Source organism: Mustela putorius, unplaced genomic scaffold (assembly GCF_011764305.1).
Source record: "Mustela putorius furo isolate JIRA1106 unplaced genomic scaffold, ASM1176430v1.1 tig00000253_pilon_pilon_pilon, whole genome shotgun sequence".
Classification (NCBI taxonomy): Eukaryota; Metazoa; Chordata; class Mammalia; order Carnivora; family Mustelidae; genus Mustela; species Mustela putorius.
In genome coordinates this window covers 6,416,256-6,992,971 of record NW_025421329.1, presented here as the reverse complement: position 1 = coordinate 6,992,971, position 576,716 = coordinate 6,416,256, and the positions used below count along the sequence as shown (strand labels likewise).

The 576,716-nt window shown below is 41.6% G+C and overlaps 5 protein-coding genes and 1 pseudogene across 19 annotated transcripts in view; 2 read left to right on the top strand and 4 right to left on the bottom strand.

Annotated features, from left to right (window-relative positions):
* RALGAPA2 (Ral GTPase activating protein catalytic subunit alpha 2) overlaps positions 1–224,842 on the top strand; it is a 322,083-nt gene extending 97,241 nt beyond the window's left edge. For 2 of the 8 annotated variants that reach the window (XM_045078457.1, XM_045078462.1), the window contains exons 11-41: positions 3,309–3,476; positions 4,752–4,889; positions 8,194–8,342; positions 12,814–12,925; positions 18,535–18,772; positions 20,968–21,132; positions 24,654–24,794; positions 30,964–31,098; positions 32,551–32,609; positions 37,508–37,598; positions 38,978–39,193; positions 50,844–51,037; positions 51,870–51,968; positions 52,203–52,358; positions 76,734–76,862; positions 82,160–82,288; positions 83,147–83,205; positions 95,005–95,113; positions 101,283–101,393; positions 103,094–103,162; positions 103,514–103,651; positions 106,007–106,190; positions 110,166–110,937; positions 111,756–111,827; positions 116,227–116,350; positions 118,479–118,634; positions 124,400–124,558; positions 141,622–141,749; positions 201,595–201,716; positions 218,106–218,145; positions 221,483–224,842. In XM_045078457.1, the coding sequence (XP_044934392.1) occupies positions 3,309–3,476; positions 4,752–4,889; positions 8,194–8,342; positions 12,814–12,925; positions 18,535–18,772; positions 20,968–21,132; positions 24,654–24,794; positions 30,964–31,098; positions 32,551–32,609; positions 37,508–37,598; positions 38,978–39,193; positions 50,844–51,037; positions 51,870–51,968; positions 52,203–52,358; positions 76,734–76,862; positions 82,160–82,288; positions 83,147–83,205; positions 95,005–95,113; positions 101,283–101,393; positions 103,094–103,162; positions 103,514–103,651; positions 106,007–106,190; positions 110,166–110,937; positions 111,756–111,827; positions 116,227–116,350; positions 118,479–118,634; positions 124,400–124,558; positions 141,622–141,749; positions 201,595–201,716; positions 218,106–218,110 (4,527 nt within the window). In that variant the 3' untranslated portion in view covers positions 218,111–218,145; positions 221,483–224,842. Of the gene's footprint in view, positions 1–3,308; positions 3,477–4,751; positions 4,890–8,193; positions 8,343–12,813; positions 12,926–18,534; positions 18,773–20,967; positions 21,133–24,653; positions 24,795–30,963; positions 31,099–32,550; positions 32,610–37,507; positions 37,599–38,977; positions 39,194–50,843; positions 51,038–51,869; positions 51,969–52,202; positions 52,359–76,733; positions 76,863–82,159; positions 82,289–83,146; positions 83,206–95,004; positions 95,114–101,282; positions 101,394–103,093; positions 103,163–103,513; positions 103,652–106,006; positions 106,191–110,165; positions 110,938–111,755; positions 111,828–116,226; positions 116,351–118,478; positions 118,635–124,399; positions 124,559–141,621; positions 141,823–161,999; positions 162,600–201,594; positions 201,717–218,105; positions 218,146–221,482 lie in introns of those variants that run through there. The other 6 variants (XM_045078460.1, XM_045078458.1, XM_045078459.1 and 3 more) reach the window with 6 other exon arrangements.
* Positions 224,843–240,514: 15,672 nt separating this feature from the next.
* INSM1 (INSM transcriptional repressor 1) lies at positions 240,515–243,436 on the bottom strand. The gene has a single exon (XM_013057035.2). It carries the CDS (start codon positions 243,199–243,201, stop codon positions 241,675–241,677), a length of 1,527 nt encoding a protein of 508 aa, XP_012912489.2. The 5' UTR covers positions 243,202–243,436; the 3' UTR covers positions 240,515–241,674.
* Positions 243,437–250,347: 6,911 nt separating this feature from the next.
* Positions 250,348–536,032, bottom strand: CFAP61 (cilia and flagella associated protein 61). 6 transcript variants are annotated; one of them, XM_004754128.3, is made up of 28 exons: positions 535,830–536,012; positions 530,240–530,635; positions 528,330–528,481; positions 520,412–520,562; positions 517,237–517,313; positions 516,301–516,368; positions 515,938–516,064; positions 498,833–498,965; positions 482,838–482,997; positions 455,262–455,353; positions 448,671–448,745; positions 445,178–445,356; positions 443,303–443,342; positions 440,527–440,666; positions 414,265–414,391; positions 409,584–409,661; positions 404,231–404,437; positions 400,979–401,113; positions 371,633–371,760; positions 355,817–355,915; positions 350,111–350,279; positions 337,541–337,715; positions 325,727–326,019; positions 315,648–315,975; positions 314,198–314,289; positions 306,567–306,772; positions 258,999–259,089; positions 250,348–251,128 (listed from the first exon to the last, which is right to left on the bottom strand). In XM_004754128.3, the coding sequence occupies exons 3-28, from the start codon at positions 528,470–528,472 to the stop codon at positions 250,928–250,930; spliced, it is 3,714 nt and encodes a 1,237-aa protein (XP_004754185.1). In that variant the 5' UTR covers positions 528,473–528,481; positions 530,240–530,635; positions 535,830–536,012; the 3' UTR covers positions 250,348–250,927. The 6 variants fall into 6 exon arrangements, with proteins under 6 accessions (XP_004754185.1, XP_004754184.1, XP_012912509.1 ...); XM_004754127.3 differs by lacking the exon at positions 530,240–530,635; XM_013057055.2 differs by lacking the exons at positions 530,240–530,635; positions 535,830–536,012 and adding an exon at positions 520,938–521,013 and having other exon boundaries at positions 528,330–528,450.
* On the bottom strand, positions 340,317–343,166 carry LOC123391597 (annotated as a pseudogene).
* Positions 536,033–536,039: 7 nt separating the features above from the next.
* Positions 536,040–551,306, top strand: CRNKL1 (crooked neck pre-mRNA splicing factor 1). 2 transcript variants are annotated; one of them, XM_013057059.2, is made up of 14 exons: positions 536,040–536,209; positions 537,565–537,717; positions 538,783–538,874; positions 539,690–539,848; positions 540,303–540,469; positions 542,077–542,255; positions 543,413–543,583; positions 544,886–545,077; positions 545,784–545,843; positions 546,553–546,633; positions 547,658–547,897; positions 549,111–549,212; positions 549,683–549,931; positions 550,952–551,306. In XM_013057059.2, the coding sequence occupies exons 1-14, from the start codon at positions 536,159–536,161 to the stop codon at positions 551,117–551,119; spliced, it is 2,064 nt and encodes a 687-aa protein (XP_012912513.1). In that variant the 5' UTR covers positions 536,040–536,158; the 3' UTR covers positions 551,120–551,306. The 2 variants fall into 2 exon arrangements, with proteins under 2 accessions (XP_012912513.1, XP_044934390.1); XM_045078455.1 differs by lacking the exon at positions 536,040–536,209 and adding an exon at positions 538,595–538,630 and having other exon boundaries at positions 537,580–537,717.
* Positions 551,307–553,479: 2,173 nt separating this feature from the next.
* On the bottom strand, positions 553,480–567,695 carry NAA20 (N-alpha-acetyltransferase 20, NatB catalytic subunit). 2 transcript variants are annotated; one of them, XM_004754131.3, is made up of 6 exons: positions 567,545–567,695; positions 563,580–563,604; positions 560,792–560,882; positions 560,023–560,158; positions 554,432–554,577; positions 553,480–553,997 (listed from the first exon to the last, which is right to left on the bottom strand). In XM_004754131.3, the coding sequence occupies exons 1-6, from the start codon at positions 567,595–567,597 to the stop codon at positions 553,912–553,914; spliced, it is 537 nt and encodes a 178-aa protein (XP_004754188.1). In that variant the 5' UTR covers positions 567,598–567,695; the 3' UTR covers positions 553,480–553,911. The 2 variants fall into 2 exon arrangements, with proteins under 2 accessions (XP_004754188.1, XP_044934391.1); XM_045078456.1 differs by lacking the exons at positions 563,580–563,604; positions 567,545–567,695 and adding an exon at positions 563,130–563,318 and having other exon boundaries at positions 560,792–560,858.
* Positions 567,696–576,716: the final 9,021 nt, after the last annotated feature.

Below are 576,716 nucleotides of genomic sequence, written 5' to 3'. Positions count from 1 at the left end.
CCTTAAAATCCCAGGGCTGACTGGGAGCTGTAGCCACTGTCACCGCCTAGCACCACAAGAGAGCGTCATACTACATATCCCTAACCCAGGAAAAATCATAATTCAAAGTACAGTTTCTACTGAATGTACTTTACTCTCACACTGTCCTAAAGTTGAAAACTTCAAAGTTGGATTATCATAAGTTGAGGACCACCTGTATTTGAATTCCATTATGAATATGTATATATAAATATATATTTCTTTCATAACTGTGATTTTACACAGTTTTATTTTTATCCATATATATGCATTTTATTCATTTAGATTTATCCAAATAATTACAATAATGTACAATAATTTTATTGCATCTCTTCCTGATTCTCTGATCTAGGATTATTTTTCTTCTGCCCAAAGAATCACTTTTAGTATTTCCCTTAAGTCAGATCTCCTGGTAAAAGTTTTTCTCATTTCTGTGTCTGAAAATTTCTCTATTTTGCTTTTGTTTTTGAAGGGCAGTTTTTCTGGATACTGAATTCTACGTGGGCAGCTGTGTTCTCTTTGTACATTGAATATTTGTTCCATTGTTTCTTTGAGAAGTCATGTGAGGTCATGTGGTTGCCCTTTGGAGGAGATGTCTCTTTTTTCCTCTGGAGCTTATAAAATTTTCTGATTGTTCTTGGTTTTCACCTGTTTTACGGTAATGATTACTCTGTATTTACCCTGTTTGTGATTCTTGAATATATGGATTGACATCTTTACCAGTTTTGACCAAGTTCTCAGCCATTCTCTCCTCAAATATCATTTCTGTCCCCTTTTGCTAATCTTTCCTTGTGCATCTGCAGCCATGTATAGGATCAGCTTTTCATTGTCTTCTCTCTCACCTTCCCTTCTGAGTTAGCCATCCTTTCATCTCACCATGCTTCATTCCGGGTGTTTCCTTTGGATTTTTCATCCTGTCTTCAGTCATGTCCATTCTGTTGTCAACCCATACACACTGAGTGTTTAATTTTGGCTATTTTATTTTTCAATTCCATTTACATTTCTTTTTGAAACTTTATTTATCCTGATTTCCTATATGTTTAAAGTATTGTCTGGTTTTTATTGTGGTTTTGTTAGTGTTGACTTCTTTTCTCGTATTTCTGATTTTTAATTAATATAATACATTAACCAGACAGTTTGTACAAATAATTTGGGTTTTACTGTGATTTTGTTCACCTATAGAGGATATTTCTATTTGCTTCCTGGGAGGAGGATAACATTATATACCTTGATTTGGGATTTGGATTACCTCACTGTCTCTATATATTTTTCAAAACTCATCACATGGTCCACTTAGGATTTATGCATTTCATTATTTATAAATTTTATGTAAAGTACCATAAGAAATTTTGAACTCTAATCAGTGATATGCGTGTTGAAATATTTAGGGGTGAAATGTACTGATGTCTGCAGATTTCTTTGAAACACATCAAAACTAAAATGGATTGAAAGACGGATAAATAGGAGCAAATATAGCAAATGCTAATGGTAGAATCTAGGCAGCAGTATATGGGAACTCACTTTAAAATATTTCTACTTTTTTTTATGTGTAAAAATATTTGTAATAAAATTTGGAACAAAATTAGGGTAGGACATCATTGTACTTTGCCATACTCTTTGTTGATCTTTCTTGAGACGCAAGTCAGAATATTTGGGTTTTGTTTTTTAAAGATTTTATTTATTTATTTGACAGACAGATCACAAGTAGGCAGAGAGGCAGGCAGAGAGAGAGGAGGAAGCAGGCTTCCCACTAAGCAGAGAGCCCGATGCGGGGCTCGATCTCAGGACCCTGAGATCATGACCTGAGCCAAAGGCAGAGGCTTTAACCCACTGAGCCACCCAGGCGCCCCCAGAATATTTGTTATATTGATATGTTACAGTCTTGTTATAACACAGGCTCCTCTGTTCTGGAATTTGACGTGACATCGATGGAAATTTATATATTGCATGAACCCTTGTTACACTGAAATCTGCCTGTAATTGGATTCTGTGGCATGAACATTAAAGGCAGTATTAAATCCTGAATCTTGAGATCTCAAGACCTAGAATCATTGCTAACTTACTTTGTAATCTTGGGAAAGTATCTCAGGTGTTCTGAGCCTCAGCTTAATTCCTCATCTGTGGAATGAATGAAAGCATTTCCTATAATACTGAGTTCCTCTCTTTTGTGTTTACCCCTCAGACAGAAATATTCCTTAGAGCTGATACTGAAAAGGCAAATACATTTCTCTTTTACCTTTTGGTTTATATTTTTAGAATCTTACATTAGATTAGATTTCTTACATGCATATGTATAAAGAGACTGTTTAATGTTAAAAAGTTCATGGGGTGCCTGTGTGGCTTAATCAGCTAAAGTCTGACTCTTGGCTTTGGCTCAGGTAGTGATCTCAGCATCATGGGATTGAGTCCTGCATTGGGCTTTGCACTCCTGCCGGATGGAGTCTGCTTGCCCTTTCCCTCACCCTCTGCCCCCTCCCCTGCTGTGCACATAATCACACGCGCGTGCTCTCTCTCTCTCTCTCTCAAATACATCTGAAAACCCTTTTAAAAAAATTAAAAAGTCACCTAAATGTGTACAATGCTACAACTGGCCAGGAGCTCTCTTTAATATATTTTCTGAGAGCCAACATTCACTAGCATACCAATGAGTACAGAACACCTGAGTACAGTCTTTACTCACTGGGATGCTGGTGAAAGTCGGGTCTCCAAAAGGGAAGGGAAGGTGGAAGGGAGGGAGGAATAAAGAAGGAAGAAAGAGAAAGACAAAGAAAGGGGAAGAGAAAAAAAAAAAAAAAGAAAGAAAGGAAAAGCTCCAATTACTAGCATTTTCCATATTCTTTGGTATAAATATTCCCTCCATCACCATCACGACATCCATGAACATGGAGTTGGGCAGAGGTGTGACAGTTGACTGGAACTGGCTGCAGTAGCATGTCTCTTGTCTTATAATCAATTTCTAATTCATTGAGAAAGGTTCTAATATCTAATTCTAATTCTTGGGAAAGGTATAACTATTGTTTATATAACCAATGGAAGAATTTGTGTAGGTGTGCATGTTGGCTATTTTTGTGAAAAAAATTACTCAGAATACAGAAGTTATTTTTAAATTGCATGACATTTTCTGGCCTAATTGAAAATGCCTTTTTTCCTCAGCAAGTTTGGTGTGCCCTGTGTTTCAGAAGAAAGTCTGAAATCGGTGATGGGGATTGGAAACGTCTGTTATTTTTCTTGTCTGTTACAGTGATCTGAGCAGGTGTGGAGTTAAAGGGAGTCTTCTCTTTTTATTCTAGGCATTTTTATTGCCTTCGTGTGACATCGCTGTAACAAGGAAGGTAGTTCAAGTGTATAGGAAGTGGATCCTCCAGGACAAACCTGTGTTCATGGAAGAACCAGATAAAAAAGAAGCTGCCCAAGAAGATGCCGAAAAATTAGGATTCTCAGAGACTGACAGCAAAGAGGTAATATGTTATCACTTCTTGTTTCTGTTGGGAACTACACGTATTTTAGCAAAGTATTATACCTGGTCAGGAAGAGTGCCAATCAGTGGGGCATAGGCCAGTGGTGCTCTTTTATCATAGCAGATGCTCTCAAGTTGCTGACTTTGTTGAGGACCTGCTTTAGTGAGGCTTCTTCTAGCTCTATTTGGGATCACTGGTCACTTCCTCACCCTCAGGCTAGGTCCGAGTGTGTGTGGCAACTTCCTTATTCACTGTTGCACAAGAGTTGCTTTATAAACCATTGTGTTTTACATGTCTCTTTGTGAGATTAAAAATGTCACTGCTGGGGTGCCTGGGTGGCTTAGTCGATTAAGCATCTGCCTTTGGCTCAGGTCATGATCCCAGGGTCCTGGGATCGAGCCCCGCATCAGACTTCCTGCTCCGTGAGGAGCCCGCTTCTCCATCTTCCTCTGTCTGCTGCTCTGCCTACTTGTGCTCTCTATCTCTCTGTCAAATAAATAAAATAAAATCTTAAAAAAAAAAAAGTCACTGCTTTACTGGGATTGACGTGTTTAAATAAATAGCATCTGAGAAGCTAAATTTAGAGTGTTTTGGTAGTCTTGTCTTGTGCAGTGGCCTATTCCAGAGCACTTGAAAAGACTAACCCCAAAATGAGCACTGTCTCCTCCATTAAGAAGGCTCACTGCAGAGCTGGGCTCTGTCCTCAGAGTGGGTGCTGTTGGGATAGAATTTTTAGTCCTGGTTAGGAAAAGCTAGAGGCTGAATAAATCTAAAATTACACAGTGGGACCTCTTCCTGAAAGAAAAGATATCTGTCATATTTTTATTTCTGGCATGCTGTTTTGAAATCTAGTCTGATAAATTATTTCTAAAAGTTTGTTGCAGCAATTAACAATAAACATTTAAAACTACTAGTATTCAAGTCATATCATTTTTAAATATCTGTATTAATGCCATAATTTTGATTTTTAAATTTTGGTAAAATCATTTCAATAACTGGTCATGATGTCAAAATGAATAGATAAGCAAATGGAATTCATCACACATCTTAGAGTTCTGTGTTAGAGACTCATTCACTCATTGGACCTTTGTTCATTTCTTCAGCACATATTAAACACTAGACACTATTTTAGGTGCTGGAGGTGGTGAACAAAATGGAAAAAAGACTCAACCTCCTAAAACCTATATTCTCTTGAATTTTGGTGAGTGTAAGAAGTTAAGTATGTAAACATGGTACTTCTTCCCCCTCCATTAACTGGTTTTTAATCTTCTAAAGACCTCATCTGAAGGTTCTCGTCATAAGCGGTCTTCCAGTTGGGGACGAACATACTCCTTCACGAGTGCAGTGAGCAGAGGATGTGTGACAGAAGAAGAAAATAAGAACGTGAAAGCTGGGGCCCAAGCTATGCTGCAGGTACATGGCCGGACGGAGACATAAAGACCTCTAGCTGGAGTCAGTTTAAACATTTTGTTTATTGTGATAGCATCATTAAAGTATAATGATATTTATATCTCCCTGTCAGTAAACAGCTCTTAAGTTCTCATTCTGAGTCTTCTTCCTGACTGCTCACCTTCAATTTGTAGATTTTTTTTTCCTAATCAGAAGAGCTGGTTGCAGGTTTTTCCAGAGGGATTATTATGCAATGAATGTAAAATGACTGAGATCCAAATCTTAAAAAGTATTTTCTGAACACATATGGAGAGTTTGTCAGTCACCTGGACTCTAACATGCAAGACAGGCATGATGATTATATCCTCTTATAAGAGGTTTTATTCTTTTTTTTTTTTTTTTAAGATTTTATTTATTTGACAAACAGGGATCACAAGTAGGCAGAGAGGCAGGCTGAGCAGGGAGCCCGATGCGGGGCTCGATCTCAGGACCATGACATCATGACCTGGGGCAAAGGCAGAGATAACCCACTGAGCCACCCAGGTGCCCCAGGACTTTTATTCTTAAAAATTCCTTGTTTATGAAGAATTATGACAAATGCTCTAAATATTAAATATTTATTAGTATGAATATATAAAATAGAACTAATGCGATTTGGGAACATTGGAAAGAACAAATTGGCTGATCACTTACTCTTCCTGGACCTCAGGATTTTTATCTTAAAAATGGGGATTGGGGACACCGGGGTGGCTCAGTGGGTTAAGTAAGCCTCTGCCTTCAGCTCAGGTCATGATCTCAGGGTCCTGGGATCGAGCCCCATATCGGGCTTCTGCTCAGCGGAAGGCCTGTTCCCCCCCCACCCCGCCCCCACCTACTCATGATATTTCTCTCTCTGTCAAATAAATAAATAAAATTTTTTTTAAAAATGGGGATTGGGAGATTGATTACCTCTTGGTTCCCATTTAGGTAGAAGGTTGTTAGGACTATAAGGGGAAAACACAGAATACCTCTCTTTTCCCTGCTCCTTGGCACCCCATCCTCCACCCCATATCCCCCTTTCTAGCCATGGCCAGGTGTGCCTCCCACATGATATCTGAGGTGGCATGGACATAGCTTACCTGTTGCCCAGTTTTCAGTGACACTGCTTGTGTCATCCATCTCCTGATAGGATTCCTTGTCATGATATCCTTTTTGCTTTCAGATTCATTAGCAATTTAATAGTCTGTAATTATTGAATTTTCTCATTTTCAGTGAAAATCCTCAAATAATTTGAAATTGACTTTAAACAAAATCAAGATGATTTTACTTGAGTAGCTTCAAAGAACTTTGGTGCCAGTTGTTAGTAAAATCTGTGCCCTCACCAGAGAAGTGCATGCAGGAGCTCTTGCCCTGTGTCCCTTGGGAGTCCTGTTCTCCAAGTGGATTGCCGTATGCGGTCCTCAGCCATTCCACTGCCAGTATCTCCCTAAGTTCAGGAGATTGTTAATTTGTTTTTTGAAAGGATAAGTTACATCTACTTGGACAAACCAAGAAAAAAATTTTTCCACGTGATTATCGCACAACAGTGTTCAAAATGTTTAGTTTGGATTGTAGTAGCTGTTTTTGTTCTCTTTGGATCCAGTATCTTTGGTCCTTTCCTTAGTTCATTAGGAAAAAGTGGCCAAGTACAGGTTGAATAAGCTAATATTCTTTTCCAGTTGCTGTTGACAGGTATAATTTGGACATATAAATTTATTTTTATCTTAACCAATACTGACATGCTAGTAAGAAATATTCTTGGAGCTGGCACTTTGATCCTCTTAAGAGGATAAAATGAAAGAAGTATATAATATATGAAGACTCCTCACTTTCACTTGGGAATGTGCAAAGTTTCAAATTCAAATCAAGAACCCAAACACACTGAGTTAAAGATCTGTCTTGCAATGGATCATCTGTGCCATATGTCTTACACAAACTTGGCAAGTAGCAGCACATGGGTGGCTCAGTTGGTTAAGCCTCTTGACTCTTGATCTCTCAACTCAGGTCTCTATCTCAGTCAGGGTAGTGAAGGAAAAAAGGACACTAAAATTATATTAAAACTGCTATAGTTCGTTAGTCAAAAAGTTCTTTGTTTTCGTCTTTCCCACTTGAAGTAAATTCTACACAATCGCTGTTTTCATCTGTTAAAGTGTTTATTTAGTAATTCTTTCTAGAAAATTAAGCCATGACACCTTTTTAATCTTACACAAGATAACCTTAGACGCTTTCAATATTTTAGTTCATCCACTTGACTTTTGAGCTTGTTTATTCTAATTTCTTCAGTCAGTTTATATATCTATTTTAAGATATATATGTTGTGTTAATGGATTTCATTCACCGGTGAAGCAGAGAAGATCTGTTTGTTCCCAGATCCTTTGAATTTATACTATTGAACACAAGGGAGACTTAAGCATAGGATCCAGGTAGATGGTGCACATCCACCTTCATCACTAGACTGACAACTCAGTCTCCTCTGTTGAGGGGTCACTGGTGTTGTCAGTAGTAACTCAGTAGTAACTCAGTGTTACTCTACTGTAGTGCCCCTAAACAGTCACTTACTACATAACAGCCTACATCTGTGCTTCCCACAATTTTCTACTGAAAAACCCCAACAGTGAAGGACAGTGAACCTGGTATCCTAAAGGTCTGAGGTAGAATGTAGAGCGGTCAGCTGATTATCTAAGTTTTTTTAAATCAGTTTTTATCACAAAAAACTTCATAATATAGTTGTCATATTAAAAGTATATGCACCTGGAAGCTATGTGGCCTTGCCTATTTCCTGGCCCCCTATATCTCCTAGAGATCTTATAGAGATCTATACCCATGTTGGGTGGTGCTGGCCATGCTTTATGTCAGCAAAGTTCATATGCTGGGAGATTCAACAATTATCAGGTGGTTTTTTCCCCAGCCAGTGTCCAACCGCTGCTCCTCTTCCTCTCCCTCTTCCTGACCCTGAAATTTCTCACCCAGAAGCAGTGATCCTATCTTCTTCCATTTTCCCCTCTCCCTTTGAGGGGATGTCAAAAAGAAGTCTTCAAAAGCTTTTCTGATTTATAAATTTTCTAAAGTTGCATCCCTTAATATGTGTTAATAATTTTTTTCTAGGAAAGGTTTTTCAGGTGTCTCAGGTGATTCTAAGAGAAGCATTTTTTAAAAATCTTGACTGTTGGTACCTCTTGCTTTAGCTGAAATAATTCAAAGGTGATCTTTGGTAGAGGGAAATTAATATCATTGTCTTTAAGAAAAATTTGTTCAGATCTATATGTTCAATTACATTTATATGTTTAATGTAAAATTTGTTGATTTCAAGGTATTTTTGACAAATGCAGCAAATGTCTTTTTGCTGGAACCATGTCCTGAAGTTCCCATGCTCTTGAAAGAACAAGTTGATGCCTGTAAAGCTGTTTTGATTATTTTTAGGCGCATGATAATGGAGCTTACAATGAATAAAAAGACATGGTAAGTTTATTTCAAATTAATTAATACTGTAAAACAGATGTTTCTGTTTTTCAACATAATAATTAAAATGTTAAAGCCTCCACTTACTAATGGCTTTACAAAGTTAACAGTAAGGTGATAATCAATCTTTTGTAACAGTTTCTGTGAATTATGAAGAAGGTAAATATCCAGCACTTTGATAGTTTATTTTTATTTTTGGTTTTAAAAATGTTACTGAATTATAATTAGTCATATTACTTAATAGTAGATTTTTCCATTTTAAATTGTCATCAGACTGCTTTGTGGAAAAGCAATATAACTGGTGTTTTATATCATTCTTTGTAAGCCCAGGAGAGGTTGTTAATTGCTCTGAAATGCTGTTAACTAATTTTTATTGCTTCAAATTTGAAGCTTTAAATTCACTTTGGAAAAACAATTATATTAAATGACATATTGTCAGAATGACCAAATAAATAGTACTGTCATACATATTGTGGCGTCATGAAAATGTGCTTATGCAAAATATTTTTATTTTACCCTTTGATTTTGTTTAGTGTCTGTGTGTTTATAATATCCCTGAAAGGAAACAGTGCTGTAGCTTTTTTTTTCCCCTGCTCTTGTCCCATAATGAATGCATCACTCCAGCTTAGGAGATATTTTCAGATGTTCTCAGGAACAGAGACCTCAGAGCCACTTTGTAATCCTCCTTCCTCATGTCCCTCAGTTGTTGTAAAATACCTCTCCTGTCTGTCCTTTGCATGTTCGCCCCACCCAGTGCTGCCCCAGAGCAACGTCGCTGGATCAGCTGGTATCAGTGAGCTTTGGCCTCTGTGCTCAGAGTAAGGGGCCACTACAGACCAGCTCCGGTGGCCACTTCCCTCATGGAAATCCTCGGTGGGGTCCTGTTACCAAGCCTATGTTTTGGATGCTTTTTCCTGGGTGTCCTTGAATCAGCACTAAGGGGGCTTTGGGAAGCTCTGTGTAGACCTGGTAGAAAGCATAGAAATAAGGCAGGACTGAGCTGGCAGGGGTCCCTGCGGCTGTGGAGTCCGGTCTTTTTCTTTCTCCGGTGAAGGGAGGGTGGGCCTAAAGGAATCCTGTCAGGCAGCAAGTTCACTGGTTCAGAAACCACAGGAATCAAAGGGATTATTTTAAGGCAATTCCAGGGTCATCTTTCTCATACTGGAAATACTACTGGGATGAACAACATGATTTAAACAAAGTTAAATGCTAAGTCTGTAACATTGAAAGTAATGCAAAATGCTGGTATGCTCGCAACAGAATCATCTACTCCTCTGTAGTATAGCAATATTATTTTTTTAATTTAATTTTTTTTAAGATTTTATTTATTTATTTGACAGAGATCACAAGTAGGCAGAGAGGCAGGCAGAGAGAGAGAGGAAGGGAGGCAGGCTCCCTGCTGAGCAGAGAGCCCAATGCAGGGCTCAATCCCAGGACCCTGAGATCATGACCTGAGCTGAAGGCAGAGGCTTTAGCCCACTGAGCCACCAAGGCGCCCCAGCAATAGTATATTTGATGAGTTTTTTCTTTGAAGACTGTGAATTCAGTTTACCTTTATATCAGTAGTATTTTGATCATTTTGATAATCTTTTTTGGTGAGCATTCTAAAATAAAGTTAAGCAAATCTTCTCTGTTCTTTAATTCAGAAATTTCCAGGTAAAAGTATTTAAAAAAAAAACCTTATAGAAATAGATGAAAATACCAAAGAATAGTCAGTAGCACATCGGAAGGGATTTGGTTTGTTTCCCTAGCAGAATTTCCTATGCATCTTAGTGTAGGACAGTCCCTGGATTCCTTTCCTTCCTTCTTTTATTCAGTACATAACTACTAAGCTTCTGCTGTGAGGATATAAGGTGAACTGGACAGACAGAGTTCCTGCCCTTGTGAAGTTTCCATCCTCATAGACAGAGGCAGAATGAACACAGCAGTTTCAGTGGTAGAAGCACATTGAAGCTGGGTAAGAGGAAGAAGTGAAGGGTGAGGGAGTGTTTTTCTATGGGTGTCCAGGAAGACCTTTGTAAGCAACACCTGAGGACAGGGACGGGGAGGCCAGGGGGAGGTCTGGGCATAGAGCTTCCCACAGAAGGAACAGCAAGTACAAAGTGTGGTGTGTCTAGGCCACTGTAGTGGAGCAGACAGGAGAGGGAGGGTGGGAGGGGATATGACAGGGACCAACCAAAGGGGTCTTGCTGGCCACAGGAGGGATATTAGCTACTCCTCTATATGTATGCAAGAGTGTGACACAATCCAGTTTATGTTTCTGAAAGATTTCTCAGACTTCCTCTGGAGGAGAGACAGTGTGGGGTGGGGTTGGGGGGAGGGGCATACAATGTCTGGGGCCATAGCCAATGGCAGCTTAGACTAGGGCTGTAGCCAGGGAAGTGCTGAGAAGCAGTCCTGAAATGGTGAGCAGCAGCATTGTGTGAATGGTTAACCGCCTGTGTGAGAAGATGGGGACAGCGTCAGAAGTAAAGACTGCAGGAAACCCTGTTCTTCAAGGCAGGGACAGCATACATGCATAATTTTCCATGTTCCCATGGGAATTTTACACTCTTGGAGCATTTTTGAGGAGGAAGGACCAAAAGTCAGTGTTTCACAAAATACAAAGAAACAAGCTGGAGTCAACTGTTAGGAAGGACTTTTCTAAACTGGAGATGATTTTTTCACCCTCATTTTCTTCCAGAAAACTGTGTAGGAATATCATGGCTTGTCAGGCTTTCTCATAGGTTCAAAAATTAAACCTGTGTCTTTGTCAGTCATTACTTTGGTCAGGTTTGCTTTTTTTTTTTTGAGAGAGATTTATTTATTCACTTGAGAGAGAGAATGCATGAGTGGGGAGAGGGACAGAAGGGAGGAGAGAGAAAGAGAATCTCAAGCAGATACCCTGTTGAGTGTGGGACCTGATGCAGGGCTCAACCCCATGACGCTGACATCATGAGCTGACCCAAAACCAAGAGTAGGATGCTCAACTGTCTTAGTCACCCAGGCACCCTCAAGTTTGCATTTTTTTATAGCAGTTCCCATGACTGAGGTTTTATTTGAAAATTATTATATTTCTTGTTCTTGCCATGTTCATAAGATGAGTAAGTAACCTTTCATGTGGAAAGGATTGTTTTTTGTTGTCTTAAGCATCACATAAATGTGAGTAGGCAGTGGTGATGCTGAGGCCTGCAATGGGCCTGGGTACCCCACATATGGTGAGGGACATGCTCTCCCTAAGTCTGCACCATTTCTTTCCTCATTGTCCCTAAGCTGTCTGCTCCAAACGCATGCACCCACATCTCCCATGACTTGAGAGCTCTTGTTATTCCATGCTTCCAGAAACCATAGATGGTATACAGCACACGCAAACAACTAGAACAAAGTTCCAGATGTTGCCAACAGATAACCCAGGGATGAAAATCAAATGGGGTTAGCTACAAATAGGGTAAAAAACCCTATTTGTAGATGTCATTGTACCATGAGAGAAGCTTAACTAGATTCCGCATCATGTTAAATAGAAAATACTGTCTCAATATGTACAAGAAAAGTATAAAGGAACTGTGATTTGGAGATTTCATCATCTGACCTGGACTGAATGACTCTGTCCAGTTCCCTATCTTCTCATGAGCAAGCATGTAGGCCAATGAGAAAGCTCTAAAGATGAACGAACTGTTAGTGGATAAAGCCTTGAAGGAGAAGTTAAAAGGTATGATTCCCCTCAAAACAAACAGACCTCCCTTATATACAAAAGATATGTGTTCTTGGTTTGCATGGAATTCCAGAAAGGGAAAAGTAAGCAAACACTATGAAATGAAGAATGTAACTTAGTTGTGCCCTTTGGCTGTTCTGAAGAACTTACCACTATTAATATAATTAGCGGTGTTACTTTGTGTCTTCAGTGCCCTCTTGCAAACCCAGCACCTTCCAGGCACAAAACTCCATGCCTTAAAGTGACCAAAAGTGACCTTTGCAAACCACCCTATTTGTGAGTTCCTCTGAAGTTCAGTCATAGTATGATACCGACTGCATACCTCCCCAGAATGAGGACCAGAATGTCCGTTTTATTTCCTACCACAAAGATAAATGGGGAGACCTCACAGGTTAAGTAAAATAATGGATGGGAAAATTAAAGGTTGCTGCGTTCATTTAAATGGGCACAACTATTCACTGAGCAGTTTTAAGGACTGGTGTAGTTGGAGAAACAGTCTTGCCTCCCTGTTGGAATGGGATAAAATTAGGCTAGGTTGATACCTGTTTTATCCTGCCTATTGATGTGATTGTAGGTCACATATTTTTAGAACTTTTGTAACATAAGTGGTTTATTTTGATAAAATATGGTATTCTGTAATTAGCACTCAGATTATTAATGCTTTTGAGTAATACATGATTATCATTGTTGCTGAATTCTTAAAAGAGAATTTCTTGTACCTATAAGTTAAAGTGCTTTGAAAATGTGATTAATAACTTGAGCTTTTATTTTGGTGGCCAGGGAACAGATGTTGCAAATACTACTCAGGATAACAGAAGCTGTCATGCAGAAGCCAAAGGATAAACAAATAAAGGACTTGTTTGCCCAGAGCTTGGCAGGGTTGCTGTTTAGGGTAAGTCTTTTTTATTAAAACACTGCAAATGCAAGAAATGAATCAGATTTTATAGAAGAATAGTTTTAATCATTGAGAATTTTGAGAGTGAAATTAAACTCTAAATTTCAAGAAATTTCATTTTAAATTTTCATTTTTGGCTTTGTCTTAAAGGTTATAATCTATTCTTTACAATTAGTGCTTGACTTCTTCTAGGCCTTCCCACCTGTCTGCCATTTACTTCCTCTTTTGACTTGCTTGAGTTTGGTAGAAATTAGGAAGATAACAAGAGCTGATGTCCTTGGTGGAGGGCCAGGAAGATTTGAGGAAGTAAAAGGTAAATGGAAGCATGGGAATGCGGGGGATAAAGTCAGGGAGTGATCAGGCTAGAAATAAAAATGTAAAAGTAATTAGTCCAAGAGTCATTGGGCAATGTGTTTTAAGCCACAGATGGAGAGATTTTGTGTCCTAAAGAGGAGAGGTCCATCTCCATGATTGATAGAGGAGAGGAATCATCTGAAGATGGCAAGAAAAGGTGGCCAGGGAACTGGGAGGGAAACTAGAGAAGCATGTGTCTAGACACCTGGAGACAAGGACTGGGGAAGAGGAGAAGGGCCAGTTGACATTTGCTTTGACAAGATGTTGCTGATTGATAATATTCTAGGCCCACTTGGAAATGGTTGGAGGAGAAGACGAGAGCTAGGCAGTAGAGGTAGCAAGTGTAGTTAAGGCTTTGCAGAGGTGGAAGGGAGGAGGAAAAGATGAGCTAGCTGAGTGGACAACATGCATGGAAGCCACAGTTTAAGGTGGGTGGTTTTAAGGTCTTTGCTTGCAGTGAGAAGGGTCCAAGGAGGACAGCCTGGGGGAGAGAGAAGAGAAGTAAAGACATAAAGTCCTGGATAAGGTGAGCAGGACTGGGCTGGCCTTAACAGGGAGCAGAGAGCCAAAGAGATGGTTATGTTTCGTACATCTCACATAATGGGAAGGGTCAAGAACCTGAGTAGTCTGACATCAGACTGAGGGGAAAAGAAGAGGACTTAGATGTTGAACTAACTGCATAAGAAGTAGAAGTTTTAAAGGGTCCTGAGGGTGGTAGCCTATTGCAATGTTTCTCTAGAAAGCACTAGTATTTATGGGATACACAGAATTTATGGAGCATTTCTGAAGGAGAACAGTGTGAAAGGACTCTGGAAAAGTGTAACATTTTATACAGATAGAGACAGTGCAATAAATGGGCCTGCTTTAAGTAATCTGGTAGAAGATAGTATGGTGGATCATGAGCTAGAAGTGACAGTTGTAGGAAGGAGAAGTCAATTTCTCCCCTCAGTTGACTTGAAGTGATTTTGGAGGATATATACTGAGAGCATATGTAAAATACAGGTAGGAAATAGAGGATGACACAAAGAGAAACTAGTTCTTTAAATAATGGTTATATATTCCCATTGTAACGCAAGAGAACCCAACTCTTCATATTAATTTTTAATAATTTAATATGACTGAATGCTCTTGGCTCGATGAAAAATATATGAGAGGCTACAGAAATAATTGACATGTACTAACTTGCATCCTGAATAGTACAGTCACTCTTACTCTGATTATCTTGCCTAGTTATTAGATACATGAAGTGGTCTATACATCATTTTGTATGCGTCTAACCTTTTGCTAGGGTGGTACTGACCACTTGCTTTGCTTCCCACCTGGAGTACAGATACTCTGCTCACTTGGCTCTGACTGTCCTGGAGAGTTTCACCGTCAGCACCTTCTCAGTCTCCAGCCCTGAGGGGACTAGAGCGCCAAGTGAAGTGGACTGAAGCCAGGCTCAGGCTAGTGGGTGCTTGGCCCTCATTCTTCACCAGTTGTCTGGCCCTGCATGCATGGGATGTATTGGAATTGGAGCAAGAACTTGTCATTGAATTAAACAAGAATCTATTGTGAAGTTGTATTTGTTGGTTTGTTTGATTTAGTTTGGGTTTGGGAGAAAAAGTCCCCTTTATTAATGGAGAATCTTGTCAGATCTTGAAAATTAGTTTTAAGTTCATGATTATTAATGCTTTTGATGTCATCCTTATTATTTTAGCAGTGGTTAGATGGATCAAGAAGAATGCTTAAATTAAGAAGCAGCATAAAATAGTAGATAGAGAATGAGCTTTTTTGGAGGTAGACAGATTCTGGGTTCTGATCTCAGCTCTGGTACTTCCTGGCTCTGTGGCCTTGAGCAAATCACTTCACCTTCCTGAATCTCTTCCCTAATTTGTCACTAGAAGTGACAGACAGAAGGAAAGGATTCCTTCTGACTCTGCAGTATTGTCATAAGAATCAGAGTGGGTTCATCTGGGATTTATGATCATCTGTTGACCTCCCGAGCCCTTTCGTGGGATCCAAGGTGGGGAGAAAAATGTGAAAGGTCTGGACAGCTCAGCCAGGCAATCAAGTGGGCATCATCTTAATTCCGTACTAAAATTAAACTTGCCATCAAATTGTTTGTTCATGTAGACTGTCTATAATTGCCAGATGCTTGATTTTTTAAAAATTTAAATAAGGAAACTATTAAAGGGGACAGGAAATTTGGAGTTGCCATTGTCCATTTCTCTTTTTGAATTTTTCCTCTAGTGTTTATAGTTTCTTCTCTCAGTAGATAACTTGGGTTGGCAAATTTTCTTTAAATGATAGTTGGGTTTTATTTGGATATTTATCAAATAATGGTGTTTGCCATAAGTGATGTTTTAATCTGTTATCAATGCTAAATAAGACCTTATGCTTAAAGCTCTGGAACTATTATCAAGAAACCTGGACTATGGTCCTTCTAGTTACAGTACGGAATTATAGAGTTTCCTAAGTGAGGTGAGTAGAGGAGTGCAGCAAGTGGTTGGTTAGGGAACGTTTTATGAATGAATGTGCTTTTTAATACAGCTTATTTGCCAAGATATATTTGGTAAAACATGAATTTCAGTGCTGGAGGAACTTTGGAGATGTTCTTATTCAGCTTTTTGCTTTTGACCAGAAATGACTCCAAAATAGCTCACAAATCAGGTTAGTGACAGAACCCCGACTGTGGGGCTCCCTGTTTCCCTCCTCTTAGACAAGGGTAACTTGCCAAGAGAGCAGCCTGCATTCATGCGCAAATGTGTCACCCCTGCCACCCCTCCTCTGCACAGGAGGTGCCATGGTTTTGTTCTGGATGCAGGTGTGTATAGCTGTGATTTATGATAATGATAATGATTTGCCAGGTCTGTGCACATGTTTCTGAGATTTGCTAAGATAAATTTAATAAACTGCAAGAAGTCTGTGTTCTGTCCTTGTTCTATAATTAGTCAGGAAAGTGAAGCCAATGAAAGATTCCCAGTACAGGGCATCTTCTACCACACGAAAATTCTGCTTTTAACCTGACTGTAATGAGACGTGAGGCTGAGCGCTGGTAGCATTACCAGCCTCTCTTTTCTCCTCTTACTCCGTTGGGATTCTCTTTATTAATTTTATTGCATATGTGCATTTTATGGTAATGCCCTCAAACTCATTTTGAAAACAGGAGTGTAAAATGGAATAAACAGAAGATGGCATTTTAGTCATTAAAATATATGTGATAAGGTCTTAGTAAAAATGAATGATAAAATTATTTTAGCTTTTTCTTTTGCATTGTATTTTTGCATTCATCCATCTTAGAATTGGATTTTCAGTATGAATATTTAAAACCTTGTTTTCACTATATTTAATGACTTTAGCTCAACTTTCACATTTTTACCCTTTTAAAACATGTGGAAAATGTGAGTTGAAACGTAGAGAACAGGTACATTGCATAAGGGTCACTTTAAATATGATTTTTCAAGTGTTTGGAACAGATCTGCCTGATTACTGACTGTTTTCTATTTCTCAAAGTTTTCCTGTGTGTATGTTAAAGAAAAATTTCTCTTGTAATTAAAACACCAGTTTGCCCCTATCACATGCATAGGACAACTCCCATTGATTGTGGGAGTCTATTTGTATCTGGGATGGGCAGAAGTATTTGCAGGTTGGCACCTTAAGGAGCACATTTAGCTCTGATAACAGATCAGGGAAGTTAACACAGACTTTGAATATGACTATTCCCTCTAGTAAGATTAGGAAAGCCTTTGGGACTCACCTGTGAAGGACTTGGCACTTTTTTCAAGGCAGATATATTTTGATTTGGATTTTAAAGGATGTGGAACATTTTGGTGGAGGTAAGGAACTAAGCCATTTCAAGGTAAGGAAATATCCAGAATATATGCGTAGTTGTCTGGTAGGGTTGCCCATGTGACTATTTATACTGCCTTGAACCATAAGGCTAGAGGAGGGACAGAGAAGTAAATGGACTCTTAAGGAAAGAGCTCTGATAGGGAAATGCAGAAAGTGTGGGAATGGAGGCTACTTACTGGTGGCTGGGTTGGGTAGCAGTCAGGGACACCTTGGAGGAAGTAATATCCACACTGTGCCCTGAAGAATGAGAGTTAAAGAGTTAAAGTTAAAGCAAAAAAGAAGGGAAGAGAGGAAGGAAGACTACATGCAAATGCCAGGAGCAGGAGAGACCAGGTCAGGGAACTGGAAGAATCTCAGCAGAAGCATTGAATTCTTTTTACTCTTATGCTATATTAATAGGTACCTGAAGAACATGCAGCTGGAGTTCTCTAGTATGTATGTAGACAAGGTCAGGAAACCAGAGAGGTCTGGGCTTAACATGGAGATTCAGAAGTCACCAGTATATATATATAGTAATTGGAGCCATGAGAATGGAGATCAGAACCCCTCAGGCAGAGGTGGGGTATGCAGGAAGGAAGAAAGCCAGAGCAGTTGGTTGACTGGGGAATGAGGAGGTGCACATGCAGTGAGTGTGGAATATTCTTTCAAGAAATTTGGCTTAGAAAAAAAAATTTTTTTTGGCTTTAAAAGTTCTAGGTTGAGGGGAGAATCTGGCTGAAGGGAACTTTTTTGTTTGTTTTTTGTTTTTAAGATGAAGTAGACTTGGAGCATGTTTAAATACTGATGGGGAGTTGCTGGCAAAGTAGGATAGACTGAAAAAGGAAAGGCAAGGTTAATGGAAACAAAGACCCAGGAGGAGGTTCAGAGCAGAGATGGGAACAAGCATAGAAGAGTAGGAACTCCTCTTCACTTACAGCCTGCAAATAAGGAGAAGCTGGGCAAACACCTGTGCCTTGTGGGTAAAGGTTGAGGGCATTCTTGCTTAATGGATTCTGTTTTCTCTGAGGTCTGCAGTGAGCTCATCTGTTAAGAAGCAGGGAGGAGTTGGTGGGGCTGGAGGTTTACGTATTTAAGAGGAGGCTAGAAACAGCCACAGTAGTGCAAGAGAGAGAACTGTCTCAAGAAGTAGAATAGTTGTTCTGAGAGCTTTGTCTTCTTCCCAGTTACAGCAGAGGACTAGCCGCAGGCACTAGAGGGATTTTGAATCAGTAGCTTTGTTCATGATGAGAACTGATTTTTCTGTAGCTCAGATCCTGGTTACAGTTGATCAAATGAATTTTGAGAAACTAAAAGAAAAACAAAATGAAGTGCTTTTTTATTTTAAAGTTCATTTTATTCATAGTAACTTAAAATGTTTTGTTAAAAGTCATTCTTCTTCCAAGTGAGGGTGATTCAATTCTCCTGTTGCTTGGTTCTAGACGCTCATGGTGGCGTGGATCCGAGCAAACCTCTGTGTGTACATTTCTCGAGAGCTCTGGGATGACTTTCTTGGTGTGCTGTCCTCCCTCACGGAATGGGAAGAACTGATAAATGAGTGGGCCAACATCATGGATTCCTTGACAGCAGTGCTTGCAAGAACTGTTTACGGAGTTGAGATGACAAACCTACCTCTGGACAAACTAAGTGAACAAAAGGAAAAGAAGCAGCGAGGCAAAGGTACTTTCACTCTCACAGAGTACCACTGATGTCTGAGACCGAGGAGGAGTGTGTATCTATACATATAGGCATTTCATGAAATTTCATAAGAAACAGAACCAGCCATACAAGTGGTGTCTTTTTTTCTTTTTTTGGATTTTTATTTGTTTATTTGACAGAGACAGAGATCACAAGTAGGCAGAGAGGCAGACAGAGGCAGGCAGAGAGAGAGGGAAAGCAGGCTCCCCATGGAGCAGAGAGCGTGATGCAGGGCTCGATCCCAGGACCCCAAGATCATGACCTGAGCTGAAGGCAGAGGCCTAACCCACTGAGCCACCCAGGTGCCCCAAGTAGTGTCTTTTTAATGGTGGTATTGGATTGTGTTTTGTAGCACTCTGTCTTCTTAATGAGGATGATGAATTTATGAAGGAGCTTTGAATGAAGAAGAAAGATGAAGGAGAGTAGCAGTAGTAGCAACAATAATAATAATGGCTCGTGCTTGTATGTATTCTCTCTCTTCACCCTCATGGTAACTTCTGAATTACAATCCCAGTATCATAGATAGAAAAACTGGAGTACACAGAGTCCATGGTGATGGACTCATTCAAGTTACACAGCTCAGAAGTGGGAAAGCCATTAATCAAAACTAGGCAAGTCCAGTTCCAGGCACCACACTAGAAAGACGCATTCCATTGCCTGCTTAGGATAGTTAGAAAAATTCTGAATGTTTCAGATGGGTGTCATTTTGGCCTTTTTTGTGTTTCTGGCTTAAAATTGTTCTGACACCTAGAGTCTGATCAAGGTGGAAAACATCAGTGGTGGATTAATACAGTTTTACTCCAATTTATTATGTTAAGATTTTGAGGCATATCGTAGAAGTATCTATAATACAATAGATAAAATGCATAAGGACACTGGGGAAAAATTAAAGGTGGTAGAGTTGCAGGAGTGGTTAAAATGCCAGAATGCATGCCAGAAAACCTCCTATGCTTGCTGGGCAGGGGGACAAGCTTAGATTTTTATCTTCACAGGGTTACAGTAGAGGATCATAGATTACAAAAGGGAAATATCCATAGCTTTTCCTGGTCCTAAGACCTGGGAGGAGTTTCTCCTCCAAAGATTCATAAAGTGTGCAATGCTTGTTGTGGGTAGATTTCATCCTCAACAATACCCTTATTATAGACTGTATCAGCTTTTCCTGTGTGACAGATCACCCCAAAGCATAGTGGCTTAAAGGAACAGCCAATTGTTTAGATCATGATTTTATGAGTTGGCAATTTGGGCTGGACATAGTTGGGCAGTCCTGCTGGATTCATTCCTATGTTTGCAGTCAGCTAGGCTGTCAAATAATCAGCTAGGCAGCTCTAGGGTTGGCCAGCTGTCAGCTGGGGCAGTGGTGTGGGGACTTGGCCTTATACCTTTCACCACCCAGCAGGCCAGCTCAGGCTTTTTTTTTTTTTTTTTGGTGAGGACTTAGGGTTGTAGGAGCAGCAACAGGACAAGCCCAAATTTTCAAGTGTATTTCAAATCTCTGCTTGTTCAGTTTTGCAACCAAAGTAAGTCTGGTGATGAAGCCCAGGGTCCCTGTGGAAGAGGACCACAGAGGATGTGGATGTGGGCAGGTACAAACCAGTATGCTGATAATTTTGCAATACAGATATGTAATTAATTTGACTGATTCTTATAATATTTTTGCTGCAGTCTGTGAGTGGCTTTATTTATTTATAGGAAGATAAACAATCTGAAAAACATTATTTATGGAATGGTACAGAATGAATTTAATTATTTAATTAATGACCATGGCAAATATTTCTCATTTATCTATTATATTGCTTTATTATAAAAACCAATTTAAATATTCATTATGGAAATACTTGCCTTCTAAGCACAGGAATTGTGGAAACAAAATACACTCTCAGGAGCCTGGGTGTGAAAACAACCCACAGCGGGTAGCCACCAGCACATTACCTGTACAGAAATCTCTGTCTTATTCTCTTTTTCTCCTGTATTTCTTTTGGACCCTTGATCACTCGTTTGAAATATTTGACCAGAACTCTGTGAGAGGAAAGCAGAGAAGTAGTATCTAATTTTGCAACAAGAGAAGCTGCTCATTATATACAGTTGTATTTATGAAATTTGCTGAGCAACACAGGCTGTGGAATGAATGATAATGAATTCAGCCTTTAAATTATTTTTTTTGTCTTATACTTTATCAGGCTGTGTTCTAGATTCTCAGAAAGGAACTACTGTGGGGAGATCCTTTTCTCTCAGCTGGCGGAGCCACCCAGATGTGACCGAGCCAATGCGATCCAGGAGTGCCACCACATCTGGGGCACCAGGAGTTGAGAAAGCAAGAAATATCGTTCGTCAGAAAGCAACCGGTAAACATTTAACTATTTCTCTAAGGTCTAGTTGCTATCTGAAGTGGATCTATAGGAATAAAATGTTTTAAAAGTTTTAAAATTCCACTCAGAACTTAAATACATGGCCTTTTATTAAATGGGATATTTCCATATCTTTTAGTTGTCTGTTCCAGTTACTTCAGATCCATTTTTTGATACTTATTTCTGAATCTTTCATTGTGAAAAAGAAACTTGAGATGTTAGTATTGAGTGAGATATCTGTGCAAAAGAGAAAATAGATATTTTGTTTAAACCCTGAAGAAAATACATTCTCTGTCATCACACAGTTGCACCACTGTTGTTGTTGAGCACCATTAATCTTAGTGTGGCACTGTTCCAGCAAAGAAAAAGGGAATAATGTACTTCCGTTTGCAGGACTGGAGGGGGAGAGTTAAGTGTTTTGCTTCTTTGGGGAAATAGAGCTTTACATGCCTGGAGCTGTTGTCCTTCTAGCCTGTTAGAACTAACAAGAACTTGACCAAGAACCCACAGTCTTTTTGATTGGTTTGCTACACTTTTCTTTAAAGACCGAAAGAGAAATCTTTAAAAAGTAAGCTTATATCCCGTATTTGATAAGAACAAATAAAGGCCCTTCTCCCTTACCCCCAATAATTTTGAGGCTATAACTACATTTAAAACAAATTTATCTGAGTTTCCTGTGTTTTTTCATTTCAGTAATACCATGCTGCTATAATTGATATTTAGCATGTTGACTGAAGAAAGGCACGATATTCTCTGGTCATAAATCAGAATCATTTCTACTCAGTGATTTTACAGTGCTTAGTATAGTACAGATGGCTTGGAATCCTGTTGGAGTCTTTATGAAAATCTAGTATACCTAATATATTATAGCTTAACCCTAACTGTCTAATGCTCCTTGCCATAAAAAGTTTGTTGATAATTATCACTTTATCTACATTTGCCTCCTGTTCTACTTTTACTTTTCTTCATCTTCTCCCCTGAGGAGAGATTCATTTCCTAATAACAGGCAACTTTGAGGAAGGCTTACTCAGTGATTTCCATTCTTGTCCCAACTCCTAAAAACTCCTTTTTTCCATTTTAATCAGAGCAGAACTTTGTGACAAAGTGGCATCATGCCACAGCTGCCCAGACTCCCTGATACCCCTCAGGGCCCTAGAACTGTAATGATAATAAAAGTGGTCATTCAAAACACTGTGTAAACTCTACATTCACATTTTAATGAGCAACAAACTATTGTATATTGCATGCTCCTTATTCCCCTACTTGGCCAAAACACAGCTATAGATGAGATTGTATTTTAGTTTTTCAACAGGTTTCAGACCAACAATACAATAATGGCACTGGTAGCATTCTTAGTAATCTTTGGTGCATTTATGCCAGCAATCTTCTGTTCATCAGTGTTCTCAAAAAGCCATGGTATTGCAGCAATAAATACTTTTACAAAATCATGTTAAAGACATTTTAGACTATGTCACTTTAAAGTCATAAACCTGACCTTTTTAGGATTAATTAAATTAATTAAATTTAAATTAAATTGAATTTAAATTAAAAACATTTGGAACCATAATCCTTAAAAGATAATGAGATAAGAGCTATTGAGTTGGACGGGCCTATTACCTTTATGTATTTTGTACACACATATGTGTATCTTTTTTTTTTTTTAAAGATTTTATTTCTTAGTAATCTCCACACCCAAGTGGGGGCTTAAACTACAACCCTGAAATCAAGAGCTGCATGCTCCACCAGTGCCCCATGCATTTCCTATTCTGTTTTACACATTTATCTTTTTAGTTGCCTGTGAAAACAATAGTCTCTGAAGATTTTATTATATCATGCTGTTTTATAAAATTAATTTATATAGACTAATAGTTACTATATAAATAAACTGGTTTTACTCAGTTTTTTTATTTATATATTGTGTAATAATTCACCTTTCTTTCTTTTAAAAAAGGCCCAGAATACTTTCATGGTAGATTTTGACTTGTGTGGAGTCTCCTGTTAATGACCAAACAGCAGCTGAGGAAGTTAGTTTTCACATTTATTTAGCATTAAAGTGCTTATTATGAAAGACACGTTTGAAAGTGACTTTTTTTTCCTAATCCCAATACAAGAATAATTTAAGACCATTATAGTATAATCTGGCTCACAGACTACATGTAGATTGGGAAAATGTTAGTGATGGTGATAAGATGAAAATAATAAAATAATCAATTGCGGAGTAGGGAAATGGCAATTAATTTAACAGAGAATCAACTACTTTGCAACTTAAAGGAAACTGACAAGGAGAGTCTTAAAAAATTATAAAGGAAAACTTTGTTCCTGAGTGTGAATTATGCTAAAATTTTAGGTGTCTAAAATGAATGATTAAAGCAAGTCAGTTTCCACACAAAAAAGTTATCCTAAGTTTTATTATTTCTAAAATATCTAGTGACCAGTTTTGAGAAAATGTAGTCATTTCACTTATAAAAGGAAAGCTCTTCTAAACACCTCTGACATTGAGAGATGAATACATCTTTTAGGAAATTTGAAGTAAGTCAGTTTGACATTTGCATGGAAGTCATTGTCCCTTAAGTATTATCTTACCCATTCATGAAGTATACTATTAATCAATTTAGATGTGAGAGAAAGAACTGGGAATTTGCCAGAGAATGGGGCCCGTGAAGATGCAAGGAAGAAAAAAGTTTATTTCTCTCTTTACAAATGTATCATTCTTATTTGTATTTCTGCTTCATTAATGTGAAATAAAATCATGTAAAAATAATAAAACAGCAAGTAAACCTTTATATTTAGTTTTAAGAATAAAAGTGATCTTACTGATGGTAGTTTCATATATATGAGGTGTATTCTCTTCCTTTGTTTTCTTCCTCTGTTTTCTCAAATGGTCATTTCACTAGCAGTCTTTTGAAAACTTAAGAGCATTATAAAGTTCATACTAAGAAATTATGGATTTAATAAGCACTAAGTGTGTTATGAAAGGATGAGTTTCATGGAAATTCCAAATCTTTTGATGTTCAACTTGACTTTTATGTGTTTCTGAGGTTTTAGGACATTTAATTTTCTAAATGATTTGCTTTTGAATACAGTCAGCTCTCAGTAAACTAATTTTTGAATTACTTATATTTTAGAGCAATTTTAGTCTTAGGCTAGATTTTTCCCTCCCTCCCCATGGTCTTCTCATATGTGTGTCCTTTAGGAAGGGAAAACGGATTATAATGTCTTCCCAAATAAAAAACCCAAATGTGAGTCTGATACACAGGAGGAAAAAAGAAAAGCTAAACATGTAAAGCATTGTAAAATAAGATTATTTGTGAATTGCCCATTTTCCCACGTCATGAGAATGACTAAAAGTTGGCTGTATTTAGAGACTACGATTAAATACTCTGCTTTGTACTGCCTTCCTGTATGTATAAAATGACTTCCTTTAAATATTGAAAGAAAGACCAGAAAAATAGAAGTAAAAAAAAGTGAAAGATCCTGATGTGCTTTTGACATAATTGTTACTTTATCTCTCCTGGAAGCTAAGCGAAGCCAGTCTATCAGCAACTGTGTCCACCTTTCTGAGGCTTTGCCTGCCACTAAAAGCGTCCCGCTCCTCCTTCACACCGTGAGCGCTCTCTTACCTGGTCTCTCTTACTCCTCTTGCTCTCACAGGCTGTCAGGTACTGTAATGCTGTCTCTTGTGTCCGTCAGTGTCCCTGGGCTTCTCCTGCTTGCCACTGGGCCTTGCCTCCTTTGTTAAACCCCTCCAATCCCCCACCATGCATGCGTGCCTGGCCATTGCACTTTTAATGAATATTAATAATTGTTTTTATGTAGTTAGATGTTTAGTAGCAATTAAACAGTCAAGAAAATTTCTTTAACACCACTGTTCTTTGCTTTCCCAGTTAAGAAGGATACAGGATTTTGTGGCCCATAGTTTTTCACAGTGATGACTGCCTCAGTGTGCCTTCTGTACAATGCCTGCAGAACAAAAGTTTTGAGTGTGTTAGTGTCTGAATGCTTTCAGTGCCTCTCCGAAATGGATAAGTGGGAAAATTCATGTAGGCAAGAACTCCTTGGAATTAATAAACCATAAACATGTACAAAGTAATAATGTTTATGGAGATTCACACTGATTATTAAGATCTGAGTTTAAAAAAAGATGCTAAAAAAGTGCAATTTTCAAAACAAGGAGATGTTGTTCTTGGGCTCCAGCCGATTAAAATTGAGTTTAGCCACATGTAGTTTGCACACAGTGTTCTTCTGGATTATTAAGACATTATGGCACCAAAAGTGGTGATTTTTGGCACAGACCCCTCAACAATGGATCTTCTTTGCTCTACAATGAATAATTAAGCCCATGTCGAGTTACTTTGCAATGATTCTGTAATGAACTGAATCTTCATGTTAAAGAGGGACATGTTTTCGTGTTCATTTTTCAGAAAGATGGTATTATAGATAGTATTTATTTAGTATCAGAGATAGCCTGCTTGTGACTTTTTGTAGCACTTAATCATGCCATACGGAAGTGAAGCAAAGCAGAATCAAATCTTCATTTCCCTGATAAGTGTGTAAGATACCGTATTATTTAATTAGCAGAATATGAGGGAAGAAGTCCATTTTATTGAGACTGAAGAGTACATTTCTTAGAAAATACTTTTCTGTAGTAAGTACCAAAGGTGAAACACAGTAAGAATGGTAATATATATGGTCACAGGTCAGTTAAATTACTCATGAGCATTAACTAGTTGATAATTTGGTTTTCAAAAAAGTACTACTGCCTAGAAATGATTAATAAAGCATTTTAAGTAGTTTGCTTTCTATTTGTCTGATATTCAGCTGATACGTACCCAAAAGGAGTTCTTTTCATGGTGGAAAGTTTTTGTTTCACATTCCATATTTTCCCCCATATAGTTCCTTTCATAAAAGTTTCTACTAGTGTGTCCAGAATATTTTCTCACAAGAAACCTATTTCTGTTTGTAATAATTTTAGAAACTTTTTTCTCATTCACTGCTACATTTTAGTTTACTCAGATTCTTGATTCCCATATATAGGTACATAGTTCCAGCAGAAATTAAATGTAGGGGCGCCTGGGTGGCTCAGTAGGTTAAAGCTTCTGCCTTCGGCTCGGGTCACAATCTCAGGGTCCTGGGATCGAGTCCCACATCAGGCTCTCTGCTCAGCAGGGAGCCTGCTTCCCTTCCTCTCTCTCTGCCTGCCTCTCTGCCTACTGTGATCTCTGTCTGTCAAATAAATAATTTTTTTTTTTTAAGAAAAATTAAATGTGGTTTAAAACAGTGGTTCTCAACTGGGGATGACTTTGCCCCCCAGGGAACATTTGACAGTGTCTAGAGTCCTGTTGTCACCGCTGGGGCAGTGCCACTGACATCTAGCGGGATGCTGCTAACCAGCCACACTGGCTCCTCAGGATGGCCCCCTCATGAAGAATTATCTGACCCAAAGTATCAATAGTGCTGAGGTTGGGAGACCCTGATTTGGAGTGAAATGAAGCAGGACATGCTGAGTAGGTATTTTCCTGCCTTTGTCGTCCTTATTTCTGGTTTTATAGCACAAAGGATAAAGGGACTTAGCAACATAGTGACATTGAGAACAATCTACTTTTCCCTGTGTTTCATCTGACAACTATCGTAGCAAGCTTCTCCTTAGTCTGATGCCATTTGTTCTTTACTATTAAGGTGATGCGTTTTCTTTTGGAATTGTCCTATCAAGAGACTAGGCCAAGAACAGTGTGTATCAGTCCTGTCTTAGATTGTACATTCTCACTAGAGAATGTTGGCACTCTAGAGTATTAAATTTGTGTTCCAATTTAAATCCTAGTGTGTTGACATATCTTGATTACTGTTGCTAAGTATAGATGTGGGTAGATAGATGTATAGCCACCTATCCATAGTATGCAGATACTATGAATGTTGACTTTCTGGCCACAAGTTCTTTACTATAAAAATGATTACTAATTTTGTTTTCATTTGTTAACATTTCTTGTTTTGTTTCTAGTCTATAAGACTATACAACATGCCAGAGTTGCTTTAAATAATATAAATAGTAGAGAATTACTTACCTTCAGCCACTATTATATTTATTCTAGTCCCTATAGGGTTCTTTATTTGGTGGCATCAGACTTTTGGTTGGGAAAGTAATAACCACCTGTATGCCATTTATATGAATAGCTACATAAACATCTGGGAGGTAGAACTCACAGTTTCAGTGATTTTCCTCTTTCTCCTTTGTGGGAACAATTCTTTCCAGCAGTTTTACAATTTTAACTGGCTTTATGTTGGGACATTTATCAATCTGTAGTGCTCATAGGCCATGTAAATGATAGATTTTATTTTTGTTTTGGGGCCACTGTAATAGTAGTAATTAGAGGATCAATGATCTTACCTCATTCTAAAAGAGACTCAGTGGTACCTAAGTGAAAGCCTTGTTTAGCTGCTTCTGCTTCTGTTTCTCAGGCTTTCAGCTAGTACCTGTGTATGAACTGACTCATAGTTGGACCTCCTAAGAAACCCCAAGATGATGAGTTGATTTATATCTCTTGTGCTTTTTATAGGGCCAAGTCAGTATCATGTACCATACTTTAAAAGCAAATTACACTATTAATTTTGCCTTTGCAACTCTGTATGAGGGGTAAATGAAACCCAGAATTTTGGTAATTGAAGAATGACTCTCACACTTCATTTAATAAGATTGGTTAAGGAAGCCTTAGATTAAAGAGTGAGTGAAATTTCTTTGAAAAATAGTCAGACATCTGGAATAAATAGAAGTTTCTAAAGACTTTGCATAGTTAATTTAATCATGTGGATTTTTCTCTCAGTGGGAAAAAAATGAAGTAATTCTAATTTGGTCATTTTCCTGGTGTTTTGAATGGAGCTTTAGAAAGCAACAATTTAATACTAGTGTTGTGTAACTTACACTGTCAAGAAGCTAGAAGGTTAGTATTTTTAAAATTTGGGTTATTGGGTTAGCAGTGCTTGAGAGAAAGTGAATGATTTGGTGAGCCTGAGATAGAATTTAGCTCTTTGATATGATTCAAACAAATTGTGTGATACTCAAAAGAGAAAATTCATTAGACCTACCAGAATGTATACTGTAATTTTTATATAACTCAAATTGTTCATTTCTGTTTGATTATCAGATAATCCTATATCTTGATATTTGTATATTGGTGTTAAAATAGTCTTAATTTGTTATGAAAAAACGACTGCTCCCAGCTGGAATGGGAGCAGCTTTAACAAGCAGCTTTCTTAAATAAAACGCCAGCAGAGGGAGCTCAAGAACTGTTTAAAAAAAGAAAAAGTACTAACAAAATGTTTTTGGTATTCATTTGTTCATTATGCAAGACATATATTGAGTATATACTTAGCACAAATTGTGAGAAAAAGCCAAGAAATGTACATTTGCAAATCAGGAGATTGAGTTTTAATTGTGGGATGAGAATTTATTTTTCCACACTCTGTCACTTAACAGTCAACTCTAGGAGTAGCTCAGAGCACAAGTGGCACAGCAGCCCTAACAGCACATTTGACACTGTGATTCTTCTCTTCCTTTCCATTTTCATCATGGATGTTCCCATCCTTACCACTACTGGTGATTTCTGTTGTCTTGGACTTGTTCCATCTGAGAAGTCCCTACCAACAGTTTTACAAAAACAAAGCCTTAAAGCTGCATTAGGCCAGTCTGTTGGGAAGGCACACCAGCTGGTGATGGCAGGCTCTTGGCCCGTCTCTTGTGTTGAGAACCAGTGGGGACACTCGAATTTGGAAGCCATGGTGCTGTGGCTGTCCTGTATCCCACCAGATGGCGATGTTCTTTATCTTTGAAATGATGCTGCCAGTGTTGGCCTTGCTTTTATTTGTTTCTGCTTCTAGCCCAGAAGCCAACATCTACCAGCTTTTGGCACCAAGTTTAAGTGAATTAAACCAACTCTTCCCACTGTCCATAAAAGTTGACATTTGCCAATTATTTTTTAGAGAATTAGGAAGCTCTTGGGCTCCCTCTACTGATATTAGATTAACAAGTAGGTTCATTAACAAATATGAACACTACCCAGAAGGTTTCACTGTCTTGCATAATTAGAATAAACAATGAAGGAAGATAGCCGGAAGGGGCTGGTCCCATGGTATCTTCTGGCTTCTGTTGCCTAATGCCAAAGAACCTAGAAGCAGACCTGTGAAAAGGGCCTAGTCTGTGCTTGGGGCCATGTGGGGACATCACAGAAATGTACACATGTCTTGTGTCTCTCTGCGGGAAAATGAACAGTTGACTATTCAAGAGAAGAGAAGGGCAAAGACAACCTGGAAAAGCCGTGCTTTAATGGATCTGTGTGTTCTTGCTGCCTTGGCCTTTGTTTGCTCATGCCCTAAGTTCAGTTTCCCTTGGGTTTCTAAATTTAGACTGTGGCCTGGTACTCTGAATTATAAGTGAAGCATCACACAAATTTTATAGTTTTGAAGTCTCGTAACTTGTAAAAGTGTACTTTAAAATGGAATTTTTATTTGGATAGTAAAAACAGCAAGTCCTGTGTATTACAGTTAGAATCTTCTGACTTCCTGATTAGGGAGAACCAGCGCTTTGGCTTATCTTTGGAGTAAAGGGTTAAACTGAGGGTGGAATGTGGGCAACAAGCCTCATTTCAGGTGAGAAAGTGGGTAACACTGCCAGGTAGGATGATACGGGCTAAATTTGGGTCTGTCTCTTTTTAGAAGTAGTGAAACTTAAGTTAATTAAAATTTTTGGAAATATGTTCTAGCTATATAGACGTAAAGTTTCACAGTTCTCTGAGTGAGTGTGGAGTCTGCTGAGGGCTGCAGTGGTGGGGTTCATATACAGGACCACATGGCAAGTCCAATAGGAGGGGCGTCCCAGCAGCACAGGAGGCAGGGATGCAGGCAGTAACAGGTCAGAAGTTAGCATGGAGGAGTGAGCAGCCAAAGGGAGAGAGTAGCAGACACAGGTGAGCTAGCACTGCTTGAGACTAAAGTGAGTGAGGGGGGCCACCTGTGTGGTGTGTTACATGTGTAGGGGATCACATATGTAGGGTGAGGTCAGGGGAATCCCTCTATTCACTGTGTGCAACATAGGCTTGACTGTACAGTGATGGAGGACCACAGCAGGAGACAAGTGGTGCAGACAGATCTCAAGTTTAGAGGGACCTCCCTGGAGCCACATAGAGTATAGAGAACTCATTCTCTAGGAGCTTGTATTTCATAATAATGCTAGCTGACATTGTCCAGTGGTCGGTACTCATCTGTGGTTTTCTATTTTATGGCATTTATATATTGATTCTTTAAAAATACAAGTGGATCATTTTTGTACTTTAGTGATTAACTTAACTTTGCATTTGGTGGTATAAGCTATTGAAGAATTACCCAGTATTTTATTTTGGACACTTGTGCATTTATCTGTTAAAAGGAGTAATGAATTGAAATTCCCATTTCCTAGAGAGGGGTGTGTATGTGACTTTCTCCTCTCCTCAAGTGTAAATTACCTATTCCGTGTATCTCCTCATTCTCTCATTCCTTGGCATGCCTGTCCCTAAAATTCCAACTGACTTTTACAGTTCATAACCATTTCAGCAGATTTTTCTCTTTTTTTTTTCTCACTTTGAAAATCAAAATGTTTTGCAGAACTTAAAATGTATTCTGGGAGTGGAATATCACTGTTAACAAGTGTAGAAAACTTTACGATGCAAATGCAGATTGTCTTACTGTATAATTTTTGTTGGGGGGTATCTAAAACTACTTTTTTAGAATCAGTTGGTTCAGTGGTGAAATTATTTTGAAAAATCTTGAAATACATCTCTGCATGTTTTGTGTTCACGCCTACAGAGGTGGAAGAATGTCAGCAGTCAGAAAATGCACCTGCAGCTGAATCGGGCTGTCTGGCAGTGGAGCAGCAGCACCTCACGCGGAGTAGCAGCACACCTGACGTCACTGAGCCGCTGTGCTCAGATTCTCCTCAGGGTATGGAGTAGCAGCAATTCCTTACACAGGGCTGCAGGTCCTGGCTGGGAAGGAGCTGCAGGCCGGACTGCATTCTACATTTATTCTAACCTGACTTCATTTATTTTTAAGGGAACTTTCTTTTTAAGTTTGCAATGATGTGAGTTGTGGCAATGAAGCATTTTCAGTTTATTTTAATACATTTATCCAAATTATATATAGTTAGGTGCACCTCTTTTAAGAGTAGCCTGTTTGAGGACTGGAGAGAAGTCCAGAGGGACTGCAATAGGTGGGATGTGAGAATGCTACACCACGGGGTCAGCAAGAGCAGCAAAGTTGGGCAGGGGGCGGCGAGGGACGCATGGGAAAGGGCAGTGTGAGGAGAGCCATAAAAGGTGACCATGAGCATGGAGACCTGGCCAGACTTGTGAGAAAGTTTATTAGCAGCTAGTGGACTCTGCTGAAGTTGAAACAATAACTTGGGATAACACACAGTGTCTCCAACACCTTTCAGCAACAGCAGGGCATGGACGGCAAAGAGCCAGATGGCTAGACCTTTAAACAGCAAACAATGTATTTTTCAGTGATAGTGCGTGTTTTAGTTGTGTCAGTGAGTGTGCTTATTATCATTTAGTTCTAGTTTCATCAGTTAGTAAATAAACCAGCTTCTTTATCAGTAAGTTACCTCATAGCCTCATCAAAAGAGTAGGCAAGTGTTCCCTCTTAGAGATCTTGTTGAAATAAGAAAATACAATTAAGAAATAACTTGAGAGATGTATTATCTGAAAGATTTTCTCTTCTCCAAAAGGTTTTGTGTAAGACTGCTGTGATTTTTTTTTTCCCCCTGAAATATTTTGTAGATCCACCAGTTCCCTGGAGTTTTCTTCTAGGAAGATTTTTAAATACCATTCAAATTTATAAATCATTTTAAGACTATTGAGATACTTCCTTATTTTGATTCAGATTGAGATATGTTTTTCTGGGAGTTTTTTCCATTGATATATTTTTTTTTTTTCAAATTTATTGGCCTCTTATCATTTGAATGTTTATAGGCTGTGTGGCAATACTCCCTTTTTTATTACTGATACTGGTTATTTTTGCATTTTCTCCCCAGTCTTTATTCTTGAGTAATACTGAGCCACTGTACTGCTCTATTTTCCTGTCAGTTCACCTGGCCAACTCAGGTAGCTTTCCGCTGAGATCCCTCTCTGAAGGCCCCCAGGAGAGGTCTTGCTGCCCTCCCTTGCACTAACATAATGTGCTAAGTGGACCTTGTTGAATAGCATTCAGTCCACTCCCCGTGGGGTCAAAGATTCTGTAGAGTAGGTTTGACCCGTAGGCTACCAGTTTGCCAGATCCGTAATTTCTGTTTTTACGTATCTTAGGATATCTAAATTTGATTTATTACTCATACATAAAAATCTTTTTCTAATTTTATCATCTGAAATTTTATTTTATAAATTTTCCCCTCAGAGTCCAAGGCTATTCAAGAAAATAAAGGACATGTGAAGAAAGAACATGAAGGAATAACAGTAAGATATTTTCGAACTATAGTTTGTTGTTAAAAATAAACATAAATTGTTGGCAAAATAAATTTCTTAGTAGCAGTGATACTTTAATTAATTAATTTATTTTAAAGATTTAATTTATTTATTTGATAGATAGCGAGAGAGGGAACACAAGCAGGGAGAGTGGGAGAGGAAGAAGCAGGCTCCCACTGAGGAGAGAGCCCAAAGCAGGGCTTGGTCCCAGGGCCCTGAGATCATGACCTAAGCTGAAGGCAGATATTTAACCTACTGAGCCACCCAGGTGCCCCAGCAATACGTACTTTTAAAACATTTCTCCCTTTGGATGGGTTATTGGCTATTGGTTATTGTGATTGGTGATCAGTTACTGAGATCTCTTAAGACTTGCTTGCTTTCTGTGTAAAATTACAGTCACATTACAAAAATGGAAAAAAATAGTGGGAAAATGGAATTTACCTTCTGGTCTGTACATATAGCACTCTATATTAAGCAGGTATCCTTTCCTGTCAAACATTTTCGATTCCCTCTTCCTGATAACTGCTTTTAGTAGTATGTTCCACCTAACATGAGATGCTAGCTAAGTGAGTTTTTGCAAAGATCAGTTATGATTTCTTTTTTAGAAAAAGGTAAAATAGCATGTATTGGTTTGTTTTAGACTGAATATAAAGTATAAAGAAGAACATTGAAAAGTAGTCCATATCTCATGCACTCAGATAACTCCTGCTTAGTCATTTTTAAAAATATGTAGTATATATTAATGGAAAACTCAAACATTACAGAAAGGTGCAAAATAAACAGAGAAATCTGCTCCCTAGTCCTCCTGCATAGAAGATAACCAGTCTTTATTTCTGTCTTTATTTTTTAAAGGGGCATATACCAGTTTATGTATGTATATTCTGGATATATGTGTATGTATATTTCAACAATCAAACACCTACACATCCACCGCCCAGTTAGAGAACTAGAATTTTTCAGATGCTGTTGCTTTGGCCTATAGGTTCTTTCCTTGTCCCCTCAGAGAGCAGCATTATGTTGGCTTTGTGTTTATCATGTCTTTGCTTTGCTCTGTAGTTTTTCTCTATATGTATGTATTTCCAAATATTATATCCTTTAGTTTTCCTTATTTTTTTAATGGGAGAATGTGTATTTTCCGAAGTGATTACACCACTTATTTTTTTGTCAGCAATGTGTCAAGAGTTCCCTCCCATTCATACAAATCAACACTTGCAATTGTCAGATTTAAAAATTTTTATGAGTCAGATGGGTGAAAATGGGATCTCATTTTATTTTGTATTTCTCAGACTAATAAAGTTTAAAATCTTTCCACATGTTGATTGACCATTGTTTCATGTGGTATCTTTGCCATTTTCCTATTGATATTTTGTCTTTTTCTCTTTTATTTGTACTAATTCTTTATACAGTCTAAAAACTGATCCTATTTTGGTTATATTTCTCCAAATACCTTTTTTTCTAGCACATGGCTTACATTTTCAGTCTCTCAAGGGTGTCCTGTTGATGAACAGAAGTTCTTTTTTTTTTTTTTAAACTGGGTATTTTTAACCATTTTTGTGGTTAGGTTTTATGAAAATCTTAAAATGCCAACTCTACAAGCATAAGAATACTTACAAGTATTTCAGTTTTGGTGTACACGTTTAGGTCTTTCATCCATCTGGAGTTGATTCTTGTTTATGGAGTGAGATAGAATCTAATTTTATTTTATTTTTTTCCATATGGATAACCACTTGTCCTAGGTCTCATTTATAACTCATTTTTCCTTCATTGATCTGAAATGATACCTTTCTCTCATATATATTTATCTTGACTCATTGGTACTTTGTCTCTGTGGAGAGTAGTATAACATCTTAATTACTATAGTTCCCCTATTTCTTTCTCCCTTCCGCCCACCTTCTTTTGAAAACTATTTTTCTACTATCTTCTGTCTTTCATTGTTGCTATTGAGAATTCTTCTGTCCACTCTGTCTAGTTGTTGTTCTTTGCTGTTCTTTGTCCTTGCCCTTCAGTCTTCCTACATTATATTTAGGTGCATTTCCTTTTGGTTTATACATTTGTCATTTTTGTATATGCTATATGTCATGCATCTGTGAATGCTTGTTCTTCCATTGTTTTGGAGAATTCTTGATAATCGTTTCTTCAAATATTGCCTCTTTTTGTTCTTTCAGCTCTTTTTTTTTTTCCCCTGGAATTTTGAGTAGAAATACATTTGGACTTTCTCATTTTTATCTTCCATGTTCTGTCTCCTTTCATATTTTCCACTCTTCTTGGCCCTCTTCTACATTCTAGGTAATTCATCAGATCTGTCTTTCATTCAATTTGATAGTTCCTCTCTTTACTTATATGGAGTTGGCTATTTAATACTTCCCCTGAGTTTTTTAGTTCCAACATTATAACTTTTGCTTCTGAAAGTTTAGGTTAATTCTTTTTAAAGATTTCTTGCAATTTCTAATAAGTTCTTTTGCTTGCTCACTTTTGTGATTCCTATCTTTTATTCCTTTAAAACAGTTACAAATTACAATTCTAGATTCTTTTTCTGATTATCTGAAATCCTTAGGGGTGGGAATGGGGTATAAGCCTGATTGATATTTGTTGTTTCTGAAACTCTTGTACATGTGATTTATTTCCTTGGGTGCTTGGTGATCTTTTATTGGGAGTTCCTAGCTGATGGACCTTAATCCACAGAAAATCTGAATGTCTGAAGTGATGGAGTTTCACCAGGACAACAACGTGTATTTGTTTCTTCCAGGAACCAAGGAGTGCTACTTTAATCCTAGACTCTTGGTCCTTTTGCCACTGGCAGTGGTGATACTAGATTTACCCTTACAGCAGCCCCATTTCACTGCTCTGGTTTCTGCTCACTTTGTGGGAGGGGTTGGGGACAGAGTGTGGATCACTGGAAGGTTTATTCTACTCCTGTGAGCCTGAAATTTTGGTGTAAAATCTGTTTCTATAGCTGGAGGAAATGTAGTCAGAATCTGACGTGCCCGCATTCTGCTTTTTAGTTAAGGAAAGATCCTGGGTATATTTCTGTTATCACATTAGGCATATATTATCCTTCTTGTTTTTAAGATTATTAGAGAGAGAGAGAGAGATTGATTAAGAGAACTAGTGGGAGGAGGGGCAGAGGGAGAAGATGATTCCCTGCAGAACAGGAAACCTGTTGTGGGACTCGTTCCCGGGACCCTGGGATCATGACCTGAGCCGAAGGCAGACGCTTAACCGACTGAGCCATCCAGGTGCCCTGTATCATCCTTCTCTAAGGCTGGGTAATATTTTTTTCGTGTGGTGGTAGTCTTCTGAAAATTTAATCCATGACATACTTTTTTGTTTTAGCTTCATAATTATTCTGTTTTTTAATTATACATCTCTGCCCCTCTTTTTCATTTGTTTGCTTGTTTAGTGGTCTTCCCTTTAGTCAACTCATTGAACCCCAGGTTTTTTATGCACTTTGCCCTGGAGGACCTTAAATGTTACATCTTCATTCCTGAATTTCTCCTCTCTCTCACTAGTCCTAGAGTTTTGGTGCCCACTTACAATATATTTGCTTTGGACATTTAGTCCAAAATATCAAAATATCAGAAATCTTCTCAAGTTCCTTGGTTCTTACGCTTCCTTCTTTCCTTCTTTCCATCCTTCCTTCCTGCTGTTCTCCTTCCTTCTCTCCTTCCTTTGTCACCATCGTTCTCATGTCCCCCTAGATTCATACCCTTTTGTGATTTAATTTTCCTCCACTCCCATATACAGCTCTCATATAAGCTCTTGTCTGTCATTCTACAGCATTTTCTTATTTGTCTTTTCTCCTTTTCCACCATCAAAGCCTTATCCTCTCATTCCTTAGTCACTATAACAGTTCCATAGCAATTCTCTTCTGAATTTTAATCTATCCCACAGATAACTGTGGGATAGATTATCTTTCTAGTTATATTTTTAATCACAGTAAACTATTGTCTGGAACATACAGTTGTTCATTTTATCAATATTGGGTTGAAATTTGTAAGCCTGATGTTGAAGGCCAATTGGCAGCTACCTCTTTTAGAGGGTGGTCTGCATTTTCTTCTTAACATTTTCCTTCTTCACCTGACTGCCTTGCATGGCCTGCTATATAATCAGCTTCTTTTCCTGCACATAGAACTTGCTGATTACCACTCAGTGCTTCCTGCCTTGAATCCCCTCCTGCCTTCTCTCTACCACTTCATGTCTGTTGCCTTCTTGAACAGCTCTCCTGTAACTGTGAGCCAATTAAGGTAACACTTTATTCTGCATACCTTTTAGAGAGAGTTTACTTGCATATTTTGCTTGTGTACACTGTAATCATTTTGTGTAATGTGTATGTTTTGTCTCTCCAAGCAAGTTACAAATTGTGGAGCATAGACATTGCCTCCAAATGTTTTAGTCCTTTCTATTTAACACAGGGTTCAGTGTGGAGTGGTGCTCAGGAAAGTCTGTTACACATTTAACAAGGAGGCACTGAGTGACCTTTAGATGTCTGGGTGGAGTTTACACCTTTTCTGCCAGCACCCTCACCATTCCATGGTAACTTAGGCCTTCTTCAGAATTGGTTTCCTTATGTACATGTGCTCAAGCAGAGGTACAAATAAAACTTCAAAATAAATTACTTCCATAGAAACTGGCATCCCTTCTCAGTAGATCAATTTAATTGGATGTCACTTGACAAAGGAGAAGCCAAAAATTTCAGATCTTGAGTAATTTATAATTCAATTATAGTAACTTGTGAACACATATCCTTCAAATGGAAAACATCATTTAATTTTTTGTTGCTATTATTATTGTTTGTTTCTTTTTCTTTAGAAGTGTGGACTAGAAACTTAGCAGTCTTATAAAAATTAGAACTTTCCTATAACAAATGCATTATTTCTTTTTGTCTGAAGATCTTAGTTCGAAGAAGCAGCAGCCCTGCTGAATTGGATTTAAAAGATGATTTGCAGCAGACACAAGGAAAATGTAAGGAAAGACAGAAGAGTAAGTTCCAGGAATGGCAGTCTCTGTTCGTCCAACTTTAGAGTCAAATCTATTTTGTTTCCTTCTACTTTTTGACTTGTATGGTATCTTATCCTTTGAAGAGACATGGCTGTGGAGTGGGACATCTTTTTTCCTGGAATCCCAGGATTGGTGGATGGTTAGTCCACATATACAGTAAAACAGATCCAGTCCATTATATGTGCCATAGAAGCCTGTCCTTCCACCCTGGGCCTTCGTCCAAGTGAGAGGCACAAGCAAGACCAGTGGCTGGTTGAGCAAACAGACCCAGAAGGAAAAACGATCGTCCCCAGGAAGTTCCCACAGGCTAGGGGCAAAATGCTTCAAAAGTACACTGAAGTCAATGGTATAAGTATTTAAAAAAATGAAATTTGATTCAAATCCTTAGAGATGTTATATACTGTATGCAATCTGTGCCCCTAATAATCTGTTTCCCTGAAGTCAGCTTCCTGCCTGCCCCCTTCTTAGAAGCGTAGAAACAACTGCAGATCTAGGGTAGTTTGGTAGAGGTAGAGGAGTTCCTCTTAGGCTCTACCTTCAGACCCTGTTGGCTTAGAGTTCTATGGCAAATGAAGTAGGGACCTGACAGGTTGGTTACTGGGGCAGCTTTCAGTTTACCTGGTGGCTGGGACAACTTGCAGCTGTTGGGACGTGAAGAGAGGACAGCAGATTAGAAGCAGCAAGGCTGAGGGACTGTCAGCAGCGAGTGCAAAGAGCAGACAGAAGAGTGAGCCGACAGAAAGGGTAGACACATAAAACTGGTAAGAAGTAGACAGAAGACTTGGAAGAGCAGACTGTCTAGGTCTGTTTTGTGTCAGACTAAATAACTCTATTAGGCTTTAATAGCCTTTGAAAGCATCATTGTATTATGACAAATTAGAACTTTTTAGTGTCTAAGGGGAAGAATTTCTTTTAGAAAAAGTCTTTTGCAGTTGGACACCTCAACTCCTATGAGCCTGGGTGATTCACTCTGGGTTTAGGTCTAAACCTTAAGCTCAAGGTAAAAAACATCCTTAGGCTATTGCGGCTGGTAGAATAAACTTGAATTTGTGGTGAAAGGAATTTCCATCTTCTCCTTCCACCTGTGCACATATTGTAGTTGAGTCGGTTGCAGTAGAAAGCTGAAGGACTTGATGTAATCTTTTGGGGATCTGAGATAATGGAATTGAAGCCTCCCTTGAAAAGACTGTAACTTCGTGGTAGGTAGGGGAGCTCTTGATGACCATTAGTGCCCTGCATCTGGAGCTTTGTTTTGTTGACCAAGATCCCCACAATGTCAGCTTTTAAGCCCCTAGACTCTGAACAGTTCCTGCTTGTCAGCTTAGTTTCATGTTGGTAATTGGGAATATTCTGATTTCCAGCTATTTGTATCTCAGACTTCGGTTCTTCCATTGTGCCAGGTGAAAGTATCAGTAGTGACACAGCTCTGGGCTATAACAATGAGGCAGAGCTGTCTATGAGCCCATGGCCAACCTGTGAGGAAGACCCAGAACTGAATACTCCCACAGATGCTGTGACTGACTCCGATGCCCGCCATTGGTTACAGCTGAGTCCCACTGATGCTTCGAACTTAACAGGTAACTGCTCTTTGAAAAAGAGTCACCAGTGTTACCAGTTGGGAATCCGAGAGTTTCCCAGTTGCAAGAATTTTAGTAATCCTTTAGCACAATGATGGTGGGGTGCTACCTCTGGCCAAATTGCTGTGGCGGCCCCAACCACCTGTTCATAATCAGTCATGAATTCTCAGAGTCCTATGTGGAGAAGATCCTAAAACAGAGGTCAGACATGGGAGGAAGCAAGCCATGCTGATGCCAACTGACCACCATGGGAGGGAGTAGTGAGTGATATTCATGCCAAGCCTTTGCCTTCCATGACCAAATTTGCTTGACTTTGGAAACAGAGAAGAGTGATTTATCCAACTAACACATATCACAAATCCAGAATAAGTCAAAGAGTCTGAACAGCTTATAGATTAAAATTTTCTTTAATTTTTACAATAAAATGCTGTGACCGGTATGTAAGTAATAAATGGGCCATAGTAATAAAATGATCACCAATGAGCTTACTACCCAACTTAAGAAATAGAATGGCTCCCACACCAGTTCTCTCTAGGCCCTTCTCAGGTCTCTTCACTTCTTTTGTCATCTGGTCACCCTAATTTATTCAGTAATAATTCCCTTGATTTATTGTTTAACCACATATATCTGTATCCTTAAACCATATATCATGTAATTTAGATTTTAGACTTCTAAAAAATAATATATTCTGTGTTTTTTTTTTAATTCAAATGTACTTCAATTCCATTTGGCTTTATTATTATTCAATTTTTAGAACCCTAATGCACAACATCAAGATAATACTGTTTTTCAGTTCACAGCACATGTTCATTGGTCCACATAGCCCCTTTTATTTTACTTTGATCTTTCATCTTTTATCCTCAGTCCCTTTCCGCTTACATCACCCAAGCTAATGTGTTTACTATAGATTCATAGTGTGATTGTATTCTTTTTTTCCCCATTTTATTTTATTTCTTTTCAGTGTTCCAAAATTCATTGTTTATGCACCACACCCAGTGCTCCATGCAATATGTGCCCTTCATAATACCCCCCACAAGGCTCACCCAGCCTCTCACCCCCCTTCCCTCCAAAACCCTCAGTTTGTTTCTCAGAGTCCACAATCTCTCATGGTTTGTCTCCCCCTCCGATTTCCCCCAACTCACTTCTCTCCATCTCCCAATGTCCTCCATGTAATTCCTTATGCTCCACAAGTAGGTGAAACCATATGATAATTGACTCTCTCTGCTTGACTTCTTTCACTCAGCATAATCTCCTCCAGTCCCGCCCATATTGATACAAAAGTTTAGTATTCATCCTTTCTGTTGGAGGCCTCATACTCCATTGTGTATATGGATCGTATTTGCTACTTTTCTCCTGAGTATTATATTTTTAAGATTCAGAGGCATACTTTCTGGATCTGCATCCAGGCTTTGCCAGTGAATTGTTGGGTGGCCTTGAGCAAGTTACTCTCTCTCTGTCAGTTTCTTTTTTGTAAAATGTGGATAGTGATAGTCCCTATTATAGGGTTGTTGGAGGAATAAATATGAAAACACATAAGCCAGGTGCACAGAACAGTGCACGTGGAAGTGCTCTGCAGTTTTAGCTACACACATGTGCATGCATGCACATACACACACACGTGTGCTCACACCCACATGCACACACACACACACATAATCATGCTTATGTGCAGTTATCTTTTAGGAAGACAAAAACAAACTAGAAAGCACAAGTTGAGTACAAAGTGTTATTAAAATGTTAAAAATCATTTTAAAATTATAAATGAAGGCTAAAATTTTGCCTCAGTTTTTTTTTAACCAACCAAACTTCAGTTTTCATTAATTATTTTGTAACATTTAACCAATTTCTAATGTTCTTGGAAATTGTTGATGGAGTAACATCAAAACCTTATAAAATTTACCTAGATTGTTGAATAAAATAATTTATCTATGAAATAGGTAAGACCAAGAAATATGATCTTAATGTGTATTTACTGTGTGCATTTTAATTTAGAATAGATCATGAACAAAGAAGAACAAACCACTTAGCCATAAGTGAATAATGCATTCATTGCCTTAAAATATTGCAGTGTTGTCCTTAAGAGACAGTGGACATCTTTGATTTATATATTCAAACTGCCAATGGTAGAAGCTTTGCAGAGTCAGTGAAAAAATGAGCGACAAAATTTTGTGCTTAATTTTATAAATTATTGAGTAGCAATTTGTGCTTCTCAAATTTTTGATTCTTTTAAAAATGATTTAAAATTCTATATGTATATAATGATATATAGATATATGTAATAATTTTAAATAATAATACTGTAAATTTATAAGTGATTTGACAGTTCACAAAGAATTTTGAGGCATCCTTCCTGATTCTGGGTGGTAAGCAAGCCAAGTCTTACAAATGCTGTTTGAGGAATGGAGAAACCGAGATACAGAGAAATCATATTGTCTGGCTAGAAAGTAATTACCAAAGTTGGAACTAGCTTCCAAAGTGTTTTGACTCCAGTGGTAGCGCTATGTCTACTCCTTTCTACTACACTACTGTTCAAATTACAACTGCAGACTCTTTTAACTATTTGAGAATTATTTATACATTATGGAATAAATGGCTTCTTTGGGTCCAATATACAGATTATCCAAGGGAAATCATCATTGTAATACTGTCAAAGGCAATAGTGAATTTTCAGTAAGTTGAATTTACTTAAACAAGAACAAGTTTTAATTATTTTTACTGAAAAGAAAGAAAATTGGGTGCCTACTTCTTTTGTCTGTCCTTTGGAAAGATTAGTTTTGATCCCATTTCAGAGTATGCATGGGATAGGTCAATTTAATAAACCTGTGTAAGGTAATTTTATATGATGCACTCTGTGCTGTGATTAACTTCTCCAAATACTTTGTTCTTCTTTGAAATACTAATATAGAGAATCAGTACGCTCAGTTCAATAGTTCATCTTGTCATCTGTGAAAAGGACAAACTGTAATATGATAAGGTTTAAGGATTATCACAGTTCTGAATTTAACTTTATGTTCTTCAGAGAACAATTTCTTCATAAATGTGCAAAATAAAACTCACGTTAGCCTGATCTTTAGGACATGCAAAGAGAATGATCAAACAATTTCAGTGTATTCTTCTTTCTCGTTGAATAATCGTACAATCCTATCAATGTTTAAGATAATAAACTGCTTCTAAAATCTTGAATTCCTTCATCCCTGGCAAGCTAACAGTATTTGTTTTCTCATTTACATTATTACATGTTTGCTGAAAATAACAGCTAAATTTATTTTTCTTCATTTTAAAATGGGAATTTGTTTTAATCAAGTATGGCGAGACATGAAGACATGGAAATGATTGTTGTGAAAAAAAGTTTATACTCATAGGTCCATAGAAAGAGGGCCATGGTATGTCTTGCTGGTAGAGGGGGATACATGGGGAAGCATCAGGGTTGGTCAGGAGAGGGAAGAGAGAAAGAAAGAAGGAGACAGAGGCAACAGCCTTTATTGTTGTTTCAAGGCAAGGCTGGTGAAGCACATTTAGGATTGGCTAGTTTGAATAAATTCAGCTGCTTTTGGAGCATTGACTGGTTGCCTGGTTCTTGATCCTGGGGTGCTTGGGCTTTGATGTGCAGCAACTAGATAAAGGAGGTAATTGGGAAGTATGAGTGTTATTTTGGTGGGTTTACATATGAAAGACACAGGAACTATTTGCTATCCCTAGAAGTTAGCTAACCCCGGGAGGGGCAGTCTCTTCCTAGTCAGGAAAACCCTAGGTGGCAGAGCATCAAGAATACAGAAAATAATAAAATACAACTAATACATACATGAATTTTGTTATGTCCAGGTAATGATTGTAGGGGGGAATGTTTATGACTTTATAGCTAGGAAGCAGTATTGCTATTGACTTCATCAATAATTTGCAATCTAGAAATACTGATATTTATGCTATTAGAAGTAAAAAGATGAATAAGTCATTTAAGAGCTTACCAAAAAGACAGAAGACATTTATTCTGATGGCCACAAGCTGTGTGATTAAGTGTTAAAGAGTTTTTTAAAGAAAGTTTTAGTCACAAGGATAGATAACTAAAACTAATGGAATGGAATATAAAATACATATTGAATCCACACAGGCATGGAATTGTGAAATATGAAAGACTTGGCATTTCAGCTCTGACAAGGAAAGAAAATATTGTTGAACAAATGCCTGTGGACAAGGATTCAGCCATACGGAGAAAAATTAAATAGAATTCCTACCTCACACCATGCTCACAGATGGATACAATACTGAAATGTGAAAAGGTTTTAAAATTGTTAGAAGAAAACATTTTTCTAAAAACACGTCTAAGACCTTGAGTTAGGGAAGATTTTCTTAAACAAGATGGAAAAAGAAAAGCTATCAATCATTATCAATCGATATCAGTAAGATAAATATCAATCATTAAATTTAACTTTAGCATACTTAAAATTTTTTCATTATCAGAAAAACTTTAAGAATCCCAAGGGTTTGATGAACTCCAAAGGTACAAGCCATCTTTGATGCTCTTTCCAATTTCCAGGTTCCTGTCAGGTCAGCAATACATTTTAAGATAAGGTTTGTTCAGTAAGATATTGTATCAAACAGTTTAGTTTATTTGGAGGAGGCTCCTTGGTATCCCCCACTGGAATATAAGCTTTAGGAGTGGGACATTGTTGGTTGTGGTCACAGCAGATTTTTGGCTCCTAGAATGGTGTACTGCAGGAGAAAACATTCAGTAAATACTTGAATCAATAACTGAGTAAACTTTAAGTTGCAAGCTACTGGTTTATTTGTTTTGTTTTGTTTTGTTTTGTCTTGTTTTCAGTTAAAAAGAGCAATTAAATTTTAACCTTTTTTAAGAATAAAAAGTATGTAAGATTCAGTTTCTAAATCTTTTCCATTTTGTGTATTTATCAAGTCCTGCCTCCAAGTGTTATGGAAATCTTTTCACCACTTGTACTTTTATTAATAGTTGTGCATGTGAATTACATTCCCTGTTACCTGCCACCAAAACTCTTCTCGCAGGAACAAGGTTTGTGAGCATTCTCTGCCGTTGTGCATACTTTCAGCATTTTCACTAGGCTTTGATCTACTTTGAAGACATGAAATAGTATAAAGAAAAATAACAGTGATAGACTATGATGGGGTTGGTTACTCACCTTCTAAAATCTTTAAAATGAACAATATATTCTGGAAAGCAGATGAGGAAGAAGAGGAGAGCCAGGCTATAATGGTGGTCAACAGAACGCCAACTTGCTACTTCTCCACTTTTGATCAAAATAGAGGCCTGATTTTTCTGGTCCCAGAATGAAGGTGTTTTATTCAAACCTTTGGATTTGTGCCTTTTGTTTAGTTTTCAGATTGAAAGAGAAATTCATCTGTAAATTTCTGCTATGCATCTGCAAGTGTCCGCTATGTTTCTTCAAAATTTTACCAAGTCTGTATAAAATTGCAACCATGTGAAATCTCCAAGGGCCCGCTTTACCAATTACCAGAACATTTCATGGCTAAAATCCTTTGCATATTTGCAAAGTTCTATATGAAGTATAGAACTCTGCTAAAATCATGTGTGTTTGGAGAAAGATGATATGATTTTGTTTGAGAGACTTTCCACTTTAATAAAAATTTTTAAATGGCTCTATACCATTTAGTAATAATGAAACAGAACAATACTAGACTAGCATGCTAGCTTACTCATAAAAAAGAAAATAAACTAAATGGTTGGTATTTTTAGGGTGAACATGAAATTTTCTGAAATCTCTCAAATCCCCATTTTTAATTAAATGCTGCTTCATTGAGGAACCATCTACATGTAAAATGTCAGCATCTGTTCTGTTACTTATGCCATGAGTGGAATAATTTGGGGCAAAAACATTTCAATTCTTTTTTCAAATTTCACAGTAATTTTGAGTGTGCAGTCACTCCAGATACTTCTAAGGGTCTCAACATACTTTAGTAATGTGGTAAAGGATGTTTCCTAGGATTTTATCACTGAGGTATAAATTTTTCTGAGAGCAGAGCAGTATTAGAAACTTTCTACATGGGGTTCTTTCATAACTGAAACTGTATTAGTTGGCAGGTAGCAGAGACATACAGGTATTGAGGTACCTGGTCTACATTTACTTGGAGTTGTTACTCAGTTGGAGTTCCAGTGTGACTGGAATGCTGGGAGCTGATCTCTCTTTGGATGGCTGCATTTTGGTTGGTAGTAGAGGATGAAACAAAACTATAAATCATCTAATCCCCTTTCTTTTTTCTTTTTTTTCTTCTTATCCCACAAGAGATTAAAGACATAATGACATTCTTTATGAGAAAAATAAATGCCATATTATGCCATTTGTTCACTTGGGGGTTTATATTGATTTACAAGCATTCATTAAGGCTTCAGCATAAGTTCTCAGACTGACAGATGCACTTATTTTACTGATTAAACATTAGGAATGGGTCTTTCTTCTGAGGCTTTCTAGAAGTCAGGAACCTAGAAGGCCCATAATTAGGATTTTGGTGTCTCTAACTTCTGTCTTTCAGGCACAGTATGTAGGAATTCCAGCCTGGATTATATCTGCACATTGTAATGTGTCTCCTCAACTGATTATATATGATATCACTGTGGGGAAGTACAGATGTGTTTTCCTCTAAGAAGGAACAGTGCTTCTGTGTTCTGGAAGGCCTTTCCATGACACTGTGTGCCATCCTTATTAAATCCTTTGTTCAGTGTCTTGGGATCTTTCCATAACTAATATAATAAGCTATCAACAGCTGTTGTGGGTGCAGTGTTGGAAGGATACAGAACTGGTTTTGGATCTGCAGTGGCTCCTTGTCAGCTTCACTCCTTGCTCCTTGTTGGCTACTTGATTTCCTCATATCCATAGATTGTGTTTCAGTTTCTTTGATTAGGCCCTAAAAACACCAACAACTTATATACTGAAAATGACACTCAGTGGGTGTTGATAATTGCCCGGAAATCAGTCTGTCTCCACTTGGGTAAGGAACAGAACTTTGGGAATGATTACGTTAACGTATGTTGTAAGACAATAGATGAAGGGGATTAGTGGTGGAGGTGAGACACAACTCTTTTTAAACTCCCTCCAAAGGTTCAGAAGACAAGAAAATCGCGGAACTGTCTAGCTGGCTCAGTTGGAAGAGTGTGCTGACTCTTGATGTTGAGGTTGTGATTTCAAGCCCTATATTGAGTGTAGAGATGGCTTAAATAAATAAATAAATAAATAAATAAACTTAAAAAGAGAGAAAGTAAAGGTGACTTAAGCAGGAAGCTGAAAGTAAGCTGTTAGAAATGAAATCAAGTAAGTCGGCAACTACAATAAAAACCATGGAAACTTGCAGTTAAAATAGATTGAAGAAATAAAGTCCTGCCATATGATGTTTATGAGAGGTAACCCTAATACATGACGTACAGGAAGATCCTAAGTAAGTAAACAAATACATGGGTAACAAGGAAGAAAGACAGACTGGTGAGCTAACTGTATGTATGTCAGTCACATAAACTTTAAGGCAGAAATAACTTATTAGAGCAGTAATTCTGAACTTATATGAACTTCATAGCCTCCAGATGCATGAAGCAAAATTTGAGAGAATTATAAGGAACTACTGATAAAACCATAATCATAGTAGGAAATTTTAATGAGTTCTTACTAATTGACGAGTTAAGCAGAAAAGAAACATTGGAGGAGAAAAGTACAAGATACAATTAATCCTGATTGAATGGATATATAAAAAACATTGAAATTAAATAAAAAATGTGTAATTTTTAAAAGCACATGGAACATTTACAGAAAGTGACCAATTAGATGATTAAGTCTCAACATATGTCCATGCTTTGAAACTATACCACATCCTGTGAATATGATGAAATAAATCAAGAACAAAAAGATAAAAGAAAATACATTAAGAAATTAAAAACTGCACTTAAAATAAATCCAAAAAGAAATTAAGTTGTGAATTAGAAAATATTTCAAACTGAACTACAGTGGAAGCTGCATACCAGTATCTCTAGATTGTAGCTGAAGACTGATATGGAGGAATATTGATGGCCTTAGGTGTGTAAATGAGAGGAGAAAATTATTGATCTGTGTGTCCTATTCAAAAAATTAGGAAAAGAATGGCAGAGTAATAATATATAGAAGTTAATAAAAAAAGGAACTAATAAAGCTAAGAGCATGCCCATATACACTAGAAAGCAAAAACAATCAAAAGCATTAATAAAATACACAAGTAGGCAAGATTAATCAAGGAAAAGATAATGAGGGTGAAAAGGAAACAGATCTATAAACTATAACTTTTTAAAAATAATACAGTAGGTTAATTTGAAAAGATTTATAAAAATAAGGGACAATTCTGTGTTTACTGAAGCTTCACATAAAAGAGAAACTATCGTTTCCTGTTCTAGATATTAGAAAGAAAGCTCCCTAAATTCTGTTACTTACCTTGACAATAAAACCAGACAAGGTCAGTATTGAAAAAGAAAAACTAATCCATCTCACCTTTTAAAAAAAAAAAAAAAAAAAAAGATTTTACTTATTTATTTGAGAGAGAGACAGTGAGAGAGGTCATGAGAGGGGAGAAGGTCGGAGGAAGAAACAGACTCCCCGTGGAGCTGTGTGCCTGATGTAGGACTTGATCCCAGGACTCCAGGATCATGACCTGAGCTGAAGGCAGTTGCTTAACTAACTGAGCCACCCAGGCGCCTGAATCCATCTCACTTAAAAGAGTATCAACAAAAGTCCTAAATAAAGTTTTAGCAAATGAAGCCCAAGAATATTGGGAAAACATCATACATACATCAGAACTAAGAGAAGTTCACTTCAGAAATGCAAAAGCAAATAATAATAATGATGATGTGTGTGTGGGGGAAGCCTATCATTGAGAAAGACAGCTGACAAATTCCAGTTGAAGAACATTCTACGAAATACCTGATCAGTTGTCCTCAAAACAATGAAGGTCATCAAAAATGAGGACTCAGCCCAGAGGACATGAAGAAAACATGACAACTAAATGTAGTGTGGTATCCTGGATGGAATCTTGGAACGGGGGTGGAAAAAGACATTAGGTTAAAAACTAAAGAGATATAAAGTATGGACTTTACATAAATGTTTCAACATTGAAACATTCAACATTTACACAATGTTTCAACATTGGTTCATTAATTATAGCAGATGTATTATAAGGGTGTCAGCAGCAGGGGATGTTAAATTAGACATTGGTGTAATGTTAAGTTAGACATAAATCCACAAGGACAAGGATGGCAAGAAAAAATACATAGTGACTAAGGCATCAGCAGACCTGAGAATACCGAATCCTGTGTCAGTACTAGGGAAAGCCTGACTACAGCTATTGCCCGTTCCCTAAAAGGGTTAGAAAATTGCCTGTAAGAGGTCGCTATAGAAGTAGGAGGAATTGGTGGGGTTAAAACCAGGAAGACTAAGTCTGTTTAAGAAATAGTTAGAATTTAATCCTAGAAGGAAAGCAAATAAATTGGGAGGTTTCTCTCCTAGAGTCACCAATACTGAGCTGGGTGTAGTGGTGCTATCTTGAAAACCAAGGAACTAAATAAGAGTTTGCATACTCTGAGCAGTAGAGTCTTTTTCGTAAAATTTGAGTTCGGGGGAAAAAAAACCCCTAAAGATACATATGTCTGAGGTTCTCTGAGAACATGGTAAAACTCAGCAAATATCATACTTGTGCGCTATACTTCCAGTCAACTCTTTGTGGACCATTCTTAAATATGAACAGATAGCCAAGGATCCCCAGCCATTTGAAGAGGATGTTTAATATGAAAACTATGAGACAAATATAAGAATATGGGATGAAGTAGGGTGGAGCAGATCTTAAAAGGAGTCTGGAAAAAAAGGGGAGGAGAGTCTGTTCCATACATTCCTCAGGCAAAGGAATTCAGAGTGCACTTAAGCTTGATGAGCACTGAGTCATGTATAGAATTACTGAATTGTTATAATGTACCCCTGAAATTAATATAACACTAAAAATTTTTAAGATTTAGAATAAAACAAAAAAGGGAATATGGGAAGAAATAAAATTTTAAAAAGCTATTAATATCTTTAGAGAAGTAAGAATATATTGCATCCATGAAACAAGGATAAAGAGTATAAAAATGAAAAGAAAACAAAGAGCTTTTGGATATTAAAAATACGGCTGCAGAAATAAAATCAAGTCAATGGAAGTCAGTACAACACATGAGTATTATAGTTGAAAGCACCGATGAACTGGCAAATACAGTGGCTGGAAATAGATACCAGGGCACTTCTCAAGGCTTCTGAACACTAGGTACAAAAAAGAGGATACTAAAATTTTGCAGAGTTAATAATTCTTCATGAAATAATTTCAAGCATCAGAATGCTGCTGACTTTAAAATCACAAAGGAGACTATAAAAAATTGGAGCAAAGAACTTACGTCACAGAATTCTATACCCAATCAAACTGTGGACTGTAAGGGAACAAACACTTCGAGATATGTAGGGGCACGCCCTTTCTCAGGCACCCCTAAGACATAGTCCGCTTAAAGGAAGAAATATCAAAGAAATTCTGTCTGCCATTTTGTGATTCTGGTCTTTAAAAAGAGAATTATAAACATGCGTTCACATAAAATTCTGTAAACAAATGTTTATGGTAACCTTATTTATAATCATTAAAAAGAGGAAACTAGGGGCGCCTGGGTGGCTCAGTAGGTTAAAGCCTCTGCCTTCGGCTCAGGTCAGGATCCCAGGGTCCTGGGATCAAGCCCCACATCGGGCTCTCTGCTCAGCAGGGAGCCTGCTTCCTCCTCTCTCTCTGCCTACTTGTGATCTCTGTCTGTCAAATAAATAAATAAAATCTTAAAAAAAAAAGGAAACTACCCAAACATTCTTCAGCAGGTGAATGGATAATCAAAGTAGGATACATCCATAAAATGGAATATTCATCTGTAATAAGAAGAAACCACCGCATGGATGGATCTCAAGTGCATTAAGCTATGTGACAGCACCCAGAGTAAAAGGATATATATTGTAGGATTCCATTTATATGACATTCTGGAAAAGGCAAAACTGTAGGGACAGGAAACAGCAGTGGTTGCAAGGGGTGAAGAACGTGGGGGAGGGGACTCACTCTAAAGGGGGCACTTCTGGGGTGATGAAGTTATTCCTTGTATCGATTTTCATGGCAGTTTGTGGTAACAGTTACCTGATTGTATACACTTCTGAAAACTTGAATGTGAAAAGGATAAAATTTGTTGCAAGCAAATATACCCCAGTAAACCTGAGTTAATAACAGCCACCACAGATGTCACCCCAGCAATAAGGCCTTTCCTGGTCACCTATTTTTAATGGCCTTTTTCCCTATCCATCCTCCTGAAGGTTCTCCTTCCACTCCCTCCCCTGCTTTATGAAACCTGTCCCAGGATCTCCAGAAACTGTTTTATCATATCTAGGCTATTGCCCTTTTAGTTTGAAGAATCAAACTCATTTGACCTTTCTTCATTGATTAAGCTTTTCTATCCTTTCAAATCATCAGCGATCTGACACTTTTCATCTGCATTATTTTACTCTGAATACATAAATTGTCAAGCATGACTAATTTGCATTAAAGAGAAAAAGCTGTAGTGATGAAATCAAGATTGTGTTTGCAGATGTGTTTTTCTCCGTAGATAGCAGTGAGTGCCTTGCCGATGACTGTAGTATAATTGCTGGAGGGAACCTCACTGGTTGGCACCCAGACTCTGCTGCTGTATTATGGCGAAGAATCTTGGGAATCCTCGGGGACGTGAACAATATCCAGTCACCCAAGATTCATGCCAAAGTGTTTGGGTATCTCTATGAGCTCTGGTACAAACTAGCAAAGGTATGTCCTGCTCCATTAACTTTTATTCTAATGGGGGAAACTGATTTATCATGTAACATAAAAACTGTGTTGCAGTTGATGTATTCTGGAACACAGATTAGGTGTGTAGACAAAGTATGTTTGATTGGCAAAGGATAAATAATAAAGAACTTACAGTTTGGGCATTTTATAAATGCAGAAGAGTTATTTAATGCATATAGAGAATATTACTATAGGACATTAAAAGGTAGGGTGTTGAGTGGTTTTTTTTTTATAAAAGTGATACTTTTTATTTTTATTGTACAAAATTTGAAAAATATAGAAAAATATAAGAATAAAATTAACATCATCATCCCACAGAGATAACCAGTATAAATATATTGTTTTATTTTGTGGGTAAATACATTTACAAAGGTAGAATTTTAGAATACATACAGTTTTCATTCTGGTTTTTGTTTATAAGGTATGATTTTTCTAGGTTATTAAGTTTTTTGTTTTTTACTTTTGTTTTTAAAAAATGATTTATATTTATACAGTATAACTTGTTAAGCCATTCCTTACCATGTAGAGTTCAGGACCTCCCCCAGCATTCACACTCAAGGGAAAACAAAGCCCTAATTTTGTATTAAATCTAAAACCATGTCCAATAAGTGGAACACAATTGAAAATGTCAGTAGATCTCAGTAAAAGAAAAAATTGTTAATGTTGTAGGTTTTTACTCAGTGTACAAAAATTTAGTGAGAAGCAGCTCTTTGGCTGTGGAACATTGGCTACATTTGGCTACACAACATTGAAATATTTTTGGGATAAGCTAAGCATGGCCTTTACTAAAATTCTTCTCTCTGTGACTTAGATACGGGATAATCTGGCAATAAGCCTAGATAACCAGTCTTCTCCTTCTCCACCGGTCCTGATCCCACCACTCAGAATGTTTGCATCATGGCTATTTAAGGCAAGTGGATATGTGTTTATTCCTTTATTGCAATTTCCTCTTCCTTTCTGAAATTGAGTTTAAAAAATGTAATTGCCCAAGACTGCACGTTTTGAAGACAAACTGAATCTTACTAAAGCCCCTGCATCCCTCATCTCCATAAAAAACTCTTATGGAATACTAAGAAGTAAATGAAATGTTGAAATGCTCTGCATCTGGAGTTAATTAAATATTTAAGCCTCATCTCCTTGGCAGGCGACGATGTTGCCAAATGAATACAAGGAAGGGAAACTGCAAGCCTACAGACTGATGTGTGCCATGATGACCAGACGCCAGGATGTTCTGCCAAACTCGGACTTCCTGGTGCATTTTTACCTTGTGATGCACCTGGGATTAACCAGCGAGGATCAGGTATTCTGTGACTCTCCTATCACGGTAGCCCACAAGGTGGAAAGTGCATATGACTTTTTGCAGGTTAAATTAGGGTTCATGAAAATACATCAAACACAGAAATTCTCAGTAGTTTCAGCTTATCTATACACAGCAACCACATTGATTTTTCAAAATTGTAAATCAGCTTTCATCACATCCCTGCTGCTTTTCTCCATTGACCTTGCATTGTGCTAACCGAATTTGAACTTTATTCTGTGCCTTATATAGTGCTAGATGAGCTAGCCTCAGCCTACGTTGTCATATCCAAAAAAATGGTGTTGGGATTCTGCAATAGATATTGTTCCAAGAAAATTATTCTGGTCACTTAAAACTGTAAAGTATTGTTTTAGTAGTCAGGGTGTTTTTTTACAAGACCACAGTCATACATTAGGGGTCCTGACATTTCTAGATGAGGAGTTATCTTAATTTCTTCCAAAGAGGGGTTAAAAAGGAAACAGAAAGGTCAATGGAGCTACTAGTGACAGCCCATCCTTGGAGATCGTGGGTGTGCAGGGTAGGATGTGGCCAGTCCCTGGCCTGTCTCCGTTGGGAAGAGCCCTGCCTCTGGGCAGAGGGCAGGGAGGGGAACAGGAACTCAGTCGTGATTTGCTGTATGAATATCAAGCCAGGAAGTAATAAGATTGGTTTGTATTTCACAGAGATTATTCTGAACTCAATTTGAAAGATGAATTTGAAAATGTGACAGTGATAGGATAGAGTGGACGGTTGGGCCTGGAGACAGATTAATTAGGACGTGGTTAAACTTTAAAATGATGCGAATTAAGATGTTAGCACAGGGAATGGAAAGGAATAGGAAAGATTCAAGAAATTTCAAAGCATTTCATGTTGTTACTAGGTCTTTTTGACCAATTAGAGGTATGGAGAATGTTTCAGGATTTACCCTTGAAATTATACCTACTTACCAGTGACCCTGAATCATTCATGAACTACCAAGATGTCATCCTTTCTGTATTTGTTTCATTCTCTGAATGTATAATACAGACACATCTTTTTGATACCCTTGAGATACACGTAAGAGGTCATTCTCCAGAATACCTAGTTTTTCTCTATTGCTTCACAATATGCTTCCTGAAGCTTCTAGACCCTTCAGCCCTATTTCAAACTCTTGGATACATCCCCTGATATACGATGATGAGCTTTCATCATGGAGCTTTTATCTAAATTATTAACCATACTGTCCTACTGAGTTGTCTTTGTCATATTTGCTCTGATTCCAGCAGTGCATAGAGGACATTCTGTATAATAGACTGGACTTGGACCCACAGTCTCATTTATTTCCTAAAAAATGCAGAAATAGAGATGTGAAAGCAGAAATGTTTGTACTCTGCTCAGATATTTGTAGCCATCATTGCAGGTGAAATCGTCTTTCACAGAATGATGTAACAGGGTGTGTGGAAGATTGAGGGATATAAATAGGGAAGAGAATGAACTCTCACAGATCATAATGAAATCCCTCAGTGACAGAAGGTTTAGTTAACACAGTACTTTAAAGAAGTATTTTGCTAAGATTTTATAGGGAAAAAAATTTAGTTGGAAACTATCAACTGTAGTTTTCTCATTCAATGAAAACAAGTTAGAAGTCAGCAGCAAACACTTAGTATTCCTGGAATGAGTTCTCTAGAAAGTGACATAAATAGATATGAATTTAAAACCCTCTTTCAAAAAATAAAAATAAAAATAAAATCATCTTTATTTTAAAGGCTGTTGGAGTGGAAATGAAACAATAACATGAGGTGAAATAGAGTTTGAGAACCCAAAACATAATTTCAAAAAATACAATTTTATAGTGTAGAAAAATGAAGTTTTCAGATTTTTATACTTAAAATTATTTTCATTTTAAAATTATTTTAATATATGCCATGTTTTGGTTAAGTTTGAGCTTTTATAGTTCATTGCAGAGTACATAAATCTTAAGTGTTGGTCCATTGCTAGCAGTGATCCCAATATCCAGACTCCTAAGACAAAACTGGGATGTAAATCTCTGTTTTATAATCAGCCTATTGTCTAGCCATTAGACACTTGAATTTTTATGTGTGTTAAATAGAACTGGCTGTTCTGATATAAACTTAACAATTATTGGTATATGTTTTAGAATCCCTGACTGTCTGCCAAACAGAATTACTTTAAATAAGCCTTATTTCTTTTCCACAAGAAAATTATACAGAATACCTTCTAATGAAAGAAACTTTCTCATTTGAGTAAGAAATGTCTCTGATAATTAGTTTAACTTTTGGTCCACATGCCTAAATGGATCATGGTGGTTTTTCCAGAACTTATATGTTCTTCTGGAAGCAGATATTATATTAATTATAAAAATACAAAAAAACACTTACAGTAGAGAATACAGTTAAATCAGTTAAATTCAATTTTTTATTGACCAACTGTGCACCTGTGACTAGTACCATCTCAGGGCTTGTTTCCTAATTGTGAAAGCTCTCAAAGTGTCACTAGCCTGCCCCTAAAAGACTTTTTTCCTGCATGGAGAACCTTTTAAAAATTTTCCTTATTTCTTAGTAAAATAAGTAATAGCAAATAATTTTAAATGGTCTAACATTTATTAGTTTTGTCTTACAAATAAAATTCAAGGTGAATATCCTCCTTTCACCGTTAGGTGGAACACTTGTCTACACAACTCTCACCGTGTGGCTCCCTCCCTTCTGTTGGCCTTTAAAAGGGAGGCAAGGCCCAGAGCCCTGTGAGCCTGATGGTGTGGCTTAGTCATTTTACAAATGCTTTCCTAAATATGAGAGTATCGAAATTATGTCAGTAGTGGCTAATAAAGTGTTGAATTGGAAATAAGCTTTAAGATGTTAAAAATCTTTTTCTCATATGTAAGGCCGCTTCTAGTAATTGAAGACATTAAAAAAAAAAACTATTTGTAAAATAGATGTCTCACAGACTGTTCTGTGATACAATCAGATAAATCCATGGTTTCATTTAATATGGTAGCCAATTCATTATGGAAACAAATGTAGACCTTTCTGTATTTAAAAATATAATAATGATATATAGACTGAACAGCCAAAATGTAGCACATTCCAAGCCAGCTGTTTTTATTTGGGCCAGGTTTATCTATTCTAATAACTGAATAATTTACTATCTAAAATAATGACTTTACCAACTAGTATTTTCCCAACTACCTGTGCGGTTTGAGTTTATGGTTTATTAGCATGATTGAGAAAATGCTTTGAAATAACTAAACTTCTCCTACATTCTGAATTATTTAAAAAAATATTGCTCCTGTTACTTGTTTAGAAAATATGTAGGATCATAAGGACTTTCAAAATAACTCTACATTATGAATAAAATTTGGGGTGACATGAGGAACTGATTGCTCAGCCTGCCTATGATGGGTCTTCCAGTTAGCTTCATCTCTGCCCAGCTGCTTCATGTCTGGTTGGCTGGTGAGGGTGGAACAGAGGGTCTTCAGTTCCCTAGCACCCACACACACACAGCGCCAGATTCTGTACTGGCACCTGCATGACGTTGTCCTACTGATTTTTCTCTGCAATTCATTTAGATTAATATCATGACCTATTGTTTAAATAGCAAAAGTTCAAAAAATATTGAGAACTTTTGCCCAATGCCACATATTCAAAAGGCTGATAGAATTTACAGGCAAGGCTTGGCTTATTCCAACAGGGTATGTCTTTCCCCTTGATCCATAGCCAACAGGCTGGTCAAGCAGTCCAGTCCTTGATTCTGTTTCTCTTTCCATCTTGTTTGACCTAGGCTCAAGCCTTGGCCCCCTCTCCTCAAACCCTTCCGGACTGGAGTGCCTTCCCATCTCCAGCCCCAGATAGCTTTCCATAGCTGCCTTCCCAGCTTCTCACCATCTTCCAGCTGCCCTTCTAAAGCTGTTCCTGGTTGTTCTTAGTTTTTCCTAATGCTTAGGCAGCTTTTTCACCTCAGTCTTCCCCAAAATATTTGGACTTGAAAAGCACCGTGATTTGGGTTTATTGAAAGCAGTTCCTATTAATTTCATCATTATTTAAAACATATGGAAAGATCAATATGTGTGAAATGGAAAAGGACAGTTGAGGAAAGGAATTTTATTTTCATGTTTTTAAGAGCATATATCAAAGACTGGAACGTTTTCTTTGCTTAAAGTAAGTGAACTGTTTTTTTAACAATGACTTACAGATTTAATGTCTTAATGCAGTTTGTTACACATCAAAGTTAAAATTAAAGTCTCTTTTAAAGGCAAAGCTTACATTAATGTAAAATTATTGTTGCAAATTTGCATCTAGAAACTTTGGGATATATAAGTCTTTGTCATTTTCATCTGTAATTTTGTAACACAAGCAAAAAAGCATGAGGCCTCTCTCAGGTGGAGAAATATATGTTGTTTAGCCTGGAGGTAACTGTCAAGTGACAAATTAGAATCATCACAGTATAAAGTCATGGACTAAGTGTAATGCAGTATGATTAAAAAGTGTAATAGTTAAGTGCATGGGCTTTAAGACAGCCTGTCTGCGTTCTAGTCTTGGCTGTTCCTCTTATTAGCCAAGTCATTTGACCTCACTATGATTTCCTCCCCCTATATGTAAAATGCAGGAAATTAGGGTTCTTACCTCCAATAGTTGTTTGAAGACTTTGAGAAGGTAAAATATGTAATGCAGTCACCTCAGAGCCTGGACACACCAACCCTCAGTAAAGTGAGCCCTTGTAATGATACTAAAGAGTATGAGGAAAAGAACAGCAGCTTTAGTAACTGGGTGTATTTTATTTTCTGATATGTTAAGATGTTAATGTTTTTCTTTCCCCATATATTTTCTTACTTTTGAACGTAATGGTTTTACTGAAAGATAGAATTAGGCATTGTGAAATTTCAGAACATGTGGAGAAATACCCACTCCCCATGCTGTAGGTAAAACTTCACTAAAATGTTTATTTAATCCACTTGTGATTCATAAACATTTTTTGTGTGTCTCCTGCCACTGACTCACTTTCTAGCCATTCTTCACCCGGCTCGCCGTGCCTTTTCTATGATGGAAGCTAAAAAGCTGAACTGTATGTGTCCCAGCTCCTTGCAGCTGGGTTGACATCCACCCAGGTCCCATCCAGCAGAGGCACGGAGGTGGCAGAGCTGGAAAAGTATGCATAGGGAGTGGTGGGCGGCAGCTGTCATGAGGAGGTTCTACTCTGGAACCTGCATTACTGTGACCAGAGCAGGCGGCAGCATCTCTGCTGGAATCACTCTGGAAGATGGCTGGACGAGTATGCTTGCCACCTTGTTCCTGGCTGTGGAGGGTTCATGCTTGGTTCGCTGACACTTCTAGAAACTCTATAAGCCATCTCATGCCCCAATATAAATCCCTTTCGTCTTCATCCCCACAGGGTGGATTCTATTGCCTGCAAGTAAAAACCTGGCTCAGACAGTGGCTACTCTACAATGTACCACGCTGGGTGCTGGTGATACATGATCAATGTGGTTCATATTTCAGTCACTAAATGCACTTGTAGCATTTCTTTTTTTCCCCCTTTAATTTTAGCCACTTGTTTTGTAGCCAAGAATATTTAACTTGTTTTAGGAAACTTTTGCTTTCATTTGACTTCATATTTTAGTGAACTTTTTGCTACACCAATGTTAATACATAATTTTAAACAACATATATAGAGTAATGTTCTTAGAAGTCAAAATAGCTCATGATTTTCTTAACGGATGTTACAACCTCCTCTCATGAGGTATATGATGGAATAATATAATAATAAACAGTCGTTTGTAAAAAGATCCCAAGAGACCCCTCAGCGAGCATAAGACTCAGCAGTGAGCTATGAAAGCAAGGTGCAGGGGTGATACTTGTAAATTGGTCATACCTGACTCTTTTAATAACCCCAGACAGCCTGTATCATGCAGTGATATGTAATAATTGCATCACCTTTTTCTCAGACAAAGAATTGTTCTTTGTTGAAAATTCAGACTTATAACTAAAACTATGGGTTCAGTACACATAAGTTTATAAATATATTTAAGGCTAAACATAAACGAGTATTCATTTTCAGGAAAAGTGCAGAATTAAGATGGCAAATTAGGGACCTTGTTTTATCTCATGTCCAAGGAAGTAATTCTAATGTATCTCTAAAGTGCTTGTTCTGTACAGCAAGTGATTTTTTTTTTTTTAAGATTTTATTTATTTACTTGACAGAGAGAAATCACAAGTAGACGGAGAGGCAGGCAGAGAGAATGAGAGGGAAGTAGGCTCCCGGCTGAGCAGAGAGCCTGATACGGGACTCAATCCCAGGACCCTGAGATCATGACCTGAGCCGAAGGCAGTGGCTTAACCCACTGAGCCACCCAGGCGCCCACAGCAAGTGATTATTACCAAGGTTTAAATTCATGGGATTTTGATTCAGTGCTACCAGCAGGATAAAGTGCATATTTATAAATTTAATGGTCTAATTGATGTTTAGAGGATTAAATAATAGCCTTGATGTGTATCAGTAGAGGAACTCTAGAAGGCTAACTTAACAGCTTCATTTTCCTGAGCACAAGAGACCAATGAATGGGTTGGACCAGAGGACCTCTACGTCCTTTCCCATTGAGCCTTCTTGGATCATCTAATCTATTTTTAAGCACTTATTATTAGGGTCACATTGTTAATTCATAAATATAGAAAAAGGTTAAATAATCTTTTCATATTCAGTATTTTTCCTCACCATTGTAACAACCTGTCGGGTTCTGAAGGCATATGTAACATCATGATACGCATGAGTAGATACGGTATCTATCACCTTGTGCAAAGAGCCAAATAACTGGTACACACCTTAGAGGATTGCACTGGGTTGAATACCTTTTTAGTTGAGTTTGAAAACAGCTCACAGAGGAGTTGGAACTGATTTGAGCAGAACTTTCTAGGATGAATAGGATTTAAATAGTCGGACAAGAAGCAGGTTAGAATTTCACATGTCAGTGATATAGACCTTCTCAGGCCATCCATGTTCAAGGAACAGTAACTGAGTGGTATGTATTAGTTCTAAATATGTGCCTGAAAATAATGTGCAGACATGAATCTAGGCAGCACTGTAGGGAACCTGATTCAGCATTGTTTTTATCTCATGACTAATGGGGAGCCATTGAACGTCTTGGAACACAGCACTCAACATTGTCAAAAAGCATTTTTAAGAAGCTTAAACCAGCATACTTTTTGGGGCACCTGGGTGGCTGAGTGGGTTAAAGCCTCTGCCTTCGGCTCAGGTCATGATCTCAGGGTCCTGGGATCGAGCCCCACATTGGGCTCTCTGCTCAGCAGGGAGCCTGCTTCCTCCTCTCTCTCTTCCTGCCTCTCTGCCTACTTGTGATCTGTCTGTCAAATAAATAAATAAATAAAAGAAACTTAAACCAAGTTATATGGGGTAGGTTATAATCAGGAAGGAATGAGGGCAATAAGCACAGAGAGGGAATTGTTGAAACAATCCAGGGGCAAGGTAATGGGGGCCTAACAAGGACTGAAATGCGAGTGGAGTTTATATGCATAAATTCATTTATTTATATGTGCATATATGAATATTTCTGTGCATGTGTATATAGGTTTTGTGTACTTCGTGTGATTGTGTGTGTGTGTGAGGAGTATTTTGGACAGATTGGGTATAGTGCTATGTGTAAGTGCCCTGAGAAGATAGAGCCTACTGGCAGTATTCCCATTATCTCTCAAAGCAGAAGTCAATTCAGAGAGGCAAGATGGGGATTTGAGAAAAGGTGGGAGGCTAGATAGGCTGGAACCTCTCTCTTTATTGTGGGCATGGTAACACAGGGGCAGGCAAAGCAGGTGTATGGAGGATACACTGAGAGGTGTCCCTAAAGAATTCTTAACTGTTAGGAAGTTGAAATGTGTTGGAAAGGTTTCCAGGTACATTTCTTCTCCACTTAAGAGAACATTATGTCTAACCCTGTTGAATTTTGAACAGTTGACATCCGAACTGTGAATTTTTTACAGTTATTAAACTAGATTTCTAAAGGTCTCTGCTATCTTATTTTTTGTTAGCCAGTTTTGTTACTATTTTATTTTTTGAAGTACTTTGAAACTTTAAAAAATCTTTATTTTTCTAAAAATATTATTTGTGTGTGAATTTACTTTTTTTTTTAAATTAGTGGGATTTTGTTGAATGTAAAGTTCTCCTATAGCAATAAATAAAAAAACTTACAAGTTTGACTTAGGTTTGATGGAAGACTAATGCTTTCAAGGATGAGTGGTATATATGAACCCTGTCCTAATGTGTATTGATAAACTAATAATTCTCACTGTGTCCTTACTGTACAAATTCAGAGTGATGAAATGTAGAACTTATCACATGGTTCGTGTTCTACCACCAGGTAGTATCCGGTGGTTTCTGAGTGTTTCCCATAAGGTTTCATGAGAATGTACAAACCAAAGGTTAGTCAAGTTTTACCAAAGAAAATTTTATTATACCTTTGCTTAACTATTAATGACCATAGATAGAGACTTGAGACAGATGACCACACCAAAATCATACCTGGAGGGTTTTTTTTTTCTTATATGGCTGAGAAACCAATAATTATTTTCATTATGCTATAGACCAAGCTCACTTACCCCTCGAACACCTAAATAAGGAAAGTAGAAATATGTAGAAGGTAACAGATGGTAGAGATTTCAGTTAGGAGGTTTAACACATGTGCAGTGAACTTGTTTCACAGCTTTAGAAAGTGTAAGATAATAGCAGGGGAGGCTGACCTGGCGAGGGAGAGGTTTACCTGAGGCCAGAAACTTGAGTCTTGTTTGATTTTCCTTTTTGGAGTTAAAGCTATAAAGACTTTCTTTTAAATAAACACTGTCAGTGAAGAGTCTGAATTATGAATTTAATTACAAATTTAGCCATACATCTTTAATAAGCATATGCTACATGAAATAAAGCATAAAAATGAAATATAATAGCAACTCAGTGTATGTGAGTGTATGAAAGATTTTGTCCTTACTAAACTGTTACCATATGGTAAAGTGTATAAGCTGACCTACATCTTCCACTAGAAAAAAATGTTCTTTTGTGTCCCGAGGTCTCTCTTTGGAAGGAAATCCTACAGTGGCTTCTAAGAAGGCCCATGTCACCAGAATCTTCCTTAATAGACTCACTGGAGTCCATCATGTCTTTTCCCAGGCAGAGTAGGCACTCAATAAATATGTTGATTTATAGGAGTATAAATAGGAGAAAAAAAAGAGGAAGCCCTTCTCAAATCCATGTGGCATCATGGTGAAGAACAGATAAACAAAGTACCTGAGCCAAACCATTCTGGTTGAGACTGTGGCTCTAGTGATCAATTTCAGAGCTGACATGAACTTTCTGCTTTCTTTTTTCTTTTTTTTTTTTAAAGATTTTATTTATTTATTTGACAGAGAGAGATTACAAGTAGACGGAGAGAGAGGCGAGCAGAGAGAGAGAGGGAAGCAGGCTCCCTGCTGAGCAGAGAGCCCGATGCGGGACTCCATCCCAGGACTCTGAGATCATGACCCGAAAGCAGCGGCCCAACCCACTAAGCCCCCGAGGCGCCCGAACTTTCTGCTTTCTATAGTGGTGATCTAGCCATCATTCATTACCCTAGAATATTGATTCCTGGGATGGCAGGGGAGGTTGCCACACCCTCCCCTCTAGGGGCACTGGGCAATGTCCAAAGATACTTGGTTGTCACTGGAGAAAGGGCATATAGTGGGCAGAGCCCAGGGTTGTCGTTACACATCCTACAACATACCGGACCACAGCAAAGAATTTACAGTCCAGTGTCAGTAGTGCTGTGGTTGGGGGACCCTGCCCTTGAATAGTAGCACCTATGTAGATGACACCAAGACTAGGAGAAGATCCGGGCGATGTAAATTAAATGACTGAACCCAGCAATCAAAACAAGTATGAAAGACTAGCTTTCTCAACTTAACCAAGGAAATTAAACCCCACAAAAATTTAACCAGGGAGATTAAAGAGAGGCAAATGTTTGAGGCCAAACATTATGAAAATTGCTAGCAGGGAACTCTTCTTCAAAAAGGGGGGATTCAATTTCATATGGTCCAATTTATTTTTTAAAAAGAAAAACAATTTTAGAACTCCCAACATGGAGTGATTACATTAATTCAGAGTTAACATGACAAATACCTAAGGTGCATTTTGTACAGAAGCTGAATCTGAATGAGTGGTGTGGCCTGCAGCCCCAGAGCCTGAGGCACTGCAAGTGTGTGTGGCAGCGGGGAGGGTTTCTGGGGGACTGTTATCCCTGCTGCACGCTGTAGTGCACACTGCCAAGTGGCTGAGATGAGAAAGGATGGCGAGAGAACAGCTTGCATGGTGAGTAGTTGGCACATGGGCACAGATCATTGCTTCCTTCAAATATCTGGAGCCCTGTCTATGAGGAGAGAGAGATCAGGCTGTCTTACCTCCTGAGCAGGGACTGTTGGTAGACTCCAGCTCACCACCAGGAGCGCATTCTAGCCAGGTGTCCAGTTCAGGCATGGCTGGTGATTGATCAGGGGTTTGTAAGCCTCTCCTGCTCTGTCATGTCTGTCCACAACGGCCTGCTGGTCTGGCCACCTCCTGGTGGCCTGGGCAACAGGGCCATTCACTCGGGACCTTGAACCCTGATCTTCACTGGAGTTGCTGTGTGCATCTTGAGTCAGTGACCACATAGCTGCCTCTGGCCTGAACTGCTTGTTCTGTGAAATGGAGTTGTAATGGCTGTCTTTGGGGCCCTGGAAAAATGAGGGCAGTTAGGCTTTCAGTAAGTGCTACTTGGATTGCTGCAGAAGATATTCCCGTTGTTTGGAAAATGGCTTGTTGACCTACAAGAACTTCTCTAACCCTTTAGAATTCTATGAAGATTTTAAGAAAATTTATTTTTTTTCTTTAGGCAGAGAAGAACTGAGAGGCTGAGAGGTGGCATGTGGAAGCATTGCAAATACTGAATTGTACTTGGGGAAGGGGATACCTTAACTCCTATGTGGGAAGGATTGGTTTTTGAATATAAGAGATTTTAAATCATGACTGTGGTTTATAATCCATAAAGGATAGGTTTGGATACAAGGAAATAACATCAAGAAAAGCATTCTAAATTGCAAGTTTTGTTTCTGTGAGAAAGTGCTCTCCTTGTGGAGAATAATCTCTTTTTGTCTCTTGATTCCTTTTTAATACATAACAATAAGTGGGAGTGTGGTAATTGCAGACTGTTCAGCTATTAATGCTATTTACTGGAACACATTTTAGAGAGAACATTGTTTTCTGAAGAAACAATAAACAACAGTTTTTCTTTTGTTCTTCCATGGAAAAATATTCTTTAGTGGCTAGAGAAATTTTAGAAGAGGAGAACCTTTTAATAGTAAGACAAAATAAAATACCTACCTTCCCCCCGCCCCCAATACTGGAGTCTTGCATTGAATGTGTGCAGCATGGTTCTTTTGTTAAGACTCGGGGCCTTTGTGTCACCTATCTGCTTCTCTCCCTTGGGTCCTCATGGCTGTGCCCCTGGAGGAGCCCTGTGCTCTTGTCTTGCCCTCACTCTCAGCTATGTAGAAGTGTCCCCCACCCCTGAGGGGTCATTGCTGGAGGGCAAGGGCCATGCTTTATTCTGCCTCAGTCCCCTCACAGCAGCTGACATGGTACCTACAACCAAGTTAGCACTTAAGAACTTTGTCAATTTATTGTGAAATGTTTTTGTAGAAGACAAAATGTTTTTGTAGAAGACAAAATTTTGTAGAAGACAAAATGATGTGGCTCTCATTTTGGACTCCTTTTAAATGAGTGGATTATTTTTAAACAAAAGGACTTTATTTTATTACTGTTATTATATTTGTGTATATTTTTTAGAGAGTGAGAGCATGAGCAGGAGAGGGGCAGAGGGAGAAAGAGAATCTTAAACAGACTCCATGTCCAGCATGGAGCCTAACATGAAGCTCAGTCTCACAACCTTGAGATCATGAACTGAGCCAAAAAGAACGGGATGCTTAACTGACTGAGCCACCCTGGCGCCCCAGTGAGTGGATTTGAAATGAAATCTGTTTCAAGTCTTCTTTTTCAGTTAGCCCTAGAAAAATTAATATTTTAATAAGATCATAATTAAAAACGCTGCCATAATTTAATACAAACAATGATGTATGAGGCTTTAGAATTTACAAGATGCTTACCAATCAGTCTCTGTCACCCTTTGTAAGAGCACTGTGGGGTAGGTTGCATTTTTACAGATGAAATTGATGCTCAGGAGACAAAGTACTTGCCCAAGATCAGAGATCAAAGTAGTGGTATCTTTCAGGAGTCTTGTGTCCAAATCCATCCTCTTCCTTCTTCCTCCTTCGCTCCAACATCTGCCTGAAAGCAACTTTGTTTAAAGGAAGTACTTTTTAAGTCCCCCAAATAAATTTTATTATGTGTAAATCAGAAGCCAAAATGTTAAACACCTGTTCCTAGACTTGAAGCAGCAAGTCATTTGACCAGTTAAAGGTGGTTTAATTATTCTAGATGGTCTAATTCCTTGCCTTTACCTCTTTCCTTCCTCCTGTGGTGGGATTCACATCCACTGGGCTCTCCATCAGTGGAACAAGCAGGCTAGGGGATGTCTCAGTTTTGCCAAAACTGCTGCTTTCTTAGTGGTTCTAGCCTGAGCAGTGGGTTGAGATAGCTAGCTCCCTTTGGGAATTTTCCCTCAGACTTAAGCCGTTCTTGGGAGCTCATTGTCCAAACACATATTTCATTATAAAATATAAAGAAGACAATATAAGTCTTTTGCCCAAGATGAAACTAAAAATGTTCCCTGTTGGGATGCTCCACATATCGTGTCCAGACCTCCATGTTGGTAGGATGGGTTTGTAGAGTCCCAGAATTGGATGACCAGCACATTGCTCCTCTTTCTCTCCCCACCCTCCTTTTTTTTTTTTTTTTTGACAGAACACAAAATATGGGTAGCTTTGATTTTGCTCCCACACTCAGGTGGAGTTATTTTACGTACAAGGAAACAAACTAGAGAACATGTATCTTAGGTTATCCTAGAATAAAAAGAGTATATAATAATCATATTCCAAAGCCTATTTCTTCTCCTGTGTGAAAACACATGAGAGGACATGGGGGGCTCAAAAAGGAAGAGTGTTTCCTCTTTAACCTGTTCTTGGTCATGGGCTAGCAAAGAGCCCGGAGAACCCATTCCACCAAGAAGACTCACCTTCATCCACACCTGAGAACCAGGCTTCCCAATCTCAGTAAGGGAGAAGGAAACACTTTTAAATGCACCGGACACTGATCTTTAACAACATCAGAAGCTCTAAGTCTTTTAGCAATATTAAAACACAGAAGACACAAATGATGTGGGTTTTCTAGTATTCATTTGAGGGAAAAACAAGAATCCTCATTTCTTATTGGGTTCCTAGGAGATTTCTTGGTGTTTTTCCATAGAATCTTTCTAACTACCACCTCTACACACACAGTGCCTCTGCCTCAGGCATGTGCATGTGTGTATGTGTGTGCACCAGGACATACACACACACGTGTGCATGTGCAATTTTTGTCCCAGTTTCCTAAGAATATTTTGGTGGGAGGCTCATTTCTATTTTGAAGATAGCATTTTATGACCCAGTTTTTCATTTGATAGATAATATTTCTATGAGAGTGATATGTATATATTTTGGAAGCACATTTTTAAGCCAGAGCATTTATTGACTTTACTTGGAAGTATAGTTCTAAAAAAGTATTATTTGCATTTATAAATGATTATTAGGCAGAGTGAAGGGATGAAAGAGCTAAGTAATGTCCTTAGAATGATGCTCTGGCTTTACATGTGAGGCCCGCTATTCACCAAAGTCAAATGGTGCTTCACTGACCCTGCATTAACACTTTATCTTCCAAAGGAGGAGGAGCATGCTTTGGTTTGTGTGCAGACCTTGGGACAGTTTCTGGCCGTTGTCGATCTCCTATTCTATATGTGTAAATGAAAAAATTGAATGATGATCTCTTAGATCTTTCTTCTCTAGGTTTTCAAAGTTCCAAAGGAACACATTAAATATCCTTGTTACCCAAATTCAGTAGAAAGATGTTTCCCTTACTACATTTCTTTACTTCATTCTAAGGTAATACAAGTATGCAGTCAGATCCTAACCTGGATTCCAGCATGAGAGTGACTTGTGTATTCCACTTGGCATCGTAGGCAATGTTGACTGAACCTCACTGTACCTTGCAGCCTTGGCATTAGGCAGCATTTGAGTATATTAAGTCTATGGTTTCATCCAAGAATTTCTTTTTAGTATTCTAAGAAGAATATATATCCAGCTGACTTATTCCTGAAGCAGAATGAACACCATACCTGGGAGCAGAATGGCTGCCTGTTGCTGTAGTACCCATATTAATTATATGAGTGCATGTTTCTCTCATTGCAGTAATTCCTACCTTAATGATAATACTTGCATGATTATGCTCACTCCATAAGTACATTTCTAACAGTCCTGTAGTCTGTGATGCCAGTGACTCTTTGCCTTTGCTTCTGCTCCAGAATGTCATAAAGGCTGTGGAGGAGTTCGTGGAAGAGCCAGTGGAGAGGCTTGAGCTGGCTGCCTTAGAAAAAAACACATTTGAGTATCCTCCTGGCCCACCCCATCCACCCTGCTTCCTAGCCCTTATTACAAATGCCTTTCTGTGTCTACTGTCCCCGAACTTGGGCCGCCAGGTTTGGTCCCATTTTAGAATGCCGCATCCATGTCCTGCAATCTGAGTATACTCTGCACTCACAGAAGTCTGCACAGCCTCGACACTTTTGCTGTCATTACTTGCCAGCAGCAACTCACTAAAGCCCTCATTTGCTGAAGTCCAATTGTCAGGAGTTAATAACTGCTCTGAGCATCTGCATCAACCTCATTAAACTAGCCTGTTGTAGAAACTGTAATGTTTTAGATTTGAGGTTCATCAGGGTCATGACTAAGACAGTCATTACATAGTCAGGCCATGGTGTCTTCAAGGCATGATTGGTGCAGCTGGTAAGTCACATCTCTCCACAACCCTCCAACAGTTTTTTTCATCTTATGGAATCATAAATGTGCCAGAATTTCCTGACGGGTTTGCCATCTCTCTGTTAGTCTCCCCAGTGAGCTGTGAAACGCCCTGTATAGGAAGCCCATGTGAAAGTGGCTTCTCCTGATCTGTGGACTGCAAACAGGGTTTTGTTGGTCAAAGTAAAGGGGGTTGTATATTTCATTCATGTTGCTAAGGACTTAGGGCTGAGAGAATGACTTCATTCATATGATAGAGGGTAAGTTCTTTCTCAGTGCATCTGATCTCCAAGTACCCTGAGCATCCTTGCACTAATTTGCTAATCTCCAGAAATATTTAGAGAAAAGTTTGAATGCCACATCATAGGCTCTGGCTTTCTTCCCATCCCAGAAACAACATGCTTTTCCATTTTTTCCTTTTCCATAAAACTTCCACAGTCTCCTTAAGATGAGGAAGGATGTTCATTCTTATAGCTTTTATCCAGTGGTGTACTGGAAATTATAGCCAGGGCAGTTAGGTAAGAAAATGAGATAAAAGGCATGCAGACTGGAAAGCAAGAAGGAAAGCTGTCTATAATCACAGACAATGATCTTGTGTATAAAAACCCTAAGGGATTGCCACACTCACTAAAAACTTCTATTAGAATGAAAACATTAATTAAGCAAAGTTGCAGGATATAGGATCTATATACAAAATTACCTGTGTTTCTGTACACCACAATGGACAATATGAAAATGAAATTAAGAAGACAATTTCATTTATCAAAATGAGCAGAATATTTAGTCACAAATATAACCTAGGAAATGAAAGAGATACATTGAAAACTATAAAACATTCCTCTATGAAATTAAAGAAGGCACAAATAAGTGGGAAAATGTCCCATATTCCTGGACAATTAATTTTGTTAAGATAACAATATTCCCCAAGTTGATCTGAAGATTCAGTTGGATCCTTATCAAAATTCCAATGGCCTTTTTTACCAAAATGGAAAAGCTGATCCTAAAATTCTTAGGCAGTTGCAAGAAACCTCAAATAGCTAAGACAGTCTTGAAAAAGAGCAGAGCTAGAAAACTCACAATTCCCTATTCAAAACTTATTACAAAACTACAGCAATAGGAAGAGTATTGGTGCCGGTAAAAGATTAGATATATAGATCAATGGAATATAACTGAGTGTCCAGAAATAAAGCCATTTATCTCTGGTCAACTGATTTCCAACAAGGGGGTCAAGACAGCGAAGTGGGAGAATAGTCACTTCAACAAGTGGTACTGGGACAACTGAATATCCACGTGTAAAAGGATCCAATTAGATTCCTACCTCACACCATATACTGACTTTAATTCAAAATGGATCAAAGACCTAAATATAAGAGCTTAAACTATGAAACTGTTAGAAGAAATGACTAGATATGCCATCAAAAGCATAAGCAACAAAAGAAAAAAGTTCAAAAAATTATACTTCATCAAAATTAAAAATTTTGTACACCAGAAGACACTATCAAACAAGTGAAAGACAGCCCACAAAATGGTAGAATATATTTGCAAATCATGTATCTGATAAGGGTCTAGTGCCTAGAATACATTAAAGAAGTTTTATAACTCAGTAGCCAAAAGACAAACAGCTCAGTTTGAAAATGGTTGAAAGATTTAGACACTTCTCCAAAGAAGATATCATAATGGCCAACAACTATGTGGAAAGGTTTTAAACACCATTAATCACCAGGGAAGTAAAAATCGAAGTCACATGAGGTGTCACTTCATACTCACTAGAATGGGTATAATTTTTAAAAAACATGAAAAATAAAAAAATGTTGATGAAAAGTGGAGAAATTGGAACACTCGTATGTTACTGGTAATAATGTGAACTAGTAGTGCTGCTATAGAGAACAGTTTGTCACTTCCTCGAAAGTTCAAGCATAGAATTACCATATAAACCAGCAATTTCATTGCTAGGTATATACCCAAAAGTATTGAAAATAGGTATTCAAACAAAAACTGGTACACATATTTGCATAGTAGCACTGTTCGCAATCACCAAAAGGTAGAAACAACCCAAATGTTCATCAACTGATGAAAGGATAAACAAAATTTGATGTATCAACACAGTGGAATATTATTGGGCCATGAAAAGGAATAAAGTATTGCTACATGCAAGGATAAACATTGAAAATCTATCAAGTAAGAGAAGCCAGGTTAAAAAAAAAACTGCCACGTATTCCATATTCTCAAATACTCAAAGCAGGTATATCCATAGAGAAAGAAAAGTAGATGAGTGGTTGCCTGGTGGGCAGGAATAGAGGATGACTGTTTGTGGGTAGAGTGAAGATGTTCTCAAATTAAATAGTGGTGATAGTGCACAATTTTATGAATATACCAAAAATGACTGAGTTGTATACTCAGGGGGCACGAGCAGGGGGAGAAGCAGACTCCCTGCTGAGCAGGAAGTCTGATGTGGGGCTCCATCCAGGACCCCAGGATCTTGACCTGAGCTGAAGGCAGTTACTTAACCAAATGAACCACCCAGGTGTCCCTGAGTTGTGTACACTTTAAAGGGTATGTGTGTGTGTGTGTGTGTATTTATTTATTTATTTGACAGAGAGATCACAAGTAGGCAGAGCAGCAGGTAGAGCATGGGGGGAGAGAAGCAGGCTCCCGCTGAGCAGAGAGCCCAATGTGGGGCTCGATCCCAGGACCCTGAGATCATGACTTAAGCTGAAGGCAGAGGCTTAACCCACTGAGCCACCCAGGCGCCCCTAAAGGGTATATTTTATTACAAGTAAATTATATCTCAGTAAAGCTCTCCCAGGTGGTCTGGTGGTTAGTATTCAGCACTTTCAATATTGCTCTTACAGATAACAGAAAGAAAAAGAAGCAATTAGGATAATCTAGTGACAGGGCACCTGGGTGGCTCAGTGGGTTAAGCCTCTGCATTCAGCTCAGGTCATGATCTCAGGGTACTGGGATCGAGCACCGCATCGGGCTCTTTGCTCGGCGAGGAGCCTGCTTCCCCCTCTCTCTCTGCCTGCCTCTGCCTACTTGTGGTGTCTCTCTCTCTCTCTCTTTCTCTCTCTCTCTGTAAAATAAATAAATAAAACCTTTGAAAAAAAAAAAAGATAATCTAGTGACATATCAATTTCAGTATAAACTAAAATTCATACAGTGTTTCTTAAAACCAGTCAGTCAACCAGTCAGTCCCCCATTTTTCCTGAGGCAGTTAGATAGTCTTCATCAGTTTGAAGGCTAGTAGAGTTCTTCCTCACAGATATAGGATTAATTTCAAGCAATCATAAAAAAAAAATTCAAGGCTCTCCTTAGAGCTGATGGTTGCAGTGACTTTCTCTGCCATCTGCCTGATGTTCTGTCACTTCTGAAATCGTGATTTCATGCAAATGGTGAGAGCAGCTCCTGTGGCCATCAGAAGTTCATTTCAGGTTTTTCACTCCCTTTATTCTTTGCACGCTGCTGTCAGGGAAACTCCGTGTCTTCTCCATAGCATATTGCATGGTGAGAAGTACTAGATGACTTTGCTTCTCCAACTACAGAGCCCAATTACTCTGTCCTGACATATTTCTTCTGGCCTTGGTAACAGTTACACCCAGAGAGGTCACATTTGTCAGCATTCACAGAAGTCTCTGCTTTTTCTCCAGAAAGTTCATACCATACTTGGCCCTTTTAACATACAATGCATAGCACATACCACATACTCTTTGACTCAGATCTTGAAAGGAATTTTTAGCTTTCTTCTGCTGTGTTGTCTTTTCAGCAACTCTTGCAGAAGCACAGTGCTCGTGACATGGTCTGCTATGCTTTTTTTAAAGGCTATAATCAAAAAGATTTTATTTTTATCAGCAAAAAGTCCTGTCTGAACCAATGTAGAGTATGAAGAGGCCAAGTAGCAGGTTGTGGTGTGTAAAGCATGTCTTTTACACAGAACTGGAGAAGCAAAGGCCTACTAGCAGAAGCAAGAGGCCAAGGTTTCGGGACCTGGAGAGAGCTGCTCTTCTGAAAACTAAATTTTTAAAAATGTTTTTAATTTAATTTATTTATTTATTTTTGGTCATTCGGCATTTCTGAGCTTCGCTAAGGAGGAGATAATTGATACTTACAAATATGTCCTCAAAGTACTGCAAGATTATAGCTGCCTTTTTAATTGTTAAAGTTTTGGTCATATCCAGAGTTACTGTTAAAAGTATCCTTTTGCATTCAAATATTTTGGTAATTAGTAATTCTGCGTGGGCGTGGAATGAGTTGAACCTTTTCATTAACTGGATTAATGAGATAACCAGATCTGTACATTCTCCCTTTTACCAAACAAAAGAGCTCCCTTTAGAATTTTCTGCATAAAAGGCAGGTATCTTCTCTGAAAAACAGTGAAGTGATTAATTTAGCATTTTATTTTTCTTAAAGTAAAAAATTAAAGAAGGATTTTGTATACATAAATTGTATTTCTTAACAATTCTGTTTGGCCTCCTGGAAGGTCTGAGTGACTTTAGGTGGAATAACCGGATCTGTTTGCTACTGAGGAGCAGGCACGAGTCCGCTAAGGAAAGGCGGGGAGACAGATGGTCGGCTATTGTGTTACAACCATCATCTGCTGGGCCCTGAGCAAATATTAAGTGAATAATATATATGTAATTGGTGTGAAAGTACAGTTGCAACATTTCTAATTCCGTTTGAACGATGGCTACTTCTTGAACATTTGTGTTTCATAGAATACTATATTGAAATGCTTTTGTTTACAGGGTTAATCCATTTTAAACTGCTTTAAAGTGAATATTTTCCCCCATTTTTGACACCACTGTGCAATATTTTGAATTGAAATGGCCTGTAATGGCCCTTTTTTTATTTTCCATAACAACACGAGCACTAAATTATAGCTGTGCAATTATGTAAACAATGGAAATGCTTCCAGAATGAATCCTTCCTTTTAAATTTTCATTTTGTGTAATTGTTGGAAGGTTTGGAGCCATAATAAACAAAATTATTTTACACATTTATCGTTCTAAAGGTCAATTATAAGAGAACTAAAGAAACAACACTATGCAAAATGAATAAACCAATTTCTGTTGCCATCACCATATGTTTTTCTTATCACTTATGGTTTTTCCAGTTACTGTGTACATAGCATTCAATTAAAGCGATTCATTTACCAGGCTGAATGCAGTTCGTGTTTATAGAACGGTGCTTTGGAGGAGAGGAAACAACACGCCTCTATTTGAATTACCTGATTTTTTGTAAGATCAGTGATAAGAGACAGATGTTCTCACCAGTTACTTTCTCATAAGCCGGAATCTTTTGATAAGCTGCAAATTCACAATTATCATCACACAATCCACTTTCACACTCAGTGTGTAGCATGCATGTGGACTTTTAATCAAAAACAGAACAAAAATACTACTTTGGTGGTCTCTTTGCTATATGTCAGCATTTTGCTGAATGAATTTTATTTCCTTTGAACAAAAACGTGTGGAAGAGTTTTGTCTGTGCCTTATACTGGTCAATTTTCAAGAATAAACTTGATTCCTGTTTTAGAGTCCATTTTTCATTGGACTTCTTGTTTAGCTTAATGTTTTTAGTCTGTCAAGAGTATGGAAAAAGAAGGTAATTTTTGCTCTCAGACTCACTTGTTTCTGGTAAATTCTAGAACTCCTTAGAAGAATGAAAGCTAGAAAATCTAAACATATCATTTTCCTGGTTTTATTTTATTATTTGCCTTAGAAATGATATACATTATAGCTAATGGCTAGAATGCTTTGGTAAGAATGTTACTTGAGAGCATTAATTTCAAGAGTTTTTTGATATCTGGGACAATGTAATCTGAGAGGTTTATTTTTGCCACCTTTGAAATCTTTTGCTCTTTTGAATATCAGCAAAATAATAGTCCACCGAATTCTACAAAGTAAACCTATAAAGTAAATTCTAGAAAGTAAAATCCTTCAGAGTCTTTCCCTTTTTGAAGGAAGTTTTTTATTTGTTACTCTGTTGATTTTTGTATGGCCCTTTCCAGTTTAGAAAGACATGTGTTCACATCTATACCATTAGGTGTGACTCGTATCCATCTTTAATGGAAGAGAAACATGAAGTCCTAGGCATGACAAGATCTGCCTGCAGTCACATACAGAACTCTTTTCATCACGCCAGAGTTTAAGTACAGGGGCATTTCCAAACCGTGATCACAATGGAGGTTGCACTAAACAGCATCTAGTCACCCAGTAAGAACGATGGCCCCTTTCCTCACCTCCAGCAGTCCCTGCAACTCTCTCAGGTAGGCCCACTGGAGTAGGTAAAGAACTCTCACACAACCCTGAGGATAAAGCCACCCTTCATAACAAGGGGAGCCTCGGGATGCCTGGGTGGCTCCGTTAGTCCCGCATCTGTCTTAGGCTCAGGTCATGATCCCAGGGTGCTGGGATCAAGCCCCATATCCAGCTCCTTGCTCAGCAGGGAGCCTGCTTCTCCCTCTCCCTGTGCTGTTTCCCCTGCTTGTGTTCTATCTCAAATAAATAAGTAAATAAAGGGGAGCCTCTTTCAGGCTGTACTATTTAACAAAAATGCAGTAGCCTTGGCTTACTCTTATTGTATTCTATTTGTGACACAGAATACTAGTTTTCCAGAATAATCTTACTTAAGTTAAAAAAAAAAAAGTGACTTGCTTTCAAAAACAGGCAGATAATGCTTGCTTTGGAAATGGATATGGCAAAAGGCATGAGGTCATACATGAATAATTAACATTTGGGAAGCACTGTCCTATTCTATCTATACGTGAAGCCCTAGAGACAATGTAGGAAGTTTCAGAGTCTCCAGATTTTTATTTTCCAGTGATTTTACCATTTGGAGAGGAGGGTGAAAGAAAGATTCTCCTAGAAATGAGTGGAACCCTTATATCCTTAGTGGATATCCCTCTGTTGGGAATATGCATGGCTCTCTTTTGAGTACCACACAATTATTCCTAATTTTAACATGTTATCACAAAGATAGAATCTTTGGGTTTTCCCTTTTTCAGTGTGGATAAGCAAAATGAGTAGGCATATGGCCATAATTTGGCTGACTGGCCTTATAGTTCCCTCTTTGACTCCAACATAACCCCTATCCCAGTGCCGCCTTTAACTGGCGACAGCAACCCAGGCCCCGCTTCTCCTCAGGGCTCTGTTTTACGTGGGTGGCAGGGTAGGGTAGGCTAGCCATCTGTTATTTTGCCCTCTCTTTCCAATCTTCTTGCCCATAGAAACAGGTTCCGTTGAAGTGACTGGCCCGGATCCAGGGGTTGGGGAGCCGTGTGACTTTATCTCGGCTCCATGCATTTCTGCTGTCTTTAGCATCAGTGGTAACTTAGTAATTTTTTGTGAATGCCCCCTTTACAGGGCATTACCTTTATACATATAAATGAAGCAAAATGGATTTCATGTACAGATCTAGCCTTAGCTTGTTAAAGGATTCAGTTCTTAATTCCCACAAACTTGCCCCAGAAAAGCATTTTTTAAAGGTTAAAACTCTAAATTCCAGTGATGAAAATGGCTTATTTAAGTAGTATGCCCAAGATTTTTAAAAATTGACAGAGTTCAAAGCTTAGTTCCTCATCTCAACAGATGGAATTAGCACACACATAACAAAGTTAACATCATGGTTGTTTGCATTATTAATCTTCAGATGCATGGCATTCTGCTACCTTGCTGGCCAGGTTTGCACGAATCCTTTCACTGCAGCATATGTCAACAGAAATGTGCTCCCATCTGCTGCTGGGTAGCTTGATGCCTGATATTCCGAGACAAGGCCCAGCACAATGCGTACCTCTGTGAGTAATTACAGGTGTGTGGTGAGGAGCCCAGGGCATTAATCAGAGGCTTAATTATGAAAAAGGTGGATCTTTTGTTCCACTCTTGGAGCATGAGTTTACTACACACTTTCTAAACTGCAGCATCCATCTGCTGAGCCCCTTAGAATGTTTACTTTGGCTGATATGGACCCTAAAGTGTATCAAAGGACGTGATTAAAGCAGGGTTAAATATTAACTTAGGAGAAGTGTGGTTCAGGTTTTTCTTTCCTTCCTACCTTCCTTCCTCTATCTGCCTGTTTATTGTTGGTATAGGGCAAATTCTGCTGAAATGCTAAAACTTTAAATTAGTACTTGCTAAACTACTGACCATATTCGAGCTCTAAAAGAGTAAGCACTGTACAGTCATTTTAAGGATATAAACAGACAATTTGTAGAAACTGAATGAATCCACTGTGTAAAGGAAAAAATAAGTCTTGGAAAAATAATGTATTGTGAACACATAAAAATTCTCTTTCAAGACTACAGGTTGCAAAATGAGGTTATTTTTGTCCAAAGTCCTTTGTTAAAAGGTCTTAACATGTTATCATTTAGCATGTTGCTACTGCTTTGCTCTAAATTAATCAAATTAAACCAGGATTATTTTAAAGGGTTTCTTAAATAGCCGCACTGAAATCTGAGAAAAGAAACCAGATTTTTTTTTTTTTAATTTTGCAACTAACTATAGGATGAATAACTACAAAACACATAAAGTCTAGTACTTCAGTATGTTTGATTAACGTGCATGGCCTAGAACTGCATAAAAGAAGTTTGTGGTATTCTGACTAATCCCCCATGCACACACACACTTGCACAGATGGCTGTGGAGATGTGTCCTGGCTGTGGGTGGCAGAACGCTGTCCAGTAGAGGAGCCCTGCTTTGCCACAGGCTGGAACATGGTGACTGCCTCACAGCAGAGTTGGCGGCCAGGCGCCTGCCTGCCACCCACCAAGGATGGGCCATTCCAGACACAGCAACACCAGGTGTCTAGGCAGTCAGTGGTCTTTGTGCTGCACCCATGTAAAAGGCAACTGCTGTATTTGCACTTTGACCTCACAGTCACACTTGTACCCAGAGCCACACCAGCTCCCTGAGCTTAGACTCCAATCGTACTCCAGTCCCATTGTTTTAACACAGAGTTATCTAAAGAGTGAAAATTTCCAGCTCTTTGCCTACTTGAAGACTTTTTAATGTATTAGTGTGCTTTAACTTTTGAAAATTGAAAAATACTGAAGTGATAGATGTTTGTAGACTTTATTTGTGTATCCACCTCAACACTCCAGTAACTTGTCTGAAGAGCTCAGACAAGGTGGAAAACAGAAGGAGTGTGTAGTCCCAATGCCATGTCTTAGATTTTGGGCATGTAATCTTACAACTTAGTGTCTGTTCTCTTACCTGTAAAGTGGGTACAATAGGCCTTGGACCAACTCATCTCTCAGTACCCCTTTTACTGAAAAATTTCTGTGACCTTTGTTCTCTCAGATTACCATACAGTGGCTATATGTACAAATGAGCTGACTACATTGTTGAAAATTACACTTGTGTTTTCTCATCTTCCCTTTTAGGATATCTTAAACACCATTATAAGGCACTGTCCACCCCGCTTCTTCTCCCTGGGTTTGCCTGGCTTCTCAATGTTGGTGGGGGACTTCATCACAGCCGCTGCCAGGGTCCTTAGTACAGACACGCCGGCGGTGAGTATGACAATGCTCAGCATCCAAACTCCCAGGAGGCTTCACAATCGCTAACAAGGTTCAGATTTCTCCACTCTTAACAGGTGTTGACTCATTAGTGCAATGTGAAACCGGGCTCTCGGGTAGATGCCCTGGCAGCTGATGTGTGAAATTGTAGGATAAGATGACACACTGGTATTGGGAAGGCGTTTCATCAAAAGGCCAGAGTGTGAAAAATCATATCCTCACTAATATTTCAGCACATTTACACAGTCAGAAGCAGGACTTGTCTCTTAAAGTCTATTAGCATTTTCCAGTAAATGGTGGCACAGAGGAGCCGTCTGTAGTAAAGAGAGCATTTTAAGTGTACATTATCAATAATTTTTCAAATAATTATCTTGCTTATTATGAGTTTAATAGAAAATATTTTTGGAAATATTGGAAATGTTAGAACACTTAAATTTTAAGCAGAGAGTGAGTATATATTATTAATGTGCAGTAAAACTCTGACAAAATTCTAGTATTAAAAAATTATAATCAAGTAGACTAAGTGAACATTTAGGGCTGCAAAAAGAAATTATTTGCAGTCTCCACATTTACCTCCACTATTAGGGCAATGTGTTAATGCCTTTTGAAAGAACACTCTCTTCTACGTTTCAATTTAAAGGGCCTCTCACTTTTGTGCTCTATACAGCTGTTACCTGTTCAGACTCTTTGTTTTCCTCTGCAAATGGTGTGAATGAAATTAGCTTTATTGTTTACCAGGGACTTGTACTGAAATCAATATGAGTAGCTAGCTATGTAAATTTTGGGGGGCATATTGTTACTTTTTCACTCCACTTATTTCTCTGGTACACAGTAAATTCAAACTACAACCCAGATTTTAAATTAAGTTGTTTTTTATTACTTTGTATAGTTGATATTTCACACTGGTATTTTCATGTGCTAACTTCTTGTGAGGATAAAGTAAAAAGCAAAGGGAAGGGAAAGAAAAAGCAAAGACAGGAGCAAAAGGGAGGAATGAAAGAAGAAAAGAAAGGTAGAAAAAAAGGAAGAAGAAAAATGTTGAGTTTGTTCAACTTTTTTTTGTAAGGAATGTGACAAATTTTTATGCTTCTTTATTTCCAAAAATGATTTTAGGATAATCATTCTCAAAGAGCCTTCAAATTTATTTTTAAGTATTTAGATTAGCATTGAAGAAACTCACAGGATACAGGAAGGAAAATCATACTTCTTTATTGATGATTTCCTTACTTGCTATTTGAGTCTCCTGTAAAAATGCCAGCACCATTTCTAGAGATAATATCATGCATGCCAGTCATTCTCTGAAAATTTATCTCTTGACTAGATAAGCTATTAAAGTAGCTTCCCAAAATTTTTCTTTTCAAAGAAAGAGAAAGAAAATAAGATCATGTGGAAGTGAGAGTTATATGAAGAAGCTGTAACTCTGAATTACTTTGAGTTTCTCTCTTAGTTTCAACTTGAGATTTAAACTTGTAAGGGAACAGATGAGAAGTGTGTGAATGCGGCACACATACTCAGTCATAATTTTTGATTAACACAAGTCAATTACAAGTTTGAGTTACCCCCACTGTGCAGATCTGCCCCATTGAGGTAATGGGGAAAAGATATATACATACACAAGTCTCCAAGAGATGGGCAGGAACTTGTGCTCAGTAAACTTCCTTTGTCGTAGCCAAAAACTAGAGTTAATCCAAATGTCCATCAACACTGGAACAGATAAAGTGTAATGTGCCCATAAGATAATGTATTACATATAATTCCCTTCTCATGCTAGACCCTGGAACTCTGTAGGGTCAGACCTGGGTTCCATCCCAGTGTTGCCGTGTACTGTACTGGTTCTCTACCCTAGGCAATATGCTTAGGCATCCAGGCCTCATTCTCCTGTGTGGAAATTGGGGCTCACCTTAGGCTCGGTGCTTAGACCAAAAAATTATTTAGATTTACCACATTCATTGAAAAAAGCTGTGTAATCCTTATTTTGTTTAAGATCTAATGTTTTATATCTGATTGTGACATAGTCTAGCATGCAATCTAAAAGTCCGCAGTTCAGGGGCACCTGGGTAACTCAGTTGGTTAAGTGTCTGACTCTTGGTTTTGGTTCAGGTCATGATCTCAGGATTATGGAATCAAGCCCCAAATCGGGCTCTGCACTCATCCTGGAGTACTCTTGGCCCTCTCCCTTCTCCTCTGCCCCTCCCCACCCTCATAAATTAATGTCTTAAAATAAATTTCAAAAATTAAAGTCCACAGTTCAGGCCAGTCTTGCACATGTCACAATTGTTAAGGCCACTCAGAGAAAGGAATCAATGTCAGTGAAGTCTAAACCAAGATTGTCTGGGAATAAAGGGCAGCATTTAGAGAGGACTGACAAAGCAAGGCTGTTTGAGAAACAGTTTCTGTGGATCCACTAAATGCTGGGACTTGGCCTGGATGAGTATGACAGGGGCCCTACCCTCAACAAATCAGCGGGGTAAACTAAATGTTAATATCTGTGCCTAAGTTTCTAACAGCCACAGTAGAATCACATCCAGACCCCAGAAGGACAGCAACAGAGGAATGGTTCATTCTGCTTGTGAGAAGTGAAGGGAAAGACATGCATTAGAAAGGTCTTCATCAGAGAAGTGATGCTGAAGCAGAGACCTGAAAGGCCCTCAATGTTCGTCAGATAAATGGGGACAGCAGCAGCCACCCCTTATCTTGAGATACTTATTGAGCACCCACTGGGATAGAAAAGTGCTGAAAACAATCTAACCCCCATCTTTTTGGTGTTGCAAACACAAAATAACTATGTAACATGTCAGAAAGTAATGTATGCAAAGAAAAAACCCGAAGCGGGGATGCTGGGTTCCATAGAGGTGGGATGACATAATGTCTTGAATTCACTTTAAAATATTGAAAGTGGAAACTTCTTAGTGATTTTTAAATACTGAAATGAAAAAAGTGAAACATACAGATAAAGCAAGAGTAGTAAAATCTTGAATCCAGGTGTTTGGTATTTAGTGTAATACTCTCTTTCCCTTTTCATTCCTCTTAACATAAAACTTGAGGAAAAGGAAAGCAGCAGATGAGGGGACAGAATGATGGAGGTGGGGTAGTGTTGCACAGAAAGGGCGGGACTCTGGTCAGGTGGAGCTCATGTGAGATGCCTCTGGACCCCTGAGGGGGCACGCATACAAACCCGGACTTCGGGGGTAAGGTGGGGGAGCGTCTAGTCTACAGAGAAATGATGGCGAGTCCAAAGTCCAACATGTAGGAGGCGTTGAGATCATGTGTCTGGATATCCTTTGGGAGTGAGTATAGATCTGGGAGAGAAGAGGGCACAGGACCACACTCAGCATCACAGTTTGGATCCTGAGGAAATGAGGCATCCCAGCATGGAGACTGTTAGATCGCCTCAGGTAGGAGCCACGAAAGGTGTCCCAGGGCCAAATGGTGAAAGTGTTCCCAGGCCCAAGAGAGCTAGCACCTGCGTCTGACACTGGCCAGAGGTCAGATAAGGAAAGGCCTGGGCAGTGACCACAAGGCTTTATGTGGTAAAAGTCACATAACAAGATACTGTACTCACTGACCAACTTTGGCAAGTCTTAACATTTTCATTTTGCCTTAGTGGTTTCAAATCTTTGTATTTTAAAAAATGAAAGAAACCATTAGGAATATAGTGACTTTATGCCTGATGCCATGGCTATGGCTACAGTCAGAGCTGCTGTCACTCTTGCCTGCACTGGGCTTCAGTGAGCACCTGACACTCTGCTCTTCCTGAGAGCATCCATCACCCCACACTACTGCTCCATTCTGATGGCACTACTGGTCGCCTGGAGGAAAAAATGAGATGGGCACTGTGCCACGTGTGGCGTGGGGGTTGCTACCTGGGAGTCCCAGTGCTTTTCTCCTGGAGCTCCCCTAGTCCCTGCAGCACACCTGCATGGCCTCTGGGCCCTGTGCACCTGCATTCTTTACAGGTCCATGGGTGCCCCTGGGTCTTCTGCCTTTTCCATCCGCACTGCCTGCACTGGCCTCTCGCCTCTTACCTCGCTCCCTCACTCTGCCAGCCTGGCTGGCTCCCCTGGCACTATGGGACTTCAAGCAGCAGTTTGTCTTAGTGTCCCTAACCATCCTGAGCAGAACAAATTATTGCCACATTTTGGGTTCCAGAGAATATCTCTGTGTTTTATTTATATTGTCTTTTGGACCTGTGTGCTGATGAAAATGAAGTGAGATTAAACATGAATGTTCTGGGCTCCCATAACATTCCCACTCTCTGGTTCTCACAGCCATATCACCGAATGGTGTATCACCGCTATTTGCCTCTTCTCCCATACCCCACACACCACACCGCCATATCCTGGGGGAGGGAGACTCCCTTTCATTTCAAACCCAGAAGTGCTTAACAAAACAGGCCCAGTGCAAATCAGGGTCTGTCACTTGACAAGCCATTTAATTTCCCTGAGCCTCAGTTTTCTCACTTGTAATGTAGAAATGATAATAGTATCTACTTCATTGGATTGTTGAGGGTATTTTATGAGGCAGTGCTTGTATAGCATTTAGAACAGTGCCTAGCACTGTAAGTGTTAGCTGCCATTGTTATAATTATTAGATAATAGTAGACAGAAAGGTAGATGGCAGGTGGGTAGGTGGGCGAGTGGCAATACCTTTGTAATCCTAGTGCCCATTCTTGGCTAATCATAGCTGCTAATTGTTGGCTTGATTGAAATCTAGTGAAGTTGGCTAGATTGAAGTCTAGTAACGTGTAGTAAGAATTATACCTAATTCCAATAATAGACAAATAAGTGATTTTGTGTCTCCCTATATATCAAACATTATATGTTACTTTGCAAAATATTCATGATGAGATGGGAAATTTGGTGGATAGTGTCTGCTCTCTTTCTCTGCCTTTTGAAATTCAACCCAAACCCCTCTTCTTTATGAATTTTTGTTAACTGTCTTCACAGCAAAAATAATATTAAGTTGGTATCACTTACCCTGCTTTGTCAAGAACATGAAGACTAAAAAGATAAAAACAAAAAGTGAAAGTCATGATTGAGTCATTTGCTCTTCTGACCCTGAATGCATCTGCAGACCACTTTTCACAATGCTTTTTATACAAGTATAGTGATAATTTCCATTTCTTGGAAATTTGCTTTTTCATCTAGACAAACCTCTCTTGCTTAAATGGTTGCCTGGAGGAAAATAACCTGGCATAGTTTGATTACATCTTATCTAGGATATAGTAAGTGTAAAGATTCCCTCTCAAAATCATGAAAAAGTAAAGCATGTTTTCACTTCTTTGTGTGCAGACACCTCATTCAGAAGCTCTCACCATTCTTGGTTCTCTAGTCTGCTTTCCAAATACCTACCGGGAGATCCCTTTACTGCAGTCTGTGCCGGAAGTCAGGGAAGTCATCACAGGAACTGAAGATGTCAAGGTACCTCATGCATTTGATTGAATCTCAAGTTTAGCATTTTATAATTCTAGCTATATGGTCCTCTCTTCCATTATCATACAGTGATCTACTTATCCCTGAAAGTTCTGCTTTATTGTTTAAATCTTTCAATAGTAGTTGTTGTTGTTTCCAGAAGGCTCTTTTAGAGGGATTAAATGTATTAGATTCAGAGCATATGACAGTTATAACTGATAGGTTCCTCTGGTGTTTTTTATTAGATCTGTTTATCATGCCTATGGATTGTAATTATATAATAATTCATCCTTTGTAATAATTTTAGGTTTAATTGTGCCACATTAGTGTATCAAATGAGTTTATAAGAAATAATTAAAGTTAGCCAAATATTCAGTCCCATTGTTAGTCTGATTAAACACTACTAATAATTTGAGATGTCAAGTTATTAATTCTTTAGAGAATAAAAGTAAGCATTTGTTCCCCCCCTTAACTGACTTTGGGGCAAACAAAAATTCTATTCAAATCTCAAAATCAATCTATCTAATTATGGTACATAATTATAATATATAATTTAGCATACAATATATAATTGAAGTAAAAGAAAACTGAGCTTTTACTATCTGAAGTCTCAATGGCTTTGCAAGGTTTTTATTGCATGCCCAGAAACCCTCTTCTCTAGGCTGCCTTACTTGCCCAGGGAGGTCCTGGCTGAGACCACTACAGGCTGCTCCCTCAAGCCCTGTTTCCTTCCCCGCCTCCCAGATTCTCTCTGTTGGGACCAGAGTTCCCTGGTCCTTCAGTAGCTCCTGACTTCCTGGAACACAGAACATGTGGGAAACCAACTACTAAACAAAGTTTTTATTTTACTTAATTTTGTGTTTTTAGCATTACCTCATAAATATTTTACTGAAGAATGCCACAGAGGAACCAAATGAATGTGCAAGGTAAATGTTGACTAAAGGTAAACTATTTTAGGATTTTAAGATACAAATTTATATGTAAAAAGTTAATGTTAAAAAAAAGCACTCTTCCGCATTACTTGTACACATACTAAAAAATGTAGTAAGAATTATGTCAAGAAAATGCTTTACTTAATTTTTTTAGAGTGTGCCACTATTCAGTGAAAACAGTAAGATGCAGATTATAGCATGCTACATTTTGTAGAAGAGAAAAGATTTTGAATATATACAGGTATTCCCTGTTATTTTTTTAATGAAGAAGAAAATGGAAGGATAAACCAAAAACTTACAAAAATTGGTATATGTATAAGGTTAGTAATTATCAACCAGAGGTGATTTTGTACCCCAGGAGACATTTAGCAATGTCTGAAAATATTTCGGTTGCTTCTGCCGGGCATCTGAGTTTGCTAGCAGTCTGCTAACAATATAGAGGTTTTCTGGACCACCTGCATAATGAGAAATTGCATACCTGGCCTTCCAAAGTAAAGCCCAAAGCTGGGAGCAGTGGTAGAGGGCAACACCACTTTCTCATCATCCTCCTCCAACCTCATAAAGTCACCAGAAGCCTAGCTCAGTCGCTTGCTGCCTCCAAGGAATCAGCTCCTGCCCTGCTCTCTCTCTAGCAGCCTACCAACCATCACTGCCTTTCCAGCTCTTTTGATATTTTTAAGGGTTTCTGACTTGTGGGGTTTTGTTTTGTTTTGTTTTGTTTGGGGGGAGTTTGTATTTTGACTAACTTTTTCAGTGGTCTTCTGTGGGTGGCTTAGTCCACCTTTCTGGTTTCCCATTACCAGAAGCTATATATTGACTATCAATTTGTTCATATTAGAGTAACCTTAAATTTTGGGATAAACTCAACTTGGTTTATACAGGACCAGATCTTATTTGGCTAATATTTTGTTCAGGAAAGTTGCATTTATATTTATGGCCTATAATTTTCTTTCCCAATCCAGTTCTTATCAGGCTTAATTCAGGGTTAGATACTCTTACAGAATGATTAAAGTATTGTTTCATTCTCTGTAGTCAGCAAGAATTTTTGTAAAATTAAGAGTTCATGCTCCTGTGTATTTAGACCTCGATGGTAAAACTATCTAGGTCTGGTCATTTATTTATGAGAGGTTAACCATTGACTTATTTTCTTCCAAGATTTTAGGAATATTAAGGCTTTCTTTCTTTTCTTTTCCTTTCTTTTACACCTTGGATAAACTAAACTTGTACACAAATTTGTCCATTTCATCTAAGTTCTGAAATAATATTGGCTATCTTATGTTTCTTTCACTCCAAGAGCTATATACACTTCTTAATCCCAGACGCTATTATGTATTCTCTGATTTTTGCCACTAGTCTTGCCAAAGATTATCAACTTTTCAAAGAACTTGTCTTTGTTCAGCCTCTTTATTGTAATTTGTTTTTTTCCTCCCATTCTTTTGTCTGCCTTTTAATTTTTTTATTTTTTATAAACATATAATATACTTTTATCCCCAGGGGTACAGGTCTGTGAATCGCCAGGTTTACACACTTCACAGCACTCACTATAGCACATACCCTCCCCAAAGTCCATAACCCCACCCCCCTCACCCAACCTTCCTCCCCCCAGCAACTCTCAGTTTGTTTTGTGAGATTAAAAGTCACTTATGGTTTGTCTCCCTCCCAATCCCATCTTATTTCATTTATTCTTCTCCTACCCCCTTATCCCCCCATGTTGCATCTCCACTTCCTCATATCAGGGAGATATGATAGTTGTCTTTCTCCGATTGACTTATTTCACTAAGCATGATACGCTCTAGTTCCATCCACATTGTCGCAAATGGCAAGATTTCATTTCTTTTGATGCCTGCATAGTATTCCATTGTGTATCTGTACCACATCTTCTTTATCCATTCATCTGTTGATGGACATCTAGGTTCCTTCCATAGTTTGGCTATTGTAGACATTGCTGCTATATATTCAGGTGCATGTGCCCCTTCGGATCACTACGTTTGTATCTTTAGGGTAAATACCCAGTAGTGCAATTGCTGGGTCATAGGGTAGTTCTATTTTCAACATTTTGAGGAACCTCCATGTTGTTTTCCAGAGTGGTTGCACCAGCTTGCATTCCCACCAACAGTGTAGGAGGGTTCCCCTTTCTCCCTATCCTCGCCAGCATCTATCATTTCCTGACTTGTTAATTTTAGCCATTCTGACTGGTGTGAGGTGGTATCTTACTGTGGTTTTGATTTGTATTTCCCTGACGCCGAGTGATGTAGAGTACTTTTTCATGTGTCTGTTGGCCATCTGGATGTCTTCTTTGCAGAAATGTCAGTTCATGTCCTCTGCCCATTTCTTGATTGGATTATTTGTTCTTTGGGTGTTGAGTTTGCTAAGTTCTTTATAGATTTTGGACACTAGCCCTTTATCTGATATGTCGTTGGCACATATCTTCTCCCATTCTGTCAGTTGTCTTTTGGTTTTGTTAACTGTTTCCTTTGCTGTGCAAAAGCTTTTGATCTTGATCAAATCCCAATAGTTCATTTTTGCCCTTGCTTCCCTTGCCTTTGGTGATGTTCCTAGGAAGATGTTGCCGCGGTTGAGGTCGAAGAGGTTACTGCCTGTGTTCTCCTCAAGGATTTTGGTGGATTCCTTTCTCACATTGAGGTCCTTCATCCATTTTGAGTCTATTTTCGTGTGTGGTGTAAGGAAATGTTCCAATTTGCTTTTTCTGCATGTGGCTGTCCAATTTTCCCAACACCATTTATTGAAGAGGCTGTCTTTTTTCCATTGAGCATTCTTTCCTGCTTTGCTGCAGATTAGTTGACCATAGAGTTGAGGGTCTATTTCTGGGCTCTCTATTCTGTTCCATTGATCTATGTGTCTGTTTTTGTGCCAGTACCATGCTGTCTTGATGATGACAGCTTTGTAATAGAGCTTGAAGTCCGGAATTGTGATGCCTGCAACTTTAGCTTCCTTTTTCAATATTCCTTTGGCTATTCGGGGTCTTTTCTGGTTCCATATAAATTTTAGGATTATTTGTTCCATTTCTTTGAAAAAAATGGATGGTATTTTGACAGAGATTGCATTAAATGTGTAGATTGCTTTAGGTAGCATAGACATTTTCACAATATTTGTTCTTCCAAACCAGGAGCCTGGAACATTTTTCCATTTCTTTGTGTCTTTCTCAATTTCTTTCATGAGTACTTTATAGTTTTCTGAGTATAGATTCTTAGCCTTGTTGGTTAGGTTTATTCCTAGGTATCTTATAGTTTTGGGTGCAATTGTAAATGGGATTGACTCCTTAATTTCTCTTTTTTCTGTCTTGTTGGTGTAGAGAAATGCAACTGATTTCTGTGCATTGATTTCATATCCTGACACTTTACTGAATTCCTGTACAGGTTCTAGCAGTTTTGGAGTGGAGTCTTTTGGGTTTTCCACATATAGTATCGTATCATCTGTGAAGAGTAATAGTTTGACTTCTTCTTCGCCGATTTGGATGCCTTTAATTTCCTTTTGTTGTCTGATAGCTAAGGATAGGACCTCTAGTACTATGTTGAATAGTAGTGGTGATAATGGATATCCTTGCCGTGTTGCTGACCTTAGCAGAAAAGCTTTTAGTTTTTCTCCATTGAGAATGACATTTGCAGTGGGTTTTTCATAGATGGCTTTGATGATATTGAGGTATGTGCCCTCTATCCCTACACTTTGAAGAGTTTTGATCAAGAAGGGATGCTGTACTTTGTCAAATGCTTTTTCAGCATCTATTGAGAGTATCATATGGTTCTTGTTCTTTATTTTATTGATGTGTTGTATCACATTGATTTGCAGATGTTGAACCAACCTTGCAGCCCTGGAATAAATCCCACTTGGTCGTGGTGAATAATCCTTTTAATGTACTGTTAAATCCTATTGGCTAGTATTTTGGTGAGAATTTTCGCATCTGTATTCATCAAGGATATTGGTCTGTAGTTCTCTTTTTTAATGGGATCCTTGTCTGGTTTTGGGATCAAGGTGATGCTGGCCTTATAAAATGAGTTTGGAAGTTTTCCTTCCGTTTCTATTTTTTGGAACAGTTTCAGGAGAACAGGAATTAGTTCTTCTTGAAATGTTTGGTAGAGGGGCGCCTGGATGGCTCAGTGGGTTAAAGCCTCTGCCTTCGGCTCAGGTCATGATCTCAGGGTCCTGGGATCGAGCCCCGCATTGGGCTATCTGCTCAGCGGGGAGCCTGCTTCCTCCTCTCTCTCTGCCTGCCTCTCTGCCTACTTGTGATCTCTGTCTGTCAAATAAATAAATAAAATCTTTTAAAAAAAAATTTTTTTTTAATGTTTGGTAGAATTCCCCTGGGAAGCCTTCTGGCCCATGGCTTTTGTTTGTTTGGAGATTTTTGATGACTGTTTCAATCTCCTTACTGGTTGTGGGTCTGTTCAGGTTTTCTATTTCTTCCTGGTTCAGTTTTGGTAGTCTGTATGTCTCTAGGAATGCATCCATTTCTTCCAGATTGTCAAATTTGTTTGCATAGAGTTGCTCATAGTATGTTCTTATAATTGTTTGTATTTCTTTGGTGTTAGTTGTGATCTCTCCTCTTTCATTCATGATTTTATTTATTTGGGTCCTTGCTCTTTTCCTTTTGATAAGTCAGGCCAGGGGTTTATCAATCTTATTAATTCTTTCAAAGAACCAGCTCCTAGTTTCATTGATTTGCTTTATTGTTTTTTTGGTTTCTATTTCATTGATTTCTGCTCTGATCTTTATGATTTCTCTTCTCCTGCTGGGTTTAGGCTTTCTTTCTTGTTCTTTCTCCAGCTCCTTTAGGTGTAGGGTTATGTTGTGTACTTGAGACCTTTCTTGTTTCTTGAGAAAGGCTTGTACCACTATATATTTTCCTCTCAGGACTGCCTTTGCTGTGTCCCGCAGATTTTCAACCATTGTGTTTTCATTATCATTTGTTTCCATGAATTTTTTCAGTTCTTCTTTAATTTCCTGGTTGATCCATTCATTCTTGAAAAGGATGCTGTTTAGTCTCCATGTATTTGGGTTCTTTCCAAAATTTCCTCTTGTGATTGAGTTCTAGCTTCAGAACATTGTGGTCTGAAAATATGCAGGAAATGATCCCAATCTTTTGATACCGGTTAAGACCTGTTTTAGGACCCAGGATGTGATCTATTTTGGAGAATGTTCCATGTGCACTAGAGAAGAATGTGTATTCTTTTGCTTTGGGATGAAATGTTCTGAATATATCTGTGATTTCCATCTGGTCTAGTGTGTCATTTAAGGCCTGTATTTCCTTGTTGATCTTTTGCTTGGATGATCTGTCCATTTCAGTGAGGGGAGTGTTAAAGTCCCCTACTATTATTATTGTTGATGTTTTTCTTTGATTTTGTTATTAATTGGTTTATATAGTTGGCTGCTCCTACGTTAGGGGCATAGATATTTAAAATTGTTAGATTTTCTTGTTGGACAGATTCTTTGAGTATGATAAAGTGTCCTTCCTCATCTCTTATTATAGTCTTTGGCTTAAAATCTAATTGATCTGATATAAGGATTGCCACCCCTGCTTTCTTCTGATGTCCATTAGCATGGCAAATTGTTTTCCACCCCCTCACTTTAAATCTGGAGGTGTCTTTGGGTCTAAAATGAGCTTCTTGTAGGCAACATATAGATGGGTTTTTTTTTTTTAATCCACTCTGATACCCTGTGTCTTTTGATTGGGGCATTTAGCCCATTAAAATTTAGGGTAACTATTGAGAGATAAGAATTTAGTACCATTGTATTGCCTGTAAGGTGACTGTTCCTGTATATTTTCTCTGTTCCCTTCTGATCTACTACTTTTAGGCTCTCTCTTTGCTTAGAGGACCCCTTTCAATATTTCCTGTAGCGCTGGTTTGGTGTTTACAAATTCTTTCAGCTTGTGTTTGTCCTGGAAGCTTTTTATCTCTCCTTCTATTTTCAATGATAGCCTAGCTAGATATAGTATTCTTGACTGCATGTTTTTCTCGTTTAGTGCTCTGAATATATTATGCCAGCTCTTTCTGGCCTGCCAGGTCTCTGTGAGTAAGTCTGCTGCCAGTCTAATATTTTTAGCAGTGTATGTTACAGACTTCTTTTCCCAGGCTGCTTTCAGGATTTTCTCTTTGTCTCTAAGACTTGTAAATTTTATTATTAGGTGATGGAGTGTGGACCTATTCTTGTTGATTTTGAGGGGGGTTCTCTGCACCTCCTGGATTTTGATGCTTGTTCCCTTTGCCATATTAGGGAAATTCTCTCTATTAATTCTCTCCAATATACCTTCTGCTCCCCTCTCTCTTTTTTCTTCTTCTGGAATCCCAATTATTATAATGTTGTTTCATCTTATGGTGTCACTTATCTCTCAAATTCTCCCCTCGTGGTCCAGTAGCTGTTTGTCCCTCTTTTGCTCAGCTTCTTTATTCTCTGTCATTTGGTCTTCTATAGCGCTAATTCTTTCTTCTGCCTCATTTATCCTAGCAGTGAGAGCCTCCATTTTTTATTGGACCTCATTAATAGCTTTTTTATTTCAACTTGGTTAGATTTTAGTTCTTTTATTTCTCCAGAAAGGGCTTTTATATCTCCCGAGAGGGTTTCTCTAATATCTTCCATGCTTTTTTGAGCCCAGCTAGAACCTTGAGAATTGTCTGACATATTACCAATGTCTCTATTGATTAGGTCCCTAGCCTTCAGTACTGCCTCTTGTTCTTTTTTTTTGTGGTGAATTTTTCCGCCTTGTCATTTTGTCCAGTTTAGAGTATATGAAGGAGCAAGTAAAATACTAAAAGGGTGGCAAAGACCCCAGGAAAATATGCTTTAACCAAATCAGAAGAGATCCCAAATCATGGCGGGGAGAAAAGGGATAAAAAGAGGTTCAGGAAAAAAAAAAAGAAAGAAACAATTAAAAAAGAAAATGAATAAAGAAAAAATATATATATTAGATAAATTAGTTAAAAATGTTAAAAAAGAAAAGGGTAAAAGCTAAAAATAATTTAGCAGAAGAAGAAAAAAAAATTAAATTAACTGCAAGACTAAAGAACCATGGGGAGAAAGCCATGAGTTCTGTGCTTTGCTTTCTCCTCCTTTGGAATTCCGCTGCTCTCCTTGGTATTGAACCTGCACTCCTTGGTAGGTGAACTTGGTCCTGGCAGATTTCTTGTTCATCTTCTGGGGGAGGGGCCTGTTGTTCTTTGCCCCAGGCGGAATTTCACTGCCCTTACCAGGAGCTGGGCTAAGTAATCAGCTCCCATTTGCTTTCAGGAGCTTTTCTTCCCTGAATGCTTTCCGTAGAGTTCCAGAGGACAGGAATGAATATGGCGGCCTGGAGGAGCCGAGAGCTTGGGGCCCCCCTCCTCAGTGTGCCCTCAGAGAATAGTACCCAATTACTCCCGTCCCCGTGGCCTCCGGCTGCACTCCGAGCTCACCCAGCCTGTGACTGGTTCAAGGTAACCCCGAGCTGAGAGCTCACTCCTCTGCTCTGTCTCTGTAGCCGGCTTCTCCGTTTTAATACCTGCAAGCTCTGTGGCACTCAGACACCCGTGATCCTTCTGTGACCCTGCGGGACCTGAGGCCATGCTGACCCCACGTGGGCTTCACCCCGGTTTAGCCTCTGGAGCGATGTCCCTCAGCGGAACAGACTTTTTAAAGTCCTGATTTTGTGCTCCATTGCTCCATTGCTTGCTGGGAGCCGGCCCCTCCCCCCGCAGTCTATCTTCCCGTCGCTTTAGATTCACTTCTCCGCCAGTCCTACCTTTCAGAAAGTGGTTGTTTTTCTGTTTCTAGAATTGCTGTTCTTCTTTCTCTTCGATCTCCCGTTGGATTTGTAGGTGTTTGCAATCTTTAGATACGCTATCTAGCTGATCTGCTACCTGATGTAGTCTCAGCCTGCTACTTCTCTGCTACCTTGACTCCTCTTCCTCTAATTTGTTTTTATTTTCTACTTTCTGCTCTTTTCCCTTTCTTTCTTCATATTCTTCATTCTTTTCCTTTTTATCAGCATGTTAATTCTGATATATTAACATAACAGTATACTAACTCCACATACTAATTCAGCCTTTCTCTTTTACAAATGTCAACATTTAAGTTCATATGTTTATTTCTAGGTCCTACGTCATCTGAGTTTGGTACGTTTTGATATGTAGTATTTTCTCACTACAGATTTTTTTCCCCATTTCCATTATGATTCCATCATTGATTCCTTCATATATTTCTTTATGTAGAAATATATTTAATTTATAAACACATAGTTATTTTTATTTAACTTTTTGCTATTGACGACTTAAATCCAATACGTTGTCTGTCAAGTGACAGTCTTTGAAATTGTTGAGATTTGCTTTATAGCCCAGCAGATAGTCAGTTTCTGCAAATGCTCTGGGTGGGCTTGAAGAGCATGCATATTACCCTTTCTTCGGTAGTTGGGTGTACTGCTCTGGATATGTCCATTTGATTAATTTTTTTAATAGTGTGTTTCAAATATTTTACATCGTTTCTAATATTTTTACCATGTTAGTCCATTTACTGAGAAAAATAGGTTAAAATCTCCCATTATTGTGGTGCATTGATTTATTTTTCCTTGTGTATCTGTCAATCTTTGTTTATATACTTTGAAGCTATATTATTAGCAGTATAGAACTATAGAATTATCAAATCTCTATAGAGAATCATATCTGTTAATTTACATAGCGATCCTATTTACTTCTAAGCATGATTTTTTTTTCTCTTAAGAACCACTTGTCTCATATTGATTAATATATTTGTAAATAATACTTTCCATCCTTTTATTTTTTTATTTTAAATTAAATTTTATTTTATTTTTTCAGTGTTCCAAACCTTTCTATATTCTTCTCTTTAGATGTCTTTGAAAAAATTGTACATTCTTTATTTTATAACATTTATCTTGTCTGATCTTGATCTTATAACTGAATCTTTAGTTCATTTCCCATTTACTGCAGTAACTGACATACTTGGATGTATTTCTTCCATCTACCTTTATGTTTTGTTATTGCTCCTTATCAGCATTCTCTTGTTTTGTCCCCATTCTTGCCTTTATTTTTCCCCTTTCCTTTTCTTCCTTCCTTCCTTTCTTTCTTTCAGATGATTTTTTTCACATTCCATTTAATATCTCTATTTTTGCAGAAGTCATAGATTCTCAGTTTTTTAAGAAGTTGCCTTAGAAATTTTAATGTTGCATACTTGTCTTACTAACTCTGAAATTAGTCTGCCTTTACCCTTTTCCTGAACAATGCCATTTCCTTAGAATATAATCTTCTGATTTTATTCCTATGTCACCATAGCTGCTCCTGTTCTGTCTCCCTCCTCCACCTAACCTCTGAGTGTTAGAGTGACTTGAGGTTTAGGGCTGGTCCTCTTCTCTCTCTGACTCTCCTTGGTGCTCTTATTCATTCTAACCAGACCTTAAATACTGCTGAATTTATGATACTGATGCTGCTGAATTTATTTGCCTAGCCTCTTCTGTGAATCCCGTATATATTCAGGCTTATGTATTAAGCTGCCTACTTGGTATCTCAGCTTGGATGTCTTAACACATGCAAAGCTAACACGACCACAGCTGAACCCTTGAGTCCCCTGACCGTCCCTCAGACTCCATCTCCATAAAGGTCACCATCATCTACCCAGATTTTCAGTCGAGAAACTTGGAAAAAATCCTTGATTTCTCCTTTTCACTTACCTGTCACATCCAAACCTTTAACATGTCTTGGGAATACCTCCCCCACCACCACCTTTTTCTTTACTGTAGAAAGCCAAACTTCTGTGGAGTGAAAAATGGAATAGAAATGTGTGTGATATGCTCAGTCTTTATCAGCCATATATAAAACATGAAATTGAGGTCACACAAGGGCAGATAAGCAGAAATATGACCAAGATTTCAAATAAATGGAAGATAATTAAGAGGGAAGTTAGTTATAATTACAAGTGATAATAATGTAGAAAACATAAGAAAAAATATTAAGTTTCTGTTACATAAACTGGAGAGGTGTGAGATGGCAGAGTAGCAAACAGTCTCCAGAGGGTGTGTTGGTATAAAAAGGAGAGTGAAGGTGGTGCTGCCATTAGCTAAAAAAAAATCTTGAGAGATAGAACTCATTTGGGATCACAAAGGACACATTTGGGACAGAGAATTTAACTGACAGAAACTCAAAGCCAAAAGGAATACCTGAGAATGCCAGAATAGGCAGATGCTAAATGATAAATTTCAAAGGCATAAAATAGCATTGAAGACCTGCTATAAGCTAGTGCAGCTTTAAAACTCAAGGCAGGTGAGAGTAGTTCACATTATGAAACCATTTTATGGGTCACAAATGTTTTCTGTTGTGCAAAGCTAATAGTTACAGAGTAATGCAGGTGTTCCTAAGAAATGAGAGATCTTTGCCCTTAATAAATTACATTTAACAGATAGGTTAATGGGTTGTTTAAAAAAGAAAATATGTATTAATATACACAGAAAGAGACACACACACACATGCAAGTCTGTAAGGGAAGAGAGTCTCTTAAAGTGGTATAATTGGGTATAATTCCAAGTTAGATTTTAGTGGGTTGAACAATCAGAGTCTGAGTTAAGCTGGGGAAGATAATGAGGCAATTGGAAAGCATACAAAATACATGACATTGAATGCAAGCTGAGAATATGAAGTACAGTTTCTGGACTGAGACTCAGTATAGGAATCAGGCAAGAGGAGATAGTTCTGTACAGTAAGGAAAGCTGAGGGTTTGAATTGTGTGTAACTCCTGTATAATGTTGCTGTTGGAGAATCCAAGAAGCCCAGGCATGCCTTGTAAAGGGGGCTGCACGCTGATCCTGAGTGCATTTTCGTAGAAGGTGACATAGTCTCCAAAGAGCTTTTAATAAACGTGTTCTGAAGCACTTCATCTATCCTAACTTAAAGAGGTGAGAATCCAGTGAAACATGGTGGTTTTAAAACCTCAAAATATATTTATTTTAATAGCTGAATTATACTGAATACAAAGAACTTTCACTGTGGAGAGCTGAACAGTACATTCAGTTTAATTGGCACTGGCGATGTGACCTCTTCTTACAAAGAACAACATATATATACCACAACTAATGTCTGGTTCAGAGTAGTGGCTTGAATCCCCTTTTGTTTGGGAAAGTGACCAGGTTTGGAAGTATTTTAATTTTATATATGGGCATTCAGAAAAAATTAACAGGAATATGACTTTTTGATCATTGTGAAAGATAGTAGGATATATCAGTTTCAAAGATAACTACCACTTAAAATTGATTTATAATTGAAGAAGGTAATTTTTAAAGTAATGTGCAACTTGAAGAAGGCTTTGTCCTAAAACATTGTTTAAAAGCAGTAACAGTGCAGTTGATTCTAAAAGTTGTATTCCGATATTCTTTACAATGGAATGTGGGGTTTGTCTTCTGTTTTAGTAAGTGTTGTATATTTTATTGTAAGAAAAACAATTACAAGCTTGATTTCCAACCATTTTCTAAGATTCATGGTTTTGAATCTTCTTCAAAACTGCCTTGAAGCAGTACAACATAATTTAAACTATCAGCAAAAATAACTGATATGTGCTTTGTGACTACTAACAGGAAATAGATCATTTATTTCATTAAATATGTAATTACTAACCAATATCAGTATTTCTGTTTGTCCTGAAAACTGAACTATTGAGGAAACCTTATCTTTTTCCTCAGGAAGACACTCTGTTAACATATCTATAATTTTGGCCACTTTGTAAAAGAAGATTTAAAATACTTTGTCACTTGAAAATATATTAAATTTTTTGAGAGTTTCCCTCCTTTTTCTTCTTTTTCAAAAGGTGCATTGCCATTTGCTCCCTCGGAGTCTGGATATGCGAAGAACTGGCACAGTGTACAAACCATCCGCAGCTGAAAGAGGCCGTCAATGTGATAGGTGTCACTTTGAAGGTATTACCAATTCGTGATGTGTATTCAACAGTAAACTGTATCCCAGATAGTCATCCAGTTCTAGTTTGAATTAGCCCCATTGTTATTTGTCTGTACATGAGAGATTTTGAATCAAAAATTATTTTTCTGAGAGCCATGTTGAATGTCCTGTGAGGCTCCCAAGAGAGACCACCAACAGCTGCTTCCCCACTGGTGGCTGCAACCTGCCATCCATCCCTGAGTGTTCCTCGACCAAGCCCTGCAGCTGAACAGGCTGTCTCTGGTAGCTGGCCGCTTCCTGTAGCAAGCAAAACAACTGTCCTTTGTGGGTAATAGTGACAGGAAGGTGGGATCTCATGCCCTGTCCTACAGTAGGACTGGGAGAGACCTGACAGCTCCTGGTTTTCAGTCCTGAGTGCTCACTGTCTGACTGGGTCTTGGCACTTTAAGGATGGCTTTCTTCCTTTGCTTTGTTAATGAAAGGAAGAGTTGCCATTCACTAAGTGGTTACGTGGAGCTGGATTCATGGTAGATTCTCCAAAACCTTCACAATGGCTGCTTTGCAAGGTGGATAGTATAATCCTGATGTCACACCAGAGGAAAGCAAGGCCCAGAGGAATCAGGTCATGAGCTCACAGCCATGCAGGTATAAGTGATGGCACCAAGAGCAGATCTGCTTACCGTGAAAAACAAAACCTTTATACATACTGTTAGGCCACTTTTCTAAACCAGAGCTCAAATCCTTCAAGGTTCTTTTCAGGCTCCTACTTAAAAAGGATGGTAATAATTAGCATTGTTATCATTATAACCCCCCCCCCCCCGAATCAGTGAGTGCCCAGTTCCTACCAGGCACTGTGCTAGGATTTTATGGAAGTTCTCAGCTGTGAGACAGTTGTCCCATTTTACAGTGGAGGAACTGAGGTGCAGAAGAGCTAAGGAGCTCATTCCAGGCTCTAAAGCCTTGCCAAGCCAAAGTTCAAACCATGAACTGTTTGTCTGACACCAGAGTCCAGGCTCAGGCCTGGCCTTCTTTACTGCCTGATGTGTGCTGCTGCTATAGTCATCCCCATTGTAGCTGACAACTGGGACAGTCATCACCAGGCCATTGACAGCCCCTGTGTCACCTTTTGTGCTTCAGCCCACAGGATAACCAGCCGGGGCATCCCCTGCCCATGGCTTGGCATCCAGTTCTCTGGTCTAGCCCCTGCCTGCTTGTGCAGTCTGATTTTGTGTCAGCCCTCCTCACCTTCTTTCTGGCCAAAAGAAAGCTCTGCTGTTCTCTCTGCCTCCATACCTGGGTGTACCGGTTCTGTCATGAGAGCTGGACAAACACTTGCTGCTGATCCCTGTGGTGAGGAATGGAAAATTGATTGAACCAGGATCAATTAGGAGTGCTCCCTCTGTTCTGAGCGCGGCGATGACCTTTGATACTACTTTTAATCCTTAGAACCACCCCATGAGGTAAAGGGTTATGGCCACCTCTGCTTCATAGATGTGGGAAATGAGCTGATTTAGGGAGTAAAGAGTTGGCCAGGGTCAAACCCAGGACACCCTGGCCCCTTATCTGGACTTTGGCACAGTTGCAGAAGCTGCGGTGAAATATTCATATGTAACTATTAAAGTGAAAAAAGTTGGCAATTGTATATCTATGCAGAGTCTAATTTTTTAAATATCCTCTTTCCTCAATTCTAAGATCTGTTTTTTGAATGTTGAATGTAGTGTGGCCTCCCCACCTCTCCCCCTTTCCTGGAGAAGCTGTCAGTAGCTCAGTGGTATCCGAGAATGATTGAGATATGTAGATACAGTGATATAGCTATCCTTCTACCCTATATGGTTCTATATAGTACAGCAGGGAGATGGAAATTGATAACAAAAGTAGAAGGATATGAGGGCTTACATTTTGTCGTTGTAGGTCTCCACATTTTCAAAAATGTCTTTACTTTTGTGTAAAGATGAGGACGAACATAAGGCACCATAGAAAGAATACATGGAGCCCAGACTCTGCCGGAGGCATCCCAGCACAGTGCAGGGACTGTCTGGTGGAAGCCCCGCCCCTGTAGGTGCTCTGGCTCTCCCCATTTTAGAAATAAGAGAGAAGGCAACTAAAGAATGCCAAGAAACTCACTCCAGTTTGAATTGTGAAGAGATCAGAGGGCCAAGATCGGCCAAATCAGCCTCCCTTTAACTGTTAGGAATAGCAGAGGGAAACTCACAGATGTAATTCCAGGACCCTGGGATGAGCTGTCTGCTCGTCCCTCTGACATCTGTGTTCCTGCCTGCCTCTCTCTGACGTCTATGTTCCTGTGCCAGTTGGCACTTTTACTGAAGGAGGTGGCACATAAATCTCAGAGAACTGAGGGCCTAGCAGGGAGAGCATGGCCACAAGGAACAGCTCTAGAAGAGGGGCCTCAGGGAGCCTCAGGGCCTGCTAGGAGGAGGCCCAGCCCCAGCAGCACGGGGAGCATGAGCCCTGCAAGGGCTTCCTGCCGTATGGTTTCCACACTGCTCTGGACACCACTCTGCTCTGACCCTGCCCTTCAGGAACACTTGACAAGATTGACCTGGATGTTCCATCTGATGTGGGAAGGCATGGTCAGAGAAGGCTGGGAAATGCTCCCCAGGGGGTATCAATGAAAACCAGCCTGTAGCTCAGCAGTAAATGAGAGCAGTGCACCACATAGGCACCTGCAGATTTCCACCCAGCTAATTATGTCTGGTGGGATATTGTTGTGGGCAGCACAGGTGGCAGGTGAGTATTCTAAGCCTGAGCTGTAGTTACTTAGGTATCCCATCCTGGATGTTGGCCAAGGAGGATGTCACCTTTGGCTCTGGCTCAGGTGAGCTACCAACCTTGCCTCCCCAGCCCAGCCTGAGCCCCTACCCTCAGCCTCACCTGTTGTTCCTTCTTTTACCCCATCTTAGGAGACATCATTAACTGGCTCCTCCTCCTTACCCTAGCACCGTCTTGGGTCATAGAGTCCTGCTGCCCTAGGGCCATCCCTCACTCAGGCTGGCTACCTATGCTAAAAACTGAGCCTCTGGGTGTTCTCCAACCCCATAGCCCTAGTCTGGCCCCCACAGATCTGTCCTCCATACTGCCACCAGAGGAATCTGTCAGCACAAGCCCTCACCAGGTCACCCACAAACTAGAGTACTAAGCATGGCATTCAGGAATATACACAAATAGGTCCCTGCCTATTCCCAAGATTGTCAGTCTTTCGGAGTAGGGACGATATCTGCCCTGTTCATCTTGTGCCCTGTGCTTTGCTCTTCTTTTTTGGCTCAAACAACATGGGAATGTATTAGTTCTTATAGCTGGAAAATACATGGGTATGGAAGAGTTTGAGTCTGGTTGATCCAGGAGGTGAACAGCATCAACACTGACCTAATTGTTTGAGTCCTCTGCTCTGTAGTCCACAGAGATGGCTTCCTTTTAGGGTGGGATGCCCGCACAGTTGGAGGATGTCTGCCAGTAGAAGTCAGGATCCTGCGTGTCCTTGTTCATGTTCAGCAGGACTTCCCTCACAGCATTCTAGTAAGTGGTACTGAGATGCATTAGCCAAGGTTTCTCACTCATCCTTTTGCCAGTGACTGAGGCTGGGAATAAAATCTTTTGATTAATTTCAGTCAGTTAGGGCATATTCCTGGAACTGGGAGAGAGGACTTGCACCTGGAAAAAGATCTACTGTTAGTTAAGGAGAGAGGGGGAAATTGACACTGGCCAAGCAACTACACATGTTCACTTTAGAGAGCATCCAGAAGCAAAAGATCCTCTGTAGTGGGAGGAGGTAGCCTGTGAGTGCAGAAATGAATAGTGAGAAGGAGGTAGGCAGTGTCTGGGGAAAGGGCACTCCAGGCAGAAGGAGCATCAAGTACCAGGGCCCTGAGGTGCACATGAACTGGTATACATTCAAAGAGCAAGATGTTGGTACATGGAGCAGAGTGCGCTGTTGGGGCAGCAAGGGAGCTATGGCCTTAGTACTTGTCAGTTTAGCTGAGCCTGGACAGCATTTCCCAGAATTCTTTTCCCCTTATGGTTTTTGGAGGGAGTGGGTCTATTGCTCTTTTTCTTTTTTTTTTTTTTTTTTTGAGTATAGCTGACACATAATGTCATGTTAGTTTCAGGTATAGAACATAAAGTGATTCAACAACCTGTGAGTTCTGCCGTGCGTACCACAAGTTTAGCTACCGTGTGTCACCATCAGTGCTGGCACATTGTCCTTGTTCCATGAGTATGTGCGGACTGAGTGATTAATTCCCTGCCCCAGCCCACAGCATTCGCATGGGACTAATACCACTCCACTTGCAGCCCTCCAGCCTAGCCTTGCTTGTCGCAGGGCCCTGCTGCCTGCTGCCTACACAGAGACACTCTTTCTCTACCTCCTTCCGAGTTAGGCTCAGCTCTCCTGATCCCCTCTCCCCCCACAGCCTGTCCTCTTTGCGGTCTGCCCCCTCTCTCACACCTTACCCCTCTCTGCTCAGAGGCTTATTGTCTGGTCTACCATAGCTCTCATTTCCTCATCATCCTCTTGTGTGCTTCCATCTTCTAGATGTAAGAGCCATGCCAACCTTCTGCTTCCACCCCATGACTTGACCACTGTGATGCAACAGAAACACACCCATTGCCTACTCATGTTCTTCGCTCCCTCGGTTCCATCTTCACCTCAGACTCCCCTTGTGCTACTCCTCAGGGGGCTGTGCGAGACATTAGGAATGATGAATGAGTGATATGAGATGATGAATGGTGAATGAGATGTGGAAAAATTAAACACATGAAAGAATAGGCATAGAAATACCAAAGATCAGCTTGATAGCCCTTAATGCCATAAGGGAACTATAAGTGGGAAACAGGATGAAGCTGAAGAGCTGGAGCAGGTGGGCTGCCACTCCTTTGGATGGACATGGTGGTCTCATAGAGGAGACATTTAGGGCCATGATCTGAAAGATGTGGCAGTGCCAGCAACATGCAGACCTGGGGAATGAGTGTCCCAGGCAAAGCAGGGAGCAAGTACAAAGGCCCTGGGGCAGAAGCAAGCCAGAGTATTTGAAGGATTGAAAGAAGCCTATGAGCATCAAGTCCCCTGAGGCCTAGAGGCCAGGCTCTGAAGAGCCCCTTGAGCACAGATGCTCTTGCCCTGGTGCCTACCAGAAAAGGGCAATCAAGAAGTGTTTATCCTATTGAATTCAAATGAATCCCCTTTGCCCTAACTTCTTCCTTGTCCTATGTACTTACACTGAGATACTAAATGTTGACTTTTCTGTATCTGTGTGGTGCTGAGGTCAATTAGGATGTGCTTCTTGGGACTTGGAACTCCTGGCAAGGAAACAACTAAGCTACGTATCCAGAGGTTTCCCAAAGCCACATATCCAGAGGTTCCCCAAAATCAGTGACAAATCTTTTCTTTTGTAGATAATGAGGTATGGCTAGCAGAGTAGTCCCAGGTTCTGGCCAGGGAGAGAAGCACAGGATGCCTTCATCTGTTTCATCCACCCCAGCCAGCAGCCCTTGTAAGCACCATCCCTCCCCTATTGACATGCCATCTCACAAGAAATGGGAGCATCCAGAGGACCTTGGACACACTCCAGACTCCGAAAACATACTCAAAGTAATTGAATACACCAGAGCTTATGAATCATGTTCTTGGAGTCATCAAAGTTTCACATTTCTTAGTACATTACATGTGGGCGTTCAGTTTAATTTTAGAAGACAGAAAGTCACTTGCTCAGTCCGTTTCTCCAGGTGCAAAATGAAGATCACGTCTACCTTGCAGAGCTGCTAGTGAGCATTTATCAATGCAGAAATGAGGAAAATTCTTGTAAAAGGTCCAGCACATAGGGAATGCTCAGTAGTCGACTGCATTTTAATTTCCTCTAGTTGTCAAAACTATAATTTATGCGATCTGCATGAGGCATCTGAAATTACAGTTTTAATTTTCCTATGACTGAACAACAGCTACTTGTTTCTGCAGAACATTAAGTTAATACAGCTAGTCTGGACGAGACGGAGTTACAGGATGATGATCATACACAAGCTATCTGGTACCAGGACACATTTTTCAAAAATTGAATGCCAGACAAGGAAACATATCCCTAAACATCACTAGAAAGAAATGCCTCTTCTTTTCTTCCTTGGAACAAATGTACGTGTTAAGTTCAATCCTTTCGTTTGGGGTTTTGTTTCCTTTTATAGTTTTCTAACAAAATCGTGGCTCAGGTGGCCTGTGATGTTCTTCAGTTGCTGGTTTCCTACTGGGAAAAGCTTCAGATGTTTGAAACCTCTCTGCCTCGGAAAATTGCAGAAGTAAGTCTTTTCCTGTAATGCTAAAACATAAGCATTTCCCTCTCACTCTATTCGGTATTTAATGAATTACAGATACTCAGATAATTGTTAGAGAACTGTCTATTACATTGCCATACAAGTCATTCGTTTTAAGATTAAATCGCACTGGCTCTTCTCAGCTGTGATTTCAGGCACTACGTAAAGAAGCCACCAGTGTTCATGGCAGAGTCTCACACTTGGGGAGTTTGAAAAGCAGACACGACCACAACAAAGAGACCTTTTGTAGATTGGGCTTCATTCATCGAGAGTAATTTGGATGGTGCCAACAAGGAGTAGGCAGCTGGTTATGATGCCCTCCATGCAGGGGCGGGGGGCAGGGGGACTGTTGTGTGAAACAGGAGTCTCTTCCAGACTGAGGCCCCGGACCACGCTTTCTGCCATAGCATGATTACCCAGCTGTAATGAGATTACTACTCTAATACCCGCGGGCGGGGGTAGGAGGGTAGTTGCTGGGAGAAAAGGACAGAAGGAGCAGAAAGAATCGTCCCAGTGATGATATCCTGGAGGCCGGTTATATCTGAGGGTGCTTGCCTGTAAAGAAGAGGTACCCTCACCTCTGTAAGTGCCTGCATATGAGGCACATCCATTCCTGCCAGTTTTGAAAGCTGCCCTTTCTGAAACATGCCCTGTTCTTTACACATGCAGTGGTAACTTCTCAAGGAAATTTGACTTATCTCTGTGTGGTATTACAGGGAGAGAAGAAGTGATATTGACTTATTTTCTCTCCGCCCTAGGTAGATTTCACCAGTGAGATCACTTTGTTCTCTCAGGGAGACGTTAGGTGACCTAGAGTGGAACGGAGCTCTGGACATAGGAATATCAGATGCTGCAAGCTGTAAAGTTGTGTTCTAGGGCAACTATGTACAGTTGACCCTTGAACAACATGGGTTTGAGCTACATAAGTCAATTCGTATGTGGATTTTTTTTTATATAAATACAATAGAGGACTGTAAATACATTTTCTCTTCCTTATGATTTTATTTTCTTTTCACTAGCTTACTTTATTTTAAGTCTACAGCGTAGAATATATATAACAAAATATGTGTTGATCATCCATCAACACATGGATGATCCATTAACACATTGATGACACTTCTGGCCTGTAGTCAGCTAATAGTAGTTAAATTGGGGGGAAGTCAAAATTTATACATGGATTTTTACTGTGTGCAGTGGGGAGGGGGTACAATACCTGGGTTGTTCAAAGATCACTTACAGTTTATCATCAAAAGATAAATACCTTTGAGTATTTATACCTTTGGGTACTTTTACACCAGGACAAGAGATAGAGACATGAATGGTTTATAAGAAAATCAAATGGTAGTATTTTCATAGTTATTTTTGAAAATGATTTTTACTTTCATTGTGTAAAGTGTGGAGACTGATGAAAGGACTTGTGTGACCACAGAGAGAAATGTCCCTTCCTCTGGGGCCCCCAATTTCAGCACCAGTAGGGTGGAATGGAGACTAGGTGTGGGTTTGTCACTTTCTCTTGATTTTCAGGACCATAGGGAGCTCTAAACTGTTCTCTGCTTTTTAATCACCTTCCTCTAGCAAGGTGGCACCAAGCTGGGTTTAGTGCAAGGCCATTTTGGGAATCTTATCATATAGTTTCCCAGACTATTGCTATGGTCTCTTTCATTGGGGATTTGTCTTTTATGCAGATCCTTGTGGCCACAATTGCTTTTCTTTTACCAAGTGCAGAGTACTCCTCAGTGGAAACAGATAAAAAGGTAGGTGGCACATCATCTAAGTTTTTTCCAGAGGTTGGATTTTTTTTTTTAACGTAAAACAAAATTATAAATAATGTTCTATGTAGGGATATCCTTTGTAGTTTTCTTCTCTATTGGTCCTAATGGTCTCCCCTGTGAAAACTTTATTTATTCATTAATTGTGCATTTGTGTGCCCACTGAATAATTATTATTGTGTAGGGACTGTTCTGTTGTTTGCTATTACATGTAGCAAAGTTTGAAGGATTGCTGAATAATTATTATTGTGTAGGGACTGTTCTGTTGTTTGCTATTACATGTAGCAAAGTTTGAAGGATTGCAGTATATGTTACTGGGCCTGTTTCCTCTTCCAGTTTATTGTGTCCTTGCTACTCTGCCTCTTGGACTGGTGCATGGCATTGCCAGTGAGCACCCTCCTCCACCCAGTGTCCACAGCGGCCCTGGAAGAGCAGCACTCGTCGAGAGCCCCTTTGCTGGATTATATCTATAGGGTGAGTCTCTATTTGGGCCTCAGGGACATAGAGTATAGACTTAAGCATCAGAGAATTACCAAAATATGTTCTATACATTTACTTATTTGTACCCTTTTGAAAAGCATATTTGGGGGCTGAAACATGTTAAAAGAAAAGAATAATTTAAGTAGTGAAAACAGAGCAGATATTCTTGTAGAGAAGCAATGGTTACTCAGTGAAAGAAGCTTGCATTTTCACATGACTTCCATCTTTAAACAACTGAGGTTTGACCAGAAACCACCGCTCCCCACCCCCTGTCAATTTTCATATAACATGGTCTATCTGTACTTATTTTTAAAAAGAACTGTTAATGCTGTAGGAATATTTACAGCTGTAGTTTGACAAAATCTGCTTATCAAAGGAAGAAGAAGTATAAAGGACTCAGTACTCTCTTTGCTTTAAAAGATCTTAAGAAATAAATTTTTTTAAGGTTTTTTATTTATTTGAGAAAAAGACAGAGATAGTGAGAGAGGGCACAAGCAGGAAGGAGAGGAAGAAGCAGGCTCCCCCACTGAGCAGGTAACTCCACTCAGGGCTCCATCCCAGGACCCTGAGATCATGACCTGAGCTGACACTTAACCAACTAAGCCACCAAGACACCCCGAGTCTTAAGAAATAAATTAAGGAAATATATCACTTCAAAGTATTTAGCCTCGTCATTTTTATAGTACTTAAAATATTTGAATTTCACCCCCTACTGATGCCTAGGTTTGGTGTTTGCTCTGGACCCTTTATATTATCCTTCTGTATTGGCTTTACATTCCCTCCTGTGAAAGCCTTATTTATGAGTTTAGCGTTTGTGTATCATCGAATAATTACTACTAGGTAGAGACAACTCTGTGTATTGTTTTAGTAACAAAACTTTACTAATTTATAATCTTTACTTTTATAAAGGTTATAAATAATTTATACTTATAATTTATATTTACATATGTCTATATATATGCCAAATATAATTTATATTTATAACTTAAAACCTTTACTTTTTTTAAAGATTTTATTTATTTGTGAGAAAGTGAGCGAGAGAGCACAAGCAGGGGGAACAGCAGAGGCAGAGAGAGAAGCAGGCTCCCCTGAGTAGAAACCCTGACGTGGGGCTTGATCCCAGGACCCTGAGATCATGACTTGAGCTGAAAGCAGATGCTTAACTGACTGAGCCACCCAGGCACCCCTACTTACTAATAACCTTAAAAAATATATATTCCAAGTCATTAACTTATTACTCTGTTGCCTTTTTAAAAAATGTATTAAACACAAGGGAAGAAGACACTTAACATGGTTGAAATTCTACTAAAAAGTATTGTGTATTTTTAAGTTGTTTCTTAAAAACAACTTAAAAGTTGGTCAAAACTTTTAATAACTCTGTTAGGATTCATTAGATACTTCTGTCATCTCTGTGGCTTATAAACGAGGCCTGGCTCAACCAAATAAAGTAGCCACAGTCATTTAAATTTATCTCTTTTCTAGTATTTTTTTTTGTTGTTAAAGATTTCTCTTAAAATTGTTTTACCAATGAATAAGTCACCTCCTCATTAACACAATTCACAAATTTACTGAGTAATGTTATTTTATTTTTAAAGGACTCTTTTAATGAAGTATGATATGCATCCAGAAAACTGTATTAGTCATAAGCTCTGCTTGATGGATTTTCACAAAGTGGTTACACCTGTGAAACCAGATCCCAACTGCAGAAACTAAATAGTTTTGGTATCCCAGAAGTCCCCATCATGCCTCCCTACTAGTCACTATCTCCATACACACACCTGGGGTAACTGCTAGCCTGTCTAACAGTGTAGATTTTTTTGTACTTTGTATGGCTGGAATTATGCAGTATGTTCTTCTGTGTCTGATGTCCTTCACTCAGCGTTATTTCTGAGTGATTCATTTATACTGTTGTGAATAGTTGTAGATTTTTCGCTCACTGCTGTTTGGTAATACACAATGAGAGTATGCCATGATTTATGTATCTGTCCTACTGATGATGTATATTTAGGTAGTAGAGCTTTGGACCCTAAAAAGAAGTTCTATGAACATTCTGGTAGGCCACAGCAGGACTTAGCTGTGTGCTCCCACCTAGAATGGCAAAATAAGCACTTTTTAACTTTCACTTTCCTTTTGTCTTGAGAATATATTTATTGGCATTGTTGTAAAAGGAGCAGAATAAACTTGCAAATACCAAGAAGATGTTTTAGAATGGAAGGGATTCTATGTCTTCAAGTATTACCAACCCTATCAAGTATTACCTGCCTCCTAAGTGCTATTGTGGTTTGGCAGGTTGTCAGGGACAGGGGGTTAGTCACATCCATGACACACATTCCCTTCTGTTTCTCACAGGTTCTGCACTGCTGTGTTTGTGGCTCAAGCACATACACCCAGCAGAGTCACTACACACTGACCCTGGCTGACCTGTCCTCCCCGGATTACGACCCTTTCCTGCCACTGGCAAATGTGAAGAATTCGGAGCCAGTCCAGTATCATTCTTCAGCAGATTTGGGAAACCTGCTCACAGTTGAAGAGGGTGAGATTCTTCAGAATAATAATTCTCATGGGTGGGAAAAGGAAAGATTGTAGCCTTTGCCCAAGCTTGCTACGTTATTTTCAAAAATTAACTTGTTTCTGCTTTCTAGACTCCTCTGTGATAGTAAGTTCTGCCTGCCTTGCTTCTTTTTTTCTGTTTCTTCGCTCCCTCTCCCTTTTCCTCTCTTAGTTGAATTTTGTGTTGAGGACCTATGAGACCCATAGAAAAAGTCTCATTTTCTACCCCAGAGGAACTTTACATGTATAGAGAGACAGGATTAATGCAGGACCCATTCATGAACCAGTAGCACTGTGGCGGGTTGCTGTGAGGAAGGACCTAAGCCAGACTTAGAAGGATGGGCAGACTTCGAAAGGATATCATGGAGGGTTGCAGACTAGGAGAGCATTGTAGAGAGGTGGGGATTTGCATGCCACAGTATGAGGATCACTCTGCTGATGGCAGGGGGACTATTTTAGAATATGTGGGTATTGTCAGGATTAGGAACTGCTGTATGATCTCCTCAACCATCTTCTTCCTGAAAGGACAAAAGCCTATCTCTGGGCTTTGAGATGTGAGTCCAAAGGTAGGTATATCACCTGTACATGTGAAATACTCACGAAATGCGTAAACTATGAATATTGATGAATCATATCAAATATGGCATATCATATCAAAATACCAATCAAAATTTCCTGATTGTGATACTGTACTATAGTTATGCTGTGTAAGATATTACCAGGGGAATGAAGGCTATTTGGGATCTCTCTGTATTTTTCTTACGAGTGCATGTGAATCTTCAATTGTCTAAAAGTTAAAAAAAAATAAAATGTGGGTGTGGAGTTTTAGATCATCCATGAAAATGTTACGGACTTTGCAAGTTAAAACCTAGGTCCAAGGATGGAACTGTAAGGGGGGAAAAACACTGTAAAGAAAAGGAATGAGATAATTTCACCAGGTTAGTGGAAAATGCACATTTAAATTTTGGGACCACCTTGCTTTCAATGTACAACACTCTTGGACTTTATTTCCCAGAAAACCTCAGACCTTGTGCAAGCTGCTTGTCCTAACATAGTTCTGTGGTACTAAAAGTAACTGTTTGAACTTCAGTGGCAAAGGAGTTTTAAAATTCACTAACACTCTAACTAGATAAAAAAGCAAAGCAGCTTTAAAACATATTGGCATGCACAGACACTCTTGTTGTGGGTATACAATCTTAAGAATGAGAGGAAAATTAAAGATGATAGCTGAAGTGTTTTAGGTTAAACACAAATGTGCTTGTATTTGAGAGTTTTTTGTTTTCATTCAGTGTCATAATTTATCATTCATAACCAAACTGTTTTTTCTCTCATGTTTCTGGGAAGTAATACTGTATTTTTATCTATTATATTCAAGTGACTCTTTCATTCCCTATTATGTACTATTTGATATAAATACTACTTTCAAATAGTTGTAAGCAAGAGACACATTCAGTTGCCTCCAGCTGAGGTGCCTGCTGGCCTAGCTCAAGGAAAAGCCACTGATGGTAAACACAGGTGCTCAAATTTCTCATCATTAATACCTAATTGCTTTAAAAAGAAGGAAAGAGGGGAGCTTTAAAAACTGAAATTTAAAAGGCAAAACTAAAATTACTGCCTTTCTGTTTCATCTCTAAATTTAGCGAAGTAAGATAAATATTTAGATTATATTTTTCATAGTTTGTGGAAGCTATGAGATTTTCTCATGAATGGAGTCTAGTTTTCTCTTTATTTTTCAGGGAACCACAGGCAATAGATGCAGCTGAAGTTTTTCTGTCAGGAAAAACAATTTTTACTTCACAAATATTCCTTTCCTTACTTTTCAATACCAAAAATATTTGGAGTTTTTATTGGGTGTGTCATGGTTTATGGCTTGATTAGTGTGACTCCACTTGATTTCCCACTGTAGAATTCAAACACATTCCTTAAAATATAAATTTGTATGTATCTCAGATTGAAAGCACAACCTATGTAAGTAAAAGCAGAGGAAAGTTGCTTTTCCAGTTATAATTGTCTGCATTGGGCTTTACCAAATTGGACCTTTGTCCTCAGTTCTGTAGCCTGCTCTGTCGAGTTATCACCATGCGCTGTCACCATAGCCTCCTGAACCCCCAGCTGGCCATGTCTTTGTTGTTTGGGGCATTAACATTTCTGACAGAGCACATATTCATATGGAATGATAAGCATGAATAAAAAGCATCTGTAACTTTTGAAAAAGTTAATATGGACACAAAAGCAAAGGCATTCATAACTGTGATTTCAGGGGAATTAGTTGAGGTGCTTAAATTTCTCAGCTGTATGGAAATCATACACTTTTCTACAAGGGTCAGGAAGGACAGTTGAATTTGTCAGAGATGGATGTAAATGACCTTTGGTTATGAAAACTCACGTTTTCATGTAAGATTTTATTTTGCATTCTTGCATACAGTGATTTCTTATTCACTGAATAACAAAAATTAAGAAGAAATTCAAGAAAAAGGACGATCTTGTTCATCAGTCATCACACTGAGGTTCCTACACTCTAGGATTTGATTGTTTCTTGGTAGGATTTATACATCATACAATTAATGTTTCATAGATAAGTTCATTGAATTTTTAATATCTGAGAAGGAAGTTGTTTAGCATCAGAAAGCATAATTTAGAGTTATTTGTGTTTAATTAATATTTGAGTTTTCTATTATGATTTTAGAAACCAAGTATTTCTTAAACCTTTAAGCCCAAAGTACAAGTCTTACTTAAATATCTAGTGATATTTTTTATTGAAATTAAAAGAGTTCATTTTCAGTTGTTCTTCGATTAATACACAGTTCTTTTCTAACCTTGGCAAATTACAATTTCTCTGACTACTCTGAAGCTTAAGTGGTTGTTTCCCTCCGTGCTTACCAATTGTTTCTCTGCTTCTTCCTTTACTCCTGCATTTCACAGAGCCCACCTTCACATGCTAATGTCAGTCTTCCTATACTTTTGAAGCCTTAAACATTTTGTAAGTCACTTGCTCTTAGTTAATCATCAACTGCAAATTCAGTTAAAGCCTTCTATTTCTGTGAGTTAATTAATGAATCAGATTCCATTAAATATTTAAAATGCCCAAGCAACAAAACATAAATTGTCACAAAGATCTTAAAGCAGATTTCGTCAATCCATCCGCAACATCACAAGCTTGATTCATTTCCTCATCAGCATCTGCCTTTACCCTGGTGAAGGGAGTGGAGTAACCTCTGTGACCTGGACCTCCAACCCACCACCTTTCCCACCGGATCCTCTCCAGCTGCAGGTTCCACCTCCCAGAACTTCCTGAACCATCAGCTCTTTCAGGACAGGGAAATTCTCTGGTTTACTGCTGTATCTACAGATTTTTAAGTGTCCCTAGAATGAGATCTTCATGGAAGTTGGTTCTTTTATCAATCTATTTATTTGCTTTCTTGTTTGTTTATTTTTTTAAATTAACATATAGTGTATTATTTATTTCAGGGATACAGGTCTGTGATTCATTAGTCTTACACCCATCACTCTGCCATAGCACACACCCTCCCCAATGTCCATCACCCAGGTACCCCATCCCCCCACTCCCCTCCCCACCAGCAACCTGTGGTTTGTTTCCTGAGATTAAGAGTCTCTTATAGTTTGTCTCCCTGGACCTTTGTCCTCAGTTCAGTAGCCTGCTCTGTCGAGTTATCACCAGATAACTGCATTTTTGTCTTGTTTCATTTTTTCCTCTCTTCCCCTATGATCTTCTGCCTTGTTTCTTATTCCACATGTCAGTTCATATGATAATTGTCTTTCTCTGATTGACTTATTTCTAGCAATCTATATAAATTGTACTTATAATTCACATAGAATTAGTGTCAAAAAAGAAAATAGATGAAAAAAATGCCCAGACTAACACAAATTCAACATTCTGAGTACAGATTTTGACCTTCCTTCCCCATTGTCTGCTATGTTCCCTTATCCTGGCTCACAGAGCGGAAAAGGAGGAGTTTGGAGCTGATCCCCCTGACTGCCCGCATGGTGATGGCCCACCTGGTGAACCACCTGGGACACTTCCCGCTGTGTGGGGGCCCCGCCGTGCTGCACAGCCTGGTCAGTGAGAACCATGACAACGCACACGCCGAGGCCCCCGAGCTGTCTTCCGAGGTGTTCCGGAGCCCAAACCTTCAGCTCTTTGTGCTGAATGACAGCACCCTCATCTCCTACCTTCAGACACCCTCAGAAGGGCCAGCAGGTGGCTCACGGGGGGGGGCTTTGTCAGACGTCAGAGTAATCGTGCGGGATATCTCAGGGAAGTACTCTTGGGATGGGAAGGTTTTGTATGGACCATTGGAAGGCTGCTTAGCACCCAGCAGCAGAAATCCTGCATTTCTGATTTCGGGCTGGCAACCTCAAGCTTTGGGAGCTCAGAAGGATTTTTCTCAAATTGAGGAGGGAGATGATGTCCTCGACAAATTACTTGAAAACATTGGCCACACAAGTCCCGAATGCCTTTTACCATCACAGCTAAATCTAAATGAGCCCTCCCCACCCCCACGGGGAATGAACCGTGACCAGGAGAAGGAAATCATTGAGGTCATTTTGCGCCAGAATGCCCAAGAAGACAACTACATCCAGAGGTGTAACTCTGACTCAGCCATGAAGATCACCAGCCAGGAGCAGCCCTCACCAGTAGAGCCACGAGGACCCTTTTATTTCTGCAGGTTGTTGCTTGATGACTTGGGGATGAATTCTTGGGACAGAAGGTAACAATCCTCTCTAGACCTTCACCTATTTTATCATTATTTTTGTGTGTTTGTTCTTGTTCTCAGTTTGGGAAGCAGAGAATAGAAATGGAGGTTTTTCTTTCTACTTTTACCGTTTATTCTCTGCTGCTAAGTTAAAGCTACAAGTGGAACTAATTCTGCTCTACTGATGCACATACTGAATTTCAAACATCTCTTACATTTTAAAGAGTATCAGATGTTTTCTGTGTGCATGTGTGTGTGTTTTAATTACTGCTCTGTCCATTATTGCTTCTGTTGTCACAAAAGATGCAAATGGACTCCGAAGATGAATAAGCCACCATCTCACCTGAGGTCTGGTGAAGGAGGTAGACTTGGCACAACTCTGATGAAAGATAGCACGACATGGGGGTCCAAGAGGAACAGTTAACCCAGTGCAAAGTGTGGGATAGTAAGGGAAGACTTTGTGAAAGGGCTGGGCTTGAACTGGATCCTGACTGTGGAGTGGGGTTTCTAAGGACAGATATAGGGAAAAGGGATTCACAGCAGAGCTGATAGTGAAAAAAGGCACAGACAGGCACACACACATCAGTGACACACTTATTCACCTCCGAGCCATCCAGTGGATAGTGATGGAGTGTCATGGAATTTTGATGCCTTCAAATGTCTTAAGGAGAATGGAGCTCATTCTGTGGGTTCAGATCATAAATCTTTCATGAATGAAGAGGGTTATGGATAGGTATGTGGATAGATGAGTAGGTAGGTTTGTTGATTGATTAGAAAGGGAAAATTGGTCTGTAATGATTATATATCTTTTCTTCCATCTCTTTTTTTAATAGAAAAAATTTCCATCTGTTGAAGAAAAATTCCAAACTATTGAGAGAGCTAAAAAATCTGGACTCCCGTCAGTGGTATGTTGAAGTATATCATTCTACTTCCTTCCTGCCTATGAGAATGTGTGCTTGGATGACAGAGCTGCAGGAATGAATACACCTGCAGAGACACCCAAAGGTCATTCTGTAATCAGAATCTGGTAACATCTGCACATGCCATACCTTTGGTGTTTTCCCCCTTGAGGAGTAAGCTTACATGCTTACTATGCTGAGAAGAAGTCATTGCTCCTATCCAATCTGTCTTTGGTTGAGGACCTTTTCATGGGGCAGCCAGTGGACATTCATTCTCGTTTAATCTCTGTAGAGATTAAATTCCTCTTTCTCCAGTGAGGAACAGAGGCTTACCAGGCTCAGACACCTACCTGTGCTCACATGTAACCATGTTGTTTAAACCAAGCAAGTCTGACTGTATAACCTGTGTTGTGTCCCAATGCACTGGCTGCAGTCTCTGCTGTATAACGGGGGCAAGCTTAAAACCAGTGTGTTTCAGTTAGTAATTTCCTAGTAGTGAGGCTTCTTCTCAAAGCTGGTCAAATCTCAGGTGTGCCCTTTATCTGTACAATCTTGGAAGTAATTGTACAGATGAACTCAGGACCAGTTTTTGATTTGGGGGAAATGTGTGCTTCCAAAAACATCTTAGGCAATAGTAAGTGTAGTGCTTTGTACATAACAGGTGCTTCAAAGTCTTGAATAAACTGCTTGTTTAGTATTAGTTTTTAAAAAACTCATTTTCTAAAAAATAGCTTTTTGTTCCTCTCTTATTCCCCATAGAATATCATTAGGTATCTCATTACAGATGAAAAACCTGAAGCCATTATTCCTCACATTACCCTTCATCATATTCAGTTTCCCAATTGTTGTTATGCTTCTTTTTCTCTAGAAGCATAGAGACCAAATTCTCTGTGGAAACTCTGTGAGGGGTTTCTTGTGAAGGACTCAGGGGTTCACTTCTCTCTCCCTCTTGTCCTTCAGTATTAAACAAGCAGTCACTTGGGCTCCAAACTCAGCTTTTCAAGCATATGTTGAATTATTCCATGCTTCCTAGTATTAAGTGAATACATCGGTATCTTGTAATTGTGGCCAATTTGAGTGTTAATGCACTTTAGTTGCATGCGGTACCATTGGATGAGCTCCCTGGGGTGCTGTTGCAGTAAAATATGGCTTTGGAGAGCTGATAAGCAAATCTTATGTCCCTTGATTAACCTTTGCTTCTTAATATCTAAAAAAGGTATCAATTTACTTTGTTAATAGTACAGGGTGTGTTTGAGGTTCTTTTTGGAAAAAAAGAAAAGTGGAAATAAGTTGGGGACTCTAGGTATGAGAAATCTATCTAGACAGTCCATGTATTGGTTAGTTAACAGGTAAGAATATACCTGTCCTTCAACTTTTAGTTAGGGTGGCTGTGTTTATTTCTTTTTTTTTTTTTTTTTTTTTTTTTTTAAAGATTTTATTTATTTATTTGACAGAGAGAAATCACAAGTAGATGGAGAGGCAGGCAGAGAGAGAGAGAGGGAAGCAGGCTCCCCGCTGAGCAGAGAGCCCGATGCGGGACCCGATCCCAGGACTCTGAGATCATGACCTGAGCCGAAGGCAGCGGCTTACCCCACTGAGCCACCCAGGCGCCCGGCTGTGTTTATTTCTGATACCAGTTTATCTCCCTGCTGTCAAGGCATAGTTCCTGCTTAGCATGTTCTTAGGAAAAGTAGAGACTGCGTGGGAACTATCATCTATATATCGTGAAGATAATGAAGATGTAAAAGGTGTCATGAATGCACATGCAAATTACAGTGGGTTTCTCTTTTAAATATTAATACCTCTTGTCACCACATGGTAAAGTGAAAGTTAAACTCATGGTTTTTTTTCTTTGTTTGGCTTTGTAATGTGACAGCACAAGGAAACTGAGCTATTTTGGTCTATTCCTAATAAGAAAGAAAAATGCATTCTAATGAAGAAGAGAAAATGTTGATTTTATGTGCCTGCGTTCCTGAATTACCTGCTCCTTCATGCATTGGTGGTGCAGCTTATGGATATGAAGTGCTGTTGCTAATTATCATTTCAAAAGCCTGGCTCTAATAAGACCAGACACGGCGTCTGATCCTGGCAGGCTCTCTGTGGTGCTAACATTTTGGAGGATGTGAAATTTGATGAATGTTTACAGCTAAAGGTCACCTTTCCTTACACCTACATCAGTCAGGCAGTCACTGGGGCTTAGCTCTTGTGCTCCCATGTTGTGTTAATGAGGACTCGAGGACCTGCGAGCAACTACAAGATCAAAAGCTTGGACTTTGAGGAGAGTCAACAAAAATGTTTCAGATAAACCTGAGATGGTCTTGTTATATGTATAGAACAGAGAACAATCACATGCTGAGGACTTTTGAATATACAGAGAGAGCTACAGAAAGGAATTGAGTGACTATACTTTTTCTCCTTTTGTTGAAAAAGACAGTCTTTCAGGTCATAAGTCATGATCTCTGTCATCATCTGAGCCCCCAAATTATTATAGCTCTGAGAATAAGCTAGTCAAATTCTAGTGGGTGTGTCCTGCCTGTCACTCAAGGAATAAATGGTGTGGTAGTTTTAGGGCTCTGTACTACCTGAGAACAAGCTTTCTGACAGTCTGAGAGCACATGGTCTCTACTCTAGAGCATCAGTCCCCTAGATCAGTCACCATAAAACTTCCCTCTTCTCACAGCAATGGTTGGTTCCCATTAAGAGAGGTGCCGCCAACTGTGTGCTTGTGCCATGCCAGTCAGAGCATTCAGGATGTCCACTTTCTCCAGAGGTAGCAGCATAGCGCTCATCAAAAGCCTTAAAAGTAGGCAATGACCAAGATTCTTTTTCTATGAATGTATTCAAAGGACATATCAAAGATAATATTATAGTGTCTTTAAAATTGGAAGCAACTTAAAGGTCCAATGATAAGGATTTGGGATAACGTATATTCATATACTGGAACGTTACACAACCATTAATAACTTTGTCATACAAACACATGATATAAAAGTGTTCCCGCTCAAAAATGGTTTACATGGTGACTTTTATGTTATGCATATTTTATACAGTAAAAGTGTTCACAAATATTTTGAGTTAAAATTATCAGTTGCAAAACAGGGTGTAGTAACTCACTTTTGTATGTGAAAATGCATCTTAAAATCCCAACAGTTGCAATTTCAACATAGAAGCAGAGAACATAAGTGAATTTTTATTCTTCTCTTTCCTTTCTGTATTTTCTAATTTTACTCATGAACTGTGGGAGAAATGAATCCTTGATTTATTTTTATGACATTTTAGTTCAGTTTCATTTCATTCTACTTATTAAGTAAAAACATAAGTCCTACAGAAGGAAATATTTGTAAATATGTTAAAATATAGAGCCTAAATTCCACTAGTATAGGTGTCTAATCAGATTATGGTGTTAAGATGTTGAACAATTAAGACTGTAGAAACATTTCTTTATGTTTGACACTTGGTAGTTTTTCCTATGAGGTTTTTCAGAATGCAATGCAAAAATAATAAGGAAGGTAGAACTGCTCTGCTGGTGATAATCCAAAATTTTAAAAAATAGAGACTTGAATAAAACTTGGATGATGGGGCCACAGAATGAGTGGTTCTTGATGAAAGCTCTGAATTAGCACAGTGCCTTCATCTCTAAACCATCACCAAATTGCCAGGTAAAAAAGTCTAGTTATTTTAACACTTTAGGGTATAATTTGTAGAAATTGGTTATTAATATATTTATATATAGCATTGGGTCTCTTGTCAACAGAGATTTAACTGAGCAACTACTATATGCCAAGGACCAGGGTACATATACAAAAGGCAAAAAGGCAGGACTCCTGTCCTCAGAGTACAGATCATGCTAACTTGATTTAACAGTAAAGCACCCAAAATCCATCATGGAGGAAGTGGATGAATGATACAGTTCCAGTCAGGGAGCTATCTAGTATCCTTCTTTCAAAGTGTGTTAAGTAAAATATAGGCAGTCACATAGACCTAGTCTCAACTGGTATCTATGTGAAATGCTTTCACATATATTTTTTTTTTACACCGAAAATGTAGAGAGTTTGTCCAATAATGTGTTCTAACATGCTGTTAAATATGTCACATGTTCTGAGAGTGATCTCAAGAACCAGACTGCCCTGCTTCAATTCCTGGCCTCCCACTTGCTGTGTGCTTTTTGTTTAATTTTCTGTGCCTCCTTTCAACCACCTCTACAAGGGAAGTGATGATAATTGTCTCTTTAGAGTGTTTGCAAGAGTGAATGAGACCATGTGTTGAACCTTGTCAGAACAGTGACTGACCCCTAGTAAATTCTCCGTAAATGTAAAGCTCTGTATTAGGAATCATGCTGGTAGCTGTAGTGAAATAAAATTTTAAATATGAGAATTCTAACTCCTTTAAATTGAAAAATTTATAGCCGTGAAACGCACAAAATTGCAGTGTTTTACATTGCTGAAGGTCAAGAAGACAAGTGTTCAATCCTCTCTAATGAAAGAGGAAGCCAAGCATATGAAGACTTTGTTGCCGGACTTGGATGGGAGGTAATTCATTTCATTTGGGAGCTGTTTATTGACCAGCACTATTTAAGGATATATATAAACTGAACATCAATCATACAAGATTTTACGTTCAAATCCAGTACAGATAGTGTTACAGAGTTGATGCATGTATTGAATTTGGCATCTTCTGTTAGTTGCTTTTCAGTACTTCCATACATGAACTTTTGTTTCCCTTAACTTTTCCTTTAATGTTAAATTTCATCTTCTTTTTATCCAAAGCGAGTAGTCAAATTGACTCACCCAGCCATAGACAGTATATGGAAAGAGAAGATAAATATGGGCAGAGAAGCATTGGTTTTAGCTGCAGTATGAAGATTGGAGAAGAAATAAATGACTTGGTGGGTGAAAAATACGAAGAAAGAGCTGGATGAAGTCAAAAATTGTCATGAAAATAGAATAGAGTAGCCATTATGGTTTATCAGCCAACCTCTTTCCCTAAGGAAGATCCCAAGATGACTGATACTGAAAGAATTTGCTTTTTCTCTGCTGAATAATAGTCTGACAGACAGACATATACATTTATACACAAGTGTGCCTGCACACACACCTATCTGTCTCTTGGAACATAAATCTAAAGGAAATTATATCTCCAGAATCCAAAAGAACTCAGAATAGTTATAATGGAAATCAGCATATCTGAAATAGTTCCCTTACTTTTCCTTACTTTTGTTTTGGTTTCTTGGTTATCTGTGCTGTGGGAAACTTTCTAGGTACATAAATAAGACTTGTCTCTGAGAGTTAAATGTTAACAAGGAAGCTAATATGAAGATGGGAACAGGAGAACCCTACATCAAGGTCAAGACCATGTACTTTATAAAATGTCAAGTAGATTTTAGTCTGAAAGTGTTAACTGTACTCCAATAAGTTGTCCTTCTTACTAAGGAAGTGACTTTTTACTTATTGTAGAATATACTTAATCATTTTAACCAATATACTTTTTAAACCAACACATTCTTAACTGGAGTTTTAAGAAAAGACTAGAACATTAATTTAGTGTATATATTGATTGTATTTGGCACAGAAGAGATTCTTCTATTGCTTTTTTTCAGTTGTGTTACAATAAATGCTTTACTGAAAGAATACTAGTTCATGAAAAGTTAAATTTTAAAAAGGGGGTATGGGTCCTAGGCAATGACTAAGAAGTGATTATTCACACCATAACGTGAAAAAGAAAAATAATAATAAAAGAATGATAACTTCCAGACTTGTAGTAGTGGTGTAAATCAAAACAACCCCTTTGAAGCATAGTTTAGCAATGGCTGTTAAATTTTTTTTTTTAAGATTTTATTTATTTATTTAGGCAGAGAGGCAGGCAGAGAGAGAGGAGGAAGCAGGCTCCCCACTGAGCAGAGAGCCTGATATGAGCCTCGATCCCAGGACCCTGGGATCATGACCTGAGCCACCCAGGTGCCCCATGGCTATTAAATTTTAAAACATCTGGAATCTTTGATATAACATCCTACCAAAACATTCCTTTGAATGCTCCTTGTGATTTGATGATACCAGCACTGTTTGAGAAAGCAGAAAATCCCATAAATCCATCAATAGGGAAGCTCTGTGTGTGTGTGTGTGTGTTTGTACATAAACACATATAAATACACATACATACACACGTATTCATATGTCTGTATGTATAAGATGGAAAAAAGCTAGAGAAATGTGCATCAAATTTGTGATGGTGCTTTTCTTAGGTTAATAGGATTTTGGAGCACTTTCATTGTAATGGTTTCTTTCTTTTTTTTTTTTTAAGGTATTATTTATTTATTTGACATAGAGAGAGAAAGAGAGAACACAAGCAGGGGGAGAGGCAGAGGTAGAGGGAGAAGCAGGCTCCCTGCAAAGCAGGGGAAGCCCGATACAGGACTCTATCCCAGGACTCCAGGATCATGACCTGAGCTGAAGGCAGTGGCTTAAACAGCCGAGCTACCTAGGCATCCACATTGTGAAGGTTTCTTTAATGTTTTGATTTTGTCTAATTTAGTATTATATTTGTTTGTTATCAGAAATCAAAATGAAAATAATTATATTTCTTTAAAAGAAAGGACATTTTTGCTTGGTAAAAACAATTTAGGGTTGACCCTCACTCTTCCCTCTTTGTTACCTGCGTCAGGTGGATCTCTCAACCCACTGTGGGTTCATGGGCGGACTTCAACGCAATGGCAGCACAGGGCAGACTGCCCCTTACTATGCTACCTCGACTGTGGAAGTGATTTTCCACGTTTCAACTCGGATGCCATCAGACTCAGATGATTCACTCACCAAAAAGGTAAGAAGTCTCTTTGAGGATTGAGGACCATTCTTAGCCACCATGGTTTATAGGTGAGACTCTTATAGTCCAGTCAAAGCCCTTGGCATGACATGCACCGAGACTGATTTCCTCTGGGTGCAATTTCAGTGTATTTCTTCTCAAGCTACAGTTGTAATTAATCTGAAATATCTAACTTGGCAAAATTAGACAAAGAAATAAATGAAAAGTTTGAGTCTTAAATCCTAAGATTAATAGGAAAAGGAAGGGTCTTAAATGTTGTTAATTTGGGATCTTCCTTCATCTGACTATTAACTGACAGAAAATAGCATTCTTGACCTCTCAGGTTGGCAAAGGTCTTAAGATGCAAGGACTCTGTCCTGACAAATTGCTGAGAAAGCAGGCACCTCCCAGGCTTGCTGGGGGCAATTGGGCAGTATCTGTGAAAATCACAAGTACAGGTGTGCTCCTGCCTAGGGGTCCCACCTTTGGCACTGACCTTGTTTCTCTTCCAACTTGGGCCCAGGAGGCAATTTTCTCTAGAATTGAGAGGAAACCTCCTCCACCTTTGAGGAACTCCCCAGGGGTACATGGCCCTAAACTTTCAAACCTGCAAGATGGTTACTTCAGGTAACCCTCTATTAGAGGTGAGGAGCACCTTAAAAGAAGAGGAATTTTAGTCTGGGAAGGAAGCCTAGAAGTCTGACCCACTTCTCTGAGTTTCCAGATGAAAGGAACAACTGCAGCTAGCCTGCTCTAGTGGGTGGCAGAGTGAGCCTGGAATCCCTACCTCACACCCACTCACTTCCTACAAGGATGCAATAAAACTACAGCAGCACCTCAGTGGATGGGAAAATAGCTCATTGAGGAACTAAAAAATCCATTAAAGGATTGAAAATAGCTCATTGAGGAACTAAAAAATCCATTAAAGGATTAAGTGTGGTGGTTATAGCCAGGGTCTAGAGACAGGCAGACGTGAGCTCAACTGTTAGTAGTCTGTGCCTCAGTTTCCCCATCTACTAAACGAGATTAAAAACAGTCACAGGGTTGTTGCGAAGTAAATGGATAATGCTCATACAACTGCTTAGCATGGTGCCTGGTGTAGGATTTCTAACATCAGCCCTCATCATTGCCCACTGGTCTAATCGAATCCTTTTTCTCCTGCCGCATTAGGAGTGACTAATATTGGCCAGTGGGCCCCACTGTTACCACCTCATCTCTTCTCTCTGCAGTTTTGCTTTTTCATCACTACAGCTCCAGATGTCTAGACCACCTATATCGTGGGCGGTGGTATTCATAAAACCTCAGAACTTGGGTCGCAGCACAATCACAGACAACATATTCACAGTGACTAAGTGTCTGGGACATGCAGAGCATGACGGCCATGTGCTGCCTCCTTCAGGCATGGAGGAACTGCCTCCATGGCTTAGGTTTTAATGGCCACCCTGGTGGCGATATTCTTATTAAAGGGGGACCCTGCTCTGTTTCAGATTATCAGGACCTTGGGCAGGGCTTCTATATCCTTTATACTTGCAGTGCCTTGTAAATTACTGCTAATCTGCAAATGTGTTGCCATATTCTATGACTTTTTTATGACTGAGAACTATTTTGTTAATAGGTTTATTTAAAATATTTTTAAAAATTATTTCCTAGATAGGATTCTTTTGGTTTTTTACCTCTCTTCCTTTTTCTTTTCTTTTTTTTTTTTCTTTCACGAAAAGGCATCATGTTTTCTTGATAAAACGCCTTGCCATAAATAATGTTGCAAGGCTTGGCCTGGTTGAAAGATTCCCTACTGTAATAATCAAAATTCAGCTGATACCTTTTGCAGCTCTGAGATTTAGCATCATTAGTGACAAACTCTCTTTATCAGGATGTCTCACAGCCAGACTAAAAATCAGTCACAGTAACAGCAGCCCACAGTTCCTTGTCTTATTCTAACTAAATTGTCCCTAACAGCTTAAAAATGAGCTGCAAAATTCTAAAGTGATTCATGCTCTCTTCTGCCCCTGTCATGGGGGCACTTTTTCAATTCCACAATCCGGTTGCAACCCCATACTGAACTCTTGATCCTTCACTGCAGAAATTTGTTAGCTCTAGCTAGATTAGATTTTTCACAGCTAATCTAACTGCTGTAGGGGTTTGCAGAGTGGGGACAGAGCTGTGCTATTGGATTTGTCCAATTCATTTGACTCCAGGACTATAATTGCACTTATGTCTTACAAGGCTTTTATAGCCTCAGGCTGGCCAGCCGCATAAAAAACAAATTGGCAGTGATACAGTACGAGTGAAAAGGGATGAAAGGCCCACATTATCAGTCTCCAGGCAGCACTGTTCTGGCAGGAAGTTTCTTGGTTAATTTACAAATAAAACTTAGATTTTAGGATGGGCACACTGTCAGCTGAACAATGGGGATGTCAGGCCTGACTGTTACTTAGTAAAAGTAGCAGCCGGGCCTACTGAGGAGCAGGAATTCTTCAATCAAACAGACGACTCCTTCTGGAGCCAGCTGGCGATGTAATGCAATTAGTCGGGAAAGGAGGTCAGCCTATTAGGTGTGTACCATGACCAGTGTCACCAGTGCGTGCCGCCTGGCAGCAGCAGGCAGAAGGGCCCAGGCGGAGGGACTTTGAAACTCTGTCAGGACAAGAAGTGGCAGGACATGGGGTTGATTTCTTAAGACTGAAGAAGCGAGCATTTGTTCTGAGCCTGTTAAGCATCCGTGCATTCTGGAGCCTGTTGTGCAACTGAAGCAGTAGCGAGCATGAGTGACAGCTCCGTCCCAGGACGAGACTCATCAGTCTCTCCCAGACTATACATGAGTCATACCAGCTTCACTTGTGTGCACGCAACAAACTCACTGGTGGATTTTAGATAGGGGGCCCTCTGTTCAGAATTCTCCAGAACTCACAAAATGACATCTCTGTCATGAAATCCCCTTTACACTGAGCAACACATTGAAGCTTCCAGAGTATTCCTTCCTATTTTGACATGGCCGGGTTACCTTACTTATTTCACCTGCTTGTGTTCTTGTCTGAGGCAGAAGAGGGCATATTTTTGCTCTTTGCTCAGATCTACTAGTCAGTGGGTCCTGTGGCCTTAGCTCTTAGTTTTGTGAGTTAGCCAATTAAACTGTGACTTGTCCAGAGATCTGGAGCACATGATATTGAAAGCAGCTTTGAGATGATGAAAATTGTATCATTACCACACAGAAATAGCTTTTCCTTAATTACAGAAATGCCACACTGGGAGGACAGGTCTGTCAGTGTGATACTATTCTCCCTTGCTATGGTTCTGAGAACACAATCCAAACAGAATTAGGAGAGACTTATGTGAATTATATAATTGAGGAACCTAATTGAGGAAAGGGAAAGTAACTGGAAATTTCAGTAATCACTGTATTACCTCAGAGCAAATGCCTTGAGCAACTTATGCTTCTGGATTGAAAGGAGCCATCACAGGTTTTAGGGTGCTAGCATTAGGTGGTAGCCCCACATTTGAAGGGTGTTTAGTAGGTGTGTTGTTCCCATTGTGACTCTTGTGCCGGCATTATGTCAAGGGGCACAACAAAACCACCTGGCAGTTTGCCTCTCTTGACAGGGTGATGGCAGCCGTACTGTCACAATTTTCTTCTGCTAGGCTAAATTTCCCCCAACCTGCCTCCCACCCCAGCAATGTTTCAATTTGATACAATTCCTATTTCCCTTGAAAACCTGCCTTTATTGTGTTGCTGGTAATGCTGACTATGTTTTCACTCCAAAACGATTGAATTTCAGGAGTGTGTTGTGAGATCCTGGCATGTTTTATTAAAAAAGAAAGAGAAAAGAAAGAGAGGTGGAAATAGATGAATATAGAGAGACATTCAGTTTTGCTATGAGAATTTGGTGTCTTTCTTTTTCTTTTAACTATTTATGAGTGGCGATGGCTGCACCTTTTGCCTACTACCCTTTTCACCTTTATATGTGATGGGGAAAGAGGAAGAAAGATATACTGGGTAACTTCACATTTAGAAAGTTATAGATGCTGTTAAATTGTTCTAGATCATCATGACTTGTGCTCAACACCCACAGTTGTGTTTATCCCAGTGCCCAAGCTCAGACACAGCTGAATCATGTGCCCCTCTCATAGGGGTTACCTGTAATCGCACCTGTACCTCACTGTAGTACAAAGGTCAATTTTTAAAAATTGACTCAAACAGTCATTCCCAGAAGCACAGAAGAGTGAAGAACAGGAAAGCATTGCAGCAAACCAACTTCCTTTATAACCTTGTAAATGGAAAAGAGGCCATGTTGGGGGTCACCTCACAGTTTTCTTTTGTGGTCAAATAGTGTGTAAGGAAAATTTGCTTTATACTAACGTGTTTTAAATACATGGTACTCCAGAGCATCTTTTTTTTTTTTTTTTAAATACAAAATTACATTACCTTTGGTGCAGCATCACTATTTTATTAATAGTGCCTCTGAATTTAGTCATTATTGGGGTTCGTCTATTAAATAAGCTAGGAAGCAAGAAATGCTTCCCCAAGTGATGGTAGATCACATTCTTCTGCAGCATGTGAGAGAACCAAACCTCAGACTTTCAACAGGTGTCAGAGGGCCTTCACCAGTCAGCCTTTCTGGTTGTAGAACTTTAATTTTGGCCAACATTTTAATCTTTATAATCTAGTCTGTTTAGTCACAGTCTCCGGCTTATCAGACAATTTCATGCAGGGCCTTCTCCAGCCCAGGATTCACAGTCAGTACACAGGACCTTCATCAAGGGTGCTCTTGCGGCCAAAGAGCTCAGCCCAGGAAGAAGTCTCAAAGAGTCTCTTCCTTGGAGGCATGCTAAGCCTTTCTTAGAGATCCTGGGGGTAGCTGACTTGTTTTTGGATTTTATGGCCTCTTTGTCTATAAAATGACCCAAAAAAGTGGGTTACGCTATTTGAGCAGTGACAGTACAACTGGCTTTTGTTGTCAACTTTGATGGCTGTGAACAGTAGAAATGACACTAAGTTAGAGGCCCCAGCCCAGATTTCCAGGCCTGCTCTGTTCCTTGCTATTTGCACACCTTGTCAGGTGGTGCCTTTCTCTTTCTGAGCCCCATCCCTTCCCTGTCAGATAGCACAAAGATGATGTCATCTGCCTCAGAGAGTAGGAAGATTTAACAAAACAATACATGTGAACATACTTTCTGGATAGTAAGACAAACTCTCTGAAAGCTAGTTACTATTGTTGTTATTAAATTTAAGTAATACTTATTAGTTTCTTAAACAAAGGTAATTTTATATGTACTTTTTCTTAAAGCTTTGTCACAAATCTAGTTTTTATACATTTGGTAACAATTGTGTTATAGTAGCTTTTGGTCTCATATTCATATTTTTTCTTAATAACCATTGAATTTAGAGTTTTATGAAGCTCTATTGTAATATGAAATAAAAGGCTCATGTTGTTAATTGTTTGGAGACATGCTCAGCAGTATAAAGCATAAGGCTTTATTTAATACAGGAGTAAAATTCAATTTAAAAAAATCCTTGAAAAGGTCTCATCCCCTTCTAGCAGTAATGTACCTGCCATGCTTAGATGCATCATCTCAGTGCCAGTGTATTTCCATAGTAAGTAAGTGGTAATGAAAATTTTCATGTGTTTATCTTTTTTTCAAATCGTCATAGAAGACAGTGGCATTGTACCTTTTTTTAGTAGTGAAATATTCTTGCCTCTGAGTATTATAATTCAATTTGTTAGCCACGACCCCTCATAAATTGCTGTTATCACTCTGATTAATAAAGAGCCAATTGGCCATTGCAGCTCCGTCACTTGGGGAATGACGAGGTCCACATTGTCTGGTCTGAACACTCCAGGGACTACCGCAGGGGAATTATCCCGACTGCCTTCGGAGACGTTTCAATCATTATTTACCCAGTGAAGAATCACATGTTCTTTATCGCGATCACGAAGAAACCCGAGGTACGTTTTCACCACATTATCACTCTGACTCATATAGCATTTACCATATGATTCACTGTTTTTGAAAAATAATGATATAAATATGTTAAAGGGGACTTTTTTCCAACTGGTGAATGTCTCACATATATCTGAATTACACATGCCATATGGAAATTCAGTATGAATTGGGATTTTCACAGTGTCTTTCCTCAGGAGCACAGAATTCTGTATTTTTATGTCTAGACTCTTTGGGAATTACAGTTTGAAGATATTCATGGTATTTGAAATGTTTTGAATTTAAATTTTTTTTTTAATTTTAAAAAATGGTAATTTTAAATTTGGGACATATTGATTAATAATTATAAGAGTTGAATGAGCCCTATGTCACATCTAGCGTTTTGTGGATGGCTGTGGGTATAAAATTCGACCTTGCATGACAAACAGGCACTGCTCACCAAGCCTCTGACTGCTGCTAATGGGGGTCAATCCTGAAGGATTGTGAGCATGGCTGTGAAGAAAGCTAGGCCTCTGCAGCACAGCCCGCCCATGTGATGATTTTTAACAATTGAAGCACCTTGCCACAGAATCAATGTAGCCACATCAATTGGTATTGATCATGAGAATGGCTGGAACAATCCAATGGTTATGTGCTGTGTACTAAATTGGCTGCACTTTCGATCCTTGCCATGCCTTTAGTGGTATTTTAGTGGTGCTTTATATAGGGACTTGTTTTTGTGTTGGAATTATTAGTAGAAGGGTTTGCTTTTACATTTTTTTTAAAGATTTTATTTATTTATTTGACAGACCGGGATTACAAGTAGGCAGAGAGGCAGGCAGAGAGAGCGGAAGGGAAGCAGGTTCCCTGCTGAGCAGAGAGCTGGATGTGGGGCTGGATCCCAGGACCCTGGAATCAAGACTTGAGCCGAAAGCAGAGGCTTTAACCCACTGAGCCACCCAGGCACCCCTGCTTTTACATTTTTAATTAAACATTTAGCATAGTTAAGTCACTTCTCGAGAAAATGACTTGGTGCTCCAGGTTGGTATTAAGTGTAATCTTCATTTTCATTCCAAATTGTTCTCTTGAAGGAACTAAAAGTTATCATTCTACATACTCTGTATTTTGAGCTTTAAAATAATAGGTAACTGAGATTTTCTGGGATTTATAGCATAATCAAAAGTGTTAAAGTCATGCAGATTAAATGAGCTAAGAAGTGAAAGGTAGTTGGTATTTTGGAGGTATTATGCATGTATTGCATGGAGCACTGGGTGTGGTCCATAAACAATGAATTTTGGAACACTGTAAAAAATAAAAGTAAATTTAAAAAAAAAAAAGTGAAAGGTGCTTCAAACAGTGGCTGACTCAAGAATAAAAGCTGTAAGTGTTAATTGCTGCTGTTGTTATTACCATTGCTGGTAATTTTTTAGTTATAGTCACTACTATGAAAATAGAATAAATAATAAATCATTTCTCAGACTAGACACAGTGTGGGTCACCTCCTGAATTCAGAAAAGCCCCACTCTGGCTGGTGAGAAGCCTGACATAAAGGGAACCCTCTTTTCTATTCAGGGAGTGAAGATGCCACAAGTTCTTCACACTAAATATTTGTGTTATCTTTGATTCGTGTCTTTTTGTATAAAGTTTTCATTCTTGTATAAGAAAATGGCTCTGAGTACTAATAATGTTTGTGTTTGTCCGGGAAGAACACTGACTTTAAGAATTAAACTGAAAATATTGATATTAGACAACCAACAGATTTAGTGTCCTATAGCTTCCAAATCTGCAAAACATGATTCTTTATTATTTAGTATGGATTAACTGGCTTTATTAGTTCATTTTCAGTGTGGTCCTCTAAAATGTCCTAAAAATGTCACCATTATTTTTTGTGGCAAAAAAAGAACATAAAAGGTATTTCAATTCACTTCACAGTGTCAAAAGGGTCACACTTTTAACTTTCTTAAAAGTGGTTTTTTTAAAAAGGTATTACACTTCCAACACATGAAAACAAGTATTAACATACCTTTTCAAAATTTCTTTAGAAAATGTACGTTTTACAAATTTGGTCATAAATTTTGACAAGGTGAATTGAGCAAATCACTGTCTGAATATTTCAATCCAAAAGCCTTCCCTTTAGGGAAGAAGAGAATAATAGCCAACTGGAAATTTAGTGTTATCCCCACATTTAAAGTACAAACCATTACAATGTAATAAAATTAATCCAGACATTTCCAGGGCAAGTGTGGCTGACCTTTTGTTCACCAACCACTGACCCCAGGGTGAATGCAAGAGGCTTGTGGAGGGAAAGTCTGTTTGTTTGGCTTCAGTCCCTGGTATTTAAATTGCATTCCCTAATCAAATGAAAAGGCTGTCCTCTCTATCAGGTTACAGAATCCATGGCAACATTTGGCCTTTTATATCCATAATGTTAGCCTTTTTGTTTGCATCTAAGTAGAGACACCTGGAGCAATGTTAACATTAACCGATTTAGCATTAATAGCTTCATTATATAAGAATTTCTGATCAGATAGCTGTTACTTTTGTTATATTGCTTCAGCTTGTATTGTTGTCATTTTTTATCTCCCTGCTTGGCAACCAGGCAATGATTTGCAAATTTTTTTTGTCTTGATTAATTAAGCAATATAATTATCAGTAACCGTGATGCAGTCTTTGCTCAACAAAGCTTCTGAGAGAAAACAATGGTAAGTCTGTTAGTATGAATGCATTCCACGCGTCCCAGATGCATGAGGATATTATGGACAATGAGGGGAAAGGCCGCCTGTGAGCGAGGACAAAGGGTGCCACGCAGACTCGACACACTGCACATACCGCCAGGGACATGCTGCGGGCTCCCTGGGACACAGACGCCTCGTTAGATTACAGCTAGTCAGCAGAGATTAATTCTCAGCCATTTGGTGCAATAATTTACCCATTCCCCCGTCTTTTAACTAGTGCTCCTCACTTGGAAGTAAAGGCTTTGTACTCAAAAGGTTTATTTAACCTTGTCTACTTTTAGGGATCTCCACCAAAATCATTATTTTTGCTTAGAAATTGTATTGACGCAGCTGCTTGAAGTTGAGGAATATTCCTTTGGAGGAAGACAGAATTATGCACAAGTTCCATGAATTATAGGTAGATTAAAGGCATTCTTTTAGCACCTGTATATTTCATCTGAATATAGTATGACTCTGGTCTAAGTAAATTTATTTTACTGGTCTCTGGGCAGCCATACTTCTTTAAGAATAATTTTAATCCTTTTTTAGGAGGGGGGAAAAAAAACCTCATCAGTACACAAAAGTCCTGCTCATTGGGTAGAGTCATGCATATTCAAATTGTACTTTCATTCACTCAGCCTCATTAATAGCGTATGTAATAATGTAGGGCTATTTGTAATACAAGCTCACAGGCAGCATTGCTTCCAAGTCCTTTGAAATTTAACATATTTCGCTTTTTCATTCCATACACCTCCCTTAAATATACAAATTATGTGCCTGGCAGAATCCGCCTCCTCTTAATAATACACAGCATTTGTGAAATGGTATGTTCAAGAAGTGTGGGCGTGCTGTATGAGCACAGAAAACCCTCGCGTCTGAGAGGGCCTGTTCACTTCTTGAGCTTTTTATTGAACTTTAAAAATAAATAAATAAGTAGATAGATAAATAAATAAATACCTGTGTATTCGGTAACGTGGTTTCATTGTGAAATTATTTTCAAAGTAAGTTCATCTCTGTAAATATCGACACAGTAGTCTTTGATCATGAAAAAGAGATGTACTGTTGTCAGATTGCTAGGGGCTTTTTATTTCTTTTTTTTATTACTAAATCACTAGTCAGGGAAGACTTGCATATAGAGCAGAGCATGAAGCTTGAAAGAGTTTGTTTAAATGCCCAACTTATTCTGCAGAAAAGGGGTTCCTAGAGCTTCCAAATCACAGTGAGAACCCATGTTGCTTTTCTTTTTTCAGCAACTAAATATAATTTGGTATTCAAAACATTTGCTTTTATGAATTTGTGAAGGTAGGTTTTAGTGTTTCTGTCATGTTTATCTCCAGGTACATTAGCACGTGGCTAGTGACTGTCCAACCAGAGGGCAGACATGCCAAAGCAGCCTTGACCGGGTGCAGTTAAGACAAGAGAAGGCTGAGTTCTCCTTATCACCTCAACCAGAATGTCAGTTTTATAAGTGAAAGACCTGTTAATGTCCTCCAGACTCTCCTTACTTGGCCCTGGTAGATATGGGTAGGGGAGGAAAATAGATGATTCAGCCATTTCTGAGAATTACAGGCAGGAAAGAATACCAGGATAGAGTTCCAGTTCTAGTTCTAGTTCTAGTTCAGGACCCCAGAGTTCTAGTTACAGTGCTGCCACGAGTGGATACAGGTCTTAGGCAGGTCTCTTAATTTCTTCGGACTTTTTTTTTCCTCAGCTATGGCATTCAGGTTGGGGACCAAGTACTCTCTGCAGTCCTTTTCAAGGATTCTAGGTACCCCTCTTAGATGATGGGCCCTGTTTGAGCCTCCTGTTCTAGATGCTTGTCCTTTCCCTAAGTTGCTCCAACCCACCAGGTTGCTGTCAAGGTGGTATTTATCTTCCTTGCAGATTCACAACTACTGTGAGTGTGTGAGCGTGTGTGAGCGTGTGTGTGCGTGTGTGTGCGTGTGCGTGTGTGTGTGTGTGTGTGTGTATTCTCATCCCTCTTCAGGAAGACAGCTAGTCCAGGACCTTCACCTGGAGCCAGTACCCAGAAATGCTGGTTAAGGCTGATGCAGCAAAAATCACAAAAACATTTTTGCATGTGTAAGATGAAGAGTAGCCAGTATTGGCATCTCTGTTTGAAAGGAAATCTTTTACTAATGTGGCTTCATTATATATGGGATGTGTTTGACTGCAGCATGGTTATGGAAATTTCTTTTTTATTTCCTCTATTCAATTTTCTTAAATATTTATCTTAACCCCAACCAAATAACCTTCTTGAGATAAAGCATATCCTTTAAAATATTCTGGGAAATTCTCAGGGAAAGTAAATTGTTAACTTTTGAATATGTGAAGAATCATTTATTCTAAAAGATAATTGAAAATGCTAAATAGCCAGAATTTACTAAAAGACATTATTTTTTTAAGTAATCTCCACATTCTACATGGGGCTTGGGCTTACAACTCTGAGATCTAAGCATCACATACTCTACTAACTGAGCTAGCCAGGCACCCCAAAAATATGTTATTAAACCTATTATCACAATATGTTGTTTGGGGAATTTATTATTGTTGTTATTGGAGTTCTTTTAGTAAAGGAATGACGTTGAGAACTCTGTGAAAGGCATTTGTCATTTGCAGATGTTATATCAAAAACAAATTTCTTCTCTAATTTATTGCCACTCCTAATTAGAGGAATTCCCTGAATACAAGGGATTTATATTATTTCTTTTGCCCAGTTTTTGAAAGACTATCTGAGTCACCCACAAGCAGTTGCCAAAGAATAATAAAGCACATTTATTTATAAGATAAGCCCCAATACAGACGGAAAAAATCTATAGCCTATTATTAACTCCTAGCTCCTATTTTATCCTTTACAATAATTTGGCTATTGAGAATTCTCTCTCCATTGATTCACCTCAAAAGTTGATATTGTTTTACTTTTTTTTCAGTTGGCCTTTGATATATACATCTTTCTCTCCTTTGCCTTAACGTCCCTCCCTCGGCAGCCAGAGCCAGCCTGTATAAATGCATGCTGAGTGGCAAAAAGTAGAGCCTACTTTGTGTCAGAAATCAAGAGCATTCTCATCCTCCATCTCTGAGCTACCTCAGTAGGAGGGGCCTCTGGGCCAAGAAATGGGGTGGGTTCTCCTGATTGTTCCATCAGGGTGTCAGAAGTACACAGAACTCCTCTGCGACAAAGAAAACAAGGCCCAGTGCCCCCCAGAATTCGAGAATTTCTCCTGAAGCGTGTATTTTCTGTACTATCCTTGATACCCATTAGTTTGTTGTTTGTTGTTGTGGGGTTTTGTTGTGTTGTGTGGTTTTCTTCATATGTACTTCCATCACAGCTGCATCTCACTGATTATGAACTGCTTCTAGTGTAAGTCATAGGAAGAAGTGTACTTATTGTTTTAAGGAATGTATTTTAAATTGTCCTAAGTGTGGTGTTGCCAAAAATAGGAAGAAAGAGCTATTCTTTCTTATTTTCCTTATTTGTTGGTTGTCATTTTTGCCTGGACTAGACAACTCTGAATAATTTTAGACTGAATAGCTCCTTGATTTTCCTCTTTGGAATTAAGGTGCCCACTCCTCCCACTTCCAACCCCAAGAATACTGTCATAAGAGGGAGACACTCATTATTTTTCATAATTAGTGAAACTAACAGTTTCATCTTTCTTTGCTCTTTCCTGAGTCTCCTCAAGTGTGACTGTTAATCTGTGCTCTAGGTGCTGATCTCAAAATAGATTTAGTCAATCTTTGCAGTTTTTACATGTCTGTGTTTTGCCTGTGGAGCCTTTTCTCAATCCCACCAAACAGAAGAAGAAGAAGAAGACATATAACATCAGAAGTCTGTTCAGGACCCTAGGACCATATTGTCACCCTTTCATCCTGGCCTATCGAGCATCTCCATGAAGCAAAAAGATAGTCACAGCAGATCTCATTCTAGAAATGTTCAGGGGCTCAACAGATTTGGTTAATGTCCAGTGGTCAGAGCCTCAGAAGCTGGAGGTCTTTTCTCACTCATTCAGGCAATGTATCTATTGAGGCCCTTTCGTGCCAGATACTATGTCAAGGGCTGGTGGTCTCATGATCCTGGAATCTCAGTTTTAGTAAGGGAGACAGCCAGTAAATAAGTAGGTAAATGGTTGACTAGTTAGGAGCTTTGGTATTATAAAGAAGATAAAACAAATGGGCACCTGGGTGGCTCTGCCTTCAGCTCAGGTCATGATCTCAGGGTCCTGGGATCGGAGGCCCACATCGGGCTCTCTGTGCTCAGCAGGGAGCCGGCTTCCCCCTCTCTCTGCCTGCCTCTCTGCCTACTTGTGATCTCTCTCTGTCAAATAAATAAAATCTTAAAAAAAAAAAAAAAAAGATAAAACACAGCGATAGGATGGGCAAGAAGGAAACTTCTTTAATTCAGGTAGGGGAGATTCTAGTTTCCAGTCCAGCATGTAGGGAGCGTGGAAGTCATCACCCTCATCCTAACAACATGAAAAAAGCTAAACAAACTGAAAATCAACAGCTTTTCTTTGAGCCATCAAAGAATTAAAGTCACAAGGAAAACACTGTCCCCCAAATTGGAGAGACAGGCAGACACAGAGAATCATAACTTGCCATAGCAGAAACCCAGGAACAGAAACCCCTGGGGAATCAATAACAGAGTAGGAAAATGTCAACTGTAGTTGACCAATTGCTGGAGGCTCCATGTACACAAATTTGTGAATTAGAGTCAAGATGGGCCTGGTCTTTGGGAGACCCCCCCACCCTTCTGTGTTTTCCCTCTGGTTGCCCTACCACTTTCTCACAGTGAGGATTGGAGGGGGGGTGGGACCCTCATGCTTCAGCAGAGGGAGAGAAAAGAAGTCATTTTGAAATACACCTGGAGTGTTCTGTTCTTCTTAACCAGGCCTATCCTCAAGAGGAAGTGGTTAACCAGAGCTTTTACCTGCTGGAGTTTTACCAGAACCAAGCCAAGCTGGGGGGAAAGGAAGCACCCAACTCGAGTTCCCTCTCACTTTGCTGTCTCACCTAAGGGGAAAGTGGGGAGGACACAAAAAAACAAAACTGAGAAGCACTTGTGGAGGTCATAGCCCAGAGATCCAGGCTCACTAAAAGACTGAGATCTGATCATAGGTCTGTGGAACACTTCTCCCCCATGCCTTATCACAACATCAAAGGACTTTTATATAGTAACAACTGAAAGAACTGCACATCTAAGGCCTTATTTAGGAGCGACAACAGGGAGACAAAGGAACATCCACATGCAGAAAAATGAAATTGGGCCATTTCCTTACACCACACACAAAAATAGACTCAAAATGGATGAAGGATTTCATCTCTATTATTAAGAATTATAGACTCCAAAGCCATCAAAGAAGAATCCCTGATAGGCCCAGTTAATCCATCAGCCTACTTTAAAAGACATTCATGGAGATGCCATGATTGTTCCCTAAGGGGACTTTCTCCCTATTTGGAAATTCTTTTCCTGTGTCTACCCCAAGTTCTGCAAAATAGAGTTTAAGTGTGTTTTCACTTATTTTTCGAGGAACTAGCCCAAGTCCAGTGAGTCATTTTTCCAGCTGGTCCCTCCTCAAAGAACATTGCCCCGTTGGTGATCTTGTGGAGCTGTGTATTCTCAGAGGACACTGCCATGCCTTCCCCTTTCCATATCTGTGCATAAGGAAGGTCAAAACAGATTATCTTTTTTTTTTAAATTTTATTTATTCCTTTGACAGAGACAGATCAGAAGTAGGCAGAGAGGAAGGCAGAGAGAGGAGGAAGCAGGCTCCCTGCCGAGCAGAGAGCCCAATGCGGGACTCGATCCCAGGACCCTGAGATCATGACCTGAGCTGAAGGCAGAGGCTTTAACCCACTGAGCCACCCAGGCGCCCCCAAAACAGATTATCTTTAAGGGCTTTTCTATCTCTGCCATCTACAATTCCAGGACCAGCTACCGTTTCTCTCTCTGGGAAGTTCACAATCCTGTAGTGTGAACTTATGAACTGAAGGAGTATATCTGGACCCATAAATTTAATCTTGAGATGTCAAAATTAGTGACAATAAATCAATTAAAAAATTGCATTGAAGTACAATAAATTTCCCACTGGAAAAAAAATAGCAGTTATATTTGCTGGAAAGACTGAGGAGTCCATAGACTGAAAATTTTGTTAAAATTTTATAAAAATAAAATGTGTTAAATTCTTGGACGCCTGGGTGGCTCAGTTGGTTGAGCAGCTGCTTTCAGCTCAGGTCATGATCCCAGCGTCCTGGGATTGAGTCCCACATCGGGCTCCTTACTCCACAGGGAGCCTGCTTCTCCCTCTGACTCTGCCTTCCACTCTGTCTGCCTGTGCTCGCTCTCACTCTCTCTTACAAATAAATAAATAAAATCTTTAAAAAAAATAAAAATAAAAAATAAATTTAAAAAAATGTGTTAAATTCTAAGCACTCTCATGGGCTTTGTGGTTGCATAGGTCTTGTACAGATCAATTCTTCATGGAGAACCCCTTATGAAGGGAAGTCTGGCTTTGAAAGAACGAGTCAAGCCTCTCCAGAGGAATGGTCAGGACAGGCTATTACATGGAAAGCCAGCTTTGGCCAGCTCAGTCCCCATGGCTGTTCTTTAGTCTTTTCATTTGCCTCTGAATGGTAATGATGCTGCATGCATTTCCCTAGATAGCTGTGGCAGAGCTTTCCAGTCCTCCCAAGTATGTAGTCCAGCCTCCTCTCCTGCTTTACTCCCTTTAGTGGCCCTGTCTCTGACTTCCCACCGTGATAAAAAGTAAATCCCTCAGCATCTGCATGCAGCCCTTTGCCTTATTCCAGCCACAGTCTTTCTCTTTATTTACCTGTAATGCGTATAACACCAACTAATGCTTGCTAGATTGGCACTTCAAGGAATACATTGTGAGAACACTGCTTTAGCAAAGAGAGCCAGTGCCACCTCTGTTTCTTTCTTATTTTATACCATCTGCTTGGAGTGCCCCTTTCTTCCCACAGGTCTCTGCTAATATCCACAGTCATGCCCACCTCCAATACAAAGACATCTGTGGCTTCTCTCCACTAGCAGAGGACTCTCTGCAGCTCCAGAACATTATATCTGTACCTGAACCAAAGCTTTTTTTGGTTGTCTTTTTTTTTTTTTGTCTTCTTGAATACATATTTTATCTCCCCTACAAACTGCATACATATAAGGGTTCTGACATATTTACCTCTGAATTTCTTTACAGCCCTTATTGGAGCTTTGATGAAAGCAGGCAAATATGTAACTATTAGACTGATAAAATCATGGAGTGCCTGGGTGGCTCAGTGGTTTAAGCGTCTGCCTTCAGCTCACGTCATGATCTCAGGGTCCTGGGATCAAGCACCACATCGAGCTCTCTGCTCAGCAGGGAGCCTGCTTCTCCCTCTCTCTCTGCCTGCCACTCTGCCTACTTGTGATATTCCTCTCTGTCAAATAAATAAGTAAAATCTTAAAAAAAAAAAAAAAAAAAAAAAAACCTGAGAAAATCTGAAATCTCTTCCATTTTTACCTAGAAAGATTTTACGTAGACTTCAAAATTTTCAGGAAAAATTTTAGAGTCCTTTATCTATTTTTCCCCCAAATGATCCTCTGTTATTTAGAGAATGAATGTGTACAATATGAAGATTAAAATATACGGAAATAAATATTCTCTTTCTCAGAAGCATATCTTACATTTCTCTTAAAGTTTTTACCCTTGTCTCAATATTGTATGGTTTTTCTACCTTGTCTTGCATTAGGACAATAGTATTTGCAACCCACTTTAGGGATTAACATAGCATTTGAATGTTTCAGCCACTCTGTAAGGAGAGTAGGGCATACCTCATCTTTCCTGGGCTCCAGATACATCCATGTATATAACTGTAGTAAGTTACCAAGGGGACTTGGTTTCTCGGCAGCCAAACCAAGTCCCAAATTTGAATCTCAGCAGTCTCAACCTGTTTTAAGAGTAGAAAGGTGTTCGTTTTCACTTTCACCTCAGTATGTGGATTCTTATTCATGAAAGCCTGTTTACATGTGAGTGCTTCTCTGTACACATCCTGTGTACACTTTGTGGCCATACATATGGAGTCCAGCAGAAACTTGAATGCTGGATCTCTGTGCTGTCACCCACCCCTTGCTTGATAAAGGTAATGCCAAAAAGCTGAGTGCAGAAATCCTAGTCATATCTTTGCTATGATCACACGCCCCCCAGTTTTTAAAAGGGAATGCATAACTGGCCAAACTGGGTAAGTCAAGCCACCTGTTCTCTGCATTTATTGCTTTCAGTGTGGCTTGGATCTCAGGAGACCTGTATGTGGCAGTGTTCCGTTTTCTGGAAGCTGGAGGTTATCCGTGAGGAACTTAAATGGAGCTCAGCTGTTCATTACCTTGCTTTGGAGCATCCAGATGTCTTGACTGAGTCCATGAAAGATTAATTCCCACAGATCAAGTGGAGATTTCAGCTAGCTTTCTGTGTCCCAAGGATTCTCCTCTGTGCTGGCTTCCACAGCTGGACGCCTCCTTGTGTTGGCACACTAAGCAGTGTTGCAGCATGAACTTCAGTGCAATTCCCCGTTTTCAAAGAACTTTCTCTGCTTTCAAGCTGTCTGGGCAAGAGAACTTTGATGTGACAGTGTCCTGGTCTACACCCAGGCCTGATAAGGAAAAAACCATTTGGGCTGCACTTTCTAGGTTTGTGCTTCCTTCTCAGATGTGCTTCCTTTAGTGATGGGAGCTCCACGTGTGCCTCTTAACTTGCAGCTAGTGAGGAAATCTTACTAATCTCAGGCTCTGGTCATCATGCTAGGGGAGGCCAGTTGTGAGTCATCCAGGAACTTTAGTTTGTTGTGAACACACATGCTCAACAGGGATGAAATGCTGAGTTATTGTATTAGCCTTTCTCCTAAGAACCAACTTTTGGTCTTGGTTGTCTGTATGCTGTATTTGTTTCTATTTTATTAAAGCCTACTTTTGTCCTTACTATTTCTTCCCTTCTTGTCTCTTTGAGTTTATTTTTCTTTTGGATTTTAAGTATTTCTTGAGACAGAGGTGTGTCTCATGAAGTTGAGGCTTTTATTCCTTGCTAAAAAGAGCATTTAATCCCACATATTCCCTCTCAGTCTGCTTCAACATCTAATATCCACTCTTCTCATGACTATTTAGCCTAACATATTTTTAAATAAGTTTTTTTTTTTTGACTGCTGAGTTATTTAGAAGTATCTTTCTTGATTTCTAATCTTAGAAATTTGTCCTAGTTATCCTTTGGTTGCAAATTTTAACTTATTAGTTCTTTGGGCACAGAATTAAGATTGTATGATTTTAGCCCCTTGAAATTTTCAAAGGCTTGCCTTATGACCTAGAATAGGGCTTAGCAAACTTTTTCTGTGAAGAACCAGGTAGTAAACCTTTTAGGCTTTGTGGCCCACACAGTGTCTGTCACAGCTACTCAGTACTTTTCTGTGTGAAAACAGGTATAAACAGTATGTAAGTGAAGGTTTATGGCTCTGTTCCAGCAATACTTTAGTTTTTGACTGATTTTGAATTTCATGTAATTATTATATGTCACAAAATATTTTTATCAACCATTTAAAAAAGTAAAAACCATTCTCAGCTTATAAGCTATACAGAAAAGTCACCAGGCTTGAAATCAGGCCTCATAAGGCTCTACTTGTAGATCCTTGGCCTACAATATGGTCATTATTTTTTTAAGATTATATTTGATTATTTATTTATTTATTTATGAGAGAGAGAGAGAGCATGAGAGGGAGCATGAGAGGGGAGGTCAGAGGGAGAAGCAGACTGCCCATGGAGCTGGAAGCCTGATGCGGGACTCAATCCTGGGACTCCAGGATCATGACCTGAGCCAAAGGCAGTTGCTTAACCAACTGAACTACCCAGATACCCCAAATATGGTCAATTTTTTAAAAATATTCTAGGCATGCTTGAAAAGAATGGGTCTTCTATAATTGTTGGGTGAAATATTTTGTATGTATCCATTAGGATGAGTTTTTTTGTGCTTTTCAAATCTTTTATATTCTTTTTTTTTAATATTTTTAATATAACGTTAATCAAGAAAAGGGCACAAATTTAAGTGTACAGCTTGATGATGTTTTCAAAGCAAATGATTTAATGCTTCCCAGATGTAAACATAGGATATTGCCAGCTGCCAGAAATCTCTTTACACTCCCTCCCAATCACTAACCCCCCAAAAAGGTGGTCACTGTTCTGATGTCTGTCACTGTTGATTAGTTTTACGTGCTTTTGAACTTTCTGTGACTGGAACTTCTGTGACTGGTGTGAACTTCTTTGTGTTTGTTTCCTTCACTCAGCATAACATTTGGGTCATTCCCATGATGTTACATGTAGTTATGGTTTGTTCATTTCATTACTGTGGAATTTTCTGTTGGTTAAATGTACCACAAATTGTTTCATTCATTCTCCTATTGATGGACATTGAGGATATGTCCAGTTTGGTGAATATGTGTGCCTTGCCTTTTCACTTTCATTATGAGCAGAACGTTTTACATTTTTATTAAGACCAATTAATTTTGTTTCTTTTATGACTGTTGCCTTTTACACCCTAAGAAACCCTTTCCTGACCCCAAATTGTGAAGATATTCTCATGTGTTTTCTTCTGGAAATCTTGTGGTTTTCGGTTTACTATTTTTTTAAGGTTTTTTAGGTTTAAGATTTTATTTATTTATTTGACACAGGGAGAGAAAGAGAGAGGGCACAAGAAGGGGGAGTGGCAGGCAGGAGAGGGAAAAGTAGACTCCTCATGGAGCAGGGAGTCTGATGTGGGGCTCTATCTCAGAAACTTGGGATCATGACCTGAGCCGAAGGCATGTGCTCAACCAAATGAGCCACCCAGCACCCCTTAGCTTCACTATTTTGATCTATAATCCACCTAAATTTTTTGTGTGTGAAATGAGTTAGAGGCCAAGATTCACTTTTTAAAAATAGCTATCTGTTTGTTTCAGAGCCTTTTTTGAAACAGACTTTCCTTTCCCTATCAAATTGATACGCTGCTTTATTGCCAATCACCTGGATCTATTCTTGGACTCTATGCTCTGTTCTGTTGATATATTTGTCTGCCCTGGTACCAACATTATGATATATTAATTACTGTAGTTTTATAGTATCCCTTGAAATTAAGTAATATAAATCTTATTGCCTTGGCTAACTTAAGTTTTTTCATTTTAATATAAATTTAGAATGAGCTTATCTATATCTATAAAAACAGCTTGGTAGAATTTTTATTTGGTTTGTGCTGAATCTCTTGTTCCATTTCAGCAGACTTGATATCTTAATAGTATGGAAACTTCCTATCCATGAACATTGTACATCTTTCCATTTCTTAGGTTGTCTCTAATTTACCTCGGTCATGTTTGGTTGTGTGTGTGTGTGTCCTTTGTCAAATTTATTTCTAGGCACTTGATGTTTTTGATGCTATTATGAACAGTATTTGTAAATGTCATTTTCCAGTTGGTGGTGGCTAACATTCAGAAGTGTAATTGATTTGGAGTGTATATTGTATCCTGTAGACCTTTCAAAATCCAGTTCTAGTTAAATTCCTTTGTGTTCTAAATCCAGTTCTAGTTAAAGTCCTTTCTCATGTACATAATAATGTTATCTGTAAATAAAAATAACTTGATTCTAATCTTTATATTCCTCTCTTTTTACTTCCTTTCTTTTATTTTCTTTATTGTAATGATTAGGATATGTTGAATAGAAAAGGTGACATAGACATCCTTGCCTTTTCATATCTTAAGTGGAAAACATTTATTATTTCACCATTAATTATGTTACAATTTTTTTTTCCTTAAAGAGTTCATCAAATTGAGGAAGTTCTCTTCTATTCCCAGTTTGCTGGGAATTTTTTTTTAATCACAAATGAGAGAGGAATTTTATGTGTGCTTTTTCTGTATCTATCAAGAAGGCCATACGGTTTTTCTTCTTTATTTTATTAATGTAATAAATTGCACTAGTGGATTTATGATTGTTAGACCAACCTTGGTTTTTTATGCAAAATATGATTTGATCAAGATACAGTGTCTTTTAAATATATTTCTGGATTTAATTTGCCAAAAATTTGTAAGAGATTTTTATGTCTTTGTTTAGTATATGTGCTGCCGAAGCGAGCACTTTTACGTCTTTGTTGAAGGATGTTAGTTCATAGATCCGTTATCCCAGTTCCTCACATCCACTCCTTTGAGCAGAGACAGTCTTCTGTTTACCATTGTATCTCCAGCCCCTCTCCCAGTGCTAACCACAGAAGAGATATTCCACAAATAAATAGCCTTTGACACAAATTAAAAGACCTTGCTGGAGACCTGCATTTATTAAATAATTTAAATTATTTAAAATAATAATAATTTCACCCATTAAACCAGTATTTGCTTTCCAGCTGTGTGCCAGGTACAGTGGAGGTTTCTCTCTACCATCTCCAACAACTCCTCCCTAGTCTTCTTTGCTAATTCTTCCTCATGTCTCCAACCTCTATAAACATTGAAGGGGCATGAGATTAATCCTTGAACCTCTTTTCTTGCTCATCTGATCATCCAGTCTCATGGCTGTAAACACCATCTGTAACTCTTATGAATCTCCAACAGGAGCATCTCCCTTGACTTCCAGCCTGACCTGTCACCTGATTTGCCACCCCCATACATCAACACCGATATCTAATAGGCATCTCACACTTAGCATATTTAAAATTGAACTGGTGACCCTCCCTTTTAGTCTTCACTTCAGGAAAAGGTGGCTCCAAACTTCGAGTTGCTGGGCGTAAACCGTGGCATCAACCTTAATGCCTCTTTTTCTCAGTCACTTCATTAGTAATCCTCAGCAAATCCTGTCTGCCTTCAGACTATATCCAGACACCTACCACTTCTGCCTCCATTCTGATCCAAGCCATCGCCCTCTCTTGCCTGGATCATTCACCAACTCCCTAACTGGTTTCCATAATGCTTGCTTTTTGCAATTTTCCCAACACAACAGCCAGAACATACTTTTGAAATGTAGGTGAGATCAGATCTCCCACTTTCCTAAACCCTCAGAAGGCTTTTATCTTGCTCAGAGCAGAAATCCAGAATCCTTTAAGGCCCTTCTTATTAGCTTTCCCAACTTTATTGCCTTTTGTTCTTTTTCTTGCTCACTCAGCTCCAGCCTCTCTGGCTTGCTTGCTATTTCCTAACCATAGCAGTTACACTCCCACCATAGGGCTAGGTATTTGCTGTTCCTTGGCCTGGAATTCTCTTCCATCAGATGTCCTCATAATATGAGGTTCATTCCCTCATTCCTGTCAAGCTTTTACTGAAATGTGATCTTATCTTTGAAGCCCTCTCTGGCCATATGTTCTAAAATTGGAGGACTTATCCCCTCAGAAAGAGTCCTATTGCTCTTCCTTGCTTTTATTTTTCACCTTAGTGCTTTTCTACCTAATACATATTTTATGTATTTATACTGTTTATTCTCTCACACCTCCAATAAATTGTAAGGTCAATGAAATAAAGAATTTCATTATTCACTTTTGTGTGAATAGAACACAACAGAAATAGAAATGGTGACTAGAACAATGTCTTTCACATAATAAATATTTTTGAATAAATGAATAAACAAGTGAGAGAGTGAATAAATACAAGGGTTACAAGGCAGACCTAGTCCTTGACCTCATGGAACTGACATTCTCCATATTAATAAATGGAGTCGATGAATTTCTAATGGAGGAAAAAAAAGAGTGAGAGTGAGAAAGGACAGGCACCAGAACTTTGTGGCTTGCCCCAGTAGTAAAAGTGGGTCCAGTGAAGGAAAGTCAAGCCTCTAAAAAGGAAGCAGAAAAGAAATGAAGATAACACAGTTATCGTAGAAGCAGAGGAAGGAAGATTCAAGAATGAGGACTATAAGTAGGATCTTATAGTTGTTAACATGATAGTCATCATCTCCTTTAAGAGGCCTGATGTACACACCAGGATCCATGCAGAAATATTGCCAATTCCAAACTGGTTTTAGAAGGATGCAAGGCTAGGAGGATGCAAGACTAGGAGGTGCACAGTGAGACACGGCTGTATAGTGTGCATAATCCACACAATGTAGGCACCTAGAAAGAATAATGCTATTTCTGTAAGTGGCAACATAAGGGAAATAAAGAATAACCTAGTGATAATTGTCATGAGAAGTTTTGCTGAAGAGTTCAAGGTAGAGGAGTATTGTGGAGCAGACCTGTGTTGCTTGATTTGAAAGCCCTGTACCCTGCTAAGGTTAGCATCACTTCCGTGGGTGATAGTCTAGGTGGTCATGACAGGTCTGACACATCAACCAGTTGTTCTCGTGTCTTTGGTTTGACTTTTACTGGTATTGAAAAAGTAAGTGTTTTTCTGTTTTGAATCAACAGGTTCCGTTTTTTGGGCCTCTGTTTGATGGAGCCATAGTGAGTGGAAAGCTGCTGCCAAGCCTTATATGTGCCACATGCATCAATGCCAGCAGGGCCGTGAAGTGCCTCATCCCACTCTACCAGAGCTTGTATCTTTTTGCTTTGAGCATGTAAGCTATTAACCATGCCAGAATCCTGATTTCCAGCAGTTTGTCATGAGAGGTGAGTATTCACTGGGTTGAAGAGGGAAGAGAGAATGTTTTTTCAGTGCGTGTTGAAAATAACATCGTGTGATCTTTATACCATCTGTTAATTTATATTAAATATAATAATATTGTGCTTCACCAAACTCCAAAAGACTTTATTTTCATACTGTAGACAAATAAGTCTGTGCTAAGACGGTCTGTGACCGTCAAGAGAGGCTCATCCCTTCTCAGTGTTTTGCCTGAGGTCAGGTTCCCTGCTACCTATCCCTTTGGGTTGCAGTCTGAAGTGTAGAAGGTGGGATGCTGAGGAAACTGTAGTGGGGTCACCCAGAATGCCTACCCAAAACCAACAGCAAATGAAATGATTCTAATCTGTCAAAGAGTGGGACAAGTGCCACCTGAAGTTGAAATGGACTCCTAGGAGGTCAGAGGAGGGGTCAATTGCACCTGGCTGCGGGGACAGGGAAAGGCATCCTCAGTGAAGTTGCACTGGAACTTGTCAGTGAGAATGGCTAAAAGTCTTTTTGTAATTTTTCCCATATCTTCACCAACTCTTGATCCTCTCTCTAAAACCAGAAGAAATTTCACTTTTGCAATTTTTTTCTCAGACGTCAGTTGGCACACTTTAATCTTTAAGTCCAGGCACAATGTCTGACTATAAGAAAAAGAAATTAAGGTGACTTCATAGAATTACTACAAAAGGCATCTGACCTCCTAGTAAAACTTGGAATCTCTTTTGTTTCTAATTATTATTGACAATGAGTATAAACAAGTGTTCGACTTCTCTCTATACTTTTTCCACTCCAACCGTAGGGGATGTTGCTAAAGGGTGGGGGTGAGGGTAGGTGAGAAATCTCATGTGTGAATAGATACAGTTCATGAAAAATACCTTTCATTAAAATCCTGGTCACTGCATTGACTGATATTCTGTCTTTAGATTAAAAAAAATACATATGCCATGTGGCAACTTGGAATTATCATAGAAATTAGTAGTAGAAAAGAGCTATTAGGTCCCATCTGGTCCCTCCCTGGGGGCCAGGGCAGCATTATTCCCTTCTGCATGCTCCCTCGCGCTTTGTCCAGGCCGGTGGTACATGTTTGGGAGATGGCATTCTTCGAAGTGATATCCGCAGCACTCTAGTTTTACTCTTAGAGCGGATGTCAATTCAGCCTTCAGCATGGGGGTTTTATTTCACAAATGCTTGAAAGAGGTTCTTGGCAGAAATGAGAAAGACCTATTCAGCAGTTGGCTTGTCAGTTTGCATGTCAACGAGGATGAGCTGGACACTCATCAGTCAAGTATGTTGGACCAAGGCAAGGAAAAATCATCTGCAAATGAGAGAATTCTGCTTTCTAGAAGTCCATTGTGATTTCTGTCACGTCACCTTCCCCACTTATCAAGCTTCTCATTACAAAGGACATGCTTTGTTATTTTGTTCGACACTGCTTTCTCAAATAAGAATGAATATAGCACCAGAATAATCAGGTTCAGGGAAAACAATATTGTTACAAGTTCAAAGGATAAGATTCAGCATCACTTGAAAACTTTTTGACAAACCACATTGGACTGATGTGGATGCCAGCCAGGGCTACTTATACTAATGTGGGTGAGTAAATACTGTATTCTCCGGGACTCGTGAAGTAACCAGGTTGACATCTCAGAGTTCAACTTGGTATAGAAATTAAGAAAGGGAAAGTAACAAAACCTATCATGTCGATATTATAAAAATTTAAGTATTTTTCTTTTATCTTATACCTTGAGAAGATTCAATGCATGCTGTTCAAATAAATTACTTAAAACAATTTTTATAAAGATGTTATCAGTAGGGAAAACTTTGCAATCACTGAACTACTCTATTATTTAATTTCTACCTGCAAAAGTGCTCATGTAGGCCAGAAACCAGAGTATAATAAGAAGAAAAGTTGAGAAAAGTAGGGCAAAAAAAGAAAAAGGAAGAGTGGGGTTTGGGGATTTTTTTGTTGTTGTTGTTCTTTAGAACATTAATAATGAATAATTTTTACACTTTTTAAATAATTGTGTAGCAGCTGATGTCTGGAATTTGCTGCTTCATTGAGATAAGCCTTAGATCTGAATTTTGAAAAACACTGAATAACCTAACACATCCTAATCACAGGTGTCTTCTTGCATTCTCATTTAGCAAACAAACAGTGTGGACTGAGCACCAGGAGCTTGGGATACACAAGGGAGCAAGGCAAACAGGGTTTTTGCCCTATACTTCAGAGAAGATACACAAACGAATAACGTTGTATAAAGCAACTAAATAGAAGGTGTGGGTAAAACAGGGCCAGGGAAGAGGCTCTCTGCAGAGAAAGCAGCTAGGCTGAGTTGGAGGGATGACAGGGAAGCTGTCCCCAGGGAGTTGGGATGGCGTTCCAGGCCGCCTGCACCATAGCAAGAACAGGAGTCTGAGTGTCCTCAAGTGGGAAAGTTGGGCTTTTTAGCATTTAATGCGTGGTCAGGCCCATCAGGGTACAGACAGACATAAAACCAAGCTTCCAGCAGAGGTGGTTTTCTGGGTGATTCCTGAGGAAGCCAAGCTTCCCCAACCCTGTCACCTCATGGCCCACCTTGAAAGTTCTAAAATTAGCCCAGCATCAAGGCTGCTTGATGCCAGGGGCAACTATCTCAAGCCTCTGTAGGTCCCCCCAAGGGCTAAGAAGACACATCTAAAACCAGGACTAGGACCTAGGGGTCCCAGAAGAGAATGAAAATATGGGGCCCCTTGTTCAAAAAGTAAGGAAAGTGCCTTTAAACATGCTACAGTGTGAAGCTTTTTCCATTCTTTTGTGCTTTTTCTCTCAGCTTGTCATGGTGTTTTTTATTTGCTTATTACTGTTACTTTAAGTCAAGAAATACTAAAAATTTAGGTTATTAGCATTAGTTTTATCAGTCCTTATGTTGTTTAATAGACAAATAAAAAGCATTTAACTCATATATGGAATCACCACAATGACACAGCTCATATTTTGTAACTCATACATGGATATTTCTGTTCTTAACAATGAAAACACCACACAAACTAACTTACCTGTTTTTATCTTATTCTTCGTACGTACATATTGTACCAGGACTCTTACTTCAGTTTACTGATGAGTAAGAAAGGACTGACAGGAAACGGAACTGTGAGTCCCCTGTTTTTCCCTCTCCTTCTCTGTCATCATTTTCAGAGTGAGTTGTTGGCTAACACAGGGAAGTAACACAAGTAAGGATATATAGGATTTCTTGGTTATTCTTCTTTCTTAGGACAACGCTGCTTTCTTTCTGTGCTCATAGCAAGTTCTGGTTCAGGTAGAGTATGGCCTCTCAGGATAGTCTCTTTCCCCACCTACTCAGTCTTCCCCGTGTGCTCTCTCTGAGTCTCTCTGACCTTCCAGGCATTGTGGCTCTACCATAGCCCTGTCCTTGGGCCTCTGCTTAAGACTTATATACAAGGAATCAGCAGAGCACATGTTCTGTACATTTCCTCTATGCATGCTCCATTGCCTCATCAGACTTCAATTGCAAGACACAAGATCAAAGATAAAATTATTAAGAACTTCAAGAGAGCAACAGCAGAGTATTAAACCAAGCAGGGCCCATTGCGAGCACTGTGCAGCTGCTCAGGTCACATGCCCATGAAGGCCTCCCTGGAACCCATTCCAAACCCTCCCTCTACCCCCAGTATGAGCTTTTCCCCCCATGAAATATATTAGATTTTTTTTCCTTTCCTAAAGCCTGACAGTATACCCGGGCAACATTTTATTGGCATATGAACCAAGACCTAGTAAGGAATGAAGCATCTTGCATGCGTGGCCCTAGAAGACACAATTCATATATGAGACCACATTTCTGAGAAAGCATTGCTCTTACCTGTTACCCTGAGATATTAGGTATAGTAATGAATGCTGACAAAGAATGGGAAATTTATTTGTCAACACCAGTCATTATATGGGCAACCTTGTATCCCCATTTTCTTTCTAATATTGAGGTCACGTTGTTAAATAGAACATTGCCAAACTGTTCACGGCATCCAAATGTCACTCAGGTATCAGAATTACTATTGTATGAACAAAGGACACATTGTTTAGTTCAAACCTTCTTTCAGTCCTTTAGAGAGGAGTGCTTGTTTTTTCTGTATTGACCATAGATAGCCAACCATTGAGCCTGATGACAAATAAAGAAAAGAGCCAAAGGAGGTAGTTTGCATCTCTTGTGCCCTCCCCACCTAATGACCAACACTTCAGTGCCCTAAAATAGTGTCAGTTGCAATTCAATATTTAACTCGGAGTAAAAATGTGAGCAGTAAACATATCAAGTTTGTTCAGTAATGTTCAAGAAAATAAAACATTTATGAAACAGAGGAGTGGGCACATTGTTAGAACAGATTTGCTTCTCTGCAATCTTTTTGAGCAGTAAATCAATATCAATGGAGAATCAATATCAATGGAGTTCTTGTTTGGGGTACCCTTGGCTAAATGATCAAACAGTTGGAACTGTGTAGTGACGGCTCACAGAAGACTGAAGAATATACTATTGTCATACATGATCAAAAAAAAAAAAAAGTGAATACAGTAGGGATGTGTTTGGAAAGCACCCTCGGTAACAGTTCAGTCCAGCCCCTTTGTCCTTCCTGGGTTTTCTGGTAACTTCCTCAGCAGGCTAAATCAAATCTGTCAAGTGGAGCCCTTGTCCCGTGGCCACTGCTCTTCTGAGTGACAAGGGACAACTCACCTGCCATCTGCTTTTTCTATCCCTCGTGGGCAATCAGGGGGCCAGTCCCATGCCTAGAGTGTTGTAAATGGGAAGCTTGCCACATGTTATGTTTACAGTTCCCAAGCCAACTAAAGATTCCAAAATCAAATCATGCTCGGCTGGTAGAAATTCCCCAGATCGTCAGAACCAAGGCTCTCTCATTCTCCTCCTCAGCTAACTTGTTTCAGGGACAAGATTGCCACATGATGTGCAGCGTGCTTGTTAGGAGGAGCTCACCCTGAATCAAACAGATGGTGGCTTTTTAAAATCAACGTCCACTTCAATAGAACAATAGCCACAGTGGCATTTGCCATCTCTCCTCTCTGGAACTATCAGCATTTGATGGAGAGAACTGAGCTGCCTAAGGAAAACTAATTTTGTACCTCTTCCTTAAGTGAAATTTAGTTTCATTTTCAATTAATGGATATAGTTGATAATACTCTAGCTTCTCCCTTAGACTCTTGACTTCCTAATACCATTGCTAAGTTCTGGTCTCAATTTATACACCTTCAGAAGTGGCCTCTCTCCCTAAAGCTGTAACAATTCTGTTTCTTACTTTTCTGGTAGGATCTTTGGTTCATTTTCCTGGGAAGATCTTTAATTTCCTCTATTTGGTTCTATCTCCTCAAGAAAAGTTTATGAAAAGGAGTCAGACAGTGCCATCTAGTTTATTTTGCCATGCAGAACGAGTGGAAATATGAATAAGATATTCCAAGTGATGGGTCAGTATTTGCTGTTTTGCTCTAAAAATGCACATCACATCTGAGAACCACAGAAGCTTCCACATGGCAGAGAGGACACACACACACACACACACACACACACACACACGGTGGGGGTGGGGGTAGAGGTGATGGAGGCATTAAAGGGGCAGTGGGAGGAGTTCTGAGAGAAGGGGAGGGCCTGATCTAAGGCAATGAATGGGAATGGCAGGGGGATGGATGGGATTCCTGTGTAAAACTGCTAGACTAAGAATGGGGCCTGCTAGATTTGCTGGGGAATGGAGGGTCGTGAGAAGACAGTCAGGGACAGACCTTGCCGGAGCATCATGTTTGAGGAGTAGGCTTAGGAGGAGGAGGTAGAGGTAGAGAGGGAGGCAGAGGAAAAGGAGAGAACAGTGTCATAGAAAAGCGAGGAGCAGAGAAATGAAGGGTTACCTTCAGCAGAGTGGTCAAGCAGGACACACCTTCCTGAAGGGTCTTCTCCATAGCTGATTCTAGCAGTCCCATGTCTTCATCCAAAGCATTGAGTATGATAGGAGCTAGAACTGAATTACCTCAAGAAAATAAGCAAACATATCATATGATAACAGCTCCGAGAAAAAGATGACACTCCTGGGTGCGATGGAAGTGCTTGAGAATGGGAAAAGCATGGGAGGGGGCCAGAATTAAGAGCCGCCATCAGAATGGAATCATGCCCCAGATGGGAGGGCATAGACGTGCTTTCCCAAGCCACACTTCTAAAGAGGCCCAAAGGCAAAATGTCATTGTGAAGGGATTTGCACCACCCGGTATCAGCTCCCCCATACATTCTACTAAAGGCAACAAGTGTACGAGAAATTTGGGGTAGGTAACAATATCCTCTTCTCAGAAGACAGAGGAAGCAAAGGAGGGAAACTCTTGCTTTAGATCTGTTCCTTAGCAGTTTGAAAGATGAGATTTGTGACTTTGAATATTGCAGAAGGTAATGACTTTTTACTAGATTTCATGTAAGAGCAGGAGAAAAGCAAGTAGACCTGTACCTTGACGCTTGGGAAGCACGTTTCAGAAAGTAGGGTTCAGGTCAAGGAATGGCACATTCCGATGGGTGGGTTGAGACTATAAAAGGGAGTAAGAAATGAGAGATTTTTTTTTATTGTGAGGCTTAAACTGTCTCTGAGAGAGAAGGGGAAGCACAGAAGAGCAGCCTGTGTAAGTGCCAGCGTGGGTTCCGATGAGTGCATATTTAACACCGGTGCATCAGTACTGAAACAGGAGTGCCACGCTGCCCTGACAGAAGCGTGCCCTGTTAACCTTTACCCCACTTGTCCTCCCATCATCTTCATATGGCAAGAGACAGAAAAGAGTCTGAAAAGTGTCTGATGAAAACTCAAATCACTGAGAACACAGTAAGAAGGGAAAAAAAGGAAAAAATAACTGGGCCCTGAAAGTAAGGTCCAGCCTTTAAGGCCAGTATATGTCTAGTTGTAGAACAAATTTCCAACAATGGTCTCATATCCATGAGAACTATTTTTTTTCTTTTGAGAAATCAAGTAAAGTAAAGGATGCACCCGAACTGAAAACAGGAAAATGTTTTCCTTATTTTCAAATAGGACTATATGGATGAATTTTGAAATGTTGCATGGACCCCTTGTAAAATGTTAGACTAGATTATTAAATAGCTTCTGAGCCTTCAGAAAAGAATGAGTATACAAAGAACAAAATATCCCCAAATATACTCATGGTGTTTGATAAAATTACTATTTTTAGAGAGTAGAGAAAACTATTTATTTATTTATTTTAAGATTTTATTTATTTGAGAGAGACAGACAGAGATAGAGCATAAGCAGGGAGGAGAAGGAGAAGCAGACTCCCCACTGAGCAGGGAGCTTGACCCCACCTGCCAAAGTCAGACACTTAACAGACTGAGCCACCCAGCAGCCCCTAGAGAAAGCTTTTAAATATAAAATATTAATTTCAGTAAAACACAAGATAAAGTATTACAGTCATCTGGCAAATGGGAGAGAGAAATCTGGGCCCTGGGAGTTGGGTGACTTCACTCTGGCCAAACATGCAGTGCATTAATTCATGGACCACTAGTCGACTGGGCCTTTGTGTCTCTGGTACTGTGTGGGCACCACAACTTTGTCCTACCCTTCTGCCATGCAACAACTTTTTTATCAGTAACTCTCACAGAAGTCTAGACACATGTTTATCAAAATACCATTTGTCAGAAAGCTAAGAGGGTTAACTCAGTTGATACAAGGCAAAATAAGAAACTGGGATTATATCAAAAGATGAGACTTGGAGACCTAAACCAACAAGGTGAGATTTAGCAGGGTAGACTAATGCCATGCGCCTGTTAGATGATCAGCTGTGTGTGTACAGGATGGGGATGATGGGGCATGACAGCAGTCCCCGGGAAATATCTGAGGATTTTGCTTAAGCACAGACTTGACCTCAGAGGTGATGCAGTGGCCTACCAGTGTTCTCTCGGACCACAGCCTGAGACACCTGAGGTGCGGGTCACAGAAACAAAGGCATGGTCCCTCTGCTCCTGCTGCCTCAGACTGCACTGTGAACATGGCGCTGCTCCGGGGCCCACACTATCAGGAGAGACCTTGACCAACCTGGACCATGTCCACATAGATCGTAACCACTGCATCTAGAGGTCTCAGGGAGCCACTAAAACAAGAAGTTGTTTCAGGAGCATGTGGGTTTTTTAAAAAGGAGACAATGCTACAGAACTGGGACCAATAAACAGAGGCAACCAGAAAGCAGCTTTTAGTTGAAAGCCAGTGTTCAAAAACCAGAGCCGACAAACCAGCTGCCTGCAGGCTGAATCCAGCCCCCAGATGGGTTTTGTTTGAACTGCACTTGGCCTCCAAGATTGAGTTTGTCAGCCTCATTGAAAAATCAGGAGATTTTACATTTTCAGAAATTTAGGATTCTGACTTCTCTTCAAGAAATAGAGCTTCTGACCCCACCGGGCCGCCTTTCTTGCTGGCAGCAGTCAGTCTCCTTATAGGCTGTGTGCTCCCCCCGTCACCATAGCTCGCCCGGTCCACATGTGGCCCAGTGCTGAGGCCTGGTGGCAGGCAGCACCCCCCAAGCCCAGCTGGCTTCTGTCTTCAGGATGGGCCAAGCAGGTAGCACGGTGCCTCATCTTTGGTGAGGAATCCGTAAGTGTCACCCTGATGTTTATTACATCACTAGGCTGGAGTTTTAAACCTCTGTTGTCAGAACTGGAACCACACAGCTGTGGACTTAGGTCTCTGGAAGTACTTCTTTTTTCCCATCACAGGTGTTAAAGGTTGGAGACTGTCTTCCCTCCGTGACATGTGGCATGCACTCCTCCTTGTTAAGGCATGGCTCCCTGTAGTTGGGGCTGACCCCCACCTTCGTGCCTGATGGGGCCTGCAAGAAGCACATGGTGTGGGGAAAGTCTTCAAGAAGGGGGACCAAGAAGCCATTTTGCACTTCTTTGCTATAAAGTGACTTATCACTATGAGACAAAAGACCATCCCTTGCAGAAAAGTTAGTGTAAATCTCACAATCTGTGCAGAAACCAGGCTGGTGGCAGCGTGATTAGGGAAATAACTTTCTGTTCTGCCCCTCTCAGTTCCGTGGCTGTGGGGTCACAGTGTCTCAGAGCCAGTTCTTCACAGGCCTGTGCTCCTTCCTACAGCAGGACCTAGGGTGAGCTCCGCTGACCCCAAACACTCCCTTTGTGTCTCTCCTATGGCACAGATCATTAATCCCCCCACCCTGCCCCCCAACAGCCATCTAGGCTTCTGACACTCTCTCTGCCAGACAGGGCCTCCCTCTATCCTCTTCTGTCTTTTGATTATACTACGAGCTGCCAATAGGGACCTTGTCTCCATTTGGTTGATATCTCTGTCTCATATACCTCCTGGTACATTATGACTCTGACTGTGAAGAAAGAGAGGGAGGGAGAGAGATTGATTTGATAAAAGAAAAAAAAATTGGTACACAGAAACAAAAACAAATCATTATTTTACAAAACTGAATTTTTTCAAAATTGAAAACCTCATTTATCCAAGAAATATGGCTCTACAAAGAGAATACCTGTGTAGGTTTATATAGATATATCCTCAAAAATCCCTTTTATTCCACTTCTGCGTGCTTAAGTTTACACCCATATCCCCAACACTCAGAAGAACACATGGCTCATAGCGGGTACTCAGTAACTAGTTTTTGAGCAAACCATATTGGCAAAAATACATACATGATAGTATTCAAGAGAAAAGTGTTAGAATTTTTACTGAAAAACTGGATTCCATGTGTATTTTTCTTTTTAGTGAATGATAGTGTTTTGTGCATATTTTGAATTCCTTTGCATTCAAAGTAATAATCCATTCATCACCACCCTAAAAAGGTATTGAAGAACATCATGTGAAAATCCTGACAATTAGAATGGTGACTTTATAGTTGGTCTCAAAATTAATGGAATCTTCCGGAGAACCATGAAAAGTAGATTTCCAAATCCTAGGGATGTAGTTGTGGGTTTTTTTTTTTTCTTTTTTTTTAACATTCTTAATTGTATGTAAATTTTATACACGTAAATAAAACGCCTGCAATGCCTAAGGGAAGCTTTCCGCATGTCTGAGACCTGGAGCAGGCTGGGCCCTGGCTGCACATGCAAATACTGACAGCTGAAGTCACTTGTTGGAAAGTCCGCAAACTCTGGTTACAGCTGCATTTGTCAGTAGCTTTAAGGGAAGTGTAATCAGCCAGAGAGATTAATTTGCATCTCAATTAGAAAAGAGTAGAGAGGAAGCACTAGGGTCTGGTGCTGGAAGGTTGTGGAAGAAATCTCACCAAGCACAAAAGCCTCCCTCGCTCCGTCCTCCAGCTGAGTGGAGGACAATATCTGAGGTTTCGTTTCCATAGGGACCAGAAGCCTGCTGGGCCCCAGAAGAATCTCCAGTTTGCACCGTAATCATTTGGTCATGATGACACAAATTCCACTGTTGTTCCCAAATACATTTTGCTATTAGAAAGCTGTTAGAAAAGTGGAAATGGTCATCATGTCAAAAGCATGCAAGAGGGTATTTGCTGACCCTACGTACCTTTTTCCATAGTGCTGCTACAATTTCTAGGCATTTAACATTTGTTCATGTCTGAATATTCAAAGAGCAAAAGGTCATTCCATAAATGGCAATATTTCTTTAGCATTCAGATGGTTACTTTGGGAATGACACAGCTTCAAAGGGAACTCATTATTCCTGATTCTCCCACACTCTTCAGTAATAGGCAAACAAGATTATGAATTTAAAAACAAGGCGAGGAAGAAACATAGAGTCTTTTGGCCATGGAGCACAGAAAACTTCTGAAAATTAATAGTCCTTTTTATAATCCTGGCGAAACAGAAAGAGGTAGCCCTAACCTGAACTTTAAAGAGCATACTGCAGTATTAATTTAAAATTTTTCCTTCAGATATTATCTTGTCATTTTCACAAGCTTCTACGTTTATAGCCAACAGGTCCTTTGTTTTCAGATAGGTTCATCATAATTTTCAAAATTCTGTACTTGAATCTAGTAAGAGCTGAGACTGTCTGAATGATTTATCTATGCCAGGTTACTCTGCCATAACCAGGAAGGGCTCACCCTTGGCATTTTTGGAGGAAGACTTTTATTTCTAGTTTATTTTGTTCTGTCTCAAATAGTTAATTCATTGGCTCCAGCTTCAAAGTGAGAAAACAAAAAAGTGAGGAAAAAACTGAATCCTACATTTCAAACTGTTGAATGAAACTGAATTCTTAAAAAAAAAAAAAAATCAGGGTTTTAAATTAATCTTCCCATTTTGGAAAGGGGAAAGAAGCAAGTTTTCTAAGGACAGTCTCTTCCAGTGCCCACAGACTGAAATAACACATTGCAGCGAGACATCAGAACCTCTTAATCCAACATTAATCAAATTTCAGTTTACTAATTATCAGTCCCATTTTGAAAGGAGCATAATGCCATAAACAGCATCCGCAGAACATTTAGTAGACTCTGGGATTATAAGCAATATATTTGAAAGTGAGACTTTCTGTTATTCAAATCTCCAAAAAGGATAATACATGCCTTATTATAATAAGAGATTGTGCAAAGCCAAAGAAGGACAAAGCAGGCAAGTCCAAATGGTGATCCCTTCTGTGCCCGTCTGCCTTAGTGTATACAGCGAGCTCCCTGCAGGTTTCTGAGCTAGTAATTTGCAACACACTCAAGTAAATTTTTTAATCAAAGCAGAATACTTTTTTTGGTAACCTGTGGGTGAGTGCAAGCCAAATGCCATCATTGTTAGCTTCCAAAGGGTGTTTTTTCTAGTTTACTAATGTCGAGTTTTACCAAACTCTAAAATTTGTACTTTGAATGTCATGCTTTAAATATGTTCCTGGGGTCCTGTGCTTTGAAAGTATTTGACTTTATTCTCTGAGACTCAATATATTGAAACCAGTGGGGCCGGGGGCCAGGAAGGATGGGAGCTCTGAGGATCAGTGCTAATGCCCGCCCCTCTTCTCTTCCGCTTCCCCTCCCACCCCTGTGATCAGGTGTCCAGTGAGCAAGCCACTAGGGAGTGAAGATTCATTTTAATGTTTACGTTGTATTTTGCACATGCCTTTAACCTAGCCAACTTGAGAAGTACACAACTGCTTTAGTTTCCAACTGAGTGGCATGTTTCCAAAATGCCACGGTATTTTAAATAGACACCACCTTGGACGCTGCTCCTCATTACTTACAAACCCACATCGGATATTATGTATGTCCAGATGATCTTGTCACTTTTTTCAGAGTCACAAAAATGAAGTAAATACAATACTTAGAGGCTTATGATGCTTATCTCCAGCTGATTTCTTCTAACACTTAAGTTCAGTTTTCAGTCTTGCTAATTTGGTCCTAGGACATACAAGAGTACAGAATTTGTGTCCCTCTGCCGTGCCCTCATTTAAACTCTCCAATACAAAGCTTTGGTGTTAATCCATGAGTGATCAGTGAAGGGGCTGCCTTCTAAAAACTGAGGGTCTGCTTGTCATGGGACAAGCCAGCCCTTAAGATGCCAAACCCCTTTGGTTTTCCCTTCATTTGCCTATGAAGTGGGATATAAGTATATCAGTGCATCCTGGCTTTGAGGCAGATGTGTGCCTGGAAGTGCAAGTCTCATACCTCCACAAAGGGTAGGCAGGCTCACTAGCTGATGGGATTCTGAATTTATAAGCAGAGTTCCAGAATTCCCCCAGGGCCTACTTTTCAAAGGCAAATTAGTGTGTTTGCAACTTGATCCCTGGGCAACTTTTGACAGTTGTTCTAAGAATAATAAAACAGATGGACAGAATAGATTTTGGGGTCTCCATCCAAACTGCCATCCTCAGTGGAATTTAAAGAAGGCGTGGAATTGATGGGGGGAGCTGCTGCTACTTATCATTATGTTCTGCCTTTAACATCCCAGAACCATAATGTTCTCCCAGAAGAAGATGAAAATTGTCCTCACATTATATTTTCCTGGTGAGAGTTCAGTTTCACTGTGATAAAAAAAAAAAAAAAAAATATATATATATATATATATATATATATATATATATATAGGATGTGTGTTTCCTTCATATATTCAGAATTAAAGGATTAAAATTAAATGAATTGAAATTACATTTATACTACCAAGAAACCAATCTTAATATGAATATGAGAAGAAATGTAAATGAGCTTTAACTTTACCGGGTATTTTCACAGGATTTTTGACTCCTTTAAATAAAGAAGAGCCTCTTTAGAATGTCTTAGAAATACTGTCTTCTCATTAATTTGGGAAAATAGAATTTAGGCCTAACAGGATAAACATTCTATGCATATAACAACATAGATGCACACCAGAGGTCTGTATCAGAAACCAGCATTTAACTTATCTGCATGAAGATTATTTCTGTATTTATACAGTCTAATTTTGTCAAGCAAATGTCTCTCTCTATAGTTGTGCAGAAACACTTCACATAAAGTCCACTTTCTGTAGAATTTCAGGCTTCTCTTAGTGTTGGTTTTAACTCACATCAGGTCAGAATGGACATTCTTACCTTCTAATATATTGGCATCCTCTGAGATAAATTTACTTAATCTTTTCATTGCTCCTTTTCTCCTTTCTCTGGATTCATTAGCCCCAGGTATCACATGTTAGGCGGTAAAGATTAGATAAGGGAGCAGATCAGCTGTGTTTTTGGGGTCCCAGAGCTGCTCCAGCGACATGAACTAGGGGCCCCCCAATTTACTCAGTGGGTTGTCATATTGACCACTGTTTTTGTTTTTGTTTTTTTGTTTTTTTTTTGTTTTTTTTTTTTTGCCATCTTTTTTTTTTTTTTTAATTTTTTATTTTTTATAAACATATATTTTTATCCCCAGGGGTACAGGTCTGTGAATCACCAGGTTTACACACTTCACAGCACTCACCAAAGCACATACCCTCCCCAATGTCCATAATCCCACCCCCTTCTCCCAAACCCCCTCCCCCCGGCAACCCTCAGTTTGTTTTGTGAGATTAAGAGTCACTTATGGTTTGTCTCCCTCCCAATCCCATCTTGTTTCATTTATTGACCACTGTTTTAACTACTACGGATCATAAAGGAGAGCAAACTTCCTTGCCCCCCCCGCCCCCCCCCAAAGCCACTTGAAAGCACCTTAAACCCTTTGTCTAGATCTCCTGTGAGGCAGTTACCAGTGACACAGTGGCAGGGGACCCTCCAAGCTTCTGTTTTCACTGAGAAGCCTCTGAGGACATTCTCTCTCATCTGTCCTCAGCAGCAATTTTCCGACAAGCACCCAATAAAGTGTAAGGTGTGTCTTGCAGTCATAGTGCTCAGATTAGCAGGTGATGTATGGTAGCCAGCCTCAGACAGACGTCTGTTGGGTAGTTTCAATTTTATTTTAAATAATAACTGGTTCTTTGGCTTTGAACAAGTATCTTTACCTCTGGCAGTTTCCTTAACTCTAAAATGAGGACCATAATCCCTCACAGACAGATTATTATTAGGATTTATGGAATGAATATATATATTCATTCCATTCATACACACACACACATACACACACACACACACATAAAATTAATCCACACAACATAATGGAAATGTTGCTGTTTCTTACCTCCCCATCACCCCGCCCTGGTCCAGGCACCCCCTTCGTGGGCCAGTGTGGCAGCCTTCTAGCAGTCTCCCTGCTTCTCTGCTCTCCGTGGAATACTCTCCAGTAGCCAGAGCTCTCCTCCTGAAATAGAAATCAGAGCATGCCAGAACTCAGAACTCTCCAGTTACTTCACCCACAGAAAAATCCGGAATCCTTACAAGGATCCACAAACATATTCCAGCCTCAGGAACTGCACACTGTGCAAGGAATTATCCCTGCTCCCCACAACATCTGCACAGTTCACCCTTTCCCTTCCCTTAGGTCTCTGCTCAGCAGTCACTCATCAGAAAGTTTTCTGTCAGCATGCCCTCGGGCAGTCTCACCAGTGTCCTCCTCAGCATTTATCGCTTACTTAATGCCTCTTTCTCTTACTAGTATATAAAGGGCATGAGAGCTATCTCCCCCACCCCTAAAGGCCAGGATGAGACCTGGCAGGAGAAATGCATGCATGTTGCATGGGCAAACTGCTAGGAGAGGAGGGCCCGCACCTGCATATTCTTTATATCCAAGAGCAGCCACCCCATGCTCCCAGCAGAGGAGAGCAAGTCAGGTCCAGACTGCCGCTCGCACCTGGTTACTCCATGTTCCTCCCTCCACCCACGCTGGTGGTGTGGCTGTGGCAAGCGCTGTAGGACGCAGAGATGAGTGGCCTTGCCCTTAAGAGGCTTCCCAGCCAATACGGCAGTTGTGACTGTGACAGAGGCTGGAATGTGACCCTTGCTCTAGGAGAGACCTGCAGTTAGTGCCCAGTGTGTATTTGTGGAGTCACTGAACACAGAAAATCAGAAGGTCATGGGAGCTCTGAGGGGAAAGCTTATTTCTGGTAGCATCTTCAAACTGTTCACATAGTTTTGCGTATCTCTTCATATGGATGCCATCTACAACTCGGGGCCAGAAATTGCAGGTGTTTTTTTTTTTTTGCCTCTTTTACAGAAAGATGGCCATAAGCTGATTAGAATTGATTACATAAATGCCCATAGCCTTATTCCAGGGTGCGGAGGCAGTTTTCAGTATTTGAGGTTCTTGGTGAGCAACCTTTCATTGTCAACCTAGACAGCCACTACTCAGTCCATCGCAGAGCAAAGGGTGGTGGTCAGCCTGAACGGTCCTCCCTTCAGTGGCTGAGGATACCCACCTTGAACCTACTTCTAACTCTGTCATCTCTCATCTTTTTCTTACTACATATCCCATCAAAAGACAGGAAGGAAGGAAGGAAAGGAGAGAGAAAGAAAGGAAGGGAGGGGAGGGAGGGAGAAATGAAGGAAGGAAACTTGTAATCATGCCATTGAACCATATGCATATTGATTTATTTTAAAGTATGCACAGGTTCTACTATAATATTTTATGACATTATACTCAAATGAGAATTTGAAAGGATGTGCTGAAGATGAAATGAATAATAATTTGAATTATCTTTATATTTAATAGTATAAAATTATTTTACTTTTATTAAGATATAAATAGTATTTTAGTAAGAGCAATGGGATTAAATGTTATTTTTATAACTTTGATTTTATAATAGTTCTGTGATTCAGGGATTCTGAGGAGTCCCTCTAAACTCAGTTTGTTTTAATACTTGGTTTTATAGCTGTAAACAAAACTTGCAAAGATACATAGGCCTTGGGGAGCAAAAGATCATTGTCTTGGCCTACTGACGCTCAGTCTTAGCCACTCATTCTGTGAAGATATGTATTGGCATTTGACAGGAGATTTCCACCTTCCATGAGGTCAAATTAGTTGTTGATTATATTTTTCAACAAAGAGATTGAAAATGCAGTCAGGTCTTCCTTGGGAAAGTTAGACACAGCTCATGAAATTGTGAGGTTTTTGGTAGTACAGAACAGAGGGCTTTCTGGAAACAAACCATCTTCAACAGTAAACTCCCAGGCTGAAGGCATCATTTTCCAGCATTTCTTGTCAAGATCTTCTCTCTATGACATATTTCCTTTATAAGCAGTGACTCTCTCAATGTCAGAATGTTACTTTGAGGGAAAGGTAGGGTCATTTTTCCTAGAATAATGGCTAAGGATGTACTGTTGACCAACCATAGCCTCCTGGCTTTGTTTCCTGCTTCCCGTCCTGCCTCTGCCCAGGAGGACAGTCAGCCCAGCAGCCAGAGCCAGCCTACTAAAATGTGGGTCAGGTCATGTCACTGTCCTATCCACAGCCTCCAGTGGCCCCCCACCTCACTCAGAGTCAAGGCCTGAGTCCTGCCAGCAAGGCCCGAATGCTCTGTGCCCTCTGCCTAAACCACTCTTCCCCAGATGTCTACTGGGCTTCTTCCCTCATTCCCTCTCTTGTGCCTCTAGCCTCTGGGGGGCATAGTGGCCCCACACCTGCACATACCTGCCCACCTTCTCCCGCAGCACACCTGCACCCTTTATTTTCTCCACAGACTTCATCATCCACTAAGCTACTGTATAAGTCACTTACTCATTGTACTCATTTTGTACCCCCTGCATAATGGCAGGGATTTTTTGTCTGTTTTGTTCCTTGATGGCTCTAAAGGTGATAGTTGAAATATTTAACTGTGGGCATCACAAGGGCAGCAGCAGACACTGGCCAGGATGCTGCCCAGGCTGGTGCTTTCCAGTGGCGCTTTCCATCCAACCCTGGATGCAGCCTCAGCACCTGCCACAGAATAAACATTTGTTCAATAAATACTTGTTAAATGAATGAATAAATTCAGCCCCTTGTCATTACAGAAGCAGTCACCAAATTTAGAACATTTGTCCTTCTATGAAAAAGATGAGTAATTCATCTTTATGTTGAAGAGCTTTAATAAGAACTTTCCTGTGAGATCAAGAACAAATGTTTGTATGGTACGAAAGATTTTCATGGTCATGACCTGCTTCAGTACAATGTATTTGAAAGGTGGTCCCATTTATAAGATAATAAAATTCAGAACTTCAGTATAAAGGGTCACGTAAACAGCGATACATCACAAGGTGTTAAGAGTGAATGAGGGAGTCCCCTCCCCCACCCCTTGTCTCACCCTTGGGACTGGTCCTGACCCTGGACCGTCTAATAGATGATGGAGCTAGAACAAGAAGGGAGCCAGGTGTTAAGTCTCGGTAAACATGAATATTCTTCATAATTTTAGATACAAAAAATACATATAAATAGATATCTGAGCATTGTCTTGTCACCTCCCACTTTGGAAACCTGCAAGATAAAGTCTGAAGACTTGTGCAGAGTTTTTAAAATTTATTTATTTATTTAAGAGTGAGTGCTGCAGCACAAGTTAGGGGAGGGGCAGAAGCCGAGAACCCCAAGCAGACTCCCTGCTGAGTGCAGAGCCCACTCAGGTCTCCATCCCATGACTGAGGAGATTGTGACCCGAGCTGAAACCAAGAGTCAGACACTCTAACCGGCTGAGCCACCCAGTTGCCCCAAGTGCAGAGGTTTTTTAACGGAGAGATGGTAGAGAGAGGACCTCCCATGGGGCTGTGGGTTGACTGGGCTTAGCTGGGTGATTCAGCAGCCTCCCCATCTAGCTAGCTTGGGTCTTTTCACAGCAAAGTAACCGAGAGTGGCTACTCTGGGCTCCTAGACACCCAGGTAGAAGGCATCAGGTTTCACAGTTCAACCTTGGAAGTCCCAGAACTATTGGCCAAGGCAGGTCCCAAGATTCAAGGGAAGAGCATCCACCTGCAGAGGGGAGCAGCTACCTATCTATGCAGGGAGGGCAGGAGGCCAATGGACCTCTCTGCTGTCTTCCACAGTGGCTGTGTTGCTGACCACACAGGGCAAGGTCCATTCTGATGCACCTGCTCTCTCAGCTGGAGAGCACGCTTCTTGAAGGCAAAGATTGGTCTCACTTGCCTTTCAGTCTTCCTGCATCCAACATAATAAGAACTCAGTAGGGGTTATTTAAATTAAAATCTGAAATGCAAACATTTTAAGGAATTTCTAATTAAGGGAAAATAGACTCTAGCACCATTTATTTAATTACACCATAAGATGTCTTTATGCCTGCATAAGCGGAAATGACTTATAATGGATACCAAAAAGAGAGAAGTGATTTAAATAATGACTGCTTAGGCCAAAGAATTTAATCACAAAAGCAGTAAAGTTGAGTTCACTGTGCCTCCATGTCCACAGAAACATACATTTAAAGGTTACATTTTGTTCTTAGCTTGACTTCTTTGGGTACCTTATTTTCATTTTAATCTGTCCTTATTAATCTTTTATTTAATATTACATTACTTTTGAGAATCATGAACTATGATGGATCTCATAATTTTACTTGACTTTTGAGATGAGATTATGTTTTTGTGCCTATAGAAGTTTGTCTCCATGAAAATCTTTTGAGAATCATTTATATTATTGAAATTTCTTTACGTGGAATGTCTGCTTGGGCACCCCCCTCCCCTTTTTTTTTTAAATGATCAACCATAAGTGGGGGAGTGGTCAACTCTTAGTGGGGAAAAGGTTTTTATCTTTTGTAGCAAGAGCTGTCCTTCTGGCTTTGGTGAACCTCTCAGATATTAGAGGGACATTTTTGAAGCTGCGTACACATTGCTTTGACAGTTTTTTGATGTGGCCTCTGGCAGCTCTCTGCAACAGTGGTGCATCATGCCCATCCTAGGCTTCAGTTGCCATGATTTTTTTTTTTTTTAACCTGAGATTTCACGTGGCCTCTTTGGCTTCTCTGAGAGGTATTGTGACCGGCTAACAGGAGAGAAGGTGGCCTTGAGACTGGCATTTGGCCCGGTTCCCCTATCTCTCTGTGCCCTGATGCAAAGCAGAGTAACTCTCCTAGGTGGTGTGAAGGAGTGCTGACCCTCATTTGGAAGCGCAGCCCCCCCGCTAGAACTAATCAATACTGAAGCTGTCTGTCTCTGCCATTTACCTTCCTTTCGCACAGCACAGCGAGACCCTTCTGCAGGGAGCGATCGATAGCTCTAATCTGCGGCAGCCTGCAGCAAGTCATGCAAGGCAGAGTGCTTAGGTGACATTACACGGGACTGTGGAGGCGGCAGCTTTATGGCTCAGATTCATAGCACCCTTGCTAGGGGCACATTCCATTTGTAATCTGTGCATCTTACTATCTCTTACATGGATCATCATTCCTCTGAAACTTGATTCAGGAAGATGGACTACTTGGTACAGTGTGTGTGTGTGTGTGTAAATTTCAGGCACATATTTTGCTCCCTTCCAACGTCTACCAATTTTGTCCTGTGCTGATCCTGATAGTTTCATCTACTCTTGAGACTTGGGCTGCAAGTATTTCTTTTCTAGGAATTTTTTAAATATCCATTTTTTTTTTTAATCTTTGAAATCCCAGTGACTAAAGAGCATTCTTATTCTAGCAACTGCCTCCCCACAAAAGATCAGTAGAAGATACTAAACATTGTGTGTCACTCTAGTCTTTGGATGGCTCTGAACTGTGAGGGGCGTAGGCCTGAATACCTGGCTCTTCCAGGTCCACTGAGGCCAGGGACGGGGGAGGGAGTGCCTCTGCCTGAGGGTCTGCTCTCAAACTGCTCATGGGCATCATCTGTAAGCAGGGTGGGAGTCAGGAAAAGCCCTTCCATTTCTCCACCTCGATTTCTGATTTTCATTTAGCATGTCAAGTAATCCTGATTTTGTCTGTGGAACTCTGGATGCAACAGAAAATCGAGAGCTGATGATAAAGAAAGCAAATATATGGGAAACAACAAATTCAAATCAGGGTCAAGACTGATCACTGTGCAAGGCCACCCTGCCAGGAGCAGACAGCCAGTGGCAACAGAGCCGAGGGTCTAATGCCTGCTGCATGTGAGAGCCTCAGCAGCTGCCGGCCAGAGAACTACAATTTCCTCCATGAATGCACATTTCCAGATTAAAACGTTCTTGAAATCCTCATGAGTTCCATGCTGTATTTTGCACAAAGTTCCTTAGGATGTTTGTCATTGTCCTTCTTTAAATTCAAGTTTATCTCTCCTGGTCTGTAGTCTTTTTGTCAGTCTTTATAGCCCTTTAGACTCTGAGGCGGAGATCACTCTGCACTCGGCAGGCAACTGCATGTTTTGTATTTTTCAGAAAGTACTGATGTCACCTTCAGGTTGACACCCCCGGAGCTGAACTGAGCTTGTAGGAAGACTTCAGGGAGACAATTCTCCCGCTGTATATACACACACCCAACCTCAGGAAGAGAGATGGAAAGTACATTCACTGCTGGAGATGATCTTGGAGCTTTTAAGAAAATCTTGGCAAAAAAAAAAAAAAAAAGTGATCAACAGATTCTGATCATCTCATTCACACTCCCAAACACCATTTCTGAAAAGGACACATCTAAAAGCCATTTTTTCCATTAGTTTATTCATTCAACCAAATATCTATTGGCCATTTCCTGTACACCAGGAACCATGCTGTTGCTGAGGGCACACAAATGGAGGGAAGGCACAGTCCCCATCCTCAAAGGGCCCTTTATTGAGAATGGAAAACATAAGGAAAAGAGAAGTCCATGCAGTTTCATAATGGACATGATGGAGAGTTCAGCCCAGAGCCCGAAAAAAGGCATCCTCAGCAGGGGCCTTCTACCTGGCATTTGGAGAGTCAGTGGGAGTCACAGGGACTTGATCAAAGCAAGGAGCATTCAGAGAAGTGAGCTCCTTTCAGCAGAACAGACCCTCAATAAGGATCTGGGGAGCGCAGATGTCAGGGCAGGCACCACACCCCGCTTTCAAAGGCCTCCCTACCCCCACTTCCTTCTCGCCACTGGTCCTACTGTAACTGCCTGTCCTCTGCTCCACCCCCACGTAGCAGGCCCTTCACTCCTAAGGAAATGTGCTGCATCTTACGCAGTGAGAGGAACAAGGCTAGGAGGTTAAGGAACTCGCCCACTACCATAGTTCTAGGAGGAGTAACGGAGCTCAACTTTCAGATCACCTGGAGAGTCGGTGGTTTGCTTAGCTTCACCCACACTTGCTCCGTCCCGGGCACTTTGAACCTCCCACATAGAGTCACTCATCTGATCCTTGCCGCAATCCTCTGAGGAAGATATAGTGATTGTCCTATATCAGGTTGTTAAGCAAACACACTGTCTTGAATAAGATAACCTATTAAATGTGTTTTATTATATCTGAAAAATACAGTTGAGGGCACAGAGCCCCAGGAAGGTTAAATAAGCCACCTGAGGCCACACAAGTCATGTTAGGGGTGAGCTGGGACCACGACCCCATCGCAGCTGCTGCAGCTGCACTGTTACCCCGCAGCCCCCAACTCCCCACAGTCGGTACAGATGCCCATGGAAATTGTAAGTGCACTTCGGCCCAACTTTTTCAAGCATGTTAGATCTGTAAGTTGTGACTTACAACTGGTTTTGCTAAACCACAAATACCAGTATTGTGTTTTAATGAGACTGAAGGCACGAACGAGCAGATTCTACTCTTCAGGCTGTTGTGGGGACATGCGGACGTTGCCATCCTCCCTCTGAAGGCCGGCATTGTCGCCAGGCTCATTAGCATCCGCGCTCCGCTCGGCCGTTGCTGCTTGCTAGCTTACCAGCTGTTCCTGCTGCTCCGTACAATGTCGGATGTGTTCAGCTCACTGGGTTCCTGTCCTCGCCGCCGGGAGGAGACAGCCCTTCCACTGGGGATACCCACGTGGCTGCCTGTCAGCGGTGGCACCGAATAAAGTAATAGGCCTTCGCATGGCATATGGTGTCTGGATTCGTACAAGATGCAAAACTCTTCTGCTGCTAATGCATGATGACTCATAGCATTGCTAATTTTTCAAACAAAAGCTGACTTCCACACCCACACTTTTAACCCCTCCAGCTAAAAAGTCTTTAGTTGCAAGGCTCTAGAAAGGTGGCTTCTGGATCCTTATATAAAAATGTGGTACACTTATTGAAAGCATATGAACTGTCTTGCTTTGCTTTGGGTTGAAGTTATTTTAAATGTCTGGACTGGGTTTTCCCCCGAACTTCAGAGAAGGGAAATTTTTAAGCTTACACTTTGTCCCTTTCTCACAATGGGAGGGTTTAATGCTAGCTTTCTCTTAAAACTTCCATAGAAACTATTGCCTGATAGTAGTACATCAACTCGATTGCAGACCATTTCAAAGCTCTTCACATTAGAATATTAGCTATAAAAGAATGTTGATTCTTTTGTGGAATATGATATTTCATAGTGTCTCCTAGTATACTAAATGCATGGCTCATTTAAATAATCTTATAAATTTACATTAGAATAACATTTTTTCAAACTGCAAAAATAAATACGGGGGGGTCCTCTAAAAAAATGTTCCTACTAAATTATTTAGAATCAGTTGGGCTAATAGATGTCTAAATTCAATCTGAGATTTTATGTACTAAAATAAGGCAGTTATCTGCATTTGTACAATCAGGCCTCCCTTTGAATTCTTGATCAAAATATTGGTTCTTTTCATAAATAATCCTTTATTGAACATTTTATTTAAGCATTTCAGAGTCAAGATTGCCAACAGAAAATGATTAGACAGTTTCTAATTATGGACCTAATCACTAAGTGTTTTGTAGTCAGTCTGGCACATGAGAGCTCTTGCAATCAGATTTTGGCGAATACATAAATTTTTAAAGGAACTTCAACCTAGGAGGATAATACAGATTTTTTTTTTTTTTAACAGATTACTTTGTATGCCCCCAGAAGATTTCTTTGGGGGAAGGGACTGGAGACTCATATTCTCAATATTGATATTTCATTTTGGTTACATTTTCGAATCCAGAATTTTTGTTTTCTTACCAACAGATATGAATTCAAATGTACATCTAATCTCTTATAAAGGGTGTTCTTTTTCCAGATAATGAAACAAAATATATAAAATTCCTAAATGTGCCTCACTTCCCAGATCTTCATGTTTGATGCTGTTTACCCAGCATGTTCTCAAATGTTCTTGCCATTTGCCACTGGAAGTCAGCTTGTGTATATTCAGTGAGCCTAAAAATCCATTAGACACTTTTAACGTTCACCATGACAGTTCAATTAAAATTAAATTAAACAGATACCGAAGTTTTAAAAATGTTTTACTTGAGTTTACCAGGTACAGGATTTTCAATTTCCAGTGCAGGGAAATATCCAAATACAGAAGTAGACACACCACTGAGACTGAACTCTCATCAGTAGTTAGTGTCCACATGTTAGCCATAAAACGCTCTCTCATGAGCTGACAGACCAGAGGCTGCCTCGTCATCCAAAGGGCAGTTTGGGACAGCGGTGGATAACGTGCCAAGAAGCACAGGCTAGTCAAAGGCACACAGAAGAGGAGGGCCATTGGTCCATTATTCCGGCTCTTGGTGACAGCACTGCAGAATATCACAGATGGAGAGAATGAAGCTTCAGGGCTTAGCTACGTCCCCACAGCCAGGGTAGGGCCAGGATGGAGGCCCCCTCCAACCCTGGTTCTGAGGCTCCCATCCGCCCCCCCACTGTTTCTCAAAGGTCCGCATTTCTGACCTGAGAACAGGAAGCCATCGAAATTACACAACTTCGAGAAAGTGAAACGATTCGATTACATTTTAGCCTATCCTGTCATTGTTCTTACCAAGAGGATATTAGCCATTTAAACCTTGATTTTATGAAATAAAGATGAAAGCAAAACTCTTGAAAATTGCAGTGGAAAGGACTCCATTTTGATAACACATATCCATCACTTGTACCTAATTACATGTGGCTTCCAAATTAAACACCAGTGAAAACATTCAGTATAAATATTCTCAATATCATTTCTCACAACAGAGTCTAACTCAAAACAAGGACCTAAGGGGTATAACTCCTTGTGCTTTTGCCTTGGTGAATATTTGAGAGCACAGTTCCATCGTGATGGTGTTTCTGATCTTTGCAAACAAGACACTGATTTGTATATGTTGAACCTATTTATATTCTACCTCTTTCAGAAATGGATTTAAAGAAACTTATGGTAAAGGACATGTGTACAGAGAAAATCAAAGCCAAGGAAATCAGGCATAACGACATGGGGCATCCCAATGGGGGCCACAGGACAGAAGCAGGGGGTCTCTATTAACTACTGCCAACCTCTGAGCTACACTATAATACATGGCTATCCTGTGTTCTCTGGGTACCCTTGTTCCAAAGTTCTCAATTACTGTTAATGAGCTTATATTATGCCTAAACTGGAAACCATAACAGATCGTTCTAAAGAGGTATAGTCTTCATTTCAAAATTTTAAGTTCCAGAGAACAACAAATATTCATAGCAAATTTTTAATATCAAAATAAGCTTCTATTTTACCTATGAGTCTAAAAAATTTCTTTTGAGTGTGTATACAAGTCCATGTGCACAAAGGCTAATTAGGAGCTCCCCCGAAAGTTAAGGGTTTGAGATAGCTGAAAAAGTAAAAAATTTAATTAGTGATAAGAGAAAAAAAATCATTAAAAAATCATTAATGCCCACGTTTTCTGGATAGCTGCTTCTGCTAAGCCTTTTAGTTTAAAAATCCCAAGTACCTGACATTTTGCATCTCTGTTTTTCTGTGAAGATAAAAGGAATCTTGAGAGTCTCATTCTCAATAATGCACTTAATATGTGACAAAAAGGTTTGTCTCCCATTCATTTTCATGGCCGGGCATTTTCATATTCTTGCCCCACTGTCATTTCATGCTTAACCCTTTGTAGCCTCATACGGCTTTCCTCAGCCCCTGGAAGCGTCCTGTGAGTGAATGACCTCCGAGGTGTTTTTGTGTATTGGATACTTCCACTCACGTTGGTCTTCTTGTTACCATGTTGCAGGACTTGTTGCCCTGATAATCCCGCTCTCCTCGCAGGCTTGTTTACTTGTGATCACTATGTAATCATTCATTTTATGGAGCCTCATTAAGGACTGCAAACCTCTGTCCCAATTTAGCGTCATTCGACCGTAGGTAGCATCCATCTGCTCCACCCGCACTGTTTAATTAATGAACTTCGTAATGTGTTCTTTGCCTGTGAAAAGCGCTCCGTCTTCTCAGGTTGTTGAATGGGACTTGCATTCCAGGTTTTCCTTGTTGAGATTCTAGAAAGCCCGCCCGGGTAGGTGCTAATTATGGACTCAACAAACTTCTGTTAAGTCTTAACTTGAAAGCAGATTTACTTTTTCCTTCATTATATATTCATAAACTCAGAGTCAGATCACTTCTTAAGTAAGTGAATTATTAATCAGTTTTTATCATTTCTTTCTCTTAAGTGGGAGTAAAGATTCAAATTTTTAAAAAGCTACATTTCCTTTCAATGCAGTGAAAATATACCTGTTAGTTTGAGCTTCTTCTGAAATTAAAATTCTAGAAATGCTGGAACGTCAAAAATAAAATGTCATTACCATTTTCCAGTATCTCCTTTGTGGACTTGCCCAAGAAACTTTACAGCATAGATTTTATTAAAAGTAATGGAATAACAATTGAGTTTGTTTCTTCTGGGAAAATGGTAACACTCAAGACAAATACTTTTTAAACTTCCATTATCTCTTTAATTTTTAGTGTGTTGTAAAATTCTGTCCAGACATAGAGGTGATTTGTTATTATCTATTCAAGACCTGACAAATTTGATATTTTATGACACATGGTATAAAACTAGCCGTGTTCATTCAAAAAATCTATTACAGACTAAGATCGGCTGTTTAACTCTGATCTTAAAAAACAATGCCTATGGTTCATGCCTTTTCTTAAAGACTATTTAATATTGGAGGTTAAATTCCACTCTACCCTGTTGGATGCTCCCAAGTCGTAGAATTTCTTTCTATCCTAACACAGGATAGAGTCCCACATTCAGCTTGTATTTCTTCATCACAATATTAACTCTTGTTCCTATAATGGTAAAATATGTATATATATATATATATATATATATATATATATATGTATATATATATATTTACCTATAATATAGGTATTTTAATATATTTACCTATAATGCACGTATATGTATGTTTGAATATTCATTTCCTCAAAATATTTTTACCCCATGAGAACTAGAAATTGTATTTGTGTTCCCATTTAACAATTATAAAGTTAATAAATTGAAAATCAATATTATAGTTGTTCCAAACTATGTTCCCCCTGCACAGTAAAGCATAAAAACAAAAAGGATTAAGAGAAGAATAAATGTGTAAAGGGCAGCTAGAATGCTGTTTAGATGCATGGGATTGCGACATTTAGAAGAGCACCACATGTTACCCTCCCGCCATGAACCTTTGTTGAGCAGAATGTTGTCTATAGTCGGGGCATCCTCCCTAGAGATACCATTGATAAGGGGCAGGCATCCTCTGATTCTGTTGATGTGGCCTGATCAGGAACTGTCCCACCCTGCCCCCTCTAGAGGTACTCTGAAAACAACTTTTTTTTTTTTTTAAGATTTTATTTATCTGTTTGAAAGAGAGAGAGAGAGAGTGAGCAGTGGGAGCAGCAGGCTCCCTACTGAGCAGGAGCCCGATGTAGGGCTCCATCCCAGAACCCTGGATCATGACCTGAACCAGAGGCAAATGCTTAAGCAACTGAGCCACCCAAGTGCCCCTGAAAACAGCTTTATGTTGGTGAAAAATGAGAGGTAATTGTGGGATGAACTTCCCACTCCTTGCTTTAAACTGGCTTGAAGTAAATGAAATTGTTGATATTTGACTATTTGGGGCCTAGTCAAAAATGCATTTTCATGTAGTTCAACCTAAGTTTTTGGATTCTCAAAATGTGTATTATATACTAACTCCATTAACTGTGCAAAAAAACCTGCGTGCACGGTGGTTTGGGGGGAAATGGGTGGGAGTGGGCTGTGAGGAGGGTTTAACTGCCAAACAGGACCTCTGTCAGAGCTCAGGGCTGCGTCTGGGAGGCCACTTATTCCGTGGAAGTCCTAAGTGTCGACGTTGCCACGTCTTGAACCATTTTTGTCTCTCTCTGAGATCATCCTTTTCCTTTTGCCTTGTATTTGTATAGCTGGTTTCTCTGGGCATTGTGCCCAAAGAGTTATTTTATTATTGTTATTATATGCAGTGTTTCCAACCCTGTTTTGTGATAAGGGCTTTAAAAATTAATTCCAGAAAAAGGTTTATAACCTGCCACCATATGTTTTGAATATAAAATTAGTTTAGAGTTGCTTTTATTTCTCTAAATGGTTCTCACTTGTTTTTTTAAGTGAAACCCTCAAAATGTGGACATTGTGAGGGAACGAAAATCTCAGATTTTGTTGTTTTGTCCTCTCCACTTTTACCTTCGTTTTCCTGCTAACTAGAGACCTGCACGTCCATGCAACAGTCAGAGGAGCTCACAGGTTCGATTTCTATTATAAACATGTAGTTAAATAAAAATGTCAAATTTTACTGACCACAGCTCTTGTCGAAGGGAGGGAAAGGTCCTTCAGCAGGAGAAATACTTTTGGCGCTAAGAAGAAAATAGACTTCGCTTATAAATCCTCTCATTAAAAATCTTTTTTTTTCTACATCCAAAACAGAAGTTCATTGTTCAGGGCTAGTAGGCTGCATTAGTTTTAGCTGTGTCATGATTTCAGCTTTTCAGAAAATAACCTACAAATTCAGACCTCTGTATAGTGTCTTTCAAAGCCATTGCTGGATTTGGCCAGTTTTTCTTTTCTAGAATATAGTTCTTACAGACTGATTCTAAGAATGGTAAAGGCATCGGGCAAACTGATAAAAATCTGTTTATAATTAAAATCCCACTGAAATGTGAGTCTTAAACACCTGTTTGGTAGTTCAGGGTAGTAAGTGTTTCGGTGCTGTTTGTGGGGAGGCTCCATGGAGAGGTTCTTCGACATACCCCCACCACGTAGCCACGGGTAAGATAGCCCTGCCGGGGAAGAGGGGTTGGAGGTTGGTCTTTTTTGCTTTTGGTTTTTAAAACAAGCTTTTTTCAGGAGGAGCCCTTTCTGGGAGATGTAGAATAGTCAAGGCCACGAGCTGAGCCAAAGCTAGGATTAGGTTAAAGGCTCCCCTCAGCTTCCTACTCTAGAGCAGAGAGAATGTCACCCAGGGCCCTGCACCCAGAGCCAACCTCTGACCAGTGTGTGTGTATTTGTCCTGTCATCTACCCTTCCATCACCCTCACTTCAGTCCTTTGGATAAAACAGGCTTCTCTCTCTTCATGAACCTCCTCTCGAAACTCAAACACTCCTAGGATGGCCAGACATTACATTAGAGCTTCTCACATTGGGAAACCGGGCGATGAGCCAGTTGGGTCCCATGAGAAGCCAAATGTATCTTTGCAGATTAGCAGCAGTACTGGGTGTTTAGTCATTTACAATATTTTTATTAACGTAAACACACACCAGGAATTTGCATTGTTTTTAAGATAAGAAATCAAACACATCTTACTCGCAGGTCCCTCCGGCCTGGCTTCTGGTCTCCTGAAGGTCCTCCCCTCCCATTCTGTGCCCCTCTGCAGAAGGGGAGGACTCCAGGGGAAATGTTTGTGTCGCACTGCCCTCGGCCCTGGTTCTCAACCCTAGCATCCCGTGGGGAAGGGCAGTGTAGACTGATGCCCGGGACCTGCTCCAGAGATTCTAGTGACTTGGTTTGGAGTGGGGCTTCATCAATGCAGATTAATCCCTAGATTATTCTCACATGTGGCTTGGAATGAGTGCTGCTGCCATGCGACATTAGCAGCTCCCATAATGGGGATTCATGGATGCCCAAGACATAGGAAGAAAGGCTTGTTGCTGCTTAGTGGGAAATGGGATCAGGAACTTTCATGGTTTCTTCCCAAGTCAGGAGTGGCAGGTAGTGGCAAACATCTGTCTAGGGCTTACGTTGTGCTGGCCACCGTACTAAGCAATTTGTATAGGATCACCGTTTTCACCCTTAGCCCACAAGGAGACTGAGGCTCAAAGAGGGGGATTGATTTCCTCATGAGCACACAGCTGGACGAGTGGTGATGCAAGATTAGAGCACCAACAGTCCGACCACAATGCCTGGACTCCACTGGCAAGACTGTCGCATGAGACGAGGAGCTGCCTGGCAGGCGGGAGCAAGTGGGGGACTCCAGGATGCTGGCTGGAAACTGAAAAACAAGCAGCACCAACTTCACAACTAGGGCACTTGTTATGGGATACCCAAGACTCAAGAGGGACCCAGAGGTCCAAGGAAAGGAGAATGGAGATCTGAAGACACTATTTCATAGCCCCCACAACCCTCCCAAACAGCTCCGTGTGAGAAGAGTCACTGCTTGGATTATCTCCATTCCAAGGCATCTGTTCATCAGAGGACATTTCCCCCATTTCTACCCCAAAACGTGCTGCTTCTGCATCCTTCTTCATCCAGGAATTAATGTGACCCCCTTTGAATTACATCCCTATACCACTGTATTTTTATAAATCCTTGTGATAGTACCATCTTACCTTCTTAGACCTTTGTGAAATTGATCAAAGGGTTAAAAGTATAAAAACTATGCAGCTTTAAAGAAAGTGTGGATATTAATGCTATTCTTTAATCTATAATAATGAATGGTTTTAGTCAGAATGCTTTAAATGCAGCTATTGTAAAATCTCTGCCCTTGTATCAGTGGTTAAGTATCATGGCCCATTGATACAGCTTTAAAAAGTTCAAAGGCTATGCTAGCATATCTTTGTCTCCCTGTCTTTTAACTGTAAAGAAAAAGATGTCCTTGTTATCAAGCCTTAGCATTTATGTGAAAAATGAAATTGAGTTCAGTTTGTGCATAGATTTTGAGAGAGATTAAAGTGGACATCACACAATTTTTCTCCATAAAAGGCTGCCTTTGATGTGCTTTCTGTCTATTCATACAGAAGCATCAGCCATTGTTTTTGAGCTGCAAAAGAGCGTCTGCTTGTCACCAGCACATTCTAATACCTTTGTGCTGGAGCCTTGTTCAAGGTGGATCTTATAATTCAGAGATAATGTTACTAGAACCGTACATTGTGACCAGACACCAGCCTGCCTCAGGAAGATAAATGCCAAGGCAAAGCCAAAGCGTTTATCGAAAATGATCAGGAAGCAAAACTAAAACATTTATTTCTGAGTGTCCGATTGTAATCTGTGCTCTTGATATTCCATCAGCAGTATTACAGAAGGTTATTCTTTGGTGCTTTGGTTCTGGCACTGGGTTCTAATTTGCTTTTGCTTCAGGCATTTGACTACAAAAGAAATCCATGCAGTGGTTACATGACAGGGCCGAGAGTGCCTGAGTGTGTGCTCCCAGCTTGAATAGGGCTAGGATGACAGAGAGCAGAGTGGAGGCACCTCAGCAAACTGGAAACTGATGACATCTACTAGCCAGTCATCCTTACGTGAGTTCCAGGGTTGTGTGTAATGGCCGCACTGCTTTATGTGCATTTCATTGTAACTAGGGTGTGGGGTTGTTGCCCATTCTACATGAGAGAAAACTGAGGCTCAGAAAGACTTGCTTGTGGGGTGCCTGGATGGCTCAGTCAGTTAAGCGTCTGCCTTAGGCGAAGCTCAGGTCGTGATCCCGGAGTCCTGGGATTGAGCACAGCAGGGAGTCTGCTTCTCCCTCTCCCTCTGCCCCTCCCCCACTTATTCTCTCTCTCTGTCTCAAATAAATAAATAAAATCTTTAAAAAAAAAAAAAGAAGAAGAAGAAGAAGAAGTGCAGAGACTTGCCCAAGCATCTCAGCCAGTAAGTGGAGAGGCATTCACACCAGTGCTCTCCCCCTAAGCACTGTGTTGTCTCGTGCCTTCCTCCTCTGACTGTGCCTTGACTAATTGCTACAAATATTCTCACACAGTACTTGTAATTGCATATCAACTAAAATTTAACACCTTTCTCCCTAAATTTATTCAGACGTTCTTTTCATCTCTGAAAAAAGGTAGGGTTCCCCCCTTAAATGAAAATGAAATTCAATAGAATTTTTTTCTTTGCTTGGCTTATGTTCTTTTGGTACCTAATATGTACCTAATATCTAAGGCTTTTTGTTGATTTTTTAAAAAAATATTTTGTTTATCTGACAGATCACAAGTAGGCAGAGAGAGACAGCGGGAAGCAGGCTCCCTGCTGAGCATAGAGCCTGATGCGGGGCTTGATCCCAGGACCCTGGAATCATGACTTGAGCCGAAGGCAGAGGCTTTAACCCACTAAGCCACCCAGGAGCCCCTTTTGTTGATTTATTTTTTTTAAATGCTTCCTCTGAGTATAAATAAATAAATAAATAAATGATCTCCCAAACAGCTAAGGCTAAATTCCTGGGAAAATATTATCTAAACAACTGTTAGAGCTCTCTGTACGTCTGTTTTCCTTATATGTCTTCCACTTCACCCTCTTCCAACACGCTCAGACTGTTGAGCTGTGTGTCCGAGGCTGTTGGCCCAGGTATCTAACCATCGGCAACCTAAAGCACCTGCCGCAGCAAGAAAGGAGGGCTCCTCCAGGGACCCTCTGTCGATAGGGGCGGTGGGGAGAAAAGCAAAAGAAGACAGGGCAGGGGTGCTCCCGTCGACTGCTATCCTGCCCGTCTGTCATGTGAGGCCTGCAGGGAGCAGCTCTGGTGGGTGGGAGGGCGCCCAGACCACACATCTAACTCAGTCACTGTGTGCTGTTCCATCTAGGCTCACCTCCTCCTGAGCCTCGGCCACAGTTCCCTGACTGACAGTTCAGCGGCCATTCGAGGCCCCCCCCACCTCCTGTTTCCATCTATCTCGTTTTCTGTTATAAAAATGGTGATCATACAAAAAAGGAAAAGCATATTACGTAAATTCATGCCAATATATTTGACAGTCCTCCTGCAAAAGAAAATTGGAATATGAATTCTGAGTTAAAATGACACTGACTCTTCTGGCCAGTTTTCAATTCAGTTCTGCTTTTGTTTGGTTTTTTTTTTATTTGCAAGCGAGCATTAACCCAAATTAAAATGAAGGCAAAGGCACACTGTTCCATTCCGAAGAAACATTTGGCCACTAAATGAAAGAAGAGCCAGGATTCATGTATAAATTATTCAGAAATTTGGTAAATAAACGTGCAAACTTCTCGCTGGGGCTATCGCGACTGCATTATGCAGTCCAATAAAGAGAATTTAATTTAATGGATTTTCAGCAACATTGTTCAGTGATCAACAAAAGGCATACTGTCCTTTATGAAGAACTGATTTTCCCGGGGCATTCTGAAGAAAGTGGGTCCTCGTTAACCCTAGAATGGCTAGCTAATGTAATTGAAGCGTGACCACCTGGCAGCGAGGTTGCCCGTCAGCTGCCAAGGAAGGCCCGGCCGGGAGGACCAGGTGCTCCGCTCGCGCCGTCTGATTGTTACAGTGGAATAAACAGCGTGATTGCACAGTATGGCCGGGGGCGAGAATCCAAGACCGCTGCCAGCCAGAGAGCCTGCTTTCTTCCCTGGTTTTTGACGAAGCGGCCCAAGAGTGCTTCTATTCAGAGCAGGTAATGCTGACAAAGCTCCGATGCTGTCTGCTGCAATTAGGAGGGGGGGGGAATCAGACCGGCCTGAGAACGAAACAGCAGTGAGCCTCAAGTACCTGTTCCTGCATCCCACAAAGCCTCCGCGTTTTTAATACGGGCTCAGTGTAAAGGAAATCCGAGCAAAGGCACCCAAGTGCGGAGTGGCCACTGTTGCTTAAAGCATGTTGGCTTTATGGCTGCTCGTTTTGAAGCATCACACCGACTTCACACCAAACGATAAACTTTACTGAAGCCCGAATTCCATGGCAACCCAAATTCTGTGGTTCTTTGGTTATATTTAGTAAAATGCTAGGCCAGGTCTTTGCTCTCTCTGTCTTCTTTTATAAAGCCCTACAAGCATCGATCTTAACTCACTGAAATAGTCCTTCGCTCAGTGCTGTTGTTTGTTCCGGTAATTTTTTTTTTTTTTTTATAAACCACTGCTCCCCATGTGGAGATATAAAAGAAAATTAGCATTATTTGACTTTAAAAAAATTTAATTAGGAAATAGGCATTATGACCTTTCTAAGGGGTTCTGAATGTGAAATGGTTCATTAAGTTCATGTTAATAGAAAAGTAAAGAGCTCTTCCCCCCGAAACAGCAAGGAAGAAAAAAAAATCGCTCTCTCTTAAACACATTGATTTATTTCATTTACTGAGCACAGGAACCATGAAATGTTTCATCCCCAGCAGCACATTAAATATGTGCAGAAGTAAAATTACAGTCGAACAGTACCTTGTACTTTGTCCTCGTGGTGTGTACATTTCAATAGGCTGGGAGGAAAAAAACAAACTGTAGAAAGATCCTTTTATGAAATTAAATTACCTGTTTTGTATTGCTCTGAAGCTGAGCATGTGGCTGTTGACTCAGAGGGGCTGTAACTGTTGCCTGGAGCTTTTCCACTGGTGAATCTCACCCCTGCCCCCAGGGCAGTAGCTACCATTAGAAAACCGAAATGAGAAAAATGTTTCCAGCCCAGCACAGGGTCTGAGGGGTGGTAACTAGTTTTGAAGCACTACTAGGTTTGCTTAGAAGGACAAGTGTTATGGGAACCTGGGGCGGGATAGGTGCTGTCGGTTAAGCATCTGCCTTTGGCTCAGGTCATGATCCCAGGGTTCTGGGATGGAGCCCTGAGTTAGTCCGACTCCGTGCTCAGTGGGGTACCTGCTTCTCCCTCTCCCTCTGCTGCTCCTTCTGCGTGTGCTTACTCTCTTTCTCTCTCTGTGTCAAATAAAGGAAAAAATAAAATTAAAAAAGAAAGAAAAGGACATGTTAGGTCTCAGGTGTTTCTCAGTATATTTATTATCAAATGGCAGTCAAGCTACTTAGATGTAAAATGGGAGAGCGACCTGAGCTGAGTTAGGTCATTACTCCTAGGCTCAGTTTTCTCATCTGTGAAAAGGGATGGCAAGTACAATGGTATGTAAAAAGCTATGAGTGCAGCAGGATCTGTTTCATAAGTGTTCCCCTTCCTCCTCCCTACACATCGGATCTTTCCCAATGGAAAAAGACCCAGGTCATGCCCTTTTTTCCTGAATAATTTATTTTTCAGGCTCCATTCTACATAAGTATTATGCAAGGACAAAATAAATACATTGAATTTAGTTGTTAGACAAAAAGAACGTGTGTGTGTGTGTGTGTGTGTGTGTGTGTGTGTGTGTGTTCCACTCAAGTTTAGAAGTCCATTTTGTTTTGCTCAAACTGCAGAGTCTTATGGGCAGCCCTTCTTGACACTGGCTGGATTCTAGAGCTGGAAACCTAGATCTGAATCCTGCTTCCCCTTGGACCTCAGCATCCCCCCCTTTCCATGGCTGTTTCCACATCTGTACAATGAGCGGATGTCGGTCATAGATAGGGACGTTGGATAGATGTGACAGCACTGACCCATACTGTTAGTGGTAGGGGCTGTCACTCTTGTCACTCACTCCCTCTGAGGACTCAACCTTGCCCGTATACCCTAGAACTTAACTAAAGGCTGTCCCACCAGCCGGGTCCCTCAAACTTCTTGGTGCCATGGACCTCCTGCCCTTCTCAGAATGTTTATAAATGCAGAAAACAAAAGACATAGGATTACAAAGTAAGTCAGGTATAGGGAAATACTTTCTAAATCAAGCACATGTGTAGTCATATATTGCCGTTGTTATGCATGCATTAAATACTAAGCTCTAGCAGTGCACATCGTAACTACTGTAATTTTGAAGCAGTGATGAGCAAAGCCAATATTTTGAGACATTGGCAGCACCATGATGTGATAGGAAAATATCTGTAATTTCTGCTGGTGACAAAGTCACAGATAGTACCCCTGTGGTTCATTGTCCATATTCATAATGGAAAGAATTGCTTAATTTCAGTCAGAGGAAAGTGAAAATAAGGATGCAGTTTGTACCCTAAAAATCCAAGGGTCAATTCTGATCATCACCTGAAAGAGACCCCTGGAGTGTGTCCATAGACCTAGATTAAGACCCTCCCCCAACCTTTGAGGATTCACATGAATCGTGGAAGCAGACTCCTCCTCGCCCCAGCCTTATCTAGATGCTCTGAACAGGGGCAAAAAGCCAGAGTCAGTCACTGCCATGTTCCTACAACCAGCCAGCCACACGTAAGGTGCTGTGGCTGCAGGTTGCAGGCCTGGGATAGAATGATGACCAAGACAGCCCACGGTGCCTGCCCTTCTGCAGGTTCTATCTAGTGCAGAGAGGCACATAGCCAGCAGGATGAATCATGAAGATGCAGAGCACAGTAGAGTGTGAGGAGTGTGGAGGAGAGAGAAGGGACTAAATCAGGGTGCCTCCCAAGAAAGTGAGGGGGATCTGGGAAAAACATTCCAGGCAGAAGACACAGAATGGTCCAAGGTGATTGATGGCAAGGGCCTAATAGGGCAGGGCCTCACCAACTGCCATAAAGACGTCACTTTTTCTGTGAGATGGTGTCATTGGAGGGAACGCCATCCCATCATGACCCCCACTGCCAGGTGCAGAGAGGCTAGCAGAGCAGAGAGAGGGTCGCAGACATAATCCAGGGACAAAGAGACAATGGCTTGGCTCAGGGGTTGCATGCAGTGGTGACAAGTGGCCAGGTTCTAGATTTGGATTTGTTACCTGATGGGATGTGGCATGTAAGAGGGATTAAGTAGAGTCATGGGTGTCCTAAGTCACCAGGTCTTTGGGACATTCAGGGCTGTTGGTGCTCACTAGTCTGACTTAATTTCCCCATTTGCAGAGGATAAGCATCTGTTTAATAACAATAACCAGAATTTAGCTAATGTTACATCGTACAAATTATGTATTACACATATATTAACAATCAAGTTCTATAATATGCCCACCTTACAGAGGCAACAGGGGTTTCAGGGAAGGTGGAGACCTTGCCAAGATCCTGCATGCAGCATTCAGAACCCTGAGCTTCCCATGAGCTATCCAGGACCTCTCCGGCGATCTCGCTCATGCACAGACTCACGGCTGTCAAGATATGGGTGGATAACTGCTCCCAGCCTTCCAGGGGTCTGGGACATAGACTCCCCGCCTTTCCTAGACCCGACAACCCTACCAAGGCCAGGGCTTTATTCCTTTTACTTGGATGACTCTCCCACCTCCAGTGTTATGGCGGCAGAGTCAATAGGGTCAATGGCTTATAGTCTTTGCAAGCAATGGGTGTTTGTCTTCTTGGGGGAGATTGGCCATGCCCTCAGCTACCATGGTGCTGTGTCTGTACCTCTGTGCCCTGGGCAGGGATGCTTTGCCCTATTACTCTTTCATCGTCGCAACACTTGAGTATACCTCCATCGGCCACCAGTTCGTTCTGCCTTTGTGTTAGGAACAGCATCAGAAGAGGGAATAAGTAAATATTATCTTGGAGCTAGGAAAGCTCTATCTTATTAAGTCGTTTGGCATTGTGGGGCCAGTATTTACAAACAGCCTGAGATCTCTTCAGAAAACTCATGCAAACCCCTGAAGGTCTGGAATTGATTCAGTAGGACATGGAAGCATTGGGGATTTTAGCAGTGCTGAGGTGACTTTGTGGGGTGGTTCAAGGTTTCGGAGAGCAATGCATGCTGGGGACCATCCAGCTCCCTGGTGAGCTCATGGCCTGTGGCCTGAGAGGGAAGAAGACATACCCATGTGCAGGTCTGTGGCCCAGGCCGACGGGGAACTCACACAGCCTGTGGGCCTTCCAGAGTCATCAGTGAACACGTGAAATTTCATTTTTGTAGGTCAAGAACCAGCCATTTTGTATGATTCAGCCTAATACATAAATCACCCCATTTTCAGACTTCAGTGGCTACAATACAGTATTTCTGGGGCTATTTACTTCCACAGAATTCAGAGCAAGACATCTCCAGAAATTTTACTAATCCTGCCCACAGACTTCATCTTGATTCTTGTCCATGTAAGTTCCCTTCCGAGCGGTCCCTGAAAGGAGAGTGCTGTACAGCCCTGCCCACAGAGAGGACTGCAGACCTATCCTAGTATCGGGGTCCCTTGTTCCCCTGAGCAAGAGAACAGAGCCCCCAGATTGACTGTACCAGGACTCTGGCTGCCCTCAACAGCTCCACCATGAGCCCCTGGTTTCCTTCTGTGCTAAGCACAGTGCTCTGACCTGTCTTTTCTCCCGTGGAGTCCTTCCCTTCTCTCTACCTTGGCAAAGGAGAGGGTGCTCAGCCCTCTGCTTCAACAGCCTCTAGAGCAGGTGACCCTGATCCCCTACTCTTCTCCCTCAGGTAGCATTTTGATTAAAAAGTTTATTCTTGGGGTGCCTGGGTGACTCAGTGGGTTAAAGCCTCTGCCTTCAGCTCAGGTCATAATCCCAGGGTCCTGGGATGGAGTCCCGCATCAGACACTCTGCTCAGCGCGGAGCCTGCTTCCTCCTCTCTCTGCCTGCCTCTCTGCCTACTTGTGATCTCTGTCTGTAAAATAAATAAATAAAATCTTTTTAAAAAAGTTTATTCTTCACCATCCCTTCCTTTTTGCTCTGCATTAGCTGCACGGGTGTGTATTGTCCTCCCTAAAAGATGGAGCCACTGAAAGCAGGGACTGTTGTTCACCCCCTTTGTCACCCCTCCCAGCAATGTCTGCTCAGGCATGGCTGCACAGGTGACACTTGAAGGCTTACTTCTGCCTCTCTGTCACGGCACTCAGTTTAACATTTTTGTACATTTCGTCTCTCCCTCCACTGCCTCCCAAGGCTATCTCTTCATCCTGGGCTGAGCTCAGTGCCCCAGATGCAGCCACCAACAGCAGTAAGCAGATTTGTCATTGGTACACAGCACCCTGGCATCAGCACTCAGGCTGCTTTGCAGGGGCCTCTTGCAAAGAAATGGAGCCACAGCATCCCCTGATCCCGGGTATCGGGTGGGTCCCTTTGCACCTCAAGTGTTGGGACAGATGGAATTCTGGAAGTGTAGATGAAGAACAGATGCACCTCCAGAGCCATCTCTCTGTGCTGTTTTATCTAATTTCTGAGCACAGGGTGAGAATAGCAGAAGAATAACTTGTGGAATTACTTCTTGTGTGTTCCCTTGGAATGGCTTTCCGTAGGAGGAATGTAAATATAGGACTCTTGCCTCATAAGATGGTATGAGATAAAAGACGACACGCTGCTTTGAAACAAGTGCACCCCATCAAGGAGATGGCCTTCCCCTGCCTCATCTTCACTTCAGAGCGTTTAGTCTAAAACATCTGTGTGCCTTGTGTGGGGATGTCTGTGACTTGCTCTTCAGGACTTTGGTCGGGTTCAGCTGAAACACCCCCAAGGAGCTCGGAGTGGACATGCTTTTATTTTTGCCTGTCTACTCTGGCTTTGAACTTCTTCCTTTAAAATCCAGGCCCTGTTGCTGATGGTGCAAACCCTCAGTGCAAGTTGCTGCTGGCCCTTCTAGTAAATCCTCATGAGAGGCCTGTGTGCGGGATAGGAGTGACTTGTGTCACTGTTTTTGCACTTACCTATGACTTTGACACAGAGGTGCCTCTCCTCATTCTTTAAGAACACTGTCTTGGTTCTCAAGCAAACATCCAGACCTTGTAACTTCTCAGGTGACCTCGTCTCTGTAATCCTTTGCATGCGTGATGCCAACTAGATTTACAGTGAGAACACGTTAATTATGAAATTAATTAGTAAGAGCTTGCTTTCAGTGGGCTGAGGGGGTTTGTTCATGAATATTTGCAGTTGCCAGACCTCATGTAAAAAGTAGCTCAGCTCGATAAGATAGGTCAAACTGCGGATGGTGCAGCTTGTACAGAAATGTACAATGTGTTAAAATTGAATTTGTATATATTGCTTACATCAAAGAGCTTATTCCTGATTTCACAGACTAACAACCTCTGGAGATGGTCTCCTGTGCCTGGCCCCAGTTTCTCTCAGCTTCCCAACTGTCCACCCTCCAGCTGTGTTGAGGTGTATCTGCTCATAACTTCCACCTCTTTCAAATTATTCTATAGGAAGAGTGCAGGCTTGTTCTCTCTCACTTGTGCGCGTGCTCTCTCGCGCGCTCTCTCTCTCTCTCTCTCTCTCTTTCTCTCTCTCCTCCCTCTGGCTCAGGACACATTATTAGGTTGAACCTGAAGTTGCCAATGTTGGCCTAATCTTTAACTTCTCAGAGCCTTGCTTTCTTCAGCTTTAAAGTGAAAATAGCCAATACCTTCTTCATAGAATTTCCTGAGAATTTTTCCAAATAATCTTGGCAATGATTGGCACAGAATAGGAGTAATAATTATGTTTGTGAATGGACAGGTGGATGAATGGGTGGATGTGGAGGGATGAATGGGTGAATGGATGGATGGATGGATGCATGCATGCATGTATGGGAATGTCTGCTTCTTGGCATGAAGTGAAAATGGCCAAATGGATAGTCACTAAATGTGCATGGTGTTTTCTTAAAATACCGGCTCCTTAGCACTAGCGGAATTCACTTAGCAGATGCTGGGGGCATAGCAACAAACCAGATGTGGGTCACCAGCTGGAGCGGAGGTCCTGGCCATGCCCTGCCAGAGGGACCCTGACAGAGAGAAGCTGCTTTGCATGCTGCAGCTCCAGAATGGGCAGTTTGAGGAATTCATGCTTTTAACAATGATTATGATTCTCCCTGGCAGAAGCAGGAGGCCAGCTAACAACCACAAAAACAAAACACAAAACAAAACACCCAGGGACAAGGCTATTTGGAGAGAGATCAGAGTTTGTTCTTTCATTGGTTTCCCAAGTACATGTACGTTGCGGGGTCGATTTTCATCATGGTGAATTAATCTGCTCTTTCGTCTCCTTTAAATCAATAACTCTACATACCTGTTTTCTAAGGAAATGCAGTGGACTTTTTTTTTTTTAATTCTCTTCTAACCAAGGGAATTTTATAGCATTACTAAGTGATTAAAAAAAAGTTCAAGTACTGCCTTTAATTTGTCCTTCAGAAAGTTCAAAGGTAAAAGCCCATTAGGTGGCTGATGGCTCACCTTTAATAATATTAGCATTGTCACAAAACTTGTGGGGAACCACTGCTCAGTAATTTTGACCTCCCCCCGTTTTTGTCCCATGGTATCTCTTGGCTCATGACACCAGGCAGCTAATGATTGTCACCCACAGAGGGCCCTGGCAATCACTCACGGATAGATTCAATGAGACAGTCAATTCTTGGACCATCCCTATAGAAAATGACACAGGCCTCTTACTCTGTAGTGGTCAGATCATCAAGGTGGGGGGGGGGGGCTAATGGCTTCCTCTCATGGCGACTTCTGACAGTGACCAGTGATCCTGGCCCTTGTGCCACAATGGCTCCTTTCTTCCAGCCCTCAGAATGCCTCTCAGCAAGTGCTTTTTCCGAAAGATAAATGATTTCAGTGACCTACATATCATTTGTTATTAGTCACAAGTTAACCCATTTACTCTCTCACGAAATCTGTACAAGCAATATTAGTAGATTCTCTCCAATAAAGATGGCCTCCTCGGGAGCTGCACATGGAGGGAAGACCAGGACACAGTTGCATTCCAGGAACTTCGGCCACACCCAAAGGGGCACTGTAAGTGGCATTATGACCTGGCGACATACTGCCTTTGAGAATCGCAGAAACAAAGATGCTTAAAATCATTTTCCATGGTTCCGTCCCTCATCTCAAGAATATTTTTGGAGTAATCTATTGCCAGTTTGCAAAAATTCTTGCAAATTCAGTAAAACCCTTAAAAATTATAAAATGTGGTGCATGATTCAGTTTTCTCTGCACCATCCATTAGACCTGTCTGCTCTTTGTTTTTGCTTTTTTTTTTTTTTAAAGACTTATTTATTTTAGAAAGAGAAAGAGGGCTCAAGCAGAGGGAGGGGCAGAAGGAGAGAGAGAGAGAAGTAGACCCCCCCAACTGAGATCTGAGCCTCTCACAACCTTGAGATCATGACCTGAGCCAAAATCAAGAATTAGACACTTAACCGACTGAGCCACCCACGTGTACCAAACATCTTATTTTTTTTTTTAAGATTCTATTTATTTATTTGACAGAGCGAGATCACAAGTAGGCAGAGAGACAGGCAGAGGGAGAGAGGAGGAAGCACGCTCCCTTCCAAGCAGAGAGCCCGATGCGGGACTCGATCCCAGGACCCTGAGATCATGACCTGAGCCAAAGGCAGAGGCTTAACCCACTGAGACACCCAGATGCCCCCAAACATCTTATTTTATTTAAGTAGGCTCCATGCCCAATGTGGAGCTTGAACTCATGACCCTGATATTAAGAGTCAGATGGTCTACCAACTGAGCCAGACAGGTACCTCTCAAGACCTTTCTGCTCTTTGAATATCCTCTACCTCTGTGGTTTCCTCTCTCTGTGCCCCGCTATTTTTCTCACCCAGAGGCATCCCCAGGACTGTTTCAGGGGCTTTCTGTGCCAGATGCCTGTGCTGTGTCATCTCTCCTTCCCCTCAGCCTGTCTGCCTGACTGCCAGACCGACCTCCCCGCATCATCAGTCAAGCTTCCTTCTTTGGGGGCCACTATCTCTTCCTGCCAGTCACATCTAGACTTCTCAATCCTATTCCTAAGAAGTCCTGTTTTCTTGTAAACTTCTTGTAGACTGCTCATACTGCCCCCACCTCCTCTTACTCCTCCTCCATCATTCTTACCCTGCCTATTACGCAGGCCATCCAAGTCTCAGAGCCATGCTGTGGAGAGGACCCTCCTCACAAAGCAACCCAGCTACCCCAAAGGGCCCAGCGGGTCCCTGCTCTCAATACCTGGAGCATTTATGGGCACTACCTGAGAAACGTATCCTGCAGGTCAGTCCTGCTGCACCATGTAAGCTGGAGAGAAAACAGGAACCATGAAGTAGATGTCTTTTATAGTCTCCATGAACTCAAAAAATAATTACTCCTGATTGAGGAAGTGTAGACTTTTTTTTCCTTTTAACATTCTCTCATTCATGTACTCTCCTTGACCCGTCAGGGGCCAAGTCAAATACATACCAACACAGGGGAGTCCAAGGGCCTGCTTACGTGATGTCTCATGAAAGCAGTGGGACCCCATCTCTATGATCAGCATGTGGCTGTGAGGAAACCTGGAAGGCAAGAGTGGTAGCCAAGTACCAAGGGAATTTCTAAAGTGATATTTCTAAGGAGTCATGGGGCAAGAAGAGTCAGAAACATCAGTTCACAAGTGAATCACCCATATATTTGATGAGATTCAGAATCCACAGTAGGCAGCACTCAAGTTTCCATAATTTAAAACAATGACTGTCCTTGTCCCTGGTCCTCCTGTTTCAGTTTTTAGTTGAGAATAACATTTCCCTTGAAATGTTCTTCCATCATTGGAAGAAGCAGTGGGACAAGGCAATGCCTTAGCCCTCATCAAGGCCCATGACTCTGGGCCAGATATTTGGCCGCCATACAGGCTACTGACCAGTCCTCAGCCCCAGTGCCATCCTGCCTTCCGTCCTCTGCTCTGTGATGCCAGGGCTCCCCACCCCACAGTTATCCCTTGCCAACTGCTCTTCAGTTCCACTAACAGGTGCTGCTGTGGTCATGAACAGCATTCCACCTGGACCCTGGACTCCACACCCATATGACATCATTCCCCCTCACTGCAACATGGCCCTATGGGTAAGCCCTGAACCCTCTTTCCCAGTGAGGAACTGAGGGTCTCTGAGTCAAGCTACTTGCCTACGGCGACGTGGCCCTGAACACAGAGTTGGCTTAGACCATGCTATTTGGCACACACACGTGTCTCTAATCTGTCTTTTACTCAGAGTCCTTGCAAAGACAAGTGTACCCTCTTCCATGGTTTTTAATGACACTGAGTCATTCCAAAGTAAGAATTTGCCAGAAGTTTTATTACCTTTGAAAGATAACAGTTGAGGCTTAACAGTCCCTTCTTACTGCCTCTCAGTGTTTTGATTATGGAGCAGAAGCCAAATGGATGTTGCAATGAGAAACTGCATTGTTCTCCGGTGTTGAAGCATGTTTCAACTTCAAACGTATCTAAGTTATTTTCTCATTGAAAATATCCATTTGAAATAATTAATAAAACTTTAGAATTATATACTGATTGTCTTAAAGATGTGACCAGAAATAAGCAGAGTAAGATCATTTTTGTTTAAATGGACTCATTTAAATCCCTCCCTGATCCATAAATGAAAGAATTGAATTAATACAATTTATTACTTGAAATTCTGGTCTCTTACATCAATAATACAGATAATAACTCAGCTTGGTATTTCAGTTTAGCTATAAAAATTGCCAATTTATTGTGTACTAGTCTTGGTTCTAGAGGGAGAGGAAAGAATTTAGTTTCCTTATTTTCACCTTCCCTGTCAGCAAATAAGAGTATCTGTGAATTAACTTAGCATGACAATTGCAAATTCTTAACTAAAGTAATATTCACATTAAACTGAGACTGCAAAAGAGAGTAGAAGGGGCCAACATTTGAAACAAATCAGCCTGGGCTTGAGTTCAAGCCCTGCTCAGTACTAACTGGGTAGTCTCAGAAGGATTATTTCTGCTCCCTGTCCCTGCTTCAGCTTTTATGGTTTGAGATTTCCAAGAGGACCCATGGGTTCATGGCTACAAAAGGGCAGAACAGTATGCCAACACCGGGCGGGTCATTCTTGTTTATTTCATAAGGATTGTCTTTTATTCTAAGTGAGGTTTACCCCACTAGAACTCAGGCTAATTATAATGTAAACTCAGAGCCATAATGTATTTTAGAATCCCCCACAAAATACTATAACACTTACCGTGATATTTAGTGTTATATATTATAGAAGCCAAGACTTAGAAGAGAATTGAAGAGCAAGGAAGTTTTGTTTGTTTGTTTGTTTACATCTGAAGGGAGAATAATAGATTTACTCTAGAAAGCATTAAGTAAGTATTGGCTGGGGCACCTGGGTGGCTCCGTTGTTAAGCGTCTGCCTTCAGCTCAGGTTATGATCCCAGGGTCCTGGGATTAAGTCCCACATCAGGCTCCCTGCTCAGCAGGGAGCCAGCTTCTCCCACTCCTACTCCCCCTGCCTCTTTTGTCTCTCTCTCTGTCTCTCTGTCAAATAATAAATAAATAAAATCTTTAAATAAAAAAGTAAGTATCAGCTGGATGGTTTGGATGGATAGATGGTTAGAAGATTGGGTAGATGGAAGAAAGGAATGTTAGAAGGTGGATAAATGGATGGATGGATGGATGGATGGATGGGTGGATGGATGGATTGGGGAGTGGCAGGCATAGTGATTGGAAATAATAAGGAATTGTGGGAAGAGGAACCTGGGCTTTCTGTTATGGGGTCTATTTCACAGGGATCATATCTGCCTTCCTGGTCTGGGGACATGCCGTACAATTCTACTTCGTATTTGAATTGTGAAGAACATCTCCAGCTCTCTTTAAATAAAATACAAAGTGGCTCCAAAGGACATTTTCCTCATCTGGGCCATGTTTCATGCCATTAATAATATAAAGCTGGTGATTTAATGGAGCTGCTTTTGATCTATCGAGAAAAGACACACCTAATTCAATTTAGGTTTTTTTCAAGAGTAAGTATCTTAATTTGAAGGAGAATGATTTGATTATAATTTTAAGTAATACTGCAGTTTTATTTTTAGTCATGACAATGATATTGGGTGACTTTATGAGACGCAAATGTGGAAAGTCCCAGAGAATTGTGTGAGTTGGGAATTTGATCTTTACCAGCATTCAGGGCTGTTTCTGTTTGTAATGTGACAAATATATTTTAGTCAGAATGAACAGGATTTCTGATAGGGAATTTTGCATATAAAATATAAAAGCAGGCAGTTTTCATTTCAAGTGTGAAGTAGAATAATTTCAGACTACAGACAGATGTCATTTTTTATCTGTATGTTTTCTTTTTTAAAGCATCTGTTATATTATGAGAGAATTTCTAATTCTGATCTTTGCTCCCACTGGGTTAGCCTTGTTTCTTTATTTCCTTCTGCATTTTTCTGAAGAATAGAAAATTTCTAGACACTCAAAAGTACCTACTGAAATGTAGTATAGATGTTGAATCTGTTAGCCAAATGTCCCACTCAAATGGGATCGAATATTCACTACACCTGATAACATATATTCTCCAAGGACAGAAGAAAACACATAAAAAAAAAAAATCTTCCCTCCCACAGTTTACCCTGAGCCAGATTTAGCCACAGCTCACATAGAAAATTGCTTTCCTATAACTGACAACTGGGGGTCGTTGACATGACACTATCCAGTGTCAGGTGAAAGCCATGGAAAATATCACAGCCCGTGAATGGGAATATGACCAGAAGCACAAAGAATGCAGTGGTCTCCCCACACTGTCCACCATCAGATACAAGGTGCCAGGCCCTGGGGGGATGAGGACGCCAGCATATAGGGAGGCTGCCAGGGGTGGGAAGTAGTTTTAATCAAGAAATGAGCGACAGACCGAAGGAGGCATCTGCATTGCCAAGTGCTGCAGAAGTCCCACCCTGCAAGACAGAGGATTTGTACACCAGCGGTGTTTAGTGAAAAAGTCCCCATGTCCCTGTCCTAACCCACAGGAATTTCTCTCACTGACATGTTATAGCTGGAAATACTTACTTGAGAGCTAAGCACTGAGATTTATTTAATTGGCAGGAGGAAAAATCTTCCAAGATTTCTTTCCCCTTAAGTTGTTGGACAATAATGTTTGAATTGGAGGGGATAGGAAAAATCTCCCATCTCTTCCTTCAGGCTTCCATAAAAACACCAGGAAAGGGACAGAGCTGGGCCTTCTGTTCATTGTGGCTACACAGGGCTTTTCTCTTTGAGGGAGAATTCTGACCAAGAGGCAGGGCCATGGCTGAGAGTGGGGGCTCCAAAGTCAGGCTGCTGGGGTTGAGTCCAGGACCTGGCATTTACCATCTGAGGGTCCTGGAGCATGTTTTGCTCTCTGTGCTTTGGTTTCCTTCCCTAATCAAAAGAGTAATAGAAAAACCATACAGGATGGGATGCGATTCAGCCTATAAAATGTGCGTGGCCTGTGGAAATCATGCGATCATTGTAGTTGGCATAACTCTCTCAATATCATCCTGTGGCCGGTACCACATCAGCAGAGGTGTCTTGGGCCTAGGGCTGGCTTACACTCGGGATGCAGTCTGATTCATGTGTCACAAACAGACATCCCCCCGGAGGGCTGTCAGGACCAAGAATGCTTTTTGTAAAAGGGCATCCTGTATACGGTGTGTTTCTGATCATCTCTGAGACCATGCAGCCACTGTGCTCAACCCTCACGTCAGACTTTTCCCTGACACCTCTGCCAGTTTCCTTGTGGGCAGTTTCCCTTTCTCCCCAAGGAAGAGGAGTGGCACAGGAATGCACAACTGCCTTGCAGGCTCCAGGGCCCAGTGGAAATGGGTTGTTTCTCTACACTACTTTCATCTACACCCATGCAAGGGCATCTCCTGGTCCATGCAAAGCAGCTAGACCTTCATCCAGACAAACAGTTAACAGAAATGAAATCAGAGTCATTCCATCAGCCCCTGGGAATTCTTGTGACCAACCTCAAAAGCATAAAAGTTTTCCACTATGTTATTTAACTTTTATATATATCTATGGCCTTTTAAACCTAACACTGACCCAGTTGCTAGAACCGATGTTAAGAGGAGTAAAAGGTGCTTTTGGCCTTCCAGCTACTGAATACCCTTTCCCCTTTCATGAAACCAGCATTCTCTGTGCTTATCTGACCATTTGGGGGTTTACTGTCAACAGCCGTGGCCATGCCTAGGGTTGAAGCAGTTCTACAGTTCGCTGCATCCATGCATGTCCCCTCCCCCTACCCTCCATTGCCTCTCAGTGTGACAGCTTGACAGCCCAACTCTTGTGTCCCCTTGGTGTAGCTTCTGCTGAAGTGAACCATTTGTATCACTTGCTGTCTTCAATTGCCAGAAAGCAGTTGCTTTAATATTAAGTGGCAAACGTAGTTTTGCTCCTTCTGATTATGGAAGAACTTTGTATTTGTAGAATTTCCCCAAATTTCCAGTTAGGTTTCGGTAATTTTTTGGCTCTAACTGCTAAAAGTCGGTGGGTGTATTGAGTTTCAATATACCCTCCTGGGTTGGCAGTCATAGTTATCACTCAGGTGTGCTGAGGTGATGCCCTTTTTCAACCAGAGTCTGCATAGGCCAAAGGAGGCCACTTGGCACCCTTCATATGAGCTGATTTTCAGTTTCTGGGTTGCTTGCATTTGGTAACCCCCTAGCTTTTCTTGGAGTTTCTCTTTGTCATCTGATAACTGGTGTTAAGATAAGTATCTTCCTGGAAAACTCAGAAGCCATTAATCCATTGTAATTATGTTTATAGAGCTATAGAAATATTCTTTTGTTTTCAGATGTATTTGTTTGTTTTTAAATGTTCAAAAAAAAAATACAGCTCAAACTTATAAACATAATAAAAAGGAGTATTTCACCCAAAGTATTTGCAGAAATGAAAAATTTAGAAAGCCCGTATAGAGCTTGGTGCAAATACTTTGGGCCAGGAAATTTAATTCTGCCATGCCTGAGCCCTGTCCTACTTCATCGTGCCCAGTGGGTTGTTGATGGGCAACTGGAGAGGATATTTCAAGAGAAGGAGAACCAGAATATCTGCCACAGATGATTTTTTTCTTATCCTTGTTGACTTTATTCTCTTATTATCTATCATATATCATCATGAATCTGTTTTATTTTTAGAGTCAACCTAGATATAAACTAATCTGTTAGGTCACATGGAATGCACTTTCACCTCCAAAGCGAGCGGGCTTGAAGCATAAATACTGGATGATTCAGTTCAAATTACATTGCACTAAATAATACCTGTAATGTATTCATAATAACTGTCCTCTTAAAATCAGTGACAATAAAGTAAGAGTTGAAAAAATCCATGTTTATTGCCATTTCAATTGTCTGCCCTTTCTCTACCTCACAACAAAGTACATTCCAGACTTCGAGTCCATTCTTCACTTCTCACTGTTTTACACTTAGTTGTGACTTCTACATGGATGTGGAATGCCAACAGTGTGAGAGGTAGCCATTTCTCCAGCTAAGGCTCAGAGTACGTTTTTTTAGCCCTTCGCATGCCATATCTTTAGGGTGAATGAAAATCTGTGAAAGAGAAATAGTTCAAGTGACATGGACTCCCTTCCTCCCAGAAACCACACTATTGGCATCAGCATGGCAGAGCGCTTGGGCTTCTCGCTGTTCATATTGATTCGTCACTTCTTGGGTGGTTTCCATCATCACTCATATTTTTACTGCCAGACACTTGGAGAGGCAGTGTCATGGGGTCCTTTCTCTCTTGGTGATTTGCCAAAGGTGTGGTGTACTCACAGCACCGGAGGAGACGGAAACGGCAGTGCTCCTTTCACAAATCAGTCCCCTGAACAGAGCTGACATGAGTAGAGATCCGGTCCATGGACCCCTTGGAGCATTGGAAATCCTGAGAGGGAGACCTTCCATTCCCTGTGCCAAAAGGATGCAGAACTATGGGAGCAGACCTCCAAAAGTCTGTAATCTAATTGCCTGAAGCAAACCTCTTTCTGTCCCATTTCCACTTACTCTTGTCATTTCCTCAGAATTATTCTTAAACCTGGTTATATGGATATTTTCTTCTTTCTTAGCAGAAGTAGACTGCTTTCCTCTCAAAGAGTGTATCATTAGAGTTTGAAACCTAATCGAATATCTTATACCTCCGTGTGTTTAATTTCCTTTTCCCGAACATCCATTTTATTTGGTTACATTGTTCAGTAAAGTCATCCTCTTCATCCGTTACCAGGCTGTGACATTTACTTTGAATGATTCATTTATTTGGGGTCTTAAACAGTCCTAGAATTTAAATTTGCATTATATTGAAAGACAAACAGAATCTCTGTAAAAAATGATGTATGCCTTTAGGCTGTAGCTGGCATCTGTTCCTGTCTTGATGATTATGGAATTTCATCCATTTATTTAGGATTATTGAATGCCAACCAGCCCACCTACGGAGTATTCCCCAGGGTGGCAGATACCGGGGAAGATGTTAAGGATAGAGAAGTGCATTGAAGCAGAGTCTCCTCCTTCCAAAAGCGCCCTTCCCAGGGCTCTGTGACATGGTTCCCTTCCCACTCCCTCCTCCATTTTCCTTTCCTGCAAATGTACTCCTGTCCCCCACCATGGAAGTGGGCAGGAAGGAGTTCCTAGCATTGCATACTCCGCTTTTCTCCTTCAAGAATGTCTCCAAACCCATGACTCATCACTCCTTACCTTCAGCCCAGGAGTCTCTGCCGGGACACAGTTGTCATCTGCCCAGTATTTCTCCCGTGACATCCCGTCTGGCCCCTCAGACTCCACTGTTCCCCTCATTGGTCACCTGAGCCCTGATCCCTGGAGTTCTGTCCTGCCTTCTCCCTCTGTCACCAAGCGTGACAGCCCTACAGTCTGACACCCCCTCTCCCTTCCCTCTACCCCTGCTTTCTTGAGGCCCATGTCACATCTCTCTCCATTGACTAGTTTCTCTTCCTCTAATCTCTCTCCCTTCTAGGCCCTTCCACACACCATAATGCTCTCCTCCGCCATTATCTCTCAAGTATCGGTCATATCTTGCTGTTCATCTGTTTAAAAGCTCCAGTGATTCTAAATGCTAGAGACTGTCCTTCCTCCTGCTGTGACGGGCTCTTTGCCGTCTGACCTAGCCCACTGTCCACCCACAAGCACTCACACATCCTCTGGGTCCATTTGACCCATGGGGTGCTTACCACCTCACAGGTGATGGGTGTTTGTCTTCCCAGATAGGTCACAAATGCTGTAATCTTTCATCTTGCCCCTTCCAGGTCTTAGAACATTCCCCGGCACCTGGTCTGCTCCTCTTCGGGAGTCTTCCATGAATAAATGACCCAGCAACAGTGCCTGGAGGGCTTAGTTCTCTGCCCCAGGTTACTGTCCATCTGTTCCAGAGTGTGGTCAGTGAGGACCCTTTTATTCAGAGACCCTGCCCACAACACCTAGTGTATACCGCATACCATAGACAGCTGGAGGGACAGTTTTTCATTGAGGTATAATTCACATACCGCAGAACTCACTCTCTTAAATTCCGTACTATGGTGATTTTTAATATATTCACCAGACAGTGCAACCATTAGCCTTGTCCAATTCCAGAATGTTTTCATCACCCCCAAAAGAAACCCTTTATCCACTGGTACTCACTCCTCATTCCTCTTCTCGTCGCAGCCTCTGGCAATTACTAATTTCTTTTCTGACTCTGGGGATTTTCTTATTCTGGACATTTATATAAATGGAGTTACACAATATGTGGCCTTTCGTATCTGTCACCTCCCACTCAGCACTGTTTTCAAGGGTCATCGTTGTTGTAGCACATTCGGTATTTCTTTTCTTTTTATGGCTCTCCATTGTGTGGATAGACCACATCTGTTTATCCATCAGATTATGGACATTTGGGGTTGTTTTCACCCTTGCCTGTTGTTAATATGAATAATGCTGCTGTGAACATTTGTGGACAGGTTTCTGTGTGAATGTACATTTTCAGTTCTCTTAAGGAACTGCCGAGCTCTTTCCCTCAGCAACTGTACCATTTTACGTTCCCATCAGCAAGGGATGAGAATTCCAGTTTCTTCACATCCTCACCAACACTTTCCACTTTCTCTTGTTCATTGTTCATTCTTGTCCTTTGGATTATAACCATCTTAGTGGTTTTAAAGTAGTATCTCAATGTGGTTTTAATTTCCATTTCCCTAATGGCTAATGATGTTGAACATCTTTTTATATGTTTGTTGGTCATCTGTCTATCTTCTGAATTGAAGAAATGTCTACTCAAATCATTTGCCAATTTTTTACTTGAGTTGTCATTTTATTATTGCATTATAAGAGTTCTTTATATAATCTAGAGATGAGGCCTTTATCAGATAAATGATTTGCAAATATTGCCCATGGAATGACTGGTGGGTTGTCCCTTCACTTTTTTTTTTTTTTCCAGTCCCTTCACTTTCTTGATAAATTTTCCTATGTTTTTATTTGGTTGCTTGTGCTTTTGGTGTCATATCTGAGACCAGTGAACATTTTGAAGCTTTATCCTTTGATCACTGTTCAGAACACTGCCCAAGAAACAAAAATGGATTATCACCATCCTCCACATCCTTTCTTCCAAAAACTATTGGTGGTGGGACCAGCAGAGGAAATCGGATCATTAATTTCCTCACTTTGTAAGTTATTCAGTTGTCCCTTCTCTGAGCTCAGACACTCCGCAACTGCTAAAGCATCTTTTCGCTAGGTTTAAAGTATATCTATAGATGTCTTTTAAGCATTTGATTCAGGGTAGCATTCTTCAATCCACCGCTGTCTTAAATGATCTTTTTTCTACCAGACTTCTGTGAACATAGCATTTGTCCTTGTGGAATGTGCCCACCATCTAGTTTATAACACTTTGTTCTCTGCTTCACCTGGGAGGGCTGCTTCCAACCCGACCTGTGCTCCATCTCCTCTTCCCTCCAAGTCAGGCACATCCCCCATCTAGACCCCTTGTCAGTCAAGACCATTCTCAGAGGTTATGGTCATTTCAGATCTGCAAGTAACCTTCTTACCATTTCCACGTGCTCAAAATGTACATGTCCTGGAAATAGGCAAAGAACAAGTACAGAGTACTGAGACATTTCTACAAGCCTATGGATTGATCATATAGACCAAGTCAGCATTGACCTCTTGAAACTCGAGGGCACTCTAGATTCTCCTTAGTGGTGGCAGATCTTCTCAGAGTGATCTGGAAACCTAAGTGAGGCCATATTGCTCCCTTGCCTCAGACCATTCAGGCCTCCTGTGACCCAGCCACAGCCAGTCTTTCAGCTGAGCCTCCTGCCCCCTCTTACTACACTGGGGTTCCCGTCTCCTTTCACTTCCTGAACCTCCCCAGGGTTCCCTCCAGCTCATGCCTCTCTGCACCTGAGTGCTCTTACAGAGAGGCCTGCCCCCACCCTCTCTTGGCTAACCCTTTTTTGGCCACCCCTTCTGAGGCTGCCGTGCCCTTTTGGTCCCTGCTCTCCTACCTGGCACTAATGGACGAACAGTTTCCCTTATTCGACATTTGTCCATGCTAGAATGGGGGTCTGACTAGGGTAGGGGTAGACTGGTACATCTGAGCATATTCAGCTGTCCCATTCCCCAGTTTTGTGCCCATTGCCAAGCACTGATGGGCACTCAGCATGTATTTCTTGAATGGGTGAATGCTTGAGTGAAAGTGGACTTGCTTTCTGAAAAGGGCAGATTCACTTGAGATCAAGTGTACTAAGCAGAGCAGGATGATCTATAGAAATTGTGCACACAGAATATGTGTATGTATGTGTGTGTGTGCACACACACACACATATATATACACACACATATACACAGAGTATGTTGACTTTTCTCTAGTTCAGCCCGTTTCGTCATTCTTAGTGGGCGGTCATTCTAGCACAAGTATCTTTATAGGAAAACATTTTCTCTGAAGCAATATCCTCCTCCCCATGAATGGCATTTGTATCCAACGTTTTCCACAACTTTCTGAAAATGTTGAGCACTCATGTTTTAGTCTGTTTCTGGAACTAAGGCCTTAGAAATGGCACTGCCTCTTTTCTGCTTTTTCTGTTTCTGAGTCAGACGGACCTGCCTACCATTGTTATCTCTAACAACTAAACTTAAACCTTTCCTATCTGCCTTTGGCTTAGAGAAGTTCATTCTGTCCTTTGAATAGGTGAGAATAGATCTCTTTGATTAGCAGTATATTCCATTCTTATCAGAAGGTTTATTTTCATTATGAAATATTTTCTACAGACCAGAAAACCTTGGACATTTACAGAAGTCCTAAAGAACAATGAACTATGCCCCATCCTAACCCCCCATGTGTACCGACCAATGTATTTGTGACCCTTCCATGCACTATCTACCTCTCCTCTACCCCAGAGATAGTGTAGGTTAAGTTTCACTGCATGTATCTGTATTCCTAAAGCAGTACGTTTCACTTTGCCTCTTTTTAAAAAATGTTTGTAGTTAGAATGATCTTCAGTGAGTTACTTTTTTCATTAGCATTGTTTTAAGTCTCATTCATTCTAATAGACATACATAGCTATAGTTTATTTTCACTGCTGTATAGTATTCTACTGTGTGACTACACCTATCATTAGAAGTTAAAAATGGTTTGTCTCTCTTTTTTGACTTTGCTCTTGTCTGTAGAATATGATAAACATTCTTACCTGTGGAATTGCTGCCCTTTCCTTAATAATGTCAAATTGCCTTCCTGAGAAGTTAGGCCAATTATTTCCTACCAGTAGGCTGTGAGAGTTCCTCTGCCCCACATCCTCTCTGACACTTGGATTATTAGATTTTTGTTTTGTTTTGTTTTGCCAATCAGGTATATATAAAGTGATATCTCATTGTGGCTCTAATAATCCCTGATTTTTAGTGATGTTAAGCACTTTAACATCCATTCATAGTTTATGTTCTAGAAATGTTTATGTCTTTTGCCCATTTTTCTAATAGATTATTTGGTTCTTTTATTGATTTACAGGAGTTCATTATCTATTCTAGACATTTAGCCTCGGTCAGCTAGGTGATAAGACGACTTCTCCCACTTTGTGCCTTGTAGCTTTACCTTCTTTATGGTGTCCTGGCAAACAGTAGTTCTTACGTTGAATATGCTCAGATGTACCAGTCTTTCCCCTCATGGTTCATGTTTTTTTGTTTCTTGTTTAATAAATTATTCCATATCCCAAGGTCACAAAGCGTTTGGCCCATACCTTTTTCTAGAAGCTCTGTATCATTGGTTTTTTTAATCTATGCAGAATTTTACTTCAAATGGAAAACTCTAATTTCTCCTTCTACACTGCCTTTGCTTGGAATATATCTAGCAGTATCACAGCCCAGAACAGTGGGCACAAATCCCAGGCAATATATTTAAGCTAGGTAGCAAGTAATGTAAGGATGAACCTGACTTACACTCAAGAAACATAGTGGGCTATGTGGTGGCCCCAGAAAGGTATGTCTAATCCCAGAGCCTGTGAATGTTAACTTATTTCAATAAGGGTCTTTGCAGTTATAAGTAAGTTAAGGATCTTGGGAATATCATTCTGGATTATACAGGTGGGCCCTAAATCCAATGACAAGTCTCCTGGTAAGAGACACACAGAGAAGAGGGGGGCAATATGGCCAGAAAGCAGGGATAGGAGTGATGCAGTCATCTGGAGTCTCTGCAGGGAAGAAGGCCCTGCTGACACCTTGATTTTGAACTTCTGTCCTCCCAGAACTGTGAGGAAATAAACTTTTGTTGTTTTAAGGCCCCCAGCTTGTGGTCACTTTTGGCAGCCACAGGAAGTTCATATAAGGATGTTGAGGAAGAGATGGTCCTCTACGGTAACTATAGCAGGTGGTTCTTTTCTCCCCCATCATATTCTCAAGGGAAAGAACAAGCAGCAGTGGCAAAATCTGCAAGTGCCACAACTTATCCAAGGGGCTGGAGGTTGACCAAAGCCTCCCAGATGGTGCCGAACGTGGCTTCCCTCCTTTTGTGGACCACTGCCATGGGAAGGGGAGTCCGCAGAGTCCCAAGAGGGCCCAGCTCTGGGCAGTCTTGTGTCAGCAATAAGGGACTGCAAGGATTTAACAAAGAAAACCAGGGACAGGTATGGGAACCACTGCAGAAGACACACATCCTGACCTCAGGAGGTGGCCTCTTCCAAGGCTGCTTTACTAGGCTGGGTCTGGTGTCCAGTCCCTGGAAATGTAGAGAAGGTCCTGGCAAGAAGAGTGTCAAGGGTTGAAAAAACATACAACCTGCAGTAGTGTCTTGCCAACAGTTCTCCCTTTTTCTTAAAAACAAGCAAACAAAAGATAAGGAGTTATTACAAAGAAGTTGAGCATCTTAAATAGCAGTCAACAAACACATAGCCTGAATAAGTTAAAAAAAAAAAACAATTAAAATGAAGTAATTGTTATTTTTTCTGAATTTATAAAGTCAGCATAGTCTATGGGTATCAGTGCAGCTTAAACCTATGGACTCAGGTGGATTTTCAGACCTCTGTATAGTTCAGTTGCTTGATTTATTATCCTCACTGCTGGTTTAGTTCCCAACCTTGCATGGGATCCTGAACTTAATCCCATGGACCATAGAAATCAAGATACAATAGCCAAAAGCAGTAAAGGTTGGAAGACCTGGGTTCTGGTCCCAATTGTACCACCAAGTAACTGTGACTCTGGAAAATCACTGGACTCTTCTGTGCTTCCACTTGCTGACCAGTACTGTGGGGCCCATGGCACTCCCCTGGCTCACAGAGACCTAACATGAAGGAGGCATACTCGTCCTAAAGCCTGACACAGAGGCTCCTCCTACTTTATCCACTATGCTCTTTCCGGGAGAGGAACCTAGAAGCCCACATTAAGGGAGGAAGGAGAGCAGGCAGTCCACATCTATGGTGCTTCTCCTGTGTGCTAGAACCAGGGTTAAGGCTTCATTACACAATTGCATCTGATCCTCAGGGCAGCCCCAAGGGCAGGTGTCAGCATCACTGCTTTACATACAAGGCAGCTGGTGCTGGGGCATTGGAGCAAGTTGTCCTGGGTCCCCCAGTGGGTGGAAAAGAGGACTGGAATTCCAACCTAGACCCGTCTTCCTCCAAAAGGCAAGTTTCTTCCTCACATGCTCCTGCTGCTGTTTTGGAAAATAGAAGCAAATAATCATCAAAATAAAATTTGGGGAAGTTGGGTTTGGATTCTTGAGCTTTTGCAACCCAGCTTGAGTGTGTCTTGAGGGTCTCAGAAAGTTCTCTTGGATGTTTTGGTTAAAGTGTAAGCAGCAAAGATATATAGCTTCTTCATTCAAGTAGAGAAGCATTGGTAAATGATAAAATTCTTAGATGACAACATAGCCACAGTGGGTCACTGAAGAAGCTTAAAATACTTAGAAACCAAGAGGGGTTTCTAGATAGTAATTTGAATGCTCTCTGAATTGAGTAATCAAAGGGAAAATTTTCTCTTTAACAGTGTACTTTACTATGTGTGGTTTTGAATGAGATAGTAATTCAGGACAGCATTTAAGTTTTACATCTGTTAGTGGCCTTTTTAAGATAACAGCAGGGCAAAAGCCAGTATGAAAACAGGTATTGAATGTGTGACCAGGTGCCTGTTTAGCCACCTGCCTTCAGCCAGAGGCACTGACCATCCACTCCTGGCATTATTACAGCGTTTGGTTCACATCTTAACATGTCTTATGCCTGAGAAGAACCTTAGAAGCATTTTGATGTCTAAGTTATAAATGCCCCCCTTTTTTTTTTCCCATAATATATATACAAAGCAACCAGCCCTGAAGCCCTAAAGATGTTAGGGAAGAAAATGTCAGGTAATACTGCTCCTAACTGCCCTTGCTAGTAGTTCTAATACGTTCCGTTAAATCCCAGAGCTACGATTTTTAAAAGCTACTAAAAGAAATGATTTTTTGGCACCCTGAGCTCCTTCTCTGTTTCTAAACACTGCCAGGATTGGGGTGGTGTTTGTTTTCTTTTTGTCATGGTGTTTACATGCCCTGGCGTGGGCCACGAGTGAAAATGCATTTGGTGATCTCCTGGTCTCCCTGCAGTCCCTAATGGATGTTTGTCTAAATGACAACACCCAGTTTAGCGCTGTTAACGCCCCCGTGACAGCATAGGACCAGCCTGGGGGTGGGGAAGTGTGTGCTACATGTCACAGTTGGGGGCATGAATGTGAGATCGGGAATCTTCTATGAGGTAAACACTTCCTCCTCTAGTATCTGGTTCTGGAAGCATCTTTTTGTGCTGTCTTCCATAGTGCCCTGTTTTAGGAGTCAGACCATAAATATTCATTGAGCCAGAGAATCTCAAAACTTGATTATCACCCCACTAACTCTAGCGCAGGACTTGCACTTAGGCACCTGGATTTCTCCAGCCTGACAAGGACAAGCTTCCAAATTGGCTAGTGTCATCCTGGATGAGGATGACGGGCTGCTGTCTGAGGTCAGTCTACAGGGTATTATACATGGCATCTCTTTGTAGGATTGCCTGTGAGCTCGATTAACATAGCAGCCACTCTTCCAGATACACGGCTTCCAAAGCATATTTAGCAAAATGCATCCGCACTTCTATTTTGTTTGCCATTGTCCCGAGCACTGTATGTGGACGTGTTGGACGCAGTGGGGCCTTTCAGGAAACAGCAGGACCATTCTAGGCAGAGCATGACAGGTCTTTAGAGGGCTGCGCCGGCTCTAACCCGGGCCCTCAAGCAGACTGCGGCCTGAAAGGGGGAGCCATGAATTGCGCGTTGACAGCGGGCCACGGCTGTCCTAAGGCTCAGGTGGTTGTCAGCCATAAGTTTAGCTCAGCTCTTTGAGTAATTTGTCACGCCTCGCTCGGCCCCTGCTGGGCCAGCACGTGCCAGCTTAGTGTCAGAGAGCCTGTTCGCCAGACGGCCACTCAGGCCTAACGTCCTGCTGTTCCCTGGACCCGCGGCTCGCTGGGGCCGTGCTCAGAGGGTCGAGCCGCGCGACAGCCAAGTGCTGTGCAGAATAAGCGTGTTCATAATGAGACGTGAATGGCATTAGTGGGTCCCTCTAGAATTGGGCCTGAGAGGACGCCTCTCACTGTGAAAGTGCGGCAGCCTGTTCGTTCGTCAGGGTGTCACCCGGAGTTCAGCGTGCATTTAAGAAGCCACTTCAGGCTCCCACCACCCAGGCCTTCAGCTGTGGTGACCTTCTATATAACACACTGGGAAGCCGTCAGAGGGGTCGCTTTTGATATCCTCAAATGCATTTTGCTTTTCTCAAGTTGCGTAGAGTGACCCTAAAGAGAAATTCTGGAAGCGAGCTGCCTAGTAGCTCTTTCCACGACGAAAGGCACGTCCTCTGTCCGTGCCATCCAACCCAGTAACCCCAACTCATGTGTGTGTGTGGCTGCTGAGTGCTTGAAGTACAGCTAGTGGGACCCTGGAAGGGAATTGCTGGTTTTTGTTTTTGTTTTTGTTTTTGTTTTTCATTTTAATTAATTTAAATTTAAATTTAGATAGCCACATGCGGCTCCCCGGCTACCACTTTGGCGGGCAAGGCCCCAGGATGCCTCTGGTCTCACCCTGTAAAAACTCTTTCTCTGACTATAATTAAAGGAGGAGGAAAAGGAAGGGCCTGCATTGGGAAATCTGTGTGCATCCTTGGACAAAAAGAAAATAGAAAAATATTTTCCTATCTTAAATCACATACTTCCTACTGAAAGCTGATTAGAAAAGCATCATTTTCACCAACTTTTATTTGTGAAGAGGCCATTTTGGAAAGATAGTTTTAAAATCCAGCAAGAAATGCTAGAAATTACTTTGGCTCTTCCCAAGCAGCAAATAATGAACTGATTGATGGTGATCCATGTTCCCTGTGTTCCTGGAGAATTAGCATGATTTTCAAAATGACTCAAACACATCTTTTAACTTTTGCATTGATAACTGGGAAGGGGAAAATGAGACGTCATGCCGACTTCCCCAAGTGTTAATTCATAAAGTCATACGTGTGGGGCCTCCATCCGCTGTCGAATTGTTCTGACGTTATCCTGTTATTGGAAGTGCGTGATTCACCTTCTGAGGAAACAGAAGCCATACACAAAAGGGGAAGATTTGCTTTCTGCCCTGTGAAAGGCTGCCACACGCAGGGGTCCTATTAAGACAGCTGGAAAGTTGCTTCAGCGTGTTACGCTTGTAAGTTTTATTGGTGACTGGTTTTTGATTACACATTTGAATGTGTGTGTTCCAGACTGCAGTTTTAATTAAAAGGCAATAGTCTTTTCTTTTTTAAATTGCATTGTGCCTTCTCTGCTAGAATCTCTCACTTATTAGCTCCTATTTTCTCATGCTCTAGCCCATCCTGGCTGGAGGCACTGGTACCCTTTCTGAGCATACCTTCCCCGCCTCCTGCCTCCCTCTTCCCCAGGGAAGCACATCCTCTCACCTTTTTTTTTTTTTTTTCCAAGTGTGTCACCAATTCCTGCTTTAAGCGTTAACTCATTCTCTAGGAGACTGAGAAGAACGTTGTATATCCACTGACCCGGAAAGGGATGGTCCGACACTGTCCCACAAACGGGTGTCTCCGTTTTTGTTTGTTTGACTCAAGCTTAACGACATTTTGCTGTGTTTCTATAACCATTGATGTACATATTTTTCAGGAATGTTGCTGTTGGGTGTAACCATAGTCTAAGAGGGAGTTAGATCTCAATATCAGAATCTTACTGTTAATTCTGAGTCATATTTAATTCCCTGGCAGGATGGTAATGGACTTGCAAGGTACTTTTCTCCCTCTCCCCACTCACCCACGTCAAAGTTGCGTAACTGTATTCCAACCAAAGTGAGCTGTCATTGTTATGCATGTCATTCCACATGTGCACTTGCTTCCTTGACCGGTGACTGCAGCTACGAAGAACGAGCTCTGTACCTCGAAGCAATAATTCAGAACCACCGAGAAGTCATGACGTTTGAGGATTTTGCCGCCCAAGTCTTTTCTCCCTCACCCAACCCCTCCCTCGGCGGAACGGGTGAGTGTCTGCATTATTCTGCCCTCCCGTGCTTAGGACGCACTCGAGCAGCAGATGTACACCTGTTTTTCACAGATAAATGCTTGCAAATTTAAGAAGAGCATTCTCCCTCTGAATCAACTAATGAATATCAAAAGGAATGATGACATTCATTTTAATTTGTTTTGTATCCGAGCTGTTCACTCAGTGCTTTTCTTCAGCTATCCTGTTAACCCCCGAATCTAGCAAGGTTAATGAACTTTTTCTCAGTAATGTGCTCCAGTTCATTCAGGAGTGTGGGTTTCTTGCTGAGCTGGGAATATGTTGTTTAAAAGCGATGCCCAAATCAGTGCTTACTTATCAAAAAAGTGTTCCTCACAGTCGAAGCCGTTGCTACTAATGCTAAATGGGGATTATGCTGCCGAGATACTCGGGTCAGGGATTAATGCAAGAGAAATGGAAGGACAGTGTCCCCTGGTCCATCATTACAGCAGAGCGGCGTGCACGCTTTTCTCTCTGGAGTGGTCTGTGTCACATGGACAAGCTGCCGACCAGAGCAGCACCTGGCGTGGAACCTGTTTAGCAACTGGCTTTCAATCATTTTCATTTATTACGCCAATGGAAAATTTCAGAAATTTCCATACATGTCTTTGTTTTTAGGTTTTACTCTTCTTATATTTCTAGTTTGAAAAAAAGAATGGATACTACCACTTAAACTGATTATATGATTACTGTGGGTTTTTTTTTTTCCCAAAGAATAGAATTACTTGTGAATTTCTGCATGTAATTACAGATTAATTGCCTTTCAGAGAGTAAATGGGATATTTAGTCAATGCATGTTGAAATTCTCAATGAGGGGCTTCCCTCTTCTTCCATCGGTGTAGACACAACTGTTAGCATGCTTAATAGATTTCTAACCTGTGTCAGTTGTCTCTGAACACCGCCTTACTTCTCCGATTCTGACTTGTTAACAAATATCTTACACACAAAGTGAAAAAAATTAACTTCAGTGAAATAAATCACTTACAAATAAAATCAGCCATGCATCATTGTTTAACATCGCTGGCTTCAATCCTTGCTGTTCCCGAGCTTTGTTGGGAGATAAGAGGGAGAGGCTTGCTCTTGCACAGGGAGCCAGGAGCAGCAGGCAGAAGGCCTGAGAGATAAGCAAGCTGGCCGAGGTGCGGGAGCCCTGCGATTTACATAATCACGCCTCTGCTTCCTGGTGAGGCGTCAAGAAACACAGGGATGGCCTCTATTGATCTTTGTTGAACTGGAATACTAAACAACATGAGAAAGCTTATAACTTAAAGCTTTGATTAATGTTTCTTACATTAAAAAAAAAAAAGTAGAACAGCTGTGAATTGGATTCTTTTATACACTCTGCCAACATTCTATCTAAACCAAAAAAAAAAAAAAAAAAAAATCGGTTTCAAGGGAAATGAAGATTTCACACCACTCTGGCTGGAGGTTTAAAATCATTTCTAGTGTGTAGGTGAAAGAACATGAAGGATCCATGGCAAAGCTAATTTTTTTTAAAGATCTTAGTCAGCTCTTTCTCCTCCTCATGAGGTACTAGGGCTTAATTTTTCTGTGTTGTTGCTGTTGGGTTTTTTGGTTTTGTTTTGTTTTGTTTTAACTCTTGAGAAAGCTTTGTTTCTTAAAATTAGAAGAAATTAAATAATAACTAGATATTGGCATTCCTTAGCTGCTACATTCTTAAGGCTCCAGGTTAAGATGTTCCTGAAACAAATATTGATGAACTTTGTTTCCTATGCATACTTTAGCATCTATATAAATTAATTTGATCTTTTCTTAAAAGTCACAATGACTTAAATCAATTCAAATGAGCCAGTGTGTAGGTAACACGTTAAGTGAGTCTCAAGAAGTGATTTGGGTTTTCTAAGACCTGCTATTTGGAGGCAATGGCTGACAGACTTCTTTAAGAGCATCACATTTGCCAAAGTCACTTAGCAGATAAGGGTCTGACAGCTCATGAGTGGGCCCTGGAAGCGGTACAAAGGGAAGGTGAAACCAAAGATGAGATATCAAGACAAATGCTGGGCTTCCTCTTTCCAAATTATTAGCATCCGGGTGGCATTTCACAATGTTCAGGGTTTAGGGCATTCAGTGTTGAGTGATAAAATTTTGGGTACACATATCATGCCAATCCATGAACGTGATTTTAAGTCTGAACATAACGTTCTCTGTCATCACTTTGCATATATATGCCTACAACAAAGATTAGGAAGGAACTTGGAAAGAACTTGATGTGCACTGAAATTTGGGGGCCATGCAGTGAGGGTGGAGCATTTCCAGACCATAAATAGGCATGTTTTCAGAAGCACATCCTCTCCTCCTTTCCCTGCCAGTTTTGCTTTTGAGGAATCCCTATCCGGGCCTGGTACCACTTTTACAGATGAAAATATTTTTCATTTATTCAGTGTTAGCCCTATTTTCTTGGGACAAGTACAGTCAAACCCAGATGAGCCAGCTAGCTGAAACGAAGAAACAGAGGTAGACTCTGCTCTTCCAAGCAGCAAGCCAACTGGAAAAATTGACCCTGAGCGGCTTAAGCCCCCACAGTGCACTTAGGACCCAATCAGACCATCTCGGCCAGCAGTGCCATCAAAGCGGGGCCTTGGGCTCCTGCTCACATGCATATGCACAATCTGAGGAATTAGGGACTCCCAGGTTTCCTTTGTATCCTCCCTGCAAGGGGCTTTGTCGTTAATGCAGAGGGAGAATAACCTGAACCCTGTATTCTTTCCATACTATATTTGTAGCAGCAAGCAGCCCCCTTTCCTAGAGGGAAGGCTTATAATATCAGCCATGGAGTCCTACGCATAAGTAAGAAGTATGCTCAGTGGGAAGGGCTCATGCCCAAAGATGCTGCTGTGGGAAAATGCCTTCTCCTCAGACTCCCCCTGCCCCAGTGCTGTTACTTGTCACCCAAGGAAGCTATAGAGGGCCACACTGGCCAAGTATACATGCTTCTCTTCATGATTCACTGTCAGCCACCCATGAATATGTCAGATCTTCAATAATTAGGCTCATGGGTGGGTACTGAGCTTTTTAAAAGGAGATTTTAAAATATATATATTTTCCCAGTCAGAAAATGTTATTTTAAAACACCACCTACCTCATACCTCTTCTGTCCACTATCTGTACTGGTAATAATACTCAGTGTATGATAGGCATTTGAGCTGCTTTCTCTTAGCCCTGTAATTTGTGTTCCTTGTGATTCCTTCCCTTTAGGCCAACAATTTCTATAAGGTAGCCAGTGTGAAAATATTGGCCACAATTAACACATACGTGTGTATGTGTGTCTGTGTGTTTGCATACATGTATATGTTTATGCATGTATATGCATGTGTTTAACACACACACGCACACACTTTGGGGTGAGAGTCTCAGCTTGTGTTTTCATGCACGTTTCCAAGGAAGGGGGGCCGGCAGAGAGGCCTTCAAAGGGTTAACTGGAATGGGCGCCCTTGACTGCTGGGCGGGACTGATGTAATCACTGCAGCTCACAGCCAAGTGCATCTGTTCACCATGAGGTCATTCTTCTGCATGCTAATGATTTGGAAAATCAAGTCTAATGTTTGACATTATCAGAAAGGATATAAATAGTATAAATCTTTACTTTGTGGAAGCTGGTCTTATAAACAAGAGGAAAAACAAAAAAAACTTGAGCTAGAACCTGAGATTGCCTCCCCCCCTCCCCAGAACTGCTTTAAAGGTTGTGTCTAGACCTTAAAACCTTGGAGGAATCCACTTGTGTCTGTTGATAAATGAATCCTCAAATCACGATTACAGTCACAGCTAGCAATTTGGTAGTGGAGGACTACAGGTATGTCGAATTTAATAACTAATTTTAATAATTTCCAAGTGCCTTGTTCAGACTCTCATAAAGATTGATTTTTTCCAAAGATTGTCCCAAACCAAATTAAACAAGTTGTTCCCAGTATACGCAAATCAACTGTTTGCCGAACATGCCAACACTGGTTTGGGTTCCTTTCTACTTTAATATTGCTATGGGGAGCCAGCAGAGGGAGCACAAATCTTTGTTTATTTGTGAGCCCTACATAAACATGTTTGATTTCTCCATGATATGGTCAGAAATACTTCCTCCTTCATGATAGGCCATATTGTAAAGGTTCCAGGATTTAGAACAAGTGGGAGGAAATTCCTCACTAGGGCTCCACTAGATTCTGCCACTTTTAATGTAGGTCATATTTGGAGCTTAACCCAGATTAGTCTGAGTCGGTCTTAGGATGCTGCTGCCAGCGCGACTCTTGTACTGTAAGCTTTCATCAGTCACACTCACGACATGCATGGTACCCTCTTGGAAAGGATTATTATGCTCACCTGCCTGATAAACAAGACTCCTGTAATTTTCTCCTACAGCAAAATCAAATTAAGTTCATAGAGACTATCAGAAGACTGGTGTCACTGGATCATTCTGGTGACCCTTCTAAGACTGCAGGTGTACTGGTCCCAAAGTGAATCGGGCAAGTTGATGCTACACAAGCTCCTTTTATAACCCACCAGCCTCTGGCAAGAGGAATAAAGCTTCTACTTGCCGGAGCCCTGAACCATGTGCAGTGCTCACCTGTGCCAGCACATTGTAGGCTTGCCCTTCTGCCCACAGATCCCACTGTGGCCAGTTTGCTGGCAGTTAGCCATCAGGTTGATTCCCCAGACACTGTACAAGGTAGCCTCTAACTATAACCCCCCGAAAGATGACAGATTTCCCCCATTCATTGAGGGTGGTCATGTTACAGATTCATTCCATCTCTCTGTCTCTCCTACTCCCCTCTCTGCCCTCCTTTCTCTGTTCTTCCCTCCATGGTAAAGTGTTCTTCATAAGGTTTTGATTGATAGCATTTCTTACGTGTTCATCCTCCTCATAAATTTGCTGAAACCAGCAAAGGATCATAGAATGTTCGAGGAAGCTTCAGGAGATATCAAGCCTAACCTCTTCACATTGATTTTGAGTAGGCTGAAGACCAGGCCATGAATGGACAACTGAAGGCCATGTGCAAGCCCTCACCCCTTGTTCCATACTCTCTTTTCTTCCCAAAGTGGAGTCAGGTGTCAGTGACGTCATCCAAGACTCAGATGGTTACCACCATCCCCTACTTCATAAGCTCTCGCCAAACATTGGCTGTCAGGCACATTGGTTGCAGAGTCCCTAATCAGCCACTTTCAAGAGTTTTTCAATGTCCAAAACCCATGTCGCCTCTGAGAGGAGAGAAGCGATACTAATTCAGTTTTTTTCCAACAGAGCTTGTTCAGGAAAGCTGTACCTTCCTCTTGTTGTTTTTCAAAAAGTCCTCATAGGATGAGAATGAAGTTTGGGAAATGATAGTGCTAAGAACGTAAACAGCAGAAGCTCAGATTACCAGAGCTGTTAGTATACACTGCTGTGGTTATTGGTCACTTGGGTGACCAGTGATAACTTCACTGGCCAGCACACCCATGTCATTGTGCCAGTCTGTGGGGTGGCCTCATAGCTGTGGCTGCAAAAGCCTCCCAGGGTCCTCTCATTCCTGCTTCTAACCAACCACAGGGAATGGATGAGGGAACCGAAGCCCAGGATATATTCTGACTTCATGTAATGAACAAATGTGCATCAGAGGCTTCCACATGTCCTGGCTATATCAGTCCCAAAGGTTTCCTAGACCTAGAGAGGCTTCTGATATTTTGGGGGTGCTAGAAACACAGCTGCAACCTGGGCCCAGAGCCCATGCACCCCACACTGCTACCAAACCATAGAATAGCAGCAGAAGGCAATAGCCATCAGCAAAGCTTTAATCCTTCATACTCCATGGCCAGCGTTTGTAGTTTCCTCCCTTGGTATTTAATACAGCCCAGGTTTTCCTTCTTTTGCTTGTCTTCCTCACATACAGCCACCTCAGTCTCTCAGATTCCACTGTCTTTCTGTCCTCCTTGCTCAACGTTAAGCAGAACCTTCTACCTGGCACCAGCCTTCCCAGCTGCCTTGGAGGCTCCTTGCAGGGAGGAGGGATTCCCCGAGAAGGCCGGTTTCCACAGCCGGATAGCTGGAGTCATCTGTGTTCCAGCATGTGGCCTCAGCCCAGTTAGCTGTCATTCTGTGGCTCAGCACGATTCTGCAAGATGGGTTTAATAAAAACCTTCCTTTAGGGTATTCATAAGGATTCAGCAAATTAGTATGTGTAAAAACAGATGAGCACGGTGCCCGGCCCACAGGACCCCTCAGCCAGTGTTTGCTGGGCTGCCGTGCCCACGTTTTCCCTCACTCCATACTATGCAACCCTCTACCTCTTCCAGCCAGTCTTGCTTCTGCCTTCCTCCTAGAACATGTGCCTCCTGAGTCTTCCTTTCTCATCCTGGAGTACACTGCTGCCTGTCCATTGGCCTGTCTCCTAGAAGGGGAGCACAGGCCAGGGACCATGACTGTGGAAATGCCATTGCAGCACCCACCCTGTGAGGACAGTCCCATTCATCAGAGCCATGGCTGCTGACTTGCTATTCATGTTAGCTAAAGACCCAGATGAAAGCTCAGAATTCCATTTAGATCATCCAGAAGTTTCCCTAAATATAAGTGCTCTTTTATCACTGTCTATTTAAGAACTCAGGGCCACCTCCACTCAGCACCCTCAAAACACTTGATTGTAGCCAAGTGAGTGTTGCCACGTGGCCTCCAAATAGCTAACGACCCCACTCAATCGTTCCATCCCAGTAGTTCCTCACAGAGCCAGCCCACATCTTCTGTCCACATCACCAGCTCAACTCTGACCCCCTTTCCATATGACATATATATATATTTTTTAAGATAGAACTATTTATTTGAGAGAGAGAGCAGGGCTGAGGGACAGGAGAAGGAAAGAGAGAATCTCAAGCAGACTTCCTGCTGAGCGTGGGACCCGATCTCACAGACCTGAGCCAAAATCAAGAGTCAGATCAACTGACTGAACCACCCAGGCACCCCTATGATGTATTTTTTTTTTAAACTAAAAATGTATTCTTCTTGAAAATGTGATAAAGCATTCATAGGATTTCTTTAAAACACCCATAATCCCATTACCCAAGCCCATCTGCAAATCTCCGCTTGACCCTCCGCCAGAGAGGTGTGTATCTCGGTCTGGGGTGTGGCCTGGGCATGAGGACTTCCTTTTAAAGACTCCTGAGGGCATTTTACTATGCAATCAGGGCTGAGAAGCACTGTCAAGCCACCTCTGTAATGCTTGGTTCCTCATTTTAGTGCCATTGAACTTATCACTCCTATCTTTGTTTTCCTTAGCCTGTGTAAATTTGTGTGCTAGCTATAATGCGGTAAATTCTTTAGAGAATGACACATGTATGGCTTCTTTCTTAAAATATATGCAAGAGGTGAGAATGGGGTGGGATTATGGACATTGGGGAGGGTATGTGCTTTGGTGAGTGCTGTGAAGTGTGTATAAACCTGGTGATTCACAGACCTGTACCCCTGGGGATAAAAATATATGTTTATAAAAAATTAAAAAAAAAATACACACACTGGAGTTGTTATGTTATCCAGGAAACCGCATTTAATAAAGTCAAGGTGATTTTATGACCATGCTCAAAAAAAAAAAAAAATATATGCAAGAGGAATACAATAGAAATGTGGATAGAAAGATTCAGACTGTTGTTTGTCTCCAGGTCACAGATGTGTGTGGGGCCTGAGGCAGAGGCAGCACGAACTCCTATGATTGTGTTTGGAGGCTCCCTCCCTTCCTAGTCTCCTAGTGACGGTGGACTGGTGATGAGCAAGCAATATGGCCAAAGCCTGGTGTGAGAAGGGGCGGGGGGAAGGGCCTGAGTACTCCTCAGACCACATGATGCAGTTTGAATAACTGAAATGTGTTGCAGGATACTTTCATAAGCAGTATTGTGGGTTTTAAAGAGAATTCTTCATTGTCCTGTTTAGCACCAGATTTTGCTTCATGCTTTTCATCCCTTTTTCCCTCTTAAAATGCTTTTATTCTCCTCAGTGTCTACTCAGGGAGGGGGAAGAAAGAAAGGAGACAGACATTTGTTCCAATAGGAAACGATGGCACTCCCTGGACCATGGGGCCATCTCTGAATTGGCCCTGCCCTCCCCCACCCTTGGGACTGTGCTGGGCACCTTAAGGCAACATGAAGGCTCTGGAAGCTTCATTTTCGATGTGTCCCCTATCCTTCTGGAGCTTGCAGTCTTGTTAGGGGAAAAGCAGGTATTTGAACTACTAAAACATGGCTACTCATGAATATGTCCAGATGAGTTACCTCTAAACTGTCACCACATATTAAAAAGATACAGTTTAAAGAAAGAAAGATACAGTGAGCCAATGATTTGGGTCATTTGGGTTGAGATTTCCCTGAGATGAGCTGTACCATCTATCTCCTAAGGCTGGAAGAGACGGGAAACTTATGAAATGTGTTAGATACACTACTAAGTCTTCCTGCCAGTCAATTTTCAACTTTCCCACATTGGCTAAGACTTGAGATGTCCGAGAACTGGAAGGCCATGGACAAGAAGAATAATATGAGGGACAGTCAACGTGGAAAGAGCACAGAGGAAGAAATGACTCCTTTCAGAGCCTGTGTAGGGACCCTCCTGCCCCTGGGGCTGGTACAGAGGTTAGGGTTGTTCACAGATTCCCAGAAAAAGAAGGGACCCAAGATGATTCATTCTTAAGTATTGACATCACATTTAAATTGTTCTTTGGAAGAACTTGAAGATGCTTCTTTTTCTGTGAAATGCCATCTTCAGTTTAGTTCTGATTTCTCAGTCCTTACAGGGTTTTAAATGCAAGTGGCATCTTCCTCCCTCCCTAACTGCTAATTACGGTTCCCGTGACACTTTCGCAGTTGCCAAGAGATGGCCAGCAGATACCAAGAATTTTTCTCAGAGACAATTTTTGGAAATTACTCTTATTTAAATCTTATTTCAAATAATCTTCAAGATTTGTTTTAGAAGAACCTGGAGTTTTCCAACACCCCATGTTCATGTTCCTTGTGAACCACAGCTGTGATGGTCATGTTCTCCCAGTTCTAACAGGTGGAATAGGTGCAAACCTCAGCCCATAGGGTGGGTGCGAGGAAAACTCCATGGTTTTGCTTGAGCAACAACTAAACCAAAGCAGAGGCCAAATGGAATCTCTCTTACCAGCATTTAAGTCTGCTGATGGAAAAAAGAAAGAATATTTTATACTGTCCTTTTCCAGAGGCTATACAATGATGACTAGGAAGTAAACCTCTGCATAGCATAATAGACAGAAAAGCTGGTTACTTTTCTCCAGTTAACCTTCAAAGACCCTCAAAAGGCCAGGGAGGAAAAAAATAATCCCTAAAAAATGGGAAACATGCCAGTCAACTTTGTTTAAAAATAAATAATATAAAAAACAGATTTACAGGGGTGCCTGCGTGGCTCAGTTGGTTAAGCAGCTGCCTTCGGCTCGGGCCATGGTTCCGGGGTCCTGGGATCGAGCCCCGCATCAGGCTTCCTGTTCACCAGAGAGCCTGCTTTTCTCTCTCCCTCTGCCTGCTGCTCTGCTTACTTGTGCTCTCTCTCTGTCAAATAAATAAATAAAATCTTAAAAAAAAAAATACAGATTTACAGCATTGACATGGCCAAAATTCTCAGCACAGAAGAAACCTTACGACATCTCTGTAAAGAGTGCAAAGAGAGAAAGAAAAGGCAAAACCCTATTTTTCAGGCACTTCAGGAAAATGAGACAATAAAATCCCAGATGCATAGAGGACACATCCCATTGCCTATGTCCCCACACCAGGACCCTTCGGCGTCCCCCTCCACCATACCCCCCAGTGCTCAGCCATTACCTGTGGCAGCGTCCTCATCCTACATAGTCACCCAGCCTCTCTTCTCTCCAGCAAGGTCGTCTGACCTTGGCATTGCCCGAGGTGAGGAAAGCTGCTGCAGGTCTTCCAGGACTCAGATGGCAGGGTCCTGTTCCCCCCGCCCTGATCTCAGGCAAAACCACAGAGTGCAGGTTCTCCTGCCATGGCTGCTGAGATACGTCCAGGCAGACCCTGAAGCTGATTTGCATCCCAGAGCCCATGCGTGGTAGTTAGGGAAACCCTGCTCCCTAGCTCTGTCCCCAGGGCTTGGAGAAGCAGCTAGAGAAACAGCCCGACTCCGGTTAACGGCAGAGCCCTGTGTAACATCTGGGCATGCAGCATTCTGAGCCCAGGCTCTCCTGACCTGGGGATGTTGGCCCACTCAACATCAGGGCAAGAGTCCCAGAGAAGAGGTGACCACAGAGAAGAAAGGAAGAAGCCAGAAATTGGGCTTTTCTGGTCACTGGGCTGACTCTGCTCTTTATTCCAGTTACCCAAAGCTGGTGACACCATATTTAGATATTAAAACTCAGACCACCTCAAGTCCTGGGGACATACATGTACCTTTGGTACAGCCTAGGTAGATGGGAACTGTAGCTTCATTCCTCAGAGCATCGCCACATAAGTCAGGGACTTCAGACATTCGTTCCATAAATATTTACTGTGCACTAATGGAGAAGGTATAGAAATGGGCAAAACAGCAGTCCACCCTTCGTGAGACTTATCTTTTAGATGAGTGAAGATGCTGGTCTACTGTCAGGAGCTATGGGGTGCCATTTAAAATGGGGGATGAGAGAGTGCCTGGCTGGCTCCGTGAGTTAAGTGTCTGCCTTCGGCTCAGGTCATGATCTCAGGGTCCTGGGATGGAGCCCCACATCAGGCTCCCTGCTCAGCAGGTAGTCTGCTTCTCCCTCTCCCTCTCCCTCTGCACCCCGCCCCACCCATGCACTCTCTCGCTCTCTCTCAAATAAAATCATTGAAAAAAATAAAATAAAATGGGCCTCACTGAGAAGGTGACATTTGAGGAGAGGCTTGAAGGAAGTGAGGGAGCAAGCCATTTAAATCTTGGGGGAAAGCACTCCAGGCAGACAGAATAGCAAATGCAAAGACCCCAAGGCTGATGCTTTTCTGGCACAACTGAGGACAGTGAGGGGCCCAGTGTGATTAGGGTAGAGCCAGCAAGGGGGTGAGGAGGAGGAGGAAGGTCAGAACAGCCTCACAAGCCTAGAGAAAGACCTTGGCTGTTACTCTAGTGAGCTGGGCATCTCCTGGAGGGTGTTAAGCAGTGGGGTCACATGGTATGGTTCTTGATTAAAAAGATCACTGTGACTCCTGTGGGGAGGATATTCCAGGGGAGGGGCGGGAGCGAAGCTAGTCAGATAATATTTTGTTCCCCATGTATTCCCATCCCCTGCTACACAGCAGGCACAGAATATATGTTGAGTAATGAACGAATGTTGTGATCCAAGAGATGTTACCCCGAACATTCTCCATGGGGCCACTAGAGGGGCCCCTGATGACAATCCCTCCCCCTGGTGCCACAGAATGCAGCCCCTAACTGGAATGGAACAGGTGAGGGGAGCACGTGACACCCACCTCTTGTAGGGGAAGATTTGCGTGGTGGGAAGAAGAAAATGAAAAGGGGATGGGGCAGCACTTTGACCTGTGATCATTTGTCCCCCACCTGCTTAAGACTCGCCTCCGCCAAACTCACACCAGAATCCAGTAGTCAGGAACCCGTGGGCTAGCATGGAGAATCATGGTAGATAACCATCCCCGGTGCACAGAAGACACATAAAAGGACTTGCGTTGAGCCATAAGATCTAGGATACAAGAGAGAAGATTCCTTGGCATTGTTTTGCTCTGAGAAAAACAGTCTCTAGAACAATCGATGAGTAGTAAAGGCTCTTTACCTATATGTAGAAATCACATGACTGCACACTTTCCCCCACAGTCTGCCCTCCACAGAGCAAGATTCATCTCTTTGGCAGTTTGGGAACTGAGGAGTGTTGGTTTTTTTCATTATCAAGCGGCTGGTCGTGTCAAGACCAGGGCTCAGGGGCTTGGCCAAATGAGATTCTTTGCCCTCCTGGAGAGGCCCCCTGCTTTTTGGGGCCTGCTTGTGGCGGGGGGAGCCCTTCTTTTGTGGTAAAGGCAAAATGCTCCTCCCAAAAGGCCAAAAGGACTATTTTATAGGACTTCTGACCTCTACAGTGTGTCGAGTGGCAAATACACAGCCACTTCGACACAAATAACTGAGAAATGTAATTGAAAGTTACCAAAGTGTTGCCTACCTTAGGAGGCAAATGAAACACCACAGAAAGAATTCACATATAGAAAACATCTTAATTATGGAATAAAACTGCTTCCTTCCTGTCTGAAGACAACAGGGTGGCTTTCGTCAGTTTAACAACCAGACAGTTTGTTTCTTTGATGTTTCCTCAGACACCTCAGACAGATACCTGGAACTCCCTGTCTTCCCTCAAGTGTCCACAGACAACACTGCTAAGTTTTCCTGAGCAGCTGATTATTAGAGAATGTAAAAAGTTGTCCCAAGCTGCACACAGAATCCTAACGTGTCCTGAGGAGAATTACACTGTTGTCCTACCTCACCACCCGAGGCCACTCCTGGGTGTTTAGGGGATGGATAAACTCAAGTTAGGATAAACGCAAGAGAACCTCGAAGGAAAGATTAGTGTGTGGTCTGAGAGACAGCCCCATTTTCTTTGCTCTCAGGATGGTGGGTTGAGAGTTTGTGGTGTGACACAGGAGGAGAGTTGCTGCTGGCATCCGCTAGGTGACCCTGTCCCCCTGCCTAGCTGGGCATCCACAGGGTGGTGGGGAGAACCTGATTCTTCCAAAACTTGTAGCCACTTCTGCTGTATCACTTTGGGAAAGGAAGTGACAGGGCTGTTGCCCAGATCACCTTCTGTTCCTTTTTGCCATTTTTTCCAAACTGCATTATTGAGATATAATTCACCTACCATATAATTCATCCATGTAAATCCTTTCATCGGTTGATGGACATTTGACTATTCCTTCTTTTTGGCTGTTAGGAATATTGCTGCTATAAACTGTCTATACTGTTTTGCCACTTTCTGAGATGTGAATTCAGTCTGGTACAATGAACAGTCCTATCATGGCTAAGATGTAACCAAGATCTTTGTATTCATGTTCTGTGAGATAGCAAGATGGTCTAGAAACCTCTGTCTCTGCAAGGGCCTGACAAGAAAAGCTGAAACCAAGATATTAATCTTAAATGTGTAATTTAGTTCAGTTTAACCATGGAGCCATATAAGTACATTATAGCTGTGGAAGAAAAGAGAAGAGTGTTAGAGAACTCCATGGGCATCCCACTTGCTTGCTAAGTCCCTGCACAGGTGCTTATGCACGTGCAGACACACAAGACCTGCGCTCTCTGCCTGCCTGCCTTTTGGTCCAGCTGTCCCAGCTTTCTGACTCAGAACCAAAGTTGATGGGCAAGACCAACGACCAAAAAGAAGAAGCCAGAGCCAGGGCCAGGGCCAGGACACAGCCAATGCTGCTGGGTTGGAAATACTGGAAGCCATCCTTGGGCCATTTGGAAATGTTAATTAAGCTGGCTAATTCCCACTGGTCTTGAGTTGCCAGTGTTGAGTTGAGCATGTAGGCAGGCTTACCCCATCCATGGCTGCACCTGTTCCCTTCCTCAGAGCCATTCCAAGGGGTCTGAATAGCCCAGACAGCTCTCTGATCTCCCACTCTGTCCACCTTCCTGCTGGGAGGATACTTAGCGTGCGCCTGAAGCTGGAACCGCGGTCCACTGTCTCTCTCCCTCAGCCATGCCAGCTCGCAAAACCAGTCCCTTCCTCAATTATCTTGAACCAGTTCATCATTTTCCACACTGACTGTTCAATAATAAGGACCCAAGGAGAAGCTTTTCCTGTCCGATTCTGCCCACTGTCCTCCCAGGTGGCGGTCCCGGATGGCAGCCTTTCCTCGGAGATGAGAGGTTCCATTCAAATCCTTGCTCTTCCGCTCTCCCGGTGAGGCCTGCCCGAGTACACAAGCCTCAAAAAGACCACAAGGCAGAGCTGTGTGGAACACAGCTCTCCTCCAATCAAGACTATTGTTTCCTGTGTTGTAGCAAATCCTCGTTGATATCCGGAGTAGCCAAGAAGCTGCAAGAGGCCCACGAAGCAGGACATCTTTCTCTACGAGTGGCTTCTGGATTCTCCACTCAGAGCCACCAAATGCCTGCATTTTAGCCCCTTGGTGTGTCGTGACACGCAGAGGCTTCTCCCCAGAGGGGCCTCACTCCCCTGCTCTTAGACGCGAACAGAGTCTCTCCCACCTGGTGTGGCTCCAGTCCCCACCGCAGAGGTCCCCAAGACATTTGGATTTCCTCCTTTGTCTCCTCTTCCCAAAACACCAGAAATCCCAAGTGTTTGTTTAATTGCCATACCTATATCTGGGCTTTCAGCATATAAAAAATAAGATCTTGCCGCCCACCCAAGGGGTGGTACCACTCTGCTAGAATGCAGGCCACAGCTCAGCCACCAAAGCCCCCCACAGGCAGGAGCTTCATCTGCTTTGTTCACAGCTGTAACCAAGAGCCTGGAACAGAACCTGGCACATCTCACGTGCCCAGTTGATGAAAAGATGAAGTAATTACGCTCTGTATCTCTCCCACATCCCCCTAAGCATCACAGGCCTACTGTTTCCTTCCCGTCCCTCCTCTCCACACCCCATGTACTCTCGACTGGTGCCTTCCAATGCTGCCCGGGCTAGCAGGTACCTCACGCTCACCCCCAGGGACGTATCAGGAAGCTGACAGCCCTACTCCTCTGTTCCAAGTGCAGGCCCCCACCCTTCAGTAGCACTGCCTGTGTGTCAAGGGCAAGTGACATTTGAGCCCCACGGAATAATTAAGGCAGCCTCCAACTGTCTCTGTCTTTGCATCTCCTTAACTCACCCATGGACTGGCAGTTGCTGAGACATTCTGTTTGGTCCAGCACACCACACCAGGCTGCATCTGGGGACGCACTGGGGAGAGGAGCAAACCAGTCCTCATCAGCAATTACAAACAAGTCATCCATTGTTAGCTGCGCCATCTGCTTTCTTGGTACGCCCAGCATAACCAGCGCTGAAGAGGTTGCAGCGGAGGGAGGCCAAGGAGTCCCTTCATGAAGAGACCCTTTGCTCACACTGGAGAGGGTAGGTAGCGGGGGGCTACCCTGAAAAGCTGGGCCTCCCCAACTGAAAGAAGAGAGACCTTCGGAGAGATGTTGTACGCCTGCCATTTTCCGTGCACAGAAATGGGTGCCACACTGTGCACAGCACAGTGCATTGGGAGAAAGCAGGAAATCGAGATCATTGTGTTATCCAGGATCCATGGAAAACATTCTAGTCTGTTACCAGCAAGCAGCCAGTCGCAAGCACTTCCTCTGGGCTAGAGCACTATCAACGTATAGAGAAGGAGCAGGCCATTTATCCTGAAATTCCTAACCCCAAATAATTCTGCAGAGGGGATGAATTTTCAACAGATTGTAGAGGTGCACATTTCTTCTGGAGAACGCCACTTAACAGTATGTCAGTGGTCCTTCTGACAGCCTTCTGAACCATCGTCTTAGAAACTGGCCCTGCTCCCCGTGCCAACCTTGGCAGGCAGGATCAATAGACAATCCAAGTTTACAACTGCGGCTGAGCAGACAGCAGTCCGTGTCACTGATGAATATCCTTTGTCCAGATTTGATGGTGGTCTAGTGACACTGAATTCAGGAGTGGCATGGGGGTTGGGGTGAGGAGCTATGCCTGGTAGAGAATGAGGCTGAGGACTTGCTAAGGGAAACCCACTAGGAAATATACTGTCTGTGGGAGGGGTGGGGGAAATTAAGAAAACCTGTCACCAAGTCCATAAAACTCGGATCCTGTGTCGGGGTCAGCTTGACTACTGAGATCCTCCTGCTCTGGGCGGGAGGGTGAGCTTGCAGTCCGATCTCACCACAGCAGGGCCCCCTTCCCAGCTGCCTACTATGGAGCAGGCTGCCTGCCTCCTCCCTGGGGATTGTCACATCACCGTTGACACTAGTACTGAATTAACACACTGTGTACACCTCAGAAACCTGTGAAATGAAATGAAGAGGCACACAAACTTGCACACTTAGAGCCTGGCAAGTATTTTTTTCAGGTCATCTACTGAATTCCAAATGCTCCTCTTGAACATTCTTATTTTTGATGTATTTTCGACCAAATCAGTCTGCAGATAAGGGGTGACAGGAAAAGGGACCTGTGGTCAGTGCTGCCTGGTGCCCATGGAGCTCCCAGCAGCATCTACACAACACATCCTAGAAACGCTATTGTCTTTCTCATTTCACATCTATAAATGTGATGGCAGCTAGAATTCTGTCCTGCCAAGGAGAATTTTAAGTGACTTTTCAGTTCGTAATGATCTCCAAAGCTGTGACAACACCCAAGCAGCACAGGAATAAATGTATTATTAGCACTGTGTTCATTATCAGGTTGGGCTGTGGGTTTACTGGGCTTGTATTCATTTGATTTCATGTTCTCTCCTTTCAGATTAAAATATGTCAAGATCTCATTGCCATGTTTGAGCAAGGTAAGACTGAGGCTTGGGATTTGCCCAGTCACTGTGCTGTCGGGTAGGGGTGCATGAATTCACTAACCCGCCTCCATCCAGGGCTAACCCCGTGCTGAAATGTCCCCTCGAGTGCCTGCTGCCTCCCACCTTCCCTCCCGAGGGGCCCTGCCCACACTCCTGCCCCTGCATGTCTGTGCTGCCCGGGGAAACCCAGCCTCGCCTTTCTTCTGCCCGTGCGCTCTGCGGGGAATCCGACACCAACACCTGCCATCCCAGAAAATGTCTTTGTCACCCGCCCTTTTGTGTGCGGGGCCACAGGGAGCCCGTGGACCAAGGGGCCGCCCTCTTTTTTGTTGCCCAAGCCAGGAGGAGCAGGATGTTGAGATGGGCTGATAAGATGTGGCACGTGCTGGGCCGGCCTTTGACCGCTTGCCTTAATGGGCGCCTCCGAGGCCTCCGTGCAGGGAGGGCAGGTTGTCTGGGGGGCTGTTGAATGGAACAGCTGGGGGAGGAAGAAGACAAAAGCTGGGGGAACACAGAGGGTGGAGAACCGGGGATGGGCTGCAGTTGAGGACCCAGAGGGCAGGCTGGCGGCAGCAGGTGTGACCTCCGTGGGCTTCTCCTTTCTGCCCTGGCTTTGAGGTCCAGGCCCGTCCCGGTGCCACCTTGTAGCAGTGCTGGCCGGAGGCAGCCGGGGCTGCACCAACTCGTGGGCTCACAGGTGGAAGAGAGACCAGATGGTGATGATGTTCACAATAATACGGGAGGACACCAGTGAGCTGTCATTTATTAACCGTGTCATCACAGAGGAACGCATGGCACAGATGCCCATCACCATCTCAGGAGCTACGCAGATGGAATGTTAGCATCTAGACTTGTGGGTTCATCCACAGCATCACCCTCCTCCACCTGCAGAGCAGACGAGCAGTCCCTGCCACAGCGAGCCGACCCTACCGCCCAGCAGCCCTTTCTTGTGCCCTCAGCTGCAGCTTTGGCTCAGTCCCAGAACTGTTCCAAACCAGGCCCACTGGCTTGAGCTCCCAGAGGCAATGTGCCCCCACCAACCCCAGTGCTCGTGGTGGGTGGAGGAGAGTGGGGCTATCCAGTGCTCTCCAGAGTGGGGGCCTCCTGCAGAAGTCTTTATGGGCTGGGACCCCATATGCATGCGTCCTCTCCCGCTCCTACTACAGAGCAGCCAAGTGGGGCTTGAGTGCCCTTGGAACAGACCCCCGGCTTCCAGCAGGAGGAAAGGGCCGAACAGAGTGGAGCGGCTGCCGGCAGCTTGCGAGTGGAATTACCTCCTTTGTGGCCCACCAACCCATTCCCCAGCTGCCGCCTCCCCATCAATCACGGGGTGCAGTGGGCACAGCAGGAGCCATCACAGGCTGGGGATGTGCTAGAGTGGGGAAGAAGGGGACTGGAGGAATGCAAGGGCACTGCCACGCAGTCTCTGGCTGTGGGGGGGGCTCGGCTTTCGTTGCGGGGAGGGGGGGTGGTGGTGGTGTTCGTTTTGCAGAACTTCATGCATTCCTCAAAGTCCGCTGCCTGCCTGCCGTCCCTCTGTCTACCTGCTGTCCGTCTGTCTGCCTGCCATCCTGCCCCACTGCTGGAAAGCAGCATGCAACACCCCCCCTTTGCCCTCCCCAACTGGGGGTGTTCGATATTTCCTTCCCATCTACAATTACTCTTTCATTTAATATCATAGCTTTGAACATCATTTCATCTTTTTCATTTGCTAGCTTTTTATTTTCTTTTTCCTTCCCTCTCTCCCAATCGATCTGATTACAATACTGGGTAGAGTGGCTCCTAGTGAGAAATGCAAAATCTTGGACAATTCAAAGTGAAAGTGTTTCAAAATGGAACATCATCTAGGATTGAATCAGGTTTGTTCACCCCTGTGTCCAGAGGGGACAGAGAGAGAGAGACCTTTTACCAATGCCATCTCTATCATGGAGGTCAGTATAGCTGTACTGCCTTTGTCAAAAGCAGCCTGTTTTTTAAAAGATGAGAACCCCAGACATTTCCTCTCTCTGCCCGGCCTTACAGGGACCAGACTGGCAGTCAAGAGATGGTAGAGCTGGGGCGCCTGGGTGGCTCAGTGGGTTAAGCCGCTGCCTTCGGCTCAGGTCATGATCTCAGGGTCCTGGGACCGAGTCCCGCATCGGGCTTTCTGCTCAGCAGGGAGCCTGCTTCCTCCTCTCTCTCTCTCTGCCTGCCTCTCTGCCTACTTGTGATCTCTCTCTGTCAAATAAATAAATAAAATCTTAAAAAAAAAAAAAAAGAGATGGTAGAGCCACCCCCCTCCACGGTGGGCATCTTAAGGCGCTGGAATTGGGAACCCACTAGGGAAGGCCATCTTCTCAGGCCCAAGCATGTTTGTGGGTATTGATTTCAGAGGCTCTTCCTAGAAACAATAAGGTAAGGTCAGAAAATGAGAAAAGATGTTGTCTGTGAATAAGACAACTTACATCAATTAATCGCAAATGCCAATAATAATAAAAATTTCAAAGGCCAAACCCCTGGAAGTGAAGCATGCTGGGAGGAGGACAGAAAGCCTGCTTCTGGGGTTTGTTTGGAGCCCGGAAGCTTGGGGTATAACACAGCCAGCTTAAAAATAGCTTGCGGGGGAAGAGGGGTGATGAAACAGAGCCTCTCCCTCACAGCCTGGCCCCGGGGGAGACCAGACTCTAGCAGCAACTGGGGCTGGGTGTTGCAGCAGGCTTTCCTGGATTCCTCTGAGCACCCTCGCAGCTGCCCTGGGGAGGGGGAAAGGTGCAGACACGCTCGCTTGGATTCTACTCCTCTTCCCTCTAGTGTTAAATAGCGCTATGCTCATCTGGACCCATTCTGGCAAGCAATTTGGTCCTGAGCCCTCTCTCAGACCCTTTGGGGAATAATCCAGTTATAACTCATCAGGTGAATATCAATATGTAAATGCACGTAAATAATAACACAGGCAGGGGTCCCTGAAGCTGTCCATCAAGTTGTCCTGGCTTCTTCATGGACTCTGTCTGGGCCATGCTGCTGCCTCCCTGGCTCCTCTTCCCCTTACTGCAATGAGGGGCTTTTTCTCTTCATTCTTCGCTTGTGGATGGGATGGTGAGGCCAGGTGAATTTCAGGAAGACTCATAGCTTGGTTCTGCTGCCCGAGAGTCTAGAGTAAAGATCCGGAGGACAGACATTCACGTATTGATTCACTCAGCAAACATCTCTGCCCCAGTGACAAAGGGAGATCATCAAAGCCTTTCTGAGGAAGTGGTGCCATGTGTCCTGAGGACCACAGGTTCTTCTTGGATCTGTGCCCTCAGGGCCTCTCCTGGTGCCGTGACTTGGCTTTTCTCTGCTTCCCTTGCAGGACCCTGGCCACCAGCCTGAGTGCCTACTCATGGCACCTCTTGGCAAGGAGGAGATCAATGAGACGCCCCCTTCCCCCACCCCGAACCCCCAAACACAGAGACTCCGGGAAACATGACTGCTCTGCCCGTGTCCTCGACACATCTTCCCATTAACAAGCATCCGAAATTAAAGGGGAACCCCACCAGAATGCCGCAGGCTGGATTTTCTCACCGGGCCGTGTCGTCTTGCCCTAGAACCTCACGAAACTTGAGCTTCCAAAGAAGAAGAGGGGAAGGTCGCCAACAACCAGAGACAGACCCACTCTCGTGGGCATTGATGCCATTGCTCCCGGCTGGGATGACAGGAGAAGATTCTGGGCTTTAGGGAAGGGGTGGAGAGCAACTGGTTTCTATACCCCGAGTTGTTTATAAACCCAAGCAAGATTCACAGAAGGGCTGGCAAAACAGCTGTTAAACTGAGGAATTTTCTCTGCATTGATTTCACTAGGTCTTAATGTTAGGATTTATGGTTTACTCAAAAATTTCATCATCATGGAAATTGGCTTTCCCTAGGGTCTTTGGCCCAGGAGAAGTTTTATCTGAGTTGCTGAGTGTTTTCCACCTGGTGCCTGATGCCCACTAACTGGGAAGAGGTTTTTCCAGCCATCCTGGAGGAAACAGGGTCCTATCCCTATGAAAGCACCTGTAGGTCAGGAAGCTTCCAGGGCCCAGCTCAGCACAGCCCCCACATCAACACACAGGAGCACACCAACACAGAAGCTAGTTTGAGACAGTCCCCCCCCACCCTTGTGATGTCCCTCTGCCTCCAGAAGCTTTGCCCTGCAGTTGTGCTCTCCTGTCCACTGCTGGGGGAGGGCCATGGCACAAATGGGGGCTTTCTACCCCTTTGATTCCAAGAAAGGCATGTTGAATCTGTTTAAAAAGAAGAAAAAGAAATGAAAAGCTCGAACTTCCAGCTGTGCTTGGCCAGCATCCTTGCTGGGTGTCTGAGGGTGTCAGTGACAGGAACTTCAGTTAGGAAGAGCTCTCTGGCCCTCTGCCTCTCACCTAGGCCTGCAGCCCATCTCCAGAAGGGATGGGTGGGCAGCACATAGAACACAGGCACTAGGAACCCAAGAAAGATCGGTCCCTGAAAGGGTGCTTCCCTGCCTCCCTTAACCCTCTGCCTCTCTGCTCTGTGCCCACTTATGTGTCCCCCCTGGCAGCTTTGGTCCCCTTCCTGGTGAGTCCGCTGAGCCCTCTCAGTCCATCAGAGTGGCCGTTTTCACTGACCAGTCACTTCTTTCCATCCGCCGTTGCGTTGTTTTGGCTGGTACCTGACCCTTGCTGGAGAGAAACAAGCAGACCCAGGAGCCAGGCTTGCTTACGGGACAATTGAGGAAGGATCGAGAAATTCCTAGGGAAGGATAGACCTTCTAAGTCTAGAGAGAACTTGTTTTTCAGCTTTAGAGAGGACTGCAGGTAGGGCATGAGGCCCAGGCTCACAGACAGTGTCTTGGAGGTTACCCGAACCTGAAAGAAAGAGAAGTAAGCCTTAGTCACTTTGGGCTGTTCGGTAAATGGGCCCAGTTGGTTGGCTCACTGGGGGCTTCGTGGCATGAAGCCACGAATGTCACAGCATTTTCTGTTGTGTCAGCAAATGCCACGATTCTTATCTTCTCCAACCCTGCCCCAGCTGCCCACCGCTATCTTTTTAATAATTTGGACTTTCGGGTCTGCACAGTTTGTCCGCTGTCGCTCAGACTCCAGACTCGTGTTGAGTTGCTCCACTGGATATTTACAAAGTGCCCAGACCTCATTCCTGTAGGGGAGCACATCACCCGTACCTGGGCTCCAGAATCCCAGGCAGGCTCTGACAGCCAGTAGCTTCTGGGAGGACATTTCATTTCCAGGCTCTAGAAATCCCCTGTGGCAGAAGTCGCACTGAACTTCCCTATTTCATGATTCCATTTTATCTCTCAGAACCAGTCCTCCTATCCTGCAAATGGGAAATTAAGTTGTAGGCAGCAAATACCTAGACCTTTCCTGTCATTCCTACTGATTTTAACATCCCTAAGACCCACGGTTTGGGGACTGGAGCTGCTTCTGAGCCTACTGCTGTCAGCAGCAGCATTGGTGTGGAATAGGGAAACAGGAAACCTAGCAGCCAGGTTTGCTTACAATCACGTGGACCTGAATCATTTTTGTTATTTGGGGTGGAAAATTGAGATGATCAAGTTCTTTTTTTTTTTTTCTTCACTTAGAAAAGCAAATATTGTGCTTTTTGCAATAAATGCCTTTCCAGCAAAATAATGGAGGGTCACTCATCCAGCGGGGACCCACCTGAGTCCCAGTGCTGACTCGTCACATTAGTAGGTCAGCCATCTGTGAGCAAAAGTGGCCCTAATCAGCCCCAAATGGGTAAGATTTGCTGGATCTTGGGCAGGGCCAAGCCTGTCCCCCCACTTCTCTTCACACTGATCTCTGCACACACTGATTTCCGTCCAAAGCAAAGCTGATGTCCCATAGCCTTACTAAGAAGGTTTTTGTACTTTAAAAAAACAAAACGATGACTTCTTAAAAATAGTAAAATCTGAAGTAGTAGACAGTAGTAAGGAAATTTCGCTTGGGTAAGTGACTGTCATGGTGTCTTCATGCAGTGACGGCTGCAGTTTGCTAAAAGCCAAGGGAGGAAGGGGAGGCAAGTCTTGTCTTCACAAGAGGGGCTGACGGACGGGACCCCCAGCCTTCTGAACAAGAGATCACTCAGATCCACAGACCATGCAAATCACGTCTTCCTGACCTTCCTCCCAGTGTGGCAGCCTGCGCTTCCCTTCCAGGTCCGTCTGTATCGTCTGGAAGCTGGAGCTCAACTTACTGTGACGTCTCACATGGGACTGCGTCGTGTCTGTATCTACTGGAGGGAAATTCGACATGAAACAACCACTGTTCTAGCTGCACTCAGTACCTGTGTATGATATACACATTAAGTGAATGTTTTCTTAGGAGTTCAGGTCGACAACATTTAGTTTATGTAAATAAGAAAGAGAAACCGATAAATATGGGGAATTAAGTTATAGGATGTCATTTGCTCTTTATTTTGCTCTCTCTTATTTAATTGCCTCATGCCCCACATCTGGGTTTAGGCCTCGGTGGGCTGGACCCCTTCATACAGTCCGCCCTTGCAGGCGTGTGCCTACCCGGAAAAGCACACAGCTCCGCTGATGACTGCCGCTCGACTCTCCAGTCTACCCACCTCTCTTTCATTCTGATTTACTGTGATGATTTAATAAAGTAGAAACACAGCACTTAGGTGCATGTTTCTTTCGTTTTCATTATAGTTTCTAGGAAAATAAAGTTTATCCTGGCATCTCACAAAAGATGGCTTGTGTTCTGTTTTATCAGAGTTGCTCAAAAGCCTTTTTTTTTTTTCCAAACCAAAACTTAATTATGTATCCAAAATGGTAGCCAGTACCACTCCGGGGAAATTTACAAATATGTTTACGTAAAGTCAGTAGGGAATCCCCAGCCCTGATGAGCAAGAGGCTGACTTTGAGTGTTTGTCTTTGTGAGTAAGTGGTGATAAATGGTAATACCAATCCCTGTTGGTGTGGTTGAGGCCCCATTGATGGCCCTGTCTCACCTCTCCAACCGTCACGTTTCAACGGCCTGGCCAGATGGTCTCCACCAGCGTCTTAGGCTAGTCCATGCTCTGGGCACTGGGGTACTTCCAACATATTGGACAGTCGAGCTACCTAAAAATCAACCATTGGTCCATTTCACAAATAGTTATTGAGTCCGTAACACAAGACATTTCAGGGACCTCAAAAAGGGTCCAGGTTCCTTCCCAGGAGCGAGGAAGAGCCTGAACTGATGTGGCCTTTTAAAGCCTTGGACTGGTAGGAAGTGCTTGTACCACTTGCTTCCTCATAGAACACAACTTGATGCAATCTGAGAGCTCTGTTTTCTAGAAGCCATGGTTACCAGCCTTGTTGTGCACAAGAATCATTCAGGAAGCTTCATAGGTATTTCCGTCTGGTCTACCATGTCTGGATAGAACCTCAGTATCTAATTTTTAAAGTCTCCCTTGCCTTCTCAAGGACCTTGACCTACATATAGATGTGGATTGAGACACTGAACCAACACCATTGTGATGCTTTGGGCAGCCCGTACTCCCCATCCCGCACAGGTACCCTGGAGTGAAGGGAACAAGAGCAAAGAGCCCCTGAGGAACTAACTGCTCAGTGTAGTGTCCCGCCCTTCCTAATGATCCCACTTCGTAGATGGCCCCATCCCTCCAGGATAATTTATGGATTCTTTTCAGATCTAGAAATAGTCATTTGAATTTCACAGGATAGTGTTATGGAAGTCTCACAAAGCAGTTTATTGTCCTATTTATAACAAAAAGACGGGGGAGGCGTTGGGGAGGGTATCCTAGTCATCATACTTCCAGTCATTCTCAAAAATTGCTCATCAAATCTTGGACCAAATTATGCAAGACCTTCAGCAGAATTTCAAAAAGAATCCAAATTCCAATTGTTCCAAAAGGACCATTGCTACAAGTAATGTTTTCCTCGACCTTTCTTGGCTTTTGCCAGATGCCTAAAGAAAGAGTAACTTAAAGGTACACCCTGGCCAATAAAATACTCCATTACTGGAAAAATGCCTTGTTTTTTACTTTTGCTGCAGAGTATCCCTCAGCAATAAGACTCGGACATTTATTTGTTCACATGTGTACACATTTGAGCTAGTGTTATAGTCTTGTGTCTGTGTATAATCTAAATTGAGTCCCCTTTGATTTATTAAACAGTTTATGTCAAGGGGAACTATTATCATTTACCTTCTGTAAATGGAAATGGTTTTAACTGCATTTCATTTTTCAAATCAAAAAGCTAAGGTCAGGGAGATGGAACACACTGTAAACGTCATCCCTGTGTATCTGGTCTACCAGGATTATCGGCTAGACTGTCAAGCGTGGGCTCCAACCACCTCCTTCTGTGGCTACTGAAACTGAGGACCAAAGATGGCTCCCTGGGGCTCACACAGCTGGAAAGTGGAGCTCCAAGAAGGAGCTAGGTTTCCTAGGCCATTTTTTTTTTTACCACACCTCTGATCAGCAGCAATCACAGATCTTCATTGGTGCACAGACTATTAGTAGTTTCCATGTTCCTTCTGGTCCCTGTGAAAGTTTTCCTGGGGCCAACTCAGGAGCCACCCTGACCTTTCTCTCACTTGGATCAGGCACAACAGTGACCAGCATTTTCCAGCATCGGAGAGCTTGTTTTACTGGGATACTCCCAAAGGGCAAAAAAAGATGATGCTATGACTGGCCTTTCTCTATTACTCTGAAAACCTTTGGGGTTTTGCTCATATCTTCAGATCTGAAACACAGATGATGGCAAAGAACCAGAAACAAGAACAGATAGGTCATTACACGGTGATTTGTGCCACACTCTAGAAGGTCCCACTGCATTCTATACACAGAGATCCGCAGCATGATTGAGCTCTTGCCACAGTATGGTCACAATATTCTGTTTGTTGTTTCCGAGAAAAGGTTTATGTTTGAGGAGTTAAGAAGGTAAAGACATCAATGTCATTACATGCCCCAAAAGATGGCCCTTGAGCAAAGCAAAAAGAAACTGGCTCCTAAAACTGAGGTCAGAGTCTCCCTGCCCACTGCCTACTGCAGCTTAAACCACATCCTCACCCCAGACAACAAGCCCTGCTGACGGCCCCAGAAATCAGGGGCATTTTAAACAAGAGCACCACCCTCTCGGTCCCAAATAGGCTCTCAGATGTGCCCTCCAAAAACAGCCGATGACAACCACCAAAACAGCAGGAACTCTGAAATGATGCTCTTTCTGGGTGATATAAAAGAATTTTCTGGAACTGGAGATTGCTTCTTTTTTAATTGTTATCATTTTAAATTAAAAGTACTTGGAATACCCAAGTCTCTACCATCCTAAATGAAATTAGATAAGCTGAAGGGGGTGAGAATATGTAACAGGCTGCCACATTTAGAAATACTTGTCTGGAAGATTTTGCCTCTTAAAGCACAAATGAGAAATCAGGGGTCCCAGTTAGCATCCTCCCTTTTGTACCATGTCTGACAAGAAAAACACCGACTAGATGTTCGGTTTTGGTTTGGGGTTTTTTTGTTTTTGTTTTTCGTACATTCATACCAAGATATTCCTGCCTTATATATCAGAGGACATTGTGTCTGTAATCAAAAATTCTATTCAAAACATTATTTGGGGGAAATAAAGAATAAATGAATAAATTCTCTCAGGATAAGAGTTCTCTTCCAGTTCCCTGTGTCCAGGTGTGATTTTTAATCTCCCACTTCTATTTACCACCTATCCCTCCAGCAAAATGCTTGTTGAGTTTGACGGAGAATATTCTACATAAAGAGGTCACACTTGTCAGCTTCCACCTTGACGTGGGGTCCTGGGGGTCTGAAAATTGGAGTGTGCCTCTCACTGAGGGTGTGAAGTGGGAAGGGGCTTGCTATTATAGCTCCTGAAAAGGATCTTTTTGACTTCAGAAAATAGCCTGGCGAAGAAAAGCTTTTTTTTTTTTTTTTTTTTTTTTTTTTTTTTCACATGAATACGCAGGGACTGCATTAGGCTCCTGAGATGGTGGAGGTGAGTACTTTTGATCAATATTCCCTGAGAAATGGCCGCTGGGCTAAGTGCAGGCAGAAGGCCTCAATAACAGATCTCCCCCCTGCCAAGCCTACAGAGCACTGGCCGCAAATCGGCCGTGAACAGTTCGAACCAGCCAGGGCTGCACATTAATGGTCTCATCTTCTCCTCCTTTTACAAAATGTCACCCCATTTCTTCTTCCATGTTGATGGCCGATTATGGGTGCGCTAGAAACAGTTATTTCTACAGCCTGCCTTCAGAGAAATCTGGGCATCTTCACTTTAAGGAACCAGGAAAAGGCCACCTTGGAGCTGTTTCTACTTGATGAGGAGGGCAGGATGCCGGTAAGAAACCTCAGATCAGGGAAGATGTATGCACTAACCACCTATGAGAGTTTAACAAAATGGCAAAAGTACAGATTTGTATTTTACACCGCGTATTTCTATATATGTTTTCCTTCAAAAACTAATGATCTGTCTTCTTTCTAACCCCCCACCCCATCTAGTCGACAAGCAGATACTCTCCAGAATAATGCAAACACACATGAAGATAACAGGGCTTTCTTATGTACAGAAGAAGCACCATACAATACATGCCATTCTAACTTCTTTAAACTTTGCAATATGTCATGGGCACCTGTCCTCCTAATTTATCCTTTTTAAGTGGTGCGTATTATTCCTCCAAACAGAAGTACCTTTCTTAACCCATCTGTAGGCATTCAGGTGGTTTCCAATGTCTGTTATAACAGATGTGCCTGCAGCAAACACTATCCCACGTAAAGCCTGGCATACCATTGCTTTTCATTCTAGAACACAAATTCCCAACAGTGAAATTACTGACTCAGAGAGTTTATGTCATTTTAGCCCTCACAGATTATTTGATTGTTCTAGAATTCTATAAAGTCAGTTTTGGAGTTGTATATTTAAAGGGGGGGCAGGGAAGGGGGGCGGCACCTGGTGGCTCAGTTGGTTGAGTGTCTGCCTTCAGCTCAGGTCATAATTTCAGGGTCCTGGGATCGAGCCTTGCTTTGAGCTCCCTGCTCAGAGGGGAGTCTGCTTCTCCCTCTCCATCTGCCCTTCTGCCCTGCTCATGCTCTCTGTCTCTGTCTCTTTCTCTCTCAAATAAATAAATAAAATCTTAAAACAAAACAAAACATGAAGTTAGAATCTATGTCTTCCCATGTTTGGGGACTCATTAAATTACCTATCAGCTTCAGAAAAGGAAAAATATTTTAAAGAGGGGCATCCACGCAAAAGGTAGAATTTCAGCCACACTAAAATGAGATATTTGTTGGGGGGGAGACTGAGGCCTCCGGCTGTGCACTCTCAAGGTGGCCTGGAGTCCCTGAGCGCCAACCATTCTGACTCTTGCTTCCCCACCTGTGTATTAGGATAATAATATTGATCGTGGTGACCAGCATCAAAGATGGCCCCAGTGATCATAGCCTCCAGGCCTCCATACCGCTGTGTAGTCCCTGCCACACCGATTCAGAGATGACTGATGTGGCCCCTTAGAGGATACAGCAGAAGTGATGGGGTGGCTTCTGATATTAGGTTGTAAAGGTAATGCAGCTCCCACCGTGGCCCCTTGGATGGCTTGCTCTGGGGACAGTCAGGCACCAGGCAGTGAGGACACCCAAGCGGTGCTATGGACATGGACAGCCGTGGGAGGGAGTCATTCCAGAAGAGGGTCCTCGGGCCCCAGTCAATCCTGCATGGGACCGCAGCTCCAGCTGACATGGAACCATCCTTCCATGAGGGAGCCCAAGCCAGAGTCCTCCGCCAGGTTGCTTCGGAATTCCTGATGCACGGAAACAACCTAATGTAGCAAATGACTACTGTCCTTCTGAGCTACCAAGTTTGGGGATGATTTGTCACTACATGGTCATGATAATTGACCTAATGGTTGTCTGAAGATGAGGGGAAGACAACACGCAGAAGACACATGCAGACAATGGCGCATTCTAATGGAGCTTTCAGCAGCACAATGGCGAAGAAGATGGGTGAAGACCCTTTTCCTCCAGACCCTGACCACATCAATTTACATCACTATATTGTACACCTGAAACGACTGTAACACCTCTGTTAACTACAGAGTCTCCTCTGTTCTCCCCAGGGCTTGCACACAGATGTTCTGAGGCTGGAGGGAGCAGGCATCAGCTCCGGGTCCATAGTCAGTGCTGACTGTCAGCAGGACCCCTACAGCGTGGCCTCTGTGTGCAGCTTTGGCTTCCCCACAGCACGGAGATGAGCTCCCCAAGAAAGAACCAGGTGGAAGCCACATGGCCTTTGCTAACCTGGTCTCAGAAGTCACACAGTGTCCCTTCCACTGCATTCTATTTGAAGAGCAGTCACAAAGGGCATTCAGTTTCAAGGGAGGGTCACAGACGCCACCGCTCAACACAAGGCACGTCAGAGAGTTTGCAGAAATGTTCTAAAACTTGCACCACATGGCATTAACATTATAGGAAATTTAGAATCAGTATTCTCTCACATCCTGTGGGGGGATCTAATAGACATCAAAGAACTCAAAATAACAAGAATGAGTTCTTATAAGCACTTGACCTAAATAACTCGGTCGCCACAACAGCCTTGGGTGGCACCTCGTGGCAGACAGCTAAATGCATTTTGGTGAGCTGAAGTAGATAAAGAGCTTACTAAATGCTCTTGGCTACCTTAAAGGGTCCAAGAGGGCCACATAAAAGGCTTTGGGGCAAAAAGAGCCAGGAGCAACACACCAGTCACCGTGCCAGACAAGTCCAGCTGCAGCTGGCACTCACCACCTCTGAGAGACAGATGTTCTCCACCTCTCTCACCTGTGCCAACTGCACCTGGTGCACCTCCTTCCTGTCTCTTGTCTGCATCCATATCTCACGGGAACTGGTTAGCGGTTGAACCCCTCTACCCCACGCTGTGAGGGGGACCTTATTGGAAGATGATGATCAGTTCCATTTTCTTCCAGCAGAGTCTAGCTGCAAGGGAGTCTGGAGAAAATGATTTCTGGGTCCTGCTTTGGGGAAGCAGGACTCATGGAATGGGAAATTATCCAAACAGAGGAAGAGTGTTCAAAAGGTACAGGGTTTGCAGAAAGAGTGATCAATGTCCAGTATGAGTGGGTCCTACTCTTTCTTCCTTGCATCAGTGAGAAAATGGGTAGAGAGATTAACTCGCCCAAGGCCACATGGTTCTTAAATAGTGGAGACAAGATGATGACAGCAGGCATTGGTGCTCTGAGCCCTGGCACCTGACTGCCACGGCATGCTGGAGAACAAACAAGGTCCCGTTGCTCGTGAATTTGTGAAATCCCATCCTAGGGGGAGGATAAAAGGAGACCACTGGTCTCAACAGAATCCATTACTTGGAAATTACTTTATTTTAGAGGCACAACATTAAATTTTTTATTGACAACTTTTCTTCAAAGTGACTCGGCTGTGAGCCTCAGACTGGGAGTTTGGGACTGGCCCCTTTTCTTCTCAGCATTGGCTGCCCTTGGTTGAGGCTGAGCAGGAAGTGCTTAACAACGCGTGCTCAGGGATTTTTCCTTCTCTCACTCTTGCCGGTTGCCATGGTTCTGGGAAGGTCTGTTAACTTGCTGGCAGGTGTGGAGCTGTGTTTTCCACAACCAAGTGCTTTTAGAACCAAAGTAAAAGGTAGAGAATGGACAGAAGGCACGTGGGCGTGCTAGCCCCAACTGATGTCTTCACTGTGGTGCTGCCTAAAACTCCATTCATTGTTCGCCATGAATTTATTTATTTTTTTTTTTAAAGATTTTATTTATTTATTTGACAGACAGAGATCACAAGTAGGCAGAGAGGCAGGCAGAGAGAGAGGGGGAAGCAGGCTCCCTGCTGAGCAGAGGGCCCGATGCGGGGCTCGATCCCAGGACCCTGAGATCATGACCTGAGCTGAAGGCAGCGGCTTAACCCACTGAGCCACCCAGGCGCCCAGTTCGCCATGAATTTAAACATGTCTCCCTCTTGAGGTTCGCTTCTTCAGCCCGTGAAAGCAAAGCCAGAGTGATTCCAATCTACGAATTTGGTACTGCAGATGTGCCAGTGTGAGGGCCTTAGTTACAATGCCCAGGTGCTGAATTACCCGATTTCCCATGAGTGCTGCTTAGTTGTATTTGCAGGGTGGGTCACACAGAAGGAAGAAGTTTCTCCAACGTACAAGAAAAAGCTAGCTTGAAATGGTGACCTACGTGCCTCCTCTCCCTGAGGTGGAAATTCCAGGCTATTCCTTTAGAGTCAGATTGTCAAAACACAAATCAGGTGTTTCCGTGCTTTAGGGATTAGAACCCTATATGTTCTTATGCCACCAGATCATGCTCCATGTTTTGGTAGCCCCTTGACAAGAAGATGGAGTCAAGACTCTTGTATTTCACTATCACTGAATTCTCCCACACTGACACACTCATCCTCTTCAAGGTTTATCTCTGTGAGCCAGTTTCCCTCTTGCTCTCAACTAAGTGTCCCCACTTACTGGTCATGTTGTCTTCTGGGGCCTTCCATTTCCCCATCTATTGCATGGGGGTAATCTGCACAACCTCATAGAGTAATTGTGAGAAGTCAATGAGTAATTCATATTAAGGCCTTAGAGAAGGGAGGGAGAAAGTTTCAAAGAATTTTAGCTATTCTTGCTGTTACAAATCCACCAGTAGTTGGGGTTCATGGTTTCTGGTTAAGACTTCATGCCATCCACCCTTCCCAGGCCAAACTTACTGCCAGTGGCAACAACTGAGAAGATTCCACATACATCAAAGACCTCACACTCTCAGCCGCACACATTAAACACCAACGTGTACAGGGACCCACTGGGACTCTTATGGAAATACAGATTCTGATTTGGTAGATCTGGGGTGGGGACTGCAAATCTGTACTTCTAACCAGCTCTCAGGTGGCACCAATGCCATGGGCTCACAGTCTATACTCTTGAGTCGCCAGGCTTTGAAAGGTACAAAGAATGTTCTCCACTGTTGCTGCCATAGTTGATACACTGGTGAGGCTGGGTCAGAAAAGTACTTCAGGAAACGTTTCAAGTAGAAGTTGGGAACCGCTCATCAGAGCTGACTTCCCACTGTTGGACATCGGATCTAAATGTCCCAAATGCCCAAATATTTGCAAAATTAAGCAAGGTCAGCCATTGTCATGGAAGTGTTTGCTGCTTTTCAGTTAGTATTACCTTAAAACTGATCAATCTAGAATTAAGGTTATCTTCTGGCTTTAAATCAAATTGTCAAGCTGATGACTACCCAAACCCTTGAAATGTTAGATTGAACCATATGAAATGGTTGCTATTAAATTTTTGATTTTTACCAATCAAAACTAATTCACTGTGACTCAGCCTAACAGTTGTCATTTCACTCAACAAATTCAGCCATGTTTGTCCTGAGGAAAAGACCTTTAAACCAGGAGACATTTGTTTGGGTTTTTGTGGATGACATGACAGAGGAGAAGTTGTATGTATTGCCCAAGATCCACTCCAGCTGACATGACAAACAGGAAAAGTATTAAGAAAACTAACTCGGAGGCAGCTACCCACTTAGTTAAATTCCTCATTTAAGCATTTGGGGTTTTAAAGGTGGGGCCTAGGGGTGTGTGGTTGGCTCAGTCAGTAGAGCGTGGGACTCTTGATCTCAGGGTTGTGAGTTTGTCGAGCTCCACAGTGGATATAGAGATGACTTAAAAATAAATTAAAAAAAAAAAAGTGGTGCCTGAGGCAGTGGCACTTATAAAAACAGGCAGTGACACCTCAATTTTGCATCTGTGGCAGTCAAGGCACAGCTGAGCCAAGCCTACTTCTCATTAGGACCATGTTTCCATCTAATCAAGGGCAGGCATGTCAGAGTTCTATAAACCATTACTGCACAATTCTTTTGTCTGGTACAGGAGAGGGCAAACCTTTTCCATCAATGGCCAAATAGTAAGTATTTTAAGTTTTATGTACACCCATAGAGTCTCTATCAAGATGACGAATCTCTGCCATTGAGGTCTGAACACAGACATAGACAATAGTAAGCAAACGAGGGTGGTTATGTTCCAATAAAACTTTATTGAGAAAAACAGGCTCATGACCAGATTTGGTCAGCTGACTCCTGGGTCAGCTGACTCCTGGGTTAACTTCCACTGTTATAATGGTAGAAATAGTGAAGTGCCACAATAGTGGCAATAATTCTGGAATCTCAGTACAACCTTTGAAGGTTGAAGATCACAGTTGCTGCAACAAACAAGTCTAGATACTATATAATATGTGTTTAAATTTTTTTGAGTTCTCTTTAAGCCAAATCCCCAAATTTGAAAGTAAAATGGGGGAAATCACGATTTTCTCTATGATTAATAAAGCAAAACATTTTCTGATACAAATCTGAACTCTTCAGTAGGTAAATGTTTCCCTAAAAATAATTTAAAACTATAATTGGTGTTTGGTGAATTATCAAGATATTCATGGGAAAACTCTCAAGAAGATATCAAGGATAAGAACACTGCTCAAAAGAAGCAATAAAGGTCTTTTATTGAAGAGATGAGTGAAAGGAAGGAAGGAAGGAAGGAAGAGAAAGAAAGAAAGAAGGAAGTGTAATATATTTTATGAGATCTAATATGATTCTGTTTGGATCTGGACAAAGACTGCAATCTGGTTTGTCACCTTGTGTCCCTGACAGTTCATTTTTATGGATATTATTCCTGTGAGTTTCTGCCCATCTTCTGCCCTCTTAGTAGCTGTATCCTGGAATGATTGAGGTTTGTTTTATGTTAAGACGGTAGAACCCAGAGCAGGAGGAAAGAACTGTAATCCAATGGTGCGACAAGCTTTAAATTGGCAATATTGGACACATGGTTTTCAGCCCAAGTTCCCCATCCTTTTCTGTTCTTTGTGCTCACAGGAAACTGTAGCCTATATTTTTTTCCTCCTGTAAAAAGAACCTCCTCTGAAAGCCTTCCGTGCACTGACACGTCCCTTGCTTCCTATCAGATTCAGCAGACAATAGCCTCTTGGCTCAGTCTGTTCCTCCTGTCACCGTCAGGTGTGACACCTGGCTGTGGTGTTTGAGAAGGAGCATTGCGTCGGGGCCCTGGTCCTGAACAACAGAGATGAAGCAGATGTTGCATTAGAATAAAAGGGCCTTTTTTGATGAGTGGAAAAGGAGAATAATGGATTCAGGTTGAAGTTTCTGCCATTATTGTTTCCTGCTCTGTGATGCTCAGTGTCCCGGCTCAAACCAAGTGGAAGGAAAGGCAAACACGTGGGTTGTGGTGGGAAGCAACACGGTAAACTAGGAATGCAAAGTGTGTGGATGAGCTTCCCATAAACACTGGGTATACTGCACAGTGTGAATCTGACCTGCTCCAAACACGAGCTCCCGGCACTCACGCCTCTGAATGTGCTCTGCCCCGTGGTAAACATTCTATAGGTTTCATTTCCATATAGCAAGCATCCTACTAATGGTTCATCCCCATAGTGCAGCTCATGCCACGAGCTAAGGCAAACACATCAGTAGGGACGCTTTGTGTGGGAATGCCACCAAGAGATCGGCACAGTATAGAAATCTTCAAATAAGACGAACATGCTTATCCCGCACCCCATCTGGTCTCCATATATCCTGCCAGAGGGATCATCGCGTCTGGAATGTTTCACTTTCCAGATGCAACCACCCAAGCCCACAATGAAAGTATGTGGGGACACAGACGATGACAGTTTGGGCTTAAGAGATGAAGGGGTGTGTGTTTGGGTCAGTGAAAATATGTTAACTGGCTTCAAATCAGACGCTCAAATATGTTCTGTGATTCTGAGAAGCATATCAGGCCTTAAGGATGACCAAAAAAAAAAAAAAAAAAAAAAAAGAAGGTTGTGGATGTTAAATTCGTGAGCCAAGTTGTTTCTCTCACCAGCTGTAAGAAATCAATTCTCTTCACCACAAAGGCCCATCAGAGGTGCCTTGCTGGCGACACCTCTCATTGGTCTCTGTTGCTTTCCAGATCCAACCTGGCATGTAGTACTCCCTGCCCCGCCCCCACCCACAGTTCCTCATAAGGAATGTCCAAAGACACAGGATTCATTTGTCTGCAGAAAATCCTCTTGCTGGGAAATTGCCTTGGTGATACCCAAACCTATAGCTGGTTGCTTGCACAAGACAAGATGTTGATGAATCCTTGAAAATTATTTAAGTTTCCTTAGCAACCTCAGAAGGAAGCAGGAGTTCCCTAGTTCTGGTGAAAAAAAAAAAAAAACATTCCCTATTCATGGAAATCCCTGGGAAGTTAGGTGCTGTCTTCTCTCATACCTTCTTACTGTGGTCTCGACACACCTGGCCTCACTTGACTGACCAACGTGCCAGGGGGGCACGAGGGTGCCCAGGACCTTGAGCAATCCCTCAAGACACCCGGGGTGTCTCCACCCTGGGTATTTGGGAATCGTTCTTTCCCTAGGGCCACTGGGTGCAGACATTGTGGGCAGAGGGACCAGATCTCACTTCTGAACTTCTCTTGTGATGCTGATGTAAGTCCCTGTTAGAGAAAGAGCCTAGGAGTCGTGAGTATACCACACATTCCCTCTTTTGGCCACTTAATGCTGCAGATTGGTAATATAAAACAACAGGGTTCTTTCAATATATTAGATATATTTAACTTGAAGATGCATTTGAAGTTTTTCTCAGCTGAATGGGACTTTCAGGCGATTGCCTTCCAGTTAGAGTACCAAAACATTAACCAAATTATTCCATAATTTAGGGTTAGAATCCCAGGGGTCTTTAGACTGCTGTACTGTACCGAGCTTTGGTACCACTTTGGCGATCAGAGGGGGGTGGAGGTGCTCGCCTGCTGTTCATTTCACTCTCCCATGCTGGGGTGCTTTGTCACTGTATGGGGGCTCTCTCTACCACTCAGTTTTCCCTGTGGCCTTCTCCAAACCTCACAGCTTGTACCTTCAACCACCAAGCTGTACAGGTCTCTCTGGCCGAACCTGGTGCTGTGAGATGCTGTGTGATGCATCGCTGTGTGTGTATGTCATTCTAAGTGACCCCACACACTAAGGGTCAGTTAGAAACTTCCTCCAGGAGACCCAAATGTCCCTTCCTCAAGAGGATAGCAAGTCTTGCTCAAAGCCTGCCTGCTACAGACCAGCGGATTCATAATTAATCCTAAACCTGGAGAACACGCTCAGGAGAAAGGTTTGCTCCTGCCTGTACCGAGGACCCTTGCTCCCTTTCCAGTCTTTGCTGCCTTATCTCTCCCGGCTTCAGAAACCCTCCTCAAATGGCTCATGGACCTTGCAGAGCCCCACTGTCTCTGGCTTACAGATGAAGAGCCAGAGGCCGGCAGATAACAGAGGGACCTGCAGAGCCAGGGAGATTGCCAGAGCCACATCCTAGACCCTTTCTCTTTTCGCAAGAGATTCAATGGTTGAAGAACGCTATGGTGTTATCTATTCACTAGGACTGTGGAGAGATGCTCCTGCCTTGCTTTGTTCAAAGACTTTGTGGAGGGATGTAGAACGAAGTTCAGGGAATGGAGACAGGGGTGTAGCTGCTGGGAGGAGGTGGCTGGTCCACTCGGGAGCCCAGCCCCGGAGGCCAAGGGGAGATGCTGGGCCCTCATGGTCAGCAGCCTCCAGCACAGATGCGCTGGGCAACATCTGCCTGCAGACTGGCATTGCCCCACACAAACTTATGCACCCTGGTCCCTGTAGGAACCCTGCCAGCACACAGCTGCAGTCCTGCCAGGCTCCAGGCTTCCACTCTGCTCCCTGATGGGTCATCATGGGCTGCTGGGGAGCCTCTGGCCTGGCTTCTCCCCCCCCCCAGTTACCCTGGAGCCCCTGTGTACCCTGGGGACTCCCTGACTGAGCCCAGCAGTGGGCCCTTGGATCCTCTGAAGGCAGGGGCAGCGCCTAATGGAAGGTGGAACACAGAAGGAATCCCGGGTCTCCAAGCAGAGGCCTTTGAGTAGGTGGGCCCCCGGTCAGGCCACTGCAGCCAGGCATTGCTCCAGTCCACTGTTTCTGCTCTGAGGCCTGGAGTGGCCCTGACTTCTCCAGGCCTCCAGGGAAACATGAATCCGGAGGACATTATCAACTCTGGAGAAAGGGGCAAAGCTGCAGGCTCACTTCAGAACCAGGGAGCCCGGAGCAGCTTTTTGCTTTTATGACACCACCTCTGTGTAGGAATAGAACCAGCAAAAATAAAATCCTTTCCTGTATTTGGCCCCCTCTTTGAGCTCCTCCCTCTTTGGTCTTGCCCCTTTTGCTTACCCCCATTCCCTCTTCCCAATCCCTTGCTGCAGTGGGCATGGCTGTCTCCGTGGGTTCCAGGGAAGCAAGTTGTCCAAGCTTGGAGCAGGATGTTCTCAGACACACGGGGTGTTCTCGGCATCCTTTGCATATTTATAAAGAAGGTGAGGCCATTTCCACTTGGTATTGTATAACAAGGACCCTTGTGAACATATTATCCAGGGAGGGATGAAAAAGAGAGAGAGAGAGATGGAGAGAGAATCTGATCTCCTTTCTGTGGAACATCCTAATGACCCCAAGGACATAACTTTGAAATAGACAAACCTTGTCTACTTCTTGGACACCATTTAGTCAGCTTTAATGGGTTCAATTTTCTTTTTTTTTTTTTTTAAATTTTTATTTATTTATTTGACAGACAGCGATCATAAGTAGGCAGAGAGGCAGGCAGAGAGAGAGGAGGAAGCAAGCTCCCTGCTGAGCAGAGAGCCGGATGTGGGGCTTGATCCCAGGACCCTGAGCCACCCAGGTGCCCCTGGGTTCAATTTTCTATATAATTTCCCCAAAAGTATCACACCAATGAAATTCTAGTTTCTATTTTAGAAAAGGTATATTTGGTCCACAGAAATACATTCCCGCCGGAGATGAAAGACCACATTTGCCAACAACCAAATTTTGTTCACCCTCATGAATGTGGATCTTAGAATTTATGCTTTATGATTATGGACAAGAAAACCAGTGAGCCAAACACAGATGACAAGCTACCATTCCTGCAGTCAGGCCTCACTTGCCGTGTGTGGCCAACCGTTGGGCCTTCCAGGAAACTTTCTGTTGGCATCGAACGCGCACTGAGCCTCAGTAGGAGGAATCTTTGAGCGTACGGTGTGATGTAGAGAGGACATTGAAAAACTCTCAGGTGAGTGTCCCTCAGGCAGGACAGCCAACAGCCTGCAAATTTGAGTTTTATTTTGTTTCATTCAAACTTCCCAGGATGTTATAATGTTTTTTTCCCTCGTGCTTTCATTTTGTGCAAGCACGGAGATTTTTGTCCTCCAGTATTTTCCCCAACTGCTAATAAATATACATAGTCATCTGCAATAAAGGGCAATGTGTAATCTGTCCCTGAACCAACTCACCTGTAGTGGCTTCTCCATTGTCATTCTGAGCCTGTTGCCAGGCGCTCACAGGGAGGAATATTCAGTGTTCCTGACAGCTGGGTCTTTTACTAATCCTCTCCTGCACCACACTTGAGGCTCAGAATCTGAGAAATGATCTTTCCCAATTCTTCCAAGTTTTCTCAGGGACTGTCCTTCCCACCGTCAGCCTGTCTACGCCCTTCAGACAGGCTGCCTTTTCCGGGCAGATTTCTGAAATCCCTTTGATGGACAAACGTTCAATTTCAGGTGGGGCCTCAGGGAAAAAAGTAGCAAAACACACCACAAAAGGAATGTACACTTGTGATGTTGAGCACAGCACCAAAAAGGAGAATTTCAAAGAGAGGAAAACAACTTGAAATATTAACTGGTGAGCATCGTAATTGTTCTTCAAAGAGCTGAGTGACACATTGTAATGACCTGTTATTAAATCTAATACCTCAAATAGATGGTGTTCCATTTTTCCCCCCAAAAGCAGATTGCTCACCTGATTGAAAAATCACTTTTTGAGCCTTTACCCCAAACCCAGTTGTTTAACTTCTGTTGTGATCTGGTTTGTTTCCCTTACTTTGCCAATCTATTTGTTTCTACCTTTTTCTAGTTGATACTCAAGGACCCACCCACTACCCACCTTATTTATGTGAGGAGTTACTGTTACCCCAGGCCCCAAATTGTCAGGACTTCTGAAGGATCTTCTAAGTTCAAGCAGTGTCTCTACATCTCCTGGTCAAAAGGGTAGATTCTTGTGGACACTTAAGTAGATTTCCCTGAAAGTCTCCACAACTTTCATCCTAACCCCACCTTCCAGTGCATTTCCAAGGGTTCCTGACAAGCCTTCTGCTCCAGTCAGCTGTTTCAGAGGGACACCCTTGAAGGGGCAGAGGGTAGAGCCTAGAGGTTCAGGCTCTAACGCCCATGATCCTAGTGAGGGTGGCGGGACTTTTTTTTCTTAAATAAAAAAACACGCATTTTAAGAAATAATTTCAGATCTTTATGGAAGCCGCATGGTGGAGAAATAAATCCATCTTATTTTGACTTTGAAAATATTTTTATTTGAATAGTAAATAGTTATACAGTTGAAACAGTTCTATTGAAGCTTTCTATAAATAGCTAACAATTAAGAAAATAATGTATGTAGAAAAGAGATTGCATTTAAAAGTAAGAGCTGTCGGTTGTATGAGGGCTCCAGGGTCCCTCCAAGCAGAATAAAATGGTAGGTTGTCTGTAATTCGCTCAGATAGGTATAAAAGTTAAAACTTTAACAGATCCCTTTAGAAAAAGGCTCTCTTCTAAAATGCACAGTGAAATGTCAAGAGTGGCAAGGGGGGGAAGCGTACCAAAAGAAAAAAAAAAAGACCTGCAATCAAATAATATCATAATCTTCATAATTAATATAAATAAATAAAGAATAAATAACAATTACTCATAAATCAACATATACATTTAGAGAGAACTCATATAGTCCTACCTCAAAAAAGATGATCAAACCAAAGAGTCTTATGTGAAGTATTGAGGCAGTTTCTACAGCATTTTCTGAATATTCCCTTCCCTCCCCCCCCAAAACAATCCCAAACAGACAACAGTTCAAGGCATTTGTGGCTATACTAAAGAAAACTCTTTTTTAAGCAATTTGATTTGTTCACATACAAAAAGGTAAAGCCAGACTCCAGCAGTTCACAAGCCATAATAAAGCTAATCGTGTGGGAAGTTCAATTTACAGCCTGTGAAATATAAAGGCATTTATTCCTCAAGATTCACCCAAAACAACCCGTACGCTACATACATAGAGAGCGGAGATTGGTAGGCGAGAGCAAACCGCATTTCTATACCATGAACACAGCGAATACTAGCAAGAAAAACAGCTCTCCGCTCCAAGGGGGAAGCTTTCAACCACGAGACAAACGCGTACAGCTTTTCCCTCTTGTACAGAAAAGAGATGGGCTCCTGTTGCGCCAAGTGGGGAAAGGGGACACAACGCAAACGGGGTGGGGGTGGGGGTCCAAAAGGAGTCACAACCAGAGGACCGGGGTTACCGTCACGCCACACCGAGAGAAGCGGAGACAACACTTTCACCGGGGGTGGGCGCCCCCGGCGCGGACGCGGGTTCAGGGCGCGCAGAGCGCGCTCTCCTCGTGGGTCTCCAAGAGAAGGCACAGTTCCGGGGCGGGGAGTGGGGGCCGGGGTGGAGGGCGCGCTCTAGCAGGCCGGACGCACGGGGACCTGCAGGAGGATCACCTGTCTGTTCTCGGACGGATGGCACTTGTTGATGTGCCGCGTGAGACCGGGCGAGCTGTAGAAGGTGGCCGGGCAGTACTTGCAAGGAAACACCTGGGCGGCGTGCAGCAGGCGCAGGTGGCGCTCCTGGGCTCCCTTGCTGGGGAACGTCTCCCCGCACACCGGGCACAGGTGGCACTCGGCCGACGCGCTCAAGCCCAGCACTCCGGCTGCCTCGCCGTCGCCGGCCGCCTCCTGGGGAGCCTTTTCGTCAGGCCCAGGGTACAAGGCCAGTAGGTCCTCAGCCGGAGGCGCAGGCGGCGCGCTCTTGGCCTGCAGCGCCTGGTGGTGTGCCAGCAGGTGCTTGCGCAGATAGGCCTGGCGGCGGAACTTCTTGGCGCAGTGGTGGCACTCGTAGAGCCCGTCCTCGGAGCCCGACTCGGACACGCCGCCGGGGCTCGGCGTGTCGCGGTCGCTGCCGCCGCCTGTCGCCTCCCGAGCCTCAGCCCTGGCAGCGGCTTCAGGCTCGGACGCGCGGGCGGCAGCGGGCGCAGGCCGCGGTTTGTGCCAACGGCGGTGTGAGGCCAGGTTGGCGGGGCAGCTGAAGACCTTGGCGCACTCGGGGCAGCGGTACTCCACGCGCACAATGCGCGAGCACTTGTGCTGCGCCAGCGCGAACGGGTCGGCGTACTCCTCCTTGCAGAGCTGACAGATGAACTCGCCCAGCGGCCGCGCCGCGCCCCCCGCCCGGCCCCGCGGCGCCTCCACTGGGCCCTCCTTGATCTTGAGCCCCAGCACAGGCGACGTGGTCACCTCGTCCTCGAAGTGCAGCTTGCGGATGGCTTTGGGCTTCTTGGCGCCCGGGGCCTTGGCTACCTTGGCGGGCGGCTCGGCGGCGGTGGCGGTGGGGGGCGCGGGCCGCTTCCCCGGGGGCCGCAGGGAGGCTGCGGGGGGCAGCGGGGGACCAGGACCTGGGCCGCGGGCCGCCTCGGCGCCCGCGGAGAACGCCGTGCCCATCTTGAGCTCGGCGGGCGCAAAGAGCAGCGGGTCGCCGCCGCAGGTGCCTCCGCCGCCCGTGCTGTTCGCGCCGGCGCCGCCTCCAAGCAGAGCGGCGGGCGTGGGGAAGGACTCTGCGGAGACCGGTGACCCGAGGTTGAAGCTGCGCTCGAAGTACTTGTGCTTCTCATGCTCGCGGCTCACCGGCCGCGTGGGGCTGTAGAGCGGCGCTGGGTGCGCGGCCTCGGGGTTGCCGAAGTGCGCGGCCCGCGGGCCCGGCGGGGGCGGCGGCGGGCCCGGCGCGCAGGCGAGCGCGGCAGCGAGCGCCGCATGGGCGCGCTCGGCGGGCGGCAGCAGCGGTCCCGGCCCGGCGTTCGGCGCTGGGGGCGAGGCGCGGGCGCCCCCGCAGCCAGGCGAGAGCAGCAGCGCGCGGTCGCCGTCCTCGCCGCCGCGGACCCGGTAGGACACGGGCGTGGACTTCTTGCTGCGCTTCACCAGGAAGCCGCGGGGCATGTTGGCGCGGCGCGAGGGCAAGGCACTGGCTCGGTCCCACCTCCGCGCTCGGCCCTGGCGGCCCTCAGTGCCCCCGGCCCATGGCCCGGACGCGGCGGCTGCGGGACTCGCGTGGCACTGGCGGCGGCTCGGCTCAGCTCTGCGCCCTGCACGCGCGTCCCTGTCCCCGGGCCCGGGAGCCGCTCCCTTTTAACTGGGGGAGGGGGCCATTGTTCTCGCCTCCCGCTTCCCCCGGAGCCAATCAGCGCGCCCGCAGCTCCTCCGCCTGGTCGGGTGGGAGGGCGGCAAAAAGGAGGCCGGGACTCGGGGGTCGCCCGGTAGGTGCGGCAGATGTACCTGAGGGCGCGGGGCCCCCGCGCGCGCCCCGCTGCCGCCCCGCCCGACGCCGCCGCCCCGCCCCGCCCGGCCCAGGCACACGCCCGGCCCCGCCTCCCTTCACGGTCTGCTGCTCCTCTATGGGGAGGCGCACGTGCCTGGGCTTTGTGTCTCTCCTCCGGGGGGCGCGGAGCCGCCAAATGGGCCCGTCCATCAGCACGACAATGCACGCCCCCCTCCCGCGCGGGGATTACCCGCGGGTCGCGAGCAAAATAGCAACAAAGGAGAAGAATGGCCCCAAATATGTCAGGAGGGTTCAATCCGCGAGCCGGAGCGGAGGGGGAAGTTGTGCGCGCTGATTGGGTAGGGGCGGCGGTGGGCAGCAGCAGGCGCCAGGGAGATCTGAGTGCGGCTGCTGGGGCGGGAGAGGGGTCGGGGGAGGCGCAGGGACTCCGCCCGGTGCTTGGGAAATAATCAAAACTCGAAAATAGCGGCAAAGCCGGGACGGCCGAGAGCCTCGGCCGGGTGGGCCACGGGACTGAGGACTTAAGCGAAAATGGGACCCTGGGCTTCCAAACTTGGGTAGAGGATTTGGCCTTCAGGCTGCAGCCAGGGACGATGTTTGCGTCCACGGCCTTCGTGCGCCCGTGTGCGTCTGGAAGGTTTCATCTGTAGTTTTAGGAACAGTTGGCACCGCACTTTAATCGCCAGCAGACGCAGCCCTGGGGCGGGGCGCGGTGACGGTGGTGGTGGTGGTGGTGGTAAGTTAGGCTGGGTTCCAAAAGGAACTTGAATTTATGAACTTTTTTTTTTCTTTCTTTCTTTTTTTTTTTTTTAAGTTCTCAGAGGCTCAAGGATTGGCACCTAGGCCACTCCGAGCCTCCGTGAGGCGCGGGGCTGGGTTGATTCGGGAGGAATTGGCCAAAGGCCGAAACGCGCCGTCGGCCGCGTGCGCCCCACTGAAGTTGGTTTCCGCTCTCCTTGCGCCGCCTCATGCATTTTCATTCGGAGCGGGCATTTTGTCTGCCGGCTGACATCAGATGCTAAATCAAGGGCTCCAATCAAGGCGCAGCGGAATAAAGGGGCCGCCTGTCTGGGCGCGGGGCCCCCCCGGAGCCGTGCCCCCTTCACCTTTGTGAAGGAAATTAACCTCCCGCTATTGAGCGCTGGTCGCGGCCAATCTGGACGCAAAAGAGACGCGTGCTGCCGGCCGGGGGGAGGTGGGGGCAATCTGTCCTTAGAGGCAGGCTTCGGCCTCGGAGAGGACAAGCTGCCTCCCACCCTTGCCACCAGGAAAAGACAACAACGAAGATCCACACACTCACAATCCCCTACCCACCACCTCGGCAGCCCCGTTTGGACCCAGATCGGGCACTTTGCCTTCGTCCTCTTTCCAGCCCAGCCCCATGGAACACAAAAGGCAGAATCTCCGGGGTACCTGGGCAGAACCCCGAGTGCAGAGTGGGCCCGATCACCCGTCACTAGAGAACAAATAGCAAAGCCGCAGAAAATGTTATTATGTTGTGTCACTCACTTTATTGAGAAAGAAGGAAACGGACAATTTTTTTTTCTGGAAAACTCTGTGCACCTATATAGATTATGCTGAGTTTTGTTATGTTTAATGCCACTGAAAGTATTTAATTGTTTTTGGATTTTCCCTCTAAAAATACCCTGGTGGGGAAATTAAGCAGATTTTTTCCCCCCAGAATCCATGGGTAATAAGTTGTAATGGGGAAATTTGTTAGGCTTATTTAATCAAAGGGTTAATCAAGTTGGTTAATCAAAAGGAAAGATGTTTGATTTTATGTTTGTGATCTTTTTTTTAAAACTCAGACTAAAAAGAGTAGAATACATATAATGGAATATATTTTGAAAGCTCACACCCTCGTTTTAAAAATGCTAACTGCGGCGAATGCTAGTCCTCAAGAAAAGTTAGAATCTAAAATGAGTTTATATGAAAGTTATAAATATGTTTTCATCTAAAAGAAACTGATGTTATTTCCTTGCTCTTTTGGGCGCTGATTAATACTACTGATGTAATTAGAAGTAGGAGAGGGATTCCGGGACAGCTTTGGCCAATTTTATTTTCTAATCACGAATCCCATCTGGATTGTGGAATAATAGGGCGGGGGCTCTGCCCGCTGTCCCCAACTGACTGCGGGGTATTTGGTTTTGCATGTGTAACACTGCTTTCATTCAACAGATAACAGTGAGTTAGTCACCTTGTGAATCCTTTAAAAATAACAACACCCATAATTGTAAAGAGGGCTGGGGTGGGGGGGGGCGCAAAAGAACCAAACCAAAGCAAAATCCTTCCTGAATGCAGCGAATTCAAACGGGTTCTGAATTAAGCCTAGAGGATCTATTGAACACTATTGAGATACTGAGATTCAATGGATCTTTTGCTTAGTTTGTGGTTTTTAGTCTTGCCAGGGAGAGTGAAATCTGCTTTCAGACGAGAATGGCCAAAATAAATGGAAACTTGAAAGGTGCTAGTATTAGAAACTAATTTCAAGTCTCAGGACTGGGGAAGAATTAGGCTGAGAGCGAACGCACACACCAGCAACCTCCAAGTAGGTACAGCCTTGCACCTGGTCGTTAAGTTTCGGTTGTCTTCTGAGTGATCTCATTTCTCAAAATCTGCGCGCCTGCCATCCCCCCCCCCCCTACGGGGCCATCGGGTTGAAACATTTGTCTTCTGGGAAGAGCAAAGCACCACCACGCTGCGCCCCAGCGGCCGGCCTTTAACGCACTGCGATTCCGAGTGGGCGCCGCGTGGAGTTGGATCGGGGAAACACTGAGCCGTGCTTTGCCTCGCTCCAGAGGATCTACACCAGAGTCGGCGAGCAAAGGGATCCAAGGCAGGTCCCCAAGTGTCCTTCCCAGGCCTCAGGCGACTCCTCCCCTTCCTGTGGGGTCGGTCCTGAGCTGCGCTTTGGAAACACTCGGCAGCCTCAGTGCTTCACATCCTGGCAGACCCCGCTGCGGCTTCTTCCTTTGACAGCCGAAGGGCTGGAGGCCGCGGGAGCTCTATTTTTTTTTTTTCCGGTACTGGTGTCCCAGACAGCCGTCGGGGAGAGCGCCGGGGTTCACTGTGAACCCCAGCTCAAGAGTCTAGCTCCGGGGAGTTTCCCGAAAGCGCGAAGCTTGGAAATAGGCCCCCAAAGCCGGGGATTTCGGCCTAGGAATTGCCCGGTGGGGTGTCGCGCTGTCCAGGCGGTCACTGAGCTCCTGAGAGGCGGAAACGGGAGGGTCCGCAATCCTACCGCGCTGCGCGTTTAGCGACATGCCCAGGGGCGACGGGGTTGACAGCGCTTCCCCGCCAACACCCCTACTTCCATTCTGCCGTGGACCCCTCTCCGGGACTCACAGAAACCGCACCCCAGGCCCTCCCTGCCCACCTGCCGCAACCCGGCCTGAACGGCGCGTTACAGCCGCCGAACCCGAAGTCAGGTCCCGGAGGGACCCGCTCCCTAGTGCGCGGGGCGAGCGCGGGGCCCGAGCCCGGGAGAGGCTTTGTGTTTGCAGGAATGAGGGGTTGTTGTGTCAGTCCCAGGGGCACGCGAGAGACACGCGCAGCCCGCCAGCCGCCCCACCCGGCCCGGTCCGGCCTCCAGGCACCTTCCGGGCACCCGCCCGCGGGCCGCTGTCTTTGTTCGGCACATTAGCATAAAGCTGCAATGGATCTCTCGTTTAAATAATTCCACACAAAAGGAGAGTGCATGAAAGAGAGCGAACAAGGGAGAATCCGCGAGGCTGCGCCTTCCGCGGGGCGCGGGGAGAAACCGCGCTCAAGTATTTCCCTCCCCTCGAGTTTCGAGTGCCCCCGGCAATCTGCTGCGCACCCATTATTCGGCCTGGGGCCGACGGGGTGGCTGGCTGCCCCTTTTATCCTCCCGAGTGTGCCGTCGGGGCCACTGCACGCTCTGTGAAGTGCCCTCGGGGCTGTTTTGTTTTTGCCTTGGGTGGGACCCTGGGAGCGGGGCCAGAGGCTCCCAGACCCCGCAATGGAAAGGGTGGTGCTGGCGAAGCCAGAAAATGTGGAAAAGCCATAAGCAGAGAATTATGCCAATTAGAGCTGGAATGTCACAGAACGGACCGGGATGACACAACGTGGGGCGCACGAGGGAACTGCTTACACCTGTGAAGCGGCGGCCGCACTGCACGCGCGCCGCCGTCTCAGAAAACGCAGCACCACCCGCAACAGAAACTGACCGGAAAGGGCACGCGACTCCGATCCTCCTCGTCGCCCGCCCCAGGCGGGACCAAAAGGTGCCCAGGCCCCCGCGGGCCAGAAGGGGCGCAAACTTCGCCTTGGCCTCAGTATCCCTTTTCTTGTGGCTGCTTTGGGGTTTGAGTGTAAGTGTTCATTCCCTGCACCCACTATCCCTCTCCTATCCCCCCCTCCCCCGCGACTCCTATCTCTGGCCTCCCTGCTCCTCTGCCCCACTCCCTTCCCTCTTACTCCCCCCTGCCCTTCTTCCCCTACTCCCCTTGCCTCTTTCTCCACCCTCCCTCCCCTCATATCCTGAGCCCCCCCCCCCGCCCCCCGCCGGTCTCCAGCTTTCCACTTCCAGTCTAGCCACCCTCAACTTTCTCTTCCCTAGACTTTCCCCTTTTTTCTCTCCGGTTCTACCCTTGAGGCTCCCTCTCCCCACCCCCACCACCCATCCTTCCCCCTAGCGCTCTCTCCTCTCCCCTCCCGTCGGCCCGACCGTCCCTTTCCTCCCCGACTCTTCTCTCCCCTGCTCTTTTCCCTTCCCCCCTCCCTCTTCCCCCACCCTTCTCCCCCTCTGGCTCTCCCCCTCCCCGTAGGCCAACGTGTGTTATTTTATTTGTCTAGAGAGAGCCTATTTGTTCAGTGATGTGTGGCCTCCTGGCCGCCGGCTTTAATGGGGAATGCGGAGGCTTGGTTTCTGTGAGCATTAGCATACAGCTGCCGGCTCGCGGCCCCGGCCCCGGCGCTCGCCGCATCCCAGCCTTATCATCACCTCTTCTCTCAACCAGAAAACAATCAACAGCTCCTCACAAGCGGCACTTTCGAGCCCTTCTCCCTGCTTCTTAGCTAGCGCTCTCTCACCCAGAGCTGGGTTCTCTCTCACTCTAACACACACACACACACACACACACACACACACACACACACACTCTTCTTCTAAGAGTAAATATTGACTGGCTGGCTTTACGTTTTTTCCTCCATGCAGTGCTCCCTTTCCCCTACCAGCTTCCTTTTGGCCTTCCTGTGATATTTGGGTGTAATACAAGGAGCCATTTTTGGAAACGGGGTGGGTATCCTCTATCACACACCCACATACCAGCGTCAGAGGCCTCAGGAAACATGGTCAGGTGCATGTGATTGCAGGCCTAAGACTTGGGGAAATTGACTTTGGTGTTTTCTTGTCACTGTGCTTTGTTCAAAATGATCGAATTCCAAGATCTGCCTTCATTTGAGCCCAAAATGTCCCCAGCTCAACAGCAAATGCTGAAATACTCAGGGAGTTCAGGCATGCATCTGTCTCGGCAGAATCTTTGCTCGCACACTGAAGTCCAAATATTGTTCTCTCGGAAGCGCTTTCTTTGGCAAGGCTTTATCATCAGTGAGGAGTAAATACCTTTATTCTCTTGAAGTCCTAAACATAGCTAGTGTCAGGCCCCAAATCAATGACCCCTGGGTTCTTCTCTATTCTTCTTACCGAAGTTGTCCCTGGGTTTGGTAAAATGCTGAAGTCCACCCAGAGATGCCAAAGTTCCTGCTCAGACTTGGGAAATTACTCACTTTGTGAATGTGGGACAGTTGTGAGAATGACCTCCTCAGACATTTTGTAGACTAAAGCCCATTCTGCACATTTTTCAAATCCCAGCCTACTTTTTCAAAAGCAGCAAAGAAAAACTTACTGTCACATGAATGTGTGATTCAATGTTAAGGTCGGCATTGTAATGTGGGATCGCATTTGTGTGACTAAAAGGTTTTCAAGGGTAATACTTGGTTGCAGAAATCCTAACCCTTGATCCTTTTTGAGGTGGTTGTTAATCTCCACCCACGGGTCCCAGGGCCTGTCTCGGAAACTTACTCTTTTTTCTGATGAGTTTCACCCACGACCTCTCGGGGAAGGGAGTTTGGGGGGGTGAATAGATCCTCAAGCTGACTTATGTGGTGGCCCCTGAAATGTGGTTTCAGGTGTGTTGGTTTGCAGTTTGAAGAACCAAAGGGTAGGTATTGTTCTCTCAGTTACAGAGTTTGTAGTATGTGGCTGAAGCTGGGCCTCCCTCTAAGTGACCCACACATTTGTGTAAAACATACGGGTGTGAACGATTAGCGGACTTTATTGCTTGCTTTTGCCTGCTTCAGAAAACTCAAACCTAGTGTTCTGGAACAATTGTCTTTTTGAGACGTATCAGTTTGATAAGGGGTGTATAATTCTGTAACACCAACTATGATTTTCCCTCCTAATAGCTGAGTGACAAGTGTAATTGTGCCAACTTTGGCTGAATGTTGACATAAATACAAAAAAAATATTTGAAAAACCAGAATTGCACCCATGAAAACGATTTTAAACCCTGTTGATCAAAAAATTCGGTTGTGAATTGTGTCACACTATTAAAAGAGGTCCAAATAAATGAAAACTATTGTTGTTCCTGCATCCATATGTTTTCTAGTGGGCACTAAATTTGCTTTATTTATAAGAAAGAGGGTTTTGGAGCCATGTTACAGGTGACATGTACCAGAGGTCCCAGTGCAAAGCATGTGCTAAGGGTTAAAGGAAATGAACTGCATTGATTGGCCACTAATATTTTTCTCATCTAAAACCTGTTAAAACATGTTAGCCAGTGTGACCTTAAGAGTTTTTATTCTCATAACCTATAACGTCAAAATACAGAAATTGTGATACCACCTGCCTAATTTTCAAAGTTCACATAGACAGTTCTTATGACGTTGGATTACAGGGCTAATTCCTCATCGTCTCTTTCACCGATTTTCCATACTGGGCTCATGGTTTTCTTTTCTTTCTTTCTTTTTTTTTTTTTAATCACCAAGGAGTAGTACTGGATAAACAGGTGAAGAAATGAGAAAACTGGCGGCAGGGCATTTAGGGAAATCTATCAGAATCACACCCAACGTAAAAACAAGTCTTGCACAGTGTATCCCATTTTATTGCTGAAATGGATTATTCTGCACCGGAACTAGCCTGGTGTTCAAAAGCATCTCCCTGCCCCAGAATAGAGACCCACGGCTGTGCGCCACCTACTGGAACGATAGAAAACTACAGCCGTTTGTGGAGGTGGAAAAAGAAGTCCCAAAACCACGGTGGTGCTTGGTTGTCAAGCCAGGCTTCAGAGAGGTTTCCTTTTTACACCGAGCACGTCGCCGAACTCCACGTGGGAACACAACAAAGTGGAGACGTGGCCACCCCTAAATGATGCCTGGCCACGCGTACATGGGCAGATGGTAGTGGTTATAGTGCAGGTAGTCAAGAATGCTCTTCTCCACCAATGACTTGTAGATGGTTTCCTGGTAGACTCTTTTGAGATAATTCCGGGGCTTCTCCTTCAGGTTAATTTCCTCATCTTCTATTTGCCGGGCTAACTGTTCTATGGAGGGAAGGTCTTCCTCCTGGAAAACACAGGAAGAGACCAGATAACAGAAATTACTTGGACAATAATAGGGCAGTTTCAGTAAAATGAAAAAAAGCACTCATCTTCCCAAGGACGGTCTTCGCCACCCCACCCCCAGGTTTCTAAATTTTTATTTTTACTTGTGGGAAAATACACATAAGATTTACCGCTTTAACCCTTTTTTAAAAAAATAATATAAAGGTTAATTTATTTAAATAGTAACCCAGGACACACATATAAGAAAGCAGAATTGTGCCATGTAATCCTGCTTTCTGTCTGTGAATCTACTACTCTGGATACTTCATGTCAGTGGGATCAAACAGCATTTGTCTTCTTCTGACTGGCCTATTTCACTTGACGTAATGTTCTCAAGGTTTAGCAAGAATAGTAATGTCAAGTTCTTAATACTCAGATAAAAATTATAGATCACCCTTGTTTTAAAAATAAGAAAGGAAGTGATTAAACATTTTTACATGAAAACTTCTAGAAGTTTCATGTGGCTATAGTTCTCTCAAGAAATAGGATTTAAAAGCCCTAAAATTCAGGGCTTCTGGGTGGCTCAGAGGGTTAAGCCTCTGCCTTTGGCTCAGATCATGATCTCAGGATCCTGGGATGGGGCTCTCTGCTCAGTGGGGCGCCTGCTTCCCCCTCTCTCTCTGCCTGCCTCCGTGCCTACTTGTGATCTCTTTCTCTGTGTGTCCAATAAATAAAGAGAATCTTAAAAAAAAACCCTTAAATTCTTAGTCAAGTCAAATTTCATTGACATCTTTAAAGATAAGGCTCAGCAAGAATAGTTATTTAAAGTTGAGATATGCTGTGCATATCTGTAATATAGTACGTGTTATCCTGACATTTTATTATAAAAATATTCAAACAGAGGCATGTTGACTGAATTGTACACTTAGCACCACTGCACAGACACCATTGGATTCCACGGCTCACATTGTACCCTATTTGCTTCATCGTACACCTGCCCATTGATAAGAGGTTATGTACGTCACCAAGCTTTGAGCTGAACGTGTTTTGAACACCACAGGAATTCCAAATTACCCCAACAGAAGAGTCGCGGGGACTTTCATGGTATATTTGCTTGAACTTCCAATAATTTTTCTTTTGAACAAGAAAAAAGTACATGACTTGCAAAGTTCTAATGGATACTAATTTAGTAATAGTAAGAATTTTATAGATAGGAAAATAGGTTCAAAAGATATGGAAGCAAAACAGTTAACACTGGATTATTTAAGTGAGACCCTACAAGGTGTTGGAGATTACACATACTTCACCTGGAAGAACAGTCAGTGGGGCTCAGAGGACTTCAAATTTGTATCAGCTCAGCAAAACAGTGACAGAGAAAACGGCACCCGATGCCCAGGACTTAATATTAGGGGGGCTGAAACATTTGAGGGCTGCCAGAATGATCCCAAGCATGATTTATGATCCACATGATTCCTTAGTTTTTCAGAGAATTGTATCAAGCAAATATGACTTTACAAAAATTAGAGAAGATTTGGGTCTCATGGTATATGGTGCTTTTCTGACCATGGGGTAAATACTATAAAATCACAAACTGGAACTTTTATCTAAGGCAAATATTGCTCTAAACCATAAACAGATTTTCTGTGCATTTGTCTTTCACAGTGTGTCCTCTCTGTGTGACCGTCTCCCCTTCATGTGACCATCTCTCCCCTCAGTGTGACCATCTTCCCTCTTCAGTATCATTATTTCTTGTCAACACTTATTTCCTTTTTTTTTTAAACAATAACCATCCTAGTTGGTGTGAAGTGGTAACTCACTGTAGTTCTGATTTGCATTTCCCTAATGATTAATGATATAAATCTTTCCATGTAAATGGTTTTACTTCTGGATTATCCATTATTTTATTCCATTGCCTATATATCTGTCCTTATGTAAGTACCACGCTGTCCTGGTTACTACTGAATTATAGTAAGTTTTCAAATTGCAAAGTGTAAGTCCTTCAGCTTTTTTTTATTCCCAAGGTTGTTTTGGTTATTTGGAGTCTGTTGTATTTCCTCTGAATTTTTCCATTTATGCAAAAGATGTCATTGGGACATTGATAGGATTGCATTAAACGTGTACATTGCTTTGGGGAGTGTGGCCATTATAACTATATTGAGTCTCCAATTCATGAACACAAATGTCTTTCCATTTATTTAGTTCTGCTTTAATTTCTTTCAGAAATGTTTTTGAGGGGTGCCTGGGTGGCTCAGTGGGTTAAAGCTTCTGCCTTCAGCTCAGGTCAAGATACCAGGGTCGTGGGATCGAGCCCGCATCAGGCTCTCTGCTCAGCGGGGAGCCTTCTTCCTCCTCTCTCTCTGCCTGCCTCTCTGCCTACTTGTGATCTTTGTCTGTCAAATAAAACAAAAAAAAACAAACAACACTTAAAAAAAAGAAAAAGAAAAAGAAATGTTTTTGAGGTTTTCAGTGTACAAATCTTACACCTCCTGTTTAAATTTGTCCCCAAGTATTTTATTCTTTTCGATGCTATTGTACATAGAATTGTCTTTTTAATTCCACTCTTGGATTATTCATTGCTAATGTAGACAACTGATGATTGTGGGTTGGTGTTGTATCCTGTAGCTTTGCTGAATTCATTTATTAGCTCTAGTATTTTGTGGATTCTTTCAGATTTTCTACATATGAGATCATGGCATCTCAGAATATGGTTTTACTTCTTCCTTTCCAATGTGGATGTCTTTTGATTCTTTTTCCTGCCTAATTGCTCTGGCTAGAATTTCCAATACAAAGTTAAATGTAAATGGTCAAAGAAGGCCTTCTTGTTTTGTCCCAGACCCCAGAGCTAAAACTTTCAGTCTTTCACTGAGTGTGGTTTTAGCTGTAGGTTTTTCATAAATACCTTTTTATCAGGTTGAAGCAGTCCTCTTTTATTCCTAGGGGTGTGTTTGTGTGTGTGTGTATGTGTATGTGTGTTTTACCATGAAAGAATGTTTGATTTAGTCAAATGTTTTTTTCTGTATCAATGGAGATAACAGCATTTTTTTTTCCTCTCCTCATTCTATTACTGTGGTGTATTACATTGGTTGATATTTATATAGTGAGCCACTCTTACATTCTTGGGGTAAATCTCATTTGCCCATGGTGTATAATCCTTTTGATATACTGCTGGATTTAGTTGGCTAGTATTCTGTTGAAGATTTTTGGGTCTAAATTCATAAGGGATATTGGTCTGTAGTTCTCTTCCCCTTTGATGTCTTGGCTTTGGTATCAGGATAATGCTGGCCTCAAAGAATGGGCTGGAAAGTATTCCTTTCCATTTTTTTTTTTTTGAGATGTTAGACAAGGATTACTGTTAATTCTCTTTTTTAAAAAAAGATTTTATTTATTTATTTGACAGACAGAGAGGCAGGCAGAGAGAGAGGAGGGGAAGCAGGCTCCCTGCTGAGCAGAGAGCCTGATGTGGGGTTTGGTCACAGGACCCTGGGATCATGACCTGAGCCGAAGGCAGAGGCTTTAACCCACTGAGCCACCCAGGAGCCCCTGTTAATTCTTTAAATGTTTGGTAGAATTTGCCAGCAAAGCACTTGATCTTGAACTTCTTTTTTTTCTTTTTTTGTCATGAGGTTTTTGATTGAGTCAATACCTTAACTTACTATAGGTCTGTTGAGATTTTTAAAATTTCTTTTGCATCAGTTTTGTGGTTTGTATGTTCCTATAAATTTGTCCATTTCCTCCAGGTTATTTAGTTGCTTGGCATACAATTGTTCATAGCATTCTCTTATAATCGTTTGTTATTTCTGTAAGATCAGCGGGAATGTTCCCACTTTCCTTTCTTCTTCTTTCTCTTTAAGAGATGGAGAGGGAGAATCTTAAGCAGGCTCCATGCCCAGTGTGGAGCACAACTTGGGACTTGCTCTCACAACCCTGAGATCATGACCTGAGCTGAAATCAAGAATGAGACACTTAACTGACTGAGCCACCCAGGCATCCCTTCCACTTTGATTTCTGATTTTAATAATTGGAGTCTTTATCCTTAGTCTAGCTAAAGGTTTGTTAATTTTGTTGATCTTTTCAAAGAACTATCTTTTGATTTCACCGATTTTCTCTGTTGGTTTTCTACTCCCTATTTTACTTCTCTACTCTAATTTTTATAATTCTCTTCTTTCTGCTAGTAGGGGTTTAGTTTGGTCCCTTAAGGTATAAAATTCAGTTAGTGATTTGAGATACTTCCTTTATATAACTCCAGGTATTTGTAACTACAGTTTTCCCTCTGAAAATGGCTTTAGCTGTATCTCATTAGTTTTGGTACGTTGTGATTTTTTCATTTGTTTCTAAGTATTTCTTTAAAAAAAAAAAGGATTTATTTATTTATTTGACACAGAGAGAGAGAGAGAGAGAGAGAGATCACAACTAGACAGAGAGGCAGGCAGAGGGGAGGGGGAAGCAGGCTCCCTGCTGAGCAGAGAGCCCAATGCAGGACTTGATCCCAGGACCCTGAGATCATGACCTGAGCCAAAGGTAAAGGCTTAACCCACTGAGCTACCCAGGCACCCTGTTTCTAAGTATTTCTAATATCTCATTGATTTCTTCTTTAAAATCAAAGAAGTTGCTTAAGAGTCTGTGTTTAATTTCCACAATTTTGTGGAATTATTTCCTTCTGTTTTTGATTTCCAGTTTTATTCCATTGAAGTTGGAGAATATACTTTGTATGATTTAAGTCTTTGAAAATTTATTGACACTTGTTTTGTGGCCCAACATATGGCCTGTCTTGGGCAACGCTCCATGTATGCTTAAGAACAATGTGCATTCTGCTGCTGTTGAGTAAAGTGTTTTGTGTGTGTCTATTAGGTCTATTTGTTTTATAGTGTTGTCTAAGTGCCCTATTTTCTTATTGATCTTCTATCAATAAGAATATCAATATCAATATCAATATCAATAAGAAAAATGGTTGTTCTATCCATTATTGAAAGTGAGATATGGAATTCCCTAGCCCTTAATTTAGAACTACTTCTTCCTTGATTCCTATCAACAGTTCTCTCTCTCTCTCTCTCTCTATATATATATATATATATGGATTTTGTTGTTAGGTGCATATATTTTTATAATATTTTTCTATAATTGTTATCTTTTTGAGAAATGATCTTGACTATACAAAATTTCACATTGGTCAGTGATTCTTTGGCTTAAGCTACTGCTAAAAGCAGTCCCAGTGGGTTTATAATATGTTCCTCTTTACTTCCATGAAAGGACTTGTGAAGTCTTACAATGAGCTTGTTCTTAAAATAAAACAGTCAAAGATAATAGTCTTTTACTCCCTTTTCTTCATGTAGAGGGAGAGCTATAGGATATCATAGTTGATGGGACTGGACTCCTGTAATTTCCTAAAGCCAAGCTAGAAGTGAAATGAAGTGGGTCACGTTCATCTCAATATTTGAGGATAAGAATTACCATCATTCTTTAGTGAAGGCTAGCTCTTTCTTTTCCTATTGCCAGATTCCTTTTTTTTTTTTTTTAAGATTTATTTATTTATTTGACAGACAGAGATCACAAGTAGGCAGAGAGGCAGACAGTGAGAGAGGAAGGGAGGCAGGCTCCCAGCAGAGCAGAGAGCCTGATGCGGGGCTTGGTACCAGGACCCTGGGACCATGACCGGAGCCAAAGGCAGAAGCCCAACCCACTGAGGCACCCAGGTGCCCCCTATCGCAAGATTCTTAAATGAACTCCTGCATGTCTGCTTATCTGCTTATCTGAGCCCTCTTTCCACTGCCAGCCGGTCTCCACTGCCATTATTTGTGGGGGCCAGCAATTCCTGGGAGCTGTTCTTCTGTGACATTTACTTGCATGTGATCCCTCCTTCACTCCTCCCACAGCTCTCTGAGGTGGGAACAGGTCATCTCTGCTCCGCAGAGACGGGTCTGAGCTAGAGGCAGACACCATTGTGGGCACCACCTTTCCCTGTAGCTTTGCCTACTTGACAAATGGAAATGCAGAAAGCAGTGCAAGGTATCGGTGGAAGCTCTTCTTCCAGAAGTTTCATTTCCCAGAAATCTAGAAAAGCCACAAGAATGGTGGGGGAGCCCTCAGTGTGTCTTCCACAAATGTTCATGGTCCCTTCTGGTCTACTGAAAGGGCCTGTTGTCCGTGCTGACTTCACACATAACAAACTGACCCAGAGCAGATGTCTGTCTCTGGATAAAAGGTTAAGGGGTCTCAGTCAGGACCGTGAAAAGCGACTATTGTTGGGTTTTGTGGTTTACTTGAAAAAATGAGAGGACAGCTTCCCTTTTAAGCTTGACTTCTAAAACTCCTTGGCTCTGTGCGAAATATTAACAGAGGAGCTCGATTCTGGGGGTGTAGAAGGACTTAGGCACAGAGTTTTGATGGAATAACTAGAAAACTAATGAGTCTTTGCTGTGGTGCAGTAATGAACCACAGAATGCATTTTGAGAGCAAGAGAGGGGCCTAGGATTTGAATGAAATTCAGTAAACACCAGGCTCACAACTCGAGCTCATGTTTCAACCTCAGCTGACTCCCTCAGTTTTAGCATGAAGTGGGGGACCTGTTAAACCTGTAGCATTTATTCAGATTTGAGTGACTTCAGCAGGGGATGACCTTTGCATGGTCACAGTCCCCTCGGCCTCCCTCATGTACCTTTACCTGCCTGGTTCCTATCTGTGTGGGTCCTAAAGACAACTGAGTTTGATTTATACTTTAAACCTATTTCCCCCAATTTGAATCTGCTTTGGATTAGTACAGTTATTTCAATTTCCCATCTTGGACCCCCGGCATAAAACTGAAAAGGGGGCAGGCGATGAAGAGGAGATACCAAGCCCAGCAGTTTAGTCCATATGGCTCACTGCCTGTATACCTGGCTTCAGGCCAAGGGATCCTTGAGTCTGAAACTTGCTGGCCACAGCCTAGCTGTGTAACCCATAGCAGGTCATTTAAAATCTTTCAGCTTTAGCCCCCTCATTGATAAAGTCAAAACTGTAATAGTAGAGTGTCCTGAATGGCTCTCATTATGGTTAAGGGAGGTGGTTCATACCGCTGGGGCTCGGCACATGATCTGTGCTGCCCAAGATGGTGGCCTTCACCATGGGAACCTTCGAGGGGCACAGGTGCTCTCAAGTGGAATTGATAACAGAGTCGCAGGACTTGACCATGAAGACAATAAAACACAGTGAGGTTAAGCTGTGCCCCCGCCCTTGTCCAAGTGGAGCAAGGGAGAATCTAGGATGGATATCTGACCACTTTTTGAGCATAGATGCTAACATTCCACAGCTCCCGTAAGGACTCTCGTGTTGAATGAAAGAACTGAATTTGAAGTTTCCCAAGTATTTCATGATTGACATTGCAGAGTCAAATTTCTTGCTGAGCATGGAGACTTTGGGAAATGTAGCCTAACTTCCAGTCAATTATCACTTTGAGAAAGAGGTTTTGGATATTAAAGGGGTGTGTTTGGACATCTTATGTCTTCCCTTTACATTTGTATAACAACACACGCACACGTGCGCACACACGTGCACACATGTTTAGTGAATGGCTAGCAAGTGTGGGCAGAAACTAAAGGAATTCAATGTTCGTTCTTGAGAACAAGTAGATAAAACTCAGACCCAGTTTCCAGCGGACACTGTTAGCTGATAATGGAAATACAGTTATGTGTAAAAAGGAGAAAGAAATCTGCCTCTCCCAAAAAGATTTAAATAACACACTTTTCCAGAAGTACCACGATGTTCGTGCTCGCATGCTCCCTAGCTTGTTTATAGGAAGTATTGTTGGCCTTAAAAGTAAAACCGAAAAGGAGACTGTAGACAAAAGTCTAAATGATCAACGACTATAAACTGCTTGTAATTTTCAAGGAATAACTCACATATCTATTAATCACTCTTACCTCCTTGGAGGTCAAGATCTGGCGTAACTCTTTCCTTAGATCAATAAAACGATCGTGAAAGAGGGCCATGCACCATGGCTCCATGAAGTAGCTAGGGAGGAAAGAAAAGATTCAGTTAGCTGGAAACCCTCTCATTACCACTAATAAAGTATTTACCTGCTTTTTTGCCTTTATAAATTACAGTTCTGGCCCCTTTGCAATCGTTTGCTCATAAAATGCCTCGTGGAACAGCCTAGCCAATCAATTTTTTAAATGGATGTTCCTGATGTAAGGCCAGGTTCCATAATTACATTTAAAGTGGTTTAATTCAGAGCTGGGGCAAGACCCAGCGAAGAATCCTGATTTTATCAGAATTTAAAAGCCTGAAGACTTGTAAAGAACGGTGTCTCCATTATCTGCCCTCATTTGAGAAAAACAGATTGCAGGATTAGCTGAACTGCTGCATAAACAAATTACATTTGGGTAGACAATGACACAAACGTTGTGCATCATTAAGATCTCAGGATTAATAATGACCAGAAAAACAGGCCACCTCGGTGTTCAACATGGTCTCCGTACAATTGCACTGATGCTTAATTGAATCTCTTTTTAGGAGAGCAGCTCTTTTGGTGTTTATATTGGCTAACTCTTCACTGAAAACTGTTTGAATAAATGCTTTCTTACCCGGAGAACAATAAGGTCCTCCTCTATTTCCAGGCGATCGCTGAAAATCTGATGCATTCTTGGAGGACCAAGCACATTTATTGGTATTTTAACTCTTACTTTATCTTAACGCCAGGTGTCTGGGAACCAGAAACCTCACTTCTTCAGTGCTGGGGACACACCGGTCATGTGGGTTTCCCTCTTTTCTGGATGTGTTTGTCATGCCCATTACGGCTAATGGATGTCATGTGTGCATACAGGGGAAGAAAAAACGGGCCCACGTGCAAACGAGCACCTTCTGTTTCCCCAGACTTAAAGTTAATTCTTAGAGAAGAGGTGATGAGTCCCAGGGACCGCTGAGGCCACAAAGGACAAGCATCATGACAAGTCTGTGCTACGCTAAGCATGGCACTAAGCTAGATCAGTTATTACCTATCACCTATTTCCTTGGCCAGAATGTGACCAAATTTCATGCTTAATTACCTCCTTTGTTGTTATTCGTTCAACTATTAATTCCACTAATATTTATTGAACATTCACCAGTGCCCAGCACTGTTCTGGGTGCAGAGGAAACAGTAGGAACCAAAAGAGACATGCATCCTGCCACTGGGAAGCTTCCATTCAAGTGATGAATAGTGAGTGAATATATAGCGTGTTAGATAATGAGAACTGCTTAGGAAAAAAACACAAGTCAGACAAAGATGTTGGGGGGGGGGGACAAAGGAAGGCTCAGGGAGTAAAGACCCGAGGGGAGGGAGAGAGGGAGTCACGCAGAGATCTGGGGAAAGAGCTTTCCAGAGAGAGGGAACAGCAGGTGCAAAGTTCTGGAGGCAGGAGTGCATGTGCAGAGCACTCAGGAAGGCAGAGTGGAGAGAAGAGGGGGAGTGGTAAGGGGTGAGCTCAGGACGGGATGGGCGGGAAGGATGCTCCCAGGGGAAGGAGTCCAGTCCGGACTATGCTGTGTAGTAGTCTCCCCATATCTGTGATTTCACTTTCCGTGGTTTCAGTCACCACGAGATGAGCTGTGGTCTGGAAGCAGGGGATCCCGTCCTGACGTGTCGTCAGAAGGCCAGCAGTAGCCTCACACTATGTCTTAACGCCCGCTCCCTTCACTCCCTTCACCTGGTCATGCGGGCATCTCCCGTCATCACAAGGAGGACGATTACAGCATGATAACATTTCGATAGAGACCACATGCACATACCTTTTATTAAGTAGATGGCTGTAAGTGTTCTGTTATTATTTGTCATTGCTGTTAATCTCTTACTATGCCTAGTTTATAAATTAAACTCTATCGTAGTTATGTGTGTGTAGAAAAAGCCAGTGTATGCAGGGCTCAGTACCACCCCTGGCTTTAGGCATCCACTGGGGGTCTTGGAAGATATTCCCTCCGGTAAGCGGGGACCACTGTCATCACTCTGTGGCCATCTAGCTCAGCACTTGCAAGCGACAGGTATCTCCCAGAGCTCCACGAATGAATGAATGCACGTCACCCGAGTACATTATATACTGCCAGGCCCTGATCGGTCTTCTGTTAGGACAGAGGCAAGTTCTGCCAAATTAAGAGGTGACAACTCGGTAAAGTGCCCCAAGACGGGCAATATTATGAAAAAGAGAGCCTTGCTGGGAAGAGAGGGAAAGACATAGGTGAAACCAGGATTTCGGGATGGTCTTGCTAAGCCCCACAGCAAACAAGGCTGAGGGTGTCGGAAGGGCACTTTGTGGAAATTTGCTGGAGGAAATCTGCTTGCCTCTGGAATTGCTCGAGGCCACCTAATTTGTAGTGAGTGGAGCTGAATTGATGGGAGTTCTGGCCGGGGTTCTGGGCCCCTACAAACCCTAGCCAACGTCCAACCTCCATCTAATTCCTGGAGCAATGGCATTGGTGCCCAGCTAGCCACCTCAGAGAGGATGAGCCCAGAGGGGTGATGTTTTGACACGTCTTGGAAGAGTAGCTTTCTGGATCAAAATATCGATTGTAGCCTATGTCCAGACACTAATGCACAGCCTTGCCTGGATGGTCCCTACTTCAGGGAATTTTGGATGTTCCTAAGTGAGGAACCAACCTTTGTATATTTTTAAAATCTTTTATTTATTTATTTATTTATTCATCCATTGACCAGAGCGGGGGCGGAGGGCAGAGGGAGAGAGAGGCAGGAGAGAGAATCTCAAGCTGACTCCCCACTGAGCGTGAATCCTGACTTCAGACTCGATCCCAGAGCCCTGAGATCATGACCTGAGCTGAAATCGAGAGTTGGAAGCTTAAGTGAGGGCCCCACCAATGAACCCTTTTAAATTTTTCCAGTGTGTTTCCACCCTTTTGATCTCAGGGTCTACAGCCACATCCTTCTAGGTGCCACATCCTTAGTCTCTCTGCCTTTCTCAGCCTGGCACGGCCCTGTGCCCATAACCCAGGTCCCACACAACATCTTTGCTCCATGCCCTCCCCGCCCCCCATCTGCTTTATAGAGAGAACTCTGAGGAAACTCCACTTCCAGAAGGTCCCAGCCCACCCACCGTCTAATGCCCACATTCCATTAGCCTCTGTCCACAGAGCCGAACACTACTGGCTGGAGAAACCCATGATCCTTCATCTTCCGAAAATGCAGTTGCTAAGCCGCTCTGTACAGTCCCTGACGCGAGGGAGGGTGGCGTAGGGGGAGGACGGAGGGGAGGCACGTAGAGGAAGTTGGGTATTTTTGCAAAGTTTTTCTTTGCTGCCTTTGAAACTCTCCATGACTCTCATACCAGTGTCCAGCAGAAAGGGCACCTGGGCATTTGATGACTTCTGGTCTTATCACAGTACCTCGAACAGCTGCAGACCAGTGGTCTGGGAGACCTGAAATCTTATTTCTCTCACACTTCCTACCATTGTCTCCCATCAGAAAACAATTTGGGATCCTGCTCCAGAAGGTGACAATCCCTGTAGCGAACTATTTGTTACCTATATTCCTGGAATTCATCTGTGACAGCCATTTTTACTTATAAAAGGGAAAGGTTTAAGAAGTCTCTATGGCTTTTCTTTCTCTCTCAAGAAAGAACTCCTGGGTTCCATTAACGCTAAGTGTAGTAATGAAAAGAGACACCCTAGAAGCCAAACCAGTCGGCTGACTTCCGAAGGCTCCTTCTCAGTTTGAGTGCAGCTTCATGCGATGGACATGGGGTCATGAAATGCTAAGGCTCCTGCCGCATGGGGGCAGGGGGAGAGAGCTGGTGCACCAGCAAGAGGAGGAGTGTGTGGGCCCCTACCCTGCGTGGAGACCAGCTTCTGCACACCTGTCTGTGCCATCAGATTCTCACAGCCTGCCACCCGGATCAAGCTAAAGATGCATGAAGTGACATCCTTAGCCTGGGGTTAAAACAACGATTTTAGACTCGGGTGGACCCCTGAACAGAAGTCCCACTGGAAGGTCATCCATTCCTTTTTTTTTTTTTTTTTAAGATTTTTATTTATTTATTTGAGAGAGAGAGAGCACAAGCGGGGGAGAAAGGGGCAGAGGGAGAAGCAGACTCTCCGCCGAGCAGGGTGCCAGATGTGGGACTCGATCACAGAACCCTGAGATCATGGAAGGTGATTTCAACTCTGATCAGATGGAATGCAGAAATGAATGGGATTTAAGAAGAAAATGACTAGCAGATAATCTGCAGTTTCCAATAGTCCCTTTGATTAAGAGAGGAAAAAGTGTACTCAAAAATCTACCCGGAGAAGAATCTCATTTGCAAGGTTCCTCCCCAGTGCTTACAGAAACTGCTTCTTCTGGTAGTGATTTTTAAGGGCTCACCAGATGACCTCAGAGCAGCCACTATGATGAAGACCCCTGTCCCTTTGTTCCCGTTATGGGCTGTGGTGCTTGGTCATTTTACATTCTTAGCCCCAAGTAGCTCTGTCTCTCTCTATAAGCCACTTCCATACTCCCCCAGACCTTGTTTGCTTCTGGCAAATTAACATGTTTTAATGAATACGTTTTATTTTTAGAGCAGATTTAGGTGTACAGAAAAAGTGAGAGCAGAAATGCAGAGTTCCCATACATTGGCCCCGCCCTCGGTTTCTCCTCTTAACCCCTTGCATGATGGGTAAGGCACATTTGTTCCAGTTCCTTCCAGTTGATGAACCAGTATTGATACATTGTTCTTTTTTTTTTTTTAAAAGATTTTATTTATGTGACAGTGACAGAGAGAGAGACAGCGAGAGAGGGGACATAAGCAGGGTGGGTGGGAAACGGAGAAGCAGGCTTCCCACCGAGCAGGGATCCTGATGCAGGGCTCAGTCCCAGGGCCCTGGGAGCATGACCTGAGCGGAAGGCAGAGGCTGAATGACTGAGCCACCCAGTCATTTCATTACTGATACATTATTCTTAACTAAAGTCTATAGTTTACACTGAGGTTCATTTGTCTGTCCCAGTGCACATTCTGTGGGTTTGACAAATGGGTCTGTCATATAGCCACCACGGCAGTGTCATACCGAAGAGATTCATGGCCCTAAAAGTTCCTATGTTCTGCCTATTCATCCCTCCCGCCCTCTGAACCATGGGCAAATTAACATTTTAGGAAATTGACTTGAAGAGAAAATGGGGCTGTGTAACAATTTTATAAAATTTTTTAAATAACCTTATATTCCAGCATTTCTCTCCAAACAGAGTAATATTCTCCCATCACAGAACACAATGCCTCTCCAACTCCCCAGCCACCCCTCAGAGGCAGGGCTGTGGGGCCTGAGTTTTCTAAAGTGCTGCATGTGGGCATCAGCTTAAGATGAAAGCAATTTGGATTTCTCTTTTCTATAATGCACAGGGGGCTCTACTTTTTAGGGGAGATTTTTAAAGGCAGGCATTATAATCTACTTGCTAAAAATCCACATGCCCTGTGACCAAACCAAACCAAACCAAACCAAACCAAACACACGTGTTAAGCTGGAGTGAGGTTTGTTCCCTAAGAATTTCCGAAGCTGATTTGTTGTGGTTGAAGGATGCTGAGAATGTTAATTTGCACACCCTACCCAGGCAAGAGCATCTCAGGTGGGTGAAAGCATCCCAACAGCAGGCTATCTGAGTCCTGATTCCCTCCAGCAGGGGCTAATATTTTTATTCAAAGAAGGCCAGTACAATCCCATTATGGGAAAGAATGAAACAGGTGTGCATTCCTTTTCCCTTTCCATTCTGCATAGGAAGGACAACGCCAGCCGCCAGCCGTAATGGCAGGGGCACCCAACTGAGCATCTCCTATGCTGACCCCTTCATCGGCATGGGGACTGGAAAGCCATGGTCAACTCCCTCTCCGCCCTGGCCTGTAGGTGACAGAGCTCCTGCGTGTCCCTCATCTGCAGGCTGGGGGTAGAGAGGGGAAGCTCAGGGCGAGTAGCGGTGGGGAGCTGACAGCTTGAGGGCGCACACTCAGAGTCTCCAGCTCAGGTTTCTCCCCAATCCAGACTGCGCCTCAGTTGCCCAGTGCTCCCTTTGCCGCCTCCTTTCTGTGGAGGGCCTGAGATTCTCACTTCCTCCGCCCCACTCCGGACACCTTCCACTCTGGTCTTCCTGCCTGGTGGGCTCTGTGCCATCTCTGCAGCCCAGAGCAGCCTTCTCCACATTTGCATCTTCCCTGGTACTGTCCAAAGCTTGAGGCCAACACAAACATCCTTTTTGAAGCTAATTCTTGCCCCAAGGGCTTCCACTCGCTTTCTCTGCACTGGTTTCACTGCCTGGGGTAGTTCTGACCTTGCAGGGAAGTTGGCACTTGTCCTTTTCTCTTACTCACTGTGGGGTCTGGGTTCCCACAGCATCCGGCTGGTCCCAAGGAGACGGAGGGAGCCGTGGGGCCCAAGTTTCCGAAGACACCTGTGGGTGAGGGCAGGGGTCCGCCTCAGGCTCCCTCCTCTCCATGGAGAGCCTCTGCACCACCTGCTAGGACCCTGTTTAGATAATAGAGGGTTTATGGGTGGCACAGACCCCTTTGGGCTTCCTTTAAGCCATCCTACACAAACAGCGGGCTTCCTTATTAAAATTAGAAAAGCTTGGAATTGAACTAAACTCCTTTTGCAATTGATAAGAACATTGAGTCAAACTGAGCTGATCTCCTTTTGATAGAAGGATGAAAAGATGTAGGTCTAGTTTTCTCCCCACAAACTGAAGGAATTCTGTACTTTGGTTTCCTGCCTTCTCCACAGGAAGGAGAGGAGCATCTGGAATCCTTGCCAAGGCTGTGGTCAGGTTGGCACCGACCGCCCCGAGGGCTATGGATACTCAGCATTAGTGATCAGCTTTCAGGAAACTTCTATTTCCATGAATACTGATTTATTTATTTATTTATTTATTTATTTGGAGAGTGAGAGAAAGCCAGAGTGAGTAGGGGGGAAGGGGAGGAGGGAGAGAGAGAGAATCTCAAGCAGGCTCCATGCCTCAGCACAGAGCCTGACATGGGGCTTGATTCCATGAGCCTGAGCTCATGACCTCAGCCAAAATCAAAAGTCAGCTTCCTAACCGACTGAGTCACTTAGGAGCTCCTGATAATAATTCTGAAATTATTCAAAATTATTGAACTTTTAAAAATAAGAAAATATTGGGGTCCCTGGGTGGCTCATTGGGTTAAAGCCTCTGCCCTCGGCTCAGGTCATGATCCTGGGATCTAGCCCTGCATCGGGCTCTCTGCTCCTCGGAGAGCCTGCTTCTTCCTCTCTCTCTGTCCGCTTGTGATCTCTGTCTGTCAAATTAAAAAAAGAAAAAAGAAAAAGAAAAAAGAGAGAAAATATTAACTGCTTTCCCAGTTTATGTTCAAAAAAGAAAGACTAACCAGAGCTACTAGGTAACCTTCCTAGCTGGCTGCCTAGAAATCTTGAGGAGGGAATGTTAGGTAGGAACACGGCAGCGACGTGATTTCTCAGTGGCTGTGTGGGTTTGGGTGTTAATATCACACAAATCATTTCTACGCACACATCTGGCCATGAGAAAAAGTTTACACAAATTATCCAGGACCCAAACAGAAGACACTACAGTCTCTAGTCAATTTGCCAATGACTGGCCTGGCTTCTTTGGGGGGACTTAAATTTTCCATCACTTTTGCAAATGATACACTTTTCTCAGAAGCCCCAGGAAATGTCAACTTGTGGAACTCTATTAACCATTCCTGATCGATATGGCCCAATCATTAAGCAGTTGATCAGACTTCCTCAGAGCTCATCCTCAACTGGTCAATCAGCCAATTTTATTGACAAAATCATATAAGCTGGGTGGGGAGCTGGTAACTAGCCGAGCCCGTGGCTACACTGAATGCTGAGAAAAGGAAGTCCAGAGGACAGGCTGGAGGAAGCTGCATTTGCTGACCTTAGGAAAAAGACTGACATGTATAAGGGAAAAGACTACAGTGGGTAAAGGATGGTGTTCTTTCAAGTCCTGGATCTTAACTGCAAGGCAAGGCCTCCCTGGAAGGCGGGGAGAAAAGGAGAAGAGGTAGGCTGCATTCCCTACCCGCAGAGGTTCAAATGGCTCAATCACGCAATAGTTAGGAAAAAGGAGGCAGGTGGACAGAGAAGAAATCCATTACCTTTCTCCAAGATCGATCAATCTTTTTCTTTCTCTCTTCTTCCTTCCTTCCTTCCTTCCTTCCTTCCTTTCTTTCTTTCTTTCTTTCTTTCTTTCTTTCTTTCTTTCTTTCTTTCTTCTTTTTTTTTAAAATGAAAATCTTTCTAATTTTATTCTGGAGAGATAATAGTTTTTGCTTTTAGACTCATTAAGTGAATCCCCAGCTGCTACTCACACCCGCACAGAAGTTTGCTCAAGCTGGAAATTCACCCAAGGGTTGCCTTTTCTCCCCGTGGGAAACTGCACAGGGGGTAGGGGTGGGGGGCTGCAGGCTTTCCTGAGAGAATGAAATTCTCACTGTCCAAGTCCTTTCTTGTACCAACAGCATCTTTGATTCAAGGAGGAGGATAGACGGACAGCTCCCACAATGCCTAGTTGTAGGTCACGCCCACAGCAAGTCTCAGCCTTGTGTAGCATGGACTGGAGCATTGGCTGCTAGAACTCGTCTCTCCCATTTATAGTCTAAGAATGCATGAAGTGACAGATGTCAGGGTATGTCATCGTGGTTGCACCCAGACACAGCTGTTGCCCCCTGTGACTCATCACTGTCATTGCCAGCCTGGCCGGTATCACTGCTCACCTGAGGGCCACAGAAGACATGTGGTGTGCAAAGCCTGGTGAAGGGGTCTGGGTGAGGTGAAGGCAGGTTTGTAGACATGTTTTCAGAAGCCATCTGCCCCATATCTCCTTCGCCATGCTGGTATAGGCGCTAAGAACACATTCTTTGTCCTAACTTCCTTTCTTCCATCCATCTGTCCATCTGATCATCCATCCTTCCATCCATCCCTCCACCCACCTCGCCACCCGTTCATGCATGCTTGCATCCATCCATCCTACAGGTCCAGTGAAGACTTTCAAAGTCCTGTTTCTTTATTTCCAGCACCTGTTTTCCTCTGGCTCTCTGTTCTCTGCTGGCTCAACTGAGTCCTCATTTCTTCCCCACTGTCCTCCCATGAGTACTTTTCTCTCCCCTCTTTTCTCTGTCCTCCAGGAACCAGTATCTTCCAGGGCTCCTGACTTCCACAGCTATAAAGTGGCAAGGTAGAGGTCATTCTTGGCCACTAATCAATCACAGACAGACACTTTTTGGGCACCGAGAGAACCACCATGCAAGTGTGATCCCTGCTCCAGAAGCACACCCCGCGGGGAGGGTGGCATCGTGTAAGGGAAACTGAGGCACATGCAGGCAGCAGAGGGGCATAGTGTGGGAAGGCAAGGCTGGAGAGAAGCTCAGCAGGATGAAGCTGCTGTCCATTTGCCATCAATTCTTTGTCACTGCATTTCTAAGTTCACTTCTCTTGGCTAGTGTTTGCCAACCTTTAGTCACTTGGGAACCGATCAGTTCTTCATGGACATTATGCATTACTTCAAAAATCTTCTTTAGATTGATTACCCTTAAAAAAAATAAGATATAACTACTTCTGCCTTGTCCTAAGCCATGATATCTGTGGAATCACAGATTTGATGTGTTAGTACTGTTTTTCTAATTCTTATTAAAATTATTCCATAATTAGTAAGTTGTGTCTACTGCCTAAGGTAGCTTACATACCACCTGGCAGGGACAAGTCACTCCAAGACAAGTCACTTTTTATGACAGCTTGATGGCAAGGTGCTGTTGTATTCTTCTGGGGATGCAAACCCACGGACACTGTGCTAAATAGTTTCTGTGTATTATCTCTCTTCAACTTAGTTCCAGACCTCTAAAGTGGGACTTGCCAGTCCACTTTACAGAAGAAGAAATAGATTCAGAAATGTTGTCCAAAGTCACACAATTAATGAGGATGAACCAGCTCTTAACCATTATTCTGCTCGACCTCAAAGTTCATGTTCTGAACAACACCACAACCAAATCTCATTTCTTTATGCTCATTTTGGAGCCTGTCTAGCAACTTTCTGAATCACCTCATTTCATTTGTATCCCCTGCATTAGCTAAGATTAAATTTGATTACAGTTGTAAAAGTTTTTTAAATAAGTACTTTTTTTTCACACAAAGAATGGTTAGGTGAAATGTCCAGGATGGACATGGTGGTTCCACTGACATCAGAGCACAGTACTATGCATAGGGCATTTGGCCTCATGGTGCAAAATGGCTGCCAAGCTCCAGTCATCACATATATGTTCTTAGATGGATAAAGAGAAAAAGAGGGCCCTTCCCCTCACTTTTAGGGACAATTCCAGAAATCTCACCTAGCACTTCTATTTTTGTCTTACTGGCCAAAGATTGGTCATATGGCTTCCTTGGTTGCAGAGGAGGCTGGGAATCATTGCCATTTATTTTAAGTACAATGTAACATCCTATAAATCAGGATTCTGTCTCTGAAGAGGAATGAGAGAAAGGATGTTGTGTCCTCTATGATAAGCCAAAGACTCCATAGCATCTGCATGGAACAAAAATCTTTTCTTACCATTAAGCTTATGAATATTGGGAGAATGTATTTATTTAATTGATGTTCCAGAACTAGAGCGTATCTATCAGTCTACATTCAAATTAAACAATCATAAAAACATCCCACACAAAGTGTTTTCCATATGTGACCCCCACCTCCAAGCCCCTGGGAGAGCCGCTATTTCTTGCACACCTGCATCTAACCCAAGTAAGCTTAAAGGCAGAGAACAGGGAACAATTTGTGTTTGAGTATAAGATTGTATTCTGGTAATTTTATTCTGCCCATGAAAGAAAGTGGATTTGTGCATTTCAACACAAAATTAAAAATAATCATAGCAAAAAGTATTTCCAGTTAACCCTAGCTTTGTTCAGAAGTTATATTACATATCTCTGGGGCAGTGGAGTTACACAGGAGCAGACAAAAACAAACAAGCCCCAAAGCCTGAAATGGAAGTCTGATTATAAATATTTCCTGTCCAACTTTACTTTGCCAGAATCTCTATTTGGTCAATTTCCTGCTTTGAGACATCTCTGGAAAGGTCAGATTAATGATTTTGAAGGCAAAAGCAACTAGTTATTTGATAACCAGTCGTAACTGTCACTTGCTAAAGATCGGCTATGTATTTGTTGTCACAATCTGGACCTGGCCTTAACCAATGTGGGTGTTTAAGGAAAAATGGTTTGCGACGCACGAGCACTTAAACCCAAATTCTAATGTTGGGCGGAAGTCAGCCATCTCCCGAAAGCTGGCAGAGAGAGAGAGGAAAACAGGCTCTCTGTTGAGCAGAGAGCCCGATGCAGGACTTGATCCCAGGACCCTGAGATCATGACCTGAGCCAAAGGCAGCAGCTTAACCCACTGAGCCACCCAGGCTTTATAGTGTTTCAAAGAACACAGATTCCCAGAGCATGTTTGTCTGACTATGTGTCAGCACCTGGTTGGTACTGAGGACAGCGCCCAGACTCCCTGCCTCCCTTGCCACTGGAGTCCTGCTGGTTTTCAGAAATACAATTCATAGAGGTTTATCTGGAAGATCTGTCTGCTGTCCATTTGTTTTTCTGAGTCCTGGATGCTTAGACCAGGAGAAACTGCTTCGCCTGAGAAAAAGCAATACATTTATCTTGTGGTCCTTAAAAATCCAACTACTGATGAGATTTCCGTCCTTATTTCGACCTTGATGGAACTCAAAGCCACGCGTGAGAGTTTTTACACAAAGACCTGTGTGCTTGAATACCCAGCCTTTGCGCTGCAGCTCAGCCTCATGCAGCTGTCCTGCCCCTAGTTCCCCATTTCCCGATGCCTTTTTCTTTTTATCCCAGTTGCGCCCCTTGTTGCTTATGTAATCTCAAGCTGGTTAGCTTTCACATCTCCCAGCCTCGGTCTTCATAGCTGTACAATGGGGGAAAAGGTGGTTCCTTACCTCAAAGACTTAGTGTCAGAATGGGAGCAGCCGATCCGTGAACATGGTTGGCTTTATGACCGGCACAGGGAGATAGCTCCATTTGTATCATGTGATGATGATTGTTCTTACTTATATCTTATTGTATATATTTGTGTAAGCTACCTCAGATTTTTCTGGGATGAATTTGAGACGAAATAATTGTTGTTTAACTGGAAGAGAGTCTTTTGCAAATTTCTCCTCGGGGACTGCTTTTCCTACCTTCAAGGGCATCTGCATTAACTATTTTAGCTGCTGTTTTACGGCAGCATGAATTTTAGCTGCACCAAAGGTAAGAGAGACTTCATAACAAGCCTTCATGATGTTTGTCACACACTAAGGAGCTCCGTGGGAATCAATAAAAATAACATAAAAACAGTTAAACCAAGGCCTCGATATATTTTTTTCTTGTCTGAACTGATGAAGCTTCAGTAAAAAGAGGAAAGATGGAATTTCTTGCTTTTGCTGGTTTATTTTGAAGAGGGAGGCAATTAAAACAAAAGGGGTGAACTCAGTGGCTCGTGGGATGTTACCAAGATGGCGGTCAGGAAAGCAGGCTGTGGCCAAGGTGCAGACATGTCAAGGCCCAGCTGGGCCAGATTGTCTTCTGACCTGTCTGCCTTTTTGCCTAACTTGCCAGAGCAAACCTGTCTTCTTATAGAAAGAGGGTAGATTTTGTATACTTCAGAGTTGTCCTTCTATTTAAGTTTACTGGTGAAAGCACAGGGGCCACGCCATCTGCCCGGACCCTTCTCCACAGCGAGCAAGTGGGTCTGGCAGTCTCTTATGGTGCCACCCGTGACCGCAGTCTGAGCATGGGGACGAGTCTACTCTATCCAGCGCTACACGTCTGGCCTTTTGTTCCATCTGTGGCATTTCCTTGCACATCGCTGGTTTATTAGGGGCTGCGTTAATTGAATTTGCACAGTAAGTCTAGTGCCCTGGAAGTTGTCTAGCTATTTACACTGATTTGTTATATAAATTCAGGCCGAAGAGTATGAGGCAAGGTTAGCATTTAATGCTGCAGCAAAGGGAAAGCTCTAAGTGCTCAGCTTCACTTCCTGTGTCCCTCTCTTGTTATTCTGTGTCTCTCTTCATAGAAAGCACAACCATTTTCCTTTAATTAGGCTGCAGAGAGCACGGGCTAGCATTAGGCCACTCAGCCACTCAGCCACGCTCACGGCCATGGCCATTTCCTATCTATTTTCTGTAGGAAAAGGGAAAAAAAAGTGTATATATGCACATATAAGCCCCTGCAAGTTCGAGGGTTGGGGGAACAAAGGAACCAGGTGGAATTACCTTTTGTGAGACTGAGGTCACAAGAACTAGCCAACACCAGAAAAACAAGGTATTGTGCTGCCTCGTTCTTCCTTTGGTTAAATGAATTGCCCTTTTGAATTTTAAAAGAGTGCTTAATAGAAATATCACTCACTGGTACAGAATATATAGCACGTTTAATACACATTTATAGTAATTCAGTAATTAACACATGTTTAAAATAATTCTTTTGTATGGGTGCCTGCGTGGCTTAATCAGTTAAGCATCTGCCTTCGGCTCAGGTCATGATCCCGGGATCCTGGGATCGAGCCTCACACAGGGCTCCTTGCTAAATTGGAGGCCTGCTTCTCCCTCTCCTCCCCCCTTGTGCTCTTTCTTTCATGCTCTCTCTCTCTCTCTCGTGTAAATAAAAAATCTTGGAAAAAACGAATAATTCCCTTTCATAACGGGCTTTTCTAAGTAACATGTTTATTTATTTATTTTTTTGACTGAGGCTTTTATCAGATATAAGGAGAAACTACAGACTGTTCCTTCACTTTGTCACTCTTACGTTTTCAGGTTTGCAGTTTCCAAAAATCAAGTATTAAAATTTGACAAACAGTGGGGTGCCTGGCTGGCTCAGTTGGTGGAACATGCGAACCTTGATCTCAGGTTTGTGAGTTCAAGACCCACACTGGGTGGCGAGCCTACTTAAAACAACAACAACAAAAACAAAACAACAACCAACATAGTCCCAGTTCTTACTTCTCACACACACAATAATGAGGGTGATGGATTATGACCCATGAGATAGTATGAGACTCTATTAAGTCCACACTGATATGGACAAATGAAAACACACATGAAGGAGAGGGATAGCTCTACCTTACAATCAAAAGCTAAGTGCTACGTGTAGAATGAATGAAGGAGTTGCAATCTCTCCCCATGACACCAACACAGTAACAGAAATTTCCAGCAAGAACTGTTTATGGGTGCAAAAACTAGTGGGGGAATAAAAGGATAAAAAAACAGAACATCACATGGTCTCAAAATGCCACTAATTGATTACGAAAGTAAAAATACTACAAAGGAACCTACAGCCTCCACCCCAACCACGGGGCCACGGTTAACAATACAGTGAGAGGGCAGATCCGTACCGTGTGCCTCCTGAGAGGCTGCCCTGAGAGGGACACAAAATGGCACCCGTGGTTCGCTGAGAAGGCATCACCTGACAGGAATAATGAGGGAATGTCAGACAGACCCAAAAGGGTAGACACTCTACAAAGAAACAGGCTGTGTTTTTCACAGGTGAAGGCTCATGAAGATAAAAGCCTCAGGAGCCATTCTAGACTGGAAACGAGTCTGCAGACAGAACTAATCTTAGATCAGTAGGGAGAGGTCAGTGGGACAATTGGCAAGACTAAGACTGAAAAGTCCATTTATACCATATTCGTGTGGTTTTTAAATGTTGACAATTGTCCTATGGTTATGGAAGGATGTCATAGTCTTAGAAGTGTATACTGAAGGATCTAGAGGGCAGCGTGTCTCTGCACTCTACTTACAAACATTAGGGAAACAATTATGCCTTCCCACCCATAAAGTGTGTGTGTTTGTGTGTGTGTGTGTGTGTGTGTGTGTGTGTGCGCACGAGTGTGCATGTGTGTGTGTGTGTGCATGAGTGTGCATGTGTGTGTGTGTATGTAAAGACAGAGAGGGAGAGAAAGAAAGAATGATACAGCAAGGACAGGAAATGTTGACATTTAGGGAAACTAGATGAAGAGTATGCAACTTTTTACTTTGTTCTAGTTGTGTAGACTTTTCAGAAATTTGACATTATTTTGAAATAAAAATTTAAAAGAAATCACTAATTGTTTAGCCTCTTGATTGTGTCACTGTGAGTAAAGAAATGGTCAAGGAGTTAAGTTTTCAGAGCTGAGCCCACAGAAGTTCCGTGGCCAGACCTTGCTTCTGAGGGCTTTATATACCACACACTGAGCACAAGGGACAGGGAAATATAAGGAAATGGCCGGGTCCATCTGGTCTCTGGTGGAAAGACACTCTTCACTCTCAGAGGGGGATATTGTCTTTCTTCATCAGGAAATCCTAGAAGCTCCCCCACTTTTTTTTTTTTTTAAAGGAACAGGAAGACATATGAGATGATAGTTCTTGGAGACCTTCCTGTTTTGTAGGTAAGAAAACCGAGGTCCAGAGCAGCCCCTCCCAATACACTAGTTGCCCAGTCCAGGAGCCACCAGCCACCAGCCACACGTGGCTATGAGCACTTGCAATGTGGCTGGTCCCAACTGAGTTGTGCTATAAGGGCTAAAGAGACACTGGGTTTTTAAGACTAGTACAGAAAAAGAGAGAACATAACACATCTCAACGTGTTTATATTGCTTGAATGCTGAAAAGAAAACAGTTTGGGTATAGTGAGTTGAGTAAAAATATATTATCCAATTAATTTCATCTCTTTCTCTTTATGATTTTCACGTGTCTACTAAAAAGTTTCAAATTACATACAGGGTCCATACTATATTTCCACTGGACAACACTGGTCTAGAGTTGAACAAAAAAATAAAAACCAGCGTTTGCTGAATGCCTACGGGGAGAAATATTCCAAATGCAAAGACAAAGATGCCGTGAGCCTTACTGTCAGAGGCTCCCTGACAAGAGGAGGCAACAGACATGCGAAAGCTAATGATAATAGTGGGCGACAAGTACCCTAAGAGCATGGACAAGCTCCGGTGATACCCCGCAGGGAGCTGATTACTGAAGCACAGAAAGGGACTGGTGTTTGCCGAGGGCGTGCCAGGCAGAAGGAAGAGCGCGGGGAGATGTGGAGGCAGGAAGCTGCCCAGGGGGTTCTGGGCAAGACGGTGCAATGCGGGTGATGATGGGGGAGGGAGGGCAGTGAGAGAACAGGGCTTGTCCAGGAGCCTTAGACTTTTGTTGCATAAATGATATAGAACCATGGAAAGGTTTTAGGCCAATGAGGGGTGTAGACATGCTATTTATGTTTTTGATCTGCTACACTGGACTAGGATACGGCCAGGTGCCAAGGGGCTTGCTAAACACTGCTGTGATGGCTAAAGGGAGTGGTTGAGGGAGATGGAGGAGAGGAGGCATGGGAGGGAAGGGGCATGTCTTTGCCCCCGGGTCCCACCTCGGGAGACGAGGTGGCCAGCGGACTCCGGGAATGGGAGGAGGATGGGTGGCGGCAGCGGTGGTGAGCTCACTCTACGTTTCACACGAGGTAGAGGCAGGCTACTGACGTGTTGATGTCCGGTTGGGCAGGATGAGCAGATGAGAGTCCCAGGAGAGAAGGGGTGGCCTGAGGAGATGACCAGACAAAGCCAGGGAGACACCAGAATATTCCAAGGTGGCTGGTGGGACAGCGGGAGCGGAAGGACAGACTGGAGCAGAGAGCCATCAGAAGGGACAAGGACTACAGGGAGGGAGAGGAGCTCCGAGCAGATGAGGCCCGCTGGGAACGCGCGGTGACCATGGGGCGAAGTTGGGTTTCTGTCTTGCTGTGGCAGGGAGCGAAGCGCCGAGGGGTGTCTGGGTCAAGGAGGAGCTGGGGTGGGCTTGCGATGGAATGTGGGCTTGAGTGGGGAGGTCCCTAAGAGGCTCAGGGTGAAGAGCAGCCATCGGTGATCGGCTCTCCTGCTAGTTTCCATGCAGGAGGCAGGAGGCTGAAAAACAGGGCTGGAGCTGTCGCCCGCAGCCGCTCATGTGTTTCGCAAGACAGGGAGGGTGGTGGTCCTGGCTGCAGCGTTCCGTTCTCTGTCTTGTCTCCTAAGGGGGACACACGGGCCTGGGCCAAGCACAGTGTGTCCCGGCTGAGCCTTGTTTATCACGGATGTGGGCTTCTGGAGTGACGATTCGCTTTCTCAGAGTGGAGCAGGAGACTGACGTGAGAAGGGAGGAGTCAGTGGCCAACAGCATCAGCCACTCCTTAGGCTGCATGGTCCCTCGCGGGCAACACCCTCCATCCCTCACTCCCTTTCCCTCCATGCCACCCGCCATCTGCCTACTTCTCTTCTGTGCCCGAGAAGCCAAAGAAGGATAGGAAGAAACTTCACACAAGCCCACTGCTGCCCCCCGCCCCGTCACATTTACCCTGAGATCTCTTCTGTGCTCTCAACACTGCCCAGTGATCCTAAACCCTGCAGAGGTCAATTCACTTTTTTGACCTCTGAGATGACTTTTTCTCTTTCCTCAGCCATCCAAGTCCCCTTTCTGCTTGACGGTTCTCAGCGGACTCATGCTTGATTGAGAAAACAAGCAGTCGGGCACTGCCCCATCTTCTTACCCGGAAATCCCCGCCCCCCCCATCCCCGCCAGCCTGTTCTCCCCAGTGCCTCTCCCTCTGTAGGTGTTAGGATGGGAATGTTGTCCCAGCTCTGCCACAGGCCTGCTCTCATCTGCATCTGTTCTTTGCTCATGAACACGTGTCATGTCTCCTCCCCCTGCCAAATATCCCCCCGTCCTCTATTCAAGCGGACCTCCTCACAATTTGGCTCTATTGACTGCACTTCTAGTTTCTCGGGTAACATCCTCTCTCTCGAGCTCTTTCCAAGCTCTACCACCTTAGAAGAAGCCCTTACAAAAGCCAAATCTGGTGACCAATTCTCTGTCCCCAACTTACTTAGTCCCGCAGTGGAATCCAACACAGCCGACCACTACTTTTCTCTGGAAGCTTCTGGGAAATCCCACATCGTGTTCTACTTTTTGAGCCACATTTCCCGCTGGACATTTAATGTTAGGATACTCGTCTCTTTACTCTGAAGTCTCTGTCCCCCGGGGTGCTCATGAGAGGGACAGGGAGGATAGAAGGTAGGCCAAGGGAGCAGGAGGGGCAGGGAAGGAGCTGAGCGAGAATGGGCCTGAACTGCACTGGGGCTTCAGCCTGGGTCCAGGGGGAGTTTTTGGAGTGTGAACTACATCACAGAGGTGGCTGGACCTTGAGGTAGGGGAGGCCTCTTAGAGCCCGTGCCTGTCATTGGCTGTGGTCTTCTCAGGAAAGAGCAAAGCGTCCCTTTCTGGGCAAGGTGGCTCCTTGTTCACTATACCGCGGGGGTAGCTGGAAGCGACAGGCCAACATTCACACGCCTGGGGGATGGGGACAATGGACCAGTGGAGGGAGGAAAGGGGACCCCACAATGCCCACTGCTGAGGTAGATCGTGAGTCCTGTTTGGCCATGTTAAGTTTGAAGTTCGAGTCAGCAGTTGAATACTTCGCTTGGAGCGAGTCTTGTACACTTTGATGCTAAAATGCATCCCAAATCTGACCACTTCACGCTGTATCTACTGGGTCCAAAGCACCATTTCTCACCTGGGACAACGGCGTGAGTCTCCTCATAACGACTACTGTCCACTTTCCGTGGCAGCCGCCGTAAACTTCTAAAACATGGGCTGGCAGGTCGCTATTCTTCATACATGGAAACAAATATCAAAAGCCCAAAGCTCCACCTACAAAGACTACATGATACAGCTCCGCTGCCTTCACTTACTCTGCTGCGGCCACACCGGCTCCTTTTTGTTCCTCAGATACACCAAGACTTCCCCTGCATCAGGGCCTTTGCACTGCTGGTCTCCTGGCTGGCCTCCTCTCTCTCCTGATCCTCTGTGTCTGCCTGCATCTCACTGAACCTTTGGCTCAGATATTCACTCCTCAGAGGGTCTGCCCTGCCCCCCTCAACTCCTGGCCACATTTTCTTCTTTGTTTTATAGCTCTTACTGCTCTTTGATATGATCTTGTTTTCACATTTATTTACTTGTATGTGGTCAGCTGTCCTCCTCTACAATCTAGAATCCAGAAGGCCCTCTTCACAACTCTACCTGCAGAATATAGTACACAGCAGGTGACTGACACATATTTACTAAATGAGTAGATGAATAAATAAAAATCATAAACCAAAAATTATACTGTACCTGGTCATCAGGAGACCATTAGAATCTTAACTAGGAGAAGCTTCAGTTGGAATGAGGGAAATGAGATGATTATTGTCTATTCACACAGCCAAAGACAGAGACAGACACGATAGGTCAGGGTCAGCCACACATTCACTGATGTCCAGCACTATGTGCCACACACCACACCATGTGCCAGAGATCCACAGTTGAAGGTGAGTTCTTGTCCTGGGGTGCTCTGAGACCAGGACAAGACAGTGACACATGTCCCAGTGCAAATGCCGTGAGCTCAGTGCATGCAAAATCATGGTCCCTTCACTGCTGTGGAGCACACAGTCAGTGATTTTGTTACATGGGGTCTACCCACATACACAAACTGGCTTTGGCTGGTTAGCAGATTTAACCCAGTGGAGTAATTTAAAATAATCAAGTGAATCTTTAAAGTTGAGGTTTTAAAACAGACTTGCTTATGTTACAGAGTGGAAAAGCCATGAAACCATCTCGTCTTCCTGTGTACACAGGACCAGAGACATGGCTTCTTTGGAGACAGACAATGTCTGAAGACAAGGTGGGATGACTGCCAAATACTGAGCAATCACCCAGGGCAGGTCAGACCTGATGTTGTCATGAGTGAGTGCCCAACACTTCCTATCGCACATAGATCTGGTCTACCAGGAAGAAAGATTTGTAAGAAATCCTGTGGATAGGTGCCACTACACATCAATTAAAATGGCTAAAATCTCAAACACTGCCAACACCCAATGCTGGCGAGGATGTGGAGCAACAGGAACTCTCTCTCACTGGTGGTGAGAGTGAAAAATGCTTACAGCCACTTTGGGAGACAGTTTGGCAGTTTCTAACAAAACTAAACACACTCTTATCATACAATCCCAAATCGAACCCCTGGGTTTATACCTAAATGAGTTGAAAACGTCATAGTCACACAAAAACCTGCATCTGAATGTCTATATAGCCTTATCTGTCATTGCCAAAACTTGGAAGCAACGAGGATGTTCTTTGACAGATGAATGGATAAACAAACTGTGGTGTATCCATACAGTGGAATGTTAGTTAGTCTATGATACAAAAGTGAGTTATTAAGCTACAAAAGCCATGGAGGATCCTTCAATGCACACATCTGAGTGAAAGAAGCCAATCTGAAAAGACTATATACTATGTGGATCCAAGTATATGACATCTGGAAAAGGCAACACTAGGGATGCTGTAAAAAGATCAGTGGTTGCCAGGGATTTGGGAGTATGGAGGAAGGGAGGGATAAATAGGCAGAGAAAACGAGACTATTAGGATAGTTATACAGCAATGATAGACACATATCACTACACATTAGTCAAGACCCATAGAATGTACCACACGAAGAATAAACTGTAATGTAAACGATGGGCTTTAGTTAATAATAATCTACCAATATTGGTTCATCCGCTGTAACAAATACACCACACTAATTTAAGATATAAACAGCAGAGAAAACTCTGCGTGTAGGGGCGAGGGTATATGGAAACTCTATACTTCATGATCAATTTTTCTGTGAACTTAGAACTTTTTAAAAAAGATTTTATTTATTTATTTGAGAGCGAGAGATAGAGAGAGCACAAGCAGGGGGAGGGGCAGAGGGAGAGGTAGAAGCCAACTCCCTGCTGAGGCTGACTCCGGGCTCGATCCCAGGACCCTGGGATCATGACCTGAACTGAAGGCAGACACTTAATCGACAGAGCCACCCACACACTCTGAACTTAGAACTTTTCAAAAAAAAAAAAAAAGCAGTCTGTTACCTTAAAAAAGTAATATACTGGAAAATATTTGCCATATATGTATGTAAATAGATTATTAGCCTATGTTATTATAAATACCCATAAGTTAAAAAAGAAGGCAACCAATAGAAAAATGGGTAAAGGATAGGAACAAGTAGTTTGACACTAAGGTAATGAAAGTTGTGTTTTTACCTTTTCTTCTTCCTACAGGTTGGGAAAATTTAAAACATGGACTATATCCAGTGTTGAGGAGGAAGGGGAGAAACAAGCCTGGTCATAACTGTTGATGGGAATACAAATTGAAGTAACCCTTTTTGAGGATAATTTAAGCTAATGTCTTAATCAAAATTTCTTTACGTATTTATTTTTCTTGATAAATGTAAATGCACACACCTGTTAGCGAAATTTCACCCATGGTGAAGACAAAGTAATGAACACGTACTTACAGTAACATGGAAGAAATGGAAAACAAACTGAATGTTCATTAATAGGAAAATAGTTACGTCAACTGGGATTTAGCCATTCCATGAAGTTAAGAATGTGATTAATGTGTAGGGCCGCAGAAAGATTGTCAATGTGTATCATCAAGTGAGAGAAGAAAACTACGTGCAGTCTATATGAGAAACACACACTCACGCATCTAGAATGTGGTCAGTGCCAGGGACTAGAGTAGGACTGGGAGAACAGGAACACTCCCTTGGGTGGTGGTAGAATTTTTTTAAACTACAGTTTAAGATTTTTTATTTCTGCTGCTTGATTTTAAGCTCTGTGAAGGATGGAAGCCTGGCTTTCTTGTTGGTAGCTATACCCAGACAGCACACTGGTGTTCAATACACACATGGTGAATGAAAAGAATGAATGACACTTAAAAACTATAATGGGAGCCATCAGGGATATGGAAAAGCTTTTCCACTAAGGATGTTTGCTGCAGTGTGAATTATCAAAACAAAAAGTCCAAAGCACAGAGGTATGGTATATCCTCTTTCGTCATATTAGACATAACACCATTAAAATAATATTTCAAGAAATGGAAAAGTGGGGGCGCCTGGGTGACTCAGTGGGTTAAGCCTCTGCCTTTGGCTCAGGTCATGGTCTCAGGGTCCTGGGATAGAACCCTACATTGGGCTCTCTGCTCAGCAGGGAGCCTTCTTCCCCCCTCCCCTGCCTGCCTCTCTGTCTACTTGTTATCTCTCTCTCTGTCAAATAAATAAAATCTTAAAAAAAGAAAGAAATAGAAAAGTGTTCAGAATATCCTAATAAGCCAAAGTAGAAAGCTGTAAGTCAGCATGTAAAATACTGTAAGCATATATAAATATTTATATATTCAGAGAAAAAATATTGGAAGGACATACACCAAAAAATTTATGATAGGTGTATTTGGGTGATTGTTTATGGATAACTTTTAGTTTCTTCTTATCCTCACCCTCTTTGAGTTATGGAATGATCACACATTACTTTTATAAATAGAAAAAAAGAGTTTTGTAAAAAAACAATCTCCTGAAATATAACTTTGCAGTTAAGATTTTTGAAAGGTTTCTTTCTGAATGCCTCTATAAGCAGCCCTTGACTTACAGATGTTGCTTCTGTGTATTTGACTATAATATCCAACTTGTCTGTCCATATCTTAGCCATTGATACCTCAAAACTCCTTTCTGTGTGCTAAATTGAGATCTTTAAATACTAAAGAACATTTTGAACAATTACAGTTTAACCCTCAGGGAAGGGAATTACCTTTGTAAGATATTAATCTGTTACCTGGCTTTTGTACATTTGAATTCCATACATGTTTTCAGGAAAAAATTGTATTTGAGAGTAGGGGACTGTCTATTTCTTATCCTCTTTTAGTGCCTGATATACTTTGCTACCCTTATTCGGAGAGAAGCAGATATCTGACGAACTTCTAGTAGTTCCTCTCATGCTTATGATGATATGAGGTCCATTTAATCACTGGGGCCTTCTTGAAGCTACAGATGTTCCTTTGGTCTTCTGTCTCTGAGTTCCAAAGAAAGACATGGATATTCTAGAAAATATACTAGCTCAAACCAGAGTCTTCTCCTAGCGGAGGTTTTGGAGATAAGAAGTTGGGTGGTAAATAGTTAGCTGGCACTGGGGGCTGGGCTTTCTAGGGAGGAGGCTTTGTCTACGATCGTGATCGCGGGGTTATAGCTGTGTGATCGCATCATTAACAGTCATCTGATGTTATTGAAAACAAAGTCATTATTATGATACTTTAACAGTCTCGAGCCTGAAAACCACTCATAGTCTAATTCAATAAATAAGCTGCTTAAGTATAGAAAGTCACAAGGAAGAACAGATTTTGTGTCGTATTAGCAAATTTGATTTTCATTAATGCGAGATGAATGTCTTCTATGAGACACTTTCATATCATATTAATGACATGATAGCAAACAGCATTCATGGGTTGCTAGGCAACACGAGGACCCTCTAATGATCTTCTCTGTACTCGAGAGGCCACAGAGGGAAGATGCCAGAGCTCTGAGGATATCTCCCATTTCTTGGCAACTGTTTCTGCTAGAAGACCATTGTGGGGCTGGAAGCGAAGGGAATTCAGGATGCCATTTACCATGGCAAATACACCTCTTCACTCTTCCCTCCCTTTCATTGGCTTACTGTGTGGGAGAGCATGAACTGAGGCCCGGGTTCAAATATAAGAGGTCAAGAGTTCTCAAACCATATGCCTTTCCTCTACTTAGGGATGCAACAGGCTGCTGTGACACCAGGACAAGAAACATAGTGAACAACTTGAGGGTTGTTTGTTAAGCCATAGTTTGTTGTGGTCGGCTCCACTCTTTGCTGGTCCTTCCCTCCCTGGGGGGATAGGTGCCAAGCCATCGTGCTGTGAGCTCATGATTCCATGTAGCGGGGACAGTCCTCTGATCCAAGCATTGAATACTGATGTGCAACAATCACCCCCAAGTTTAGTGGCATGGGGCAAGAGCAATTTTATGATGCTCATGGTAGCTTGGCTCTGCTCTGCGACTGTAGGGGCTTCAGATGGGAAGATACATGCCTAGGAGCCACTCAGATGAATGGGGCTGGAATCATCTGAAGGCTTCTTCACTCACATGTCTGGCACCTGGGCTGGGATGACTTGAAGTCTTGGCTCAGCTGGAATTTTTGCTAGAGTGGCTGCATGGTCTTTCCACATAGCTTGGGCTTCCTCGAAACATGGCAGCCCCACGATGGTTGGACTTCTTATAGGACAGGTCAGGATGTCCCAGCAAACAAAGCCAGAAACTGTGCAGCCTTCTATACCTCAGCCTCTGAAGTCACACAGCCTCACTCCTGCCATACTCCATTGATCAGAGCCATCACAAGCTTGCCCAGACTCAAGGGAAGGGGACATAGAGCCTACATTCTCCATGGTAGGCATGCCAAATAATCTTCATAGTGTGAAACTGGCTCACCAAGCCATGCCAGTCAGTCACTCTTCAGGAAATCTGGAGTTGGGATGGACACGCATCTGGTTAGTCTGCGGGTTTGATATTTGTAGCATGCAATATGGGAGGTGAGGGGCTAGCCAAGAAACCTCCACAGCTTGGTTACCAGCTGCCTTGCCCCTCCTGACTCTGGTTCCTTCTCAAGGCCCAGCCATATCTCTGCCTTTTGTTCCTGTGAGATATAACCATGAATCCTGAAAATGAATTCTTTTTAGCTTATATCTAGCTTTGCTTGCTTTCTGTTGCTTGCAACATAAGATCTTAAGTCACACAATCAGCTGATTTCCTCAAGTGATTACTGATATAAATGTGATTGCTGGTATATATGTGTTATAAATTCTCATTTATTAATTCCAGGCACACCTATTGACTTCTTGTTATGCAAATGAGGATTTATCTTTTTAAACACAGGCCCTTCCTCCTCTTTATCCTGAACTTCCCAAAGAGTTTGTATTGCAATTTTTGGTTAAACAGTATCTGTGACAATATTAACAATACACATATTGTTTGCAGATAGATAACTTTTTGCTTTTCTTGGAAATAAAGAACGTCCTGTTTTTTGGGTTTGTCTTTCTTAGCTTTCTATGAATCTAGCACATTTTCACAAGATGTTCTGGCAGTTCTCTAAAATGCCCCCTTAATGTTATCTTCCACATAAACATCAAATAATCAAAATAACTGATTTTTTCCTCCTAGGATCCTTCCTTCATTGCTCCTGCCTGCCTTAGCCTGGTTGTCTCCTGGATCCACCGAAATTGCCCTGCTCTTCTCCAGTGGTTAAGCACCTGCTTTACTCCTTTTTAGTTTACAACTTTGGTTGCTTTTTAAAAAATGACACTTCATTATGCAGAATTTTAAAATATGTTTTAAATAAAATTTTAAAGACTGTTCTAAAAGCAATTTTAAAATATGCTCAAGGGCATTATGTTAAGCAAAATAAGTCAGAGAAAGACAAATACCAACCATACAGTCTCTTTTTATCTGGGATCTCAAAACAAAACCAAACAAGACAAGACATTAAGCTCAATGATACAGAGAACATATTGATGGTGGCCAGAAGTGGGGGGCAAGAGGTAGGAGAAATGAGTGAACTGCTTTTGGGTTTGATTTAAATAATTGTTTTTAAAAATGAAAAATAGGGGCACCTGGGTGGCTCAGTGGTATAAAGCCTCTGCCTTCGGCTCAGGTCATGATCCCAGGGTCCTGGGATCTAGCCCCACATTGGGCTCTCTGCTCAGCAGGGAGCCTGCTTCCCTTCCTCTCTCTCTGTCTCCCTCTCTGCCTAGTTGTGATCTCTCTCTCTCTGTCAAATAAATAAATAAAATCTTAAAAAAATAAAAATAAAATATTTAAATTGGAAGGATAGTTTACTAAAAAATTTTAAAATTACAGAAAAAGAAGACGAGCATGCTGAACTCCCTCCCATTACCCATCAACCAGTCCCAATAGCTACCAACCCATGGCCAGTCTTGTGTCACCTCTAGCTCTACATATTCTTCTTCCTCCCGGTCTACTTTAAAGCATATCCCAGATATTTAAATATGTATCTCTCTAAAAGACAAGGTTTTTGTTTTTAAAATACATATATAACTGCAATATGGTCTTTAATGTAAGGAATTAATAATTCCTTAACATCATCAAATATCCAGTGTTCAGAGTTTAAGTCAAGTCAGAAATGGCATAATTTCTTTTTATAGCTTATTTGGCTCAGGGTAAAAATAAGTTGATATGTTTTTAAAATCTGTTTTAATTCATAAGCCCCACCCCTCCAACTTGGTTTCATTTTTCAAAATTTATTTGTCAAAGAGCTCAGGCTCTTTACCATACTCTGAATTTTGTGGACTGCAGCTCCATGGTATTATTTAAAATGTTCCTCTGTCTCCTCTATTTCCCACAACTTGGTGGTGGGTCTAAGGTCCTGAGCAGGTTCAGTTTCAATTTTTTTCAAGGTGGCACTTCCCCACATGAAGCACATAGTATCTGGTTGTCTCTTTCTCTGTGTCAACACTTCTGCCTTTAACCCGCTAGGAGTTGCAAAAACCATGATGCTCTAATTACCCCATTCCTTCTTCAGTTAAGAGCAGCAATAGTTCTATCCCTTTGGCACTTCCTTGATGGGTGGCCATAGAATTATTGTTTGAAATTATTTCCTTTCAGAATTTTGAAGACATTGCCCCGTTAGCTGTCAGGTTCTGAGGCTGCTATTGAAAATCCTGATGTCATTTTGATTTTAGTTCCTTTTTAATGTGTCTAGGGACATGATTTCTTTTCTTGATTTGGAGAGCTCCTCATTACCTTTGCTGTTCTTGAATTTCCTGCTAGAATCCCTTTGGGCTATTGGTCATTTATTGGGGATTTTTCGACCTGGAGATTGATATCTTTCAGTTCTGGGAATTCTTCCTTCTCTTATGCCTTTAAAAGACCTACAACACTGTTTTCTCTGCTCTCTTTTTGGAATTCTCACTAGTTAAATAGAGGGCCTTGTTTTCTTTTTCATGACATTTCCTTGACTATCTGTCAATACCTCTGTTCCTGGTGGCCACCATTCTGGAAACAGGGTAGGAGAAGCAGACTAGGGGCTTTGCCAGTAGTATTGTGCTCTTACTCAATTTCTTCTCCTTTTAGCCCCACACCTCATACTTTCCTTCGGTTGGATCTGGTGTCCCCACATCTGGAGTCTGTCCAGGTCACATGTTCCAGAGAAAAACCTCCTGTTCCCTACAGGGAGGAGCAGTTATTTGGCTCTTACAGGAAGGGGAGAAGACTGGCAGAGGGGTCACCTTATTTACTTTAAATCTGCCTTGTTCTCACCTCATACCTCATCCCAGCCTCTGTCATCATTCATATCTCCCAGGGCTCCCTCTATAGATGCTGCTACTGTAGCTTTCTCTGCTTTGCTCCAGCAAGCTTCACAAAATCTGTTGTCATCTCTCGTTCACCGGCAACTCCTTTCCAGTTTTATTTCTCCTTATGGGTAGATTTATACATTTCTTTTCTTGTTTCATTCTCATCTTATGGAGGTTTCAGGAGGGAGAGGAAGTAAATGTATATGTTCAGCCTGCCATACTTAACCAGAAGCCCCTAAATTATTTTTCAATACATTCCTAAATAGGGAGTCTTTCCCCCAACCTCTGATCTAAATTTAACCTAATGGAATCCCAATTCTGAGACAAGTTTATTGGAAACTCTCTCCAGATCAGGCTGAGTTCCTTCGTTCCCATGGATTTGGGGGCTTTAGGCATAATTAAAAAAGCTGTGTTCATGATTTTCATCATTTTTGTTATTCTAGTGTGTTCCCTGTCCTCCCAAGGAAGCAGAGCCTCAGGCAAGGATTAAGTGTTAATGTTTTATTGGGAAAGTACAATCCACAAACAGCCAGAGTAACAGGAAGAGCAATTGTAATAGTGAAAGATGGGGAACAACGCAGGATTATGGCTGCTGTTCCAAACTAGGGACACCTACTTAGCCCTGCAGGATGTCTCTGGACGGGCTATAGGGAGAAACTGGATCCTGAGATAGTCTATCGGGACCAAAGAAAGGGGGTTTATCTTCTCTGGCTCCTTCCTCTCCATGGAGAATTAGGCTCCTGCACTTTTTTTTTTTTTAATTAATTTATTTGACAGACAGAGATCACAAGTAGGCAGAGAAGCAGGCAGAAAGAGAGGAGGAAGCAGGCTCCCCGCCGAGCAGAGAGCCCCATGCAGGGCTCGATCCCAGGACCCCAGGACCACGACCCGAGCCAAAGGCAGAGGCCCCAACCCACTGAGCGCCCGGCTCCTGCACTTCTGTCTTGCATCACGCGACCTCTTTGACAGTTGCTTGGGAAACAGATCCTATGGCCTGTGGCACAGGTATTTATCCAAGTCCAGAAGTGGAAGGAGGAGCTGGAACTCTCAGGGGAACTAGTGAGGCTGGGAGAGTCTAAGGTTGTGGGCCTGAGGGCGGGGACATGGCCAGCCTGATGGTCTGAATGGATGGGCTCACTGTAGGAGCCAGACCGTTCTGAGTTCTTCTCCAGGAATGTTTCAAAGTGGCACCAGGAAAAGAGAGACCCCTACTCTCTAAATACCAAGTTATGAGGTGCACAAGCCTGGGGGTTCCCACCACTTTCACCTTAGGGGGATGATGGTCTGAGAGGGGAAAGGCAAAAAGTAGGGACAAGAAGTCGAATTTTGGTGGGGTTTCAAATCCTGGCTCTGGTCCTACCAGCCCCTCGCTTGGTGTAGTTCTACAGGACATTCTAGACTTTCCTGGGATTTCATTTAGTCTGACCTGGTCTCCCATCACTCGCAGACCGAAGTTCTCAAATGATGGTAGGACCAAGAAGAATGTGAACAAAACCTTTTTAAAAATCCCTTTATCCAATAGCAGTTTGAAATAGATTACATATTTTTTACCTCTGAAATTAAAACTGCTTTTCCACTTCAAATAGTTTCCTATCTAGAGTGCTATGGGGGTGGGGGGAGGGGACCTGTTGCCATTAAGGGCTGGGTTAGCACTTCGGCTGGGGCATAATTGGAGAAGTCAGGGTGGGTTCTATTAGTTTATCTAGTGAACCTTTGCCAGGACCCCAGCAGCCTTGGACCCTGCATCTGGAAAGGCCCACTGGCAGATCTGCCCAGAGGGCAATAATTGACCCAATGAACATCCTCCAAGGGTGCACTGTCGAGGGTTCAATTCGGGGGTCTGGCAAGCCCGGCAGATCGCTGGTAGAGAGTCTGTGTTAATATCTTGAATGAATCCTAGCTTTGTTCAATTATCACGTGCAGGAAGCCTACAGCTTGCAGGCGCCGCTTGTCAGGTGGGGCTGCTAGTGGCTGGGAACTAATCATTAAGACTGCCACAGAGCAGACAAGCCACCTCCCAGCAGCCTTGCGGCCTCCAGCATGGTGTATATTTTCCTATTTCACTTGGATTTGCTCCTAATGATTGAACTATAGATTATTAATGCTGCGAGCCTCCGGGAGCCCAGCGTGACTGTGCAGGGCTCTATTCTGCCCTTGGAGCCTGCAGCACGTAGCCTGGCCTGGCAGACAGCGCGCCCGCAGCTGTCCCAGCCGCTGGGGCCAAGCCTGTGCCGTGGGATCCGACCCGCACCTCCTATTAGCAGCGGCGGGGGCATCTTTGGTGGCACTTGGTGCTCTCTTCTTCCCAAATTACCAGAAAGAGGGAATAATAAGTCACAATACACAGCTCAGTTTGCTGGGTGGGTGACAGAGAGTGTCCGTGGAGGGAAGGAAAAGCGACTGGGGCCCTGCTGGGGCTCTACCATCTGTCACTCTGCAGAGTTTTCCCGAGCGGGTACCGGAAACCGCTGGGCAGCGCACGCAGAGCCAGGTTTAAGAGTGCACAGGGCGAGTGCACGGGGCCTGCAGCAGCATGAACCCCAGGGCTTTAGAAGCTCAGAGCAGCTCCTCTAGGACAGACTCTGAGCTGCATAGTTCCTGCTCCTCCCCAAGAAGCAGTTCTGAGCTCCCTTTCACAGGTAAGGGAAATGGAGCTTGGAGGAACGGAGTGACTTGGTGCATGGGGCAGCCCGGGTAGGCGAGGCCTCGCTGGATATTTCGGAGGAGGATACACTCTCCTTCCTCCTGTTAGCACCATCCAGTGAGAACCAGGAGAGTCCCCTTAGGTGGAAGCAAGGAACCTGAGGCTGGTATGAGGGCAGGAGCAGGGGCTGAACGAAGGACTAGCTGACACGGAGGTCATTCCCGAGGTCATTCCCTGTGTGGCTGACCTGGAGTGCCGGACGAACGTGGCCAGCCACTGTTGGAAGGAGCACAATCTTCTGCCTGAGTGGATGGCAGCCCAGTGAACTGTGAGGAGAGGAAGCCCACCAAACTTAGGGTGTAAGTCTGTTTTAGTTTGCTCAGGCCGTCACAACAAAATACCACAGACTAGTGTATTTCTCAAAGTTCTGGAGGCTGGAAGGTCAAGATCAGGGTGCCATGGTTTCCAGGTTCCAATGGTTATCAGTTTCTGGAAAGATTTCTCCTGGTTTGTAGATGGCTGTTTTCTCATTGTGTCCTCATGTGAAGGAGAGAGAGATCTCTCTTTCCCTTTTTGTAAGTCCACAGTCCTACCAAATAAGGGTCCCACCCTTGTGACCCTCACTTAACCTTAATTACCTCCTAAAGACCCTATTTCTAGATAGTCACATTGGGGATTAGGGCTTCAATATATTAGTGCTGGGGAACACAATTTGGTCCATAGCACTGAGGTTATCCACCGAGAGTGTAAACTAACAGAGAAGTTAAAGAGGGTAAGAATAGAAATGACTCAGAGATGGTGGCAGGGGGTGGATATGGTGGTCTATGTAATATGAGGGAGGTGTTATGCCATGTATTAGGTTGGAGATGTTATAAATAGGTAATAAATGTGTTCTTGGGGCACCTGGGTGGCTCAGTGGGTTAAGCCTCTGCCTTCAGCTTGGGTCATGATCCTGGGCTTCTGGGATCGAGCCCCGCATCGCGGCGCGCTCTCTGCTCCGCTTCCCCCTCTTTCTCTCTGCCTGCCTCTCTGCCTACTTGTGATCTCTGTCAAATAAATAAATAAAATCTTTTTAAAAAATTTTTTAAAAATGTGTTCTAAATTGTGAAAAATTTTTTCAGTACTTTGAAGGTGTTGCTCCACTGACTTCTCACTTGTATTGTTTCTGATGAAGAATCTGTTGTCATTCTTATTTTATTTTATTTTAATTTTTGTTACAATTTTATTTACTTATTTGACAGAGAGAGAGTGCGCGCGCACAAGAAGGCAGAGTGTCAAGCAGAGGGACAGGGAGAAGCAGACTCTCCACTGAGCAGGGAGCCCAATATGGGGCTCCATCCCAGGACCCTGGGATCATGGCCCAAGCCAAAAGCAGACACTTAACCACTGAGCCACCCAGGCTACCCTGTCATTCTTATTTTTATTCTTGTTTTCTCTTTTTGCTTAAGACTTTCTCTTCAACATTGGTTTTAAGAAAATTTGTGACATGCCTTCATGTAATGTTTTTCATGCTTGAGATTCATTGAGTTTCTTGGATTTGTGGTTTTATAGTTTATATCAAACTTGAAAAAAAATGGTCATTATGTCTTCAGGCCATATGAAGTTGTCCTATAGCTCACTGACATTCTACTCTTTGTTTTAAATTCTCATTTTCTCTTTGCATTATCATTTTGGGTAGTTTCAACTGTTATATATTCAAGTTCACTAATCTTTTCTTCAGCAAGATCTAATCTTCATTAATCCCATCCAAGATAGTTTTTCATCTCAGACATTATAGTTTTCGTGTCTAGAAGTTTGGTTTGGGTCTTATAGATACCTTCTACATCTCTAATTAACTTTTTGAATACGTGGAATACAACTACAGTGATTTTGAACATGCTTGTCTGCTAATTCTGACATTTGGGTCAGTTGTGGATTGGTTTTAATTGATTCATATTTCTCTTAATGATGGGCTGTATTTTCCTGCTTCTTTGGATGCCTATTGGTTATTCTCACTACTGAGGGGAGACCACAGTGTGTACTCCATCCACTGCCCCATAAATCTGGAACTTCTTCAAGCTGGCTGGTTGGAGTAGGTACTCTTCCCAGCCCTGTGTGAGCATCAGGCACCATGACCTTTAATCCCTTTGAGTGATACTTTCCTGACCTTGAGTAGTTTCCTCACCTGCAAACACTGAGTGCTCAACTGGATTCTCTAGCGAAGCCTTCTGCAGATCTCCGTGGTTGTCTGTCTGCAGCTTTCTCCTCCAGAGAACCCTGTGCTGAGAACTCTATTAGCGTTGGCCACCACCCACCACCCCCAGATTCACAGCTCCATTCCTCAATGCAGGGGGTCCGCTGGGTTCCACCCCTTGCCCTTGGCCTCAAAACTCTCTCAAGGCAGCAAGCTGGATCGAATGAGGGCGTACCTTATTTGTTTCCATTCTCTCAGGTTTCACTCTCTTTCACTGCCTTATATCTACTATGCTTTATTTAATCCTTTCTTTTAAAACATTTTGGGCAGTTTTTAGTTGTTTCAAGTGAGAGGGTAAATCTACTCCCCCCAATTTTTAAATTTTATTTTATCTTTTTACATTTCTTTATTTGAGTATAAAGATTTTTTTTTTTTTTAATGGAGTGCTACAGCATCTGCTCCCAGGATTTTGGATAAGGGTTTGTTGGCCTGTATATAATTAGGGCAAAGCTCATCCTTACTGATAACAGACGTAAACCCAAATTTTAAGTAGTCTTCTTGATGATAGTTTTGCATTTGGAGGACTGATTTCTGGTAATCTTGATTAGCCAGCTATTGGAGATAATGCCGACTAGCTCAGGCAGCTGCATCTCAGACCCTTTGTAGCATGAATTATCCGAAATATCACAGGCAGTAAAATGAAAGACTACCTTTCTCAGACATTGGAAATGTGGATTCTGCATGGAACTGAATCTGCAATCTGGGTTCTACATGGAACAAAGCTTCCTCCAAAGAGACACCTTCATGCAAGACTTGAAAGGTGGATGTGAATGCCTCCACTGAGATGGAGACCCTGCTTCCACTATTTTCCTTGCTTTTCTGGTAAGCCTGGTCATGGTATTGTCTAGCTCTGGCTGTAGCAGAATCTTATAGGCAGCAAGAGGCAGTACTTAGAGTACTCATTTTGCTGATGTGGACTGTGGCAGAGAGGTGTGGTCACAGAGTCGGTCCTCACTGTGGCAAAGGTCAGCCAGGTATGCAAAGCCATTTTCTAAAATTTTCCTGGGAGTCAGATTAGGCCTTCAGCTCATTCAAAGATTTTTATAAACTACTCATGACTAGTAGTACCTCATTTCCTGTTTGAACTAGTCTATTGTCTGCAACTGAATTCTGCTAGATTAATCATCATACATACTCCTAATGAGGCTGGTAAAGCTATCTGAGGAGTAGGAGACATTGGCTCTGCCACTTCCTGACTCACTCATGCATGCTTTGTGAGGATTTTCAACCTGTGGTTTCTTGGAGGAGTCCTTTAAATGATCGTGTCCATTTTGCAGAGGTTAGTTTAGTTAAAACCATCAAGTATCTATAAATCCACAGAATAGATACACAAAAGCTACAGTACAATCCAAAGTTCACTTATAAGGTTGATCCCTCTTTGCTGTGACATCCCCCTGCAACCCTGGATATCCCCCTGAGTCCCTGTAGGACCTACTCTGTCTTTCATCTGGCCCAAGAAGGTGCCATTATCTATGCTTCAAATACTAATAAAGTTTGATGCCTATTTTTTTAAAATAAAAATACAAATAGAGGTTCTAATATTTCTTTCCTGCACACATGAATTATCCTGGGCATCTCCTGCAGTATTTTGTAGAAGAGAAAAATTACTCTCATGTTCCAAGCAGGTGCTTTCTCTAAATGATGTCACAGAACAACAGAGAACACATTCCTTCTGTCCCTGTATAAAGGGTTTGCAACTGAGAGTCAAGGGCTATAGTTCCACTATTATTGATGCCAGTGTCTTGGTTGTGACTGATGGTGAGCCCTGCCACTTTGGGTTTTTCATTTATGAGATGAGTGTACTGGTCTGTGGTTAAGGTCCTTCCTAGCACCTACTTCCAAAAGAGGGCAGTCATACTGTTGATGAACTTGTTGCAGGTTTTCTTTCTAGGAGCAAACCGCAGTTATCATTCAAATCTTCTCATCGAAAATAGCTTAATATTCCATAATATGCTCTAAGTAGTGAGATTAGGATGGGTTTTGTATTCCTGTTAGCTTTTAAAATATTTTTCTAAATTTCCTGTAATAAGCATGTATTGTTTTTGTAATAGAAAATACTAAAAAATAAACAAATATGTACAAAATAATCCTCAAAAAGAAACATAAAAAGATCCAGGCTTAGGAAGAAAAGAATGAGAATGTTTCATGCATGATAACCCCATGCCGGCCAGTTGGCTTCAAAGCATCTTTTTGCAATTGTTAGTTTGCCATAAAAAATTCAAGCAGACAGGCCAGTTTCTTCTCATGGTTCAGTAGAGTGAAAACATGATTTCTGAAATGTATTTATTTTAACAATTCCAATAACAATAGAACAACTCAGTTGCTTCCTGGAGCTTGGTAAAGAGGTATTTATCCTAAAGCAATTTAGTAAACTTGTAGATAACCATTGGCTCATCAGCTATTAATTTAGACTCATAAATAATAACCTTCAACCCACATGCTGCCAGATGAGAAGGAGGAAGAAAATCTAGAAAGAACTTTAACTTCTGCAGCAAAATTTTGAAAAGTGATATTGCAGAGATGCTCAGAGGGACAAAAGTCAGTTCTGAACATACAAGTCACATCTCCTGAACCCCAAGCCAAGACCTGAATCTGATAACAGGATAGGATGTTAGTTATTGAGGCTGCCATGCATAACTGGTGAGGAAGTGGCAGGCTGGTTGGGGTTCAGCCAGTTGGGCTGTACACAAACATAAATGGGTAGGAAGGACGTATGTGGTGCCTCTTGCCTTGACTACACTGTGACCTAATATGCCGGAGAGCTTGCCTGCTCTGCCTGTTCTCCCACACTACGCTCTCCATCTGTTCACCTTTGGCATGTGATCTGGGGGTAATTTTCTTCCCAGGTGACCCCACATAGCAGGTATGGAGAGAAATTACTTTCTTTTTCTACCCACTGGGCCTTCACCTGAACACCCACCTGTTAGTACCATATCTGCACATCAGGGGCTCACAACCAAATGGGGCTGGTGATTAACATTTTAGGAAAGGGTTTCCATAGATAGGCCCAACACCGCCCATTACGAATTCCATGAATGTGACTGGTCTGTAATAGCACTGTTCAAGAGAACTTTTCACAATGATGTCAATCATCTGTGGTGGGTTGTGCAGTGCGGTAGCCATTAGCCATGTGCAGATGTTGAGCCCGTGAAACACGGCAAGTGTGACTGCAATACTGAATTTTTAATTTTATTTAATCTTTCTATTTCTAAAATCTAAACTGTCACATCTGACAATTGGCTATCATTTGGACAATGCACATCTAAGGTGTTCATAACTGTAGACAATGTGTGAATTTTCCAGAGCAATTTTTTTTAACTGTATGTTAGATTCTAGACCTCCTTTGTAACCCAGATGGTTCAGTTTCAACTTTAAATGATATTCTAAACCTACTTGGTTGCTTTTGGTGCCAGTGGTTTGAAATGAAATGTCTTCAAGTGTTGCTTATATAGAAACCTTTGATCCATTCCTCTGCAGTAAAGTACCCTGGGAGGTATGCTATTGAGTCTAGTCTTCATATATTACTGATTGAATTACTGATTGAAAGCACCTGATTTCACACTTATTTAATTCTTGATAATGACCTCTCCCTGAGTAGTTTTTTTCCCCAGAGTATGACTCTGAAAAAAAAAAAAAAAAAACAGAAGGATGTGAAATCTCATAGGTACCTCCAAATACATATTAAAAAAATAAAGTACAGTAAGTGCCTATATTAATGCAATCTGAAAACATTCATTAACTTGAATTTTTGAAAGAAGCACTAAATTTTCCTAAATTTATATTAATTTTGGATGGAGAAGAAATATTGCATAAAAGCCTGAAAAGGTCTTCCATTCCATAAAAGCTAATATGGACTTGTAGCAAACATGAACACTTGAGCTAAAGTAATTACAACAATTTAAATCTTTCAAATACTTTTACATCATCATCTACTTTTACTTTGTGATGTGGGAAAGTTTATCATAAATTATATCACCACTTCATAAATGAGGAAATTGATGCTCAGTGAGGTAAGACGGCTTGCCCCAAATTCACAAAGCTAATAAGCAACAGTGCAGGAATTGAACCCTCTGTTTTAGCCTAGTGTCCTCTGCATTTTAAGGAAAGAGAATAATTCACTTTTTAACACTTTTGAACTAAATTCTCTTAGAATATATACCAAGAGTATACAGGTACAGCATGACAAAGATGGCAGCCAGCCATCTGGCTGTATGGAGGTGGGGGCTACAGATAACCTGTTGGTGGCTGCAGTGGTCTTGCCACAAGATGTTTCCTTGTTTTCTTAAATCTTGGTGAAAAGTTTGAATTCTTAAATAACATTGTAGATCGGTCCAAGAGACATATATGTGAGTTATGTCTTACACTTTACATGATTCATTCATGTACAGTTCACATGCAGCACAGTCTTTTGGGATGCAGGGTCATCCCTGCACTGAAATTGTCTCCTCAGGTATTAATATGTAATTTAAACATACACATTTCCTTTCAGATAGTGAAAACACTGGTTTTCTTTTATAGTATGAAAACTATCAGATTACTCTCTTTTATGAGGTAATAATGCCCCACTTGGAAGGGGTGATACAAGGACTATGGGAGTTCACATTGGATAAAGTGGGTAGAGAGATCTGGTGAAGAGTGATCCATTAATCAAAGTGAGTTCCTTTCTCTTGGGTTGCTAACTAGGAGTGGACTTACTGAGTCCTATGGTAAGAAACTGGGTCATAATGTGAGATACTGGCAGTTCTCCAAAAAACAGATGTGCCACTTTACATCTCTGCTAGGAAGATGGGGGTTCCAGTTTCTTCACATCTTCACCATCACTTGGTTGTTGTCAGTTTTTTGTTTTCGTTTTTGTTTTTGTTAGCCATTCTTGTGGGTATACAATGATTCCCAGTTTTATTGTTATAGGATTCTCCAGGAGATGAGGAAGCAGAGGGAGGTGAGGGTAACAATGGAAGTAAAGGGATTATTAAAAATCTGTCCCTCAGTATCATCCTGCTTTCTCATCCTGAGCCTGTCCTCAGGACGCACAACAAGTTTCCCCTAGAAATACTTTTTTAAACCCCTAATATTCTTTTTTCCCCCACACATGGGCTGAAATATGATGAACACCTGATTCTAAAGTGCAATAGTAGCTAGCTAGGCTAAGTAAAATCCATGCATGCACTTTTTAAACCTTCATTTTAGCTTGTTTGAGGTAGCTTTTTACTTTCTCCCACACCAAATTCTTTTATTATTATTTTTATTAACATATAATGTATTATTTGCCCCAGGGGTACAGGTCTGTGAATCATCAGGCTTACACACTTCCCAGCACTTACCATACAAAGATTTGTAAATGAATTTTTAAACAGCATTATTCATCATAGTTAAAAACTGGAAACAATCCAAATGTCCCATCCACTGGCAAACGGTAAGTAAAATCTACATATTCATGCAATGGAATACTACTCAGTAATAAAAAGGAAAAGATGAAAGATAATGCCACAGCACGGGTGAACCTCAAAGACAGTATGCTGGGTGCAAGAGGCCATACATGAGGTATGACTCCATTTATATAATGTTTCTAGAGAAAGCGGATCAGCGGTTGCCTTGGATAGGAGCAGGAATGGGGATGATGGCAACAGCCATGAAGGAACCTTCTAGGGTGATGAAGATAAAAACTGGACTGTATTATTGATCGAACAATTGTACAAATTTACTAAAACTACTGAACTATATACTTAAAATGAGTGATTTTTATGATCTGTGATTGTATTGTAATAAAGCTGCTAAAAAATGAAAATAAATAAATAAATAAATGTGAGTTCCCACCCCTCATCTCCCATGTTAGATTTATGTTAATGGATACTGAGCCAGCTGGCTTTAAATTCTTATTAATAAAAGCCCTTCACATTAAAAAAAATACCTTGGCTGCGAGATGGGTACTCATTTCTCTTCCATTCATTCACAGGCACTATCTTCAAGGGAAAGATTCTGACCAACATCAATAAGACCAAGGCACATGAAATAAGAATTTATACCTTCCTGTAAAAAACTAAGAACTTTTCCCCTAACGTAACGAATAAGACAAGGCTGTCCACACCCATCACTTCTATTCAATATAGTACTGGAAGTCCTAGCCACAACAATCAGACAAGAAAAAGGAATAAAAGGCACCTAAATTGATAAGGAAGAAGTAAAACTTTCACTGTTTACAGATGACATGATACTATCTGGAGAAAATCTTAGACACCTCACCAAAAAAAAAAAAAAAAAAAAGCACTATTAGAACTGATAAATGAATTCAGTAAAGCCACAGGATACAAAATTAATACACATCTGTTGTATTATTATAATATACCATATATATTAAACTGTACCTGTTGTATTTCTATACACCAATAATGAAGTAGCAGAGAGAAATTAAGAAAACAATCTATTTACAATTGCACCCAAAATAATAAAATACCTAGGAATAAACTTAACCAAGGAGGCATAAGACTTCTGTTTTGAAAATTATAAAACACTGGTGAAAGAAATTGAAGATGACACAAACAAATGGAAAGATATTCTATGCTCGTGAATTGGGACAACCAATATTGTTAAGACGCCCATATCACCCAAAGCCATCTACAGATTCAGTGCAATCCTTATCAAAACACTAATATTTTTCACAGAACTAGAATTATCCTAAAATTTGTATGGCACCACAAAAGACCCCAAATAGTCAAAACAATCTTGAAAAAGAGGAACACAATGGAAGGTACCACAACCCCAGATTTCAAGATATAATACAAAGCAGTAGTAAACAAAACCAGCCTGGTACTGGCACAGAAATAGACACATAGACCAATAGAACAGAACAGACAGCCCAGAAATAAATCCACCCTTTTATGATCAGTTAATATACAACAAAGAAGGAAAGACCATCCAATGGGAAAAAGACAGTCTCTTCAACAAATTAGTGTTGGGAAAACTGAACAGCTACATGAAAAAGAATGAAACTGGACCACTGTCTTACACTGTACACACAAAAATAAACTCAGAATGGGTTAGAGACCTAAATGTGAGACCTGAAAACATAAACTTCCTAGAAGAAAGCATAAGCAATAACCTATTTGACATCAGCCATAGAAACATTTCTCTAGTTGTGCCTCTTTTTCCAAAGTAAACAAAAGCAAAATTAAACCACTGGGACTACAGCAAAATAAAAAGCTTTTGCACAGTGAACGAAACCATCAACAAGATAAGAAGGCAACCTACCGAATGGGGAGATATACGCACATGATCTATCTAATAAGGTATTTGTATGCAAAATATATTTAAAGAACATATATAACTCAACACCAAAAATAATCCAATTAAAAATGGACAGAGGACATGAACAGACATTTTTACAAATTCATCCAGATGGCCAATAGACACATGAAAAGATGCTTAACATCACCCATTTTCAGGGTAATCAGATCAAAACCACAATGAGACATCCCTTCACACCTGTCAAAGTGGCTACAATCAAAAAGTCAAGAAATAAGTGTTGGTAAAAATGTGGAAAAAAAGGAACTCTCGTGCACTGTTGGTGGGAATGCAAACCAGTACAGCCCTTGTGGAAAACAGTATGGAGTTCCTCAAGAAATTAAAAATAGAATTATCATGTGAGCCACCAATTACACTATTGGGCGTTTACCCAAAGGAAATGAAAACACTAATTTGAAAAGATATACACACCCCTATGTTTATTGAAGCATTATTTACGATAGCCAAGATACAGAAGCAATCCAAGTAACCATCTATAGATGAATGAATAAAGATGTATTGTACAGCAGAGAGAATATAGTTTCATAATATTATTAAAAACATCGTATGGTGACAGATGCTAACTAAACATATAGTGGGGATGATTTCATAATGCATAAAAATATTGAATCACTATGATATACACCTGAAACTAAGAGGATATTGTATGTCATTTATAATTTGATTAAAAAACTCCATACTTTATGCAAAGCTCTATGGTGTTCATTGCTGACTATGTGAATGGATATGTTTATTTTTCTTTCACATTATAATTATAATATCTGAAGGGACTTGTACTGGCTATAATTTTAGGATGGTTCAAACCAATCTTGCTTTTCATCCTAGGAAAGGCTAATTCTACACAAATGTCACAGTAGGAAGGAGGGAGGTGACATATACTAGGAAAAAAAAACCCAAATTCTTTTAATTAGAGAAATATTACAAATAAAAATGAACATACATTGTGTCACACAGAATTCGGTCCCCACACTGATCTATACTTCCAGATCTAAGATTCACCATCTTAGTACCAGGGGATGTTCAAGGATACGGGTTCAGCTTCAAGGCTATGTGATTGTATGAGAAACAGCATTGGGTAGGAAGCTGCCCGTTAAAGGAAGGGGGACTGGGAATGACCAGTGAGGAGCCCGGGATGCAGCATCTGAGCATGCCCATTCAAAATCACCTTTCACAGGGTGGAGAAAAAGATTGTAATTAAATGACCAGGAAGCAAATTGAAAAGAAGGGACTTTGATTTCAGCAAATCATCTGAAAAAGGATTCCTATTTATAAGGTTATCAAACGTAACTGGTGGCAGGTGAAATGAAACAGACAAGCAGGAAACAAGAAAGGCGAAAGAGTGATTCGGTAAGTGGCCAACAGAGAAGTCTGCATTCTGGGCGAATAATTACCCAGCAATTTTTAGGTACATAGGGAAAAAAATTGACAAGCTGGAGTGGGCAGTCATATTTCAAGAAATTTTGAGAATTCTGGAAAAATGGACACCTAGAATTTAGTGTGTGATTTTTCTACTGGACACAACACAAGGCCACTGACTACAGAGGAACAGAAAAGCGTTTAAGTCATGATTAAATGACTCCAATTGGAGTCTAATAAGTGAATTAGGAGACAATGTGTGTTGGCAGCGTCCCGCTTAACAGTTCCAAAGACAGCGGCTGCACAAGGCAGCTTTCCTAAGGGAGTAACTTCTGGAGCTTCAGAGTTCAAAAGGTAATGGCAGCCTTTTACAGGGCTTCCTCAAAGCCCATTTAGAATATTGTGCACAGCAGCACTTACCCACTAAAAATAGGCCATTCGAGTGTTTGGGGAAGTGTGGAGGGCGGCGGGGCTCGCAGGAGGAGAGGGCCGTGTGAGGGCAGTCTTTGAGAGCAGAGCATGTTAAGATGTGAAAAGAGGTGGTTTAATCAAGGTTTATGAGCATCTGATGGGCTCACACAAAGAAGCTAGGGCAAGACCTATTCACGCCGCCAGGAAAAAGGGTGCTCCAGACTGTTAATTAATATTAGTGGGGAGGGATTCAGTAGGCAAGACCTTGTTTTTGCAGAGCCATCCATACGTGGGGGAAAGGAAGGTGGAGTAGTGCGAAGCAAGGAGAGCGGGCACAGGACATGCCTTGTTAAAGGCTGCAACGGACTCTGGGGAAGCAGCCTCAGCCTCGCTACGCCTTGTCCCCTCCAGCCCAGGTTCCCATTTTGTGACTTCTCAGCAGCCTCAACAAAGCTCCTACTGCCCTGTTCCCTCCACCCCGTGTCCCAAAGGAGGAACAGTATCTGCAGGGTAGGAGGGGCTGCTCATTCTAAATGCCGTCATGGGACTCAGCACCAGGGGTTTGCAAGGTTTGCGGTAGGTGTGGTCTACTTGCCCGGGACACGCTGCGGGACACGCTGCGGGACACAAGCGCTCCTCGGGGGAAGAGTACATTCTAGTTACAGATTTGTTACGTGACTTTAAATGCAGACTGATTCATAAAGGAACAAACGATAAAAATGGCCTCCCTTCTTTCCCCAAAGTGGTAAGCCAATCAGTTGATGAATTTATTTCTTTGTCTCATACACACTCGCACACTCACGCACACACACAGGGATGGATCTGTGCTCTTCATTGTTAACGATCTGTCCTGGCACTGCAAGGTGAAAACAAAGAATAAGATCCAAGCCAGCCTGGGCCCCAGACCCTCAGCTGTGCTGCCGTCCTGTGGCAGCTGTCCAGCCGTGCATCATGGTGGCTGACTGCTCAGCCGCCACCAGCACCATGGGATTCCACATGGCTCCAAGCAAGCCCCTCCACAGGCAGCCAGAGCCAGCACTCATGAGGCCTCGACTGCTCGAGCATCTGCCCCCATGGCTGCCACTGTTCCCGCTGGCCCTGCCAGTGCCTGCTCTGTCCCGGCCCTTGATGGGGTGAGAATGGGTTGGGGGAAAATGAAGGGAAAGGCTCCAGAGAGGTTCTTTGAACCGGAGGAGGAGCCTCGTTTTGACATCTCATCCGTCTTGCAGAAGACAGAGTGGCTGGTTGACGGTCAGCCACCATCCCCCCTCCACACACACATACCCCTCACCCCCAGCATGGAGGATGGCGGCCCTAGGCATGGTGGACCGACATGGCCTGGATTCTAACAAGCATACTGCTGAAGCTGCCGAGGTCAGGGCAATCATTGGTAATCACACTGCAGCCAAAATAAGCGAAGCCATTTGCCCTTCCTGCTCGCAGAAAGCCTTGCCAGGCTGTCTGACAACAGACAGGGCAGGCGGTGATGGGCCAAGAATTAGCATTGGGGCCTGGCAGCATTTCATGGCACTTGAGAAGAATGTGGCTGCAGCTGCATGTACACGCTAATGCACGTGTGGGAGGGACTGACAAGGCCCATGGCCTCAGTCCGTCACTTGACCATGAGCAGTGACCTCTGCTGATCAGCCATTGTCTTGCCACCCTCCTTGCCTCTTTCTTACAGATGGCGGTTGGCATAACCGGATATGGCCTGTCCTAGTGTTGTCTCATTTTGCCATCCCAAATATTCACTCTTAGAAAATCAAATTAACTTTTAAAATTATTACTATCATCAGTCAACAGCTGCGCCCCAGCCAGTGGTCCCAAGCTTGCAGAGTCTGTCTGTGTCAGCACCACCTTCCTGTCCTTCCTCTCAGGGAAAAACAAACCAACAAGGGCTTTTGGATTTGGTCAAATGTGAAAACATTTTTTTTTTCAGAGAAGACTTTTGACATAGGCTCCCCTTCGAGTAAAAATTTTCTTGAACTACCGACTGATTCCCCTCTAATTCAAAATTTTGGGGGAGGTTAAAGCAACAATAAAATCTTATGTATAAGCTAAGGAACAAATGCATTAATTTTTACAAAGACTTGTATTTTTCCTTATTTAAAAAAAATATTGGAGTCAAGTCTATAAACTTTTGAGGAGGGAAATCCTTTGATTAAGAAATTTGGTAGTTCACCAAATTTGATATTATACCTAAATATAGTTTATGATTGGAGGCATATAGGAAAAGATCCTCATCTATGAAAGATTTCAAAAATTAAGTACTCTTTGTGGAAAACAATAAAAATCCATGTGTGATAAAAATGCTAATAAAAATAAAAATAATTTAATAATAAAAATATTTTATTTTTAAAATATAAAAATTAAGGGCCGGGACAGAGCAAGCACTGGCAGGGCCAGCGGAAATGGTGGCAGCCATGGGGGCAGATGCTTGAGCAGTCGAGGCCTCATGAGTGCTGGCTCTGGCTGCCCGTGGAGGGGTTTGCTTGGAAACTTTCTTATTTTGATAAAGGATATCCACAAAAATATACGGCAAATGTCGTACAGTTCATACTGAACACATATATTCCCTCTAAGATTGAGTGAGGCTAGGGGGGCTCCTGGGTGGCTCAGTGGGTTAAGCCTCTGCCTTCAGCTCAGGTGATGATCCCAGGGTCCCGGGATTAAGCCCTGCATGGGGCTCTCTGCTCAGCAGGGAGCCTGCTTCCTCCTCTCTCTCTGCCTGCCTCTCTGCCTACTTGTGATCTCTGTCTGACAAATAAATAAATAAAATCTTAAAAAAAAAAAAAAGAGTGAGGCAAGGATGCCGTCTCTCACTACTTCTATCCTACCTTTTAAGGCAAAGCTTAGCCACTGTAGCAAATAGGAAAAAGAAACAAAAGCTACAAAGATTGGAAAAGAGGAAACAAATTGTTATTATTTGCAGATGATACAATTTTTCTGTGTGGAAAATCTAAAACAATATAAAGGAAATGATATGAATAAATGAGAGAGTTTAGCAAATTTGTAGAATGTGAAAACATACAAAAAGTGCATTTCTATGTACTATATAGCAGCCATCAATAAGCAAATGTTTAGGGCGCCTGGGTGGCTCAGTGGGTTAAGCCGCTGCCTTCAGCTCAGGTCATGATCTCGGGGTCCCGGGATCGAGTCCCGCATTGGGCTCTCTGCTCGGCAGGGAGCCTGCTTCTTTCTCTCTCTCTCTCTGCCTGCCTCTCTGCCTACTTGTGATTTTTCTCTGTCAAATAAATAAATAAGATCTTTAAAAAAAAATAAGCAAATGCTTATTTACAACAGCAATAAAAATTTAAAACCACTTTGGATTATATCAAACAAAAATTTTGCAAGGCATCATGGAGAAATGGAAAACATTTTAAATCTTTATTGAAAGATACTAAAGACACCTAAATAAATCAAGACCCATACTATGTTATATCATAACATATGGGCTTAATATCAAAGATGTCAAATATCAAAAATGTCCATTCCTACTGATCTAAGGTTCAATGCATTTCTTATCAAACCCAATGGGGCTTTTCAAGGGGCTTCACAAGTGTACTATAAAAACTACTGTAAGAGGGAAGGGACAAGAATACCCAAAACACCCTGAAGAAGATGAACAGATTACATTAAAATTAAGAATTTCATTTTAATTCTGTTAACTGACACCGTAAAGTGAAAAGACAAGGCTCAAAATGTTAAAAATATACAACTAACATGTATATCCAGAGTGCATAAATGACTCCTGTGAATGAGTCATTCACTGGTGTTTCCCAGAAACTATTACAAATGGCCCGTGAGCAAATGAAAAGACACTGAGATGTGTTACTAGTCAGGGCAGGGAAATTAAAACCACAGGAAGATACTTTTTCACATAACCAGAATGACTATACTGCCCAGTCCCAATAGTGCCACAGGTTGACCAGGCTGTGGAGGCATTCTCTGGTACTGTGGGAGGAAGTTTACAGAGACACAACTAGTTGGGGAAAATTTCAGCACCACCTAATAAACCCAAGAGAAGTTCTCACATGTGAGGTGTGCCCCAAGTGTCCACAGCATTGTTTGTGATGGGAACAAGTTAAACATCAATCAAACAGACAGAGGAGTGGAGACAGTAGTATGAGGGAATATTTATAGCAGTCTAAACAAATGGTGTGAGGGGAAGTGTTGACTTTTTCTACTCTGCCATGGAATTGACTCAAAAACAAGCAAAACTAATTTACTATTTAGGAATTATGTGGTATACTTCTAGAACAAGGGTTGGCCTGGAGCTTTCTTTGGTATGAAGTTTTACTGGGACACAGACATGTCCATTTGCTTGTGACACAGACATGTCCATTTGCTTGTGTGTTATCTGGTCACGTTTACAGTACAACAGAAGAACTGAACACTTGTAATGAAGTTATACGGCCCTCAGAGCTTAAAATATTTACTATTTGGCCCTTTATAGAGAAAGTTTGCTGATCCCTGCCTTACCGGAAAGGCAGGGAGTGATTAACCAATCCTCGTGACCTCCACGGACACAGAGCAATGTGATGAGAGAAGACTTGTAACATTCTCAAGTAAGAAATCCTCTTTTTCTTTCTTTCTTTTTTTTTTTTTTAACTTTAGAGAGAAAGTGGGTGTGAGCACAGGTGGGAGGGGCAGAGGGAGAGAGAATCTCAAGCAGACTTCCTGCTGAGCATAGAGCCCAACATATGCTCAATCTCTCAACCCTGAGATCATGGCCTGAGCAGAAATTTGGAGTTGGGTGCTTAACCACCTGTGCTACCCAGGTGCTCCCAGAAATTATTATTATTATTATTATTTTAGATTTTATTTATTTATTTGTCAGAGACAGAGGGAGAGAGAGCGAGCGAGCACAGGCAGACAGAGAGGCAGGCAGAGGGAGAAGCAGGCTCCCCGCCGAGCAAGGAGCCCGATGTGGGACTCGATCCCAGGACCCTGGGATCACGACCTGAGCCGAAGGCAGCTGCTTAACCAACTGAGCCACTCAGGTGTCCCCAGAAATTATTTCTTAAGAAAGGTGGGCATGCCAGGGCACCTGGGTGGCTCAGCCAGTTAAAATTCTGTCTTTGGCTCAGGTCATGATCTCAGTCAGGGTCCTGGGATCAAGCACCAGTCAGGCACCCTGATCGGTGGGGAGCTTGCTTCTCTCTCTTTCTGCCTCTCCCCATGCTGTGCTCTCTCTCTCTAATACAAACAAATAAAATCTTAAAAAAAAAAAATGGGTGGGAGGGACACAGAATTCTAGTATTATTATCCCTTAAAGTGTACACACGTTTTATATGCTTTTTTGTTTGTATGATATAGTCTGCAGTTTAAACATATTTTTTAAATTATTTATTTATTTATTTGAGAGAGAGAGAGAGAGAGAGAGCATGAGCCCAGCGGGGGCGGGGGGTGGCGACAGGGTGGGGGAATAGACTCCCCACTGAACATGGAACCCAACTCAGGACTTGATCCCAGGACCCTGAGATCAAGACCTAAGCTGAAGGCAGAAGCATAACCGACTGAGCCACTCAGGTGTCCCAATTTAAACATATTTTTAAGAGGAAAGAGATTGCTCCTGATTCTAGCAGTCACTGCTTTGGGTATCAAGGACACTGGAATTCTACGATTTATGTCCTACATCTGTATCTGATACCGGCTCTGTCATTATCTTGCTTTGTGCAGAGAAGGAAGTTCTTCTAACCTTTTGAAGCAACATACTTTCCAAGAATAGCTTTCTACCTTAAGATTCTAGTCCTCCCAGGGACTAGAACATGTCTTAGCATTTGAAAAGACAGGCACAAATCACAGAGTCTAACCACCCTACTGTGCAGAATCCCCTTAACAATGTCTTATACAAGTGGCCTCCCCCTTTGCTTTAGCACATGCTGGGAGGAAGGCTGGGGCCACAAATAACTTACCTGTGGTTGTGGAATTCCCACCAGGACCACGTGCTCTCATATCCTGCTTCCAAATCTCCCTCTTCAATTTCTGACCACTCTCAGCAGCCCCATGTTGAAAGGGACTTGACTATCATTTCATCTGGACCTGGCTGTGGTGTGAAGGCTGTGCTTGGATGCATCTGGGATCCAGGCCTGTGTGTAGCCATGGGGACCACATATGGACACATCAAGAGTCCATGCACTTCTCCATGTGACCCTCACTCTCTTCAGTGCTAATGGTCAGATAATCTCTTTTATCTTAGAATAAAATTTCTGCCCTTCTAGCCTCTCCCATGGGTTCCCGTTTGGCTTTCTGGTGTATCACAAAACACGTCCCTCATTCACAAGACATTATAAATGTTTGCATCTCCTCTTAGTAAAGTGTAATGTTCAACTTACCTGTAGAGATCTGGGATCAGCTTGTCCTCGTACCGATTACACAGGTTGTTGAGAAGTTGCTCATGCTGGCCAAAGAGGCGGATGTAATTGGAGGCAGGGAAAGGCTCTTTCGAAAGGCACGTGATGGTTTCCACCATTTTATACTTGTTGATATGTATCCGGAAGTAAGTCCCATTTTTTGCATTACCAGTTACTATTTCTAAACCCTGGTGGCGGGGGGTATGTGTGTGAGGGAAATCAGAAAAAAAAAAATTAGAAACATTTCTGGACTTTGGGAACTTTATCATAGCAATTTATTTTTCATATATAACACACAGGTTGCATCTTATCACACATCGCAAATGACAGCAATAGATATTGACTAAACTCAACAGAAGCTAACCCTGTGTCTGTAACCACATACCGGACTTAATGACTAAATGTTCCTTGGGATATTTTAAACTGTGATTGCATTGTTCCACGTTTCTAAATCAGTTGCTAGGTTACAACCAGGTTCTCTGCTATTCAATACCTTGCACAGATAATACAAGGAACTGGGTTTATTCTCTTCTGTGAGGTGTGTTAAGACTGTTAATTTTAAAAATTTTTTTCACAGCCCCATTTTGAGAAAAACCTCCTAGTCTCTGGTGATCAGAAAAAATTTCAGGTTTTTTTTAAAAGAAGTTTCTGTAAGTAAAAGAAACAAGTGAAAGGCGATTCCCTGCCAGTTAGGTTTGAGGAGGGTCAGCTGTGTGGTCAGGTCCATTCCCAGGAAGAAGGTTCAAGTTCATGGGCAGGAAGTACACAGGTACATGCTGCGGGCTACTTTTTAGTTCATAAGTTGTCAAAGGTGAAGATGCATAGCTTTGTGTCTCCTAGAAGCTGGCTAAAACTGCTGCATGAACCCACATGAAAAGGGAATATGCTGCCTGATAAATCCCATGTCACGATCCCTTTTTCTATTTCAGCCCCTAATGGCTATGGACCTACCAACTGGAGACATGCTCCCCACCAGCTCAGGCAACCAAACTGAGAACCATCGGTGGAAAAACATGGGGTTCTGTTGGTGGCAGATGAACCTGCACTTTGCCCCTAGACTCTGAACTTAGTACAGTTACATTCAATAAAGCTTTCCTGAGAGCATATAGATTTAAGCTTTTGCTCTGCACTTAAATGTGGCATTTTAGAAATCCAAGGCGAGTTGGACTACACTGATCTCAAACATTTACTTAGTCCTGGACATCCCTGGGGATTTTGTCTAAACAAGGACACATGGTTTAACCAAATTTTTAAATAAATTGAAACAACTGGTGGGTATTTGGGCATCATGTGGCAAAGCCCTGGGGAGGAATCCGCCAATGGAAAGGGCATACAGTGACATATACCGGAGGGATGTCAGGTAAACCCTGGGCCAACCCCACATAGATGTGTGAAACTGTGTATCTAAGGGTCAGGGGGAGAGCAGATATATAGCTTAGGAAAGGGGTTGGGTGTGGCACCTCAAGGTAGGTGCCGGTCATCCATCACTCACAAGATGGTTGGATACAGACAGGAAATCTACCTCCATAGCAATGCAGAAGGCATCAGCTAACAGGACAATGGGACATCCACACAATGGGATGCAACAAGTCCAACAAAAATCATTGGTAAACTATATTCCACATCAGGAAAATACGTTTACAGTACATTTGATACTATATAAGTATAGTATCAAAATTTGTATAACTTATACAGTATCATTCTATTTTTATAAACATACATGGTATCATTCTATTGTTTTACTGTCAACACTTTAACACACTGTTCAAATGGTCAATCTGTGGTTGACAGACAGGGTCACTCACTCTTAGTGTTTCTCTTTCTGCTCATTTGACTATCTGTTGTTTCTATTTTTAAAAAATGACTATCATTTTTGGGGCGCCTGGGTGGCTCAGTGGGTTAAAGCCTCTGCCTTTGGCTCAGGTCATGATCCCAGGGTCCTGGGATTGAGCCCCGCATCGGGTTCTCTGCTCAGCAGGGAGCCTGCTTCCTCCTCTCTCTGCCTGCCTCTCTGCCTACTTGTCATCTCTGTCAAACAAATAAAATCTTTTTAAAAAATGACTACCATTTCTAACATGATAAAAAGTTATTTTTAAGTACAGTGGTTGTGCTGTGGCAGGGAATCAGACAGGGAGAGAGAGAAAGAAAAATGAAACAAAGTAGAAGGAGCAGGAGAGAATGAAGGAAAGAGGGAAAGAGGGACCCTGGGAAGGAAGGATTTGGGTGTGGAAGGGTGGGGCTCGTCTGGACTCCAGAAGAGTCTCAAAAAAGCCAGACCCCGAGCCACTGGCTGTGGACTGCCGGCTCTCCTTATCTGTATCTGATTATCCCCTCACGCTCTGCTCCTGATGCAAGTTACTTCCCTAGTTCTAGATGGTCCCACAGACTTTATTCCATCAGGTGTGTTTCCTCACGTCTTGACTTCTCAGACTAAATAGCAAACACCTCCCAAAGTAGAACGTGTGACATCACAGGGTCAGCTTTACCTGGCAGCCCACTGGAACAAAGGCTATTTCTGAATTAAATACACTTGGAGCTATGAGAGTGAAGAATGTGCCAGCCATGTGTGTTCCTAAGATTAAATACAAAACTAAAGACCCTCTGAGTTTGGCACTCACAGCTTTAGGCTTAGACTCCCTTCCACCCCAGGGGTGGAAGGCCACCTTTATTCTCAGGAGGGCTGCCTAGGTGGAAAGTCGAGTGAGTCTCTGAGGAGAGGCTTCTCCCTGGCTTCAGGGGTAGGGCAGCTGGGGGTTCCAGGAGAAAGGTCACTGACAACAACTCCATAGATTTAGTACCAGGTTTCCTCAGGGCTCACTGGAGGGCAGAGTCCACAATCCTACAAGGTCTTGTGGGATTTAAAATTTCTTTAAGCTGAAGGATTAAGGAAAGGAACCCAGGCATCAAAGGGGCATACTTTGTGATCCACCCATATGATGGACTTGGACTTTGCAAAGCATTTCACTTCTGCTCAGGAGGACTCTTTGTTTAGAGAGACTGATTTGGACAAGGCCAACCACCTCAACACAAGGGCCACAGTAACTTAGTTGGTGGCATCTTGACATGTGTTTGCAGAGCTGGGCCACGTTGTTCCACAGAAGGGGGATACGGTCAGCATCGCTTTCAATGATTTGTTGTCATGCTATCTGTTGGGAGTTGTTTGGTCTTACTTTTTGATTTAAAGATTGAATGACAATCTTTGGGTGGCCTCTGTGTTTTCACACATTAATCTATGAGGGCTTTAAGAAGGCAGAAAATGGCCATATTGTAGTGGGGAAAAAAAAATGACCATGCTGTGCTACGAGAGCCAATCTCAACTACAGAAATAATTTTGTCCATTTTAATGAGATCTGGCACTGTGTTAGCATAACCAGGGGGCTGTTCTGGGAATGGGGAACACATCGAAATATTTTGCATTGACATTAAAGACAAGTCACCTACAGATGGGTCTCTCAGACTACAAATTACTCTGAGAGGACCAGGCAGTCTTATCTGAATTTCCTAGGTCATTCCTAGGTGCAGTTACTGACAGGCTAGGAAAATACAGTGAAGTCCAGAATTCTTCCCGTCTATCATCACAGAAAATCGCTCCATAAAATGATGGCTTGGGGCAACTTCCAGCCCTGCCACTCCATAAGGGATTTTGAGGGAATGATGATGATTTCATACACTTTCCAATTCTGTGGGATGTGTCTAGTTGCTTGCTTTATTTTAAGTATATAAGTAAATCATTAGGAAATGTGGATTTTTTTTTTTAATGTGGATCTTGAATTTAAGATTTTGGCAGAGTCACTGGTTCTGGTGTAGTACTTTTCCCCCTTCCTTTTTTCCTGAATACAATTATCCTTTTGAGTTCCTTTATGATTTTGACAAAGGTTGGAAAATGGCTGTGGAATTCATGCCAAATGGAAGATACAGGAGTAGTCAGACTTGGTATGCAAGAAATCAAGTCCCCAGCTCTCATGATGAACACACAATTTTAAATTTGATGGTATCCAAGGCAGAATTTGTTGTGACAAATTTCTTTATTCCATGGTGTATAAGCCAACAAAGCATGTGGACTGGAATCTGTAAATTAGTTTATTATGTAGGGGTCCCCTTTCTTCTTTTTGTCAGGTTACCTCTCAGAGAGCTCATGAATTACTAAAGTGTCTTCTTACTTAAAGATTCCAATTAGTGAGTGCTATAAAAGTCTGATAAAATTCATCTGCTCTATATTTATTGGAAGAATAGCGATTCAGTTTCTCTTATGAAATATTGTTCAATGGGCTCCATTCTCAATCAATTGGTTTTATTTAGGTAACTGCCTGACCATTTTGGCAACAATTTTACTTAATCAAATTAATTCCAACCCTAAAAGATTGCCATGGAACCATCCTACATTTTTTTTTTTTTTCTTGGAGAATAAAATGGGAAAAAAAAATCTGTTTAGATCTTCTGTACTAATTAAAGAGGAGGCCCACCTGGCAAAATGGTTAATTAAAGTCAGGGGTCCTGTTCAAATACTGTCATAGCACCAGCCAAAGAATCTATTTAAGTTGCATTCTTATTAAAACTCATTATCTTAAAAAAAAAGGGCCCTTTTTAAGGGGTCCTTATTAAAAACCTTCTCTGACTTTATTCAGAGAGAGGGCCAGGAGTTCATAAATAAATGACACCACATGCAGGAAATCACACAGTGTCCTTGAAGAATCTGGCTCTGTCTGAAACCAAGTTCAATATTTTCTAGCTCTTGAACGTAATATTTGGGTCCAATTATTTATCTCTGATGACCAAAGTGCTCAGCCCCTGAACACAACATCTGGGCTTCATCCTATGTAACGCCTCATGTCATTGGCAGCAGACTGTATTTTTGAAAGATGACCACAATGACGTCCCCAATCCCACATACTCACCTGCAATATGACCTTGACATTGAGAGACCTCTGTGTACTCTCTTCATGGTGTTGGAGGCTGTGACTGCTCCAATAGATGGTTGGGAAAGGGACACTATGTGACTATGAAGGATGGGTCATAAGAGGCACTGCAGCTCCACTTGCACTCAGAGCCCTGAGCCATCACACAAGAAGACTGACCCCTCTGGGGCTGCCATGCCGTGAGGAAGCCCAGGTGACCAGGATAGCACAGGTGGCATGCTCTGGTTAGCACTCCCTGTGACTGAATAATTTCAGCCCAGGTGAGTACAAGCCTTCATAGGATCCACCCACTGAGTCACAATTAATCTTCCAGTCTTCCCAGATGAGGCTCCAGATATTGTGGGGCAGGGAGACAAGCCATTCCCACCGACTGTGCCCTGTCCTAATTCCTGACCCACAGAATCTGTGAGCAGAACCAAATGGCCGTTTCATGTTGCTAAGTTTTGTTACACAGCAATAGACACCAGAACACTATTCCTCTATGATCTTTCCTTTATTTGCAAGAAAATCTGTAATCAGACCATGTATACAGGATATACCTAGAACAATCTGAGAGAAGCATAAGAGAAATAAGTTTTAAATACATAGCTTCTATCCTTCCCCTACAAGAATCACGTTTCATTATTTATCTGGACCTATAATTGACAACAACATCCACCATGGACTAGTTACCTGTTTTGTTCCTTAAAGGCACTGTTACAATATATGTAATCCCTGATAGAACCAGAAATACAAAGAAGCTGGTAACTTGTTCTATGTCCAGAGGAAATACACAGAAGGGTGGGGATTCTTATTTCCTTTCTAGGTGAGAGGCGAATAGCCTGTGCCGTTTTGAGTCTGCCTCCCTAGAAGGATCTTTCCAACAGCTTCTACTTACATCTCATTGGCCAAAACCTACCACAGGGCTAACACTATTTCAAGGAAATCTGGGAAATGTGTTTCTTTTACATTGGTCAGCCTGTTAACTCTTAAAAATATTCAGGATAAAGAAAATAGGCAACTTACAGTGTCTGCCTCACTGACAAAAAAGCAAACATGACAAACACCCGTTCGGTACCATCTGCCAGAGGATCTAATCTGAGGAGGTTGCCTATTGACCAACCACACTGTGTCCTTTCTAGTTACCTTGAACCCAGGGGGGATCCTACCCCACAGCTTCTGCTTTTCCTGGATGGCCCTTCTGGGGTAATTCAGGCAGGGAGGGAGAACAATGGGTTCTGGATGACATCCCAGACCCTGAACAATGTATTTGTACAATGCTGCAAAGGGGGTTAGTTATCTATTGGTGCATCACAGATTACCTCAAAAGTTAGCGACTTACTGTCCTTCCGCAGGTGAATGGATAAATAATTTGTGTTCCAACCAGACAATGGAATATTATTCAACACTAAAAAGAAATTCCCTCTCAAGCCATAAAAAGACATGGAGGAAACCAAGGCACATTACTAAGTGAAAGCGGCAATCTGAAATCATACTGTATGATTCCAACTATATGACATTCTAGAAAATGCAAAACTATGGAGACTGTGAAAAGATCAGTGGTTGCAGGGGTTTGTGTGGAGAAGTAAATGAAACAGGCAGAGAACATGGGAATTTTAGAGCTACAAAACTCCCCTGTATGATGCTGTAATGGCAGACACATCATTATACATTTGCCCAAACCCATAGAATATTTAACACCAAGAGTGAACTCTGAAGTAAACTGTAGACCTTGGGTGACAGTGAGGTGTTGATTTAAGTTTTATCCATTGTGTAACCACATCCAGAGTGTAGCCACTCTGGTGGGGGTGCTAATCACCAAAGAGGTTCTGTGTAAATGGAGATGGGGGTACATGGGAAGTCTTGGTACTTTCCTCTCAATTTTGCTATGAACATAAAGCTGCTCTAAAAAATAGTGTTTTTAAAAAACACTATCTTAAAACAATGATAAACTATTACCTCAATGTTTGGAAGTCAGAAATTAGGAGCAGTTTAGCTGGGAAGACTCTGCCTCAAGTTCTCCTATAAGTTTATAGCAAGATGTCTGCTGGGGCCACATCATCTGAATCCTTGACTGGGGCTGGAGAATCCACATCCAAGGCAGCTCCCTCACATGACTGACAAGTTGCTAATGGCTGGTCAGGAATCCTCAATTCCTTGCAATACTGGCTTCTCCAATGGGTGGGCTGGGGTCCTTACAACATGGCAGTAAGTGATCCAGGAGGGTGCAAGTTAGAGCTGTAGTATCTCTCATGACTTAGCCTTGAAAGTCACACACTGGGCGCCTGGGTGGCTCAGTGGGTTAAGCCACTGCCTTTGGCTCAGATCATGATCTCAGGGTCCTGGGATTGAGTCCCGCATCGGGCTCTCTGCTCGGTAGGGAGCCTGCTTCCTCCTCTCTCTCTCTCTGCCTGCCTCTCTGTCTACTTGTGATTTCTCTCTGTCAAATAAATAAATAAAATCCTTAAAAAAAAAAGAAAGAAAGTTACACACTGTCATTTCTCCAATATCCTGTTGGCTACATAGGTCAGCCCTATTTCGTGTGTGAGGGGACCACACAAGGGCCAGAATCATGGGACCATCTTGAGAGCTGGCTACCACAGTGGTTTTTCTGATGGAACAGTACATTATACTAAAGACTCTGAATAGAGAATTTCATCACCGCATAAACAAAGTATTATATTTGAAAGTAAAATGAAATTCAGGGATAATACTTACAAAATTAGGCTGGGCCATTTGTACCTCTAAGGGAGTTGGAATGGCAGGTTTGGCAATATGCAGATAATGGTAAGACCCAGGAAGAATGCCTCCTACAGGAAATGGCAAATTTTCCAGATTTTAATTTAGTTGTTAATGAAGTGGTAACAGAGTTTATTTATCTGTATATAGCACATAGGACATAGGATAAACAGAGATGCCTACCATAGTGTATGTTACTCAATCTATCCCCCTAAAGTATAGTATTAGCAAGAAACTCCCTGAGATTGATGTTATTTAACAAAATCAATGTGAATGTGTCATCATACCCCAGCAATGTCCCAGGAAGATGTGCCAAACTAATCCTGTGTATCCTGTGATTTCCCATAACCCCTAGCACTCTAATCTATGCCTGTCCAAGACAGACTAAGACATACAGAGACCTTAAATGTTGCAGTGATATTCCCATACCCTGTCACTCTTTCATTATATAACCAAAATATTAAAGGGGATGTTATTAAAGAAAATCAACAAAGTTCTTATTCAATCCTTTAAGAAACTATCATTTTGAAATTCTTACTATTTCTAGCTTGTCCCATAGTATGAGCTTGATCTAACTCTGGTCTTTCACACCCATCCCTTTTTTTCCCCCATAGCTACCACCTTTCCTAAGTTCTCAATCCAAAGTGAGACACAGAGGAGGATCTGTCAGAATTCATTTAGTTAGGTAGAAAATGACAAGGACTGGTATGTACGGCTTGTGTCTCTTTATCTCATGTTCTGTTTACTGGATTAGGGTCAATGGATACACTAGGGGGTCCATGGATGGCTTCTGAGGTTGGTCTATCAACCTCCTGGAAATGAACTTACAGTTTCATAAATAGCATTTTGTGGTGGAAGGTCCACAATATTCAAAGACACTACTTTCAGTGATATTTCTCATCAGTCAAACACGAAAAAATCCTGTATTACTCATATGATGATCTCCTTAGGGGTCAATATGGCTTAGGGGATGGAAGTAGACTGTTTTTACAGTTGTGAATTGTTTGGTTTATTCATATAGATAAAAGGCCAAGGCCTGGGGTACTTGGAATGGTCTCCTTATCTCTGAGCTTATAGTGGGAACAAAAATTTGGCAAGATGTCAGGCATTGTCCCACTAACCAGCTGTGAATAACCTTTGGGCAAGTTACTGATTGTTCCCAGTCTCTCTTTATGTATCTGTAAAATGGGGACCACAGTTATGGTGTGATCCATACTACATGCTCAAAATACCAAGGACCACAATAAAATGCCAGGTCATTAATAAATGTTTAAAAATGAGACTGAGCCCTTCTCTGTCTCTGTGCAAACCCACTGAGACAGAGGAATCTCCTCACCAAGCCTAAGGGAAACATGGAGGGCGGCCCTAAGCACTGATCCAGATCCAATGGGTAGCTTCATCAGAGGGAAGAAGGTGGCCTACTACACACCTTGGATCTTGGCTCCCTTGTACATGGGGATGAGTCGGTCAAGATCAGCCGGTGGCTCAGTCACAGGTTCAAGGGTTGGGTCAAAGAGAGTGAGCATAGCTGCTGCCAGCTGGAAGCCAATTTCTTTGGAACTAAAGTTGCTATGAGTCCACTCATTTGAGTAATATTTATTGGAGAATTTGGTGAGGGAGCCAGCAGCTCTGATGGCTATGTCATTGGTGTGGAAGTTGGTATCAATCACAAGTCGGCCATCATAGACAAGACATGCATCATTCAGTGCTTTAAATGTTTCATAATCCACATTCTTCTCACAGAAGCTGAAGAACATCTACAAAGCAAAAACTTATGTTATTACTCAGTTATCACTCTTCATTCACTGTCAAGAGTGTGAATGGTCTGCAGAGCCCCTTATTATTAGGGGCATACAAAAAACCAAACCAAACCAGCAACAACATTTAATCTACTAAAATGTCATAATGGTATGGGGTGTGTGTGTGTGTGTGTGTGTGTATGGAGAGAGAGACAGAGAGAAAGACAGAGGGCAAGAGCCTGTCTTTGGTATGAAGAACAAATTAAGATACCTAATATCACTCTTTTTTGTAATCACTCAATTTAGACATCCATGAAGAGAAGAATGCCAGGTGATGGAGTATATCTCAGAAAAGTAATTTTTTCCCCCTATAAGGAAGTTGACATCCATAAAGACTACTTTCCCCTCATTTGCCTACATTTTTAATAGCTCTATCTCAGCCTTCCATTTTCCTTTTCCTGTGTCTGACACTTAAGTCTCTCTAGGTTCCCTCCTGGGGTCACCTCATTCTGTCTCAAGTCTTTAGAGTGCCTCATTCCTGCCTTTTTAAGCCCAGAAAGCCCACCCTTGAAGAATGGTCCTGAGAGAACGAGAGCCTCATCAGCTTCAGTTCTACCAGGTCTGGTCTCCTGCCTTGCCCTAGCATGGATGGTCAGGCAGTAAATATTTATAGTGTGCCTACCCTATGAAAGGCACTGTGCCATAGAAGGGCCCAAAACACACCTGCATACTCCTTAGAAGTGACCTGTATGCCCCCTCTATTTTCTGCCCAAATTTCAATGCTATCTTGTGCTTAGCTGGATATCTTCTTCCATAGTGATGCTGAAAGTCATTAAGGTAGTCCAAGTTAGATGTTCTTAAGTCTTCACTTGTCGTTGAAATAGTTTAGTCATTTTTATCTTTACCTAAATATAGTTTGCCACCTTATTAAAAGTCTGCTAAAAAATGAACTAATGACACGGTTCCTCATTCTTACTGACAGACATCATGCTCCCTGCTTCCTTCACATGCCTGTTTATGCACCTCACTCACCTATTACGTACAGACATTGGCTGTCTTGGGCCAGAGATACTTCTCTTCCATATCCTTTCTCTGTGCCCATGAATGGTGCATGAAAGATGAATGATCCTGCAGTAGCCACAGGTCATGGGTGACTATATACATTTAAATCCAAATTAATTAAAATTAAACAAAATTTAAAATCCCAACCCTCAATTGTAGTACCTCTTTCAAATGCCAAAAGCTATAGGTGGCTAGTGGCTGCCATACTGGACAGCACAGACATAGACCATTTCTATCGGTTCTATTGGACAATGTCAGACATGGATCTATCATCTCTGTGATGTCCTTTGTTCTCCCTCAGGAAGCTCCTAGGGCCATTGCCCTTTTCCCTGTTTCTATTCCTTCAGCTACCTAACCTTACCCCAGTTACATCCTAGGCAGCTTCCTCAAGTCTCTTTAGAACTTGTCCTGTTTTATAACACTTACTCAGTGACCACAGGAAAATACATCTTTCCAAGTTTTTCTCTGACTCTGGATCTATCTGTCTCTCTACTCCTCTTTTTTCTCTCTTCCACTCTGTTCCCATCATTATAAAAATAGTTCTCCTAGTCATATAATAATATGGAAAGCCATTTGATTTGAATTGAAATTATACATGAAAAAGAGTACCATCAACCTCTTGAGCCCCTGAAAATACTCAGGAGCCCCCTTCAGCATCCCCACAAACATTCTTCTACCTATCCAGTTTTTTCCCAATTAAACCCACTTTTAATTAAGTTGCATGTTAAATATATTATCTCTTATTTACCCAGATTTTAAAGATTATTGGTACTGCAATTGTATTATATTGTTTTGGTGTAAGCATTCACAAATTAGTCACACTGGGAATTACATAGGAGTTTGTGAACCAGACTAAAAACTGAATAAGCAAGTCTAACACAATTCGAGGGAACATATATTCTAAGTTACAAACCTCTCAATGCAACTCATGTACTCCTTTAATGTCAACTTAACATTACAATACTGGATAAAAATACGAAGTAGAAATATCTGGCCACACTGATGTTGTTCTGAATGAATATTTAAGGGTACTTGTGTTTATAATTCTGATTAGGGAGAACAAAACTCCCTAGTTAGCAGATCAGGAGTCAGTGATTTGATAAACCTCATACATTATGCATTTACACAAACTTCTCATGTTAGGCCCAAGAATATCTTGGTGAAAAGGATAAACATGGAGTTTATAATCTAATTGGAGAGATGGACACCAACAAAGTCACCCCCTTGACAAGGATTTCAGACTGTGATAAATGCTGTATAGAAAAAGGAGATAGCTGGTTGGAGGCTGGAGCATCTGGGGAGCACCCAGGAGGCACTACCACTGGGTAGAAGGAAGCAAGGTATTGACATGAGTTCAAAATACCAGCTCAAGAGTTCTGTTTCTGGTATAATGATATAATCCTCTCAGACTAATCCTCTAACTGATATAACTATAAATTCTGGTCAAAGTACAAAAACTACTACCCAAAGATTTCAATGAGCATTTAAAAGGATATAGATGGTGTAGGGCAGTAGACACTTGGAACAATGATCAGAAGGAGGATAATTTTCCTCATTTTGGTGGAAAGAGGATGGACTATAGTCACTTTTATGCTAGCAGAAGAATAAAGATAGTAGAGGAAAGAGTCAGTGAACTTGAAGTAACATCCATAGAAATCACTTAATGTGAAGAATAGAGAGAGAAGATACAAAGAGATTAAAACAAATGAATAGGGCCTTAAGGACTCATGCAACAAAAAGAAAAAGTCTAACAGATGTTATTAGAGTTCCAGAAGGGGACTCTCGAGGAGGAGAGGAAAGAAGAATGAAGCAAGAAATAATAACCAAGACCTTGCTGAAATTTAGCAGAAGTTATAAGTGCATGGATTCAAGAAGCTCAGTGAATGAACTCCAAACAAGAGAAATTCAAGAAAAACCATGCTTTGAGACAAAATAAACACAGAACCCCCATAGCATCAAGCTGCTGGAAACTGAAGATAACGAGAAAATTCTGAAAGCATCCAGGGGGAAATGATACATTAAATACAGGGAAACAATGGTTTGAATGATGACAGATTTCTTAAATCAAAATTTTCTATGTCAGAAGATGATGGAAATGCTGAAAGGAAGAAAAAAAAACCTCTCAGGCCATGATTCTATATGCATTGGAAATATCTTTCAAGGACAATGGCAAAATAAAGACATTTTCAGAAAGAGGAAAGCTAGAGAATCCATTGCCAGCTGACTTGCAATTGTATGTACTCTAGAAGGCATTCAGGGTAAAAGGAAATTATATTGGATGGAAATCTGGATCTTCAGAAATGAAGACAGAACAATAAAATTGGAAAATACCTGGGTAAGCATAAAAGTCTGCTTTTCTTCTTAAATTTTTAAAAATATGTATGAATGTTTATAACAAAATTTATACTTTTGTTGGTTTTTCAATGTGTGTAGATACATGTCAAATGTATCTACATGAAAAAGCTATCCAGAAAGTGGGGAGAAGGGACCTGTACGGTTGCAAGGTTTTTATATTTTATGTGAAATGGCACAATACTTTTATTTATTTATTTATTTTGACACAGAGAGAGAGAGAGAGAGAGAGAGAGCGCAAGAGAGGGAATACACACAGGGGGAGTAGGAGAGAGAGAGAAGCAGGCTTCCCATTGAACAGAGGGCCAGGGACAGAGCTCGATCCCAGGACCTCAGGATCATGACCTGAGCTTAAGACAGATGGTTAATGACTGAGCCACCCAGACACCCCTGAAATGGTACAATATTAACTTTAACTAGATGTAAAAGATTACTGATATATATTATAATCCATAGAGCAGCTGCTAAAAAATAAAATAAGATATACACCAGAGGCCAACTGAAATAGAGAACTAAAAAAATACTCTCATTTTTAGAAAGGAGGCAAAGGGGAATAGAATAACAAAAAACAAAGGAGACAAACAATAAACCAATACCAAAATGGCAGACCTAAATCTAACCACATAAATAATTACATTAACTATTTGTGGTGTAAACACTTTAATTAAAATGCAGAAGGACTAGAAAAGCATGGGGTAGGCAGATTTCTAAGCTGGTCCCCAAGATTCCCATCTCTCCCTTTGATTGTGAGCATGAACTGGGACTGTGATAAGATGATCACCCCCATGATTAGGGGGTGTTCTATGGCATAGCTGATTTTAAGATATGCTCTGTGGGTCTGACCTAATCAGGTGAACCCTTTAATAGACATATAGCTGACTTTAAGATATGCTCTGTGGGTCTGACCTAATCAGGTGAACCCTTTAATAGACACCAGGCTTTTCCTGAAGAAGATCTAAAGTGTGAGAGGGATGTGACAAGAGAGAGACTCTCCATTGCTGGTTTGAAGGTGGAAGAAGCCATGTGGCAAGGAATGCGGATGGCCTTTCAGAATGGAGAGTGGACCTTGCCTGAGCAGCAAGGAAACAGGGACCTCCCATCCTCAGCTGCAATAAACCAAATCCAAGCTCCAGATAGAGCGCAGCCTGGCGGACACCTTGATTTCAGCCTTGAGAATCCCTGAGCAGAGAAGCCAGTTACACTGTTGACTTCCAACCTGCAGAGCTATGAGCTAACAAATGGATGCTGCTTTGTCAAACTTGTTACGGCAGCAACAAAAATGTTAACAAAATCTACTTTATGATACCTTGAGAGGCACTTTAGATATAAGGACATGGTAAGTAAATAGATGGAAAAAAATAAACCATGCAAACAGTAAATATAAGAAATAGCAGATAAAGTGAACTTTAAAATAAGGGATATTTGGGGTGCCTCGGTGGCTCAGTTAAGCATCTGCCTTTAGCGCAGGTCATGATCCCAGGGTCCTGGGATTGCACCCTGCATTGGGCTTCCTGTTTGGCAGGAATCCTGTTTCTCCCTCTCCAGCTTCCCCTGCTTGTGTTCCCTCTCTTACTGTATCTCTCTCTCTGTCAAATAAAAAAATATATATTTTTTTTAAAATAAGGGATATTATCAGAGTTAAAGGAGCACATTTCATAATGATAAAAAGCACAGTTAATGAGGCAGATATGACAATTAGAAATGTTCATGTTCTTAATAACAGAGCCTCAAAAAGAGCAAAAATTAACAGAAGGGAGAAGCAGAAAAATCCCACAACAGTAGTAAGAGGTTTTAATATCTCTCTTGGCAATCGATAGAACTAGACCATAAATATCAGTAAAGACAAAGAAGATCCAAACATCACCGCCAACCACATGGAACTAATTGTTACTTTTACACGTGGAATCACTATGTTGTACACCTGAAACTAATGCAGCATCATTGTGTGTCAACCATATTTCAATTTAAAAAATTGTTATTCACACTATATCCAACAGTGGCAAACTATATATTCTTTATATGTTCACAAGGTTAGTCCATATGCTTGGACATAAAACAAGTCTAAATAAACCATAAAGGACTAAAATCATACAGAATATGTCTCTGACCACAATGATATTAAATTAAAAATCAACAAAAATATGACATCTAAGAATCACACACTTATGGATAATCCGAGGGTCACAGAAGAAATCATAGGGAGATTAGAAAATTTTTTTGAGCCAAATGATAATGAATACTCAACATATTAAAACTTGTGGGATACAGCTAACACAGAAGAAATTAGCTTTAAATGTGTATAGAAATAATGGCTTAAGGTTCTACCTTAAGGAACTAGGAAAAGGGCAAAGTAAATCCAAAGCAAACAGAAGGAAATAATTGTTAAAAGCAGAAATCAATGAAAAGAGAAAACTGACAGACAAGAGGAAATTAATAGACTTGAAAGCTGGTTCTTTAAAAAAGGTCAATAAAATCAGCAAACATCTAGCTAGACAGAAAACTTCAAGTTCTGTGTCTCTCTTCTCTCTCTCTCATCAGCTGGACAGGGAGAGATTGAACACAAATCTCTAATACCAGAAAGGAAACACAGGCTATGGTACAAATTTTAGACTTTAAATAGATAATATAAGAGTATATGAACAACTTAGTGCCAATACTTAACCAATTTAAGTGAAATGGACAAATTTCTTGAAAAATACAATATACCAAAATTGACATATGAAGAAGCAGAAAATCTGAGTAGCCTTAGAGCTATTGAAGAAATTGAATTCATCAAAAACCTTCCCACAATGTAAACTCCAGGCCCAGATGGTTTCACTGGTGAATTCTATCAAACACTTGAGGAAGAAATAATACCAGTCTTACACAAATTTTTTCAGAAAACAGAGGAGGAGGAAACATTGCCTAAATTATTTTATAAAGCCAGCATAGCCCAAATAATGAAAACTTATAAGGACATTACACAAAACCAGGAAATTAACCAAGGAAAATTACACAAAACTAGGGGAAAAAAAGATGAAGAACCCTCATGAATATAGTTGTAAAATAGTTTCAAAAGCTCTTTAAACATTAGCAAATCAAATTCAATATAAAGAAGGATAATATATCATGAATGACTAGGGTTTATTACAGAAATGTAAGGTTAGCTGAACATTCTGAAACTCAATCCATGTAATTCACCCTATCAACATCACTAAGGAGAAAAGAATATGATCTTTTTTAATAGACATGAAAATAATTTGACAGAATTCAATAACTATTCATGATAAATCTTCTGAGGCAAACTAAGAATGAAAGTTTACTTTCTTAGTCAGATAAAAGGGCACCAAAGAAAACCACACAGATAACCTCATATAAAGGGGTGAATGTCTAAAAGTTTTCTTTTGAGATATGGAAAAAGGCAGGAAGTTCCATTTCTTACTTGCAGATGGTATATTTATGTATCTAGAAAGCAATTACTAGAACTAATAAGTGAATTTAGCAAACGTCTCAGGATACAATGTTTATATACAAAATCTACTGTATTTCATATACTAGTAGCAACAGTTGGAAAACAAAATTTTACAAACCGACTTGCAAAAGCTCAGATACTGTGCAAAGGGAGATATATACCAATGCTCAATAAGCACGTGAGAAGATGCCCAAACTCAGTAATCATCAGGAACTCACAAATTAAAATCACAATGATTTTATATACAATGATTTTATATATATATATATATATACATACATCATATCATACCCACTAGAATGGCTAAAATTAGAAAGAAGGATAATAGCAAGTGCTAATAAGACTATAGAGCTACTGAAACTCTCATACATTGCTGGTAGAAATATGAAATGATACAGCTACTTTAGAAAACAGTATGGTGGCTTCTTTAAAAGGCAAACATTCACTGACCATATGACCTAGCCATTCTTTGGATGTATAGCTAAGAGAAGTGAAAATATGTCTACACAAAGATGTGCACAAGGATGTGCATAGCAACTGAATGAATAAACCAAATGTGATAGAGACATGCAATGGAATACTACTTAGCAATGAAAAGGAGCAAACGAATGCTACATGGAATAATACTGATGGATCTCAATACCATTATGCTGAGTGACAGGAGCTGGATACAAACTAGTACATAATGTATGATTCCAGTTGTAAAAATTTTAGCTTTAGCAGGTGCATATGCTTGTGATAACATCTGTTTTAGTTTACCAGTTCTGCTGCAATAGAGTATTATACACTGGGTGGCTTAAAACAATGGAAATCTACTCTGTCACAGTTCTGGAGATGAGATGTCTGAAGTCATGGCACTGTCATGAACATGCTCCCTCCTAGAGCTCTATGGAAGATCCTTTGCTTGTCTTCCTAGCTTCCGGGGGTGGCCAGTGGTGCTTGCTGCTCCAAGACTGGCAGCTGCCATCACTTCATCATATGGCCTCTTTCCCCAAGGGTCTCCTCTGAATCAAACCTTTCTCTCCATAGATGGGCACCAGTCCTGAGATTCAGGGCCGTCTCCAATCCACTAAGACCTCCCCTTTAGTTGATAACATCTATAATGATCCTATTTCCAATGAGGTCACATTCACAGGTACTGGGGATTAGGACACTATCTTTCTCGGGCGGTGGGGCGGGGGGAGACAGAAGGCAACCCACAACACTGTGACCGCAGTCAAGACAGTGAATGCATACATCCCCACTAAAAGTTTCCTAGTGCCCTGACAGAGATGCTACTCAAAGCTGACAGTAGGAGGGTAGAAATCTCCTGCTGGTACCTACCGTTGGCCAAACAGATGAATGTCAATGAGCAACCAGGGCTGGGCAATGTGACCTGCCAAGGCCGTTCTTTGCAGTGCAGAGCAGAGTGGGGGAAGTGGGAGACTTTCCCTGGCTCTGTTTATTTTAGGATGAAGTTTCAGCAGGAAGCTGTGTGAGATCTGAGGCAGCTGAGAGTATCTGCAAAATGTCTTTGCCCTGATTTCAATTTTGATCCAAATAGGGAAGTAAAGGCCCACAGGGGCTGCTGGAGACAGCTAGCTAGATTGCTCTCACTCTCACAATTAGGACAGAGCCTAAGATCTAGCACGTGTTCAGTGAATACTTGTGGAATGAATTAATAAAAACATGTACGAAGGAGCAGAATGCAAAGTTTCCATAGATTATCAGGATAGAATGAAGGATTTCAGAGAAATTTCTTTTGTGCTGGTGGTCTGCTTTGAGCTCCTGTCTAGACAGACTGTGGGGCAGGTAGGGGATGAGGGTCACCTTCATTTACCTGTGGGGCCTTGAGTCAGAAGACGTGACTTAGGTAAGGGATTGCTATGAGCCCACAGTGACTTCCCCCAACCCGTTTGCCCACTAAATGTGGCTAGCATTCTTTACCACAACCGATAACAGCCCAGCCCCATACTCACACTGAACTCAGCCGCCCTTTTGTAAAGGGTCTCCTGCTTCTCTATTAGATTGACTGGCCCCATCCCTCTCTCCCCCTCTGCTGGCTTCTGCTAACCTCCTGGCTGGCAAATCTGAGGACATGTGTTGTAAATCAGGCTATTACACACCTGAGAGAAAAGTTCTTCTCTGGAAAGAAGATAGGTAGATAAGAGAGAGTGCTAGAGAGAGAGATCTTCTAAGTCTCTATTCCATGTGGGAGAAAACCTTATTGCTGTTTCTAGAGTCTTACAAAGTTAATAGCAGCATAGAATTTGGGGCGCTTCTGAACTGGGTTGGGAGGCCAACATACCACTGACTTGGGGTCAGAGTGTTCTCATCTGTAAAACGGGGATGCTTTCCTTTACAGGGCTGTTTTGACTAGGTGACAGAATATACTGCAAGCAAGCAGCATGGTGCCTGAGACACGGTGAGTCCTTGGTCAAGGTCAGTTAGCACTCTTCAAACCTTTGACACTCCCGCCATGAAGAGGCAGGGTCTAATTCTCTTCCCCTTGGATATGGGCAGGTGATACAGTTTCTCTCTCCCACTTGCTCTTAGAACCAAGCCACCTGGCCCAGATGAAGCATTCTGGACAAAATCTCAGTTGAAGCCAGAGGCGGGGATGAACAGGACTCCAGGCTCCACCCACAATCTGACTTCAGCCACATTAGAGACCTCAGGTGAGAACTGCCCCGCTGGGCCCCCTCCAACCCCAGCACGGAGAGATAATCATAGTAAACGACTGGTATTTTATGGCGCTAAGTTTGGGGTGGCATGTCGCTCAGCAAGAGATCATCTGAACCGTGAGAAAAGAAAAGCCAAAACCTGTGGCTGTAAATCCCCCGCGGGCCATCTCTCAGACCCCACATCCGGGACAGGTGCCGGCTCCCCGCGGGTGGCGGGTGAAGTCCACGGAGACCTACTTACAGAGCACGCGAGTCTGAAAGGCTTGGTGGGCGTGGTGAAGCAGGCGCTGTGAATGGGGTCCGGGTACCGGCCGTCGTTCCACTGAGCCAGGAGCGCGTCGCAGTAAATGGTCACCCCCGCGGCTCTGAGCGCGTCCTGCACCGCGCTCTCCACGGAGTAGTTGTTGAAGCAGGTGATGGTGGAAGTGGACGGGGGCTGCACCAGGTGGATATAGGAGCCCCTCACACCGATGTTTAAGAGCGTCTCCACTGTCGTGTAAGTGTCAATTGTATTCCCATAGACAATGACATTCCCTAGAGAAGGGGGAAATGCTAAGATATACGGTTGAAACAACAACAAAAACAACAACCTTCATAGTCAAATGGTAATGATGCCGAATTGTTCCCTATAACCTTCTCCTCCTTTCAGCTGCGGGAAGCTAGCGGTGTAACCTAGCAACGGTGACCAAGATAATTTAGTAAAGAATTGGCACAAAACATCCCACAAAGTAGTCAAGTACTTTTAACACAGAAGTAGGACATTCATCTATGGTCCTGTAATTTGAAAGTTGAAATTATGCTAAATGAAGCCATCTGGAAGAAAACCTTTTATCTGGTCTTTGTTCCCTAGTTGCTACACTTATTAAGGAAAAAAATTACTGAAGTTTGCAGTATTTGCAAGTTCTGTGTAAATGATGAAAAGGATATGTTTAGAAAAAAAAACCCCACACACATAGTCCTAGACATGATGGCACAGGTATTTTAATATTTGAGTGTTGAATTGGGTTGATTTCATGGAAATCTTTCCCTTTTTTAAGATCTAAAGACTAGAACATTCTGCTATTCAGTAGATAATTTAATGAGGATTCAGATTCTGATTTTTGAGATTTAAGGAGTCAAGACCTGGCAAAAGGGACGGCAGGTATTCTTTCAGTCGGTAAGAATGAAATCACAACACAATCTTGAAAGATTTCGCTTGTGTAAGAGCATTTAGTTGGTAATAGTCTAAACTAGTTAGATCTTTTCTGAAAAATATTACAGAAATAATTACAAATGTTATTCTACTAATTTCATCAGTTTTAAGATCAAACTACCAAATGAAAGAAATGTATTACATGCCAATTACATGCTATTTTTGACACTGAATTGGCATTTTTACCTTTTTACAAGGGAATCGCTGTAGACTCACTAGTCAGGCAACTTGTAACAATTTTACGACAAAATGATAGATTCATTGAAAATCTCTTTTTTTCCCTCTTGTTTATGAAATGGTATTAAGAGAAATTCTACAAGGCAAAATAAATGGTAAGTGTATTTATTCGATTTGGTTGAATAAATGATGCAAAAATCTATTTCCATCTAAAACTGAAAGGTGTAATGGCTTGCTTGTCTCATTTGCTTAGGGAAAAAAAGGAACTGGAATAACTTTCAGATAGCTTCTTTGAGGGTAACAGCATCTAGAAAGTTCTCCCATACTTCCTGTTGCTCAAATATGGAATGGCAAGAAGGCTCCAAAGCGGGGGTGGGGTGTGGGGGGGTGTGGGGGTCCTTTCTTCCTGCCTTCACTAGGAGGCTCTAATTTTGTGGCTATGAGTCCCTCTCTATTCAGAGGCTCTAATGCAGCATTCCTTGGTGGGCTGCATTTTCCTTGGCTGAAAGAGTCAACATTTTGCTTAAATTACTGAGGCTTCCACCTGCTGTTAAACATGCATCATAGCTGTCTGGCACAACAAAGAATCAGCCTGCCAGGGAAGCTGAAACTTGAACCTGAAACTATCAAAGGCTTGAGGTCTTCTGCCCTTTTAAAATATGCATGTCAAAACAACATTCATTTTCAGGGAAACAAATTTAAGCATTTAGGCCCCCACACAATTCAGAATTGAAGATTTTTCCAGTCTCTTTCATGTTAGTTTCTAGTAACCATACTGTGAGATGGGCTTTATGATGAGAGGCTTATGGAAACCAGGGCAAACGCGATGTTGCCCTGGACTATCTCGCAGGGGTTGCCCCCAGATTGCAGGCAGCTGAAGAGGACATTGTTTTTCACCTCGAAAGGTAGCATAATTTATAACATCTCTCATATTTAAATTAGATGTTTAATATTTTAAATAATTTAAAATTTTAAATGTATCGATAGATATTCTAACTTCAGAATTTATTTGCCTATCTTGAAAGAAGGTGTAACGGCTTCAGTTTGAAACAAAATCCACCCCTCCCTTGGAGACTTTGGTCATCCTAATAGTTGCAATAATGCTGCATCACAAACCGCCCCAAGACTCCGGCCTACTGTTGTAGGTCAGCTCGCACATGGGCACACGGGCTGATGAGGACTCATCAGACTCCACACTGTGATTGGATTGGGCCTGCACCATGTTTCATTCTCCTTGGACCAAGAGATACCTAAGGCCCATTCTATTTATGGAGAAAGGCAGGGGGACAGGACAGCAAGAGCAACTGCTCACTTTTCAAGCCTCTCTGTGCAGTAGAAGGTGCACTAACATTCCACCAAGCAAAGGAAGTCAGAAGACCAAGCACATGGCCAAAGGAGTGAGAAGCACACTCTGCCTGAGGTAGGAGGGCAGAGGGTGTGGCTATTTGCTGAACAGTAGTCCAAACTCTCACAGTCATCTTGGCCATTGGATAGATGCTTATGTGATGCCATCTTAAAGTTTTCATCCAAACATCTTTTATAAGATGGGTTACATATATTTCTCTCATTTCCCATTTTAGAGTAAAATCTCTTTTAATATAATCTTGTACAACATAAATAAGAACCTGTCACTGGTCAAATCCCATCCCTTCACAAATAAAACAAGACCCAATGGGACGAAGTCAGCTCTGCCACTTCCATCTCTTGCCCTTTAAATGTTTGCACTCTGCAGGGGTGCTTGGCTGGCTCAGTCGGTCGAGCATGCGACTCTTGTTCTCAGGGTTGTGGGTTCGAGCCCCACATTGTGGGTATAGAGATTACTTAGAACAATAAAATATTTAAATGTTTGCACTCTCAGGGGGGATTATTCTATCCATGATATTTGTGCAGTTGTGAGTTCTTTCTACATCTTTTTCACTTTTACTCGGTAAAGAATTTTTAGAGTCCATTTGCATTTATCTTGTGCCTCCTATATACCAGGCACAAAGCCAGGCAATTTGGTACACAATCCATTATTACTTTCATCTTCATCAGTAACAGCAGCCTAAGCTATAGAGTTGTGACCTATAAATGTACACCTTAAATTAATGTAACATTGTGTGTCACCTGTACTCACACACACAAAAATAATATTTAGAGCTGTTACCAATAACATTGGCTTCACTCAAATGCCTGGAAAATAATTTTTTGACAAGCTAACAGCAAAAATAGAAGCATGGACAAAATTCATAGGATAAGCAAAAGTCTTATGTTTTGGGGACTCTCTCAGAATAAACCTAGTAGAAAAAGATGTTGATTATTGATTTATTTCAGGACAAATATCAACCTAGGTGTAAAAATATGATTAAATATATTTATAGAAGTAATTTTCTAGCATGGTTGGGATAGAACTAGTGCTTTTGAAGCTCCCGTGTCAAGATCTTACCACAGCTTGTGGTTGTGCCTTGATCTAGGCAGATGTCCAGCCTCCACCCGGGGGAGGCCTCATGGGGCCCATGGTAGCCTTTCCCTTTCCTTCCTTGTCCTCACCACAGTCTACATGCCTAAGACTACCTGTGAGGTGACCTCAAGTTGGCCCTGCCTTCCATGTTACCCCTGGAGCCTTGAATAGTACGTCACCTACGATGGGTATAACAAACCGTTTCCTGACTAGGCACATGGAAGAATGTTTGAGGTTTATCATACTGTTGATCATAAGTTAATTGGGTCTTACTTTTGTGCCCTCTAAAATATTTTTTGAAGAACAACCTTCCTGTGGCCAGATTTTCCCATTATATATATTTCTACTCGGTATTCACCTATAAAGTTGGCACTACTTCATCCAACCACAGGATAAGTTGTATACCTGAGATTTGTAAGACAGAGATAGGTTTCCCTTCACAATGTTAGATCTGGTTATTAGGTTTCGAGTAAGACTCCCCAAATCCTACATAATCTTAAACATAACCAAAATTGTGTGTGCCTGCAACACAACAATATAAAATAACACTTCTGCCATATTGGTACACTCTTAAACCCAAGGAAATAAAAATGTTTTATGGGAAAGCTAACCCTTGTATATAACATGTTGTGACGGTTGGATCAAGTTTTAGCCGAATCAAAGAGGCAAAATGTGGAAAAAGGAAATGGAGAGAGAAAAAAGAGGGGGCAGAGAGACAGAAGAACAGAGAAAGCCTTGGAGATACAGAATTCCTTTGATCTTTGGGTATGCAAGAAGAAAGAGTTTTAAAGTAGGTGAAACACAGTGGTTGCCAGGGGAGGGGAGAGGATGGGTGAACTGAGCCATGGATAGTAGCAGAGAAAAGGGCCTTTCCTGTGGGAGACGCTGGGTCTGACAGCTTTTTCCCACCCAGAATATATGAAATGGGGTGAATGGGGTTCCATGAGTGCCAAACATCCTGATAACTGGACAGAGGGGTGAGGAAGCCCCAGGTTATGTGGGACCGATGATATACATACATGTATGAGATGCCTTTTAATGTTAGATAACTTCAGTTAGCCAGAGATTTACTTTAATGATGAATTTCTACCACTTAGTGTTTTATAACTCCTGTAGCCTTTGCAAATGGTTAAAAGGAGGTAACACATCGTAGGGACCTCCTTCACATAACTGGGATATCATATATATTCTTCTGACTTTTCTATGCATAAGGGATGCAAATAGAGTGGGAAAGCTGGGGATTTCCCCTGCCTATCAGTTTTATGCTAAAAAAATCTGGCCACTGTCTTCCCCACAGCTCAGTTAATCTAAGGATATGAAATAACCCGTTTTTGCACTTGATTTGATAGGTGACAGAGGTAGCACAGTAGGCTGCCCTGCTCTGAAATGGCAAATGGGAAGGGACGATTAGAACAGTCTGGGTGAATTTTCAATAAAGGCTCATAGACGACAGCCATGCCGTTTTCATGGAAGTCCAATTTTTGTTGTTTCTTTTAGGGAATCAATGATGCATTACTAAGGTTACAGATCTGAAACAGGAAACAGCACAAGGAGGGCATAGCACAAAGAGGACCCTATGAAAGCTCCAGAGGTAAAGGCTGGCAAGAGGAGCACGCAGCCATTCCCTTGCAGGTAACCTGCAGCCACCTTCCTGGTGAAACGAACAAGGGGGCTGCCAAGAGGAGAGTGGGGGTTTTGGTATTGACAGCCCAGCTGGGGAGAAGGAAAGTGAGGTCTCAAATCACCCTCTGCAAGCCATTAACTCTTCACCCCAGATCAAAAAAGCACTAAGACTTGTCACTTAAAATGCTGGCAGAAATGGAAAGGTGATCTTCTTGCTTTTTGATACATGCTCTTTGAAGTTATAAATGAATACACTCGCAACTTCGATTGTGATCACCAAAGTAAGGCAATGATCTTTTAACATTTCAACTACCATAATGCACCTAGATTTTGGAGGTTCTTCAATTTATCTTAATCAGAGGGGAAATGAGGCCAGTTTCATCATCCTAATTCCTGGAGGAGATAAATACTAGTTTCAGAAGTTAGATAATTTCCTAATATTTATTTATTTAAAAGATTTATTTATTTGAGAGAGAGTGAGAGAGAGCATGGGTGTGGGGCTTCAGAGGGAGAGAGAGAATCTCAAGCAGACTCCCTGCTGAGTTCTGAACCTAATGTGGAGCTCAGTGCTGGGGCTCGATCTCATGACCCTGAAGTCATGACCTAAGCCAAAATCAAGAGTTGGACACTTAACCAACTGAGACACCCAGGTGCCCCCCAAATTTACCAATATTTAAAAGTAACATGGCAGGGCACCTGGCTAGCTCACTCAGTTAAGCATGAGCCTTCATCTCAGGGCAAGATCCAAGGGTCCTGGGATCCAGCCCCATATTGCGGTAGGGGGGCTCTCTCTCCCTCTCCCTCCACCACTCCCCCTGCCTGTGTTCTCCTACTCTCTCTCCATCAAATAAATAAATACAAATCTTTTTTTTTTAAAGTAATATGGCTTTATAGAAATGAAATGCTTAAGGTGATCTCCCTGTTAAACTCAAAAAATAAAATATGGTTTTATTAGACATGATTTGCCCTAAGAATAATGGAACAACCTTTTTAACATTTTTTTCAGTAGATGCTAAAAAAGTTATTTCATCCTTTTGAATTAAAGTGCTTTAATTTTAACTACCTATACTGTAAAGATGAAGGATTCTTAAAGATTTTATTTATTTATTTGACAGACAGAAATCACAAGTAGGCAGAGAGGCAGGCGGAGAGAGAGAGGAAGGGAAGCAGGCTCCCTGCTGATCAGAGAACCCGATGCGGGATTCGATCCCAGGACCCTGGGATCATGACCTGAGCCGAAGGCAGAGGCTTTAACCCACTGAGCCACCCAGGCACCCCTAAAGATGAAGGATTCTTCAGGAAGAAAATCATGTTGTGAAATGAAGAAAAGGAAGAGATTTCCCGATTTAGTAGACTGGGCATGAGGTCACACCTCAGTGTATGTATATGGTCTGTAGAAGTCAAATCAGGGTTTATGCACGCCGATACTGATAAGCATTTTTTTCCTAGTTATTATATGTTTAAGGCTAGAGAAAACAAAAACAGTATGTTACATTTACAATTTATGTATTTTTAATTATGTCTATGTGTATTTACATAGTCCATTGTATTTAACGAAGAATATTTCCCTTTTTCACTTCAAAGGAGACATAGAATGATTATGTATGACCTCATTCATCCTCAGAATAGTCCCAAAAGATATGTTTTACTATGTTCTTCAGAAAACTGAGGACAGAGAGGTTAAGGATCTAGCTCTAGGTCACACAGCAAGTAGATGGTTCAACAGAAGTCAGACCTGCTGAGTCTGGTTTCGGAGTGCTCATACCACTCTGTTACATGTGTAACACACTTCTAAAAAAACAAACAAACAAATAAACTCTAATTGGCATTTAATCTGTATAATTAACTTAGGCAAATAACTAGATAATGAAAGAATTTAAAATAGATATCATAGAATATTAGTAAATTATGAAATAAACATCCACTTTAAAAATATCATGTCCACAAATAGACCAGAGAATGTTCTTTTTATTTTTCATAAGTCGAAGCATAAGATTTCCATGACCCAAGCCTGACCTGTCTCATTTTGCTCTGCCAAATAAAAAGGGAAGACTGTATTAGATATAACATAACAAAGGCTTTGCTCAGTGATTCATGCACTGGAATTTTAATGTTATGCTTTTCCTAACAAACATGCTTTTAATAAGGCAGTAAACTGTATTTAGCTAACGATGAAAATAATTGATCCATTTCGGGCCATTAAGGCTGTTTTATTTATTTATTAATTTTTTACTTTACTTTCATCTTACTTTTCATTTTCATGGAAAGTACAGAGGTAATAGCAGATGAATTTCAATTAGTTTCAATTAATGCCATAAACTGTTGTAATGCATTAGGTTGCCGGGTTCCATCTGAAACCCCCATCGGAAACCTCCCCGTTTTGTTTGCAGTTGAAAGCAGCACTTGAGCCTGTGATGTGAGCTATTTTCCAGGACAGCGGAGCAGTTCTAATAGTTTAGGATAATTTATATCTATAAGCCTAGCCGACTCTGGAGCCCAGAAAACGATTTCCTTCAGACTGGGCGAATTCCATCACAAAACCACCATTTCTCCTTTGGAAGCAGAGGCAGGCAGCAAAAAATAGTGAATGGGGGTCGGGGCAGGGGGGCAGGTGGACAGTAGTGATGTTTTGGGACCGTATCTATAGTTTTAATGGGCAGACATTCCAGAGTTGACTTCCTCCAACTCACCATTCATGGCTTCTGCTACCCAGCATCCACCGGTCCTTCTAGAACAATCCCATTACCATCCCCAACAAACAAGCCCCTCCCCTCAAGTCCTGGTACTTCAGCCAAGTCAGGTCGGGGGTGTCCCGGGATTCAATGTGTGATTCCCTGATGGACTTGTGACCCAGTCATAGCCACAGAGACACAGGAGATTTTTTTCTCAGACTTCTGTAGGAAGGACTCTGTCCTCAGCTCTCTCCCGCCAGCCCTGCCATGAACTATTGAGCACTGCTAGAGCAAAAGCTACCTATCACGCAAGATGTCCATATTCTTCCTGGTGGTGTTATGGTGCCAGGAAGAGGAAGCCAGGGCTGGCAGGCGGAGCGACAGCAACGGTACAGACACGCAGCCCTGCTCAGCTTTCATTGAAGGGCCAGGCTTCCAGTTTCTAGCTTCAAACACCATCATTCCGTAACCGACTGGAGTAGAAGCTAGAAGTGTCCACAGCAGCCCACACCTGCCTGCATGACCACCACACCTGCCTGCATGGCTACATGGTCTTCCCCAACCTGTTCCTTCTGGATCTCTTTCTCCCTACTTAGATGGGGTGCCAAGGACGGGAGGTTCACCTTCCTAAGGTGTTGTTTTGTGCACTGATTATTCCTCTTCACTAGTTCCCCAGCCCCTAAAAAGTAACCAGTTAAAGGACACCGGGGAAGCTCAGCTGGTTAAGCGTCTGCCTTCAGCTCAGATCATGATCCCGGGTTTCTGGCATCGAGTCCTGCATCTGGATCCCTGCTCAGCACAGAGCCTGTATCTCCCTCTGTCTGTTCTCCCCCTGCTTGTGCTTGCTCATGCACTCTCTCTCACTCTCTCTCTCTGATAAATAAATAAATAAAATAATAAAAATGTAATAAAAAGTAACCAGTTAAAATTGGGCGTGGTTGGGCCCTGAAGTCTTCCACCAGCTGCTCTCCAAGGGTCTGCCCAATACAATTCACACTCTCTCTGTTTACTTATCCTGCTCTTCTTTAAGGCTGAGCTCAATCCTCTTTCTCTAAACTTCAGTTTCCAGGACTCTTATGATGGACACCATGCCTCTCTACAACTGGACAGGCCCCTGGTGAACACGGATCCCCATTTTTTGTGTATACTGTGTCCTAGACCGTGCCATCACCAGGGGCTGAGATTAAGCCCTGAGGGATCTTTGGGGCATAGCAACAACCCCATCACACATAGGAGTAGTAACGCCAATGGCAGCCTATATTATTGATATATATATTGATATATAGATATACATATAGATATTTGATATATATATATATATATGCAGCCTATATTATTACACTTATACTCTGTATGACACTCTGTTCTGAGTTGAGCATGAAATATCTTATTTATTTCATTTAATCCACACAGCAACCCATATGAGGAAGATATGATCTGGAATGGGACTAATTCAATTCAAGTCTGAATAGGACTCTAATTGTGGAAAAGCTATGAAGAGAAAGAGCTTCCTTTAGGCAAGAGGTTAACAGTTTACTTTCTAACTTTTCTTACAGGAGAAGTCATTTGAAAAGGAGCACCACGCAGAATTGAAAGAATCTGGCAAGGCTGAGTTTCCCTGATTTCTCCCAGAGCTCTGGGGCCCAGCTTCTGAGAGTTAAGAGCACCTCCTTGAGAGATGCCCTGGGAATGGGAATGTCATTAGCACTAGACCTGGGGGAAATAGCTTATATTTAAGACAAGAAGCTCATTTCTACACACTCTTATCTTGGCTGTTCAGTGGCCAAAAGCAGGCCCGCAAAGGGGTTTTGTGCAGTGGCAGATGGGAGACATTCTTAAATCTTCCAAAAGCATTTATTTTCCTTTAAGCGGACAGCAGAGTGACACCACCTCTGAGAAGTAGTCAAGTCATCAGAATATCACAGATGCTCTTCCCCCATCTGACAACCAAAATCATGGGGGAAAAAAAAAAAAGGAAACTGAAAGAGGGCACAGTGTTTGTTGCTCTGGGATTTCTAAATTCTCTGCCATAAACATTCAACCTCAATAACCTGCACTGTCACTTTCAAAGACTCCTACCCCCTCCTTTTTTTTTGGGTCAAAATGCTCCTTCTTCCTAACATCAAAAATAGGCAATTGTTCGAAGTTAAAACACTGCATTATGCCAGGATTGGTGATAGTCCTAAAACACACTGTGTATTTTGTACTGAACCATGCATGGACTTTTGTGCTTTCTGGGAGTTTAAGTTACAATTGGAGACCTACACGTGATGAAATGGTAATGATTTGTTACAAATCCTATGCATAAAAGCAGGTTCTGCAAACTATGTCTTCATCAACTATTTTTGTAAATAAAGTTTTATTGAAACACAGCTTTGCCCATTTATTTATGTATTGTCTTTCTTGCTGCAATGGCAGAACTCAGTGGATAGGACACAGACCATATGACCTGCAAAGTCCAATATATTTGCTACCTAAACCTTTACTGTAAAAGTTTGCTGGTCTCCAAATTAAGAATTATTTAAGTCTATTTAGGTTGCAGGGCAGTGATTAAAAGATGACTAAAATACTGAAACAGTTTTAAACACATACATATGCAAAACTGAAAATAATCCAAGTTCGGAGGGAAACAGGAAACATACTTTGACAAGTTTTAAATCTGAGTCTGGTATATATCTACATATCCCACCTCTACCCACAGGTTCCAGACACACTTGGTTTTATGAGTTATTTCTGTCCAACGTTTAGACCCTATTTCCATATTTCAGACCCTAGAAAAATACAGAAAGCTTCCAAAAAACCCTTGGTGAGACTAGAGTACCCTTAATTCCCCAAACTAGACATGTAAAGCTTATAAGAGAAAATTATAAGCCAATCTCACTTACAAATTTAGATCAAATAGCCTATAAAACATTAGCAAATTGAATCTAACAGTGCATTGATGGTCGCGTGATACCTCTTTTTTTATTTCTAATGGACTAAATGTAGTAACTTAACAAAAAGTCAAATAATCCCTAGTCTTCCACACAAAGTCAGAAGAATATGTATTTAACTTTAATGTTAATTATATTAATAACATAATTAAAATAGTACTTAAATAAGTACATTAAAGAGATAAATATACTTAATTTACATATGGATCCCCAGATGACAGGCTCTTAGTGTTTTTCACCTCCCCAGACCACACGGAACCCCAGCCTGGGCAGCGTAGAAGCTAACTGAGTTGCCAAAGCTCCCCGAGCTGTAGGCTAACAAAGCGGCTGCACTTGGTCATCTTCAAAAACTTGACTCCCAGGTTTCAATTAAGGACAGAGAGGTAGCCAGGCCCCATTCTGGTCATCTTGCTAGTCAACCAATTTCAATTTAATCCAAGCAACAGAGAGGAAGATGCTTGAGAAAACACTTTTGAGTGGCAGAGGCATTTGTTGAAATGGTTTACTGTCTCGTTTTGATTCAAAAAGTGGCATGCAACTCGAAAACGTGTGTTTGTGGGAAGGACTGTGCACACACCACCAAGAAAGAGAACAATGGATCAGGAAGGGAAGAAAAGAGCCCTTCCAACGCAGACCTTTCTTTTTTTCTTTTTCTTTTCTCTTCACAAAAGGAGACATATTTTCCATATAATTGCTAAACATGTTTGCTTATTAAATTATTCTTTAATTAGTTAATGATTTTAGCCATGCTTTGCTCTTCGGATATTCATTTTGTGTAATAAAATAATTATAGATAATTAAACTATCTCGAGCCTTTTTCTTTCCCCCAGCAAACATGCTGGGTATCCAAAAATGACAACAAGTTGTAAATTAATCTGGAAAACAAAGCATGACAGATGAATGATTTGGTTGGAATTAATTAGGCACTAATTATATACTGGAACTAGATGAAGAATGAGACTCATTATAAAAATAAAAAGCGATTCTGCAAAGAGGAACAGTTAACCAACATCCTTACCTTCTGTGATGATGGAGTTGTTCCTTATCCAACTCAGGGCCTTATAGCAATCTTCTTCATCGTTGAGAGTGAAATGATTGCGAGGAACTTTATCAGTGTATCTCTGCTTCCCGCTGTTTGGAATCTCTCTGTTTGTCACGTGTTGACTAATATCAGCCCCTGTAGGGCACGGGACCTAAGGTATGTTACAGAGACATGCTTATTTTGATGGTAGTAAGGGAAGCATGGACACAGCAAGAAATACATTTGTGAATTTAATAAAATAAACATAGCAATGTCTGATATAGATATGCCTTTTTCAGTCATTAGATACAATCAGGTTTTAATTGAAAAATAAAACACAAAAATCAGGTGAAATGACCACTCAGAGACAACTCTTAAAAGGCATCACTCTGGTTATCTAATGCCACATAATGAATTATTCTAAAATTCAGTGGTGCAAAAAACGACCATTTATGAGGCTCACACATTCTGTAGGTCAGCAATTCAGATAAGGGCAAGCTGGAAGGTGTCAGAGACCTCAGCTGGGAAGACTTGTAGGTTGTAGGTGACTTGATGGCTGGGGGTTGGATTCATCTGGAGATAAACCATCTCACTCCTTCCCCCCCCCTCTAAAAAACATGCCAGGTATTCAAAAATGACAGCAAGTTGTCCTTATATGTCCAACAATTGATGCTGACCATGGACTGGGATCTTGGGGGGATTGACCAGAGCAGCACATGTGGCCTCTCCATGTGTCTTGGGCTTCCTCAAAAACTGGCGCCTAGGTTCTGAGGGCAAGAGTCCTGAGGGAACAAGTACAGAGAGCTCCATGTTCTTTTCTTTTCTTTTTTTTTTTTAAGATTTTATTTATTTATTTGACAGAGAGAGATCACAAGTAGGCAGAGAGGCAGGCAGAGAGAGAGGAGGAAACAGACTCCCTGCTGAGCAGAGAGCCCGATGCGGGACTTGATCCCAGGACCCTGAGATCATGACCTGAGCAGAAGGCAGCGGCTTAACCCACTGAGCCACCCAGGCGCCCCTCCATGTTCTTTTCCAACCTAGTCTTGGAAATCTAGGAGTATCTCTTCTACCCTGTTCTATTCATGGAGATCATCATCAAAGCCTGGCCAAGATCAGGGAGAGGGAACCTAGACTCCATCTTCATGCAGGAGTGGCAAGGCCATGGAAGGGCACATGGAATCGGATTTGACATAGCCATTTTTGGTAAAAACTAATCTGCACAAAAGCAATATACTAGGGGCTGAAATCCAACTGCACAGAGGGGTGAGTCAGAAAAGAAAAGGAGGGAAGTAGACTATTATTTACTTACAGAAACTATAGAAATATTCTTCACTTTGTCAGAGAAATATTGTCCCTCTCCCTCTGTCTTTCTTCCTTCTTCCCTCCCTCCCTCTCCTCTCTGTTTCTGTTTCCACACACAACCCTCCCAGCATAACTTCTGTTCTCTCCCTTTTGACACAGACATGAGTGGAAGCAGACACTTTCCTCTAGTAAGGGAAAGCAACAGTAAAAACATAATAAAGGCTAACACTTGTCTTCAGTGTCAAGGATACTGTGGCAAACTCGAAGGCTCCATGCCCTGGCCAGAGTCTGGTCACAACTCAGCTCTGTACAGTTGGTGCCAGGGTAGAGTATGGGTTCAGTGTGGCCAGATCTGATTTCTCAGGAAATACCAGGTACTTTTCTTTTTTTAAATGTGGACTCAAGTTTTTCATTATTTTGGCTCAAATTAGATTCAAACAAATGCTACCATGACAGCCAAGTAAAATAGCACAGTGGCATGAGTATTCCCAGTGGGCTAGTACCTAATCCCTCTGATTTTTTATTTGGTGACCAGGAAAGATTAAGTGGAAGATAATGAGGCCAGCACCACAAGCAAGACATAAAGGCCATGTAAGGTCTCTGTTAGAAGGCTTGCACCGGCTGCCTTGTGAAATCATGGTGTGAGGCCCATCAGCTGTGAGGCAGGGATCAGTTTACAGCGATGATGGGCAAAAAGTTCACTTGCAGTAGAGACTACTGTGGGTGCAGAGGAGATTCTTGTTCCCTTGACCAGTGCAGAAAATACATTTTATATGGGGTAGATGGGAATGCCGGCTGTGCTTGAAGAAATGGGGCTTCACTAAGTCTCAGAGTACATCTAGGAAACTTTTTGGTTATGTCCTTCCTCAATATAAATGGTAAGCCCTGTAGATTAATGTGATGCACTTAATTCATTTTCAAGCTGATGAAATAGCTTAAAAAATAATTAATTTTAAAACCTAGATGTCCTTTCTCTATAAAGAGCCTGCAGTAAAATTATATGTAGTAAAAAGGAACAATTTGGGAATTAGTGGTCATTTACCACAACAATAATTGTGGAGGTAAAATTTTCTTATTAGCAATATTATTTGTTTAGCAAAATCACACTAAATTTTGGTATTTTTATATTCATAGGTATTATAAAGCAGTCCACATAATGCTCAGGTAAATGATTTGACTTGATTTTTTTGAGTATCTACCATCATTTTAATAATTGTTTCGGCATGTCCTATGACAATTATCCTGACTTTCCTCAAAAAAACCCCTAATAGCACCACCCCTATGTTCAGCTTGTTCATACTGCCTTCATACTTCCCTCTGTTACTATCACTGGTATATCTGCTTGTCCTTCAAAGTAAAAAGCAATTCCAGATTACAGCAAACTCAATGGCCTTGCTCCACAGTATGGCCCCTGCTGAAGAGACAGAAAAGGAAAGAAGCACGAAGAACCATGATGGGTGGAAATCAGGCACTACCAGAAGCCCAGCTTGTGTTTTAAAAAGAGGCTCTGAGACATGTTCCCAGCAGCTAAGTCTTCCCTGGCTGGGAGAACAGGAAGGACGCCTTCACAGACACTTGTGTTGGAATTTCTGGAAGCCACCCAGACCACAAAGACATCCCTACAGCTCTTCATCACACATTCATTAATGCAGTACTCACTGTCCCAGTCCTTCCTCACAATGAGAGGCTTCTCATGACCAGACACACACATCGAGGCTGGGGTGACAGCGTCACAGGAGACCCACTCAGCAATTCAACATCCGTCTGAGAAGGAGACTCAACATCAGGAACCACATCTGTGCTCATCTCACAGACTGTCTCAGAGAGGTTTCCTCCACAGTATGGACCTCAGGGCTGTTGTTCACAGGCCGCTCAGGACTACTTTCCACAGCTGGTGGGACTGAGGGTGTCTGTATTCTCAGGAGACACAACCTTGATCTGCAGAGGAGGTGGCTGTTGCCATAAATCGATTCGAACTTTCTGAGGTGGAGTTTGTGGCATGGCCTGAGGTGGGGGAGCCTACTGGGGATGGTCACTTGCTGCTAAGTAAGGGGCTGAGGTATGTGTTGCCATGGAGAGCAGGGGGTGTTGTCAGTGTGGAAGCTGCTGCTGCTGCTGCAATACTGAGCAAGTGATAATTTGGCCTTGTTGACTGGGCTGGAGAGTGGCTGCACTGGTTTGGCCTGGATGGATCCCCTGGGAGGTCACCACTGTGGTTGGGATAATGGAAACCATCCCTCCTTGAGATATAGTCATAGAAGAGGGCAACAGCTGTTTGGTAATAACCAACATGGTGACATGGAGCTAAGCCCCAGCCCCAGAAGATGCTTGGTTTGCCACATAGGAGGAAAGAGTGGAGTTAACAATGGGAGGGGACAGGGCAAGGGGCTCTGTTGAGGCTGGTGCTAGAGACGTTGGGTCAACAGTAGCCACAAGAGGTGGAGGAGTCTGTGACAGCAGCAATGGGTCCAATTCTCCTGTTCCCACAGTGGCCTGACACTCTTGAGTGTCTTTATGTGCAGTCAGAACCTTCAGATGCTCTTTCTTGGCAGCTTTGGTTTTTCTCTTACACACCTGATTTTGCTCCTCACTAAGACTATCCCACATGGCGGCCACAATTTTTGAAACCTCCCCAAAAGTGGCACTGGGATTCTGTCCCTTGATGGCAGCCTGTGTATCATGGAAGACTAAAGCAGATGCTGAATCTGGCTTCTGAGGCTCATTAGGATCTTTCTTTTTTCTCATCTTTGGGGCCTTCTGCTTTTTTCCTGATTTCACAACTGTCTTCTGGCTGGTTGCCTCTGGAAATCCTCAACACCAACCTCGTAAAGTGAACTAGTAGGTGAAGTGGTGGCTGAAAGACGATTTGTGGGTGACTTGGCAGGTGGCAGAATGCCACCTAAGCTCAAACTGAGTTGAGAACTTGGTTCAACTGATAAATGGTGGTCAACTGGCTATGCCCCATCGCACCAGAGGCGCGTCTGTCATTGATACATCTATTGTAACAGGTGGGCTGCACTTCTACTGAGCTCCTAAAGAGTGGTCCAAGTCCATGGTCAAGCCCCCAGTCAGGAGCCTCCAACCTTGCTCCATCAAGCCATGGGTCACGGCTACAGGCATATCCAATGTCTAGACCCCATACTGGGCTGAGAAGCTGCCATCCTGAGAGGGGGAGGGGTTTTCCAGGTCTTCAAAGTGACCAAACACATCTGAGATAGTCAGTGAGGGAACAGAATCCAAGGAGATAGGTGGGGTTTCAAATACCTCATCTCCCAAGCTTGGTGTATGGAATGTCCTGGCACCTGAGAGGAAGGGGTGTGAGGACCCTGTGATCATCAGGTAATTGTCATTTCCTTGGCAAACTCCATCTTTACACGATGGCTACCACCATCTCTGTCCCCTCATCACTCCCACCACTCCCATCAGTGGTGAATGACTTTAAATACTGAATGCTGTGCTTTGGAGGTTCAAAACCTCACCAGAACTCCAATGAGCACTGGAGTATAAAAGAAAATGTTATTATACCCATTTAGTAGGGCATGCTTTAATTAATTAGGTAAAGTCCTTGGCAGAAAATGGCAGGGCTAAAGAACAAATTGAGAGCTATTCAATTTATAAAATGTTCAATGAGTTATTATTCCAAATAACAAGTGTTTAGATAAAAACAAAAACAAGGAAGGGGAGGGGCAAAGAATAAAGTCTAAAATGAAAATCAGCTTACCTACTGTGATCCTAAAATGTCATTGCATTCTGATAACCTGTATAGTTCTTGTGTGCACTGGAATGTGTGGGATTGTTTTTACACAATTCTAAATTAAAGAATTAGAGAAATTAAAGGAAAATTAATGAAAGTATTTTTCATATTTATACAACGGGATTTTCACACACTCGGCAAAACTGAAGCTAGGATTGTAAATCCCAAGGCCAATTAATTTGTCCGCACAGAACTGAGCAGAATTCAAAAAGTGATAAAAAGGTCTATGAAAGAAAAATCACATTATATCCTCAAAGTAAGGGGGAGAATAAGGTTTAATAGGAGAGCATGAGTGTATTTCACCATCCAAACTAGAGAGCATTCTGCCATTAACTAAATTGCCGCTAGTGATTGGTGAGTAGTGGATGAATTCTCGACCATTCCATCAGATGACTGGAAATTGAACATCCCAGCATCCCTGACTGATGGGAAACCCTTGACCACGCCATTTCCCTTAGCAAGTGAATAACTTATTGTGTCAGTGACTGCTGGTGGCCTCCTCAATATTCTGTCTCTTTTTGTTTGTTTGTTTTTAAAGATTTTATTTATTATTTTGACAGGGAGATCACAAGCAGGCAGAGAGACAGGTAGAGAGAGAGATGGGGAAGCAGGTTCCCCGTTGAGCAGAGACCCTGATGTGGGGCTGGATCCCAGGACCCTGAGATCATGACCTGAGCCGAAGGCAGATGCTTAACTGACTGAGCCATCCAGGAACCCCCCTCTTTTTTTTTTTTTCTTAGTAACAGATTCCTGTTAAATACACCCAGTCGAAAAACTATATTTCCTAACTAGTGACCTAAGAGGTGGTCAGGAGATTCATAAGCAGGAATCCTTGTATGGGGCAATGGGAAAAGTCATTTTGCTCTAGTCCTTTGTCCTTCCTGCTTCTTATTAATGGATGGCTGGAGCCACAGCAGCCTCCTCAAGATGCTGAGTATGGAAGCCACATGAAGATGGAAGAGAAAAGACAGAAGGGCCTGAGTTTCTGATGACATCAAGGAGCCACCTTCCCAGACCTAGGCTGCTTTTGTCCAGATATTTTTTTTAAAAAAAAGACTTTTATTTACTTATTTGACAGACAGATCACAAGTAGTCAGAGAGGCAGACAGAGAGAGAGAGAGGAGGAAGCAGGCTCCCCGCTGAGCAGAGAGGTCGATCCCAGGACCCTGAGACCATGACCTGAGCCGAAGGCAGAGGCTTTAACCCACTGAGCCACCCAGGCGCCCCTGTCCAGGTATTTTTAATGAGAGGAAGAAAGGAAGGAAGGCAGGAAGGAAAGGAGGGAGGGAGGGAAGGGAGAAAGATGTTCCAGAATTTCTGTGTTGTGAAGACTTTTAAAAACCACCTGGATAACATCTGTGAGAGAGGGGAGGGCGGGGAAGGGAAAGGAAAGAGACAGAGAAAGTGGGAGAGAGGAGAGAAGGGGGCAATGGCAAAGAACTCACAGTCTGGAGCCTGCCTTTAAATCCCAGTCTGTCACTTGATGTCCTCTGACCTTAGACAAATCACTTCCACATCACTGCCCTTTGGCTCCCTCATTCATAAAATGGGGATGAATCTTACCTTTTGAGATTTACTCAATTTACTCAATTGATGCAGAGAACTGCATCAACTAACATGTGTGGCGTCCCTCAACGTCTCTTGGGTGTTCCTATGACCTTTTGAGGGTTCTGGCATGCCTCACTCGCTGTCTCTTGGGCAGGACATTCCCCCATGGAGGAGACCCTGATTTCTTTTTTTTCTTTTTCTTTTTTAAAGATTTTATTCTTTTGAGAGAGAGAGGGAGAGTGCACAGTGAGGGGAGTGGCAGAGAGAGAGAGGGAGAAGCAGGCTCTCTGCTGAGCTGGGACCCTGATGAGGGACTTGATGCCAGAACCCTGAGATCATGACCTGAGCTGAAGGCAGTCGCTTAACCGACTGAGCCACCCAGGTGCCCAAGACCCTGACCCATAGGAAGGTGTTTCGTAGGATGAATAAGCACTGTATTCTCATTGCTTCTGGTGGTCTGTCTTCCATTGTCTTCCCAGGTCCATGACACACAAGTCTGAGCTGTTTTCTGTATTGTACACATCCTTCAAGTATTTGAGGACAGCCATCCTGAATCTTCACCCCCGTGGCTAAACACCAGAGTCTCCAGATGTACGTTAGCTTGACTTTTCCCATCTTCAATGTGACTGCAAGAGCACATACTCCAGGCACCTCTGTTTTTGTGACATATTCTTTGGCACGATCATGTTCAACTTGTAATGAGCTCATCACATCTATATTGTTGTCACAAACTATACCCTTTGTCAACATTAGTGCTTTTCTTTCTCCAGTTAATTTTGCTTTGTTGGATACTAATTTACTAATACTAATTCAGATGGCTCTTACCTATCTTTTTTTTTTTTTTTTTTTGGCTCTTACCTATCTTAACTATCACTTCATTTTGAAACTTTGGGTGTCATTTCTTTTTGGTATTTGTCTTGTACTTTGAATTTGGTACAGAAACAGAGGCTTGCTGTTGTAACAGCAAAGTATAAAACCACAGCATTCACCATTGCAATTGTTTTTTCCTAATGCCATTCTGGTTTATACTTGTTGAAAGTACTGTGGCTGTTTCTTTGTTTTCCTCCCTGTGTGTTTTCTCCTGTCTTATCTCCTTCGAGGTTTGGAAGGGGAATATACTCACGCTATTCAAAAGCATTCATTTGATCTTATTCCTCCTATATGTAAGAGTCAAGACCCAAATATTACCTTTGGGTTTCCTCTAAGGCAATTCTTACTTGTCCCTGGCCACTTCTCTCCCTATTTTCAAACAACTTGGTCTGGATTAGATTTAGATTAAGATTTGTTATTACTAATTTTGCATTTAGTCTCAGACTTACCAGCAGACTTACAGACTTTTAAATTGTTTGGTTCTTGTCATATATATATATATTTTTAAATACACACACACACACACACACACACATATATATATATATATATGATCTTATCTATCTGACACAGATCACAAGTAGGCAGAGAGGCAGGCAGAAAGAGAGAGAGGAAGGGAAGCAGGCTCCCCGCCGAGCAGAGAGCCCGACACAGGGCTCCATCTCAGGACCCCGAGATCTTGACCAGAGCCGAAGGCAGAGGCCCTAACCCACTGAGCCACCCAGGCACCCCTTGTCACTTATCTTTTTAAACAATTGTGAAGTCCTATATTTTCCTTTCTGCCTTGCTTATTGGGAGTACACGTGAAAGAATGAGGAAGATCATTCTTTTGAGAATGATTATACACAGAATAAGAGATTTTTACTGTGTTCAAATAGGAGAGACTTAGGTGGGCATATAGTTATTGAATCACTACAGTTTCTTCAAAATTCTATGAGGCTAAGTTCATGTTCTTGTGCCATTTCCTCCCGGAAAGGTAAGTTTTGGGTGCCTATCTTCTTTTTGTTCTATTTGTGGGGGAGGGTTGGTAGTCTGTTATTTTTCTCCTGAAATTTGTTCATTTCCCCCCTACCATTCCCACAGAACCAGCATTCCATCAGAATATAACACCAAAATATAACTGGCTGAGAAATTTTGTCTTTGATTTTACCCGGAATATATGCCTGGATATGGTGTTTAAGTAAGGAAAATTTTCTTCTAGCATATCTTTACTATCTTTATTCTATTTGTGAGGGTGTCTTCTTTGGGTAAAACAATGATCTACAAGAGACACCTTCTCGTTTCTTATGCCAAAGGTATCCTTTGCCCTTTGCCCTCTGACTCAGCCCTCCAGGGGAACTTTATGCTTTGTCTTCAGCCTCCACACTAGACAGCAGCAGTCCTGTCTCTTGACAGGGATTTAATTTCAATCCTTTCTTACCCATCTTCCTTTTCATCTAAGAATTTCACGGCCTTGTCAGCTCAACTTCTGATCTTCAGATGGCTTCAGCTCCCATTTCAGAGGAAATGAATGGTTCCTGTAGTGTGTGTGTGTGTGCATATATGTGTGTGAATCACACATTTTGGAATTTGTCAAGCGTGTGTTCTTTCTCTGATTTTTTCCAAACGTGGTTCTCTTTCCTTCATTCCATGGTACCCTTTGGTTCCAGGTGTCTCTTGCTACACAACAAACTCAAACCGAAAGAGTGGCTTAAAACCACTATTTTATTACTTTCCATGATTTTGTGGTCCAGAGATGTGGGTAGGGTTTGGCTGGGCAATTCCTTCATTCTATCTGTTAACAACAGAAGTCACTTGGTAATATTCAGCTGGTGGGGGGTCAAAGATGGCTTCATGCACATGGTCTGTTGCTTTGTCAGTGATAGCTGGAAGGCTGGACTCAGCTAGAACTGTCAGCGGGAGAACCCACGCATGGCATGTCCAACATGGCCATCACAGGGTAGGCAGCTGGACTTCTTCCGTGACCTCTCAGGGCTCCAGGAGCCACTGCTGTCACAAATAAGGAGACCTTGCGCGGCCCTTTGACCCAACCTCAGAAGTCACACCACATCACTTCCTTTGTACTCTTATCCGTTGAGACAGTCACAAGCCTGCCCAGATTCAAGGGGAGGAAATGTAGACCCCATCTCTTGGGATGTTATTTTCCCCCTTTAATCATCCCAGACCCAGGGAGCTCTTTCCATGGTAAGTGCTGTTCTAGACATTGGGGAGTGCCTCTCAGGTCTTACATGGGAAGAGACAAAGTGGTGTACACAACTCTCTTTTTGGCTCTTTGTTGCAAGCTCTCAGCTGCGGCTGCACCGTTCTCGATGTCCTGCTCTTATTTATCCCACCAAAGACGGAATTAGCTTCTGTGGAGATCATGTCCTATTGCTGACCCACATCACCTCAATAGAAGGAGCATCCCAATTCGCTCTCTTGCCTGGTGGGGTGTTCTTGCCCCACCTGCTGGCTTCTAGGGAGCATCACCCCTTTAAGAGGCCTTGTGAGTTAACACATTTTTTACTTTTCCTCTTGTTGAGAAGACCCAAAACCAGGCATGGGGAGGCATCTCTCTGTCTCTCTATGACTCTCCACATGCCATGGAGGGCAGCCCAGGACCTCGGTTGTAAGCTATCCCTGAGTTTTGTGCATGAGCACAGGCATGAGCCCACCAAAAAAACAACCTAATCAATAGGCAGGGTGGGGAGGGGAGTTAGAGGGTACTGAATAGGAGGTAGATAAAGCTTCATCTTCCAAAATGGAAAGGCCATAGATATTGTCAGGAGTTGAAAGATCAAGGATAAAACTTCCATAAAAACATCATTTGGAGTTCTGAGGGGTAACCACTGAGGAACCAACAATAGAAATGCCTCCAAGTGGTTGCCCCTAGAGGGAGGGCTTGGAAGGCAGAGACCAGCCCACCTCACATGCAGTCCCATAGCCCAATTTAATCTTTTACTTTGTGCATGGATTTTCAGATTAAAAAATTAAATGATATGTATTTGGATATCAAAAATACTATGTAATATTTTAGAATGACTCATGCCATTTAAAGTTCTAATTAGAGTTAAAGTTTGTAATGATATTTTATAACAGGTTGTTTTCTTGCTTTGGATTTAAGCTTTATTTTCATCGTTAATTTTTTTTCCCCAAGTCACAAAACTGGGACAAAACCATGAGAGAGTTGAAGAGAAGGAAATAGGAAAATAAATCAGAACTCGAAGCCCTCCCCAGTGAATTCAGCAGCCTTTTTTGTATCACTCTATGTACCTTTAATTTTTATGTCCTTCTGGAAAAATTAAATTGGAACTCCCTTTATCACTTCTTCATTTCATTTTTCCCGTTGTAAAAAGGGCAAGAGCTTAACGTGCCACAGACTAAAGCTGCAGGGGCAGCTGGACACACATGGGCAGATGCCCGAGTCTCTGGACAGCTGGCCGGGTCTTCCACTCACATTTTCCAAAGTCCACAGTCCCAGGCAGCAGCTGGAACTCAGTGGGGTGGGGGTGGGGGATGGGGGGGGGCAAGCTTACGGGGTGTATGGTGTTTTCCTCTGGTTTAATGTTTACAAAGAGGAATACTTAACTATCAGAATAAGGTTGTCTTCCAGTTTGTGTTTATCCTTTAACCAGAAAAAAAAAACAAAACCAAAAACCTTTCCTACACTGTGAAAACTGGATTTCTTTAGCAGCAGCAGTAGTGGTGGTGGTAGTCCTGGAAGGAGGAGGAGGAGGGGAAAGAAAAGCAATCACTCAGAGGCGGAGCCATACTCGGCCCGGCCCACTCAGGAGCTGGGCTGGCTTCACCTGGCCTGATAACAGCAGGATATCAGCCACTCCCCGGCTCCTGCTCAGAATCTGCCTTTTAACAAAATGGGGCTGTGTGGTGTATTACAGTATGAGAAGTGCCACTCTAAGGTACAGAGGAGAGATTCTAGGTCAAGAAAATTCAAGTCCTGATTCTTAGCCTTAGCTTAGAATCATCTGGGAGGTTTTTGTTGTTGTTGTTGTTGTTTGTTTTTTGTTTTTGTTTTTGTTTGTTGTTATTGTTGTTATTGTTTTTAAATACTGATCACTGAGCTCCACCCCTGAATAATTAAAACAGAGCCTCTGGGGGCTGGGACCTAGGCATGGGTATATTTCAAGTGTCCCAGCTGATGTCAGTGTGCAGCCAAGGCTCAGAACATGAGGAACGTGATGCTGGGAGCTGCTCAGGAGCCTGTGCCCCCCACCACGTGTCTGCCACTTCCTAGCCGGGCTCTGTGAAGAAAACCTGCACACGCCTCCCCTTGTCAAATCCACGGCCATTCACAAAATGGCCTCACCCAGGACCTTTGATAAAGCACGGCAGTGCCTGGGCTGGGAGCGGATTGCTCCGTACTTGTGAGAAACAAACCCAGCACGGGAAGGCCCATCCAGGTTCCCAGGAGAAAAATGTAATTAAAAGACCCCATCTTGGAGTTAAAAAGTCAATCTCCTTTCATTAAAGAAATGCCCCTATTTTTGTGGACCACATGAACTGCTGATGTATGGTACAACGTGAGAATATTAAAATTTGCTTCCCTAAGACATCGAACAGCTTCCGTTGTCTCCAGTAACGCGCGCCTCAAATGTGGTTCGGGAATTTAATCCAAATGGAAAGCATGGTCACTGGGTAATCAATCAGTCACATTTCCTAGTTTTATAACTGAGAGACAAAATAAAATAAGGGTTGACAGAAGGTGCGCATGTTTGAAATACTTTCGCATGAGCCCGTCACCACCGCCAAATGTTAGCCTCTTGAGGCATAAATTAATTCACCACAAACGCATGCCGGGTTGCGTCTGGATTCTGCTCTGGTGAGCAGGAAGTGTTAGACTTTTGGACAACAGCTTCAAGAATGACATATCTCCAACTTGCTGTGATTTTTTTTTTTTTTTTTTACCCTTGAGCAGAATGTTTTTCTTGGAATGGATTTCTGGGAGGGGTTGCGGACGCAATCCTGGTCGCATGCACAGGCCATGTGGGCACTTTGATGGAGAGAATGGCAGCTGTCCCCGTGGGAAGGTTTGCTCCTAACCCCAAGGACACGTGTCGTGGTAAACCCCCAGAGATCTCCGTGTACGACCTCACCTGGTACTGCTGCCCAGTACAAAGGATGAGATGGTCGTAGAGCACAATTTCCTCATGGGAAAGCACCACGTGCTTGGCTGCTCGGTCTATGGCAGTCATCCTACCCACCACCACATTGACCCAGGACCACAGTGACATCAACGCGTAATCTCTGTCCTGAAAACAGTGGCTGTGGAGAGAAAAGTGCCGTCGGTGACATTTGAGTAGCTGACAGTGGACATGAATTAGACATCTGGTGAGCTGGTTCGAGTCCCCTAGTGGGCCAAGTCTGTGCCCCTGACGTGAGTTTCCCAGGACCCCCGCGAGACACCGGGAGATTTTTCGTTATGAGACGTGTAGTCACAGATTGACATCTTCCCATTAGAGCTAAATTGCTCCACCTGGTATAGGCCAATCTATAACAGAGAGGGTGTGTGTGTGTGTGTGTGTGTGTGTGTGTGTGCGTACGCACAGGCATCTGTGTCTCTGTGAAATCATTAATATATACTCTTTCTTCTGCTTCTATTTTGTGGTGGGTGTAAACTTCCTTTAGCTGTTGAAACGTCATGTTGACCACAGACTCGGAATGAGGATGAAGAAAGTGACATTGCTGAGGATTCCCAAAGGCAGTGGTCAAGGTCTTGAATATTGAGAACCCTTCATATTTGCTTTTTTTTTTTTTTTTGAGAAATGACTCATTCTCAGAATTAGTGTATGGATTCATGCCCCCCAAAACTACACATTTTATTTATAGAAGATGTCAATTAGAGAATTATGTTTGCAACAAGTACAGTCCCTGGAGACTTTTGGGATTCACTCTGTAGGGCAAAGGCAATTTTTGGAGAACTGATACTTCTGCTATCAGTGGGTCCAGCGTGGTAGGTTTTCTTCCCTGGGTTCCATCTGAGTTTGAGCATTCTACTCTAACATGAGAAAAGTGGGGTTTTGATAGCTTTGGGTTTATTTAAAGAGTTTTATGAGGGTGGTTCCAGAATTTCCTGAAAGTTCTGACCTCATGAGCATGAACTTTTATTGTTCCTATTCTGAAGATCCAGAGTATAGGGTGTTTCATTTACTTTTTAAAATAAATTTATTTCTTTTAGACAGCAGGTAAGAGGGGGAAAGGGTAGAGGGAGAGGGAATCTCAAGCAGACTTTGAGTTGAGCATGGAGTCCAACACAGGGCTTGATCTCATGACACTGAGATCATGACCTGACTCAGATGCTTAACTGACTGAGCCACTCAGGCACCCCAACGTGTTTCATTTAAATCTAGGCTTTGCTATGCCATGGCCTGTGTCCCTGATTTGGCACCAATGAGACCAGACCCTGGGGATTCTGCATGCCTTTTCAATACTTAAGTTTCTTGCCCTCTCGACATGAGGTAACTGCCCTCCTCACATGCCTTGACCATCATACGGGATGAACATGAGAACATAAAAGATGCTGTTTGGTCAAGTGGGATGCGTATGTGAAGGGTAGTATTCTAAATAATATTAATGATACATAATCCTGTTTACTTTCCTTGGAGGCACACAGGATTGTGAAGTGGTAATGGGGGAACATTTTTTCTTTTTGATCCACACATGAATCTGCTCTCACCACACAAAAAGAATTCTCGTAATGGATGCACATTAGACCCCGTTATAAGGGCCTGTGAAAGAGAAGGGGGCTCCGGGCTTTGTATCTTTCCATGAGACAACACTTAAAAACAAGAAAATTTCTTTTTAATAAGAAAAAAAATCAGGGACTGGCCTGTCACCAGAATATAATAGATAGTGGGATGAAATTCTCTTTTAAAAAAACCTTTAGGTAACTCAAAGGAAAACAGGAAACTTCACCGATTTCACACATTTGTGAGAGACTCACAAAAGACTTATTGCTACACCATCTCTTCATAATAGGAATGGTACTGTCAGTCGTCCAAGATGAGGAAAAATTAAATATAGTTACTGCACAGGGATTAGTCTTATGAGGGTTTGCTCAAAGATAAAAGTTCTCAGGGGAAATTTGGGGAAGGTTAAGAGAGTGTTATTTTTAAGGACAGCAGGACAGTGATGTTGATAATTTCAGAATGCATATTTCAGAGTTAAAATCTGAAGGTCTGTCCAGGGGGAACTGGCACCAGGAACACTGTTTTATTTTGTATTTTTTAGGAAACTTCAGAAGAATCGAAGAATGTGGGGTGCTTACTTTTACTGTCTGTTACTACACTGAATGACATTTGCCAGTTTAAAGTATTACTGTGTAGGCAACTACTGTCCATTCTGGGTCTTCGTTAATTTACTCAGCAGGTAGGTGAAATTAGACGTTGGAGGCTGTTGGTGATAGTTTTCCAGAATTACTTCCTAAGCAAAGTTAAGGATCATTAGGATTCTAACATGGTAGGGACTGTCTCATGGGTTGGTGACAAGATAGATACCTACACTAGAGTTCTCTGGAAGAGAGAGAAAGAACCAAAGAAGGAACATCAATAAAACTTCATGTTTCTCAAGTGAGCTTGACCCTGACTCAACACTAATGTCAAAATTTGTCTTCTTAGAACATTCTGGAAACAGGAGAAGAAAGCATAATTGGAGGATGGGGAAATTTTTGGAAGGGGACATATGTACACAGTGGCCAGCTTGCCCCTAAAATCAGTGATCAGAAGACTTAGGCCAAAGCTACAGGTGCAAAATTAGAAGCCCACTCTAGGGGAGCAATTATAAGCAGGGTAGAAATATGCACTTCATGAAATCAGAGCCCTTCAGAACTGGAAAGAACCTTAGAGGTTTTCCTAAAGGATTTATTGTGACACTCTAAAGAAGGAACATCACAATTAACATTCGTTATTCAGGGCTGATTGTCCAATTAGTGGATTTCTCTGCTTCCTGTTTCTCCTCTCCTCCCACTGCCTTTCTTTCTGCTATATCCCAGCATGTCATTAGCATCTCTACAAGACACTGGACTGGGGTAGGTAGGGGGGATGGGGAGACAAAAAACACGTTCAAAAATTAATAACAACAATTATCAAAACACTGGTTAGGGCGAAGTTCAACATTTGTATTTAGAATGAGGACTTTAAATTATTAAATTTATGGATGTCAAGGCATTAGTTATTTTTAAACTCCGTGACCAGAGATAATTTCCCTTATTGAGGTAGGAGGATCATTTGAAAGGCAACATCCTGTTTACTTTTCAATTTGTGGTTTCTAAGAATTATGATAACATGCAATCTCCCACCCAGAGGCATCTGGCTGTTATTTAGTCCGTGTCTATAACCTGATTGAGAGAACTTTTGCAGGTACTTTTGGATGTAACTTTCATCTGTTTGACATTATTTATGGAGCACCTGCCATGTGCCAAGTAGTCCCAGATGTTGGGAACACACTGTGAACAAGACAAAAAAATCCCTGCCCTTATAGAGTTTACATTAGAGGTTAAAGATTCAGAATATAAAGAATAAGTGTGATTTTAAAAGGCAAATTATCAAATATTTAGAAAAACTTCTGCAGCAAGAAAAGAACAAAGCAGAGAAAGGAGGACTGGAGTGTGGAAAAGTTGACATTTAAGCCAAGAATCCCAGGGGAGACCTGCCTGCTGTGGTTTAGGAACATCAAGGAGGCTATGGTGGCTAGAATGGCAAGAACAAGGGTAACAATGGCAAAAGACGAAGTCAAAGAAGTAAGCAGACAGGGTTGAAACATTCTAGAAATTTCTGTGAGGACAGAAATGTTCTGTAGCTGCACTGTCTGATACGGCAGCTACAAGCCACGTGGAGCTGTCTGAACACTTGAAATATGGCTAATGTAATTGAGGAGCTGAATTTTTAATCTCATTTAATCTTACTGAGGTTAAATTTAAATAGCCCTGTGTGGCTAGTAGGCATCATATTGGACAGTGCCATTGATAGTTGACACAATCTGATTCATGTTTGTGTGGCATTGCTCTGGCTATTGTGTTGAGAAAGTGGAGAGGCAATGACAGAAGTGGGGCCACCAGGTGACTCCCCACCTAGTCACAGGCAGATCCCATGCGAAATCAAACCAGCAGAAAGCCATTTGCTAACTGTTCTCTCCTGTAGCATACCCAACATTGGCACTGACAAAAACCTTCATCAAGCTGACTGAAATGTTCCTCATGAGACGTTAATCAACAAGACCAACATTTCCTGGGAATCGTGTCATTTGGAAGACAGGCAATGAGAGAAGGAGATGCACACGGGTTGATCCTCTGCCCTTTGTCAGAACTTGCTGTTATAGTAATTTTAACAACAACAGCAACAACAACAAAAAACTCCAGCAAGGTTGACTTTTCATACACTTTTCACTGTCAAAAACTCCGAAGCTCAGAGACATGAAATCCCCTTAATAATAAGGACATCCACCTGAATCCGCAATTATCTGGCTCAAAACCCATATCTTTTTTACTACCCTGATGATGTCCTTCAAGAAAAATAAAAGTTCACCATCTGATAGAATTGTTAGGTCAAAGGGAGCCTGGTTCTGCTGGCAAGGAAGCTGCCGTTTTTCTCACTGTTTGAAGATCCCTTCATCCTGGGTTCTAAAATGAACACCCCAAGAGTGAACAATTTCCTTCCTCCTCATTGGAAAAATTGGGACATTGTTTCTAGAGGCAGGGAGCCTAGTAATTCTTGTACCCATGCTTTGCAACAGGAAATTAAAATTAATGCAAGCTGTGTGATAACGAAATGGCATTTTCTAGAACAGATGTTGACAAATAGTGATTCTACTAGGATACAAACAATGAAGCTCGCTATAGAAGGTCATAGCATGATCAGCCCCTCGTGACAAAAGGTCAGGGGGTTGGGGTAGAGGGTGCCCCATCTTTGTCTCCCAACTTTGAACTTTTGGGGAGTCGCCTAGTCTGATGCAAATACCAAGCCTTCCTGTGCTGTAGGTCACTCAAAAGCCAAGTGCAAGAGGTAGCTGTGTCAACAGGCTCCATCCCAGCTGTTTAGAGGGTAGACATCTTCCCACAAATACAAAATGGCAGCCCAACTCTCTATTCCCTCATTAACAGATTTGTACTTGTATGTTCTAAGTGAGTTTGAACTCCAAGAGAAAAGCCTGCTACTCTTCCCTTTCCAGTCTGAAATCTACTACAGTTGACCCTTGAACAACATGGTTTGAAATGCATGGGTCCACTTACACATGGATTTTTTTTTTCCTCCAGAAATATAGTACAGGACTGTAAATGTATTTTCTCTTTCTTGTCACTTTCTTAACAACACTTTCTTTTCTCTAGCTTACTTTAAGAATACAATATACATTACACGTAACATACAAAATACGTGTGAATTGACTGCCTACATTATCGGTAAGGCTTCTGGTCAACACTAGGATATTACTAGTTAAAATTTTAGGGGAGTCAGGGGTGCCTGGGTGGCTCGGTGGTTTAAGCCTCTGCATTCGGCTCTGTTCATAGTCTCAGGGTCCTGGGATTGAGCCCTGCATCGGACTCTCTGCTTGGTGGGAAGCCTGCTTCCCCCTCTCTCTCTCTGCCTGCTTCTCTGCCTACTTGTGATCTCTCTCTGTGTCAAATAAATAAATAAAATCTTTAAATATATATATATATATATTTTAGGGGAGTCAAAGGTTTTATGCAGATTTGGGACTGCATGGGGGTCAGTGCCCCTTGTTGTTCAAGGGTCAACTCTGTTTAGCATAAAGTACACACAAATGAGGACATTTAGGCATCAGAATGAAAAAGCAAATGAAATTCTTACTCGCTTGCTAAAAATTTCCTTTGTTCAGTGCCCAGAAGCCTTTTTCCAGGGAGTCCATGGGTTGAAATCAGGGTGAGATTACTAAACTTCAGGTGGGAGCTAAGGAGAGAGAAGAGAACACGTAAAAAAGGAGGTAAAGCTTGACTTGGTGAATTATTATAATTCCATTTAACTTTATTTCATGTGTCATCCAATTGTTGCATTTTCTTTTCAGCAACTCTTTTGCACAAACCTTCCAACAGAGCTGACCATTTCCACAAAAGAAGGAAGATGGCCCTGAAGCAGCTAACTGCAGAAACTTCCAGAAGCTACAATACTGTTGTGCCCAGCACTGTTTCATTTTTTAAAAATTTGCTTCTCAGAGTAAAGCAAAATAAAGCCCAACATTGGGAGGAGGGAGGAAAACGGAGTATGAATTAATGCAGAGTTCAAATTGCAGACTACTTTCAAGAAGTTGCTTGGGATCACAGCCACTATGGCTAACATAATCTGAGTGCTTACCCTCAAGAGCTTGGTGTGTCCCTCATTTGGTCCTCGAAGCAGCAATACCATAAGGTCAGTAAAAATATCCCTATTTATTATGTGGAATTGTGGCAAAGTGATGTGCTCAAGACTAAACAACAGGGAAGTCTCTAGGCAGGGCATGAACCCAGGCTCTCTGGCTCCAGCATCTTCTCACCTACCCTCGGTCTCCACTGCCCCATAGACATCAAAACTGTTGACAAGGATCCAAAGACCATCTAATTCCCATTGGTCAACATTAACTTTATTATTTTCAGATATATATACATATGGCAACCTTGCATTTACTACAAAAGCTATATATATATTTTTTCAGATCTGTCATATATATATATGTATATATATATACATATATATATATATAATCTCAATTACTCAAATCAGATACCAAAGTATCACCTAGCAGAAAATTCTAGGTTGCTTTTAGAAGTGAAACTGCTTTATACTTGCCTCAGACTTTCTAGGGCCGGAGACACATTCATGGACATTACCACAGAGATTAATCTTCAAGGCAGTTTGTGCCAGGACAGGGGAAAGTGGTTATTATGTGCATTTCATACAGAGGAAAATCAAGGTTGGCAATACTAGGTAATTTTTTCATGGTCCTGAAGCTCACGGGCAGCAGGTCCAGAGATGAGAGCCATGTCTCCTCCGACCTCCGGCAGTGCCCTCTGCACTCCCCCGGCTGTCCTCTGACCAGCCTTGTGAGCATTATTAGGTACGCGGCACATAAGCAGAGGCCACTAAGGGACTGACGTGCTCAAGAGTCACTCTATGATTCCCCTTACATATTAAAATATTCATGCTGCAAATTCGCCCTCCAGCTAAAGTCAGCAAAATTTTATGGGCGAGTCGATCTTTTCCTAGGATGGTGAAAAAGATATTTCTCTCTAAAATCTCTTCCGAGTTCACACCTCCCCTTAAAAAAACCAAATGCCAAAAAAGAATCCTTCACCAGGTTCGAGGGGAACACCTGTCCTCCTTTCCCAGGAGGAAACTGGAAATTTTCCAAACATGGAAATGCTATCAATTTACTGACAATCTGTTAAGTACCACTAAAAACAGGAGACTTTTGGTAATGGCACAGGCCGGCAATGTAATAAACTCAATAGCACCTGACATTTAGAAATAGCTAAATATTATGAAAGGTTGTGCTCTAAGTCTCTAAGGAGGCATGTCATTTAAGAATGAATATTCTTATTTGATACAAAGAAAACCAAGCACGTCTTATCCTCTAATAATAAGAATAAAATTTTTGAATATGTTCAAATAACATAAAGGTCGCAATTAACCCCAGCTACTTAGGGCTGCCAGTCTGCAAATGCACACTGATGACAGGTCTTTAATCTAGTTCCATTTAACAGAAAATGCAAATAATAATACATGTTTGTACCTCGTGAAGCTAAAATTTATTTTGGCTTTGGTGCCTATGTGATGGAAATGTGGTTTATGTTGTACTAATAATACAGTTACATACAGGCCATTTTTATAGCTCTATGTGAACAGGCGGTTTAGTAATTATACAGCTATAGTTTTTACCACAAAAACAATCCCTTTGGCACTGAATAATTTGAACGATCTAACAACATGGATCAAATGACTTCTAAACTGCCAAATTGTCACACTGTAATATCCTGAATTATACAATTGTGCAATTAAAGACTTCTCCAGAAGATTTTGAGTGGGGGGCATTGTCTGGATTTTTATCTATAAGGGCACCTGCCTCCCACTCCTTTCCTTTCACCTTAGCCAAATACCTTCTGTGTTCTGCACTGTGGCCGCTCGGGTCCTTTATCTAGTCTTCAAGGTAACTACTTTAGCCTTTCTTGCTCTTCCTCTGATCCCCTTTCCTCATTCACCCACCTCATAAATAAAACAGAGACCAGCCACCAGGCCCCCTCTACTCCGTTTCCCTTCTTGTTACTTCCAGCAACATCGACAAGAATATTCTTCCATTCCCGTTAATTCAGAAGACAGGTTCTCACCAATAACCCTGTCTCCTCTTCGTGTTCCTCCCCTATCTCTCCCTGCTTCTATACCAGCACATTTGTCTTACTACTGTACTTTATAAACCTGGAAGTAACCAGTTTGTGCTGACAAGGAGGAGTCATGCAGTCAACAGGGGCCATATCCCTGTTGACTACTTCTCCAAGATGTTTTCCATTATCAAGGTCCCCTAAGGCCCAGAGTGGTTCCTGGAGCTCCAGACATCACATCTCATATCCACATTATAGCAGAAGGGAAAGAGGCACGAGTGGAAAGGGCTGCCCATTAAGAAGAGACTAAAAGTCTCACATGACATTTTTGCTTACATTGCTGGAACTCAATGACACAGCCACATGTGGCAGAAAGGGAACCTGTAAAATGTGGTTTTTCAAAAACCACATTGCCCAAGGTTCTGTTATCAAGAACAAAGTGCAGAATACATACTGGAAGGCAACTAGAAATATCTACTCATGTCGACTCATGAAGGAAGGGTAGGTGGGCATGTGGGAAGATCCCTCTATCAATCAGGGTCCAGGCAGGTAATAGGTGGCTAACTCCAAAGGTTTCAAATGAATAGAGGCAGAGGTGTCTGTAGAGCTCCGGGAACTGAAAGAGGACAGGGAGTCATCCAGGATAGGATGCTATTACTGATGTGAATGGAGGAAATAGGAACAGCCAGAGCCATGACAGAGACCCTGGCCATAAGTTGCAGCCATAGAACATGCTGTCTGGGACAACATTATCTTAAGGTTCTCTTCTATGATTGCTTTTCTACCAGCTCCTCTTTGGCCCATCTATCCCTGCTCACAAGCTTCCAGTCTTCATGCCTGCTTCCTGGGCCATGCTACCTACCACCACGACTTCCTGTTACATATTTACACTATAGCTTCCTTCTGAGCTTGAAACCCAATTTCCAAAGTCCTAATGGGGCTGCTCCACAGGCATCTCAAATTCAGTATGTGCCCAAACACAAGTCTTTGGAGCCCCATTCCTTTGCTACTTTATCTCCATCAAAGGCATGACCAACTAACAATCTCTCGAGTTAGGGGATTAGAGAGCCAACTTCAGATTCCTCTCTTTCTCACTTCCCACAGCTGGTTGCTATGTCCAGTCACTTTTACCTGGTCCATATGTCTGGAATGTGCCTCACCCAACATTCCCGGGACACATTGCCTTAGCTCACCCTCTTGCCTAGAGAAATGGTCCCAGGAGAGTTTTTCTGGCGTGAGTCTCTCTCCTGCCCATCTTCTGCACAGACACTGGAAACCTCTTTCTAAATTAAATCAAATCTCAATCATTCCTGGTTTTAAGTTTCCACGTTGGCTCACCACTTTGATGGCAGTAGAGCAGAGTGGCTAAGACCATGGGCTCAAGAGTCAGATTGCCTCAGTTAGACCCCAGGCACCAGTACTTTCTAGCTTTTTGACCTTGGGAAAATGGAAACTTATTTAACCTATCTGCTGCTCAGTTTCCTAGTCTGTAAAATGGGAATAAAAGAACCTAATGCTTTGTAGGGGTGCTGCAAGGATTAGATGATAGTATCGGTAAAAATGTTTAGAATATTGTCTGCTGCATAGAACATTTGCAATAAATAACAATTTTAAATAAAGTAAGTTAATACATTAAGTCCAAATGCCTGAGCATGGTATGTAAGGCCCTTCTATCAGGGGTAACCTAAATTCATTAACCTTCTTGTTATTTTATGAAAGTTCCTTGCCTCTTTCATGCCTTTATATGAATGTGTCCACATTTTTCCTCCAACGCTGTCTTTTTTTAAGATTATATTTATTTATTTGATAGAGAGAGAAAGAAAGAGATCATAAGTAGGCAGAGAGGCAGGCAGAGAGAGGGGGGAAGCAGGCTCCCTGCTGAGCAGAGAGCCCGATGTGAGGCTCGATCCCAGGACCCTGAGACCATGACCTGAGCCGAAAGCGTAGGCTTAACCCAGTGAGCCACCCAGGTGCCCCTCCAACCCTGTATTTTTTTTAATTTAATTTTTAATCTGGTTCAGAAACACCCCAATATTTAATTTCTTAAATTGATAACTATCTAAAAATTTGGGTCTGAGGCTCCTGGGTTGCTCAGTCACTTAAGCATCTGCCTTCAGCTCAGGTCATGATCCCAGGGCCCTGGGATCGAGCCCCATATCGGGCTCTCCCACTCAGAGGAAAGCCTGCTTTTCCTTCTCCCTCTGCCTGCCGCTCCCCCTGCTGTGTTCTCTCTCTCTCTCTCTCTCTGTCAAATAAATAAATAATAAAGTCATTTTTAAAAATAAAAAAAAGAGAAAAATATTGGTCCAAAAAAAATTGGTCCAAAAGAATAAAGTTTATAACGTACAATTTTAGTAGATTTTAGCTTTTCTGAGGATTAAATGTGGAGATCAAATGTTTAAGATTTTTAATTTGATGACCTATGAATATTTTAAAAGTTCCTACAAACAGAACAGTGAGTCACGGAGCACATCTTGGATTTGGACACACAGTAGACAAAATGGCAGGAAGAACAGGACCACAGAAAAGGCATGGTCCTCAGATCTAATGGCGTTGGCTTTGTGTACATAAACAATTTCTAACATCACTGTGAGCCCTCTGCTCCAAAATCAAAGGTCACGGTGCCGTGGAAAAAAATAAAAGTTCAAGTTAAGTGCTCAAGCCAATGAAACATTAAACAAGTGCACCTGCATTTTCACAGCAGATAATTCCAGTGGGGATTTTATGTTGCTGTGGATACAAGGGGAGGAACAGCTCAAAGATACTTGTAAAGCAGGGAGGGATTAGAGTATCCAGGGAAATAAGTAAAAGGTATTGCGTTTCATTCCATGCTTCAGGAGGACAGCTACAAAATTAGGTCTAAACATCCTTATCCTTCAAATAAAGAGGGTCACATTGCCAATTTATTGTGAATACGATGAAAGAAACATAAAACTTTTCTTGTTGCTTACCCTTTTGGGTAACAGAAACCTGTCAGCCTGCCAAGTGAATGCTTATTATTTTTGTTTTTAATTTTTTCCTGTTTTTTTTTTTTTTGGCATAGTAAGGGCAACCAAAGCCAGTGATTTAATTAACTGCTTTCATTAATGCTTCTATTTGAATAAATAGATAATATATAAGAAAATAATTATCCTACATCAATTTAAATGTTAACCATTTAATTTACTGAAATCTCTGCTTTCTGAATTGTTCACAAGAATGACAAAAATGTTGCCAAAATACAGTAAATCCTAGCTCTAGACAGGTATTTGACCTGTTTATTTAAAGAGTCAAAGAATAACTCAGATCTGATTCGGTCTTAATGATATTCACGCAATGTCACAAAATTCATGGGGAGATGATATAGATGGAAATTAAAAGTTGGGAGTTATGTGAACTTCCAACACCAAAAGAAAAATATAGGGCAAAGCAAGTCAAAATATTTATGGTACTTTTATTAAGACAATCTACCCATTTTTCCCCTGAATTTTTTTTTTTTTTTTTTACTTTCTTCAGCAATATTGTCTTGTTTAGATCACAAAAGAGATTTTTTTGGACAATGTCTTTGGCTCCTTCATGTTTGTTGTGTTAGTAAAAACAGCATAGCCTCTGCATCCATGCCCATGCTACTGTCAGTAATGGTGCACTTGCACCTCCGGGTGGAGGGGGGAGACCAAAGAAAGAGAAACCCAAAGAGGGTGGGGTTAAGGATTCTGAGCACTTCTAAAAGTGGGTGGAGTATTCATGGGGTGAGGAAGAAGTTCAAAGCTCTCTCCCTAACCTGTTTTCTCTTTTCTCTTGGGTGCCATCTTGCATGGTTCTCCTATTTATGGAAGGCCCCTGTAGGAGCCAGCATGGTGCCTGGAGAAAAGGACCAAGGAGAAAGTCTCTTAAATCTGCCTGAGTCCAGGCTTGTGTCCTGGGACAATGGATCTAGAATCAACACTGAACCCAACAACAAGGTCTGGGTGCCTGTCTAGAGCAACATAGGTGCTCTGTGAATTCTCCAGGGACCCGTCAGGGGAGAGGGATGGTGCCAAGGTAAGAAACTGGAGGGAAGGTGTGGGATTCAGGATCTCAGCATAGAAGTAAAACACAAATCCTTACTGAAAAAATGAAAATGAATGTAATGTTTGAAATGGTCACTGAACGAAGAAGAATAAAATTTGGAAGTTCTAGCAAAACAAACTAAGATGAAATTGAATTTTGCTTTATAATGTATGGGGAATGATCATGTGTGTGTGTGTGTGTGTGTGTGTGTGTGTGTGTGTGTATGAAGTAAAAATGTTATGCATTTATACTTTGAACATGTTTTTATATACATGGAGCATGTACAAGATGTAATAACAAGACAGCAGTTATAAAAGACCATCTGAAAAGCCTCTGCACACAAGAGATGGCAAATTAGAATACCCCAATCAGTCAGGTCCCTAAGACTGAAATAAAGCATTGTGGGGATTCCACAGTGAGGGAGATCACTTCTGGAGGTGTGGGGGGTGGGGATGAGGACGAGTTTTATATTTGGGGCAAATGCTGGTGGATACAAAGTTTTATTAACACAATACAGGCAGGTTTCCTCATGCTTGACAGATAGCTCTTGTTGGACCTTTATTCTTATTGGTGACAGTTTAAGCATGAAGTATATGAAATGCTTTCTGCTAGGTTCAATTTAGTGCGTAAATACAATGATATGGGGTAATGCCTTTAGCTATGTCATATTTAATGATAAGTTAATAAATATGCCTGGTAAGCCCTGAAGTAATGATATGACCTAGAAGTTCCATGATTTTTTGAGAATTAGAAAATGTGGTTTGAAAAACAAGCTCGTAAAAACAGGTTAATTACAATGAGAAGTTACAGGGGGAAATGGGTTTCCTTACAGATAAGACCAACAATTTTGAGGAAATGTCTACATAACTGGTTACAATACCAAGGGTGCATGTCAGAGTTACATGGGGAGTCTTAAAGATACATTTCCCTAGACTCACCTTAGCCTGGGAATTATAGCCACAGGAACAGGGGCCCAGGAAACTTTAAAACTACTACCCCCACCCCGACAAGTAGCTCTGATGTACAGAGTTGTTGAGTCTGGAATTTTCACAATCTGTTGCTTATAGAAAAAGTTACTCAACATTAACCTCATGTCTAGGAAGCTGATCACAACATTTTTCTCCAGCACAAGGATATGCAAGTCTTTAGCCCAAGTGCCTTACTATGATGATATATTGGGAAGATTCTGGTTATCCCTTTGAGAGAAATTCTCTTTGGAGAACTCAAGTTAGAGATCAACATGGTCTCCAGAGGCCAGGTGCCCAGTAGCGGGCCTTGCCTGGGTTGGGTCTTATACAGTGGCTCCAAGTGGTCCAATTCTCCAGAGAGGAAGGGTACCTGACAGCCCTACAGAAGGACCATTCCTGGGTTCCCAGGCCTCTCCTCCAAATTTCCACCCAATATCAAATGGTGTAAGGGAAGTGACATTTTGATATATCCTTATTCCCTCGAAGTGCTTGTAGCCACTTTTATTTGCTTATATCAGATCAACAGAATTCAGTTGGTGGGCACTATGGGAAAGCAAGAAAGTGACTAGTAGATTCAGAGCTGAGGCTGGTCGGGGAGATGTGACTAGGAGCATATGGTGTCGTCAGTCTTTTGGGGAGTGAGGCTGCATATGAGAAAGGTGGGGACAGTAGGATGGAGATGGATAATATTGACCAGCACCAATGATATCCAAGTAGTGGAGGACTTGTTTAAACAGAGATCTCTGGGTCCCATTCTCCAAGTTTCCAATATAGTAGGTCTGGGATGAGACCTGAGAATTTGTATTTTTTTTTTTTTGCATATTCTTTTTTTTTTTTAAGATTTTATTTATTAATTTGACAGAGAGAAATCACAAGTAGATGGAGAGGCAGCCAGAGAGAGAGAGAGATAGGGAAGCAGGCTCCCCGCCGAGCAGAGAACCCGATGCGGGACTCGATCCCAGGACCCTGAGATCATGACCTGAGCCGAAGGCAGCGGCTTAACCCACTGAGCCACCCAGGCGCCCCAAGAATTTGTATTTCTAACAAGTTCCCAAAAGATGTCCATGTTGGTGGTCCATTTTGAGAACCACTGTTCTAGGCAGAGAAAAATGAGAGGCTCCCAGGGGTTTTGGGTGATTAAGAAAAGTGGAGAGAGTTTAATATAAGTTTTATTTTATTTTTTTAAAAGATTTTACTTATTCATTAGAGAGAGAGAGAGAAATCAGGGGGAGAGGCAGAGGGAGAGGCAGAAGAGGGAGAAGCGGACTCCCCACTGAGCTGGGAGTCTGATGTGGGGCCTGGCATCTCAGGATGTGGGATCATAACCTGAGCCAAAGGCAGATGCCCAACTTTCTGAGTCACCCAGGTGCCCCAGTTTTAATGGAGGAAATATATGATCCCATTAAGTATTTGAGACGCCTGAGTAAAGATTGAAATTTTTGTCTTGGCCTTGCTTTTTTTTTAAGGGAACTCCTGGATTTGGGGTTGGGAGTGTACTCAGAGCCCCCTAAGACTTACATGATCAACTTGAGGTCAGTGGCAGAATAGAGGACCCAAAATACGTCCAGATTAAGGTTTGCAAAACATCCAAGTATCACAAAAGGGCCTAAGCAACTTCCAATTGCAGCCCATAAAGAGTGATGGTCAGTGGGAGCCAGAGATGTGGCCCCTACATCCCTGAATCTGGGTAGAGAGCTAAAAGGGCAGGGAGCAACTCCAGTTTTCTTCATAGTCAAGCAGCTTTGCAAAATGGAAACACCCCAGAGTGTTGGTCAGCTTGCTTGGTACTCCTGATGTTAAACCAGAGACCATGGCCATTTTAACTGAACTTCAAGAGAAGGCCTTTGCCAGACCAGAACTTTTGGAAGGAACAGACACATAGGGTGGCAGGAAATACCCATGATTCATCCCTAATCCTTGGGGAAGAAAGCATCTTCCATATTAAGGCTCTACCTCCCCAGTCTCTTCCCTCATAGGAGAGACAATGCAAAGCAACCACAAGGGAACTAGATATGCAGATTTAATTAGTGGGGCAGTGTTGGTCTAATAAATTTTGAGTGCTTTTCCAGATGCTTAGCATGCATCACCTGATTTAACCCTTGTGCCAGGGAAGAGGGTTATGCAAAGAGGGGCCACTCTCGGTTGTGTCCCTTCAAGGGCCCCAGTATGGAATTATGTCTCAGTTGCACACAACGACCCACTGACCAATGCTTTTTGGGGGTGTTGTTAACCTTCCTCCCTTTCCCACCCCACCACCCTGCAGTCTCAGGTAGTTTCCTGGAATCACCCCCAAATAAACTGCCTGCACCCAAATTCTTTGTTTTCAGCTTTTGAAGGAATGCAACCCAAGACAGGCACTGACATCATCATTTGAAAATGATGGAAATGATCTGATAGTAGAGGGTGAGGAGTGGGCGAGTCTATTACTCAGTCTGCACATGTGGTTTGTAATTTCTGTGACCATGAAGAATGAATGCCCTACTTAACCCCAAAGAATCACAGAAAAAACACACACACGCACACAAATTGACAATAAGCTTATCCCCGCAAAGCCCACCTATTGCTCAGAGTCTCGCTTTTCTTTTTTTCCGGTAGTCTCTAAAGTGGGCAGTAGTAGATACGAAAAGTTATCCTGAAATGAGCAGGAATGGACAATTTCAGTAAATGAAGACTTTTCTCACTGAACATTAATTACATTTAAATCTTGGAATCTGATTAGGAGACTCAACTGTGATTAGCAACACCAGGGAGTGTGGGTCATCTTTTTCTGGGGGAAGAAGGTCTTTCTCTGAGCTCCACCCAGAGCTGGTCCTTCTCTCCCCTCCCCCCCCCCCGACCCCAGCCACCAGACTGGGGCCTCGGTGTGGGCCCCCTGACAGGTTCCACTGTGATGTCAACAGAACAAGAGGCAAGAAGCGACCTGCTCCCTGGGCAAAGCGGAGGGCAGCAGCTCACACCCGTGCTGTGTTTGCTTGGGTCTCAAAAGGACAATCTGGGAGAGGCCGTGTCCGTCCATTCAGGGCGGGGGGAGAGGCCGTGTCCGTCCGTTCAGGGCGGGGGGAGAGGCTGTGTCATCCGTTCAGGGCGGGGGGAGACTGACAGGACAGAATAATGACAACCACCAACCTGTTCACGGGGGTTTAGCTCTGAGATCAGCAAGTAAGCACTAACTATTTAATTAGTCACCTAATTAGTGACAGGCTACACTGAAGGTTTCAGATGTCCTTAGACGAATGGGGAGATAAAAAGTCTAATTAAGCTGCCAGCGTTGGGCGGGCGGCTGCCAGAGCCCACAGCTGTGCCGGATGTGTGGCCCGCTACCAGGAGGAAAGTTCATCTGGTCCCCACTGAGGCTTCACAAATATGCCCTCCACGGTCCCAGCTTCCCTTAGTCACTGCAGCCCACCCAACCAGATGACGGACGTGGGTTTAGGCAGAAAGGCAGAGATGTCCCCCCTCGATGAGAATATTCGGTTGTCTTTGTTGAGAAAACTCTTCCGTGTGGTGAAAGTGGAAGAGAAGGTGAGCCTGGGGCCTTTGCAGCCACCAGCTGTTCTGAGACTGGAGAGTGGGTTTCTCTAGGCACACAAAGGGTCATCGGGACACCACCCTGGGCTGCTTTCAGTCACTGGCATCCCAGGATGCCACCGCAGGCTCCTCGAGAGATTCTTTACCTCAGAATTTAATTAGGAAGGATTTTAAAATAATGGATTAAAAGGGACTGCTCCATAATTAGGAGTAAATAATATGATGCTCAGAAGCATAGAGACACACGAGCTGAAACAGAATAAACCCGTAACTGCTTCAGTTCAGTGAGCTGATGCCCAAGAGATGGCGAAGGAGCTGTTTGTTCTGTGTAATTCTTGGCTGGGGGCGGGGATTGGGGTGGGAACCACTTTCTACCAGGGACACTGCCTGGGCCTGAGGTTCTGCATTGTTCGTGAGCTCCCGGATGACTGTGATGATATTGCTGCCGCTCCACAGACCTCACCGTGAGGAAAAACGATGCAAAATGTTAAGATGAGTTTATAGACCTGGCTCCTGTCTTTTATTTTATTTTATTTTATTTTTTTTTTTTTAGGGAGAGAGAGCACGTGTGAGCAGGGGAGGGGCAGAGGAAGGAGGAGAGAGACAAGCATAAGCATGACACGTCTCGATCTCACGACCCTGAGCTCATGATCTGAACTGAAATCAAGAGTCAGACACTTCTCCGATGAAGCCACCCAGGCGCCCCATCTGCTCCTTTTGGGGGGGGGGCATACCATTTCCCTATTTGTCTTTAAAAAATGATTTTGGAGTACTTCAGTGGAAAGCCTGAAGTAGTCAAAGCATGACATTTGGGGAGTTTGGCAGAGCTGCACTGGGTCCGTGAAGCGATTGGTAAAAATAGGACTTCCTAAAGTTTTGTGGGAAAGGGCCTCCTGCTTTCTGAAAAGAGCTTTCAGACTTCGTTGCGAAGCTCTTCTTTGGGAAACACCGTTTCCTTGACAAGATGATAGACACTCACCTCCATATCTGGCTGTTGATCCAAGAAGAGGAAGTTCCCTTCAGGTCCCAGATGCAAGTGGTGGAGTTCCTAGGGGACAACACCTTCGGGCTGGCAGCACCATGGGGGGGGTGGTCCCTGCCATGACCCTCTCAGCACGGGTGGGCAGCAGAGGGGGGCTAACAGCTAACACCAAGTTCTTTCTGCTCTTTCACATGACTGGAGTTTTAGACAAGTCTTTTTACCAACAGTACCGAAAGGGCAATGTCTATGAAATACTTAACTGTCCAAACCAAGAACTTTCAGACCCAAAGAGCCAGGACAACCAAATGAATACCACCTATCAGTTATGAGAAACATAACTTAAAAACAGTTCAGGTCCATGATGTAAATGTCTTGGAATGCTAAAGAACCCAGATGATTCACAATAAAATATCTTAAGAGCTGCCTTGCCCCCCTCGAATTCATTGCTGTCTACACTACAGGATAAGTGAGGGTTTCCTCCTCATCAGCCCCTACCCGAAGAAAGCTCCGTTGGCCCTGACTCCATGCTTGCTGTTGGTCCCCTGCTCAGCTCCTGGTGATCACCATGGGAGCCCATGCCCTGGCAGGGAAGGTGATGGGGACAGGCCAGAAGACACCTGTGGCCAGAGCCCATACTGGTCATAGGGTGGGGTGTGGAGCCTAAACACAACTTCCTCCTGGGCTCTTCTCAGACACAGCACTTTCTTGGACACAGCACTCTCAGAAGACAAGGCAGATGGCCCCTGGGGGTGGGGTGCTACAAATGACCTGAGCCTCACCCTGACCTTGAATTACCCTATACCCCCAGTTAGGAGCCGTAGGGGGGTAGATGGAGAGTGCAGGAAGCTCTGAGAGCAGGACTGCCACTCTTCAGCCCAGCACTGGAGGACTGAACAGGACTGGGAGGACAGGGACACACCAATGGATGCTGGTATGTGTCCCTAGGAAAACACCTGTCACCCATATCACTGGGAACCGAGGGGCCTAGGAGGCCTTGCCCTAGCAAGGACAAGGAGATGCAGGTGACTCATAGGCCTGACAATCAGACAAGAAGGTGTGTCTGTGCCGATGTAACTGGATGGGTAACAGCTAAGGACTGGCTAGAACGTTGCACTAAAACAAATAAACAAACCGAACCATTACCCTCACAATTCCCCCCTCCCTCGGAGCTGCGTCCTACTGGATTAATTGATGACTTAGAGCAAGTCCTTTCAGCTGCCGCAGCAGAGCCTCAGCACTTCAGGAAAGAAGGACGTCACAAGGGAAGAGATGGTACGTAGCGACTGCTTTTGGTGTCCTTTGAAGGAGACAAATGCTTCGTAATTTTTTGGCATGTACATGATGTGAGGACAAAGAGTTGTCTGTTTTGTCACCAGATGACAGAATTACCAAATTTTCTGGAAAAAGAGGTTGCTGTACTGGGCCTCACGTGGGCTTTCCGGGAACCACAGTGTCCCAGCTGAGTCTAGACTCAGTGCAGTGCAGAAACATCAGGAGGACGACTTTTCTAAATCTTGCCTCCAAAACGTGAGTTTAATCCTCACTGGGGGGTCAATGTTTGGTGATCATTTCCATTTTATTTCAGGTCAAATCATTTATAACATCTAGTTCAAATAGCAGTTAAGCTGGTAAAGTAAAATATGCAGTAGGTTACTATGGTGATTGCTAATTTAAAATAATTAGGGAAATAATGAGAAAACTATTTCCTCTGTGAAGGATTCAAGATCCGTAAACTGATACCAGTCTATTTTTAGCATCTGTAATCTGTGTAATGATGACAGAGAACTAGGAGTACTTTAAAATGCTTTAAAAAGGTCTGTCTGATTGAGGAATTTAATCAACCAAGTACTTATATCCAAATTTCTACTTGTCATTATTAAATTTAAGTTGATTCCACAAAAAGAAAATTATATGTATATTTCTTCAGGTAATCATTTAAAATAAGATGTAATGAATAAGTATGTAGGTGAACGAAGACTTCAGACCTGTTTTTGCTAACCACTTGACTACTATAATTTCACAGTCCACACAGATAATTTATCATTCAGAAATGGTCATATGTGACTTGCTGTTTGGAGTCTTAAAGAAGAGAAGAGACCCCTCAGCACGAGGCAAGCCCTCAAACTGTAGTGTGATTTACATGTGAAAACGAATATTTCCAGATGCTTCTCAGTATTTCTTTCTTGCAATGAAAGATTGCTATAGACTGACTATGATATTTAAAGCATGTGAGCTCTCTTGCTGATTTCAATAATGACATGTGACTTATTTCTGATTAACTAGGGGTATGTTCCAGATAATTGAACAAATAGGCTGGGAAGTGGAAAAAAAAATCTTTATCTGGTTAATGTGATATCAAATGAGCAGAGTAACCCTGCAAGGTTAGCTCGTCTCCTTATCAACCAGGGGCAAACACCTGTTAGGGGTCATTTCCTCCCTCCCTTTCCTTGACTGACCCCTTCCAAGGCCTCACGCTTGGGCTACTACCTTTGATGGCTTCTGGAGGAGTTGGGGGAAGCAGGCTATTGTTTCTCACCTTTTTCTTATCTCTTAGCATCTATAGTTTTAAATAGGAACTAAAATTTCTCATGTGATCCTGAGCAAAAGATTTAGAAAAAACTGGACTCATTTGATTCAGGAGTCTGTGGTTCTCCAAAGTTAGGGTGTTTTAAGACATCCGTGAGACTTTAAAGAAAAAAATAAATGAGGAGGGGTGCCTGGGTGGCTCAGTCGTTAAGTGTCTGCCTTTGGCTCAGGTCATGATCCCAGGGTCCTGGGATCGAGCTCCCTGCTCAGCGGGAAGCCTGCTTCTCCCTCTCCCACTCCCCCTGCTTGTGTTCCCCCTCTCACAGTGTCTCTGTCAAATAAATAAATAAATAAATATTTTAAAAAATAAATAAAATAAATGAGGAAACCAAGTCTGAGAGAAATGAGGCAAGTCATCTAGAGTCCTGCATCAGGTGGTGATGATGCCAGACCATGACCTAAGTGCTGGGACAACAACCGAGGGCTCTACCTGTCAGGGAGGGGCTGAAATTCAGTGAGCAGATGGAGAGCTACTCAGGGGAAGCTGAGAGCCCTTGGGAATCCCCTATTAGGAAAATGGGCTCTGAAAGGAAACCCGTTTAGAGCTGTGAGTGTAATAAAGCAGCACTGGAGAGACACATGGGCCTCAGTCTTCCCTGTGGGGTTTTTCTCTGTTCCTTTGCACCCAAAATGCAGGGGCTAGAAGAAAGGTCCCAACCCATCTTCCATTACTGAAAGCCTCTTTGTTATATGCAGTATCAAAATTGATTTCCAAACCTTCCTGATTGTATGGAGCACCTGCTAAAATACAGAGTCCGAGAGCCATCCCGAGAAGTTTTGGATTCTGTAGGTATGGTGCTCGGGCTGGGAATCTACCCTTTGACAAATGTTGTAGGTGATTTTTATGATTCAGCCAATAAGGGAAACACTAGTATAGATTGGGGTTGGCAAACTTTGGAAAGGGTCAGAGTGTACATATTTTAGGCACTGCTGGCTAAACAGCCTCTCAAATCTGCCACTGTATCAAGAAAACAGAGACAACATAGAAATGACTATGACTGTGCTCCAATAAAACTTTATTTACAAACACAGGTAAAGCCACATTTGACCCAGGGCTTATAGTTTGCCAACCTTAGGTCTAGAATATTTCACTGATTCATTAATCCCCCTAGACAGGGTGTGTAGGTGACCAAAAAAACTCGGGGTTTTTTCTTTCAAGAAACCATCTCAGGTGTAGAAGAGAAGAGCTCCTTTAAAAACAAAGAAATCAAGTAAAACAACTCACCAAAATACCAACGTCTCTAGGAAGGAAATTCCAACATTGGATGCACCAACCACAACAATCTTGGCATTGACAGTTATTTTAGGTTCCAATGTCAGTTTTCTGTTCGTATGGTTCAGGGCATAACTTAACTGTAATAAAAGATACAAAGAGGAAGAGAGACTTGAGGAAAATATTGTCGAGTCTGTACTCCCAGACTGACAATTATGTGGAGTTGTTTAACCAGGACATTACCCACAAATCAGACTGAACAGTGACCATGCACAGCTATGGTGACATTTAGGGAAAGGTATATTGAAGATATTAATGTAAGAAGATGGGACTACATCTAAGACCTGGTCTGGGTCACATCAAGATGCTTGGTTTACATCATTTTTGCCTTATTGTTGATGGATGTTTCCTATAGAGCTGAAACCCTTTATGATTAGAAGCAGTAATGTAAAAATAATCCCACAAGAAGATAGGCAAGTTGCTCCTTGAGAATCTGGAGTTTCATGAAGGGTCCTTCTGTCGAAGATTACCTTGAAAACTTGAACAACAACTGGATTGCAATTGTTGGGTAATTTAAGGCAAGTATGAACTCTTTCCATTCTGGATCCATCACACTACTTAACACAGTGCCTTGCGCACAGGGGCTCAGTAATATTTGTAAAATGACAATCTTAGTTGAATGACAAAACATGTTGGATGATAAAGGTTAGTCAATCTTGTAGATTATCTGAGGTCAGGGAGGACTCTTAGAAACAGAAAAAGTAATTGGTGATCATTTTAATGTCCATATTTGAAAAATGTTTCTGAGTTGATTTATTTGATTCACTTTCCTGCAGAGGCTTCAGTAGAAGCAGTAAATGTACAGAGGAAGGTTTTACAAAGCGATGGTGGGGTACTCTTGAAAGAATGTTAGATCATGTCAGAAGACCATGGTTCTATTTTTAATTTATTAATTCAACACACATTTATATTTGATGCTTACTCTGTGTCTGGAAGAACTACAACTGACTTCTCATCAGAAACAATGGAGGCCAGAAGACAGTGGAATGACATCCACACCAATGCACCCCGCTCCATTGAATTCTGATTACATTAGCATTAATTCATCCTACAATTCAGACATCTTCAAATTCCAATAGACCAAGTTTATTTTGCATTTCTTAAAACCCTGAGTTACTAGGAGTTTGGGAGTCCAATGGTAAAGTCCAATGGTAAAGTCCTATTTAGAGCACCTTCTGCTACTTGAGGTAGCATGGGTATGGTCACATGCTTTGCCATTTACAAAGGAACATGTAAAATTTAGAGGATAAATCTCTTCTCTCTAGCTGTAGCTAGCCTAGCAATATGGAGGTAGAAACAGTCTTGATCCAATGTAATATAATGTTTGGAGACTTTAGAGTCTCCATAATTAATGAGGCTGATGCCTCTCAGCATGTTCCCACCTTTAATGAGGCATACTATGGATTGTGGAAGAGACGGAGCTTGCCTCCATCTTTAAGAGGGGACTCTGACTGATATAGAGGGGACTCTGATTGATTAATTTCACTTAGAATAATACAGTCTAGTTCCATTCATGTTCTGGTGAATGGCAAGATTTCATTCTTTTTGATGGCTGCCTAATATTCCATTATATTACTATATATTCCATTATATATGTATATCACCTTTTCTTTATCTGTTCATCAGTTGATGGACATTTGGGCCCTTTCCAGTTTGGCTTTTGATAATCCTTCTATAAACATCGGGGTGCAGGAACCCCTTTCAAATCTGTATTTTTGTATCCTTTAGGTAAATACCTAGTAGTGTAATTGCTGGATGATAGGGAAGTTCTATTTTTAACTTTCTGAGGGACTTTTCTTTTTCTTTTGAAAAAGAAAAACCTCTTATCTTCTAGATAGTACTGGGGTATAGGTGTGAAGCCTAAAGTTGTTTAGTCATCATGCCACCAAGAAGGAAACCATCCTGGTTGAAGCCTCAAGAGAAACACTGAGAAGTGGAATAGGAATTCCTTTCAAACTCTATCTGGAGCCCATGCTACCTTTGGAGTCTTCAGTTATATGAGAAACAAATACCACTTAGCTATCGCCACAGTGGGGCTGCATAACAAACTACCACAAAAGGCGCTGGCTTAAAACAGTTGTCATTTGTTCTCACTCACATATCTCTGGGTCAGCTAGAAGTTTGTTGTTGAAGGCTGGGTTCAGTTGGATGTGGCTCCAACTTGGCTTCCATGTCTCTTACCTTTATTTTGATGAGAGATAGCTGGCGAATGCGTTTTTGGCAATGGTAGAGTGAAAAAGTGAAAATTGTCAATACTTCTTCAGCCTGGCCAAAGCAAGTCGTGTGGCTGAGCCTACCACCCACAAGATGGGGAAGTAGACCTGCCTGTCATGAGAGGAACCTCAGAGGCACCCAGCAAGAGCACAACCTAGGGAGGGACAAATAGCTGGGGAGAAAGATGCAGCCCACCCCATTTCCTTGGTTGTTTAGGACAGTTTATTTCTTTTATATGCAACTGAAAATCCCTTAAGTTGACACATTTTCTAAATGACAATAATGGATGTATCATTTGGGTGAAAAAATGTCTGTTCTTCAAATAAATATCACTCTAACCTGCTCGATAAGAATTTCCCAAGACATGTCAAGGAGGATTTTTTTGAGAAAAGTAGTTTATTCTGGTATCTGTGGGTACCACCATGTACTGTGTGCTAATTAATTTCCAAGATGAGCAGGATGGCAGCCGATTCACTCTAGCCAGCCCAGGGTCTAGTGGTTTACAGTGAGGAAGACAGGAAACATAGATGTTGGTATGATGGCATCTGATCACAGGTCTAATTAACAGACTTAAAATGCCAGCATCTTAACAGAGGTCATTACTCCAAGATTCCTTCTGTAGGAGGTATTTTCAGACATTCCCCTCTGCTATCCAGAAGTGCACACAAAAAACACTGTAGCATGGGCAGTAATGAAATTCCCTGGTAAAGAATTAGACCCCATTTATGAAACAGCTCCTGTATCAATGATACAAAGGCGGCTGGGGAACAGAACAGAATGGCTTCTGTTTCCCACACAATAGCTTTCACGCCAACAGCTGCCAGGCCTCAGAAATCACCTTTCTAACTGCTGAATACACAAAGTGGCCTCAGGGTGTCAAGAGTTAGCCATCAGTACCAAGGATGGTTGGGTGTCTCGGGAGAGTGATCAGGCATCACAATGATTTTCAGTAAACCCATGTGTGCAGGCTTTAATTAAAAACATATTCATCATCAGGTATGATGAGCTGACCTGAAAAAAACACATTTTTCTTTTGTTGGGAGAGATGGTTTTTAAATACCTTGAAAAAAATTCTTCCCAGCCTGAAAATGTCTTTCAGTGACAACTGCAAATGAAGACTCCTTCAGCTGCTTTATAAAGGGATTATTTTGCCCATAAGCAGGAGTACAAGTCATTTTTGAAGGAAAGCAGAATATTTCCTTCCTTTCTGTTCCTCCAACTACAGGTTTTCTTCGGGGTTGCGGGGGCGGGGGGAGGGGAACACCAGGTATGTAAGATTTTTAAAATCAAGTGAGCTCTTCCTTTTCTTCGTCTGAATATCTACCAAATATGTGCCACACATTGGAAGCCTAGTTTTTTTATTTTTGTTTTTTATTTCCTTAATAGTGAAATAAAAAGAAAGCTTTCTTTGCTGACTCATATTTTATAAACAGAAATTAAATGTGCCTTGTGGTAGTAAGTTATTTCAAAGATAAAAGAGATGAAATTCTGTAAGCCATTTAATTACATACCAAACCAGCGACAATATGGGGGGGGGGAAATAGATTCTTACCTCCATGTCTTGGGAAGACATTTATAATTCTTATTTTTCTAATGACACTAAGTTAGCATTTTTAGATAAAAGGATACTTTTTTTTTTCAGATGAATTTATTTATTTGAGAGAGAGCACGAGAGAGAGTGAGCAGGGGGAGGGGCAGAGAAAGAAAGAGAGGGAGAATCCTCAAGCAGGAGACTGAACATGGAGCCTGGAACTTGGAGCCTGACACGGGGCTTGATCTTATGACCCTGAGATCATGACCTGAGCCGAAATCAAGAGGCGGACATTTAACTGAGCTACCTGGATGCCTCAGACAAAGGGATAATTTTAAATGTAGAGATCAACATGTCCCAGCGAGAAGGAATAAAACACATATGGTATGTAAGTAGACCTTCTAAGGCTAAAGGAAGTGTTCCTTGAAATTGACAATGAGTCTTCTAATGAGTTTAAACTGCACACCTTCCATTCAACCCCAGACAGGAGAAGAAAGAATGATATTATGGGATATCCCTGTTAGAAAATTCTAGAAAACTCTAGAGCTTGAGGTGGGGGAGGGAAATTACAACAAAGGTCAGGTTAAGGGGGATACTGAGTTGAGTTGAGAAAACAGAACAGAACAGAAATGGGCACAAGATACAGTCCTCACCTATTCATCTGTAATTTCCTGTGAGCTTCTGCAACAGAAGTCTTAAAAGTGAATGAGCCACTAGAGGAGGTTTTAGTTGCCTTTGTCAATTTAGTTGGTTTGTTCACTGCCCTTCACTTAGACTGTTTGCTTCCTGAGGTCAGGAACTACATCTTTGCTTTTTGAGGCATTTGTTTCGCTTGGGTTTTGTTTTGCTTATTTTATCTGAGTTATTCCTGCTATACATTTTTTGGAGATTTAATAAATGGCAAAAGAATTGATACATTAACTTTTTCATGGGCCCTTATTAAAGAGGGTTGACATAACTTCCACTGTTCCAAATTATTTCAGCTGGTTCTTAAATGAGCCAGTTGCTTAAATGAGCAAACAAATGACTTAGCTATAATTAGAACAACTTCTTATTAAATCGGATCTTTTTAGTAGAAATGATATTGATGTACACAGTCAGTTGAATTGATGCCCTGATTCACATATAGTTACCAAGAGACATGAAATGTACAGTTTTGTGTTTTCTGCATGTTTATTAACTGTTTTGTGTTTACACGAAATTGGTCAAAATGTAATTTTCCCTGATATACGCAGACCTTAGTTCAGTGTTTCCACATCTGATTTGGTTTCTCTTATGCACTTAGAATGAGCTAGAATGAGTACAAAAACATTATTGAAACTCAATTTCAGTAATAGATCCAAAATCAGAAGTTACTAAGATTACAAATAGGCCAATAAACTAGGAAGCAATCAAAATAAATATAAATGATCCTACATAATAAATGCAAGGTTCATACTAAAATGGAACATGACAATATCTATGGTGATTTTTTTTTCTAATGGTACCATTTCATTTGGGGGTTACCTTCAACCTCCAGGATCATTAGACTGGGCACCATTAGCCCAGTGGTAATGTTTGGGCTTCTTTTCTTAATTCTGCCACTGGTTGAAATTCTGAGCCTCTTTTCCTTAAATATCAGTTTCCTCAGGTGTAAAATGGAAGTAAATTACACAAACCTCTGCCTTCCTCAGCAGGCAAACATGGGAACTATTCATTAAACAACGTCTACAAATACTTTGAGCTTTTCAGGCAAAGATGTTACACAAGGTAAAATTGCACATCCTCTCTCCTGTCTGCAATATGAAAGGCAAATCTTCGAAAAACACATTTTAAAAGGGCAAAACAATGAGCTCAATTTTCAGCTCCACACCCATGTGTATATATTTTTTCTTACAGAAAGCTTCCAAAGACTTCAAAGGGAGCTCTGTCCATGCAAGAAAATGGAACATGGAGAGATTCAAAGCCATTAGGAATAGAATTTCTGAAATTCTTAATAAGCCCACTTTTGCTTTATAAATGTAATTTTTCCCTTATGCTTCTCCATTCTCTTTGCTTTTTGAGAGGCCTTCTGTTTCCCAATTGGATCAAAACAAATGACAGATTGATATCCGTGTTAGTTTCGAAGTCCCAAGTTCACAAGTTGAGCTCTTTGGGGCACGGTATGACAACCCTTACCAAATAAAGAAGGGGTAGCGAGGTACAGACATGTAAAAGAGAACTAATAAGTTAGAAATCACTTTCACAGATAAAAAATAAAAATTTTGAAAAGCCAGCCTTTCTGTTAAAATCATTACAAGTGTTCAAGAGTCTGATAGGAACACCAAGGCCACTGTCCTGGGAAAGCAGGAAGAGGTTGTGAAGAAGAGGCTGTGATTTTGAGCCTTGCTTTATGAAGGATTCTCTTAACTTTCCCAATACTTTTCGTAGCCCCAGCACTCCAGAAAAAAAGTGAGCTGTTCAGCCTATGGTATCTGCTGAAGGCAATGATGAACCAAGGACACTTTCTGGCTTGCATTCATCACACAAGAAGAGCATACCCAAATTGTGCCATGTGGGCAGGGTGGGCTGTGGTGCAGGATCTGCTCCAGGTACACTCTAGGTCCTCACAAAATAGTTGGGAGGTGAACGAAGCGCTACTGTATTGCCTTGGCGGATTTATTAGTAACATATACCCACGAAGAATTGTTATTTCAAGAACCATATGCCTTTAATTCCTTTACATTTTCCCCATTATCCTGGGCAAATAGTGGAAGTTTAATAGATTTCTTGTGGCATACTCCCACAGAGATTGAATCCTAGCAGAAGAAAGAAGATTCCTATATCAGTTAGGGTTGGGCTTGACTGCATACGACAGAAAACCCAGCTGAAACAGAAAACAGTGGCTTAAACAGGATGGAAGATAATTTCTCTTTTATGCAAAGGAAATCTGGAAATAAGTATAGTCCAGAGTTATTGAAGCAAGTGCCATAAACTTATCAAAGACCCAGACTTCTCCCTGCCTAATTCCCCATCCCAGTGCAAGGCTTCCATCCTCATGGATGGCCCAGGATGGCTGCTGGAGATCAGACATTATACCCTCATTCCAGGTAGCAGAAAGAAGGGAGGAAAGAAGAAAAAAAGGAGCCTTCCTCCCTTTACACAGCCTTCCCAGAATTCCCACTCCAACTATTTCTACCTCCATCTTGGTGGCCAACGCTGAGTCACACAGTCTAGTCAAATGTAAGGGAGAGTGGGAAATAATCCTAATTGGGTGCATCGCTGCCTTGAATAAAATTGAGTTTCCATTAGTAAGACTAAAGGGAGGAATGGCTATTGGGGGCAACTAGTGGTCTTTGCCATAGTTCCCGAAGCCACTATAATTCATTGAGTAAATTTACTCAACTTGCATTTTTCTTATATTTCTTTTATCTACTCCTCCTGTACTGATGATCCTTTATATACTCTTATTCCTCACCTGGATATTATCACTATTTTGCAAACATGATAAAAAGTTAAAATTGTGGCCACCCTCTGACCCTAACTTGTGACCATTCTTATACACTCATATAGGGGAAAAAAAAGGGGTTGGGACGTTGAGTTGAGTGATGTCACTGGATTTCATCAATTCTAGGATGCGCATTTTTCTTACACATTGGCATCCCTGAAATCAACCTCACAGTCAATATCATTTTAACCATTGCAGTCAGCTGGGCCTCAGCAGTGACACAATTCCTTTCCTGAGTGTGGGTGGCTTGGTCATGGCTAGTCATTGACATCACTTCTGGAGAGTTCTCTATATTATGTGTACAACACGTGTGGAGTTTAACTGCTACTGACAGTGTTTTCAGAAAGATTACAGTATGATTTGGCATTAAAATGAACACTTGTTGTGTTCCCATAAAGGCTCAGAAACTGAACAGCAGGGTGCAAATTTGATATTAGTGAAGCAAATATTAGTCATTGGAGGAATAGCCTTAATTCCGTATTTTCTTGCAATGCAACAATCAAGTGCTTTATGGGAGCAAATGAAAGATGACAGATGCCCACAAGTAGGTATCTGTGTTACATTTTGTTGCTAAGACACATGCAAAAGTTTTATTCGCATCACATAAGAAACAGTGCTATCGAAGGGAATGTAAATTGCTTCTCCTTTTGGAATAGGTGAAAGAAATTTCAAAGCAATAAGACTTACATGACTGATTCATATTCTATCTGGGACTCCCATTAAATCATTGTTTCATGGCTTAATTTGCCACTATTTTTTCTTCCTGGTACATAAAATAAAGGTACACCTTATAAATGATGGTGCCTTAGATTTGATACAGTGATTAACTCACTTGTTTTTAATTAAGAAAACACCCTGAACAAGTCTCTCATAAAATCACTAGAAGTATGATTGCTTTGATGCATATATGAGCATTGGCAAGGGAGATCCCCTGTTGGCTTTTCAGAGACATAGATTCACTGATCCCCAATGTCGGACATGCTGGCACGTGTACCAAGATAATCTTGAATGGCTCCACGTCCCTTCCTTCCTACCACGAGGCAAGCATTTAGAAATGTCCTTGGAGCCTCTGCATCACACTAATTGAATCTTGCCTGGCATGTTTCTAGCCACTCAGCACTCTATGTATCATCTTCAGTACAGTGTCATGGACAAACGGAAGAAATGACTTCTCTAGTGAGAACTCACAGGGAAAAGCAAATCCATGGCAGGGAAATGGTGTGTGGGATCAACGACCTGACTTTGTATTTTTCTCAAAGCACAAATTACTAATACATTACACATGTAGCTCCTGAAAAACTTCCTTGCTGCTTAATCATTCTCAATTTCTAAATCCCCATAAAAGACCTGTGTGTGAGCAAATGAAGTTATGGTCTCAAAGGTTTTGCAAACACTCAAATTCAAAAGTGATGGTGGGCGCCTGGGTGGCTCAGTGGGTTAAGCTGCTGCCTTCGGCTCAGGTCATGATCTCAGAGTCCTGGGATCGAGTCCCGCATTGGGCTCTCTGCTCAGCAGGGAGCCTGCTTCCCTCTCTCTCTCTCTCTGCTTGCCTCTCCATCTACTTGTGATTTCTCTGTCAAATAAATAAATAAAATATTAAAAAAAAAAGTGATGGAAGACACTCTTCCTGTTAAACGATGCCCTTCTGAAAAGATGGCATTCTCCTACAGGTATTTGAAGATAAAAATGGTTCTTCAGGCATGAAATGAAAAATGCATGTATGTGTATGTTTACAATATAGAATTTGACTCTGAATGTCTTAATAATTATGTAAGGAGTCCGAGAAATATATGAAATAATCTGTGAGAAGTTTACTTTGAGATTTTTGTTAATTTCAAAGAAGAAAGAAGCAGCAGCAGCTATATCATTGGTTATTTTCCTTGTCTAAAAAAGTAAGAGTAAGGTTTGTGGAGAATGCGTGGTGTATCATCTGTCTGAATACACCTTAAAGAAATAGGTGCTTAAAGAAACAGGCTTTCAGGTCATCCTTCTCTTTCCATCCCACATCATAAAGGGTGGGACATGTGGTATCAGGAATGCCCAAACAGTTGAAATGCTTGCCAGTATTTTGCATTTAATATCCTAGAAGTAGACTGGAATCTGCCCTTATTTTTATAGAAACAACTGACAAATACACAGCAGAGAGCTACAATGTCACAGTGTCTTGTCCCCAGTCAGAGAAGTACCTGGAAAAAGTGTTTGAATGAAATCAATATTCTAGCAACAAAGCCAGTCTAACTTGTTGGAGAAGGCAGTTGGATATGTGAGATGATTCTCGCCTTGGGGCATCAGGATAAACCCATTCAGTACTCTGATGCCAGAAATTCTGCCATCAAAACTTTAACATAGAGCTTAATGCAACAATGTCAACTCAACAAATACATCTTGAGCGTCTACCATGTGCCAAACATTGGTCTATGGTCTATGTGCTGAGCTAAGAATGAAGCATGGTTCCCATCTTTAATTAGCAATAAGTCAGGTGACAGACCTATAAACAAGTAAAACACAGTACATAAAATGCAGTGATAAGGGGAGTGTGTCAGGAACCCATTGCTATGTAACAAACCAATCCAAAATTTAGTGGATCAAAAGAACACACATTCCTTTAGTTCATGATACTGTGGGTTGGTAGCAAAGGCTTTGCAGAGCTAGGCAATTCTGGAAACAGCTGATGTTTAGGTGGTCTGGGATGGCAAGGAAGTCTTTCTGGAGAAAGTGCCAACAGAGCTGGATTTAGAAGGAACAATAAATGTTCAGATGGACAAGGGAGAGAACTTTCTGGGTGAGAGGGAAAGGCCAGGAAAAGGGTCTGGAAGGGTGACACCTCCCACTGAAATACAGATTAGTCTCTATAAATGTATTTTCAGAGGCTGTCCAGAGAAGGCAGAATGGTTCTGCCTGGGCAATCCAGGAGGTGAGTGGGACACAGACCGGGAGGGAGAGGAGGAGCAGAGGTCAAGAGAGAAGGCTGGGAGAGAAAACCCACAACCAGCTGTGTTGGTGCTGCCATCTCCCACCTCTGGGCACAGAATAAGATGAGAACTTTTCCATTCTCCTAGGGGAGAGGCCATTTGCTCAGGTCACATACGTGACTATTTGCACTGCCGGTTTAGACCTCTGGTTCATTTGTTAGGAAAATGACAACCATGGAGGAAAAGAAGTAATTTTCCTGAGCACCTCTGTCCAACTGAGTGCTATTCCCAGATACAGTTTTTCAGTCGCACTGTCTCCTTACTATTTATTTTCACCCCCGGTGATTTTCAACTTGCTTGCTTGTCCTGGGAGCAAGCTAAAATGCCTGACTCTCTTTTTCATTTGGAAGGTGTGCCTGTAAGCGCACTTTCAGTCTTTCAATTAGACTCATTATTCCTGTTGACTTCCAACTGTACCTCTGTTTGAAGGAATTAAGTCTATCTCTTTCAACTCAGTGCAAACAATGGTTTGTATTCTTTTTCACATGACTTAAAAACTCTGCACACCAAAAGTTTCCCTAGGCTTTTTTGTGAGAGCAATGCACAATGATTGTTTGGAGAGAAGAAGGCTTTCTGCAAATTCCTATGGAGAATGCTAAGGCTAAAAACAAAGTTCAAAGGAATTTGGTCAGAATCAATGGGTTCAAGAGAAAGGAAGACAACAAACCGGTTTCTTTTGAAATTGAAAAGAAGGGAGCTAAGCAGAAACCGCCACAGGAAGAAACTGACAAACAATAAATGGGAGTGGCCACTGCCCAGTTAACACAGAGATACATTTTAATCAAACACTGGAGGCTAATTTCAGTCATTCAGATGCTTCACTTTGGAGCAGGGAAAGTCAAGGTCTTGATCCCACTGCTAATTCTTACGAACAGATGAGCCCATTGCATGGAAGAAATTAGTTCAGAAAATTTTCACTTTCCTTCTTCTCCTCATTCTTTGAATCAATTCCTAATGATTCTGAACACTTTTTAGAAATGCTAATTCCATGCTCTCAACAGAACTTTTCCAAAATAAGCATTTAAATATCTGAAATTACAACACACACACACACACACACACACACACACCACCACCACCACCACCACCACCACCACCAACAACAACAACAACAACAACAATCCTGCTATAATTAATTAGTACAAAAGGCCTTGCCATGCCTGGAAGAGAAGCTGGCTTGCCACTGATGTGGGAACCACCTATGGGATGGCAGGTGTGAATTCAGGGTACTTGAGACCCCCCCCCACGCACAAAATCAAGCAGGAGTCCTCAGGAGAAGGTTCCCCTTTGCTTCACCTTGTTCTATATTCAAACATAAAACTATTTTCAGAGAGAAATCCCTCTTGGTGGGATGGAAGGGAATAGGCAAGCATATTGCCCTGTCTTTACACCTGTGCACCGCTGACATCATGCTTCGGTGCAAAGACAGGCCCGCCCTTTTAATTTCTCACATGCACGTCAGCGGTAAACAGTCCCAGCGTTGGTGTTAATGACACCATCTGGCGCCTCCCATAACTGTGTCACGTTCGGCTTCCAAACAAGATGTAATGGCAGCAACACATGAAACCCACTGACATTTACAGTAAGGAAATTTATTATCAGTCATCGGTTTGGTATAAATGTGTTTGCATGACTGCTGGGGCTATAAAATCATCACCTTTGCCAGGGAAGCGAAGGTGCAATAAATAATGGATTTTAAGCCATGCATGTACTACCAAATCATTAAACATTTATCACATGGGCACAATAGCATCTTCAGCAACAGTTACCACTTGAAAAATTAATGCCACTTTGGAGGGTTAAGTGAAAACCACTTAGTCTGAACTTTAATGATTTTTAATAGGGTTTTTATAAAATACAAGGATTTTTTTCATTTTGAATTTTTTAGCTGAATATGATATATATGTAAATATCTCTTCTATGACAATTTTCTCATGAGGAACCACCACCCCATACCCTTTTCTTAAAAAAAAAAAAAAGACTCAAAGATATAAGCTGAAATCTTTCTTGAAAGAAATCATTGTTAAAACCTTTTCAAAACTAGAAATGACACAAGAAAGGTTATTTAGGAATCAGATGGCATTCTTCCTTTTAAAATCCTTGATGGATTAGTCAGCATGGCTGCAATTAAATTATTTTAACTTTGAATTAAGGAAATAAGTAAGTATTAAGTCAAAACCCTCCAAATCCCCTGAGAAATCTAGCCACATTTGTCCCTATTACTTACTCCTTTAAAATACTCTCCCTACGGGGGGCCTAATGATTTTCTCTTATATATTTGTTCATTGGGAATCCATGGCTTAAAAAGAAATCCACAGAAGTAATAATTCAAAATACAAATAGACTGGAGGATGGTTATTTGCTTTATGGAGAATTTATCAAAGAAAATTCTTCAAAGCAACAGAGAGGAATCTAGGTGGGACTAGTGATTTATTTTCTTCCTGATCACGGAAAAGTGGAGGTGGGAAGTCAGTGACTGCCCCTACACAAGCCTCCCGGGATGGGAGGTCAACCAGCAAGCCAGGCCTGGCCGGAGCCATTGTGCCCAAGAGGCTCCATCACGGGATGCAATGAGAAGAAGAGGTCATTAAACCACCGCCATCTTAATATGTGAAACACTCACCTAGCAAGAGGAAACACAGCCAGCTTTATGTTTGGTGCACGGCACTGTTTTTAAAAACATAGCTTTAGGGGTGCCTGGGTGGCTCAGTGGGTTAAGCCTCTGCCTTCGGCTCAAGTCATGATCTCAGGTTCCTGAGATCGAGCCCCGTATCGGGCTCTCTGCTCAGCAGGGAGCCTGCTCCCCCCGCCCCACCCCCCCGCCCCGCCACCTGCCTCTCTGCCTACTTGTGATCTCTGTCTGTCAAATAAATAAATAAAATCTTTAATAAAAAACAAACAAACATAGCTTTAGGCAGAAGTCAAGAAATGACTGAATAAGAGATTTCTAGCTCAGCTTGTGAGTGAGGCTTAGCTCCTTGGTGAGAGTTATTCTGCAGTTTTTATGGGCCCCCAGCTCTGGGATTTCCCTTCCCTTCCCATGCACACACAGGGAACAGGGAGCAGGGGAGAGAGCCCTGGGAGGGTTCTCCCTGGAAGGAGGGGCAGGATGGTCTGCACAGCACATCAGGAGGCCTACTCCTGATCTTGAATCAATGGAAGGAAATGTGGAGATTTCAATGCCTTCATTTCCAGTAAGGACTACCGTCTAAATGGGTCAGGGGGTTGCCCCTCTTTGTGTGCCTTAGAACTGAAATCTAAGGTCTGGTCAAGGTGAGGGCTTCCTTAATTGTTGGGGAGAATTCCTATAGGGAACATCCATCCTCTGGAGAGCAGGAGTGGAGAGATCCCTGCAATGCCCCCCACGAATACACACATGTGCCCCTTCTGCTGGTCCCAAGTCACGGAGAGAGAGCATCTGAGCCCAGCCCGAGCAGACAGAGGAGTGGGTGGCCACGTGGTCTGCATCGCTGTCCATAAATACCCGGGAGCCATCATTGTTTCCATCCATTACATGATAGAACGACTTGCATGACTAACTAGTGGGATTGGGCAGAAGGTAAGCCAATCCACTGGGATTGCTGTACTATCATGAAATACCACGTATTGCTTGAGCCTTGACATTAAAAGTACCAAGCAGGGGAATTCTTCTAAAGCGGCTTCTCTTTCCAATATCCTGTGTGAGGGCCACACACCCCGGCCTGGTCCTTCCATCTGTCACTAATTAATTTAAATATTTCCTAGAGTTCTAGCTGTCATATTATGTGTTCTGGAAATGACTATCAGGGCTCTCCCAGTGGTAGAGAATCAATGAATAATACCTTGAAGACCTTGCTCATTTCTTTCAAAGTTATGTCAGCTCCCCGATACTTTATTAATCACTCTGTGTGTGTTCATGTGTGTGTGTATGTGAGAGAGACAGACAGACAGAGAGAGAGCACGCGAGAGTATGCCATGGCAAAAAACAGCTCTCCTGGGGACAGCCTGAACGCAACTGTGAAATGAAAAAACAGTTAACAATGAAGGAAGAGAAACAAAAAGCAATTCAACAGATGCATGTCATTTTTACTCTTCAGTGTGGATCGGTTTTTCTTGTTAATTATATCACCTATTCTTTCCTTATATTGATAATTACATAATTACATGAAACAGATGGGTGACAGAATGCACCCAGATGGCGAGAACGTAAACAGGCTTACAAATTGCTTATTCTTGAGCATATTATAAAGAATTATTTAATAATACATAGATTTCTATACTCTACACATCTGTCAAGGAAAGCCTTCAAAATAGCAGTTACTTTGTCATTTTTTCTTAAACAGATACAATGCCCTCCCCAGGAATTCCTAGGAGGCCAACTGCCATCTAGGGAAAATATTTAATCTTTTCCAATCATTTGGATACCTGAAATTCTGAACTCTTATCGGAGTTGGGTTTTTTTTGTTGTTGTTGTTTTGTTTTTTATCCTTTATTAAGAAACAGAAGTCACTGCTTCAAGGGGCGTTACAACTCCACAGGGCTCTGGTAGTGCTTTGAGTAAGCTATGGGAGGTTAACAAGAAAAGGAAGGTTTAAGTACAAAATCTGAAATGTTTAACTGCCTCTGTTGGGCTTGTGGCATGCAATTCATTTAAAATAACTGTGAAGGGCACCTGGGTAACTCCTTCTGTTGAGCCTCGGGCTTGGGCTTAGGTCATGATCTCAGGGTCCTGGGATCAAGCAAGCCACATGTCCGGCTCTGCTTGGCAGGGAGACTGCTTCCCCCACCCCCTCTGCCTGCCTCTCTGCCTACTTGTGATCTCTCTCTCTGTGTCAAATAAATAACATCTTAAAAAAATAAACAACTGAAATCGGGATGCCTGGGTGGCTCAGTCGGTTAAGCGGCTGCCTTCAGCTCAGGTCATGGTCCCACCATCCTGGGATTTGAGTCCCACATCAGGCTCCTTGCTCAGCAGGGAGCCTGCTTCTCCCTTAGCTTCTGCCTGCCACTCTGCCTGCATGTGCTCTCTCCCTTTCTCTCTTTCTGACAAACAAACAAACAAATAAATATATAATCTTAAAAAAAAAATAACTGAAATCAAAGGCAAAGCTTCAGTGCTGTCATTGGGTGTGTCCCCATGGGAGTGTGCCCAGGTGGTGGAGGTCCTCACGTGCAGGGAAGGGGCAGGCCCTGGGACTGCCTAGGTTTCAGACAGGTATGAAGAAGGGAAATCAGCTCCTTCCTCCTGGCCCCCACACCACCCCTCTACCCCTCAGGTCAGGTCTTTGCTTAAATGATCTTTACCAGAGCGGTTTTCCTGACCCTACTCCCCCACCTCTCATCTTCCATCTCCTCCAGGCTTTCTTGTTTTTATTTGCAGAGAAATATAATGAAACCAATTGAACAATTTCATTGAATTATTTAATGTTTTTCTATGTTTTATTTTGCAAAAGATGATATTCAGAGCTGTTTTTTGGTTGTTGTTGTTGTTTCGTTTTTTTAATTCCCTCTAACACTGGGGCACCTGGGTGGCTGTCGGTTAAGCATCTGCCTTCATCTCAGGTCATGCATGGTCCCAGGGTCCTGGGATCGAGTCCCGAATCGTGCTCCCTGCTCAGCGGAGAGCCTGCTTCTCTCTCTGCCTGCCACTCCCCTGCCTGTACTCTCATGCTGTCTCACGCTCTCTCTCTCTCTGGCAAATAAATAAAGTCTTTACAAAAAGTTTCCCTCTAACACCAGCACAACTATTTTTTTCTTTGTATGTGTTTCTTTCCTGCTTTTCTTATATGCATGTCTATTTTTATATAGTTGAAATAAATCCCTAATTAACCAGAACAAAATAAACAGATGCATTTGGATACTTAGGGCCTGGAGATTCTTTTGGAATTTGGGCTTGGTGGGCTGTCCTCCAGTGGGGCAGGTCACCAGAAGGCAAGCCACTCATGTCCTGTCTCACTTCATGCCCAAGGGAACCTGGATCTCAGCCTGGCTGCCTTGAGAGGATCCAAGGGTTCCTGGGCCCTAAGCAGCATCCTCCAGAACAAACAGCCCCCGCACAGCAAAACACTAGAGAGGGGAGATGGTAGGAAAATCCTCATGAAGAATAGAGTCAGGTGCCTACACCTGACAAGATAGAAGGGGTGACGAACTAAGGTCATGGACAGGGCACTGGGCATAGAGTTGAATCTAGCCACCCAAACACCTTCAGAGTCTGGCATTTACCCCTGCCTTTGGAGTGAATCAGATCACACAGGTGTGTATCTGTCTGCGTGTCTATCCCCCTATTGATGACACAAAGGGAGGGGTGAGCTGTTAGAAGTCACCTGGCCCAGGGGACCACTAGTTGGGGTCCTACTGACACAGTGTGATTCCAGACCCAGGTGTGTACAGAGGGAGGCTGTCTAGTAAACTAATTAAAATAGTGGCCGATTATATATACTTCCATGGGACACTATCAGACATCATTTATGACCAGCTCACAAATTAAAACTTGTGATAGAAAATGCCTAGGGGTGCCTGGGTGGCTCAGTTGGTTAAGCGTCTGACTCTTGATTTCAGCTCAGGTCTTGATCTCAGGGTTGTGAGTTCAAGTCCCCTGCTGGGCTCCATGCTGGGTGTGGAGCAGAGAGAAAGAGAAAGAGAAAGGAAGGGAGAGAGGGAGGAAGGAAGGAGAAGGGAAGGGAAGAAACGGCACAAGAAAAGAAAGCGTGTGGTCCAATTCTTAAAATCAACCACCACCTCCGGTTTCACTGCAGCACCGTACTGAGGGTCAGTGCATGGAGGTGACAACGGGGACAGTTTCGGCCAGAGGAGCTTCACCAGGGTGACGGGAGAGCACTGTCCCAGACTGGCTCCCTAGCAGCGTGGCTCCTTTCAGTTAAACACATAAACTGCCATAAAAACCTTGATTATAACGACTACCATGGTGATCATTTCAACGCACTGAATTATATTACAAAAACAGAACAAACAAAACCCAGGACATAACTGAAGAGCGCGAGAAGTAGGAGCAAGGGTATAGGATGTAATTCACGTTTATTACCAGGGGTTCCAACCGCCGGAACGGCCCGTGCTGTTGTCGACTCGTGTTTGAGATCTCCAACAAGTAGCAATAAAAAACCTTTACGGCTCCCACGCTCCTTCCATACCTATTTATTCTATCTCTCTCTCTCTCTCTTTTTTTTTTCTCCTGTTTTTAAGCTGCCCTTTTTGTTTTCTTTCTTGCTTATTAAGTTGGTTACCATGGAGATCATGACGTCAGTAATCTTGACTCAGCTTAATGGTCTGGAGGCAACAGACTGGATAATGGTTTTTATTTTTCCTTAAAGAGCTTCGACCCCAGAGAAAGGCGGCAGTGTGAGGATGGAAGGCAGAGGACTTGGAGCTGCCTCTGGGATGGGGGCAACGTGCGGCGGGGGTGGGGGGATCCCCCGGGGCTGAGGCAGCAGGGAGCAGGCCAGAGCGGGCAGGAAGGTAGCCAGCACTTTGGCTTGCTCCTTTGCCTCCAGTTGGGGCAAATGTCACTTTCCCTCAGAGCTGGTGAGTGTGTAAATGAGGACAATTGAACTCAGAAGCCTTTATGAAAATTACTAAATTGTAGAAAACTTCAAATCTGCCTGAGCTCCATGGGAATGTATGACCTCTCTAGGTTCCTGGCTGGCTTGTCTGTTTCCCTAATCTTTTGCATCTTCTAAGAAAGTGTATCTTACTTTTTAAAACAAGAATTTATTTATTTTTAAAATCACCTTACTTATTGTCATCTGGACAAGCATATTCTTTAATTCCTATCCCCTACTTCTCCCCTTCCCCGACCCTCTTCTCTTCTGGTAACCATCAGTTTGTTCTCTATAGTTAAGAGTCTGGGTCTTGGTTTACCTCTCTCTGTCTCTCTTCTATTTTTTTCATTTTTAAACTAGAATTTATTAACAAGATACAACATCTAAAAGCTTTCATGAAAAGATCTAAAAGTTAGCTTTATAATATGTGCATCCATGGACATAAAATCACTTCATAATGAATGGAGCTTTGTTTTTCTAATTCCTCCATTGGCCAGAGGCAGTGAGCCAGCCCCACAGGGGCCTTCTTGGTCTGCAATCTGTGTGTATATTATTGTTATCATCATGGAGGAGTACTACTTCATATTAACAGATGTATTTCATTCCTGTCCTGTTGACTCATGACTTCTCCTGACATCTTCAGGAAGCAGTCAGGGGACACCAGCCATTGGACAGACAGCTGCAGAAGAGTGAGTAGGTCACTTCTTTTCAAAACTCATGGCAGATTGAGAGAAGATTTTTGAGTCTCAGAAAAGCCTGACTTTTGAGTATCAGAAGTCAGAGTTGATGCCTCACTTCTTAAACGATAGATTTCAAAAGAACACATGGTGACAACAAAGTCTGTCTTCCCTATACCGGAAGAGGGAGGAAAAGAGGAGGGAAAGAGAGACAAGTATAGAACAGGCCTCTCCTTCCCTCTGGTTAAAGCCATGAAAGTGGAAGACAGGGACAGGATCCTCAAAGAGGTTCTGGAGAACATGGGAATATGGGAGCAGAGCAATCTGTGCCTCACAGGGATGCCCTTGCCACCTGTTCCGAGAAGGGTGGAGATGGTTGAGGGCGGTGTCAGGGCAAGAAAGAAGATGAGGCAGGTCATGAGCTTCCCAAAGCCCAGAGGGGGGCCAGAGGGAGAGAGCCAGAGAGGGAAGCATAGGGGGTGAAAGAAAGAGACAGCGGGGTGTGGGGGGGAAGGATATATACTGAGAAAGACAGACAGGAAGAGCACACTCCAGTCAACAGCCTGCCTGACTCGAACAGTTCTCAAGGCCACGAAGAGAATGTCCCCACTGTAAGTAGTTAAGGGCCAGCTGGGGACCTGGATGACAAAATAAGGGATGTGTTAGGACAAGCTGAAGTTCTGAGCACCAGACCATGGCTCCCCAACCCCTCCATGCCTCCGTGATGCCAAGATGCTTCATGGGCTCTCAAGAACTGTAATGTCTTCCCCACTGGGGTGGGGGGGGGAGAGGGAAAATTCCTGAATGAACTCCATTTAAACATTAAATGGTAAAATTTACTTGGAACTGATGGAGATTACTTCTCCCTTCAGGTGGAGTGGAGACTCCATGGAGAGATTCAGTGGAGCCCAAGAAAAATGGGAAAATAGACCTCATTATCTGACTCCAAACATTTATATCTGACAATAAAAAAGGGCTTCCTGCATGCTGGTGGTTTACTTAGACAAAGCAAACCCACTGCAAAGAGAAATGATCTTTTCAAAGGAGGGAATCATAATTTTTATTTTCCTAAATTCTAAAACTTCATGTTTTTTGATTCCAGAAAGAGTAGCTTTACCTTTGACCTAGCAAAACAGTTTCCAGGAATTTGCTGAAAGGACATAATGATGAATATCCTCAAAAATAACAAGAATGGACATGGCAGCATTGTTCATAATGATATAATTTGGATAAAGACTGAAATGACCAACATTAGGGAATTGGCTAGCAACACCAGTGGTGAATCTTGGGATCTGGCACAGGATGCTGCTGTCCCAAAGCCTGCGCCTGGCAGCTGTCTAGCCTCGGGTAAGTTATGTCACACAGGACATCAGAAGCTGAAGACAATGGGTGCTACATTCCAAAGAAACTCTTCTTGTGAAGAATGTCAAAGCAGGTGAACAAGTACTGGTTAAATGACTTTTAAAGCTGTCACTCACAATGAGAATATAAAAGGGTAAGAAAAATAGATATAAGAGAAGATTCTTCTGGAGATTTCCTCAGTGAGCTACAATGATCTGCTTTGGGTCAGATGCCACCCCACCCCAAAGAGGAGACATGGGGATGGCCTTGTCTTTCACTTTAAGTCTCAAAAAAAGGGCATGGGGGCCCTCAGCCACCCTCACATGAGCTCCCACAGTGGACTGCTACGTGATTTCTGCCCGAGAGATCTGAAGGGCACGTCAGGTGGGTGGCTGCTGCTGGGCAACGAAGTGAAGGTGGCCTGCAGCGGCCATCTGTTGACAGGTGTGGACTTTTATCAGAGGTTTTTCCTAGGGGGCCATCTTGAGGGGAGATTAAGACTCAGGCTGCAGAGCTAGAGGGTTTTTGGTTTGTTTTGTTTTGTTTTTAAGATTTTATTTATTTATTTGACAGACAGAGATCACAAGTAGGCAGAGAGACAGGCAGAGAGAGGGGGAAGCAGGCTCCCCTCCCCACCTAGTAGAAAGCCCGATGCAGGGCTTGATCCCAGGACCCTGAGATCATGACCTGAGCTGAAGGCAGAGGCTTTACCCACTGAACCACTCAGGCGCCCCAGAGCTAGAGGGTTCTTGCCTGCACGAGGGGTTGGGGGTGGGAGGTCCCCAGTGACAGGAATCTCTGAGGAAACCAAGCACGGCTATGAGAAGAGGAGTCCGGCCCAGAGAGCAGGAGCTATCCAATGACAACAGCAGTCACAGAAGGAATCCACCACCCCCACGCCGCCCCTCCTCCCTGCCCTGGCCCCCCAGTTTCACAAGGACCAGGAATATAGCTAAATAACAAGAAACTAACAGGCTTAAAGAAAAATACCCCGAACTGTAATAAGCTAAAGAGATGCTAAATAAGTGGGAGCTTGGTGAGTTAGAGAGAAAAGGGCCTCTCTGCCCTCCTTCCCCAGGCTTCAGCTGGGGAAGCAGGAACTCTAATCTTCAGAGGAAAATGGAGTTTTGATTATTACAGGAAATGAAACTGGACATTTCGTGGAATGAAGATGAGGTTCTGTGATTTGGAGCGGTGACCCATGCAACTTTTGTTACCTAAAACTGACCAGAAAAGTCACAGGCCTTGCCTACTTTCTGCCTGGGAACCGGGGCGGGGGCGGCAAACCCGGCCACAGAGAGCACATTTACAGAGCGGCAGAAGGCAGAAATCAAGCGGCTTTGTCATTAGTCCCACAAGTCCTGCTGGGCTTAATGCTCTGCTACATAACTGAACCTCTCTTCACCTGTTTGCTCCCCTGCTCCCCTGCAAATCGGGGACAATGACACCCCGACTTCTGTGAGTCGATCCATGCAGGTGTCTGACACAGAGCCCAGCACAGGAAGTACTCACGGACGGTTAGGGGGTCGTTCATCACAAGGCAAGTGCAACCACTAAAGGGACATTCTGGAATACTTCGTAACATGCAAAGACATTCACGATATATTCAGTGTAAAAGTGTGTTTCAAAATGCAGTATTTGATCGCCATGTATTTTTTTTTCCCCACAGAAAATAAGCTAAAAGTAAAAACACCAAAATATTAACAAAGGTAACCTAGTGAGAGAGGCTTGCAGGTTGTAGGGATTTTCTATTGATTTTTCCTAAAATTTCTACTATCAATATGGACTGCTTTTGTAACAGCCTATTTTTTTTTTTTTTAATCAAGAGAAAAAGAAGTAACTTCCTGAGTCAGAGTCAACATCTGCAGGGCTAATTGTCCCCTTTGTCATTTTATATCCCCAGCTATTTAAAAATACACAAAGCAAAGCCTCCTGTTGGTGCTGCCTTGCCTTTTCCTCCCTGAAGGCGGATTGTGAAGAAGCCACTTAGCCGTGAAGGCCAGTTCCTGCCCCAGGGAGCCCAGGTCCACCCAGGAGCCGGGCTTGGCTGGGGCCCTCCAGAGCAAGAGCAGGCAGCTGATGTATCCCGAGGCGCTTTTGGACCTCTGTGGTATTCATTACTCTGGCTCTGCAGGGAACAGAATGCATTTTTTTTTTTTCTTCCTACAGGGTTATGGCAAGAACCTGATCAGCATCCAGGAAAGCCCCAGGATTCTCTCTCTCTCTCTCTCTCTCTCTCGCTCTCGCTCTCGCTCTCACTCTCTCTTTTTTTTTTTTTTTCCTGTTCGGAGCTGTTTTAAAAGGGGTAACACTAGGAAAGGTGGACTCAAACAAAGGACAGGCTGGTGGTTTAAATACCAGAAAGTTCTCCATTTCTCTCTTGTGGTTTGGATGGGCTCCTCCCCACCCCTGCTGCTGGAGCTCTTCTAACTGTGCATGGAGGCCTATAGAAGGCTGATGAGCCAGCGAGGGTAAGGCAAGGAAGACAAGATCAGGAGAGATCAGATTTTAGGAAAAATTCTGCTTTCAGAATGACTGAAGCTAGTATTGTGGGTGTACAGTCAACCAAAAATGATGCTCTCCAGGAGTGGTGGAGAAGCCCTGCTTCCGAACTGAAAGAAGAGTTAGGTACACTGCCTGGCCATGGCCTTGAGTGGACCAGCACTTGGCCACTTGTTAGCAGGAATGCTGGGTCTCACCCAAGAATGAGAGAGTGTAAAATGGTGCAGTCACTGGGGTAAACAGTTTGGAAGATCCTCAAAATGTTGAACATAGAGTTACCATATGAACGAGCAATCCTACTCCTAGGTATACACACCCATGAGAAACAAAAACATATAGCCACATAAAAACCTGTGCAGGAATGTTCGTTGCAATGTGATGGAAACAACTCAAATGTCCATTGACTGATGAATGGATAAATAAAATGTAAAATGTAGCGGACACATATAATAGAGTATTCTTCAGCAATAAGAAGGAATCAAGTAGGGGCGACTGGGTGGCTCCGTGGTTAAGCATCTGCCTTCAGCTCAGGTCATGATCTCAGGGTCCTGGGATTGAGTTCCACATCAGGCTTCCTGCTCAGCAGGGGTCTACTTCTCCCTCTCCCTCTGTGTTCCCTTGCTCTCTCAATCTCTCTCCCAAGTAAATAAATAAAATCTTAAAGAAAAGGAATCAAGTACACAAGAAAATGGATGAAACTTATAAACATGCTAAGTGAATGCAGACAGTCCCAAAATGCCACATCGTATAACTCTACTTCTACAAAATGTCCACAGTAGGCAGATTCATGGAAACAGAAAATAAATCATTAATTGCCTAGGGCTGGGGAAAGGGAGTAGCTACTAAGGGCTTTCTTTCCTGGCGTGACAAAAAAAGTTCTAAAATTAGATGGTATTGTTTGCCCAACTGTGTAATATACTAAAAACTAATAAATTTCATAATTTAATGGGTGAATTGTAGGGCATATAACTTATGTCTCAATAAAGCTGTTCAAGAGAAAGGGAGGTAGGAAAGCACAGAGAGAGGGAGAGAGAGACAGTGATTGTCCTATGATATCTATCTTAGAAAATGAGGATAAGACGTAGGATTGATTTTTGATGATGTTGCGATTGTTAAGAAGTAACTTTACTTTTCACAGTGTCTTAGCTTATCACACCCTGAAGATCTCATTCTGGCATTCAATCACAGGTCAATTTCTAAACAATGTCCAGGCTTGTCAATTATGCCACTAGAGTATATCCTATCCATCCCTGGCCTCCTGGGCAAACCTTCAGTCTCTTTCCCAGGGCATTTATTCTAGCACTTTCTAAGAACACTGTGAAGCCCGATGTAGCACAGAACTGAATATCGAGAAATTTATAACACAACGTAACCTATGTATGGGATCCCAATTTTTCCTCCTTTCCCCGCAGCTGCCACTATCATTTCAAAAGGTTTGCAACAATAAGCTAGAGAGAGAAGTACCAATAGCCTGATCAGTGGGTGTTTAAAAATTGACCCTGGCACACCAGCCTGGCCCTGTGCATCTGTTCCTTCCCAGGCAAGCCCCGGCCAGAGTCAGGCTGGCCCAGAATCAGAATCAAGAATGAAGGACTCAGCCAAGAGGAAAATCCAAACCTCTCTGGGGGAAAGACCGTTATCTGTGGGTCACCTTTTTACTAAGGATCTGGTGCCAGAGATCTGGGAGATACCAAAAGGTCTACTGTCAAGCCATCTTCTTTTTCTGTAGTTTTGGTCTTCCTACAATGACTTGTGATAGCAGCACTTTTGCTTTTTAGATAAGAGAATATATATATCATGATGGTTGAAGGCAGGGTTCTGGCAGCAGACCATCCAGATCTGAAGCTCTGCCAATGAATTAGTCTTTGGACAAGTCATTTACCCTCCTTCCCTGCAAGCCTGTTATCTTTAGGTACCCTGAGGAGGGGAGTAGCTGTGACTCTTCACACGTGCTGATGGGAGCGTCAAATGGGATGATTCATGGCAAGCCTTTAGTAAGGCTGTTGGGAGAAATCGCTGCTGTTGCGATTTTTCTGTAAATTTAAAAGGAAGGAATTATGAGAATAATGAGACTAAATCACTGATGCACATGAGTCATACTGCTGTATACATGTATACTGCATATAATACTAAACTAGATAGTGTTCAGAGAACTGGAATGAAATGACCACAGAACTTGTACTGTTTGAAGGAGGAAAAAAAAGAGCTCATGAAGGAATGTCTATAAACTATCCTAAGAATGTCAGAGAAAAGGGTTCAAACGCACTTCCTATAGGTAGTGCAAATGGCTAAGAAATGGCTTGAAAAATCACCCTTGACTCATAGGCGTGATTTAAAGTGCGTTAATTTCATTTCAAGATCCTATCACCATGGTTACACTGAGAGGATCAGGGCATATACGATGCTGAAAAACAAGTGTACGTATTTTTAGCAACCTCTATCGAGGAGAAGCCAAAGGGCTGATTTCAAAATACACCACACAATCTGACCACAACTACAACAGTGGAGTCTAACCATGGGCAGCCAAATTTCCCAAGTTTAAAGAAGGAGTTGGGGTACAATCAAGCTGGGGAAAATTTAGCAGGTGCTGGAAGAATAATGCAATTTCCTAGGGCAGCAGATGCACAAGTGAAACAGTATCCAGTAACAGTCCATCAGATGGTAATTACCGCTGGACTGGGGAAGAACAGCCGAGATGAAAAGGGACAATTCAAAGGGTAACTGAATGCCAGTCAGTGACATCTTCTTGAGAGATCACATACCAGGAAAAAGCCGGCCAGCACTTAGCTCTGAGAAGGGGGGGGGGTAAATAAATCGTCATTTTCCTTTGTAGAAGGACAAAGGGAACATGGAGGCCTCAAAGAATTCATTAGTCAAGACTTTAAAAGACCATCACTAATCAACCACCCATCCACCACAAATAATAACCACAGGCATCGATTGCCCTGAAAATGAGATTCCTACATCATCTGAAAGATAATAGCTTGGTTTGGTCCCAAAAATTTGGGGGGGAAGAAAAGAAAGAGAGATGAGTTCACACTGTAATTCTATGGATCCCATAAACCAAGATGAAGGGCAAAAGACACCGAAATGAATGATGGGGAGCATGTATGAGACTGAAGTGAGCATAGGAGCTGTTTCAGCTCAAAGCAGATTTTCTGGTATTTCATATCATAAGTAAGACTCATTTGAAATGAAACAGTGTGTCAGAACAAACGCATTCCTGACCAAGTGATGGTGGAGACCCAGTGTGGATCCTCCCCCTGAGTCTGGCTCTCAACACCGGGGCCAGTGTGGCCCTCTCCCATCCCATTCAACTAGCCACAACAGTCCCCACATTAACACGAGCACCAGTTTGTGAACTTCCAGAGGGCAGGGGTCACAGTTATCTCTGAATGCCTATGTGGGAGCAGGCAAGGAAAGAAAATAGAACCATCCCACAGTCAGTGTGGCTCAAACTGCTCCACAGTCTTTCATTAATATGGCCATTCAATTAATTCAGCCACATTCTGAGTATTTCCCTGGCTGTGCTTTTCATGCATGTGGACCATGCACTGATTCATTACCAAAAAAAAAAAAAAAAAAAAAAAAATACGTCGCAATAATTCTCACAATGTGAGACCAAGATGGACAATTCTAGCTGAGAAATGAGTCTTCCAAGCCTGGCCCATGTGGTTATGGTCTTGGTCAGAAAAAAAAAAAACCTTGTCTCTTATCCATGAATCTACACTGGTTGACTGTGGAGGTATTATGATGAATCTTTGAGACCTGCCTCTGTAATAGGTGATGAAAATCATTTATGTGTTTTCCAGGTCCTTTCTTAAGACCTGGGGCAGGCAGTCAATTAATACAACAATAGGGTGTATTACGGCAGAGACACCTATCATCCAAACCAGGCAGAAACCACCAGGGCCTTGGGGTGGGTGGGGACATATTTCCCTGCCAACTGTGATGAATTTCAATCACTGCTGGCTTGTGCCAGATTCAAATTGGCAACCCACCGAGATGAAACACTCTCTATCCCATTACTCATGCCTGGAGTGATCTGTTCCCTTGAAGACTGGCTTCCTTCGTGAAAGCAAGGGAATGGATGGTCACCCTGAGATGGTTTAAGTAGGATAAAAGGTAAGAAAGGCAAGTACCCAGCCAGGGAAATGTGCGGACACGGTGAAGGAGCCATATAACCTCCATCTGCTAGGGGGTATAGCAAACTTGAAGGGAAAATAAAAGGAGTTCATTTAGTAATGACAGTCACTCAATTTCACTAAGTTCAATGGCTGCAACACTATTGCTCTCCTAAGAAAACCATGCTTTTAAGACTCTATAGAAATTCGTCCTAGAAAATTTCTATTTGGCTCACCCTTGTCTCAGATAATTGGCCTAAAGCATGAAATCTAACTAAAATGTTGAAAAGAAAAAAAAATTTTAAATAATATAATTTAGCATTTTTACTTTTGAGTATCCAGTCCTGTCCCATGTGGATTATGGTCTTGATAATCCCTCGATAAAACTTTTAAGATTTCTGAAATATTTACTAAATCATGTTTGCTTAATTTAATTCTTTACTAGAACCTTCTCAAGGAGGAGTACAATAAGTAGCTGCAGAAGTGTTTCCACAAAAGTCAAAATTCACAGATACAATAGACAACACGGCACAACATGGCGGTACCAAGCACCAGCCCCACCCGCCTGGTAAGTGGTTGTCTCCCTGGACCAGTGATTTAAACAATCTATCTCTGCTGTCCCTCGAAATGAGCTTCGGCTCTACAGGGCACACACGGCACACTGAGATTACCACAGAAAAGTTTATGAAATGTAAGTAATGATTTTAACTCATACCAACCTGGGAAGTCATGATAAGATTGTATTGAATGAAACAAAATGTGTTTTTTTTTTTTGTTTTGTTTTGTTTTGTTTTTCTGGCTTTATCCCTACCTGGAACTCCAGGCTCTGGAGATTCCTTGGGGTAGAGGTGGGGAGAAGTTGCTGGTATTCATAAAAACATTGTTCTTGGTAACCAGGTGACAGCTTTGCATTCCGCCTTTCCTTGGAAGGGCTAAAGGTAATGGAGTCCCGTGAGGGCTTCTCCTGGCCCAATAATATGGTCTGTCCATCCTTGAAGGATTCTCAGCAGTGAGTGCAAAAGGGCAGTAACTTGATCTGACACAGAAGCTGCATCCTTGGGAAGGGAGGCACCTTCTCCTGAGGTCACCATGACTCTAGGGAAGCTGTTGTAGGGCGTGATAGAAGAAGCCACCCTCTATGACCTCAAGGCACTCTCTTTGTGCTAAACCTACAGGTCTTGGCTTTCATTCCAAAGGAGTCCAATCCGAAAACAGCCCATCTGGTAGCCGTCCCAAAAGTCCTCCAGATGGGCTTGGCCACTCTTACCTTCAGCGTGAACAAACCGTAAATTGCAGTGCTCTGGGCCCTGCTACCTAGAACCTACCCATGATCCTGGATGAAATATATGTATCTGAGAATTGCTTCAAAATGATAAAGAGGAAGGAGAAGTGGGTGGGGGTGTAGATGATTCAAAATTGGCTAAGAATTGCAAGAAGAGGACAGTTTTGAAGCTCAGTGCCAAGTATCTGCGTGTTTCAGTGCTACTCAACATGGGGTCTAAGACAGGTGCCCATGGGCAAACTGTCATTGGTCTTGGAAGATGTAAGCACAGAGATGGAGAGAAGCATTCAGCAACTTTTATAACCATTGAAGAGCGTAATTGTGTTTGTTTGATCTAATAAGAAAATAATTGGACTTGAGTTCTGTCTTCCTTTGTTGTTAAACTCATTCTTAAGGAATTCACCTTTTACAAAGCTATTGGTCTATGTTGGATTGTACCTTTAAAAAAAAAAAAAGAGAGAATAAGGTCCCTCAGCACAGACAGGATGAGAAGCCCTGCTTTATCTGGTTCTCTCTACTTCGGTATATGCTTGACCTTTTCCATAATAAAGAGTTAAGGAGGGAAAGAACTGCTATTGATTTTTAGTCACTCCTCAAATACAAATTTAGATCTTATCAGAAAAGAGATATAAATTTATTGTCCATTTTACAAATGTAAGGATGATTGCAGGATTTAAGCAGCCTTGGTTACGGTGAGCAGGTGCCACTCAGCCGGGTCTTGATGGAGACCCTCCCACACCCCACCCAGTGCACCCATTTGCAGACCGGGAGCTGGGGGCAGCAGAATGACATATTTCCTGCAGTGCTGGGGTTGCCCAAGCTCTTTATTTGAGCACCGTATCGAGCAACTCCTTGGCTAATCTTTTGGAGAGTTTAAACCTTCCACTTTCCTCTTTCCTCTCTCACAACAGACCAATGTCAGCACACTGAGGGAATTTTTTTTTTCAACTTATTTAAATGGAAGTGCCTACAAATACTACAAACCCACATATGCACATCAACTTGACAAGATCGTGGGGTTTTTTTCCCAGCTAATTCATTGAACACGGCTGTGTGTACACACACATGCACATTTTCAGTGAAAGTGCAATCTAGGTTCTATTTGGGTTTCTTCTGTTCTGGTAATAAAACGCATCCCGGGGTTGTTCATTTTAAGGCTAAGCCCCGTGCCACCCCTGGGCAGCTCATAGGGTCCTGTTAATCATCCTGGCTCCCCACAGAGGGGTTAAAGCAAACCCAGCTTAAGACCCGGCTCTGCTGTCTCTGTCAGCTTTGTCCGACTTGTGAATGCCCACTTCTGCCTTGCAAATAAAACATCAGTGGAAAGGGGGATCTTGCGTTTGAGGAAGGAGAAAGAAAACAGAAATACGTCGGGAGTTTGACTCCCACCCACCTGGGCAGAGACATAAAGCGTCCCCGTGGGGTCTGTCGTCCAGGGATCAGGCCACCCCTGTTTCAGGTTTCTGTGAAAGAACCACCTGAGGGAAAGGGCTGCAGGGGGGCCTGGGCAGGGAGCCCCTGTAAGGGCACGAGCTCCAGGCTCCCTGTAATTAAGAAGCAGCCTACTCCCTAGAAGACGGCACTGCTACCCCATCTGCCACGCCCGCGCGACTTGGCTCGGCGCCTCCCTGCCTGCTGCCGCCCGGCTACCCACCGGATCCTTGGAGACCGCCTTTGATGGAGCGTTGATGCCAAGCTTTTCCAGAGGATAGACAATCTGTCGTCGTGGCCGCACGGGAACCAAGTAATGAAGGGCGGATGTCAGGGAGTGGGCAGAGGAGTTCTGGAACTGAAAGACAGCAATCTCTGTTTTAGGGGAGAGAATGTGAGGGCAGTGCTGCACAGATGCCTGCGTGCGGCTTTACAAATACAAAAGTCTGAACTCGGCCAAATTGTAGAGGGGGGAAAAATCAGCAAATAAACAAACAGACTCTTCGAGCAGAGGAATGAATTGTAGATAATGCCTGACACTAATGAAGATAATTACGAGAGTAATTACATTACTATCTCTGTGGGAATGACAGATAAACAAGTGGTTTGGTTTATGGGATTTTTCAGTACAAGTATTTTCCCCAGGAGGATATTCTTCTCCATAGTGATCATGAATCAGCTTGATTTGACCCCATTAAGCTCTGTTATCTGCGTCCTGTTAACCTTTGCGTGTTTGGCACAAGCTGCTTTAAGAAGGCACATAGATAAAAATGTCATCTGAGGGGAGGCTGAGCGCCGCCGTGGAGATCCTCCTGTTTGTGAAAGGCACAGCTACTTCAAATGGATCTTTGTTGACAAAAAGAAGGGTTTTAAAACAAAAAGGTGAAACTGGAAAGTGGGGTGGGGGTTAGGGAAATTGTATCATATTATTTTGACTTATATTAGTGCTAAATTATGAGGCGGATTTATGCTTACTGTAACAGACTATGATAAATCATGTTTTAGGAGAATGTGTTAAATATTCATTTTACCCCATTTTTAAAACTTGGCAGAGAAAACTGAACATGGTGATTTTTATTCCTTTCACATTTATGAAATCTGAGGGGGTTCTGGTGAAACTAACTCAGGGTATTTCAACCACTTAAACCTCAGGAATTAAACTGTGACACCAAAATTTCTAATGACATGTTTATGAAATTTAAACTGGAAAACAAACAAGTAAAACTCAACTAAAACTAGGTGTAGTTTAATAAATAAGATGGTTTACGTATGACTTAGCTGCTGTTCGATAGCCCCCCAGCCCCAGCCATTTCTGAGAGCTTCAGAAAGGGATTTCTAAAATCCTTCACTGTTGAACTTCACACCCTGACCTTGCACACTGAAAAACAGAAGCCAGGAATTCCTAGCCAGAGTTTTTGCTTTTATTCCTGGAGGATCTCCTACCACGAAAGTATGGGTAAAACCATCTTCATAATGAGAGCCCAATGTTCACTTTTACTATAGTCAAGGGATTTATAGCAGAACTTGTCAATTCTTACCTAAATTACCTGGTATGGCTTCTGACCCTTGTTTAAACGTATATGTGTAAATCAGCTGGAAGTGCAGAGAGGAAAAATCTGTCTCCAAATGTGTTTCTATATGCTACATGAAATAGTGCGTAACACGTTCCAAATTCTGTACACGATTGAGGTAAATATGCAAATGTTCAGCAAAATGTCAAAGATACTATTTTTTATTATGGATGCAAAAAGACTTTCTGGCCCAACTGGGCACATGCAGGCAACATCATGAATAAAACGTTAAGAATTTAATATCACATCCTGAAGGTCACCGCATTGGCAACCTGCCAAATGCAAAGTAAAAAGAAAATGTGCGGGACCAGGATTTTCCAGCAGAACCGTTCCCTTCCATCTCCTTAAGTTCAAATTTAAGACATTCGCATGTCTATCACACTGCATTTTGATAGGGAAAAAAATCATCATTAGAACATATTCTACCTCTTGCTGAAAATCTTTTCCACTTTTTTCTTCTTCCCCATTTCCTCTGTACTTCCCCAGAAGGCTTTTGTTAAATAAGATACATTGGCAAAATTACTGGTTTGGGGAATGTACCGATAGCCTTTAGACTGTTTTTAAGTTTAATGAATCAGAGTATTTTAAAAATCTGCTTAGCTCATTTGTGGTAACAAAGAAGAGACATGACAACATCCTGGACTCTGAGCAGAGCATGAGAAAGATTTTGGTCATGAATGGGACATGATGCGACAACTTCGCACTGGCATACTGATTGCGTCTCATCCCCTTTCAAGTCTACATGGAGCTGAGTGATGGAGGGATGGACTTGCCAGAAGCAAGACCTTGAGAAGCCAGCTTGAAGAGACCCTTGCCTGTGGAACAACCAGGACACTGTGTGTGCGTGTGTGTGTGATGTGTGTGTGTAGACACACTGATGTGGGCACGCACACGTGTGTGACCCTTCTCGGCACTTGGACTGGGATGCAACTTTGAACAAGACAGACAAACAGGGGCACCTGGGGGCCTCGGTCAGCTAAGGTCTGCCTTCAGCTCAGGTCATGATCCCAGAGTTCTGGGACTGAGCCCCATGTCCGGCTCCCTGGTCAGTGGGTAACCTGCTTCTCTCTCTCTTGTTCTGCTGCTCCTCCTGCTTCTGCTCTCTCTCAAATAAATATAAAATCTTTTAAAAAAAGAAAAAAAAAGACAGACAATCACTTCTGCTTTCATGATAGAAGATAATTTAGCTAGTGAAAAGTGCTCTGAAGACTAAACAGGATAAGTGAAAGCAATACTGAGGCACATGAAGAGCTTGCTATCTGTGCATGTTTGGATACACTGTAGATGGCTTTTACTGCCAAAGGATTAGTTTACGTAATGTGTTGGGCAGAGTTATACAGGTATTTGCTACATAAAGATTACATTACCTTCATACATCTCCGCTTTTTATCCATCCCTCTTATGGCAGTTGTTTCAGGGTTTATTTGGAATGCTGAGAGCACATCGATCTTACAGGATTGAACTGATTTGTTCTATGAGTTTAAACAAGAGTGTTCTTTGCTTGAAGAACTCAATAGGATAATTTTGGCATTTCACTAAAGCCCCATCAGAAATTATTTGACTTCCATGCCCCTTAGAGCAATTTTGCACTTTTCAGTGTCTCTTTTGTCACTAGGAAAAGCCAACAAATTGTTCTACTAATTATAATGGTTATAAATGTCTCTGAAATTCAGTCTGCTGGACTTTTCACTATAGTGTAATAAATAAAAGGGCCAATGTGGCCATTTGAAATTCAGAGGCATGCCGTGATCGTATAGTGGTTAGTACTCTGCGTTGTGAAATTCAGAGGCATGTTATAATCTGAATCCATTCAGTGAGGCAGGAATGAAGTATGGCACACAACACAGATGATGTCGCGAAGGTTGACGTGCTGGAAAAGTGAATGAATGGTGACGTTCTTTTACCTTGCCTTCCCTGGCCTGCGGGTAAACAGGGTAGTAGAGACAGGACTTAAAGCCTAAACGGAGGATCTCCTTTAGGAAAAACTTGGTGTAGTGCCGAAAGATAGGATTCAGGGCAAAGTGGTACAAGTGCCCATGTTCTTCGCGCTGGTGGTGACTGAAGTAGATGAAATCTTCAATGTTGTAATGGGATCGTATGTACTCTACATCCTAAAACAGAGGAGGGGAAAGGACATCTAAGTATGTTTTAAACAAATGGCATGCATTTTGTCACAAAAACCTTGTAAAAATTACCTGAGGTACTATAGTTAGGAACGTGCTTTTGTCTCCTGTGATTTACTACCTCATTTCACTGTTCAGTTTTTAAAAATGGAAAATTACGTTTCCTGAAAATTCTGATGGCTTGTCTCTGAGGGGTGGCAACACAGCTTTGGAATTGGTTCCTTACAGTCACGGCTGTTAAAAACCCAGAGAGCCTTGAGTCTCTGCTAGTGGCCAGGTGACAGGATGGCAGCTCGTCACCACTGCTGGAGAAGGGGAGCACCAGCTGGTCAGTGTGACTGACTGAACACGTACAAAACTCAGCAGCAGGACAAACACCGCCACTGGTGTTCTCTGGACTTTACCATCCTCTCTTCACCCATTAATGTGGAAACGTGCCGTTCCACAGGTCGCATACTTTGACTGGCACGTGGGTTGGGTTGGTCTACAATAAAACCACAAGACTAGACCTTGTCTATAGGCATTCCTTAAATTTTCTATGTCTCTCAAGTATTCTATTTTTAGACTGTGGAAGGTAATTTAAGGTAATTTAAAGGACTGGTGTTTACTTATACGAGAAAATATCAGACATTTTGCTTGGCTTCTGTGGTTCTAGTTCCAACCATCACTCCTGGTCCCCCACACTGTGGGCAGAGAAGCAGGGACTCGTCTTCTCTGTGGGTAGAGAAGCAGGGGCTCTGCTAACTGTGCACAGCTTCTCTTCCCCGTAGTGCACACGGTGGGGTGGGGGCGCCGTCCAGAGTGAGTGTGACTTTCTCTCATGACAAGAACAGTAAACACACCTGGTGTGCAGGAAGATATCAAAATACATACACATTGGAAAGTACTTCTATGTCTTCTTGTTTTCTACAGTAGAATTGTCCTAAAAGCACACTTTCAAAAAGAGGAATTGGAGTAGGAGCCTGATTTGCTCTGTGATCAGCAAAGCTGGCATTAGAAAGTTCAGAAAACCAAGTCTGTATTCAATCCCATGGAGGTTCTTTGTCTTTACAGCCTCTGCCACAAAGCACAGAGGAAAGGTTGCTCCGGGCAGTTCTGGCAAGGACTGACCTTTCCATCTGCACTGACCCTATAATTGTCTTAATATCCTAAGACTTTTCTTTAATTACCAAGAAGGCATCCCGCATTATAAGAGAAAATGAGTAAAAAATGTAGGGCTGAGAAATCATTGAAAAACAAGGAGTGAAGAGCCTACAGAGGTTACTAGCTCAAAACAGCATATGGGCCATTTTCTTCCCATCCCAAATCCCTTAAAATAACAACAAAAAATTATTTTTAAAGTATGAGGTGGTGTGATGGAGGACACAAAAGTAGTCTATGGGATGCCTGCGCGGCTCAGTAGGTTAGGTATCTGCCTTTGGCTTAGGTCATGATCTCAGGATCCTGGGATCAAGCCCCAAGTCGGGTTCCCTGCTCAGAGGGGAGCCTGCTTATCCCACTCCTCCCGCTCATTCTCTCTCTCTCTCTCTCTTGCATGTGTGCACACATGTGTGCACACTCTCACTTTCTGTCAAATAAATAAAAATCTTAAAATAAAGAAAAAAGCGAAGGAGTCTTATCCTGGAAAGAAATGTATCAAAGTTCTCTAACACTAGCTTACACCCTCTTAACCTGCCTACCACCTGCCAGAATCACCTACATTGAAAACTACAAGAGGAAGCCAGACAACTGATGCCCCTTCCCAATTAAAGACTGGGATGGGCAGCCCTCCCATCCCAGATGCAATGGGGAAGCACATCTGTCATGGATACTCATGCCAGCAGCCATACTGATACTATAATCTTTCATTCATGACTTTGGGGGAAAACTGACAAATGCAAAAGATCCGAATAGAGAAACTACAACTTCCTCTAAAGGAACAGAAGAGAGGTTTTTTTTTTTTTTAGAAATAACTTCTACTCAGTGTCCTCAGAGATACAAAGAAGGATACTGCATATAACATTAACAAACAAGCTGCTACAAAAAGGAACAAGAAACAAACAAGGGAGAGACTTGGAAGTTAAATATATGAACCTTGAAATGAAAATTCAGATAGAGGGGCACCTGGGTTGCTCAGTTCAACTCTTAGTTTCGGCTCAGATCATGATCTTATGGTTGTGAGATAAGCCCTTTGTCAGGCTCTGTGCTCAGCATGGAGCCTTTCTGAGATTCTTTCCCCCCTTCTTCTCCTCCATAATGCTTGTTCTCGCTCTCTCTCTCTCTCAATAAAATCTTTTAAAAAGAAAATACTGACAGAAGGCCTGCATAACAGAATGGACATGGCTGAAGAATGAATTAGGGATCCAGAAGACAAAATCAAGGAAGTCCCCTAAAATAAAGAGTAAGAAGTACAAGAGATAAAGAAGTGAGAAGAAAGTTAAGAGACACTGAAGGACAATTCCAAAGGTCCAACATCCCTCTTAAAAGGAATTTAAGAAGAGAATGAAGAATCTAAAAGGGAAAAAACTATGAAATGATAGAAGAAAGATATTTTCAAGACTCAAAAGAGGCGTAAGTTACTCTTTAGTAAATTTCAGAATTTTGGAGATAGAAAGGAAACTAATTATCAAGACAGAAAGCAAACAAACAAAATTTAATTATATCAGATTACATTTTATCATTGACACTGGAAGACCATGACAGTAAAAACTTCAACAATCTGTTGAGAAGGAGTTGGAATAAGAATTCTATAAACAGCCTAATGAGTACTCAAGGGTGAAGACAAAATGAAAACGTCTTGAATATGTATGTATGTACCAATATTTCTAAAAGAATATTTCTAAATATTTCTAAAAGAATTACTCAATATTTCTACCAATATTTCTAAAAGAATTACTCAGAGATGTACCAAGTCAAAAAGAAAAACAAATCCAAGAACAAGGATGGTGTAGGATACATTAATGGAATAAAGCCATATGGTCATCTGAATAAATGTCAAAAGCACATCTGATAAAATTCAACACTCATTCAGAATAAAAATTTTTAGTAAACTAGAAAGAGAGGAGAACTTCTTTAAGTTGATAAAGGATATATGCCAGAAACCTGCAGCAAATATTACATACTAAATGGAGGAAAATATAGACTCATTCCCATTAAAATCAAGAACACCTCAATAGTACCCTTTATAAACACTACTACTCAATGGTATTCTAAACATACAATAAAACTCAAAAAAGGAATAAAATATAAATACTTTTAGAAGGAGGTGTGGCAGATTTTATTTTCCAAAGATGGCCACAAGAATAATTTGCACCCCATGTGCTCTTTGGTAGACAGACCTTGCCACACCCACATCAAGAAGTGGAGTGCATTTCTCTAAGCCTGGAAGCTGAGCATGCTCTGTAACTGCTCTGACCAATAGAATATGGTAGAAATGATGCTGTACCAGAAAAGAGAATCTGAAAACTCTCAGAACTAGTAAGAGACTTCCAAAAGGTGGCTGGATATAGGATCTCAGTACAAAAATTAGTATTTTTCTCACATACCAAAATAAACATTCAGAAAGTACAATGGAAAAAAAAAGTATTTAATCACAATACTTAGAAAAATATAAAACAAGTAGAAATAAATCATAAATGTCTAGAACTATGTCAGTCAGGGTCTCAGCATGAAACAGATGGTATGTTCAAATTAGGATAACTGGAGATGGGTTTAACAAAAAGACTCTTTACAAGGCAGGGCAGGGCATCAGTAAAGATAGTGTAGCAGAAACTTCAAGCAATCACCACCCCTAGATGGGTGGCATGGGACGTACTACTTACTAAAGTCCAAACTGAGAGGGTCCTGGAAAAAAGGACACATTGGAAAGGTCAAGGAACTCAGTAAAGACACAAGCCAGCTAAAGGCATCCCAACCACACTCTCCTCCTTTCCTCTCCTCAGGGTTCACCATTGGCCAAACCCAATTAGAGGATGACGGGTGAAGGCACCCATGATGTTGCCCACCAGGTCAGGCTCCCTAGGACAGAACAGAACAGAGAGTAAACCTATGGGGGCAAACAAAATACCTGGCACAAGAAACCTGTATGCTAAAAGCCACAAAACTTTACTGAAGAACCCAAAAGAATTCAACACCACCACCACCACCATCAGTATTTTAACTGTTGGCCTAAGTTATTCTATAAAAACCACCAAGGTGCAAATAAGTTCATAGTAAGTGTTATAAGGCTCATCTGGAAGAGGAAATAACCAATTAAATGCAAGAAAATTTATATTAAAAAAGAAAGATGAGTGAGAAAAGACTCCCCTACCAGATATCAAAGTACATAATAATACAACAGATATCAACAACAGCAACACAAAATATCCACGGAACAGAACAGAACAGAGGGTTTAAAAATAGACACAGGCACATGGAAATGTCATCATGTAAAGGTGGTATTTTAAATCAGCAGGAAAAGAATGAACTATTCAGCAATAAATATTTAGGAAGAACTGGCTGTGCATTAGGAAAAAAATAAAATCACATGTCCCATTGATACCACACACACACACACACACACACACACACACACAATGCATGCAATTAAATGCAAGGAAGACTGTAGAAAAGGATTGATACCTAATTATTTTTTTAAAAGATTTTATTTATTTGACAGAAAGAAACACAGCAAGAGAGGGAACACAAGCAGGGGGAATGGGAGAAGGAGGAACAGGTTTCCTGTGGAGCAGGGAGCCTGTTGCGGGGCTTGAACCCAGGACCCCAGGATCATGATCTCAGCTGAAGGCAGATGCTTAAGGACTGAGCCACCAAGGAGCCCCTGATGCCTAATTATTAATAGTAGTAATCCTTTGGGGAGAGCAGTTAAGACTTTTTTGGGGGGAGGTCCTGATGGAAGGTTAACTGAATTCTTAAAATGTGAACATTTTCATATATTCTCTGTCATATTTTAGACTGAAAAAGAAATGGGATATTGAAAGTCAACCAAGTGGGATGCAAGCAGATGATGATTTATATCCTTCCAAAAAAAATTATAGCCTTCAGAAAAAAGACATTTTGCATATTAAATATGCAAAAATGAAAAAGAGGCATTGTGTGCTAATTCATGATATAAAAAGGCATAATCCAGGAAATCAATGTCTATTTCACAGTTTACCATTTCATCTCTGATCACTGCAATGCCAACTATTTGTTCTGCAACTTCAGCTACAAATGCCTTCATTGGTGTTCCATCCTGAAAAGATAAGCATGTATTTTAAGGCCCTTAAAAATATAACTGTCAAAGTTTCTGTAAGCAGTCAATAGTGAGCCTTAAGCATGGTCACCTAATGGCAATGACAGTCAGAGCCAACATCCACCAGTACTTACCTCTGGACTGTGCACTAAGTTGAATGTCTTCCCTGTGTTCACTGAAGCCAACTCCTACAAGGTAAATATTATCACTACCTCTATTTCACTTTAACAAGAAAATAAGGATCAGGGGCTGAGGAACATGCCAAGATTTCCAGCTCCTAAGGGATGACTCTGTGATTTAAACCACAGTCCCTTTGACTTGGAATCCATTTTCTTTAGCTCTACATCAGTGGTTCTTAAAAATTGTGTTCTCAGGATGCCTAGTCCCTGTGACTCCGAAGAGCATGGGGTATGTGTGTAACAGCTATCTAACAGTAGTTTCTGCATTAGAAATTAAAACTGAGAAAAATTTTAATTTGTTTATTCATTTTTGTTTAATTTACTAATTAAAACAAAATTTAAAATTTGACAAAAATATTTAGAGAGAAAAGTAGCATTGTTTTATATTTTTGCAAATCTCTTTAATGTCTGGTTTAATGGAAGACAGCTGGATGCTCATATCTGCTTCTGTATTCAATCTGTTGCAATATGTTATTTTGGTTGAAATATATGAAAAAAAATCTGTCTTCACAAAGATACAGAGTTGGAAAACAGAGAAGTATTTAAGTCATCTTTTCAGATAATTATGGATAGTCTTCTCTGATGTTCCACCAAAACTCAACAAGTGGTACTGTTTGAAGATGAGCTGCAATGTGGAATCGGAAACCATATCAATAAACTGGTATACATTGTTACGTTAAAACCCATCTGTCTATCCTGTTATTTGAATGAATCTTTTACCTATTGGTGATTTTGTAACATCATGTTATATCTGGAAAATATTGGTTCACCAAACTTAACATAGATTTCCCAAATGTGACTTATGACAAAAAAATCAAAGTATCATATTTGGTAATATCACCACCAGCCTCATTAGAACAATTTTTAAGTTTTTGGAAGCCGTCAAGCTCATGATGAGAGATACTGATTTTCCAAAATTCTGATTTTTTTACTGAAAGCTTGGATTTTATCAGAGGGAACAAATGCTGTCAGTGGTTTCCTTGGAGTGACAGCCTCACTTCATTCTTCTTTTTTTTTTTTTTTTAAGAAGATGATATCCAGGACTTTTATTTACTTTTTAAAATTTTTTTTGATAGATCAATATGGCTTTTTATTTTTTTTATTTCTTTTCAGCATAACAGTATTGTTTTTGCACCACACCCAGTGCTCCATGCAATACGTGCCCTCTCTAATATCCACCACTTTGTTCCCCCAACCTCCCACCCCCCCCCTTCAAAATCCTCAGATTGTTTTTCAGAGTCCACAGTCTCTCATGGTTCACCTCCCCGTCCAATTTCCCTCAACTCCCTTCTCCTCTCCATCTCCCCTTGTCCTCCATGCTATTTGTTATGCTCCACAAATAAGTGAAACCATATGATAATTGACTCTCTCTGCTTGACTTATTTCACTCAGCAAAATCTCTTCCAGTCCCGTCCACGTTGCTACAAAAGTTGGGTATTCATCCTTTCTGATGGAGGCATCATACTCCATAGTGTATATGGATCACATCTTCCTTAGCCATTCGTCCATTGAAGGGCATCTTGGTTCTTTCCAGTTTGGTGACCGTGGCCATTGCTGCTATAAACATTGGGGTACAGATGGCCCTTCTTTTCACTACATCTGTATCTTTGGGGTAAATACCCAAGAGTGCAACTGCAGGGTCATAGGGAAGCTCTATTTTTAATTTCTTTCTTTCTTTCTTTCTTTCTTTCTTTCTTTCTTTCTTTCTTTCTTTTTCTTTCTTTTTAGTAGTTATCATTCATTTTAAAGAAAATGTCTGCCAACTTTCTAAGACTGAGTAACCGTATTTTGTCTGCCAGCTTTTCTTTCAAGTAAAAATGGTGTTCTATGAGAGCAGTGGCTGGTTCAACATGAAGATCAAGCAATTGCAGAAATTATTTTTTGGGAACAACCAACAACTTCAGTCTACAGCAGAAGAGCTTTATGTACATTTCTCATTTTGCTACAACAGAATACTGAAAATACATGTGCCTAAGGATTGAAGTTTAATAAAGTTAATAATTTTTACTTCTTTGAATGAAACTGGCTTTTCCTTTTTTTTTTTAATTGAAATTTATATGGAGATAGCTGTAGACTCATAAGCAATTGTAAGAAATAATACAGAGAAATTCCTCATACACGTTGCCCAGTATCCCATCACAGTAATGTTCTGCAAAACTTTAGTATGATAGGACAAGCAGGGAATGCATACTGATGTGATTATGTGTATGTGAGTCAAGTTCTACCTAATTTTATCCTCTGTAGAGGTTCATGTATCTACTACCACAGTCAAGAGACTGAATGGTTCCAACACAAAGATCCCTTGGGGTTGCCCTACAATAACCATATCCATCTACTCCCTGCCCTCCTCTCATCCTTAAACCCTGGCAACAATCTCTTCCCCATTTCTAAAACTGTGTTATTTCAAAAATGTGAAGTAAGCAGGATTACACAGTATTTAACCTTTATGGTTTAGCTTTCCCTCCGCCCCCTCAAATCAGCACAATTCTCTGTAGATACATCCAAGTTGATACACGCATCAACAATTCATTCCTTTGTACTGTTAACTGTTACTCCATGGCATGAATGTGTCACAGTTTACCCATGCACCTGTTGAAGGACATCTGGGCCAATTCTGACTGCTTATGAACATTCGTGTATGTGTCTTCATTTGTCTGGGATAAATGGCCCGAAGTGCAATTACTAGGTCATATGATTGTTGCAGTGAGGTTTTTGAAGAAATAGCCAAAACGTCTTCCAGAGCAATGATATCATTTTATAGTCCTACTGGCAACATACAGATTATCCTATTTCCCTGCATTCCCCCTCCTAGCATATAGTGGTGCCACTCTGTATTTTAGCCAGTCTGTTGATGTGCAATGCTATCTTTACTAGCTAGGCTCTCTTTCCCTCTTGTTGCCAGGAGTGAATGGCAATGAAGAAACCAATGAAATCTGGTGCCCACGGCCTTGATTCACACTAAGGCTCTCAAGATTCTGCCCACATTGTGTTTGCACCATCAGTGTGAATATCAATACAGTGGAAAAGGAAAATAGTTTCTTACTCTTATGATGGAAATGGGTTTTACTTCACAGACACACCTGAAAATTTATGTCTCAAAGACCCTTTTGACTCCTTAAACCACACTTTGTGAGTCAGGGTGATTCGTCACACTGTACTGGCAGGTCAGGAGGAAAGGAGCAAAAAAATCAAAAACACTAAAAGATCAAGACAAACCAAAACAAAAAAAACATGTGCTGAAGAGAAGTTTTATTTTAATTTGATGCCTTGATAAATAGCAACTATTTCACTGGGTTTAGGTATTTGGTGTCTCCCTCTTGATGACTTTAAAATTTAACTAAAGTGCCTATTCAAAAGAGCCACTAACTGGAAACTCCCTCAAATGACAGTTGAAAGAAGAAATAAATTCTGTTATCTTCATGCAATGAAATACTTTACAGCACAATATGGGCGAATCTCACAAACGTAGTGCTGAGCCAAAAAAGCCTGATATCAGAAAACATACTATGTGATCACTTTTAATAAAGTTCAAAACCAGGCATAACCAATTTATGATCTTGGAAGTCAAGGTGGTATTAACCTGAGGAGAAAGGAACTGAACGGGAGCATGGGGGCGGGGGGACTTCAGCAGGCTGCGGTTAGAAACAGGTGCTCATTGATTACACGGTATATTCAAATTGTGAAATATATCAAGCTGTTTATTGGTTATGGTTCAATAAAACTTCAAAAAAGTAACCAAGCATTTCTCTAACTACGTTCACTGTTCCATGGGTTAAGTTAACTGTCATGGTCCTTAAGAAAGCGGTATTAACATTAGGACCACTGTGAGATTGGCCTTTGCCAGGGTAAAGGTATAGTATAGTTACTATCCTAGAAAGAGAATGCAACACTTGTCATACAGGTGTTTGACAGCCCATCCATTACCTGAGAATGTAGGCAGCTGAACAAAGAAGTCTAGCCAGAATCATCACCCAGTAAGGTCAAATGGGGTCCCACTGTCCTAAGTCTGATATCCAGGGCTGCTAGGTGAGCACCAGGCACCCACAGATTCTTGAGCTACCATTCCCTAACCTCAGTCAGATCTGCCTATTCTAAGCCCTGAGATCTATCCTGTTTCAGGATACTTGTCCGGACCAAGTCCAGGTTTTCCACGCCTGTGATAAGGGTTTAGAATATCTGTTCAGCACCCCACCTTGGGGCCACCAGTGAAAAGAACACCCTCACATCCTTAAACCCCAGTCTTCTCAGTTCTTCTTTTCTTGTTCCCATCTTCCAACTTCACCTCTGCCTACTTCCCACCACCATACAATTCTCCAACTATCCCCAACTGAGATTGAAGGAAACTTCAAGGTTGAACCTATGTGGGTCATAATGGTCCATATTACAAGGAAAAGGAAGGCAATCTGGTCATAGCAGGTACTTACATGGTCTTTGCGAGCCTCATTGTATTGCTTTAAATCCTCCAATATACTCTTTTTCAGCATGAGCGTGCTAACAAGATTTTCAACACCAGGAGTATCCAACAAAGTGGCTAATCTTATTTTAATAGACCTGGAGGAGGAGAGATATGTTTTTTAGGTTAAAGTACTAAAATATGTATTCATATTTTATGAATATGAATATTCATTCATATTGAATGAAGATAAAATTTTAAAATATCACATATACATTAAATAATATCTAGTATATCTATCTATATATATCCTTAGGGTTTGATTGATTATAGAAGTAACTTATTTCATTTTAAAAAATCAGTAAAACACATGCAAAATAGTATAGAGACTATGGTAAAAATCACTGATATTTTCATTAACCAGAGACAATACAAAGTTATATTCTAAATGCATTTAATTTGAAATGTGCAAAAAGATGGGGTGTCTAAGATGGAGACATAGAAAGATCCTGAACTCCTCTCCTCCCACAGACACACCAAATGTAGAGCTACATATGGAATAATTTCCTCTGAAAAAGACCTCAAAATGAGCTGGATGCCTCCTTCACAACAAGCAATAGGGGCCACATCAAAATGGTAGGACAGGCAGAGATGCAGTCTTACCAAAAGCCTCACCCTGGAACAGTGACCCATGATTGGGAGAGATCTCACAAATATGGAGCTTCTCCTTGAGGAGTGAGGGGTTAGTGCCCCACCGCAGATACCCCAATTCTCGGGACCTGTTCCAAAGAGATGAGCCCCCAAATCTCCTGTCTTTGAAAACCACTGGGGCTTATACCCATAGAGACCTGAAGGGCTGAAGGGACCTAAAGATATTGCTCTGGAAGGGGTCACATGTAGACTCACTCACCCTGGGGCCCAGTGTAAAAGCAGCAGTTTCAAAACTACTTACATCATATGTGAAGGAGATTCATTTGCTAATCTTAAAGCATCTCCTGGAGGGGAAAGGAGCCTGTTGGAACTCCTTCCAGAGACAAAGGCCTGAGAGGTGTCATTTTTGTGCTCCCTATTTCCTTTGTTAGTACCAGGAGGCACACACAGTCCCTGCACTCTTCCACTGCCCCACTAAAACCAGCAGGCACATGCGGCCCTGTGCTCCCCTGCTGCACACTAAAGCCAGCAGGCACACCCCAGCCCTGCACTTTCCTGCTGCCTTGCTAAAACTTTCGGGCATGCGCAGATGACACGGGATGCTCTCCTTGATCACATGGCTCTGGTAGCCAGGGAGGCTTCTGTTCTTGGGTCCCATGGAACTGTAACAATCATGGAGCTGGTTCTTGGCAGGCTACCACCCCCAAGGGCATGGCACAGACAGTGACCTGAAACACACCCCATTCTTTCTGTGTAAAAGGCGTATGTACTTGTCCTGGAGCTCCAGCCTGAGGGGCAGGCCTCAGACACCACACATCTAGCAGCTATGGAATATTCTCAGAGAAAGTAGGCCAAGGGATGCCAGCTTTGTGCTCTCCCTCAGCCTTGTTATAGCTTGCCCGTAATTCCCAGAAAAGAGCTTACACACTCATTTGAAGCCCCAAATTTTATAAATGTCACCCAAGAGACATTTCCAAACTACCTCGTCTGAAGGCCAGCAGGATTTATGCTGCAGTTGCACAGAACTGCATCTATTTGCATACCCTGAAAGCTACTGCTTGTGGGTCTACTTGAGAGTCTGGCTTCCAAACAGCCTGAAAGTCGGCAATGAATGAAGTCTCCCTTTGGAACACTGACAGGCTTTTTGTACACTCTCAACAACTGGGACATATCAAGAATAAATCAGGCTGCTTAGACAATCACAAAGGGTTGAGAGACAACCAAGACCTAGGGAAGGTTAAAAAATATGTTCCCTACACAAGGTCACTCCTTTAAGATTGGGAAAGTTAGCTGTTTTGCCTAAAACACAGAAACAAATACAGACAGAGTTAAGCAAAATAAGTAAACAAGAATATGTTTCAAATGAAAGAACAAGACAAAACCTCAGAAAAACTCTTAATAAAATGAAGATGAGTAACTTACCTGATTAAGAGTTCAAAGTGATGGTCATAAAGATGCTCATCGAACTTGGGAGAAGTAGGAATGACCACAGTGAGAACTTCAACAGAGATAGGCAATATTAGAAAGTACCAAACAGAAGTCACAGAACTGAAGAATACAATAACCGAACTGAAATATATACAGAGGGGTTCACCAGCAGACTAGATGAAGCAGAAGAAAGAATCAGTGATGTGGAAGACTGGCAATGGGACTCACCCACACAGAGCAGTGAAGAGAAAAAGAAATGTAAAAAGTGAAGATAGCTTAAGGGATCTATGGGACATCAAACAGAATAAAATTCACACTATAGGAGTCCCAGAAGAAACAAGAAAGGGAACAGGGCAAAAAAACTCATTTGAAGAAACAATGGCTGAGAACTTTCCTAACCTGGGGAAGGAAACAGACATCCAAATCCAGAAAGCACAGATTGTTCCAAATTAGATAAACTCAAAAATATGCATATGCATTTAGAACACCAAAAGTTGAAGAAAAAGAGAGAATCTTAAAACAGCAAGAGAAAAACAACTGGCTTCCAATCAACCTGAAAGTCGGCAATGAATGAATTCTCCTTTTGGAACACTGACAGGCTTTTGGTACACTCTCAACAACTGGAACATATCAAGGATAAATAAAAAGGGAGCAACCTTAAAATGATCAGTAGATTTTTCAGTAGAATCTTTACAGGCCAGAAGAGAGTGACAGGATACATGGAAAGTGCTGAAAGGAACACACTTCCAACCAAGAAACCTCTGGCCACCAAGGCTATCACTCAGAATTGAGAAATGAAGAATTTCCCAGACAAGCAAAAGCTAAAGGAGTTCATCATCATGAAATTGGCCTTACAAGAAATATAATAAAGTGTACTAATTAGCAACAAAAAAATATATGGAAGTAAAAACTCAAGGGTAAAGGTAAACATATAGTAAAGGTAGTGGATTATACTTATAAAGCTAGGATGAAGGTTAAAAAACAAAGGTAGCAAAAATAGATATAACTTCAATGAATAGTTAAGGGATACACAACATAAGATGTAACATATGATATCAAAAACCCAAAACATGGGGGTGGAGGGAGTAAAAATCTAGACCTTTAGAATATATTCAAGCTAAGCTGTTATGAACTTAAAATAGACTATATCATATATATATATATATATATATATATATATATATATATATATATATATAGTGCTCCTTCCTTTCAGCTTAATGGAGTCCCTTTATAGCTTGCCTATAAAAGACTCACTTCAAAAGTAAGGACATACACAGACTGAAATTGAAGGCATCGAAAAGATTTTCTATGCAAATAGAAACAAACAAACAAACAAAAGCTGGGGTTTTATCAGGCAAAGCTGTAGGTATATCAGACAAAACAGGCTTTAAAACAAAGACTGTAACAAAAGACAAAGAAGTGCATTAAATAATGATAAAGGGGTCAATCTAACAAGAGGATATAACATTTGTAAATATTTATGCACTTAACAGAAGCACATAAGTGCAAGAAATTTATAGCTATACAATAATAGCAGGGGACTTTAATATCCCACTACATTAGTGGATAGATCATCCAGACAGAAAATAAAAAAGGAAACATCAGCATTAAATGACTTACTAGACCAGATGGACTTAATGTAAAGATATTCAAAACATTCCATCCAAAACCAACAGAATGCACGTTCTTCTCAACTGCACACAGAACATTCTCCAGGACAGATCATATTTGTGGCTAGGCCACAAAACAAATTTAAATAAATTTAAGAAGACTGAAATCATATCAAACATCTTTCCAACCACAATGGTATAAAACAAGAAAGTTATTACAAGAAAACTGGAAAAATCATTAATACATGGAGATTAAACAACATGCCGCTGAACAACCAATGAATCAACAAAGGACCAAAACCAAACCAAAAAATACCTTGAGACAAATGAAAATGAAGATAAACCATACTGAAATCTATGGGATGCAGCAAAAGCAATTCTAAGAGGATGTTCATAGTGATAAAGGTCTAACTCAAGAAACAAAAAGAATCTTGAGTAAACAATCTAATTTACACCTAAAGAAACTATAAGAAAAATGAAGCCCAAAGTTAATAGAATAAAGCACATATCAGAAAGATATCTTTTGTTCTGATCAGAAAGACCAGAACAACTCTTAATCTCACAAAACAAACTGAGGGTTGCTGGGGGGAGGGGGGTTGGGAGAAGGGGAGGGGTTATGGACATTGGAGAAGGTATGTGCTATGGTGAGTGCTGTGAAGTGTGTAAACCTGGCGATTCACAGACCTGTACCCCTGGGGATAAAAATATATTATATGTTTATAAAAAATAAAAAATTAAAAAAAAAGAAAGACCAGAACAAAAATAAATGATTTAGAGACTAAAAAGGCAATAGAAAATGTCAATGAAACTAAGAGATGGTTCTTGGAAGAGAAAAACAAAACTGAAAACCTTTAGCTAGACTCACCAGGGAAAGAGAGAGCTCAAATAAAATCAGAAATGCAAGAAGAGAAGCTACAGCTGATACTGCAGAGATACAAAGAATCATAAGGGATTACTATAAATAATTACAGGCCAATAAATTGAATAACGTACAGAACTAGAAACATATACTCCTCTAAGACCAGATCGTGAAGAAATAGAAAAAAAGAAAAAAGAAAAAAAAAAACAAAACTCCCAACAAAAAAGGCCAAGGACTAGACAGCTTCACTGGTGAATTCTACCAAATATTCAAAGAAAATGTAATACCAATCCTCACAAAGTAAAGGAAACAATCAATAAAACTAAAAGGCAGCCTATAGAATGGAGAAGATATTTGCAAATGACATATCTGATAAAGGGTTAGTATCCAAAATCTATAAAGAACTTATCAAACTCAACATCCAAAATACCCCCAAATAATCCTGTTAAGAAATGGGTGGAAGACATGAATAAACATTTTTCCAAAGAAGAAATCCAGATGCCCAACAGACACATGAAAAGATGCTCAACATCACTCATCACCAGGGAAATATAAATCAAAACCACAATGATATACCATTTCACACCAGTCAGAATGGCTAAAATTAACAACACAAGAAACAACAAGTGTTGGAGAAGACATGGAAAAAGAGGAATCCTCTTATATTATTGGTGAGAATGCAGCCATTTTTGAAAAATAGTATGGAATTTCCTTAAAAAATTAAAAATAGAAATACCCTATGGTCCAGGAATTGTACTACTAGGCATTTACCCAAAGGACACAAAAGTATGGATTCAAAGGGCACAAGCACACTGATATTTATAGCAGCATTATCAACAATTGTAGAAAGATCCCAAATGTCCATTGACTGATGAATGGATAAAGAACATGTGAAATGAATACACACACACACACACACACACAATGGAATATTAACTGATAAGAATGAAATCTTGCTATTAGAATGATATGGATGGAGCTAGAGTATATTATGTTAAGTGAAATAAGTCAGTCAGAGAAAGACAAATGCCATATGATTTCATTCATGTAGAATTTAAGAAACAAAACAGATGAACATAGGGGAAAGGAAAAAAAAAAAGAGGGGGAAACAAACCATAAGGGACTCTTATCTATAGAGAACAAACTGAGGGTTGTGGAGGGGATTTTTTTTGTTAACTCTTGTGTGTGTTATAAGGTAGTGGTCCATTTTCATTCATTTGCATGTGGCTCTCCAGTTTTCCCAAAACCATTAAGACAGAGAGAGAGAGAGAGAGAGAGAGCACACTGTATATTCTTTACCCATTGTATAGTCTTGCCTCCTTTGTCATATATTAACTGATCATGTAAGCATGGGTTTATTTCCGGGCTCTCTATTCTGTTCCATTGATCTGAGTTCGTTTTATGCCAATACTATACTTATATGAATACTGTAGCTTTGTCATATAGTTTGAAACCAGAGAGATGCTTCTAGCTTTGTTCTTTGTCAAGATTACTTTGGCTATTTGGGGTCTCCTGCAGTTCCATACAAATTTTAGGAACATTTGTTCTATTTCTAGGAAAATGCCATTGGAATATTGATAGGGATTGCATTGAATCTGTAGGTTGCTTTGGATAATACGTTTATTTGAACAATATTGATTCTTCTAACCCGTGAGCATGGAAAATCTTCCCATTTATTTTTTACTTCAATTTCTTTCATCGAGGTATTATAATTTTCAGTGTGCTGGTCTTTCACCTCCTTGGTTAAATTTATTCTTAAGTATTTTATTCTTTTGATGCAATTGTAAGTGGGATGTTTTCTTAATTTTTCTTTCTGGTAGTTCATTATTAACGTATAGAAATGCAATAGATTTTTGTGTATTGATTTTGTGTCATGCAACTTTATGGAGTTTGCTTGTTAGTTCTAATAGTTTTTGTTGGAGTCTTTTAAACTGTCTTTCAAATAGTGACAGATTCACTTCTTTTTCACTTTTTCTGGATGCTCCTGTCAATTACAGTATAAAGCAATTAGGCTGTGTGACTATTACCACATTTGTATTTTCTGTCTGCTGGCCACAGGTCCTCATCCTCTCATTCCAGGTAAAGGCAGAACAAACAGGCTGCCATCCCGAGCACCTGATGTGTAAACAATCATATCCACACTGGCCATTTGCCTCAAAGTCCCAGGTGATGAGCAGGTCACCTGTGGAATAAACCTACATTTGGCTTTTTTTTTTTTTAAAGACTTTATTTATTTATTTGACAGAGAGAGACACGGCGAGAGAGGGAACACAAGCAGGGGGAGTGGGAGAGGGAGAAGCAGGCTTCCTGTGGAGCAGGGATCCTGATGCGGGGCTCGATCATGACCTGAGCCGAAAGCAGACACTTAACGACTGAGCCACCCCGGTGCCCCTACATTTGGCTTTTTAAACCAAGCAAGAAACAATGGAAAAATTGCTCTCAGAGTCAAACACTATACAACAGAGAGCAGCCTTGTCCAATAGAAATACAGGGTGAGCCACATATATAATTTTAAATGTTCTGATAGCTCTATTAATTAAAAATTTAAAAACAGATACAATTAAATGTAATACTTACTATTTAGCCCCTAATAGCCAAAATATTTTTGTTTCAACACATTATTGCTATAAAAAGTATCAGTGAGATACTTTATATTCTTTTTTTTTGTACCAAGTCTTCAGAATTCAGTGGGTATGTTACACATACAGCATGTTGCAATTCGGAGATGCCACCTGTCAATGGCTCAGCAGCCACGTGCAGCTTGCGGCTGCCATATTGGACCACGTAGCTTCAGAGAGAGCACAGACACATTTCCTCCCCATGAAAGTCTTGGGACACATGAAGACTGTGAGCTGTTCCTCTTTGGCAAACATAAATAACAGAGATGAGAGCCTCATAGTGCAACACAAAATGGTTATGTCCTCTGATCAACAGTACATTTTCATAGACAAACTGGAGGAATTATGTCCATGTTTTCATGATCATTGGCAGGCAACCAGCCTCACAATCCAACGAATGTTATTGAGAACTGCTGAAGGCTAGGGAAAGTCCTAGTCTTTTAGAGTGGACCATGATGTGGTCCTAGCTTTGAGCCTTGCCGGAACAAAGATGCCACATCCCACAAAGCAGAGAACATGATAGAGACATGGAAAAAATGTCATATGCTTGTTTCACCCTTCTGGTTTCACAATACTCTCAGTACCTCTATTGTAGCACTGATCATCCACAGAAGCATGGGGGAAAACTCTGAGGCCAGTCTGCATGCAAACTGCATAATTCATTCCTTTCACAGATATATATCTGGTTCCAAAACATTGTCATCATCCCAAAGGATACCCAGTACCCATTAGCAGTCACTCTTATCCTCTCCCCTCAGACTCTGGTGGTAGCAAATCTACTTCCTATCTCTATAAATTTGCCTATTCTGGACATTTTGTGTAAGTGGAATTATATGATATATGACCTTTGGGATGTGGCTTCTTTCACTTAGTGTGATGTTTTCAAGGTTCCTCCATGTTGTGGCCTGTGTTAGTACTTTGCTTCTTTCTGTGACTGAATTTTACTTCCACTATGGATAGACCACATTTTGTTTATCCATTCAGAAGTTGAAAGACATTTGGGTCCTTTCCACCTCTGGGGTGATTGTGAATAATGCTGTTATGAACAGTCAGGTATGGGTTTTGTGTGGACATATGTTCTTAATTTCCTTGGGTATTTTCCCTAGTGTTTTTGTGGTCTTTGTTTTTACATTTAGATCTTTAATCCTTCTGGATTAGATCTTGGCATAAGTGGCCATATCAGAGCAGAGTGCTTACCCTTCACTTGAAAATTGCTCATAGTATTTATATTACTAAGGTGATGTTAATTGATCATCTTTATACCAGTTAATTGTAGATGTAGATTGTTCTTTGCAAATATGATACTTTGTTCATAGTATGGAAGCATGCATTAAAATGTAAGTATAAAATATTCACTATAATTGAAGGCTAAGTACGTTAGACTATCACTTTACCAATGATAGGAGGAAGAACACTCTCCTATTTAGTAATAACACCCTAATGACTGGGAGTGTTCAGTGCAAGGCCAGCTATGTAATAGGCAATGTAGGACGCTAGCACAAAATGGAGAAGTCATCTTCCCATGGGCTTACCACTCTAATCTGAGGCAAATAGGCATTCTCTAATGGCTTGCAACCTCTGCACGGGATGCACAACTGGGGTTGGGAGTAGGCGAGAGATGCACACTGAGTTGCCAGCTGAACACCACATGGTATTGCCTGCCCTGGGTGAGGCTGGCCACTAGTTTGCTCTGACTAGAGACTCTGTGGGGCATGTGTGTGGTCCTTGACCTTTCCCATGTCCAGGACCTCATGAAGGGAGAACATAATAGCTGATCATCGGCCTCCCCCAACCAATGCAACCAGTTTTCCCCTCTCGCAGGGGGCCACAGAAGTCTTGAGGAAGGGATAGGGAGGTCCCGTGGGGCCAAGGTACCAGCAGCAGGAAACATGTGGGAGTGAACCTATGGAGTGATGGTGGGAAGTAGGTGCCCTGCATGAGCTGTGGCTCTAAACTCCTGGACGTGCTCTATTTTCTTACTTGACTGCATGTAAAAACACAAAATCAAGGATTAAATTAATAAGAATTTTAAGACTCATGAAGCCAGCCTAGGTTCAATGTAATTTCTTAACTTTTTTTTTTTTTTTCTGAAGATTTTCTGTATTTATGTGAGAGAGAGAGCAAGCCAGCACAAGCAGGAGGAGTGGGAAAGGGGAAAGCAGCCTCCCCACTGGGCAGGGAGCCCAATATGGGGTTTGATCCCAGGACCCTGGGATCATGACCTGAGCTGAAGGCAGATGCTTAACTGACTGAGCCACCCAATAATTTCTTAGAATCTGAGCACCCCATAATTCCTTAACTTCTTAACATACCTTAAACTTTTGGGGGAAGAATTTGGCTTTATATATGAAGTAAATATGAAATAAAGCATGATGCTGAACTATTTACTTGTGATTTTTATGTCTAGCATCCTTTTTTATTGAGGTGTGATTGATGTAACATCATCTTAGTCTCAAGTGTACCGCAGAATGGTTCGGTATTTGCATGCACTGTGAAATGATCACCACAGTTAAGTCTAGTTACCACCCATCCCCATGCAGAATTACATTTTTTTTTCTTGTGATGAGAACATTTAAGACTTACTCTCTGGGCAGCTTTTAAATATGCAGTACAATACTGTTGACTATAGTCAAAATGCTGACATTACATGCCCATGACTTTGTTATTTTGTAACGGGAAGTTTGTGCCTCTTGATACCCTTAACCCATTTTACCAATTCTGAATCCCCTCCCCTCTGGCAACCATATTTAGTTCTCTGTGTGAGTTTTGTTTTGTTTCTTTGTTTTGGTTTTTAGATTCCCCATATGAGTGAAACCATACAATATTTTTCTCTCCCTGCCTGACTTATTTCCCTTAACATAATACTAAAACACTCTTGATGATACGTAGGCCCAAAATAGGTATAAGAGTGACAGTCTAGAAGAAATGACAACCAGGCACAACAGAGTCACCCACAGAAAAACATATAAAAGAAAAACACTGAGGGGACAAATCATTTAAAAGCCAGCCACCTAGAGGCATTTTCATTTACGAGCAAAGTTGACAATTAGTGGTATGATTTAATTTAGTAGTAAATACTTACTCATAGGAAATAATTTCTAGTACAATAAATAAGCTTGCAATACAATCCTCCAAATTAAAAGTGGCAAATTTCAGAAAACATGGTCTGAAAGAGCAGGAAGATGGAAGGAGGAGCAAGTTCATCCAGATGTGTCCTCCATTCATGAGTAAACACGAAGAGAAAGACTGCATGGAAGCTAAGAATGGGCAAGCCTGAGCAAAAGGGAAATGAATCATTTATACCACATTCTAGCGTAATATTAAGTTTAGAAACATCCTAAAAATCACTATAGAAGGTAAAAAGTGCTAAAAAGCATTTCGTGTATATACATTTATAAGGAAAGTGAACATAAATAGTATGTTTTCTTTCCAAAGTCAAAAGTGAAGTGACAGGGAGCCATGGCGTGGAATTTGTTGATGGAAGAGGTAAGCACCCCTAACAACTGAATGAATGATTTGTTCCAGGGCTCACCAGCATGGCCAGAAGACAGATGACAGACACAAATATAATTTCCCAAGGGAAGAAGAGCGAGATTGGGTGGGAGACCAGGACATGAGGTCATGAAATTTAAAGTCACCAAACTTAAAAGCAAGAACAATCCATCCCAAATGTCAAGAGAAGTGAAGCAAAAAATGGAAGAACACAACACATTCTAAAACCAAGGCATAAAAAGAGTAGGTGTTGAGGACTTGTGCCCACGTGGTTGCCACCTCACCGCCTTCCCCAAGAGGCCTCACCTCCACACCCCGAGCCCAGCTTGTCTTCTTTCCCTCATCTGCTTATTCTGTGCATTCCCCCTCATCACGTACACACTTTATTCGCTCTTACCTTTATTTATGTCTTTCTCCTCTAACTAGAATGCAGGCCCCATGAGGGCGAGGAGTTTTGTCTGTGTGGGTCCCTTCTGCTTGCCCGGCACCTGGAATGGGGGCTGGCACACGGCACAGCCAACATGAGGTACTAGATAAATGAAGGAGGCGCGCTGGGACCTCTGGGAAAGAAAGTCTTCGCCTGCAGCCAGCTCCCTCCCTCTCTGCAGCGGTGTCTACAGCCTGGAACAGCAGCAGTCACTCTGCCAATGGGATGGAAGCCAGCTTCAGGCTGGAGCTGGCACCAGGAAAAGCAGAAAGGAAAAAGGAAAAAAAGCAAACCCCAAAGATTCAAACCCTAAAGCCAGGCCTGTCTCCAGACATCCCAGCTATCTGAGCCAATAAAGGCTGAAGCCATTTTGAGTTGGCTTTTCTTTCATTTCCAGCAGAAAGCATTCCCACTGACCATCTACGTTTTGAAATCTGAAAAAAAAGGTTTTAGGAAAACTCAGGTTAAGGAGAGGTTGTGTATGAAAAGATAAGAATTAGAAAGAGATAAGAGAAGCAAACATTACTTGGTATAAGTAGACAAAAACCTCTAAGACTGTCATAGTTCACCTATTCTTGCAAGATCTAGCCCAGGGGTCTGTTTACACCATATGAAAAGGCCTTCATACCTCAACAGAACCAGGAATTACCAGATAACAAAAGGTTTAACGTTGATGTGGCTTACAGGGTTCTAGAAAATCTATATTTGGAGAGGAACTAGAATACCTATCCTTCCTTACCAAAAGATACACAGGGATCCTCCACTTCATTTTTGTTAACAGAAAGAAATCTAAAGATCTTTGCTGTTTACAAAGAAAGCCGTCATCACACTAACGATGGTCTTTCAGGAAAGTGAAGTGGCAGTAATGTGAACTTCCAGAAAGCAGGAAATGCACTTCGTTTTCCTAATGGGGTTTTGGCGTATGACATGTTCACAGGAACAATTTGCTTTTGGATCATGGGGGAAGCTGTAGTCCTTGAAAAGAGAAGCACCCCCAGCACTTCTCAACCTTTAATGTGCCTGAAAATCAAATGGAGAGCTTGCCAGCCATACAGAGTCCCAGGCAAACACAGTCAGAAGGCCTGGGCAGGGCCTGAGATTCTGCATTTGAGCAAGTTCTCAAGGGCTGCTGCAGCTGCCAACTGTGGACCACGCCTGGAGTAGAACCAAACAGCATGTAAAATACAGAGTTCTTCTGGAGGAAACCCAGGTAGACTTGAGAGGGAAAGCCATGTGCTGTGGGGGAGGTGGGATAGGGGGAAATGCCAGATGCCATGTCCGTGCCAGCCTTGGGGAGCGCCGGCCACCCCTGGATGGTCTTCCTTGACAACAGGGACAAACAAACCTTTATAAGTTCTTACTTACTAAAAGCCTGGTGTGCCTGTTAGAGGTAAGGGGGATGGATGCATGTCACAGAGCTTCCCAGTGCAGGCCCTGCTTTATGAGGGACACCAATACTGTACCTGGTCCCCTCCTGCCCTCCCGGCTGAGATGCAGGTGTCAGTGTACAGGAGCAATAGTGAGAGCATCCTGGAACTTTGAGAGAATATGCTAGAGACACAGGGCCAGAAAAGGGAGGCCCTGTCAAGACAGTGCTGCCTCAGGAAAACTGACACCAGGGGTCAATAAGAAGTGACTGCTGGACTGCTGGGAGGTCACTCATACACTCACATTTCTGAACTACATTTTAGATGACATGAAATTCCTCCAAACTCACTCTTTAACACCAATAATGTTTTAATGGGATAGAAGAGTGGGAGTTCATCTTTCCTTCACATTTTTGTAGAAACACCTTTAGGTCAGCTGGCCTCCTTCTGAGACAGCCAAAGTCAGCTGCCTAAAGGGGCTGTAGGGTTTGTTTTGTTTTGTTTTTAAGATTATTTATTTGAGAGAGGGGGCGCACAAGCAGGGGTATTGGTAGAAGGAGAGAGAGAAGCAGGCTCCCTGCTGAGTAGGGAGCCCAACACGGGCCTCTATCCTAACCTGAACTGAAGGTTGACACGTAACCGACTAAGCCACCCAGGTGGCCTCTACAGGGTTTTTTATACATTCATCTGTTGAAGGACATCCTGGTTGCTTTGAGGTTTTGTGTTTTTTAAGTAAGCTCTTGGCACAACACAGGGCTTGAACTCACAACCCTAAGATCAAGAGTCATATGCTCTAGTAAGTCAGCCAGGTGCCCTGAGTACAGGTTTGTTTGTTTGTTTGTTTGTTTGTTTGTTTTTTTAAAGAGAGCAGAGGAATGGGCACGCCTGGGTGGCTCAGTCAGTTAAGCATCTGACTCTTGATTTCAGTTCAGGTCATGATCTCAGGGTCATGATCTCAGGGTCATGAGTTGGAGCCCCAAATCAGCCTCGGCACTCAGCATGGAGTCTGCTTAAGATTCTCTCTTTCCATTACAGACCAATATCCTTGATGAACACAGATGCAAAAATTCTCAACAAAATACTAGCCAACAGGATCCAACAGTACATTAAAAGATTATTCACCACAACCAAGTGAGATTTATTCCTGGGCTGCAAGGTTGGTTCAACATCCACAAATCAATCAATGTGATACAATACATTAATAAAAGAAAGAACAAGAACCATATGATACTCTCAATAGATGCTGAAAAAGCATTTGACAAAGTACAGCATTCTTTCTTGACTAAAACTCTTCACAGTGTTGGGATAGAGGGTACATACTGCAATATCATAAAAGCCATCTATGGAAAACCCACAGCAAATATCATCCTCAATGGGGAAAAACAGAGATTTTCTCCTAAGGTCAGGAACAGGCAGAGATGTCCATTATCACCACTGCTATTCAGCATAGTACTAGAAGTCCTAGCCTCAGCAATCAGACAACAAAAAGAAATAAAAGGCATCTGAATCAGCAAAGAAAAGTCAAACTATCACTCTTTGCAGATGGTATGATACTTTATGTGGAAAACCCAAAAGACTCTACTCCAAAACTGCTAGAACTCACACAGGAATTCAGTAAAGTGTCAGGATATAAAATCAATGCACAAAAATCAGCCGTATTTCTATACACCAATAGCAAGACAGAAGAAAGAAATTAAGGAGTTGATCACATTTATAATTGCACCCAAAACCATAAGATACCTAGGAATAAACCAGGTGCCCTGAGTACAGGTTTGTTTGTTTGTTTGTTTGTTTGTTTAAAGAGAGCAGAGGAATGGGCACGCCTGGGTGGCTCAGTCAGTTAAGCATCTGACTCTTGATTTCAGTTCAGAGGCAAAGAATCTGTACTCAGAAAACTATAAAATACTCACGAAAGAAATTGAGAAAGACACAAAGAAATGGAAAAATGTTCCATGCTCATGGATTGAAAGAACAAATATTGTGAAAATCTCTATGCTACCTAAAGCAATCTACACATTTAATGTAATCCTTATCAAAATACCACCATTTTTGGAGTGCCTAAGTGGCTCAGTCATTAAGTGTCTGCCTTCAGTTCAGGTCATGATCCCAGGGTCCAAGTATCGAGCCCATATTGGGCTCCCTACTCAGTGGGGACCCTGCTTCTCCCTCTCCCACTCTCCCTTCTTGCATTCCCTGTCTCACTGTGTCTCCCTCTGTCAAATAAATAAATAGAATTTTTTTAAAATATACCATCAATTATTTTCAAAGAAATGGAACAAATAATCCTAAAATTTATATGGAACAAGAAAAGACCCCAAATAGCCAGAGGAATGTTGGAAAAGAAAACTAATGTTGGTGGTACCACAATTTTAGACTTCAAGCTCTGTTATGAAGCTTAAATGATTACAAAGTAATCATCAAGACAATATGATACTGGCACAAAAACAGACACATAGATTAATGGAATAGAATAGAGAGCCCAGAAAGGGACCCTCAACTCTATAGTCAACTAATCTTTGGCAAAGCAGGAAAGAATGTCCAACGGAAAAAAGACAGTCTCTTCAATAAATGGATGTTGCGAAAATTGGACAGCCACATGCAGAAGAATGAAACTGGACCATTTCCTTACACCACACTCAAAAATAGACTCAAAATGGATGAAAGACCTCAACATGAGACAGGAATCCATCAAAATCCTTGAGGAGAACATAGGCAGCAACCTCTTTGACCTCAGCCACAGCAACTTTTTCCTAGGAGCATCGCCAAAGGCAATGGAAGCAAGAGCAAAAATGAACTATTGGGACTTCATCAAGATCAAAGGCTGTTGCACAGCAAACAAAACGGTCAACAAAATCTAAAGACAACTGAAAGAATGGGAGAAGATATTTGCAAATGATATGTCAGATACAGGGCTAGTATCCAAAATCTATAAAGAACTTATCAAACTCAACACCCAAAGAACAAATAATCCAATCAAGAAATGGGAGGAAGGCATGAAAAGACATTTCTGCAAAGAAGACATCCAAATGGCCAACAGACACATGAAAAAATGCTCAACATCACTTGGCACCAGGAAAATACAAATCAAAACCACAGTGAGATACCACCTCCCACCAGTCAGAATGGCTAAAATTAACAAGTCAGGAAATGACAGATGTTGGCAAGGATGTGGAGAAAGGGGAACCCACCTACACTGTTGGTGGGAATGCAAGCTGGTGCAGCCACTCTGGAAAACAGCATGGAGGTTCCTAAAAAAGTTGAAAATAAAGCTATCTTATGATCCAGCAATCCACTACTGGATATTTACAGTATTTGTTTATTTATTTGTTTTATTTATGTATTTATTTATAAAGACACAAATGTGATTTATTTGTGTGTTTTTTTGTTTGTTTATAAAGATACAAATGTAGTGATCTGAAGGGGCACATGCACCCAAGTGTCTATAGCAACAAGGTCCACAATAGCCAAACTATGGAAAGAACCTAGATGTCCATCAACAGACGAATAAATGAAGAAGATATGGTATATATATACAATGGAATACTATGCCGCCATAAAAAGAAAAGAAATCTTGCCATTTGCAATGATGTGGATGGACTAAAGGGTATTATGCTAAGCAAAATATGTCAATCAGAGAAAGACAATTATCATATGATCTCTCTGATACGAGGAATCTGAGAGACAGGGTGGGGAGTCGTCGGGGGTAGGGAGGGAAAAATGAAACAAGATGGGATCAGGAGGGAGACAAACCATAAGAGACTCTTAATCTCATGAAACAAACCGAGGGTTACTGATGGGAGAGGGATAGGGTGGCTGGGCTATGGACATTGGGGAAGGTATGTGCTATGGTGAGTGCTGTGAAATGTGTAAGCCTGATGATTCACAGACCTGTACCCCTGAAGAAAATCAATCATTATATGTTGTATATATGGTCCATATATACAATGGTGTATTATGACTCCATCAGAAAGGATGAGTACCCAACTTTTGCATCAACATGGACGGGACTGGAAGAGATTATGCTGAGTGAAATAAGTCAAGCAGAGAGAGTCAATTATCATATGGTTTCACTAACTTGTGGAGCATAAGGAATAACACTGAGGACATTGGGAGATGGAGAGGATAAGTGAGTTGGGGAAAATCAGAGGGGGAGATGAACCATGAGAGACTGTGGACTCTGAGAGTTTTGGAGGGGAGGGAGGTGGGGGGTTGGGTGAGCCTGGTGGTGGATATTATGGAGGGCATGTATTGCATGGAGCACTGGGTGTGGTGCCTAAACAATAAATTCTGGAACACTGAAAAGAAATTTAGAAAGAAATAAAAAAATTAAAAAATACATTATATGTTAATAAAAAAAAAGAATGTCTCTCCCTTTGCCCTCCCTGCCCACATGTGCCCGCACCCATGTGCACACTCTTTCTCCCTCTAAAAAAAATAATCACCATAAAAATAAATTAAAAAGCAGAGGGAAGAAGGCAGTTCTCGAGATCACATTCCCTGTAGGAGCTGAGTACTCCTGACAGGCAAAACCACCATGTCTAATATTAAATGTGTGATTTTTCTAAAGAATTCTTTGTGCTTACAAATTAGTTAAAGAATTAAAGAAAGTACCTAAATGGCTAAAATGAGTAACAGGAGAAACAACAGGTGTTGGCAAGGATGCAAAGCCAGGATAACCATCTTACGTTGTTGGTGGGAATACTGTTATGGTGCAGCGACTATGGAGAACTGTATGGAGGTTCCTCAAAAAATTAAAAATAAAACTACCCTACAATCCATTAATTGCAGTACTGGGCATTTACCCAAAGAATACAAAAACACTAATTCAAAGGGATACATGCACCCCAATATTTATAGCAGTATTATTTACAATAGCCAAACTAGGGAAGAAACCCAAGTGTCCATGGATTGATGAATGGATAAAGAAGCTGTGGTATACAACAGAGTATCATTCAGCCATAAAAAAGAACGAAATCTTGCCATTTGCCATAACAGGGATAGAGCTGTAGAGTGTAACTGTAAGCAAAACAAGTCAGTAAGAGAAAGACAAATACCGTATGATTTCACTCATGTGGAATTTAAGAAACAAATGAGCAAAGGAAAAAAACAGAGAAACAAACTGAGAAACAGACTCTTAACTATAGAGAACAAGCTGATGGTGACCAGACGGGCAGTGGGTGTGGGAGGGGAAACAGATGACCGGGATTAAGGAGGGCACTTGTTGTGATGAATCACTATATTGTACACCTGAAACTAACATGATGCTGGAATTATAGTTAAAATGAAAAAAATATTAAAAGATCTAAGCTTTCTTTAGAAAACAGCAGCCTGTGGCCATGTCCATAAAAAGAACATGGTATTGGTGATGTACATGTGGGTTTTGAGGGATGCCTCCCCCACACAAACAGGAGTAGGTTCTTACAAAGAAAGGGGCATGGGAACCAAAGGAACAGCACCAAGGAGATATATGCATGGACAAGCTGAGAAGCAGTGTAGAGCGGTGGCTGGTCGGCCACAAAACTCACAGAGGAACAGAGAAAGGTTCTTGGTGAGGGCTTAGATGGGAGCAATGACAAAAAGATCATGATCTTCTAAGGGTGCAAAAACTACCTTGGCATATGAGACTTAAATTTTCCAGAAAGAAACCCAGGTGTATATGGTTTACTCCAACTTTATATGCAAGTGATAAAAACAAAAAATGAAGCTGACACTGCAGATGGGTACAAAGTACAAGGAGAAACAAGGGCCTTGTTGCAACAAGGACTAATTTCCAGACAAATGTTCAAAGTCTTATTATTTTTAAAAAATTAAATTTGATTCTTTGAAGATCTTATTTATTTATCTGACAGAGACAGCACACGCAGAGGTGAAATAGGCAGAGGCAGAGGGAGAGGGAGAAGCATGCTCCCCACTGAGCAGGGAACCTGACGCAGGGTTCCAACAACCCAGGACCCTGGGATCATGACCTGAGCTGAAGGCAGAGGCTTTAACCCACTGAGCCACCCAGGTGCCCCTATTGTGCTTTTATTAAAAAAATAATTTATTATTATTTTTTTTTTAGGGGCACCTGGGTGGCTCAGTGGGTTAAAGCCTCTGCCTTCAGCTCAGGTCATGATCCCAGGAACCTGGGATAGATCCCCACATCGGGCTCTCTTCTCAGCAGGGAGCCTGCTTCCCTTCCTCTCTCTGCCTGCCTCTCAGTCTACTTGTGATCTCTGTCAAATAAATAAATTTAAAAATCTTTAAAAAAAAATAAAAGCACAATAAATCATAGTAAAAAGACAGAGAGAGAGAGAGAGAGAAGAATACGAATTAAGTAATGAAGCTACTACGAACAAGGCCATTACTACAGCCAGACCCCCTGAGCCATTCCTGATCCCGAGTCATCTGGTTGCTCTCCATTTCCAGTGTATATTTATTCATAAAAAGAATCCCAAGTCATAAGGAAATGTCAAACAATGCAGACAATGTAAAGTGCACTTTAATAAAAAGTTCTACTTGAGACATAATAACAATTTTAAATATCAGTATATAAAAAAAACTAGATTTTCTATGATAGAAGTAATGCATGCCCATGATTTTTACAAATCAAACAAACATGAATAACCCAATAAAAAATGCATGAAAGATCTGAACAGATATGTTACCAACGTAGACATACAAATGGCAAGTAGTATCTGTAAAGATGCTCAGTAGCATTCATTATTATGGAATTACAAATCAAAACAACAAGATAACCCTACACACCTATTAGAATGGCAGAAATTTAAGACTCTGACAGTGCCAGTGCTGGTGAGGATGGGGAGCAACAGGAACTCTCAGTCACTGCTGATGAGAATGCAGAATGGTATAGCCATGTTGTTAGACAGTTTGGTAGTTTATACGAAACTCAACACTCTTGGGGGCCCGGGTGGCTCAGGCGGTTAATTGTCTGCCTTCAGCTCAGGTCATGGTCTCGGGCTCCTCGGATCAAGTCCTGCTCCTTGGATCAAGTCTTGCTCAGAGGGAAGACTGCATCTCCCTCCCCCTCTGTGCACTCTCTCTCTCTCTCTCAAATAAACAAATAAAATCTTTTAAAAATAAAAAGCAAAACAAAACAAAAAACTTAACACTCCTACCATATGACCCAAACTGTGCTCCTTCGAATATACTCGAATGAGGTAAAAACTTACACCCATACAAAAACCTGCACACAAATGGTTCTAGAAGCTTTATTCATAATTGCCCAAACTTAGAAGTCACTGAGATGTTTTTCAATAAATGGATGGGTAAATAAACTTGCTACATCCAGACAATGGAATATTATTCAGTACTAAAAAGAAATGAACAATCAAGCCACAGAAATGTGGCTTTGAAATGTGTATTACTAAGTGGAAAAGGCCAATCTGTAAAGGCTACATACTGTATGACCCCAACTATAGGATTCTAGAAAAGGCAAAACTGGAAGCAAAACTTTTTACTGGAAACAGTAAAAAGATCAGTGGTTGCCAGGGGTTGTGGGGAAGGAGAGAGAGAGGAAAGAGATGGAGCACAGAGGATTTATAGGAACTACTCTGTAGGATACTAAAATAGTGGACCCATGTCTTTATGCATTTGTCAAAACCCACAGAAAACACAACAGGAAGACTAAACCCTTGATGAGTTGATTTTGATTCATCAATGGTAACAACTGACAGAACTCTGGTGTGAGATGTAAACTGGGGGAGAGTCTGTCTGTGGGGGTGGTGGGGAAAAGGTATGTAGGAATTCTCTGATTTCTGCTCAGTGCTGCTGTAAACCTAAACCTGCTCCTAAAAGAAAGGAAGGAAGGAAGGAAGGAAGGAAGGAAGGAAGTTAGTTAGTTAGTTCATTAATGAAACAAAAATCAAACAACACTGGTAAACATAAAGCAAAAAGTAAGTCACCAGATGTGCCCCAACCTCACGGCTTTGCTCCTCAGGTTAATGAAGTCTTACGTACACAAGGTTAATACAGTTAATAAAGTCTTGTGTATCCTGCTAGAACTTCTGTATATATGCAAGATAAAACCTAGACATGATGGGTCCATGGTATCCTTTCTTCCCTTCTTCTTTTTAATAACAGAACCAACTCTGGGGGCACACCTAACCTACCAGTGACAGACCCCCAGCTTCCCTCACAGCTAGGAGGGCCAGGCAACCAACTTTCTGACCACAGACTATGCACAGAAGTGATGCAAGTTCCATAAAAGGGACTGCTTCTTCATTTCTCTTCCTACCCTTATTCATGGGCTGGAATGTGGCCATGCTCTGGGCCAACTCGAAGCATGAGAAGGAAAAGAGCCCACTCCGGCAGTGGTCTAGAAATTCTGGGTACCATGGACTCCTCTGACAGTCTGGTGATGCATGGGATCCTGCTCAGACTAATGTCTTTAACTGTGTAAAATAAAAGACAATGAATTATACTGAAATAGAGTTGCCAAAATGTTTTAAAATGTGTGTTTTAGTAATATCTATGCCTCCTAATTAATACACTAAGTACTTACTAAAATTTCAAAGTAGAATGAGCATACATATTTTGAGATACCTGAAACAACTTAACCTGATATAAAAATATCCATGATTTCCGCTTGTTACAAAGTGGCTTTGGGAACACTTCTGAGGCTTGTTGCCTCACCACGGAAGCACATGCTAAATTTCGGTTAGAGGTTAGTAAAATAAAGATGTAATTTTTCTTTCCATCCAAATTCACAGACCTCCTGACTCATTATGCAGATGTTAGATAAACACCCTTACTCTACCAGATGAAGAAGCAGTCAGAGAAGGAATCTGGGTCCCCACACAAATTCATGGGGAAAAGTCTGCTCTTTTTATTTATTTATTTATTTTTTATTTTTAGCATAACAGTATTCATTATTTTTGCACCACACCCAGTGCTCCATGCAATACGTGCCCTCTATAATACCCACCACCTGGTACCCTGACCTCCCACCCCCCGCCCCTTTAAAACCCTCAGATTGTTTTTCAGTCCATAGTCTATCATGGTTCACCTCCCCTTCCAATTTCCCCCAACTCTCTTCTCTCTAACTCCCCATGTCCTCCATGCTATTTGTTATGCTCCACAAATAAGTGAAACCATATGATAATTGACTCTCTCTGCTTGACCTTTTTCACTCAGCATAATCTCTTCTAGTCCCGTCCATGTTGCTACAAAAGTTGGGTATTCGTCCTTTCTGATGGAGGCATAATACTCCATAGTGTATATGGACCACATCTTCCTTATCCATTCGTCCGTTGAAGGGCATCTTAGTTCTTTCCACAGTTTGGCGACCGTGGCCATTGCTGCCATAAACATTGGGGTACAGATGGCCCTTCTTTTCACTACATCTGTATCTTTGGGGTAAATACCCAGTAGTGCAATGGCAGGGTCATAGGGAAGTTCTATTTTTAATTTCTTGAGGAATCTCCACACTGTTCTCCAAAGAGGCTGCACCAACTCGCATTTCCACCAACAGTGTAAGAGGGTTCCCCTTTCTCCACATCCTCTCCAACACATGTTGTTTCCTGTCTTCCTAATTTTGGCCATTCTAACTGGTGTAAGGTGATATCGCAATGTAGTTTTAATTTGAATCTCCCTGATGGCTAGTGATGATGAACATTTTTTCATGTGTCTGATAGCCATTTGTATGTCTTTATTGGAGAAATGTCTGTCCATATCTTCTGCCCATTTTTTGATATGATTGTTTTGTGTGTGTTGAGTTTGAGGAGTTCATTATAGATCCTGAAGATGGAAGACCATTCCATGCTCTTGGATCAGAAGAATAAACATTGTTAAAATGTCTATACTGCCTAGAGCAATCTATACTTTTAATGCTATTCCGATCAAAATTCCACCGGTATTCTTCAAAGAGCCGGGGCAAATAATCCTAAAATTTGTATGGAATCAGAAGAGACCCCGGATCGCTAAGGAAATGTTGAAAAACAAAAATAAAACAGGGGGCATCACGTTACCTGATTTCAAGCTTTACTACAAAGCTGTGATCACCAAGACAGCATGGTACTGGCATAAAAACAGACACATAGACCAGTGGAACAGAGTAGAGAGCCCAGATATGGACCCTCAACTCTATGGTCAAATAATCTTCGACAAAACAGGAAAAAATATACAGTGGAAAAAAGACAGTCTCTTCAATAAATGGTGCTGGGAAAACTGGGCAGCTATATGTAGAAGAATGAAACTCGACCATTCTCTTACACCGTACACAAAGATAAACTCAAAATGGAAAAAAGACCTCAATGTGAGACAGGAATCCATCCAAATCCTAGAGGAGAACATAGGCAGTAATCTTTTCGATATCAGCTACAGCAACTTCTTTCAAGATATGTCTCCAAAGGCAAAGGAAACAAAAGCGAAGATGAACTTTTCGGACTTCATCAAAATCAAAAGCTTCTGCACAGCAAAGGAAACAGTCAGGAAAACAAAGAGGCAACCCAAGGAATGGGAGAAGATATTCGCAAATGACAGTACAGACAAAAGGTTGATATCCAGGATCTATAATGAAAAGTCTGCTCTTCTGTCCAGGTATGCCCTTTTGTGTGATAGAGGTGGAATTTCTATCTGGCTCAAGTCACTGTGTTTTGGAGCTTTGGGGTCTCTCTGTTATAGTAGCTTTACCTGAAAACACAGTAAAGAGAAGCAGTATGTGAAGGGGTCATGAGCTGACTCTAGAAGCTAACTGCTTTAGTTCTTTTTTTTTAAGAGAGAGAGAGAGAGCCGGTGTGAACAGGGTGGAGAGGGGCTAAGAGAGAGGGAGAGAGAGAATCTCAAGCAGACTCTGCCCTGAGCAGGGAGCCTCATGGGGGGCTTGATACCAGGACCCTGAGATTAGGACCTGAGCCAAAATTAAGAGTTGGATGCTAAACTGACTGATCCACTCAGGTGCCCCAAACTGCCTTAGTTCTAGTACCAGCTCTGCTACGTCCTGCTGATTCACTTTGAACTAATTACTTAACCTCTCTCCGTCTGTTTCCTTATCTGTAAGATGGGGATAATAATAATGGTTCCTAGCTAATAAAGTCACTGCGCATATTGACACATGGAAAGTGATTAAGAAAGTGACCAAAATACTATAAACCTACCATACATGTAAGATATCAGTACTAATACTATTACTGTTTGACTACTTGCTTTTTTCACCATCCTAGACATCATTCCATAGATCTGTTTCTGTTTTTTTCAAAATCTGCATAGCAATGTGCTGAGTGAAGATGCCAAAACTCATTTAGGCAGCCCCCAAACATAAAGATACCATTTAGGATGTTTCTCCAAGTTTCACTTAAAAGGCTAATACATCAGTTATAGAGAAAGCTCTCTAGAACTACTCTTCCAACCCCTTTGTCATAAGATTTTGCAGCAACTTTACTAAGGTCTCATCTATATTCTATAAAATGCTTGCATTTTAAACGCACAGTTTGATGAACTCTATAATATCTTATAAGAATAAGACTACATATATATGACAGTAGCTTGAAAAAGGTAAATTACAGGAAATGCGAAGTATTGATATTATTTCTATCACACATATACTGTTTATTTTCTATTGATCAAGGTGGTCCTGTCCTGAAACAGAGCTGTGGGGAGTAGCTCAACTGCCCGTTTCTTCAGTGATGCCCCCAGACTGGTGTCTGGCAATGCACACCTCTAACTCTTGAGCTCTGGGAACGCACCTAAGTGATGCCAGACAGCAGCCTTTGGCCCAGTGATGGGTCAGCATAGAACACAATCCGAGCCAATGAGAGGCAAATAGACTTTTGTGTTGGGGCTTCTGAAAAGAAGCCTACCCACCCCTCTTTTCCCATTGGACTGAGTTAAAGTGTCTAAAACTACCTCACCCATTCTGCAACTACAGAGGAAGCACTGGGCTAAGAAGGGTCAACCTGGAAGAGGCAGATCAAATAGGGCTAACTAAACCCTCTGTGAAGCCATTGGTTGGATGGATGGATTCTTCACTTGACTGGATTCTTCACTTGACTCTGTGTGGTAATAAATTCTCCAGTTACTTAAGCCAATTGGATGGGTTTCTGCTACTTGTCAGCACAAGAATCCTAGGCAGTACTCAAGCTGGGTATAGAATTCCAAATTTTAGGCAATGTAAAGAAGGGAATTAAAAATCATCCCGGATGCTCCTACTACCACCCGGGGCAGCCGGTGACCCCCTCTAGTGTTGCAGGCCAGGCTCTCTGGGAGGCAGCCTCACACAGTACTCTACAGGCCGGGATTTTGGGGGTGAGCTCTTAGGACCCTCCCCCTCTGAGGGTCTGAAAGAGCTGACAGAAGCAGGACAGGGCAGAGGGAGAAAGACTGCAAGCAGTAGGGTCACAACAAACAACAAACACCCGACAGATCCCGCTGGGAGTTCTGGGAAGACCCTTCAGAGTTGTCCCTCCTTTGAGGGAGTCTCTGGCCTTTCATACTGCATCTCCTCCCCCCAACCTCCCACATGCAAAACTAGTCACTGGATGCAGGCTGTTCTTTGGGAGGTACAAACTTGGGCAAAGCCCTTCTCTTCAGTCCAGGGTGATCTCTTTCAAGTGGGACCCAGCTTCAAACTGTTCACAGTTAGAAAGTGAGTTCTTTAGTTCTGAACAAGAGGAGTCAGGTGGCATAGCATAGTAGTACAACTTCATGTCCCCCCTTACTCTAGTTTAGTCATGTTTTGTCTTTCTTTAGAAATTTAGGTCATGTTTAAATGCTGTTTTATATAATGGTATGAGCCTAGCGTTACATTCTGAGCATTTTCCATTCATTAAATGTTCTTTAAATGAATTGCAACAGAGTTATAATTCCTTCATACAGTTACGATATAGTATTTAAACATTCTTCTACTTTTGGACATTTAGAGTATTTCCAATATCTTTAGTCCTTATATATAAATTTTTCTTTGCATCTCTACAACCAGTTTTTAGGATATATTTCTAGGAGTGGAATTAAAGAGTTGACGGATATGAACCACTACAGCATTCTGGCCAAACTGCCCTTGGAAATTTCTTGTCAACTACATTCTGACCACTGCCACATTGTTTCATTAGAACTGAATGCTTGGGTGGGGGCGGTGGGAGGTTGGGGGAACCAGGTGGTGGGTATTGGAGAGGGCTCGGATTGCATGGAGCACTGGGTGTGGTGCAAAAACAATGAATACTGTTACATTGAAAATAAATTTTAAAAATTAAGAAAAAAAACTTAAAAAAAAAAATCATCTCCAGGGTGCCTGGATGGCTCAGTGGGTTAAGCCTCTGCCTTCAGCTCAGGTCATGATCTCAGGGTCCTGGGATGGAGTCCCACATCGGGCTCTCTGCTTAGCAGGGAACCTGCATCTCCCTCTCTCTCTCTGCCTGCCTCTTTGCCTACTTGTGATCTCTCTCTGTGTGTCAAATGAATAAATAAAATCTTAAAAAAAAAAAAGGAACTGAATGCTTCTCTATTTTAGATCTTACCAATATGATAAAAAATGATATCTCTTCTTGTCTGGGTTTCCATTTCCCTGGTGAATATGTTTGAAGATTTTAAATATCCATTATTTTTTGTTTGTTTTTCTTTATATGCAAATCATCTGGCCTTTTTTTTTTTTTTTTTTTAAAGTCAGTTTTTCTATTTTGGTATCGTATGGTCTTTTATTGACAATAAAATATCTGACTGGACAGATAACTTTTTAATATGACTTTTTCCCTAACCCAAAGTTAAAATCACTTGATCAAGCTCTCCACCAATTAAAAAACAATTTTTGAAAGAAACCATTAAGTTCAAATGGCAGCAAGCTCCTTGTTCCATTCTCTTTGCTTAATTTCATGGATTGTCTTTTGTCCGAAGGTGCGTTCACTTACTTGAGCAGTCCAGCCCGATGGAAGACATAGAGATCCTGCTCCAGCGTACAGTTGTTGAAGGGGACAATCTTCACGAAGTTCTGAATGAGGGCAAACTCAGGCGTGAGGTGCGGCAGGGAAATGATGCAGAAGTTCTTGTCCTAATGTGATTGGCGACCAGGACACACAGGGAGAGAATTGGAAACCATTCATCACTAAACAAATTCCTGCTGCCAAACACTATAGAAAATAGGGGGTAAAATGTGTAAAGTACAGGGTATTCAAGTTCAACTTTCCTGTAATTTGGAAAGTAATCATATGAAATTCAAGAGGATAAGGAACTATAAGCACATTGAGAAAATCTCTGCAAGTCCTGCTAAAACCTACATGAATGAACATTGTAAACCATGGGACCCATTCGCATAGCCCTTCTGTGGAAGTCAGTTTTGAAAGTAAGGTTCTTTGTGCTGGCAAATTCACTTGCACCCTGGAGGAAGTGAAGCAGCACGGGTATCATAGCGAAGTCTCCAGGCTGGCTAAGTGATAGAGCACTAGCCTGGTTCCCTCCTCTAAGATGAGAGGGTGGTGATCCTGGACTTTTCTTTTTTAAAATCTTGTATTATACATGAATGGACATCTGTATTTTATCATGACATGATCCCATTTAGGCGAACAGAGCTAAGGATGTGTTTAACCTGGGAAGTGTGTTTAGTTAGCAGGCGTAGGAGGAACCAGATGTCCTCAGAGCTGCCACTTATCCCTGAGATCTGCACTGCCCAGTATGGGAACCAGCCGCCATGTCTGGACAGTGGTTTTGGGGAATGTAGCTAGTGTGACTGGGAACTGAGTTTTTAATTTTATTTCATTTTCCTTAATTTAAAATTTAAATTAAAAAACTGATACTCAGCTGTTGGGAAAGTTTTATGTTAGGACAACTTGGGTTTATGAATCTACTTATTCAACTGTAAATTTTATGAAATCTAAGCACAGATCAAGTATTTCTGATAAAAACGTGGTGTTTTCATTGAAATGTGCTACAGGTGTAATAATATATTTCAGATTTCAAACACTGGGGAAAAGACCGTAAAATATCTCAATAGCTTTTCATGCTGATTACAGGCGAAAATGATTAAATTGGGGGCATATTCAGTTAAATAACATATAGTATTAAAATCGAATTCACCTGTGTCTTTTTTGTTTTGTTTATTTATTTATTTTAATGTGGCTGCTAGAATAGTTAGATTACTTATTTGGCTAGAATTTGTTGTCTATCAGACAGAGCTGCCCTAGACCATCTGTGTTCCACACAACCCACTTGACCCTCTGCCAGGTGCCTGCAGGAGTAGCTTGCTCTTCCCAGAGCTAATTTGTCCCTTTGGGATCTCGCCTCCTCCTGAACCCTGTGAAGGCATTACTTGTGCTAATCCAAAACCCTGGGGATGTTAGTGCAAACCAAAGGAGTGAATCATTGTTTGACCTTATCTTCCTTCTTTCTAGCAAAATAACACAGTTCCTTTTGGGGAACTTGAAAGTCAAATTGTTGAAAAACTCAAGCTGAAAGTAAGGAATGGGTGCCAACTCTCAGCGGACTTCTCTGGGAGGAGGAGACTACAATGAACTGCTTTGACTTGATTTGAAGGATTTAAGGATGCACAATAGAAGTATTTTCTTCCTATTTCCACATAGTCTGAAAGACAACAGAATTAAACTGTAAAAGTGTCTTTTGCCTTTTTAAAGCCAGCATTGCTTTTGTAATGCTGGAGCTCTGCCTTTATTTGGACTTCAAAGTAGGAGTGAATTTAAATGCAGGAAAATTACTTTGGGGCATCTCTGAGGGAAATTGGCTTTGTAAATCCTACCTTAGGATAATCTACATTGCTTTATGAGCTTCAAAATGCCTTAAAAATTAATCCCCAAAAGTTACGAGAACAATGGAGATCATTACTACAAGCCTTCATTATATTAACAAAATGAGGAAATACAACCTATAATCACATAGGCTTCAGGAAACATTATTAAACCATATTTGTTTTTTGCCTCAGTAGAAAGAGTATCAGGAAAAATAAGACAATAGGTATTTTGTTTGTAATTAACAAAGTGAAGAAATCTAGTTATTGACTTAACTGATAGGTGAAGGAGGAAAAACATCTTTGTAAAAATCCATTTTTTCCTCAATCATCTTCCTTCTCCACTTTCTTCCCTCCAATAAAGTGAGAAGTTGATTAGAATCTCCACCCCTCGACAACAGTGAATCAAAAATGGAGGCAGAGGACAGGAACGGAGTATGTTGTCTGCACTGGTCTGTTTGCCTGGCCCATTCGCCAAACCTGTCATAGTGGGTTGAGTGCCTCTTCCATGTCAGACACTGTGTCGGGCAACGCCCACCAAAACATCGGTCACAAATTCCTACTTGCCCTACTCTCAGAAATGCAATCTAATGATTTCAGAATTCTCTGAGCCACTGTAAACTATAAAGTAATATGGCAGTCTAATACACTTTTGTGTCGTTTCTGACATTTTCATGTACTTGCAGCATTCTATTAATGATCTGATTCTAACAAAACACCGTTAAAGCTATCCTTAAAAGAAATTGGACATTTAAAGGGAACAGAAACATCAATATTTTGAAGAGTTCATGATATGTCATTCAACCTTATTTTCAGAAAACGAAAGCAATTCAAACCTTAACATTCATGGCGATGTACATGTTTGGACAGTGAATATGGCATTTTGCTTTTCTATAAATTTTCTAGCTTGCAAAACCAATTATATTACTCAAAATTCAGCATGTACTTACAGGGAAGAGACTGAAAACAAAATTCATAAAGTCCAGTGACCTGTAAACAAGACAGTAAGCGTTGTCACTGACCCACAAGCAAAAGCAGTATCAGTATATATTTAAAAAAGATTTATGGCTCTCTTCCTGTCAGGCAGTGATAGCCAACCACTAGTCAGAATTTGTGTCTAGCTGAACATTAATCAACTTGCAGAAAATCATAAGCTTCATATTTCAGTAGTAAAATATTTTTCTATAGCTAAACACATTTACTATAATAATTAATAACCTGTGCATTCAAAGAGGTTCAACAGTCATTCTGTGAAATAATCTCTCCCTTTTTTGTTAGAGCTGTCAGAGAGATGTGGGTTTATTATAGCAATTCTGATCTTTTTCTCTTTTACATGCAAAAGATTTTCTTACCACCTGTGGTTCTATACTCACAGGTAAACCATAATGGTTCATCAAGTTGCTGTCTGAAAATTCAAAAGTCACATTCTAAGCACAACCATATCTGAATGCACAGGGAAAAATAAATATACACAACAAGTCTAGAAGGGCTTATAGGCTTTTTAGATGTCTACCATGCAAGTAAAATAAAGACATCCCTTTTCAACTTCTAAGATTTCCAAAGAATATGAAAACTTAAAAGGAAAAAAGTACAAGTAAAACATTTTAAGTGAGATTGAGAGACTGGAAGTATGTTTAAACACATTCTCTAAGAAGGAAATGTCTAGCAGCACTCTTGGTCATCCAAAGGATACCCTGAACCTTCTGGTCTATCAAAATGGGCCGACCTTTTCTTCTTCCAGATTGTTCTGTGCAATAAAATGGTGGAGTCAGTGGGAATTCTAAAGGAGATGTGGAATCTGGGCATCAAGGTCAAAGGTCCATTCTAGACTACAGACAGCAGAAGTACTGAACACACAGGGATAGGAAGTGGGGTGACTGAGTGGTCTGGTGGGCACCCAGGCTTTGTCTGGCACCATGCCTCCTCCTTCTAGCAGCTCTCCTGGAATGCTGTTCAGTGTCCTACTAGGCACCCTCAGATTACATGTGTGTAAGGCTCCAGCCCCACATTTGCAGGTGGTAGTGAGGGAGGGAAACATGAGGCAAAGGACTAAACTGTCATCAAGTCCTGGCCTGGCCCCATCCATCAGCTCAGGAATGAGCCCAGACTGATCAGGTCCGATGGGGCTTTAACTAGAAAGCCAGGCTCAAAGTCATCTGCACTAGCTTCTGGTACAAAGCCTCAGCCCACTGCCCCTTTCTTTGGTCCCAAGAAGTGACACTGCTCTGAGAATGGGGCCAGCAGCAGAGAACCAAAGGCAGGAGGCAGAGAGAGAAAATTGGAACTTGATGGGCTCATCTTGAATCAAGCCACATTAAAAATCAATCCCACCAGTAGACTTAACCTTTGTGATATGAAGCAATTATTCCATTTTTTAAAAGCCCATTTGGGTCGGATTTTCTGATACTTGCAACCAAAAGACTCCAGACAAGCAACCACCTAAATCCAAAGCCTTCCCCCTCCCGCCAATGCAAACTTTAAAGAATGGAGAGCAGCCAGTGGTTACATAAGTGATGATTGTCCAGATCCCCAACTGTTGTTAGACAGGTGAGGCAAAACCTGGGCAGTCTGATTCTGTGGTCCTTGCTCAAATTTTATGGACTGAAACCTCAGGGACTTGGGCCCAGAAATCTGGACTTAAAAAAGAAAAAAACAAAAACAAAACACAAAGCAAGCAAACCAACCAACCAACAAACAAAAACCAAGGGAATTAGGATGTGATGCCACATTTGGAAACCACAGGCTCCATACAAATAAAATGTGAGGCCACCACTGCCTTAAGAAAAGTCTTACTATATAACAGACAACCCGGGATCAGTACTTGCCTTGCTTCATATTTCTCCTCGATACAAAAGAGCTGAATACAAAAAGCAGTTGAGGCTCCCTTGTAGATGGGGCGGAAGTTGCTGGTCTCCTTGGGCAGTGAAATGGATGCCAAGCTCAGACAGCTGACATGGCCATCTGTATCACACACAGTGGACTGCTGGCTGAGGTTTTCTATGTCCTACAGCATGGAGACAAGAGGGACCAAGCAGGAATCCTATTCATTTTCTGCAATTTAATGGGCTCATGGTGGCATCGTGTCTACATTACCTGGTCTCCCTAGGCCGGATGTGACAGTCTCACCTGAAACAAATCATCCTGAGCCAGGCCTAGTTTCAATGAGATGTTCCTAAAGAGATATTCAAGATTCATATTGGGATTGAAAGACGTCCTCGTGTGAAGGTCAGGAAAGGAATGGTTTCCACTGGTCTTTCCCATTGGATCCACATTTCAACTATAACACTGGGTGTGGTAGGGTTATATACCTCTCAATTCTGTAAGCAAAACACCTGTCTCCCCAAACATTTTCACTGTGATTTTGTGCTATAAGAATTTTTGAATCTTGGGACTGTTTGGGTGATTTGGTGATGAGGTGGAGCCCAGAGAGGTCCAACCGGCAGGAACCGTCTGGGAAGTTGGCATTAGACCTTCCAGTCTCATTTTAGGGGTGTCTAAGAAGGTATTCCAGCTCAGTTAGAGGAAAATGATTCATACTGAGATCCTTCTCAGAGTTCTTTTAAATCAAAGTAATGCATCCAATATTAAAATAGTATCAGCACTAAAACCTTATAAAGAAAATCAGGAGTCCCCTGTCCTGCTGATCCCTCTTCCTATTGGCTAGCCCTTTCAGCTTTCTCATTTCTTTGGCATTTACTCCCATGTTTCTGAATATGTGCTCAATCTTTTGGAGACTGTGATAGGCAGAACAGTGGCCCCCCAAACTATATATGGCCCAATCCCTGGAACCTGTGCATTTTACAGAGCAACAGGGACTTTGCAGAGGTCATTAAGTGAAGATTTTACAAGATTTTAACTTTAACACAAGTGAAGATTTTAACACAAGATTCTAACACGGAGATTATCGTGGGTTATCTAGGTGGGCCCCATATAAGCAGAAGGGTCCTTATTTTAAAAGAAGGCAGGAAGGACAGAGTTAAGAGACTGGAAGATGCTACCAGCTTTGAAGATGAGGGTATCACATGTCAAGGAATGCAAGTAGCTTCTAGAAGCTGGCAAAGGCAAGGGAGTGATTCTCCCCAGAGCCTCAGAAGGAACAGAGTCCTGCCTGCACATGGATCTTAGCACTCGTTTGGGGTTTCTGACCTCCAGAACTATATAATAATAAATTTATCTTGTTTTAAGCCACTACATTCATGGTAATTTGTTACCACCGTGATAAGAAAAACTTCTACAAAGACCTGGCTTCTGGCATTCAGAGAACATGATAGCAGGAGAGGACAGGGTTTCTACCTTTGACATGGAGAGTTCCACTTTCCCGTCTGTTCTGTTCTCCTCCATTACACAGCCTCACACAGTGCAGCCTAAACCTGAATTTGGAGCTGTTTCCATCCATCTATCTAGAGAATGGTCATTTAGTTACTTCACTTGAGCATGGTGGACGGGCCAGGAGCTGTCTGCTAGCAGTCTGTCAGACCCCTCACTTCAGCCCAGTCTTTACCCTTCCTTCCAGAAGTCCCAGGCCTTTTGTGGACACAGGAGGAAAAGGCTTTCTCCACTGTGCTAAGCCAGTGTAAACTCCTCCATTGATTTTCTTCATTCTCAACATTTTGAAAGGGCTCACTGTCCAATATCTTCTCTCCTAGTCGTGTTGTCTTTGTGGATTTGTGCCCCCCCTTCTTATTGCTTTACTGTCATTTCTGTGGCTTTTTTTCCAGAAGGGAGAGGAGATAAACATAGGACATCAATCTACCTTGTTGACCCAGGGGCCCTCTGGGGGTTCAGTATGTCTAATGCAGCAGGGACCGTCCTGTCCCCTCCTCCACATCCACATTCTGGTTTGGGGTCCTACAGGAATAGCGACCTCTTACAAGTATAGCATGCCTCACCCTCTGCTTCATGCCTCCTTCTCTCCTCCCCAGGGCCTGAGGAGTCAGTGCCCTGGTGTGGGTGTCCCCAGAAGCAAACTCTGAGCTAAGTTTATCTAAGGAGGGATGAGAGGAAATTCTGCAGGGAGAGTGGGGAAAGGAGGCAAGGAAAGAAAGGACAGCAAAGCAGAGTGTCCCGCTCGATCCTGCTGAGATCCCGGGAGACCCTGGAGAATACATCTCAGAGCTGTCTCACCTAAGAGGCAAAGAAACTGAGGTACTGCTTCTCCAACTATGTTCAGTCATTATCTGATGGCTGTTCCCCAAAGATTCTGACCTGCTTACAGGCACGGCGCCAGGAGAAAACCAGGCACCTGAAGTTCCCATCCTCGGGTACTGAGGAATGACCAGTGCCAGAAAGACATGGGTGGGGTCCCATGGCAGGTGCTAAAGTGAGATTCAGAAAATGGACCCCTGCCTGCCTGATGCACTCTATTCCTAGCAGCATATCTGGCTCCTGACTGCATGAGTTCCCCTGACCTCCACACACTCTGCCTAGCAGGGCACACCCCTCTCCAACAGTGAAGACGCCTCCAGCCAGGTGTGTACACTGAATTCAGTGGTGGGGAACTAGGAAATACACTTGTTACAAGGCCAACATTTTCCCCCCAGTTCAGTTTTGGCCAACATCAAGTGGCACCTTTACCCCCAGCTGACTTCCATGTAGACTTCCTAATGGCTCAGAATCTGGAGAAGAAAGGGGTACCAAAATCTGGCCCTCTCTCAGAATTCCGATGTTTGAGATTAGTGCTCCATTAATGTGGTCCTCCGTGGAGATGACCTGACTTCGTGTTTGGTCAAGGGCTCTCCAGACTTCTCAGGTTGGCTCACAAGCCCAGAAGAGGCACCAGGGAACCCACTGAAAGCTCAGAACTGGGCTCACCACTGGGGCATGAGAGTGTCTCATCATGTGAATCTCCCACTTACAACTTTCAAAGCCCTCGTCTGCTCCTTAGGAAAAATTTGAAATCCCGAGCAGGGTCTACAGAGCCCAGCCAAACGACCTGAATCCTTGAGTTTCTAGCAGGAAACAGAGGACACACCCCACCAGAGAGGGCCAAGGAGGTTCAACAAAGGAAGGTGTGGGCAAGGAGAAGGAAGCCAGCAAAGGATGAAGAAGTGGGCCACAGGTGTCAGCTGGCAGAAGATTCTACCACCCCTTGGCCTGAATCTCTAACAGTAGGACCAAGCTGTACAAAGGATACAGAACAAAGGATATCTTGGTGGAGGAACACTTCACTGAGGGAGGCTTTGGGGAATCAGTGCTAAAAAAAAGTGGCAGCTCTGAGCTAGTAGAGAGAGGCAGGGAGGCCTGGAAGAGGAGCAAGCCCACCAACACTCAATGAATAGTGACCCTTGTGGGGCCAACCAGCCGGTGCTCGAGTCCTACCTCCATTTCACTACTGTTTCCGCTGTGGACTGCTGACAAAAGTTCCTCAGCTGTGGCTTCTTCTGTGATTCTCCCCTGTGGATCACAAAGGCAAGATATTTCATCAACACCTAGAGTGGTTCAGAGCCCCAGCTCTGGAACCAACTGCCTTGGGTTCAGATCCTGCCTCCACAGCTTACTGGCTTGGGATAGTCATGGAGTCTCCACAGCTTCATCTGTAAAAAGGGGCTAAAAGCAGCACCTACCTGACCAGGTTGTTAGGAGAATAAAATAAGGACAGATAGATAGAGCGATGCTAGCACACTGTTGGTTCCTCCTAGTTCCCTGTAGATGTTAGTTATTACTTCATTATTCTTAGTCTTCTGTATAACTTGAAAGCTGCACTCAGTCTTTTTTCCAGTTGCTTTATTGAGGTATAATTGACAATAAACTGTATATATTTGAAGTATACCTTTTGAAAAGTTTTAACCTATGTCTGCCTCTGTAAAAATATCACCACAATAAAAATAATGAGCATATACATCACTTCCCAAAGCTTCTGTGTTTCTAGTACCCCTCCCTTCCCTGCCCCGTTCCACTTGGTCAACCACACGCAAACGGTTGTCTGCCTTTTGTCACTATAGATTATAGGCTGAGTCTATTTCTGGGTCTTCTATTCTGTTCCATTAATCTGTCTGTTGCCCTTGGCATTGTTATCACAGGGGCTTAATGACAGGAACTATATAGCAAACCTTGCAATCAGTAGTATTAGTCCAACAACTGTTCTGTTCCAAAGCTGCTTCAGTTATTCAAGGTCCTTTCCATTTTCCATATGAATTTTGGAAGCAATTTTTCAGTTTCTAGAAAAATTCCTCCTGAAATTTCGACTGAGAATGCATTGACCAATTGAGGAAGATCTGACACCTTGACAATATCCAGTCTTCAAAACCAGGAGCATGGGATCTCTCTCCATTTATTTAGGTCCTATTTCATTTATCTCAGAAACATTTTGTGGTTTTCAGCATACAAGTCTTGAACATCTTTTGTCAGGCGTATCTCTTCATATTTTGTATATTTATACTAGTGTAAATGGCATTTATTTCCATTTCTGGTTGTTAATTGTTATTACATGGAAATAAAATTGAACTTTGCATGTTAATTTTTGTATATATCGAGCAAGAGGCTAAATTATTTACTAGTTCTAGTAGCTGTTTTGTAGATTCTAGATGACTATGTTATACCCGCAAATAAAGGACAGTTTTAATTCTTCCTTTCCAATCTGGATGCCTTTTACTCCTGTTGTCTTGTCGTGCTGGCTTGAACTTCCAGTGTAATTTAAATAGAAGAAGTGAAAGCAGACATTCTTGCATTGCTTCTGACCATGGTGGGAAAGCATTTAGTCTTCTATCATTAAGTATGATGTTAGCTACAGCGTTTTCAAAAATAGCTCTAAAAAATTGAAGAAGTTCTTTCTGATTCCTAATTTTCTGAGAGTTTTAATGAGGAATTAATGTTGAATTTTCAAATGCCTTTCCTGTATTTTTGAGAGAAACATTAGGTGATCTTTTATCTTGTTAATATGGTGAATTACACTTTTTTTTTTTTTTTAATAGGTTCCATGCAGAGCGTGGAGCCCAGGGAAAGGCTTAAACCCATGACCCTGAGATCAAGAGTTACTATGTTTAGCTGACTGAGCCACCCAGGCGCCCCTGATTTTTTATGTTAAACTAACCTTGCATTCCCAGCATAAACCCTACTTTGTCATGATGTACTGTCCTTTTTATGTATTAATTCAGATTACTCAGGGTTTTTTTGAGGATTTTTCCATTAATGTTCATGAGAGCTATTAACCTGGAATTTCATCTTCTTGTAATGTCTTTGTTGTGAGAAGACATACTTTAGATGACTTAAGTTCTTTTAACTTTATTTAGATTTATCTTGTGGCCCAGAAAATGGTATACCTTGGTAAATGCTCCATGTGCACAGAAGAAGTATATATATTCTGTCATTTGGGGGGTAGAGTGTTCTATTGAGTGTCAATTAGGTCAACATTGTTGATAGTGTTCTTAAAATCTATATTCTTACGGATTTTCTACTTGTTCCACCAATTATTAAGGGAGGATATTGAAATCTCCAAGTAGAGTCATTTATTTGTTTGTTTTATCAGTTTTTGCTTCATGTGTTTTAGAATTCTATTAGATGCATAAATATTTAGGATGTTACATTCTCTTGATTTTGTTACTTCTGGTAATATTCTTTGTTCTGAAATCCACTATGTCTGAAATTAATAAAGCTACTCCAGCTTTCTTTTCATTAGTGTTAACATGCTGTATCTTTTTAATTTGAACCTATTGTATCTTTGTATTTAAAGTTCATTTTTTGGGTCCCTGGGTGGCTCAGTTGGTTAAGTATCTGACTTTGGTTTGGGTCATAATCTCAGGGTGCTGGGAACAAGCCTCAAGTCAGCCTACACACTTCATTAAGGAGTCTGCTTCTCCCTCTTCCTCTCCCTCTGCCCCTCCCCCTGCTTGTGCTTTCTCTTTCTCTCTCTCTCTTAAATAAAAAATAAAATCTTTTTTTAAAACAATGCATTTTTTGTTGTTTGCATATAATTGAGTCTTGCATTTTCATCCAATCTTATATAATCTTTGGGACATTCAATGTACATTACATTTAATGTAATTATCAATATTGTTAGGTTTAAGTCTGCCATTCTGCTATTGGTTTTATATTTGTCCCTCTGCTCTTTAAACCCTTTTTACATCTTTTTGCCTTCTTTTGGATTATTTATATATATATATATTTCATAAAAGATTTTATTTTTAAGTGATCTCTATACCCAACATGGGTCTTGAACTCACAACCCTGAGATCAAGAGTCACACACTCTACCAACTGAGCCAGCCAGGTATCCCAGTTGTATATTTTTATGGTTCCACTTTCTCTCTCCTGTATTTTTATTAAGTATAACTCTCTGTATTTGATTTGTAACTTCAATATTTTTTAGGGTTTATGATTACATCTTTAACTTATCACATCTATCTTTTTTTAAAAATATTTTATTTATTTATTTGACAGAGATCGCAAGTAGGCAGAGAGGCAGGCAGAAAGAGAGGAGGGGAAGCAGGCTCCCTGCTGAGCAGAGACCCTGATGTGGGGCTCGATCCCAAGACCCTGGGTTCATGACCTGAGCCAAAGACAGAGGCTTTAACCCACTGAGCCACCCAGGTGCCCCTTATCACATCTATCTTCAGGTTATACTATACCACATCAGGTATGGCAGAAGAGACCTCAAGTAGTATATTTACATTTTTCCCCTCCTGGTTTTTATACTGTTCTTGTCATACATTTCATTTTAAAATTTTCCAGAAGCCCCATACTATGTTGTTTTTATTTTATTTAAGCAATCAACTATCTTTTAAAGAGATATAAATAATAAAAACAAAATCTTACACGTGTACCCATCCTGCCACCATTCCTCATTCCTCTGTGTAGATCCACAGTTCCATCTGGTATTGTTTCTCTTCTGCCTGAAGGATTCCAACATTTCTTGTAGTATGTGTCCACTGGTAATGAATTTGTTCACCTTTTGTGTGCAGATTAAAATTTTACTCTCATTTTTGCAAGACACTCAATGGGTATAAAATTATAGGTTGATAGTTTATCTTCTTCCAGGTCTTTAAAGATGCAACTGCACTGTCTTACTGCTTACATTGTTTCCAATGAGAAATCTGCTGCAACTATGATCTTTATTCCTCTGTTCCCAGCTTGCCTTTTCCCCCTTTCTGGCTTCTTTTAAAATTCTCTCTTTATCACTGGTTTTCCACTATTTGATTATGATGGGCTTTGGTATAGTTGTCTTCCTGTTTCCTGTGCTTGCTGTTTATTGAGCTTGTGTCTGTGGGATTACTGTTTTCATAAAATTTAGAATTTCTTTATAGGCATCATTTCTTCAAATATTTTTTCCATTCCAACCTCTCCCTCCTCTTCTTTATAGACTCCACCTGCACACATATTAGCTACTTGATATTGTCCCACAGCTCACTGATACACTATCTTTCTTATTGTTTTAATTCTCATTTCTATTTCAAGTTTACTAACCTTTTTTTTTCTGTGATGTTTAATCTATAGTTAATCCTTCCATGTATTTTTCATCTCATGAATTGCAGTTTTTATGTTAGGGGTTTTATTTGGGATGTTTTTATATCTTTCATGTCTCTCTTTGAACTTTGGAACTTATGTAGTTCTAACAATTGTTTCAATGTTCTCATCCACTAATTCTAATATCTGCTTCAGATCTAGGGTAGTTTCAACTGGTTATCCTATCTTATGCATTATACAGTCTCAGCTTTTTTCAGTGCCTGGTAATATCTTCTTGGATTCTAAACCTTATAATTTAACCTAGTTGGGTGCTAGTTAATTTTGTACTCCTATACTCATTCTTGAACTTGGTTCTGGAACTCAGCCACTTGGGAGCAGTTTGATCCTTTTGGTTCTTGCTCTACAGATATGTTAGACACAACTGGTGCAGTGCTCTCTCTAGAGCTAATTATTCCTTACTACTGATGCAAAACTCTTCTGCGCACTCTTCCAATGCCCTAAGGTTCTCCAGTGAGCCCTAAGGTTCTCCAGTCTGGCTGATGGGAACAGGCAGAGCTTCTAGCTTTGGATAAGCACTGGGCACTGTGAACTTGAATCCTTTTCTGTCCTTAGCCTGACCTTCACTAGTTCCTCACATGATGATTGGTCTTCAGTTCAATACTCAAGAACAACCCTCTGTTGGTGTCTCATACCTCTCCCTGTGCAGCTCTTTCTTCTCTGATACTGTCCCGTAGACCTTAGCAGCTTTAGTCTCCATAGACTTACAGACCTGCCTCCTCAATTCAGGGAGTCCACTGGGTTCCCACTTGGTTCTCCTGCCCCATGCCATGGCCTAAAACTCTCTCAAGGCAAGAAGCCAGGGCAATTGGAGGACTTGCCTGGCTTGTTTCCCATCTCTCCCATCATTCTACTTGGTTACCTGATAAGCAGTGTCTTAAAAACTGCTATCTCTTACATTTTGGCCACTTTTTGGTTTTTCCAGCAGGAGAATAAATCTAGTCTCTCTTACTCTGCCTTTGCCGAAAGCAGAAGCCCTTAGCACTAAGTTTTTCTTTTTCATTAACTTCATTCATCAGCTTCATTTCCCTTAACTTAATCCATGTCATACAACCTTCTTTAAAAGGTCCCCTTCTCTGGGATGCTTCCCATCCTCCTTTCCACATACTGAATTAGGCTCTCCTCTCCCACAGCAAGTCACTACCTCTTGAAGGCTGGGGTTGTGTTTTGGTCTCATGAGTACCCTCCGACACAGCATAGTGCCTGACCATTGTGCATGCCCAGTCTCCATGCAGAGACTAAATCAGCGCTTGAAATATAATAGCCAACCACCTACAGGTTGGAATTTTTTGTCGTTTGGGTTTAAGAATACATTTTTCATAGAGACAGTGTGGAAATCTGGAAGGACAAGACAGGTGGACTAGTGTTGAGATAAAAGTCTTCCCTCCATCCTCCTTTTCCCAAGATTTTATTTACATGAGTTTATGGGCAAGGAGGAACACTGTTTTTTCCAAGAAGCAATGGCTCAGCACCTTCCCCCCCCCCCCCATCCTGGGCTCAGGGAGGGGTTCTGGACCCAGCTGGGTGGAGAAGTCAGGCAGACCAGAAGCTGAAGGAGGTGTGTTGGGAAACACATCTTGGGATTCTGGCCACACGCAGATGTAGGACCAGGCCAACAACATTAGCCTGGAGGTGAGCCTGTTTTCCTGTCCCACCCCCTACATGAGGCCTTGTTCCTAAGGACACAAAAGACATGCTCTGAGGTTCTGCAGGAGCATGTGAAAACCCAGAGCCCAGTAAATGTGGGCATTCATATTACTGCAAACCCATCAGCGGTTAGAAGTTGGCAGAGCTGGAACACAGGACTGGATCTATTGGCTTGTCTGCCAAATCCTACATAATCTATTACACGGCTGACTGTGGCCCCTGTTGCTGCAGGTTTACCCCTTCTTTAGGTGAGGGCAGCAGCAGCAGCACCTGCAGAGTCTTGGCAACAGGAAGGTGCAGGTGGTGGCAGGGCTCCTGCTGAGGCCAGGCAGAGACAAGTGAAGCCAGCGGCTGTGCAGGAAGCTGTGGAGGGCATCTTGTTAGCTTCCAAGCCCGATCAGGCAGGAAGGAAAATAGGGAAATAGGTCCTCGTGTGAGTATGCGGGCAGCATGTAAGGCTCTTCAATAGGTCTGGATGGTCTACCTGGCTTTAAATGAGCAGTTTTATCTGCCTCAGCCTCCTGGAATCAGGAACGGTGAGAAAAAAGGAGGAGAAGGGATGAAACTCCATTCTGACCCGTATTCTTGAAGCCAGCGATGCAGCTCTGATCTGTCTGTTATAAACACGCACCCAGGGCACCCTCCCTGTTATAAACACCCTCCAAGCCTGCTGTACCCCCGGTCTGAGGACTAGTGAGGACTAGTCTACAGCAGGCATCAGAACTCGGTCATGAGCCAGCCCCCCACAACACAAGCAGCCCCCACACCTGCCCCAGGGCCCCAGGCATGGGTGAGTGACCTCTGTTACCTGAGTGCCTTCCATGGCCTGTGGAGAAACAGGTTCCCGTGGCTCCTCAACTATTTTCGGGGGACTGTGGTTGCTAGTACCAAGCTCAGCATCTTTGAGAGAGAGAATGGCATAAGGACAGAAAATAGATGATAAACATCTGCAGAGCCGCGGGACATGGAAGACAGCATGGTAAACTGGTGTGTTTCTTACCTGGGGCATATCTGAAGAACGACAGAGCAGAGGACAGTACCACAAGATGGGGAGCCCACCCCAATTCTGACCTGTTAGGGCCCTTAGGCATGTGATGGAGACAAATTGATACCTGCCCCTATAGAGTTATGGGGGAAACATGATGCCAGTCATGGGCTGGGGCCTGGCCCGGCCCACAGGGGAGCTCTCACCCTCTGCAGCTCCTGAGCCAGTGTTCCTTTCATAGGAGCCCCCCTTTAAAGTCTACAAACAACTGATTAGCAACTTTCTGGGCCACAGACTTTGAAATGATTTAAAGGCCAAAGGTGGGAAAGATCACAATTAACGATGTCAGTGCTCTCTGGACACTGAAGCTTGGTTAGCACAAGGGCTGCTTTTCCTTCTTTTGAAAATATTCTAGCATGCAATCTGACAGTGACTGTTATTTCTACTTCTCGACTTTCTAAGCAAGAGAAACTGGAGCTGAGCATTACTGTTTTACTATGTTCTGGAAAGGCAATAATCAGGCTAGTGTTCACATCTTTAATTTTCAGTAATAATTACAGTAGGAACGAAACTTTCCCCCTTCGGTCCACAAAGCTCTTTCTCCCCCTCCTCCTTCTCCTCCTTCCTCAGTTCGCATTCTCGACCTTCTGGGCCTTCGTATTTTTCTTCGGGTCTTTCTGCCCCCAGCCCCCTTCTTCTTTTTTTTTTTTTTAAAATATTTTATTTATTTATTTGACAGAGAGAAAGAGATCACAAGTAGACAGAGGCAGGCAGAGAGAGAGGGAGAAGCAGGCTCCCTGCTGAGCAGAGAGCCCGATGTGGGGTTTGATCCGAGGATCCCGAGATCATGACCTGAGCCGAAGGCAGAGGCTTAACCCACTGAGCCACCCAGGCGCCCCCCCCCCCAGCCCCCTTCTATCTTATCAGTCTCTCTTCACTTCCCTGTTCCCTCTCCCTCCTCTCTCCCACCTCTTCCTTCTGGGTCCCCTGCTCCGCTGGAGGGTTCTCAGCGGTGACAACTGTTCACAGCTGCCCCCACATGAGGATGCTCTTGCCCAAGGGCTGCCCCTGCACACTGCCAGCATAGGCCTGTCCCTCCGTCTTCTTTTCTCTGATGGTCACAATCAGATGCTGTGGAGAGGCCAGAGCTGGCCTATCCTTTGGACTTCTTCTTCTCCCACTGGGCCAGCCAGGGCAAAGACTCCACCCCAAGTTCCCAGATTATGCATGCCCTATGCCTGCTTCTGGCAAAGATGGAGCCAAGTGAAACAGAATGACATCCTAAGAGAAAAACTGGATGGCCAGGGACATGGAATGGGCATAGATGAAGAGGTCCGTAATGCTGGAGGTACAAGGAGAGAGAATCACTTCCCTGGGTCATGGGTAGCTCTTTTGGCAAAGGGAGAAAATGTCTGGTGAGAGGAGCAAAGGACCTAGAATTCCTCTCCTGAAGAAACATGCTTGAGGGAATGTATCGTGTCTTAGTTCCTGAATATGTCCTGCTTCCTGCAAAACTTTTCAGAAAGCTATATGGGGTTTCTGATGTCCTCATGATGAGAAGAGCCACATGCTTTTAATGTTAATTTGCTCTCTTGATCTAACATGTATTCAATAAAAATGCATGGACTTCTACACATATTTGTTCCCACGTACTGATCACTCAAATAAATACCTAAAGCATTCCCAGCACCCAGACGTTTCCCCCACTTCTCTGTCCAGCCAATATACCATTGAAAGGCAGGTGTTCTTCTGTCTCCTGCCATCACTGATGTGTTTTTGCTCAACAGCAAAATTTTTGAATTAAAAAACAACAACAACAACAAAACAACTATCAATAACTCCTTACTCTTAAGTTCTGCTTTATTTTTTTAACATAGATTTTCCTGTTTTGTCTTACATTTGAAGAACTACCCAAAAAAGCCACTAAAAGAAAAACACTACACCTTCCCTGTGCATATATTTCTTTTATAATTAGGACAAACTTAACTAAAAATGTGTAAGAGACCTTAAGAAATGGATTTCATTGGTAATGAATGGATAATCCTGCTGACATCACTGACAGTCTAATGTTCTTGAGACAATTACCAACTGCAACAGCTAATTGTCTTGGCTAAACGGTCGTGGGGTTATTGCAGTTTATTAGTAAGCAGCTGCCACGCTGGTCCCCAGAGGCGGCTGCATTTCAGAACTGGGCGAGGTGATGCTGTATCTTTCTTTCTCATGTCTCTAGGGTTTTGTGAGGTTTAATTAGTTAATGTTCATAGTGCGTACTGAGATCCTCAAATGTGAGGTGCTATTCCAGGGAAAAGTCAAGGCACTGGTATTATATAACACACAACTGAAAACATGACTGAGGCTGCAAATTTAATTGTTATTTTATTCCTTACAGTACCTATATAGATTAGAAGTTACAAACGAGTCAGGGTAGAGGCACCATTTGCTAGGACTTTCTCTGTTTTTGAGATTGCTTACATGGCATGGGTTTACTATGAGGCTAATAATGCTAGAGATATGGTACCTCCCCCAACCCAGTACAGGCCCCTCCCAAGACACAGCACCTATGACTGCATTCATAATTTTGCATTTGTTTTCTTAAAGAGGGCTCTCAGATTGTATCTACTCCAGGTCCCACAAGACCTGGGTCTGCCCTGCTCTATCTGATTGCAGCAATACACAGGAAAAGCTAACAAATACATTTTGGTGGTTTTAGGAATAAATAAGAGTAAACAATCTGTTGGGGTTTAACATTTATTTTAAATATAGGTCAAAACTCCCAACAAGACTTTTTCTTGCAAAATGAAATAAATTGATTCTAAAAGCGTAAATATGCAGGAATAGTTTTTAAGACATTTTAAGAAATAATCAATAACAATATTTTAAGAAATAGGAACAAAGAGTGGGCTAAATTTCCTAATGAATATTAAGACATAAAGCCATAGTTACTAGAACCGTGGATTATTCAAGTAATAAAACAGAACGGAATCCAGAAAAAAGCCAGACAATTATAAAATTATTGATACATGTTAAAGGTGGCATTTCACATTGGGGGAGAAAAAATAAACCATACAAATAAATAAATAGTGCTGGCTCACCATATGGGATAAAATTAATTTGGGTCCCTGTTTCATATAATACACAAAAACCGCTTGCAAATGTGTTAACAGCCTAAAGGGTTTTTTTTTGTTTTTTGTTTTTTTTTTTAACTTATAGAATACTACCTCTATGATCTTGAGGGTGAAGAAATTTTTCCTTAAAAATCCATCTGAAAAAGGGCAGAATATTTTTATTTATTTACTTGTATATGTGCCAGACTTTTTTAAAGTTTTCATTTTCATTCCAATTAGTTAACAAACCTATTCAACCACATCAAAACCTAAAAAGTCTGTCAAAAGTGCCCTAAAAGGAAATTTTTAAAAAATTAGATACATGGAGAAAATATTGGCAACACAGAAAATAGACTAACAATCTAATTACAGAAAAGAGAAATAACCCATTAGGCAAAGGCAATGAAGATCCAGGAAATGTAAACAACCAATAAACATACAAAAGTGTTCGTCCTCAATAATACTCAGAGAAATAAAATTAAAACGGTATCTCCTTTCATACCTATCACACTGGCAGAAGCTTAAAATGCTGACACTGAGTATGAGAGAGCTGTGAAAAGGTCTGGAGGAAGATCACTGGTTTGTCCACAACCATGGTGACATGTGAGTATTTCCAAGCCCAGCAAGAACAAGTCCAGGAACAGAGCCTGGGGGAACCTGGCAAGGGGTCCAAGGAGACATGCACTGGGATGTTTACTGCAGCAGTTTTTACAATATCAAAATAACAGAAAGAACATTCATGTCCATCTAAGGACAAGTGTGACACATTCCACATGATGGAATATTGCCCAGAAGGTAAAAGGAGTGTCCTAGATCTCAGTGTGCCCACATTACTAAATCTCAAAGAATTAAGAAGTAAATTTCAAAACATCACATATTCCCAAAGACACCATTATATTAACAACAACAACAACAAAAACCACTACCACAAAATGGATCTATGAATACATGAATACATGGACTTCACATAAAAGTATAAACAACTGGTCTGGGTAGACACATAATAAAGTTATTACAATGGCTCTTTCTGGGGAGGAGAGGAAGAATCAGGGTTAGATGTGGTTCAGTGGGAACTCAACTCTAAGGACCTTATTTTAATTTTTTAAAGGAGGACAGTTACATGCGTTACTAATGCAATCAAGATTTTTAAAATGTCCAATTATAAAAGTGAAAATGTCTATCTCCAAAATACTACAAAATAGCCATTCTTGTTTATTACTAGCATATCATGGATGATTTCAAAAAAGCCTGCCGAATGAATTTAAGTCATGCAATTTTAAGAAGGGGAAAGACTAGAGGTGCAAGTTAAATCATTCATTCAACTAAACTTCAGTGGAGAACAAAGAGCAGCAAGCACTCTGAGATACTCAAAAGTAAATAATGAATAAGATGTAGCCCCTCTTATTCTATGCTCACAAGTGATCAGAGTACACACACACACACACACACACCCCTATCTCACAGTGTGAAAGGTGCTAAAGCAGACATATGAACAAAGCACAGTGAGTGCTCGTTTATTCATTCATTCATTTAAAAATTTGTATTTCACACCTACCATCTGTTAGACATTAACATTCTGGGGATTTCAGCAATGAACAAGACGATCTTCCACAACCAAAGCAAGTGAGTAAATGAACAAGAAAATACTAAGTTATGATAGATGGCAAGAGAAAATATCCCAGGATCTGGGGCATCTGTGTGGTTCAGTGGGTTAAACCTCTGCCTTTGGCTCATGGGGACTGAGCCTTGCATCAGGCTCCCTGCTCAGTGGGGAGCCTGCTTCCCCCCTACTCTCTCTGCCTCCCTCTCTGCCTACTTGTGATCTCTGTCAAATAAATAAATAAAAATCTTTAAAAAAGAGAGAAAAGAAAAGAAAGTATCCTAGGATCTGCTTTAGATTGAGTGGTCGAAGTCTTTCCAAACATTTAGTTTGAGACCTGAAGGCTAAGAAGTAGCCTTGAGACAATAAAAGAGAATGGAAATAATGAGCAGACAACTCTTACTAGGAGTTCTGCTGAAGAGTGAAGACATCCTTATTTCCTGGTATATTTTCCTTCCTTGGTTTTTCTCTGGCCCTGTGGTCTTTGCAATTATGTTACTTTGCTGGAGCTGCTGTCACAAATTACCACTCACTTGGTGGCTTAATGATAGAAGTGTATTCTCTCATGGTTCAGGAAGCCAGAGTCCAAAATCAGTAACCCTGAGCAGAAATCAAGGTGTTGGCAGGGACACACTACTTCTAGAAGCTCTAGGAGAGAGGCTGTTTCTCTCTCTTCCAGCTTATGGTGACTGCCAAGCAGTCCTTGCCAGATGGCCATCACTCCAACCTCTTAGTGGTCACAGCCTCCTCCTATCTGTGTTACCTTCCTCTGTCTCTCTCTCATAAGGACACTTTTGATGGCATCCATCCATTTTGATGGGTCCCTTTGACAACCCAGGATAATCTCATCTAGCAATCCTTTATCACACCTACAAATACCCTTTTTCCAGAACTAAGGTAATATTTATAGGTTCCAGAGATTAGAATGTGGACATCTTTTGAGAGGTAATGTTTCACTCTACCTCAAAAGGCACCTGTCCCTGAAGGAGTGCTGTGTATCCATTCAAATGCTTATTGGGAAGATAAAACTCAACTTATCCAAATACACAGCATCTCCCCATATAATTCATTCACTCTTGTTATTCCCACTTTGCAAAATGGTTCTACTATCCACTTCATTTTTGAAGTCATCCTTGATTTTTCATTTTCCATAAACCTTCTTTTCTCCAGATGCAGTAAAACATGAAATTCCATTAATTCTCCAAAATATCTCTTTTTTTTATTTGTTCCCTCCTCACCTCTTTCCTGGACACTGTAGTGGCCATTGGAAAGTCTTCCCGTGAACTAGAAGTTAACTAGAAGTTAAATTAAAGATTCCCAATAGAACACCATCCATTATGTTGTGACTAGATTAATCTAAACTATTTTGCAAGGCACGAAATCTTGATTATATCACCTCAATCCCCTGTCCTGCTTCATCTCTTGTCAATCCCTCACTTCATGCTCTAGCAACCCTGAACTTGTACTTTCCCTTAATAAGCGATGGCTTCTAATACCTCCTTATTTTGCACATTTTGTTCCCTCTGTTAGGAAATCTTTCTGCTTATTTACCTAGAAAGACCCAATTTGTTTTTGAAGTTTTGACTCAAAAGCTTTTTTTCCTGTGAATTCTAAGCTGATGCTCTCAAGATGACTTAAGTATAATTCTGCTGGGGTCCCACCACAATTTTCTAGCCTTCAAAACACTTCTCTTATTGTAAATTAATTTGTCTTGCTTATTTATCCTGCCACTAGACAGTACTAGACTCACCAGTACTAGACTAGACTCCTAAAATCTGGTATATGGGAAGTACTCAGTATTCACTGAATGGCGGAATGAACAGCAAGAGGCTGATGATAAAGTTCACAATGATACAAAGGAAAACACTAGGCAGGCTGCATGAAAGGAGGATAAAGGGCTTTTTTCTTGTTTTTCAAGGAATCTCCTCCCCACTGGACTGCAGTGCAGACTCCAAGCTATACAGTATGATCAACTTGAGCTTCGTGTCCTGGTAATTCCCATATCACTGTCTTGAGATGAGACTCTAGGTTTTAGCCTTCTCCGGGCTAAGTTGGAGTTTGTGTCTCCAATTAGACAGGAGAAAGGCCATGATAAAAATCATCAGCATTATCTCTTTTTTTGTGTGAACAAGAGTTGAATTGATGATGCTGATTTTTCACCCTCCCTGGATGTAGGCTCTTTGCTATGTAGTATCCTATCCTTCTGATTCTGGGCTCAGCCATGTGACCTCCTTTAGATAAATAACATATGTTAGTCCAAAGCCTAAACCTCAAGAGGCCATGTGTGTTTCTATTTGGTCTCCTGCACCTTTGTGGTCACCATAAGAACATGCCTAATCTAGCCTACTAAAAGGATGAGAGGCACATGGAGCAGAGTCAAGGCCAGCCTGAATCAGCCAAAAGGCAACCGACCCCAGACATGTGAGAAGACCCAGTTAAGATCAGGAGAGCTGCCTAACTGAACCCAGCTTTATCAGCCAGCCAAACATGCTTATTGTGGCAGGCCACTGTGGTTTTGTGGCTGTTTGCTGGTAGCACTATTGTGGTAATGGATTACTGATGCAACCTCAAAAGATAACAGAGAAACTCAACCAAATCCTAAGTCTGGTTCTTTAAAAATACTGATTAAATCGACACTGGTAAGATTAATAAAGGAAAAGACACAAATAAATAATGCCAGTAATGAAACATAAAAACATAGGAGACATCTATAAAGTAAGGTGGTAGATATAAACCCATAAGGACATTAAATATGAATGTTCTAATTAAATATTCTAATTAAAAGACAGCAGTTGTCCCTCTGGATTAAAACCAAAAATTAAACTCTATGCTGGTTATACACCTAAAATATAAGGAAATAGGAAGAATGAAAATAAAAGAATGGAAAAAGAGAAGGTATGCAAATATGAATCAAAGAAAGTAGTTATGGCCATATTAAAATCAGAAAAAGTAGACTTTAAGGCAAAAAAAAAATCACTAAAGGTGAAGAGGATACTTCATAACTGATTTTTTTAAAGTCCAAAGAAGACATAATGAATTAAAAATTATATGCCTAATAACAGAGATTCAAAATATATAATGAAAAATGATAGGCTATGAGTAGAAATCAGTACAACCACAATCAAAGCAGGAGATTTTTAACACATCTCTCATTAATTGATCATATAAGTGATGCCGTCAATAAGAATAAAATATTGGACTTCATTATCACATGTGACTAATTTATGAAAAACCCTGCACCTATCAACTGTAGGATATATACTCTTTTCATGGACTCAAGGAATATTTTCAAAACTTGACCATATGTTCAACAAAGTTTAAAGGATTAAAATCACACAGGTTAGGTTCTCTAACTTCAGTGCAATTAAGCTAACACGCAATAATAAAAAGATAACTGGAACACCTCAAATAGATAAAGAAAAGGTGCCGTACAAACACACACACACCCCAGAATATTATTCAACCTTGAAAAAGAAGAAATCTTGTAGTGTGTAACAACATGGATAAACCTAGAACACATTTTCCTAAATGAAATAAGGCAGTCACTCAAGGACAAATACTATGTGACTGTACTTAGAGGAGGTATCTACAATAGTCACTCACAGAAGCACAGAGCAGACCGGTGGTAGTTAGGATGGGAGAAGGGGGTCATGGGGCGCCGCTAGCCAACAGGGTAAAGTTTCAGTTCTACAAAATGAATACGTGTTAGACATCTGATGAACAATACTGTGCCTGTAGTTAACAAAACTGTATGGGATACTTAAAAAACTTAAGAAGGCAGTTCTCGTGTTAAGTGTTCTTACCACAATAAAATTAATAGAAAGATAAAAGATATCCCCCACATGTTTGAGAATAAATAATTCTCTTAAACAACTTGGCCAGAGAGTAAAATAAAGTGAAATTTCAAAAATACTGATAATGAATACAGTACATAACTTGTGAGCTGCAGCTAAAGCCAAGCAGAGAAGAATGTTTATAATTTAAACACTCACATAAGAAAAGAAAGGAAAACAAAAGAAATAAAAAACCCTGAAACTCAATGAGTTCAGGCTCCATCGTGAGAGAGGAAAAGAAACATCAAAATAAGACCAAAAATAAAAAGGAAGAAACGAAGAAAAGAGCAGAAATAAAATAAGTAACAAACACAAAATAGGTAGGACCAAACAAGCTAATAATTTGTTCTTTGGAAAGACTAATAAAATTGACAAACCACTAGCAAGACTGTTTGAGACAGGAGAGTACACATAATCAAGGTCAGCAATTTTGAAAAAGGCAGTGTCACTACAGAGCTTATGAATAGTAAAAGTGTAATAGGGGGAAAAAATGAAGAATGGCTTCAGTGTTATCCTACTGTATTTGAAAATGTAAAAGAAATGTACAAGTTCTGATAAAAAATTACAAACTATCAAATAGACAAAGAAGTTCTACAACATTCAAAAAATTGAAACTGCAATTAAAAAAAAAAAACCTTCCCCCCAAAAGCCCACCAGGTTTAGACAGCTTCCCTGGCAAATCCTATAAAACATTTAAAGAATAAATACCTCTAGCTTTGCATAAACCCAAAAATAGAAGAAGGAAGAATACTCCTCAAATTGTTTTATGAGGTCAAAAGAGCCTCATTTTCAAAGTCTGGCAAGGACATCTCATGAACTGAAAGTTACAGACCACTCTCGCCGTAAAAATCCTCAATAAAACATTAGCAAAGAATCCAGCACTTCGTAAAAAGAATAAGAAGTCTATTACTAATAGTTAACATAAAAAATTAATCAATGTAATTTACTTCATTAACAGAATGAAGAATCATATGATCAACTCAGCAAATACAGAAAAAAAGTATTTACAGAATTCAGTTCAATTAAAACCATTCTTGATAAATTTCTTAGCAAACCATAAATACAGAAACTTTCTTAATCTGATAATGAGTATTCACAAAACCATCCTTAATGGTAATATATTCAGAGCTTTCCATTTCATATCAAGAACAACAAAAGGATGCCTGCTAACACCATTTCTATTCAAGTTATTAATCAGTGCCTGAAAAAGAAATAGAAAGAATAAGCATTGGAAAATAAGAACTAAAAACTTATACAAAAAAAATTACAAAAGAATCTGCAGATAAATTTACAGAATTAATAAATCAGTGTGGAAAGATTGTTGGATATAAAGTCAATATCCAAAACAAACTGCATTTCTACGTAATAGCAATATACAATTTGAAAACAAAAAATTTTAAAGATAAAATTTCCAAAAGTGTGAAAATATTAAATACCTAGGAATGAATCTAACAACAGATATGAAAAGCATATGTTGCAGAAAGTATAAAACCTTGTGAAAAGAGGATAGAAATAAATTGAGGAATATACTATGTTCATAGATTAGTTATCTTACTACATTGTAAAGATGTCAAATCTCCCCCCCCCCCCACACACACCGATCTATAGGTTCAAAGCAATCTCATTCAAGATCTCAAATTATTATTTTGGGGGTGCCTGGGTGGCTCAACCAGCTAAGTATCTGCCTTAGGCTCAGGTCATGATCCCAGGGTCCTGGGATGGAGCCCTGTATCACATTAGGCTCCCTGCATGAATCAGCCAAAAGGCATGCTTCCCCCTCTCCCTATGCCTCTGCCTCTGCCTGCCACTCCCCCTGCTTGTGTTTTTTCTCTCTGTCAAATAAATTGTTTTTAAAAATCTTTAAAATTATTATTCTTGAGGTGACTGGCAAGTTTATGTGAGAAATCAGATAAACTGGGTTTTTAAAATTTTTTAAAAGATTTTATTTTTTTGGATAATCCCTACACCCAACATGGGACTCAAACTCACAACCCCAAGATCAAGAGATTCACCCTCCACAGACTGAGCAAGCCAGGTGCCCCATGGATAAACGGGTTTTAAAATGTCTTAAGGCAAGTTTGTTTGTTTGTTATAACTATGTTATCTCCTGTAGTTACTTCTGAGTTATTTGTAGTTACTTTGCTTAAATAGGTAATTAAGTATTTTTTAAAGATCTTATTTATTTGAGAGAGAGCACACACCAGAGGTTGCAGGGAGAGGGAGAAACAGATTTCCCACTGAGGAGGGAGTCTGACTTAGGGCTCACTCCCAAGACCGTGGGATCAGGACTTGAGCACAATGCCAACACTTAACCAACTGACCCAAGGTATCCCAGTAATTCAGTACTTTTTCACAGCAACCTGTAATCCTATAACATCAGGAGTTCAAACCTTTTAAGATATTTGACAACTTTTGGCATTATGCCTTCCCAAAATTGAATCCTAAGTAAAATCTTGATCCTTAACTGACTTCCCAGAGGGTTCCTGGAAAATCTCAAGGGACTTGTTCTTTTCCTTGCAAAGTGAGAGATATCAAAAATTAGATACATTGAATAGGATAATAATAAAAAGTGCTGTTAAATAAGAAGAGATGTCTAACTTTCCTTAGGTTATATTTGTGTGGGTAAATGTTATTAACGTAAATATTTCTGGGATTATATGACGCTCCTAGAAATTTATCAATGTCCTCACTGTCCCTAGTTAGAGGAGACAGTAGTGCCCACTAGGGTGAAGCCTATTTTGGCTACAAGCAGAGTCAATGGACCACACAGCAGCCAGTATTGGAGGCTAGACACAGATGCTTCACACAGGGACTGACTCACTGGGACACCGAGATCATTACCTACCCCAGGAGACATCTGCGGCAGCAGCAAGTGCCTGTGCTGATGCTGGGCAGAGCAAAGCTGAAATTCCATGAGAGGGCTAAAAAAGCATCAGCAAAAGCTGCTAATTCCAAATGTGAATTAGGGCAGAATCAATATAGAGATCAGGAATGGCGAAATTATTATAGGTCTCTGTACCAGCTAGAAAAAGCTAAAACAATCTTAATTCTTCACCTACAAGAGCCACTTCAATCAAATGATCAAAGCGACCACACACCATTAGTAATGGGACAGACCAAAAGTCTGTAATACCAGATATGGCGCAGTGAGAACCCAGTTGCTTCTGTGATAGCCTTCCCAGGTGTGCACAACTTGAATCTCATCGGGATTCAGCACAACTTGAATCTCATCGGGACAGCAGACACACACAGATTCAAGTACAATCTACAGAAGCAGGGGCCTATTCATCTTCAAAAGTATTTAGCGCATCATATTAGAAGCAACTCAGAGGAACAGTTCCAAAATGAAAGACAAACAGATAACAGTTTGTCATTCTGGACTGGATCTTTCTGCCAAGAAGGATGACATTACTGGGACAAATGTGGGAACTTGAATAAGGTTTGTGGACTGTGGATTAGTTGGGAGTAACATGTTCAAGTTAATTCTTTGATCTTGATGGATGTTTGGGGCTGTAAAGGAAACTGTCCCTCTGTAGGAAACACACACTGAAGTATTCACAAATGACTAAGCAGGATGTCAGCATCTTATTTTCAGATGGTTTAGAAGAAAAAGTATGGGCAACTTTTATGTAAATTTAAGATTGTTTTCACATTTTAAAAAATGGAGGAAATAAAAGCATTGCCCTTGTCTTATTTCTGTGACTCAGTTAATTTTGTCATTTTAATTCATTCTCTCCCAGGGCTCTTCATAGCATGTGGTTCTTAGGCAGTTTTATTCAGATTTCAATTCGTTTTGCATTGATTTTTTTCACATGAGATTATATCATTTCCCTTCACTCTTTGTAACCTTTTAAAAGGCTACTGTACAGCCTTCCTGTGGCTACCCACAAGTTTAGCCATCCCTCTCCTGTGGGAGATTTGGGGTTTTACAAACTTATTTGCTTATTTATTTGGATATTTGTTTATCCATTTTTAGTATTCTGATTAAGCTAAATACACGTTTAGCTTAATCAGAATGTGTATCTCTTTACAGACTGAGGAGTCTTTCCTCAGACTTGCTATAGCTGAAGTCAAAGAACAGAAACCATTTCTTCTTTTTTTTTTTTAAGATTTTATTTATTTATTTGACAGAGAGAGAGATGGAAAGAGATCACAAGTAGGCAGAAAAGCAGGCAGAGAGAGAGGAGGAAGCAGGCTCCCCACTGAGGCTCCCCATCGAGTCCCTGTTCGGACTTGATCCCAGGACCCTGAGATCATGACCTGAGTCGAATAACCCACTGAGCCACCCAGGTGCTCCCAGAAACCATTTCTACCCTGTATTCCAGAGTATTCTATCAGCCAACCTTTCTATCTGTCAGAAATCTGAAGTACTAGTTGATAAGCTCCTTGCTCCGGAGGAAGTATCTTAATTATAATACATACTTATAACTTAGTATGCAAAAAAGTGGGAGAAAAAGATCTCTGGTTTTTATGTGCATTTCAGTTTTAGGAAAGCTGAATATTTTCTCATGCCTATGATAAATTTTTTTTCATAGTTTGCTTTGTGATTTATGTTTCTCTTTTCTCTAAACTATTTCAAGATTGAAATCAGAAGTCTTTTTCCACATGGAGTTAGACATATATAAATAGAAACTGAAAACCAAGTAAATATAAATATGTTATTTATAACTTAATAATTATAATAATTATATATAATGTAAAATATTGTGTATGTATACACACACACACACACACACACACATATATTTACACTACTGGGGTGCCCCATCAGCAAACTGACACTTATATAATCTTCTTGTCCCTAAAGTGTTCCACTTGACCAAAAAGGAAGTATATCCAGTCAGTCAATCCCCAAAAGCCAAACCAACTCTGGGTTTTCTTACCCCAAACAAGGCTATGTGGTCCATCCCAGCCCATCAGATATATTTTGTTTTTCTTCTTCCTTGTTCTTTATTCTTTATTCTGTAAAAGCTACTGCCCCATATTATAGTTCTCCAAAAAAATATAATCCAGGGGAGGAGTCAAGATGGCGGAGAAGTAGCAAGCTGAGACTGCTTCAGCTAGCCGGAGATCAGCTAGATAGCTTATCTAAAGATTGCAAACACCTGAAAATCCATCGGCAGATCGAAGAGAAGAAGAACAGCAATTCTGGAAACAGAAAATCAACCACTTTCTGAAAGGTGTTTTCTTTTTTTAAAATTCTTTTCTTTTCTTTTCTTTTTTTTTTTTTTTTTTTTTTCTTTTTTCTCTCTTCCTTTTTGAACCTCTTTTTATCCCCTTTCTCCCCACTCACGATTTTGGATCTCTTCTAATTTGGTTAAAGCATATTTTCCTGGGGTTGTTGCCACCCTTTTAGTATTTTACTTGCCCCTTCATTTACTCTTATCTGGACAAAATGACAAGACGTAAAAATTCAACACAAAAAAAAGAACAAGAGGCAGTACCGAAGGCTAGGGACCTAATCAATACAGACATCGGTAATATGTCAGATCTAGAGTTCAGAATGACAATTCTCAAGGTTCTAGCCGGGCTTGAAAAAGGCATGGAAGATATTAGAGAAACCCTCTCGAGAGATATAAAAGCCCTTTCTGGAGAAATAAAAAGAACTAAAATCTAACCAAGTTGAAATCAAAAAAGCTATTAATGAGGTGCAATCAAAAATGGAGGCTCTCACTGCTAGGATAAATGAGGCAGAAGAAAGAATTAGTGATATAGAAGACCAAATGACAGAGAATAAAGAAGCTGATCAAAAGAGGGACAAACAGCTACTGGACCACGAGGGGAGAATTCGAGAGATAAGTGACACCATAAGACGAAACAACATTAGAATAATTGGGATTTCCAGAAGAAGAAGAAAGTGAGAGGGGAGCAGAAGGTATACTGGAGAGAATTATTGGGGAGAATTTCCCCAATATGGCAAAGGGAACGAGCATCAAAATTCAGGAGGTTCAGAGAATGCCCCTCAAAATCAATAAGAATAGGCCCACACCCCGTCACCTAATAGTAAAATTTACAAGTCTCAATGACAAAGAGAAAATCCTGAAAGCAGCCCGGGAAAAGAAGTCTGTAACATACAATGGTAAAAATATTAGATTGGCAGCTGACTTATCCACAGAGACCTGGCAGGCCAGAAAGAGCTGGCATGATATTTTCAGAGCACTAAACGAGAAAAACATGCAGCCAAGAATACTATATCCAGCTAGGCTATCATTGAAAATAGAAGGAGAGATTAAAAGCTTCCAGGACAAACAACAACTGAAAGAATTTGCAAATACCAAACCAGCTCTACAGGAAATCTTGAAAGGGGTCCTCTAAGCAAAGAGAGAGCCTACAAGTGGTAGATCAGAAAGGAACAGAGACCATATACAGTAACAGTCACCTTACAGGCAATACAATGGCACTAAATTCATATCTCTCAATAGTTACCCTGAATGTTAATGGGCTAAATGCCCCTGTCAAAAGACACAGGGTATCAGAATGGATAAAAAAAACAAACCCATCTATATGTTGCCTCCAAGAAACACATTTTAAGCCCGAAGACACCTCCAGATTTAAAGTGAGGGGGTGGAAAAGAATTTACCATGCTAATGGACATCAGAAGAAAGCAGGAGTGGCAATCCTTATATCAGATCAATTAGATTTTAAGCCAAAGACTATAATAAGAGATGAGGAAGGACACTATATCATACTCAAAGGGTCTGTCCAACAAGAAGATTTAACAATTTTAAATATCTATGCCCCCAATGTGGGAGCAGCCAACTATATAAACCAATTAATAACAAAATCAAAGAAACACATCAACAATAATACAATGATAGTAGGGGACTTTAACACTCCCCTCACTGAAATGGACAGGTCATCCAAGCAAAAGATCAGCAAGGATATAAAGGCCTTAAATGACACACTGGACCAGATGGACATCACAGATATATTCAGAATATTTCATCCCAAAGCAACAGAATACACATTCTTCTCTAGTGCACATGGAACATTCTCCAGAATAGATCACATCCTCGGTCCTAAATCAGGACTCAACCGGTATCAAAAGATTGGGATCATTCCCTGCATATTTTCAGACCACAATGCTCTAAAGCTAGAACTCAACCACAAAAGGAAGTTTGGAAAGAACCCAAATACATGGAGACTAAACAGTATCCTTCTAAAGAATGAATGGGTCAACCGGGAAATTAAAGAAGAATTGAAAAAAATCATGGAAACAAATGATAATGAAAACACAACGGTTCAAAATCTGTGGGACACAACAAAGGCAGTCCTGAGAGGAAAATATATAGCGGTACAAGCCTTTCTCAAGAAACAAGAAAGGTCTCAGGTACACAACCTAACCCTACACCTAAAGGAGCTGGAGAAAGAACAAGAAAGAAACCCTAAGCCCAGCAGGAGAAGAGATATCATAAAGATCAGAGCAGAAATCAATGAAATAGAAACCAAAAAAACAATAGAACAAATCAACGAAACTAGGAGCTGGTTCTTTGAAAGAATTAATAAAATTGATAAACCCCTGGCCCGACTTATCAAAAAGAAAAGAGAAAGGACCCAAATAAATAAAATCATGAATGAAAGAGGAGAGATCACAACTAACACCAAAGAAATACAAACTATTATAAGAACATACTATGAGCAACTCTACGGCAATAAATTTGACAATCTGGAAGAAATGGATGCATTCCTAGAAACATATAAACTACCACAACTGAACCAGGAAGAAATAGAAAGCCTGAACAGACCCATAACCAGTAAGGAGATTGAAACAGTCATTAAAAATCTCCAAACAAACAAAAGCCCAGGGCCCAGACGGCTTCCCGGGGGAATTCTACCAAACATTTAAAGAAGAACTAATTCCTATTCTCCTGAAACTGTTCCAAAAAATAGAAATGGAAGGAAAACTTCCAAACTCATTTTATGAGGCCAGCATCACCTTGATCCCAAAACCAGACAAGGATCCCACCAAAAAAGAGAGCTATAGACCAATATCCTTGATGAACACAGATGCGAAAATACTCAACAAAATACTAGCCAATAGGATTCAACAGTACATTAAAAAGATTATTCACCACGACCAAGTGGGATTTATTCCAGGGCTGCAAGGTTGGTTCAACATCCGCAAATCAGTCAATGTGATACAACACATCAATAAAAGTAAGAACAAGAACCATATGATACTCTCAATAGATGCTGAAAAAGCATTTGACAAAGTACAACATCCCTTCCTGATCAAAACTCTTCAAAGTGTAGGGATAGAGGGCACATACCTCAATATCATCAAAGCCATCTATGAAAAACCCACCGCAAATATCATTCTCAATGGAGAAAAACTGAAAGCTTTTCCGCTAAGGTCAGGAACACGGCAGGGATGTCCATTATCACCACTGCTATTCAACATCGTACTAGAGGTCCTAGCCTCAGCAATCAGACAACAAAAGGAAATTAAAGGCATCCAAATCGGCAAAGAAGAAGTCAAATTATCACTCTTCGCAGATGATATGATACTATATGTGGAAAACCCAAAAGACTGCACTCCAAAACTGCTAGAACTTATACAGGAATTCAGTAAAGTGTCAGGATATAAAATCAATGCACAGAAATCAGTTGCATTTCTCTACACCAACAGCAAGACAGAAGAAAGAGATATTAAGGAGTCAATCCCATTTACAATTGCATCCAAAACCATAAGATACCTAGGAATAAACCTAACCAAAGAGACACAGAATCTATACTCAGAAAACTATAAAGTACTCATGAAAGAAATTGAGGAAGACACAAAGAAATGGAAAAATGTTCCATGCTCCTGGATTGGAAGAATAAATATTGTGAAAATGTCTATGCTACCTAAAGCAATCTACACATTTAATGCAATTCCTATCAAAGTACCATCCATCTTTTTCAAAGAAATGGAACAAATAATTCTAAAATTTATATGGAACCAGAAAAGACCTCGAATAGCCAAAGGGATATTGAAAAAGAAAGCCAACGTTGGTGGCATCACAATTCCGGACTTCAGGCTCTATTACAAAGCTGTCATCATCAAGACAGCATGGTACTGGCACAAAAACAGACACATAGATCAATGGAACAGAATAGAGAGCCCAGAAATAGACCCTCAAATCTATGGTCAACTAATCTTCGACAAAGCAGGAAAGAATGTCCAATGGAAAAAAGACAGCCTTTTCAATAAATGGTGCTGGGAAAATTGGACAGCCACATGCAGAAAAATGAAATTGGACCATTTCCTTACACCACACACAAAAATAGACTCAAAATGGATGAAGGACCTCAATGTACGAAAGGAATCCATCAAAATCCTTGAGGAGAACACGGGCAGCAACCTCTTCGACCTCTGCCGCAGCAACATCTTCCTAGGAACAACGCAAAAGGCAAGGGAAGCAAGGGCAAAAATGAACTATTGGGATTTCATCAAGATCAAAAGCTTTTGCACAGCAAAGGAAACAGTTAACAAAATCAAAAGACAACTGACAGAATGGGAGAAGATATTTGCAAACGACATATCAGATAAAGGACTAGTGTCCAGAATCTATAAAGAACTTAGCAAACTCAACACCCAAAGAACAAATAATCCAATCAAGAAATGGGCAGAAGACATGAACAGACATTTCTGCAAAGAAGACATCCAGATGGCCAACAGACACATGAAAAAGTGCTCCATATCACTCGGCATCAGGGAAATACAAATCAAAACCACAATGAGATATCACCTCACACCAGTCAGAATGGCTAAAATCAACAAGTCAGGAAATGACAGATGCTGGCGAGGATGCGGAGAAAGGGGAACCCTCCTACACTGTTGGTGGGAATGCAAGCTGGTGCAGCCACTCTGGAAAACAGCATGGAGGTTCCTCAAAATGTTGAAAATAGAACTGCCCTATGACCCAGCAATTGCACTATTGGGTATTTACCCTAAAGATACAAATGTAGTGATCCAAAGGGACACATGCACCCGAATGTTTATAGCAGCAATGTCCACAATAGCCAAACTATGGAAAGAACCTAGATGTCCATCAACAGATGAATGGATCAAGAAGATGTGGTATATATACACAATGGAATACTATGCAGCCATCAAAAGAAATGAAATCTTGCCATTTGCAACAACATGGATGGAACTAGAGCGTATCATGCTTAGCGAAATAAGTCAAGCAGAGAAAGACAACTATCATATGATCTCCCTGATATGAGGAAGTGGTGATGCAACATGGAGGCTTAAGTGGGTAGAAGAATAAATGAAACAAGATGGGATTGGGAGGGAGACAAACCATAAGTGACTCTTAATCTCACAACAAACTGAGGGTTGCCGGGGGGAGGGGGTTTGGGAGAAGGGGGTGGGATTATGGACATTGGGAGGGTATGTGATTTGGTGAGTGCTGTGAAGTGTGTAAACCTGGTGATTCACAGACCTGTACCCCTGGGGATAAAAATATATGTTTATAAAAAATTAAAAATTAAAAAAAAAAAAATATATAATCCACTTCATGAAGTGTTAAATAAACTTTTATTTAATAATTTTTAATAGTATGCATGTGTACATATATATGTCTGGCAAACATACATATATATATGTCTGCGATGTGGGAAACAAAGGCAGAAGAAAAAATTATTAAATTTCTTTACTACTTAGAGCCCACTGACAAGTCCTTGAAACAGGCAGACGGACATTCCTCCAGCAACTCAACTGCCTTGGTGTTAATGCTTTGCTAAGGGCAAAGGCAATCTTAGCCTGAGCCTCTCTTCCCCCAGGATCCTGTAAGTCTACTTTAGCATATAAAAGTTCCTTTAGAAATTTTGTTTATCTCTAACCCCCCCACCAGATACATGTTGGCAATCATCCCCCAAGCATATGGCCCACCGATATACATCTTATGATTAAGGTCTTAATGATTAAGGTCTCATGATCAAGGTTTTATTAGACAGTAATAAATGACCTTTTCCCAACAATAGCTAAATCCCCTCAAGGTCCTAAGAGCTTGTTTTCCAAAATTCCTTAGGGACTTTCACTATCTCTAAACCCCCTCCCAACTTGTAGGTATATAACCTCCACCCCTCATGACCCCACTGCAGCTCTTTCTACTCACGGGTCCTGTCCTCGTGCTTTAATTAAATTACCTTTTTGCATCAAAGACGTCTCAAGAATTCTTTCTTGGCCATGGGCTTCAAACCCTAAGGTCTTTCCTACATCACATGTACATACACACTGGAGATAAACACACACACACATAACTTTAATAATTTTTAAATCTTCTTATATGAAGTGATGCTTTCCTAGACAAATCTAATCTCCTAAAGCTGATTCAAAAAAAAAAATAGAAAATCTGAATATATTCATAACTTGGAGGGGAAAAGAGAACGTTGTCAAAAACAAACCTCAAGTCAGAGCCAGCTTCCAAGGTGACTGTCCCAGGTCTTCCACTGAGCTAGTTATGCATTCCTTGAAGACTGAAAACCCCAAAAGCCAGAGCAACATGCAGTAGAGAAGGGGCTTGCAACCCAGTAGCAAAATAACTGGCTTCATGTTGGGCTTAGAATTAGTACATTTTCCTTTGTTTGTTGTCATCTGCAAAGACTGTGATTTTTAGTAATTGCTTCCTTAGCTGCTTTGCTTAGATTAAATTTGGTCCATGATACTTTAAGAGTTGTCAAAAACCCTGTGTAAACAGACACAGAGCTCACACTGACCCCGGTGCAAATGGGTGCAGCCCACCGGCAGCCGATTTAATCAAGGGGGAATTCAGAGTATTCACCACAAGCAATTGATTTTCAAGAGAAAAGTCAGCAGGATCAAACAGCCTGTTGGGATGAAAATCCCCCTGAATCACCCCTATCACCGTGTTTTCTAGCAACTAACTCCTGACTCCATATAGAGTAATAGCCAAATTACTATAATTATCCTGCAACACAAGTGGCATATCAACATTATTTTAAACGTGGATTTTTTGCATAATCTTTCATTATTATCATTCATCCTCCCATTTGGAAATGGCAAACAACAACAAACTGTGATCTACCCCCCAAAGAAGAAAGGTCACCAAAGAGAACAAATGAAAGGGCTATTTACATGTGAATATACTAAGAGAGATGTGTTTTACAGGCAAATACACTCTCGAAATTCATTAAATGCCTTCTCCCCTGCATCATAAATATGGGCAAAACAGACATCACCTACTGAGAAAATAATCCCAGCACATAATGATCATAACGAACATAAATAAAGACACTTTTCTTTCAAAGACCTCGGGGCCCTATATAAAAATGTGTTTGTATTTCCACCATGGTGAAATGACTGGTAGCAAGCACGCCAGTCATAACACAAGTCCTTCCTAGTGTTGAGCAGTAGACTATGAATATGGTCCCCAGTCACCTTGCTCTCTGCAAAATAACATTCTTACCTGGGTGCCATCATTTGTTGCTGCTCTTTTCAAAAGCATTCGAAAGGACGCAGAAATCAGTACTTGAATTAAGATGGAAAAATCAGCAAGAGATTTTGTTAAATACAGCTGATCCTTGAACAGGGGTGTGAACTGTGTGGGTCCAGGTACACACAGATTTTTTTAATATGTATATAAATACGGTACAGTGCTGTAAATATATTGTCTCTTCCTTACAATTTTAATACTACTTTCTTTTCTCTAGCTTACATCACTGTACGAATATAGTAGATAATATACACAACATGAAAATATGTATTAATTGACTATTTATGTTATCTGGAAGACTTCTGGTCAACAGTAGTCTTAATTAGTAGCTAAGTTTCTGGAGAGTCAAAAGCTTTCCCGGGGGGTTGGGGGATTGGGGTGGGGAGAGGGCACACAGAGATTCTAACCACCATGTTGTTGAAGAATCAACTGATATTAAAAGGCTCACCAAGACTTTTGAGACAGTGTCCCTGACAACAAAACTGGGTTTCAAGTCTGCATCATCTTCCTGGTAGGTTACCAGTCCAAAGGCTCCACCTTAAAAACCACTGTAAGAGTTCATGCTGTCAACCCTGGAGATAATCACACAAGCTGGGCATGGGTCTGGTATTATATAATTGTTTTATCAACAATTTCTAGCAAAGCATCAGAACTCACACAGTTAAGTCTAGAATAGCAAAGTTGGCAAGAGTGGCTAAAGCTTTGAAAGAATGCAATTTTGTTACCTTCATATACCAAAAACAAATTTAGTGGCTACAAAAAGACAACATTCTGAGTGTGATAGATATGAGTTGGTGTCTCAGGCTTTGTATGAGCATCATGTAGAGCGGACTTTCTTGCCACTATCTGCATAACTACCATGACCTTGTAGTCTTGTCCACAGGGCTCCAGGATATGGTTAACACACGACCCTAAGTGTTACGGCTGAATTGTGTCCCCACAAAATTCATATATTGAAGTCCTCACCCCCAGCACCTCAAAAAGTGACTATATTTGGAGATAGTGTCTTCTCATGATTTCATTTATTTATTTGACAGAGATTACAAGTAGGCAGAGAGGCAGGCAGAGAGCAGGCTCCCCACTGAGCAGAGAGTCCAATGCGAGGCTCGATCCCAGGACCCTGAGATCATAACCTGTGCGGAAGGCTGAGGCTTAACCCACTGAGCCACCCAGGCAACCCAGGAGATAGTGTCTTTAAAAAGGTAATTCAAGTAAAATGAGGTCATATGAGTGGGCCTCCTCCAATATTACTGGGATACAAACAGGGAAAAAGAGATCATGTGAGAGACATGGGGAAAAGACACAGCATTGACAAGCCAAGAGGAGAGGCCTCAGGAGAAACTGATCTCACCTACACCTTGATCTTGGACTTTAAGCCTCCGGAACTGTGAGAGAATTAATTTCTATTCTTTAAGCTGGTATTTTGTTAGGGCAGCCCCAGCGAATTAAGTGGGTCACTTAATAACTACAGAATGTACTGGGTGTTAAAATAGTGTTCTGAGAGATATAATGCAAATATTTTGGCAAAATACTGCTATGCTCTAAACACAAGTGTTTCATCCATATTTGGTACCCATGTCAATAAATAAATAAATAAAGTGAAACAGAAGGCAACCCAGGCATATAAAATGGAACCTTAGGAAGAAAAGCTAAAAGGCAATTTGAAACACAATAAGGTTTGATTTAGCTATTGTTTTTTAACTCTGGCACTGGAAACTGGTTTCAGATGTTTCTTCCTCCTGCAGAGAGAATTGGAGGTAAGAAGAAAAGGGAAGTCCAAAGAAATGTAAGTAAGACATAAAGAAACATGTCTGACGAAAAGTAACTTTTTTAAATTGAAATTGAAATTTAATTTAATTTTAATTTTAAAATTTAAAGGGCAGCATTGCTATGTTTTATATGGATACATTAAGAAAATCACATTTGAAGGGCCTTTTAAATATGCAGTAAGCAACACCTTTTCTGAGTCTTTTGGTTACAGAGAGCTACACTGATTCTTCTTTTGAAAGCCCACAACTCTGTTATATAGAACCAAGTTTCTCCCTGTCAAGGGCACATCAGTACCACAGAGATTCTGCACAGTGGGCCCTGCGTACAGAATGACATTCACAGATCTGAGCCCGAGACTTCTGCTCCCTGGGTCACTCCAGCCTGCATGACAAACAAAAGTTGCTCTTGGCTTTTTTTTTTTTTAACCAGTAAATGTGGCGATGCCAATACAGCTGCAGAAATGCAGGCTGTGCCCTATTTTGCCTTATGCACTACCAAGAAATTTGCCAGCTCGATTCTGATTCCAAAGTCTTTGCTGTGATGATGCAGCAGATAAAAGACACAGCGTGATTTTCAAACATTGGGCAGGGCCAGCAGTGGGGCCAACTGGAAAAATAATACTGTTTTGAGCCATTTTATTGTTATTGGAAGAAAATACACATAAACTACCAGGCATATGCAATATCCTAATGTATGTTTACTGAGTTTTCACAGAGTCATAGCATCTTAGGGGATCTTAAATATCATTTAGTACAATCTCCCACAGAACAAGAAAATCTTTCCTAAACATCTATGACTCTTTCTTAACGAATTCTTCGCAAATTGGGAGGAACTGCTACTTCTAATCTAGGCTTTTCACTACACACAAAAAAATAAGTAAATAAACTTTTACTAGACTTTGTTTCTGTTGGTCCCAATTTAGTCCCAAGGTTTAGTAGATTAAAAACTAAAGTTTGTGAGTGTGTGCAAAAGGTTATATATGCAAAATGAGTGGCTGAAAAATGGAAGTAAAATGTAAATTGAAGGTGCAGGGTTAAACTTTTCAAATCCAATGAAAACTTGTGATATGGCTGAAATAACAAATAGTAGGCTGATTAGAATGTGGTTAAGTAGCTAAAGAGGGAGGCCACTGTATTGGCTTAAGAGTGTTGAGCCTTGACATTCATCTGCTCAGAAGGGTTGAGATTGGTGTGATATTGCAAGTTTCACAGTTGGTGGGGAAAGTGTAGACCTTGAGCCAAGGATCTGAGAACAAGTGGTTTATTTGGGAGGTGATTCCAGGAAGGATCAGTAGGGGGGTGAGGAAGAGAGAAAGGGAAGAAAAGACAGCTAGTAAGCAATGTGTCATTACAGAGATTACCACTGGAATAGCTGGAACCCAATCCCATAGAGGGAAGGAGGGACTCTGGAAGACAGTACAAAACTAATGTCAAAGAGTTATCCCACCTAAGAAGTGAGGGAGTTGGGGTATTTATACCTGAACTCCTGACAGGTGTGTAAAAATAAATGTTGTCACAGCTGATGGGAAAAGACTAGACAGGCAGTGTCTAGTCTTGAGTAGATCTTGAGTCAAGGACTCAAGTACAACTATTTATTTGGGAGTTGACTGAGAAAGAGGCATAGGGGGACAAGGACATAAGCCAGGGAAGCAGAGGCTGGTCATGGAGTGTTAATTTCCTGGCCCTTCTAGCCTGCCTCTTGCATGGGGCAGAGAGGCCTTCTACAGTTCTGGCAAATCCCATAGACACAGAGGTGAAGATTCCAGGACATGGAAGTTGTCCAGAGGGTGTGTGTGCGCATGCGCACACGTACTCAAAAGCTTGAAGGAAATGGGTGGGCCACTGAGAACTCCTTAAAGTGGTAACTCATTACACAACTTCACATAAATGTGAAGAAAGCTCATCAAGTATCCAATATAGGCGACACACCATTGGAGTTTACAAAGCCATCCAAGATAAAAAGTCACCTTGCCAAGCAGAGAGGGCTGGGCTTCAGGTCCGTCCACCCCTGATGAGCTTGAAAACCTTGCGTGAACTTGGATGGGTATAAAAGAGAAAAAATGTCACCTGTCCTAGTCTCCTGTATCAAGTTATGATGACAAAATGAGATAACATATACAACAATCCTTTGAAAAGTAGAAAGTGCTAAACAGAATACAAGGTATAAAGCACAATGATGTGTGCTCATTTGAAACAAGAATTTTAGTTCATATTTTAGAGAAATTATATTTTTTTTAACTTGAGACTTTCATCAGAAAAACAATGAACAGTAGATAATAGCACATTTAGAATTTTCTCTGGAGTCTCATTCTTTGTTGTTGTTGAAGGAAGATGGCAGCAAAATGTGTTGATGACTCTTTTCTTAGATATAATAAGCTGTTGATGATTTGTGAATCCATCCCTGAGTTATTTGGAAGCCTATCATAGTGCTCCCTGATGACAATTTCATAATCATCTTTGTATCCGTGAACAAAAAGCTGGATTTTCAAAAATAAACAAGGCACAGAAGATAACAAGAGCTTTCCTATTTCCTTTACTTCCCATTTTGTCCTAGAAAAGGAATTTTAAGTAAAAATATTAAAGGTGGTAGAGAGAGGTAGGACTTCCTTCAGCTCCCATATCTGGGCTGTAAAGTGTGTGTTTTAAAGTCCAGGGTTCAGCCTCAATTTTGAACTTTGTTTCCCCATATAGTTTCTAAGATTGGAATTTTCCATTCATTCTATGTATGGAACATCATAGTAGTCTCAGGGATACTCAGAAACACACTGGAAAGAACTTTAACTTTTCAATTTGTTTTTTATAACCATAGTCACAGGCAGAGATACAAATTTTTTGAGGCCTTACCCTGTGCTTGGCACTGAGCTGAGCACATCACATAGATTCTAACAGTTAGTCTTCCCAACAACTTTTTGAGTTAGATGCTATTTTCATCTCCACTTTATGCATGAAAAAATTGAGCCATAAAACCTATATAATGCTGCCTTCAAGAAGAATCTATGCACTCGCAAGTGACAAAGATAACTTATGGTTCAGGATTGTGTCATGCTGAAAGGCTCTTTTTTTTTTTTTTTTTTTTTAGATTTTTTAAAAATGTATTTATTTGTTAGAGAGAGGGAGAGAGAGCACGAGCACAGGCAAGCAGAGTGGTAGGCAGAGGGAAAAGCAGGCTCCCTGCCGAGCAAGGAGCCCTGCGTGGGACTCAAATCCCAGGATGGTGGGACCATGACCTGAGCTGAAGGCAGCTGCTTAACCAACTGAGCCACCCAGGCATCCCTGAAAGGTTCTTTAGAACACTCCAGTATCTCTTCACTGAGAAGCATGGCAAGCCAGCTTTCACTCTTAAAAAATAATGACTTCAAACCTTTCTTTTAGAAAGACTGTGGTCATCAGTACAAAAAGGAAACACCTCTCCATCTGTGGCTCTGTAAGTTCTCTGTAAAAAGTGTGAACATTCAGATGTGTACATCTATGCACGTGGTTTTGCACTGAGGGGGTAAGATCAACCAGATAGACACCTGCTATTGCTTATACTGACAAGTGCTTTGCCAGTGCCTAGTGTGTTCCTCTTCCTATTTTTGAACAATCTTGACATCATCCTTCAGACATGAGAAAGCAGAGCAATTCAAAATGCCTTGACTTTAACCTTAGAAAGCTCAAACAGGTGAAAGGCCAATTGCAAACAAGTAACTATCACTGACAATGATGGTCAACATTTAATGAGCACTAAGTCTGCTCAAGACACAGAGTAAAGGGATGCCTGGGTGGCTCAGTTGGTTAAGCGCTGCCTTTAGCTCCGGGCATGATCCCGTGGTCCTGGGATTGAGCCCTGCATCCACTGGGCTCCCTGCTCAGTAGCAAGCCTGCTTCTCCTTCTTCCTCTGCCCTTCCCCCTTGCTCATGTTCTCTCTCTCTCAAAATAAAGTTTAAAAAAAAAAAGACACAGAGTAAAGCCCTTGACATGAGTAATCTCAGTGAAACTTCACAACTCCCTTATGTAGGAGGTTTTATTATTATTCCTATTTTACAAAGAGAGAAACCCAGGTTTAGAGAAGTGAATTAACATATGCCAGGTTTAAGATGGAAACACTTTACCTGGAAAGATATCCATTGTGTAGGAAGATCTCATCAAAACACCAAAGTCTGAGATTACCTAATTTTTTTTATTATTTCATATGGCTAGAAATAATTTAAAGCAAGTTTAAAATGACTCTACTTGCAGTAGACTTGTACTATATAATTTGTCAAAGACACAAACACAAAAGCATTAATTGGTGGGATTGAAACTTAAAACCATACAAAACTTCTCAAGTTATTGACCTGAAAAAAACACATTCTATTTTGATGTGTGTGTGTGTGTAAAAATGCCAAAATACTATCGATTATTCACAATGACTGTTCTGAGGCAGGAATTCCGAATTTAGGGAACCTTAAGCTGTAGAGCCATCATCTCAGTCTACACCTGTGTGCTTTTGGCCCTCTGTGCTCACAGATGAGAGCACCTGATAGGATTAACCATGGAAACTATACCTTCAAGGGAATTGGAGAAGGAGACATAAAATAAGCCATCTAGTTCTCCCACTCTTCAAAACGCACAATGGTGTAGAAGGTATGGATATAACTGCTGATGTGTTCCTGTGATAGCCACTGTACCTTGATTTCCTTTAACGCTCTGCTCTTCCGGTGGCTGCAGAACATCATCGGGGTGTGGGGTACAGAGTCCGTGGAAGGGCCCCAGGTCAAAGCATTCATGCAGGAGTTGCATGTTCACTCTTGAGCACACACTCATGAACCCAACAGCTACACCTTCCACCTGAAACACCCAAAACATTTCATTACTCTATCAGACTCCAAATGAATTCTCATCACAACACCTCCAGGAGCCTACAGCATGTAGGCGGTTGGTAGCTTGGCAGGCACCTTGAGATATTTAAGGGAGAAGCTCTAGTGTCCAGCACTATGCATAGCACATATAACACACATATAACATGCTCCAAAAATGTCCAGTGAATGACCTCTGTGAACAATCCTAGAAGTGGATACGTAACTTGAAGAAGTTGCTAGAGTTCTGGAGGGAAAGAACATGTGCTCTCTTTGCCCAGACCTGCCCCATACCTTTTGATTATCCCACGGCGAGCCCATCCTTCTTGTCCACTTTCTTCCCCTCTAGCATGCACAGTCTTGGTAAAACCAGCCATGATTCCATCCAACTGACCCTGGATTCAGAGATGTTCATGGTCACCTACTCTTTCAGAATGGAACTTTGATTTTCTTGAATTCATTCATTTATTTGATTGGATGGTCTTATGGGGAAAAGATGTGAGCAAAGAGGTTTGGTGGGGATTTCTGAGCGAAGTAAACTCGCAACACTGGTTCACCATGTGGGTATGATTTACAAATACATCACCTCTTAGGATCGGAAGAGATACCTGGCTCTGAACCTCTTACAACAGTCCCATGATTTTAGGCCTCTGATGAAGGATACACAGGGAGGAAGACACGTGGGACAGAGTGATACAATAAGAAATACATGTTTGGTCTTCATCCTTGGTTTCTGGCACAAAGCCCCTAAAACACTTGTAATTTCCCAAAAGGAACATCTTTTGTTTTTCCTAATAAGCTCCTTTTGGTAATACCTATGTTTATGCTAATGAGGTGACTCCTGGAGAATGGGAGCTGATTGTCAGGGAAACCAAACGTGTGATTAATTAGAGGGTTGGATCTTTCAGCACCTCCCCCTGACCTCTGGAGAGGGGGGAGGGGTTTGAGATTGACTTCAATCACCAATGGCCAATGATACAATGAATCATTAATGGAACCACCATAAAAACCCCTCAACAAGAGAAATCAGGAGTTTCTGGGTTGGCGAACACATGGGAGATGCTGGGAGGAAACATGCCCAGAGAGGACATGGAAGTTCAGGGCCCTTTCCCCTGTACCTTGCTATAAGCATCCCTTCCACGTAGCTGTTCCTGAGTTGTATTCTTTATAATATACCGGCAACAGTAAGTCAAGTGCTTGCCTGAGTTTTGTGAACAATTCTAACAAAGTATTGACCCCAAAGGAGGGGGCTGTGGGAACCTCTGATTCATAGCCATTCAATTAGGAGTACAGGTGACCCCCTGAGACTTATGACTGGCACCTGAAATGGGGGCAGTCTTGGGTGGCCTGAGCCCTTACCCTGAGAGGTCCACACTACCTCCAGGGAGCGACAGCACTGAACTGCAGGACACCCAGTTGGTTTCTAGGGAGCTGAAAATTTGGTCGGTGTAAGCAAAACCCTACACATTTGGTGTCAGAAATGTCAGAAGTTGAGAAAACAAATTATCTTGTAACGAGTAATTAGCAGATCTACAACTATTATTGGTAGGAACAAAGCAACAAAATTTAACTCTATCATAGTCCACACTGACAAATATCTGTGACTGAAATTCTTTATGATGTCCCTTCAATAATTCTGTATGTCATTCTTCCCTGCAAGGAAAGCATTTAAAATTTTAAAAGGGAGCAGCAAAGAATGCCTAGTTTTTTAGGTAACTAATCTCCCTATAGTAATTATTGTGCAATATAATTACTTTTATATATATCATATAACATACATATGTATATGCATATCATCCATATATATATCAAGTTGCTATGTTGTAAACCTTAAATTTATGCAATGTGATACAATTATATTTCACTAAAATTAGAAGAGAGCAAACTAAATTGTGCATAAATAACTCCTCCTGTGAATTATAACAGGGGTTTTAAGCAGATTCTGGTTGATTGATTTGACTGACAGCTCCTGTTAGAAACCAGCATTACTAGGTTCTACTCTTCAAGTATTCAGGCTGCATTTCTTGAGACGACCATTCTGTACAGAAAGCAGAAGAACTCATCATAGGCATTCCCTAACCCCAAGAATGCAGCATCATCCCATAAATGACAGTCAGAGGAAACAGTTAATATTTTAACCTACTGAAGCACAAAATTAAGCTGCAACAATACTCAGTTTTTTTACATGACACATAGAAAAATTAGGCATTAAAGTATTTGTTCTCAAATGTGTCTTGTAGTTGAAAGTCATTTGTTTTCAAACATAGGTTTGAAAAATAGCTGTGAGACTCCCTTTGTTTTCTCCCTAATACTGGAATACAAGAGGAATTCTTAAAAATTGATTTTTCCATGCATACCCTTTTCTTTAGAGCCCCGGCTCCCCCCCCACAATGATACTGGCTGTACAAGGCAGGATTTACACAGCTGTTTTATAAAGCCATTGACACTTTAATAAAAGTCCAAAATAAACATTTTAATTTTTTTCCCAAATAACAAGTGATTGTTTGTCTTGTTTGCACTCATGAACAAAGGCTGCGTAGCCACAGTTGTCTGGCTTCTCTGTAATTTTAGGCCCAAGACTCAGCAGACGCTGATTAACCAATCCATCTACCATATGTGCAGAAAGAGACGGCCAGCCTCACTCTCGGCAGGGAAAATTGGCAACCATCTTGGTTCACATGGAGATGTCCTTCTAATCTACAGCCACGCTGGCGCAACGAAACTTTGATGGCCCGAAATACCTTTTGCTGGCTTCACGGCAAGCTGCATGTGCATGGTAAGAATGTATTATTTATAAGACCCCTGTTAGTAATGAGCTATTACACTAATGGCTCATTGTGTTTGGAATTTGATTTCAAATGGCATGGATCACACATTCTGATGAAAATGAGAAAAAACATGTTTTGCCATTAGGAACAAAGATGCAACGCTCTCCAATCCTACAACCTGTTATATTCCCATCATTCATCCTGGGTTGTGACAATTCACAAAAGTTCACAATTATGAACTGCAACAGAGCAAGGACATATTGTGGAAATGTCTCCTTTTTCCTTTGAGTTTCTTTCAAATAACTATTCAGAGTTGAGAGCCACCATTCTGAAATATGAATTTGTGGGAGTATTCAAATTCATCTTTGTTTATGTGTGTGTTTTCTGGAAAAACAGAGTCAGCAAACCTTCTTTACTTGAATAATCAAAAGGCATCGATTGTTGACTGTTGTCTGACAGAGCTAACTATCCACCACAAAGGTGTCTTCTGTTCTCTTCTACTAAGAGAGCAAAACTGAAAGTTTTGCTTTTTGTTTTTCTTCTTCCTATGAGGATATATATTAGGATACATTAAGCTCTGGTTGCTAGAAATCCCTACATGCGTGGCCGTATTGTCACACACAGGTCCATCGAGAGACATGTGTGCCCTGTATCATTTGCGCTTCCTTCTAAAAAGCCCTATAGTCACTCACCCCTTTTGGCTGACCATACTCCACAATGAGGGGGCCTTTATTGTGACCACTGCCAGCTTTGATCCCCTCTGCTTCATGCCATTGGCAGGGCTGAGTTGGCAGGCTCTGCCCACCCGCAGGTCAGTGTGTCTATTCGGACCACTGCTGCCCATGCTGTGGATGATGCCAGAGCAGACGCTCTGCCCATCTGTCTCTAGGAGCCACCCTTGGCCTCCAACCACCCTTCCCCAAAATCTCAGTTTGGAGTAAACACCAGATGTCAAGGTAAGCCAGGATAAAGTTATGAGAAGTAATTTCGGCAGCACAGTGTTAACTCAAAACTCCTCCCAAGTAGCTATCAAGCCAAAGAAAGTCTGCACAGTTAAAAACCTTTAACTAGTCAAGAGTTTCCTACTTGGCACAGGCAAAGGTCCCAGGCATTCTATGCGGATGGCCTGTAACTACCAGGGGCCAGTGTGGGAAGAGACAGATTTGACGCACTCTGTTCTGTGATCTCTGGTCAGCGTCAGTCACCTGTAAGCACGGTGTGTTGCCCGTAAATGCTTCATCAGCAACTGCGGGGAAAGCCCTGATTTAGTAATTTGCCAATCTCTGTGGTGTAAATATTCCCATTGTGGCCAATTTTAAGCTACCAAAGTGATGTTACTGAACAGGGAGTTGGGAAGGGATGCCCAGTAGCCACTATTATATAGTAGATGATAGACATAAATAATCTCAAGGGCAAAGATAATAATAAAATAATTAGGAAGTGATGAATGTTGAGTATTAACTTTGTTTTTTAGGATGGCTGTGCTGCAAGTTTATATAATTTAATTTTTAACCCAAGGCTGTTTAACAAACAGCTTGCAAGGTTCCTGAGGATTGAACATTCTGTGAGGCAGAATGAGCTAGTTCCTGCACACCACTGCTTACAGGGCTAGCCAAGGCAAGTCCAGTGGTTGGGAGAAGGGTTCAGGAGGCAGGTGGGAGGGGAGTGACAGTACTGATCTTGTATTCAAAAAAGGCTTAAGACACCAGATTAAAAAAAAGCAAAAAAACCAAAACAACAACAACAAAAAAAAACGACACCAGATATAGTTCAGTAGAAACTGGAGATGTGCTCCCATGTCCTGGACTGGCTTCCTTCCTGTTAAGGGGGGCCCCCTTCTGCCCTTCCATTTAAAGATCAAGGTCCAGAGTCCATGGTCGCTTCTGCACAGAATGGGAAGCGTCTGATATATGAGGTAACATGGCCTCTCATAAATTGGGCCGGACTCCATTTACCTCTTTAGAAACACCAAAGGATCCTTGCAGAGTTGGAATCACAATTTTCAGCCTGCAACTTTCCTCTGATGTTACATACACTGAAAATGTGTAACATGTGACTGGAAAGGAAAATACGTGGAGGTAATCACTGCAGCTGTTTTTTATAACACTAACATAAGTGATATGGGTTGAAACGGGCACCTTAAAATGAAAGTATTAAAAGCATCCTTCAGAGTGACATCAGCGTCATGATGGCATAAAGATGTCCATCGTTGTTGTCCCCGAGCTCAACAGTAAACATCTGGCATCCAGCCATGAACAAAAGAGCCTCTGCAGGAGCTGTGGCATGCAGCACCATACACCAAGGGATCTGGAAGAGTTTTGACCACTGAGCATGAGGAAATAGGCAGACACACTTCGATCTTGACTATGAACTGGCTCTAGCCTGTCTTGGCCATGGTACAGAGGCCCTTGGAGAATATAGACTTAGATAGTCATTTGCAGAGGAAAGAGTCTTTGTAAAAAGTATAGTTTCCAGAGAAGTTCCAAGACTCCACCGGAGCAAAAATTATGAGTTTGGATTCCCTGAAATGAATAAGAGGAACATTCTGGCTTTACCCATCTCACACATCCCCAGTGAGGCACAGCTTAGGGGCAAAAAAGATCTTTCTTGGCCCATGATTTATCCAATGGGAAAAAGGGAGAGTGTGTGAGTGTGAGTGAGCACCTAGCTACCACAGCTGTGTGGGATTCTTCCAAAGAGGCCCATTTCTCTTTTACTTCAATGAGAGTACTTAATTGGGAGCTCTATGACAAGGGGTGCAGAAAGAGGCTAGGGAGAGCAGCAAATAGTACTCTTGGAGGGCAATAAAGGGACCTGGTTCCTAACTGCATTGTGGATTGCATCAGAAGCCTGTCCACAAATGGCTAGGAATATCTTGCCCATGAAACCCCTCAACTGGCCCACAAGAACTCCCAGCAACCTGTGTGCCTTACCCACACATCATCCCACCCTGTGGCCAGCTCCTATGCACACTCCCAACAGCACCACAAGCAGGCTTTAGCAGATGGTTAGTGAGGACTGCAGAAAATCAGTCTGTGACCAGAGAGAGAATACAAACTTGAGCAGCTATCTCTGGGGAAATAAAAGAGGCTGTCAGCACTTGGCCTGGTGTTTTGTAAGAGTCAGAGAATGCATATGAGCTTAAAAAGTCTGCCACAAGAGGAAGCAAGAAAAGTGGAGCCAATTTATCCATGGAATGTCTGAGAACTCTTCAGGATCTCTAGCAGGGCTGACAGAGATATATCTCCTCTGAATAAAGTAAAGACTGGAGGAGGTAGCTGCTACTTCAAATGTGAAGACAGTAATGAAAAACTCCTAGAAACATGAGAAAATCAAAAGAATGCTATAATTTCCTGGTAACCAAACCCAAAGACATTGAGACTTTTAAGTTACCAGATAAAGAATTCAAGATGACAGGGGCGTCTTCTCAGTCAGTTAAGTGACTGACTCTTGACCTTGGCTCAGGTCATGATCTCAGGGTTGTGAGATCAAGCCCCATGTTGGGCTCCATGCTAGGCATGGGGCCTGCTTGGGATTCTCTCTCTCTCTCTGCCCCTCCCCCACCACTCATGTTCTCTCTCTCTCAGGAAAAAAGAAAGAAAAGAAAAGAAAGAAAAGGAAAGGAAAAGAAAAGAAAAAAAAAAAAGAAAGGAAAACAAAGACCCAACTATTTGCTGCCTAAAAGAGACTCACTTTAGCTTTAAGGAAACACATAGGCTCAAAGTGAAGAGAAGGAAAAAGATATTCCATGCAAGTGGAAGCCAAAAAAGACTTTAAGCCAAAAATAGAAACAAGAGACAAAGAAGGTCATTATATTAATGATAAATGGGTCAATTTGTCAAGAATATATAACAATCATAAATATATATAGACTCAATCTCAGACCACCTAAATATAACAAGCAAATACTAAAAGATATGAAGGGAGAAATAGATAATACAATAATAGTAAGGGACTTCAACCCACTTTCAACAATGGATAGAACATCCAAAGCAGAAAATCTACAAGGAAATCTTGGGCTTGAACAGTAATTTAGACCAATGGACCTAACAGACACACATAGAACATGCCATCCAATGGCAGCAGACTACACATTCTTCGCCAGCATACACAGAACAATCTCCAGGATAGATCATATATTAGGCCACAAAACAAGTCTTAGCATGGGACGCCTGGGTGGCTCAGTTGGTTAAGCAGCTGCCTTCGGCTCAGGTCATGATCCCAGCGTCCTGGGATCGAGTCCCACATCAGGCTCCTTGTTCAGCGGGAAGCCTGCTTCTCCCCCTGCCATTCTGTCTGCCTGTGCTCGCTCTCTCCCCCTCTCTCTCTCTGATAAATAAATAAAATAAAATAAAATAAAAGTCTTAGCAAATTTAAGAAGACTGGAATTATACCAAGTATCTTTTATATGTTCTAAAACAAAAAATCAGTAACAGTAGGGAACCTGGACAATTCACAAATATGTGGAAAGTATAAAAAAAAAAAGTTCCAAAGAAGAAATAAAAAAGGAAATTAAAAAAATATCTTCAAACAAACATTAATGGAAAGACAAAATACCAAAACTTATGGGATGTTGAAAATGCAGTTCTACAGCTAAATATATGGGACAGGGAAAAAAAAAAAAGGAGAGAAGGAAACAAACCATATGATACTCTTAATGATAGAGAAGAAACTGAGGGTTGATGGAGGGATGTGGGTGGGGGATGGGTTAGATGGATGATGGGTATTAAGAAGGGCATTTGTTGTGATGAGCACTGGGTGTTGTATGTAAGTGAGGAATCACTGAATTCTATTCCTGAAACCAATATTGTATTTTTGTTAACTAAAATTAAAATTAAAAAGAAAAAGAAAAAGCATTTCTAGGAAGTAAATGTATAGCAATAAATGCCTACATTAAGAAAAAAAGATCTAAAATAAATCTACAACTAAATTTACATTTTAAGGAACTTGGAAAATGAGATGAAATTAAGCCCAAAGTTAGCAGAAGGTAGGAAATACAAAGATCAGAGCAGAAATAAATGAAATAGAAAAACAGTACAAAATTTCAATGAAACTAAGAGTTGATTTTTATAAAGATAAACAAAATTGACAAACCTTTACCTAGACTAAGAAAAAAAGAGAGAAGATTCAAAATCAGAAATGAAAGAGAAGACACTGCAACTGGTAATACAGAAATATAAAGGATCATAAGAGACTACTATGAACAAATGTATGGCAACAAATTGAACAACCTAAAATAAATGGATCAATTCCTAGAAAAATACAACCTACCTAGACAGAACATGAAGAAATAGAGAATATGAACAGAGGAATAACAAGTAAAGAGATTGAATCAGCAATCAAAAACCTCCTGCCAAAGAAAAGCCCCAGACCAGATGGTTTCACTGGTAAATTCTACCAAATATTTAAAGAAGAATTGACACCAATACTTCTCAAACTTTCCTAAAAAATTGAATATTTTATGAGGCCAGCATTAGTCTGATACCAAAGCCAGATAAGGGTATTACAAGAAAACTATAGACCAATATCCCTGACAAATACAGACACAAAATTCTCAATAAAATATTAGCAAAGTGAATTCAATAGCACATTAAAAGGATCATACACCATGATCAAGCAGGATTTATCCCTGTGATGCGAGGATGGTTTAATATACACAAATCAATAGAAATGATACATTAATAGAAAAATAAAAATCATATCATCTCAAAAGATGCAGAGAAAGCATTTGACAATGTCACATCCCTTCATGAGAAGAATGCTCAATAAATATAGTAGAAAAATATTTTACTTGAATAAGGGCATTTATGACAAGCCCATAGCACATCATACTCAACAGTGAATGGTTGAAAGATTTCCTTCTAAGATCAGCAAAAGGACAAGGGTACCTACTCTCACCCCTCCTATTCAACATAGGCCTGTAAGTCTTAGCCAGAGAAATCAGTCAAGAAAAAGAAAAAAAAATCTTCAGAAAAGAAGCAGTAAAGTAGTAGTAAGTAGTAGAACTGCCTTTGTTTGGAAAATGATATATGATCTTATATATAGAAAATCTTAAGAACTCCACCAAAAAACTGTTAGAACTGATAAATGAATTCAGTAAAGTGGCACAATATGAAACCAATGCACAGAAATCAATTGCATTTCTATACATCAACAATGAAATACCTGAAAAAGAAATAAAGAAAACAATCCCATTCACGATAGTATCAAAAACAATAAGATTAGAAGAATTAACATTGTTAAAATGTTCATATTACCTAAAGCCATCTCTAGAGTCACTACAATCCCTATCAAAATGCCGATGGCATTTTTCACAAAAATAGAACAAACTACCCTAAAATTTGTATAGAACCCTAGAAGACACCAAAAGAACAAAACTAGAGGGACACCTGGGTGGCTCAGTCAGTTAAGTGACCAACCCTTGATTTCGCCTCAAGTCTTGAGCTCCAGGTCATGAGATCCAGCCCCATGTTGTCTCCACATGTGGCACTGAGTCTGCTTCAGATTCTCTCTCCAACTCCCTGCTCCTTCCACCTGTATGTGCTCTCTGTCTCTCTCAAATAAATAAATAAGTAGATCTTCAAAAATTAAAATAAATAAATCTTTAAAAAAAAATAAAGCTGGTTTCAAATCATATTACAAGGCTATAATAATCAAAACAGTACAGTACTAAGATAAAAGCAGACACAGAAACCAGTGGAACAGAATCAGGAGCCCAGAAATAAACACCCATATATAAGCAACTAATATTTAACAAGGAAACCAAGAATACTCAATGGGGAAATGACCCTCTCTTCAATAAACAGTATTGGGAAAACTGATAGCCACATGCAGAAGACTGAAATTGGACTCCATCTCACACCGCTCACAAAAATTAACTCAAAATGGATTAAAGACTTAAACATAAGACCTGAAATTGTATGACTCCTGGAAGATGTAGGGAAGAAGCTCCTTGACATTGTTCTTGGCAACAATTTTTTTGATCTGACACCAAAACTACACTAACCAACAAAAGCAAAAATTTGTAAGATGACACCAAACTAAAAAGTTTCTGCACAGCAAAAGGAAAAAAAATCAACACAATGAAAAGGCAATCTGCACAGTGAGAGAAAGTATTTGTAAACCAGATGCTGAAATATTAGATAGGGGGTTGATAACCGAAATGCATAAACTTCCCTACAACTCAATAGGGAAAAAAAGATCCAATTTAAAAATGGACAGAGAATCTGAATAGATCTTTTTTTTTTTCCAAAGAATACATACAACAGGTACAACAGGTACATTAAAAGATGCTCAATTTCACTAATCATGAGGAGATGAAAATCAATGCCACAATGAGATATTTCCTTATATCTACTAGAATGGTTACCATTACAAAGACAAGAGATAACAAGCATTGGCAAGATGGTGGAGAAAAAGTAACACTCATGAGGCCCACAGCTGACTCAGTTGGTAGGGCATACAATTCTTAATTCTTAAAAAAAAAAAAAAAAAAAGTAACCCTCAGGCACTGTTCATATGGATGTAATTTGCTACAGCCAGTATGGAAAACAGTATGGAGGTTTCCCAAAATATTAAAAATAGAACTGCCATATAACCTAGCAATACTACTTTTAGTTGTATATCAACTTTTAGTTGTATTCAAACAGACATTTGCTCTCCCATTTTCATGGTAGCATTATTCACATATGGAAAGATATGGAAACAAGTGTCTTTCAACAGATGAATGAATTAAAAGATATGCATACAATGGAATATTATTCAGCCATGAGAAAAGAAGGAAATCTTGCTATTTGCAACAACATGGGTGGTCTGTGATGGCATTATGCTAAGCTTAAGTCACAGAAGGGCAAATACTATATGATATCACTTATATGTGGAATCTAAAAAAGAACACATAGAAACAGTAAAATTATAGATACCAGGGATTGGGAGGTGAGTGAAAGGGGTAGAGGGGGTTTGTCAAAGGGCACATACTACCAGTTGTAAGATGAATAAGTTCTGGGGATCTAATGTACAGCATGGTGATTTTAGTTAACAATATCGAATTAGATATTTGAAAGTTGCTAAAAGAATGAATCTTAAACATTCTCACCACAAAAAGGTACTGGTAATTATGTGATGCAGTGAAGGTGCTAGCTAATGCTATAGTGTGATCATTTTACATTATATAAATGTAACATATCAACATGGTGTACGCCTTAAACTTACATAATCATGTATGTCAATTACATCTCAATACAGCTGGGACAAATAAATAAAAGCCTTCTCTAAAAAAACAAAGGCCTGACTAAACTGGACTGTCCCTTTTGGTCATTAAAAGGCCTGACTGGGGTCTGCATGAGTCATTACTTCTCAGTAGTTTTGTCTCATCATGTAAAGACATAGTCTTCAAAATGCTGCTGCTGGGCCCAAATATTCCTTGACTTTTCCTTTTTTTCATTAGCCTGAAGGTAGAGGTCAAATGAAAACATACGGAAGTCCTTAAAGGAGAATGCAAAAACCTAAAAATGAAAAATAAAACCCTTTCAATGGTGAAGAAACAAATATTATGGATAGGATCTCAGAATCTAATATTTAGGGCCGGTTCTCACCTTAAGAAACTAACGACTTTATCTCTCTAAGGTCATCCTGTCCTTCACATTTTTGTTGTCCAGCATGTAGATAACTGTTTCACCACTTGGACTGCACACTGGGACCATATGAGGAGTGTTTTAGAAATGCTGATTACGTCTCACCATGAACAACTGATCTACTTGATCTAAGTATATCCCAGCATCAGGACTTTTAATTGAGATATAATTCACCTACCATAAAAATAAACCTTTAAAGAGTATACAATTCAGTAGCTTTAATATACTCATAAAGATAGATACCTTCAACCACTAATTCCAAAAAGTTTTTGTCCCCTGACCCCCCATAAAAACCCCATACCCTTTATTAATTATTCCCCATCCACCTCTTTCTCCAGCCACTGATCTATTTTCTGTTTCTATGAACTTGTTCTTCCTAGGCTTTCATATAAATAGAATCATACAATACGTGGTCTTTGAAGTCTGGATGCGTTCACCTGGCATAATGTTTTCAAGGTTCAAACATGTTGTAGCATGCATAGTCTTTCGTTCCCTTTTATCTCCTAATAATATTCCATTGTGTGGCTATACCACCTTTTTGTTTATTCATTCAACAGATGGACATTTGGGTCGTTTCCACTTTTTGGCTATTACGAATAATGCTGCTATGAATGTTTGTGTACATGCCTTTGGTGGACTTGTATTTTTAATTTAGGAGTGGAACTGCTGGGTTAAATGGTAATTTTATGTTCCACTTTTTGAGAAAATGCCAGATTGTTTTCTAAAGTGGCTGTGCCATATTAAAATCCCACCTTCAGTCTATGAAGGTTCCTTCCACTTTCTCCACATCCTCACCAACACTTGTTATCGTCCCTCTCTTTTATTACAACCATCCTAGCAAGTGTGAAGTGGTATCTCATTGTGGTGTTGGTTTGTATTTTCCTGATGACTAATGGTGTTGAGCATCATTTCATGAGCTTATTGGCTATTTGTATACCTTTTTTGGAGAAATGTCTATTCAAATCCTTTGTCCACATTTCATTTAGATCCTTTTTCTCTTTATTACTATATGAGTTCATTATACATTCTGGATACAAGTTTGTTGGCATGGGGATAGTCTAAAAGTCTCCCAGGTGGTTCTCCTACAAACTGAGCTTAGGAACCACTGATGTAGAACCAAGCCTCAAACAGATCATGTTATCAGAATAAAAGAACTTTTGATTCCAAGTTTCCCAAGAAAAGCAATATTCTTTGAATAGCTCTTACAGTTTTCTCAAATAGAGAAATCAGTGTATGAAGAATCCCTGAGTGATCATCCTAGAAGTAAAACTGCTGAATTCCACCTTTAAGTACTTTTCAATAAACTGGCACAAAGCAAAGGTCAAATATCCACTTGAAAAACCAAAACAAACTAATTTGTGGTCATCTTTGCCTGAACCTTGGGATTCTATGAAGTATTCACGTATAGGGCTGGGTACCCAAGGGTTCTATCCATGTTTATTGATTATTATGATATGCAAAAGGCAACACAAAAATTCATTCAAAATAAGATTTTGCTGTCAAAACAATCTTCAGTCCAAGCTTATATAAACCTCTTTTAAAGGCCTTTACAGAAGCTGCCTCTATATTTCTCATGTGATGCAAAGAGAACATCTTCACTCACAGTTCAATTGCTTTCTTTTCTTGATTATTAAAATCATCAACAAAAGGCTGCCCTTGTGAGAGTCCTGTATATAAGTCAACAGTGAGTCATTTGGAGGAGAGCGTCAATCCTTTAAAACTGAGTGCACAAATGTGGTTCCTGAACCAGCAGCATCAATATCACCCAAGAACTAGTGAAAAATGCACATTCTCAGGCCTATCCCAGACTTACAAGATCACACGGAGGGTGGGTCCCAGGAATCTGTGTTCTAATCACCCCAAGAAGTCATTTCAACATGTGTTCAAGTTTGAGTACTTATTTCTTTAAAATCTTTTCCTCGCATTTCTTATATACACACAAAGCAGATGCCATGGGTCATGGCCCTATCCTTCCTAAAGATGAACAGTCACCACACATTTCCCTGATTACCCTAAGGCACCAAGTCTCAATTTTTTTTTATTTCCAGTCAGACAATTTCTCCATACCACTGAGCAGATGCTGTGAATATCCCTAGTGCAGCATTTTCAACCCTTAAGAATGCCCAAAGCTTCAGACGGAGTAGGGAATGAGGTAGAATGCCTTCCCGGTATTTTTCAGGAAGGCCTATTTCAGCACACTCCAACCAACACAAAGGGTTAAAGATACCTCTGCACACTGATATTCAGCTATCAGAACTGGGATCGAATCCTCATTATCAAATCTTTTGGGGACAGAGGCAGGGAAGGAAGCCACAGCTAGTTAAAATTCTGTGAGGGAGGAGTGTCCCTGTGAATGCTCTGGGGGCAGGGCAAGGATGAGTGACCATCTCAAGAGTTGCAGAGTTGCCCACAGTGGCTGCCTCTGGGGCCAGGTCAGCCTGCTTGCTGCTTTGAGCTGAGACACACTAAAGCTAGCTATCTTGCCAGCTCTCACCTGGGTCTCTTCTCCCCTCCTCCCTTGGGTGTAGGTGGACCCCAGGGTCTACAGCTGTCAAACCAGAGAGGGCGGGTTCCATCTTTCTTTACTGCCATCCCCACCTCCCATCTCAGTAAAGCCTTCCCGGATGGATGCTGTGGAATTAGGACCCTTGTGAAGCATGTTCTGAAACAGTGGTCACAACTACCATGCTAGCAAAGGCCACACTGATATAAAATGCTATCAAAGGCCACACTGATATAAACTAACCCTCCTTCAGGGGCAGGAGGGTTGCGAACCCCCAAGGCACACAGGGAATGGTGATGGGCTCGAGGGTACCTACCTGCACTGTCTACAGCGGCAGCTGCTCCAAAGGGCCAACTCACTGGGGTCCAACAGCAGGCCTTCCAATTTTTCCAGAGAAGCTAGATGTTCCAGTTGTTACATACACCCTCCTAATTTTGAAATACTGGCCACTCATACAATGAAATTTAATCATCTACACCCTAAATCAAATCATGAGAAAACGAGGGACAACTCCAAATTGAGACACACTGCACAGAATGACAGACCTGCGCTCTTCAAAACTATCATTGTCCTGAAAAACAAAGAGACTGGGGAGTTGTTCCGATTACAGGGGACTGAAGACACAGGGCACCTGAGTGCAGCAGATGATGAGGAATCACTTCTGCTGAAAAGGACTGTGAATACAATCGGAGTAAGGTCTGTAGTTAGAATAATGGGGTGCTCCACCTGAACGCGGTACCACAGTTACATCAGAGGACATTCTTGTTTTTAGGAAATACACACTGAAGTATTTAGTGGTGAAGGGGGCGTAGCATCCACAGCTCATTCTATTTTTTTAAAAAACGATTTTATTTATTTATTTTACAGAGAGAGAGATCACAAGTAGGCAGAGAGAGAGAGAGAGGAAGAAGCAGGCTCCCTGCCGAGCAGAGAGCCTGATGTGGGACTCAATCCCAGGACTCTGGGATCATGACCCGAGCCGAAGGCAGAGGCCCAACCCACTAAGCCACCCAGGAGCCCCACAATGATTCTTGAATGTTTCAGAAAAATATATAATAGTTCTAAAATATATATATATATATATATATATATATATATATACAGTGTACATACATTTATGTTACCAGGTAACATAAGTAATATAAATATATATGTTTATATATAAAAACAGACAAATATAGAGAGAAAAAGCAAGCAAAGAGAATGAAAGATAAAGCAAATATGTTCAAATGTTACCATTTTGAGAATTGGTGCCTAGAAGTTTTCTTTCTTTTTTTTGTCTTTCTTTTTTTTTTAATTAACATATAATGTATTATTTGCTTCAGGGGTACAGGTCTGTGATTCATCAGTCTTACACAATTCACAGCGCTCACCATAATACATACCCTCTCTAATGTCCATCACCCAGCCAACCTATTTCTCTTACCTCCTCTACTCTATGAACCCTCAGTTTGTTTCCTGAGATTAAAAGTCTCATGGTTTGTCTCTAGAAGATTTCTGTAAGTGTGAAATTTTGGTAAAACAAAAGAAGAATTATTTTCCAAGTCAGACAAAATCCATGTGCCAGCAGAATGCTGGTCTGTGGTCTCTGGGATCCTGGGGGGGTCTCAGAAATTCCCCCAGGTGCCCTCAAGAATCTCTTCCTTTCACCCCAACTTCCATCCCTACCTTCAGGGGCAGGGCACAGAGTCCACAGCAGCCTAGTCTCTGGAAGCATCTCACAAAAACCTATAAACCTAAAGCCAGGTCACATGGGGAAGGATGTCGCCACTATGAAGGGGCCCCGGCAAGCCAGCTGGAAGGGCTTCAGGAAACAGGGAGGGGATGGCAGCTCTGGAGGAGCTGAGCAAAAACCAGGAAAAATGTTGCTTGTTTCTTTCATTTCTCTCACTAAGTGCATGCCCAGGCAGATTAATCACCAACCTCACACACGATGGCATGATTCTCTTCATCTTGGGCCTCTATCAGTTCAGCCAGGAAGTACTCGCCGTAAGTTTCCTTAAGAAGCATGTCATGGCGCAGAAAGATCGGCATGAGGTCATCATGATCTTCTACCCTGTTTAATGCGAAGGCTTCATTAGGTTGGGTCTTCCTTCCTTCAGTGGAGCACCTATTACGTGCCGGAGCCCATTCTAAATGCCAGGGACACAGCAACACACTCACGACATGAAGTTGCCCTCAAATAGGAGAAACAGAATGACATTATGACATCCCTTCAAACATTTCAAATAGGGGTAAGAGCTCTGGGTTGGAGTGACAGGGTCAAGTGATCAGGGAAGACCTCTCTGAGGAAGAACATCTGAGCTGAGACCTGAATGAAGAGAAGGGCAGAGAGTTATGTCAAGAGACGTGGGGGTAGAAAATTCCAGGCAAAGGGAACACATTCACTTATTTGGATATAGAATATAAGGCAGTATTTGTCACGAGACAGGACAAAAAGCTGGGGACAGCATGTCCCAATTGTGTTTCAAGGAGCACTACTTCCATGACCTTGTCCTCAGCATCCCCTTCCTCCCCCAAAAAGAACTCCACTGTCTAAAGACAATTTCTTATTATCGGTTCCTCTGGAGTGACACAGTTATGTATTAAAGACTGAGAAGTACCAGCATAAAGAATATTTAACCTTATTTATGCATTTACCCAGCTCTGGCCCATGGTACCCTTTATTCCTATCAAGGTAGATGGGGAACAGAAACCATCGTGCTCATCAGCTCTTCTGACTCAGAGAAGGTTCCAGCAGCTCCCCTGCCATTTGGCAGGGTCCTGGGGCTGGTTCCTTTATATTCTAGTTGCCCTTTTAAACTGAGGCTTTTTTTCTGTGGGCAGATGAGTCTGCTCATGGTTCCTCATACTATCTCTGCCCACCTAAGTTCACAGCATCCAGGGTGGGGGCTCCCTTCATTCCTGTATCTCTGTCTCTCGTGCCATTCTCTTTATGGTCCCTCTATTGTTCGCTGTGCTGTTCAGAAGCTGTTCAGTCAGTCCTCAGTTCTTCTTCAGGAGGGAACTGCTCTGATATAGCCATTGATTTGGGATGTCCATGGAGTGGGGTAAGTTCAGGGTCTAACTCCATGGCCATCTTGAACAGAAGTCTATCCTTTATTCCTTGAGACATCTCTCCATTTCCCATAAAGGGGGAATGCTGGTTAAAAATAATGAAGTTCTGCTCACCATCTTGGAGACATTCACGTCAAATTTCCATTGTCAGGATTCTATACCAGTATACAGAACAACCAGTGTGGGAGGAGAGAGGGAACCAAGAACCAGGCTTATGGTAGCGTGGTAATGCTGGCCTTGGAACTCCAATAATAGTCATTTCTTCTTTTTAGTATACTCTTAGTTATATTTATATTTAGTACACTCTTGGTTATATCTATTTTACCTGTCTAGGATGTTCTTATACTTAATTCCTGGTACTTCTCTTATTAAAATGTTCTACCTTGGGGGTGCCTGAGTGGCTCAGTGGGTTAAAGCCTCTGCCTTCAGCTCAGGTCATGATCCCAGAGTCCTGGGATCAAGCCCCACATCTGGCTCTTTGCTCCACAGGGAGCCTGCTTCCTCCTCCTCCTCTCTCTCTCTCTCTGCCTGCCTCTCTGCCTACTTGTGATCTCTGTCAAATAAATAAATAAAATCTTTTAAAAAAAAGTTCTACCTTTTGTTTGTTTGTTTCCCTGTAATATATTTGATCTGGCTACTAACTTCTATCTCTTCTTACTTTACTTCCTTACCATGCCATCTTTATAACCCTATTTGATCTTCTTTTTCTTTTTAAGATTTTATTTACTTAAGAGAGACAGAGAAAGTATAAGTAAGGAAAAAGACAGAAGGATGGGGGAGGGGCAGAGGGAGAAGGAGAAGCAGGCTTCCTTCTGAGCAGGGAGCCCAATATGGGGCTTGATCCCAGGATCTAGAGATCATGACCTGAGCTGAAGGCAGATGCTTAACCATCTGAGCCCGGGTGGCTCACCAGCTGTGTCTTTAGGATGGATGGGACTATATCTGACACCAAAGCCATTTCACAAACTATTTCAGCTCCACACTAATTTCTTTTTTCTTTTTTTTTTTTAAAGATTTTATTTATTTATTTGACAGACAGAGATCACAAGTAGGTAGTGAGGCAGGCAGAGAGAGAGAGAGAGGAGAAAGCAGGCTCCCTGCTGAGCAGAGCCCAATGCGGGACTTGATTCCAGGACCCTGAGATCATAACCTGAGCCAAAGGCAGAGGCTTAAACCACTGAGCCACCCAGGTGCCCCCCCCCACTAATTTCTTAAAGTAGTCTTTGCCTACCTGCCCATCTATATTTGTGGAAATACAATCTCTGTGAGAGCTTCCAGCAGCCACCTGTGGCTGGGTACACCAAAGATCCACAATAAATGCACTGAAGGCTCACAGTTCTCTTTTGAAAAGATTGGAGAGGGGCGCCTGGGTGGCTCAGTGGGTTAAGCCGCTGCCTTTGGCTCGGGTCGTGATCTCAGGCTCCTGGGATCGAGTCCCACATTGGGCTCTCTGCTCAGCGGGGGGCCTGTTTCCCTTCCTCTCTATCTGCCTGCCTCTGTCTACTTGTGTTCTCTGTCTGTCAAATAAATAAATAAAATCTTTAAAAAAAAAAAAAAAAAAAGATTGGAGAATAAATGATACTGTGTAGTGGCCAAAGTCTGGACTGAGAGCCAGAATGCCTATGTCCGGATTTCATAACTGTGACCTTGGGCAAATCACTTAACATCTCTGTGCCAGAGTTTTCTCATCTGTCATAAAGACAATAAATTAAATGGTGAGATAATAATGCATGATGTGCTACTCTTATTAATATTACTACTACTTAGGAAGGAAGGGTCAAAAGAGCAACCAAAGAACATTTATAATCAATGCATGAAATGGGAGAAGTCATACCATAAATGCTTGACTCATTGTGCTGGTTGCCCACTGGCCACTGTGGATATAAACTCTTTCATTCTGTCCAATATCACTAGTCTGTTTAAAACTCTACTTTCTTGAGGGAGGAGCAAAATGGCGGAGGAGAAGGAGACCTAAATATCATCAGGTCCCTGGAGTTCAGCTAGATAATCATCAAACCATTCTGAACCTCTACAAACTGAACAGAAGATTGAAGAGAAGAGCAGCAATTCTAGGAACAGAAAAGCAACTGCATTCTGGAAGGTAGGATATGTGGAGAAGTGAATCCGAGGTGACACAAGGGAAGAGAGATTATAGGGGTAGGGGCCGGCTCCCAGAAAGCAGTATAGCAGCGAGCACAAAGTCAGAACTTTCAGAAGTCTGCTCCACTGAGGGACACTGCTCCAAAGGCTAAGTGGGAGGTGGAGCCCTCACAGGGACACAGTGATCTCAGGACCTAAGGGTTCACAGAAAGTCCAGGGGTATCTGAGGGCGGCAGAGCTGCCAGATATCAAAGTGTGGAAGCCAGCTGCAGAGATGGAGCCAAGGAGGGGCTCTCAGCTCAGGGTTACCTTTATAGTCATATTCTTACAGTCATTACAGTTATCTTTACAGTCATATTCCATCTCTACTATGATCCAAGGCACAGTCCAGCCATTGCTCTTTGAGCGGGGAGCCCACAAATGGCAGATCTGGGGAGACTCTCCTTCCTCCTCCAGAAGGAGCAGTGTGGGAGCGCATGGCAGGAATCTGCTGGGTTTGGCAACTCCAAACGGGACTGTGCACCAGATATAGAAACATATGTGACCGCACAGGCCGGGTGAGCTTAGAGTGTGGCCGGAGATCAGGGAGAAGGGAGTGATTGATTGCATCTCTATGAGGGTGCACTGAGGAGTGGGTCCCCGAGCCCTCAGCAACTATGGGCTGGAGACTAGGATGCTGCCATTTTCACTCTCGTCCCTCAAAGCTCTAAGGAAAACATTCAGGGAATAAAAGCTCCAAGAGCGAACCCCAGCAGATCGCTTAAATTGGCCCCTAGTAACAGTGGTGCAATTCCGCCTCTGCAAAGACATTTGAGAATCACTGCAACAGGCCCCTCCCCCAGAAGATCAGCAAGATCACCCAGCCAAGATCAAGTTCACCAATCAATAAGAACTGCAGAACTCCAGAGCTAGGGGAAAGCAACACATAGAATTCATGGCTTTTGTGTGTGTGTGTGATTCTTTAGTCTTTCAAAGTTAAATTTTTAAAATTTTATTTTGTCTTATTCTATTTTTAAATTTTTTTCTATTTTAATGTTTTTAAACTATTTTATCTTATCAATCTTTTAAAAAATCTTTTTATATTTTCATTGTTATAGTTACATTCTATCCCTTCATTATATTTAACCTTATCTTTTTATACATATAGGTTTTTCTTTCTTTAAAATTTTGGGATACAGTTTTTTCTCACAGATCAAAATATACCCTAAATCTAGCGCATGGCTTTGTTCTAGTCTCCAGCCTGATCACATTCTTTCCTCTTTTTTTCCCCCTTTTTTCAACCAACTTATCAATTCTTTTATAATCTTTTTAAATTTTCATCTTTACAGTCATATTCCATCCCTTCATTATGTTTACCCTTATTTTTGTATATATATAAATTTTTCTTTCTTTAAAATTTTGGGAGGCAGTTTCTTCTAACAGATCAAAATACACCCAAAATCAAGTGTGTGGCTCTGTTCTATTCACGAGTCCACAAATGTGTGTGTGTGTGTGTGTGGTGTTTTTTCTCCTTTTTTCTCCCCTTGGTTTCAGGTCTCTTCTGATTTGGTTAGTGTATATTTTGGGGAGGGGGGTCATTGCTACCCTTTTAGTATTTTGTTTTCTCATTCATCTATTCTTATCTGGATAAAATGACAAAGAGGGAAAAACTCACCTCAAAAAAACAAAAAACAAGAGGCAGTACCAATGGCTAGGGACCTAATCAATACGGACATTGGTAAAGTGTCAGAACTAGAGTTCAGAATGATGATTATCAAGGGGCTAGCTGGGCTCCAGAAAAGCATGGAAGATACAAGAGACTCCCTTTCTAGAGAAATAAAATCCCTTTCTGGAGAAATAAAATAACTAAAATCAAACCAAGTTGAAATTTTTAAAAAGCTATTAATGAGGTGCAATAAAAAATGGAGGCTCTTACTGCTAAGATATATGAGGCAGAAGAGAGAATTAGTGATATAGAAGACCAAATGGTGGAGAATAAATAAGCTGAGAAAAAGAGAGATGAACAACTACTGGACTACGAGGGGAGAATTGAGAGATAAGTGATACCATAAGATGAAACAGTATTAGAATAATTGGGATGCCAGAAGAAGAAGGAGAAAGAGAGAGGGGGGCAGAAGGTATATTGGAGCAAATTATCGCAGAGAACTTCCCTAATTTGGCAAAGGGAACAAGCATCAAAATCCAGGAGGCACAGAGAACTCCTCTCAAAATCAATAAAAACAAGTCCATAACCCATCATCTAATAGTAAAATTTACAAGTCTCAGTGACAAAGAGAAAATCCTGAAAGCAGCTTGGGACAAGAGGTCTGTAACATACAATGGTAGAAATATTATATTGGCAGCAGATTTATCCACGGAGACCTGGCAGGCCAGAAAAGACTGGCATAATATATTCAGAGCACTAAATGAGAAAAATATGCAGTCAAGAATACTATATCCAGCAATTGCATTACTGGGTATTTACTCTAAAGATACAAACGTAGTGATCTGAAGGAGCACATGCACCCGAATGTTCATAGCAGTAATGTCCACAATAGCCAAACTATGGAAAGAACCTAGATATCAACAGATGAATGGATAAAGAAGATGTGGCATATATACACAATAGAATACTGTGCAACCATCAGAAAAGGAAGTCTTGCCATTTGCAATGATGAGGACAGAACTAGAGGGTATTATGCTAAGCAAAATAACTCAATCAAAGAAAGACAATTATCATAGGATCTCTCTGATATGAGGAATTTGAGAGGCATGGCATGGGGTCGTGGGGGTAGAGATGGGAAAAATGAAACAAGATGGGACCGGGGAGGTAGACAAAACACAAGAGACTCTTAATCTCAGGAAACAAACTGAGGGTTGCTGGGGGGTCGAGAGGAGAGATAAGGTGGCTGGGCTATGGACATTGGGGAGGGTATGTGCTATAGAGAGTTCTGTGAATTGTGTAAGACTGATGAACAGATCTGTACCCCTGAAGCAAATAATATATCATAAGTTAATAAAAAAACAAAACAAAACAAAAACTCTACTTTATTGATTATGTAGAATGGTATTATTTCTTTAAACATTTGGTAAAATTCTTTGTTTTTTTTAAGATTTAATTTATTTGACAGAGAGAGAGAGAGCAGGCACAAGCAGGGAGAGCAGGAGAGGGAGAAGCAGGCTCCCCACCAAGCAAGGAGCCTGATGCGGGGCTCAGTCCCAGGATCCTGGAATCATGATCTGAGCTAAAGGCAAACACTTAACCAACTAAGCCACCCAGGTGTCCCTTTAAACGTTTGGTAAAATTCTGCAGTGAAAGCATCAAGGCCTGGAGACTTTTTTTCCAGAGGTTCTTAAACCATAAATTTAATTTCTTTAATAATATTAAGATAATATATTACTTCTTGATTGGAAAAAAAACCCAAACAACCTTTGCTTTCCTTACCTCATTCCCTCACTAAAAAACTTTGGATACCCCCTGCTGTTTCTGAGATGAGCCAGAACGCTTAGTCTCATTTTTAAAGCCTCTTTCATTATGAACCAACAATAACACAAGTTGATCTACTCATAGTCCCTAGAAGGGAACCTCAACATTTTTCCTCCTTCTGCCTCTGTCCCTAATCCAGCACCGTGAGTCCCTCAGTTATTCAAAATCCCAGCATCCTTCAAGGCTTAGTGCCCCCCCACCCCCCACCAACACACACACACACACACACACACCCTCCTGTGGTTCATCTTCCCAGACTCCTTTCCCAGGAACCTAATGACAGGGTCAAAACTGGATATCTATTGTTCATTTTTGTGTTAATGTCAAAGAAAGGCATGTTCCCAAACAAAAAATATGCTCTTTGGGGACAGAGATGGAGAGTCCTGTTCTTCTCCATAAAAAAGGTTAACCAAGACACTCTGAATCCACTTCTTGACTAGACTTCAACCTTGGTCTATAAAGACTTGAACAAACACCCACATCGCTTTTCTGAGCTCAATGCCACAATGACCCCAGCCCCACTTGAAGTGCTTTCCTGAGAAAGCAAGATTGCCAGAACAACTTCCTACTTGTTCTACCGCACACCTGAGGGTGGGCCCCTTGTCTCCCAGTCTCTGTGGGAGGGCAGGAGCCTAACTTCAATGAGCTCCAGCTAGCAAACTCAGATGGCTTTTACGAGGAATGAGCACACTTCCTATGTCTTATAATTTTTCATTCCCTGACTACTGAGACTCTCCTAGCCCCCTCCCAATATCCTCATTTTCTCTTTAAAAGGCCATCACTTGTGTACAAACCAAAGTTGAGTTCAGTTGACACTGCACACGTTTCCCTATTGTAATAGTTATTACTGATTAAAATCTGTCCTTACCACTTTAACCAGTCTGGCTTTGTTGACCTTTGACATCCGCATCCCCTGTAGGCCTCACGGAAGCAACTGTAGCAGCCAACATGGGCAGGGCCCTCCGCATCACCAGGATATATGGGGACCTGACAGGCACTGATGGTGCTGTGGGGTACCATTGTGAAGTCCGGTTTTCTAGGTGAGCGACGTGTGGCCTGAGGGGAAACCACAGCCCTATACTGATAGGAAACCTGCCCAGCACTTCAGCGCTAAGCCTTTGTTTCTCCTCTACTAAACAGGTAGGGACAAGGACAACAGGGAGGGTCCAAGGTACAAGGTACAAGGGACTCCCTGCAGGCAGTAAGCCCTCAGCAGCATGTGCTCTGGGGAGACTTCACATTCCCCTGCCACAAACCACACCACCCAGAAACCCCACCAACTGGCTCTCCCCAACCCACCCCGCCCCAGCACTCAGGACCTCTGCTCAAAGAACCTCGAACACCCACTGCATTTCAGAACCCACTTCCCCAATTACACTGCCAAAAGGGTGCTGAGGGCTTTTCACCTTAACAGAGGAGGGCTTTTCTCTATAAAAAGCACTGAATGATACTTGTTTGGGGGGGGGGAAAAAGATTCTAAAAGAGAATAGCCAATAAATCCATTTTCAAACACTTTGCCAAAAACAAAACTCCACATTGATATTAATAGAGATAATTGTTGTAAATAATGGGAAAATAATTCAATATCCTAATCCTTTTAAGTGAATTTAAACACCTATCATATAGAAAACTCTAAAATCAACTGTGTACCATGGGCTTTGGTCTACATACGATGGATGTAAAAATAATACTTAATGGATATAAAAGTCCGAAATAAAGGCTCAAAGAGACCCAAGGCCATCCGTATACCTAATCATGGGCCCTCTGCAGCCTTGTAACAGTTATCCATATTCATGCCTCTGTACTCATTCTTCTGGGAAAAATAGGAAGAAAATATCCAAACTGTGGCATTCTACAGTCTCTCTCCCTTCAGCTCTTCCCTAAAATGGATAGAGTGGAACTTGTTCTGCCAAATACATTCCTTGGGGTAATTGATAATTTATGATCTTGCATCAGCCCCAGTGTTAATGATAAAGTATGACATCAGCCTTGCAGAGTCTCAAATGGCATACGACAAAGTCCAGCCCCACAGAAACAAAACACCCCAGCTACAAAAAACAATTCATCCAGGAAAATGCTTCAATTCGAGCACTTTGAGGTGATGAGCACTGCCTGCCTCTGGGACAGGAGAGTGGCGACTGTGAATTCGTTTGGCACAGCACAGCCACGTGTCCGGCACCTTTTTGACCCACGGTGTTTCAGGGCTAATGCCTATGTCAGGTTATAATTCATCAACATAACATACAATGGGAATGATACCATTTTCTGGGTGAAAAGCAACATTATTCTATATCTTCCACTTGGGAAGTGGCTTGGAAGAGTCAACAATGTGCTTATTAATGTAATCAGTTATAGAATATTCCATTTTACCTTGTTTGGAGGAAACAAAAGGTCCATCCCATAAAGACTGATTGATTGCTGAGGTACCTAAATGTCTATCAGACTCTGACAAATGCGCCAGATGCAAATGGAAGTAGAATCCAAAGCATGAGGAAATCAACAGCCTCTCCAGGACACATCCTTGGGGTGTGGGTGTCCTCTAAACCCAGCGGAAGGGAAGGTGGAGGATGACAGGAATGGAATGGCTCTCCCTTGCTTCCTGGGAGGACAGGCTCTCATCATTTCCACTATGTCAGTTAGCTGGGCTTTCAAGGAACACCAGGATGCCTGGAACCTGCAGAACTTTCCCAGCTGACTGGCATGGTCTCTTGGTGACAGGGAGACCCTCAGATTGTTTCAAAGTGTCAGCATACTGACCACTCTTCTGTATAATTACAATCCTAGAGGAAAGCTACAGGCTAGCTTCCCTCCACAGGGCAGGGGATACATATTGTTTCCTTGCCAGTAAAGAAAGCATTGTGAATTCACAGATGGAAAGTTCACACTTAAGGACTGGAACGACAGCAGCAGCAGGGGCGCCCCCAGCCACCTTTGCAGTCAGAATATTGGCACGGCCTCTCCTCTCCTGTCTGACGGTATTTTCCACATCCAGAGAGGATTTGCATTTCATTAGCTAGTCTTAAACATGTACTGTTGAAAACGTGATTCTGATGTTACTTGAAATGCCATAAATACTGTATTTCTTCAAGTCCGAGAGTGTATGTGTGCCTGTGCTATAAGAAATCAGTGAATGAAGGGGGGGAAAAATTCACAGAGAATCTAATGTAGTGGTAGTCCTAAAGAAAGCAGTGTGTTTGGGTTAAACCAACCTTTTGCCATGAACACTGTTTCAACTTGAGATAGGAGATCCTAAAAAGTCAGTCTTTTTCTTTCAGACAAGGAAAACAAAGCACCTGTTTTTTTCCAAGATCTCTTGTGACCTCTAGTGGTCTTCTTTAAGAAAATCAAATCCATCTTTCCTCAACCACATATTCCATTTTAGAATTTGGAGATGGATTTTGGAACCGTTTAGTTTCTCCTCCTTGGAAAATGTCGTGATTTTTTAAAATGACGGAGGATTTCAAGCCCTAAATGACTTCAAAGCACGTGCAAAGCCAGTAAGAGGCCCCTGCCGTTTATACCACCAGGATCTGATCCAAAAGTCCGTCTTGGCACGCTGTCACTCCAGCTGGATTGTTAACCAGATTTTATTGGCTGGGTCACTTACCGGGACTCAAGACGAGCAACGGTGAAGCTCCTAATTGCGCTCCCCCGCCATTTTTAATGCTTTAGGATTCTAATAACTTAAGCCTCAGAACGTTTATTTCTATGAAATTGCTCAGAAGTCCAACTTAAGCAAATCCAAAAAAGCAACTGCTTTAAAAGGTGAAAAGTTCATGTTTAAAAACCAACAATCTTACATTTTAAAGCCCGCAATTGTCTTTCATCTATTTTACATAGCAATAATGTTGACACAATCTGGTTAACCTTTATTGCCAGCAGAAAAACAGCAGTCCATTTTAGTTATTTTACAACACTGATTGACAGCACATAACCCTTTCCTGGCGAGTCCTTCCCAGGACTCCCCCAACCCCCATGAAAGATTTGAAAAGGGTAGGTTTTCCCCCAGAAAGACTATTCCAACAGTCTCTCAGTCTGAGAACATCTCAAACCCACAGATGAGTATTAATCAAGCCCACTATAGATTATAAAGTTATGTCCAGAAGGAGTTACACTTTAGTTCAAATATTATGCAAAATATAGAACAGTAACTATAATAGTTACTGTCTAAGTGGAGGGGCTGATTACAGCACAATTTTCCACATGGGTACATCAAAGAACCAGGACTGGGTATTACAGTGTTAATTTCCTGGTTCTGAACATGTTGCTAGGTAAACAGGGCAGGATAATTACATCCCAAACCTTTCTCTGGTCTAGTGTTTTAAGAACTGTGTTCTTCACTGTTAATTATCAGAGCAAGTAACTATTGATGAGACAAATGTCAAAAAATCAATGTGGGGGAAATAAGAGAAAAGCAGCAGCCTAAGAGAATACATGGCCTCGCTCATCTGACCTTCTGAAAAATCTTTTTTCCTCCACCCTTAAGGAAGGGACGTGATCTATATAAGTGCATTTTCTGGCTACCTGAAATTCTACACCTGCTAGTATCAAAACTTGAATGTGAACATTTTGAACAGAGGGCTTCTTAAAATGTGCCATATTCCTTTACCTTCCAACAAGCAAAACCTAAAATTGTCATAGCATTACCATTCCCTCATGAATTCACTACTATATGCTAAATTGTCCTTTTATAAATGCCTCTTCCTCCTTACAAAGTACCCACTGTCATCTCTTTGCCATCAGGACTTTATTCCTCTTGGGGCTTGCTACTTGCAGATTTTCTGTGGGCTGGGCAAGCAGGACGTTTCACCCTCAGAGGCTGAAGGAAGAAGACCTCAAGGTCAAGAATCAGGAAGGTTTACTTCAGGCCAGGACAGCCTTGTCCCCTTGAAGTTTGTAGCCCATAACTCTAAAGTTTTCAAGGGCAAAGGAGGAAGGGAAGGAAGGCCTGGGATGGAAAGGAGGAAGGAGAGAAACTAACTCAAAAACATCAGTTTACCATGTGCTTACTAGGAGCCAGCGCTGGGCTGGGCACAGTCTATACATTTTCTTGAGCAACATATACCCCGAAAGCCAAGTGGGGCATCAGTGAGTAGATTAGCAAAGACGTCAACTTACTAAAAAGTAAAACAGGTCATTTTTAGATATGCTACCTCTGTACATGTCAGTTTCAGTATAGATTTATATACTATTTTCTATTACAATAATAGAATATATAAAATTATCTGATTCTACAGGATTATCTTTTACAGTAATAGATAATAATACCATAACATCTTGCCAAATATCTATGCTGGAAGTAATTAAGCTTTAAGATTCCTCAAGAAAATGCCAGCTGCCAAGATCCAAATTTGGTATACTGCCTACACATTTAGAGAAAATATGGAGCTTCTGGGTTGGTGAATGCATGGAAATTTGGCGAGAGTGGCCCACATGGAGAGGGCATAGAAGCTCTGCTCTCTTTCCCACACCTCACCCTGTGTATCTCTCCCATCAACTATTCCTGACTTACATCCTCTTATAATAAATTGGTGACCTAGCAAGTAAAAAAAAAAGAAAATACTTTTGGAAATGTTCCTCCCACACCTGCTGTTCCTCTCTACCCTCCCAACCAAGACCATTTATTTTGTAAACATACATTTAATCATCCATCTCGATAATTTCTAAATTGGAAATTATTTTAAATTCAACTATTTTATTTCAAACAAAGACTCTAAAATGGCACTCAAATCAATAGATATTTAGATAACTGCAAATTAAAATAACAAGTTATTGGCTTGACCTAAGAGATTGGAAACAGTAACTGAAAACATCCAGCATTGGTGAAGTATAAGGAAACTAGACTCCACTGGTTAGAATATAAAATTTATGAATATTTTGGTTGAATAATTTGGTAGCACCTGTTCTTAAATCTTAGTATTTAATGTACTCTTACCCAGAAATTCCACTTCTGGTACCTACACTACAGAAAAGAAAATAGCATGAGTACCCGAAGATACACGTACAAGGCTGTAGTACTACTTGTTTTAGGAGAAAAAAAATAAGGACAAATTTCCATAAATTAGGAATAATTAAATGAATAGTAGAGCCACATGTTGAAATACCATGCAGCCATTCAAAAGAATAAAACTGATCTGGAAGGATGATGAACAGTTATATTAAATGAAAAATAAAATTAACAGAACATATGATCATTACTGTATACAGACAAAAAGAGAGACAAAGAGTGAATATACATATACTGGCACATGTATGCGCAGCTATATGCTCACGTAGAAGAATGCAACAAGTAATTTTAGTCTAAAAAATTGTTCTAATTTGAAAATATAATTCATTTTATTAAATGAACCCATCCCTCAAGCTAATTAGCAAAGGGCAGAATAAAAGGAGAGATTTTTAAATGAAATGAAGACAAAAATTCAGCGATTATTAGACTACTTACAAGATCCTAAGCAATAAATTTATGTAAATTTCTCGTAACATAATAAAGAAACTGCCTCCTTGTGAATACTTTTACAATAAGACTTCCTTAAAGACTGTATTTCATGAAGGGCAGGAGGACCTATTTTCCTGTGCTGATACTAACAAGACAAACTTCATAAATCAAGAAGGAGGATTTGAAAAGTGAGAGAATCAATTAAAAATGTTATTAAAAAATATACTTCACTCCCAGCATTCCTTTTCTTCAGAATGCACTTGGCTTGCATTAGCATTTGTATCCTGACCAAAGGGGTTTTACAAAGAGAATTATGATGCGTGTATTTAGCTATGGATTTAAAAAAAAAAAAAGGAAAAAAGGAAAGGAAAATGGTTTTCTATAAGGAATTTTCTTCTCTCTTGTCCTAAATTAGACAGATAATTTATATCGCTTTATTTTACTGCTCGGTAATGTTTCTTTAGACACATGCTGTCTGGATCTCAGAATACAACGTAAATTCTCTACGTGGATAGTAAAAATGGAATCACCTTACATTGTTTGCATAATGTTCATCATCTGCCTTCTTCTCTTTATTTTCCTTCATCACCAAACTTCTCTAAAGACCAGTGGATATCCCCCTGCTTTCCCTTCCTTACCTCTCAATTATTCAGCTCACTGCAATGTGATTTCTAAAACCCAACTCTGCCCTTCAAGGAGGGACAAGACCAGACCCCAAACCAAGGGGCTGAAGGTAGGTCACTGGTGACTATGTGCCCATTGTTGGCACAGAGGAGTCAATGGGATGAGCTTGAGAGAAAGCTGAGGCCCAGGTCCTAGAAAGACAGAGTTCAGAGCCATGAGGACAAGAGAAAAAGGAGAGAAGCAAACCAGGATGGAGCAGGGTTAGGGCTGGAGACTGGGAAGAGGCCAGTGGAGGGGGGGCAGCCACCCTCCCTCTCACCCAAAGTTCATTCAACTTTTAATAGATACAGAATTCTCCCAAGTTATCAATTTTTTTTCTTAAATGAGTTTTGGCAGATTGTGTTTTTTAAGGAATTGACCCATTTCATCTAAATTATTGAATTTACAGAGTCCTTATCCTTGTCTATGAGATCTAGAGTGGTATCACCTCTTTCATTTCTGGTATTGGTAATTTGTCTTTTTTCTTAGTCAGTTTGGCTAGAAGTTCATAAGTTTTATTCAACGCATCTGTATCTTTTTAAATTTCTAAATCCAAAGGCCTCTTCTTTAGACACAAATTATTTGATTTCCCCACATTATTTGCCAGACTTAAGAGTCTGACTTCTCTAAGACTTCTCTCCCTCTCTTCTAGCTTTCTTCCTTATTATCCTGAACAGCTCATTTTTCACCTTTCAAAATTCTGCCCTAGGCCTCTGCTTTTTCACCTTAAAACCTCCTCCTCAACTAGACAACCTCCTTTATTTTCATGACCTCCTCACTCATGAGAGGACCTGTTATTACCACCTCCCACCTAACCATCTAATGTTCTTATTTCTACTCTCGGCTAAGGAACCCACCACCATTCCCACACACATACTTGAAAACCCAAGTCACCGTTAACTTGTTCTCATTCATCAACTTCTCCACCCAGCTGGCAACCAAACTACACTTTCCCCCTCAGACATTTCCTTGCATCCCTGCACCCCTTGGCCCCCCCAACTGAATCTCTTTGACTTGTCACTGCCTGAATTCCAACTAGGATCATTTCTTGGCCAGACTGTTCTGTGCTCCTCCTCCCTTATAAGCCACGAACCACATGACAGTCAGTTATCTTTTATACCCAGGCCATATCATGCCTTTCTTCATCAGTGTTTCCTGCTGGCTCCACGATAAAGCCTTCTTATCATAATTCTTTCTTTGCCATCCCGTGGCCTGCTCTTCCTGTCCACACCTCCCACAGCAGCCACACTTGTCTACTGCCTGCGAACAGACATTCCAGGTGCTCCCCTGCCTCCACAGCTTTGCTCAATCTGTCCCTTTGACTATCCTCTGGCTAATCCTTGCTGACCGGATTCAGAAGCTCCCTTCTCTGTGAGGCCTTATTTTAAATTATTTTTTTAAATTGAGGCATAGTAACATAAAGTCAAATGCACAGGTTTTAAATTGGGTGAGTTCTGGCAACTGCATACCCTCCAATCAATACACAGAACATAACCACTGCCCCAAAATACCAGTGTGTTCCTTCCAGGTGCACTCTTCCCTCCACCAGAGACAACCACTCACCTGCTCTCTCTCCCTCCAGATTAGCCATTTGTGCATCACATGAGAGGAGTCAATAGTTTATGGTCTTTGTTTCCATGTCTGCCTTCTTTCACCCAGCATGAACGGAGATTGATCAGCCCTACTGTGTCTATAAGAAGTTCATTGCGTTTCACTGCTGAGAAGCAACCACTGCATGGATGCACCACAGTTTGTAAATGTAAACATCTACTTATTGATGGGTATTTAGATCTGGGGGTGGGGGTGGGCCACAGAGGTTCTCTCTGAAGCTATCTTCCTCCTTCTCTGTCCTTTTCTTTCCTAAGCCACCCAGCATTCAAGTTCATTGTAGCTGGGTTTGTCTTCCCTATTTAATATTTTTTAAAGAATTTATTTATTTATTTGAGAGAGAAAGAGAGAGGTGGGGGGGGGTGGCGACTGAGAAGCAGGATTCACGCTGAGCAGGGAGCCTGATGCAGGGCTCAATCCCAGGACACTGGGATCATGACCTGAGCCAAAGGCAGACACTAACCAACTGAGCCAACCAGGCACCCCTATTTAACTTAATATTAATAATATTTCATTTCCTTGAGCACTAACACGTGACTGGAAGTGTGCTAAGTACTTGTTCTAACTACTTAGATGATCCGTCAGCTCATCCAGTCATTGCAGTTATCCCATGCAGTAGACAATGCCCCAATACTGGGAGAAAACTGAGGCCTGAAGAGGCCAAGCTCCTTTTTTAAGGTAACCCATTTGGTCAGTAGTTGAATCAAGAAGAGAATCTGTATCTCATGCTGCTATTGCAAATTCTTAACAATTATGCTGTAATACCACATGACTGGCAAAGAGTAAGCTCTCACTTCTTAAAAACTTAATACTTTCTAAAGAAATCCAGCATTTGTGGCAACAGTTGACCCAGTAAAACATAATTTATTCTTCACTGATAAAACCAAGTGATCAGCTTTGTAAAATGATTTCATATGCACTTTTATTTCAAAAAAGCCCTTTTATTTTGGTCACAATTTTGTGAGTCAGAAATCTGGGAGGACTCAACTGATCAGTCCTTGCTTGGGGTCTCTACTATTGCTGCAGTCACATGTCAGCTGGGCTCCAGATATGGAGGGGCTGTCCTCGGCTGGATGTCCACAATGGCTCATTCACATGGCTGGAGATCTATGCAGACTGTCAGTGGGAGTCACACTGGGGCTGTGGACCCCAGGGCCAACATGCAGCCTCTCCAGCACAATAGCCTCCCAAGATCACCTTGTAGGAGAGCTTGTGGGATGGAAGATGGTGTTGCAGCCATCTTTGAAAATGGAATGTGCCAGAGCCATCTCCTTAAGGCTGCTAAACTTCGGGGCATGTCTTTGGGGCCACTGACAGTAAAGACCTTCAATTTACAAAACTCCTCTTTGGGGTCAATCTCAGAAAACAGGTGGGCTTTACTGGGAAAACTAAACAGGCAGGTTTATTTTTAAGTATATTTGGAAGTTATTTCACCCAGTGTGGGATCGAGGAGTGCATGTTTTCAGAAACCCCTTCGGTAGTAAATGTGCAACTTTGCCAGCCACACAGTACCAAATGAGTCTTGTCAGATATTTAGTCCTGTAAATTAAGTTAGCAGGGGGAACTGTAAACATCTCCAAAGGCATCATAAAATAATTTAATCCAAGCTACACACACTCATGTAAGAATTGGCAATTTCTTTGTACAGTAAGTGTCCAGGTTCACGTGAGGTCAGAAAAGGCGCTGCTCCAGGCTTACCTGGCCCTGCGGATGTGCAGCTGGGGGTAATGCTTCTGCCTGTGACATATATGCACAGCGAAGTCTTCATCGTACGTCAGACTTGGAATGTTCCCCACTTGCTCAAACACGGTTATGAGAGTTGAGCCTAAATCATTCAGAGAAAGAAATGTGGCCTCGTTTTACCAAGGGATAACTTTTGGACTTCAGAACAAAATATAACTTCTGTACTAAGTGGTATTTTAATTGTTCTATGATCAAATAGGCACATGATACATTTAGGGCCTGGTGACCCAGCTTATTGCAGTTTCCCCAGAGCGCCACTTTCAGCATGAGTTTCCCACCTTGGCAACTGCGGACAGGAGGTGGTTGCGTAGACCTTACCTAGGCTCATATAGGATGGCACAATGAGGAATATGAAATGCAGCTCCGGCACTGCCTTAAACACGCTCCTGGCAAGGGGAAGAGAGGGCGACACAGGTGTTAGGACCAAAGCAATTCTACTAGCTGGCACTGTGTGAGACACAGGCCTTCACTAAAAACATCAGCTGTTCATCAGTCCACCTGGGCCCCTCTGCTGCTTGCCTGCAAAGGCAAGAACATCTTCAAGGTAGTTTCTCTTCCTTCTCTATGCATCCTGAAATTCCAACTGGCCTCTTTTTTGTCTGTTCTATGGAAGTAGAGTGAAGAAAGAGTGCCACATTCATGTGGCACACCAGATTTCTGCTGACATTAACCTTTGACCTGGCATCTGGATGATCTGGTGTGACATTACAAAGTGACTTGAAAGCGGAGGCCACCACCCCCAAATGTCGGTGCAGGCTGTCAGAGACCCCGCACCATCACCAGGTAGCCTGACGGATCATGTTTCGCCACGCCAGATTATTCAGGATGCTTCCGCAGTCTGTCAGGTTAATAAACGTTTCTAAAGATAAGATGGAGGAGAACTATTTTTAGAAACATCCAAACCTGTGATGCTTTACTCCCCCTCCCCACAAATCTTTTTTTTTTTTTTTTTAATGACTGTACTACCCGTTTGCCTCAGGGATGATTCTGAAAGATGTGTGTCAAAGGGAGTGTTGACTCAAAGAAATGTCTATGGTTTTCTTTCAGAAATAGCACAGCTATTCAACATAGAGGCTTCAATACAGCCATGGGTTACAAGCAAATTAAACACCTCAAAGGATCTCATGTCCTTTGAAAATATTTTAAAACGAGGCACACGGTCTCTTTCCTGTCATTTTGGCACTAACAGGTCTTGTCTGCGGTGTGTCGGCCAGCCCCCCTGACGTCCTCCTCTGCAAGACCCCAGCCACTCACTGAGTAATCTCTCTGCAGCAGCCAACAGAGTACTCGTCCACGGCCACAAAGAGGTGCAGGAACAACGTGTTCAGAGGCTGCACAAGAAAGAGAACAGGATTAAAGGCTGAGTCAGCATTCGGGCCGCCTCAGGGGTGGTCAGGGGGACAATTTGGAGGTAGCCACAGTCTTGGAACTGCCTGGTTTTGGGGGTGAGATTTTATGTGTATGGTGATGAGACACTCAGGCAGTGTTCAAGCTATCTCACTGACTCCATTTGCTGCCTTCTGTCCTCGTAGCTTAGAATTATTCAAGGAAACGGGGATTGTAAATGAGTCCAAGGCATCCAGCCCTTCGTCCTGCCCTCACGAATGGGGCTGGGGGCAGGGAAGTGCCTGCAGGGGAGTGAAATCGATTATTAACTCAGTAGTCTTGTCCTCGGGGGGTGTCTATGCCAAGTGAAAGACAATCACCCATTCCCTGGGGCTCTTGAGTCAGCAGCTGCTGCTCTATTCAAGTGACACAAGAGAAAGATTCTCTTATGAATTTGAAGGATGGAAGGCAGATGCCACGTTATGAATCCAATGGCTTGTTTTGTTCAACATTCCCAGAGTCAGAATCAAATATTACTCTTGGGATCCAGAAAACCTGAGAGCTGGAAACAAAGTAGCAAGATTGGAACTGGACTTCAGGTTAAATATTTCCAGTTTTTAAAGAGCTTTGTCCCCTACTTCTGAAGACATTTAAAGTGACCTCAATAGTGAGCAGTTATTCCGTACATCCAGCCATGGGTCCGCTCAACTCGGTACCCAGTGTTTATGGACAAATCTTCCAATTTCAGAGCTAATGCAAATGTGAGGGGGTTTACTGGTGAGGGTGCTGCTTGCACCTAGATCAGGACAACAGGAGTGCTTTCTGTGTTTCTCGTCCTCTGAGCAATGTTTTTAGGCAGCCTTGGGTTACCACCCACACAGCTGTGTGCCCCTCCTGTTGGATAATGCATACCTTAGGAATACTCAGAAGGGGTGTTTATCAGACATAAAATGGCAAGAGAAGAATCATGAGCTTGGTTCAGGCAAACAAGAGAAACCCTATCATTGCGATAGCAATAGCTACAACAGTGCTGTGAGCCCTCCCGTGTGTTACCGGCTCACCCCACAACCACCTGACTTAACACCTGCTTCAGATTCTGAACAGGACTAGTCCTAGGAGTACACAGTTTATTATTTGGCTGATTTATCTTCCAAATTCTCTCTTCCATCAAAAATATAATAATTCAACATTTATTCTTTAGCTTTACGATAAAAAGCATTACTTCAGTTGCAAATACCCCTGGGCTAAGTAAGACATTAAGCCTTGAGGCTTTATATCAATGCTGTCCAGTAACAAAATAACTTGAGCCACAGAAGCTGCATATGTAATTTCCTAGTCGATGATGTATAAAAAAAGAACAAAGATAGATATGTAAAATTCATCTTCAATATATTTCATTTAACCTAACATACTTAAATTATCATTTTGACAAATTAGGAATTGTGAGACATTCTACACTCTCTTTTCCTACTAAATATTTGAAATTCAGTGTCTATTTTATTACACTTAAAGCACACCTTAATTCAGACTGGTGCACTTCAAGTACACAATAGCTACACATGGCTGATGGCCACCATAAGGGATGGCGGAGCTCTGCACTGCTGAGGAGTTTAAAATGTGTTCAAAGAGAAATAACCTTAAGAGAATAAACAAAGGAACCAAAGGGGAAAGAATTTATGAATAAGGGTGTTGAATTAGGATGTTTGAAAAGGTAAAATCGTGGTCCTAACACAAACATCCAAATAAACACAGAGTTAGTCACAGAGTTAGTCAACCCGTCCATTAAGGATCTGATCAGTGGGATGACAGAAACAATTTGCAGTACCTGAGGAGCTGGTTACCTTAGGTATTTTAATGAGGGAATTCTAGAATAAGATTGCTGGGCAAGAAACAAAAGAGTTAATGTCCTGCAAGGCTACCAACCATAACTTCTGAGAGGATCTCTTCCACGAAACAGAAATTTATATCTCGCATGGACAAAAATCTACAAAGTTAATCACTGTTCCTGTAGAACTGTATCATAGCCTGGTCAATAGATAATCGATCAAAGATACAAGCATTGGACCAAAAGCATCTTTTTGGCCTATTTCCAACTTTAAGATAATTTTTCTAAATATGGCAACTGGATGTATAGAGTGGTGAGGAAGAGAGAAGCAAAGGACAAAGGGAAGACATTATTTAGCTGAATAAATGCCGGATGACGTGTTGGGGCACATGTGGCCGTGTGTGTGTGTGCACATACAAGTGTATATGGGGAGGTGAACTCACTCATTCACGCCATCAGCATTCCCTAGGGCTCTGGGGACACACTCTTGGATTCAACTGACAGACAAGCATGCTATCCCTGGTCATAGCCTCTAGCTCTCCACAGGACTGGGCCCATATGCAGGCCTGGCTCTGGCAGGCTGAGGTCAGAGAAAGCTCAGACTCGGCACCACCTACCAAGTCAGGTTGCCAACAGGTTGTAAACTGCTCACAGCTAGAAAACATCAAATGAGCCAGAGTCCACAGACCCATAAACACAGAGAACAAACTGGTGGTTGCTAGAAGGGAGGGCGGGAGGCAAAATAGATGAAAGGGAGTGGGAGGGGCAGTTCCAGTTATGGAATGAGTAAGTCATGGGGATGAAAGATACCGCATAGGGAATACAGTCAATGGCTACACTTGGGGTGAGCATAGCATAACACATACAGCTGTCCATCACTGTTGTACACCTGAAGCTAATATAACATGTGTATCAAATATACTTCAGTTAAAAAAATTAAAAAAAAAAAAGACTTTGAACATTGATCCTGGGGGGCACAGTCTGACATCCTCACTAATTCCCTGCTCCCTCTTAGTCTTCACCAGCAGAGGTGAGCAAGGCCTTGCCACCAGATGACTGATCTGGCTATGACCGTCCCTTCTGTATCCTCTCTGGCCTCTTGCTCTTAGACTTGCTCTTCTTCCCCACTAGCTAACTTTGTTTCTAACTATCATGATGTCACTTTCTATTGTGAGTCTTGCACTGCTCGGTCTCAAAACTGGAAAGACATATGTGCAAACATAGGACTTCCCTTCAAAATTAAGGCTGTTCTAATAAGAACTGTGTGTAATTGCTTACTGTGCATGGGATTTCACTGTCAAGCTCCCGGAACACGGATACCCAGTTGTCCTGATTGGAGACATTCCAGTTGGGATAGTCCACGAAGGTAGCCTGGGCCATGATTTCCTCCTTGTCATTGCAGAGGGTAACAGCAAGGTTTGCCTTTTCCCTGTAGAAAGGATTAAAACTGCACACATGACTAAGATTATCAAAAGGGAGAGGATGAGGTGTTATCTTTTCCCCCTCCTTTGGCTACCCAAGTCTTCCAGCCACTGCATAACCTTTGGAAGAGGTGGGAATAGTGTGGCAGCAACTATGAGATAACAACATCATTCAGGACATCTGGGACTACCAACTAAATTTTTATTGAAAATTACATTTTGTTAGAAAGGTGTTGTATTTATGTGAAGTGTGCAATACCCTTCCCTTGGAGATTGGCTGGGGAAATTGTCTGACTGTCATTTTCCCGATACTTCCCATGTTGCCAGTTCCACTGCACTGGCCTAAACATGTCAAGTTAGAGTGGCCACCTGTCCCCACTTACCTGAGACTGAGAAGGTTCCCAGGTTATGGGACCATCAGGGCTACAAGTCTTGAGAAAACCAGAGTGAGCTGGTCACCTATGCAAAGCAATGAAGTGAAGAGTTTAGACCCACTTCCGGGTCTCTCTTAACCAATTTCTCCAAACCCTGAGCCCAGGTCCTTGGGCTGATGGATTCTAACGGGATGTGAACATCTATCACCCGATCCGGCTGCAGAAATGGAGACCCTGAGGGGTCTGGCTTAAGCCAAGGCAACCCGGCAAGTTAAAAAAAAAAGGCAAGGGTGGAGAAGCAGGTCTTCCAACTCTTATTCTGGTGGTTGTCCCAAAGGGACATCTTGATGGTCCTCCCCAACTGATCCCCTGCCATGCAGCCTGGCATGAGCTCTGACTTAGAGACAGGATATATAGTTTACCGCATGGAGAACCATTTGTATAGAAATTGAGATGTCATTTTCACTTTTTCAGCTGAGTGAAATCTACTGATATCTTAAGTTGGAGAAAAAACGATTAAAATGCTCCTCCAAAGAAACCAAAGGTACAGACATCTTTGGGAAACACTGTGCTAAGCATGTTGATCTCAGTACCTACAGCCACTGTTCCTCCTCAGCCACTCCTCAGCCATGGGGGAACTCCTCTGGGTGCACCCGCCACAAAGGCCCCACCCTAGCACTGGCTACCATGGAAAGAAGACAGCAGACTGCCCTCTGGTCCCAAGAATATATTATCCTCACAGGGGACTCATTAGCAAAAGGATGCAGCCCCCAACCTCTCCACTCTGATTCACTGAAGCTCTGCCCCTCTTCCCATTACTGCACTGGCTCCCCCAGGCTCTTGATCCTCTGGGCTCCTCTGCCCCAGGTTCCCAGAGCCATGACCTACAGCTTCACAGTGATAGTCCTCACTCTAATTCAGATGAGAAAATGCCCAAGGCACAGGACCCAGCAATGACAGTGGTGGAGGAGGAGGAAGTGGGCAAGAGCTGGGACAAGGCAACTGCCATCCCCTTAGGGAAACAAGGGAAATGTGTTACTGGAATCCTAATTTGAACTTGAAACACATTTATCCATGGGAACCTAGGGTGGTGGTTGGGTTCCATAGTATAATTAGCACAGTACTATACCACACAGACATTATAGATTAAATAGGCTTTTGTGGGTTGGCCTGGGAAGCCAGCCATGAATAACGTTGTTTCAATGGGAAAATGCACTTCAATTTCCAAATGGCTGAGTGCAAGAAAGTAACTTTTGTAGCATTATCCTTTTGTATCTATAATTTCCACTTCTTATTACCTCTTAACATTACTCCTATATGGGACAGATTAAAAAAAAAAAAAAAACCATTGTAGGAGAAAAGAAGGGAGAGGAGGAAAAAAGTAGAAGGAGAGTCTTATTTTTAAAAGTTGGATTTAGAATTTTTCTATGGAATAACCCAAATCAAAAGAATATATACACATGTATATATTTCACACAAAATATGTTAAAGCTCAAGGATATTTTCCAGCAAGCGAAATCAGAGTTCTTTTCATTAAAGTAATGTCTCATTTGTTCACTTGGTTTAGCGAATTTTCCAAGTTCAGCCAAAACTCATTTTATTTAACTACACTTGATGGAAATCTTGGGTGAAACAGTATCCCCATTTTCTGCTTTATTAAGCAGCACGAATGGCACAGATCCGGGTGTTCCCAGAGTCTGTCACGTTCCCCCCCCTCCTCCAAGCCCCCTGTACTGTGACACATGCACTTGATGTGGCCTATTCCTTTGGCCCTATCCCCACTCATCTGCTATGCCCTATCTGCTCATTTTCTCCCCTACAATTTAGCAGGGTTTTTAGGTGAGGTCAGTTGTATTCATTCCTATATCTGTGACTGAGCCAGCAGGTAATATAATGAAATGCAATAAAACTGGGGAAGAAACCTCCAGTTGTAGACATGCTTGTAAAATGGATCTCTGAGTCTTAAGGTTGGCCTGGCAAGGGGTTGGGAATTACCTAACAGGAAAACAGAAAGGTTGTATGGGCTGGATATATGCTGATGAAAATGTAAATTTGCTTTTACTTCTGAAGATATGCTGGCTTCTAAGGTAGGTCACAGCCTTTTTAGTTATTAGGATCCCATTTTAACATTTAAAAAAAAAAAAAACCTTTTGCTACTCCACTCCCATGTGGCAAAAATTATGCTTTTCATATCTGCCGATTCAGAAAATACATAAACACATGAGATGTGTGGATTTGAGGTACCCTGACAGCCAAGGCCCAGCAACGGTGTGAAGCTCATCTTCAGAAATAGGCTGTTAAGAACTTTCTGACAATTAGTATGTGACCGTGTACAGGATTTGAGATTTGCAGAAGGCTTTTGAAAAAAATCTATAGGAAGTCACCAGTTGTAACCCGCCCCCATCCTCCATGCCATGTTCTGAATACCCCCTAAAAGGATGGGCCCTTGACAAATGATCTCATGGGTCACTGGTGATCACCTGCACAGCCCAACCATGTCCCCTCCTGCTCAGGCCAATGGTGACACACTTCACTCCAGGAGGGGCAAGTCACAAGCACACATTTGCTACCAAGCTGGGGGGTTGTAATTTATTTGCATCCAGAAATTTATCCACGTGGGAAAGATTCAAGACTCATTAAGGTATACAGTGGCCCCTTGCCACTTGCTTTTCCATCTCAGAGGCAATCATGCCTCACTTTGTACCATGTTCTGTGGTTTGCTGATTTCTTTTAGCAATATATATGGAAGAGAATTCCATATATAAAGCAGTCCTTTCTCCTATTCTATGGCTGCCTGGTTGCTGAGAAAGGAAGAGAGGAAAATGATAGAAAAGCCTGCCGCTTTCTGACCCTAGTCCCTGCTCCCTTATAGGCAAAACCAGAGGGAAGGTGGGAAGCAGTTCTGAGCACCTCCTAGGAGCTAGGCTCCGCCCTGTATTTAAAAACTATTCTCACTGTCCCATTCATCCTGCAAATTAGGTATAACTGTCCATTTCGTAGATGAGGATGCTGGGGCTTAGGCAGGATTTATTCATTAATGCAATAAACATTTGTTGAATACAGACCAAGGGCTAAGTTTTTTCCTAGGTTCTGGGCACACAGCAGAGAACAGGCAAAAATCCCTCCCCTCGTAGAGCCGACGTTCTAGTAACTGGAGACAGAACAATTTAAAAAAAAAAAAAACTAAACTGAAATGCACAGAATGTCCAGAGGGACAAGTGCTATGAAGAAATATTGGGGGAAGAGGATGAACCGCGCAGGTGCATGTAGGTGCGCTTCCAGGAGAAGGCAGCATTTGAGGTGTGATGGAAACGCCTCTGTAACTGTAGGATGAGGCACACCTATGCCTGGGGTGCTCCAGGAGAAATAAAGGAACTCAGTGGAGCTCCAGGGAGTGAGGTCAGAGGGAAAAGGGTGGGCTCCACACCAGATCATGGCAGGCATGTGGCAGACCAGTGGAGGGTTCTGAGCAGAGCACAACAGGATCTGGCTGGTGTGAACAGTGTTGCTCCGGCTATTATGTTGAGAATAGCTTGCTGGGATTGGGGGTGGGAGGGGGGTGTTGGGCAGCAAGAGCTGATGCCAAGGTGGAAGCAGAGACTAGAGAGGGGCTGTTGAAATACTCAAGTGGGAATGCTGGTGCTTCATACCTCATCTCAGCAGGAAACGTGAGGCGGAAAGAAGAGGCCAGGTTCTGGATGTGTTCTGAAGGTGGAGCTGACAGCGCTGCTGGTGTGGGAGGTAAGAGCAAGAGTGAAGGTGACACCAAGGTTTTTGGTCCAAGCAAGTGAAAGTTTGGAGCTGCTGGAGTTACCGAGATTGGGAAAGAAAAGACAGAGTAATCCAGAGGCAGGTGGTGATCACTCTGGGTATAAAGTACCTACTAGGTATTCGAGGGGTGACATCCATCAGGAAGCTGGATAAATGAATTTTGAATCTAGGAGATTCCATCAACAATGTTAGCTGTTTTTCACATTTACATAATAAATTAACCCAGAATTGGGTTTTTTTCTTTCTTTTTTCCCTCCCTCCCTCCTTCTCTTTCTTTCTTTCTTTCTTTCTTTCTTTCTTTCTTCTTTCTTTGACAGGAGGTTGGTCTTTACATTTATTCTTTTTTCCATATGGATAACAAATTGTCCCAGCACCATTTATTGAGTGGTACATCCTTTCCCCACTGGCCTGGTCATCAAGTTTTCATATAAGTGTGGGTCTCTTTCTGGGATCTTTAATTCCTTGGCCATTACCACATCATCCAGGTTACTACAGCTATAATGACTCTTTAGTTGGGCAAATCTCTCCACCTTATTTTTCTTCTTTCAAGTTACTCTGGCCCCTTGCTCTCCCATATAAATTCACACCCATATTATCAACTTCAACAAGTAATCCTAGTAGGATTTTAACTGGAGGAGAACTGACTTCTTTACATTATTAAATATTCCTATTCAAGAATGTGTATACCTGTTCATTTATTTAGGTCTTCCTTAATGTCTTTCAATAAAAATTAATAATTTACCCCATCGTAGGCTTGGACATGTGGTTTCTGGGAAGGAAGGGAAGTACCTTTGAATCCTACCCTCCTCTTGGATAATACTTTAAGAGTACTTTCATTCTAATTATGCACCTGCCAATTTATCTTCTATTTTTGTTCTGAATTTTACCTGTTATTATTTATATCTTATAACTTCCTATTTATATTTAGTATCTATATTAGTCATTTTTCTTAATGCTTTATGCAAGTTTGATTTTTTATCTTAGAATTAACATATTTGCACACATATTTACTTTCTTGTATCCTTGGCTTTCCAGCTGAGATATTATTTCTGCCTACAGTATATTCTGAGGAATTCCCTTTATTCAGGATTCATTGATAAACTAATTCAGTTTTTGTTGGCCTCAAAATGCATTTATTTTCCTGTAGGTATTGAAAACCTGTTCCCTCAGTATACAATTTTAGTTTGGTGCTATTTTCTCTCCAATACTGAATATATTCTACTATATCTGGTTATCATGGTTGCTAGTGAGAAATCATTATTAGTCTAATCTTCAATTGTTTGCAGGCAAGTTGTCTTTTCTTTCTGATAATTTTCCAAATCTTCTCTCCAGCTTTGGCATTTTTCTGTGCATTATGATGTGCTTAGTCGGGAATTTCTCTGTGAGTTTATCCTGTTTGGGTTTCACTGAGTTTTCCAGATCTAAGAATTGGTGCTTTTCAAACATCCTGGAAAACTGTCAGCCATGACTTCTTCAAATATTGCCTCTTCTACTTCCTGTTAACTCCTTCTAGAAGTCTGATTAGACCCAACTGTAACTGTTAACTGTTCCATTCTTACTCTTTTGCCTCTGTCTCTTTGTGCTGAATTCTGGATAATTCAGTGACATTGGTCCTCCAGTTTGCTACTTGCTACCTCTGTCTTCAATTGTGTTGGTTATGATGTTTAATTCATCCAATGAGCTTTTAACTATATTTTCATTTCTGGATAGCTTATTTGACTTTTTTTTTCAAATCTCATTATTCATTTTTATGGTTTTTAAAAAATATATCTTTTCACTGTAGATATAGTAAGCACAGTTGTTTTCTATTCTTTGACTGACTTAACATCTGAAGTCTTTGAGGGTCTGATTCTGCTGTATATTTTTGGTTGTTGGTTCTCCCTAATGGCGCATGTTTCCTTATATATTTTGATTTTTGACTGTAAGTGCATTTTGCTTAGAATTCTATCTGGGTGCATTATTGGAAGTCTGGGTTGAAGCTCCATCCTTCAGACCTGATTTGTGTTATTTCAGCCAGTTTCCTGGACACACTACTAATTTGCAACCACTTTTAATCAAATTCTCCATTTTATTTGCTTTATTCTGTCTAATGATAAACAAACATAGTTTTTCTCTGAAATGTACTCATTATTTAGGAAGTTTTGAAGCTTTTTGGGAGCACAAAGATAATCAGCATGGACTTTAAATCAACACATGCTTACAAATTCTTAAAGGCTTTGTCCCCCTTCATTCCGTGCTGAGGTTGAAAAGGCTACTTTCCCTACCGTCCCAGCGTCAGCAGTGGGATTATGTCTCGTGCATCCATACAATGAGCAACCCAGTTTTATACAAAAGGATCTAATACTTCCCTCCTTAGGTGGGGGGTGTATTTACCTTCTCTTCTTTGCAAAGCTGTCAAAACAGAAGCTGGAGGTTTCTAGAATGTAGCAAAAATCCTCAAGGAATAGGTGGCACTGGTTCCTGCTGTTTTCTTAAAGTTTCTGATTTCATGTTGATAATGCTCTCTGCACAGTCCTTACCTTTTGTGTTCGTGTGTGTGTGTGTGTGTGTGTGTGTGGACATGTTTCCATCCAGAGGACATCATTACGGTGTTTAACCCACCACAATGCCAAAAAGTGGAATCATTTCATTGATATACACATTTTTAAAGCATTTTATACATGTTGCCTTGCTGTTCTCCCACAAAATTGTGAACATTTGCTTTATATTCATCAGTGCAATAATCAGAAACTACAAATTTTAATGTCTTAGACTGGCCTTACTTTAAACATTTCAATTCTATTTAATATGAAGCTTTATAAAACCCAGAATACTGAGCTATCTTTTATCTTTTTCAACAAAAATAATAAGGAACAGATTATAAAATGCATATATCCTAGTGTCCAAAAAACAAACAACAACAACAACAAAAAAAAACAAGGGAAAAAAATCCATGCATATTTTGAAGTTTAGAAGACCATTTTAATAGCAATGGTTAAGAGCAAATCTGGGCTTTGTCACTTACTAACTGTTTGACCTTGGGCAAGCCTCCATTTTCTCAACTGCAAAATGGACTGGATAAAGCACAGCCCCTGACAGAAAATAAATTCTCAAAACTAGCAGCGGATATTATTACCTTACCCCACTCTACTAGTGGGTGGGGCAGTTGAGATTTGAACTCAAATTTGCCTGAATTCAAAACCCTTTCAATTTGCGGTTGTTATAAGACTTAGAGATTGGTTGCTCCTGGAAATCTGCTCAGCAGGACAGATTTTCTTGCTGCCCATTTCCTCACCATAAAGCCCCATAAGATAAGGAGTGGGATCCCTTCCTCGTGTGTGATAAAACTGATAAACAGCCTTTTTCTCAGTGGCCAGGAAAATGGCAGATATTCAGACCGAGGTGTCTGTCAAAAGCAGCCAACCATCTTTCAAAATAAGAAGAGAGTACTGCTTGGGGAAACCAGCAAGGAGAAGCTCCCACCACCATACTACCAAGACATCAGTCTCGGCTGCTGGCATCAAGAAACAATTCTAGAAGTTCTAGAAGTTCTGAGACTAGACATCATACCCCCAAATAAAGTGAAGTTATTTTCCCAATTAAAAAAAAAAAGTTGATAAACATTCTTGGCTTACTTAGCTACATACTTACAGAAGATAGATGATATTAAGCCTCCCAAACAGCTTCTGGGTAAACTTTCTAATGAGGTTTTTGATACAATAAATATCCTGTGATTCTGTTCTTCGGCAATGAACCACTTCTACCTTTCCTCTTGGAGAAGTGAGCACTGACATTTTTTTATCCTATCCCAAAAAAGAAAGAAAACAGTCCACCATTAATCTGAGATGACAAGCCTGTCTGGTTACAGTACTTACAAAATCAGACATTAATTCAATTTCCGTATGGTCAGAGTGAACATGGTATTGAGTGCTGGTGGTACACACATGTTCCCCTGGAGGTCAGCTGTGACGACGGTCATCACAAACTAGCCACATGTTTCTCTCCAGTTGAATGGTGTTTCTGAGAAGTGGCCCATCTAGAAATTTCTGCAACTGTACTCTTTGTTCCCAACAAAGCTGCTTTAATATTCTAACAATAGGATTGAAAAACATTGAAAGGAGTTATTTACTGATTCAAAATCCTTTTTATTTAATTGGCCACCATGGCATGTGGTCAAGAGTTATAGGGGAAATACTGGCAGCTTCTACCCATGTCCCAAATAGAGTTCCTCAGACTGGAGCCCTGAAAAGCAACAGTCCTGAGAGACGTTCTGAGACAAAAAAGAAAAAAAAATTACTGCGGTCAATTAAGTGTAGGAAATGCACTCTTTAGGATGGCCTTTCTGAGGGGCCACCATGCCCATTAAAGTCCTTGAGAAGTTCCAAATAAAGTGCCTCCTTTCTTTGTATAATCCAGCCTTTCCCACACCCTTACTGAGGAGAATTTCCAATGATAGCGACAGTGGAGAATCTAATATTCCAGAAAGACACTTTGGGGAATGCTGCTGACAGGAACAGCAGGCCACAGACGGATTTCAATCTCTCTCTTAATGTCTTAATATATGTGTGTGTCTATTTTCTTCCACCCTCTGTCTGTCCCTCCATTCCCTCCTTTTTCCTCCTTTCCTTTTTCCTCGGGATAATCATTTTTTTTAAATTTTATTTATTTTTTCAATTTCTTTTCAGTGTTCCAGAATTCATTGTTTATGCACCACACCCAGTGCTCCATGCAATATATTCCCCCCATAATACCCACCACCAGGCTCACCCAACCTCTCACCTCCTTCCCTCCAAAACCCTGTTTTTTCCTCAGAGTCCACAGTCTCTCATGGTTCATTTCCCCTCCAATTTCCCCCAACTCACTTCTCCTCTCCATCTTCGGGATAATCATTTTATTATGTATTAGCCCGTATACCTGAAACAGGCACATTAATACTCACCACTGCACTAACCCTAGGAACAATATGGACCATTTCCAGCACCCTGGAACACTGTCTCATGGCACCCCCCAGTTCACTCACCCCTTTAAAGGTAACAATTCTGACTTCAATCACGTAGATGAACTTTGCTACATTTTGAGTATCGCATAAGTGGAATTATATAGTACATATGGTTTTCTTTCAAAACACAATATTCTATCATTTGGCTTTTTGTTTTTATCATTGTTGTTTAGATGCACCCTTGCATAATTTCCAATGTGCCAAAGTACCAAAGAACTTGAGCACCACAGGGATTTGAGACAGCACTGGACCAAGGTCTTCCTTCATCAGATGAGCAAACTGAGGTCCATGAAGTGAAGTGACTTGCCTCAGGACACTCATATTTGGTCAGAAACTGAACCCTGGGCATGGCCTTCTAGTCCAATCCCCTGTTCCTTCCCCATTAAAGTAGACTGTGGGCTGCCTCTGTGGTAAGGGTGCCCTATCCTCCCAGTCCACTGGTGTTCACTTTAACTGTGGGTTGACTGCTCTTAACTATCCACACTGGGATGTAAATGGTGCGAGGTGCAGGGTCATGCAGGGAGACTTAGAAAGATGGCAGGTGGCAGCCAAGAATCCTCACCTGGTGGCCTTCTCCTTGGTGAATTCACACCACCCTCCATTTCTGCAGGCCTCCATTGGCGCCTGCCGAGCAGACCCAGCTCTTGCAGATGCCCTGCATTGTCCAAGCTCACAGAAACTGAAAAGAGGAGCCCAGCATGCCAATTTTTCATTTACAGTGGGAAAGTTAACAGTCAGACAGTCCAGATGTTTCTGCAGCTCAGACAGTTAACAAAGAAGTTATGCAGGCTGAATACAAGCCTGACTTCCTCTCCTTTGATAGAACAAGGTGTGCTATGTGGCCACTGCCCCACAGCCTAGGTGTTTTCAGGGGAACTGAGGTGAACTGGGGAGTGCATGTACTCTCAACTCCAGCCTCGTGTTGTCTTGTGAAAATGTGAACTCAGATCTTCACATTCTGCAAAGGAAGAAAACCTTGCTATTTATAACATCCCCCAAATTGGAAATGGTGGCTCAAAATTTACTTCACATCCTACAGATGTAAATAAGCAAACATTTCTTTAAGTGGGCTTAACTACCACACCTGCCATGGCAAAAGCCATCCATGCACTCTCTTTACAGAAGAACTAACTGCACAGCTATGAAAGCTCGGCTATCAGAAGGTTGATTACACAGGGTCATGGCCAAGAACACAAGCTGTGGATTCAGAGTACTGGGGATGAGACCCAGTGTCTAGCCCTTAATAGCTGTGTAACCTTGAGCAAGTTATTTAAACTCTCTGTGCCTCAGTGTTCTCATCTGCAAATTAGAGATAATAGGCATACTGTAAAAGGCTTAGAAATGAGTTGATATACGCAAAACACTAAAAGCAGTGTTTGACATGTGCTTAGTAAATATTGGCCACATCATCATTAATGTTATTACTGTTAAGCATGGACACTCTCAGGATTCAAAAGAGTGGACATGAAGAAGTCACACAAAGTTCCTGAGGTCTGGGGGAACTTCGTCTACTGCAGAGATGCCAAGCCAAGGAAACCAGAGATGGCAAATGCTTGGATGACACCTTCACAGTTTCCTGGGTGTCTCTACATTGTTGACAATGACAGGACCGATCAATCCCCTTTGCAATAAACACATTCTTTCTTGAATAAATGAACATAGCATTAGTAAAGTGGCCGTCAGTTCTGATGACCTGATGACATGTCCTTCCTAAGATGGCTTTATACAGCCCAGCTGCAATATGAGCTGATTCCAAGTTCTAATTCTAAAGTTAATCTTTCTTAACATTTAATTTTTAAAAAGCATTTTAAAATACAGCAATGCATTCTTCATTACACCTTCTCAATGCAAAATATCTTCTCAGCGTGAAAAACAAAAAACTTTACATATAAGGCTGAGGTCATGACTTCTTTTATTGTGGCAAAATACAAATAACATAAAATTTGCCACTTTTACCATTTTAAGTGTATGGTTCAATGGCATTAAGTACATTCATATCACTATGTAATCATCACTACTACCCACACCCAGAATTTTTTCATCTGAAATGCTCGTATGATTTCTCAACTGAAGTCCTATCTCTTTTGGACTTTTGGACAGTACCTTCTATGTTAGGGGAAACACAATACATGCAGGCTGGGCACGATGTCCCAGGAGGGAGATAATCCACTGGAGGATGTCTCCTCTGAAGGCCTTCTTACTCCAAATCAGGGAGAAGAAATACCAAGCAATAAAATGACAGTATTATTTCAAAGGAGGCTAATCGGAACCTGGCTGACTACCATCTGAGCCATTAAATACTCTACTAATTTCCACAGTCCCTGTGAATGTGAAATTTGGTGCCTGCTACAAAGACATGGCATTAACAGAGACAATAAATTTTCATATTTGCAAATATCCTTTACCTACTTTGGGTAGAAATGGACATTAGTAATGTCTATATTCTTGTCAAAGCTAGCCATAAATGTTGTCATTCCTGGTTTTGGTTTTAATTTAAAAGCAAAACTGGAAGGAGACATCCTGTTTGTGAAACATGATGTTGTAGGCTAATGCTACAAATACATATAAATTTTTAATAAAGTAAAATAAAATAAGGAAGCATAATTAAAGAGTTGAGCTTTGGGGAAAAGAGGAAACAAAAGAACAAGCAAAGGGAAATTCCCCCACCCAGGCAATGAGTTTGTGTGCAGTGGCTCAGGGAGTGATCAAATGTGATGCAGGCCCTCAGGACAAGAGTTTGCACCTTCAGTGGGGAGAGCAGAAGCCTCATGCAAAACCAAGACCTGAAACCAAAGCCATGTGTCCAACATGGACTTTGGAGGAGTGAACCTCTTGATAAATGAGGAGACTAAAAGAACTGAACCTACCAGCCCCTGGAAGTGGCAAAGCAGCTTTCTCTACTGATAGCTCTGGGTAGGAGTACAAATCCTAGCCCAATTAGGTATGCATCCCAACCCACACTACCTATATAGTGTGCATTTCCCCAAAATATCAGATAATAGACTGTGAAAGAGATGATGAAATAAGTATGTTTACAATTATTAGAAACAGAGAAAGAGAAAAGTCAAGAAAACAGGTAATTATGAAAAAGAACAAAAACTTTAAAAATGTAAAATATGATTATTAAACTTTAACTGGATGGGTTAAAAACACATTAGACACAATTAAAAAGAATTAATGAACTGGGAAGGCAGCCATGAAGAAATTTTCTAGAAAGAAGCAAACAAAAATAGAAAGAAAATATAGGAACCAGTTAAGAGACACGTAAGACAGAATAGAAAGAATACCTATGTCTTATAGTAATTTCAAAAAAAAAAAAAAAAAATGTTGTTTGAAAATAATGGCTAATGATTTTTTTTTTGAAATGATGAAAGAACTGAATCCTCAAGAGCAGGAAAATGAAAGTAAATAAAGATAAAAAATAAAAATAAATCCTAAATATATAGTAGTGAAATTAAGAAATGCTAATAACAGAAAGCCTGAAAGCAACCAGATAAAAGACAAGTGTCTATGAGAGAATAAGAATTCGACTAAAAGTGTATTTCACATCAGCAACAATAGGAGCCAGTAATACAAGGATTGGCAAACTCCCTCTGTAGATGGCCAGATGATAAATATTTTAGGCTTCATGAGCCTCATGTTCTTTGTGCAACTACCAAACTCTGCTAATACAGTATAACAGCCAGAAATGATATGAACACAAATGAGCATAATTGTATTCTGATAAAATTCTAGGGGCACCTGGGTGGCTCAGTTGGTTAAGCATCTGACTTCAGCTCAGGTCATGATCTCAGGGTGGTGGGATTGAGCCCAAATCGGGCTCCAGGCTCAAAGGGAAGTCTGCTTCTCCCTCTGCCCCTCCCCCAACTTGTGCACCAGCCCTTGCTCTCTCTCTCTCTCAAATAAATAAAATCATTTTAAAAATTCTACTCATGGACACTTGAAATTAAACCTTTATATTTTAAGTTTAATGTTTATATATTTTAGTGTGTCCTGAAATACTCTTTGGATTTTTTCAGTTGTTTAAAAATATTTTAAAAGAAATTCTTAGCTTATGTGCTCTACAAAAATAGCCTATGGGCTGAATTTGACCTCTGTGCTCTAGATTCCCAATCACCAGAAGAGTAAAGGTAAAAACAACCATTAACCCAGAATTCTATGCCTAGCTAAACAATCACTAAAAGATGAAAACTTAAAAAAGACAATTCACTACAAAGATGGAAAGAAATTACCACTCAAAGAATGTGGCTAAAAGAACTCCTAAAAGGTGTAAATCTGGAAAAATAAAATTAAAATCAGAAGAGAGTGAAATATAAGATAAAATGCTGAAGAAAAAGAAGTAAACAAGCAGGTGTATCTAAAAAAGCACTGATGGCAAAACAAACAAAAAATAATGATGACAACTTTTGCTTAAAAACAAAAACAGCATCGAATCACCAGACAATAAGAACTTGTTAAGAAGGAAGGAGGACAACTAGAAATAAAACATTCAAAGTGTTTGCATCTCTGGAAGGCGGCCAAAGATGATTAACATTAAACTTTGTTAAATCAGTTATGCATAGTTACAAGTTTAAAGGACATCACATAACGGAAGCACCTTTTTACTTTAATAGGTATTTTTTTATTTTATTAGGTGATTTTATTTCGGTAATATAAAATCTCATTCAAGTTATTTAAAATTTGAAAAGTGAGATGACTTACAAATATTTAAATAATAAAATTGGTAGTAGAGAGCTATGACAAATGTTTCTACCCTGGTTGCAAATGATTTCATTTAAAGTTTTCCCAAAAGCACTGTTCACAGACATAGATGTAATTTTTCTAAATGCATAAAATACACAGAGTATATTTATAAATATTTTTTCTTCTAAACACCAAGAGACGTGCAACTGTCATTTCTTAACCAATGAGCTTTCACGCCATGAAAACATGGAGGAATCTTAAATGCATACTACGAGTGAAAGAAACCAACCTGAAAAACCTACACAGTATATGACGCCAATGATACGACATTCTGGGAAAGGTAAAACTGTCAGACAAGTTTTAAAAACCAGTGGTTGCAGGAGGCGAAAGGGGAAAGAAGAATAAATAGGTGGAGCACAGAGGAATTTTCGGAGAGTGAAACCATTCTTTACCATACTTTGGTGGTAGATACAGGTCATTAAATTCCACAGAATGTGTAACACCAAGAGTGAACGCTAATGTTAACTTGTGAACTTTGGGTGATAATGTTTTACTGTTAGGTTCATCAACTATAATAAATGTGAGAAATGTTGGGGAAAGGGGAATGACAGGCGTGAGAAACAGGAATTCTCTGTACCTTCATTCAACTTCTCTGTGAACCTAAAAGTACCATTTTAAAAAAGTCTTTTTTTAAAATTCGCTTAACCATTTGCTTGCATATAATTAACTTTTGTTTTGAAGACAGGTCAAGAATTACACCAGCTTGGGGTGCCTGGGTGACTCAGTGGGTTAAAGCCTCTGCCTTCGGCTCGGGTCGTGATCTGAGTCCTGGGATCGAGCCCCACACCAGGCTCTCTGCTTGGCGGGGAGCCTGCTCCCCCCCCCCCCACCCTCTGGCTGCCTCTGTCTGCCTCTGCCTACTTGTGATCTCTCTCTCTCTTTGTCAAATAAATAAATAAAACCTTAAGAAGAAGAAGAAGAAGAATTACACCAGCTCACATTTATGGAGCACTTTACATAGACTTTCTCTTTTATGCTTATGAAATAGATACTATTATTTTGGTCTCATAACTAAGGACATCAGGGCTAACAGATTTACGTAATTAAGGCACATTCACAGAATATTTAAACATCTGTTTATCTGACCACAAGGGTGGCTTATTTGCTTGTACTCTGATATTTTCCTTTCACTTTTTTCTATTATCTGGCTTTAAAATACCTTCTGTTATTTCTAATTAAAAGCCTTAAGAGTTTATTTGTGCACAACTGTCCAGAAAAGAAGACCACAGAGACTAAAAAGCCCAGAATGCAACGTGTCGCGGGGACACCTAGGGACGCTGCAGCTCCGCCCTTAGCATGCTGGGAAAGGTAGTTTTCTGGCCGGCTTCTCTTCCCCCCCATACCGGAGCCTCCGGATCCGAGCTTTGTTCTTATTCCCCTTCCCCGGCGCCACGGTTCGACCGACCCACCTGTCCACGCAGGTCCTCCTAGTTCCGGAGACTGACCTGGGGATGAGCCCCTGATGCCCTGGACCCTGTCCCCGCGTCCCTCTCGGGCGGGGCAGCTCTGCCCCACCTGCAACTCTGAGACACGGCGCTCGGAGGAGGACGCTCAGTCCGGTTACCACAGAAACGAAGTTGCCTGCGTCACCGCGCGTGCGGGAAGTCAAAGGTCATACCAGCTAATTCCGCTTCCTGTTCCGGGATCTGGCTTGTTGTCAGAAAGCTTTCGGAGTTCCAGCCAGCCCTCGCGGCCTTTTTCTGGAGTCTAGATTGGCGCGAGGTCCGCTGCTGCAGCCATGGCGGCCTCCACCGCGGCCGGGAAGCAGAGGATTCCCAAAGTAGCCAAGGTAGGAGACCGCGAGCTGCTTTGAGGGAGGAGGCCCTGGAGAGGGGCTTGTCCCAGCCTGCTTCGGCTCGCGGCGAGAAAGTGTGATGCCTGGAGCGGTTCTACCCCTTGTGGGCCAAGGGGAAGGAGGAGGGGAAGGGTCAGCCAGTAGTGGGGTGCAGGCTTCTGTCACCCCGGGGCAACCCCCGTGTTGACGTGGCCTTCGTCCTAGGACGTGTTTTTGCTGGGGGAGAAGTGGGGTCACACGGCAGAAATTAGTCAGTGCGCTAGGCGCTGGGGAACTATGGTCTAATGCGGGCGATGTGCGGCATTCACTTTATATGAGTCCATATAAAATTGCAGTCTTGCCAAATGCTAGTGAGGAGCGTAAACCATGTCGTGGAATAATGAGAGTTGTGTGAGGGGTCCCTGCAGAGTAAACTTTGCTGAGGAAGTGATGTTTAAACTGACACTTGATGGCTGACTAGGAGTTAGCCCAGCTGAGAGTGGAAGGAATGAGGGGGCATGGATTGTGTAGTGGCATTCATTTAATTAAACAATAAATTTGACGTTATCTGATATTTTCATAGGTGGCTGATACTTAGTGTTCTATGTGACAGGTTTTGTCCCAAACCTTTTCAGATGCCCTCACTCTAGTGTGTTTCTCCAGCCCAGGTGGCTCTCTTGAGCTTGTCCTTGTCATATCCATTTAGATAACTCCCAGAGATAATTTATATAAGTCACATAGCACAATGTCTGTGATTACATGTGAGCCATCATCATTATTAACAAACTCATCCCACACATAGTATTGAACAATTAATATTTCTTATAATTCAGTTCCATAAATTTTTTAAGATTTTATCTATTATCTATTTGAGAAAGAGAGCACACAAGCAGGGTGAGCAGCAGAGGACAGCACAGCACTAAGTCTTAAAGAAGCTTATGGCCCACTACAGGAATTTACTGAATATTGCCTTTGACTTGACATGCCATGGAAGAAACAGATGCAATCTGAGGCATTATTGAAAAATTCTTTAAATACAAGTTGCAACACTAGAAGAGATATAGCACACATCTTGATAAAACAAAACCTCTAGAGAGAATTTTATCTAACCAGCTTCAGAGTTTATTGTTATACTAATCTAAAAATCTACTATTTTTGCTACCTTTTCTCTTAATACTTAGCTATGACTTTGTAATAAATACCATGCATAAGATTTTGTTTAGCTTCATAGAGAAATGAAAACCTGTTCGACTAAGAGGGCATCTTGTAATAATACTTAGAAAGTTTGCCTCCTAAAAAATGTTTCTTTGCTTCCTAAACCTTGTGTGATGAGCATCTACTAAGAATGAATATGTCTTCTGTCTTAAAAGGTGAAAAACAAAGCTCCAGCTGAGGTCCAGATAACTGCTGAGCAACTCTTAAGAGAAGCTAAAGAAAGAGAGCTTGAGCTTCTTCCACCTCCACCTCAACAGAAGATCACAGATGAAGAAGAGCTAAATGATTACAAGCTAAGAAAAAGGAAGGTCAGTCAGTTATTTTCCACTCTATTAATAACATTGCTAGGAATTTATAGGTCAGAATTTGCAAATTCCTCGTTCGTTAGAGAGGCTGGAAAATATGAGAATAGGTTAGTGTCTCTAGCCAGATGAGTACTGCAACTTCTGGTTACCAGATAATTGCATTTTGCTGAACTTTAGAAAACATGCCAGGAGTTATCTTTGAAAGTATAAAGAAATTAAACCTGCCAGAGATCTCATTTTTGGTGCTGAATCAAAGAGGGATGGAAGTTTAAAAAGTGGAATGTCTTACAACTGGAAGGGGCAGGACTAACAAGGCCACTTGTTATGTACTGTCTCTCTACCACCTTCTGTGGTAGGAATTAAGACTTGGGAAAGAGCCATGAGAAGACTTGGGAATCTGACCTCTTCACCCTAGGATCATCACTTTAGGGCAATTTTTTTTTTTTCTTTAAAGATTTTATTTATTACTTTGAGAGAGAGAGCACGTGCCTGTGTTTTAGCAGGGGGAGGGGCAGAGGGAGAGAGAATCTTAAGTGGTCTCCACACTTATCATGGCTCATGGGGCTCAGTCTTACGATTGTGAGGTCACAACCTGAGCCGAAATCAAGAATCAGATGCTTAACCGACTTAGCTATCCGGGTGCCCCTAGGGCAATTTTAAACCACTAGCCCTGTTGTATCTACCTAACAGTGATGTTCAAAGAGTGATGTGTGAAATTCTGAGACATTAACAAGAGGACTGAAATAGTCAAAAACATCTTCCTACTAGGAACAAGTATTGAGTATATTAAAGTAATTAGTTATTAGCAATAAGAGAAAATATCAACAAGTCTGCTAGTAATTCTTCATATCTAAAGTTTTTCTCTTTGTTTGCATGTAAGACTTTAAAGAAATACCTGAGATTGTAACCTACATTGGTGAGTGTCTTGTTTCTCAAGAATTCTAGGATGGAATTTCTCCTAAATAAAAACGAAATGAATAACCATTTTAGAGCAGGATTAATAGGCGAAGAATGGTGTCATTTTTACTTACTTTCCCCCTCAATTTGACCCATTTTCCCTTCCTCCAGACTTTTGAAGATAACATAAGAAAAAACAGGACTGTGATTAGTAACTGGATAAAATATGCACAATGGGAAGAGAGTCTAAAGGAGATTCAGAGGTAAAATTGCTGAGTGTATAATTTCATATGTAAAGATATCCTAAGTTAAGAGACAAAAGAAGTAGAAGAAGTTAAACACAAGTGAAAGAGTGTGCCTCTGTTAGGAATTTTCCACACTGTTCGTGGAAGCCTAGGGTTCCCTTGAGGAGCCCCACCAGCACTGTGGTAGATGAGTCCTGTGGGGAGCGGCCAGGGAGACACTGCAGGTGGGTCTCGCCTGCATCACACACTACAGACAGAGAAGCGCACTTTCTTCTGCTTTCTCTGTATTGGTTTGTTTTTTTGTTTTTGTTTTTTAATAAAAATTGTTCCCTGGAAGCCAGTGGCCAACAAGATAAAGGTCACATCCTGGCCCTTCCTATTGCCCAGGCCTGCATTTTCCCAACATACCCACTGCCCCCTCTGTGCGTGTGTACCAGCCACTCCCTGAACACATCGTGTCTCCTTACTCTAAACTAGGCTATTCTCCCTGCCTGCAGTGAGAACTCCTCCCTACCCACTGTGGCCTCTGGAGCTTTCCTCACCTTCATAACTCTGGAGTTACCTCCTGCTTAGCTGTTTGCACCAGACGCTATTTCTTCCCTTTCGCTTCCTTGTGTAAATGTTGACTCACGTTTACCATATCTCAGTGAAATACGTGCATGTCTAGCTTCCTGTGAGAGTTTGTAAGCTTCCTGAAAACATGTCTTTTCTTATGTTCAGAACCTGACTTACAGAGGACACATGATAAAATAGGGTTCTGCAGATGGTTTGAGATAGTTGCCCCAGGTGTGGTATGTACTGCTTTTGATAGCCTCCAATTCTGGCTTTTTAAGGGCTCGATCCATATACGAACGTGCTTTAGATGTAGACTACCGAAATATTACACTCTGGCTGAAATATGCAGAAATGGAAATGAAGAATCGCCAGGTCAACCATGCCCGAAATATCTGGGACCGGGCCATAACAACTCTGCCTCGAGTCAACCAGTTCTGGTAAGTTTCTGATCTGCCAGAGCAGCTTTCTGTAGGCTAGGGAAGTTCTGCATTTTTGTGTATTTATTTTATTTACATTGTTGCTGTCACATATATTTAATTTACATTTTACTTTTTCTTTAAATGTACTGTAAGTAGTTTATAATGTCCTGTAGTATATTAAGTCATAATCACTACATGTACTAGCTGTGCAATCAAAACTAAGATTTGGGTTACAATCTTTTTTGCATAAGAAACTTATTGTTAAACTAAGCAATTTTTAAGAAAAATATATTTTTATTTCCTGTGGTTGATCCTTCTATTTGATAAGAAAACATGCTCGATTTAACCTCTGGGGAAGATAAAGCCCTAAGTCTTCACATTTAACAAAGTTAGAACTATACAGTGCCAAAGATCATTTTTTCCCCTAAGTCATTTTGACCATGACCAATGTTTGGGGATGATTTTGTTAAAGGTACAAATACACGTATATGGAGGAGATGTTGGGAAACATTGCTGGCGCCCGGCAGGTGTTTGAGCGCTGGATGGAATGGCAGCCTGAGGAGCAAGCCTGGCACTCCTACATCAACTTCGAGCTGCGATACAAAGAGGTGGACCGGGCCCGCACCATTTATGAACGCTATATCCTTTGAGTGAGTCTGACTGGTGCCGTTACTGTGCTGGGTGCTACTCCTCCCAGGGAGGTACAGTCATGGTTTGGACATAGGAACAGCCATTAAGTACACCCAGAGGTGTAAGTATTTTCTAGAGACATAGGTGGTCAGAATAAGTTTGTGGTCTAGGTAATTGAGCTTTTTCTGTTGAAACTTTGGGTTTGTTTGTATTTGGCGCTCCTTGTGTAAAGTGACATACCAGCTCTTTGGCTGCCAGTCCTCTTTCTGTGGGGTTTTTTTCACTAGGTTTTTCTAGGGTGTTGGTCATTAGCACCATTACTGGACTGCATCCAGAGTATGGTGTTAGGAGGGCAGCATAGTGTAGTGCAGCAGGCTTCAGGGCCAGTTGGATGGGTGTGAGTCCCTTCTGTGGCACCTGTTGAGGGGCAGCCTGGGACAGCTTCCTTCACACTTCCAAACCTCATTTATTCCTTTATAAAACAATCAAATCTACCAAGAAGAGCTGTTTTTAGGATTTAAGATAATCTGTATGGGGGTGGGTGAGTGGGTGTGTGTGTATACACATATCTCCCTTAGGAGCAATGATTTGGTATTTGCTAATTAAGTGACTTCATAGAACATAACTACCAGGAAAAACAAGCATCAACTTTATTATGCAATGTTAAGGTCTCTGTGATCTCTGCCCATTATTAATATGATTAGTTTAACAGAAGCTTTTTAAAGCGCTTGTTAATTGCTACACATTGTTGTAAACACTTTATAGATATCAACACTTAATCCTTGGAATAGCCCTGTGGTGTGGGAGCGACTCCAGTCTTGGAATGGGAGACACAGGCACAAGTGAGAGGCAGCGTGGCCAGGGTCTCCGGTAGTGATGGAGATGGGTCTCGAACCCAGCAGCAGCCTCAGAGCCTTTGCTTTTAACTTCATTGCCATTTTTGAATGTATTACTACTTTGGAATTAATGATTTCCTTAAACGAGGTAGGTGAAAAATAGATTTTGTTTATTAAGAAATAAAATGTTAATTTTAAACTTTTTTTTCTTATGTCGACTATATTTCAGTAAAAAGAGAAAAAAAACCTGAAAAAACCTTTTTCTTCTATCTCCAATTAGCAGTTTTGTTTTTGTAACATTTTTTTCTTAATCATTAATTGAAATACTGATGTTCTTGAGCCTGTAATACATAGGTGGCATTTATTGAGCACATTCCTTTGGCCCCAAACTGCTAAGAGCTTTACACATACTTTCTTTTCTTTCAAGTCACTGAAGTTGGGTTAGTATTCTTTTTCTCTGTTTACAGATGATAAAACTGCTTCCTAGACAAGTTAAATGACTTGTCCAGGATACATGGTCAGTAACAGTCTTCAGCTTTTTCATTTCTCTGGACTCCGGTTTGTACCCACTACGGAGATACTGAGTAAGCCCTGGGGAAAGACGATGAACAAGTCACGGCCCCCTTCAGAGGTCACAGTTCAGTGGTTCTTCATCTTTGAATGTATTTTATCAACCTTATAGTCATAGTTTGCATTGTTGGGGGTTTTGATTTTTGTTTGTTTGTTTGTTTTTTGAAAAGCCTTGTTGTCTTGTGTGGTATTTCCTTAATTCCCCTGAACTTGTCCTCGTGCACCCTGATGTTAAGAACTGGATCAAGTATGCCCGCTTTGAAGAAAAACATGGTTATTTTGCCCACGCACGGAAAGTGTATGAAAGAGCTGTCGAATTCTTTGGAGATGAACATATGGATGAACACCTTTATGTTGCTTTTGCCAAATTTGAAGAAAATCAGAAGGAAGTAAGTACCCTTGAAGAACTCAGTTACCTTGCATAACAGCTTAGGAAAGACTACTTGTTGTACACGTTGAGTTTATTCGATTTTCTTACCACTTAACCTTAGGAAAAACATTTCCAAAATCTCTCAAGGAAAACATCATACGTCTGTGGCTTAGCTGCAGATTGGGAACTGAGTGATTATAGGTTGTACTGAAGTTTCCTAATTGTGTTGTGCTTTACTTGAAAATTAAGCCTTTATATCTGTGATAAGAATATTGTGTATAAACTGAGAGTTCTTCATTTGGTCTCCTCATTAAAGGGTTTTACAGGTGATAAAACTGGAAAACAGAAGTCCAGAGTCCTGAGAACAGAGAACAGAATTTGAAATGGAAACAGATTGCCCCACAAATGAGTTGGTTCTGGTCTTCCGTAATATGTATAGAAATAATCCCTTAAAGTAACTTAGATACTACAGAATTGAGAGAGGTAGGCTGAGGTCCAAATACAGGGTCTTGTATATACCATGGTAAGGACTACAGATACTATTCCAAGGCCAAAGGGAAGTACAAAGGGTTCTTAGCAGAAGAGCAGTAGGATGGGATTTACATTCTAAAGACAGCCTCTAGCTAATCTGTGGAGACTGTATTGTGAAGAACATGGCAAAAGTGGAAGCAGGGGAACTGTTGACATGGCCATGGAAGAAATGGAGATGGTGGCGGGGGTGGGAGAGATGGGGAGAAGAGAAGGCTATGTTGAAGAGGTAGAGGTGGCAGGGCTCTTTGAAGTAGTGAAGTGGGAGGTGAGGACAGGAGAGGAATCAAGGAGGACTCCTAGGGCTTGAGGCTTGGGTTTGAGCAGGTGCACGACAGTAGCTGTTGCTTACTAAGACTGGGAAGACAGATCCAGGTTTGGGGGTGAGTAACAAGTCAGTTTGGGACCTATTTAGTCTGAGATGCACAGATGACACCCCACTGGCAGTGTCAGGTAGATCGTATGGAGCTCAAAGGAGAGTGTCAGTGCGCCCTGACAAATACCTCAGCAAGGGGAAGAAAAGTCTTACTTTGGACACTTTGAGACCACAGAATCTAACAAGTAATATATTATGTCATAATTACCTTTCAAGTTGTGGCTCAAGTGAGAGTATTGTGTTGTAGAAGTAATCCTCCTGTCTGCTTTTAGTTCGAAAGGGTACGAGTAATCTACAAGTATGCCCTGGATAGAATTTCAAAGCAGGACGCTCAAGAACTCTTTAAAAACTATACCATCTTTGAGAAGAAGTTCGGTGATCGACGGGGTATTGAAGACATCATTGTGAGCAAGCGAAGATTCCAGTATGAGGAAGAGGTGAAGGTGAGCATTGGTGCAGACGCCAAACCCCGCAGGTGACAGAGATGTGCTGGCCAGCAGCAGCAACGGTGAAGTGAGGATAGCAAGCGAGGGCTCCCAGGGATCACGCTCTTGTTGACGCATCTGCCATGATTGGCAACCAGTGCAACAGCAGTCAGCGGGGCTTGTAGGAAAGCCAGCAAGCAGAGCTTGGGTTTGCTCTCCCACCCATACGTTGAAAGTCACTGTGTTGGTTGCTGATGGGGCGCCGTAGAACTTGAGCAGAAACTGGGAATCCATGTGAATTCGTCTCTGAAGGTGGAAGAGTCAGAGATTGAGCCCAACAGTTTTCCTACACTACCTTTTAAGCTTAAAGGTAGTGAACAAAACACATACTGTAGATATGGTTTCATTGTTATCTCTTTATTTGATGTACTGTTTTGATTTGAACTCAAAGATAGTAGCATTTTCCTTCACTGGTCTGCTGTGCATCTAAAAACTTTGGCTTAGTCAGATGAATTAGGATATGGCCAAAGGACTGAGTCTGGTGTTAAATAGGGTCAGCAAGGTAACATTCAAGATAAATGACTATTAATTGAGAAGGCAGGTTTCAAATTTGTGACCATGGTTCTGATTCCACTGGAATTTTATTTTATTCTTTATTTTTAAAGTTTTATTTATTTTCCTTTTTTTTAATTTAAATTCAGTTGACATAATGTTCAGTGATACACTAATTACATACAACACCCAATGCTCATCACATCACATGCCCTCCTTAATACCCATCATCCACTGTAATTTCAAATCTAGACATAACGATATGCAATCAGGCATATTAACAAATAGATTTATTAAAGTAGGCATCTAATTATTGACTAATTACCTTGCGGGGGTGGGGGTTGTATATGAAAGCAGCTTTGCTGTGGGACGCCTGACAAATAGTCTGTCCTCTATGTTCCTCTTTCTTTTCTATTTCTAGAATCTCAGGAATAGTATTTTTTAAGATTTTATTTATTTACTTGAGAGAGAGTATGTGCGCTAGCATGAGTTGGGGTTGGGGCAGAGAGAGAAGACTCCTTGCTGAGCGGGGAGCCCAGTGCGGGGACTGGATCCTAGGTCTCTGGGATCATGACCTGAGCCAAAGACAGGTGCTGAACTGAGCCATCCGGTGCCCCAGGAATGGTATTTTTAAATGAGATAAGTGCTAAACAGTTGCTAAAATACAGGAAGTCAATCTAGTGTCTTTTTTTTTTTTTTAAACCTCACAGAGTCCAGCAAGTGTAGCTCTTGGTTTGGTTTCTAGTCATTAAACTGTGGTCTTTCTAGGCTAATCCACACAATTATGATGCATGGTTTGATTACCTACGCTTGGTGGAAAGTGATGCAGAAGCAGAAACTGTTCGAGAAGTCTACGAAAGAGCCATTGCCAATGTGCCACCCATTCAGGAGAAGCGGCACTGGAAGCGCTATATCTATCTGTGGGTCAACTACGCACTCTATGAAGAATTGGAGGCCAAGGTAAAAAAGGAATTCTGCCTCAGCTCTTGATGGCTGCCTCCTCCCCAGCTGCTTCACACCCGCATGTACACCTCGGTTGTAATGGGTGGTGGTGGTAGGTACTGACTCATGGAGTCCAGGAAACAGGAGCCTAATTCTTGATTTGGCAATTACCTATTCTCTGTGCAGCCTTTTAAACTCGGCATTCTGTCGTTGGCCCAGGCGAGGTGTTTTTGTTTTATTGCATTTTGTGTTTAAACTTGAGGCAGAAGATTATCACTTGGAACTTGGAATGATGAGGCTGTCTTTAGCTTATTTTTTATCGTTTTATGGGCTGCCTCCTAAGTAGGGCTCACAGCTGGATGACACGTCTTTGCTTCGAGTAAAGAGCAGGTGGAATTTTCAGAAATTGGTTGTTTATAAATTAATTGGGAAAGACTATCTTTCTGCTGACAGTCTGAAACTATAAAACATCTTTTTTCTTTCTACTATCAGGCCAGAAGCCTTTCTACAGACAAGCTCTCAGAGATTGATGGCTATCTTGTTGGTTCTTTAACCAAAGTCTGATGGCCACAGGTAGTTCATGTTTGATCATAAATGATGAAATCAGAATTTGAGAATAGCACCCTGTGAAAACACTCAGGTTGGGAGTGTACCTTTTTTCTAGTGCTAGTAAAACCAGCATCAGTAACAGACCAGTATTTGGTGAAATTTTATCCTAATACAGGATCCCGAGAGGACAAGACAGGTGTATCAAGCTTCTTTGGAATTAATTCCTCATAAAAAGGTATGTTTGCTTTAAGTGTTCTGTTCCGAAGTGTCAGAATCCTGCTTCTATTACTTGTGAAATAATACTTACTGTTTGAATAGTTAGCTGTGCATGGCACCCTGGAAAACCTAAGTGAGAACAAACTGTCTCTTTGCCTCTGAAAACACCTTATAGTCTGGTTGAGAGGACAGCCTGTATTGACAAATGAACAATACAGATAATAATGCAGAAATTCAGAGGTGTGTGGGTAATTGGAATAGACTGAGTGGAAGGAAGAAGATGAACATCAGAGAGCCACAGCATGTGCAGGAAACAACAAACGGGTTTGTTGGCATCCGAGTGAACAGATCTATGCATGGGTGAACTTGCGTGCAAGTTCTGGAAATGGTTGAGACATTATCTCTGCCCTGTTTTCCACCATGAGAAACAAGTAGAGATGTTGACCGAACAGAGACGGTGTGTTCTGCTTGCTTACAAGCATACCTGCAAAACAAAACCAATTCTCAGTAGGGGCTGCAGGGCCATGCAGTACAATAAAGTATTTAGATTACTGTTTGTAACTTTTGTGAAATAAACAACCTCATACCTGCTTAAAAACAAGAAAATATATCTGTCCTAGTTCTGAATATTTAGGGAAATCTAATTGCATGTGGCCTTTTATTAAATTTTTAGCTTTAGTGTAATTGAAACAACTCTTTTAGATGTGTTTTGTGCTTTTGTTTTCTAGTTCACATTTGCCAAGATGTGGTTACTATATGCACAATTTGAAATAAGACAGAAAAATTTACCATTTGCCAGAAGAGCTTTGGTAAGTAAAGAAAGGACCACGGGGTGCCCCTCAGTGGTTTGGTCGGTTGACCGTCTGACTCTTGCTTTCAGCTCAGGTCATGATCTCAGGGTCATGAGATTGACCCCCTCGTTGGGCTCCCCGCTAAGCACAGAGTCTGCTTGGAAGTTTCTGTCTCTGCCCCTCTCCCTGTGCTTGCGTGTGCATGCTCTCATTCTCTCTCTCTTAAATAAATAAATAAAATCTTGGGAGGAAAAAGGAAGGATCAAGATCATCACTGACATCTTTGAGAAGGAAATTAATTTAGTGTTTATAAGTTGGACAGTTCCTACTAAGAATGTGACAGAAGTATTCTGCCTTTATAACTGAGATGTTATAAAGTGTCAGAAAATGCACGGCCTTTGAAGAAAAAAATGGGTGATAACATTTAAATTACTCTATTTTAACATTGGAAGCTTTATCTGTAGCTGCCAGTTACCAGATCTTTTCTCAGACTGGAAAGATCTGACGTTAGATCACATTAGATCTAATTCCGCTCTTGAGTAGAATCATCTTGTGCAAACCCTGGGGGTATTACGTGCACCTTCCCCTTAATAGCTGTTCTAAAGTCTCTTAATAAGATCAAGTGCTGTTTAAATGCAGATGTCCTTCTGTAAAGCCACTCTTGCCCTGGCTGTGGGCAGTCAGGCAGTTTTCGTTCTGTGATCACCACTTTATTTATGGGAGGTTTCATCCGCCTGACATCCATATTCCCTAGGTGCTCCTGAGAAACTAAGTAAAATCCAGAGGACTCATGCAGACAGTTCTGCAGCCCTCTCTTGCTGAACAGGCACCAGTGGGCACAGGCCCTCTTGACAGCGGGGTGCAGTAGAGGGTTTCCGTTGGCCTTCCATCAAGAACCAGTGTGGACAGTGTGATACCACAGAGGGAAAGAATGGCTTGCCACGTTCTTCCTCAGCAGAGAACAGCTATTGAGACAGGTCAGCGACATCAGTACACAGGTTGAATCTACATATCACAGTGGTTTGGTCCTTTTATTTTCCAGGGAACTTCCATAGGCAAATGTCCAAAAAACAAGTTATTTAAAGGTTACATAGAATTGGAACTGCAGCTTCGAGAATTTGACAGATGCCGGAAGCTTTATGAAAAGTTCTTGGAATTTGGACCTGAAAATTGTACTTCTTGGATTAAATTTGCAGAATTAGAAACGATCCTCGGTGATATTGAGAGAGCGCGGGCAATCTACGAGTTAGCTATCAGTCAGCCACGCTTAGACATGCCAGAGGTGAGAATCTCAAGATGAATATTTTGTTTTAGATACTTCCCTAGTATTGCTTTAGATGACCATCTACATGTTGGGCATTTTCGAGTATAAAGATAAACTCACCTGCAGTCTTGTCTTATCAGATTAGTACTTTACTGTTGGGGGGATAGAAGGATGAGAGTGGGAGAAGCAGCCCTCTAGTAGGATACCACAGCCCAGCAAAGCCCCATGATGATACCAGGATGAGTTGGGATATAATGGGGTGGGTGACTGGCTCTCTTCCTCCCTTCTTCACATGGAAGGCTAACCTGAAGGGGATGGGACAGGCAAGTATACAGGCAGCAGGCAGCCCTGACTGGAGAACAGAGTGGATGAAGACTGAAACTGCACATCCCCAGATTCTCCTGGCACAGTTTTTCCCAGATGGGGTCAGCAAAAGAAGCTTTGCCTACACTAGCATATTCCTGAAATTAAACTGCCACTGTCCTGGCCTGAGACCTGAAATTGTCCCTTCCCTGTTTAAACTTAAGCCACAAGGTGGCGCCAAACCACAGCTAAGACCTGTTTGAGAGCCGCTGAACTCACCCAGCCTTTTAGTCTTGACCTAATGTGACTCTGCATCTATGGCTTGGGTCCTACGAGCTGCATTAGGGCTGGTCTTTATGTAAAATGGTTCTATCAAAAAAAATAATAATAAATAAATAAAATGGTTCTATCAGTTGGCCTCAGCTTCCAGGCATCCGGGCCACATGTTACTCCATCCTTGTTCCCTGACAGGCAGCACCTAACAGGTACGCTGTTTACTGAATAGTCATTGAGGTGAACTCAGTCCTATCAAGGAATTTACAGTAGAGGTAAGAAGAGTATATCCTGGCTAATTTAGGCATGTCTTCTCCTGGTAAAGTCAGTTGTGTGCGATAGGATCATGGCAGTGTCTGGGAGATTTGACAGGTCTCTGAGCTTTTCTTGGTAAGTCCAGCATTGAAAAACTCTGAAAGAAAATCCAAAGATGAATCCAGAGACTTGTATCTCATAATGTAGAATGGTAGCCAAGTTTTGGCCAGCTTGTAAATGCCAGTGTGTTTACTGTCTCGATTTTGCCAGTACTTTAATTGTTCATAGAAGTCCTAGGTTCCTGGATGTCCTAGGTCAGAATGGTAGTTAAGCTCAGCTTTGGATAGGGACATGTTGCTCTTTAAATGTCAAGCCTGACTTATTAAGTTCTCTTTCTTAGGTGCTTTGGAAATCGTATATTGATTTTGAAATTGAACAGGAAGAAACTGAGAGAACACGAAATCTTTACCGAAGATTGCTTCAGCGAACACAACATGTTAAGGTACCCTGCACTCTGTTGATGATCTTTGATTTTGCCTAAATGAGCAGTTCTGAAGGAACACCATATTTCTGTATTTTAAGTGCTTTGGGGTGTGTGTGTGTGTCTGTGTGTGTTTCAATGCTTTTCCTGCTCTTAGAAAAGAGCCCATGAGTCTCAGAGGACTTTGGAATATAAAGCTTATACCAGGTCAGTATTTATACTGCATAGGAGTAACTTAAATATCACAGGATTGAATAAAAAGTTAAACTCTTTTCAGGATTTTAAGACCATCTCAAACACCTAATTGGATATAGAAACAGACTATAATTCAATAATTCAACATTATTGAAACATATAATCATTACGTTCTTTGGAATACTACAGATGAACACATTAGTATGTTCAGATGTCCTTAACTAGAAATTAGCATGATTACATGATCCTTTCCTGGATGCCATGGTTAGTTTGCTTCTATAATAATTTTTCTTAAGGTATGGATCAGCTTTGCCCAGTTTGAGCTGTCTTCAGGGAAAGAAGGAAGTTTGGCTAAATGCAGACAGATTTATGAAGAGGCTAACAAAACCATGAGGAACTGTGAAGAAAAGGAAGAGAGACTTATGTTGCTGGAATCATGGCGAAGCTTTGAAGATGAATTTGGAACAGTATCGGATAAGGAGAGAGTAGACAAACTCATGCCAGAGAAAGTCAAGAAGAGAAGAAAGGTCCAGGCTGATGATGGGGTAAGAACTGAGACCCTGGAGCTGGTCATCTCATGTCAGATGAGCACTTTCTACTTGTTAAGTGCCGTATGTACAATCTGAGCATCGGAGCAGGCAGCCTGGCTACCATGGAAACAGAGCAGGGTGTATAGACCACCCAGGGGTGGAGATGGGAGACAATTGGCAAAGGTTGATTCCAGGAAGCTATATAAAGTGTGGTATTATTTCTGGAGCATTAAGCAGGAGGTCAGAATAGAGCGAAATGAAACTCCGCTTTTAGGTAAAACTCAATCTAGAGACTTTGTAAGCTATAGGGAGGCTCTTATACACAAAATGACATGACCCGATGGCTGGCTTCAGCCGGCATATTCCAAGGGGCTTAGATCAGAGGAGGACCTGTCAGGAAGCTGTTGTAGCAGAGCAAATGACGGTGGAAGCTGGAATTAGAGCAGTGCTAGGAAGCCAAATCAGTGACCAGTTTGAGGTGGGGCTGTTAAGGGCAGGGAGTCAGAATAATAGTGCACAGATTTATGACTTTTGCTACTAAGTATTAAGTAAATCTTTAAAAACTTAAAATCTTAGAAAACTCAAGATGGAGGTGGAGATACAGAATATCTTGCTTGGCTAGAGAGGACCTGTGCTTTAATCTTCAGGCTTTTTCCCTGGTTTTTAGCTCTGTGAGCTCCACTTGCAGTAACACCAACCCCAACAGCTACTTTTTTCTTTATTCAGTTAACTAACATATGGTATACTGTTAGTTTCAGAGGTAGAGCTCAGTGATTCATCAGTCTTATGTAACACCCAGTGCTCAGTATATCCCATGCCCTTATTAATGTCCATCACCCAGTTACTCAGCAGCTACTTGTTCACCCCAGTCTTGCAGGCCCGGCCTTTTTTCTGTGATGGGCTTTGATGTTTTATAAATGAACATAAGGAATACGTCTTGAATCTCTGGGGTTTTGCAGTGAAAAATCTCCACTTTAACTATAGTGTATTTCAGCCGTCTTTGGCTTATCTTTTAATTGTTCTTTTATTCCATAGTCTGATGCAGGCTGGGAAGAGTACTATGATTACATCTTTCCAGAAGATGCTGCCAACCAACCCAACCTCAAGCTCCTGGCCATGGCCAAACTTTGGAAGAAACAGCAACAGGAAAAGGAGGCTGCTGAGCAAGACCCAGATAAGGACATTGATGAGAGTGAATCCTGATGTTCTTGTTGATATTGATAAATGTTTTATTATTTTTATAAATTAATCATTCAGAACTCTTGTGACTCCATAAGTTTTTTTATATTTCACCATTGGAGTCTTTGATAGCTACTTTCTGAATTATTTTTAAAATGCTCTTACGTTAGTGAGAAGTGGGGGTTGCAAGTAAACTTTTTTAACCACTGGATTTATCGGAGTCCAAACTTTTTTTTTGTCCACATCACGCATTAGGAAATCTAATTGAGGTAATGCCTTCAACTATTTTAGATGGACCTGCACCTTTCAAAGTGTTTTTCGAGAAGTATTCAAGTTACATTCTACAGTAACTTTTAAAGTGTTTTTTTCATCTTTGTCTTCTTCGTAGATACTTAGTGTACTCACCTGAAACTTCTGAATTCACATCTTCAGTCACAGGCTCAAGTTCCATTCCCAGCTGCCACTTCGTTATCTGTAACTTAATCTTTCAGTGCTTCATTCATACGGGCTTCTGCCAACTCATTTTGAGGATTACATTAGAAATCGAATATATCTGGCACATTGTGACTGCTCAGTATAATGTTCATCCCCAGCTACTTTCCTAAACAAATTCAATCTTTGTAGAATTGAATGTGCTTGGATTAATTTAACTTCTAAATATAGTAGCTATCTGCTTTTGAAAACACTAGTTGGGAAATAATTTACAGTTACTGTATTTCTAAACAAGGTGTTTTTGTTACCAGGATGTTTTAGTCAAATTTCAGTTATGCTGTAATCAGTTTCCCCAAGTGGTTGAACTCTATAATGGCTTCAAGAATAGTAATACATGTGCTGTGAATAACATTGCCCCCTGCTGCAGTAAGTTTGGGAAACCCCAGATAAAGAGTTGAGCCTTGTTAATCAAATCTCTTTACAGTTCAGCTTCTGAGAGCCTTAGATACATTACTGTACAGGAGGACCCCCATAGCAATGCTCGAGTGTTTCCCAACCTTACTGGACAAGGGCGTCCTCTCTACCTGGAGTACTGATAAACATCCCCTAGTACGTTACAGCAGAAAGTAGCTACCGTAATCCAGGATACATTTTACACTTGGTTTAGAACATGTGAAAAACCTAAAGGTAACCAACTATAATACCAAAAAAGAAAACTTTAAGTAGCACAGAGATAACACATTTGTTGACACATTGCTCATATCCTCAAGCAAAAAATATTTGCCTGATTTGGTTTTTTTTCTTGTTTTGTTCACTGCCCAAGCTACTTGACTTGAACTATCCTCTTCAAGAGTATTTTTTTCACCTGGAAGGGCAACTAGCAAATACAGTATTTTCAGACTTAATTGCATAAAACTTACTAAATTTACAAATAATATTAAGGAATTTAAAAAGCAATAAAATAGTAAAAGGGATTTTTAAAAGCTAGTCAGTGTGGTACTAAATTGTGTCTTAAAAGTAAGCTAGTGTTTGAGGGCAGAGGCAGCTAGGACAGCAAGGATCAAAGGCATACCTGTGTTCAACATTGGTGCTTCAGGCTCTGCACCAGTGTCACCCCAGCTGCTGGGTATCATATGGGTCTTGACGATGGAGTACTGAGGTCTGTCTGGTTGGCCAAGAGGAATATTTCTGATTTTTTTTTTAAGATTTTATTTATTTATTTGTCAGAGAGAGTGAGCACAGGCAGACAGAGTGGCAGGCAGAGGCAGAGGGAGAAGCAGGCTCCCTGCTGAGCAAGGAGCCCAATGTGGGACTTGATCCCAGGACACTGGGATCATGACCTGAGCAGAAGGCAGCTGCTTAACCAACTGAGCCACCCAGGCGTCCCTCCAATTTTAATACCCCTTGGCTAAGTGCAGAGTCAAGGAGTGAGAGGAAAGCAGGACAAAATGCTAATATAAGTGACTATTCAGGGTCTTTCTACAATTTTGTCCTGTTTATGCTGCATAAGAACAAAAATTAATGGTCAGATTCCCAATGTAAACTCCTACCACCATGTTCTGGCTAGTGCCAGCATGCAATGCACGAAAGAAAAGTTTACCCTCTCATGGGAGAACATGAACAATATCTCTCACCCTCAACTCCACAAGAGGTAAGTCCTTTCACAGGCAAAAGCTTTTTAGTAATTGTTTCTGTGGGGTTTTCTTTAGCCACTTTTACTCCCTGGATATTTTTACAAGTAAAGAAAACTATACATGAAACTACATGGGTGGCCCATGACCTAGTTTTATGGCCTTTCTTTTGGAATTCGGTTCTTTTTTCCCTTTAAAGAAACCTCAATGTCTTTTATATTTTCAAAGGCAGGATTTAAGCAAAGTGGTGTGAGATTAGACAAGGAAAAGACCTGGGATTAACAGTATGAAAACAAGTATCACACTTCTAGAACACATTCATAGAGTCTACAGTGCATTTTATTATACATCTTAGATTTATACATTTCATATATGCTTTTAAAGCTTCAATTAATAGTTCGATACAAAATAAAAAAAAAATATATGCAGCAGTGGTTCTCAGGCACGGAATTTAGGAGGAGACTGGAGCAAGTTTTTTCCCTAGCATATAGTGAATATTATGACCCAAAATAGCGGAATGTTTCCGTCTGACCTAGCTGCCTTTTTGATTGAATTTTATTACAGTGAACAGCTTTAGTAGGTATGATATTGCTAATTGGAAACAATGAGACTGAAGTTTATAACCTGTATTATCTTGAAGTCTGTAAGACCTAAATGATTACTTTTCTCCTAATAGAGCTCCAAGATCATCCAATGAAAATAATATTGTCCATAAAATATCTGGAGCATCAGCCTAAGAACCACTGCCCATGGTTATTCAATGTCTTCAGGCCTCACAGGATGAGGTAATGGTATGATAGATTTCTTCTCAGTGTCTCTGGAAAGTGCTTTCCTCATATCTGTTAGGAAGCAAAATTTAATGTAAGTACCCAAATACCAAAATATTTTATGTGGAAGTGTGTATGTAAAGTTCCCATAAGAGGTTTTTCCCCTACCCCACTATTTACTAGGTCCTCAGAAAATGTGTTTGAGACTCCTAGTCACAAACTGAGTTCTATGTACCAGTGTTCTTTTGACAAAATCTTAGTAAAATTAACATGCATGTATATAACATAATTAAACAACTGACAGTTAATTAACCACTGGTTAATGTAAGTTAACCAGTGGTGGGTTCATGAAGGCAGGTTAAAGGAGATTTAATTATAGCTCAAATTTAAAAACTTAAGTCCAACAAATATGGTTCTTTTTAACTTATTAAAATGACTAGTGTATAGAATAAATGTAAATGTTTTGGCTTTTTGGGGGGGGGGTACTGCCACAGAAGGGAGCTCACCATAGGCATCCTCATCGGGCTCCCCGTTGCTGGCCGAGTAGTACTCTATGACCGTCCTGTACACGCTGTAGCCCAGTTGCTTATACATGTTGACTGCAACTTGGTTAGACACTCTTACAAAGAGATCGACGAAAAATCCACCCTTTCTTTAAATCAGAAAAAAAAGGGGGAAATGTTAAAATGTGGGAAATTCTAGAAAATACTTACATGTTTTGAAACACTTGTTTTTAGTTGGCTTTGATTAATATTTAAAGAATGGAAATAATAGGACTTTGCAGCTGATTACCTTGTATCCATTTTTATTTCTGACGATTTATGTCAATTATTTTGACGTACAAAGAAATACTTTCTGTTAGCATACTAACATTTAAAAACCTGTTATTTTCTTTAAAAGATAAACTGCTAGAACATTTTTTAAAATCATAATTCGGTCTTTAATTACTGTATATTTTACATCACAGTAAATGACATGCTTATTTTCAACTAGTAATACAATTATTTTTACCCGTATGTGCAAACTAAAAAGATCTGAGCAATAACAAGCCCGTGTGGCCATGGCCCACACGTAACGACCGGACGTGAACTGCCTGACAGTGGCATCCCTAAAGCCATCAGTTCTCTCTGGGCAGTGACAGCCATCCCCCTTACCCAGAGGTCTCCAAGTTCCAACCCACTCTCATTAGCTCCTCGGGTTTTGCCGTAGATTCACCACCTAGTACAGTGTTTCCTATTGATGAATTTTACATAAATATTATTGTACTTTGCATATCCTCTGGTGATTTGCCCCTCTCAGTAAAGTGCAAGTCAGCCTGGTGTAGCTGGATTTTGTTCATTTTCCCTCTTTTTAGCGCCCCCTTATATGGGTGAATACACTACAAGTCGTCCATAGTCCCACAGATAAACATTTTGGGTTATGATTATAAACTGTGCTGCTACAAATATTTTTATTGTATGTCTCATGGTACAGTATCTAAGGTCTACAACTAAGAGTGTGATCACTGGCTCATAGGGGCATCTTCACCTTTTTTAGGTAGTACCCACTTCCCAGCGGAGGGTGAGACTCCATTCCCATAGTGACAAGGCTCGGTGCATTTTTATTTTTGAAAATGTCCTAAGTATCTCAGGGTAATTTTAATTGGCATTTCTCATTACTAATGGGGCTAAATACATTTTGTAGGTCACTTAGATTTCTCATTTTTTCAGTCCTTATTGGTCTTCACAATTTTTCCCCCCAGCTGTGGTCCTCTGTGTATTCTGGGTAGTTGACATTGCATAAAGGATTGTTGCCAATCTTTTCCCAGTTTGTGGCTTGACTTGTTATTATCCTCATGTAACTTTTGATGAACAGAAACTTCACTGAAGTTGCATATGAGCCTCTCCTTTACAATCAGACTTTTTATGGCTTTATTTAAGAAGCTCTTTTCGACCCTGAGGTCATGGATACGCTCTCCTATATTACTTAAAAGGGCTTTTGAGTTTCGTTTTTCCACATGTAGGTTTTTAATAAATCTGGAATTGATTTGTGTATGGTAAGGCAGTAATCTGGGCAATGTTTTTCCCATGTGGTTATCCAGTCGTGCCACCGTCCTTACTGAGGACTGTATCCCTCCACTGCTGCTCTGCAGTTGCTTCCTCTGAGTTCTGTCAGAATTCACATATCCCTGAGTTATGTCAGGATTCGTGTGTCCCTGCGTCTATTCCTCAGCTCTGTTCCTCTGGTCTTGACAAGTACTCCAGCACTGACACAGAGCTCACTCATTATAGCTTGATATTTGGAGGGGCAAACCTTCCCACCTTGTTGTTCAAATGATCTTGTCTCTTTCCATTCCCCTGTAAACTTCAGAATCAATTGAACAAGTTTCACAAAAAAAGACTGGAGATGTGGGTTGCAGTTAGTTTGGCTCCATGGATCTAACACCAGTTTAGCCCTCCCTGCCACTGACATAGTTCTCTCTCCACTAAGAGAGGTCATCTTTTCTGTTTCTCAGGGAAGTGTTAGAAGCTTCAGAGAAGTCTTGCATAGCTCTTGTTAGATTTTTCTCAAAGGCCTTAATTTGTTCTGATGCCACTGTAACTGGCATCTTTTCTTAAATTTTACTTTTTGTGTATAAATGAAATTGATTTTTATACTGACTGTCCAACAACTGCTTAGCTTTTATTCTAAACATTTGTTTGTAGCTTCTTGTGGTTTTGTTTGTACAGTCTTGTACGCACAAAATAAGAGCTTTGTTTCTTCTCAATCCTTGTATCTTTTATTTTTCTTGCTGTACTATGCTGTCTAGGATTTCCAGTTAATTACTGAAGATGGGCTGACTGTAGGCATTCTTCCTTGTCTCAGCCCTTTCCTCAAAGGGAAAGCATTCACTGCATCACTGCTAATATTTACTATAGATTTTTGGTAAATATTCTTTTTTTAGGTTAAGGAAGTTCTCCCCTTCTATTTCCTACATTGTTAACCATTTTTAATCAATAGGATTTTATCAAAGCATTTTTTGGACTTACTAACAATTGTTCTCCTTTAATTTATTAATAGGTTGGAATACATTTACAGGTTTTCTCATGTTAAAACCACCTTCCTTCCCCTGAATATCATTCTTTTATTAACTGCTGAGTCCAATTTTGCTAAGATTTTTCTGGGACTTTTGCATCTTTAAAGACTGCATATTTTCTTTAAATTTCCATTCCTCATAGATCTTGTTGGGCTTTCTTATGTATTACTCTAGCCTTTAGTTTGTGTAAAAGTGAACTTCCAATCTTTACACTTCTTAAAATAGTCGGTAAAATTTTGCCAGTCATAGCTTTCTGGAAAGATTTTTAGCTACTGATGGTGATCTGTTGAGGAAGGGGGTCCTGCCTACAACCTATTTTTGTACTGCTCTCCCGCTAAGCACAGTTTTTAAAACTTTGAAGGGTTGTTTAATATACACACATACACGTGCACTAGATTAGCTGGCCTGTAAAGCTTAAGTATCTGGCCTAGGAAAAGTAATCACCCCTATTCTATGCCCTTAATCAATTTGTCTAATTGTTCTACAGTTTGAAAAAGGATGTTCAAATCTCTCATTATGATAAAGTTTACTTATTTCTCCTTGTACTTTTATCAATTTTTGCATTTTTACTTTGAATTTATGTCACTGTGTACATAAAACTTACAATTATTACATCTTCCTGATGCATTAAATCTTTTCACATGTAAGCAGTGACCCTTTTTTTTTACTCTGAAAAATTACTGAACTATTATGTGACTCTTGTTAATAAGTATAACAGCTGTCTTTTGGTTAGAATTTGCATGATAATTTTAAAAATTTCTTTCAATCTTTAATCTTTACATATATTTCCTGTAAATACAGTTCTGACGGTCTTTTACTGTTGTAAGAACACTTTAATGTGAGGTTTTTCTCTTTTAATAAATTTTAAATGTATGTTATTCTTTTACTACAGGTAAATTGTACAGCAGACTATAGGGGTTATTCATTCTAATTGAACTTTATGCCTGCTGATTAGTAACTTCCACTCCCCTCTTCCTTAGTCTTTGGCTACCACCATTCCACTCTCTGATTCTCCAAATTTACCTGTTGTGGATATCTCATATAAGTGGAATCACACATCATTTGTCTTTGTGTGGCTGGCTTCAGTTTACCGTAATGGCTTCAGGTCTTTGTCTTTTAACTGGAGTAATTAGTCCATTAATCTTTAGTGCTGTATTTACAGATTATATTTGGATTCATAGCTAACATCTCTTTTCAGGCTTCTTATGTGTTTTACCACTTTAATTTCCTTTTTCCACTTTAATTTCCTTGTTTTTAATGTGTATAATTAAAAACACATGTATGTATGTACGTAGGTATACACAAACACACACACACACACTAAGCTTAGCAACTGTTCCAAAATAACAAAGATTTAGAAAATGGAAAAGATAGGAGCGTAGTTGTTTTCTATTCTGAGACTCTGTCCCATAAGTACATAAAATCGTATGTATAGGGTGATAGCTCATTAGAACCTATTTCTTAACTCCCTGTCTACTATATAATAATGCCAAATACTTTTTTTCAAAAAGATAACAAATGCCATTAACAAATATGTATAAACTAAAATTTTTCAAGTATAAACTAAAATTTTTCAAGTACTAGAACTGATTTATTTTTCAGTTAATACTATTTTCTCTCTTCCTGAATAAGCTCAAGTTCCTTTTAACCCCAACTTGGCCCAGAGCATTTTCAGCTTGGTTAGCTACTTCTTTAAAACTTGCGTTTTTAGGGCGCCTGGGTGGCTCAGTGGGTTAAGCTGCTGCCTTCGGCTCAGGTCATGATCTCAGGGTCTGGGATCGAGTCCCGCATCGGGCTCTCTGTTCAGCAGAGAGCCTGCTTCCCTCTCTCTCTCTCTTTCTGCCTGCCTTTCTGCCTACTTGTGATCTCTGTCAAATAAATAAATAAAATCTTAAAAAAAAACTTGCATTTTTAAATCCATTAAGTGTAAAACCTCAAGAGCCCTTCTCAGCAAATATTCCCTTTTATATACTTCTAGGCATTTAAAAGTAGAGGAAAAAAATAAGTGGCAGTTTGACAACTGATTAAACTTAAACACACATCTCTTACCTCTTTTAGAATGGGAGCTGGCAGGAGTCTTTTAATTATATTATCTCATATAATGAGGGTGTTTGACCTACACAATAGGTCTTTATTTAAAAAAAGCCCTAAATCCAGCAGGTTTTTTTTTTTTTAGTGTGTACCCAGAGTGCTCCAAAGTGGCTCAAACTCTTAGAGGTGCTATAGGATACTTCAGATGTTTGGGGGGAAACACAGATAAACCTTACACGTCAGACAATGGCAAACTACTAGTTTGATATAATCACAAATGCAGCATTACATGGCGTTAAGCTTCTTCTAACGACAAAGGTCATCAAAGGTTTTATGAAGCCAGGTTTTGGCAGTTCCTGTGACTAAAAAAAAAAAACAACCCAGTACTACAAGAAAATCAGTATGAAATAAGAATCAGGTGGTTGTGTCAAATCTGTTTCTAAGATTAAGAAGTCATGAAATGCCCAAAAGTCACACATTTCATTAGGTAGCCACAGTTATTTAACAATGAAATATTTTTTCTCTCAATTTGTTTATTTTTTCCAAACAGCTACTAGTTTGTTAGGCCATAAGTATTTACTAAGCAGTTGGGACATAACTGGTTAAGTCTAAACTGAGGGATTTCTTTTTTTTTTATTGGCCATAGGGGCACTATGAAAAAAAAATCACTGAGATGCAAAGGGTAATGTTGACAGAGAATTTGGGAACATTGCAATAGTATCAAGAACACCAAAACAAAACAAAACAAAAAAACCTTAAGGGCTAGATTGCATCTATTACTCAGCATATAAGCCCATGGCAGGTCACTTACTTTGCCTGAATTTTCCTCAATGGCAAAATAGGGACAATGCTACTACTCTGAATATGTGAATACACAACTACTGATGAAAATGAAAATCCTGCAAACTGAAGCACAATATTCAGCCTGAACAGAAAAAAAACTTAGAAATTTTCACCGTGATAAAAACCAAATAGGGTTCATAAATTATTACTTGAAAAGCAGGATCTCACCTTTCTGAAATCTCCTCTAATAACTCCATAAGTTTAGCAGCCAAACCAAGGCGTCGAAATTCTGGGGCGACAGAGAGAGCAGTGACGTGCCCGTGCCATTCTTCCCTAGCTACTGAGCCTTCTGCTTTACCCATGACTGCCAATAAAAGATTGCACTCAGTAATTAAACACATGGATTTATACATGAATATAGAATGACTGTTGGTACATTTTTATTATAAAGGACACTAATGACGAAGTTTTAATTTTTAAGTAACACATAGTCTTCTAGCTAATGGTTATTAGTGCTCTTATTTGACTCTCACTTAGAGAAAGGTTTTTTTTTTTAAAGGAATGATACACTAAAAACACAACTAATTCTGAACACAATCAGAATATCTATTTTTTTAAAATATCTACATTTCATGTAGGTATGTATGTGTACACAAAACTTAAGAGTCCACAGCTCAAATTTTTGTTAGTAATGCCACTAATTCAATGAAAATGCTCTAATTCCTGTGTTATATACCCAAAAAACCATGCAGAAATAATAAGCATAGAATGAAAGATCCATGAAGCCTGAGACCTTGTCTGTCTGTGTCTCCTGGGGCCTAGAGCACAATGCCTAAAATATAGAAAGCATGGGTGAGCTGTCAGTGGTTAAAGGAAATAAAATTCTAGGCAGCATGATTATAGTTCCACTTCTGCAATCAATCTAAAACAATCAGTTGAAACCTACATTAAAATCTCAACTGCCTACTCAGAAAAGTTCTAGTGGTATTATACTTACTATAACCCATTAACTCTCCACCAGGTGCCTCTGCAACAATGAAGTACTCTGGCCAGTGGGCGAGGTACTGTAAGTAAAAAGGAATCCCATACTAGAGTCTCGTTAAGGAGTGTGGAAGGTAATGGACAGTACAAAGTTCTTCATAAAAGAAACATTGTGAAGAAAGGTTCCTTTGAAAATATATTGTTACTTTATCCCCAGCTCAATATATGTGTGATCTGTATATTCATGTCAGTACATTATTTAGGTTAGCACTAATAATTTATAACAAAATTGCTTGAATATATAAGTTCAAAAATAGGAGTGGAGACAACACTATCTAACAGCAGAAAACCAGGAGTCTGAAGTTCTATTATCTGTGTCCATACTGATCACATTGTATCTAAATCTCCGCACAGCACCTACCAGCACTGGATATTGTTCACTCTCTCCCTCCCTTTTGGATATGAATGTCATGTTCACTCTATCCCTGGTGCTGAGCACAAAGTAGATGCTCAATGCTTTTGTTTTTCCATAACTGCACTAGAAAATTAATGATTAGTTCCTACTTCAAGCTGTGTGGCTGTGAAAATAACTAAAATAACTTTAGTATTTCCAGAGTCATCAATTACCTAGTGTTTCCCCTCCACTGATTCAAATTCTCCCTTTCTGGTACTACAAATCAATGCTGACTTAAGAGTAAAAGCCTGAATAATTTGCTCATTATGACACTCTTCAACCCTGGCATCCTTACTGACATATGCTCATTCTAATATCTTCTTAGTGTAAGCTCGCTGATACAATTCTGTGAGGGGCCACCACCAATCACACAACTCTTTTCTTTTTTTTATTTCTGTAAAATTTGCTCAGTCATAAGTTCTTCAGATTCTCCTCTGAACGACAGCCACTACTTCGAGCGCTCTTCAAACATAACCCATAACACAGCACGCTAGCCAGTCTTCTTGCTGGTCAGCCACCGACACACACCACTACCGCCTCTCAACCAGTGTCAGGAGGCCGGGTATCAGCTCAGCAACCATTAATACCTGGCAGGTTACTTGCACATACGGCCTCACCTGGATTATGGGATTTTTACTGTAAATCTGGAGTGTCACTAGACACACACCATGTAAGCTGATTTGCATCCTAATACTTCACCTTATTTACAGTGAAAATTTTTTGTGTTATTCAAAAATCTTTTTAACATGGAGGTCTCTAAAAAGTCGTAATTTTTTGAAATACAAAATGAAAATTTCAGTGATTTTTCTGCTCTTTCACTCAGCTTTGTTTCTGATTTGTAGCCATGTTATCTAAACGTATAGTTAATTTTTAATAATATATAGTATACTCCGTCGGGTGATCAATTTAAATCACCTATCTGCTGACAAGGGACACGTTATTTTCAGTGTCTTGAAAATCTTTTTAAATTCCTCATGAATACAGTATATTTTTTCTAACCATTTCCTTGTTTGTGAATGCTATTCCAAATTTTTAATATCCTAACTAATAAAAATGTTGGTAATGACATAACTCCGGGGTTAACATTTCCTGTAACAGGACAGTAAATACTCAAGGCTGGGTGGACCATATGCTCTCTGATGCAACTACTCTGTGAAAGCCATGGACAAACCTACAGATAATATGTAAATTTTTCAGCATGGTTGTGTCTTATTAGACACAATACAGTTTTGTAAACTGTATTTACAAAAATAAAAATAGGCAATGGACCAAATTTGGCCCATGCCTTAGTTTGCCAAGTCCTCACCTGTTATTTTTAGCTCCTGGGAAGTGGAATTACTTAGTATGTACTACACTGCCAAAGTGCCTTCCAGAAACTCTCACAGTTTATACTGTCACTAGCAATTTATGAGAATGTTCCTCTTACCCTCATCAGCATGAGTTTAATCATTTTTTAATCCCTGATATTGTGATAGGTAAAGCACAGCATATCATTTTGGTTTTAATCCACAGACTGGTGAGACTGAACCCTTAATATATGTCATTAGCTTCTTTGCCCTCTTTTGTTAAATTATCAGTTAATATTACCCTCCTACTCTGCAGTGGACATGGAGTAGAAGCTAGAAAGCCACTGAGAATGTGAGGTTGTCTCTTAGTGGAACATAACCCACAGCACCCTAACTTCACACATCTTTGCCCACTTTCATTGGGGGACATCATAGATATGGCTAATTATTACCCCCAAATCCTATCTTAGTAATAAGCCCAAATGGGAAGCTGGGCTCATTCCTGGACTGTTCTAGCTCAGTGAGTGTGGCAGGAGGCAGCTCCTGGTCAGTGGGATACAGAAGCCTGTATGGTACTTCCTAAAGGTACTCCTGAAAGGGAAGGTCACTCTCACCTTCCCCTCTGTTGATCCTCCTGCCAGGAACATGGACGTGATGCCCGAGAAAGCCAAGGCCACCCTGGGAGTGAGATGGTGGTTACAGTGCACAGCCTGGTCGCCAATGACTTCATGAAACCACCACAGACTGCTCATCACCACCAGGCTTCGTTCAGAGAGTAATAACCCATCCTGAAGCCACTGCTTTCAGTTGTATGGAGCCATACTTACCACCAAGGGGAGCTGCACTGCTTTAGTTATGAGGTCATTTTGTTAGCAGCTTGCCAGGCAGATTTAAGACAACTCAGTCCCAGTTTGTTTGGTTTTTTAAATTGCTTTCAATGTTGCTTATGTTTCCTGGCCTGCAAGTTTTAAAGTTTTTCGGTACTCAAGTCATTTTTTCTTTTGTTTCTCCATGTTCCTTACTCTTAGCCTTCATTTAACTTTTTTTTTTTTTTTAAAGGATACAGTTTCTGTAAGTGGATCCAAGTTACTAAAAGAAAGAAAAGAAATGTCAGTAGTAAGCAGTGTTGACAAAACCAGTTTAAATAAGCCACTGAAAGTAAAAACATGCACCAGAAAAACAAAACACGCTAAATCCACAACTTTAAAACCAACTTTAGGGCTAAGGAAGATACCGAAGGCCAAACTAAGCCATACAGCCACTATAAAGATATCTATAAATTTTTATTTAACGGTTTCTTCCTTACAAGTGACTTTATAGTTCATATACCTGCGTCAAAACCTTCCATTTTTCTAAATGGCAGTAAATCATCAATGGAACTGGAGCCCAACCAGGCATGAAAGTCACAGAAAGTAGAACCAGCTCCCAGCAGCATCTGACAGCAGTCCCTCCCGTCTGTCTCTGGGCCTTCAGCTGCTCAGTGTGGGCCTTCTCACCCATCAGTTTCCATCCACTCTTCTACATTCTTACCTCCTCTTCCCCACCATCCCATCCCTTAACTTTTGGAGGAAGACTCCCGGATCTGGCTCTGGTGCTACCCAGCACCTGTCCCACCTGATCACAACACTCCTGAGTCAACAGTTCTTAAAACACACCTCTGCAGCTGGCTGCAAAGAGCTCTGCCCTCACTTTCCTATTCAATTAATGGAACCACTATTTTGCCAGGCTCAAAACCAGCCACCCATAACTTCCTCTTGTATACCTAGCCAGATTCTTCCTTGGGACCCTTATCAAGGCACTTCTCCAGGCCAGTAGTTATCAAAACTTTTGGTTTCAGAAACTGTTCACACTCAAAATTATTGAGGACCCCCAAAGAACTTGTTTAAGTGGGTTATATCTACTGATAATGACATTTTCTAAAACATTTTAAAATAAATCAATTACATGTTAATAACTTTTTTTAAAACCAAAAGTGACTACTTTCAGGAACACAATTTAGCAACAAAAAAGGCTTTGTTTTAACAATTTACAAATCTTTGTTAATGTCTGGCTTAAGACAGCTTGGGGGTGCCTGTGTGGCTCAATGAGGTAAGCCTCTGCCTTCAGCTTGAGTCATGGTCTCGGGGTCCTGGGATTGAGCCCCACATGCTAAGCAGAGAGCCTGCTTCCCCCTTTCCGCCTACTTGTGATCTCTCTCTGTGATCTCTCGGTCAAATAAATAAGTAAAATCTTTAAAAAAAAAAAAAAAAAAAGGCAGCTGGATTCTTACATCTGTGTCTGTTACACTTGGTATTGCAAGCCACACAGCTGAAAACTCCACTGTGCACTTGTGAGAGAATGAAGAAGGCAAAAAAACCCATCTTGGTGCTTTCCTGAAAATCACTCTGACCTTGCAAAAAGGGAAGAGCGTCAGCCACACCTGGAGAATCACTGTTCCCGTGTGGGAATACAGTCTCCCACACTCCTCAACGACTGCTTTATAGCCTTGCCTCAACCATCCACAACAGGCCACCTCCTTCTCATTATCAGCTGCTTCCTATTTCACAACAGAAAATACACAATAGGAAGAAGCCTTCACCAAGGTCCCACCATGGCACCCACACACCTACAGCGTCTGCAGCCCCCTCTACTCGCTCTCCTGTAACCATGCCTGGAGTGCTGGTGGGCAGATCTGCCCCCTTCCACTGCCCAGACCCCCGTTCCCAAAAGTCTCCCCTCCTGGAATAAAAGTACAGACATGCTGCACACTGGGCCATCAGCAGCTCCTGACATGGCTCCCCACTCCCACCACCTGAAATGCTCTCCTCACAGAGCTTCCAAGACCCACCATCAGCTTCTCCTCCCAACTCAAAGGGACACTAGCTCTCCTACAACACCTGGAGCCTCTTTTTTCCTATCCACACTCACTCCACCACTGATGTCACCTAGCATCCTGGTTTTAATACCATCTACATAGTGTGGGTCCCCCAAATTGCTATCGTTAGCCTAGACACTTACCTGATTTCTGCACCTGGGAAGCTCAAAGCACTTAGTGGAGAAGCCCAACTCGTAGGAGGTCCTCTCTAAGATCCAGCCCTGTTCCCACTTTCTCACTCTGCTCTATACACATCAGCTGCCCCCCACCCCGTCAGAAACAGGTACCTGTGCCCTAACTATTCTCTCTGCCTTGAAGTTCTCCTGCTCCCAATATCCATAGGACTCAACTCCTCACCTCCCTTTCAGTTAAAACAAGGCTTTGCGGGAGCCTGGATGGCTCACTTGGTTAAGCGTCCAACTCTTGATTTTGGCTCAGGTCGTGCATGATGCTCTGGGGCGCCTGAATGTGTGCACATGCCCTCTTAAAGTACACACACACACACACACACACACACACACGTTTTGCCAACTACCCAGACTTGCAACACACAGACACACAGACACACACACACACACACACACACACACAGGTTTTGCCAACTACTCTTAAAGCTTCCAGGCACACTGTCCCTTCCTGGGCTTGCAACTCCCATACCCAAACCTTTGTCATCATTTCTGGCCTGTTGCCAAGATGTCCTAAATGGCTTATCTGCCTGGTATACCTCCTCCAATTTCCTCACCTTCCACATAACTGTGGTGAAGTGCTCCAGCCCCAGAGCACTGGTCCTTAAAGCGGCCTTAAACAGAATATGCATTTCCAAAGTACTCCCTGATGGTCTGGGACCACTCTTTAAAGAACCACTGTTCCAGGGCCAATATTTTTGGATTAGATTCCTTGCTTCACCCACACCCACCACAGAGCTCTAGCACCTGGGGCAATTCTCTGGCGCTCTCAGTACCTTAGTTTTACTCATACAAAAAATGGGGATAATGAGAGCACCTGCCATAGAGAACTGTGGGGAGTAAATGGATTATTACAGTGCCAGAGCCCAGCAAGCACAGGGGGAGCTCAACACAAGCCACATTAGTTACACTGCTCTGATTGAAAGAGGCCCATTAGAAAATTCTTCCCAACAGTCAAGACTGAAACCTCAACGACAAAGCGAAAGTCCAGTTTCACCAGCTGATCTGATGGCGCAGTTAGAGAAACCCACCACTCCAGTCACACTTGCCTCCCACGTGTCTGGCCGCAAGCTTTCTCGCCTTCACACCTGCTTCCTTCTCCAGAACTTCCTCATCACTGTCAACATTTTATCCACCCTTCAAGGTTCACCCCCTCTTTGCAAGGTTTCTAGCCACCTCCTCTCAAGTGCTTCCCATCCTCCTAACACTTGAATCCGAACCACTTGATCCTCAGTTTTCACACACTGCCCAGCTATCTTTAAAGTGGATTTCGGAGTGGGCGGGTGGATAGATGGATGGATGGACGGACGAACAGATATGCGAGGAAGTCAACATACCAACATGTCAACTGTAAAATCCAGCCGAAATGTCTCTGAGTGTTCAGCGTAAAATTCTGTCGACTTTTTAAACGTTCAGAAACTTATGTAATAAAATGCTTAAGTACCTGCAAGTCACAATCCTGCCTTAACTCGGACTTACAGCACACACAGTGGGCCTCCATCAGCATGTGCCCGCCCCGACTACTTACACCTGCAAGTTGTCCCTGAATGTGCCGCTTCAGCAACGAAACCAACCCGGGCCAAGAAAGAAACGGCGGCCGGTGCCACACTCACAAGGTCTCACTCCGATACAAATGGAACCATCGGCCGCTGGGCTCACCGAACACTTGGCTGTGGACCTCGCAACGACCTCCGGACCTGCCTGGACACTGGCCGCAGGCGGCAGTCCTTGGCTGCCTTCGGGCCGCGACAGGCCGCCGGCGCGCTGCCCCGACTCCGACGAGCACGCAAGGACGCGAGAAAAGTTGCAGCGCCTGGGCCAAGGTCAGCAGGGAGGTCCGCACGTCCGCCCCGGCCCCGGCCCCGGCTCCGACTCCGACTCCGACCCGGCGGCTCCCAGGGACGCGCCAGGGGCGGCCGGCGCGGGATAGGCCTGCGGGCCCGGGACAGGGGACGAGGCCACCCGCGCCAGCCCCGGGCGCCTCACTCACATGTTGTTGAAGCGGAACAGGTCATCGCACGTGAAGGCCCGGAGCGTAGTCATTGCGCCGCCGCCGCGGAAGAAGGCTTAGGAGACCCCCGCGCCCGCCCTGCCGGAAGTTGTCCTGCGCGCGGTTGCCGCGGGGGCGGGGCGGAGAACCGCTTCCGGGCCACGAGTTGCTCGGCAACCACGACTGCGACAAGGCTCTCTCTGGCGGCGGCGTCTGGAATTGCAGGATCTTTCTTGTAAAGTCACGGGGGTCTTATCCGTCAGAGCCTCAAAAGTCCTCCGTGGGAATTTCTAGTGGAAGTAAATAGTGTGATCTGCTAGAAAGGAGACAGAAAGCTGCCCAGGGGTTAGAAAATTATAGCTGAAAAGCGGGGTTCAGGAACACCTGCGTGGTCCGTAATAAATGAGAAAAATTGTGGACCAGAATGGGAAAATTCATGGTCCAGAGCTGGCCATCCCACTGATCACAGTATGTGATCTCAAATATTCTACTGCCACGTTTACAAACATAAAGAGAAAGGTGAAATGAATTGTAACAGTGTATGTTATTTTACTCCATATATAAAAAAATTATTATTTTACATGTAATCAATTAAAAAATACTAACAATGTTTTACTTTTTTTGGACTAAGTCTGAAATCTGGTGTGTATTTTACATTTGCAGCATATTTCAATCCAGCAGGTGATCTGTCATCAGAAATACTTGTTCTGCATTTATTTTTTTTTTTAAGATTTTATTTATTTATTGTCAGAGAGAGTGAGCACAGGCAGACAGAGTGGCAGGCAGAGGGAGAAGCAGGCTCCCTGCTGAGCAAGGAGCCCAATGTGGGACTCAATCCCAGGACGCTGGGATCATGACCTGAGCTGAAGGCAGCTGCTCAACCATCTGAGCCACCCAGGTGTCCCTTGTTCTGCATTTAGATTTCATCAAATGTATACATAAAATGTATAGTTGAAAAGTAGATTTGCCTCCTCAAATGATTCCAATCATACGAGCTTTCAAATACCTGAAAGGATCATCAGTTTTCACATGTAAACTTAAATTGGTTAAAGTTAAATGAAGTTAAAAATTCCATTCTTCAGTTGCATTAGTCACATTTCTAGCACTCAATAGCCCCATAGGTAGTGGCTTCCCCACCATAGCGGACAGCACAGGTCCAGAGGCTAAGAAATGTGCTGCCTGCTTTTGGAGGTTCTTTCCCCTCACTCCTTTGTTAGGCAAGTACTGAGGTGGTCTTGAGGGACACATTACAGAGGTCAAACTAACCCACATAACTCTTCAGGAAGAGGTCTGAATTCCAAGGCCCTCACATCTGACTACCTGGGGACCCTCGGACTCTGTAGGGATCTTCAACGGCCCCCCTACCCAAATATGCAGGTCAGGCATGGAAGGAGACAGCAGAAGGCTGAAGAAATAGGCCTATAAGAAGGATCTCCCAAGGTCCAAGCTCATCACCAGGCATTGTTTCCAAAAATCTCAACAATCTAGCTGAGTGTGAACATGCAGGTAATTGTCCCTGGAGCATGCAACCTCAACCTAGAAATGTACCCTGAGGACAGAATATGACCTCATGAGCTCAGCTATTGCCTGCCAGGTGCTTAAAGAGGGCGACATTTTAGAGGCATTTTCCTTTCAGCAAATTTAAGGTGTCAGTTTGAGTGAATGTTAAAGGATAATTTTTAGAAAAGGTAAAATGGTGATTTTCATACAAATATAAAAGCACATGATGAAAATCATAATTCATTAATTAATGAAAGAACCAGTAAGTTGTTACAACTCACTTTCAGGGAGAATTTAAAGTGCACAAGACAGGGTGTCTGGGTGACTGAGTCGGTCAACCAACAGACTCTTGGTTTTGGCTCAGGTAATGATCTCAGGGTTCTAGGACTGGGCTCCGTGTGCAGTGGGGAGTCTGCTTGAGGATTCTCTCTCCCTCTGCTCCTCCCCCAACTTGTGCACCTGAGCTCTCTCTAATAAATAAATATTTTTTAAAAACTGAAGTGCACAAGGCAATCAGGAATGCTGAAATGTACGCACAAATAGATGTGAAACTGGTTGATATCCACAGAGCAGTAATCTATTGCATCATCTGGATGTGTACAATGTGTTTCTTTTTCTGTGAACAAGAAACAGTTTCTTTACTACCAGTTTTCTGCTGCTTCCAGAGCTAACCTGGAAGGGTATCCCCGAGAGAAGACCTAGCCATCTCTCTCTCTCCTCTCTCTTTCTTTTTTGGTCCTTTAACACTAAATTAAAATCAAAGAGCTCGCTGAGCACCATAGAAATATGGGTACTTAAAGGTTTCCTTTAAAGCCGAAGACTTTGTAAACCTCATTACTCCCTTGTTTTCTGTTTAAAGTTTCTAGGGGGAGAGAGTAGGCCAGCATGATTTTTGTTTTCCCTTTTGTGGGTGACTTAGTTTATGTTGGAGTATCATTTGTCATAACACTTCCAAAAGTAAAACATTCTTAACAGCCCATACATTTCAAACCTAGTGAGTCTCTGAGTGTATCTCCTGGTGAATGTCAGCAGTTTAAACACTGAAATTAAAAAAAAATAAATCAAAGCGGCATCACTCCCACATAACCAGTGAGAATGTGAAATAGTGCAGCCTCTCTGGAAAACAGTTTGGTGGTTCTTTAGAATCCAAATAACCAACTATCATTTAACCCGGCAATTGCACTCCCGGGCATTTATCCCAGAGAAACGAAAACTTATGTTCACATAAAAAACCTGTATACAAATGTTGAAGCCAGAGTCCAAATTCTGTGTATGGTATGGTTCCATTTATGTGACATTCTGGAAAAGGCAGAATTATAAGAACAGAAAACAGATTAGTGGTTGCCAGGGACTGGGGTGGGGAGAGCAGAAGGGAATTATGGGAAAGTTTTATGTGACGGATCATCACTGAGTGTTTCTGTCAAAATTCATAGAACATACACTAAAGACAGTGAATTTTACTGCCAGTTATGCCTCGATAAACATGACTTTGTAAAGAATAAAATCAACAGTTTTTACATTATCGTCCCCACCATTTCGATAAAAAGCATGAACTCCATTGAACTCCATAAAGTCTCACGGTTTTTTGAGCTCCTGGGACATGCTGTTATTGATTTTGGTTGCAGTGCATTCAATTTTATTTTTAACATGCAGGAAAAACACTGTTTTCTGTGCTGGCTGCACATTTCCCCCACATTAAAGATGACTCATAGAACTTTTTATTTATCATTTTGCATTGTGTAATTCCTTTTACTGCTTAGTTGGAAAAAAACTACAAGCTTTTACCACATTTTATCACAAAACACTTTCCTGCTCATTGAGACAAAACACCATGTGCTCTTCTGTAAATAGTGCTGACCTGGGTTCGCGTCCACTGTAGCAGAATTCCACATTCAAACAAGCAAACAGTGTAGTGTTTCATCTGTCGTTGCTCCATTTCTTTTCCTTCAGATCATGTGGAAAGGACAAAGAGCACAGTAAATATATATATTTTGACAAGTCCTAGGCAATGTACTTTACAATAAAGCAGCTGGGGTGGGTGGTTACCTTCAGATAACAAATTTATTTTTTTTATAAAGTAATAACTGAGCAGGGTAGATGCATTGACTCTGACCATCAGCATAATAATCTATGCTCTGCTAACCAGGCTTAGCAGAATATTCTGCTAACCAGGCTCTCCACCGTGCTCACCACTCATACTAAGAGCTGACTACAGGTTTCCATGAATCAAGACAGACGGCAGACAAACATCCCCCACCAATTCCTCACTAAAATGAGAATTTAAAAAAATTTTTTTTCAACTTATAAATTCATAATTTATAAGAATGAAGGAAGAGACAGGAACAGTGAGAACTGGCAACAAAATTATGGATGCTAATAAACTAATTTAGCAGATAGAATAAAGCCAAAAGGCAGCATCCTCTTTGACCTCGGCTGCAGCAACTTCTTGCTAGACACATCTCCAGGGGCAAGGGAAATAGGAGCAAAAATGAATGATTGGGATTTCATCAGGATAAAAAGCTGCTTTTTCTCCTCCTCCTGCTCCTCCTTCTTCTTCTTCTTCTTCTTCTTCTTCTTCTTCTTCTTCTTCTTCTAAGAGAGAGAGCATGCATGCAAATTGGGGGAGGGGTGAGAGGGAGGAGAAGAGGGAGCGAGAGAACCCTAAGCATTCTCCATGCCCAACACAGAGCCCAATGCAGGGCTAGATGACCCTGCATGCCCCAAGATCATGACCTGAGCTGAAATCAAGAGATGATGCCCAACCAAAGAGCCACTCAGGTGCCCCAGGATAAAAAGATTTTGCACAATGAAGGAAACAATCAACAAAACTTAATGGCAACCAATGGAATGGGAGAAGACATTTGCAAATGACATATCAGAATATCAGATAAAGATAAAGGACTTATCAAATCCAACACCCAAAAACCAAATAATCCAGTTAGGAAATGGGCAGAAGACATGATTAGACACTTTTCCAGAGACATCAAAATGTCTAACAGACACATGAAAAGATGTTCAACATCACTCATCATTGGGGAAATGTAAACCAAAACCACAACTAGATACCACCTCAGGCCTGTCAGCATGGTTAAAATGAACAACTTAGGAAGCAACAGTTGGTGGCAAGGATGCAGAGAAAGGGGAACCTTCTCACCCTGTTGGTGGGAATGGAAAGTGGTGCAGTGGAAAGTACAAAAAGTGAAAAACAGTATGGAGTTTCCTCAAAAAGTTAAAAATAGAACTGCCCTACAACCCAGCAATTGAACTAGCAGGTATTTATACAATGGATACAAAAATGCTGATTAAAGGGGGGAATGAGGGACTCCTGGGTGGCTCGGTTGGTTAAGCATCTGCCTCCGGAAGCTCAGGTCATGATCTCAGGGTCCTGGGGTCAAGCCCCTCCATCAGGCTGCCTGCTCAGCAGGGAGCCTGCTTCTCCTTCTTCCATTCCCCTTGCTTGTTCTCTCTCTCTCTCAAATGAATAAATAAAGTCCTTTAAAAAATAAAAATAAAACAAAAGGGGAAAATGTACTCCAATATTTATAGCAGCAACAATAGTCAAATGATTGAAACAGCCCAACTGTCCATCGGCTCATGAATGGATCAAGAAGATGTGGTATACATATACAATGGAGTACTACCCAGCCACATACACAAAAATGAAACCTTACCATTTGCAACAATGTAAATGGAACTGGAGGGTCTTATGCTAAGCAAAACAAGTCAGTCAGAGAAAGACAATTCTCATATTATCTCACTGATATGAGGAATTTAAGAAGCAAAACAGACGAACATAGGGGAAGGGAAGGAAAAATGAAAGATAAAAATAGAGAGGGAGGCAAACCGTAAGAAACTCTTAAATATAGAGAACAAACTGAGGCTTGCTGGACAGGAGGTGGGTGGGGGCGTGAGCTAAATCCGTGACAAGCATTAAGGAGGGCACTTGTTGAGATGAGCCCTGGGTGTTATATGTAAGTGATGAAGTACTAAATTGTACTCCTGAAATCAATACTACACTATATGCTCATTAACTTGAATTTAAATTTAAAAAAAGGAAGGGAGGCAATATTAGTTCACTTTTGCTAGTTATCATACCACCCAAACTGTGACTTAAAACAATTTGTGGGTCGGTTGGGTAATTCTTCTGGTCTGAACTGGATGCATGGCTTAAGACCGCCTTCTCACATGTCTGGAACTTCCCAGAATGGGGCAACTGCTCTCCCTGCGGTTTCTTGTCTTCTAAGAAACTAGTCTGGATTTGTTCACAAGGGTGATGAGAGGATTCTTAGTAGCAGGAGAACCTGTCCAATGCCCTTTCAAACATTGACTTGTCTCATATTTGCTATTGTCCTTTCGATCAAAGTAGGTCATATGGCTGGGCCCATAGTCAAAGTCAAAGTGGAAGGAGGTTATCCAATGTTATAGATAAAGTGAGATATGATATTCTGGAGGTCATTATGACAACTATGTAAGGTACACACAAGGTATATCTTGATAGAAGCAAGGGTTAGCAATCAAGTGGTATCAGACTTGTCAACAGTATCTCTGAAAGCCAGAAGTCAAATGAAGGAAATGATTTCTTTTCTTTTTTAAGATTTATTTATTTATTTGACAGAGAGAGATTACAAGTAGGCAGAGAGGCAGGCAGAGAGAGAGAGGAGGAAGCAGGCTCCCTACTGAGCAGAGAGCCCGATGCGGGACTCGATCTCAGGACCCTGAGATCATGACCTGAGCCAAAGGCAGCGGCTTAATCCACTGAGCCGCCCAGGCGCCCAGGAAAATGATTTCTAACCTTCAAAATTCTGAGAGACAATTTCTGACATAGAATTTTCTACCCAGCCAAACGATTAAGCATAGTAAAGATAGAAGAATCAGAAGAGTATGTAGGCCTCAAATACTTCACCTCCAATTCTTCTGAATGAAGAAGAAAAAGTGAGTGAAGAAAGAAAAGACCAAAAAAAGGGGGTGGTGGAGATCTGGATATAGAAAATAAGATGTTTAATTCTGTAGAATGGTAAGGAGAATTCCCTGGATGACAGCTCTGTCAAGTCCTGGAGACCGGCTGGTCCATATTACAACAGGAGCTCAGTTCTAAGAAGATACCGCCATGAAAAAAATAAAAATTAAAAAAAAAAACAGGAAATAATGGATTATTCCAAATTCTTGGGTCATACTGCAAGGAATTTCTCAACTGTGGAGTAGAGGTTAAGGAGGAATTAGTGGTAGGTACATGAAAAGTAAGCAAGCCAAAAGGAGACAAAGGAAACAACTCAAAGAAAAACAAAAATTTGTGCAGAAAAGAAATAACACTGCATTGGACCTTAGCTCTTAACAATGCTTACATTGTTGTAATAATAAAAAAAAATTAATTTATCCAAAGTGTTAGTAATTATTTGGGGAGGATAGAGAAGAAAACATGTACATGCATACACCCGTGGTAAGAAGAGAACATTATAAGGAGATTAAATCCTCACCTTCCATAATAGGGACTGAGTAATTAATGCCTGCGCTTTTAGAAACAGGGAGCCAAGGAAGGGAAGACACAGCTGAAGAAGTCATTTACAGGAGGAGGAATCAGAAACAGGTTGTGGAGAGCTGCTTCATTATGTACCAGTGAATGTTTGCATCATAAACTGTGCGTTGTGTTTATTTATTTATTTATTTTTAAAACAAACCTTCCCTTTGACCCAGAAAAGCCGGGGCAAGATCATGTGAGTGAACTGACATCATGGAGAAAAGGGCGGCAAGGCTCAGTGTTGTTGGAAATAACGGCCCCAGGAAGATGACGATCAGAAGAATCTGAAGAATTTGGAAGGCCTCAAACATTTCTCCTCTAAGTCTTCTGACGCTTTCCCTTTGCAGTCGCTGGCTGGTGAGGCCAAAGGAACGGTCCAAAGACACTTTGCACAATTCACTCCTTGGCCACCAAATACATTTAATTAAACCTTTCTTCCATGTTTTTCGAAATTGATGAGTAAAACGGCTCTCTTGAGGAACGCATCCTCAGGCAATGAAATCCCTTTAATAGAAATATGGCTGTCCTTTCAGGGAATAAAAAAGCTCATAAACTTCCCACATCACATGCAGACAGTGCAACTAAATTCTCTGGACTGCATGACGATGTCCCTGCAGGCACACGTGCGCGCCCACACGCATGTCCATATGCACGTTTGAGCAGCTGGCCCAGGCAGGAAGAACTCTCCTAGTTTCTGTTTGCCTTCACATAGTCAGAGGTAAAAGAAGACAACACCCAACAAAACCAGCAAAACTAGGAAATCTGACTTCATCAACCCATCTCGTTTTGGGTTTTTCCCCCAAGACCCTTCATGTCTCTTCCCCACAAAAGCAAGAATGTGACAAATCACCAACCTTGAGATAAATACTTATTTCCCCGGCAGCTGCATTTCAAACCTTTTGTGATAATGCAGGGGATTTGAGGGAGGTTATCATGCCTTTTTAGAAAGTGAGCCTCACAGGGGCACCTCCCACAACTCGTGTGCTCTTTGAAATAAATAAACAAATCTTTAAAAAGAAATAAACTAAGGAAGCTTCGCAGCCATTTCCTCATTTCCTCCAGTGTTGTACCAGCAGCAGGCCTGCAAATTGTTTCTTTGCATTGGCTGCACAAATGCCATTGCCCCCAGACACACCTGGAACAAATACTTCCCAACCAAATCACAGTGTGACGCGTGTCATCTGCAGATTTTGCTAGAAAGCAGGCCCTGCTTCAGCAGGTCTGGGAGGGACCCAAGAGTCACACCAGTGCTGGGGAGATGCGATGCTTGGCCCATGGACTGTATTTTGCTGCAAACTGTTAAGCTGTCTGCATAATGAGATTTTGCAATTTGCCAGGTGTGGTGCTGGTAAAAACCCCAGGGTTTCCAATGCTCTAGCTAGTTTGCATATATTCCCTTCTGACTGGCTAAAGAGCCTTCGTCACTGTATTGTTCTTTGCCGGTTTTCATTCTTTCTATTCAGAGCAGGTGCATGTCTATTGACTGCCAAGGTGAAAGCTAGTGAAGAAGAGAGAATGAACTGGAAGTGCAATCGGAAAAAGCCAGTGCATTTTCTCATGATTTGTAGGATGCGCAGGAGCGTGGTCGTCAGAGATAGAGCGCTTCTGGTCAAATGCTTATCTTTTGGATAGAACATAATGTTATTAGGTATAGTCCTGTTAAATGATATAAAGCTTATATAAATATCTCAATAAACAAGTGAATACAATAAATAAAACTAAAAGTGGAAAAGCTGTCTAAATCATTCCTGACTAGAGCTATACTTCTACTGAGGTAATAAGGGAAGGGCTGCCGTAGGCTCGGTTGGGGGTAGAGATGGTTCCTCTCAGCATCTCACTCATACTGGGAAGTGGACTGTTAGGTGCCCCGGTAATGGGTCCGTGATTAAAGGAGTGAGACTGATACAAAGCGAAGGTCAAGCAAAGCTTTATTTCGCGCCAAGCATCAAGAATCGGACTGACCAGCCAAGGCCACGCCTCTTACAGAGAGAATGACCTTTCTCTGCTTCACAGACTAGCTTTTAAGGGCAAAGGCCATGTGGTTGGGCCTGGCCACACATAGGTGGCCAATGAAATTGTAACACACAGAGAAAGCTGCACAATCATGTTAGGTCATACATTAGTGACCAATTGAATTACAATTTACTCTAATAGATA

Bases quoted from the DNA above. Each gene is read 5' to 3' on its own strand.
- CRNKL1 (XM_013057059.2), top strand. From the start codon at position 536,159: ATGGCGGCCTCCACCGCGGCCGGGAAGCAGAGGATTCCCAAAGTAGCC. The intron at 539,849-540,302 runs GTAAGTTTCTGA...ATTTTGTTAAAG, and splicing joins CCTCGAGTCAACCAGTTCTG to GTACAAATACACGTATATGG. The intron at 549,213-549,682 runs GTACCCTGCACT...ATTTTTCTTAAG, and splicing joins AGCGAACACAACATGTTAAG to GTATGGATCAGCTTTGCCCA.
- INSM1 (XM_013057035.2), bottom strand. From the start codon at position 243,201: ATGCCCCGCGGCTTCCTGGTGAAGCGCAGCAAGAAGTCCACGCCCGTG.
- CFAP61 (XM_004754128.3), bottom strand. From the start codon at position 528,472: ATGTCAGTGCTCACTTCTCCAAGAGGAAAGGTAGAAGTGGTTCATTGC. The intron at 414,392-440,526 runs GTAAGTGAACGC...CTCCTCCTCCAG, and splicing joins CATCGGGCTGGACTGCTCAA to GTCTATTAAAATAAGATTAG. The intron at 350,280-355,816 runs GTAAGAATTTCA...TTCTCTCCACAG, and splicing joins AGGAAATTTTTAGCAAGCGA to CCACTGTTTTCAGGACAGAG.
- NAA20 (XM_045078456.1), bottom strand. From the start codon at position 563,267: ATGAGCAGTCTGTGGTGGTTTCATGAAGTCATTGGCGACCAGGCTGTG. The intron at 560,859-563,129 runs GTGAGAGTGACC...TTTTACTTACAG, and splicing joins GAGGATCAACAGAGGGGAAG to TACCTCGCCCACTGGCCAGA. The intron at 554,578-560,022 runs GTGAGATCCTGC...TCTGATTTAAAG, and splicing joins TTAGAGGAGATTTCAGAAAG to AAAGGGTGGATTTTTCGTCG.